We start from the raw sequence: 576,716 nt of genomic DNA, 5'->3' as shown, positions 1-576,716 counted from the left end.
CTGTGAAGCAATCCTTTCCGCACAGGCCAGTGTCGCACTGATAAATGGTGTAATTTCTTATCCCCCTTTTGGTCCACACTCCGCGCCTTTGTAGTTTGGGGAATTTTGCTAGGAAGTGTTCTCCTGGTATAATACGGGCACCGTCGCTTCCAGCGGATATGTTTGGGCCCTCCCTTTCCTGGTTCCCTAATTTTAGGTCCTTGATAAATCGCCTCTTCAAACAGAAGAAATGCTCCCCTCGGGCACAACTGCATATTTTTTTATTTCCTGACTTATTGGAGCCATAACTAATTTTATTTTTCATAGACGTAGCGGTATGAGGGCTGGTTTGTTGCGGGATGAGCTGTAGTTATTATTGGTACCATTTTGGGGTACATGTGACTTTTTGATCACCTTTTATCCTATTTTTTGAGATGCCAGGTAAACAAAAAAACGCAATTCTGGCACAGCTTTTTTCATTTTTTTTTTATACAGCGTTCACCATGCGTTATAAATTACATGTTAACTTTATTCTGCGGGTCAGTACGATTCCGGCGATACCTAATTTATAGAACTTTTTCATGTTTTACAACTTTTTGCACAATAAAATTACTTTTGTAAAAAGAATGTATTTTTTCTGTCGCCAAGTTGTGAGAACCATAACTTTTTAATTTTTTTGTCGACGGAGCTGTATGAGGGCTTGTTTTTTGCGGGACGAGCTATAGTTTTTATAGGTACCATTTTTGGATACGTGCGACTTTTTGATCACTTTTTATTCTAATATTTGTAGGGCAAAGTGACCAAAAAACAGAAAGTTTTTTACGTTTTTTTTTTACGCTGTTGACCGCGTGCAATAAATAATATAATATTTTGATACCTCCGGTCGTTACGGTCGTGGCGATACCAAATACATATGGTTTATTATTATTTTTCAATAATAAAGGACTTGATAAGAGTAAAAGGGGGATTGTGTTTTATTTGATTACTTGAAACTTTTACTGTTTTCAAACTTTTATTTTTTGCACTTTTTTTTACACTTTTTTATACTTTTTTTACACTTTTCTTCAAGTCCCACTAGGGGACTTGAAGGTCCAACGGTCAGATTTTTTTTTTTCTAATACATTGCACTACCTATGTAGTGCAATGTATTAGATCTGTCAGTCATTCACTGACAGCAAGCCGATTAGGCTTCGCCTCCCGGCGGGGCCTAAATCGGCTTCCGTAATGGCAGAGCAGGAGACCATTGTGTCTCCTGTTGCCATAACAGCAGTCGCCAGTCCCGATTGCCTGTCAGGGCTGGCGATCTGCTAGTAACCGCTACGATGCAGCAATCGCTTTCGATTGCTGCATCGAAGGGGTTAATGGCAGGGATCGGAGCTAGCTCCGGTTCCTGCCGTTACAGGTGGATGTCAGCTGTACAGTACAGCTGACTTCCACCACTGATGACGCCGGATCAGCTCCTGACCCGGCGCCATCTTGCCGGCAGCTACGGAAGCCGATCAGGCTCCGCCGCCGGGCGGATCTTGACCGGCTTCGGTGCTAGGCAGACCGGGAGGCCAGTATTAGGCCTCCGGTTGCCATTGCAGCCACCGGAACCCCGGCAATTTCATTACTGGGGTTCCGATGAGCTGCAAACACCTTAAGTGCAGCGATCGCGTTTGAGCGCTGCACTTAAGGGGTTAATGGCGGGGATCGAAGCTAATTTCGGTCCCCGCCGTTACAGCCGGATGTCAGCTGTAAGATACAGCTGAGATCCGGTAATGATGGCACCGGCTCAGCTTCTGAGCCGGTCCCAAACATTCGGCGTACATGTACGGCAAGATGCGGGAAGTCAATGCTTTCCATGACGTACATGTACGGCAAATGTCGGGAAGAGGTTAACCATTTTATTAAAATTTGAAAAAACGTAAATCTACGCAGTAGTCCAACGAATCGAAGATGTAGTCCAATCGGTACATCAAAATCTGCAACAACATAAAAAAACAGTTATCAATGTGAACAATAACAATACTTCTACTCACCTACACACATATATACACGCACACACACACAAACAAACAACCATACACAAACACACATATACACAAACACACATATACACACATATAAACAAACACACCCATATATACACAAACACACACACATAAACACACACCCATATACACAAACACACACATATACAAAAACACACACTCACAAACATCTACACACAAACATATACACATACACCCATATATACACACACATATATACACAAACACACCCATAAATACACAAACACACATAAACACAAACACACATATAAAAACAAAAACAGACAAAGACACATACCCAAACACACACACTGTTTCTTTTAAATGCTGCTGGGGAACCCGCTCGCTCCACTATATAAGGCTGCGCTATAGTGCAGCATTTAAAAGAAACAGGATCCTGACCTGTCCATAGAGTTTAAGGCAGCACAGAGTATTTCAGGAGATGAGCGTGCAGATTCAGTGCTGCTGTGAACTCTGCTCTTACCATTACGTAGCTCTCAGTCTGTTACCTCTCCTCCACTCCTGTCCCCAAGAACACCTTCACATGATTGGCAAGTCACCACGTAATGGTAAGAGCAGAGTTCACAGCAGCACAGAGTATTTCAGGAGATGAGCGTGCGGATCTTGTGCGGGGTGGTGACTTGCCAATCATGTGAAGGTGTTATTGAGGACAGGAGTGGAGGAGAGGTAACAGACTGAGCTACGTAATGGTAAGAGCAAAGTTCACAACAGCACAGAATCTGCACGCTCCTCTCCTGAAATATTCTGTACTGCTGTGAACTCTGCTCTTACCATTACGTAGCTCTCAGTCTGTTACCTCTCCTCCACTCCTGTCCTCAAGAACACCTTCACATGATTGGCAAGTCACCACTGCGCACAAGATCCGCACGCTCATCTCCTTAAATACTCTGTGCTGCTGTGAACTCTGCTCTTACCGTTACGTGGTGACTTGCCAATCATGAAGGTATTATTGAGGACAGTAGTGGAGGAGAGGTAACAGACTGAGAGCTACGTAATGGTAAGAGCAGAGTTCACAACAGCACAGAATCTGCACGCTCCTCTCCTGAAATATTCTGTACTGCTGTGAACTCTGCTCTTACCATTACGTAGCTCTCAGTCTGTTACCTCTCCTCCACTCCTGTCCTCAAGAACACCTTCACATGATTGGCAAGTCACCACTGCGCACAAGATCCGCACGCTCATCTCCTTAAATACTCTGTGCTGCTGTGAACTCTGCTCTTACCGTTACGTGGTGACTTGCCAATCATGAAGGTATTATTGAGGACAGTAGTGGAGGAGAGGTAACAGACTGAGAGCTACGTAATGGTAAGAGCAGAGTTCACAGCAGCACTGAATCTGCACGCTCATCTCCTGAAATACTCTGTGCTGCCTTAAACTCTGTGGACAGGTCAGGATCCTGTTTCTTTTAAATGCTGCACTGTAGCGCAGCCTTATATAGTGGATCGAGCGGGTTCCCTAGCAGCATTTAAAAGAAGCAGGATCCTGACCTGTCCACAGAGTTTAAGGCAGCACAGAGTATTTCAGGAGAGGAGCACGGCCGGCCACAGGCAGCTGGTCGTTTTTCCAAGCCGTGCTCCCATTAAGCACACGACCGTAAAAACACCCGTTATTGCGGGTCGTAATTATGACCCGCAATAACGGGCTCATAGACTTCTGTTACCCACGGGTACCTTCCCGTTTTCTCACGGGAAGGTGCCCGTGCCGTTAAAAAAATAGAACATGTTCTATTTTTCTATTTTACGGGCCGTGCTGCTATAAAATTTAGGGTATGTTCAGACGACAGCGTCCGTAACGGCTGAAATTACGGCAATGTTTCCGCCTGAAAACATCCCCGTAATTTCAGCCGTAACGGCATGTGCAGGCGCTTGAACGCCGAGTCCATTACGGACGTAATTGGCGCTGCTATTCATTGGAGTCAATGAATAACGGCTCCAATTACGGCCAAAGAAGTGACAGGTCACTTCTTTGACGCGGGCGTCTATTTACGCGCCGTCATTTGACAGCGGCGCGTAAATATACGCCTCGTGTGAACAGACAAACGTCTGCCCATTGCTTTCAATGGGCAGATGTTTGTCAGCGCTATCGAGGCGCTATTTTCGGGCGTAATTCGGGGCAAAAAATCCCGAATTACATCCGTAATTAGTGCGTGAGAACACAGGGTATGTTCACACGCACTAATTACGGACGTAATTCGGGCGTTTTTGCCCCGAATTACGTCCAAAAATAGAGCCTCGATAGCGCTGACAAACATCTGCCCATTGAAAGCAATGGGCAGACGTTTGTCTGTTCACACGAGGCGTAATTTACGCGCCGCTGTCAAATGACGGCGCGTAAATAGACGCCCGCGTCAAAGAAGTGACCTGTCACTTCTTGGGGCGTAATTGGAGCTGTTATTCATTGACTCCAATGAATAGCAGCGCCAATTACGTCCGTAATGGACGCGGCGTTCAAGCGCCTGCATATGCCGTAACGGCTGAAATTACGGGGATGTTTTCAGGTGGAAACATCCCCGTAATTTCAGCCGTAACGGATGCTGTCGTGTGAACATACCCTTATAATGACAGCACGGCTCGTAAAAGCGGCCGGCTGCCCGTGGCCGGCCGTGCTCGTAATTACGAGTCGTAATTACGAACACGACACGTAAAATAAAAAAATAGAACATGTTCTATCTTTTTAACGGCACGGGCACCTTCCGTGAGAAAACGGGAAGGTACCCGTGGCTAACAGAAGTCTATGGGCCCGCTATTTCGGGTCGTAATTACGACCCTTAATAACGGGTGTTTTTACGGTCGTGTGCATGAGGCCCCGTAATGACGGGTGGCTACATGTGTGCACCCGTCATTACGGCAGCGTTGCTAGGCGACGTCAGTAAATAGTCACTCTTCAGGGTGCTGAAAGAGTTAACTGATCGGCAGTAACTGTTTCAGCACCCTGGACAGTGACTACCGATCACAATATAGAGTAACCTGTAAAAAAAAAAGACGTTCATACTTACCGGGAACTCCCTGCTTCCTCCAGTCCGGTCTCCTGGCCGTTGCCTTGGTGACGCGTCCCTCGCGACATCCGGCCCGACATTCCTTGATGACGATGCAGCCCATGTGAGCGCTGCAGCCAATCACGGGCTGCAGAGGCCTCTGCAGCCAATCACGGGCTGCAGAGGCCTCTGCAGCCAATCACAGGCTGCCGCGTCAGAAAAGAAGGTCGGACTGGAGGAAGAAGAGGGACTCGTCCGCAAGACAACGACCAGGTACGTATGAAATGCTTTTTATTTTTAATCAGCAGCCTCTTTTCTCTATCAGTGATTGATAGAGACAAGTGGCTGCCGATTTGTATAATATTTTTGACCGGGTTCGGTCAAAACGGGTTCGGCCGAACCCGGTGAAGTTCGGATTCGCTGCGAACCGAACTTTTCCGGAAGTTCGGACCGAAACCGGGTTCGGTTGTCCCGGTTCGCTCATCTCTAGTCGTTAGGCTGGGTTCACACGACCTATTTTCAGACGTAAACGAGGCGTATTGTGCCTCATTTTACGTCTGAAAATAGGGCTGCAATACGTCGGCAAACATCTGCCCATTCATTTGAATGGGTTTGCCGACGTACTGTGCAGACAACCTGCCATTTACGCGTCGTCGTTTGACAGCTGTCAAACGACGACGCGTAAAAATACAGCCTCGTCAAAAGAAGTGCAGGGCACTTCTTTCAGACGTAATTTGAGCCGTTCTTCATTGAACTCAATGAAGTACAGCTCAAAATTTACGGCTGTCAGAGAAGCCTCGCAAAATGCGAGGAGGAGCAATTACGACTGAAACGAGGCAGCTGTTTTCTCCTGAAAACAGTCTGTCATTGCAGACGTAAAAGCCACTCACCGTGTGCACATACCCTTAAGGGTAAGGGTATGTTCACACGCTTAACGAAAAACGTCTGAAAATACTAGGCTGATTTCAGAGAAAACAGCCCCTGATTTTCAGGCGTTTTTGAAGCTGAAAATGAAATTTGGAGCTTCTTTTGAGGCTTCTTTTGATGCGTTTTTTGAGGCGTTTTATGAGGCATTTTTCATAGTGTTCAATGGAAAATTAGCTCCAAAAAACGCCTCAAGAAGTGACATGCTACTTCTTTTTAAACAGAGGCGTAAAAAGACGCCCTGTATGAACTAAATGCTGTTTTTCCCATGGATTTCAATGGGCAGATGTTTGTAGGCATTAAGCTTCCGTTTTTCAGGCGTTTTTTCAAGCGTAAAAGCCCCGAAATACGCCTGAAAACACTGCATGTGAACATACCCTTAGGGCATGTTCACACGCAGTGACCAAAACGTCTGAAATTACGGAGCTGTTTTCAGGTGAAAACAGCTCCTGATTTTCAGAAGTTTTTGTAGCAACTCCCGTTTTTCGCAGTGTATTTTACGGCCGTTATTGGAGCTGTTTTTCAATGGAGTCAATGAAAAACAGCTCCAAAAACGTCCCAAGAAGTGACAGGCACTTCTTTTTCGCGGGCGTATTTTTACGCGCCGTCTTTTGACAGCGACGCGTAAAATTACACCTCGTGGGAACAGAACACCGTAAAACCCATTGAAAGCAATGGGCAAATGTTTGTAGGCGTAATGGAGCCATTTTTTCAGGCGTAATTCGAGGCGTAAAACGCCCAAATTACCTCAGGAAACACTGCGTGTGAACATACCCTTGCATAAAATTGGTTGTAGATCTTTACTTTAACCCCATAAAGCTTATTCACAAAAGCGCGTCTGCAAAAGTGTACAGTTTTTCATCCATATGATTGTCCGTGTTGCAACATTTGTTTCTCTTGTCCGTTTTTCTCTTCTGCAAGCACTTCCTATTTTCACTTTTCTTGTTTTTTCTTAGGGCATGTTCAGACGTGGCGGAATTGCTGTGGAATTCCACTGCGGACAGCAAATCTGTTTCCTCCATGTGTGTAACGAGGAGCAGAGCACAAAGTAGAGGCAGAGCCCAGTGGCACCCCCTACATGCTGGGAGGGTGCAGCGCCCTGTGCATTCGCACAGGCGCACACCCCTAAGGCCTTATTCACACGAACGTGTACGTTTTGCGCATGCAAAAAACGCTGCGTTTTTTGCACATTGCAGTTCGTGTGTCATCAGTATGTGCTGCGTGGCTGCGTGATTTTCACGCATATGCCAAGCTTATGACACACGGTTTTGAAGTATAGAAAAAGAAATGAAGGAAGTGCTTTTATTTTTTCCTTCATTTCTTTATCTACTGTTGCGCGATTTTCACATCATTGGGTGCGTGATGCGCGGAAAACGGCCAAGTATAGGACAGGTCGTGAGTTTTATGCAGCGGACATACGCTGCGTGAAAATCACGGACTGTCTGAACGGCCCCATTCACTAACATAGGTCCGTGAGACGCTAACTCTTTCAGCACCCTCGACAGTGAATGCCGAACACAATATCGAAAAACCTGTTGAAAAAAAAGAAAAAGTTCGTACTTACCGAGAACTTCCCGGCCGTTGCCTTGGTGACGCGTCCTTGGTGACGCATCCTTGGTGACGCGCCTCTCGACATCGGGCCCCACCTCCCTGGATGACGCGCCAGTCCATGTGACCGCTGCAGCCTGTGCTTGGCCTGTGATTGGCTGGAGCTGTCACTTGGACTGAATTGTCATCACGGGAGGTCAGACTGGAGGAAGAAGCCGAGAGTTAACGGTAAGTCAGAACTTCGTTTTTTTTTTCTACAGGTTCATGTATATTGGGATCGGAAGTCACTGTCCATGGTGCTGAAACAGTTTAACTCTTTCAGCACCATGGACAGTGACTATCTCCTGACGTCGCGTACCGATAATTTTTTTGCCGGGTTCGGCCAAAACGAGTTCGGCCGAACCCGGTGAAGTTCGGTTCGCTTGTCCGGCTTCGCTCATCGCAAAGACACTCCGTTTGGATGTTCGGAAACAGAAAAGCACGTGGTGCTTTTCTGTTTACATTCATCCTTTTGACAGCTGGTGCGCTGTTTCAGTCGGTTCGCACGGAAGTGCTTCCGTGCAACCTGCGTGGTTTTCACGCACCCATTGACTTCAATGGGTGCGTGATGCACGAAATACGCAGAGTTATTGAACCTGTCACGCTTTTTGCGCAGCAGACAAATGCTGCGCAAAAAGCACGGACTGTCTGTACTGCCCCATAGACTTGTATTGGTCCATGCGTGCCGCGTGAAAACCACGCGGCCCGCACGGACCGAATACACGCTCGTGTGAATCCCCCCTAAAGGATCTGCCAGGCACAGCTTCTGTGTCAACGCCCATAGGTAATCAGTCTGCACCTGCTTCTATGTCTGTGAGACTGACTCCATCTTCCACCACTCAGGATAGCAGGCTTAGGAGTGGGAGAGCCTATCACAGCCTGGCCAGACGGAGCTAGCTCCTGCCCTCTGTATATTTATACCTGCCTTTCCTGTTCCTCCTTGCTTGTGATTCTTCTCGTTTGTTTTCCTGGCCCTGCTGCAGCTTCTTGAACTATTTGTCCCTGCTTCATACTGACCCTGGCTTACTGACTACTCTCCTGCTCTGCGTTTGGTACCTCGTACACTCCTGGTTTGACTCGGCTCGTTCACCACTCTTGTTGCTCACGGTGTTGCCGTGGGCAACTGCCCCTTTTCCCTTAGCTTCTGTGTACCCTTGTCTGTTTGTCTGTCGTACACTTATTGAGCGTAGGGACCGTCGCCCAGTTGTACCCCGTCACCTAGGGCGGGTCGTTGCAAGTAGGCAGGGACTGAGTGGCGGGTACACAAGTCCTCTCCTCAGGCCCGTATCCTCTCCAATGGACCAGGTACTGGAGGCAGCCTTGGACCATCTTGCTGTCCACAATCTTGGCCACCTCGGATTCTACCCCCTCAGGGGTGAGAACGGGGACAGGAGGTTTCCTCGAGGGAGCCAAGGACGGGGAGCAGCGTTTAAGGAGGGAGGCATAAAGCACGTCATGTACTCGAAAAGATGGGGGCAACTCCAGTCGGAAGGAGACAGGATTGAGGACTTCAATGACCTAGTACGGCCCTATAAACCGGGGAGCAAACTTCTTGGACGGGACATTAAGGCGCAAGTTCTTTGACGATAGCCACACCAGATCCCCGACCATAAACAAGGGGTTAGCAGAATGTCTTCTATCTGCCTGAGTTTTTTGTATGCTCTGGGAAGCCTCTAGGTTCTTCTGAACCTGGGCCCAGACTGTGCACAGTTCCCGATGAACGACCTCTACCTCGGGATTGTTGGAACTACCAGGTGAAACGGAGGAGAACCGTGGATTAAACCAAAAATTACAGAAAAAGGGGGAGACCCCTGACGAGTTACTGACCCGGTTATTAAGGGAAAATTCGGCGAGGGGAATGAATGAGACCCAATCATATTGACAGTCAGAGATAAAACACCTTAAATATTGTTCTAGAGACTGATTAGTCCTCTCGGTTTGGCCATTAGTTTCAGGATGGAAGGCAGAGGAGAAGGACAGATCAATCTCCAACTTTTTACAGAAGGCTCTCCAAAACAATGAAACAAATTGTACGCCTCGGTCCGAAACATTATTGACAGGGACCCCATGGAGACGCAGGATGTGTTTGACAAACAAGGTAGCTAACGTCTTAGCATTGGGTAGTTTCTTGAGGGGCACAAAGTGGCACATCTTACTGTAGCAGTCTACTACAACCCACACCACCGACTTGCCTTGAGATGGAGGCAAATCGGTGATAAAATCCATGGAGATATGGGTCCAAGGTCTCTGGGGAATGGGCAAAGAAAGTAGTAAGCCCGCTGGTCGGGACCTGGGAGTCTTGGACCTAGCACAAACCTCACAAGCGGCGACGTAGGCCTTAACGTCTTTAGGCAACCCAGGCCACCAATAGTTTCTGGCAATGAGGTGCTTGGTACCCAGGATGCCTGGATGACCAGATAGTGCGGAGTCATGATTTTCCCTAAGTACCCTTAGCCGGAATTGCAGGGGAACAAACAGCTTGTTCTCAGGAAGGTTCCCGGGAGCTGAACCTTGATCAGCAGCAATTTCAGACACTAAATCAGACTCAATAGAGGAAATGATTATACCTGGAGGCAAAATACAAGCAGGATCTTCCTCCGAAGGAGGGCTGGCCATGAAGCTACGCGACAGTGCATCAGCCTTAATATTTTTAGACCCAGCCCTATAGGTAACCAAAAAATTGAATCTGGTAAAGAATAACGCCCATCGAGCATGTCTCGGGTTTAGCCTCCGGGCCGATTCTACGAAATCCAGATTCTTGTGGTCGGTAAGGACCGTTACCTGGTGCCTAGCCCCCTCCAGGAAGTGGCGCCACTCTTCAAATGCCCATTTAATGGCTAAGAGTTCGCGGTTGCCAATATCATAGTTACTCTCAGTGGGCGAAAACTTCCTGGAGAAGTAGGCACAGGGACGGAGATGGGTGAGGGACCTGGTACCCTGGGACAAGACAGCCCCCACTCCCACCTCGGACGCGTCAACCTCCACGATAAATGGCTCCATTTTGTTGGGCTGAACCAACACCGGGGCCGAGATAAAGCACTTTTTAAGGACCTCAAAAGCCTGGACAGCCTCAGGAGGCCAGCGGAGGAGATCAGCACCCTTGCGAGTGAGGTCCGTAAGAGGCTTAGCGATGACCGAGAAGTTAGCAATAAATCTCCTGTAATAATTAGCGAACCCCAAGAAACACTGTAACGCCTTCAGGGAGGCAGGTTGGACCCGTTCCGCCACAGCCTGGACCTTGGCGGGGTCCATGCAGAATTCATGAGGAGTGAGGATTTTACCCAAAAATGGTATCTCCTGCACCCCAAACACATTTTTCGGTCTTCGCAAACAGTTTGTTTTCCCGAAGGACCTGGAGCACCTTCCTGACATGCTCAATGTGGGAGGACCAGTCCTTGGAAAACACAAGTATGTCATCAAGGTACACTACAAGAAATACCCCCAGGTAATCTCTTAAAATCTCATTTATGAAATTCTAGAAGACCGCGGGAGCATTACACAACCCAAAGGGCATGACGAGGTATTCGAAATGACCTTCGGGCGTGTTAAACGCAGTCTTCCACTCATCCCCCTCTTGATGCGGATAAGATTATACGCCCCCCGTAGATCAAACTTAGAGAACCATTGGGCCCCCTGAACCTGATTAAAGAGATCAGGAATCAAAGGAAGGGGATACTGGTTCCTTTCAGTGACCTTATTCAAGTTACGGTAGTCAATGCATGGCCTAAGACCACCATCCTTCTTTCCTACGAAGAAGAAGCCAGCACCTACCGGAGAAGTAGAGGGGCGAATGTAACCCTTGGCCAGGCATTCCTGGATATACTCTCTTATGGCTTCACGTTCGGGACAAGAGAGATTAAATATCCTACCCTTAGGGAGCTTAGCTCCTGGTACCAAATCGATAGCGCAATCGTATTCTCTAAGAGGAGGTAACACTTCGGAGGCCTCCTTAGAGAAAACATCAGCGAAGTCCTGAACAAACTCAGGTAGCGTGTTCACCTCCTCAGGGGGAGAAATAGAATTAACAGAAAAACATGACGTCAAGCATTCCATTCATTACCCCATTTGGTAAGATCCCCAGTATTCCAGTCAAACGTGGGATTATGCAACTGCAACCAGGGAAGGCCTAAAACCAAATCGGACGATAATCTCTGCATCAACAGTAAAGAGCACTGCTCCAAATGCATGGAGCCAACAAGGAGTTCAAAAACAGGGGTATGCTGTGTAAAATAACCATTAGCAAGAGGAGTGGAGTCGATACCCACTACCGGGACAGGTTTAGGCAAATCAATCAAAGGCATAGCTAGAGACATAGCAAATTCCACAGACATGATATTAGCAGACGACCCTGAATCCACGAAGGCACTGCCGGTAGCAGACCTACCACCAAAAGAGACCTGAAAGGGAAGCAAGATTTTATAACGTTTCATATTTACGGGAAATACCTGTGCGCCCAAGTGACCTCCCCAATGATCACTTAGGCGCGGAAGTTTTCCGGCTGCTTATTCTTACGCCTAGGACAGGTGTTCACTTCATGCTTGTCATCCCCAGAATAGAAGCAGAGACCATTCTTCCTGCGGAACTCTTTACGTTGTTGGGGGGACACGGAGGCCCCGAGTTGCATAGGTACCTCCGAGTCTTCCGTGGAAGAACGAAGCAACGGAACCTCGGGAGGCATCATGGGGGAGTCAGAGGAGAAAACACATAAACGTTCACGTTGTCGTTCCCTGAGACGTCAGTCAAGTCGTACCGCTAAAGCCATAACCTGGTTTAGGGAGTCAGAAGAGGGATAGGTAACTAGCAGGTCTTTCAGGGCGTTCGACAGACCCAACCTAAACTGGCACCTTAAGGCAGGGTCATTCCACCGAGAAGCTACGCACCACTTCCTAAAGTCAGAGCAATACTCCTCAACAGGTCTCTTACCCTGACGTAAGGTCACCAGCTGACTCTCGGCAAAGGCAGTCCTGTCAGTCTCGTCATAAATGAGTCCGAGAGCAGAAAAGAAAAGATCAACGGAGGAAAGTTCAGGGGCGTCAGGAGCCAAGGAGAAGGCCCATTCTTAGGGCCCTTCCTGGAGCCGGGACATAATTATACCCACCCGCTGGCTCTCAGAACCTGAGGATTGGGGCTTTAAACGAAAATAGAGCCTAAAACTCTCCCGAAAGGAGAGAAAAGTCTTCCGGCCCCATGAGAACCGGTCAGGCAACTTGAGGTGGGGTTCAAGAGGTGAGGTGAGGGGTACTACCATGGTAGCATGAGGCTGGTTGACCCTCTGAGCCAGGGCCTTGACCTGTAGGGAGAGACCCTGCATTCGCTGAACCAGGGTCTCAAGGGGGTCCATAGTGGTGTCAGGGACCAGGATAGAGTAGGTATATAGGCTTGTGATTATGTAATGACAGGGATAGGGAAACAGACAAGTGAGCCCTAATCTACCCGCCACTCAGTCCCTGCCTACTTGCAACGACCCGCCCTAGGCGACGGAGTACAACTGGGCGACGGTCCCTACACTCAATAAGTGCACGACAGACAACAGACAAGGAAACAGAGAACAAAGGGAAACGGGTCAGTTGCCCACAGCAACACCGTGAGCAACAAGAGTAGTAAACGAGCCGAGTCAAACGAGGAGAGTACGAGGTGCCAAACATAGAGCAGGAGAGTAGTGAACAAGCCGAGTCAAACCAGGAGTGTACGAGGTACCAAACGCAGAGCAGAAGAGTAGTCAGTAAGCCAGGGTCAATACGAAGCAGGGACAAGTAGTTCAAGAAGCTGCAGCAGGGCCAGGAAACCAACAGAGAAGAATCACAAGCAAGGAGGAACAGGAAAGGCAGGTATAAATAGACAGAGGTCGCGAGCTAGCTCCGTCTGGCCAGGCTGTTATAGGCTCTCCCACTCCTAAGCCTGCCATCCTGAGTGGTGGAAGATGGAGTCAGTCTCATAGACATAGAAGCAGGTGCAGACTGATTACCTATGGGCGTTGACACAGAAGCTGTGCCTGGCAGATCTTTTACAGTACCCCCCCTTTTGTGAGGGGCCACCGGACCCTTTCTAGGTGGACCTGGTTTATATGGGAAACGAAGGTGGAACCTCCTGACCAATACCCCAGCGTGAACATCCCGGGCGGGTACCCAAGTCCTCTCCTCAGGCCCGTATTCTCTCCAATGGACCAGGTACTGGAGGGAGCCTTGGACCATCTTGCTGTCCACAATCTTGGCCACCTCGAATTCCACCCCCTCAGGGGTGAGAACGGGGACAGGAGGTTTCCTCGAGGGAGCCAAGCACGGGGAGCAGCGTTTAAGGAGGGAGGCATGAAACACGTCGTGTACTCGAAAAGATGGGGGCAACTCCAGTCGGAAGGAGACAGGATTGAGGACTTCAATTACCTTGTACGGCCCTAAAAACCGAGGAGCAAACTTCTTGGACGGGACCTTAAGGCGCAAGTTCTTAGACGATAGCCACACCAGATCCCCGATACAGAAGCTGTGCCTGGCAGATCCTTAACAGTGGCCCTAATCTTTTGCCTGGACATTCGACTGGGAAAGAGTACCATGCGAAATTGAGGCCTAATTTGGCGACTTAAAAAAGTATTGGTTCACACCTGCAGGGTTTAAGGTCCATGGCTGCGGGCTGTCAGCTCCAACCTCCCCCTGACAGCAGCAGCCACGAGTCGGCAAGTGCTGGCCCCAGCCTTCTCAGGAGACGCCAGCGCTCGCGTCCACTCCCCTCTGCCGGATCCCGTAGGGTGCGCGCGCATGCTCATGCCCGCTCTTAAAGGGGCAGAGTGCGCACCGGACCTCATGGACGAACTTTGACCTGTGAGTACACTGGACTATAAGAGGGGTCCAGCCCCCTAGTTCTATGCCTGAGCGTTGTTGTGTTCCCTAAAGATTGTCTATGCAAATGGTCCCCTAGTGTTTCCTGCTGCCAGTGTTTCCTGTTCCTGTAACCTGTATCCTGATCTAGTGCCGTGCTTAGCTGTAGTCGTGCTGTGCTGGATACCACGCCTGTCCTGCTTCTCCACGCCTGACGTCTACCTGCTGCCTAGTTCCTGCCAAGCTACTGTCCGTGCTGCCACAGGTACCCTATACAACTATAGACTCTGACCTGCGCCCTGTTGGCCAGCTGCCTTACCGCCAAGGCGGTAGGGCCCAGTGGGTCCACAAACCCTTTGTGACACAGGGCTCTAATGTGAAATAATAAAATAAACCCCTGAGAAGTGACCCCATTTTGGAAACTCACCCTTCAAGGCATTTATTAAGGGGTGTAATGAGCATTTTCACCCCACAGGTCTTTTCCATAAATGAATGCGCTGTGGATAATGGAAAGCAAAAATTGCAATTTTTCCCTAGAAATGACATTTCACTGGCACATATGTCATGCCCAGCTTGTGCCACTGGAGAAACACACCCCAACAATTGTTAAAAGGGTTTTCCCGGGTATGGCGATGCCATATATGTGGTAGTAAACTGCTGTTTAGGCACAGTGTAGGGCTCAGAAGGGAGGCAGTGCCATTTGGATTTTGAAGCGTGGATTTTGCTTGGTAGTAGTTTTGTTTGGAGTTTTACTGATATTTCAGTTTATAATGTGGTGGCATATGTAAGCTGCTTAGAGTACATCAGGGCATAATCAGGTAATATAATAATGGGGTAAAAAAAAAACAATAAAATAATCCATAGATGTGTGTTATGCTGTGAAGCAATCCTTCATGAACAGGCCAGTGTCGCACTGATAAATGGTGTCCTTTCTTATCCCCCTTTTGGTCCACACACCGCACCTTTGCTGGTGCTGGGAAAGTATTGTCCTGGTATGACACGGGCACCCTTGCTTCCAGCAGATATGTTTGGCCCATTCCTGGTTCCCTAATTTTAGGGCCTTGATAAATCGCCTCTTGAAACAGAAGAAATGTTCCCCTCAGGCCTGCACAACTGCATATTTTTTTATTTCCTGACTTATTGGAGCCTTAACTAATTTTATTTCTTCATAGACGTAGTGGTATGAGGGCTGTTTTTTTGAGGGACGAGCTGTAGTTTTTATTGGTACCATTTTGGGGTACATGTGACTTCTTCATAAATTTTTATCCTATTTTTTGAGAGGCAAGATGACCAAAAAACAGCAATTCTGGCATAGCTTTTTAGGTGTTTTTTTTTTATACAGCGTTCACCATGCGTTATAAATTACATATTAGCTTTATTCTGCGGGTCAGTCAGATTCCACCGATACCAAATTTATAGCACTTTTTTATGTTTTTCAACTTTTTGCACAATAAAATTACTTTTGTAAAAAGAATGTCTTTTTTCTGTCGCCATGTTCTGAGAGCCATAACGTTTTAATTTTTTCGTTGACGGAGCTGTATGAGGGCTTGCTTTTCGCGAGACGAGCTATAGTTTTTATTGGTACCATTTTTAGATACATGCGACTTTTTCATCACTTTTTGTTCCAATTTGTGGAAGGCAAAATGACCAATAAACAGAAATTCTGGCATTTTTTTATAGTTTTTTTTTTGTTTTTACAGCGTTTACCGCGTGGAATAAATAACCTAATATTTCTTTAGTTCACGACGCGGCGATAGCAAATATGTATGGTTTATATATTTTTTTGAATATAATAAAGGACTTGAAAATGGAAAAAGGGTGATTGTGTTTTATTTTATTACTTGAAACTTTTATTTAATTTTTTATAACTTTTTTTTTACATTTTATTTAGGCCCACTATGGGACTTGAAGGTCTAACTGTCTAATTTATGTTCTAACACATTGCACTACCTATGTAGTTCAATGTATTAAAACTGACAGTCGTTCACTGACAGCAAGCCGATTGGACTCTGTCTCTGAGCGGGACCTGATCGGCTTCCATAATGGCACACCAGGAGGCCATTGTTAGGACTCCTGTTGCCATAGCAGCTATTGGCACCCCTGCGATCGCATCGCAGGGCTGTCAATTTGGCTGCCAACCACTAAGCTGCATCAATTGCATTTGATCACTGTATCTAAGCGGTTAAAGCCAGGGATCCCAGCTAGCTCCAGTCCCTGCCATTACAGCAGAGTGTCAGCTGTAACATACAGGTGACACCTGTCGCTGATGATGCAGGCTCAGCTTCATCTTCCCGTTAGTACTGGTAGTAAGAGGTGGCCCCAAGCCAAAACGGCGGAGTAGCCCAGTGGGTACACAACCTGCTGGTCATAACACGATAATGTTTAAACAAGGCACATATCCAAACTTCACACAGGTTTGTATCACAATATTGGTAAAGTCAATAAGAAAATTAAGTAGGCATATAAGTATTAAAATTGGAAAATTATTATTCCTGCTTGATAATTTTCAGTTGTCTATTCTATAAAAGGTTGGAATTATTCCGATATTTATAACACTTTTAAGGGAATGCAAACTGAGGCCATATAGTAAAGTATGTGTTAATATTTTTACTGTTTTGTGTGATCTTCATAACATAGACATAAATACAGAGTCCTTTCAAAGGTAGTAATTCTTTGCAGATAAAAATTTAACTTTAGACTTTTTTTTAGAGAATCTAGCTGCTGTATAAACATGAAGTCATTATTTAATCTGCTTAATCAGTTTCAACATTGTGCTATTTAATTAAATGCTACATTAGCATCTTATTGAAGTGCCTGCCAACTAGGATTGTTCACAAGCCATGACAAGAACTCTTAGTGTAAGTGTCACTTGAAAGCTACCTTCCTTAGGGTTCCCTGGTATGTAGAATCTATACTGTGACTTTCATAACACAACAGGTAAGGATAGAATATAAAGCAACTTTTGTGCATGGAAAGCTTTTTAAGATTGATGTTCTGTTAGGAAAGATAGGCTATGCAATTACATTGATTGCTGGAATCAATTGCACTTACAAATCCTCTTGCACTTACAAAAGTTTGTGTTAATAGAATTTATGTATTTACACAATTAATATAAAGTAACATCTTAATTTTCTGTATATTCTATACACTATCTTTAGGATCTACTCCTAACGTGTGAATCTAGTTTAAGAATATAACAGCTAACGGCTGTTCAGTTATAAATATGGATGTATCGCATATATTAATATACAACTATAGAAAAAAAATTATGTATTAATAATCAAACTGTTTTATGTATCTAATTCATTGCCATTTTCTATTTTATGTTCTTTCTGGTTTCGTATTTCCTAGCCATACTGGCGTCTCAGATCTTTCTCATAAACTAACAGTGTAATGGAGTTAGAGCTGGGGAGCTATGAAAGACATTTTTACTACACTATAAAATGTATATGTTAAAAAAAAAAATATATTTACCTTCTAGCAGGTCTAGTTTACATTTTACTCCAGAAATAATACTCATAACCTAACCAAGAAATTCTGATTGCAAATGCAGTAAATCAAAATTGCAATGTTGTTATCCTTACATATCTAAGAATGCAGCAAGTTCCTTTTCCATGACTTTGGATTCTGAAAAAAAAGGAATCTGATTATATATGTGGGGACTAGGGCTGGGCGATTAATCAAATTAATTTTATTAATTCGCCCTCAAGGCCTCTGACTCGATTCTTTTGTGTCGCCGTGCAGCAAAAGGATGCTCTGCCCCACCGCCTCGTCACTGCCTGATCTGCCCCGTCTGACAAGCTGCGCCCAGTCTGTCTCTGTTTCCATACGGAACTGCTGTTCTATAGTGAACAAAATGATACAGTACGGAACAGCAGTAAAGTGGGGAAGCAGAGACTTTGGGGGGTTCACTGAAGTGACAACTGAGTAAAATATACCTTTTAATAGTAACTCGTTTTAAAAACAGGGGTAACACACCACTGTGAAATGAGCCCCACCGTGAAAATTAAAAAATGTATTAAACAGAAAACACTGAGTCATTATGATAAATATATCTCAGTGTTTGTAACAATATTTTTCTGGAACCAGCATATATCCTGGGCACAACAATAGTACAATCCCCAAAAGAAGCACCAGTGTCCGAAATAAATCACCGGATCTACTAGCGCTGGGTGTAACACAATGTTCCTGTCCCCTATGCAGACATTCCATATACAATAAACGACCCAAGCAGAGACTTTGTGGGTATGTGGACCCACTGGGCCATACCGCCATAGCGGTAAAGCAGCTGGCCAAACAGGGTACAAAGTCAATGTCTATTATTAGGATAAAGGAACCTGTGGCAATTAAGACAGTAGCGATGGTTTAGGCTCGGATGGAACTTTGGCAGCAAGCAGACAACAGGTGCGTAGAAACACAGCGGGTGTAGTAGGCGACACAACACGACTCCAACTCAGTATAGCACAGGAACACGGTAGCACGGGAAACAGGATACAGATAGCAGGAACGGGAACACTGGGAACTGGAAAACACTCAAGAAACCATTTGCAAAGACAGAGACGGGTAGATACACGCACGCTCAGGCAAAGAAGGAAGGGACTGGGCCCTTCTTATAGTCCAGGGACGATCTGGGAACAATCAGCGCAATCTCACATATGTGTGCGCTTTGGCTCCTTAAGGCTGGACTAAGCTCACGAGCGCACCCTAGTGGTCACTGCGGAACAGGATGGCTGCATATGCAGACATCTCTGGAGAGAAGGGCATCGACAGGATGGGAAAAGTTCATGGTCAGCGACCACGGATGTTACAGTATCTCCCCTGTTATGCCACCTCCTCTTGGGACCAGAGAGAAACTTCTTAATGAGGGTAGGAGCATTGAGATTCTCTTCTGGCTCCCAGGACCCCTCTTCTGGACCAAACCCCCTCCAATCTGCTAAATAAAAGGTTCTTTCTCTTACTTTTTTGGTGTCCAGGATCTCCTTAACCTCAAATATCTCAGCCAAACTGCTGGGGGCAACTGCAGCGCTAAGAGTCTTAGAGTAGCGGTTCAGGACCACAGGAGAGAAATGTGAATGAAGTTGGGGATCCGGAGGGTATGGGGCAGCCGAAGCTTATAAGAGACCGGGTTGATCTGCTGCAGGATCTCAAAGGATCTGAGGAACCTGGGAGCGAATTTGCATGACGGCACCCTCAGTCGGATATTTCTTGAGGACAGCCAGACCTTGGTACCCGGAAAAAAAAGAGGCGGCTCTCTTCTCCTCATATCTGCCTTTCGCTTCATGCGGTCAACTGCCTGCAGAATAGAGGACCGGGTTTGCTGCCAGATCCGTAAAAAGTCCAGGAATGCAGAGTCAGCTGCAGGCACCTGGGACACAGCATACACAGGGAGAGGAATATGTGGATGTTGGCCATAAACTATGAAGAATGGTGTGCAGGCGGTGGACTCACTTGTGTGGTTGTTATAGGAGAACTCGGCCCAAGGAAGAAGCTGCACCCAGTCATCATGCTGCCTGGAGATGAAGTGTTGTAAGTAGTTCTCCATGATCTGATTGATCCTCTCAACTTGGCCATTGGACTGGAGGTGGTAGGCTGAGGAAAAGGCCAATTTTATATTGAGGAGTTTACAGAGGACCCTCCAGAACTTTGAGGTGAACTGAACCCCCCAATCAGACACGATATGCAGAGGTAGGCCGTGTAGGCGGAAAATGTGTTGGATGAAGAGGTTGGCCAGTCGAGAAGCAGAAGGTAGGCCAGTCAGTGGAACAAAATGAGCCACCTTTGAGAATCGGTCCACCACCACCCAGAACGTACTGCATCTAGCAGAGGGGGGCAGATCCGTGACGAATCTATTGCAATATGCTGCCAGGGAGCATTGGACACAGCCGGTTTGGAGTGAGCAACTTTGTTTGCTGCGCACACAGTGCAGGAAGAGAGAAAGTCTATGTCTTTGGGCATCGTGGGCCACCAGAACTCAGGGGCAATCAGTTCTCAGGTTTTATGGACACCCGCATGACCAGCCAGTTTACAGCTTTATTCCCAGTGGAAGGAGGGATGTCTCTAACTTGCAGAGGATTGACAGAGATGATGCAGGATGGGTCAATGATATTTTGCGGATATTTGTGGATATTATGTGGAGGCTCCATGATGTCCTCTTTCTCGAATGACCTGGACAAGGCATCGGCCCTCACATTCTTGTCGGCAGGGCGATAGTGGAGCTCAAACTGGAACCGGGCAAAGAACAGCGACCACCCGGCTTGACGAGGGTTCAGCCGTTGGGCCGTCTGGAGATAGGTGAGGTTTTTGTGGTCAGTGAAAATCAGGATGGGATGAGCTGCTCCCTCTAGTAGGTGTCTCTACTCCTCCAGAGCCAGTTTAATGGCCAGTAACTCCCGATCCCAAATCGAGTAATTGCGCTCTGCGGAAGAGAAAAGCTTGGAGTAATAGTCACATACCTTTGTCTTGCCTTTGGGACCTCTCTGAAGCAGAAGTGCACCAGCACCAACAGAGGAGGAGTCCACCTCCAACGAAAATTGAAGAGACACATCAGGATGATGAAGGGTTGAGGCTGACGTGAAGGCACTCTTCAAGCTATTGAATGCGGCCTCTGCCTCTGGAGTCCAAACCTTGGCGTTCATGCCTTTCTTGGTGAGGGTAGAGATGGGAGCGGTCAGTGAGGAGAAGTTTGGGATGAACTGTCGATAAAAGTTAGCGAATCCCAAGAAACGCTGTATGGCACTTAAGCCTTTGCAGGTGTGGCCATTCCAGGATGGCCTTTACCTTCTCAGGATCCATCTTGAGACCCTGATCCGAGATAATGTAGCCCAGGAAGGGTAGAGACTTTCTTTCGAACACGCACTTCTCCAGCTTGGCATACAGACGATTCTCCCTTAATCGCAGAAAAACTTGACGGACATGTCTCTGATGAGTCACTAGATCTGGGGGAAAAAATCAATCAAAAAGAATGTCATCGAGATAGACCACAACACAGACATAGAGGAGATCGCGGAAGACATCATTGAAGAACTCTTGGAAGACCGCGGGAGCGTTTCACAGACCGAAGGGCATTACCAGATATTCATAGTGCCCGTCTCAAGTGTTAAATGCCGTCTTCCATTCGTCACACCGGCGAATCCGGATTACGTTGTAAGCCCTAAGCAGGTCTAGTTTAGAGAAAATTTTGGCTCCTCGTATGCGATCAAACAGTTCTGAAATTAATAGCAACGGATATCTGTTTTTTACCATGATCTGGTTGAGACCCCCCTTGCAGATCGCAATCCTCCCTTGCAGATCCCACCACAACCCCCCCTCTTGTAGATACTACCCCTCTTACAGATCACACCACTTTCCTTGCAGATCGCAACACCACGCCCCCATGTAAATCGCAGCACCCCCCTTTTGTAGATAGCGCCACTGTAGCTCCCACTAGGAGCTGTATTCCTGGTCAAAGTGTCAGCCCCTAGTGGCAGCTACAGTGGCCGCTATCTACAAGAAGGATGGGGTGGGGTGCTGCGATCTACAAGAGGGGGTGGGAGTGTGATCTACATGTGGGGGTGTGATCTACAGTAGAGGGGGGTGCGGTTCTACAAGGGGAGGTGGGAGTGCGATCTACATGTGGGGGTGCGATCTACAAAGGAGGGAGTGCTGCGCTCTACAAGGGGGTGGGGGTGCTATCTACAAGTGGTGCTGCGATCTACAAGGGGGGTGGGGGTAGTGTGATCTACAAGGGGGTGGGGGTGCTATATGCAATGGTGTGTGGCACTATATGGGTGGTGTGATCTACATGTGGGGGTGTGATCTACAATAGAGGGGGGTGCGATTCTACAAGGGGAGGTGGGAGTGCGATCTACATGTGGGTGTGCGATCTACAAGAGAGGGGGTGCTGCGCTCTACAAGGGGTGGGGGTGCTATCTACAAGTGGTGCTGCGATCTACAAGGTGGGTGGGGGTGGTGCGATCTACAAGGTGGGTGGGGGTGCTATCTGCAATGGTGTGTAGCACAATATGGGTGGTGTCACTATATATGGCCCCGTGGGCACTGTGGCACTATAGGGGCACTATGTCACTATATGTGGGCACTATGTCACTATATGTGGGCACTATGTCACTATATGTGGACACTGTGTCACTATATGTGGGCACTGTGTCACTATATCTGGGCACTATGTCACTTTATGTTGGCACTGTGTCACTATATGGGGGCCCTGTGTCCCTATATGAGGGCACTGTGTTACTATATGTGGGCCCTGTGTCACTATATGGGGCCCTGTGTCACTATATGGGGGCCCTGTGTCACTATATGGGGGCACTGAAGCACTTTCTACAGGGACATTGTGGCACTATCTACATGGGCACTGTGGTTATTTCGGGGGATTTGAATAAAAACAACCCTGACAAAGGAAATCCATTTTGAGACACTGATGCAAAATGGACATGAGATACTGACAATTGATCAGTTGTTAATGGCAGTTTTTTTTCACTGTCATGTGACTAGCCTAAATGACTGATGTCAAGAGTCCCGTTCATATGTACCGTGTTTGGGCCAGGAAATCCGGCTGACACACGGACTGTTTGTCATGGTCCAATCACGGTCATATGAATCGGACCTTAACCCCTTAATGACCAGCCTATTTTAGACGTTAATGACCAAGCTATTTTTAACGTTTTTCCATCGTCGCATTCCAAGAGCTATAACTTTTTTATTTTTGCGTCGACATAGCTGTATAAGGTCTTGTTTTTTGCGGGACAAGTTGTATTTTTTAATAGCACCATTTTGAGGTACATATTATCTATTGATTAACTTTTATTAACTTTTTTTGGGGGGGGAATAGAAAAAAATCTGAAATTTCGCCACTCTTTTTTGCGTCCTAAATCTACGCCGTTTACCGTGTGCTATAAATAACACACTAACTTTATTTAGCGGGATGTTACGATTGCAACGATACCAAATTTGTATCGTTTTTGTATGTTTTACTACTTTTACACAGTAAAAACGCTTTTTTTTCAAAATTATTTGTTTTTGTGTCTCCATATTTGAAGAGCCGTAACGTTTTAATTTTTTCGCCGATGCAGTTGTATGAGGGCTTTTTTTTTGCGGGACGACTTGTAGTTTTTATTGGTACCATTTTGGAGTAGATGCGACTTTTTGATCACTTTTTAATCACATTTTTTTAAAGTCAGGATTCACAGAAAACAGCAATTTTTCCATCTTTTTTTATTTAATTTTTTATGGCGTTCACCGTGTGGGTTAAGTAATGTAATAGATTTATAGTCGGGGTTGTTACGGACGCGGCGATACCAAATATGTGTAACTTTTTTACTTTATTTTGTTTTTTTTAATACTAAAGCAGTTTGTAAGGGGAAAAAGTGTGTTTTTCATTTTTTTTTCACATTTTTTTTTTTATTAACTTTATTAAACTTTTTTTTAAACTTTTTTACTAGTCCCACTAGGGGACTTTAATATGTGATTCTGCAATCGCTATTATAATACACTGCAATACTTCTGTATTGCAGTGTATTATGCCTGTCCGTTTTAAACGGACAGGCATCTGCTAGGTCATGCCTCCGGCATGATCTAGCAGGCATTCGCTCCAGGCAGACCTGGGGGCCTTTATTTGGCCCCCGGCTGCCATGGGAGACACTGACACTCGGCGATCGTATCGCCGGGTGTCGGTGGGAGAGAGAGGGAGCTCCCTCCCTCTCTCCAAAACCACTCAGGTGCGGTGCTCGCTATTGAGCACCGCATCTGAGGGGTTAAACGGGTGAGATCGATACTAATATCTATCTCACCCGGCAGAGCAGGGACGCTCCCAGCCCACAGCTGCCTCTGGCAGCTGAGTGCAGGGAGATTTGACAGCTCCCTGCTCTGTTTACTTATTCCGATGCCGCAACGTAAAAAGTCTATGGCATCGGAATAAGGCCCGTTAGTGACCGACGTAAAAAGACTATGGGCCGGTCACTAACGGGTTAATGTAATTTATTTAACCCTCCATCGTGGGGCCGGTGCTGACAGGTTCACGATGCTCAGACTTCAGACACTATAATGTAATCTCACCCCAGAGTGCCGGCTCGGCGCTATCTGCCTGGCCCAGCTGCAATTTACACTGTTCTCGCCTGCAATGTTGGAGACCAGCTGAGGTGGCAAAGGGCAGAGGGGGCAGCGCATCATTGATTATAGATTCTGTTAACCTGTTCACATTTTTCCAATAGTATTTCTGATAAAAAAGTATTTGCAGAGGTTAAAAGTTGTGAACTTTTAAGTACAGTTATTATAGTAACTAGTATGAAAACCCGTTACACGGGTTTGCTAGCAAAAGGAATGATGATAAGTATTTGTAAAAAATATTATAAGAAAATATAAGTGTATTTTAAAACCTAATTACCAAAATTTGAAACCTAAGAAAAAAGCGGAAGCGTTTGCTGAATAATAGATTAATTACCCAGAGTAAAGGACGAGGACCTCCTTCCGTTTGTTACCCTATAATGTAGTAGATGTTACCTGCAGTCCTATGTAACACCACAGATAACACACACAGTGATAACTCTGAGTACAGATAATGTAGTGGATGCACACACAGAAATATATACACATACAGATACATATATAGGCACTTAGACGCACAAAGACACACACGCAAAGACACACATACACACATACTGGCATTTCTACACACACAAACACAGAGACACACACAGACAAATAGAGGCACAAACAACAGACAGACTGAGCACTCACATCTCCTTCCTCACAGGCTTCTTGTAGGTCGGGCTGTGGGTGGAGCGAACTGTGCCTCGGACACCACGTCCTTGCCAAATATATATATATGATATATGTTAAAAAGTTATTTATATAAAGAAATTAATTTATTAAATGATTTCTTGGTATTTTTTTCAGTTTATTTAACAGTAATACGAAAATCGAGATTCAAATCGAAAATCGCCCATAGGCTTGAAAAAAAATCTAGATTTTATTTTTTGTCAAAATCACCCAGCTCTAGTGGAGACAGATCTCTTGAGCAACAAGGCCACTTTTTGCTCTCATACAAATAAGGCAAAAATTTCCTCAATATAATATCTCTCCTTAGGCTGGGTTCACACGACCTATTTTCAGACGTAAACGAGGCGTATTATGCCTCGTTTTACGTCTGAAAATAGGGCTACAATACGTCGGCAAACATCTGCCCATTCATTTGAATGGGTATGCCGACGTACTGTGCAGACAACCTGTCATTTACGCGTCGTCGTTTGACAGCTGTCAAACGACGACGCGTAAAAATACAGCCTCGTCAAAAGAAGTGCAGGACACTTCTTTCAGACGTAATTTGAGGCGTTCTTCATTGAACTCAATGAAGAGCAGCTCAAAATTTACGGCTGTCAGAGAAGCCTCGCAAAATGCGAGGAGGAGCAATTACGGCTGAAACGAGGCAGCTGTTTTCTCCAGAAAACAGTCTGTGATTTCACACGTAAAAGACTGCTACCGTGTGCACATACACTTAGAATTCCCTTTTCAACATTTAAGGGTATGTTCACGCCTCGAATTATGCCTGAAAAAACGGCTCCATTACGCCTACAAACATCTGCCCATTGCTTTCAATGGGAGTTACGATGTTCTGTTCCCACGAGCCTTTATTTTACGCGTTGCTGTCAAAATACGGAGCGTAAAATGACGGCTCGTCAAAATAAGTGCAGGACACTTCTTGGGACGTTTTTGGAGGCGTTTTTCATTGACTCCATTGAAAAACAACTCCAAAAACGGCCGTAAAAAACGCCACGAAAAACGTGAGTTGTGAAAAAAAACTTCTGAAAATCAGGAGTTGTTTTTGCTGAAAACAGCTCCGTATTTTCAGACGTTTTTGCTCACTGCGTGTGAACATGCCCTCAGGGGGATCAAATAATTGTAGACAGAAAAAAAAAAAAACATGAACAATGGTAATCCCCACCACTATCCAGAAGTAGGGGGCAGTGCGTGAGACACACTGGAGCAGGCATGTCTAGCATAAGAGGCTCAGGGGAGGAGCAGAAAGTAATCAACATTTACCAGGAGGGTGCAGTATAAAGTATATTCCCTTACAACCACATTATCATGCTTTATTGTGTGTAATTTTAGGTCTTTGATGGCCAATTTGTTTTTATGATGTTTTTCAATAAAGTATTTGATTTTTGTATGGTACAGGATCGTGTACTGTTGGTTATTATTTGATTTCATATATATACACTACTGTGCAAAAGTTTAGGGTCACTTAAAAATGTCCTTATTTTTGCAAGAAAAGCACAGTTTTTTCAATGAAGATAACATTAAATTAATCAGAAATACACTCTATACATTGTTAATGTGCTAAATGACTATTCTAGCTGCAAACGTCTGGTTTTTAATGCAATATCTATATAGGTGTATAGAGGCCCATTTCCAGCAACCATCACTCCAGTGTTCTAATGGTACATTGTGTTTGCTAACTGTGTTAGAAGGCTAATGGATGATTAGAAAACACTTGAAAACCCTTGTGCAATTATGTTAGCACCGCTGTAAACAGTTTTGCTGTTTAGAGGAGCTATAAAACTGACCTTCCTTTGAGCTAGTTGAGAATCTGGAGCATTACATTTGTGGGTTCGATTAAACTCTCAAAATGGCTAGAAAAAGAGAGCTTTCATGTGAAACTCGACAGTCTATTCTTGTTCTTAGAAATGAAGGCTATTCCATGCGAGAAATTGCCAAGAAACTGAAGATTTCCTACAACGGTGTGTACTACTCCCTTCAGAGGACAGCACAAACAGGCTCTAACAAGAGTAGAAAGAGAAGTGGGAGGCCCCGCTGCACAACTGAGAAACAAGACAAGTACATTAGAGTCTCTAGCTTGAGAAATAGACGCCTCACAGGTCCTCAACTGGCAGCTTCATTAAATAGTACCCGCAAAACGCCAGTGTCAACATCTACAGTGAAGAGGCGACTCCGGGATGCTGGCCTTCAGGGCAGAGTGGCAAAGAAAAAGCCATATCTGAGACTGGCTAATAAAAGGAAAAGATTAATATGGGCAAAAGCACACAGACATTGGACAGAGAAAGATTGGAAAAAGTGTTATGGACAGAGGAATCGAAGTTTGAGGTGTTTGGATCACACAGAAGAACATTTGTGAGATGCAGAACAACTGAAAAGATGCTGGAAGAGTGCCTGACGCCATCTGTGAAGCATGGTGGAGGTAATGTGATGGTCTGGGGTTGATTTGGTGGGAGTGGGAGATTTGTACAAGGTAAAAGGGATTTTGAATAAGGAAGGCTATCACTCCATTTTGCAACGCCATGCCATACCCTGTGGACAGCGCTTGATTGGAGCCAATTTCATCCTACAACAGGACAATGACCCAAAGCACACCTCCAAATTATGCAAGAACTATTTAGGGAAGAAGCAGGCAGCTGGTATTCTATCTGTAATGGAGTGGCCAGCGCAGTCACCAGATGTCAACCCCATAGAGCTGTTGTGGGAGCAGCTTGACCGTATGGTACGCAAGAAGTGCCCCTCAAGCCAATCCAACTTGTGGGAGGGGCTTCTGGAAGCATGGGGTGAAATTTCTCCTGATTACCTCAGCAAATTAACAGCTAGAATGCCAAAGGTCTGCAATGCTGTAATTGCTGCAAATGGAGCATTCTTTGACAAAAGCAAAGTGTGAAGGAGAAAATTATTATTTGAAATAAAAATCATTATTTCTTACCTTGTCAATGTCTTGACTATATTTTCTAGTCATTTTGCAACTCATTTGATAAATATAAGTGTGAGTTTTCATGGAAAACACAAAATTGTCTGGGTGACCCCAAACTTTTGAACGGTAGTGTATATGTTTATGGGTATTCTGTGTAAGTGCTGATATATACAGACGTTTATAATATTACACTGTTTAGGCTTGGATTTATATAGGTATTAATGCAGTATAAAGTATGTCTGTTGTGACCAGTAAGGGGGGGTAAAGGGACAGAAAATTCTCAAAATGTACAGTGAATGTGAACACAGTATGACTGTTATGTAGGTATCAGCCTTAGCATTATGCAAGGAAAATAATAACAATGTGCATTTTCAAAGAAAATAACAATATAAAAATAAATAAAATAAAATAGAAAAATCAGATTAGACAGGCTACATTGTCAGTCAGCAACAATAAACAGTGTGTATGGCAACTCGGGAGCAAGAAATAAATATCTACATGTGATACTTATTTAGAGTGTGTGAAGGTTGGAAATCTAGAAAGTCCAGCAAGGAGTCAACAAACATGTTGAGATGAAGGCATTGAAACTGTTCCAGGTCGGGTCGTCTGGTAGAGCCAATCGGTTTGGAGAGCATATTGGGTATGGCGTCCCGCTTCATGGGAGAAAATGGTGTGAACCTTCTCGTTGTAGTAAAATGTCATTTGAAAAGGGAAGCCCCATCTGTATTTAATATTCTTCCTTTGCAGAATTTCTAAGTAGGGCTTCAAAGCACGTCTCTTGGCTATGGTAGAAGGAGTCAGGTCAGGATATAGATGAAGGACTAGGAGGTGGCATTACTGCCACCATCAGCAATGGCTCCCTGTCGTGAAAGAAATGTAGCTTTGTGGTGATGTCACGTGGGCGTCACCAAACTTTCTTGGTCGTCAAGGCTTGGTGAACCCTGTTCATTTCAAGGAACTCCACTGGAACAGTAGGGGCCAGTTCCTGGAATAGTGTCGTAACAGTGGATTGAAAATTCACAATGTGCTCGGGTAGTCCTTGTGTGCGAACATTGCCCCATTGTGCCCGGTTCTTTAAGTCCTCCAGTTTATCCTGGAGTTGTAAGCTTTTGTCCCGGGCCTCCAGGAGGTCTTGTTGAAGTGAGGAGTGGTACGCATCCATGTCATCCATATATTGTTTCAGAAAATCTGTATGGGTACCCAGTTTGCTTATTACCTCATGGGTAATATTCGCTGAGGTCTTGTTTAACTCCTTCTGGAGTAGAGCATTAAACTGCTGCAGCTGGTTTGTGGAGTCAGAGGATCTCAGTCTATGCCTGTATCTAACAGGAGTGCCTTCTGGAAAAGAATGGCAGGACTCAACCAAGTCTGGCAGAAAAAAACGTGTTGTCTCCTCCAGATGCAGAGAAGTCAGCCCCATCTTGGAAGCGCTGCTGCACGGCTCAAGGCCTGAGGGCTTTGTCCTAGGGGGGTGACAATGGCCGGATGGCATGATTGGAGGGGCCTACTCGACAACATGGAGGTGCTGCTGCTTAACAGGAGTGCAGAGAGAGGCGAGTTGCCGGGTATTTTTGATTGTAATTGCAGTGAAAGCAAGGACTTTAAACACATACAGTTGCAAGAGTTCTAGGAATTATCTGGATTCCTGCATTGATTACTTATAAAATGTTGTCTGATTTCTTATCCAGGTCACAATTATAGACCAACATTATATGACTAAACTAATATCACACACACAGTTGTACTGTTAATGTCTATTATTTAGCACATTGAGCAAACATCCACATTACAGAAGGAAACAGTAAGTGAACTTCTGTTTAGGTGACATGTCCAAGAGCTAATTGGCAAAATGTGTTTCATTTAAGTAGCAGTCCATTAAATAAAGGCACACAAAGCCTGTTTACTGACTAATCTGTTCTTATCAAGAGAAATTGGTTAGTGTGAAACATGGCTCATGGCACAAACAACTTTTAGAAGACCTTCAAAGACGTGTTGTAGAGATGTATGAAGATGGAAAAGGCTGCTAAAGGTCCGGGTGTACATTAATCCACAATTATAGAAATTGGCTGTGTAATGCCCATGGTTTGCTCACCTCCTGACGGCCGCAGCCATGGATCAGTGAGAGCTCAGGAGAAGCCAGCGCTCACTTCCGCTTCACTCTGCTGTGTCCCGTAGGGTGCTCACGCACGCTCGTGCCCTCTCTTAAAGAGCCAGCGCGTGCATCTGAATTAAAGAACCAAATTAGGCCATGAGCACCCTGGACTATAAGAAGGGCCCTGCCCCTTCCTGCATTGCCTGAGCGTTGTTGTCTTTTACCTATGTTCATCAATGCAAATGGTCCCTTAGTGTTTTCCAGTTCCCAGTGCTCCCGTTCCTGCTACCTGTATCCTGTGTCCCGTGCTATCCAGAATCAAGTGCCGTTTAGAGTTGAAGTCGAGTCGTGCTGTGTACTACGCCTTCCATGGTTACACCATGCCTGGTGTCCGCCTGCTACCAAGGTACCATCCGAGCCTGTCTTCGCTACTGTCAGAGGTACCACAGGTACACCTATCCAAACTATTGACTTTGACTTGTACCCTGTTGGCCAGCTGCTATACCGTCAAGGCGGTACAGCCTAGTGGATCCACTCACCCAACGTGACAGGCTACAAATCGAGAAAATTCAGGACTGTTGCTACTCTCCCTAGAAGTGGACATACTGTTAAGATCACTCAAGAGCACAATTGGCAATCCTAAGGAGGTGAGAAAGATCTCACTATTAGAAAAAACACTAAACAAGGATGGTGTTCATGGAAGCCACAGCTGTCAAAAAAAAAAACCATTGCAGCCTGTCTCAAGTTTTCCCAAGACTACCTGGATGTTCCACCATTTATCTCAGAAAATGTGCTATGGGCAAATGAGACAAAAATCTTTTTAGCACAAATGCACAAAGCTATGTTTGGAGGAAAGAAAACACTGCACACCAAAATATCACCCCAACTGTAAAGCATGGTGGGGGGAATATCATGGTTTTCGGCTGCTTTGCTGCCTGAGGGCATAGATGCCTTGCAAACATTAAGGGAACAATGAATTCAAAGGTTTATCAAAACATTTTACAGAAGAATGTAAGGACAGCAGTCCATGACTTCAAGCTGAAGAGACGTTGGGTGATGCAACAAGACAATAACCCAAAGCACACAAGCGCACAACTTAAAAATGGTTGAAAAAGAAGATTTCTGATTTGGAATTGGAATCAGAGTCCTGACATTAAATGGTTACTAAGTTTGCAACAAACTTTCAATAAATGAATAGTATATGCGAATAAAATAAACTTTGCTATATATCTTATTAGACAAAAATGCCTCTTTCTCCACTTATGAAGCTCTTCTCCCCCTGCCCCCTGTACTGATTATTCACTCTCAATTCACAGCTTAAATCCATCCTGAGAGACAGGACTATCACAGCTCACTGAAGGAAAAGATTACATGCTGCTTATACCTATATCTATGTAGAAGAGAAGGGGAGGAGCAAGCACAGTACGAGAAAGACACCCACACAGACAGTGCTGCAGCTTCTGGTAAGTGTTATATCTGACCTCAGTGCTGGTTTCATAGCTATACTGCTCATTACTGCTGTATAATATCCCCTATGATGCTGCTGTTTCTGAGGATGGGTTACAAATAGATTGGGGAATAGGATGTTCTCTTCTATATGTGTGCTGTGTATGGTAGACATGATAGTAATTAGGCTCCACCCACTAGTACAGAGAAAACTGAAAATTAAAGGCAGAGCCTGCAGAAGGGAAAACTGCTAAAAAATGTTATTCCTCATTTCCACACATGTGACAGCTGATTCTAAAAGTCACCTGAAAGGTTAGGTAAGTGTTAACCCATGGGCATTTTTAAGCTGGCAGGCCCAACGCAGGCCATACGCAGCCACCAGTGTTGGGCTGGAGTACATGGGACCAGCTTTCAGCTATACAAGACATGGAGAGATTTATTAAAACAGGTGTAAATGAAAAGAGGAATAGTTCCTGATAGCCCCAACTCCAACTAATTCACTGCTTTTCCACGAGAATAATGTACATGCTCGTTATTCTAGAGGATTTTTTTTCTATATATTGCCCCACATATAGCCCCCCCTAGATGGTGCCCCACATATAGCCCCCCTGTATATGGTGTCCCACATATGGCCCCCCTGAAGGCAGTGCCTCACATATAGCCTCTCCTGTAGACTGTGGCCCACATATAGCCCCCCACCCCCCGTAATTAATGCCATTCACACTTTTAAGTGGAAAAAAAAGACCAAAAAAAACAACTTTACATACTCACCTCGATCCTGTTCCCACGTCATCCTATGTCAATGCAGGCCGGCTCTCTTCTGAGCAGGTCGGCTGGGGCTGAACTACGGTCCTGATTGGCAGATCAGAATGACTTGCTCCGTCAATCAGCGCCTTTCAACAACAGCAGCGCTGCTTGGCAGGGCAAGTCTTTCTGCCCTGCCAATCAGCATCATTGTAAGGCAGATATAATTAGTGCATGAGGGGGTGGTGGCAGTTGGTTTCAGTGGTGCCGCCGCCGAGGGCCAATTCTAGTTTTTCTGCTGCCTGAGGCGAAAATTGAAATGGCGCCCCCCCCAGATCTTGATTGGCATCCCTCTGACTCAGTGGCGGATTAAGAAGACCATGGGCCCTGGGCTGTTACCTAAACTTTGGCCCCCCTTCTCCACCGCCACCCTGCCGCGCCGTAACTATTGCTAACACTATCTTTTTGCACAAGCATTAACAAATGGGTGTTACAATTCCCCTTTCACAGGGCTGTGTCCCTACATACTGACAGTATCAGGGCTTATTCAGACGAACGTGATATACGCCCGTGCAACACGCGTGATTTTCACGCGCCTCGCTCAGACCTATATTAGTCTATGGGTCCGTGCAGACAGTCTGTGATTAAAACTCACGACATGTCCGTTCTTTGTGCGTTTTTCGCGCATTATGCACCCATTGAAGTCAATAAACATGTCAGGAGAGGGGACAGATTCTCTACAAATCCAGTGACTCACAGGTGATGGACGTCTCAGATGCTAGTAGTTTTTTTTCCTCTTTTCTTCTCCATCCGGTCCAGAGCTCATGACGACTTCTCCTGGCCATGACCCATTTCTGCAGCCCTTAAATATAATATCACCATGCACTGCACCCCTGAATATAATTGTGTAAGACACTGTAAAGTAAAGCACCACATACACAGTGCCCCCTGTATATAGCGCCAACCCTCTATATAGACAGAGCGACACACACACCCCCTGTAGATATTGCCACACACACCCCCCTGTAGATAGCACCACACACACACACACACCTGTAGATAGCGCCACACACACCCCCTGTAGAGAGCGCCACACCCCCCACACCCCCCACTATAGATAGTGGGATGACATTTTATCCCATATGACTGCTGCAGTCTATGATTGGCTGCAGCAGTCACATGGGGTGAAAAGTCATCCCAGGAGGCCGGCCCGGACCAAGAAACAGAATTCTGGGCAAGTATAAGATTTTTTTTTTTCTAAATTGCGTTTTTACATAACATCTGCTATCTCTTGTGGGTTTTACCTCTTATTGAATTAAATGGGGGAAAACCCGAAACAAATGAGCAGCTATTAAGCAAATACAATTGACATGCTGCGAAATAAAAAACCGCACCGCAGGTCAATTTCTGAGTTTTTTCCCCCACTTATCATTTACGCAGCGTGTGATGAGAATTGTTCACATCTAATCTACTCTTCTGCTACTGTATTAGGGTTTGTCCACACTTAACGGAATTGCTGCGTATTTTCCGCCCGGAAAATACACAGGATACAGTAGCGGCAAAGTGAGTGAGATTTACCAAATCGTCGGTAATACACTACTTAGACGATTTCTTATGTGTTGGTCCGGCGGGTTCCTCGGTTTGTTCTAATTTGCTGCGCACGATTGAGTGGGTGGCGAGCAGGTTCGGTGTACCTTTGGCCCTGGACAAAACAGAGGGGCCTAGCTCCTGTCTGGTCTATCTGGGAATCATGATTGATTCCTTGAGGCTGGAGTGTCGGCTTCCTGGGGATAAACTTGAGGCTTTACGGGCAAAGGTGGATCTGGCCAGGCATTTGCGGAAGATCTCCTTGCGGGAGTTGCAGTCCTTTTAGGGAAACTCAATTTTGCTTGTCACATTATGGCCATGGGTCAGATTTTTAGTAGGCGGCTATCAGGAGTGACAGCCGGGGTGAAGGCCCCACATCATTTTATTCGGCTGAATAAAGAGCTCAGGGCGGATTTGGCGGTTTGGTTCAAGTTTCTGCATAAGTACAATGGGAAGTCCTTTATTATGTCCCCGGTGGTGGACAGTATTGATTGGGAGTTATTTACAGACGCGGCAGGGGGCATGGGTTTCGGTGCTTACTGCAAGGGGCAGTGGTGCGCAGCTCGTTGGCCGCAGGAATGGGTGGAGCTGGGATTGGTAAAGAACCTTGCTTTCCTTGAACTCTTTCCTATTCTGGTTGCAGTGGAGATTTGGAGCAAGAGGTTTCGGGACAGCAAGATCCGTTTTCATTGTGACAATTTGGGGGTGGTGGTGGCCATTAACAATGTGTCAGCTTCTTCCCCCCCGGTCGTCCGCCTGTTGAGACACTTAGTGTTACGTTGCCTGTCCCTGAACGCGTGCATAGTTGCGGTTCATGTGCCAGGGGTCCAGAATGACATTGCGGATTCTCTTTCTCGATTGCAGTCGGATTGTTTTTGCTTGTTGGCTCCGGACGCGGATTCGGAAGGGATCTCTTTCCCCGAGTGGCTGTGGGGGCTGGGTTACGAGCTGCGGGAGGATTGATTCGGTCTTCTCTTGCACCCGGGACTTGGTCTGCTTATGACTCTGTCTGGCGGGATTGGGAATGTTGGCTGGCATCTCTGGATGGGGTAAGGACAGGTGACGATCGCATGGTGGCGCTGCTGGTTTTTCTGGGACAGGTTTCTGTCGCGGGGTGGTCCGTATCGAAGGTTAGTTGTTTTGTGGTAGCCCTGGCCTTTGGTTTTAAGCTCCGGGGGTGCAGGGGTATTAGAAAAAGTTTTTGGGTCGGCCAGACCCTGAAGGGTTATAGAAAGGGGAGAGTGTTACCTGTTCGTCGATGCCCTGTGTCTTTTGTGTTATTGGAACAGTTGTGGCGGTGTCCTGGGGGTTGGGGTCGGACGTGGTAAAGCGGATAGGTCGGTGGTATTCCTGCTGTTTTTAGTTGTATGTGCGCCCGCAGTTTATGATGAATATGTGTGTGTTGGTTCTTTACCCCCCCCCCCCCTCCCCTTCTTCCCTTCATACGGTTGGTTTTATTAACTTTTGCTTTTATCATCCTAGGTCTCCCTTGCCGGTTGGTGTGGATTATCGGGCATTCATACGTGCATTGGGTGGCGGAGCGGGCCGATGTTCGTCCGTATGGGCGGCAATTGGGTTTTCGGTGGGAGGATGTGTTGGTTCGGTGGCTGGGGAGTAGAGGTATGGTTTGGAGTCGGGTGTTGCCTGACGTCCATAGGTTTGCTCAGATGGATCGAGCCCCTGATATACTAGTGTTGCACGTGGGGGTAATGATTTGGGTAGTCACCCCTTTCGGGAATTGATCAGGGATATTACGTATGATCTACTTAGGTTGTGGTCCAGTTTCCCGGGGGTTAAGGTGGTGTGGTCCGAAATTGTCCTGTGTAAGGCCTGGCAGTATGCAAGGTTTGTGGCCCGCTTAAATAAGGCCCGGGTGAAGGTCAATAGGGCGGTTTCGGGGTTTGTGGTGAGGAACGGGGGCATCTTCGTGCGTCATTACGACTTTGAAGATGGCCAAGGTAATTTCTGGTTAGGTGATGGTGTTCACCTGACGGCTGTGGGGATTGATCTTTGGACTCTGCGCCTGCGGGAGGGGATCGAGCGGGCTCTCTTGCTGGGTGGGGGCTCTCATACTTAAAGGTTGTCTAAGTATGTTCGTGTGGCGGGTTAGGGGTCCTTGGAGTTGGTGGTAAATTGCTGTGGGGGGGGGGATTCATCGGGGGTATGGTCCCTCCCTAATTTATTATGGTTTAGTGGTCTGGTCAATTTGGGCTCCTGCTTGGTGGTGTCCTGGGGAGGGTTGCAGTTTATGTCAGTTAACTGCAGGTATGACGGTGCCCCTGAGCCTGTAGGGTGACGACTGGGAGTCCTGACATTAAATGGTTACTAAGTTTGCAACAAACTTTCAATAAATGAATAGTATATGCGAATAAAATAAACTTTGCTATATATCTTATTAGACAAAAATGCCTCTTTCTCGACTTATGAAGCTCTTCTCCCCCTGCCCCCTGTACTGATTATTCACTCTCAATTCACAGCTTAAATCCATCCTGAGAGACAGGACTATCACAGCTCACTGAAGGAAAAGATTACATGCTGCTTATACCTATATCTATGTAGAAGAGAAGGGGAGGAGCAAGCACAGTGCGAGAGAGACACCCACACAGACACTGCTGCAGCTTCTGGTAAGTGTTATATTTGACCTCAGTGCTGGTTTCATAGCTATACTGCTCATTACTGCTGTATAATATCCCCCATGATGCTGCTGTTTCTGAGGATGGGTTACAAATAGATTGGGGAGTAGGATGTTCTCTTCTATATGTGTGCTGTGTATGGTAGACATGATAGTAATTAGGCTCCACCCACTAGTTCAGAGAAAACTGAAAATTAAAGGCAGAGCCTGCAGAAGGGAAAACTTCTAAAAAAATGTATTCTTCATCTCCACACATGTGACAGCTGATTCTAAAAGTCACCTGAAAGGTTAGGTAAGTGTTAACCCCAGGGCATTTTTAAGCTGGCAGGCCCACCGCAGGCCATACGCAGCCACCAGTGTTGGGCTGGAGTACATGGGACCAGCTTTCAGCTATACAAGACATGGAGAGATTTATTAAAACAGGTGTAAATGAAAAGAGGAATAGTTCCTGATAGCCCCAACTCCAACTAATTCACTGCTTTTCCACGAGAATAATGTACATGCTCGTTATTCTAGAGGATTTTTTTTCTATATATTGCCCCACATATAGCCCCCCCTAGATGGTGCCCCACATATAGCCCCCCTGTATATGGTGTCCCACATATGGCCCCCCTGAAGGCAGTGCCTCACATATAGCCTCTCCTGTAGACTGTGGCCCACATATAGCCCCCCACCCCCCGTAATTAATGCCATTCACACTTTTAAGTGGAAAAAAAAGACCAAAAAAAACAACTTTACATACTCACCTCGATCCTGTTCCCACGTCATCCTATGTCAATGCAGGCCGGCTCTCTTCTGAGCAGGTCGGCTGGGGCTGAACTACGGTCCTGATTGGCAGATCAGAATGACTTGCTCCGTCAATCAGCGCCTTTCAACAACAGCAGCGCTGCTTGGCAGGGCAAGTCTTTCTGCCCTGCCAATCAGCATCATTGTGGCAGTTGGTTTCAGTGGTGCCGCCGCCGAGGGCCAATTCTAGTTTTTCTGCTGCCTGAGGCAAAAATTGAAATGGCACCCCCCCCCCCCAGATCTTGATTGGCATCCCTCTGACTCAGTGGCGGATTAAGAAGACCATGGGCCCTGGGCTGTTACCCAAACTTGGGCCCCCTTCTACACCGCCACCCTGCCGCGCCATAACTATTGCTAACACTACCTTTTTGAACAAGCATTAACAAATGGGTGTTACAATTCCCCTTTCACAGGGCTGTGTCCCTACATACTGACAGTATCAGGGCTTATTCAGACGAACGTGATATACGCCCGTGCAACGCGCGTGATTTTCACGCGCCTCGCTCAGACCTATATTAGTCTATGGGTCCGTGCAGACAGTCCGTGATTAAAACTCACGACATGTCCGTTCTTTGTGCGTTTTTCGCGCATTATGCACCCATTGAAGTCAATAAACATGTCAGGAGAGGGGACAGATTCTCTACAAATCCAGTGACTCACAGGTGTCCGTGCAGACAGTCCGTGATTTTTACGCAGCGGTTGTCCGCTGAGTAAAACTCACGACATGTCCGTTCTTTGTGCGTTTCTCGCGCATTACGCACCCATTGAAGTCAATGGGTGCGTGAAAATCACGCGCACCACATGGAAGCACTTCCGTGGGACGCGCGTGATTCGCGCAAAAGCAGTGAAAAGTATGAATGAAAACAGAAAAGAACCACATGTTTTTCTGTTTACAAACATCCAAACAGAGTGTCATCATGATGGCGGCTGCGCAAAAAGCATGCAGCCGCGCACCATATGATCAAAATGCACACGCTCCTGTGAATCCGGCCTTACACTGTGCAGGGACACATCCTCCTGACAAGGGGAATGGTAATACCAATTTTTCTATCAGTCCTGGACTGCACAAAGACATTATGTGGAATACAAGGATCTCCTAAAATAAACATGTCAGGAGAGGGGACAGATTCTCTACAAATCCAGTGACTCACAGGTGATGACGTCTCAGATGCTAGTAGTTTTTTTTCCTCTTTTCTTCTCCATCCGGTCCAGAGCTCATGACGACTTCTCCTGGCCATGACCCATTTCTGCAGCCCTTAAATATAATATCACCATGCACTGCACCCCTGAATATAATTGTGTAAGACACTGTAAATTAAAGCACCACATACACAGTGCCCCCTGTATATAGCGCCAACCCTCTATATAGACAGAGCGACACACACACCCCCTGTAGATATTGCCACACACACCCCCCTGTAGATAGCACCACACACACACACACACCTGTAGATAGCGCCACACACACCCCCCTGTAGAGAGCGCCACACCCCCCACTATAGATAGCGTCACACAGCCCCCTATAGATAGAGCCACACAGCACTCCCCCCTTGTATATAGTGCCACACAGCGCTCCCTTCCTTATATATAGTGCCACACAGCACACCCCCCCCCCCTTGTATATAGTGCTACACAGCTTCGCTACAGTGCAGCCCTGGGATGACATTTTATCCCATATGACTGCTGCAGTCTGTGATTTGCTGCAGCAGTCACATGGGGTGAAAAGTCATCCCAGGAGGCCGGCCCGGACCAAGAAACAGAATTCTGGGCAAGTATACGATTTTTTTTTTTTCTAAATTGCGTTTTTACATAACATCTGCTATCTGTTGTGGGTTTTACCTCTTATTGAATTAAATGGGGAAAACCCGAAAAAAATGAGCAGCTATGAATGAAATACAATTTACATGCTGCGAAATAAAAAACCGCACCGCAGGTCAATTTCTGAGTTTTTTCCCCCACTTATCATTTACGCAGCGTGGGATGAGAATTGTTCACATCTAATCTACTCTGCTGCTACTGTATTAGGGTTTGTCCACACTTAACGGAATTGCTGGATATTTTCCGCCCGGAAAATACGCAGGATACAGTAGCGCCAAAGTGAGTGAGATTTACCAAATCTCATACAGACGCTGCGTAACATTTCTGACCAGACATTTTGTCCTGTGGTGCGTATTTCTCGTACTGCAGCATGTCAATTCCTGCTGCGGAAAGTGGACAGAATTGCTGCGTTTTTTCAGAGGAGATGTCACCATCCCCCAACATTGAGAAAAACGCAGCAAAATACACACCATTTTCTGCAGCAAAAATGCAGGAAATTGTGTTTTTTTCTGCAGCGGAATTTCTGCTAGTTTCTGCGGAATTGCTGCAGAAATATATATTATATATATATACACACATATATACACACACACACACACACTATATATACACACACACTATATACATACATACACATGTACACATGACAGACACACATGAGTATGCACATTATACACATATAAAGTACACATCACAGACACACATGAGTATGCACATTATACACATATAAAGTACACATTGTACACACATGAGTATGCACATTATACACATATAATGTACACATTGTAAACACACATGAGTATGCACATTATTCACATATAAAGTACACATTGTAAACACACATGCACTTACCTTTTATGTAGGATATTTGTGAAGGGCGTTCAGCAGGTTGATGTGGTGGGAGTCTTCACACAGCGTTTTGCCTCCTCACAGCCCGACACAGTGCCCGCAGACAGTCTCCCCTCCCCCATGTCCGGACTGCTAGCAGCATGAGGAGAGATGTGTAGGACAGGGAAGGGGGGCTGGAGGGGGAGTTTCAGCACAGACCACGGCTGCTAAGTAGGACAGTAGCTCAACTCGCCTCATGACAGGTGCGGTCCTGGCACCGGGGTTCCCTCCGGTGCTAGCGACACCACCAAGCATGAGGGAGTTCGGGCGACCATGGGCCCCCTGGGAGCCTTGGGCCCCGGGCAGCCGCCCGAACCGCCCTAATGATGATCCGCCACTGCTCTGACTATTCTACATTACTACCAGCCTTCTCCTTTGCCTTGTACTCCCCTGGCATGTGCGGCACAGTGATGAAGCCGGGCAGAGTACAACTCGCTGAACGGTGCGTGTTCATGGAGTACAAGGCAATGGCGCAACCAAGAAAGTAGAAGACTGGTAGTGATGTATAACAGCCAGGGGGATGTCAACCAATCATGGAAAGGTGGGTTTGCAGTTAGGACTGTGTGAGTCTACAGGATAGCGGCACCGACCCATGACCCTTTATAGAGTAATTAGCATATAGCGTGCACTATTTTAAAAGTTGATTTTAAAGATTGATTTTAAAGATATTGCTGCATCTGAAACAAAGATACAGGGGAATGTTTGGAAATATTGTCAGGTCATGTATTACTGTATGGTGGCGGTTCAAGGGGTTAAAACTAATAGACAGTTTCTGATTAAACATACAATGAATTGCAACAATGCCATCTGCTCTACACCAGAACAAAGCTCAGTACATATATACAGCTCCAGAACAAAGCTCAGTACATATATACAGCTCCAGAAGAAAGCTCAATACATATATACAACACCAGAACAAAGCTCAGTACATCTATACAGCACCAAAACAAAGCTCAGTACATATATAGAGCACCAGAACCAACCTCAGTACATAAATACAGCACAAAATCCAAGCTCAGTACAAATACATTGCAGTACAAAGATCATTTGCAAAGTCAGTACAGGCCGGATCCGGCAGAAGGCCATAGGGGGAGGCCACCATGATCAGGGATGTAGGCAGGAAATGAGTTAAGGAAGTTAAGAGGGGTGGTTAGGAGGTAGTGGGGGGCGGAGGTTAGTGGGGCGAGGCTAGGTATACTTAAGGGTGGGGAGAGTGGAGCGACGCCAATACAGAGCAGACAGTAAAGCACACTGTCTGCTGCACCTGCAATGGAGACCCTACTTACCAAGCTCCGAGCTCGTGGTGAGCGGAGGTGGAGAGGAGCTGTTGGGGCCTTCTGCTCCGGCGGCAGGAGATTGTGATGTGTCGGCATGTGGATCCGGGGCTCAGGCGGTAACATCATCTCCTCGGCGGTGGTCCTGTCGCACGAGGCCTCCATAAAGCTTGAGCCCTGAAGGGCTGCCGCGAGCCAGGCGCCGGGTAAGGAGCCCCTCAAGGGACCTTCCAGGCCGGGCTTCCCGCTCTGCTGCCAGGAGTAGGACGGCCCGGTCTGAGAGGAAACCTGTTAGCCGGCCTGGCTCAGCAGAGGTGGGGGGGGGGACAGGCTCCCTTTGCATCTGGGAACGCCCTCTGCCTCCAGTCGACGAGATCCTGGATTTTCGTCAGGCCGTGCTGGCGATGATTCAGTCGAGCGGCCCGCCTGTCGTCTGGATGATGTACCGGGTTCCAGGCGTGTGCCACGGTCGGTGGTGACACGGCGGGCAGGTGGGCGGCTACCTGCCGACCACAGGGTGGACGAGGCCCCCAACTGTCGGGTGGAGAGGCCCTGTTCGTCCGCACTGGTCGAGAGGGCTTCCTTGGAGAGTCGAGGGTGTCAGTCGTCTGGCGTTTGTTCGAGTTCGGCCGGTCTGGATGAAGCTGATGACTGGGAGGTCGGTGGACAGGATGGACGTCTGGATGAATCCTTCGCCCCAGCTGGTGGTGACACAGCACCTACGCAGCCCGGTGAGTTGATATCCCCTAGATTTTCATTGCCTGCTATATTTCGGTTCCCGGGGGAGGGTTTCCACTTGTGACGGCGGGGTTGCCGTGGTGTAGCGGGGGTGGTTTTGGTGGTGGGGTGGATGACGGGGGGAGATTCGTGAATTATTGCGTTGTGTGCGGGAGCAGTTGGCGCGTTGCGGGGGGGGGGTCGTTGGGGTCCCCATCTCCTGTTCCGGCGTGGGTGCCGCCGTTGGTTGGGCCTTCAATGGTGGATAGTCCGCTGGGAGGTACTGGGGGTGTGGCTAGGGAAGCGTGTGTGGCGTGTCGGTGCAGACGGAAAAGGATGGGGCGGTTGATGAGGTGCGGTGGGATGATAAGGTGAAGGGTGAAGTGTATGTCTGCTTTGAGGGCCTGTACGCATCTGAAGCCGGAAGTCAAGGAAAAAATATGGAAGGACGAATACGTCAAAATTTTTTCATTGTTGCCGTTAGAGAAGTTCAACTTTGATAAGGGGAAGTGGTTGGAAAGTAAAAAGGAGAAGGAGGACAAACGACGCTATCGCTTGTTTCCCCAAACTTTTGTTAATTGGTTGCAGGCATTTGCGATTTTGGCAAGCGTGATAGGCCAGAGGACGCCGGAGCATTTTCGCTCTTCTGTTATATGGATTCTATCGGGGAAGCTCATCGCGTTTACGGCGGGCAGACATGGCTGCGCTATGATGAGCAGTTTCGGCAGCGGAAAGCCGTGCGGCCTGACATTAGATGGGATAATAAGGATATTGGGTTGTGGGTGCGGGTCATGGCTCCGATGCATTATGGCCAGTCCTTTCCTGCGGGTGGGGCCGGTTCAGCCGGCCCCTCAGCGCCTTGCAGTGGGGGGTCAGGTGGGGCAGGAGGGAAATCTGGGTTCTGCTGGCAGTTTAATAAGGGCCAGTGTAAGTTCGGACCAGGTTGCAAGTTTAAACATAGATGTTTCTCCTGCGGCGGGACTTCCCATGGGTATGCCAAGTGTTTTCGAAAAGGTAAGGAACGGGGGGCACGGGGCGCTAGCCAAGGGCCTGACTCCGGTAAAGTGAGAAGAAATGGAGCCCTTCCTAAATAGATTCCCTGATGGATCGCGGGCGGTTTTGCTGTTGAATGATTTTCGGGTTGGTTTCCGTATCCCTCCCCCCTCTCATGAGGTTCCGTTTTCGTTGTGTAATCTGCGTTCAGCGTTGCAGTATGCGGTGGTGGTTGGGGATAAGTTGCGGAAAGAGCTAGGGCGTATGGCGGGTCCATTTGTGGATTGCCGTTTACCGGATCTAGTGGTATCTCCGCTTGGGGGGGTGCCCAAAAAGGAGCCAAATAAATTTAGGCTCATACATCATTTGTCTTATCCGCGGGGGCGGTCGGTTAACGATGGGATCTCTCCTGAACTCTGCTCGGTGGCTTATACCTCGTTTGATGCGGTGGTTGACTAGGTGCGTCGTTATGGTGCGGGGGCTTTGATGGCGAAAACGGATATCGAATCGGCTTTTTGCCTCCTCCCAGTGCATCCTGATAGCATAAGGCTGTTAGGGTGTTATTGTAGCGGGGCTTATTTTGTGGATCGTTGCCTCCCGATGGGTTGTTCGATTTCCTGTGCCTATTTTGAGGCCTTTAGTTCTTTCCTGGAGTGGGTGGTCTGTGATGTGGCAGGCGTCTCGTCGGTAATACACTACTTAGACGATTTCTTATGTGTTGGTCCGGCGGGTTCCTCGGTTTGTTCTAATTTGCTGCGCACGATTGAGTGGGTGGCGAGCAGGTTCGGTGTACCTTTGGCCCTGGACAAAACAGAGGGGCTTAGCTCCTGTCTGGTCTATCTGGGAATCATGATTGATTCCGTGAGGCTGGAGTGTCGGCTTCCTGGGGATAAACTTGAGGCTTTACGGGCAAAGGTGGATCGGGCCAGGCATTTGCGGAAGATCTCCTTGCGGGAGTTGCAGTCCTTTTAGGGAAACTCAATTTTGCTTGTCACATTATGGCCATGGGTCAGATTTTTAGTAGGCAGCTGTCAGGAGTGACAGCCGGGGTGACGGCCCCACATCATTTTATTCGGCTGAATAAAGAGCTCAGGGCGGATTTGGCGGTTTGGTTCAAGTTTTTGCATAAGTACAATGGGAAGTCCTTTATTATGTCCCCGGTGGTGGACAGTATTGATTGGGAGTTATTTATAGACGCGGCAGGGGACGTGGGTTTCGGTGCTTACTGCAAGGGGCAGTGGTGCGCAGCTCGTTGGCCGCAGGAATGGGTGGAGCTGGGATTGGTAAAGAACCTTGCTTTCCTTGAACTCTTTCCTATTCTGGTTGCAGTGGAGATTTGGAGCAAGAGGTTTCGGGACAGCAAGGTCCGTTTTCATTGTCACAATTTGGGGGTGGTGGTGGCCATTAACAATGTGTCAGCTTCTCCCCCCCCCCCCCTGTCGTCCGCCTGTTGAGACACTTAGTGTTACGTTGCCTGTCCCTGAACGCGTGCATAGTTGCGGTTCATGTGCCAGGGGTCCAGAATGACATTGCAGATTCTCTTTCTCGATTGCAGTGGGATAGTTTTTGCTTGTTGGCTCCGGACGCGGATTCGGAAGGGATCTCTTTCCCCGAGTGGCTGTGGGGGCTGGGTTACGAGCCGCGGGAGGATTGATTCGGTCTTCTCTTGCACCCGGGACTTGGTCTGCTTATGACTCTGCCTGGCGGGATTGGGAAGGTTGGCTGGCATCTCTGGATGGGGAAAGGACAGGTGACGATCGCGTGGTGGCGCTGCTGGTTTTTCTGGGACAGGTTTCTGTCGCGGGGTGGTCCGTATCGAAGGTTAGTTGTTTTGTGGTAGCCCTGGCCTTTGGTTTTAAGCTCCGGGGCTGCAGGGGTATTAGAAAAAGTTTTTTCGTTGGCCAGACCCTGAAGGGTTATAGAAAGGGGAGAGTGTTACCTGATCGTCAACGCCCTGTGTCTTTTGTGTCTGTTGGAACAGTTGTGGCGGTGTCCTGGGGGTTGGGGTCGGACGTGGTAAAGCGGATAGGTCGGTGGTATTCCTGCTGTTTTTAGTTGTATGTGCGCCCGCAGTTTATGATGAATATGTGTGTGTTGGTTCTTTACCCCCCCCCCTCCCCTCCTTCCCTTCATACGGTTGGTTTTATTAACTTTTGCTTTTATCATCCTAGGTCTCCCTTGCCGGTTGGTGTGGATTATCGGGCATTCATTCGTGCATTGGGTGGCGGAGCGGGCCGATGTTCGTCCGGATGGGCGGCAATTGGGTTTTCGGTGGGAGGATGTATTGGTTCGGTGGCTGGGGAGTAGAGGTATGGTGTGGAGTCGGGTGTTGCCTGACGTCCATAGGTTTGCTCAGATGGATCGAGCCCCTGATATACTAGTGTTGCACGTGGGGGGTAATGATTTGGGTAGTCACCCCTTTCGGGAATTGATCAGGGATATTACGTATGATCTACTTAGGTTGTGGTCCAGTTTCCCGGGGGTTAAGGTGGTGTGGTCCGAAATTGTTCTGTGTAAGGCCTGGCAGTATGCAAGGTTTGTGGCCCGCTTAAATAAGGCCCGGGTGAAGGTCAATAGGGCGGTTTCGGGGTTTGTGGTGAGGAACGGGGGCATCTTCGTGCGTCATTACGACTTTGAAGATGGCCAAGGTAATTTCTGGTTAGGTGATGGTGTTCACCTGACGGCTGTTGGGATTGATCTTTGGACTCTGCGCCTGCGGGAGGGGATCGAGCGGGCTCTCTTGCTGGGTGGAGGCTCTCATACTTAAAGGTTGTCTAAGTATGTTCGTGTGGCGGGTTGGGGGTCCTTGGAGTTGGTGGTAAATTGCTGTGGGGGGGGATTCATCGGGGGTATGGTCCCTCCCTAATTTATTATGGTTTAGTGGTCTGGTCAATTTGGGCTCCTGCTTGGTGGTGTCCTGGGGAGTGGTTGCAGTTTATGTCAGTTAACTGCAGGTATGATGGTGCCCTTGAGCCTGTAGGGTGACGACTGGGAGTAAAATACGATGCAGGTGGACTGTTTTGTTGACAGACTTTGGTAGCTCCAAGGACTCCCCTTCCATTGTTATTCTTATATGTAAATTGTTGTTCCCATTATGTTTGTTTGTAAATAAAATGGCTGCAGTGGACAAATTTATCCAACCCAAGTTGTCCGTGTTCGTCTTATAGGTGAAGGGTGGTGGTAGGAGGTATGGCCACTAAAGGGGGAGGGGTAGTAATCATAGTAACATTACCCTTATGAGAGTGAACGCACTCTACAGTCCCCTGATCAAGTACAGGCTGGACCCGGCAGAAGACCATAGGGGGAGGCCACCATGATCAGGTATGTAGGCAGGAATGAGTTAAGTGAGTTAGGAGGGGTGGTTAGGAGGTAGTGGGGGGGGCGGAGGTTAGTGGGGCGAGGCTAGGTATACTTAAGGGGGGAGAGAGTGGAGCGACGCCATTACAGAGCAGACAGTGAAGCTTGTCCCGCCCTCCCTCCCTAGAATTTTTCGTTAGTTCTGTATATTGGCAAGTCTGTGATTACGCTTTGTTGCTCGTTGTTTTTGTTTTCACAGGTACCTGAGGATGCTGTCGAGCGGTTTTGCAATGTTGCAGCAGTAACGTGGCGGATTGGGGGTCCTTGGAGTTGGTGGTAAATTGCTGCGGGGCGGGGGATTCATCGGGGGTATGGTCCCTCCCTAATTTATTATAGTTTAGTGGTCTGGTCAATTTGGGCTCCTGCTGGGCGGTGTCCCGTGGAGTGGTTGCAGTTTAGGTCAGCCAACTGCAGGTATGACGGTGCCCCTGAGCCTGTAGGGTGATGGCTGGGAGTAAAATACGATGCAGGTGGGCTGTTTTGTTGACAGACTTTTGTAGCTCCAAGGACTCCCCTTCCATTGTTATTCTTATATGTAAATTGTTGTTCCCATTATGTTTGTTTGTAAATAAAATGGCTGCAGTGGACAAATTTATCCAACCCAAGTTGTCCGTGTTCTTCTTATAGGTGAAGGGTGGTGGTGGGAGGTATGGCCACTAAAGGGGGAGGGGTAGTAGTCATAGTAACATTACCCTTATGAGAGTGAACGCACTCTACAGTCCCCTGATCAAGTACAGGCTGGACCCGGCAGAAGGCCATAGGGGGAGGCCACCATGATCAGGTATGTAGACAGAAATGAGTTAAGGGAGTTAGGAGGGGTGGTTAGGAGGTAGTGGGGGGGCGGAGGTTAGTGGGGCGAGGCTAGGTATACTTAAGGGGGGAGAGAGTGGAGCGACGCCATTACAGAGCAGACAGTGAAGCTTGTCCCGCCCTCCCTCCCTAGAATTTTTAGTTAGTTCTGTATATTGGCAAGTCTGTGATTACGCTTTGTTGCTCGTTGCTTTTGTTTTCACAGGTACCTGAAGATGCTGTCGAGCGGTTTTGCAATGTTGCAGCAGTAACGTGGCGGATTGGGGGTCCTTGGAGTTGGTGGTAAATTGCTGCGGGGGGGGGGGGGGGAGGGATTCATCGGGGGTATGGTCCCTCCCTAATTTATTATAGTTTAGTGGTCTGGTCAATTTGGGCTCCTGCTGGGCGGTGTCCAGTGGAGTGGTTGCAGTTTAGGTCAGCCAACTGCAGGTATGACGGTGCCCCTGAGCCTGTAGGGTGATGGCTGGGAGTAAAATACGATGCAGGTGGGCTGTTTTGTTGACAGACTTTTGTAGCTCCAAGGACTCCCCTTCCATTGTTAGGCTATGTACACACGGAGTTTATGGCTATGTTCACACGGGGTATTTTGCTGAGTTTTTTGACGCGGAAACCGCGTCGCAAAACTCGGCAGAAACGGCCCGAGAACGCCTCCCATTGATTTCAATGGGAGGCGTCGGCGTCTTTTTCCCGCGAGCAGTAAAACTGCCTCGCGGGAAAAAGAAGCGACATGCCCTATCTTCGGGCGCTTCCGCCTCTGACCTCCCATTGACTTCAATGGGAGGCAGGAGAAAGAGTATTTCTCGCTGTTTTATGCCCGCGGCGCTCAACAGCCGCGGGCGAAAAACGGCGCTATAATTGCCGCGAAAATCGGCGTGCAGGGAGAGGAATATCTGCCTCAAAGTTCCAAACGGAATTTTGAGGCAGATATTCCTCCCCCAAAATACTCCGTGTGAACATAGCCTATAGCAGGAGGAATTTCCTCCAGCAAAATCCCTTCAGGTTTTCCCTGAGCGTTTTTTTACAATTGGACGCGGATTTTGACGTGGTTTTTGACGCGGATTTTGACGCGGTTTCCACCGCGGTTTTATAGGCGGTTTTTTAAAGACATCCCACAGGAAAAAGCTGTACTTCCCAAGAGGGAAAAAACTCCTCCCAGTCTTCACAATCGCCATTACACACAGTGTTGTTGGAGAAACAGAACAGCTATGGACCAAAATGAAGAGCAGCGCAGCAGTGTGGCATTACCACAGCCACGAATAAAGGTGAGGAGGCGTGAGATGCGCCTCCTCATGAAGGTGTTGATCAACGTCGTGCGTCGACGTCGCTTGCGTCAGGTACGTTTTTACAAACACTTTTTATACGCTGCATTATCAAATGTTAGACAAAGCATTCATTTCTGTTCAACACTTCATTTTTCTCAGGAGGAAGAGCGACGCAGAAAACGGCACCGTCGGTACTGGGTACACCCCATAAATTAACTTCGGCCACAGAGGGGACATATTGGACATCTCTACGCAGAACTGCGATGGTGAGTTTTGTTTGATTTTGTAGTTGCATTTGTAAAAATATGTGAAGACTGAATTATGATCATGTCCATTTAAGTAATAGATGATGTGTTTCCACGGCATCCAGGCCATTAGCGGTGTTGTAACTACCACTGTAATAACCATATCAGCTGCTATGGGGTACACTGCATGAGGGTGCCCGTGCCGTCCTCCAACACCGGTCCCCCCATGCCCGTAGATGCCGTGTGTATGCCGTGATATGGCCACACTACATTGAATAGTATGTGCTTCCTTGGACGCATATACTATTCAACAGTATGGTATAGCAGGGAGGAATCTCCCTGCTCTGCCATAGGCTAGAGGACATCTTTGTACTGCATCTTTATCATGTGCAGAGAAAGGATCCCAGCATCCGGGCAGTGTGATGCCATCACTGCATCACGCCGGTCTATGCAAGGATCCCGTTGTTCGTTCTGTTGTGGATCAGCTTAGTTGATTGCCTAGATGAGTATTAATTAATTTTTGTTTTTTGGGTGGTGTGGCTGTAAGTCGCTATCTACAGTGGTATCTGTTTGGCACTATCTACAAGGGGTAGTTGGGTTTCGCTATCCACAAGTGGGTTGTGACACTGTCTACTCCAGGGGGGCTGTTATTTATGTTTGGCAGGGCTGAATGTGAAAACTAGATTAAAACGTAAAAATGCTTAATCCATACTTTTTTTTTTAATTTACAGCCATCCTGAGAAGTTTTTTTATTTAATCAGATTGAAAATAACTGCATTCGATCGACTGGATGAAATCCTGCAGTGCCATTTGATGCGCCAGGACACCACCATGAGGAAGGCCATCTCTCCTACGCATCGGCTTCTAATCACATTGCGGTGAGTTTCAAAAGAAAACAAAAAGAAACCTTGTGTGTTTTGCCTTCTTGACCATCGATTAAATGTGTATATTACTGGGTATGGTCAAGATAGGCTTGTATATACGCGATTGATCCTTGGTCTAATTTTATTCTTTCTTTCTCTCTGTAATGACGGGGGTGGGGAGACAGACAAGTGAGCCCTAATCTACCCGCCACTCAGCCCCTGCCTACTTGCAACGACCCGCCCTAGGCGACGGGGTACAACTGGGCGACGGTCCCTACGCTCAATAAGTGCACGACAGACAAACAGACAAGGGTACACAGAGCTAGGGGGAGAAAGGGGCAGTTGCCCACGGCAACACCGTGAGCAACAAGAGAAGTGAACAAGCCGAGTCAAACCAGGAGAGTACGAGGTGCCAAACGCAGAGCAGGAGAGTAGTGAACAAGCCGAGTCAAACCAGGAGTGTACGAGGTATCAAACGCAGAGCAGGAGAGTAGTCAGCAAGCCGGGGTCAATATGAAGCAAGGACAATAGTACAAGAAGCTGCAGCAGGGCCAGGAAACCAAACGAGAAGAATCACAAGCAAAGGGGGAACAGGAAAGGCAGGTATAAATAGACAGATGGCGGGAGCTAGCTCCGTCTGGCCAGGCTGTGATAGGTTCTCCCACTCCTAAGCCTGCCACCCTGAGCGGTGGAAGATGGAGTCAGTCTCACAGACATAGAAGCAGGTGCAGACTGATTATCTATGGGCGTTAAACCCCGAAGCTGTGCCTGGCAGATCCTTTACAGTACCCCCCCTTTTATGAGGGGCCACCGGACCCTTTCTAAGTGGACCTGGTTTACTGGGGAAACGAAGGTGAAACCTCCTGACCAATATTCCAGCGTGAACATCCCGAGCGGGTAGCCAAGTCCTCTCCTCAGGCCCGTATCCTCTCCAATGGACCAGGTACTGGAGGGAGCCTTGGACCATCCTGCTGTCCACAATCTTGGCCACCTCGAATTCTGCCCCCTCAGGGGTGAGAACAGGGACCGGAGGTTTCCTCGAGGGAGCCAAGGACGGGGAGCAGAGTTTAAGGAGGGAGGCATGGAACACGTTGTGTACTCGGAAAGATGGGGGCAACTCCAGTCGGAAGGAGACAGGATTGAGGACTTCAATGACCTTGTACGGCCATATAAACCGGAGAGCACATTTTTTGGATGGAACTTTAAGACGCAAATTTTTTTAAGATAGCCACACCAGATCCCCGACCACAAACAAGGGGTTAGCAGAACGTCTTCTATCTGCCTAAATCTTTTGTATGCTCTGGGACGCCTCTAGGTACTTCTGAACCTGGGCCCAGACTGTGCACAGTTCCCGATTAACTACATCTACCTTGGGATTGTTGGACCCACCAGGTGAAACAGAGGAGAACCGTGGATTAAACCCAAAATTACAGAAAAAGGGGGAGACCTCTGACGAGTTACTGACCCGGTTATTAAGGGAAAATTCTGCGAGGGGAATGAAGGAGACCCAATGATATTGACCGTCGGAGATAAAACACCTTAAATATTGTTCTAGAGACTGATTAGTCCTCTCAGTTTGGCCATTATGTTTAAGGATGGAAGGCCGAGGAGAAGGACAGATCAATCTCCAACTTTTTACAGAAGGCTCTCCAAAACAATGAAACAAATTGTACCCCTCTATCAGAAACAATATTGACAGGGACCCCATGGAGACGCAGGATGTGTTTGACAAACAAGGTAGCTAACGTCTTAGCATTGGGTAGTTTCTTGAGGGGCACAAAATGGCACATCTTACTGAAGCGGTCTACTACAACCCACACCACCGACTTGCCTTGAGATGGAGGCAAATCGGTGATAAAATCCAAGGAGATATGGGTCCAAGGTCTCTGGGGAATGGGCAAAGAACATAGTAAGCCCGCTGGTCGGGACCTGAGAGTCTTGGACCTAGCACAAACTTCACAAGCAGCGACGTAGGCCTTAACGTCTTTAGGCAACCCAGGCCACCAATAGTTTCTGGCAATGAGGTGCTTGGTACCCAGGATGCCTGGATGGCCAGATAGTGCAGAGTCATGATTTTCCCTAAGTACCCTTAGCCGGAATTGCAGGGGAACAAACAGCTTGTTCTCAGGAAGACTCCCGGGAGCTGAACCTTGATTAGCCGCAATTTCAGAGACTAAATCAGAATCAATAGCGGAAATGATTATACCTGGAGGCAAAATACAAGCAGGATCTTCCTCCGAAGGAGGGCTAGCCATGAAGCTACGTGACGGTGCATCAGCCTTAACATTTTTAGACCCAGCCCTATAGGTAACCACAAAGTTGAATCTGGTAAAAAATAACGCCCAACGAGCTTGTCTCGGGTTTAGCCTCCGGGCAGATTCTAGGAAAACCAGAATCTTGTGGTCGGTAAGGACCGTTACCTGGTGCCTAGCCCCCTCCAGGAAGTGGCGCCACTCTTCAAATGCCCATTTAATGGCTAAGAGTTCGCGGTTGCCAATATCATAGTTACTCTCAGTGGGTGAAAACTTCCTGGAGAAGGAGGCACAGGGACGGAGATGGGTGAGGGACCTGGTACCCTGGGACAAGACAGCCCCCACTCCCACCTCGGACGCGTCAACCTCCACGATAAATGGCTCCATTTGGTTGGGCTGAACCAGCACCGGGGCCAAGATAAAGCACTTCTTAAGGACCTCAAAAGCCTGGACAGCCTCACGAGGCCAGTGGAGGAGATCAGCACCTTTGCGAGTGAGATCCGTAAGAGGCTTAGCGATGACCGAGAAGTTAGCAATAAAACTCCTGTAATAATTAGCAAACCCCAGGAAGCACTATAACGCCTTCAGGGAGGCAGGTTGGACCCATTCCGCCACAGCCTGGACCTTGGCAGGGTCAATGCGGAATTCATGAGGAGTTAGGATTTGGCCCAGAAATGGTATCTCCTGCACCCCAAACACACATTTTTCGGTCTTCGCAAACAGTTTGTTTTCTCGAAGGACCTGGAGCACCTTCCTGACATGCTCAATGTGGGAGGACCAGTCCTTGGAAAACACAAGTATGTCATCAAGGTACACTACAAGAAATATCCCCAGGTAGTCTCTTAAAATCTCATTTATGAAATTCTGGAAGACCGCGGGAGCATTACACAACCCAAAGGGCATGACGAGGTATTCGAAATGACCTTCGGGCGTGTTAACCGCAGTCTTCCACTCATCCCCCTCTTTGATGCGGATAAGGTTATACGCCCCCCGTAGATCAAACTTAGAGAACCATTGGGCCCCCTGAACCTGATTAAAGAGATCAGGAATCAAAGGAAGGGGATACTGGTTCCTTACAGTGACCTTATTCAAGCTTCGGTAGTCAATGCATGGCCTAAGACCACCATCCTTCTTCCCTACGAAGAAGAAGCCAGCACCTACCGGAGAAGTAGAGGGGCGAATGTAACCCTTGGCCAGGCATTCCTGGATATACTCTCTCATGGCTTCACGTTCGGGACAAGAGAGATTAAATATCCTACCCTTAGGGAGCTTAGCTCCTAGTACCAAATTGATTGCGCAATCATATTCTCTATGAGGAGGTAACACTTCGGAGGCCTCCTTAGAGAAAACATCGGCGAAGTCCTGAACAAACTCAGGTAGCGTGTTCACCTCCTCAGGGGGAGAAATAGAATTAACAGAAAAACATGACGTCAAGCATTCATTACCCCACTTGGTAAGGTCCCCAGAATTCCAGTCAACGTGGGATTATGCAACTGCAACCAGGGAAGGCCTAAAACCAAATCGGACGATAATCCCTGCATTAACAGTACAGAGCACTGCTCCAAATGCATGGAGCCAACAAGGAGTTCAAAAACAGGGGTATGCTGTGTAAAATAACCCTTAGCAAGAGGAGTGGAGTCGATACCCACTACCGGGACAGGTTTAGGCAAATCAATCAAAGGCATAGCTAGAGACATAGCAAATTCCACAGACATGATATTAGCAGAAGACCCTGAATCCACGAAGGCACTGCCGGTAGCAGACCTACCACCAAAAGAGACCTGAAAGGGAAGCAAGATTTTATTACGTTTCATATATACGGGAAATACCTGTGCGCCCAAGTGACCTCCCCGATGATCACTTAGGCGCGGAAGTTCTGCGGCTGCATTCTTACGCTTAGGACAGTTGTTCACTTGATGCTTGTCATCCCCACAGTAGAAGCAGAGACCATTCTTCCTGCGGAAATCTCTACGTTGTTGGGGGGACACGGAGGCCCCGGGTTGCATAGGTACCTTCGAGTCTACCGGGGAGGAACGAAGCAACGGAACCTCGGGAGGCATCATGGGGGAGTCAGAGGAGAAAACATCAAGACGTTCAAGTCGTCGTTCCCTGAGACGTCGGTCAAGTCGTACCGCTAAAGCCATAACCTGGTCTAGGGAGTCAGAAGAGGGATAACTAACTAGCAGATCTTTCAGGGCGTTCGACAGACCCAACCTAAACTGGCACCTTAAGGCAGGGTCATTCCACCTAGAAGCTACGCACCACTTCCTAAAGTCAGAGCAATACTCCTCAACAAGTCTCTTACCCTGACGTAAGGTCACCAGCTGACTCTCGGCAAAAGCAGTCTTGTCAGTCTCGTCATAGATGAGTCCGAGAGCAGAAAAGAGAAGATCAACGGAAGAAAGTTCAGGGGCGTCAGGAGCCAAGGAGAAGGCCCATTCTTGGGGCCCTTCCTGGAGCCGGGACATAATTATACCCACCCGCTGGCTCTCAGAACCTGAGGAGTGGGGCTTTAAACGAAAATAGAGCCTACAACTCTCCCGAAAGGAGAGAAAAGTCTTCCGGTCCCCTGAGAACCGGTCGGGCAACTTGAGGTGGGGTTCAAGAGGTGAGGTGAGGGGGACTACCATGGTAGCATCAGGCTGGTTGACCCTCTGAGCCAGGGCCTGGACCTGTAGGGAGAGACCCTGAATTTGCTGAGCCAGGGTCTCAAGGGGGTCCATAGTGGTGTCAGGGACCAGGGTAGACTAGGTATGGGCTTGTGATTATGTAATGACGGGGGTGGGGAGACAGACAAGTGAGCCCTAATCTACCCGCCACTCAGCCCCTGCCTACTTGCAACGACCCGCCCTAGGCGACGGGGTACAACTGGGCGACGGTCCCTACGCTCAATAAGTGCACGACAGACAAACAGACAAGTTTACACAGAGCTAGGGGGAGAAAAGGGCAGTTGCCCACGGCAACACCGTGAGCAACAAGAGAAGTGAACAAGCCGAGTCAAACCAGGAGAGTACGAGGTGCCAAACGCAGAGCAGGAGAGTAGTGAACAAGTCGATTCAAACCAGGAGTGTACGAGGTACCAAACGCAGAGCAGGAGAGTAGTCAGCAAGCCGGGGTCAATATGAAGCAAGGACAATAGTACAAGAAGCTGCAGCAGGGCCAGGAAACCAAACGAGAAGAATCACAAGCAAAGGAGGAACAGGAAAGGCAGGTATAAATAGACAGAGGGCGGGAGCTAGCTCCGTCTGGCCAGGCTGTGATAGGTTCTCCCACTCCTAAGCCTGCCACCCTGAGTGGTGGAAGATGGAGTCAGTCTCACAGACATAGAAGCAGGTGCAGACTGATTATCTATGGGGGTTAACCCCGAAGCTGTGCCTGGCAGATCCTTTACACTCTCTTTTTCTGATTTTTGGCAACTGGGGAGAGTTATTTATCTCTGCACCTGCAATTCCGGGTTGGTAAATCTACCATCTGCGGAATTGTGTGTAGTACATGCCACGTGATCTGGCAGCACTTACAGCCGATTTCGATGCCCAGTCCGACCCAGGAGACTTGGCTGCGGGCAGCAGCAGGCTTTCAGTCTGTGGCCAATTTCCCAAACTGCATAGGCGCCGTCGACGGTAAGCACATACGTGTGAAGCAGCCACCGCATTCAGGATCACATTACTTAAATTACAAGAAGTACTTTTCTGTGGTTCTGATGGCGGTGGCTGACTCCTCGTATAAGTTTGTTGCTATTGAAGTCGGCGCCTATGGCAGTACTGGGGACTCCCGGGTGCTACTGACATCGACATTCGGCCAGCGAGTGCTGGTAGATCAGGTGACTCTGCCCCCCCAAGACCTCTTCCGGGTACCACACATCCATTCCCTTTCGTCATGGTAGGGGATGAGGCTTTTCTGCTGATGACCAACCTGCTGCGCCCATACCCACGAAGGGGACTGGATGCCCGGAAGAGAGTCTTCAACATGAGGCTGAGCCGGGCACGACGCTTCGTGGAGTGTACCTTCGGGATCATGAGTAGTAAGTGGAGGGTCTTCACCTGTGCAATGCAGTTGGATCACGGAACAGTTGACATGGTCATTAAAGCTGCCTGTGTGCTCCACAACTATGCTCGGGACTATGACAGTTTGGACATTGGCGAGGAGCAACAGGCAGCTTTTCGTGACATACCTGGCAATTGTTTTTTTGGCCGTTCATCCAACCGTGCTGCACAGGTGAGCGATGGCTTTGCGGACTACTTTATGAGTCCCGAAGGTGCCGTGCCGCGGCAATTTGCATGTCTCAGCGAAGAGCAGCCTGTCCAGGATTGATGCTTCTCCTCGTGGGTCCCATCCAATCTCTCATCATCCAGCCTGCTATCAAGTTTCTTCTGCCGGCTTTGGTTCATGTCGATTACTTAGACTTTGATGTGAAGGCCTTGTATACTTTATTAAAAGTTAATTTTTGTTTGTAATACATGTGTTGTGGGTTTTTTTTCAGTTACGTTTCTATGAAGGACTTGTCCACACGTAACGGAATTTGTTCAGCAATAGCAGCAGACTTTCCGCTGCAGAAATTCTGTAGACTTACCACAGCAGGAATTGACGTGCCGTGGCCAAAAAAATAGACCATGGACATCAAGTTCGGCTTTGATTTTTTGGGCAGTGTGTGTATGCGATTTGTTAAATCTCATACACTTTGCTGCTACTGTATTCAGATGCGTATTTCCCATCCACATTTCTGTGTGGCAAATACGCAGCAATTCGGATACGTGTGGACAAAGTCTTTTGTGTCTGACCAGGACACTCTACAGTTGTGTTGTTGCTGAAATGTACCTTATGCTTCGTTCACATCTGAGCAGACACAAAGTGACACCGTCAGAAAACAGAGGTTTCCATCTCCATCACTATTGATTGAAAAGGTGACGGAGCCGATGCATGTGGTTTACGTTTGGCTCATTTGTGCACTACATCAGTCATTCAATACACAAAAGAGCTAAATGTAAACCACGGGCAGCGGCTCCGTCACCATATCAATCAAAGTTGATGCAGACGGAAACCTCTATTTTATGACGTGTCGCTTTGTATCTATTTATGGTCCCATTCAGAGGGAAAACTCCCATGGAAATTAAGAACGGGACCTCAACACAGATCTGAAGGTACCCTAAATAGAGTGGATTAAGCATAATGTCATGTTTTCACATGAGGGACATTTATGAGCTATCCGCTAGACATGTCATTAATGTCAAGACAGATGCCGTTCCCAGGTCTTGTACCCACACCTTACATTTATGACATATTCCGTAGATGTATCGTAAATGTGTCTCGTGTGAAAACATTAACACAATTAACGTTAAAATAAATAGACACACACACAATGTAACGAAATAATTAATAAAAACTTTATTACAAAACAAGTCATATCAAAAAGCAACGGATCCCTTAGTACCCACCCACCATAATTTACCACAATTTTAAACTTGGCAACAAAAACAAAACATGGGCAACGTCACCCAGAGATGAACTACAAATTGTAATACCGGGGTGGTGTGGTGGGGTTTGAGCGCGAAGGATGTTGTCCAGTGCTGCGAGGGTGGTAAGAGTCAAATGTTTGGTAAGATTGTCGGTCAGCATTGGGCTGGGGAGGAGCGGGGTAAGTGGTATACAGGGGTTGGCTGTGGGTGGCGGTGGTGGGCGCGCCCGAAAGTTGGGTCAGATGGAGCTGTATGTCCTGCCGGAAATGGCTCCGAAAAACACAGAGTTCCGGCAGGTATTTATTAAGGGGTGTTGTAAGTATTTTGACCCCACAGTTTTTTTGTAAGAATTCATGCAAAGCAGGCGTAAAAAAATATAATCTCACTTTTTTCATAAAAGTATCACTTTGAAGACCGATTTCTTTGTAAAGCGACCATGAGAATGAAGAAACACACCCCAAAATCTATCACCCTGTTTCTCCTGTTTTCAAAATACCCACATTGTGACCCTAATGCATTGCCTGGACACACGGCAGGGCCCGAAAGGAAGGGAACACCCGGAGACTTTCAGGTCTCATATTTTGCTTGAAAATGTTTTAGGCCCTACTGTATATTTGGAGAGGTTTTGAGCTACCAGAACGATAGAAACTCCCCATAAACGACCCCATTTAGAAAACTAGACCCCTTAAGGTATTTATCTAGGGGTGTACTGAGTATTTTGACCCCACAGTTTTTTGCTAAATTTAATGCATAGCAGGTGAAAAAAAATAAAAAATCACTTTTTCCATAAAAATATCACTTTGAAGACCGATTTCTGTGTAAAGCGACCATAAGAATGAAGAAACACACCCCAAAATCTATCACCCTGTTTCTCCTGTTTTCAAAAATGCTCCCATTGTGACTCTAATGCATTGCCTGGACACACAGCAGGGCTCGAAAGGAAGGGAGCACCCGGAGGCTTTCAGGACTCATATTTTGCTTGAAAATGTTTTAGGCCCCACTGTATATTTGGAGAGGTTTTGAACTACCAGAACGATATAAACTCCCCATAAACGACCCCATTTAGAAAACTAGACCCCTTAAGGTATTTATCTAGGGGTGTAGTGAGTATTTTGACCCCACAGTTTTTTGCTAAATTTAATGCATAGCAGGTGAAAAAAAATATAAAAGTATCACTTTGAAGACAGATTTCTGTGTAAAGCGAACATGAAAATGAAGAAACACACCACAAAATCAATCACCCGGTTTCTCCTGTTTTCAAAAATACTCTCATTGTTGCCCCAATTTGCTTATTAGACGTGTGGCTGGGCCAAAAAGAGAGGGAGCACCCTTTGGCTTTCAGAGCACAATTGAATAAATTCTAGGCCCCATATCATGCATTTAGAGGCATTGAGCAGCCTGAACAAAAAAAAAACCACGCAGAAATTACCCCATTTTAAAAACTAAACCCCTAAAGGTATTCATCTAGTGGTGTAGTGGGCATGCGGACCAAAAATTTTTTAAAGGAGGAAACAATGGCTATCATTTCAGACACTATGGGTATTGTAATGATAGGGGTAGGGAAACGGACAAGTGAGCCCTAATCTACCTGCCACTCTGTCCCTGCCTACTTGCAACGACCCACCCTAGGCGGCGGGGTACAACTGGGCGGCTGTCCCTACGCTCAGTAAGTGCACGAGACAAACAGACAAGGGTACACAAAGCTAAAGGAAATGGGGCAGTTGCCCACGGCAACACCGTGAGCAACAAGAGGGTGAACGAGCCGAGTCAAACCAGGAGTGTACGAGGTACCAAACGCAGAGCAGGAGAGTAGTCAGAAAGCCAGGGTCAGTATGGAGCAGGATGAAATAGTCAAGAGCTGTAGCTGGGCCAGGAAACCACACGAGAAGAATCACAAGCAAGGAGGAACAGGAAAGGCAGGTATAAATAGACCGAGGGCGGGAGCTAGCTCCGTCTGGCCAGGCTGCGATAGGCTCTCCCACTCCTAAGCCTGCCAGCCTGAGTGGTGGAAGCTGGTGTCAGTCTCAGAGACATAGACTCAGGTGCCGACTGATTACCTATGGGCGTTAACCCCGAAGCTGTGCCTGGCAGATCCTTTACAGGTATATAATGTTTTCTTCAAACTCTTATTACGTTTCCACATGAAATAGAGGAGACGTGGTAGAAGGTTATTTTGTTAGAAATATGCCACATTAATAAATTTGTGCGGCATACAGAAGAGAAGTGAAGCCGTGTATTCATAACGGATACATGTCGCTATAGAGGTATTTGCCTGTACTTATGACTATGTCTTGCTGAAGAAGCAGTTGGTGCCATTATGATGTCATTGTGGACAGAATTCTGTCCTAATATAAAATCAGTCAGAGAGGAAAAAATAAACTGTACTGGAGTGATGGGCAATATCTTCAAACAAATGGAGGAAAATGTATCCAACTATTTTGCAAACTCGAGTCTGTTCACTAGATAGAAGAACACCTGCAGGGCTGTCATGACAAGCTTTTTTTTTTTCAGTGACTGGTTGTACAACGTCTCTTTAGCTCCATCAATCCTTATGAGGGACGAATGTGCCAAGTGACGCGGTACACCATAACAGGCCCCTGCCCGGCAAGGTAGGAACCGCTATGTGCACAAAACAACCAATCACCTACAGAATATATAAAGGGACAGTGTCCAAAACCATCTATAGGAACAGTAAAGGATCACTAATCCCCAAAATTATGTCAGTATTTCCAGAAGAACAGTAACAAAGCCCATGGTGTATTGATAAGGAACAGCTCGATTATTAGAAATCCTCCAAAAAAAAAATATCATGCCCGTATCACGGTACAGAATTAGGAATGTAACAGCCGTATGTGGCAGGACATAGTCATAAGAAAAAGGAAATACATCCCCAATTTATTCTTGTAATCATTGCTAAAATGCACGACTTCCACTAATTCAGGGGCGGCACGGACCGCAGGTGTTGGATTTATCTACTAATAAATGCAATGCCCACATTTATTTTTTATTTCAAGAACACTTGTGGGGTCCATGTTCTGAATAGACAGATGTGGGCTCCTGCACAATAAACTGTATTCATTTGTGAGTGATCAAGTCCTGCATTTAATTGTCCAAGAAATGTATAAAAAAAAATCAAAAAAGGGGAAAATTTGTTTTACAGTCTGAAATAAATACTTTACTACCTCCCCGTGAGAATCCCTCCCTCCCTTGGAAAGCTCAGAAACGAAAAATAAAATATGAATAAATGAAATTGACTCCCTAAAAAGAATCCCCCCACCCTTTTTGGTGTTCCCTAAATTATAGATAAAATTAATAATTAGAAACGGTGTGTTAGGTCTCAAAACAGGGGTAGTTGCACAGGCCTGGATTTGAAGGGCACATGGGGCAGTAAAACCGGGTATCCCTCCTCCTTCCGTGTTTACTGCACACCCGGCATCTCCTTTGGGGGTATTCCTTACTCTCAGTGGCAGGGACGGGGTGAAGGAAGTGGCGCTCAGTGAGCCTTTTGACATTCTCTGACTCAAAGGAGTCTCCAGGTGCGGGGGAGTCAAACAGGAGGTGCTCTATAATTTTCTCCTGATACTGGAGGAAACTGAGCGTTCCCTGGGTCTTGTACAGCACATAGCTGTTGTAAGTGGCCATCTGGATAAGGTAGATCGCTACCTTTTTATACCAGGCCCTAGTTTTGCGCTTGACCAGGTACGGTTGTAGGACCTGGTCAGATAGATCGACTCCCCCCATGAACTTGTTATAGTCCACCACGCAGACCGGTTTCCTCTTATCAGAGGTAGCGCCCCTCTCTCTCACTGCCACTGTGGTGTCCTCGTGCACGGTAGAGAGCATGCACACGTCCTTTTTGTCACTCCATTTTATTGCGAGCAACTGGTCACTGGTGAATGAGAGTGACGCACCCCTTACTAGTCGCCTGGACACCAGCTGTTGAGGGAAGCCGACTCTATTTTTTCGTACCGTCCCACAGGCCCCTGTATTCGCAGCATGGAGGGACTTATACAGGGGGACACTGGTGTAGTAATTGTCGGTGTACACATGGTACCCTTTCTGTAGGAATGGCACCATGAGTTCCCAGACAATTTTCCCACTAATGCCAATATCCTCTGGGCATCCTGGGGGATTAAGGTGGCGGTCCCTGCCCTCATATATAAAAAAGGCACAGGTGTAGCCCGTTGTGCTCTCGCACACCTTATAGAGTTTCACTCCGTATCGGGCTCTTTTGGAGGGGATATATTGGCGAAATGATAGACGGCCCTTGAAGGCCATAAGGGACTCGTCTACCGCTATTTTTTGGCCTGGGGTGTACAAATTTAGAAAAGACTCAGATAGGAGGGAGATGAGGGGTCTCAACTTGCTGAGGCGATCATGGCCTGGGTCACTTCTTGGGGGGATTTGGGAGTTGTCCGAGAAGTGCATGAAGCGCATTAGCGTCTCATAGCGCGTTCGGGTCATGACAGCAGCAAATACAGGGGTGCTATGGATAGCGCTAGTAGCCCAGTAAGAGCGGATAGAAGGTTTTTTTACTATCCCCATATTTAGGGTAATTCCCCCAAAAAAATTCATTTCACAGACGGTTGTGGGGATCCATCCTCTGGAATAGTAAGAACTGGGATTTTGGGCAACAAATTGCCTGGCGTATAAATTCGTCTGCTGGACGATTAGTTCCAGGACCTGATCGCCTATAAACAAATTAAAAAAATTATAGGGGGTAAAATTTGTGACATCAGAGTTGATGCCTGGAGTCGCTGTAAATGGCGGAATTTGGGGGGAGAAAGAAACTGCAGGATCCCACATTGCGGCAGGGACTGCAGTACTAGGCCCGGCTCCTGACGCTTCACCGGTGACCGCTGCGTCCACCACCATAGGGCTGGGGGGTCCAGTGGCAGAAGCAGAACTTGTGTCGCTTTCTGAGCCAAGTTCTGCTTCTGACGCAGTGTCCGTATCACTGCCGGAACCGCTAGAGCATAGCATGGCATATGCCTGCTCTGCAGAGAACATTCTGCGGCTTCTGCGGTTCATTATTTTCTAACACTAAACTAACAAGTAAATGTATTTTTTGGGGGGATTTTACATTTTTTAGTGATTTTTTTCTTTTTTATATAATATAGACACATCACAAAAAAATTAAAAAATACGGTAAACCGCAGTTAATTACAGCAACTAAAACGAAATCAGCGGGAAAAAAAAAGAATTACGGAGATAACAAGTAATTACGGGTAATCTGGCGTGATTACGGGTAATCTGGGGTGATTACGGACAATATCGGAACACTGGCGAGTAAGTATGTGGTGTATTTCACAGTATAATACAGCACAAGATTTCTATAGTATTTCTCTCTCTCCTCTCACAGATCAACTACAGTGAGAGGAGGGAGGGAAAGAGCACAAATCTTGTGCTGTATTGTGTAAATATGGGACTATGGTCACTGTGATAGGTATATCACAGTGACCATATGATCAGGGACCAATTATCAGGGTCCCTGATCAGTTTCTATTTACAGGCAGAATAGCTGCCTTAGACTCACTGCGCATGCGTGCGCCATTTTCTTTTTTTTCCCGGCAGTTAGGGACGGGGGGGGCACGGGGGGACGACGGGGGACACGATCGGAGGCAGCAGGGGGCCTAAGAAGCAGTTTTTTTATCTCCTCTCACCAAACATACATGGTGAGAGGAGATAAAATCATAATTTGCTGAGGCACATTTATTGTAACGGCGGTCGCCGGTATTCGTTGAATACCGGCGATCGCCGGTATGGGGACCGGAAACAGCGGTCCCCAGTCACTGCTCCAAGCCCTCAGCTACCACCGGCAGCTGAGAGCAGGGAGCTAAACCTCCCCCCGGCGGCGCTATTTTATTCCGATGCCGCGACGTAAAAAGTCTATGGCATCGGAATAAAGCCCGTTAGTGACCGACGTAGAAACACGATAGGTCGGTCACTAACGGGTTAATGCAAACAATCAGATCGTAACAACAAAAGTTGTCCAGTACGACACGTAGCACATGCAGTTTTACCAAAAATTAGTGCAGTTTTGAAATAATTGTTAATGTCTGCAAAAAATGCATGGACATTAACAATCATTTGAAAACTGTGCTGACTCGTGGGAAAGCAGCACGTTGACGTGGTTTCAGCTGTATCGTTGTAAGACAGCAGCTACTATATGTATATTTTGTACGGGTATGTTGACACAGGACGGATACGTTGTGTAAAAGCACACAGCGTATACGCCCTGTGCATCGCAGGGAATTCCGGTTAAAAAACCACACCAAACTGGTGCAGTTTTTCAACCAAGAATGGCCACTGCGGAAAACTGAGCAGAAAAAATGGATACTTACCATGGCGACGCTTCCCTCCTACATCCTGCAGCCCTGGGATGATGTTTCATCCCATGTGACCGCTACAACCTGCGATTGGTGCAGCGGTCACATGGATGAAACGTCATCCCAGGAGGCCCGTCCTGCCAAAAAAAACTGAATTCTGGGTAAGTTTAAGATTTACATTTTTCCTGAGTTGCGATTTTTTTGCATCGGAATCAATGCATTTCCGCCGCAAAAAAACACAACATCTGCTATTTGTTGCGGGTTTTACCTCCCCATTGAATTAAATGGGGAAAACCAGAAACAAATAAGCAGCATTTATGCAAATACGATTGACATGCTGCGGATTAAAAAACGAACAGCAGGTCAATTTTTGAGCCTTTTTTCCCGCTCATCGTGTGGGTGATATTTGTTCAAATCTCATCCACTCTGCTGCAACGGCATTAGGGCTTGTCCACATGTAACGGAATTGCTGCGTATTTTCCATCCGGAATTGCAGATGGAAAATACGCAGAATACAGTAGCAAGAAATTGACCTGCGGTGCGTATTTTTCATACTGCAGCATGTCAATTCCTGCTGTGGAAAGTGGACTGAATTGCTGCGTTTTTCAGAGGAATGTCACTATCCCCCAACATTGAGAAAAACGCAGCAAAATACGCAACATTTTCTGCAGAAATTCTAATACATGTGGAGAAGCCCTTATGCTGCAGATTTAGGGCTTGTCCACACACAACGGAATTGCTGCAGAGAATTTCTGCAGCAATTCCGTTTGAAAGTCAAAGGCTTTCCGCTGTGGCAAAAACGCACCATTTCCTGCAAGGTTTGCGGCAGAAAATGGTGCGTAAATTGCGGCGTTTTTCTCAATATTAGGAGATGAGACGTCTCCTATGAAAAACGCAGCAATTCTGCACAATTTCTGTAGCAGGAATTGACATGCTGCGGTCTGTAAATTACGCACCGCAGGTCAATTTTGGCTCGGAAATTTTTACGCAGGGTGTGGATGAGATTTGTTCAATCTCATCCACTATGGTGTTACTGTATTCTGCTGCGTTTTTTCTGGTCAAATTTCTGGCCGGAAAAAACGCTGCAATTCAGGAGCGTGTGGTCGAGCCCTTACCACAACGAAATCCATTGGTAAAATCTGCAGTATTTAAACTACGAGTAAAATAAATACAACAGCTATGGTGCTCTCCACTTATATATGTATATACACACACACACACGCTATATATATATATATATATATATATATATATGTATATATATATATATATATATACACACACACACATACATATATATATATACACACACACACACACACACACACACACACGTACGTACACATCAAACACACTATATGTACACACATGAACACATCACACAATATATATATACACATGAACACATCACACACTATATATACACATGTACACATCACACACTATATATACACACATGTACACATCACATACACTATATATAACTCACACACACTATATATACACACACATGAACACATCACACACTATATATACACATGTACAAATCACATACACTATATAAACACACATGTACACATCACAGACACACAAATATGCACATTACATGCACACATTATACACATATAAAGTACACATTGTAAACACACATTCACTTACTTTTATGTAGGATATTTGTGAAGGCAGGTTGATTGGGTGAGATTCTTCACTCCAGCACTTCTGCTCACAGCCCGACACAGAGCCCGCTGACAGTCTCCCCTCCCCCTCCCCCTCCCTCACGTCCCGACTGGTAACAGCAGGAGGAGGAGAGGTTGTGTGAAGAGCAGGGAAGGGGAGCTGGAGGGGGAGATTTTAGCGTAGCACAGAGAGTTTTAGTAACAGCAGCACGGACCACGGCTGCTATTACAGTCGGATGGCAGGTCTTAGCTGCTGTGTCGGCTGCCCCCTTACAAATGCCGTACCATGCCACCTGAGCCGACACTGATCGTTTGGACGGCAAGCAAGTGGCCCACAGTTCAGCGGCCCATCTGGCATTTGCCAGAACTGCCAGATGGCCAGTCCGGCCCTGGTTAACCCTATCTAGATTGGTGAATTGAAACACATTTGCAGGGTGGAATAGTCCAAAATTCCTCTTCAACTTTGTGCAAATCTTGTTTGTAGATACAGAAGACGTTTGGTGGAGGTGATTGCTGCTGAAATGTGATCTGCAGGTTATTAAATTCAAGGGTTCAATTACTTTTTCTACTTGCAATGTGGATGTTTACTCAATGTACTCAATAAACAGTACAACAATTTGTGTGTTATTAGATTAGATTGTGTTTGTTTATAATTGGGACTTACTGTGGATAACAATCAGATCACATTGTATGAGGCTGAGTTTCCACATGGCTTTTTTTTGCAGTTTTGATATGCTTCTTAATTGCTATGAAAAACGCATTCTAAAAAACGCATTGCAATTTTGCAATGCGGTTTTTGGCCGTGCGGCTAGTACAGATGAAGCACATTGAAACCATGTACTTCATCTATAATAGCTGCATGGCCGAAAATGCCCTGTGGAAACCTAGCCGTAATAATCAATGCAGAAATCCAGGTAGGGTGCGGAGCCTAGCCGTGCTTGGGGAAGCTGGCTTACCTCTGAGCTCCTCCATTATCCACCGTGCCATAAGCCCACATTGGAAAGATCCTACAGTGAAAATTATGAAAACCTGTAAAGATAAACACAGGGAACCCCCAGAGACCCAAAGAACATATGGCAGGTCAGCCTGAATCAGGAGAAGAGATTGATACTGCTCCTATCTCCAGAGGCTTCTTCCGCCAGCTCCTATCACAATTGCTTGCCGCAGTCCTCAGAGAGCTCTCTGACATTAAAGCTGATGTACAGCATATCGGGGGCAGTCTAGAGCTACTGGAACTAAATCAAATGCTAACAAAGGCACATAAAGAAGCCCTACGACAGATTTTACAAGTTCAAAGAACCCATATTAACACTGCTTTTCTGGATATAGACCCGGAAAACAAAAACATCTGCTTGAGAATCAACCCACAAAGTTTTGAATCAGAAGCCCTCCCTAAAGTCGCTGCTGAGATCTTCTCTTTTAGCCCAGACAAGGCGAAATTTCTTAATATTGAGCTTATCCATAGAGCTCTCTGCCCTAACCAAGTGCAAGGAGACACACCAAGGGACATCATATGTGGCCTGCTCGCCTATACCGATACTGCCGCTATACTACAAGCTGCCAGAGAGAAAAAAGAACCGACCTATGACGGTCATCTGTATCACCGTTTTCAAGACACCTCTCCATCTACATCATCGAAATGGCAACTGCTAAAACCCCTGCTTGATGCTCTTAGGGCCCAAAACCTGCCCTTTTTCTGGCTACTCCAAAGGCTGGGTGACAAAGTATTAAACGTACACCAATGGAACTTGGCATTACTTGGGAAACATTGAACATTATGCCACTACAAATTCCCTTATGGATCTCGCTTCCTTCGTCTGAAAAGTTTCCTCTGCTACCAGCCATATAATCATGGACTTTCCGCCTCAAGCCAAAATCAGAAGAAGGTTTGCCATAGGTTTGGAGAATCTTAGGCTCATCTCTTCTAGACCAAACAGACTTTGATACACCTCCTTAATTGATGGACACCTCACACCCCAAATGTTCTGGGACCATGAGTAACCATTACATAACAGTTGTTGCTAATGTTACACGGTTGAATTTAAGGTGCTCTCCTGGCTATATGACAGTTTGTTAATGAACGAAGAACCTATGTTCTCTGTTTTCACTATACATAATCTAATTGTAGATTTTTATTGAAATCTTCATTTTTCCAATGTCTGGATGATGTTTAACATATGTAGCGTCCATGGCCGCGGGCCGTCAAGTTTACTCACCTCCCGACGCCCGCAGCCATGGATCCGTGAGCGCTGGTCCCCATCTCCTTCCTAGGAGACGCCAGCGTTCTCTTCCGCTCCGTTCTGCTGTGTCTCGTAGGATGCGCGCGCATGCTCGTGCCCGGCCTTAAAGGGCCAGCACGCGCACAAAGAAAATCGTCATCATCATCAACTGCCATGATTTCCTGGTCTATAAGAAGGCCCCAGGCCTTCTGATCCTTGCCTGAGCATTGTTAGTCTATCCCAGTCTGTCTTGCAAATGGTCCCTTAGTGTTTCCCCGTTCCAGTTGTTACCTGTGCCCTGTTACCCATTCCTGTATCCCGTATTGTTCTTGTTCCTGTGCCTACCAGTATTGGAATCGTGTCTACTGCACCTGCTGTCGTTTGCCACGTCCAGTGTTGTTTGCCACGTTCAGTGTCGTTTGCCACGTCCAGTGTCTTCTGCCACGTCCAGTGTCTTCTGCCACGTCCATTGTCTTCTGCCATGTCCAGTGTCTTCTGCCACATCGGATACTGCCCGCACCGGCCTCCATTCGTGCTGAAGCCACAGCCACCGTCTGTACTAGTTCAGGTACCCAAGCGTTGCTATCTGCTATTGTCTTTCGTGTAGACTGTGACCTGGTCGGAGCGGCCTAGTGGGTCCACATACCCTGTGACCGTGACAATATAAATGTCTTAGTGGCCAATTGCTTAGCCCCCTTGCTGAGAATCAAATAGTATATATGTAATGTCCGTGGCTGCGGGCTGTCAGCTCCAGCCTCCCGCTGACAGCCGCAGGCACGAGTCGGCAAGCGCTGGCCCCAGCCTCCTCCTCAGGAGACGCCAGCGCTTGCATCCACTCACCTCCGCCGGAGCCCGCAGGGTGCGCGCGCACGGTCGTCCCCGCTCTTAAAGGGGCAGCGCGCGTACCGGACTTCTTGAACGACCTTTGACCCGTGAGTACCCTGGGCTATAAGAGGGGTCCAGCCCCCTAGTTCGATGCCTGAGCGTTGTTAGTTTTCCCAGTCTGTCTTGCAAATGGTCCCTTAGTGTTTCCCGTTCCTGTTGTTACCCGTACCTTGTTCCCCGTTCCTGTTTCCCGTGCTTTGCCCTAGTATCTAGTCGTGCCACGTCCAGAGGAATCTGCCACGTCCCGTGTCATCTGCCACGTCCGGAGGAATCTGCTACTTTCTGTGTCATCTGCCACGTCCGGAGGAATCCGCCACGTCCTGTGTCATCTGCCACGTCCAGAGGAATCTGCCACGTCCAGAGGAATCCGCCACGTCCGGAAGAATCCACCATGTCCTGTGTTATCTGCCACATCCGGAGGAATAAGCCACGTCTGTCGCAACTTGCGGCTCCTGTGTCATCCGCCACGTTTGGCGCCATCTGCTGCACCCATCTCATCTGTGCCAGAGCTGCGGCCACCATCTGGACTATTCAGGTACCCTTGTGCGGGACATTGTATTTCTGGGGTGTCCTGTTGTTTGGCCAGCTGCCTCCCCGCTGCGGCGGTACGGCCTAGTGGGTCCACTAACCCACTTCGTGACAATATAACTTTAAACACTACAACTTGCTAGTTAATTTGGAATTTACAAAATACTAACCCGCATCGTGACAGTACGCTCAGGCCATGGACCCCGCTGGTCAACCTGAGACGTTGACTACACAAGCCATGCTGGCTGAGATGGAGGATCTCCAGTCACGACAAGACCAGCTCCTCCTGTCGGTGAACGCCATAGCCCATCGGCTGGTTGCTCCGTCCACAGTCATCACCGCACCCGTTCCTGCGGTTCCGCCTGCTACACCTCCTGTCTGTACCGGTACCAACCCCCTGTGTTTCTTGCTGCTACCTCCATGCTATGACGGAGATCCGAGGTCCTGCAGGGGATTTTTGAATCAGTGCCTGATCCATTTCAGACTACATGCCAGGTCCTTCTGCTCGGATGACGTCCGGATCGCCTTTATCATCTCTCTCCTTACCGGCAAAGCCCTGGCATGGGCCAATCCTCTGTGGGAACATCAGGGACCTGAGACCCGGGACTTGCAGTGCTTCTTACGGACCTTCCGCTTGATCTTTGAGGAACCCGGAAGAGTTTCTTCGGCTGCTGCATCCCTGCTAACCCTACACCAGGGAGACCTCTCCGTGGGCGAGTATGCCATTCAGTTCCGTATCCTGGCTGCTGAATTGACCTGGAACAACGAGGCTTTGGTGGCTACATTCTGGCAGGGACTGTCTTCAGGGATCAAGGACGAGCTGGCTGCTCGCGATCTGCCATCTACCCTGGACGATCTTATCCTACTCGCCTCCCGCGTCAACATGAGGATCCTGGAACGTTCCCAAGAGGTTCTCCGTGAGAGAGAACTTCCTAGTCTGGATTCTGCTGTCCCGCAATCCTCCTCAGTCGTCCCACCAGAGTACCCGATGCAGAGTAATTATATTAAATTGTCTACCCAGGAGAAACAACACAGACGCACTTCTGGACTTTGTTTGTATTGCGGCCATGGAGGCCATATTGTGCGTCTGTGCCCCCAGAGGCCGGAGAGACCCCATTGCCTAGGATTGGTTGGAGAGACAACACTAGGTGGAACAGAATCTAACAGAGGATTCGCTTCCAAACTGACTATTCCTGTGACCCTGGTATCCGGCGACAGGACGCATCAAGTCTCTGCCTATCTTGACTCTGGCTCTGCTGCAAATTTCATCCAGAAAGAGCCTGTGGATCATCTTCAGCTGCCCACAGTTCCCCTGGAGACATCTTTGGCTGTGGCCTTAGTTAATGGACTGCTTCTGCCTGAACCCATTATCTCTAAAACCAAGCCGTTGAAGCTCCAGGTTGGAGTACTTCACTCTGAATTTATTTCGTTCCTTGTTTTGCCCAAGGCCATCAATCCTGTTCTGCTGGGCCTGCCTTGGCTTCGACTACATGCCCCAGTCCTGGACTGGAATTCTGGAGAGGTTCTCCAATGGGGCTCCAAGTGCCATGGTCGTTGTCTGTTGCAGATCCATCCTGTCAAGCCTTCTCTGCCTCAGTCGCTGTCGGGACTGCCTCCCCATTTTGCTCAGTATGCAGATGTTTTCAGCAAAAAGGAGGCTGAGACGCTGCCTCCACATCGCACCTATGACTGCCCCATTGAACTGGTTCCTAATGCCTCTCTTCCCCGTGGACGGGTATATCCTCTCTCCTTGCCTGAGTCTCTATCCATGTCGGCCTATATAAAGGAGAATCTGGAGAAGGGTTTTATACGAAAATCTTCCTCCCCGGCCGGGGCTGGATTCTTCTTCGTTAAAAAGAAGGATGGATCCCTTCGTCCCTGCATTGACTACAGAGGCCTCAACCTGATCACAGTCAAGAACAAATACCCGTTGCCACTCATCTCTGAGCTATTTGATCGCATACGTGGGGCCAAAAATTTTTCTAAACTAGACCTGCGTGGGGCTTACAATCTAGTCCGGATTCGCCGGCGTGACGAATGGAAGACGGCATTTAACACCCGGGACGGGAACTACGAATACCTGGTGATGCCCTTCGGACTGCGTAACGCTCCAGCAGTGTTTTAGGAGTTCGTTAACGACATCTTCCGAGATCTACTCTATGTCTGTGTTGTTGTTTATCTCGATGATATTTTGATTTTCTCCCCAGATCAGACGACTCATCGGAGGCATGTTCGTCAGGTTCTACTACGATTGAGGGAGAATCATTTATACGCCAAGCTGGAGAAGTGCGTCTTTGAGAAGAGTTCTCTGCCCTTCCTGGGCTACATCATCTCGGATCAAGGCCTCAAGATGGATCCTGAGAAAGTGAAGGCTGTCCTGGAGTGGCCACGTCCCCAAGGCTTAAGGGCCATACAGCGGTTCCTGGGATTCGCCAATTTCTACCGGCAGTTTATTCCTAACTTCTCTTCTCTGACTTTCAAGAGAAAGAGGTTTTGGATCCAGCGTAGCTGTAACTAAAAAGGAACTCGTTCCAAGTTTAATGAAAAAATATATCCATTTAAAAGAAGTCAATCGAAATGATGTCCTCAGGTGCTGGGAGAGAAGTAGGAAATGAAGGAAGCCTACGCGTTTCAAACGCTAGCTGCGTTCTTAGTCATGGCTGGGATGAACTGACTGCCATGTATTGGTATCTTTATATATAGCAGGTCTTAATTGAATTCAGGTGTGGGCACTTTCCCTGTACAGGAGCCGGAAGCGCTAAGAATGGGCGCTCGCCACGCTCTAATGTACCTTGAGAATAATTATTGTAACTTTTATTAGGGGATCAGAAATAAGTAGGTAGTATAAATTATTTTGTCATTTTTATTTTTATTTGTGGAGCGAGAAGCGCTGCGTAGTGGCATAACTGTTTGTGATTTTTGTTTCCGTGGAGACTAGAGTCACTTCCGGTTGAATTTATATGTTGTTAATTTGCGTTTCAGGGTCATGTGGACCTGTTGGAACGCAAACCGGAAGTGGTGCCATTCGTAGACGCCGATGCTCAAATTTCCTTCTACATTGAACCCTAATTGTGAGTATATTCTTTTTATTTTATTGTGTGCAATTATCGATAGTAAATATAGGGGAGTGCCTATCCTCCTAGATAGCTTTGGAGGTGCTATATGTTTATAAGAATATGAGACAATATATAGACCCAATTTCAAATATACTTATAATGCCTCTTTCCATAAAAAATAGAAGAAGAAAGAGAGAAGTAGGGAAAAAATATATATATATAAATGGAGGAATCACTGAAAACAGTAACATTAGTACCATTGCTGGTAATTAGTTGAAAACTTTATGTAATCTTAAATAATGTTAGTAATGGTTTGTCTTAATAAGTGAATTATGTCTTCCCCATACTTTTTGTGGGTGTCTCGAGCTTCTACCGTTTCTGGGCAAAGTATATGTTTATAATGGTTTGTCAGTTTGAAGATTTCGGTGTATGAACCAAATAAAATTAAAGATAAGAGAACCGTTAGAGTCGGTATACGATATAGAAAAATGGGGGGGGGTAGTGAGCTAAAAACTTGAATCTGGGCAGAGATTGAGTTTCTGACCTTTGGATCAAGAAAAAGGCTGAAAAAATAAATAAATTTTAATGGTTATTATGAAAAATAAGAGTGAACTTTAAAAAACCGAGAACCGGAAAAATGGAGAACATTTAATTAAACCAAATTGGTGATGTCTTTTTCAGTGGTTTATTTATATGAGAGCCTCTTGAAACAGGTTGAGAGGGACCCTAGACGGAACATATATTTTTGTCTGTGTAACAAATATGGGATTTAAGGGAATATAAATATAAAGATGTTTTTAGCTTTATGGACAATCTTACAAATACGGATAAATCTTGTCATATTAAATTGTAATTGGTTTAAACTAATCAGATGACAAATGATTAGATGAGTTGGTGGCTTTATTTCATCTTAAACCATGTTTAAATTTAGGCTAGTTATAGTCGAATATCTGTTATACACCTATCAAATTTGAAAAATGATTTATACGATTGTTGTGAACTTGATACTTTTTGTATGTTAATAGTGGAACATGAGTTCCTTTTTTAAATTCAGACCATTGGGGACTCTAGTGTTGAGTCTAAATATCCAGAAAGCCTCTCTCTGGTAGACTTTATGCTGAAGGTCACCACCTCTTTTTGGGGGGTGTACTTTTTCTATAGCATAGCATATAAATGATTTTATAGTTCTGTTGTGACATGATATAAAGTGTTTTGCCACATTCGATATATTACAAATATTGGGGTTCCTTATATAGCCTAGATGTTCCAGGATGCGGGTTTTAAATTTTCTGCTAGTACAGCCTATGTATTTTAAGCTGCATATGGTACACTCAATAACATAGACTACCGAGGTAGTGTTACAGTTGATGTAATTCTGTATTTTAAACGTTTCGGAATTATTTGAGTTTGAAAAGGATTTAGTAGGCTGAACTATATTGCATGTTTTACATGGGTGTTGACCACATCTGTAAAAGCCCTTATTTTCTAACCAGGTTGTTGTATTCTTTTCTTCTGACACAAATAGAGACGGGGAAAGGATGTTACCCAGTGTGGGTGCTTTTCGTGCCACTATTTTACAGCCTCCTTGTAGAATGGACCGTAGGCCATCGTCTTCCGTCAGGATAGGTAAATACTTGTTTATAATTTGTTTAATTTCCTTAAACTGGTTACTTTGTTGTAATACTAGGACTGGTGTGTTAGGGTCTAGTTTTTTCTTTTTGCGAGACTGTTCGAGGAGATCAACTCTGGGGACTCTTGTGGTGATATGATTGGCCCGGTTGAGAGACCATGTTCTCTTCTCTGACGTCTCCCATCTCGACCCTTACCAAGAAGGGTGTGAACGCCAAAGTGTGGACTCCAGAAGCAGAGTCTGCATTTAATAGACTGAAGAGTGCCTTCACTTCAGCCTCGATCCTCCATCACCCTGACGTATCTCGGCAGTTCTCACTGGAAGTGGACGCTTCCTCTGTCGGTGCAGGTGCACTTCTGTTCCAGAGGAGCTCCAAAGGAAAGGCTGTAGTATGTGGTTACTACTCTAGACTGTTTTCCTCTGCTGAGCGCAATTACTCCATTGGAGATCGGGAGCTGCTGGCCATCAAATTGGCTCTGGAGGAGTGGAGACATCTTCTGGAGGGTGCTGCTCACCCCATCCTGATCTTCACCGACCACAAGAACCTCACTTACCTTCAGTCCGCTCAAAGACTTAATCCTCGTCAAGCCAGGTGGTCGCTGTTCTTCACCCGTTTTCTGTTTGCGCTCCACTACCGTCCCGCGGACAAGAATGTGAGGGCAGATGCCCTGTCCAGATCGTTTGAGACGGAAGACACGGTGGAGTCCCTCCAGACCATCATAGACCCGTCCTGCATCGTCACTGCTAATCCTCTGCAGGTTAGAGACATCCCTCCTGGGAGGACTTTTGTTCGGTTGGCGGACAGGAGAACCTCAATGCCCCTACTCTTCTAAAGAAGTTTCTCTCTCGCTCCGGTCCCAAGAAGAGGGGGCGTAAGAGGGGGGATACTGTAATGTCCGTGGCTGCGGGCTGTCAGCTCCAGCCTCCCGCTGACAGCCGTAGCCACGAGTCGGCAAGCGCTGGCCCCAGCCTCCTCCTCAGGAGACGCCAGCGCTTGCATCCACTCACCTCCGCCGGAGCCCGCAGGGTGTGCGCGCACGCTCGTCCCCGCTCTTAAAGGGGCAGCGCGCGCACCGGACATCTTGAACGACCTTTGACCTGTGAGTACCCTGGGCTATAAGAGGGGTCCAGCCCCCTAGTTCGATGCCTGAGCGTTGTTAGTTTTCCCAGTCTGTCTTGCAAATGGTCCCTTAGTGTTTCCCGTTCCTGTTGTTACCCGTACCTTGTTCCCCGTTCCTGTTTCCCGTGCTTTGCCCTAGTATCTAGTCGTGCCACGTCCAGAGGAATCTGCCACGTCCCGTGTCATCTGCCACGTCCGGAGGAATCCGCTACTTTCTGTGTCATCTGCCACGTCCGGAGGAATCCGCCTCGTCCTGTGTCATCTGCCACGTCCGGAGGAATCCGCCACGTCCAGAGGAATCCACCATGTCCTGTGTTATCTGCCACATCCGGAGGAATCCGCCAGGTCTGGCGCAACTTGCGGCTCCTGTGTCATCCGCCACGTTTGGCGCCATCTGCTGCACACATCTCATCTGTGCCAGAGCTGCGGCCACCATCTGGACTATTCAGGTACCCTTTGTGCGGGACATTGTATTTCTGGGGTGTCCTGTTGTTTGGCCAGCTGCCTCCCCGCTGCGGCGGTACGGCCTAGTGGGTCCACTAACCCACTTCGTGACAATATAACTTTAAACACTACAACTTGCTAGTTAATTTGGAATTTACAAAATACTAACCCGCATCGTGACAGTACGCTCAGGCCATGGACCCCGCTGGTCAACCTGAGATGTTGACTACACAAGCCATGCTGGCTGAGATGGAGGATCTCCAGTCACGACAAGACCAGCTCCTCCTGTCGGTGAACGCCATAGCCCATCAGCTGGTTGCTCCGTCCACAGTCATCACCGCACCCGTTCCTGCGGTTCCGCCTGCTACACCTCCTGTCTGTACCGGTACCAACCCCCTGTGTTTCTTGCCGCTATCTCCATGCTATGACGGAGATCCGAGGTCCTGCAGGGGATTTTTGAATCAGTGCCTGATCCATTTCAGACTACATGCCAGGTCCTTCTGCTCGGATGACGTCCGGATCGCCTTTATCATCTCTCTCCTTACCGGCAAAGCCCTGGCATGGGCCAATCCTCTGTGGGAACATCAGGGACCTGAGACCCGGGACTTGCAGTGCTTCTTACGGACCTTACGCTCGATCTTTGAGGAACCCGGAAGAGTTTCTTCGGCTGCTGCATCCCTGCTAACCCTACACCAGGGAGACCTCTCCGTGGGCGAGTATGCCATTCAGTTCCGTATCCTGGCTGCTGAATTGACCTGGAACAACGAGGCTTTGGTGGCTACATTCTGGCAGGGACTGTCTTCAGGGATCAAGGACGAGCTGGCTGCTCGCGATCTGCCATCTACCCTGGACGATCTTATCCTACTCGCCTCCCGCGTCGACATGAGGATCCTGGAACGTTCCCAAGACGTTCTCCGGGAGAGAGAACTTCCTAGTCTGGATTCTGCTGTCCCGCAATCCTCCTCAGTCGTCCCACCAGAGTACCCGATGCAGAGTAATTATATTAAATTGTCTACCCAGGAGAAACAACACAGACGCACTTCTGGACTTTGTTTGTATTGCGGCCATGGAGGCCATATTGTGCGTCTGTGCCCCCAGAGGCCGGAGAGACCCCATTGCCTAGGATTGGTTGGAGAGACAACACTAGGTGGAACAGAATCTAACAGAGGATTCGCTTCCAAACTGACTATTCCTGTGACCCTGGTATCCGGCGACAGGACGCATCAAGTCTCTGCCTATCTTGACTCTGGCTCTGCTGCAAATTTCATCCAGAAAGAGCTTGTGGATCATCTTCAGCTGCCCACAGTTCCCCTGGAGACATCTTTGGCTGTGGCCTTAGTTAATGGACTGCTTCTGCCTGAACCCATTATCTCTAAAACCAAGCCGTTGAAGCTCCAGGTTGGAGTACTTCACTCTGAATTTATTTCGTTCATTGTTTTGCCCAAGGCCATCAATCCTGTTCTGCTGGGCCTGCCTTGGCTTCGACTACATGCCCCAGTCCTGGACTGGAATTCTGGAGAGGTTCTCCAATGGGGCTCCAAGTGCCATGGTCGTTGTCTGTTGCAGATCCATCCTGTCAAGCCTTCTCTGCCTCAGTCGCTGTCGGGACTGCCTCCCCATTTTGCTCAGTATGCAGATGTTTTCAGCAAAAAGGAGGCTGAGACGCTGCCTCCACATCGCACCTATGACTGCCCCATTGAACTGGTTCCTAATGCCTCTCTTCCCCGTTGACGGGTATATCCTCTCTCCTTGCCTGAGTCTCTATCCATGTCGGCCTATATAAAGGAGAATCTGGAGAAGGGTTTTATACGAAAATCTTCCTCCCCGGCCGGGGCTGGATTCTTCTTCGTTAAAAAGAAGGATGGATCCCTTCGTCCCTGCATTGACTACAGAGGCCTCAACCTGATCACAGTCAAGAACAAATACCCGTTGCCACTCATCTCTGAGCTATTTGATCGCATACGTGGGGCCAAAAATTTTTCTAAACTAGACCTGCGTGGGGCTTACAATCTAGTCCGGATTCGCCGGCGTGACGAATGGAAGACGGCATTTAACACCCGGGACGGGAACTACGAATACCTGGTGATGCCCTTCGGACTGTGTAACGCTCCAGCAGTGTTTTAGGAGTTCGTTAACGACATCTTCCGAGATCTACTCTATGTCTGTGTTGTTGTTTATCTCGATGATATTTTGATTTTCTCCCCAGATCAGACGACTCATCGGAGGCATGTTCGTCAGGTTCTACTACGATTGAGGGAGAATCATTTATACGCCAAGCTAGAGAAGTGCGTCTTTGAGAAGAGTTCTCTGCCCTTCCTGGGCTACATCATCTCGGATCAAGGCCTCAAGATGGATCCTGAGAAAGTGAAGGCTGTCCTGGAGTGGCCACGTCCCCAAGGCTTAAGGGCCATACAGCGGTTCCTGGGATTCGCCAATTTCTACCGGCAGTTTATTCCTAACTTCTCTTCTCTGACGTCTCCCATCTCGACCCTTACCAAGAAGGGTGTGAACGCCAAAGTGTGGACTCCAGAGGCAGAGTCTGCATTTAATAGACTGAAGAGTGCCTTCACTTCAGCCTCGATCCTCCATCACCCTGACGTATCTCGGCAGTTCTCACTGGAAGTGGACGCTTCCTCTGTCGGTGCAGGTGCACTTCTGTTCCAGAGGAGCTCCAAAGGAAAGGCTGTAGTATGTGGTTACTACTCTAGACTGTTTTCCTCTGCTGAGCGCAATTACTCCATTGGAGATCGGGAGCTGCTGGCCATCAAATTGGCTCTGGAGGAGTGGAGAAATCTTCTGGAGGGTGCTGCTCACCCCATCCTGATCTTCACCGACCACAAGAACCTCACTTACCTTCAGTCCGCTCAAAGACTTAATCCTCGTCAAGCCAGGTGGTCGCTGTTCTTCACCCGTTTTCTGTTTGCGCTCCACTACCGTCCCGCGGACAAGAATGTGAGGGCAGATGCCCTGTCCAGATCGTTTGAGACGGAAGACACGGTGGAGTCCCTCCAGACCATCATAGACCCGTCCTGCATCGTCACTGCTAATCCTCTGCAGGTTAGAGACATCCCTCCTGGGAGGACTTTTGTTCGGTTGGCGGACAGGAGAACCTCAATGCCCCTACTCTTCTAAAGAAGTTTCTCTCTCGCTCCGGTCCCAAGAAGAGGGGGCGTAAGATGGGGGATACTGTAATGTCCGTGGCTGCGGGCTGTCAGCTCCAGCCTCCCGCTGACAGCCGCAGCCACGAGTCGGCAAGCGCTGGCCCCAGCCTCCTCCTCAGGAGACGCCAGCGCTTGCATCCACTCACCTCCGCCGGAGCCCGCAGGGTGTGCGCGCACGCTCGTCCCCGCTCTTAAAGGGGCAGCGCGCGCACCGGACATCTTGAACGACCTTTGACCTGTGAGTACCCTGGGCTATAAGAGGGGTCCAGCCCCCTAGTTCGATGCCTGAGCGTTGTTAGTTTTCCCAGTCTGTCTTGCAAATGGTCCCTTAGTGTTTCCCGTTCCTGTTGTTACCCGTACCTTGTTCCCCGTTCCTGTTTCCCGTGCTTTGCCCTAGTATCTAGTCGTGCCACGTCCAGAGTAATCTGCCACGTCCCGTGTCATCTGCCACGTCCAGAGGAATCCGCTACTTTCTGTGTCATCTGCCACGTCCGGAGGAATCCGCCACGTCCTGTGTCATCTGCCACGTCCGGAGGAATCCGCCACGTCCGGAGGAATCCACCACGTCCTGTGTTATCTGCCACATCCGGAGGAATCCGCCACGTATGGCGCAACTTGCGGCTCCTGTGTCATCCGCCACGTTTGGCGCCATCTGCTGCATCTCATCTGTGCCAGAGCTGCGGCCACCATCTGGACTATTCAGGTACCCTTGTGCGGGACATTGTATTTCTGGGGTGTCCTGTTGTTTGGCCAGCTGCCTCCCCGCTGCGGCGGTACGGCCTAGTGGGTCCACTAACCCGCTTCGTGACAATATAACTTTAAACACTACAACTTGCTAGTTAATTTGGAATTTACAAAAAACTACTAGTTAGATAATAGAATTTGTATATAATGTATATCTGTTACATATTTGATCACAGTCTGGTTCTAGGTCCTTTCACTACTGTACAATCTCATATATATTTATGTCAAGACACCATGGCCAATGTAAACTTTACTATGCTCAATGTTAAGAGTTAAATATCCCACAAAAGCCATCCTAAATCTTAGCCACTTTTAAAAAAGCTAAGGCAGATATCATCCTGTTGCAAGAGACCCACTTTTGTACTTCCAACATACTGAACTTCACCCACTCCTTTTTCACACAATATCACAGCTCACATGACTCCAAAGCAATTAGAGGAGTTAGTATTATTGTAATTTTTATTGAATAAATCTCTAAAAATACAATCATCACTGTGAGAAGAGCCCACCGTGCTTGTTTAAAAATGTATTAAATATATACTGCAATTGCTGGTTCATTTGCGAACCCTCCTATAATTGAGTATGCTTGAATATATGGGATCAAACAGCGTTCAAACAATGGTGTATCAGCGAATAGGACCCTACACCACACCAGAGCATGCAGTTACCGCTCCTATGTACCCCAGTGCTGGGGTTACCCAACGATACCTCTGTCACCTACGCTAAGACCCCTTTCTCATCTGACCCTACGCGTTTCTATATATTATTTCATCAGGGGTCTGTACTTTTGTCAGACTGGCTTTTGCGCCAGTGATATAGATCTGTAACAGATATTCTGTTACACACGGAAGCGTGCTCACATTGATATCAGCGGCACGCTTCACTCAGGACTCAGCTTTATATAATGAATACCCCTTCCCTTGGGCTGAGGCTAAGCCTCGAAAACGGCCAATCACAGTCGCCCATGTCATCCGTGACGTAAGGTCATGCGACTCCCGGCGCATCATTTGACGCATCCGGAAACCCACCACCTTCGTTATGCCGAACGCACTGGCGCAGAGAGAGGCCGCAGAGTGCATCTCATTACTGCCTCTAGCCCTCCCATCTGGGGGGCGTAGCAAAATATTAACAGAAAAACTGAGATTGCTGTCCAGCTCAACACTGCAATCTGGCAACCCCTAATCTAACAAACCCTCTGGTCACACACTAGGTGTGGATGAGTAGGCAATAATAGTGTTTTCTACAATAGTAAATTCTCTGTCTCTGATTGGTCTCTATGTTAGATAAATAGGAGGGATATACTTGTAGGTGCCACCCCCAGACGAAGGCGGAAGCCGAAACGTGTTGGGGCCGGTCGCCATTCTTTGAGTCTCAGCCACACAGGTTAGTACTCTGTTATTCATCGCTCGCTGTTCTTGTTGCTCTATATATATTAATTACACTTAGTATTTACTAATGTATGAGCTCTATTTCGGATGCAATATTCCTCATTGGTCTTGTTACAACTTTAATTCCAATGTATGGTACTAACATCCTTCCTATCCATTCCTAAACAGTAGAACACCTCATTTCGTAGCCAGTATATCTTACCATATTCACACCATGCTATATGTATTTTCGTCTTGAGGTGTAATCCAATAAGTTCATAACAATATGACTTCTTTTGGTGAATAATTGACTCTTGTTTGGCGGCCATGCTTTTATTTGTGATTCATTTTTAGAAACTTATATTTACTACCTGTATAATTTTGTTGTGCAATAAAAAGATTATATATTTATACATTTTGACTTATAGACTCCATGATCCTTTCTTTGCTTGGTTAAATATATATTGGGAGTACAGTCGCATTACAAGGGATAATATACTTTGCTAGATGACACAGTATGTATGCCCCGTGTATAGGATTTATTGTATTGTTTTCTGTATTTATTACAGAGTTGGGCATCACAATCCCGATGGATTATAAAGCCAGAGAACGTGCCTGGCAGTCCAAAATTGAATCTGTTTTTAATAATGAGTCCACAGATACCAGCACCAGTGATCAGAGAAACAGTCTAGATATACAAAGGAAACTTAAAAATCTACTCCACAGACGAACAAAAACTTGGTGGAATAGAGCTTTCCTTGAACAATATATACAAAAAGGACTAATACCCAGAGGATTGCGTATACAGCTATTTCCCTCTTTCCCCATAGACAATGTGAGCTTCATCTCTAACTGGGAAGAAGCCTGCAATTTATGTTCAAAAAAATTTATGAATCTGCTCATAGGCCTCAACAAAGAAACACTAGAAACAATAGATAGCGAAATTGAGGCGAATCAAATTGTACTTAAAGAGATAACTACACCAGAAAATCTGTTACTGTTTAGCCAAGATTTGGATAAACAATTTGAGATCTGGGAAAAGGTGATCCAAAGCATAAAAACAAAAAAACTTTTGAGAGATCAAAATGACGCATCTCAACAACGAGTATATTGTTGGAGACGAAAAGAACGTCAGGGAAATCAGAGTAGATCATCATCCATGTCCTCTACTTCACTTCAGAGCGAGAACGAAGAAATAGTACAACAGTCTCTTGCACTTAGTCAAAGACCAATTAGATCTAAACGTAAATTTGACCACAAAGACAGTGGCTACAATAAAAGGAGAATTAATAGGCCTGGTGAGTCATCGGACCGGAACCCCAAGGTAATTAATCTGTCAGAACATATATTTTCTGAAACTGACATAAATGTATTAAGTAGAGGTCTGACCTTCTCACCAACCGCACCATTTGATGCATTTACAGCAATAAAAGATTTGAACCTGTTCGCCAGAACTTTGATGTTCAAGAGATGGCATTACAAGGAAGAGGATCAGATCTTTAAAACTGTTGAGGAAAGGACTACACTAAGAGACCTAGAAACACTTATGGGCGAACAAGATGACACACAGGTAAGAGCCATTCCTGATTGTATTAAAAGAAAATCGGAAAAATTTCCACCTCTATTTTTATGCCCAGCAATTGACACATTTGTGAAAACAGTGTCTAAAGAATTTGATAAGATATCGAAAACCTTGGTCAATGATAACTTATCTAAAAATGAAAGAGAAAGTCTTCACAGGCTAAAAAATCTTAGAGATGTCATTTACAAGCCTGCCGATAAGGGGGGAAACATTGTTGTGTGGCCGAGGACAATGTACGAGAGTGAAGCGAATCGCCAGCTAAGGGACAAAAAATGTTATAAAAAACTAATATTTAATCCTATCTCCTCCTACAGTGAACAACTGGTTAAAATTCTAAAACAAGCGATGGATGATGGAGCTGTGACTAAAAATCTATATGATGCACTTCTTGTTCCAATACCTGTAGTAGCGACACTTTATCTCTTGCCAAAAGTCCACAAAAATATAAAGACCCCACCAGGAAGACCGATCATCTCTGGCCAAGGTAATTTTACAGAGAATATCTGTAAATTTATAGATTACTATCTTAAGCCCTTAGTGGAATGCTTACCCTCCTACATTAGGGACTCATCAGACCTTTTACAAAAATTGGAATGCACCCATCTAGATGCCGATATGTGGTTAGTCACCTGCGACGTTGAATCGCTTTATACCAGTATCAGACACAGTGATGGGGTTAAAGCTACCAATTTTTTCTTGAATATGAGTAATTTGGAGGAAGGGTTTATTAAACTGCTTAATACACTACTGGACTTTGCCTTGACACACAATGTGTTCACGTTTAATGGGTCATTCTACCTACAGCTCCAGGGAACGGCGATGGGGGCAGCCTGTGCGCCCTCGTATGCCAATTTGTTCCTGGGGCTGTGGGAGAGAAACCTATTCCTGTCAGATCACGGTACGTCAATGAACCGGGTCATTTTTTGGGCCCGCTTCATTGACGATATCTTCTTGATCTGGCAGGGTACTTCTGAGCAATTGCAATTATTTATGGCAGAACTGAATCTGAATGATCAGAATATTAAGCTCACATATAAATGTGACAAAAAACAAGTAGACTTTTTGGACATCAAAATCCAATGTGATGAGAATGGTGATGTCCAAACTGATCTATTCAGGAAAGAGACATCTGTGAACTCTCTTCTACACGCTGCTTCTGCACATCCGAAACAAACTATTGCTGCTATTCCCACAGGCCAATTTCTTAGATTAAAACGTACGTGTTCAAGGAAAGAAGATTTTATAAAACAAGCTAAGGATCTAGAACATAGATTTATGGATCGGGGCTACAGCAATCGATGTATCAGGAAAGCGAGAAAAAGAGCTCAAGATACGGGGAGAAATAAACTCCTACAACCAGCGGTTCGAGCAAATAAAATTAATGAGGTGAGATTCATTACGCCATACCATTCCCGATGGGAAGAGATGAAGGGCTATTTAAATAGATACTGGCCGATCTTGAAAGCTGATCCGATACTCAACAAAATATTGCCTACATTCCCTTCTGTGACCTACCGTCGCGCTAAAAATTTGAAAGATCATTTGGTCCGAAGCTTTTATACCCCAGTCCCACAGGGAAGAAAATTCTTTGGAACTAAAGGCCCTATATGGGGTTGTTCCCCTTGCGGACGCTGTATTGCATGTCCCAATGTCGAACGTGCAGTAGAGTTCATGGACTCTGAAAGAAATAAAACGTTTAAAATCGTGTGGCACATTACATGTGCAACACGAGGGGTGATATACTATGCTATATGCCCTTGTAATAAAGTTTATATAGGATTGACCACACGAGAATTCCGAATAAGAGTCCGTGAACATGTACGGGACATTGAATCCGCAAAGGAGGTTTACGATACTGACAAAATAGACAAATTAAAAACGATTCCACGCCATTTTAAACAGCATCATAACTGTAATTCTAGGCTATTGAAGGTGCGAGGAATAGATCATTTGGAACTGAATATAAGAGGTGGGGACCTGATGAAGAAGTTACTAAGATTGGAAAGTAAATAGATCTGGACCTTGAAGACCATGCAGCCGAGAGGCTTAAACGAATCGCATGGGTACGCTTCGTTTCTCTGATCACTGTGTATGTGTTTGTGTGGCATCATTTTTTAATCTTGTAATGTAATAATATTTACGTGATTTTAACATATGTTCCTCTTTCTTCCTAGTTTATCAGACATAGACATGTATGAAACACCATCGACATTCAGTGATGCATCAATCTTGCAATGAAAGACATCAAATTATATTAAAATGATGTGTTATATCGATTTGTATATATAAAGCAAGCTTTCTTAATCATATGTTTGCTAATCCTTATAGTAGTTTATATATGGCAGCGTAAAATAATGAAATGTACAGATTTTTAATGAATAATAATAATTTTTAAATTCAATGAATGTTTGCACTATTGCACTTTAGTCATTAAAATATACTTTAATGTATTCTTAATGTTGCCACTATTTTGTTTTATATACACTTTTTTTAACATAATTTATATATTTTTTCACTTGACTATATGTGCATATGACCTATGTGCATATATATACATTGTATAATAATAATTGTCTATCACTATATAATATGTATTTATTATTATTCTTTTAATCACTTTGCACATGATATATTATCATGTGTTTCTTGTATGTGTAGGAATTGCACGTGTATATGCATGTATATATTTTTTCTTGGAATATACAATACTTATCTATTTATTTATTTTTTCACTACGTTACACTAAATATAAAATATATGCATATATATTCTTTATGCACAGCACACTTTGTGGGAATATGGTTTAGTCCATGTTTATTCATTATTATATTTTTTGTGTTCCATATATAAAAACTATTATGTAACGTAAAGCAATGTGTTTTAATGTAATCTATTGTACATTCCCATTAACATTCTGTGCTGTATATCAAAAGGATCTTTTCTTGTGTTAAACATATTCACATATTTTCATAGATCGTCATGGTAAGGGATATACTTACAAATATTGCATGTGCAATTTTCATTAAACGATGTGTAATAATTCTTCTCCATATGTACACATCGTATTTGGTTGATTCATCATTAACATACCTCAATCAAGTGCGCATGCGCGGGCGTCCCTAGCAACTCACTAGGAGTCGGCATCTTGATGTGCACGTGATGAAGGGCGCCGCTGTGACATCATCACGCTGCGCACTCATCGCGTATCACATGATGCCCACACCATGTGATGTTTGTCTACCGACAAACGCGGACATGACGCCAACAGCTGATTGAGGTAGATATATGGTGTAATACTTTCACCTGGCCAATCGGTCTCTGATTGGTCTCTATGTTAGATAAATAGGAGGGATATACTTGTAGGTGCCACCCCCAGACGAAGGCGGAAGCCAAAACGCGTTGGGGCCGGTCGCCATTCTTTGAGTCTCAGCCACATGGGTTAGTACTCTGTTATTCATCGCTCGCTGTTCTTGTTGCTCTATATATATTAATTACACTTAGTATTTACTAATGTATGAGCTCTATTTCGGATGCAATATTCCTCATTGGTCTTGTTACAACTTTAATTCCAATGTATGGTACTAACATCCTTCCTATCCATTCCTAAACAGTAGAACACCTCATTTCGTAGCCAGTATATCTTACCATATTCACACCATGCTATATGTATTTTCGTCTTGAGGTGTAATCCAATAAGTTCATAACAATATGACTTCTTTTGGTGAATAATTGACTCTTGTTTGGCGGCCATGCTTTTATTTGTGATTCATTTTTAGAAACTTATATTTACTACCTGTATAATTTTGTTGTGCAATAAAAAGATTATATATTTATACATTTTGACTTATAGACTCCATGATCCTTTCTTTGCTTGGTTAAATAGTAAATTCTGTTCATATTGAGGGACAACTATACCAATATTTGAGACTAAAAATTAATTAATAGATGACTACAGATGAATGTAAACTTAAATAAAGCAAGTATAAAATCCGCTCATATGACTGTAATAGATGACTCTAGATGAATACATGTTCAGATAAAGCAGGTATAGTTTGTCTGCTCATTTAAACATTCTGGCTGTATACATGCCAGTCTGTAGATCCACTGGGCCTCTTTTCTCAGGATTAGATTGTCCCAGTCCCCTCCCCGTTTCGGAGGACGGACCAGTTCAATCGCCTGGAATCTTAAACATTCTGCTCTTCCATGATGTTTTTCATGTATGTGCTTAGATATGGGAGTATCTCTGACATTTGTCACATCTCCTACATGTTCTCTAATTCGAAATTGCCGAATAGTTTTACCCACATAATTTAGTGGGCATGGACATGTAATAAGATACACCACCCCTGTTGTTTTGCAATTCACAAAATCTCGTATATCATACTCGATTTTGGTAGTGGCACTTTTCAATTTTCTCCCATTCTGAATAAAGTTGTAAGCTCTACAACTACCACATTTTATGTACCTGGAATCTTCCTATCTAGCCATGTTCCTTTTTGTGATATAAGATCAAAGCAACTATGCATCACTCTGTCCCTGATATTCTTACCCCTTCGGAACGTGACTGATGGCTGATGAGTGATCTGATCCGCCAAGTCCATATCTGCACTGCGAATACGCCAGTATTTTTTTAGTATTTTCATAATTTCTGATTATTTGGAGTCAAAAGTGCCTATAAGTCTTGTGATTTTTTCATCTTTTCTTTTTCTTGGAACTAAGAGACTCGTTCTGTCAGAATCTCTTGCCACCTCACAAGCCTTTTTGATTACCTCTTTGGGAAAAACCCCTCTCCTTCAATCTAGTAGCAAGATCTTGTGACTGTAGCTCAAAATCATCTAAAGAGCTACAATTCCGGCGTATCCTCATGAACTGGCCCCTGGGGATGCCTCGTTTTAGGGGATAGGGATGACAGCTGTCCCATTGTAAAAAGCTGTTTGTTGCTGTCTCTTTGCGGTACACTTTAGTTAGAATTGTACCTTCCTTTTTGGTAATCTTAAGATCTTGGAATGATAGTGCTAGATCACTAATCTCACTCGTAAATCTCAGCCCTAGATCATTCTCGTTCAGAGCTGCCACAAAGGCATGAAAATCTTCAACTGTGGAATTCCAGAGTAACAGCTCGTCATCAATATATCTTATCCAGAGATCTATTGATGAGGTCCAACTAGAAAATTTTTCCCCAAAAACTTCAGTTTCTTCCCACCAGCCAAGGTACAAATTCGCATATGTGGGAGCAGTAGGACTCCCCATTGCAGTACCTCGTTGCTGATGAAAAATTAGATCCTCAAAGACAGATATTTTTTTTTCCAATACAAAATGTAGCATTTGCAACACAAGTCGATTGTGGGCCACATATTGAGTACCTCGTGATTTAAGGAAGTACTCTACTGCTTGGCAGCCAAGCTCATGCGGTATAGAGGCATACAACGCCTCTGCGTCAAAGCTTGCCAGCATCGTACCTCGTTCCAGCGTGATACCATCAATTTGTTTCAATACATCCATGGTGTCACGGACATAGGATGTCAAACACAACACAAAAGGACGCATTGACTTTAACTCATTTCCCACCAATTCAACAAATAAATGAACATTTGTAAAATCTCCAACTGGCGGCAATTTCCTACTTTTTGTTTTTAGGCTAGTAAACGGACCTTGTCCTGGGGCTCTTGATTCCTCTAGCAACCCCTCTAGCACTTCAAGGCCTTCCAACTCAGACTCTTCTAGACCCATTTCTAGACATTTCTTTTTATTGTGATGCTTAAAAAACTTTTGTAATGGCAGGAAGGAGGTGAAGGGAAAGTGAGCCCTAATCTACCCACCGCCCTGTCCCTGCCTACTTGCAACGACCCGCCCTAGGCGACGAGGTACAACTGGGCGGCGGTCCCTACGCTGTCTAAGTGCACAGGAAAACAAACAGGGAACACGCAAGGGAAGGGGCAGTAGCCACGAAACGCCACGAGGAAACGGAGCGGCGAACGAACAGTCAGGACCAGGACGAAGTGAGTACACCCAAGCGGGCACGGAGACAGAAGCAAGCCAGGGGCAAAGCAAAGCAGGTCAAGCAGAACTGCAGCAAGGCAGAAGCACGGCAGAAGCAGGCTGGAGCAAGCAGCAGTGGGGCCAGGAATCCAAAAGAATTACAAGCGCTGAGGGAGAGAACAGGGCAGGTAATAAAGGACAGGGGGCGGAGCTAACTCCGACAGACCAGGCCGCGATAGGCTCTCCCACTCCTGAGCCTGCCACCCTGGTTGGTGGGAGATGGTGTCAGTCTAACAGGTCTGGCCTCAGGTGTGGATTGATTAATCCCAGTAGTATACCTAGATGAAGTACCTGGCAGATCCCTAACAGTACTCCCCCTTTTATGAGGGGCCACCGGACCCTTACTAAGGGGACCCGGTTTAGTGGGGAAGAGAAGGTGGAACCTCCTGATCAATACCCCAGCGTGAACATCACTGGCAGGTACCCAAGTCCTCTCCTCCGGCCCGTATCCTCTCCAATGGACCAGGTACTGGAGGGAGCCCTGGACCATCCTACTGTCCATAATCTTGGCCACCTCGAATTCCACCCCCTCAGGGGTGAGAACGGGAACAGGAGGTATCCTCGAGGGGGACCAGGACGGGGAGCAGCGTTTAAGGAGGGAGGCATGGAAGACGTCATGTATGCGAAAGGATGGGGGCAGCTCCAGACGGAAGGATACAGGGTTGAGGACTTCAATGATCTTATAAGGTCCAATAAATCGGGGAGCAAACTTCCTGGACGGGACCTTAAGGCGCAAGTTCCTGGACGACAACCAGACCAAATCCCCGACGACAAACCGGGGGTTAGCAGAACGTCTACTATCCGCCTGAATCTTTTGTGCGCTCTGGGACGCCTCTAGGTTCTTCTGAACCTGGGCCCAGACAGTGCACAGTTCCCGATGAACATCCTCTACCTCAGGATTATTGGAACAACCAGGGGAGACGGAGGAGAACCTTGGGTTAAACCCGAAATTACAGAAAAACGGGGAGACCCCTGACGAGTTACTGACCCGGTTATTCAGGGAAAATTCAGCAAGGGGAAGGAATGAGACCCAATCGAATTGACAGTCAGAGATGAAACACCTTAAATATTGTTCCAGGGATTGGTTGGTCCTTTCCGTTTGGCCATTAGTTTCGGGATGGAAGGCGGAGGAGAAGGACAGATCAATCTCCAACTTTTTACAAAAAGCTCTCCAAAATAAGGAAACAAATTGTACCCCTCTGTCAGAAACGATATTGACTGGGGCCCCATGGAGACGCAGGATGTGTTTCACAAACAAAGAAGCTAACGTCTTGGCGTTAGGTAGCTTCTTAAGGGGCACAAAGTGGCACATCTTGCTGAAGCGGTCGACTACCACCCACACCACCGACTTGCCCTGAGATGGAGGCAAATCGGTGATAAAATCCATGGAGATATGGGTCCAAGGTCTCTGGGGAATGGGCAAGGAACGTAGTAGGCCCGCAGGTCGGGACCTAGGGGTTTTGGACCTAGCGCAAACCTCACAAGCGGCGACGTAAGCCCTAACGTCTTTAGGCAACCCAGGCCACCAATAGTTTCTGGTAATGAGGTGTTTGGTGCCCAAGATGGCAGGATGACCAGATAGAGCGGAGTCATGGTTTTCCCTGAGTACCCTCAGCCGGTATTGCAGGGGAACAAACAGTTTGTCCCCAGGGACGTTCCCGGGAGCTGCACCCTGATCAGCCGCGATATCAGAAGCTAAATCAGAATCCGTGGCAGAGACGATTATACCAGGGGGTAAAATACAAGCAGGATCCTTCTCGGAAGGAGGATTGGCCATGAAACTACGTGACAGAGCATCAGCCTTAATATTCTTGGACCCAGCCCTATAGGTAACCAAGAAATTAAATCTGGTAAAGAATAGTGCCCACCGAGCTTGTCTAGGATTAAGCCTCCGGGCCGATTCTAGGAAAACCAGATTCTTGTGATCCGTAAGGACCGTTACCTGGTGTCTGGCCCCCTCCAGGAAGTGCCGCCACTCCTCAAAAGCCCATTTAATGGCTAGAAGTTCGCGGTTGCCAATATCATAGTTACTCTCCGTGGGCGAAAACTTCCTAGAGAAGTAAGCACAGGGGCGGAGATGGGTGAGGGAGCTGGTACCCTGGGACAAGACGGCCCCCACTCCCACCTCGGAAGCGTCAACCTCCACAATAAATGGCTCCTCTTGGTTGGGCTGAATCAGCACGGGGGCCGAGATAAAGCACTTCTTGAGAGTCTCAAAGGCCTGGACGGCCTCAGGGGGCCAATGGAGGACATCAGCACCCTTGCGAGTAAGGTCCGTAAGAGGCTTAGCGACGACCGAGAAGTTGGCAATAAATCTCCTGTAATAGTTGGCGAACCCTAAAAAACACTGTAACGCCTTAAGGGAGGCAGGTTGGACCCATTCCGCCACAGCCTGAACCTTGGCAGGGTCCATGCGGAATTCATGAGGAGTGAGGATTTGCCCTAAAAATGGTATCTCCTGTACCCCAAAGACACATTTTTCAGTCTTAGCAAACAGATTATTCTCCCGAAGGACCTGGAGCACCTTCCTGACATGCTCCACGTGGGAGGACCAGTCCTTGGAAAACACCAGTATGTCATCAAGGTACACAACAAGAAAATTACCCAGGTACTCTCTCAGGATTTCATTAATAAAATTCTGGAAGACAGCAGGGGCATTACACAACCCAAAGGGCATGACCAGGTATTCGAAATGACCCTCGGGTGTGTTGAACGCAGTTTTCCACTCATCCCCCTCTTTGATGCGGATAAGGTTATATGCCCCCCGTAGATCGAACTTAGAAAACCATTGGGCTCCCTGAACCTGATTAAAAAGATCCGGAATCAAAGGAAGTGGGTACTGGTTCCTTACGGTGACCTTATTCAGGTTACGATAATCAATGCACAGCCTAAGACCACCATCCTTCTTCCCCACGAAGAAGAAGCCAGCACCTAAAGGAGAAGTCGAGGGGCGAATGAAACCCTTGGCCAGGCATTCTTGGATATACACCCTCATAGCTTCACGTTCAGGACATGAAAGATTAAATATCCTACCCTTAGGAAGCTTGGCACCAGGCACCAAATCGATAGCGCAATCGTAATCTCTATGGGGGGCAACACCTCGGAGGCCTCCTTAGAAAACACATCGGCAAAGTCCTGAACAAACTCAGGAAGCGTGTTTACCTCCTCCCGGGGAGAAATAGAGTTAACAGAAAGACATGACATAAGACATTCATTACCCCATTTGGTGAGATCCCCAGTATTCCAATCAAACGTGGGATTATGCAACTGCAACCAGGGAAGGCCTAAAACCAGATCAGACGATAATCCCTGCATCACCAGTACAGAGCACTGCTCCAAATGCATGGAGCCAACCAGGAGTTCAAAAACAGGAGTATGCTGAGTAAAATAACCATTAGCAAGGGGAGTTGAGTCGATTCCTACTACAGGGATAGGATAAGGTAAATCAATACAAGGCATCTTTAGAGACATAGCAAATTCCACAGACATGATATTAGCAGATGAGCCAGAATCCACGAAAGCACTGCCCGTGGCAGACCGGCCAGCAAACGAGACCTGAAAGGGAAGCAAAATTTTATTGCGTTTCACATTAACGGGAAATACCTGTGCGCCCAAGTGACCTCCCCGATGATCACTTAGGCGCGGAAGTTTTCCGGCTTCTTATTCTTGCGCCTGGGACAGGTGTTCAGTAGATGCTTGTCGTCCCCACAGTAGAAGCAGAGACCATTCATTCTGCGAAACTCCCTACGTTGTCGAGGGGACATGGAGGCCCCGAGTTGCATAGGTATCTCCGAGTCCTCCGTGGAGGGGCGAGGAGACGGGACCTCGGGGGGGATCGCAGAAAAGTCAGAGGGGAGCACACTGAAGCGTTCTAGCTGACGTTCCCTGAGACGTCGTTCAAGTCGTACTGCTAGGGCCATAACCTGGTCAAGGGAGTCAGACGAGGGGTAGCTAACCAGCAGATCCTTCAGGGCGTCAGATAATCCTAACCTAAACTGGCACCTTAGGGCCGGATCGTTCCACTGAGAAGCTACGCACCACTTCCTAAAATCAGAACAGTATTCCTCAACCGGTCTCCTACCCTGACGTAAGGTCACCAGCTGACTCTCGGCTAAAGCAGTCCTGTCAGTCTCGTCGTAAATGAGTCCGAGGGCAGAGAAAAAACGATCAACAGAGGAAAGTTCAGGGGCGTCAGGAGCCAAGGAGAAGGCCCACTCTTGGGGCCCTTCCTGGAGTCGGGATATGATGATACCCACCCGCTGGTTCTCGGAACCTGAGGAGTGGGGCTTTAGGCGGAAATACAGTCTGCAACTCTCCCGGAAGGAGAGAAACGTCTTACGGTCCCCTGAGAACCGGTCAGGTAACTTGAGGTCGGGTTCTAGAGGTGAGGTGAGGGGTACTACTAAAGCAGCGTCACCCTGATTGACCCTTTGGGCCAGGGCCTGGACCTGTAGGGAGAGGTCCTGCATCTGCTGGGTCAGGGTCTCAAGGGGGTCCATGATAGCGTCAGCGTAGGAGAAATGGTAGACTAGGTAAGGGCTTGTAATTATGTAATGGCAGGAAGGAGGTGAAGGGAAAGTGAGCCCTAATCTACCCACCGCCATGTCCCTGCCTACTTGCAACGACCCACCCTAGGCGACGAGGTACAACTGGGCGGCGGTCCCTACGCTGTCTAAGTGCACAGGAAAACAAACAGGGAACACGCAAGGGAAGGGGCAGTAGCCACGAAACGCCACGAGGAAACGGAGCGGCGAACGAACAGTCAGGACCAGGACGAAGTGAGTACACCCAAGCGGGCACGGAGACAGAAGCAAGCCAGGGGCAAAGCAAAGCAGGTCAAGCAGAACTGCAGCAAGGCAGAAGCACGGCAGAAGCAGGCTGGAGCAAGCAGCAGTGGGGCCAGGAATCCAAAAGAATTACAAGCGCTGAGGGAGAGAACAGGGCAGGTAATAAAGGACAGGGGGCGGAGCTAACTCCGACAGACCAGGCCGCGATAGGCTCTCCCACTCCTGAGCCTGCCACCCTGTTTGGTGGGAGATGGTGTCAGTCGAACAGGTCTGGCCTCAGGTGTGGATTGATTAATCCCAGGAGTATACCTAGATGAAGTACCTGGCAGATCCCTAACAACTTTATCCATTTTAATTTTCGAGCAAAAAGGTGTAAATCCTTCACCCAGGTAAATGAATTAAATCTCATTGTGGGGACAAATGAAAGCCCCTTCTCCAAGAGCATGATCTCAGATGTTTTTAAACTATATATATATTCTGATAGATTGATAATCTGTAGTTTGTCCTTTCCTCTTGATTTATAAATCCTTTTGCCCCCTCAGCATATAGCGGGAAATCGGGGGATTGTTGGATAAAAAATTGCTGCCACTATTGGCAGAGGCCCTGCCACGACCTCTATTCCTGCCTCTAGCACCTCCCCTATATTTCTGTCTCCCACCAGCAGCCCCAAAATATGGGCCCACTCTCTCAGAGTCTGTAGTTTCACTTTCTGATGTAGAAGGATCAGACTCCCTTGGCCCCTTATTCTGCTGTTGTTGTTGTTGTTGTTGGCTGACAAAATCGTAAGCTTTTTTTCTCCCTAACTAAACTAAACTAAACCAAACTAAATCCCGGACCGAACTCAGTGCAGGGAGCTGGGGTCCTAGCATCGTAGTTATGTACGACGCTAGGAGTCCCTGCCTCTCCATGGAACTACTGTCCCGTACTGAAAACATGATTACAGTACGGGACAGTTGTCCTGCAGAGAGGCAGGGACTCCTAGCATCGTACATAACTATGATGCTAGGAGCCCGGCTCCCTGCACTGAGTTCGGTCCGGGACTTCCGGCCGAAATACGTCCGTCCATTACGGACGTTTATGTGCTCGTGTGAACCCAGCCTTAAAGGCATCGGATCAGGATATGAGTGGAATGCAAAAAAATCTTTCCCGGTCTGAACGTGAGGCTCTGACTACCTTGGAAAAGAGACAAAATATAGTTCTGAAAGAATCCGATAAGGGTGGGAACCAGTGGCGGATTATCATATGGGCGTTTCGGGCGGCCGCCCGGGGCCCGAGGCTCCCAGGGGGCCCATGGCAGCCCGAACCGCACATCATCTGCTAAATCTATTCAGCGCGCTAGCGCTGCTAAGTGCCGAAGATGAGGAGGAGCAGGGAATTGGCCGGGAAAGGGGTAGGACACGCCTCCCTGACAAGTGCGGGCCGCCGCCATTGAGTAACAGAACAGCGACGGACGGCTGTTCTGTTACTCCAAAGCAGCAGGAGGGAGAAGAGCCGGGCGGGCGGTCACCGGCGCTGAGGTCAGTATAGGCTTATCCTCCTGCCCAACTGGTTCCCGACCGCTGGCTGTATTTTTACGGCCAGCGGTCAGGGACGGGTCCTTAAAACCCGAGCCATAGACTTTCTACGGCTCGGGTTTTAACTTGCTGCCCGCGCGATCGGGCAGCTGAATGTCGGGTCTCCGGCTGTCAGTGACTGCCGGGGACCCTGAGGAGAAGATAGGAGCAGCTTTCGCTGCTTCTGTCTTCTCTGATCTCTTTTACACAGCGCTCAATGAACGCTGTGTATAGGAATAGAGACAGCAGCAGCGGCGCTGTCTCTATTCCTCCCGGTGATCATGTGACTGGTCACATGATCGCCGGGTGCCGTTAGTGGCAGACTGTTGCTGGGTCTTACTAGACCCAGCACAGCCCTATTAGTGACAATCGTCACTATGAGAGGGCTGATTTCCCCTGTAACTGGGGCTGCTGTGCAGCTCCAGTTACAGTGGAAAAGATGGTGTAAAACAAAGAAAAAAAATATATAAAGTTCCCCAAAGGTCTTTTTTGACCTTTGGGAGACAGACCATAGTAATAAAAAATAATAAAGTAAAGTGCAAAAAAAAATGTAATAATAAATACACATAAAATACCCACCCCAATAAAAACGTCGCCCCCCCCCCCCCCGCCAATCATTGTTGTAACGCTAGCGCTGACCCAATTACCCTAATATAGACATGTAATATATTAAAATTTACGGTAGACAATGACGATTACAAATAAAAGGTCTATTTTAGGGTAAAACTATGTTATTACCAAAAAAAAAAATAGCTGAAACGTAAAAAAGCTTATTTTTTTACTATTATTTTCAAACTTTATGAATAAAAATTCTAAAATAGCAAAAAAGGTGTGTATAAAAACGCTAAAAAAAAGAAACCTGCATTATCTACGGAAAAAACGTCGCAAAAATCACGTCGGTTTTATTTTTTTTTAATAAAAATGTGTGTTTGGGGCAACTTTGTAATTACGTTTTATTAAAAAATATTTTAACTTTTTGAGATACAGCTGCTTTGTATCCTGTATCCGTCAGGTCAGCAGGACTGACGGGATCAGTGAAACGGGCCCTGCGCTAAATTATAATCTTAAATGTGATAGATTTGAGGTGGATCCTGCGTGTCACTGATCCTGTCAGTCCTGCTGACCTGACGGATACAGGATACAAAGCAGCCGTATCTCAAAAAGTAAAAATATTTTTTCATAAATCACACTGATACACACACATACACTATATATATATATATATATATATATATATATATATATATAATTATAATATAAAGTTTTTAAATGTGTACATAACCTTGTGGCACTATATACAAGGGGGAGCGCTGTGAGGCACTATATACAAGGGGGAGCGCTGTGAGGCACTATATACAAGAGTGAGCGCTGTGAGGTACTATATACAAGGAGGAGCGCTGGGAGGCACTATATACAAGTGGGAGCGCTGGGAGGCACTATATACAAGGGGGAGCGCTGTGAGGCACTATATACAAGGGGGAGCGCTGTGAGGCACTATATACAAGGGGGAGCGCTGTGTGGCACTATATACAAGGGGGAGAGCTGTGTGGCACTATATACAAGGGGGGCTGTGTAGTGCTATCCACAGTGGTATGTGTGTGGCGCTCTTTATAGGGGGGGCTTTTTGGTGCTATTTACAAGAGGGGGAGGGCTGTGTGGCGCTCTCTACAGGGGGGCTGTACGGCACTATCTATAGGGGGCTGTGTGTAACGCTCTCTACGAGGGGGATGTGTGATATATAGAGGGGGCTGTGTATGGCGATATCTATGGGGGTGTGTAATATCTACAGGGGCTGTGTGTGGCACTATGTACAGGGGGCTGTGTGTATGTGGTGTTTTACAGTGTGTGGTATTATTATATTCAGGCACGCAGTGTTTGGTGCTATTATATTTAGGGGCACAGTATGTGGCACCATGATAACTTTATTTTCGTTTATAGGTGTGGAAATGTTGGAAAAGTGAGGAGACGTCTGAGTGGCAAATTCTGCAGAAATGAGTCATGGCCGGGAGAAGTCGTCATGAGCGCTGGACCGGATGGAGAAGAAAAGAGGAAAAAAACTACTAGAATCTGAGACGTCGTCACCTGTGAGTCACTAGATTTAAAGAGAATCTGTCACCTTTCCTGACATGTTTATTATAGGAATCCTTGTATTTAACAAAAAGTCTTTCTGCAGTACAGGACTGATAGACAATTCCCCTTGTCAGGAGGTTGTGTCCCTGCACAGTGTGATACTCTCAGTATGTAGGGACACCGCGCTGTGACAAGGGAAATCGTAACACTGTTAATGCTTGCCCAAAAAGGTAGTGTTAAAAATAGTTACGGCGCGGCAGGGCGGCGGTGAGGAAGGGGGGCCCAAGTTTGGGTAACAGCCCAGGGCCCATGGTCTACTTAATCCGCCACTGGTGGGAACATTGTAGTTATGAGCAGGGAGGATTATAAGAAGATGTGTGAAGATATACTACTCAATCCTGAGTGCTATACCATCCTCAAAGAGAACCCCACCGCTAAATTTAAGAAGGGGCTTTTAGACATTCTTCGTGATGCAAAAAGTAGAGCACTAATTAGTGCTAGTGAGTTCAACTTCTTATTTCCACAATTTCCTACTATGGCATGTTTTTATAGTCTGCCAAAAATCCATAAGGGGTATCCTCCCCTATGTGGTAGGCCTATTGTATCAGGCATAAATAATTTAACCCAAAATGTGAGCACATATATACACGTAGTGCTGCATCCTTTTGTGTTGAGTTTGACATCCTATGTGCGTGACACCATGGATGTATTGAAACAAATTGACGATATCACGCTGGGACGAGGTACAATGCTGGCAAGCCTTGATGTAGAGGCGTTGTATTCCTCTATACCGCATGAGCTTGGCTGCCAAGCAGTAGAATACTGCCTTAAATCACGAGGTACTCAATATGTGGCCCACAATCAACTTGTGTTGCAAATGCTACATTTTGTATTGGAAAAAAAAAATATTTGTCTTTGAGGATTTAATTTTTCATCAGCAACGAGGTACTGCAATGGGGAGTCCTACTGCTCCCACATATGCGAATTTGTACCTTGGCTGGTGGGAAGAAACTGAAGTTTTTGGGGGAAAGTTTTCCAGTTGGACCTCATCAATAGGTCTCTGGATAAGATATATTGATGACGAGCTGTTACTCTGGAATTCCACAGTTGAAGATTTTCATGCCTTTGTAGCAGCTCTGAATGAGAATGATCTAGGGCTGAGATTTACAAGTGAGATTAGTGATCTAGCACTATCATTCCTAGATCTTAAGATCACCAAAACCAAGGAAGGTACAATTCAAACTAAAGTGTACCGCAAAGAGACAGCAACAAACAGCTTTTTACAATGGGACAGCTGTCATCCCTATCCCCTAAAATGAGGCATCCCCAGGGGCCAGTTCATGAGGATACATCGGAATTGTAGCTCTTTAGATGATTTTGAGCTACAGTCACAAGATCTTGCTACTAGATTGAAGGAGAGGGGTTTTCCCAAAGAGGTAATCAAAAAGGCTTATGAGGTGGCAAGAGATTCTGACAGAACGAGTCTCTTAGTTCCAAGAAAAAGAAAAGATGAAAAAATCACAAGACTTATAGGCACTTTTGACTCCAAATAATCAGAAATTATGAAAATACTAAAAAGATACTGGCGTATTCTCATTGTAGATATGGACTTGGCGGATCAGATCACTCATCAGCCATCAGACACGTTCCGAAGGGATAAGAATATCAGGGACAGAGTGATGCATAGTTGCTTTGATCCTATACCACAAAAAGGAACATGGCTAGATAGGAAGATTCCAGGTACATACAAATGTGGTAGTTGTAGATCTTGCAACTTTATTCAGAATGGGAGAAAATTTAAAAGTGCCACTACCGAAACCAAGTATGATATACGAGATTTTGTGAATTCAAAACAACAGGGGTGGTGTATCTTATTACATGTCCATGCCCACTGAATTATGTGGGTAAAACTATTCGGCAATTTCGATGCCGAATTAGAGAACAAGTAGGAGATGTAACAAATGTCAGAGATACTCCCATATCTAAGCACATACATGAAAAACATCATTTAAGAGCAGAATGTTTAAGATTCCAGGCGATTGAACTGGTCCGTCCTCCAAAACGGGGAGGGGACTGGGACAATCTAATCCTGAGAAAAGAGGACAAGTGGATCTACAGACTGGCATGTATACAGCCAGAAGGTTTAAATGAGCAGACAAACTATACCTGCTTTATCTGAACATGTATTCATCTAGAGTCATCTATTACAGTCATATGAGCGGACTTTGTACTTGCTTTATTTAAACTTACAGTCATCTGTAGTCATCTAATAATTAATTTTAAGTCTCAAATATTGGTATAGTTGTCCCTCAATATGGACAGAATTTACTATTGTAGAAAACACTATTATTGCCTACTCATCCACACCTAGTGTGTGACCAGAGGGTTTGTTAGATTAGGGGTTGCCAGATTGCAGTGTTGAGCTGGACAGCAATCTCTGTTCTCACGTTAAAATTTTGCTACGCCACCCAGATGGGAGGGCTAGAGGCAGTAATGAGATGCACTCTGCAGCCTCTCTCTGCGCCTGCGCGTTCGGCATGACGATGGTGGTGGGTTTCCAGGTGCGTCAAATGACGCGCCGGGAGTCACATGACCAGACGTCACGGATGACATGGGCGACTGTGATTGGCCATTTTTGAGGCTTAGCCTCAGCCCAAGGGGAGGAGTATTCATTATATAAACTCTGAGTCCTGAGTGAAGCGTGCCGCTGATATCAATGCAAGCACGCTTCCGTGTGTAACAGAATATCTGTTACAGATCTATATCACTGGCGCAAAAGCCAGTCTGACAAAAGTACAGACCCCTGATGAAATAATATATAGAAACGCGTAGGCTCAGATGAGAGAGGGGTCTTAGCGTAGATGACAGCGGTATCGTTAAGCAACCCCAGCACTGGGGTACATAGGAGCGGTAACTGCATGCTCTGGAGTGGTGTAGGGTCCCATTCGCTGATACACTATTGTTTGAACGCTGTTTGATCCCATATATTCAAGCATACTCAATTAAAGGAGGGTTCGCAAATGACCATCCTCTGGGTAATTAGGGACTAGATAGAAAATATAACCTGTCTTATAGAGGGGCACGCGGGCACGTTAAGACTTGTGATAAGTCGTGGGTAGTATTATGACCTGTCTTATAGAGGGGCACGCGGGCACGATAAGACGTGTGATAAGTCGTGGGTAATATTTTGGCAAGACCAGAGGGTTGCAGACCAAAAGTTGTTATATTTTCGCTAGACCAAGGGGTTGCAGACCAAACATTGTTATATTTTGGCAAGACCAAAGGGTTGCAGACCAAAAAATTTTATATTTTGGCCAGACCAAAGGGTTTCAGACAAAAATTTTTTTATATTTTGGCCAGACCAAAGGGTTGCAGACCAAAAATTGTTATATTTTGGCTAGACCAGAGGGTTGCAGTCCAAAGGTGTTATATAAATTACTTAAAGGATATAGAAGATTAGAATGGATGGTTTACGGTCCATATTCAAATCATCAGGATCACCCGTACCCGAACTATCCTATTCGTATGATTTGGTGAAGGGGAGGGCATCTACAAGCCGGAGACTGGGCAAAAGGTATTCGAGAGAACAAAGGGAAGTTAGGAATAAGAAAGGCATTGTATTATGTTATATGTATTAGAAACCACAGGACCAGCCACCGCCCTATAATGGTGATGGTCCCTCATGTTGGGTGTGTCCTCATTGTGGGCAGCAAAACCCCCTCACAGCTGAGCAATGTGTTTCCTGTGGGAGAGGCTGCCCCACCCCCCCTGATGAGGTCACGCCCGGCCCAACCAAATCAGTATGAAATGATAGCCTTGTTAATTTTGTCATTTCCCTCAGTAAAGCATTGACAGTAACATATGCTGCAGTGTTTTCTTCTATTCTAGATTCCGTCCCAGGGGTGCACAAGCTGCAACTAGGACGCTGTGTACTGGTGAAAAGACACGTCATCATAATATAGAGAAAGTGGCCGACAGATTGGACACAGTTACAGATTACGTGTTTGATGTTTTGAACGTAGATAATTCCTATACAATAGTGTGATGAATGATTGCAGATACGTACGTTATCTTGAGTTGTTGTACAGATGTGTGACTCTTGGAGGTTCATTGTATGGGAGAATTTTTGCCGGCATTGAAATTGTTAAGATTGTGAGAACAGAAGCTGTGAGGTGTAAGTGCGTGACCCCCTCCTGTAGAATGTGATGACTAATATAGAGTGTGACAGGGAGGGGGGCTGTGTGATGTAACGTGTGTGATAGAACGTTTGCAGTGTGAAGTCTGAAAAGCAGAATTGTACAAGCTTATATATAGAGCATGGACTGATGAGACAAGGGATTACAATATTGCACTGATTTTAGATCTATATTGTATGCTCTTATTTTCAACAGCAGTAATGTCTAAAAAAAAATCTTAGTGTTTTGTGTATGGGGTTAAAATCAGTTTCTTTTTTTTCTGTGTAAAGTAATGTTTCTTATCTTTGCGCATGCGCTGTTGTCCGTAACTTCACCAAGCGAGAAAAATATTACAGCCGGCAGGATATGTCTGCAAATGTAATGATGGGGGTAAGGAAACAGACAAGTGAGCCCTAATCTACCCGCCACTCAGTCCCTGCCTACTTGAAACGACCCGCCCTAGGCGACGGGGTACAACTGGGCGACGGTCCCTAGGCTCAATAAGTGCACGACAGACAAACAGAGAAGGGTACACAGAAGCAAGGGAAAAGGGGCAGTTGCCCACGGCAACACCGTGAGCAACAAGAGTGGTGAACGAGCCGAGTCAAACCAGGAGTGTACGAGGTACCAAACGCAGAGCAGGAGAGTAGTCAGTAAGCCAGGGTCAATATGAAGCAGGGTCAAATGGTACAAGAAGCTGCAGCAGGGCCAGGAAACAAAACGAGCAGAATCACAAGCAAGGAGGAACAGGAAAGGCTGGTATAAATAGACAGAGGGCGGGGGCTAGCTCCGTCTGGCCAGGCTGTGATAGGCTCTCCAACTCCTAAGCCTGCCATCCTGAGTGGTGGAAGATGGAGTCAGTCTCACAGACATAGAAGCAGGTGCAGACTGATTACCTATGGGCGTGGATACAGAAGCTGCGCCTGGCAGATTCTTAACAGCAAAACTATAAAAGTTACGCTGCATATTTATGTGTTATGATGTGATAAGATTTAATGTTGGAATGTTTTGATGTTAATTCAAATGAATTAAAATACAGATATTGTGAGACACGGGGTCTTGAAAATGTATGTACCCCCACAGTTCCCTATTCTTATATATAGTTTATTGGTTTGCAGTAATTAATATTACCAGATATATTATTTTCTGTTTTATTGAATAACTAATTACAATTGTTTTGTTTTGTTTTTGTTTTCACACATGAGGCGCGTGCTATAGTGCTGCCTAAATGTTATTTTGGAAAATGTGAGATGTTTTACAGGTAAATGATTGCAAGTCATTTTAAACATAAAATTTACTTTTGTCAGGAGAAAGTCATTTTTGTTCCAGGCTGTTGTGTATTACAGGGGGTTAAACTAGTGCCTCCCAGATAGAGTGCCCAACCTTATTATATTGAGATGTAGTTTTGAACTCTGCTACATTACTTTCGCAGAGTCCAAAAAGGGGGGAATGGTGAAGGGACTGATCAGGTACAAATTGTAAAGGATCTGCCAGACACAGCTTCTGTGTCGACGCCCGTGGTTAATCAGTCTGCACCTGCTCCTAGGTCTGATAGAGTGGCTCGATCTGCTACCACTCAGGCTTATAGGCCGAGGAGTGGTAGAACCTATCACAGCCTGGCCAGACAGTTCTTGCTCCCGCCCTCGGCCTATTTATACCTTCATTTCCTGCTTGTCTTTGCCTGTGATTCTTTCCTGTTTCCTGGCTCTGCTGCTCCTGCTATTATTATTGACCTTGCTTCATTTTGACCCTGGCTTTACTGACTACGCTCCTGCTCTGCGTTTGGTACCTCGTACACTCCTGGTTTGACTCGGCTCGTTCACTACTCCTGTTGCTCACGGTGTTGACGTGGGCAACTGCCCCATTTCCCTTAGCTTCTGTGTACCCTTGTCTGTTCGTCTGTCGTACACATATTGAGCATAGGGACCGTCGCCCAGTTGTATGCCGTCGCCTAGGACGGGCCGTGCAAGTAAGCAGGAAATGAAGGTATAAATAGGCCGAGGGCGGGAGCTAGAACCGTCTGGCCAGGCTGTGATAGGTTCTCCCACTCCTGAGCCTACCAGCCTGAGTGGTAGCAGATCGAGTCACTCTATCAGACCTAGGAGCAGGTGCAGACTGATTAACCACGGGCGTCGACACAGAAGCTGTGTCTGGCAGATCCTTTACACAAATCCTGCTGAAAAGTGTAACAACAAGTGCAAATACAATGTACCCAGTAATTACACATCTTCTAGGTGCCCTGTCCAGTGGAACAGAGAAGTTTTTCTTACATAAAGGTGTTTGTCTGATTTAGTTTAAGGGTCTGACATTATTATTGTATGTACTTAGAACAACGTTTATAGTGTATGCGGATGGTGTTATCACCAGATTAGCATTTATTTTAACATTTGACAAGGGTTGGGGGTCCCCAGCAAGTGGCACTAAACATGAACTAGAAAACTTTTAATATGATAAACTTCAGCACTGAGATGCGGCAGGCGCAGCCTGAGCCAGTACAACGCCAATAAAACTCCACCACTCCGTCTACGTGGGAATTTGTGACGTATACTAAAAGAGACGGTGTCTGACAGATCAGAAGGACCAAACCAAGTCCTGATGACATCAGCAAAGATCAAGGTAAAGACCAAAGACCTGAGTGAATCCGTAAATAAGAAAAGAAGGTATAAATAGACCGAGGGCGGGAGCTAGCTCCGTCTGGCCAGGCTGTGATAGGTTCTCCCACTCCTCGGCCTACCTGCCTGAGTGGTAGCAGATCGAGTCACTCTATCAGACCTAGGAGCAGGTGCAGACTGATTAACCACGGGCGTCGACACAGAAGCTGTGTCTGGCAGATCCTTTACAGTACCCCCCCTTTTATGAGGGGCCACTGGACCCTTTCTAGGTGGACCTGGCTTATTGGAGTACCAAAGATGGAACCTCCTGAGCAATACCCCAGCGTGAACATCCCGGGCGGGTACCCAAGTCCTCTCCTCAGGCCCGTATCCTCTCCAATGGACCAGGTACTGGAGGGAGCCTTGGACCATCCTGCTATCCACAATCTTGGCCACCTCGAATTCTACCCCTTCAGGGGTGACAACATGGACCGGAGGTTTCCTCAAGGTAGCCAAGGACGGGGAGCAGGGTTTCAAGAGGGAGGCATGAAACACGTCGTGTATTTGAAAAGACTGGCGTAACTCCAGCCGGAAGGAGACAGGGTTAAGGACCTCAATGACCTTGTATGGCCCTATATACCGGGGAGCACATTTTTTGGACGGAACTTTAAGACGCAAATTTTTTGAAGATAGCCACACCAGATCCCCGACCACAAACAAGGGGTTAGCAGAACGTCTTCTATCTGCCTAAATCTTTTGTATGCTCTGGGACACCTCTAGGTTCTTCTGAACCTGGGCCCAGACTGTGCACAGTTCCCGATGAACTACATCTACCTCGGGATTGTTGGATCCACCAGGTGAAACAGAGGAGAACCGTGGATTAAACCCAAAATTACAGAAAAAGGGGGAGACCTCTGACGAGTTACTGACCCGGTTATTAAGGGAAAATTCTGCGAGGGGAATGAAGGAGACCCAATGATATTGGCAGTCGGAGATAAAACACCTTAAATATTGTTCTAGAGACTGATTAGTCCTCTCAGTTTGGCCATTATGTTTCAGGATGGAAGGCCGAGGATCAATCTCCAACTTCTTACAGAAGGCTCTCCAAAACAATGAAACAAATTGTACCCCTCTGTCAGAAACAACATTGACAGGAACCCCATGGAGACGCAGGATGTGTTTGACAAACAAGGTAGCTAACGTCTTGGCATCGGGTAGTTTGTAGAGGGGCACAAAGAGGTGCAAAGGGCACAAAGCCGTGTACGAGCACAGTCCTAGAAAGTCGACCTGAAAACGTATGCGTTGTAAGTCACAACGCTCAAGCAAGGAGGAAGAGTCCTTTTTAAATCCAGATTGCGTTGGGATCGGGTACTGAACAATTTACATGTGTGCGCGCTGGCCCTTCAAGGCCGGGGATGAGCGCGCGCATTCTAGGGGAAACAGAAGAACAGAACAGCTGCGTGTGCTGGCGTCTCCGAGGAGGGAGATTCCGGCAAGCTCTGTGTCCTTCGGCTGCCGGTGAGTATAACAGTAAGTATCCATATTGTTTTTCAGTGCAGGATTTCCGTAGCGGACATTCCGGCCAAAAAACTGCACGACAATTTGGTTCGGTTTTTCGTCCCGAATTCCCTGCTGCGACCAGGCGGATACGCTGTGTGCTTTTACTCAGCATTTCCACCCTATGTGAACATACCCTAAGAGTGTTGGAAAGCCATTGAATTTGCTTTGTGTTTTGGGCGTATAAATTGGTGTTGGAAAAGAGTTAATTTACGATTTTCCCTTTCAGAAAAATGGAATCTACCTTCTGGATGTTTTTGCATTACAAATTTGGTAAATTGAATGTTCTTACTTATTGCAATAATACTAACTCACTGAAGTGACTAATGAGTAAAACGTGTAATTTTTATTAAATAACTCTCTAAAAACAGGGGTACAATCACCACTGTGAGAAGAGCCCACCGTGCTTGTTTAACCCCTTAAAGACGCAGCCTAGTTTTGGCCTTAAGGCTCAGAGCCCATTTTTCAAATCTGACATATTTCACTTTATGTGGTAATAACGTCGGAATGCTTAAACCTACCCAAGCGATTCTGAGACTGTTTTCTCGTGACACATTGGGCTTCATGTTCGTGGTAAAATTTGGTCGATATATTCAGTGTTTATTGGTGAAAAATTGCAAAATTTAGAGAAAATTTTGAAAAAATTGCATTTTTCAGAATTGAAATGCATCTGCTTGTAAAACAGACGGTTATACCACCCAAAATAGTTACTAGTTCACATTTCCCATATGTCTACTTTAGATTGGCATCGTTTTTTGAACATTCTTTTATTTTTCTTGGACGTTACAAGGCTTAGAACATAAACAGCAATTTCTCATATTTTTAAGAAAATTTCAAAAGCCTTTTTTTTAAGGTACCTCTTGAGTTCTGAAGTGGTTTTGTGGGGCCTATGTATTAGAAACCCTGATAAAACACCCCATTTTAAAAACTAGACCCCTCAAAGTATTCAAAACAGCAGTTAGAAAGTTTTTTAACCCTTCAGGCATTTCACAGGAATTAAAGCAAAGTGGAGGTGAAATTTGCAAATTTCATTTTTCTTGCTGAATTTAAATTTTATTCATTTTTTTTTCTGTAACACAGAAGGTTTTACCAGAGAAACACTACTAAATATGTATTGTCCAGATTCTGCAGTTTTTAGAAATGTCCCACATGTGGCCCTACTGTGCTCGTGGACTAAAACACAAGCCCTAGAAGCAAAGAAGCACCTAGTGCATTTTGAGGCCTCTTTTTTTATTAGAATATATTTTAGGCAGCATGCCAGGTTTGAAGAGGTGTTGAGGTGCCAAAACAGTAGGAATCCCCCAATAGTGACCCCATTTTAAAACTACACCCCTCAAGGAATTCATTTATGGTTGTTGTTACCATTTTGACCTCACAGTTTTTTCACAGCACGTATTTGAATTGGGGTGTGAAATGAAAAAAATGTCATTTTTTCAAATAAAATGTCATTTGTGATCAAAATTTCTTATTTTCACAGGGAACAAAATACCCCATTTTGTTGCCCAATTTGTCCTTAGTGTGGCAATACCCCATTTGTGGTGATAAACTTCCGTTTGGGCCCATGGGAGGGCTCAGAAGGAAAGGAGCGCTATATGTTTGTTGGAGTCCAGATTTTGCTGGATTGGTTTTCGGGTGCCATGTCGCATTTGCAGAGCCTCAGAGGTATCAAAGCAATGGAAACCCACCAAACGTGACCCCATTTTGGAAACTACACCCCTCAAGGAATTCATTTATGGTTGTTGTTAGCATTTTGACCACACAGTTTTTTCACAGCACCTATTTCAATTGGGCTGTGACATTAAAAAAATGAAATTTTTTCCAATAAGATGTAATTTTTTATCAAAATTTCTTATTTTCACAGGGAACAAAATACTCAATTTTGTTGCCCAATTTCTCCTGAGTGCAGCAATACCCCATTTGTGGCAATAAACTGCCGTTTGGGCCCATGGGAGGCCTCAGAAGGGAAGGAGCGCTGTGTGTTCTTTAGAATGCAGATTTTGCTGGATTGGTTTTCGGGTGCCATGTCGCATTTGCAGAGCCCCAGAGGTATCAAAGCAATGGAAACCCACCAGAAGTGACCCCATTTTGGAAACTACACCCCTCAAGGAATTCAATTATGGGTAATATGACCATTTAGACCCCATAGTATCTTCACAGAATTTATTTGAATTGGGCTGGGAATTAAAAAAATATATATTTTTTCCAATAATATGTCATTTTAGCTCAAAAATTCTTATTTTGACAAGAAATAGAATACTTCATTTTGTTGCCCAATTAGTCCTGAGTGCGTCAATACCCCATTTGTGGTGATAAACTGCCGTTTTGGCCCATGGGAGGGCTCAGAAGGAAAGGAGCGCTGTGTGTTCTTTGGAGTCCAGATTTTGCTGGATTGGTTTTCGGTGCCATGTCGCATTTGCAGAGCCCTAGAGTTATCAAAGCAATAGAAACCAACAACATATGACCCCATTTTGGAAACTACACCCCTCAAGGAATTCATTTATGGGTAATGTGACCATTTAGACCCCATAGTTTTTTCACAGAACTTATTTGAATTGGGCTGGGAATGAAAACAAAATTATTTTTTTCAAATAATATGTAGCTTTGGCTGAAAATGTCTTATTTTCACACAAAACAAATTACCCCATTCTGTTGCGCAATTTGTTCTGAGTGCCGCAATACCCCATTTGTTGTGATAAACTGCCGTTTGGGCCCATGAAGGAAAGGACCACCATTTGGCCTACTGGGGATTTTCTAGTGCGAAGTCATGTATGCAGAAGCACCTGAGGTACCAGTACAGTTGAAACCCGCAAGAAGTGACCCCGTTTTAATAACTACACCCTTAAGGCATTCATCTAGAGGTGTAGTGAGCATTTTGACCAGAGACCTACACCCCATAAACTGTAATGTGGGTTCTCCCGGGTATGGCAATACCCTACATGTGGCTGTTATCAGCTGCCTGGGCACACAGCAGGGCTCAGAGGGGAAAGACGAGGGGGGATAAGCTGTGCGGAGTGCATCAGGGTAAGTAAAATTGGGGTAAATTATAAACCAAGGGATGTATGATCAATTTTAAAACTGACTTTCATACAGAGCTCTGGTTATTCGGGACACGTGTCACATTGATATATTGTGTCATCCCTTATCGCCCTCTTATAGCAGACTTTGCACCTCTTTTGACTTTTTCCCTTCTTGCCAGTTTGGGGAACTTCTCCTGGAAAGTGTTGCCGCCTTGGTACGATGCGTGTGGCCCCGCTTCCAGAAGTACTGGGTGCCCCCCCTTCTTGGTCCCTAAAGATTAGGTTCTTGATAATCACCTCTTGAAATTCCAGGAAAGTTCCCGTCTGGCCTGCACATCGACGTAGCACATACGCATTGTACAATGCCATTTGTATGATGTGCCCGGCCAGCTTCTTATACCACACCGCATGGCGCTGTAGGGCTTCAGGATTTGATCTTACAAGTCCATCCCTCCCATGTACCTATTGTAGTCCAGGATGCAGTCTGGTTTGGGGGTGGCCTTCCCTTCATATAGCCTAAACCTGTAGGTATACCCGGATGCACTCTCGCAGCTTATACATCTTCACGCCATACCTTGCCCTCTTACCCGGCAGGTACTCGCGGAATTGAACCCTCCCTTTAAAATGTACCAGGGACTCATCAATAGAAATACACTTCTCTGGGGTGAATGCTAGGGAAAACCGGGCACTGGAACGGTCTAATAGGGGTCTCCGTTTATACAAACGGTCAAAACTGGGGTCATCTCGGGGTGGGCACGGCTCATTATCAATATAATGTAAGAAGCTAAGTATTGCCTCATTTATTTATTTTTTTAGGTTCCAGTTCAGTTCTGAAGTTGCTTTGAGGGGCCCATATATTAGAAACCCCTATCAAATACCCCATTTTAGAAACTAGACCCCTCAAAGTATTCACAAAAGCATTTAGAAAGTTTATGAACCCTTTAGGTGTTTCACAGAAATTTGAAGCAAAGTAGAGGTGAAATTTACATATTTTTTTTTGTCAGAAAATCCTCTTTATACCATTTTTTTTTATAACACAAAAGGATTTATCAGAGAAACGCAACTCAATACTTATTGCCCAGATTCTGCAGTTTTGAGAAATATCCCACATGTGGCCCTAGTGCGGTAATGGACTGAAGCCCCGGCCTCCGAAGCAAAGGAGCACCTAGAGGATTTTGAGGCCTCTTTTTTATTAGGCACCATGTCCGGTTTGAAGAGGTCTTGTGGTGCCAAAACATTGGGAACCCCCCAAAAGTGACCCAAATTTGGAAACTAGACCCCTTGAGGAATCCATTGTAGTTTTCTTGGGGTGCATGCGGCTTTTTGATCAGTTTTTATTCTATTTTTAGCTGGCGTGGTGACTAAAAAACAGCAATTCTACTATTGTTTTTTTATTCTTTTTTTTTTACTGCGTGCACCGTGCGCTATAAATGACATATTCACTTTATTCTGCGGGGCGATACGATTACGTCGATACCAGATGTTTATAGTTTTTTTTTATATCTTATGGCGTTTGCACAATAAAATACGTTTTGTAAACAATCATTCACTTTTTGTGTTACCTTATTCTAAGAGCCATAACGTTTTTATTTTTCAATCAATAAAGCCGTGCGAGGACTTATTTTTTGCATAACGAACTGTAGTTTCGATCAGTACCATTTTTCGGTACGTGCGACTTTTTGATCTCTTTTTTATTCCATTTTTTGTGAGGTGAAGTGACCAAACAATTGTGATTGTGGTTCGGTTTATTATTATTTTCTTTTACGGCGTTCACCGTGCGGGATAAATAACGAAATAATTTTGTAGTTCAGGCCGTTACGGACGCGGTGATACCAATTATGTATAGTTTATTTGTTTGTTTATATATTTTTATTAATAATAAATGACTGATAAGGGAAAAGGGGGGATTTTTACTTTTAATACTTTTAAAACTTTTATTTTCTTATTTAAAAAAAAAAAATGTAACTTTTTTTTTTACTTTATTACTTTGTCCCACTAGGGGACTTGAGGGCAGGAGGCCCTGATCGCAATTCTAATACACTGCACTACATGCGTAGTGCAGTGTATTAGAACTGTCAGCTACTCACTGACAGCAAGCATAGTGGGTCCTGACGTTGTCAGGACCCACTAGGCTTCTGTCTATGGCATAGCCGGACGCCATTGTTTGGTGTCCGGTTGCCATAGTCACCATCGCCGGCCGCAATCGCGTAGCAGGCCGGCGATGGCAGCTTAACCCCTAAAAAGCCGAGATCTCTATAAAACGCGGCTTTTAAGGGGTTAATCAGCGGGGACACAGCGATCGGTCCCCGCTGTAGGAGCTGTGACAGCTGCTGAGCTACTTACCTGCAAACGCTGATGCTGCTGCAGAATCAACTGTAGCCTCTGGTGCCGATGTGTCCTCGCTCATCTGACACGATGCAGGACCTGTGAGTGACGTCACTGCGTGATCTGGCAGAAGCTGGGCGTTCTGAAGAGAAGGGGATGATACTTCTCATCAGAACGCCCAGCTAGTAAAAGTATTAAAAACGCCCCGATGTACGCACATAATACACGCCCACTTGGACTTTTACTTTTAAACACACCCACTTGGACTTTTGCAAGCCTCATTTGCATAACTACAAAAATGGTCATAATTTGGCCAAAAATGCTGGTGACAGAGCCTCTTTAAGCCCCATTGGCTCTATTCAGCTGTAAGTTCATCTGTACACTCCTCTTGCATTCCAGGGGCGGTGTCTTCCATAGGCGTGTTCCTTATGCAGACTCCATCTTGTTACATACATTCAAGTTCTTTGTGTAATATACTGATATATATAAATATGTATGTAAGTATAATATTTTTGCAAACAATATACATGCTAATGATCACTGACAGTCCCCCCTAAAAATATTATTACTCTATCACTCTATCCCTGAGTCTTGCCTAGCAACCTACTACTGACCACTCTAACCAGGCGGGTAGGGGTTTTGGATTTCTTCACCAGCTTGAGACGAGCTACTCCTTATGTCCCCAGACTTCCAAGTTTTCGGAATGGTCCTAACTCTCCCTATTCTCCTTAGGATACAGGATGGTTGTCTTTAAAGGGACTGTCGGTTTCACCTCGTCTATTTGTGTAAACATAGTGGGCACAGTTGAGGTGGGCCCTAGTTGGTCGGCTAACCCTTGTAAAGCATCTCGGGTATAATTTACAAACCGCTGCTGGTTGTAATATGTATAATTAATCCAGTCTACATTTTTATTAACGGTAATAATTGGGATAAGAGACTCAAATTCAAACTGGTATGTAGCTACATGTGTATTAGAAGAATTATGCCAAAAAGTGGTCACCCCATCAGCCTGGGTGATTGCTACATGTCCCCCCTCAACACTGTGCAATAACACGAAAAAGGAAAAGGATGTATATGGCGATAGTCATTCTTTGGAAGAGACCCTCTTGCAGTGCGAGGCATGGATCCATGTCGGCCTTCCTTCCAGCTTAACTGCAGTGGACGAGATCAGGAGGACCTGGTATGGACCCTCGAATCTGGCTTCTAAGCCCCTCACATTCTTTACTGTTAAACCTACTAATATTGGCAATAATCCAAACTTCTCCTCCACGGCACTTGTATTGGTCATAATTGTCGAACTGTCACTTACTGTCCTAATGGGACTTTTACCCCTGCAGATATAACAGGTTATGGGCAGCATCTTCCTCAAGCCTAAAGACACCCAGGTAACATAATCTCCGGGCTCTCTGTAAAGAATCTACCAGACACAGCTTCTGTGTCGACGCCCGTGGTTAATCAGTCTGCATCTGCTCCTAGGTCTGATAGAGTGACTCGATCTGCTACCACTCAGGCTGGAAGGCTCAGGAGTGGGAGAACCTATCACAGCCTGGCAAGACGGAGCTAGCTCCCGCCCTCGGTCTATTTATACCTACCCAGTTGTACGCCGTCGCCTAGGACGGGCCGTGCAAGTAGGCAGGGACTGAGTGGCAGGTAGATTAGGGTTCACCTGTCTTTCTCCCTACCCTGTCATTACATAATCACAGGCCCATATACCTTTTCTACCCTGGTCCCTGACACAACTATGGACCCCCTTGAAACCCTGGCTCAGCAAATGCGGGGCCTCTTCCTACAGGTCCAAGCCCTGGCTCAGAAGAGCAACCAGCGTGATGCTACCCAAGTAGTGCCCCCCACCTCACCTCTTGAACCCCACCTGAAGTTGCCTGACCAGTTCTCAGGGGACCGGAAGACTTTTTTTCTCCTTTCGGAGGAGTTGTAGGGTCTATTTCCATCTAAGTCCCCACTCCTCAGGTTCTGAGAGCAAGTGAGTGGGTATAATTATGTCCCGGCTCCAGGACGGCCCCCAAGAATGGGCCTTCTCCTTGGCTCCTGGCGCCCCTGAACATTCCTCTGTTGATCTTTTTTTCATATATGACGAGACTGACAAGACTGCCTTTGCCGAGAGTCAGCTGGTGACCTTACGTCAGGGTAAGAGATCCGTTGAGGAGTACTGTTCTGACTTTAGGAAGTGGTGTGTAGCTTCTCGGTGGAATGACCCTGCCTTGAGGTGCCAGTTTAGATTGGTTCTGTCGAACGCCCTGAAAGACCTGTTAGTTAGCTAATACTCTTCAGACTCTCTAGATCAGGTTATGGCTTTAGCGGTACGTCTTGACCGACGTCTCAGGGAACGACGACTTGAACGTTTTTGTGCTTTCTCCTCTGCCTTCCCCATGATGGCTCCCGAGGTTCCGTTGCTTCGTTCTTCCACGGAAAACTCGGATGAACCAATGCAACTCGGGGCCTCCGTGTCACCCCAACAACGTAGAGAGCTCCGCAGGAAGAATGGTCTCTGCTTCTACTGTGGGGATGACAAGCATCAAGTGAACAACTGTCCTAGGCGTAAGAATAAGCAGCCGGAAGAACTTCCGCGCCTAAGTGACCATCGGGGAGTTCACTTGGGCGCACAGGTATTTCCCGTAAATATGAAACCTAATAAGATCTTGCTTTTCTTTCAGGTCTCTTTTGAGGGTAGGTCTGCTACCGGCAGTACCTTCGTGGATTCAGGGTCTTCTGCTAATATTATGTCTGTGGAATTTGCTATGTCTCTAGCTATGCCATTGATTGATTTGCCTAAACCTGTCCCGGTAGTTGGTATCGACTCCACTCCACTTGCTAATGGTTATTTTACGCAGCATACCCCTGTTTTTTAACTCATTGTTGGCTCCATGCATTTGGAGCAGTGCTCTGTACTGGTGATGCAGGGATTATCGTCCGATTTGGTTTTAGGCCTTCCCTGGTTGCAGATGCATAATCCCATGTTTAACTGGAATACTGGGGATCTTACCAAATGGGATAATGAATGCATGACGTCATGTTTTTCTGTTAATTTTATTTCTCTCCCTGAGGAGGTGAACACTCTACCTGAGTTTATTCAGGACTTCGCTGATGTTTTTTCTAAAAAGGCCTCCGAAGTGTTACCTCCTCATAGAGAATACGATTGCGCTATCGATTTGGTACCAGGAGCTAAGCTCCCTAAGGGTAGGATATTTAATCTCTCTTGTCCCGAACGTGAAGCCATGAGAGTGTATATCCAGGAATGCCTGGCCAAGGGTTACATTCGCCCCTCTACTTCTCCGGTAGGTGCTGGCTTCTTCTTCGTAGTGAAGAAGGATGGTGGTCTTAGGCCGTGCATCGATTACCGAAACTTGAATAAGGTCACTGTAATGAACCAGTATCCCCTTCCTTTGATTCCTGATCTCTTCAATCAGGTTCAGGGGGCCCAATGGTCCTCTAAATATGATCTTCGGGGGGCTTATAACCTTATCCGCATCAGGGAGGGGGATGAGTGGAAGACTGCATTTAACACGCCCGAAGGTCATTTCGAATACCTCGTCATGCCCTTTGGGTTGTGTAATGCTCCCGCGGTCTTCCAGAATTTCATAAATGAGATTTTAAGAGACTACCTGGGGGTATTTCTTGTAGTGTACCTTGATGACATACTTGTGTTTTCCAAGGACTGGTCCTCCCAAATTGAGCATGTCAGGAAGGTGCTCCAGGCCCTTCGGGAAAACAAACTCTTTGCTAAAACCGGAAAAATGTGTGTTTGGGGTACAGGAGATACCATTTTTGGGTCAAATCCTCACTCCAAATGAATTCCGCATGGACCCTGCCAAGGTTCAGACTGTGGCTGAATGGGTCCAACCTGCCTTCCTGAAGGCGTTACAGTGCTTCTTGGGGTTTGCTAATTATTACAGGAGATTTATTGCTAACTTCTCGGTCATCGCTAAGCCTCTTACGGATCTTACTCGCAAAGGTGCTGATCTCCACCACTGGCCTCCGGAGGCGGTCCAGGCTTTTGAGGTCCTTAAGAAGTGCTTTATCTCGGCCCCAGTGCTGATTCAGCGTAACCAAATGGAGCCATTCATCGTGGAGGTTGACATCTCCGAGGTGGGAGTGGGTGCTGTCTTGTCCCTGGGTACCAGGTCCTTCACCCATGTTCGTCCCTGTGCCTACTTCTCCAGGAAGTTCTCGCCCACTGAGAGTAACTATGACATTGGCAACCGCGAACTCTTAGCCATTAAATGGGCATTTGAAGAGTGGCGCGACTTCCTAGAGGGGGCTAGGCACCAGGTAACGGTCCTTACCGACCACAAGTATCTGGTTTTCCTAGAATCTGCCCGGAGGCTAAACCCGAGACAAGCTCGATGGGCGTTGTTTTTTACTAGATTCAACTTTTTGGTCACCTATAGGGCTGGGTCTAAATATATTAAAGCTGATGCACTGTCGCGTAGCTTCATGGCCAGCCCTCCTTCGGAGGAAGATCCTGCTTGTGTATTGCCCCCAGGTATAATCATTTCCTCTGTTGATTCTGACTTAGTCTCCGAAATTGCGGCTGATCAAGGTTCAGCTCCCGGGAACCTTCCTGAGAACAAGCTGTTTGTTCCCCTGCAATTACAGCTAAGGGTACTCAGGGAAAATCATGACTCTGCACAATCTGGCCATCCAGGCATCCTGGGTACCAAGCACCTCATTGCCAGAAACTATTGGTGGCCTGTGTTGCCTAAAGACGTTAAGGCCTACGTCGCCGAATGTGAAATTTGTGCTAGGTCCAAGACTCCCAGGTCCCGACCAGCGGGCTTACTATGTTCTTGCCCATTCTCCAGAGACATTGGACCCATATCTCTATGGATTTTATCAACGATCTGCCTCCATCTCAAGGCAAGTCGGTGGTGTGGGTTGTAGTAGACCACTTCAGTAAGATGTGCCACTTTGTGCCCCTCAAGAAACGACCCAATGCTAAGACGTTAGCTACCTTGTTTGTCAAATCAAACACGGCCTGCGTCTCCATGGGGTTCCTGTCAATATTGTTTCTGATAGAGGGGTACAATTTGTTTCATTGTTTTGGAGAGCTTTCTGTAAAAAGTTGGAGATTGATCTGTCCTTCTACTCAGCCTTCCATCCTGAAACTAATGTCCAAACCGAGAGGACTAATCAGTCTCTAGAAAAATATTTAAGGTGTTTTATCTCCGACTGTCAATATGATTGGGTCTCCTTCATTTCCCTCGCCGAATTTTTCCAAAATTTTGCTCCCCGGTATATAGGGCCGTACAAGGTCATTGAGGTCCTTAACCCTGTCTCCTTCCGACTGGAGTTACCCCAGTCTTTTCAAATACACAACGTGTTTCATGCCTCCCTCCTGAAACGCTGCTCCCCATCCTTGGCTACCTCGAGGAAACCTCCGGTCCATGTTCTCACCCCTGAAGGGGTAGAATTCGAGGTGGCCAAGATTGTGGATAGCAGGATGGTTCAAGGCTCCCTCCAGTACCTGGTCCATTGGAGAGGATACAGGCCTGAGGAGAGGACTTGGGTACCCGCCCGGGATGTTCACGCTGGGGTATTGCTCAGAAGGTTCCATCTTCGGTTCCCCAATAAGCCAGGTCCACCTAGAAAGGGTCTAGTGGCCCCTCATAAAAGAGGGGGGTACTGTAAAGAATCTGCCAGATACAGCTTCCGTGTCGACGCCCGTGGTTAATCAGTCTGCACCTGCTCCTAGGTCTGATAGAGTGACTCGATCTGCTACCACTCAGGCTGGTAGGCTCAGGAGTGGGAGAACCTATCACAGCCTGGCCAGACGGTTCTAGCTCCCGCCCTCGGCCTATTTATACCTTCATTTCCTGCTTGTCTTTGCCTGTGATTCTTTCCTGTTTCCTGGCTCTGCTGCTCCTGCTATTATTATTGACCTTGCTTCATTTTGACCCTGGCTTTACTGACTACGCTCCTGCTCTGCGTTTGGTACCTCATACACTCCTGGTTTGACTCGGCTCGTTCACTACGCCTGTTGCTCACGGTGTTGCCGTGGGCAACTGCCCCATTACCCTTAGCTTCTGTGTACCCTTGTCTGTTTGTCTGTCGTACACATATTGAGCGTAGGGACCGTCGCCCAGTTGTACTCCGTCGCCTAGGACGGGCCCGTGCAAGTAGGCAGGGACTGAGTGGCGGGTAGATTAGGGCTCACCTGTCTGTCTCCCTATCCCGTTATTACACGCTCATAACAAGCACAGACATCAAGTATCGACAACCAGTCAAGAACAAACAAGCTAAATGACGCATATAAACATCCTACCTCATAAAATAATATGTGTCTTGGACCAAACACCTCCATATACAGACCTAGGAACCTCCTCGGTTTTCAAAACTCTTGCTTCCTATCCTTATATCTACCTTCCCTCCATAAGTTCAGCTTATTATTATTTATTAATAATATAGTACAGCCCTTATTAATTCCCTTCCATTCCACAGTTTTCACATGTATCTCCATTTTAATACCTTATGTCATAACACTGCAGATCTGCGAATCCAACATAAAATTACTTTGATGATTGCTGTCCTAAAAGAAATCCAGGTAATTCCAATGGGTTCACTTACTTTTTCTTTTAACTGTATATAAAAATTCTTATCTGCCTATAAGAATCTCTAAAATCAAATTGATAATTGACAATGACTAATCATAATCTATAACAAACTAATACGGTGCATTAACTAGCAATTTTTTACTACTTTAACCCCTTCCCGTTTTGGCCACTTTTGACTATCCCGACAGAGCCTCATTTTTCAAATCTGACATATTTCACTTTATGTGGTAATAACTTTGGAGTGCTTTTACCTATCCAAGCGATTCTGAGATTGTTTTCTCGTGACACATTGGACAAATTTGCTTGATACATTCAGTATTTAATTGTGAAAAACACCAAAATTTAGCGAAAAATTGCAAAAATTTGCATTTTTCTAAATTTAAATGTATCAAGCAGGTATACCACACAAAATTGTTGCTAGTTAACATCCCCATATATCTACTTTAGAATGGCATCGTTTTTTGAACAGCCTTTTATTTTTCTAGGACGTTACAAGGCTTAGAACTTTAGCAGCAATTTCTCCTATTTCCAAGAAAATTTGAAAAGGCTATTTTTACTGGGGCCAGTTCAGTTGTGAAGAGGCTTTGGGGGCCTTATATGTTAAAACCCCCCAATAAGTCACCCCATTTTAAAAACTTCACCCCTCAAAGTATTGAAAACAGCAGTTTGAACATTTCTTAACCCTTTAGAGGTTTCACAGGAATTAAAGCAAAGTAGAGGTGAAATTTTCACATTTTTAATCCATTTTTTTGTAACACAGAAAGTTTTACCAAAGAAACGCAACTCAATATTTATTGCCCAGGTTCTGCAGTTTTAGGAAATATCCCACATGTGGCTCTAGTGGGCTTATGGACTGAAGTACCAGCCTTAGAAGCAAAGGAGCACCTATTGGATTTTGGGCCCTTCTTTTTATTAGAATATATTTTAGGCATCATGTCAGGTTTGAAGAGGTCTTGTGATGGGACAAAACAGTGAAAAGTCCCCACAAGTGAGGCCTCATGCACACGAACGTAAAAACGCCCGTAATTACGGCCCGCAATTATGGGTCCATAGACTTCTATTGGCCACGGGTACCTCCCCGTATGCTTACGGGAAGGTGCCCGTGCCATTGAAAAATATAGAACATGTCCTATTTCAGGCCGTAACTACGGCACGGGCAGGCCCATAGAAGTCTATGGGGCTCCCGTAATTACGGGTGGCTACGTGTGTGCACCCGTAATTACGGGAGCGTTGCTAGGCGACGTCAGGGGATTTCCCTGTCTGCAGGTCCCAGCCTTCATTTATTATCTGACTGGCTGAAGAGAAAGTGTCCCAAAATGTCACTGAGCAAAATACAAGTGGAGAGCCTTATTTCACTCATAGAAAACCAACCCAAGAAAATATGATCGACTACAGCACAAATGTAGAGAAAAATACAAATGATTCTTTATTGGAATAAAAACATGAGACAGATAAAAATGGAACTAGGGGATGAGTCACACAGTAAAAAAGGACGTCTGATCAGTCAAACATGCCAGGTATGGATATTGTGTCCACGTATTGTGTAATAGCAAAATAGGAGTAAATGCATGTAGTCATATAAAGAGCCGTGTCTAATGGAAAACAGCACGGATATAATCAAGGTACATCAGATGACAACAGCACAAATCGCAGAGAGGTAAAAAGCAGATGCCGATAGCTGTGGTAATTACAAAATACGTATATACCATCAATAATGATTACAACTAGTTACCAATGTAATGTGCACCAAGTAGTGCCAGAAAGTGCTTGAAATCAGAAGATGACCATAAATGATGAACATAATGAAGCTATGCTTGCTACACAGGACAGAAAAGATAACACTACATACCAGTGGACATGATGGAAACAGGGATGAAACGTCCTGACCCCGGACGAAGGCAATCGCCGAAACGCGCGTCGGGTCAGGACGTTTCATCCCTGTTTCCATCATGTCCACTGGTATGTAGTGTTATCTTTTCTGTCCTGTGTAGCAAGCATAGCTTCATTATGTTCATCATTTATGGTCATCTTCTGATTTCAAGCACTTTCTGGCACTACTTGGTGCACATTACATTGGTAACTAGTTGTAATCATTATTGATGGTATATACGTATTTTGTAATTACCACAGCTATCGGCATCTGCTTTTTACCTCTCTGCGATTTGTGCTGTTGTCATCTGATGTACCTTGATTATATCCGTGCTGTTTTCCATTAGACACGGCTCTTTATATGACTACATGCATTTACTCCTATTTTGCTATTACACAATACGTGGACACAATATCCATACCTGGCATGTTTGACTGATCAGACGTCCTTTTTTACTGTGTGACTCATCCCCTAGTTCCATTTTTATCTGTCTCATGTTTTTATTCCAATAAAGAATCATTTGTATTTTTCTCTACATTTGTGCTGTAGTCGATCATATTTTCTTGGGTTGGTTTTCTGTCAATTTCTGATCGACGCACCAAGTATATCTTGGTTACTTCGTAGGATTCAATATATAGTGCATCTATTATGGCCATTAATGTTGTCTCATAGTTCATTTTGTTGATACTTTCTAGCACTATTTTCCATTGCATCCTATGTGTTGGTATTTTATCGGTCTTTTATTTCACTCATAGAAGACTACCCAGTGATATGGGACAAGGGTCTTGAGGAATACAAAGACACGGTGGCAAAGGAACAAGCGTGGAACAAAGTCACACCAACAGGAGGAATGGGAGTTGGCGACGTTGAGAGCGCGCAGCAAACTAGGTAAGTTGCCACCCCCTCGCGCCAAATCTTATTGCAATCTCCCTATTTTTAAATGAAAATGTATACTAACAATCGTTTTTTTTTTCCTCACACAGTGGCCAATGCAAAGTCAAGATGGAGCACCTGTCGCGACCAATTCCGCCGCAAGATGGGGTCAAAAGGCTGCAGTTAAAGAAAAGGCCATATATAATTACCCAGCAACTGCAGTTCCTAAAAGCTGTGATTGACATTGGGCCGTAAGTATACAATTATGCCAAATGTCACATGCTATTGTGTTTATGTTATACGCATGGGGATATGTTATGTCCCACAGATAGCTGTGTGACATAGCATATCCCCATCCGTCACACCTTGATATCTAGTCAAGAGACATGCTATTGTGTTTATGTTATACACATGGGGATATGTTATGTCCCTCAGATAGCTGTGTGACATCGAATATCACCATCCGTCACACCATGATATCTGGTCAAGAGACATGCTATTGTGTTTATGTTATACGCATGGGGATATGTTATGTCTCACAGATACCGTTGGGACATCGCATAGCTCTATACGTTTTTTGATTTTTTTTCTCCTTTATAAAAGATTTAATAATGTTTTTGCAACCTATATTGAACTGATTCATTACTTTTATTGCAAATATAGAACTAGCGATAATCTTCAGACCTTGACTCTGACGCTGCCTTGGTGGAGTCTCCGTCAGGGACCACGAATCCACCCACGGATGAAAGTACGCCTGTGCTGGAGGATAGGACATCGCCCACACAACGTCGTCGTTGTCATAGAAAACAACAAGGGGAGAGATTCTCGTCTATAGACGCTCAAGTGCTGGCCCATCTTCAACGAAGATCAGAGGACAGTTCGGAGGACGTGTTTTGCAAAGCAGCGGCTCAACATCTTAAAAAGGTGCCGCCTGAAAGTCAACTACAATGCCAATCGGCAATACTAGGCGTCATTGAGACATTTATGAACAATCCTGCTCCGATGAAACTCTGCAATGCAATAGAGTTTAATCGGAGCAGGCATGTAATGCATTTTTCTCCTATCGCCACTCCACCCCCACCGCCGCCATGTGCCTCCACCTATCGTGGATATGTGCCCTCCTCCCAGCCACAATTCAGCCAGGATCGTCCGACGTACACTGCCCCGGGACAGTTTCCTGGTGGCCAATATTTGTACGAGCAAGTGCAGGGAGGGGAACAGCAAGGTGCTACTGTTGCGGGGCTTTCTAATGAGGACTTTGTACGTTTATAGATGATTTGTGGTTGCTTGACTGTTTTTGTACTTGTTGTTACATTTGTGCTTTTTGGTACTAAAAAAATTGTTACACCAAAATAATTTGCCTTGTATTATTTTATGCTTATAAAGGTACAATACATTTCACATGTATGTCAACGAACATCGTATGTATATATGTATGTATGTATGTGTTAAGGGTAGTGTTTTATATATTTATATCTACACTACCGTTCAAAAGTTTAGGGTCACTTAGAAATTTCCTTATTTTTGAAAGAAAAGCACAGTTTTTTTCAATAAAGATAACATTAAATTAATCAGTAATACACTCTATACATTGTTAATGTGCTAAATGATTATTCTAGCTGCAAACGTCTGGTTTTTAATGCAATATCTACATAGGTGTATAGAGGCCCATTTCCAGCAACCATCACTCCAGTGTTCTAATGGTACATTGTGTTTGCTAACTGTGTTAGAAGGCTAATGGATGATTAGAAAACACTTGAAAACCCTTGTGCAATTATGTTAGCACCGCTGTAAACAGTTTTGCTGTTTAGAGGAGCTATAAAACTGACCTTCCTTTGAGCTAGTTGAGAATCTGGAGCGTTACATTTATGGGTTCGATTAAACTCTCCAAATGGCTAGAAAAAGAGAGCTTTCATGTGAAACTTGACAGTCTATTCTTGTTCTTAGAAATGAAGGCTATTCCATGCGAGAAATTGCCAAGAAACTGAAGATTTCCTACAACGGTGTGTACTACTCCCTTCAGAGGACAGCACACACAGGCTCTAACCAGAGTAGAAAGAGAAGTAGGAGGCCCCGCTGCACAACTGAACAACAAGACAAATACATTAGAGTCTCTAGTTTGAGAAATAGACGCCTCACAGGTCCTCAACTGGCAGCTTCATTAAATAGTACCCGCAAAACTCCAGTGTCAACGTCTACAGTGAAGAGGCGACTCTGGGATGCTGGCCTTCAGGGCAGAGTGGCAAAGAAAAAGCCATATCTGAGACTGGCTAATAAAAGGAAAAGATTAATATGGGCAAAAGCACACAGACATTGGACAGAGGAAGATTGGAAAAAAGTGTTATGGACAGACGAATCGAAGTTTGAGGTGTTTGGATCACACAGAAGAACATTTGTGAGACGCAGAACAACTAAAAAGATGCTGGAAGAGTGCCTGACGCCATCTGTCAAGCATGGTGGAGGTAATGTGATGGTCTGGGGTTGCTTTGGTGCTGGTAAAGTGGGAGATTTGTACAAGGTAAAAGGGATTTTGAATAAGGAAGGATTTCACTCTATTTTGCAACGCCATACCCTGTGGACAGCGCTTGATTGGAGCCAATTTCATCCTACAACAGGACAATGACCCAAAGCACATCTCCAAATTATGCAAGAACTATTTAGGGAAGAAGCAGGCAGCTGGTATTCTATCTGTAATGGAGTGGCCAGCGCAGTCACCAGATCTCAACCCCATAGAGCTGTTGTGGGAGCAGCTTGACCGTATGGTACGCAAGAAGTGCCCATCAAGCCAATCCAACTTGTAGGAGGGGATTCTGGAAGCATGGGGTGAAATTTCTCCCGATTACCTTAGCAAATTAACAGCTAGAATGCCAAAGGTCTGCAATGCTGTACGGGGATGTTTAAAAGGACAAACGTTCCCAAAGCTCTCTCTAGCAGATAGGGGTTGCAAAATCTGGTGACAGAGCCTCTTTAAGTGTTATCTCTTTGTCTGTAAGGTGTGTTTATGGTATCCCTTTTCCTGTATGCTCTGTTGTTTGTTCACAGTTCTTTTGTTGTCATTGTGTTTTCTTTTGTGGCTCCTTCACAGATTCTATTGTGGTGTATTCCTGGTTATCAGTAGTTATGTACTTATACTATATGGGTGTTGCCTGTATTTATAATGCATAATTAGAAAACCACTCCAGGAATACAACTGAAGAACCAGCCAATGAATAGTGATGTATTTGCTTGTTCTGTGAACTTATATTAGGGATAGAGGTACGGACAGGTAACTTAAAGGGAATGTGTTGCCAGAAAAACATGTTGTTTTTTTTTTAATTAAACATTTAGTGTGTAGGTGATTAAACATTGTTCAAATTTTTTTTATTTTTTTCACGAGTCAGGAAATATTATAAATTAATTCTAATTTATAATATTTCCCATTGCTGGTCACTAGATGGAGCTATTCCCAAACTTGCAGCATTGCAAAATTGGGTAAAAAGCCCTCGCTCTAGTGAGCTCTCAGCATCCCCCCCCCTCCTTTATCCTGGCTAGTGCCGGGATAAACGAGGGGTTTGAACGGTCTAACCTCCTACACTGTGTGTCGCCATTTTTAGAGCTAACACACAGTGTAGTAGGTTTACATACAGTAGTAAACGTACACAAACACGAACATACATAGAAATCTCTTACCTGCTCCTGCCGCCGCGGCTCCCTCCGGCCCGTCCGCTCCGTCTGCTGCCGCTGGTCCAAGTGCACAAGTCCGGAAGCCGCGACCGGAAGTAGTAATCTTACTGTCCGGCCGCGACTTCCGGTCCACAGGAAAATGGCGCCGGACGGCGCGCATTTCAAATTGGACTGTGTGGGAGCGGCGCATGCGCAGTTCCCACACAGACGGCGTACATGTTAGTAGATGGAACGGGCCCCGTTCGCAGTCCCTATGGGACTGTGGCTGCCGTATTCCATGTCTGTATGTGTCGTTAATCGACACATACAGAAATGGAAAAAAAAATGGCAGCCCCCATAGGGAAGAAAAAGTGTAAAAATAAGAAAAAGTAAAACACAAACACACAAATAAATATAAACGTTTTTAATAAAGCACTAACATCTTTAACATATTTAAAAAAAAATTGTGATGACACTGTTCCTTTAAGTTCACTTATAGTGTTATGTTATGCTGCGCACCTAGACCTTGAAATTCAAGATGATAATACATTTACATCTATAATCGCAAAATGTTTTAATTGCTCTCTATTAGGATAACGTTGAAGTTGTTATTATACTGTGAACTCAGGTTGAGCAGTGCGAACAGATAACATAAGTTCACAGTGTAGTGTTTTATGTTATTCTGTGCACCTAGACCTGGGGGGTTCAGACAGGTATCACAACTCCATCTGAGGCCTAATGCGAGTGCAATTAAAAACAGCATGGCTGATTCTTTTGTATTTTTGAGAATTGTGAAGATCCACAAAATGGTACATCATCTACAGCTCCCCTCAGATATCCTAACCTGTAAGGGCAGCCATCCATATCTGTCTGTACAGATGGATGTTGGAAGGAGGAGGATGCGATCCTCTGCCAAGATAGTTAGGACCGGGTGCTTAGACACCAGTGTTGAGATACTGAGGGGACCTGTGAGATGAAGGTTAACCCAATACCCTCTTCAAGCTTAAGATACATGGGTCAAGGGTATTGGAGTTGGTACCGAGTGCAATATGTTTACCACACCATCTGTGCGACTAATTGCACCGGAAGAGGAATACTCCTCCAAGGAGCATTGTACCTTTTTGATTTATCACAGGTATCGATGTAGCAGAACAGAAGAACTCCAGTCACCCCTGAGTAGAGGCTCGATATCCGCTCAGATGCTCCTGTTAGACTCCAGTTGATCCTGAGTTCAGTGAGGAAGAGGATATCGTGGAGGAGCTTAAAGAGTCTGAGAATCGAGCCTCCATCCCATTCCCTGAAAAAAGACTCAGAGGTGTCCTGATGGGAGAGCCTGTTTGGCTACAACCCCAAATAAATTTTCTTCTTCAACCTGCTCATCCACCCTGTGATAGTACTGATGGGTGAAAGGACTTGCCGACTAAGGCCTCATGCACACTTCCATCACCGTTTTAGCGGCCGTTTTTGATGGATCCGTGTGTCCGTTTTTGTTTCCGTGTGCACTCCGTTTCCGTTCCGTGTTTCCGTTTAAAAAACGGATGTGAACTTCACTTGAACCTGTCACATGTCCCAAGAAACACCCATAGAAAGGTTACAAGAAGTTTTGGTGCTGTTTTCTTAGCTTTCAGAGCATAGAGAACAGTTTGAGATTACTCTGCTTGGCTTACTTTGGATTTACGGGTCGTAATTACGACACAAAATAGCGGGCCCATAGACTTCTGTTAGCCACGGGTACCTTCCCGTTTTCTCACGGGAAGGTGCCCGAGCTGTTAAAAAGCTAGAACATGTTCTGTTTTTTTATTTTACGTGCCGTGCTCCAATACTTTATAATGGGAGCACGGCTCGGAAAAACGACCGGCTGCCCGTGGCCGGCCGTGCTCATCTCCTGAAATACTCTGTGCTGCCTTAAACTCTGTGGACAGGTCAGGATCCTGTTTCTTTTAAATGCTGCTGGGGAACCCGCTCGATCCACGATATAAGGCTGCGCTACAGTGCAGCATTTAAAAGAAACAGGATCCTGACCTGTCCACAGAGTTTAAGGCAGCACAGAGTATTTCAGGAGAGGAGCGTGTGATTGGCTGCAGAGGCCGCGGCAGCCTGTGATTGGCTGCAGAGGCGGTCATGTGACGAGCGTGACCGCCACTACAGCCTGTGATTGGCTGCAGCGACATGGATGAAACGTCATCGCTGGAGGCCGGACAGGAGGAATGCAAGTATGATCGTATTTATATATTTTTTTTATTACATTAACATTTTATTTTCCGCGTGCCGAGCATGTACTGTCAAGGTTGCTGAAAGAGTTAGTGCAGTCCATTAACTCTATCAGCACCCTGGACAGTACCATGCTCGGCGCACGGAAATTACAGGTTCGGTGAGAACTAGTTCGGTCCGAATCAAACTTTTTCGTGAAATTCGGCGAACTAGCCGAACCGAACTTTTCATAAGTTCGCTCATCTCTACTAGAAATAATACAGAATACAACTGTGCAAAGTCTACGCTACCCTCTGACACACTTGAAACTGTGCAAAGTCTATACCGGTCAGAATTTTGGGATTGCAAAGCACATGTTATAAGACAGCAGGTCAATGCGAAAATAACATTACTGTGGGGGTGTAAAGTTTACCTACTGAGAATTACATACAATGGAACAAAAGAAAAGCATGCTCAGAAAACAAGCAGTGCAATGTGTGCATTTACCTACTTATTTTGTGACGCTGGGCACTAGTTCCCTTCTGCCATCAGCGTGTCAAAAGCTCCTTGGCAAGCTCCTCCCACGCGGCGTCCTTTTTATAACGGTCGTGGTAGCATTCTGTGCGCGTATCCCACAGTTCTGGGTGATCCTGCACCAATGCTATCATTCTTTCCACATCCATCTTCAGAACTGACTGGCTACTGTAGACTGTGAGTCTGTGAACTTTGTCACACCCAGCCGTTGCTATGGCAACGGATCAGTCAAAAACGGACAGCACACGGAAGCCTTCCGTTTTTTTCACTGACCCATTGACTTCTATGGGCCACACGGTCACTGAGCAAAGTAGGACATGCTCTACTTTGCACGGAACGGAACAACGGACCCGTTTAAATAACGGAAGTGTGCATGGGGCCATTGCAATGAATGGGTTCAGGGTGCCATCAGTGACAAAAACAGATAGCACCCTGAAGGAAAAAACTGAAGTGTGCATGAGGCCTAAGTAAATTAGGTCAGGCGTAAAAGCATGAACTTGGACTAAGGACATAACAGAAATACTGTCCTGCGACCCGTAATCATCAAGTTTATGTATATATATATATATATATATGTATATATATATATATATATATATTTATGTAATGTAATATGTATCAATGTGTCGTACAAAAACTTTCATATAGACATTCTAGGTGTAGATATGTGTCCGCAACATAGGTATACTCAGTGAAGACGTGCGAGTGGGTATGTACGTGTAGGTGGTGTGAGGTTGGTACAGCGGTTTCTTTGTAGCCAGAGACAGGGACACCGTGCATTAAAAGTCATAACAGGGCTTTGCCTGTATTTTTATTCTTGTCAAAGAAACAGCCTCTTGTACAACAAGGCAAAATACAAAATAAATCCTGCTCGTCTGAGCACTAACTAAACAAGATATTTATCTAACTATACCGAGTGCCTTCCTACCAGGCACTGGACACAAAGTAACACAGGTCTTTACTCACATAGAATACAGGCTACTCCAGCCTTAGTAGTCTCCAGTCTGAGTCAGGGGTGAGACTCCCACACACTGTCTGCACCTTTTTATACACAGGCTACAGGTGCAGCTAATTGAGCAGCAGCCTTGTCCTACAAACAGAGATGGACTAGGGATTGGGGAACCCGCCCTGCTCTTCCCCAATCCAACTCCAGGCCCTTTTTTCCGGCTTTTCCTTAAGCCGAGATTGGAAAACTAGAGCTTTCTATTGCAAGAACTACTCATTCCCTGGAGCCTAGGATACATATGACAGGATTCTAGGGTAAATATACCTTCCCTCAATGACTTTACCTGTCACTGTCTCACAGTGGACATATATTTACAGCCTGTAGTCACCCCATTTACATGTGTACCTTTCACGTGTTTATGGAGGAGTAGTGAGAGATGCTGGTTGAGCATGAATCTCTATATGTACATATACCTATGGTTTGGGGGGGAATATTTTTGTATGTTTGATTATTTTATATTTTGTATGTATGATTGGGTAGTGTGTAGGAACCCTTAGGGACAGGTAAGGTACACACACACCCTGGTAGGTATTTGCTACCTCAACCTGAGAACTGGTATGGTCAATACGATGATGGATTGAATGTTAGAGGGGAAATGGAAGGCGATGCTCCACCCCACAGTAGATTCCTGGGTACTAAGACATCATCTCCTCCTCGGGGATGTTAACCTGCCATGATAGAGACATGGATATCTTCCCACAAAGATTGTTTTGTCTTCAATCAAGATACTGAAAAGATTTGGAAAGATAACGGATTGCGTACAAAGGTTGTCGAAAGGCGGGCTAAGCCATTCCAAGGCTGACCGTGTGAGGGCACAAGTAGCCTTACACAGGTTGGCATGCTCAAATGGGATCGCCCGCTAAAAGACCTGCTGACGCCGCTAAAGAGGAAAAGATTTATAAGAAAGATCAAGATCCAAGAAAGAAGAAAATCAAGGATAGAGACTTGGAGTTTCAATCGACTTTGAGACTATGGACTGTGAAGGTTTTGTTTCAACCTCGTTCTATGGACCTTGAGGCTTCGTTCAATGGACTAAGAGATTTCGACACTAGACTCCAGAGTCGGAGGACTGGCGGGAAGGTGTCCTTGAGGAGATAGCTCATGTCACGTATCTAGGTCCAATAGTATACTTCATTCCATCTACGACCATTACCAGTAACAAGGTTGAGGGGGTAATACAGAACAAACACTTCCACAAATTTCATTGTCGTGTTCCCGACAACAGGGAAGGGAAGGGAAGTGTTTTATATATTTATATCTATATACATGTGAGTGTAGATATATATAGATTTGTCCCTCCAGAAAGATGTATACCCATTCACCTACTAGATAATGGTATTCCATGAGGCCAGGCCCCTCCCTTTCACGTGCATGAGCCTGTGAGGTCACACAGGTGTGCACGGGGATGTTTAAAAGGACAAACGTTCCCAAAGCTCTCTCTCTTTTGTTCCTGCTACATGGCACCACTAAGGGTCTCCTCTTCCCTCCTGGCCTGCTCTTGGCTCATGGCCCTTCCTGAGAGACCACATGGATTGCTAAGTATCCACGTGTAGCAGTAGCTACACGTTATGATCTCCCCCCTCCTTACTTCAACCCTTGTAGCCCTGAGTCCCTGTTTACCCTTGCTGCCCTGAGTAACTTGCTAGCCCTGCTGTACCTGTTTAACCCTTTCCCACCATTTACACAGCAACCTATTCCCCTTGATAACCCATTGCTGAACCCTTAGAGTATAGGGAAAGTGATATTAGGTAGCGCGTATTGGATTGTAACGTAACTGTATTCATATGTATGTTTAGGTATGTGGGTGGAGGCATAACATAGGATACCGTGTTTATACTGTACTACGTATAGTGAGTATACTCAGTATATATTAACGTGTTATGTGTATTGGGATATACTGATACTATACTGTGATCAGTTACTGTGTTCTGTGTTTGGTTTGGTGTATTTTATATGTAAGTGTGATTATTGTTAGTAATAATTACCCTTTATTTACTATATAATTGTATTTATTGTACGGTCTTATTCCGTAGTAGCAAAGCAACTAGACGTTAGTATAAGGAAAAGGTAGGGGAACTAGGCATAACCCTAGTGACCCTGATTATAAAGGGGGTAGTAATAGTGGGCGACCAAGTAGGTGAAACCCAGCTATTATACTAGCCCTTGTACACACGTGGGTGAGTGTGTAGTGAGCATATATATAGTATATTTATATATATATATATATATATATTGTGCCCTTTTACAGTATGTATGTATGTACATTTCCACATGACACTTTATATTGGTCTGGATTTTTGTCCAAAAATCTGTGAACGGGTGTTATTCTTAACCAAGAACCAAAATGAACATTTCCATTGTGTTTGCATTTTTTTTTTTATTGAAAAAGTGAACATATCATAATTGAAATGAGGTATTGGTATGTATTTCTGCACACAATACCTTTTAGCATTAACTTACATAACATACAATGATATTGCGGCAGATATACATAAGCTTGCAACCCACGTCAAAGGTCCTCATTGGCTTGCAAGTCCCTAACTAATAACTCCAACCAGGATAAACTAACTAAAAAAAACAGTCCGGAACCAATTTAAAAATGTTAACTTTCCATATCAAACTAATTTGCGCCGTGGATTGCATCCATCTACCAAGGGACCACCCCAGCAGAGGACACAAAGTAGTCCGCATAGAATTCCCACGTCAACAGTCCTGCTGCTCCGGGTCTTCCATGCAGGGTGTTGTCCACATGTACGTCAGAAATTGCAGGTACAGCGTCCAGGTCAATGTCTAGTGTTGACTCGTGAATCCTGAAAAAAATTGTGCAGAACGACGCTGGCTTGGATAACCAGCATCACATTCTGGGGATCCAATTGAAGGGGGCTCTGGAATATACGCCATTTGTTGCTCAGGATCCCAAAGGCACATTTCACATACAGTCTCGCACGGGTGAGCCGGTAATTAAAAATGCGCCTCCGCTCATCAAGATCACAGCGGGGGGAATGGCCGCAAGACATGGTGTGATAGGCCAAAACCTTCATCTGCCACGATGACGAATGGCGCTGTTGGACCAGAAGATCCAGGTAGTTGTCTTGGTTCAGGAATGGCTTGGAGAGAAGACGTTCACCCATTCGGGAAGCCCTGAAGATGCCAGCATCTGAGGAGCTCCCATAGGCCCCTATATCAACAATCACAAACCGGTAGTCGCTGTCAGCCAAGGCCAACAGCACTACCGAGAAAAACTGTTTGTAATTGTAATATATGGACCCAGAGTGAGGCGGCTTCGTCACATAAATGTGTTTCTCATCCAGCGCTCCCACACAGTTGGGAAACTGAGCAGATTGGTAGAAGCCCTCAGCAATCCGTAGTCAATCTTCTGCCTTGGGCTGTGGCATCACCGACGCTCTAAGACGCTGCCAGATGACTTCGCAGGTCAGATGGATGATCTGTGAAATTGTTGAGCAACCCAGCAAAAACTCAAAATGCAGTGATGCAAATGAGTTCCCGGTTGCCAGGAGTTTGTGAAGAAAACCATAAAACAATTAGTACTGCTATGACAGGGTGACAGGACATCTGTTTCACACAGGGGCCAACTACGGTTATGCAGGACATGACGGGAATGGGCACAGGGTACTACTAACTGCCGCAGGGCATGGCAGGAATGGTCACAGGGGACATTATGTGTTTTACCTGAGGGTAACGATGAGCCTCACCTCTGGAGAGATGCACCGTCGCATTTTGGTGTCCTGTAAGGTGATGGTGGGACGAAGGTCCGACAACAGAAGGTCAAAGCTGGAGATGGACATGCGGCAGAAGTTGTTAAACTTCTCCGGGTGCTTCCGCAGGTCATCGTATCAGGTATGGAAATGGCCCTTCCTGGGCCTTTGGCCTTTGGGAGACAAAGGGGTGAACCCAATACCTCCTATTCTTCCTCAACGGTTCCTCGTCCAGCATAGGTCGCTGTCCAAATCGCCGCGAGACAAGCCAGTACAGCAGAGCATCATCCACACGAGTGTCTGACATCCTTGATGCGAAATAAACTCCAAGATCCCAAACTATCTCAGCATAGGAATCGCACACAGCTCTCACAATGCACAAATGGCACATAGAAAGGCGTTTCTGCGATCATGTGACTCTTTTAAGGGGTTTGGACATGATTGTGACATCATTTCCAGCCCCACCTTTTTCTTACGGATCCGTAAATACGGGTGGAATATGGGTGCCAACGGGACCATATTTACGGCCACGGGTCCGTAAATAAGGGTGGAATCCGGGTTGAATACGTGTGACCAAGGACCCGTATTTACGCTAGTATTTACGGACAGGAAAAAATACGTTCAGGTGCATGAGTCCTGACTCCATTTTGGAAACGACACCCCTGGTGGAAATTATCTAGGGGTATAGTGAGCATTTTTCTTTCATAAGACTTTGCATAGACTGTGAGTTGGCCAGCTGCCTCTTAGCTACGGCGGAGTGGCCTAGTGGGTCCACATAACCCTGGATCGTGACAGATACAATTACATGCATAAGCACTCTGTGCCCTGCCATTCTGCACCTTTCAATGATGCATGCGGCGTGATGACTTCATCGCACCGCTTGCGTTGTTGAATGGCAAGGCAAGGCACCCTGCCAATCAGCGCCTTTCAACGCCACAAGCGGCACTAATGTATGGTGCTATTATAATCAGGGACACATTGTATGGTGCTATTATAATCCGGGACATAGTGTAAGGCGCTATTATAATTAGATGTGCAGTGTATGGCACTATTATAATTAGAGGTGCAGTGTATATCGCTATTATGTTTAGGGGCGTAGTGTGTGGCACCATGCGAATTTTATCTTCGTTTATAGGTGCAGAAATATTGGAAAAGTGAGAAGCTGAAGACATCTGAGTGGCAAACTGCAGAAATGGGCTGTGGTCGGGAGAAGTCATCACAGAGGTCTGGACCAGATGGAGAAGAAAAGAGAAAAAGAACAACTAGAATCTCTGAAGACGTCACCTGTGAGTTACTTAATGTAAATGTTTATTCTGCCTCTAATCAGTACTGTAGTCACTGCATGAGCTGCAGCGAGATGATGGGTGGTATGATTTTTTTTTTTGTGAAACAGCATCTCCCAGCATATCCTTACCATTGTTCGGGCCATGCTGGGAGCTGTAGTTTTACGCCGTACAAACCTATATAACAGGGGTTGCACTAAATTAAGCTGTATTTGTGCTTGTGCTGTATTTATGTACTGAGCTTGGTTCTGGTGCTGTATTTATGTACTGAGCTTGGCTCTGGTGCTATATATATAGGGGCGGATTTTAATGAGGGCAATCTTGGCAAGTGCTCAGGGCCCAAGGCTGAAAGGGGGCCCAGTTCGCCCCGGTCCTCCCTTATCGGCTGCTAAAGTTACAGCCGGTTAAGAGAACCGGGGTGAAGCGGAACCTCTCAATTGTATCCGCGTTCTTAGGACGCAGATACAAATGCTTACTTTAGCGCTGGCGAGACAGGGAACTATCTGTTCCCTTCCTCCCATTCGGCCCATTACTAAAGACGCAGTTGTAGCGATGACGTCATCACGATGACTGCGCTGTTACGCTGGATGACCCCGCCTGGTCTCTGAGCTGTCCTGCATCGCTGGAGGACGGTGTGGGCAGCGTTGGGTGCAATATCTACAGGGGGCACTATCTACACTGGGCAATATGAACAGGGGGCATTGTGACTGGCGCTATCTACAGGGGGCATTATGTACAGGGGGCATTGTGACTGTCACTATCTACAGGGGGCATTGTGACTGGCACTATCTACAGGGGGCATTATCTACAGAGGGGATTGTGACTGGTGCTATCTACAAGGGGTATTGTGACCAGTGTTATCTACAGGGGGCATTGTTGCGCTATCTACAGGGGGCATTGTTGCGCTATCTACAGGGGGCTTTATGACTGGCGCTATCTACAGGGGGCATTATGACTGGCGCTATCTACAGGGGGCATTGTGAGTGTGTGTCGGGTTTTACTTTAAAGTGTTTGACACAATTTAATTAATGGGGACAGAGTATGGTGCTATTATATTCAGGAGCACAGTGTATAGTACTATTGTATTCAGGGGTGCAGTGCGTGATACTATTACATTTAGGGGCATAGTGTGTGGCACCATGAGTATTTTATCTTTGTTTATAGGTGTGGAAATGTTGGAAAAGTGAGAAGCCGTAGACATCTGAGCGGCAAACTCTGCAGAAATGGGCCGTTGCCGGAAGAAGTCATCATAGAGGTTTGGACCGGAAGGAGAAGAAAAGAGAAAAAGAATTAAAAAGAATCTGAGACGTCACCTGTGAGTTCCTTCAATGTAAATATTTATTCACTCTGTGACTGATCAGTACTGTAGTCACTGTATGATCTGCAGTGAGAGGACACATGGTAGCATTCTTTTTTGTGAAACAGCAACTCCCAGCATATCCTTACCATTGTTCAGGCTATGCTGGGAACTGTCGTTTTATGTCGTACTAACTTATATAACAGGGGTTAAACAGAATTTGCAAATGATTTCTGTACTGAGCTGTATTTCTGCTGGTGTTGTATAAATGTACTGAGCTTTGTTCTTGTGCTGTATATATGTACTGAGCTTGGTTCTAGTGCTGTATATATGTAATGAGATTTGTTCTGGTGCTGTATTTATGTACTGAGATTGGTTTTCGGGCTGTATATATGCACTGAGCTTGGTTCTGGGGCTGTATATATGTACTGAGCTTGGTTCTGGCATTGTATATATGTACTGAGCTTGGTACTGGGGCTGTATATATGTATTGAGATTTGTTCTGGTGCTGTATTTATGTACAGAGATTTGTTCTGGTGCTGTATATATGTACTGAGCTTGGTTCTGGTGCTGTATTTAAGTACTGAACTTGGTGCTGGGGCTGTATATTTATAAACTGAGCTTGGTTCTGGGGCTGTATATTTATGTAGTGAACTTTGTTCTGGTGTTGTATATATGTACTGAGCTTTGTTCTGGTGTTGTATTTATGTATTGAGCTTGGTTCTGGGTCTGTATATATGTACTGAGCTTGGTTCTGGGGCTGTAAATATGTGCTGAGCTTGGTTCTTGGGCTGTAGCTTGTTTCTGGGTCTGTATATATTTCCCTTATCTTAAGGTAAAATTAGATGTTAAATCTACTTTTACCTTAAGATAAGGTAAATCCATACATACAGTAAAAACTAAACTCAAAAAACCATGGACGAACCGCAGTTTTGTCCAATTCACCCATTATATAGTACTTTAAATGGTGCCAATAAAAACTACTGAAAATACTAAAAATGAAAAAAAAAAAAAAAATGGCTTGGACTTTAAGGGGTTAAAGAACAGAGACTGTTTTTTTATATTTACGCACAGCAGATTTTTTTTTCGGAAACCACTATCAATTTACAGCTCCTTGTCCCGCAAAAAACAAGCCCTCATACGGCTATGTCGATAAAAAAATAAAAAAGTTATGGCTTATGGAAGGTTTGGAGGAAAAAAACTTAAAAACTACAATTGGCCGTGTCCTTAAGTGGTTAATAAAATGTAAAATAAAAGGTTAAGATGCACCTTTGATTTGCCTGCACATCATGTGCAAACTATTGAACTCTGTAAACAGGGGTCTATAGTGTTCCAATGTTCTCCAGGGTATACCAGTGCAAATTAGATTTCAGTACAGCATTTTTTCACTAGGTTCACATAGCATCTGCTTACAGCAGGAGAGAGGCCTGATGCATATGGCTGTATTAGGCATAAAAGTTATACGTATCTATAATACGGCGTCTTTAGATTGTTTTACACTCATACTGTACCTCCATGTGCCTGCAGATACAAAAATATTTCTCACATATTCAATGTAAATTCTTGAGAAAAAACTATTGTGACAAGCTCCAATGTATACCGTACTGCAGAAGTATTCTGCTTTTGAAGAATAGCTTCTACGGAGAACAAACAAGACTTGTATAAATGTTATTCATATTTATTTTTAGGGATTGTTTAGTTTTTTTTTTTAGTGTTTAATTTTTAATGCCATTTAACAAGTGGCAAGTGATTATTCAGGACGGAGGAGTGGTAGAGTAAGGCCGGCTTCCCACGGGTCGGACGCTGTGTAAAACTACGCAGCGTATTCAACCTGGAACCCGCAGCACATTCCGTCCGAAAAACTGCACCACATTGTGGTGCAGTTTTTTTAACGGAATTTCCATTGTGGAAAGCAGCGGTAGAAAAAAACACAAAAAACTTTTATACTTATGGGGCTGTTGTCATGATGATTCATCCCTCCTTTGATGTCCAGTACAGCCTCCCTGGATGACGCTGCAGACTGTGATTGACTGCAGCGTTCACATGGGATTAAACGTCATACCAAAAGGCCAGACTGGAGGAAGAACCAGGGAGTTCTGGATAAGTATAAACTTTTTTTTTCTGAGTCCACCGATTCCATCACAAAAGTCGCAACACTTGGCTATTTGTTGCGGGTTTTGCATCCCCATTGAATTCTTTTTATTTATTTTTTTAAAGCATTTATTTAAATAAGATAAATGACAGAAAAAACAATGATATCAATATAAGGTCACAAGGATACATATTCTCCAATCCCTGACCCTAATTGGAATACATTGAACCCCCCTCCCCTTCCGTTTTTGTGCGCACAGAAAAAAAAAAATAAATAAACATATTGTGATTTTATTTGAAAAAATTTGATATGTCTTGTTTATCAAATAAACACTTCATCAGTTTTTCCCACGGTTTCCTCTGAATTCCTTCCCTCTGATAAATATGTAGCCATTCTAAGGCTATGTTCACACGGAGTATTTTGGGGGAGGAATATCTGCCTCAAAATTCCGTTTGGAACTTTGAGGCAGATATTCCTCTCCCTGCACGCCGATTTTCGCGCCGTTTTTCGCCCGCGGCCATTGAGCGCCGCGGGCATAAAACAGCGAGAAATACGCTTTCTCCTGCCTCCCATTGAAGTCAATGGGAGGTCAGAGGCGGAAGCGCCCGAAGATAGGGCATGTCGCTTCTTTTTCCCGTGAGGCAGTTTTACTGCTCGCGGGAAAAAGACGCCGACGCCTCCCATTGAAATCAATGGGAGGCGTTCTCGGGCCGTTTTTGCAGAGTTTTGCGACGCGGTTTCCGCGTCAAAAAACTCGGCAAAATACCCCGTGTGAACATAGCCTAATGTAGTAAAAAACTTTAAGAGATTTAAGAACTCATTATAGGCTGGTTTGTGGGGGTTTTAACCAAGCATTCAAGATGTTCTTTTCGCTGTCAATATTAATAGCACAATAATTGTCCTTATTTCTATTTCGTTTGACTACGCATTGAAGACGAGAGTCCACGGATTCATAACTGAGGATTTGTCTACTACAGTGTTAATAAATTAGACTCCTTGGTTCCAAAAGTTCTGAATCTGTGGACACTTTCACAAAGAATGTTATAGTCCAGCTTTGAGAAGTGAGCATTTTGGACATGCATCAGTTGGACTTTGTTGGTCTCTGGATTTTGACAACTCAATTTTCCTGGGTTTGAACCCCACATTAAAAGCAGTATAAACTCTTTAACTTATCTTTTATTGAAGTTCTCTTAACCCCTTCCCGTCATTTGTCATATTGATACGTCATGGAAAGCTAGTGCTTCCCGCATTTTGCCTACATATAGCCCCCCTGTAGCTAGTGGACCACAGGTAACCCACCCCTGTATATAGTATCCCACATATAGCCCACCCCTATAGATAATGCCCTACAAATAGCTCCCCTATAGATAGTGCTCTACATATAGCCGGATCCCCGTATATAGTGTCCCACATATAGCTCCCCCTGTATATAGTGCCGCACATCCCCACATATAGACCCCTCCTGTAAAAAGTGTCCCACATCCCCACATATAGACCCCCCTGTATATAGTGCCCCACATATTGACCCCCCTGGATATAGTGGCCCACATATAGACCCCCCTGTATATAGTGGTCCACATCCCCACATATAGACCTCCCCCTGTATATAGTGGCCCACATATAGACCCCCCATATATAGTGGCCCACATATAGACCCCCCTGTATATAGTGGCCACATATAGACCCCCCTGTAGAGTCCCCCCTGTAGATGGAGCCCCCACTGTAGATAACGCCACTCAGCTTTAGTAGAGAAAAAAAAATTACGTACTAAACCTGATCCCGTTCCCTCATTATCCAGTGGCAATGCAGGTCTGCTCTCTTCTGAGTAGGTCTGCTGGAGCTGAACGACGCAAACGGCGAGTCGTTCAAAGGCGCTGATAGGCAGGGCAGAATGACTTGCCCAGTCAATCAGCTCCTTTCAAGCATGGAAAAGGCGCGATTACGTCATCGCGCCACTAGTGTCGTTGAAAGGCACTGATTGGTGGGGCAAGTCATTTTGCTCCACCAATCAGCGTCATTGTAAGGCGCTGAATGGTCGGGCATGGAACGTACCTGGCTATACAGCGCTGATGCATGTATTTGCACCAGTGTGCTATAGACGCAGGAACAATTACTGCCAGAGGGGGTGAATGTTGCTATAACCGGGGCCCCCTCCGGTGCTAGCGACGCCCCCGGACATGAGAGGGCCTGTGTCGACCGGCCCATACATGTTAGAGGCTCGGCGGCGCGGGCCCCGTATTAGCGTCGCTATCGCTGTAACAGCCATAACAGCTGCTAGCGGCGCCACCGGGCAAATGGGGCCGTATCGGTTGGCGGCACAGTCCCCCTTAAGCCTCAGGGCCCGTAGCAGCCGCTACGGCTGCTACCGCGGTAGTTACGCCACTGTGTGGGATACTGTTTTACTCGGGAGAAACTGCTCTACAAATTTTTTGGTGCTTTTTCTCCTTTAGTCCTTGTGGGAATGAAAACAAATTAGCTAAACCTACGTTTTATTGGGAAAAATTTAGATTTTCATTTTCACGGCCTATTTCCAATAATTTCTGCAAAAAACCTGTGGAGTTAAAATGCTCGCTATACTCCTAGATAAATTCCTTGAGGGGTGTAGTTTCCCAAATGGAGTCACTTTTGGGGGGTTTCCACTGTTTTGGCCACTCAGGGGATTTGCAAGTGTGACATCGCCTCCGCAAACCATTCCAGTTAAATTTGAACTCCAAATGGTGCTCTTTCCCTTCTGAGCCCTGCTGTGTCTCCAAACAGCCGTTTATGACCACATGTGGGGTATTGTTTTACTTGGGAGAAACTGCTTTACAAATTTTGCAGTGCTTTTTCTCCTTTTAGTCCTTGTGGAAATGTGAAAAAATTAGCTAAACCTACATTTTCTTTGAAAAAATTTAGATTTTCATTTTCACAGCCTACTTCCAATAATTTCTGCAAAAAAACTGTGGGGTCAAAATGCTCACTATACCCCTAGATAATTTCCGCCAGGGGTGTCGTTTCCAAAATTGAGTCACTTGTGGGGGGGTTTCAGTGTTTTGTCCCATCACAAAACCTCTTCAAAGCTGACATGGTGCCTAAAATATATTCTAATAAAAAGAAGAGCCCAAAATCCTCTAGGTGCTCCTTTGCTTCGGAGGCCGGGACTTCAGTCTATAAGCACACTAGCGCCACATGTGGGATATTTCCTAAAACTGCAGAACATGGGCAATAAATATTGAGTTGCATTTTTCTAGTAAAACTTTCTGTATTACAAAAAAATGGTTAAAAATGAATTTCTGCAAAACAAAGAAATTTGTAAATTTCACCACTACTTTGCTTTAATTCCTGTGAAACGTCTAAAGGGTTAAGAAACTTTCTAAATGCTGTCTTGAATACTTTGAGGGGTGACATTTTTAAAATGGGGTGACTTATTGGGGGTTTCTAATATAGAAGGTCCTCAAAGCCACTTCACAACTGAACTGGCCCCTGTAAAAATAGCCTTTTGAAACTTTCTTGAAAATGTGAGAAATTGCTGCTAAAGTTCTAAGCCTTGTAACGGTCTAGAAAAATAAAAGGATGTTCAAAAAACGATACCAATCTAAAGTAGACATATGGGGGATGTCAATTAGCAACTATTTTGTGTGGTATAACTGCTTGTCTTACAAGCAGATACATTTACATTTAGAAAAATGCACGTTTTTGCAATTTTTCGAAAAATTTAGTTTTTTTTCACAATTAAATACTGAACATATCGAGCAAATTTTGCCAGTAACATAAAGTCCAATGTGTCATGAGAAAACAATCTCAGAATCGCTTGGATAGGTAAAAGCATTCCAAAGTTATTACAACATAAAGTGAAACATGTCAGATTTGAAAAATGAGGCTGTCAGGAAGGTCAAAAGTGGCCAAAGAGGGAAGGGGTTAATGTCTCAGATTTTACCACTATATTGGTATTCTTCCAACCATTATATATCTTTTCCTGAACCTCAATTAGTGATATTTTAATATCTGGGAGAGTTTATTTTGCCCATTTTTCAAACCAATAAGAATTCTTAGGACTCTTTATAATTTATCCTAGTGATATGTAATATATGATACATACGAGATATTGAGGTTTTATCTCCTGCATTTGGTATTATTTTATAAAAATCTGATGGATTCCAGAGAATAGGATGGTCTCTACAAAACTGACACATTAAAGAGCCTCTGTCACCAGATTATAAGTGCCCTATCTCCTACATAATCTGATCGGCGCTGTAATGTAGATAACAAAAGTGGTTTTTATTTTGAAAAATTATCATTTTTGACCAAGTTATGAACAATTTTATATTTATGCGAATTAGATTCTAAATAGACAACTGGGCGCTTTTTAACTTTTTACCAACTGGGCGTTGCAAAGAGAAGTGTATGACGCTGACCAATCAGCTTCATACACTTCTCTTCATTCATGTTTAGCTGTGCTGTCATATACTCCCACAATAACTTTACCGAAGTGTCTTGAGAGTGAATAGACATAGCCTCCAGCCAGGATGTGATGTCTATTCACACTCCCGACACTTCGGTAAAGTTTCTGTGGGACTTACTCACAGCACAGCGTGATCTCGCGAGATCACGCTGTACTGTCATTCACAGCGTGATCTCGCGAGATCACGCTGTGCTGTAAGTCCCACAGAAACTTTACCGAAGTGTCGGGAGTGTGAATAGACATCGCATCCTGGCGGGAGGCAATGTCTATTCACTCTCAAGACACTTTGGTAAAGTTAATGTGGGAGTGACAGCACAGAGTGATCTCACGAGATCACGCTGTGCTGGGAGTACAGCTATACATGAATGAAGAGAAGTGTACGACGCTGATTGGTCAGCGTCATACACTTCTCTTTACGACGCCCACTTGGTAAAAAGTTAAAAACCGCCCAGTTGTCAATTAAAAAACTAATTAGCATAAATCTAAAATTGTTCATAACTTGCTCAAAAATGATTGTTTTTCAAAATAAAAACCACTGTTATCTACATTACAGCGCCGATCAGATTATGTAGGAGATAGGGCACTTAAAATCTGGTGACAGAGCCTCTTTAAGTGTCTCCACTGGTAATAATATAAATAGTCTTTATTTGAGATTAAAAATTCATCTAGCATTTCACGGAAAGTTTAAATCATTCCATTTTCTCGATGAATCAATTGAGTTACAGATTTCAACCCACATTGTTGCCATTTTAAAATGACTCTTTTGGGTATAATAGTCACCAATGCAGGATGCTCTCCTATTATGGAAAACCTAGTAATGTGGGGTAAAATTCCAAATATAGAGGTACATTTGCCCCATACTTCCATGTATCACTGAATAACATCGTATTCCTCTTGGCTACTGGTATGTCAGCATTTAGTTCCAGAATAATTGAGCTCAGAGGAAACGGTAACAAAAAAACGTCCTCAAGCTCGCTATCAACCGAATTTGAGCTCTTTCTAATCCTCTCAATTGGATATCTCATGATACATGCCCAATTGTATTTTTTCAGGTTTGGAAAGGATATACTCCCTCCCAGCTTGTAAGCTTGAAGTCTATCTAGAGACATTTTATGTCTTTTCCCTCTCCAAATAAATAGAAGAAAAGCCGCTTCCAATTCTTTTATTTTTGTTTTTTATTATTAAAGGTACCATTTGGAATGTATATAAGATTTTCAAAAGTAGTATCATTTTCACCAGTGACATTCTTCCAAACAGAGAAAGTGGCAAGTCATAAGGGCATTATACTGTGTGGGGGCGGATGCAGGAAAATAACTGATTAAAATATGATACTCTCATGCAAAACATAGGGAAAGGAAAGGTATTTTGAACTTATTAGGGTAACAAGATACCACTAAATGTACTGGGAATATAATGTGTATATTTGGCTCAAGGTGTGGGATTCCCTTTGATATTAGAAAAAATAAAAAAAAATAAACCAGCTTGTCTGATTGAGACAATGATAATCAAAGACTGCTTTAATAAAAGTAATTTAACAATGCAATTTTTGTAAGGATTTCCATCGGATAAAAATAAATAAATCTCTATACAGCTGTATACAACTCATATTGAGCTGAATAATTGCTTCATACAAATTGGCCCAATAGTGGTGACAACAGGTGTGTATGTGTGTTGTGTGTGTAGTGGAGAATGGTGCTCTCTACTAAAGGAACAGAACATATGTAATCAAGTATATTACAAAAATGCTAATCATCTCCCTTTGGGAATTTGATCTGTCCCATTCTTTTCCCCGAGATAAGTGGTACAATAGTAATAGCATACCTAGGGAATATAGCTATCAACCAAATGATTGTAAAGACAAAAAAAAAATCTTATGTCTATTGTTGGCATTTAAACTCAGCAGTGGTTTACAAAAAAATGGGAATAAGTTCTTACCGGTAGTTTTGTTTTCATTGGTCTTTCATGACAGCACCGCAGGAGGTTGTCATCTTGACCTCCGCAGGGACAGAAACAGGGAGTTTAAAAGGGCCTTCCCATAACCATTCTCTAGTGTTTTCCAAATAAATACACCAAAATAGATGCAGAGGAGTTATGAAAAATCCAAAGAAAAAGGTACTGCATACATTATAGTGCCAGCGTCTAAAGCTCCGTACTGACAATAAGCACAAGAGCGTTCCTGGATGCCGATTCCCTGCTAGCGTAGGTTGGGATCTTGGGTAATGGCTCAAGAGCAGTGATGCAAAGTAGCACAGCGGAAGAGGAATAGACTTCAGTGGCACTATGCAAACTTGTTGAAAGTGGAGTTGACTGTAGCGCAGGAAAAGTTTTGCAGAAAGCAAAGTTGATAAATGACAGGAACCATTATTGAGTTGCTGTAGCCCTAATCTGGGGTGCAGAGTCTAAGGAAGGACCTGTTCTTCAACCTTAACCCGCAAAGGAGGCATGGGATTTGCCCGTAGGATTCCCAGTTCATAGTCCCCATGATAGTCCTCAATAGACAGCTGGTGCTGCAGATGGCAGTTATAGACAGTGTTAAAGTGGGTCTGGTACGACGGTATAAGGAAGCAAGAAGTCGATACACAGATTATCAGATCAAGCAAATTCAAGATAAGCTGGCTCAAACACAGGAAATTACAGGTAACAACATGAGAGACACCAGGAAACCCACCAGGGTTGAGAAACAACAAGATGATTCAGATGCAGTTCTCCTTTAACCCCTTAATGACCGGGCCATTTTGCACGTTAATGACCAAGGATTATTTTTTGTTTTTTCACGGTCGCATTCCAAGAGTCGTAACTCTTTTTTTATTCTGTCGACATAGCCGTATAAGGGCTTGTTTTTTGCGGGATGAGTTGTATTTTGTAATTGCACCATTTTTAGATGCTTATAATATATTGATTAACTTTTATTAACTTTATTTTAGGAGAGAATTGAAAATAAGCAGCTATTCCAGCATTAATTTTCACGTTATAAATTTACGCCGTTTACTATGCAGCGTAAATAACATGTTAACTTTATTCTATGGGTCGGCACGATTACAGGGATACCAAATATGTAAAGGTTTTATATGTTTTTTCTACGTTTGCACAATAAAAACCCTTTTAGAAAAAAATTACTTGTTTTTGCATCGCCACATTCCAAGAGGTTTAACGTTTTTATTTTTCCGTCGATGTGGCCGTACGTGGGCTTGATTTTTGCGGGACAATGTGTAGTTTTTATTAGTACTATTTTGGGGTACATAGGACTTATAGATTAACTTTTATTTTATTTTTTATGGGGGGAATGGGAGAAAAGAGAGAATTTGGACGTTGTTTTTTGCGTTTTCTTTGGACGCCGTTCATCCGGCGGTTTAATTAATATGTTAATTTTATTGGTCAAGTTGTTACGATCGCGGGGATACCATATATGTGTATGTGGGATTTGTTTTGACCGTTTTACTAAATAAAACCACTTTTTGGGCCAAAAAAGTAGTTTTATTTGATTTTGACTGTAATTATTATTTATTTTTTTTCACAAACTTTATTTAACTGTTTTACATTTTTTTTTTTAGTCCCACCAGGGGACTTCACTATGCGATGTGCCGATCGCATATATAATGCTTTGGTATACTTCGTATACCAAAGCATTATTGCCTGTCAGTGTAAAACTGACAGGCAACCTGTTAGGTCATGCCTCCGGCATCGCCTAACAGGCAGATGCTGAAGGCAGACCTAGGGGTCTTTGTTAGACCCCCGGCTGTCATGGAAACCCGACGGCGACCCACGATTTGTTTGCGGGGGCGCCGATCGGGTGACAGAGGGAGCTCCCCCCTATGTCAAACACATTAAATGCCGCTGTCACTATTGACAGCGGCATTTAATGGGTTAAACTGCCGGAATCGGCGCGCGCTTCGATTCCGGCAGTTGCAGCAGGAGCCAGGCTGTGTATAACAGCCGTGCTCCTGCCGCTGATCGCGTGGGTACAGTCTCAGTACCCGCATGATTACAGGACGGATATATCCGTCCTCCTGCGCGAACTAGCAGCTGCAGAGGACGGATATATCCGTCCTTCGGCGTTAAGGAGTTAAGGTCATCAGTCTCTGATGTCATCTTCAGTGGCCAGGCCTTGATCCTGCGGCTCAGTTTCGCAGGAGTAGGGTTCTGTTTTGTTGCTCTATGGGACCCCAAAGCTCTTGATTAATCTCGGTGGGGGTCAGTTGAGCTAACAAGCATTCTTCAGAGCAGGCAGGATGTCGCAGTGGGTCAGGTGTGAACCCTGGCATGCCGCCGGGCAGATGTAGTGTTGGAGGGGGTCATGCCAAGTCATGATCCCTGACATTGCCCCTCCTCTAAGGCGGCCTCTACACGCGCAGACTTTATATACCTTGACTAAAAGTATTAACTCGATCAATATTGGGGTGTCAAAGTTACAAAGATGCTCTCATGACATCTCTTCAGGTCCATACCCTTTACAGGAAATTAAATATTGTAAGCCTCCACAGTGCCTTTCTGCAGTCTAAATTCTTTCCTACTTCATACTCTTCTGAGTTAGCAATTATTATTGGTCTAAAAGAAGGTTATTAACTGGCAGGGTTAGAGCTTGGGATAATTTCAGCAGTGATATGTGTAACACAGGGTGAATAGGTAACGAAGAAGTTAACTGAAGCTTGTGCGTGACTAGATAGATTTGTTTGATTTTACTGTATGGTTTAATATTATCTTAAAGAGGCTCTGTCACCACATTATAAGTGCCCTATCTCCTATATAAGAAGATCGGCGCTATAATGTAGGTGACAGTAATGCTTTTTATTTCGAAAAACGATCTATTTTAAACCACTTTATGAGCGATTTTTAGCTTTATGCTAATGAGTTTCTTAATGCCCAAGTGGGCGTGTTTTTACGTTAGACCAAGTGGGCGTTGTACAGAGGTGTATGACGCTGACCAATCAGCATCATGCACTCCTCTCCATTCATTTACACTGCACTAGCGATATAGTTATATCGCTATGTGCAGCCACATACACAAACACTAACATTACTGCAGTGTCCTGATAATGAATATACATCACTACCAGCCTGGACGTGATGTTTATTCAGAATCCTGACACTTCTGAATCTTTTCTGTGAGATTCCAGCAAGGCAAGCGTAATCTCGTTTGAAATGACAGGTTACATTTGCTCCAGTTGCAGCAATTACAGCATTGCAGACCTTTGGCATTAAAGCTGTTAATTTCCTGAGGTAATCAGAAGAAATTTCACCCCATGCTTCCAGAAGGCCCTCCCACAAGTTGGATTGGCTTGATGGGCACTTCTTGCGTACCATACGGTCAAGCTGCTCCCACAACAGCTCTATGGGGTTGAGATCTGGTGACTGCGCTGGCCACTCCATTACAGATAGAATACCAGCTGCCTGCTTCTTCCCTAAATAGTTCTTGCGTAATTTGGAGGTGTGCTTTGGGTCATTGTCCTGTTGTAGGATGAAATTGGCTCCAATCAAGCGCTGTCCACAGGGTATGGCATGGCGTTGCAAAATGGAGTGATAGCCTTCCTTATTCAAAATCCCTGTTACCTTGTACAAATCTCCCACTTTACCAGCACCAAAGCAACCCCAGACGATCACATTACCTCCACCATGCTTGACAGATGGCGTCAGGCACTCTTCCAGCCTCTTTTCAGTTGTTCTGCGTCTCACAAATGTTCTTCTGTGTGATCCAAACACCTCAAACTTCGATTCGTCTGTCCATAACACGGCCGGCCGCTGACTGACAGCCGCATTTTCGGGCCGTGCTCCCATACAAAGTATGGGAGCACGGCCCGCAAAATGCGAAAGAACGGACATGTTCCATAATTCCCGGAACATTTCCACGGCACTGACACCCTTCCGTAGTGCTACGGAAAGGTGTCAGTGTTCAATGAAAGTGAATGGCTCCGTTTTTGCGGACCGCAGCTGCGGTCCGCAAAAACTGAGTTTTTTTGCTGTCGTGTGCATGGGGCCTCTGATATGGCTTTTTCTTTGCCACCCTGCCCTGAAGGCCAGAATCCCGGAGTCGCCTCTTAACTGTAGACGTTGACAGTGGCGTTTTGCGGGTACTATTTAATGAAGATGCCAGTTGAGGACCTGTGAGGCGTCTATTTCTCAAACTAGAGACTCTAATGTACTTGTCTTGTTGCTCAGTTGTGCAGCGGGGCCTCCCACTTCTCTTTCTACTCTGGTTAGAGCCTGTTTGTACTGTCCTCTGAAGGGAGTAGTACACACCGTTGTAGGAAATCTTCAGTTTCTTGGCAATTTCTCGCATGGAATAGCCTTCATTTCTAAGAACAAGAATAGACTGTCGAGTTTCACATAAAAGCTCTCTTTTTCTAGCCATTTTGAGAGTTTAGGCGAACCCACAAATGTAATGCTCCAGATTCTCAACTAGCTCAAAGGAAGGTCAGTTTTATAGCTCCTCTAAACAGCAAAACTGTTTACAGCGGTGCTAACATAATTGCACAAGGGTTTTCTAATCATCCATTAGCCTTCTAACACAGTTAGCAAACACAATGTACCATTAGAACACTGGAGTGATGGTTGCTGAAAATGGGCCTCTATACACCTATGTAGATATTGCATTAAAAACCAGACGTTTGCAGCTAGAATAGTCATTTAGCACATTAACAATGTATAGAGTGTATTTCTGATGAATTTAATGTTATCTTCATTGAAAAAAACTGTGCTTTTCTTTCAAAAATAAGGAAATTTCTAAGTGACCCTAAACTTTTGAACGGTAGTGTATATATATTGTATACACGAGGGTAAGTCAAAATTATCCGCATGCTGGCGGTAGAATTTATTTGAATCAACTTTCAGAAAAAACAAATCCATAATTTTTCTACATAATCTCCCGGCTTTAAATATTTTAGGCTCAGCAGCGAGCCACGATGAACCGCTGTCTTTACCTCTTCTTCAGACGTGAATCTTCGTCCTCGTAGGGCTTCTTTCAGCGGACCAAACAGGTGATAGTCTATCCAATTGAATCAGTTAATGTGCATGCTAAATGTTGTCATCAGTCGCGGATGTGCGGATAATTTTTACTCACCATTGTATATATATATATATATATATATACACATATATATGTATATGCCTACAAGACAAATAAGCAACCAATTATGGTCACTTGCCTTCGGGCCTTGGGGAAAGCTCTGTTGTGAGCACCAACACCCACGGATATCTCAAGGAAAGTAGAGTAGTCCCTAGACATCTGTTTTAAATGAGCCTACCCCCCTTGAGGGGTACCATCTTTCTATACCATTCATGTCCTATTCACCACAATTTGTACAAATTCTACTCTCCAAAAGACCCTTGCTCTCCAAGGCTCTCTTATCAGCAAAATCTGTCTATGTGCATGCATGATGTTAACTCCTACTCTTAGCAATGCTTAATATGCTTGTGCTATGTTACCCCTTGGTTCATCTTTGCAGCAACATTACTTCGAAGTGGTAGAACCAACTAAAATGAACTACTTGCTTACATTCCACCTCTGGTTCTACCACTTTACGTAACCTTAACTATAGTCAATCGAATTGAGAAGCAGTTGAGTTGCAAACCATAGAAGAAACATCTACAAAAATGAAACAGTAAATATAAAATGAGCAATATTATAAAAATGTATATAGCGGTTTGTACTATACCTCCTACCTATTCTGTTGTGTCCATGGTCGCTGACCACTGGCGCACTGTACTTACTGGCAGCCGCGACCACGGGAAACTGGGGGCTTGTCGGCGTCTCCATCCTAGGAAACGCCAAATCATGTGGCTGCATCCCCCTGCTACCAGGGTGCGCGCGCGCTGGGGCTTTAAGGCCGGGGACTAGCGTGCGGGCTAAATGTTCCGTAACCTATCCCCTTACTTCCTGGACTATATAAAGGGCTCTGACATTCAACTCCTTGCCTTGTTGTATTCCCATGTTAGTCTTGCAAATGGTCCCTTAGTTGTTATCCAGCTCCCAGTGTTCCCGTATCCTACTACTTGTATCCCGTAACTTTGTGTAACCGCTGCTGCGCCATTCCTCGCCTTCCCCACGGCCTCTGCTCCAATTCCTGCGTCCTCCATTACCACATTCTCATCCCGAGCTCCACTTACCTGATCCGGACGCTCTGCTGGTCCTGGACGGCGTCAGGTAAGTGCATCCCTTACCTCCCTCCGCGGCTGTCATCCTCGATGTGCGGCTGCAGTCGCTAGAGGGCGCACGCGCTGACTTTTTCTGTCTTAAAGGGCCAGCGCGCACCTTAATTCCAAAGACTTCCTATTTAAGATTCCTCCTTCCTTTCATCCCTGCTTGTTCAACCAAGTTCCCCGTGAGTTTCCCTGTGCCCTGGTTCTGTTTCCTTCCCTTCTGCCTTGTCTGGATTTCCCCTTGCTGACCTCCGCCTGAACTTGACTATCCTTGCCTGCCGCCTGCCTTGATCTATTGCTTCCATACCCGGTACGCCGCCTGCCCTGACCTATTCCTTCCATACCCGTTACGAGGTCTTCTGCCTGTCCTGACTTCTGCCTATCCATCCGACCGCCACTACCCGCTGTGCCAAGCGTTGCCTGGGTTCCAAGCACCATCTCCCAGGCGACACAGAGGATCCACGAACAAACCGGTGAGAGCCGTTATACTGTGCTTCTTCCTGAGCTGCATCTAGTGTTGCAGTTGTGTGGTCATCTGCCACGTTCCATGTCATCTGCCACGTCAGTTGTTGTCTGCCACTCCTGGTAGCATCTGCCACGTCTGGTATCCTCTGCCACGTCTAGTATCCTCTGCCACATCTGCTGTCATCTGCCACACAAAGCATCACCTGTTCCACGTGTCTGTTACTCCGAGCATCTGCCTGAACATCCTCTCAGGTACTGTCACGGTCGCAGGGTATGTGAACCCACTAGGCCGCTCCGCCGTAGCGGAGAGGCAGCTGGCCTAGTCACAGTCTATACAAGAATCTATAGCAGTTCGTAACACACGGGTACCTGAACTAGTCCAGACAGTGGCCGAGGCTTCAGCACAAATGCAGGTGGGTGCAGCAGGTTGCGCCAGACGTGGCGGATAATACTGGATGTGGCAGACGACACTGGACGTAGAAGACACTGAAAGAGGCAGAAGATACTGGACGCGGCAAACGACACTAGACATGGCAGGAGACACTGAATGTGGCAGAACACACTGGACGTGGAAAACGACAGCAGGTGCAGTAGGACATGACTCCAACACTAATAGGCTCAGGAACAAGAACACAGCACGGGATACAGGATACAGGTAACACGGCAATGGGATAACACTAAGGCACCATTTGCAAGACTGACGTGGGATATACTAACAACGCTCAAGAAAGGATCAGAAGGGCAGGGCCCTTCTTATAATCCAGGAAATCATGTGTAGTTGATAATGATGACTTCCAAATGTGTGTAGACTTTGGTACCTGGAAGATATTGAGGCGGCTCTCTTCTTTTTGTATCCACTTTTCGCTTCTTGCGATCGACTGCCAGCAAAATAGAGGACTGGGTCCGTTGCCAGTTTTGCAGAAAGTCCCCAAATGCAGAGTCAGCAGCGGGTACCTGAGATGTAATCGACACACGAAGAGGGACTCTAGGATGTTGACTGTACACAATGTAAAATGGTGTGTAAGTGGTGGACTCACTTGTGTGGTTGCTATACGAGAAGACGGCCCATGGAAGAAGCTGTACCCAGTTATCATGCTGCAAGGAGATGAAGTGGCGGAGATAATTCTCCATAATCTGGTTGATCCTCTCGACTTGCCCATTGGACTGGGGGTGATAGGCTGAGGAAAAGTCCAATCTCACATCCAGGAGTTTACAGAGGGCTTCCAGAATTTTGAAGTAAATTGAACCCCCCGATTGGACACAATGTGAAGGGGCAAGCCATGTAAGCGGAAGATGTGCTGAATGAACAGACTCGCCAGTCAGGGAGCAAAAGGTAGGCTGGTCATTGGGATAAAATGTGCCATCTTAGAAAACCGGCCACCAACACCCAGACAGTGTTGCATCCTGCTGAGGAAGGTCCTTCGCAATGTGCTGCCAGGGGTCACTGGGTACAGGCAGAGGTTGGAGCAGGCCGGCAGACTTGAGGTGAGCAACCTTGTTAGAAGCACACATCTTTGGGTAGCGTGGGCCACCAGAAGTGACGAGCAATCAGGTCTCGGGTCCTACGAACACCAGTGTGCCCAGCCAGTTTAGAACTGTGTCCCCAGCGGAGAATTCTTCTCCTGTCTGCCAACCGAATAAAAGTCCTCCCCGGAGGGATGTCTCTAACCTGCAAAGGATTGGCAGTGATGAGGCAGGACGGGTCTATGATACTTTGAAGGGACTCAAACGTGTCATCCGTCTCAAATGATCTGGACAGGGAATCGACCCTCACATTCTTGTCAGCGGGACGGTAGTGGAGCACAAATTGAAAACGGGTGAAGAACAGCGACCACCTGGCTTGACGGGGGTTCAGCCGTTGGGCCGACAGGAGATAAGTAAGGTTCTTGTGGTCGCTGTAGATCAGGATGGGGTGAGCTGCGCCCTCTAGCAGATGTCTCCAATCCTCCAGAGCCAATTTGATGGCCAGTAGCTCCCGATCCCCAATAGAGTAGTTGCGCTCTGCAGAATAAAAAAGTCTTGAGAAATAGCCACATACTACTGCCTTTCCTTTGGAGTTCCTCGGTAACTTAAGTGCACCTGCACCAACAGAAGAAGCGTCCATCTCCAATGAGAACTGCCGAGACATGTCAGGATGATGGAGGATCGAGGCTGAAGTGAAGGCTTTCTTGATGCAAATAAATGCAGATTCTGCCTCTGGAGTCCACACCTTGGCGTTCACACCCTTCTAGGTAGGGCTAGAGATGGGGGCAGTCAGTGATGAGAAGTTTGGGATAAACTACCGGTAGAAATTGGCGATTTCCAGAAAACGCTGTATCGCCCTCAGGCCCTGAGGACATGGCCATTCCAGGACAGACTTTAGTTTTTCTGGATCCATCTTGAGACCTTGATCAGAGATGATGTAACCCAGGAAGGGCAAAGACCTCTTTTCAACGACGCGCTTCTCCAACTTGGCATATAAACGATTCTCCCTTAATCGCAGTAGAACCTGACGGACATGCCTCTGATGAGTTGTCGGATCTGGGGAGAAAATTAAAATAACATTGGGATGGACTACAACACAGACATAGAGGAGATCTCGGAAGATATCATTGACGAATTACTTAAAGACTGCTGGAGCGTTACACAGTCCGAAGGGAATCACCAGGTATTCGTAGCGCCCGTCTCGGGTGTTGAACGCCGTCTTCCACTTGTCCCCTTGATGGATTCGTATCAAATTAAAAGCCCCACGCAAGTCTAATTTTGAAAAATACTGGCTCCTCGTATACGGTCAAACAGTTCGGATATAAGTGGCAACGGGTATTTGTTCTTAACCGTGATCTGGTTGAGACCACGGTAGTCAATGCAGGGTCGAAGAGATCCGTCTCTATTCTTAACGAAGAAGAACTCGGCCCCGGCCAGGGAGGAAGACTTTATGAAACCCCTCTCCAAATTCTCCTTGATATAGGCTGACTTGGATAGAGTTTCTGGCAAAGAGAGAGGATATACCCGTCCATGGGGAAGAGAAGCATTTGGAACCAGTTCAATGGGGCAGTCATAATTCCGATGTGGAGGCAGCGTCTCAGCCTTTCACTTGCTGAAGACATCGGCAAAACTGAGAAGGTAGATCAGAGAGTGACTGAAGCAGACAGGGCAAAACAGGACAAACTTGTGACAGGCTATGGCATCTGGGACCCCATTGAAGAACCTCTCCGGAACTCCAGTCAAGAACCGGAGCATGTAGGCGAAGCCATGGCAGACCCAGCAGGATAGGATTGATATCTTTGGGTAATACCAGGAAGGTGATCTGTCCCGAGTGAAGAGCTCCAACTTGTAGTGTCAATGGTTCCATGCTGAACACAATCAGATCGGGCAATGGTAGACCATTCACAGATGCAACAGCCAGAGGTCTCTCCAGAAAAACTGTGGGTAGATGTAAGCGATTCACTAGATCCTGCTGGATGAAATTAGCAGCTGCTCCGGAGTCAAGATAGGCAGAGGAGGGATGTGACGTCTCTCCGGAGACGATGGCCACAGGAATCGATAATCTGGAAGAGGTTTTGATGTTTGGAGACGTCCCACCTAGAGTTGCCTCTCCAACCAACCCTAGGTGCTGGAGTTTCCCAGTTTCTGTGGACATTGGCGCACAAAATGACCCTTAGGGCCACAAAACATACATATTTCAGAGGAACGTCTGCGCTGCTTCTCTTGTTCGGACAACCGGACTCTATCTACCTGCATGGGTTCTTCAAGTAGTGCACTAGGGGAAGGCAATAGTGGTCCCTGGACCGAGGGTGCTGGTCTGTGACCCCGGCTCTCCTGTTGAACCTCCTGAGTGCGCTCCTGGATCCTTATGTCAATCTGAGTGTCTAACATGATGAGGGCATCCAAGGTAGAAGGAAGGTCTCGGGCTGCCAGTTCGTCCTTGATGTGCGAGGACAGTCCCTGCCAAAAGGTCGCCACCAGTGCCTCATTGTTCCATGCCAACTCTGCTGCCAGAGTACGGAAGGAGATAGCATACTCCTCTACTGTAGAACCCTCTTGCTTGAGGGTCAACAGAGTGGCTGCGGCAGAAGATGTTCGGCCCGGATCCTCGAACACAGCACGAAAAGACTGAAGGAACAAGGCTAGGTCCGAGGATACAGGTCCTTGTTGTTCCAAGATTGGGTTAGCCCATGCGAGGGCCTTGCCAGCAAGGAGGGAGATAATAAACGCTACTTTGGCCTCCTCGGAGGGGAAGAGATGAGCTTGTAGCCTAAAATGAACCTTGCACTGGATAATGAATCCTCTACAGGCCCTGGGATCACCGTCATAGAGAGGAGGAAGAGGCAGTTGAACTGTGGATCCGGAATAAACAGGAGGGGCAACAGGCAGTGGCACAGCAACAGCCTCTGGAGGAAAAACCGGAGGTGGAACAGTGAGTTGATGCAGACGGGCCATGATAGAATTTACAGCCTCGAGGAGTTGATCCTGACGTGTGCGTAGGTCATGCATCTCGGTCTGTATCTTCTGGTCTGCGGTCTTGGGCTGGCCAGCGGGTTCCATGGCCTGAGCATACTATCACGGTCGTAGGTTATGTGCACCCACTAGGCCGCTCCGTCGTAGCGGAGAGGCAGCTGGCCTAGTCACAGTCTATACAAGAGTCTATAGCAGTTCGTAACACACGGGTACCTGAACTAGTCCAGACAGTGGCCGAGGCTTCAGCACGGATGGAGGTGGGTGCAGCAGGTTGCGCCACACGTAGCGGATAATACTAGACGTTGTAGTAGACACTGGACATGGGAAATGACACTGGAAGTGGCAATCAACACTGGACGTGGCAGACGACGCTGGATGTGGCAGAAGACGCTGAACGTGGCAGAAGACGCTGGACATGGCAGAAGACGCTGGATGTGGCAGAAGACGCTGGACGTGGCAAACAACACTGGACGTGGCAAACGACAGTAGGTGCAGTTGGACACGACTCCAACACTAATAGGCTCAAGAACAGAAACACAGCATGAGATACAGGATACAGGTAACAGGGCACGGGTAACAACTGGAACAGGATAACACTAAAGGGCTATTTGCAAGACTGACATGGGAGGGCCCTTCTTATAGTCCAGGAAATCATATGTAGTTGATAATGATGATTTCAAAATGTGAGCGCGCTGGCTGGTCCTTTAAGACCGGGCACGAGCGTGCGCGCGCGCACGCTACGGGACACTGTGGACCGGAGCGGAAGTGAGCGCTGGCGTCTCCAAGAAAGGAGATGTGAGCCAGCGCTCACAGATCCATGGCTGCGGCCGTCGGGGCGTGAGTAAACCCGATGGCCCGCGGCCATGGACGCTACAGGTACTCTTACCCCAGAGACTGTTATTGACTGTAGTTTGGCCAGCTGCTACTCCGCTACAGCGGAGCGGCCTACTGGGTCCACATATCTCACAGGCGTGACATCTTCATACCAACTAGAAGTGTTCACTTTTTTGTTTGCTCGCCACAATCGTTCCAACATTTTTGCATATACAGTAGTGTTCAAAAAATTAGCTGTGAGTTTAAAAAAGCAAATAAAGCGCAAAATCAATATAATAACTTTTATTTGCCTAACGGGCTCATTCACACGAGTGTGAATCTTGTTTGTGGGCTGTGCGTTGAAACAACGCACAGCATACGGCCCCATTGATTTCAATGGGGCTATTCACACATGCATGAGTTTTCACGCAGCGAGTGTCCGTTATGTGAAATTCACTGCATGTCCTATATTGGTGCGTTTTCATGCACCTAGCCACCCATTGAAGTCAATGGGTGGGTGAAAACTACAGACAGTATGCATGTGCATCCGTGTGCTGTCCATATTTTACACATCAATTTCATTGAAAAAAAAAAAAAAGGAGTGCTTGTGACTGAGTGAAAAAAAATACCACTTGCACAGCACGCTGATGCATAACGCAACGTACACGACAGATTTAACATGGGTTTTTTACGCACATAAATCTGTCACGCTCGTGTGAATGTAGCTTAAATGCAAATGCACTGGAAATACTATACATTCAATTCCAAATCAAAACAATAACAAAATGTATACAGTTTGTGTTAATCCTTTATAGAAAGTAAAGAAAAAGGAATATTAGACTGTTCAAAAAAATAGCAGTGCCAGCATTTTTCTTTAAATACTCAAAAATTTTATGTATAAACTGAATAAATGTTTCAGATTTCACTTTACTGAACTAATATTTAGTGGCATAACAATTGTTTCTGAGAACTGCTCAACATCTGTGTTGCATGGCGTCGACCAACTTCTGGCACCTCTGAACAGGTATTCCAGTCCAGAAAGATTGGACTACATTCCACAGTTCTCCGTTTTTGGGTTTTGCCTAATAAACTGCAGTTTTGATGTCACCCCACAAGTTCTCTATGGGATTGAGGTCAGGGGATTTGGCTGGCCGCTCCATTACCTCAATCCTGTTTGTCTGTAACCAAAATGTTGTTTGCTTACTGGTGTGTTTTGGGTCATTGTCGTGTTGAAACACCCATTTCAAGGTCATTTCTTCTTTGGCATAGGACAACATAATCTAATGTATTTTGATATATTCAAACTGATCCATGATCCCTTGCGATAAATTGTGTACTGTGGCTTAAATTCAGTGCTCGGGGGTTGTCTCACATACTGTCTGCGGCCACTAGACCCAAAAAGAACAATTTTACTTTCATCAGTCCACCAAATGTTGCGCCAATTCTCTTTGGGCCAGTCAATATGTTCCTTGGCAAATTTTAACCTATTCAGAACATGTCTTTTTTTTTAACAAAGGGACTTTGCGGGGAGTTCTTGCTAGTAACTTGGCTTCACTTAATCCTCTTCTGATTGTAGGAGTACTCACTGGTAACTTCAGATCTTCTTTCATCCTTCTGGAGGTGATCATTGGCTGAGCCTTTGCCATTTTGGCTATTCCTTGATCCATTTGAACAGTAGTTCCCCGCTTCCTTCTGCGTCTTTCAGGTTTTGGTTGCCACTTCAAGGCATTAGAGATAATTTTAACTGAGTAGCCTATAATTTGTTGCACTTCTCTACATGTTTTCCCTCTCCAATCAACTTTTTAATCAAAGTAAGTTTTTCATCAGAACAATATCTGGAACGACCCATTTTCCCCAGTATTTCAGAAGGAAATGCAGGATAACCAACATGTGCAACGTTTGCCACCATCCTACCTTAAAGAGGCTCTGTCACCAGATTATAAGTGCCCTATCTCCTACATAATGTTAATGTTACTGAAGTGTCTTGCGAGTGAATAGACATCGCTTCCAGCCAGGATGCGATGTCTATTCACAATGCCGACACTTCGGTAACGTCTGTGTGGGACTTAATGACAGCAAGCGTGATCTCGCGAGATCACGCTGTAAATGACAGCACAGCGTGATCTCGATGTGCTGTGTGAGTAAGTGACACACAAACGTTACCAAAGTGTCAGGATTGTGAATATACATCGCATTCACTGTGATGTCTATTCACTGTCAAGACACTTCAGTAAGTTAATGTGTGAGTAAGTGACAGCACATCGTGATCTCGCAAGATCACAATGTGCAGAGTACATGAATGGAGAGAAGTGTATGACGCTGATTGGTCAGAGTCATACACTTCTCTTTGCAATGCCCACTTGGTCAAAAGGTAAAAAACGGCCAGTTGGGCATTAAGAAAGTCATTAGCATAAAATAGGTCATAACTTGGTCAAAATTGATCGTTTTTCTAAATAAAAAGCACTGCTGTTATCTACATTACAGCGCCGATCACATTATGTGGGAGATAGGGCACTTATAATGTGGTGACAGAGCTTCTTTAAATAAGTGCCAAAATTGATACCTGTTATTCCACAGAATGAATGACCACCAATTTAATTAATCACTGCTGTTATTTTGAACAAGCCCCTTTCTATTAACCCCTTCCCGCACCTTGGCATAAATACACGCCCAGGTGAGCAGTAACTTTGCGCACCTGGGCGTGCAGTTACGTTCGCGCTTTAACAGTTAACCGCCGCGCGGCACTACACTGCAGCGGCAGTTAACTGTGCGGGGTGTCCGCCCTGTTCTCTCCATTGGCGACCTGCGCCCCGTCGCCGCTGAAATTGGCACTTAACCCCTTCGATACGGTGGTCGATTGCGATCGCCACATTGAAGAGGTTTTGAGCAGATCGGCAGCCCCCCAGATGCATTTGCGGGGGCTGACGATCCTTGTCATGGCAACCGGAGGCCAGACAATGGCCTCTGGGCTGCCATGTATGGCCATGTATGGAAGCCTATGAGGACCAGCCAGAGGCTGGTTGTCATAGGCTTCCTGTCAGAGTGACTGTCACGTCACAATGAAAGTTAGAACACATTACACTACGTAGGTAGTGTAATGTGTTCTAGCAGCGATCAGAGCTGCAAGTCTAAATGTCCCCTAGTGGGACAAGTAAAAAAAAGATAATAAAAATGTTTTTAAAAAAGTGTAAAAATATAAGTTACATAAACAAACGCTGCTTTTTTTCCTATAAGTCTTTTATTATAGGAAAAAAATGAACACATTAAAAAAAGTATCACCGCGTTCGTAACGACCCCAACTATAAAACTATAATATTATTTTTGGCACACTTTGAACGCCGCAAAAAAAAAAGTAAAAAAACAATGCTAAAATCACTATTTTTTGGTCACCACTCTTTGATCACTTTTTATCACATTTTTTTTAAGGATGGATTCAAAGAAAAGAGGAATTTTTGCATGTTTTTTATTTTATTTTTTACGACGTTCACTGTGCAGGTTAAATGATGTAATAAGTTTATAGTTGGGGTCGTTACGGACGTGGCGATACCAAATATGTGTAACTTTTTTACTTTGTTAATAATAAAGCAGTTTGTAAGGGGGAAAAGTGGGTTTTTCATTTTTTTCCCCACTTTTTATTTAACTTTTTTACTAGTCCCACTAGGGGACTTCACTATGCGATTATCCGATCGCATTTATAATACACTGCAATACTTCTGTATTGCAGTGTATTATGCCTGTCCGTGTAAAACGGACAGGCATCTGCTAGGTCATGGCAGAGGCATGATCTAGCAGGCATTCATTACAGGCAGACCTGGGGGCCTTTATTAGGCCCCCGGCTGCCATCGGAGACACAGACAGTCGGCGATCTTATCGCCGGGTGTCAGTGGGATAAGAGGAGCTCCCTCCCTCTCTTCAAAACCCCTCAGATGCGGTGCACGCTATTAGGCACCGCATCTGAAGGGTTAAACGGGTGAAATCGATACTAATATCGATCTCACACGTTCGAGCAGGGACACCCCCAGCCCTCAGCTATCTCTGGCAGCGAGATTTGACAGCTCCCTGCTCTGTTTACTTATTCCAAAGCAGCGACGTAAAAAGTCTATTGCATCGGAATAAGGCCCGTTAGTGACCGACGTAAAAACACTATGGGCCGGTCACTAACTGGTTAATAAAAGTTTAGTTAATAAGAGTTATAAGTTACATAAACAAAAAATGCTTTTTTTCCTATAATAAGTTTTTTATTATAGGAAAAAAAGTCCACATATTTGGTATCATCGCGTTTGTAACGACCCAAACTATAAAGTTATTTTTCCCGCACGGTGAACACTGCAAATTTTTTTTATAAATGAGTAAAAACAATGCCAGAATCACTATTTTTTGGTCACCCCACCCAAAATATACAATAAAAAGTGATCAAAAAGTCGCATATACCCCAAAATGGTACCAATAAAAATTACAACACGTCCCACAAAATACAAGCCCTTACACAGCTTTTTTGACTGAAAAATAAAAAAAGTTATAGCTCTCAGAATATGGTGACACAAAAAATAAATAATTTTAAAAATAAGTGATTTTATTGCGCAAACGCTGCAAAACATAAAAAAACGATATACAAATGGTATCGCCGTAATCGTACCGACCCACAGAATAAAGTAAAATGGTCATTTATAGCCCAGGGTGAACGGCATAAAAAAAATTATAAAAAACATTGTCAGAATTGATGGTTTTTGGTCACCTTGCTTGCCAAAAAATGGAATAAAAAGTGATAAAAAAAAAAATCGCATGTACCCCAAAATGGTACCAATGAAAAGTACAGATTGTCCCACAACAAATAAGCCCTCACACAGCTCCGGAAGAGAAAAAATAAAAAAGATTTGGCTCTCAGAATATGGCGATGCAAAATGTGCAGTGTTCCAAAATTGGATAAGATCGGGCGCCATTTATCAGTGCGACACTGGCCACATATCTGCGGATTATTTATTTACCCCATTATTATACCCTCTTATTATGCCCTGATGTTCTCCGCACAGATTACATATGCCCCCAAATTATAAACTGAAATACCAGCAAAACGCCAAACAGAACAAGTACCAAGCTAAATCTGTGCTCCAAAAGCCAAATGCCACTCCCTCCCTTCTGAGCCCTACAGCGTGCCCAAACAGCAGTTTACGCCCACAAATCTGGAATCGCCATACCCGGGAGAACCCGGTTAATATTTTATGAGGTATTTTTCTTCAGTGGCACAAACTGGGCACAACATATTGTGTACTAAAATGGCATATCAGTGAAAAATTGTAATTTTCACTCTGCGCATTAACCCCTTCGCGTACCACGACATAGCATGTCGTGGTTTGGGGGGGGTGATGTATGGAGCGGGCTCATGCGCTGAGCCCACGCCATACACTGCGGGTGTCAGCTGTGTATTAGAGCTGACACCCGGGACTAACGGACATGAATATCGATCGCAGGATCCTGTAAAAAATTACAATATACTGCAATACATTGGTATTGCAGTGTATTATACCAGCTATCTACTGATTGCTGGTTCAAGTCCCCTAGGGGGACTAATAAAATGTGTAAAAATAAAAGTAAATAGTTATTATTAGTGAAAAAAATTTAATAAATATTTAAAGTCCTAAAAAAAGCCCTTTTCACATTTGTTCTCTAAAGTAATGTAAAAAAAATACACAAATATGTCAGAACTATTACAATATACCATTATTTAAAAAGGCAAAAATCGCTATTTTTTGGTCATCTATGGCTCTACCAAAAAATGCAATAAAAAGTGCTCAAAAAGTTGTATGTACCAAAAAATGGTACCAATAAAAATTACAGCTCGTCCCGCTAAAAATAAGCCCTCACACCACTCTATTGAAGGAAAAATTAAAAAGTTATGGCTCTTGGAAATCGGGGAGGGAAAAAATAAAAAACAAAAAATGGTTCAGAAAGGGTTAATTACTTTCTAATGAAAAACCATTTATGACTATTGCCGTACTCAGGAGAAATTGTTTTACAAATGTTGATTGCGGTTTTTCCTCCTTTATCCTTTGTGAAATTGAAAAAAATGCCACATTTTAGTGGAAATAATGTTGATATTCATTTTCACGGCCTAATTCTAATAAATTCTGCAAAAGACCTGTGGGGTCTAAATGCTCACTATACCCCTAGATAGATGTCTTAAGTGGTGTAGTTTCCGAAATGGGGTCACTTTTGGGGGGTTTCCACTGTTTTGGCCTCTCAGGGGCTTTGCAAATGCGACATGGCACCAGAAAACCATTTCAGCGAAATTTGAGTTCCAAAAGCCAAATAGCGCTACTTCCCTTCTAAGCCCTGCTGTGGGTCCAAACAGCAGTTTATTACCATGTATGGCATATTTCCGTAATCGGCAGAAATTGTTTTACAAAAGTTGGGGTGCTTTTTCTCCTTTAATCCTTGTAAAAATTAAAAATGGCTACGTTTTTTTCAGAAAAAAAAGTTGATTTTCATCTTTAGATACTAATCAAAATAAATTCAGCAAAAACAACTGTGGGGTCAAAATGCTAACTTTACCACTAGAAAAATTCCCTGAGGGGTGTAGTTTCCAGAATGGGGTCACTTTTGGGGGGTTTCCACTGTTTTGGTCCCTCCAGTACATTGCAAACGCGACACGGCACTGAAAACTATTCCAGCAAATTCAGAAATCCAAATGGTGCTCCTTTCCTTCTGAGCCCTGCTGTGGGTCCAAACAGCAGTTTATTACCACATATGGGGTATAGCTATAATCGGGAGAAATTGCTTTACATATGTTGGGGTGCTTTTTCTCCTTTTTTTCTTAAAAAAAAAATTTAAATGAGCAGGCGCAAGTTCACGAGGACGTTGATCGGAAGAGCCCACGACAGGGACGTCACCGTTCGTGCAGAAGACCGGAAGAGGAGCTCGTCCAGAAGTACAGAATGAAGAACAGACAGCGGAAGAGAAGATTTACGATGCTGGCAGAGTCACGTGACACAACTCCGTAGTGGAAGACCTCTACACCTTTAAAACGGTAAATATATTACAAAGATACTTCATTACATATTATAATGTATTGCACAATTGTTTTTCAAAGGTGGACAACCACTTTAATGATTCAATTACTCAGAATGAGCGCCTTGCATGTCCTAATTGTTGGCTCTGCTTTTTTCTACTACTCTACTACACTGACCAGTAAATTATTTGCTATGCTGAAATATCACTTCTACCAAAAACATTGATTAATCAGGTTAATGATGTTGGACTGATAATTTTTTTGAACACTACTGTACTACTTGTACCCACAAATGTTTTAGCAAGTTTAACGCCGGGTGCACACTGAGATTTTGTTGCATTTTTAGCATGCATATTATTTGTTGTTGAAATCCCATTGAGCGACATGGCAGTTGATATGCCAAAACAAAATGCAAGTTAAAAACACAACAAAAACGCACCGTGTGAGCCCAACCTTATACCACTATATAGATAATGCCATAGATTCGTATTGTTGAGAATATAAGACCATAAGGGATGTTTTACTTGTTGGGCTGGATTCACACGAGCATGTTACATAGTTACATAGTTTACATAGTTTGTACGGTTGAAAAAAGACACATGTCCATCAAGTTCAACCAAGGGATGGGAAAGGTGAAGTGGGATTGGAAAGGGGAAGTAAAAAATTTCTACACATAGCAGTTAATATTTTTTTGTTCTAGGAAATTATCTAAGCCTTTTTTAAAGCCATCTACTGTCCCTGCTGTGACCAGCTCCTGCGGTAGGCTATTCCATAGATTCACAGTTCTCACAGTAAAGAAGGCTTGTCGCCTCTGCAGGTTGAACCTTTTTTTCTCCAGACGGAGGGAGTGCCCCCTTGTTTTTTGAGGGGGTTTTACATGGAACAGGATTTCACCATATTTTTTGTATGCGCCATTCATATATTTATATAAGTTAATCATGTCCCCCCTTAGTCGTCTTTTCTCAAGGCTAAATAGGTTTAGTTCTTTTAATGTGGAACTACTGTCCCGTACTGAAAACATGATTACAGTACGGGACAGTTGTCCAGCAGCGAGGCAGGGACTCCTAGCGTCGTACATAACTATGATGCTAGGAGCCCGGCTCCCTGCAGTGTGTTCGGTCCGAGACTTGCAGCCGAAATATGTTCCGTCCTTTAAGGACCGAACATGTTCGTGTGAATCGAGCCTTGGTGTATAACTTGTCCATTAACAGTGAAATTATAGTTGGTGCCAAAACATGCAGGTCCAGTGATTTTAGTGTAAGAACAATTCAAAGCAATTTCAATTTCAATGTCCTGAAATGTATCTGGTATTGCTACCATCTTCATGGCTTGTGCTGAAACAAGAGCATGAGTGCACAGCCAACAATCAGTTTCATTAAACGTCTTGGACACTGCTCAATAATATTTCAACAGCTGGTTTTCAGCCAAGTCCCGGCTGCGGGCTGTCAGCCGCTGGCCGCCCGCAAATCGTACGACATACACATGGTCGCCGTCATTGTTTTCAATGAGCCCGGACCGCAGAAGATGTCCGTAATAGGACATGCCCGTTCTTTCTGCGGTGCGGGTTCCCGGGCCATGCACGGACCGTAAAAACTACAGTCGTGTGCATGGCCCCATAGAAAAGAATGGGGCCGCAATTCTCGCGTGGATTTTCGGGGGAATTGCGGCCGCAAAAACACGTTCGTGTGCATGGGGCCTTAGTCAATGAAAAACGGCTCCAAAAACGTCTCAAGAAGTCACAGGCACTTCTTTTTTGCAGGCATTTTTAACGCGCCCGTCTTTCAAAACGGTCACGTAAAAAAACGCCCCGTCGGAACAGAACGCCGTTTTCACCATTGAAATCAATGGGCAGATGTTTGGAGGTGTTCTGCTTCTGATCTTTCGGTCGTTTTTCGGCTATTTACGGCCGAAAATAAGCTGTGTGAACATACCCTTAGTCTCGCCATTCTACAGCACTAAGACTGCTATGCTACTGCAGGGACTTTGCTCCTTCCCTTGACAAGCAGGACAGAAAGCTATTTACAGTATATGGAAGTAAACAGCAGTTTGGGCACGCTGTAGGGTTCCGAAGGTAGGGATCGCCATTTGGACCGTGGATTTTACTTGGTAGTAGTATTTGTGCAGTAGAGATTTTGAGACATACAGCTGACATCCACCGCTGATGCCTCAGGGTAGGGCCTAAAAAGCTTCCGTACTAGGCATACCAGAAGGCTATCATTAGGCCTCGGGTTGCCTTTGCAGCCACCGGCTTTTGACTGCTGCATTTAAGGGGTTAATGGCAGGGATCGGAGCAAGCTTCGGCCCCCGCTATTACCCCAGGGTGTCAGCTGTAACATACATCCGACACCCAGGGATGGTGGCACAGAGTCAGCTACTGAGGCGGTGTCCACCATTTGTCGTATGGGTACGGTAAAATGCGGGAAGCACTGGCTTTCCATGACGTATCCATACGACAAATGTCGGGAAGGGGTTAAAACGGACAGGGAAAAAAAACTGATGCATGACAGGTCAAACTCAGCCGTTAACGGAAACACTGCCCGGCACGGATGCAAAACGGCCGAGATAAACGGCCGTTTTTATTGGCTGACACTCGGACCCCGACGTGTGAAGAGAGCCTAAAGGATAAACAAAGACACCGTTGCTTGTCTTTGGACTCAGAGCATTGACTGGCCTTTTGTTGGTCTTACCAGTCTATGCACAATGCCTGATCATTTAGAACTAAAAATAGGAAATCAATAAACCTTTTGAGGTAGGCCATTGAATCAATGCTTGGCTTGGCCACACAGCTCTAGCCTCATTTATTTGGAAAGAGAAATTACTACTGTCAACCCACTAAGTAATCACTTTCACTGAATAGTCCTTGGCTGTTAGCACAGGAGCCCACATCACCTTCTAGGAGCTTACATCCCACCATTTAGACAAGGGGTCTCAAGCACGCGGCCCCTGAGGCTGTCATCTGCGGCCTGCGGGACACAGAGCCGCCAGTATAGGCTCTGCTCTGGGACTCTGTGGAATTCCCTGACATCGCTGTCCATGAATGGACACGCGATGTCTGGGGCTTCCCCAGAGCCTGAGTCCTGGGCAGAGCGCTAGTATAGGCTCTGCTCCAGGACTCTGTGGAATTCCCTGACATCGCTGTCCATATATGGACAGTTTTGTCAGGGTCTTCCCCAGAGCGGAGTCCCAGGCAGAGCGCTGTCATAGGCTCTGCTCCGGGACTGTGGAATCCCCTGACATCGCTGTCCACATATGGACAGCGATGTCTAGGGCTTCCCCAGAGCTGGACAGTGATGTCAGGAGCACAGCTGGAGTCCCAGTAGGAGCGTAAGTAGCGCTCTGCCCGGGACTCCAGTTCTGGGGTTGCCCCTGACATCCCTGTCCATATATGAACAGTGACGTCTGGAGCAGAGCTGGAATCCCAGGCAGGGTGCTAGAAGCGGCTCTGCTCCGGGACTCCAGCTCTGGGCAAGCATCATTGTCCATATATGGACACTGATGTCAGTGGCTTCCCCAGAGTTCTGGAGCAGAGCCTACACTAGTGCTCCGCTCTTGGCAGCAACTACAGAGGGCACTGTGGCAGCAACTACAGAGGGCACTGTGGCAACAACTACAGAGGGCACTGTGGCAGCAACTACAGAGGGCACTGTGGCAGCAACTACAGAGGGCACTGTGGCAGCAACTACAGAGGGCACTGTGGCAGCAACTACAGAGGGCACTGTGGCAGTATCTACAGAGGGCACTGTGGCAGCATCTACAGAGGGCACTGTGGCAGTATCTACAGAGGGCACTGTGGCACGATCTAAAAAGGGGCTGCCTAATCTTGACATTTGTGGGTCTGCCAAACGCTGCCAACTGAGCTGCCGGACTGCATTTAGCAACACTTAGGCTGGATTCACACGAGCACATTACGTCCGTAATGGACGGAACGTATTTCGGCCGCTAATCCAGGAACGAACACACTGCAGGGAGCCAGGCTCCTAGCATCATAGTTATGTACGATGCTAGGAGTCCCTGCTTCTCCGTGGAGCTACTGTCCCGTTCTGAAAACATGATTACAGTACGGGACAGTTGTCCTGCAGCGAAGGCAGGGACTCCTAGCGTCGTACATAACTATGATGCTAGGAGCCGGCTCCCTGCAGTGTGTTCGGTCCGGGATTAGCGGCCGAAATACTTTCCGTCCATTACGGACGTAATGTGCTCGTGTGAATCCAGCCTTAAACTGGAAAAATGGATTGTTGAAATAAGTACGTAGATAAATCTCGCAAATTTGCGTTTAACCCCTTCAGGACCCAGCCTGTTTTGGCCTTCAGGACCGAACCAATTTTTTTAAATCTGACATGTGTTACTTTATGTGGTAATAACGTTGGAATGCTTTTACCTATCCAAACGATTCTGAGATTGTTTTCTCGTGACATGTTGTACTTTATGTTAGTGAAAAAATTTTGTCGATAATTTTGGTATTTATTTCTGAAAAACACCACAATTTAGCAAAAATTAGCAAAAATTAGCATTTTTCTAAATTTAAACGTATCTGCTTGTAAAACAGATAGTAATACAACACAAAATAGTTACTAGTTAACATATCCCATATGTCTACTTTATTGAACGTCCTTTTATTTTTCTAGGACGTTACAAGGCTTAGAACTTTAGCAGCAATTTCTCATATTTTAAAGAAAATTTCAAAAGGCTATTTTTTCAGGGACCAGTTCAGTTCTGAGGTGGCTTTGAGGGCCTTATAATTTAGAAAATCCCCAGAAGTCACCCCATTTTGAAAACTGCACCCCTCAAGGTATTCGAATCAGCATTCACAAAGTGTTTTAACCCTTTAGGCGTTTCACAGGAATTAAAGCAATGTAGAGGTGAAGTTTACAAATTTTATATTTTTTGCCGAAATTCATTTCTAATACATTTTTTTTTGTAACACAGAAGGTTTTACCAGAGAAATGCAACTCAATATTTATTGCCCAGATTCTGCAGTTTTTAGAAATATCCCACATGTGGCCCTAGTGTGATAAAGGACTGAAGCACTGGCCTCAGAAGCATAGGAGCACCCAGTGGATTTTGGGCCTCCTTTTTTATTAGAACATATTTTAGGCACCTTGTCAGGTTTGAAGAGGTCTTGTGGTGCCAAAACAGTGGAAACACCCCAAAAGTGACCCCATTTTGGAAACTACACCCCTCAAGGAATTTATCTAGGGGTATAGTTACCATTTTGACCGCACAGGTTTTTCGCAAAATTTATCAGAATTAGTCTGTAAAAATGAAAATCTACTTTTTTCTGAAAAAACATAGACATTTTTAATATTTACAAGAGATAATAAAGAAAATGCACCCCAACATATGTAAAGCAATGTCTCCCGATTACGGCAATATCCCATATGTGGTAATAAACTGCTGATTGGACTCACAGCAAGGCTCAGAAGGGAAGGAGTGCCATTTGGATTTTGGAGCATGGATTTTGCTGGATTGGTTTTCGGTTCCATGTCGCGTTTGCAACGCCCAGGAGGGACCAAAACAGGGGAAACCCTCCAAAAGTGACCCCATTTTGGAAACTACACCTATCAAGGAATTTTATCTAGGGGTATAGTTAGCATTTTGACCACACAGGTTTTTCGCTAAATATATTGGAATTAGTCTGTAAAAATTAAAATCTACTTTTTTTCTGAAAAAACATAGAAATTTGTAATATTTACGAGGAATAATGAAGAAAATCACCCCAACATTTGTAAAGCAATGTCTCCTGATTACAGCAATATCCCATATGTGGTAATAAACTGCTGTTTGGACCCACAGCAGGGCTCAGAAGGGAAGGAGTGCCATTTGGATTTTGGAGCACGGATTTTGATGGATTGTTTTTCAGTGCCATGCCGCCTTTGCAACGCCCTGGAGGGAGCAAAACAGTGGAAGCCCCCCAAGTTACCCCATTTTGGAAACACCCCTCAAGGAATTTTTCTAGGTGTATAGTGAGCATTTAGACTCCACGGGTCTTTTGCAGAATTTATTAGAATTAGGCGGAGAAAATTAATATCACAATTTTTTCCACTAAAATGTTGAATTTTCTCATTTTCACAAGGGATAAAGGAGAAATAAACAACCAATTTTTGTAAAGCTATTTCTCCCGAGTACGGAAATACCCCACATGGGGTCATGCATTTTTTTCATTAGAAATGAATTAACCCTTTCAGGACTGATCCATTTTTTGCTTTCTTATTTTCGTTTTTAACTACCCGCCTTCCAAGAGCCATAACTTTTTTCTTTTTCCGTCAGTAGAGTGATGTGAGGGCTTATTTCTTGCGGGAGGAATTGTAGTTTCTATTGATACCATTTAAAGTGCCATAAAAAGTACTGGGAAACTGAAAAAAAATAGGAAAATATAGGAATATAGAAAAAAAATCTGATTCCATTTTTGGGGGTTTTCGTTTTTACAGCTTTCGCCGTGCGGTAAAAACGAAAACTACAGCGATTTTGGAGGTTTAAATTATTTAAGTTTTTTACGGTGTTCACCGTGCGAGTTAAATAATGGTATATTGTAATAGTTTGGCCTTTTACGGACGTAAGCGATATCAATTCTGTTTATTTTTTTACATTACTTTTGAATAAAAATGGGAAAACTTTTTTTTTTTACTTTAAACTTTTTTCTTTCTCACTACTAATAACTTTAATTCTTCTACACATTTTATTAGTCCCCTTAGGGGACTTGTACCAGCAATCATTGGATCCGCGGGTACAATATGCTGCAATACTAATGTATTGCAGTGTATTGTTATTTTTACAGACTCCTGTAACAGCGCGATCGCTGTTCCTGTCCGTTAGTCCCGGGTGTCAGCTGTAATACACAGCTGACACCCGCTCCATACATCACCCCCGCACCATGTCGTGCTATTAAGTCATAGTGCTCAAAGGGGTTAATGCACAGTGGATGGTGTGAATATTGCAATTTTCCACTGATATGCCATTTTAGTGCATAATATGTCGTGCCCAGTTTGTGCCCCTGAAGACAAATACCTCATAAAGCGTTAAGCGGGTTCTCCCGGGTATGGCGATGCCATATATGTGGGCACAAACTGCTGTTTGGGCACGCTGCAGGGCTCAGAAGGGAGGGAACGCCATTTTGCTTTTGGAGCGCAGATTTTGCTTGGTAGTTTTTCTGTTTGGGGTTTTGCTGGTATTTCAGTTTATAATGTGGGTGTATATGTAATCTGTGCGGAGAACATCAGGGCATAATAAGAGGGTATAAAAATGCGGTAAATAAATAATAATTCATAGATATGTGGCCGGTGTCGCACTGATAAATGGCGCCCGATCTTATCCTCTTTTAGAAAACACTGCACATTTTGCATCGCCATATTCCTGGGAGGCAGAACGTCTTTATATTTTCACCACCGGAGCTGCGTGAGGGCTTATTTGTTGCGAGACAATCTGTACTTTTCATTGGTACCATTTTGGGGTATATGCTATTTCTTGGATCACTTTTTATTACATTTTTTTGCAAGCCGGGTGACCAAAAACAAGCAATTCTGACAATGCTTTTTCGTTTATTTTTTGCGGCGTTCACCGTGCACTATAAATGACCATTATATTTTATTCTGCGGGTCGGTACGATTACGGCGATACCATATGTATATAGGGTTTTTTTTATGTTTTGCAGCGTTTGCGCAATAAAATCACTTTTTTATAAAATTATTTATTTTCTGTCACCGTATTCTGAGAGCCATATCTTTTTTATTTTTCAGTCAAAAAAGCTGTGTAAGAGCTTGTTTTTTGCAGGACGGGTTGTAGTTTTTATCGGTATTATTTTCGGGTACATGCGACTTTTTGATCACTTTTTATTCTCTAATTTGGGAGGGGTGGTGACCAAAAAATAGCGATTCGGGTGTAGTTTTTTATTGATTTTTTTTTGGGGTGTTCATCGTGCGGGAAAGATAACATTATAGTTTTATAGTTGGGGTCGTTACGAACGCCGTGATACCAGATATGTGTAGTTTTTTTAACGTGTTAATTTTTTTCCTATAATGAAAGTCTTATTATAGGAAAAAAATGCAGTGCTTGTTTATGTAACTTATAACTTTTATTTTTACACTTTTTTTAACCCTTTCACAACCAAGGACGAAAATGAACGTCCTGGTCGGCTGCTAGTTCCTGCCCCAGGACGTTCATTTTCGTCAGTATTTAAAACTGTCACTCTGTGTAAACACAGAGTGACAGGCGCGCGCTGACAGCTGTCCTAGACAGCTGACATATCAGTCTCGCTGGACAGCGGACCATCGCCGCTGCTTTCGGCAATTAACCCCTTAAGTGTGGCGACGGATTGCCGTCGCCGCATTTAAGTGGTTTGAAGCACATCGGCAGCCCCCACGAAGTGATCGTGGGGGCTACCGATGCTTGTCACGGCAATCGGAGGTCAGACAATGACCTCCGGGTTGCCATGTACGGAAGCCTCGGAGGAACAGCCTCCGGCCGTTCCTCCTCGGTTTCCTGTCACGTCACAATGACAGTTAGAGTACATTACACTACGTGTGTAGTGTAATGTACTCTAGCAGCGATCAAAGCTGCAAGTCTAAGTGTCCCCTAGTGGGACAAGTAAAAAAAGTAAAAAAAAAGATAATAAAAATGTTTTAAAAAAAGTGTAAAAATAAAAGTTATAAGTGATATAAACAAACACTGCATTTTTTTCCTATAGTAAGTCTTTCATTATAGGAAAAAAATGAACACGTTAAAAAAAGTACACATATCTGGTATCACCGCGTTCGTAACGACCCCAACTATCAAACTATAATGTTATTTTTCCCACACGATGAACACCCCAAAAAAAATCAATAAAAAAACGACACCAGAATCGCAATTTTTTGGTCACCACCCCTCCCAAAATAGAGAATAAAAAGTGATCAAAAAGTCGCATGTACCCGAAAATAATACAGATAAAAACTACAACCCGTCCCGCAAAAAACCAGCTCTTACACAGCTTTTTTGACTGAAAAATAAAAAGTTACGGCTCTCAGAATATGGTGACACAGAAAATAAATTATTTTATAAAAAAGTGATTTTATTGCGCAAACGCTGCAAAACATAAAAAAACCCTATATACATATGGTATCGCCGTAATCGTACCGACCCGCAGAATAAAATATAATGGTCATTTATAGTGCACGGTGAACGCCGCAAAAAATAAACTAAAAAACATTGTCAGAATTGCTTGTTTTTGGTCACCCAAAATTTAATAAAAAGTGATCAAAAAAATCGCATGTACCCCAAAATGGTACCAATGAAAATTACAGATTGTCCCGCAACAAATAAGCCCTCACAGAGCTCCGGTGGTGAAAAAATAAAGAAGTTCTGGCTTTCAGAATATGGCGATGCAAAATGTGCAGAGTGTCCAAAAGTGGATAAGATCGGGTGCCATTTATCAGTGCGACACCGGGCACATATCTATGAAATATTATTTATTTACCCCATTATTATACCCTCTTATTATGCCCTGATGTAGTCCGCACAGATTACATATGCCCCCACATTATAAACTGAAATACCAGCAAAACCCCAAACAGAAAAACTACCAAGCAAAATCTGCGCTCCAAAAGCAAAATGGCGCTCCCTCCCTTCTGAGCCCTGCAGCGTGCCCAAGCAGCAGTTTGCGCCCACACATATGGCGTCGAGAGAACCCGCTTAACGCTTTATGAGGTATTTGTCTTCTGTGGCACAAACTGGGCACAACATATTATGCACTAAAATGGCGTATCAGTGGAAAATTGCAATTTTCACTTTGAACCATCCGCTGTGCATTAACCCCTTTGCGCACTATGACTTAATTGCCCATCATGGTGCGGCGGTTGATGTATGGAGCCGGCTCACGTGCTGAGCCCGCTCTATACGCTGCGGGTGTCGGCTGTGTATTACAGCAGGCCCCCTCGGTACTAACGGACAGGTACAGCGATCGCTCTGTTACAGAAGCCTGTAAGAATAACAATATACTGCAATACATTAGTATTGCAGTGTATTGTACCAGTGATCCAATGATCGCTGGCTCAAGTCCCCTAAGGGGATCGATTAATAAAACGTGTAGAAGAATTATAGTTATTTGTAGTGAGAATTTTTTTTTTAAAGTTAAAAAAAAACACCTTTTCGCATTTTTCTTCTAAAGTAATGTAAAAAAATGAACGAAATTGGTATCGCTACGTCCGTAAAAGTCCGAACTATTACAATATACCATTATTTAATTTGCACAGTGCACACCTTAAAAAATGTAATAATTGAAACCGCCAAAATTGCTGTTTTGGTTTTTTTTGTCACCTTCGCTCTAAAAAAAAAATGTAATACAACTTTTTAATCACTTTTTATGTACCAAAAAATGGTACCAATAAAAACTGCAGCTCCTCCCGCAAGAAATAAGCCCTCACACCACTCTATTGATGGAAAAATAAAAAAGTTATGGCTCTTGGAAAGTGGGGAGTGAAAATCTAAAATATGAAAGCAAAATATGGATCAGTCCTGAAAGGGTTAATTCATTTCTAATGAAAAAAAACGTATGACCACATGTGGGGTATTTCCGTACTCAGGAGAAATTGCTTTATAAAAAATGGTTGTTTATTTCTCCTTTATCCCTTGTGAAAATGAGAAAATGCAACATTTTAGTGGAAAAAATTTTGATATTAATTTTCGCGCCCTAATTCTAATAAACTCTGCAAAAGACCCGTGGGGTGTAAATGCTCACAATACCCCTAGAAAAACTCCTTGAAGGTTTTTCCAAAATGGGGTCACTTTTGGTGGGTTTCCACTGTTTTGGTCCCTCCAGTGCATTGCAAATGCGACATGGCACCGAAAACCATTCCAGCAAAATCATAAATCCAAATGGCGCTCCTTCCCTTCTGAGCCCTGCTGTGGGTCCAAACAGCAGTTTATTACCACATATGGGGTATTGTCGTAATCGGGAGACATTGCTTTACAAATGTTGGGGTGCATTTTCTTCGTTATTCCTTGTAAATAATAAAAATTTCTATGTTGTTTCAGAAAAAAAGTACATTTTAATTTTTACAGACTAATTCCAATATATTTAGCGAAAAACCTGTGTGGTCAAAATGCTAACTATACCACTAGATAAATACCTTAAGGGGTCTAGTTTTCGAAATGGGGTCGTTTATGGGGAGTTTCTATCGTTCTGGCAGCTCAAAGCTTCTCCAAATGTACAGTGGGGCCTAAAACATTTTCAAGCAAAATATGAGTCCTGAAAGCCTCCGGGTGCTCCCTGCCGTGTGTCCAGGCAGCGCATTAGGGCCACAATGTGGGTATTTTTGAAAACAGGAGAAACAGGGTGATGGATTTTGTGGTGTGTTTCTTCATTCTCATGTTCGCTTTACAAAGAAATCGGTCTTCAAACTGATACTTTTATGAAAAAAGTGAAATAATTTTTTTTTTCACCTGCTATGTATTAAATTTAGCAAAAAACTGTGGGGTCAAAATACTTACTATACCCCTAGGTAAATACCTTAAGGGGTCTAGTTTTCTAAATGGGGTCATTTGTATGGGTTTCCATCACTCTGAGACCTATGAGCCTCTGAAAACCTGGCTTGGTGCAGGAAAACAAAATGTACTTCAAAATTTATAAAATTATTATTCAATTTGTAAGTCCTCTAAATTGCTGAAAATGTATTTTATTTTTTCAAAAGTGCTGCCAAAATAGAGTAAAGAGATAGAAATATATATTTAATTAACAAAATTGTACAGTATGTGTGTACATATGTGACATATTGCAGTTAAAAATAGGGAAAAATGGTAATTTTTTACAAAATTTCTTCAATTTTTCTATTTTTTTATTAATTTCCGCAAATTGTATAGTCTACTTTTACCACTAAAACAAAGTACAACATGTGACGAAAAAACAATGTCAGAATTACTTGGATATTCAAAACTTTCAGTTATTCTCTGATAAAGTCAGACATACCAGATTTGACAAATCTGGCTTGGTCATTAAGGTACAAACATGCCCGGTCATTAAGGGGTTAAAACATTTTTATTATCTTTTTTCACTTGTCCCACTAGGGGACACTTAGAGTTGCAGCTTTGATCGCTGCTAGAGTACATTACACTACACACGTAGTGTAATGTACTCTAACTGTCATTGTGACGTAACTGTCACACTGACAGGAAGCCTCGGAGGACCGGCCGGAGGCTGCTCCTCCAAGGCTTCCGTACATGGCAACCCGGAGGTCATTGTCTGGCCTCCGATTGCCGTGACAAGCATCGGTAGCCCCCACGATCACTTTGTGGGGGCTGCCGATGTGCTTCAAACCACTTAAATGCGGCGACGGCAATCCGTCGCCGCATTTATGGGGTTAATTGCCTAAATCAGTGGCGATGGTCCGCTGACCGGCAAGGCTGGAGTGTCAGCTGTCTAGGACAGCTGACCTCCCGGTTCCCGGACACTGTCTCTGAGGACAGTGTGCACCGGGAACTACTCCGCAATAGTACGTCTGGATGCGGGAACTAACCCCTCTGCAGGACGTACTATTGCGGAGCAGCGCGTGAAGAGGTTAAACCTAGTGCTATTATTATAGTAATGTAGTATTATTATAGTAAAGTAGTATTGTTGTAGTAATGTAGTATTATTATAGTAATGTAGTATTATAGTAATGTAGTATTGTTATAGTAATGTAGTATTATTATAGTAAAGTAGTATTGTTATAGTAATGGAGTATTATAGTAATGTAGTATTGTTATAGTAATGTAGTATTGTTATAGTAAAGTAGTATTGTAGTAATGTAGTATCATAGTAATGTAGTATTGTTATAGTAAAGTAGTATTGTAGTAATGTAGTATTATTATAGTAAAGTAGTAGTATTATAGTAATGTAGTATTATAGTAATGTAGTAATGTTATAGTAATGTAGTATTGTTATAGTAAAGTAGTATTGTAGTAATGTAGTATCATAGTAATGTAGTATCATAGTAATGTAGTATTGTTATAGTAAAGTAGTATTATAGTAATGTAGTAGTGTTATAGTAACGTAGTAATATTATAGTAATGTAGTATTATAGTAATGTAGTATTGTTATAGTAATGTAGTATTGTTATAGTAATGTAGTAATATTATAGTAATGTAGTATTGTTATAGTAATGTAGTATTATTATAGTAATGTAGTATTGTTATAGTAATGTAGTATTATTATAGTAAAGTAGTAGTATTATAGTAATGTAGTATTATAGTTATGTAGTAGTGTTATAGTAATGTAGTAATATTATAGTAATGTAGTATTATAGTAATGTAGTATTGTTATAGTAATGTAGTAATATTATAGTAATGTAGTAATATTATAGTAATGTAGTATTGTTATAGTAATGTAGTATTATTATAGTAAAGTAGTAGTATTATAGTAATGTAGTATTATAGTTATGTAGTAATGTTATAGTAATGTAGTATTGTTATAGTAATGTAGTATTGTTATAGTAAAGTAGTATTGTAGTAATGTAGTATCATAGTAATGTAGTATTGTTATAGTAAAGTAGTATTGTAGTAATGTAGTATTATAGTAATGTAGTATTGTTATAGTAATGTAGTAATATTATAGTAATGTAGTATTGTTATAGTAATGTAGTATTATTATAGTAATGTTATAGTAATGTAGTATCATAGTAATGTAGTATTGTTATAGTAAAGTAGTATTGTAGTAATGTAGTATTATAGTAATGTAGTATTGTTATAGTAATGTAGTATTGTTACAGTAATGTAGTATTATTATAGTAATGTAGTAGTATTATAGTAATGTAGTATTATAGTTATGTAGTAATGTTATAGTAATGTAGTATTGTTATAGTAATGTCGTATTGTTACAGTAATGTAATGTAGTTTTATTTTAATGTAGTATTATAGTTATGTAGTATTGTTATAGTAATGTAGTAATGTTATAGTAATGTAGTATTGTTATAGTAATGTAGTATTGTTATAGTAAAGTAGTATTGTAGTAATGTAGTATTATAGTAATGTAGTAATGTAGTATTGTTATAGTAAAGTAGTATTGTAGTAATGTAGTATTATAGTAATGTAGTATTATTATAGTAATGTAGTATTGTTATAGTAATGTAGTATCGTAGTAATGTAGTATTGTAGTAATGTAGTATTGTTATAGTAATGTAGTATTATAGTAATGTAGTATTGTTATAGTAATGTAGTATTGTTATAGTAATGTAGTATTGTAGTAATGTAGTATCATAGTAATGTAGTATTGTTATAGTAAAGTAGTATTGTAGTAATGTAGTATTATAGTAATGTAGTATTGTTATAGTAATGTAGTATTGTTATAGTAATGTAGTATTGTAGTAATGTAGTATCATAGTAATGTAGTATTGTTATAGTAAAGTAGTATTGTAGTAATGTAGTATTATAGTAATGTAGTATTGTTATAGTAATGTAGTATTATTATAGTAAAGTTGTAGTATTATAGTAATGTAGTATTATAGTAATGTAGTAATGTTATAGTAATGTAGTATTGTTATAGTAAAGTAGTATTGTAGTAATGTAGTATCATAGTAATGTAGTATCATAGTAATGTAGTATTGTTATAGTAAAGTAGTATTATAGTAATGTAGTAGTGTTATAGTAATGTAGTAATATTATAGTAATGTAGTATTATAGTAATGTAGTATTGTTATAGTAATGTAGTAATATTATAGTAATGTAGTATTGTTATAGTAATGTAGTATTATTATAGTAATGTAGTATTGTTCTAGTAATGTAGTATTATTATAGTAAAGTAGTATTATAGTAATGTAGTATTATAGTTATGTAGTAATGTTATAGTAATGTAGTAATATTATAGTAATGTAGTATTGTTATAGTAATGTAGTATTGTTATAGTAATATAGTATTATTATAGTAAAGTAGTAGTATTATAGTAATGTAGCATTATAGTTATGTAGTAGTGTTGTAGTAATATTATAGTAATGTAGTATTATAGTAATGTAGTATTGTTATAGTAATGTAGTAATATTATAGTAATGTAGTATTGTTATAGTAATGTAGTATTATAGTTATGTAGTAATGTTATAGTAATGTTATAGCAATGTAGTATTGTTATAGTAATGTAGTATTGTTACAGTAATGTAGTATTATTATAGTAATGTAGTATTGTTATAGTAATGTTATAGTAATGTAGTATTGTTATAGTAATGTAGTATTGTTATAGTAAAGTAGTATTGTAGTAATGTAGTATTATAGTAATGTAGTATTATAGTAATGTAGTATTGTTATAGTAATGTAGTATTATTATAGTAATGTAGTATTGTTATAGTAATGTAGTATCATAGTAATGTAGTATTGTTATAGTAAAGTAGTATTGTAGTAATGTAGTATTGTTATAGTAATGTAGTATTGTTACAGTAATGTAGTATTATTATAGTAATGTAGTATTATTATAGTAATGTAGTATTGTTATAGTAATGTAGTATTGTTACAGTAATGTAGTATTATTATAGTAATGTAGTAGTATTATAGTAATGTAGTAATGTTATAGTAATGGAGTATTGTTATAGTAATGTTATAGTAATGTAGTATTGTAGTAATGTAGTATCATAGTAATGTAGTATTGTAGTAATGTAGTATTATAGTAATGTAGTATTATAGTAGTAATGTAGTATTGTTATAGTCATGTAGTGTTATTATAGTAATGTAGTATTATTATAGTTGTTCAAATAACTAATTGATTAACAATAATTTTGTAATGTATCAAATTCTTTCTATATGTGGCCCATTTACCCGGCCAAGCTTGAGACCCCTGCTTTAGACCCTGTTCACACGGCGGTATTTTTGAGGCAGGTTCCCCTCCCATTCATTTCAATGGGAGTCGGACACTTTTTCCTGCTAGCTGCTTTTTAAGCTAGCGGGAAAAAGAAGCATCCTGCTTAATCTTCGAGTGGATTCCGCCCGAAAATCCTAGTTCATGGTCAGGAGAAATTCCGCTGCAGATTTTGCGGTGGGATACCCGCCACCCAAAATCTGCTGTGTGAACAGGGCCTTACTGTTATGGGTGTTTTCAGACCATGTCAGGCAGGGAGCAGCCCGGCAGTCGAGGCCCCACATATAGCAGGCCCATAGGCCCTGTTCAGTTTTATGACACTTTTTTGCTGCGGAAACCGAGGCAAAAAACTTTCGAAATTGCCTTTCATTGTTTTCAATGGGAGGCGGAGGTTTTTTTTTCCCCGCGAACAGAAAAAAACGCTCACAGGAAAAAGAAGCGACATGACTTACCTTGAGGCGTTTTCCGCCTCAAAAACCCCATTGAAATCAATGGGAGACGGAAAAAAAACACAAACGGCTGACATGTCTTATGTAAAAAACCACTCAAGGTTTCTCCCTTTGGCCCTGTTCACACGTTGTTTTTTGGCGGAAACCGCTCCGCAAAACTCATCAAAAACTGGCCGAAAATGCCTCCCATTGATTTCAACGGGGGGCGTTTTTCTCCCGCGAGCTGTAAAACCGCCTCGCAGGAGAAAAAAGGGACATGCCCTATCTTCGCACGGTTGCGCCTCCGACCTCCCATTGACATCAATGGGAGGCAGAGAAAGCGTATTTCGTGGAGTTTTTTGCCCATAGCACTCAATGGGCGCAAGCGAAAAACACGGCAAACGCTGTGTAGGAAAGACAAAATCTGCCTCAAAATCCCAAACAGAATATTGAGGCAGAATTTTCCTCCTGCAAAAAACTCCGTGTGAACACAGCGAAAAATAAGTGAGAAAAAAGTGGCAAAAAGCTGGAGCTGACTTTTCCAGGCAGAATTTTCTGCCTGCAAAAAACTCCGTGTGAATACAGCCACATACTGTCCGAAAGTAGCGCCATAAATACAGTACCTGCTACAATGCCCACCAGTGCCTTCATATACAGTGCCTTCCAGAGAGTATCCCTTGGCCCTTATACAGTACAAGCCATATAATGCTTGCCGGAGAGTGCGCCCAAACATAGCGTTACCCCCGTATAAAGTTGTATCTGCGTATAATTTAATCTTAAAATGGAAGTCGGCGTCTGGAAGTCTTTGGCAATATCGCCGTGTTCCCGTGCTAGCGGCGACACAACAGGTACCAATGTTGAACCAACTGTCCGATATAGACCATTCACGCGACTATATCGGGCAATCGTAAACAACTCACTGGTCACAGCAAGCGTAGATGCTTTTTCGGCGCGAACTAGGGTCCTCCCGTCCAAGCCCCGCCCCTACCAGCCGAGCAGGCTCTTCCGGGTTTGCGAAAAGCCGGGCACCACAGGCCATGTGTAAGTATAGATTTATATACGGGGTTACGTGTGTGTAGTGAGCGCTCCTGCCAGGCTGTGTATTGCTGACTGACTTTACTACGCAAGATAATAAAATGCTGTTTAATCATATCCATTTCTATGTGGGGAGTGTTAACAGAGTTTAGTTCTGTGTAGAAGTTATGTTATGTGTGCGCCACATTCTTTCTTCATGTAGATTATTGACCTGGTTTTCACTTGCATATGTTGGCTCCAAATTCTGTCAGAATATGCTCCTATATACACATACTTGCCATCTTTTAGGTAAGTTCACACGTAGCGTAAACACTGCGGATCTTCCGCAATGGATTTAGTTGCGGAAAACCTGCAGCGTAAGTGTTCACATCAGCGTCACCCTTCCGTTCATCGGTTCCGTCGGAGGGAACCCATGAACGGAAAGCCAAATGGAAACCATAGCTTCCACTTGCATTACCATTGATTTCAATGGTAATGCTTCCGTTGCAATTGGTTTCCGTTCTGTAAAGTTTCCGTTTTCCTCCGTGGAAACAATAGCGTAGTCGTTGGCTTTCCGTTCATCAGTTCTGATGGAAAGGTTGAACGGAAAGGTGACGCTGATGTGAACAGTATTATATGGAGGCAGCAAAGTGGATGAGATTTGAAGAAATCCACACGCTGCGTAAATGTAGAGCAGAAAAAATGCTCCGAAATTGATCTGCGGTGCGTTTTTTTGATCCGCAGCATGTCAATTGTATTTGCGTAATCGCTTTTGTGTTGAGGGTTTTCCCAATTGAATTCAGTGGGAAGTAAAACCCGCAACAAATAGCAGATGTTTTTTTTTTTTGTGGCAGAATAGCTGTGATTCCTCCGCAAGTTCTACTTAGAAAAAAAACTGACATTTCGGCCGAAATTTTGTACCTTTAGGCAGTGTATCTGCCCTGTGTGAACGTAGCCTTACAAAAGGCCTTCAGGGAGAATTTGGTGCTTCGCTCTGTGCAGCACGGCAGGATTTAAAAAAGAAAAAATGTAAACCACACACCGTTTTGCACGCTGTGCCTCTTTTTGCAGACCACACCCCTTTATAAGGCTCGCTATCCTGCATTTTCAGGCTAACATACTGTTCAGGAAACCTGCCACATGTCCTGACAGACCGAAAATTATTCACTGCAAAACCTTACAACATAGTAAATAAAATGTATGAGGTCCGGTAGGACAGATAACAAGTTTTCTATCCAACACTATGTATCACATGCGTCACAAGGATTTGCAGTGAATGACATACTGATCAGCATTATAAATGTGTCCTGTTTTTCCTTATTTATAAGGGCCGATTCACACGAACGTGAATTGCATGGACCAATAGAAGTATATGGGGCAGTACAGACAGTCCGTGCTTTTTGCGCAGCGTTTGTCCGCTACGTAAAAAGCGCGACATGTTTTCATTATCTTGGCGTTTTTCGCGCATCACGCACCCATTGAAGTCAATGGGTGCGTGAAAACCACGCATGCCGCACGGAAGCAGTTCCGTGCGAACTGGCGGTTTAGCGCAACAGCTGTCAAAAGGATGAAGGTAAACCGAAAAGCACCACATGCTTTTCTGTTTACAAACATCCAAATGGCGTTTCATAATGATAGCGGCTGCGCGAAAACCACGCAGCCGCGCATCATATGCTGCTGCCACACGGAGCTGTCAAGTGGCTTTTGCGCAGGCAAAACGCTGCGTGTTTTGCATGCGCAAAAACGCCACGTTCGTCTGAATCAGGCCCAAGAAAGAGTGCAGAAAAAGCATTAGGCAGTTGCCTATAGCGACCAACCCGCTGTACTTTCCAGGGCTGTGATAGGTGAAATCCGATTGTTGCTATTGGCAACTGCTGCACTTTATCTATTATAGACACAGGACCCCCTATATAAAAATCGCAGACCAGACTCCCCCTAAAGATCTCAGGCCAGACTATCCCCATAACCCCTTCCAGTGGCGTAACTACCGTTGTAGTAGCCATCGCGGCTGCTACGGGGCCCGCGGCACGAGGGGGCCCGTGAGGCAGACGCTGCTAGCAGCCGCTATGGCTGCTACAGAAGCAGCGACGCCACATTCAATAGTATCCTTCGGACTCAGATGCTATTGAACACTATGACAGAGCAGGGAGGTATCTCCTTCTCTGCCATAGGCTACTGTAACAGTGGCGTAGCTCTAGGGGTCGCAACGGTCGCAAATTGCGACTGGGCCCCTAAGCTTGGGGGGCCCGCTGGATCCGCCACCCGTCTTGGAAACGGGGATAGGTAAGTAATTATGTTATTATTTTTCTATTAGGCACTATGGAGCATTATACTGGGTAGGGAAGGGGCATGATATGGTGGCAGCTATAGGAGCATTTTACTGTATGTGCAGCATTATACTGTGGGGACAGCTATGGGGGGCATTATACTCTGGGGAGAGCTATGGGGGAATTATACTGTATGGGGGGGCATTATACTCTGGGGAGAGCTATGGGGGAATTATACTGTATGGGGGGCATTATACTGTGGGGACAGCTATGGATGGCATTATACTGTGGGGGCAGCTATGGGGGGCATTATATTGTGGGGGCAGCTATGGGGGGCATTATGTTGTGGGGGCATTATATTGTGGGGCCAGCTATGGCGGGCATTATACTGTGTGGGGGCATTATACTTTGTGGGGGCAGCTATGGGGGGCATTATATTGTGGGGACAGTTATTGGTGGTATACTGTGGGGGCAGCTATGGGGAGCATTATTTTGTGGGGGCAGCTATGAGGGGGCATTATACTGTGTGGGGCATTATACTGTGTGGGGCAGCTATAGCGGCATTATACTGTGGGGGCTGCTATGGGGGGGACATTATACTATGGGGGCAGCTATGGGGGCATTATACGATGTAGAGGCAGCTATGTGGGCAATATACTGTATGGGGGCAGATATGGGTGGCATTATACTGTGGGGGCAGCTATGGGGGTATTATGCTGCATGGAGGCAGCTATGGGGCATTAGGCTGTATGGGGGAATTTGTTTGGGCATTGTACTTCATGGGGGCATCTGTGTGGACATTATACTGTATGAGGCATCTGTGTGGGAATTCTACTGTATGGAGGCATTATACTGTATGGTGTCCGCTATATGGGCATTATACTGTGTGGAGGGTACTATGAGAGCATGATACTGTGTGGGCTGAACCGGGTGTGTATGGGCGGAGATTGGGTGGAATTGGAGACGTGGCTCAAAAGAAAATCAATTAGCCGCTTCGATTGTCCCTCTTTGTGAGACTTGAAAGTATAGCACTGTCTACAGGGAGGGCTGTATAGCACTGTATGGGGAGGCTGTATAGCCCTGTCTACAGGGGGCGCTGTATAGCACTGTCTACAGGAGGGGGCAGTATGGCGGGCTGTGTGTGGCACCCTGTTGAGGGGGGCCCAGTCAAAAGTTTGCTATGGGGCCAAGTGTTTCCTAGTTATGCCCCTGACCCTTTCCCAATTCGGAAAGGAAAGTATGGAGTGGGCTCAACTTGCTTCGTAAGCTGCTGGTGTCGGCTGTAAGTAACAGCTGACACTTCACTGCAACGAACGGGATCGGAGTTAATTCAGATCTTAATAATTTAACCCCTTAGGCTATGTTCACACGGAGTATTTTGGGGGAGGAATATCTGCCTCAAAGCTCCAAACGGAATTTTGAGGCAGATATTCCTCCCCCAAAATACTCCGTGTGAATAGCAATGATCGCGCCGTTTTTCGCCCGCGGCCATTGAGCGCCGCGGGCAGAAAACACGCTTTCTCCTGCCTCCCATTGAAGTCAATGGGAGGTCGGAGGCGGAAGCGCCCGAAGATAGGGCATGTCGCTTCTTTTTCCCGCGAGGCAGTTTTACTGCTCGCGGGAAAAAGACGCCGACGCCTCCCATTGAAATCAATGGGAGGCGTTCTCGGGCCGTTTCTGCCGAGTTTTGCGACGCGGTTTCCGCGTCAAAAAACTCGGCAAAAGACCCCGTGTGAACATAGCCTTAGATGCCTCAGTCAATATTGACCACTGCTCCTAAGCTGTTAGAAAAAGGGGACAGACCCTTCCAACAGCCCATCACCACCCCCGCGCGATGCAAATTTGTGTGCCAAGAGTTGTCATGGCAGCCTGGTTCATGTTCCCTACGGGGACTAATAAAAACTGAAAACTGTTAAAGGGATTTTCCCATCAGAGACATTTATGGTATATCCACAGGATATGTCATAAATGTCACCTCTGGCACCCGCACCTATCTCCAGAACAGGGCCCCTAAACCCCGTTCTACTGCTCTGTGTTGTGGCTGAAAAGTGTGACTTCCGACCATCAATTACGGAAATAGCGTAGCTCGCTGAGCTACGTTGTTTCCATAACTCCCATAGTAGTGAATGGCAGCAGCGTAGCATGCGAGCAACGCTGTTTCTGTAATTACCATTCAGTGTGGATATGTCTTAAATGTCTCTGATGGGAAAACCCCTTTAAGTAAAAGTTTTTTTTATATCCCCAAAAAAATAAAAGTAAAAAAAAAACGGTTAACATTTGTCCCCAAAAGCAAAAAAAACCCGAAAAACATAATTGGTAACGCTGCGTCCGTAAAAGTCTGAACTATTACAACATAACATTACTTAACCAACCCGCAGGGTGAACGCTAAAAAAAAATTAACTCCAGAATCGCTGTTTTTTGGTCACTTTATCTCCCACCAGAAATGAATAAAAAGTGATCAAAAAGTCTTATGCAACCCAAAATAGTAGCAATAAAAATGACCGCTTAAAGCTAGCATGTAGTTTTTACCGCACGGTGAATGTCGTAAAAACAATGGAGGAAGTACTTTTTTTTTTTGTTTCCCAGTACATTATATTGTATAAACATACACATTAAATGGTAAAATAAAAAAGTTATGGTTTTTGGAAGGTGGGGAGGAAAAAACTAAAATGAAAAACGGAAAAATAGCTGCGGCGGGAATTAAAATCTGTTCCATTTAGCTGAATGGTGATGTTTGCGGAGCAGATGTATGGATTTCTGTAAGTTCTATTCAGACCAAACATAAAGTACAACAAAGTTTACCGCTCAGGGGGCACTGGTTACAGTCCAATATCAAATCGGTATGGATATTCTCTCCCAGAAAAATTCAGTAGACAATAGTCTACTATCCCCATAATGTAGATCCCAGACCAGACTATCCCCTTAATATAGACCCCAGAGCAGACTATCCCCTTAATATAGACCCCAGAGCAGACTATCCCCTTAATATAGACCCCAGAGCAGACTATCCCCTTAATATAGACCCCAGAGCAGACTATCCCCTTAATATAGATCCCAGTCCAGACTATCCCCTTAATATAGATCCCAGTCCAGACTATCCCCTTAATATAGATCCCAGTCCAGACTATCCCCTTAATATAGATCCCAGTCCAGACTATCCCCTTAATATAGATCCCAGTCCAGACTATCCCCTTAATATAGATCCCAGTCCAGACTATCCCCTTAATATAGATCCCAGTCCAGACTATCCCCTTAATATAGACCCCAGCCCAGACTATCCCCTTAATATAGATCCCAGCCCAGACTATCTCCTTAATATAGATCCCAGCCCTGACTATCCCCTTAATATCGATCCCAGCCCTGACTATCCCCTTAATATAGATCCCAGCCCAGACTATCCCCTTAATATAGATCCCAGTCCAGACTATCCCCTTAATATAGATCCCAGTCCAGACTATCCCCTTAATATAGATCCCAGTCCAGACTATCCCCTTAATATAGATCCCAGTCCAGACTATCCCCTTAATATAGATCCCAGTCCAGACTATCCCCTTAATATAGACCCCAGCCCAGACTATCCCCTTAATATAGATCCCAGCCCAGACTATCCCCTTAATATAGATCCCAGCCCAGACTATCCCCTTAATATAGACCCCAGAGCAGACTATCCCCTTAATATAGATCCCAGCCCAGACTATCCCCTTAATATAGATCCCAGAGCAGACTATGCCCTTAATATAGATCCCAGCCCTGACTATCCCCTTAATATAGATCCCAGCCCAGACTATCCCCTTAATATAGACCCCAGAGTCGACTATCCCCTTAATATAGATCCCAGCCCAGACTATCCCCTTAATATAGATCCCAGCCCAGACTATCCCCTTAATATAGATCCCAGCCCAGACTATCCCCTTAATATAGATCCCAGAGCAGACTATGCCCTTAACCCCTTAAGGACGCAGCCTAGTTTGGGCCTTAAGGCTCAGAGCCCATTTTTCAAATCTGACATATTTCACTTTATGTGGTAATAACGTCGGAATGCTTAAACCTATCCAAGCGATTCTGAGATTGTTTTCTCGTGACACTTTGGGCTTCATGTTCGTGGTAAAATTTGGTCGATATATTCAGTCTTTATTTGTGAAAAATTGCAAAATTTAGAGAAAATTTACAAAAAATAGCATTTTTCAGAATTTAAATGCATCTGCTTGAAAAACAGACGGTTATACCACCCAAAATAGTTACTAGTTCACATTTCCCATATGTCTACTTTAGATTGGCATCGTTTTTTGAACATTATTTTATTTTTCTTGGACGTTACAAGGTTTAGAACATAAACAGCAATTTCTCATATTCTTAAGAAAATTTCAAAAGCCTTTTTTTGAAGGTGCCAGTTCAGTTCTGAAGTGGATTTGAGGGGCCTATGTATTAGAAACCCCCATAAAACACCCCATTTTAAAAACTAGACCCCTCAAAGTATTCAAAACAGCATATAGAAAGTTTTTTAACCCTTCAGGCATTTCACAGGAATTAAAGCAAAGTGGAAATGAAATTTGCAAATTTCATTTTTTCTGCTGAATTTCAATTTTATTCAATTTTTTTTAGTAACAGAGAAGGTTTTACCAGAGAAACACTACTAAATATGTATTGTCCAGATTCTGCAGTTTTTAGAAATGTCCCACATGTGTCTCTAGTGCGCTCGTGGACTAAAACACAAGCCCTAGAAGCAAAGAAGCACCTAGTGCATTTTGAGGCCTCTTTTTTATTAGAATATATTTTAGGCAGCATGCCAGGTTTGAAGAGGCGTTGAGGTATCAAAACAATGGAAACCCACCAGAAGTGACCCCATTTTGGAAATTACACCCCTCAAGGAATTCATTTATGGTTTTTGTTATCATTTTGACCGCACAGTTTTTTCACAGCACCTATTTGAATTGGGCTGTGAAATGAAAAAAATGATATTTTTTCCAATAAAATGTCATTTTTGATCAAATTTTCTTATTTTCACAGGGAACAACATACCCCATTTTGTTGCCCAATTTGTCCTTAGTGCGGCAATACCCCATTTGTGGTGATAAACTGCCGTTTGGGCCCATGGGAGGGCTCAGAAGGAAAGGAGCGCTATGTGTTTGTTGGAGTCCAGATTTTGCTGGATTGGTTTTCGGGTGCCATGTTGCATTTGCAGAGCCCCAGAGGTATCAAAGCAATGGAAACCCACCAGAAGTGACCCCATTTTGGAAACTACACCCCTCAAGGAATTCATTTATGGTTTTTGTTATCATTTTGACCGCACAGTTTTTTCACAGCACCTATTTGAATTGGGCTGTGAAATGAAAAAAATGATATTTTTTCCAATAAGATGTCATTTTTGATCAAAATTTCTTATTTTCACAAGGAACAACATACCCCATTTTGTTGCCCAATTTGTCCTTAGTGCGGCAATACCCCATTTGTGGTGATAAACTGCCCTTTGGGCCCATGGGAGGGCTCAGAAGGAAAGGACCACCATTTGGCCTACTGGAGCTTTTCTGGTGCTAAGTCATGTGTGCAGAAGCCCCTGAGGTACCAGTACAGTTGAAACCCCCGAGAAGTGACCCCATTTTAAAAACTACACCCCTTAAGACATTCATCTAGAGGTGTAGTGAGCATTTTGACCCCACAGGTACTGTGTAAAAGATAATGCGCAGCAGATGGTGCAGTGTGAGATTTGCAATTTTATATATGTATATGCCATTTCAGTGTCCAATATAGTGTGCCCAGCATGCGCCACCGGAGATATACACCCCTTAAATTGTAATGTGGGTTCTCCTGGGTACGACAATACCCTACATGTGGCTGTTATCAGCTGCCTGGGCATACGGCAGGGCTCAGAAGGGAAAGATGAGGGGGGTAAGCTGTGCGGAGTGCATCACGGTAAATTAAAAATCAAGGGATGTATGATACATTTTAAAACAATCTTTTATACAGAGCCCTGGTTTTTCGGGACACGTGTCACATTGGTATATTGTGTTCTTCCTTATCCCCCTCTTATAGCAGACTCTGCACCTCTTTTGACTCTTTCCCTTTCCACCGGTTTGGGGACCTTCTCCTGGAAAGTGTTGCCCTGGTACGATGCGTGTGGCCTCGCTTCCAGAAGTACTGGGTGCCCCCCCTTCCTGGTCCCTAAAGATTAGATCTTGAAATTCCAGGAAAGTTCCCCTCTGGCCTGCACATCGACGTAGCACATACGCATTGTACAAAGCCATCTGTATGATGTGCCCGGCCAGCTTCTTATACCACACCGCATGGCGCTGTAGGGCTTCAGGACTTGATTTGACAAGTCCATCCCTCCCATGTACCTATTGTAGTCCAGGATGCAGTCTGGTTTGGGGGTGGCCTTTCCTTCATATATCCTAAACCTGTAGGTATACCCTGATGCACTCTCGCACAGCTTATACATCTTCACGCCATACCTTGCCCTCTTACCTGGCAGGTACTGGCGGAATTGAACCCTCCCTTTAAAATGTACCAGGGACTCATCAATAGAAAAACACTTCTCGGGGGTGTATGCTTGGGAAAACCGGGCACTGGAACGGTCTAATAGGGGTCTCCGTTTATACAAACGGTCAAAACTGGGGTCATCTCGGAGTGGGCACGGCTCATTATCAGTATAATGTAAGAAGAGAAGTATTGCCTCATTTATTTATTTTTTTAGGTTCCAGTTCATTTCTGAAGTTGCTTTGAGGGGCCCATATATTAGAAACCCCTATCAAACACCCCATTTTAGAAACTAGACCCCTCAAAGTATTCACAACAGCATTTAGAAAGTTTATGAACCCTTTAGGTGTTTCACAGAAATTTAGAGCAAAGTAGAGGTGAAATTTACTCTTTTTATACCATTTTTTTTATAACACAAAAGGATTTATCAGAGAAACACAAATTAATACTTATTGCCCAGATTCTGCAGTTTTGAGAAATATCCCACATGTGGCCCTAGTGCGGTAATGGACTGAAGCACCGGCCTCCGAAGCAAAGGAGCACCTAGTGGATTTTGAGGCCTCTTTTTTATTAGGCACCATGTCCGGTTTGAAGAGGTCTTGTGGTGCCAAAACATTGGAAACCCCCCAAAAGTGACCCCAATTTGGAAACTAGACCCCTTGAGGAATCCATTGTAGTTTTCTTGGGGTGCATGCGGCTTTTTGATCAGTTTTTATTCCATTTTTAGGTGGCGTGGTGACTAATAAACAGCAATTCTACTATTGTTTTTGTATACTTTTTTTTTTACAGCGTTCACCGTGCGCTATAAATGATATATTAACTTTATTCTGCGGGGCGATACGATTACGGCGATACCAGATGTTTATAGTTTTTTTTTATGTCTTATGGCGTTTGCACAATAAAATACGTTTTGTAAACAATCATTCACTTTTTGTGTTACCTTATTCTAAGAGCCAGAACGTTTTTATTTTTCAATCAATAAAGCCGTGCGAGGACTTATTTTTTGCGTAACGAACTGTATTTTCCATCAGTACCATTTTTAGGTACATGCGACTTTTTGATCTCTTTTTATTCCATTTTTTGGGAGGTGAAGTGACCAAACAATTGTGATTGTGGTACGGTTTATTAATATTTTTTTTTACGGCGTTCACCGTGCGGGATAAATAACAAAATAATTTTGTAGTTCAGGCCGTTACGGACGCGGCGATACCAATTATGTATAGTTTATTTGTTTGTTTATATATTTTTATTAATAATAAAGGACTGATAAGGGAAAAAGGGGGACTTTTACTTTTATTACTTTTAAAACTTTTATTTTCTTATTTTTACACATCTTTTTTTAACTTTTTTTTTACTTTATTACTTTGTCCCACTAGGGGACTTGAGGGCAGGAGGCCCTGATCGCTATTCTAATACACTGCACTACATGCGTAGTGCAGTGTATTAGAACTGTCAGCTACTCACTGACAGCAAGCATAGTGGGTCCTGACGTTGTCAGGACCCACTAGGCTTCCGTCTATGGCATAGCCGGACGCCATTGTTTGGTGTCCGGTTGCCATAGTCACCATCGCCGGCCGCTATCGCGTAGCAGGCCGGCGATGGCAGCTTAACCCCTAAAAAGCCGCGATCTCTATAGAACGCGGCTTTTAAGGGGTTAATCAGCGGGGACACAGCGATCGGTCCCCGCTGTAGGAGCTGTGACAGCTGCTGAACAAGACAGCAGCGTCACAGCTCCTGTATGTGTCGGGAGGACGGCCGAAACGGCCGTTACTCCCGTGACGTACTATTACGGCATGGAGCGCGAACGATACAGCTGCCATGACGTAATAGTACGTCAAGAAGCGGGAAGGGGTTAATATAGATCCCAGCTCAGACTTAATATAGATCCCAGAGCAGACTATGCCCTTAATATAGATCCCAGCCCTGACTATCCCCTTAATATAGATCCCAGCCCAGACTATCCCCTTAATGTAGACCCCAGAGCAGACTATCCCCTTAATATAGATCCCAGAGCAGACTATGCCCTTAATATAGATCCCAGCCCTGACTATCCCTTTAAAGTGTAGCTAAACGTTCGACAAACTTCTGACAAGTTATAGTGACATGTCAGAAGTTTGTATTGGTGGTGGTTCGAGCACGGAGACCCCCACCAATCGCTAGAATGAAGCAACTAAAGCGTTCGTGTGAGCGCTCAGCTGCTTCGTGTCTGTTCTGCCTTTTTCCGGAAATAAATGTATCGGTGTACAGGCTCATAGACTTTCTATTGAGTCTGTACACCCATATATTTATTTCCGGAAATAGCCGAACAGACACGAAGCAGCTGAGCGCTCACACGAACGCTTTAGTTGCTTCATTCTAGCGATTGGTGGGGGTCTCCGTGCTCGAACCACCACCAATACAAACTTCTGACATGTCACTATGACATGTCAGAAGTTTGTCGAACGTTTAGCTACACTTTAATTTAGACTCTAGACCAGACTAACCCCTTATACAGAACCCAGGGCAGACTATCCCCTTCTTACAGACCCAAAACAGACTATCCCCTTATACAGACTTTAGGCTCCATGCATACGACCGTAAAAATTCTCCATAATTGTGGACCGTAATACGGTCCGCAATTACGGACCCATTCAGTTCTATTGGATAGGTGTCCGTGCCATAGAACTGTACCGCAAAAGATACAACATGTCCTATCTTTTGCGTTTTAATGGCCGTGCTCCCATACTTTGTATGGGAGCACGGGACGAAAATCCAGGCGACCGGCCGTGCCTGCAATCGCGTCCTGTGATGGCACTCAGAATGTGGCGACACAAATTACATTTTATTTTTTACAATAATTTTTTTCCTTGTAAAAGTAGTAAAATATAAAAAAATAATATCAATTTGCTACAATTCGTCCCGCAAATTTCAAGCCCTCATACGGCTATATAGATGGAAAAATAAAGTTATGGCATTTGGAATGTGGGAAGAAAAAATTAAAAATGAAAATCCGAAAAATGGCTGCGGCGGGAAGGGGTTAATGGAAGGTTTTGCACAAGACAAAGATCTATAAATCATAGTTGCCTAATATCTAATCAGATCTAAAAATCAGATCTTTGAATATTTTTGTATGTAGGAGGAGAATAGTGGAAATTACATAATAATAAATGCATAATGATGATATAATGCATCTAATATTTGATTTTCTTTCTCTTTCCAGGCATGCAGCCTCCACATTGAAATTAGTTTGTTTCTAAATTCTAATTACTGTGGCGTTCTGTTGTTACCCACTTGAGAATGACCAGCAAACCAGTTCCTGAGATAAATATTGAGCCCTGGCTAAATAAAGTTGTTGAGTGGGGTAATACAACCTCGGCGGAAATGCAGCAAGATGTCAGCCTACACTTGCCTGAATTACATGCATTCCTGTTGCAGATGTGTGAAACTCTAAAGCATATGGTAGGTGTCTTATTGAAAATAGACATTAGTGTTACGACCAGAACAGTGCCAGTCAGCTTTTCTCTTAGAAGATAGCATATAGTACCATATGGCGGGACACAACATGCAATACTGGTCTGTACTGTGTCCCATTGTGCACTTTATGCACTGCTGTATGTGTCCATGTACACAGAATAGCTGTATATTAGGCCTAAACGCGTGTGCAAGGGACAGAGCAGCAGCCTAAGCCCATGATGAGACCAGAAGTGTTTTTTAGACTTCCTGCAACACCAATTGTGAATGCAGCTGTGGACTTTGATACTGGCTTTTATTTATACCTGTATGTGGTGTGATAAATTTTAAACCTCCATGTGCCTCACATTAATAGTAATTAAACCCATCATGTTCCTCAGTCATAATGGACAACATTGGGTTAATGTGTAGGGTACATTTATGGGGTTAATTACTATTAATGTGAGGCACATGGAAGTTCAAAATTCATAATACTTCGTGCCCCACATTAAGGCCCCATGCACACGACCGTGCCCGCAATCACGGCCGCCGACTGACAGCCGCATTTTTGGGCCATTCTCCCATACAAAGTATGGGAGCGTGGCCCGCAAAATGCAAAAGAACGGACATGTTCCATAATTCCCGGAACATTTCCACGACACAGACACCCTTCCGTAGTGCTACGGAAAGGTGTCCGCGTTTAATGAAAGTGAATGGGTCAGTTTTTGCGGACCGCAATTGCGGTCCGCAAAAACGGAGGTTTTTTACGGTTGTGTGCATGGGGCTTAATAAGTGAAAGAAAGCAGTTTTTTATTTTATAACAGCGTAAACATGAATGACGTTATAAATGTGTTATTACGTTCACGACGATACCGAATATGTGTATATTTTCTGTATTGAGACTGTGTTTATTGTAAAGAAATGTGTTTTGTTTTTTTTTACCTATTTTTTTTTAACTTTTTTATTTTTAAACTTTAATGTACTGGCATATATCTATATGGCAGTACATTAGCCTGTGTACTGTTCGTACACAGGCAGTTGTTAGGACATACCTCAGTATGCCCTAACAGGAAATATGGTCAGACAGCCCTGGGGTCCTTCAATGGACCCTGGACTGTATGCCAATATATGGTATGTCGCTTGATCATGTCACAGGGATTCCCCGTGACACGATCCAAAAAGCATCCCCCCTTCTTATTTACCCCTTGAATGCTGCAGTCCGCTTTGATCGCAGCATTCAGGGGAATAGCGGCGGCAATGAGAGTTTTTTTTTCTGATCTCCACCGTTAGAGCGGGGCTGTGGCTGTGTAATACAGCCATTGCCCCGCTCCTGACAATAAGTGCGCGCGCGGTCAGCATGAGGTGATGCGGCCGGCGCTGCACTAATGAGCGGCGGCACTGAAGACATAACATAGGGGTGTTTTGTAGTGCGCGCACTTGTCAGGACTCCGGAGCGGGGCAACGACTGTATCACATAGCCGCAGCCCCGCTCTGACTACATTCATGTGTTACGATACTGAGCTCGAACCGTTTCAAAACAGTATCGAAGTTTCGATGCATCGTACAACCCTAATTCATATGTGGTTTCATATGCATGTGATCGTGGGGATTTACACGTAAGTGATGCACTCCATGAAGCGTGATATTTTATTTTTTGTTATGTCAATTATTATAATGTATCAGGCCAGAACAAATTCTTAGGTATGTCTAGGGGCTAGATCCAAAGGTTGTGATCCAGCAACCACACACTGTTGTGCTTGGTCCACACGACCCAGTTGAGAAATGATTGCTGCACAAAAATGTTTTAATTTTGATATATATGTGTATATATATATATATATATATATATACATATGTGTGTATATTTAGAGCTCCCTTTTATAGTTACAAGTAGGGCTGGGCGATTATGACAAATATCAAAATCACGATTAATTGAAAATGTAACCTCGATTACGATGAATAAAGATTTTTAGGCCACATCCCTTTTTGCATGCCACCCCATTGAATTATCATAGATCCCCTAAGCCTGCTGTATACTACTGTATGTAATATACCCCAGATACTCCCCCCTCACATAGTATAATGCCCCCATACCTGCCCCCACACAGTATAATGTCCTTATTGCTGCCCTGAGGATTCAGTATAATGCCCCCAGTAGTGCCTAATAAAAATAATAAAATACATACCTAACCCTGTTCCAATGACGAGTGGAAGAGATCTCTCTGCTCCTCCGTTCTGTGTGGCTTGGCGCATATTTTGAGATTCCGCTGGACTTCTGCCATATACCAGCGTTACAGGCATCCTATTTGTCCACGTTGTCTTCAATGCCCGCCCTATTTACTTCCGGTGTAGCATCAATGCCCACGCGCCACGGTGAGCTGACAGTGCCCATCACAATGGTATATACACGGATGATGGGTGTCATATACAGGGTTGATGGGGATTATATACAGGGTTGATGGTGGGCTGGTATATACAGGGAAAGCTGGTATATGTGAGGATAATGGGGGTCCCTGTATATTACCCCCATCATTCCTGTATATAACCCCTATCACCCTGTATATAAACTCCATTATCCCTGTTTATACCAGTCAGCCATCATCCCTGTATGTGACCCCCATCATCCCTGTATATACCAGCTGTCACCCCTGTATATAACCCCCATCACCCCTGTATATAACTCCCATCATCCCTGTATACAGGGATGATGTGGGTAATATGCAAGAATGATGGGGGATTATATGCAGGAATGATCAGGGTTATATACAGAAATTTAGGGGGTCATATAGAGGATTAATGGATGCTATATACAGGGATGATGGGGTAATATACAGGGACCCTCATCATCCCCATATTTTACCCCATCATCCGTGTATATACAATTGGTGTGAGCACTGTCCGCTCGTCGTGACGCACAGGCATTGAGGCTAAATAAGAAGTAAATAGGGCAGGCATTGAGGACACTGTGGACCAATAGGATCCCTGAAACGCCGGTATATGGCAGAAGTCAAATATGCGTGCTCAACCGCGAGGCAGTGACGTCATCACGCCTGTCTGCGCTAAAGCCATGAGCGGTCGGTGTTACACAGTGAATAGTAGAGCAGGAAACTGGTGGCTCCCTGATCTACCATAAGATTCAACTGTATCTGTGGATGCAGATACAGTTGAATACAGTGCACGCAGTTACAGTTGAAACAGGAAAAAAGGACAAAATCGAAATGCGCAAGATGACGTAGGTTATCTGCGCTGAATTTCGGTTTAGATTTTTTTCCCTCAGATTAATTGCCCAGCCCTATCTACAAAAGTCTTCTCCCCTCTAGTGGTAATAATTGTGTCCCTGCTCACCACTTCCACAGCAGTCCCACCTCCCACTTACCTATTAGTCACTGCAGGCTCACTACCACTTCCCTAGTAGTCACAGCAGCCTTACCATGTGTCACACGCACACACTTTTCACAAGAGGCCCAACCACACTCCCCTTGTAGTCCAAGCAAGTGCCTTTCGCTCTCTTCTCCAGTAGTCACAGGAGGCCCAGCTTTCACTCTTAGAGCAGGCCCACTACTAATCCCTTCTTAAGAAGACAGTTTGTGTGATTTTTCTGCCCAACAGGAGTGGTCTGTGACCACGTCTGCTGGGAGAATGGAGCTTGATGCTGTCAGTGATTGAATCCAGCTCCATGCATTCAGCATGAAGTGGAAGCTCTTAGCAACCAGGGCTGACTTTGTAGTCGCAATGGCGACTGGCTTTTGTCTAACAAACGATATTTTATTAATGTGCATTGCTAGACATATGATGGCTGGTTAAAGGGTTTTTCCCGTCAGAGACATTTATGATATATCCACAGAATATGTCATAAATGTCAGATAGATGCCTGTCCCACCTCTGGGACCGGCACCTATATCTACAACGGGAACCCCTAAACCCTGTTCTACTGCTCTGTGTTGTGGCTAAAGCGTGTGATTTCCGACCGTGCATTATGAAAAAAGCATAGCAACGCTGTTTCCGTAACTCCCATAGTAGGGAATGTCCGTTACGGAAGCAGAGTAGCATGCGAGCTACACTGTTTCCGTAACTGCCATTCAGTTCTATGGGACTTATGAAAACAGCGTAGCACCGCGAGTTACGCTGTTTCCTTAATTAATGGTTCGAAATCACACGCTTCAGAGAAAACACAGAGCGGTTGAACGGGGTTTAGGGGACCCCGTTCTAGATATAGGTGGCGGTCCCAGAGGTGGGACCCGCATATATCTGACATTTATGACGTATCCTGTGGATATATCATAAATGTCTATGATGGTAAAACCCCTTTAAAGTAGGGTAACAATCAAGAATGGTCATACGGTCCGATTTACTAACTTTGATCATTGCATCTATCCTTTTATCACAATATTTGTAGTACATTCAACATTCATGTGACTGTCGTGCAACCAAATATGACACCTAGGGGTTGGAGCTGTGGAGTATTTCCTCCAGAATAGAGGAACCCACTGTTGGGCACACAATCAGTTTGTACTGAAGCTACTTCGGTTTGTCTTGGAACACAATGTTTTTCTTTTTGACCAAAAGATCTTCCACCAGCTCAGAGGGGTTGCGATGGGCAGTCCCTGCGCCCCTACCTATGCTAACCTATATCTGGGCTGGTGGGAGAAGGAGTTTTTTGTTCAGTGAAAAAATGGACAACTATACTAACTCCATCCTGATGTGGCTAAGATTTAGTGATGACGTGTTCATCTTGTGGTCAGGAACCACTGAGGAGTTTAAGGTGTTTGTATCCATCCTTAATATCAATAATCTTGGCCTATATTTTACATCAGAGATTCAAGAAAGGAATATTACGTTCTTAGATATTAAAATTGAGAAGACTGACCTTGGTTACTTACAAGGAAGTAAAAAGCAGAAAAACGGACCAACGGCGCTGCAATTGAGGTCGGGAAATAAGGACCTTTAGACAGACATCACGGCAAATATTTTAATGACAAGGCTACGCGTTTCGACACCGGACTGGTGTCTTCATCAGGCCAACATCGAGTCATAGGGACATTTGACTCTGCGCATCAAGATATCAGGAACATACTCATGTCATACTGGGATATTCTGAAAGCAGACCCAGATGTGGGTGACTTGGTTGGCGAGAGGCCCAAGATCACCTTCAAAAGAGGTTGAAACATCAAAGATAGACTAGTACATAGTCATCTAGATACTGTCAAAATCACATCTTGGCTCTCATCAAACCTCAAGGGTACTTTTAGTTGTGGTAGATGCAAAGCATGCACCTCGATTTGGAATACCAAAACATTTAGGAGCAAAACCACAGGAGAAACCTTTGAGACTAGAACCTTTATAAACTGCCTCACCAAGGGGGTGGTTTATCTTATCACATGTACCTGTGGGGTTCAATACATTGGATAGACTAAGGGAATTCAGGCGTAGGGTGAGGGACCACATTTGTGATAGCTCTAGGAGAGAAGATACCACGGTATCTCGACACGTGTGGGAACAGCACTTGGGAGACTCTAAGGTTCTCAAATTCCAGGGGATAGAACACGTTCGACCATCTCCTAGAGGGGGGACTGGGATAGGAGAATCTTACGGAAAGAAGCCCAGTGGATTTTTAAGATGCAAACTATCCAACCACTGGGGCTTAATGAACAGATATAATTTCTCCCATTCGTTTAAAAATTTAATAAATTTGAAAATTTAAATTTAAAATTGTTACCCTACCTATTGCCGGATAGTAATCCCCATTAACACCCAACTTCGATATACCCCACTTGACATAGTTTTTGTATATTGTGTCTTAGTCGGAGGACCTATCTCTCTCCTTCCCGTCCATATTTATATAACGTCCATCTGGTAGTGTCTATGGGCCTAATTGGTCCGTGTAAACAAAATACCCTACATAATTGTAGGACTCTGTCTTTAACCCCTTAGTGACCAGCCCATTTTAGGCCCTAATGACCAAGCTATTTTATTCGTTTTTCTATAGTCCCATTCAAAGAGCTATAACTTTTTTATTTTTTCGTCTACATAGCTGTATGAGGACTTGTTTTTTGCGGGATTAGTTGTACTTTTTAATAGCACCATTTTTGGGTACATATAATTTTTTTTATTAACTTTTATTAACTTTTTTTGGGGGGATTATAAAAAAAAACTGAAATTCCGCCATTGTTCTATGCGTTTTTAAATTGACGCCGTTCACTGTGCGACGTAAATAACATTTTACCTTTATTCTATGGGTCGGTACGATTACGGCGATACCACATATGTAGAGGTTTTTTATGTTTTACGACTTTTGTACAATAAAAACACTTTTGAACTAAAATTATTTGTTTTTGCATCGTCTCTTTCCAAGAGCCGTAACTTTTTTATTTTTCCATCAATGTAGTGATTTTTTTGGGCTTGTTTTCTGCAGGACTAGACGTAGTTTTGATTGGTACTGTTTTGGGGTGCATGGCACTTATTGATTCATTTTTATTATGACTTTTTTGGGGGGCAATGGAAAAAATTAGCAATTTCGCCATTTGTTTTTATTTTACGGTGTTCACCTTGCAGTTTAAATTAAATATTAACTTTATTAATGGAGTCATTATGGTCGCGGCGATACCATATATGTGTACTTTTATTTATTTTTTACACTTTTACTAAATAAAACCACTTTTTATGGAAAAAAATGGTTTTATTTATTTTTTTACTGTAATTTTTATTATTAATCTTTATTTCACATTTATTATTTATTTCACTAGTCCCACTAGGGGACTTTACTGTGCGATCTTCAGATCGCTTCTATAATGCTTTGGTATACTTCGTATACCAGAGCATTATTGCCTGTCAGTGTAAATCTGACAGGCAATCTATTAGGACGTGCCTCCGGCGCGTCCTAACAGGCATATGTCTAGGGCAGACCTGGGGGCTTTTATCAAGCCCCCGGCTGCCATGACACTACATCGGAGACCCGCGATTGCATTTGCGGGCCGCAGATGGGTGACAGAGGGAACTCACTCCCTCTGTAAACAAAGTTAAATGCCGCGGTCGCTATTGACGGCGGCATTTAATGGGTTAAACGGCCGCGATCGAAGTAAACTTCATTGGAGCAGGAGCTCAGCTGTCATCAGACAGCTGAGCTCCGGCTCCAGCCTGCATGGGAGACCCGTGCAGGACTTAGACTAGGCTCACGTGAAAAGGCGTCAGCCTAGCCTAAGGCCCCTTTAGTGACTCACGTGAAAAGGCGTATTGGTGGTCACTAAGGGGTTAATATACACATTTGGCTATTTATCCCATTGTCATCGTGTACCTCCCACGGTTTACCATTTGCTATTTTATGCATGTAGCTTAATATAATATTCTGCTTTATGCATCTAGCTAAATTTTATATTCTGCACAGCCATGGGATTATGGGTTGGAACTTGATAGTATTCATATCTATAGCGATCGCAAACCCATCCCTATGCTGCCTGAATCGGCATATCCTTATTGCATTCACTTTCTTTGTCTGTATACACACAGCTGTGTTTTATGTAGCCGCCTGAAGTACTCCTAGTTACCTGTTGATGCTTGATGCATCTTTTCCATTGGACACTAGGTTACTATGTGGCCTCATCAGCTGGTGGGCGTCTGTGTGACGCTTGACGCACCGATTGGTCGAGGCTCCGATGACGCGTCCTGTGAGGCGGGGCTAAGCCCTATAAGGCTTTTGAGTTTCCCTGGCGCGCACTGAACCAGCTATCATTGTTTAGTACACGCCGGATAACACAAATACAGCACCACATGTTCTGACCGGTAGAAATTGATACGAATTTGATAATCTTAGCGATTTATACCCCTGAGGACGCTCCCCTGAATATACAGGGGCGCAGAAACGCGTTGGAAATAATATTGCATATCACTGGCAAAACAGACCATTGATTTATATGTTTATAAGCCTCTTTTGGAGTGTTGGTGTGATACACACTTGCTATCAGTGTATCTTAAAACACCTCAATAAAGGCAATACTTGTCTATCGCTCTGGCAAGTAGATCAGTAGTTTATTTCACTACTCCTGTGCGGTGTTGCAGTAACTTATGAGGCAGAGTTAACCCTTAATCACCATATGCCAGACACTCCAATCTGGACTTTTGATCTGTGCTGCCTATGCTTGTACTCAGAATCTTTGGCATAGTGCCCTTTTTATAATACCATTAATAAAATAATTTTAAAACGTTTTTGACAAGCAGTAAAATACAAATATGACACGTGCTGTTAAAGTTTGTCAATAGTCTCAGCCTAAGGGCTGGTTTACACGAGAGTGATATACGTCCTATACGGACCTATGTTAGTCTATGGGGCAGTGCAGACAGTTCGTGATTTTTGCGCAGCGTGAGTCCGCTGCGAAAAACTCACGACATGTCCTATATTTGTGCGTTGTTTGCGCATCACGCACCCATTGAAGTCAATAGGTGCGTGAAAATCACGCATGCCTCACGGAAGCACTTCCGTGGGACGATCGTGATTCGCGCAACAGCTGTCAAACTATGAATGAAAACAGAAAAGCACCACATGCTTTTCCGTTTACAAACATCCAAACGGAGTGTCATAATGATGGCGGCTGCGCGAAAATCACGCATCCGCGCATCATACGGGGATGACACACGGAGCTGTTAAGTACCTTTTGCGCACGCAAAATGCCGCCTTTTTTGCATGCGCAAAACGCACCCGCTTGTGTAAACGAGCCCTAAAAGTCACAAAACAAAGCAGACTATGTTTATTTTTTTACCTATTGCCTCCAGCTTTGGACTATAGTACTAGAACATCTTTTAAGTTATTTTTAGCAGTCCAATTCGTTAAAATGGATGCCTTTTGCTAGATTAAATTGCTGGCATACAGCAGGTCCATATATTTAACCCCTTAATGACCGCCGATTAGCCTTTTCACGGCGGTCATTAGTGGGCTTTATTCTACTGCACCGCCATTCCACGGCGCTGCATTAGAATAAAGTAAACAGAGCAGGGAGCTGTCAAATCTCCCTGCTCTCAGCTGCCAGAGGTAGCTGTGGGCTAGGGGCGTCCCTGCTCGACCGGGTGAGATCGATATTAGTATCGATCTCACCCGTTTAACCCTTCAGATACAGTGCTCAATAGCGTGCACCGCATCTGAGTGGTTTTGGAGATAGGGAGGGAGCTCTCTCTCATCCCAACAACACCCGGCGATAAGATCGCCGAGTGTCTGTGTCTCCGATGGCAGCCGGGGGCCTAATAAAGGCCCCCAGGTCTGCCTGTAATGAATGCCTGCTAGGTCATGCCGGAGGCATGTTCTAGCAGATGCCTGTCCGTTTTAAACAAAAGTATTGCAGTGTATTATAAAAGCGATCGGATGATCGCGTAGTAAAGTCCCCTAGTGGGACTAGTAAAAAAGTAAAAAAAAGTTGAATAAAGTTAATTTAAAAAAATTAGAAAAAAAAATGTAAATGAAAAACCCACTTTTTCCCCTTCCAAAATGCTTTACTATTAAAAAAACACAATAAAGCAAAAAAGTTACACATATTTGGTATCGCCGCGTCCGTAACGACCCTGACTATAAAGCTGTTACATTATTTAACCCGCACGGTGAACGCCGTAAAAAATAAAAAAAAAAACAATGGAAAAATTGCTGTTTTCTGTTAATCCTGACTTGAAAAAAATTTGATAAAAAAGTGATCAAAAAGTCGCATCTACTCCAAAATGGTACCAATAAAAACTGCAAGCCCTCATACAACTGCATCGGCGGAACAGTAAAATAGTTATGAATTCAATGAAATGCTCAGCCCTTAGTCAGTCTTCTACTGCTTGTCTGTATGTTCATTACCCTGCACATAAACCAATCACGTTCTCCGAATATTCACAGCACAACCGATCTTAAAAAAAACAGGATCCTGACCTGTCCACAGAGTTTAAGGCAGCACAGAGTATTTCAGGAGCCGCGTTCTGCTCCCATAGGTAAACGGGGTAGCAGCACTGCGAAAACCGCACGGAGAATTCACCGGCGGTCAGGATAGAACGTAGCAGCTAGATGAGGGGAACACACCCAGCTGCTAAGTGAGACACAGCAGGGCGCGCTTCCAACACACACGTGCTGTTAGCTATACAGCTGACGGCTGTCAGCCGTGCAGTAGGATCTTGTGCGGGGTGGTGACTTGCCAATCATGTGAAGGTGTTATTGAGGACAAGAGTGGAGGAGAGGTAACAGACTGAGAGCTACGTAATGGTAAGAGCAGAGTTCACAGCAGCACAGAATATTTCAGGAGAGGAGCGTGCAGATGTTGAGGAGTGTATGACGCTGACTGGTCACTGATTGGTCAGCGTCATACACATAAACACGCCAAGTTAAAAACACAATACACGCCCAGTTGGACATAACGAGAAAAAAACACCCAGTTGTCCATTTCAAAGCTCATTTGCATATATATATATATATATAAAATAGCTCATAACTTGGCCAAAAATGAACGTTTTTAAAAAAAACAAAGCGTTGGTGTTATCTACATTGCAGCGCCGATCACATGCAGTAGGAGATAGGGATTTGAGAATCTAGTGACAGAGCCTCTTTAACCCCTTCCCGCACCTTGGCGTAAATGCACATCCAGGTGAGCAGTAACTTCGCGCACCTGGGCGTGCAGTTACGTCCGCGCTTTAACAGTTAACCGCCGCGCGGCGCTACACCGCAGCGGCGGTTAACTGTGCAGGGTGTCAGCCCTGCTCTCCCCGTTGCCGATCAGCGGCCTGTCGCCGCTGAAATCGGCAATTAAGCCCTTCGATGCGGTGGTCACCACATCGAAGAGGTTTACAGCGGATCGGCAGCCCCCCACATGCATTTGCGGGGGCTGGCGATCCTTATCATGGCAACCAGAGGCCAGACAATGACCTCCGGGTTGCCATGTACGGAAGCCTCGGAGGAGCAGCCTCCGGCCGGTCCTCCGATGCTTCCTGTCAGTGTGACAGTTACGTCACAATGACAGTTAGAACACATTACACTACGTGTGTAGTGTAATGTGTTCCAGCAGCGATCAGAGCTGAAAGTCTAAGTGTCCCCTTGTGGGACAAGTAATAAAAGTAAAAAAAAGATAATAAAAATGTTTTTAAAAAGTGTAAAAATAAAAGTTAGAAGTTACATAAACAAAGAATGCTTTTTTTCCTATAATAAGTCTTTTATTATAGGAAAAAAATTAACACGTTAAAAAAAGTACACATATTTGGTATCGCCGCGTTCGTAACGATCCCCACTATAAAACTGTAATATTATTTTTCCCGCACGGTGAACACAGCGAAAAAAATAAACGAAAAACAGTGCCCAAATCACATTTTTTTGGTTACCAACCCTCCCAAAATATACAATAAAAAGTGATCAAAAAGTCGCATGTACGCCAAAATGGTACCAATAAAAACTACAATCTGTCCCGCAAGAAACAAGCCCTTACACCGCTTTTTTGACTGAAAAATAAAAAAGTTATAGCTCTGAAAATATGGTGACACAAAAAATTATTTATTTTATAAATAAGTGATTTTATTGCACAAACGCTGCAAAACATAAAAAAAATTATATACATCTGGTATCGCCGTAATCGTATCGACCTGCAGAATAAAGTAAAATGGTCATTTATAGCCTAGGGTGACAGCCATAAAAAAAAAGAATAAAAAACATTGTCAGAATTAATGGTTTTTGGTCACCTTGCTTGCCAAAAAATGGAATAAAACGTGATCAAAAAAATTTCTGGTACCCCAAAATGGTACCAATGAAAACCTACAGATTGTCCCGCAACGAATAAACCCTCACACAGCTCCGGTGGTGAAAAAATAAAAAAGTTCTGCCTCCCAGAATATGGCGATGCAAAATGTGTAGAGTGTCCAAAAGCAGATAAGATCGGGCGCCATTTATAAGTGCGATACCGGCCACATATCTGCGGATTATTATTTATTTACTGCATTATTATACCCTCTTATTATACCCTGATGTACCCCGCACAGATAACATATACCCCCACATTATAAACTGAAACACCAGTAAAACCCCAAACAGAACAACTACTAAGCTACATCTGCGCCCCAAAAGCCAAATGGCGCTCCCTCCCTTCTGAGCCCTGCAGCGTGCCTAAACACCAATTTACGTCCACAGATATGGCATCGCCATACCCGAGAGAACCCGGTTAATATTTTATGAGGTATTTGTCTTCAGTGGCACAAACTGGGCATAACATATAGTGCACTAAAATGGCATATGAGTGGAAAATTTTAATTTTCACTCCGCACCATGCGCTGTGCATTAACCCCTTCGCGCACCACAACATAGCATGTCTTAGTGTGGGGGGTGATGTATGGAGCGTCTCACGTGAAAAATAAAGAATTTAAAACGGCAAAATCGCTGTTTTTTTGGTCACCTTGGCTCTACCTAAAAATTTAATAAAAAGTGCTCAAAAAGTTGTATGTACCAAAAAATGGTACCAATAAAAACGAATGCTCGTCCCTCAATAAATAAGCCCTCACTCCGCTCTATTGACTGAAAAATAAAAAAGTTGTGGCTCTAGGAACTCGGGGAGGAAAAAACTAAAAAGGAAAAGAAAAAAATGGATCAGTCCAGAAAGGGTTAATTACTTTCTAATGAAAAACCATTTATGACCACACGTGGGGTATTGCCGTACTCGAGAGAAATTGCTTTACAAATGTTGAATAATTTTACTGCCTGAAGATAGAACGATTAAAATTAATTTTATTAAGTTGTTTCATTAAAATGAGCCATCTTAGCCCCAAGTAACAATGTAAACAGGCTCAGATAAGGTGGTCAGTAATAAGGAGAGGTGTGCTGATGTGATAGTATAGTTGCAAACACCAAGCTCCACCTCACCCCTCACGATATATTCTACTGACACACCTCACTGACTGACAGACAATCCAACGCGTTTCAGTGCCACATAAATAAGTGACACATCATCAGGGATTATCGATTCAATTCGGTATTGTGTTTGATTTCACTGTTAATTCAGCCGGCTAGCACGATTGTGTGCTTGTTCAAAACCTCCCCGCGCGTGTACGACACTAATGCCTTGGCCGCCATTAGTGTCGTACACGCGCCGGGAGGTTTTGATGAAACAACTTAATAAAATTAATTTTAATCGTTCTATCTTCAGGCAGTAAAATTGTTAATTTACGGAACGGAATACTTTATCAGTGTGCGTACTTTACAAATGTTGGGCAGCTTTTTCCCCCTTTATCCTTTGTGAAATTGAAAAAAATGCAACATTTTAGTGGAAGAAATGTTGATATTCATATTCACGGCCTAATTCTAATAAATCCTGCAAAAGACTTGTGGGGTCTAAATGCCCACTATATCCCTAGATAGATTCTTTAAGTGGTGTAATTTCCACTTTAGGGGGGTTTCCACTGTTTTGGTCTCTCAGGGGCTTTGCAAATGCAACATGGCACCCAAAAACCATTTCAGCTAAATTTGAGCTCCAAAAGCCAAATAGCGCTCCTTCCCATCTAAGCCCTGCTGTGGGTCAAACAGCAGTTTATTACCACATATGGCATATTTCCATAATCGGGAGAAATTGTTTTACAAATGTTGGGGTGCTTTTTCTCCTTTTTTCCTTGTAAAAATTAAAAATGGCTACTTTTTTCAGAAAAAAAGTCGATTTTTACCTTTACAGAATAATTCCAATCAATTCAGCAAAACAACCGTGGGGTCAAAATGCTAACTTTACCTCTAGAAAAATTCCTTGATGAGTGTAGTTTCCAAAATGGGGTCACTTTCCGGGGGTTTCCACTATTTTGTTCCCTCCAGTGCATTTCAAACGCGACACGGCACTGAAAACGATTCCAGCAAAATCAGAATTTCAAAATCCAAAGGGTGCTCCTTCCCTTCTGAGTCCTGCTGTGGGTCCAAACAGCAGTTTATTACCACATATGGGGTATTGCTATAATCAGGAGAAATTGCTTTACATATGTTGGGGTGTTTTTTCTCTTTTATTCCTTGAAAAAATTAAAAATTTCTAAGTTTTTTCAGAAAAAAAGTAGATTTTCATCTTCACAAACTAATTCAAATAAATTTAGCAAAAAAACTGTGGGTTCAAAATGCTAACTATACCCCTAGATAAATTCCCTGAGGGGTGTAGTTTCCAAAATGAGGTCACTTTTGGGGGTCTTTATTGCTTTGGCCCCACAAGACCTCTTCAAACCTGACATGGTACCTAAAATATGTTCTAAAAAAAAGGAGGCCCCAAAATCCACTAGGTGCTGCTTTGCTTCTGAGGCCTGTATTTCAGTAAATTAGGACACTAGGGCCACATGTGGGGTATTTCTAAAAACGGCAGAATCTGGGCAATAAATAATAAGTTACATTTCTCGGGTAAAACCTTCTGTGGTATAGAAAAAAATGTATTACAAATGAATTTTGTAAAAAAAAAAAATGAAATTTGTAACTTTCACCTCTACTTTGCTTTAATTCCTGTGAAACGCCTAAAGGGTTAATACACTTTCTGAATGCTGTTTTGAATACTTTGAGGGGTGCAGTTTTAAAAATGGGGGGATTTATGGGGACTTTTGTAATATATAAGGCCCTCAAAGCCACTTCAGAACTGAACTGGTCCTTGTAAAAATAGCCTTTTGAAATTTTCTTGAAAATATGAGAAATTGCTGCTAAACTTATAAGCCTTGTAACGTCCTAGAAAAATAAAAGAATGTTCAAAAAACGATGCCAAACTAAAGTAGACATATGGGAAATGTTAACTAGTAACTATTTTGTGTGGTATTACTATCTGTTTTACAAGCAGATACATTTAAATTTAGAAAAATGCAAATTTTTGCACATTTTTTCCAAATCTTGGTGTTTTTTACAAATAAATATTAAGTTTATCAACCAAATTTTTTCACTAACATAAAGTACAATATGTCACGTAAAAGCATTCCGGAGTTATAAAGTGACACATGTCAGATTTGAAAAATCGGCGTCGTCCTGAAGGCCAAAATAGGCTCAGTCCTGAAGGGGTTAAGGTTAACGTGGCTTGTTAATAGCAATAGTAAACAACAGCATCTCTGGCTTGATAGTAGTAAGTGCTGCAGCATGGCAATAACTATGATTTATCACTTGCTATAATGAACAGCCTATACCATGTTGTGATTTGTTCTATTGCCTAGGTACAGTTATTAGGTTGGCTCTCAGTGGACTGTCTCTGTGCATGGCCCCAGCAAGTCTACAGTGAGCTGTGCATGTAAAACAAAGATGTTATGTTTATTGCAACAGCAGGAGATGGTTAGCAGGTTTTTTACATGTGCATTATCCCTGTTCAGCACCCACTTTAGAAGCCTATGATGTAGCTATAAATTGTATAAGCAGGTAGAGAACAGCTAGGATAAGCCATCACATAAAAAAGTACAAATAAATAAATAATTATTTGGCGGTCTGTTATGTTTTTACTATGTTTTTTGTTTCTCCTGTACAATATTGCTTATCGTTTTTCTTCTGTAATACATTTTATTCATCCATTTTTATACATTGTTTAAAAAGCAGTTATTTTGTTAAACTTATTTTTTTCACTTTGTCAGAAAAGATGATTTTAATACAAAACTTTAACATGCGCGTAGCAATATTTGAATACCTACTATTCTTTTTATTGGCAGTTATTATTGCTTTCTTCTAGAGGTTTCTATTAATTTTACACCTCCAGTGGCTGAGACAGTTTACTATTCTGACTAAGGCTTCATTCACATTTGCGTCAGGGCTACGGAACCCTTGCACAACGGAGACAAACCGACAAACGGATCCGGTGCAAATGGTTTATCGCAAATCGCGGGGTTCTGATGGTTGCAACGGCAACCAGGAAGCCTAGCAACAGCTTCCTGGTCGCAAGGTACGGGAGCCTATTAGGTCCTGCCCAAGGCAGGGTGTAATAGGCTCAACTGTCAGTTGTAAAGTGACAGTTACAATACACTGCACTACACAAGTACATACAGAAGTAGTGCAGTGTATTGTACAGGGGATCAGAAGATCAGATCTTCCAGTCTCCTAGTAAGTGTAAAATAAAAAGTGAAAAAAAAAAAAAGTTTTAGATAAATAAACGTTTTACGTAATAAAACCAATAATCGCCCTGTTTCCCTGATCAAGTCCTTTATAATTAGAAAAAAAAAAAAATAGACATAATAGGTATCACCGCGTTCGTAGCAGCCTGACCTAAAAAAAGATCTTATTATTTATCCCGCACGGTGAACACCGTAAAAAAAAATACAATAAAAAACAATGGCAGAATTTCCTTTTTTGGTCACGTTGTTTCCAAAAAAATGGAATAAAAAGTGATCAAAAAGAAGTCGTGCGTATCCAAACATGGTACCAATAAAAACTACAGTGTGTCACACAAAAAACAAGCCCTAACACAGCTCCGTCGACAAAAAAATAAAAAAGTTATGGCTCTCAGGACATGGTGACACTAAAACATTTTATTTAGAAAAAAGTGTTTTTATTTTGTAAAAGTAGTAAAACATATAAAAACGATATAAATTTGGTATTGCCATAATCGTATCAAACCGCAGAATAAAGTAAACATTTTGTTTATACTGCACAGAGAACGCCGTTAAAAAATTATAAAAAAAACAGTGAAAGAATTTCTGTTTTTTGGTCTCCTCACCTCAGAAAAAATGGAATAAAAACTGATCAAATTATCGCATGTACCCCAAAATGATACTAATAAAAACTACAGCTCGTCCCATGAAAATCAAGCACTCACACAGCTCGTCAACGGAAAAATAAAAAGTTATGACTCTTGGAACGCAATAATGCAAAACGACGGCCCAAACTAATTTATATGTGCAGCGGTACTTCACCTAAAACCCCACGTCATCATTTGCAGCCCCCACTGGTAGACCCTTTTAATGCAGCGGAAACTATGACATTTTGGGGTCTGTGCTACATATGGGGCTAGTGAAGACGTTAAAGATTAGGCAATACTGGAGTGCGGATGTTTTGTACAATACCACAGACACCCTTTAGAAGTGCGACTCCTGCACCCAATAATCCGGCCTGTGCATAAAGGATTGGTTCAAATCGTATGTCACTATCCATGGATAATTAATTTTATTATTCATTCTCCCCATTATTACATCATCCTATTATGACCTGTTGCACTCCGCCCAGCTTACATATACCCTGATGTACTCCGCACAGCTTACATATACCCAGATGTACTCCGCACAGCTTACATATATACCCAGATGTACTCCGCACAGCTTACATATACCCTGATGTACTCCGCACAGCTTACATATACCCTGATGTACACCACCCAGCTTGCATATGCGCCCACATTATAAACTGAAACACCAGTAAAACACTAAACAAAACTACTACCAAGCAAAATCTGCACTCCAAAAGCCAAATGGCGCTCCTTCTGGGCCTGGCAGTGGGCCCAAACAGCAGTTTATGACCACATATGGGGTATTACCGTACTCTGGAGAACCGCTTAACAATTTATGGGGCGTATGTCTCCAGTGGTACAAGCTGGGCCCAACACATTGGGCACTGAAATAGCGCATATCTGTGGAAAATGGCAATTTTCAATATGCAACAACCACTGTGCACTAATTTCTGCAAAACCTTTGGGGGTCAAAATGCTCACTGCACTTCTAGATGAATTCCTTGAGGGGTGTAGTTTCCTAAATGGGGTCACTTCTCGGGAGTTTTCACTGTACTGGTACCTCAGCGCAATGCAACATGGCGACAAAAACAAATTTTGTAAAACCTCCACTCCAAAAACGAAATTGCGCTTTTTCCGTTTAGACCCTTGCCGTATGTCCAAATAGCCGTTTACAACCACATATGGGGTATTTCCCTACTCAGGAGAAATTGTGTAACAACATTTTGGGGTGCCTTTTCTCCTGTATTCCTTGTGGAAATGAAAAATGATGAGCTAAATCTACAGGTTATTGGAAAAAACATTTTTTTTTCATTTTCACGGACCAATTCTAATAAAATCTATAAAACACCTGAGGGCTCAAAATGCTCACTACACCTCTAATTTAATTATTTCAGGGGTATAGTCTCCAAATTGGGATCACACCTGGGGAATTTCTACTGTACTGGAACTTCATGGGCTCTGCAAATGCGACATGGCCCCCAGAAACCCATTCAGCAAAATCTGAGCTGCAAAATCCAAATGGTGCTCCGTCCCTTCTGAGCCCTGCCGTGGGTCCAAACAGCAGTTTATTACCACATATGGGGTATTTGCATACTCAGGAGAAATTGCTTTACAAATGTTGAGGTGCTTTTTCTCCTTTATTCCATATAAAAATTAGAAAATTCAGGTTTTTTTTTCCAAAAAAAAGTCTCTTTTCATCTTCACAGACTAATTCCAATAAAGTCATCAAAAAACCTGTGGGGTCAAAATGCAAAATTTACCACTAGAAAAATTCCTTGAGGGGTATAGTTTCCAAAATGGGGTCACTTTTGGGGGGTTTCCACTGTTTAGGTCCCTCCAGGGCGTTGCAAACGTGACACGGCACTGAAATCCATTCCAGTAAAATCAGAGCTCCAAAATCCAAATGGCGCTCCTTCCCTTCTGAGCCCTGCTGTTGGTCCAAACAGCAGTTTATTACCACATATGGAGTATTTCCGTAATCGGGAGAAATTGCTTTACAAATGTTGGGGTGCTATTTCTCCTTTATTTCTTGCAAAAATTAGAAATTTTTAAGTTTTTCCAGAAAAAAAGTAGATTTTCATTTTCACAGACTAACTCCAATAAATATAGCAAAATACCTGTGGGGTCAAAATGCTAACTATACCCCTAGATAAATTCCCTGAGGGGTGTAGTTTAAAAAATGGGGTCACTTTTGGGGGTTTCCACTGTTTTGGCACCACAAGACCTCTTCAAACCTGACATGGTGCCTAAAATATATTCTGAAAAAAGGAGGCCCTAAAATCCTCTAGGTGCTCCTTTGCTTCTGAGGCCTGTGTTTCAGTCCATTAGCACACTAGGGCCACATGTGGGATATTTCTAAAAACTGCAGAACCTGGGCAATAAATATTGAGTTGCGTTTCTCAGGTAAAACCTTCTGTGGTACAGATTTTTTTTTATTACATATGAATTTTGTAAAAAAAAATAAAAAAATTGGAAATTTAAGCTCTACTTTCCTTCAATTCCTGTAAAACGCCTAAAGGGTTGAAACACTTTCTGAATGCTGTTTTGGATACTTTGAGGGGTGCAGTTTTCAAAATGGGGTGTTTTATGGGGGTTTCTAATATATAGGGCCCTCAAAACCACTTCAGAACTGAACTCGTCCGTGAAAAAAAATTCTTTTTGACATTTTCTTAAAAATTTGAGAAATTGCTGCTAAAGTTCTAAGCCTTGTAACGTCCTAGAAAAATAAAAGGATGTTCAAAAATGATGCAAACATAAAGTAGACATATGGGAAATGTTAATTAGTAACTATTTTGTGTGGTATTACTATCTGTTTTACAAGCAGATACATTTAAAATTGGAAAAATCATAATTTCTTCAAATTTTCTCTAAATTTTCGTGTTTTTCACAAATAAGCAATGAATTTATCGACCAAATTTTTTCACTAACATAAAGTACAATATGTCACGAGAAAACAATCTCAGATTCAATTGGATAGGTAAAAGCATTCCAGAGTTATTACCACATAAAGTGACACATGTCAGATTTGAAAAAATGGGTCTGGTCCTCAAGGCCAAATTGAGCTGGGTACTCAAGGGGTTAACCCCTTTAGGACGCAGCCTGTTTTGGCCTTGTGGCACAGCCGATTTTTTCAAATCTGACGTGTCACTTTATGTAGTAATAACTCAGGAATGCTTTTACCTATCCAAGAGATTCTGAGATTGTTTTCTCGTGACACATTGGACTTTGTGATAGTGGAAAAATTTGGTCGATAAATTCAATATTTATTCGTGAAAAACACCAAAATTTACAGAAAATGTGCAAAAATGTGCATTTTTCTAAATTTTAATGTATCTGCTTGTAAAACAAATAGTAAAACCACACAAAATAGTCACTATTTCCCATTTCCCATTTGTGTACTTTATATTTGCATAGTTTTTTGAACATCTTTTTATTTTTCTAAGACATTACAAGGCTTAGAACTTTAGCAGCAATTTCTCACATTTTCAAGAAAATTTCAAAAGGCTATTTTTACAGGGACCAGTTCAGTTCTGAAGTGGTTTTGAGGGCCTTATATATTAGAATCCCCCAATAAATCCCCCATTTTAAAAACTGCACCCCTCAAAGTATTCAAAACAGCATTCAGAAAGTTTCTTAACCCTTTAAGCGTTTCACAGGAAATAAAGCAAAGTAGAGGGGAAATTTACAAATTTCTCTTTTTTTTTTTGCCGAAATTAATTTGTAATAAAAAAAATTGTGTAACACAGAAGGTTTTACCAGATAAATACAACTTAATATTTATAGCCCAGGTCCTGCAGTTTTTAGGAATATCCCACTTGTGGCCCTCCTGCCCTAATGGACCGAAACACCGGCCTCAGAAGCAAAGGAGCACCTAGTGGATTTTGGGGCCTGCTTATTTTTAGATTATATTATATATAGGCACCATGTCAGGTTTGAAGAGGTCTTGTGGTGCCAAAACAGTGGAAACTCCTCAAAAGTGACCCCATTTTGGAAACTAGACCCCTCAAGGAATTTATGTAGGGGTATAGTAAGCACTTTGACCCCACAGGTATTTTGCTATATCTATTGGAGTTAGTCTGTGAAAATGAAAATTGACTTTTTTTCTGAAAAAACAGAGAATTTTTTAATATTTCCAAGGAATAAAGAAGAAAATGCACCCCAACATTTGTAAAGTATCTTCTCCCGATTACGGAAATACCCCATATGTGGTAAGAAACTGCTGTTTGGACCCACGGCAGCGCTTAGAAGGGAGGGAGCGCCACTTGGATTTTGGAGCGCAGATTTTGCTGGATTGGTTTTTAGTGCCATGTCGCGATTGCAACGCCCTGGAGGGAACAAAACAGTGGAAATACCCCAAAAGTGACCCCATTTGGGAAACTACACCCCTCAAGGGATTTCTTTAGGGGTATAGTAAGCATTTATATCACACAGGACTTTTGCAGAATTTAGTAGACTTAGGCCGTGCAAAGGAATATAAAGATTTTTGTCCACTTAAAATGTTGAATTTTTTTCATTTTCACAAGGGATAAAGGAGATAAAGTCGCCCTAAATTTGTAACGCAATCTCTCCCGAGTATGACAATACCCCACTTGTGGTAATTATTTATTTTTTTAATAGAAATTAATTAACCTTTGCAGGACTGATCTTTTGCTTTTCCATTTTAGTTTTCCATGAATTGAGCGGTGGGAGGGCTTATTTTTGGCAGGACGAGCTGTAGTTTTTATTGGTGCCATTTTTTGGTACATGCAACTTTTTGATCACTTTTTATTACATTTTATTTAGAGCTTTGGTGACCAAAAACAGTGATTTTGGCGTTATAAATCCTTTATTTCTTACGGCGTTCATAATGCGCTATAAATGACAATTTTTGTAAAGGATCTGCCAGGCAAAACTTCTGTGTATACGCCCATGGGTAATCAGTCTGCACCTGGTTCTATGTCTCTGAGACTGACTCCATCTTCCACCACTCAGGATGGCGGGCTTAGGAGTGGGAGAGCCTATCGCAGCCTGGCCAGACGGAGCTAGCTCCCGCCCTCTGTCTATTTGTACCTGCCTTTCCTGTTCCTCCTTTGCTTGTGATTCTTCTCGTGTGGTTTCCTGGCCTTGCTGCAGCTTCTAGCTATTTGTCCTTGCTTCATACTGACCCTGGCTTACTAACTACTCTCCTTCTTCGTTTGGTACCTCGTACACTCCTGGTTTGACTCGGCTCGTTCACCTCTCTTGTTGCTCACGGTGTTGCCGTGGGCAACTGCCCCATTTCCCTTTGCTTGTGTCCCCTTGTCTGTTTGTCTGTCGTGCACCTACTGAGCGTAGGGACCGTCGCCCAGTTGTACCCCGTCGCCTAGGGCGGGTCGTTGCAAGTAGGCAGGGACTGAGTGGTGGGTAGATTAGGGCTCACTGTCTGTTTCCCTACCCCCCTGTCATTACATAATCACAAGCCCATATACCTAGGCTACCCTGGTCCCTCACACTACTATGGACCCCCTTGAGGCCCTGGCTCAACAAATGCAGGGTCTCTCCCTACAGGTCCAGGCCCTGGCTCAGAGGGTCAACCAGCCTGACGCTACCATGGTAGTGCCCCTGACCTCACCTCTTGAACCCCACCTCAAGTTGCCTGACCGGTTCTCAGGGGACCGGAGGACTTTTCTCTCCTTTCGGGAGAGTTGTAAGCTCTACTTTCACTTAAAGCCCCACTCCTCAGGCTCTGAGAGCCAGCGGGTGGGTATAATTATGTCCCGGCTCCAGGAAGGGCCCCAAGAATGGGCCTTCTCCTTGGCTCCTGACGCCCCTGAACTTTCCTCCGTTGATCTTTTCTTTTCTGCTCTCGGACTCATTTATGACGAGACTGACAGGACTGCCTTTGCCGAGAGTCAGCTGGTGACCTTACGTCAGGGTAAGAGACCTGTTGAGGAGTATTGTTCTGACTTTAGGAAGTGGTGCGTAGCTTCTCGGTGGAATGACCCTGCCTTAAGGTGCCAGTTTAGGTTGGGTCTGTCGAACGCCCTGAAAGATCTGCTAGTTAGCTATCCCTGTTCTGCCTCCTTAGACCAGGTTATGGCTTTAGCGGTACGACTTGACCGACGTCTCAGGGAACGACAACTTGAACGTTTTTGTGTTTTCCCCTCTGACTCCCCCATGATGCCTCCCGAGGTCCCGTTGCTTCGCTCTTCCACGTAAGACTCGGAGGTACCTATGCAACTCGGGGCCTCCGTGTCCCCCCGACAACGTAGAGAGTTCCGCAGGAAGAATGGTCTCTGCTTCTATTGTGGGGATGACAAACATCAAGTGAACACCTGTCCTAGGCGTAAGAATAAGCAGCCGGAAAACTTCCGCGCCTAAGTGATCATCGGGGAGGTCACTTGGGCGCACAGGTATTTCCCGTAAATATGAAACGTAATAAAATCTTGCTTCCCTTTCAGGTCTCTTTTGGTGGTAGGTCTGCTACCCGCAGTGCCTTCGTGGATTCAGGGTCTTCTGCTAATATCATGTCTGTGGAATTTGCTATGTCTCTTGCTATGCCTTTGATTGATTTGCTTAAACCTGTCCCGGTAGTGGGTATCGACTCCACTCCTCTTGCTAATGGTTATTTTACTCAGCATACCCCTGTTTTTGAACTCCTTGTTGGCTCCATGCATTTGGAGCAGTGCTCTGTACTGTTGATGCAGGGATTATCGTCCAATTTGGTTTAAGGCCTTCCCTTCCCTGGTTGCAGTTGCATAATCCCACGTTTGACTGGAATACTGGGGAGCTTACCAAATGGGGTAATGAATGCTTGACGTCATGTTTTTCTGTTAATTCTATTTCTCCCCCTGAGGAGGTGAACACGCTACCTGAGTTTGTTCAGGACTTCGCTGATGTTTTCTCTAAGGAGGCCTCCGAAGTGTTACCTCCTCATAGAGAATACGATTGCGCTATCGATTTGGTACCAGGAGCTAAGCTCCCTAAGGGTAGGATATTTAATCTTTCTTGTCCCGAACGTGAAGCCATGAGAGAGTATATCCAGGAATGCCTGGCCAAGGGTTACATTCGCCCCTCTACTTCTCCGGTAGGTGCTGGCTTCTTCTTCGTAGGGAAGAAGGATGGTGGTCTTAGGCCATGCATTGACTACCGTAACTTGAATAAGGTCACTGTAAGGAACCAGTATCCCCTTCCTTTGATTCCTGATCTCTTTAATCAAGTTCAGGGGGCCCAATGGTTCTCTAAGTTTGATCTACGGGGGGCGTATAACCTTATCCGCATCAAAGAGGGGGATGAGTGGAAGACTGCGTTTAACACGCCCGAAGGTCATTTCGAATACCTAGTCATGCCCTTTGGGTTGTGTAATGCCCCAAATGTCTTCCAGAATTTCATAAATGAGATTTTAAGAGATTACCTGGGGGTATTTCTTGTAGTGTACCTTGATGACATACTTGTGTTTTCCAAGGACTTGTCCTCCCACATTGAGCATGTCGGGAAGGTGCTCCAGGTCCTTCGGGAAACAAACTGTTTGCTAAGACCGAAAAATGTGTGTTTGGGGTGCAAGAGATACCATTTTTGGGTCAAATCCTCACTCCTCATGAATTCCGCATGGACCACGCCAAGGTCCAGGCTGTGGCGGAATGGATCCAACCTGCCTCCCTGAAGGCGTTACAGTGTTTCTTGGGGTTCGCTAATTATTACAGGAGATTTATTGCTAACTTCTCGGTCATCGCTAAGCCTCCTACGGACCTCACTCGCAAAGGTGCTGATCTCCTCCACTGGCCTGAGGCTGTCCAGGCTTTTGAGGTCCTTAAGAAGTGCTTTATCTCGGCCCCGGTGCTGGTCCAGCCCAACCAAATGGAGACATTTATCGTGGAGGTTGACGCATCCGAGGTGGGAGTGGGGGCTGTCTTGTCCCAGGTCCCTCAGCCATCTCCGTCCCTGTGCCTACTTCTCCAGGAAGTTTTCGCCCACTGAGAGTAACTATGATATTGGCAACCGCGAACTCTTAGCCATTAAATGGGCATTTGAAGAGTGGCACCACTTCCTGGAGGGGGCTAGGCACCATGTAACGGTCCTTACCGACCACAAGAATCTGGTTTTCCTAGAATCTGCCCGGAGGCTAAACCCAAGACAAGCTCGATGGGCGTTATTTTTTACCAGATTCAACTTTTTGGTTACCTATAGGGCTGGGTCTAAAAATATTAAGGCCGATGCACTGTCGCGTAGCTTCATGGCCAGCCCTCCTTCGGAGGAAGATCCTGCTTGTATTTTGCCTCCTGGTATAGTCGTTTCTTCTATTGATTCTGATTTAGTCTCTGAAATTGCGGCTGATCAAGGTTCAGCTCCTGGGAACCTTCCTGAGATCAAGCGGTTTGTTCCCCTGCAATTCCGGCTAAGGGTACTTAGGGAAAATCATGACTCCGCACTATCTGGTCATCCAGGCATCCTGGGTACCAAACACCTCATTGCCAGAAACTATTGGTGGCCTGGGTTGCCTAAAGACGTTAAGGCCTACGTCGCCGCTTGTGAGGTTTGTGCTAGGTCCAAGACTCCCAGGTCCTGACCAGCGGGCTTACTACGTTCTTTGCCCATTCCCCAGAGACCTTGGACCCATATCTCCATGGATTTTATCACCCATTTGCCTCCATCTCAAGGCAAGTCGTGGTGTGGGTTGTAGTAGACCGCTTCAGTAAGATGTGCCACTTTGTGCCCCTCAAGAAACTACCCAATGCTAAGACGTTAGCTACCTTGTTTGTCAAACACATCCTGCGTCTCCATGGGGTCCCTGTCAATAATGTTTCGGACAGAGGGGTACAATTTGTTTCATTGTTTTGGAGAGCCTTCTGTAAAAAGTTGGAGATTGATCTGTCCTTCTCCTCTGCCTTCCATCCTGAAACTAATTGCCAAACCAAGAGGACTGATCAGTCTCTAGAACAATATTTAAGGTGTTTTATCTCTGACTTTCAATATGATTGGGTCTCATTCATTCCCCTGCCGAATTTTCCCTTAATAACCGGGTCAGTAACTCGTCAGGGGTCTCCCCCTTTTTCTGTAATTTTGGGTTTAATCCCCGGTTCTCCTCCGTTTCACCTGGTAGTTCCAACAATCCCGAGGTAGAGGTCGTTCATCGGGAACTGTGCACAGTCTGGGCCCAGGTTCAGAAGAACCTAGAGGCGTCCCAGAGCATACAAAAAACTCAGGCTGATAGAAGACGTTCTGCTAACCCCTTGTTTATGGTCGAGGATCTGGTGTTGTTATCGTCTAAGAACTTGCGCCTTAAGGTCCCGTCCAAGAAGTTTGCTCCCCGGCTTATTGGGCCGTATAAGGTCATTGAAGTCCTCAATCCTGTCTCCTTCCGACTGGAGTTGCCCCCATCTTTTCGTATACACGACGTGTTTCATGCCTCCCTCCTTAAACGCTGCTCCCTGTCCTTGGCTCCCTCGAGGAAACCTCCTGTTCCCGTTCTCACCCCTGAGGGGGTGGATTCGAGGTGGCCAAGATTGCTCCCTCCAGTACCTGGTCCATTGGAGAGGATACGGGCCTGAGGAGAGGACTTGGGTACCCGCCCGGGATGTTCACGCTGGGGTATTGGTCAGGAAGTTCCACCTTCGTTTCCCCAATAAACCAGGTCCACTTAGAATGGGTCCGGTGGCCCCTCATAAAAAGGGGGGGTACTGTAAAGGATCTGCCAGGCACAACTTCTGTGTATACGCCCAGTCTGCACCTGGTTCTATGTCTGTGAGACTGACTCCATCTTCCACCACTCAGGATGGCGGGGTTAGGAGTGGGAGAGCCTATCGCAGCCTGGCCAGACGGAGCTAGCTCCCGCCCTCTGTCTATTTGTACCTGCCTTTCCTGTTCCTCCTTTGCTTGTGATTCTTCTCGTGTGGTTTCCTGGCCTTGCTGCAGCTTCTAGCTATTTGTCCTTGCTTCATACTGACCCTGGCTTACTGACTACTTTCCTGCTCTGCGTTTGGTACCTCGTACACTCCTGGTTTGACTCGGCTCGTTCACCTCTCTTGTTGCTCACGGTGTTGCCGTGGGCAACTGCCCCATTTCCCTTTGCTTGTGTCCCCTTATCTGTTTGTCTGTCGTGCACCTACTGAGCATAGGGACCGTCGCCCAGTTGTACCCCGTCGCCTAGGGCGGGTCGTTGCAAGTAGGCAGGGACTGAGTGGTGGGTAGATAAGGGCTCACTGTCTGTTTCCCTACCCCCCTGTCATTACAATTTTACTTCATTCTGCGGGTTGGTACGATTACGGCGATACCATATGTATATAGGTTTTTTTTATGTTTTGTAACGTTTGCACAATAAAATCACTACTTTATAAAATAATTTCTTTATAAAATAATTTATTTTCTGTGTCACCATATTCTGAGAGCCGTAACTTTTTTATTTTTCAGTCAAAAAAGCCGTGGGAGGGCTTGTTTTTTGCGGGACGGGTTGTAGTTTTTATTGGTACAAATTTTCGGGTACATGCGACTTTTTAATCACTTTTTATTCTATATTTTGGGAGGGGCTGGTGACCAAAAAATAGTGATTCTGGCATTTTGTTTTTAGTTTGTTATTTTTGCAGCGTTCACCATGCGGTAAAAATAATATTATAGTTTTATAGATTGGGTCGTTACGAACGCGGTGATACCCAATATGTGTACTGTTTTTTAACGGTTTCAAAAACTTTTATTTTTACACTTTTGTAAAACATTTTTCTTAACTTTTTTTTTACTTTATTCTTTACTTTTTACTCTTTCTTTTTTTACCTGCAGCTCTGATCGCTGCTAGAATACTTTACACTACCTAGGTAGTGTAACGTATTCCAACTGTCAGTGTGACGTCACAGTCACTCTGACAGTTAGTCTACGAGGACCAGCCTGAGGCTGATCCTCATAGGCTTCCATACATGGCAGACCTGGAGGCCGTTGTCTGGCCCCCGGGTGCCATCACAAGCATCAGCAGCCCCCACAATTGCATGGGGGCTGCTGATGTGCTACAAACCCCCTACATTCGGATATCGCAATCGAGCCCCACATGTAACGGGTTAATTGCCAAAATCAGCGGCAATGAGCTGCTGATCAGCAACAGTGGAGTGTCAGCTGTCAGGGACAGCTGACCTCCTGGTTCCCGATTCACACTGTCACCGACACTGTCGCCGACAGTGTGCATCGCGAACGGCAGTGACGTCCTGTCACTCTGACAGGAAGTCTATCAGGAGGCTGGTCCTGATAGGCTTCTGTACATGGCAGACACGGAGGCCATTACTTGGCCTCCGATCGCCATGCTACCCATCTGCAAACCTCACGATTGCATTGTGAGGTCTGCCGATGTGCTACAAACCCCTGAATGCGGTGATTGCAATCGATCACCGCAATTAAGGGGTTAATTGCCGAAATCAGCGGAAATAAGCCGCTGATCGGCATACAGTGGAGTGTTAGCTGTCAGGGACAGCTGGCCTCCCGGTTCCTGGTGCACAGACAGTGTGCATCGGGAACCCCGCAGTAACTGTACGTCCCTGTGCCTTAAGACACTGGCCACATGGACGTACAGTTGCGTCGTGGTGCGCCTAGGGGTTAACTCCTTCCAGCACCTTGACGTAACTGCACGTCATGGTGAGCAGTAACTTCGCGCACCTTGACTTGCAGTTACGTCTGTACTTTGACAGTTAACCACTGCTCGGCGCTACAACGCAGCGGCAGTTAACTGTGCAGGGTGTCTGCCCTGCATTCCCTGTTGCCAATCAGCAGCTAACCCCTTAGATGCGGTGGTCGATTGCGATCGCTGCATTTAAGGAGATTAGAGCAGATCAGCAGCCCCCACATGAAATCACGGGGGCTGGCGATGGTTGCCATGTCAACCGGAGGCCAGATAATGGCCTCTGGGCTGCCGTGTACGGAAGCCTATGAGGACCAGCCGGAGGCAGTGTAATGTATTCCAGCAGCGATCAGAGCTGCAGGTCTCGTAGTCTCCTAGTGGGACAATTTTAAAAAAAATAGTATAAATAAGTTAATAAAAATGTTTAACCCCTTAATGACCAGCCTATTTTAGACCTTAATGACCAAGCCATTTTTTACGTTTTTCCATCGTCTCATTCAAAGAGCTATACACTTTTTATTTTTGCGTCTACATAGCTGTATAACGTCTTGTTTTTTGCAGGACAATTTGTAATTTTTAATAGCACCATAGAATTTATTGATTTACTTTTATTTACTTTTTTTTTGGGGGGGGGGGGGAATAGAAAAAAACCCAGCAATTTCGCCACACTATTTTGCGTCCTAAATTTACGCCGTTTACTGTGTGGTATAAATAACACAATAACTTTATTCAGTGGGTTGTTGCGATTGCAACGATACCAAATTTGTTATATATAGTTTTTGTATGTTTTACTACTTTTACACAGTAAAAACACTTTTTTTTCAAAATTATTTGTTTTTGTGTGTGTGTGTGTGTGTGTCTCCATATTTGAACAACCGTAACGTTTCTATTTTTTCACCGATGCAATTGTAGGAGGGCTTTTTTTTTGCGGCACGACTTGTAGTTTTTATCGGTACCATTTTGGAGTAGATGCGACTTTTTGATCACTTTTTATCACATTTTTTTTTAAGGCTGGATTCAAAGAAAACAGCAATTTTTGCATGTTTTTTAATTTTATTCTTTACGACGTTCACCGTGCGGGTTAAATGATGTCACACGTTTTTAGTTGGGGTCATTACGGACGCGGCGATACCAAATATGTGTAACTTTTTTATTTTATTTTGTTTGTTAATAATAAAGCAGTTTGTAAGGGGGAAAAGTGGGTTTTTAATTATTTTTTTTTACTAGTCCCACTAGGGGACTTCACTATGCGATTATCCGATCGCATTTATAATACACTGCAATACTTCTGTGTTGCAGTGTAATATGCTTGTCCGTGTAAAACGGACAGGCATCTACTAGGTCATACTAGAGGCATGATATAGCAGGCATTCATACAGGCAGACCTGGGGGCCTTTATTAGGCCCCCGGCTGCCATCGGAGACACAGACACTTGGCGATCTTATCGCCGGGTGTCAGTGGGATGAGAGGAGCTCCCTCCCTCTCTCCAAAACCCCTCAGATGCGGTGCACGCTATTGAGCACCGCATATGAAGGGTTAAACGGGTGAGATCGATACTAATATCGATCTCACACGTTCGAGCAGGTTCGCCCCCAGCCCTCAACTACCTCTGGCAGCTGAGAACAGGGAGATTTGACAGCTCCCTGCTCTGTTTACTTATTCCGATGCAGCGACGTAAAAAGTCTATTGCATCGGAATAAGGCCCGTTAGTGACCGACGAAAAAACACTATGGGGCGGTTACTAACTGGTTAATAAAAGTTTAGTTAACAAGAGTTATAAGTTACATAAACAAAAAAAGTGTTTTATTATAGGAAAAAAAAGTCCACATATTTGGTATCACCGCGTTCGTAACGACCCAAATTATAAGACTATGTTATTTTTCCCGCACGGTGAACACTGCAAAAAAAAAAAAAGTAAAAACAATGCCAGAATCACTATTTTTTGGTCACCCCTTCCAAAATATACTATAAAAAGTGATCAAAAAGTTGCATGTACACCAAAATAGTACCAATAAAAACACAGCTTTTTTGACTGAAAAATAAAAAAGTTATGGCTCGCAGAATATGGTGACACAAAAAATCTATTATTTTATTTTAAAAAAAGTGATGTTATTGCACAAACACTGCAAAACATAAGAAAATGCTATATACATATGGTATTGCTGTAATCGTATTGACCCGCAGAATAAAGTAAAATTGACATTTATAGCCCACGGTGAACGCGGTAAAAAAAAAGAATAAAAAACATTGTCAGAATTGATGGTTTTTGGTCACCTTGCTTGCCAAAAAATAGAATAAAAAGTGATAAAAAAAAACGCATGAATCCCAAAATGATACCAATGAAAACTACAGATTGTCCGGCAACAAATAAGCCCTCACACAGCTCCGGTGGAGAAAAAATAAAAAAGTTCTGTCTCTCAGAATATTGTGATGCAAAATGTGCAGAGTGCTCCAAAAGTGGATAACATCTGGCACCATTTATCAGAGCGACACTGGCCCATATCTGCGGATTATTATTTATTTACCCCATTATTATACCCTCTTATTACATATTCCCCCACATTATAAACTGAAATACCAGTAGAACCCCCAAACAGAACTATCAAGCTAAATCTGCGCTCAAAAGCCAAATGCCGCTCCCTCCCTTATGAGCCCTACAGCGTGCCCAAACAGCAGTTTACGTCCACAGATCTGGCATCGCCATACCCGGGAGAATCTGGTTAATATTTTATGAGGTATTCAGTGGCACAACCTGGGCACAACATATTGTACACTAAAATGGCATATCAGCGGAATAAAAAAAAAAAAGCGATGCCTCTCAGAATGTGGTGTAACAAAAATTTTTTAATCAGTTTACGTAACTCATCCATGTATTGCAGTGTACTGTACCAGCGATCTAATGATCGCTGGTTCAAGTTCCCTAGGGGAACTAATAAAATCTGTCAAAAAAAAGTTAGATACATTTTCAGGAGTGTGAAAAAAATTAAAAGTAAAAAAACTTTTTCCCCAAGTACAATGTAAAAAAATGGTATTGCTGCATCCGTAAAAGTACGAACTATTACAATATAGCATTATATGACTTGCACAGTGAATGGCGTAGAAAAAAAAATATTTTTGTTCACTTTAGCGCTAAAAAGAATGGAATAAAAAGTGATAAAAAAATTACCAAAAAATGGCGCCAATAAAAACTACAGCTCGCCCTGCAAAAGAATAAGCTCTCACACCGCTCAAACGATGAAAAAATATAAAAGTTATGGCTCTCCTAATGTGGTGAAACAAAATGTTTTCTTATTTTCTGTTGTCTAAAACCTGGGTGCGTCTTATAGTCTGAAAAATACGGTAATGTGCATTTTTTTTTCTCAACACGTTTCTTGCGACCCTGTTGACTATTTGCAACAAAACTTTTGATGTTCTGTGATCATGCCCCAATATCTTAGCAATTTCAAGAGTGCTGCATCTCTCTGAAAGACTTTTACAATTTTTTGACTTTTCAGTCAGTTTAACCCTTAGGACACAGCCTGTTTTGGCTTTGTGGACACAGATGATTTTTGCAAATCTGACATGTCACTTTATGTGGTAATAACTCCGGAATGCTTTTGCCTACCCAAGCGATTCTGAGATTGTTTTCTCGTGACATATTGTACTTTATGTTAGCGAAAAAATTTGGTCGATAAATTCAATATTTATTTGTGAATAACTTTGAATGTATTTGCTTGTAAAACAGATAGTAATACCACACAAAATAGTTACTAGTTAACATCCCCCATATGTCTACTTTATGTTTGCATCATTTTTTTTCACGTGCTTTTATTTTTCTAGGACATTACAAAGCTTAGAACTTCAGCAGCAATTTCTCATATTTTCAAGAAAATTTCAATAGGCCATTTTTTCAGGGACCAGTTCAGTTCTGAAGTGGCTTTGAGGGCCTTCTATATTAGAAAGTCCCATAAATCACCCCATTTTGAAAACTGCACGCCTCAAGGTATTCAAAACCACATTCAGAAAGTATTTCAACCCTTTAGGCTTTCACAGGAATTAAGGCAAAGTAGAGGTGAAATGTACAAATTTCATTTTTTTTGCCGAAATTCATTTGCAATAAAAAAAAAATCTGTAACACAGGAGGTTTTACCAGAGAAACGCAACTCAATATTTATTGCCCAGATTCTGCAGATTTTAGAAATATCCCACATGTGACCCTAGTGTCCTAATGGACTGAAACACCGGCCTCAGAGGCAAAGGAGCACCTAGTGGATTTTGGGGCCTCCTTTTTTTAGGAATATATTTTAGGCACCATGTCAGGTTTGAAGAGGTCTTGTGGTACCTAAACAGTCGAAAACCCCCCAAAAGTGACCCCATTTTGGAAACTGCACCCCTCAAGGCATTTTTTTTAGGGGTATAGTTAGCATTTTGACCCCACAGTTTTTTTTGCAGAATTTAGTGGAATTGGTCTGTGAAGATGAAAATCACCTTTTTTTCTTTGGAAACATAGAATGTTTTCATTTTTACAAGGAATAAAGGAGAAAAAGCACCCCAACATTTGTAAAGCAATTTCTCCTGATTACGGCAATACTCCATATGTGGTCATAAACTGATTTTTGGACCCACAGCAGGGCTCAGGAGGGAAGGAGCGCCTTTTGCATTTTGGACCGCAGATTTTGCCTGATTGGTTTTCATTGCCTTGTCGGAATTGCGACCCCCCCTGGAGGGACCAAAACAGTGGAAACCCACCAAAGGTGACCCTTTTTTGGAAACTACACCCCTCCAGGAATTTTTCTAGGGGTATAGTGAGCATTTTGACCCCACAGGATCTTTTTTAGAGCTAAGGTGACCAAAAAACAGCGATTTTGGCGCTTTAAATTCTTTATTTCTTACAGCGTTCACCGTGCGCAATAAATTACGTTTTTCTTTATTCTGCCGGTCGGTACGATTACGGCGATACCATATGTGTATAGATTTTTTTAAGTTTTGCAGCGTTTGCACAATAAAATTACGTTTCTATAAAATAATTTATATTCTGAGCCGTAACATTTTTATTTTTTCGTCAAAAAAGCTGTGGGAGTTCTTGTTTTTTGCAGGACGGGTTGTAGTTTTTATTGGTATTATTTTGGGGTAAATGAGACTTTTTGATCACTTTTTATTCTATATTTTGGGAGGGGTGGTGACCAAAAAATAGCGATGCTGACATAGTTTTCCGTTTATTTTGTTTGCGACATTCACCGTGCGGAAAAAATAACATTATAGTTTCATAGTTTGGGTCGTTACGAACACGGCGATACTAAATTTGTGTACTTTTTTTTTGTTAACGTTTTCATTTTTTCCCTATAATAAATGCCTTATTATAGGAAAACAAAAATTTTTATTTTTACACTTTTATAAAACATTTTTATTAACTTTTCTTTTACTTTTTACCTGCAGCTCTGATCGCTGCTACTACCTAGGTAGTGTAACGTATTCCAGCTGTCAGTGTGACGTCACAGTCACTCTGACAGTAAGTCTACGAGGGCCAGCCAGAGGCTGGTCCTCATAGGCTTCCATACATGGCAAACCCGGAGGCCGTTGCCTGGCCTCCGGATGCCATCACAAGCATCAGCAGCCCCCACAATTGCATGGGGGCTGCTGATGTGCTACAAACCTCCTAAATGTGGTGATCGCAATCGAGCACCACATTTATCGGGTTAATTGCCGAAATCAGCGGCGATGAGCCGCTGATCGGCAACACTGGAGTGTCCGCTGTCGGGGACAGCTGATCTCCTAGTTCCCGATGCACACCTTGTCGTCGACACAGCCGAAGGTTGGTCCTGATGGGCTTCCGTCCATGGCAGACACGGAAGCCATTGTTTGGCTTCCGTTTCCCATACTAACTATTGGCAAACCCCGCGATTTCGGACCAGGGTCTGCCGACATGCTAGAAACCCCTAAAATTCGGGGTTTGCAACCGATCGCCGAATTTAAGGGGTTAATTCGCCGAAATCAGCGGCAAAGGACCGCTGGCCGGCAAGAGTGGAGTGTCAGCTGTCGGCGACAGCTGACCTCCCGGTTCCCGGTGCACACTGTCGCCGACAGTATGCACCGGAAAAAACTCAGTAACGGTACGTCCTCGTGCGGGAAGTAACCTCCCGCAACGACGTACCTTTACTTACTCGTGCAGATGGGGGTTAATCTTATTTTTTGGCCCATTTTGCCAGAGGAAAACAAGCTGCCTAATAATTCTGCACATCTTGATGTAGGGTCTTGATCTCCTTAGGCCACACCCCTCCATCATTACACAAATACACATCACCTGATATGCTTCAATCCATTAAGCAGTTAAGTTCATACAGCTTGGAGTTGGAAAATATGCATAAAAATGATGATATGGTCAAAATACTCACTTGCCTAGTGCGCACAGTGTATGTATATTATTCCGCCATTCTCTATTTTGGGTGTCCATGCTGTCCCCACACTGTGCCCAACCTCAACGGGCCAGCGACCTGAAGACACAGAATGCACATGTCTATTCGCATCTGCATCATCAGGCACACCGGGCCAGGGTGCCGGACGACGTGCGCGCATACGCACCCACTTCACAGCGGCCATCTTTGTTCATGGAAATTTTCCCCCAGCTTCCTCCACATAATGGCATATAGTCCAGGTTAATATTTATAAATAACTTGAATGTTTATATTGCACAATACTAGTCTGTATGTTGTAGTGATCGAATTATATACTCTTCGGGTATCACTCTTAAAGAGGCTCTGTCACCACAGCGAGGTCTATTCACTCTCAAGACATTTCAGTAACGTTAATGTGTGAGTATGTGACAGCACAGCATGATTTTGCAAGATCACTATGTGCTGAGTACATGAATGGAGAGAAGTGTATGACGCTGATTGGTCAGCGTCATACACTTCTCTTTACAACGCCCACTTGGTCAAAAGCTAAAAAGCGCCCATTTGGGCATTAAGAAACTCATTAGCATAAATCTAAAATAGGTCATAACTCCGTCAAAATTGATCGTTTTTCTAAATAAAAAAACACTGCTGTCATCTACATTACAGCACCGATCACATTATTTAGAAGATAGGGCACTTCTAATGTGGTGACAGAGCCTCTTTAAGTTGTTCATATTGCACTATATACACAATATAATATTTATCTAGTGCAACAACAATAATAAATATGAAAGACGTGATTATCTTTAAAAATAGTTAGTAAAAAGTCAAAGATCATACATAGAGCCATTTACCCATATTATATGGCCATAAGAAAAATAAATAAAATGTAAGAAGACCGGGCCTGATGGAAATGGAAGAAGTACTAAGAAAGTGCATGGCAGCTTGATAGTATTTAACACAAAAGCTGTTTTAAAGCCAATGTAATAACGTTTATTTTGTATTATTGCTTTCAGGAGCCAACTACAGCAATAGAAAAGCTTCCTGCACTTGGTCAGTTTCTGGGCCGCCTTTGCTGGAACCCCTTTGTTATTGGGCATGGTGAGTACAGAGGCCTAAATTACTGTCTGGTTTTCTTGGTAAAAATAAATGCCTTGTAGCGAGGTCCAGCTTTACTTTAGATTGGGCCCTGTGTAGTACCTCTTGCTGGTGCTCCTCGTGTGGTATACTGTCAAACAATTAACAAATAACTACAACATGCATTGTCTAATTATCAGGGTAATATGGGATGTTGCCCAGATAACGGTGCCATAATTTGGCCATATAACATCCATACAGTTGTAACAAGAGCCATAATATTAAAACCATAGGTGAAGTGAATAACATTGGTTATCTTGTTACAATTGCACCTGTTAAGGCATGTGATATACAGTGTGTATATATACTAGTCCTCAATTAATTAGAATATTATAAAAAAGTTTATTTATTTCAGTAATTGCATGAATTGCTGCATCAATGCGGCGTGGCATGGAGGCGTTCAGCCTGTGGCACTGCTGAGGTGTTATGGAAGCCCAGGTTGCTTTGATAGCGGCCTTCAGCTCGTCTGCATTGTTGGGTCTGGTGTCTGTCATCTTCCTCTTGACCATACCCCATAGATTCTCTGGGGTTTAGGTCAGGTGAATTTAGTGGCCAATCAAGCACAGTGATACTGTGGTTATTAAACCAGGTATTGATACTTTTGGCAGTGTGGGCAGGTGCCAAGTCCTGCTGGAAAATGAAATCAGCATCTCCATAAAGCTTGTCAGCAGAGGGAAGCATGAAGTGCTCTAAAATTTCCTGGTAGGAAATTGGACTCTGGACTTGATATAACACAGTGGACCAACACTGTTGCTCAGTGGTCCAAACTTCTGTTTTCAGATGAAAGTAAATTTGGCATTTTATTGGAAAATCAAGGTCCCAGAGTCTGGAGGAAGAGTGGAAGGAAAAAGTGGAAGGCACTCAATCCAAGTTGCTTGCGGTCCAGTGTGAAGTTTCCACAGTCAGTGATGGTTTGGGGAGCCATGTCATCTGCTGGTGTTGATCCACTGTGTTATATCATGTCCAGAGTCAACGCAGCCATCTAGCAGAAAATTTTCGAGCACTTCATGCTTCCCTCTGCTGACAAGCTTTATGGAGATGCTGATTTCATTTTACAGCAGGACTTGGCACCTGTCCACACTGCCAAAAGTACCAATACCTGGTTTACTAATGTCACGTAGGGTTCGTGGACCCACTGGGCCCGTACCGCCTTGGCGGCATGGCAGCTGGCCAACAGGGCGCAGGTCAGAGTCTATAGTTTATATAGGGTACCTGTGGTAGCTCGGACAGTAGCAAGGCAGGCTTGGCAGGAACTAGGCAGCAGGTAGACGTCAGAGAGTGGAGAAGCAGGACAGGCGTGGTATACAGCACGGCTACAGCACGGCTACAGCTCAGCACCGCACTAGATCAGGATACAGGTAACAGGAACAGGAAACACTGGGAGCAGGAAACACTAGGTGACCATTTGCAAGACAGACTTGGAATACAACAACAAAGCTCAGGCGTGGGAGGATGGGGCTGGGACCTTCTTATAGCTCTGGAGCAATTAGCTCAAATCACCAATATGCGTGCGCTCTGGCTTCTTAAGCCTGGACTGAGCTCGTCGGTGCACCCTGGTGGTCACTGTGGAGCAGGACGGCCGTATGTGCAGACATCTCTTGAGAGAAGGGCGTCAACTGGATGGAAGAAGTTCGTGGTCAGCGACCACGGACGTTACAGTATCCCCCCTCTTACACCCCCTCCTCTTGGGACCAGAACGAGAGTGAAACCTCTTAATGAGGGTAGGAGCGTTGAGATTCTCCTCTGGCTCCCAGGACCTCTCTTCTGGACCAAATCCCTTCCAATCTACTAAATAAAAGGTTCTTCCTCTTACTTTTTTAATGTCCAAGATCTCTCGAAGGTGTCTGAAGGGCCTCTGGAGGCAACCGCAGGGCTAGGAGTCTTGGTATAGCGGTTCAGAACCACCGGCTTCAGGAGAGAAACATGTAAGGAGTTGGGGATCTTGAAGGTAGGAGGCAGCCGAAGCTTGAAGGCGACAGGGTTGATCTGCTGCAGGATCTCGAAGGGACCGAGGAACCTGGGAGCAAATTTGTACTATGGCACCCTGAGTCGAATATTTCGGGAGGACAGCCAGACCTTTGTGCCAGGAAGAAACAGAGGGGGTTCACTTCGCCTTGTGTCCGCCTTTCGCTTCATGCAGTCGACTGCCAGCAGGATGGAGGATCGAGTCTGCTGCCAGATCTGCAGAAAGTCCCCAAAGGCCGTGTCAGCAGCTGGCACCTCGGACGTAACAGGGAGCGGGAGAGGAATTCGTGGGTGCTGGACATAGACAATAAGGAACGATGTCTTCTGTGTGGACTCGCTGGTATGATTGTTGTAAGAGAACTCCGCCCACGGAAGCAACTGCACCCAGTCCTCATGCTGCTTGAAGATGAAGTGGCGTAGATAGTTCTCTAAGATCTGATTGATCCTCTCGACCTGACCATTGGACTGAGGATGGTAAGCTGAGGAAAAGTCCGACTTTATACCTAGGAGTCCGCAGAGGGCTCTCCAGAACTTAGAGGTGAACTGAACCCCTCAACCAGACACTATATGCTGCAAGCTGTGCAGGCGGAAGATGTGTTGGATGAACAGCTAGGCCAGCAGAGGAGCAGAAGGAAGACCGGTCAGAGGAATGAAGGGGGCCATCTTTGAAAATCGATCCACCACCACCCAGACAGTACTGCATCCGGCAGAGAGAGGCAGGTCCGTAATAAAGTCCATAGCTCTATGCTGCCAGGGGGCATTGGGCATAGGCAATGGCTGGAGCAGACCAGCAGGTCTAGAGTGAGTGACCTTGTTGGCTGCACAAACTGAACAGGAAGAAACAAAGTCCATAATGTCCTTGGGCAGCGTGAGCCACCAGAAATGACGAGCAATCAGATCCCGAGTCTTACGGGTCCCCGCGTGACCTGCCAGTCTAGAGGAGTGACCACAGCGGAGGATTCTTCCACGGTCTGTCAGGCGCACATAAGTCCTCCCTAGAGGAATGTCCCCAACTTGCAGGGGATTGACACAGACAACGCAAGACGGATCAATGATGTTCTGTGGAATCTCCATGGTGTGTTCTGTCTCGAAAGACCTGGACAAGGCATCGACCCTTACATTCTTGTCGGCCGGGCGATAATGGAGCTCAAACTGGAACCTGGTAAAGAACAGTGACCACCTAGCCTGACGAGGGTTCAGCCGTTGGGCCGTCTGAAGATGGGTAAGGTTCTTATGGTCCGTAAAAATCAGGATGGGATGAGCTGCGCCCTCTAGTAGATGTCTCCACTCCTCCAGAGCCAATTTGATGGCCAGTAACTCCCGATCCCCCAATCGAGTAGTTGCGTTCTGCGGAAGAGAAGAGCTTAGAAAAATATCCACATACCATTGACTTGCCCTTGGAGCCTCTCTGGAACAGGAGTGCACCAGCACAGACAGAGGATGCGTCCACCTCCAACGAGAAATGTAGAGAGACATCAGGATGATGGAGGATAGAGGCTGACGTGAAGGCACTCTTCGGGCTATTGAATGCGGACTCTGCCTCAGGAGTCCACGCCTTGGCGTTCATGCCCTTCTTAGTGAGGTTAGAGATAGGAGAAGTCGGTGAGGAGAAGTTTGGAATAAACGGTCTTTAAAAATTGGCGAATACCAGAAAGCGCTGTATGGCCCTCAAGCCTTGAGGGCATGGCCATTCCAGGACAGACTTTACCTTTTCAGGATCCATCTCGAGACCTCGATTCGAGACGATATAGCCCAGGAAGGGTAGAGCATCTTTTTCAAACACGCACTTTTCCAACTTAGCGTACAGACGATTCTCCCTTTACCGCAGCAAAACCTGACGGACATGTCTCTGATGTGTCATAGGATCTGGAGAAAAAATCAAGATATTATCAAGGTAGACTACTACAAAACATAGAGGAGGTCATGGAAAATGTCATTAACAAACTTCTGGAAGACCGCTGGAGCATTACACAGGCCGAAGGGCATTACTAGATATTCATAGTGTCCATCACGGGTGTTAAATGCAGTCTTCCATTCATCACACTGGTGAATCCGGACTAGGTTGTAAGCCCCACGCAGGTGTAGTTTGTTGCCCAGCAACACAGGGTTAACGGCTTTGGATAGGACATAAAATGACAGGAGTTCGGAGTGAAGAGCTCCCACTTGGTGCCTCAGCGGCTTGGTCACAGCTATAACTGTGTCTGGCAGAGGTAGTTCATTCACTGATTCAACCGTCAACGGCCTCTCCAGGGGGGTGGTGGGTAATTGAAGAAGATCCACCAAGTCTCTACGGATGAAATAAGCAGCGGATCCAGAGTCAAGATACGCAGAGACCTGATGCGTTCTCTCGCCGGACACTATGGTCACTGGTATGGACAATTAAGACAGAAGTCCTTTCTTACCCAAGGTTGCCTCTCCTAGCAACCCTAGGCATTGGGATTTTTGGGGACACAGGCGCACAAGATGGCCACCGAGGCCGCAATATAGACAGAGTCCCGAAGTGCGTCTGCGTTGTCTCTCCTGGGTGGATAGCTTACACTGGTCCATCATCACAGACTCCTTAGGAGAATCGACATCTGAGGACAGCAGGGGTTGCTGCAAAGTAGGGACCAGACTAGGAAGGCCTCCCTCCCGACGAACCTCTTGGAGACGTTCTCTGATCCGCATATCAATCCGGACGGACAGAAGGATGAGGTCATCTAGGGTAGATGGCAGGTCTCGAGCGGCAAGTTCGACCTTAATTTTAGGAGACAGTCCATGCCAGAATGCCGCCACCAGGGCCTCATTGTTACATAACAGTTCTCCGGCCACGGTGCGGAAGTGGATGGCGTACTCGCTCACGGAGCGGTCTCCTTGGCGTAGGTTAATCAAGGGAGCCGCTGCAGATGAGACCCGTCCAGGCTTCTCAAACACCATGCGAAAAGTCCATATGAAGCCCTGGAAGTCACGGGTCTCCGGTCCTTGTCTCTCCCAGATAGGGTTCGCCCATGCAATAGCCTTGCCAGTGAGGAGAGAGATGATGAAAGGGACCCTTTCGCCGTCAGACGAAAATGTCCTAGTATACAGGCTGAAGTGGATCTAGTATTGGTTAAAAAATCCACGAGTGGTATCTGCGTCTCCACCATAGCGGTCCGGAAGTGGGAAAAAAAAAATGGGTCGACACTGCCAGGAGGTGTAGTAGGAGGAACGGCAGCTCGCTCCTCCTGCCGACGTGCGAGAATATTCAAGGCCTGGAGGAGTTGGTCCCGTCGAGACCGGAGGTCTAGCATATCCACCCACATCTCTTGTGATGTTGTCATGGTCTTGGATCGACCAGCGGGGTCCATGGCCTGAGCTTACTGTCACGAAGGGTTCGTGGACCCACTGGGCCGTACCGCCTTGGCGGTATGGCAGCTGGCCAACAGGGTGCAGATCAGAGTCTATAGTTTATATAGGGTACCTGTGGCAGCTCGGACAGTAGCAAGGCAGGCTTGGCAGGAAGTAGGCAGCAGGTCGACGTCGGGTGTGGAGAAGCAGGACAGGCGTGGTATACATCACAGCACGGCTACAGCTTAGCACGACACTAGATCAGGTTACAGGATACACGAACAGGAGACACTGGGAGCAGGAAACACAAGGGGACCATTTGCAAGACAGACTTGGAATACAACAACAAAGCTCAGGCATGGGAGGTTGGGGCTGGGACCTTCTTATAGCCCAGGGTGCTCTGGAGCAATTAGCTCAATCACCAACATGCGTGCGCTCTGGCTTCTTAAGTATGGACTGAGCTCGTGAGCGCACCCTGGTGGTCACTGTGGCGCAGGACGACCGTAGGTGCAGACATCTCTTGAGAGAAGGCCGTCGACTGGATGGAAGAAGTTCGTGGTCAGCGACCACTGACTTTACAACTAACCACTGTATCACTGTGCTTGATTGGCCAGCAATCTCACCTGACCTAAACCCCATAGAGAATCTATGGAGTATTGTCAAGAGGAAGATGAGAGACACCAGACCCAACAATGCAGACGAGCTGATGACCGTTATCAAAGCAACCATGGCTCCCATAACACCTCAGCAGTCCCACAGGCTGATCGCCTCCATGCCACGCCGCATTGATGCAGTAATTCATGCAAAAGGAGCCCGGACCAAGTATTGAGTGCATATACTGGACATACTTTTCAGGAGGCCAACATTTCAGTATTAAAAATCATTTTTGAAATGTAATGAAAACGTGGACAAGTGTGAGGATCTCAGCGACTTTGACAAGGGCTAAATTGTATTGGCTTGGGTCAGAGCGTATTCGAAATAGCCAATCTTGTGGGATGTTCTGGGATGCAGTGGTTAAGACCTATCAAAAGTGGTCCAAAGGAGGACAACCTATGAACCGTGACAGGGTCATGGGTGCATAAGGCTATCGATGCGCATGGGAAGCAAAGGCTATCCTTTCTAATCCAATCCCACAGAAGAGGTACTGTAGCACATATTGCTGAAAGCTAGGATAGAAAGATGTCAGTGAGTCGCAGCTAGCTACTTTTGAGGCTGCATAGCTGCAGCCCGACAGAGTACCCATGCTGACCCCTGTCAACGCTCGCAAGTGCCTACAATGGCCACGTGAGCATCAGGACTGCACCATAAAGCAATGGAAGATGGTGTTCTGATCTGATGAATCACATTCTTAAATTCTTCCTAATGTAACGGTAATGCGTTTCTAACAGGAAGTTCAGAGATTGATGTGTTCTCAGGTGATGAAGTAGGTTTAGGCAGACATTTTAACTGACAGTATTCAGAGGGAAAATGCATACAACGTGTTTCTTAATAGATGGATGGATTGTGAATAGAAAGCCAAGGAATCCCTAATATATCTGGATACTGGAGAATCAGTTGGAAATGAATAACTTCTTGATGATCAGGCTTGATGAGAACTTGAAGCCGTATAGTCTAATGAGTAACAGACCCTGATGATAAGGGTAACCCATCAACTGTTTCCTTGTCTACTGGTGCTGACTTTGTTAGCAATAATATTATTATTATTATTATTATTATTATTATGATGATGAACAAAGGTTATGTCCATGATATTTCCACCAGCCCCAGAGTCAAACCTAGCACATGTTTTAGTGCAGATATATATTGGCACTATGAAATTGGACTCGGGTACCAACAATTTTCCTTCATCCTGAGCCAGAGAAGAAATTTAATGCATTTTTTAAATGCATTGCCTCCGGTTTCATCTGTTCTTTTACATCGGTGACAGCAATTGTCCTACGGATCTTTTTTGGGCAATAAACCGCATAGTGCCCTGAAACCCTGCAATAAGGGAAAACATTTTCTGTATGTTATCTCTCTTTTTCTATTTTAGTAAGGGGTTTTCCAATAACATCAGTTTGCATAGATTCAGATATAAATTCAGTATTAGCAATATCTTTTTAATGGCTTTGCAATGTCCCACATGTGGCTCTAGTGCGCTCGTGGACTAAAACACAAGCCCCAGAAGCAAAGAAGCACCTAGTGCATTTTGGTGCCTCTTTTTTTATTAGAATATATTTTAGTCAGCAGGCCAGGTTTGAAGAGGTGTTGAGGTGCCAAAACAGTAGGAATCCCCCAAAAGTGAAACCCATTTTGGAAACCTCACCCCTCAAGGAATTCATTTATGGTTGCTGTTACCATTTTGACCCTACAGTTTTTTCACAGCACGTATATGAATTGTGCTGTGAAATTAAAAACATGAAATTTTTTATCAAAATGTCTTATTTTTACAGGGAACAAAATGCGCCATTTTGTTGCCCAAGTTGTCCTGAGTGCGGTAATACCCCATTTGTGGTGATAAACTGCTGTTTGGGCCCATGGGAGGGCTCAGAAGGAAAGGACCACCATTTGCCCTACTGGGGATTTTCTAGTATGCAGAAGCCCCTGAGGTACCAGTACAGTTGAAACCCCCAAGAAGTGACCCCATTTTAAAAATGATACCCCTTAAGGCATTCATCTAGAGGTGTAGTGAGCATTTTGATCCCACAGGTATTGTGTAAAGATAATGCGCAGCAGATGGTGCAGAGTGAGATTTGCAATTTTCTATACATATATGCCAATTCAGTGTCCGATATATTGTGCACAGCATGCGCCAACGGAGACATACACCCCATAAACTGTAATGTGGGTTCTCTCGGGTCTGAGAATACCCTACATGTGGCTTTTAACAGCTGCCTGGGCACACAGCAGGGCCCAGAGGGGAAAGATGAGGGGGATAAGCTGTGCGGAGTGCAAGTAAAACTGGGGTAGATTAAAAATCAAGGGATGTATGTTACATTTTAAAACACTTTCATACAGAGCCCTGGTTTTTCGGGACACGTGTCACATTGATATATTGTGTCCTTCCTTATCCCCCTCTTATAGCAGACTTTGCACCTCTTTTGACTTTTTCCCTTCTTGCCAGTTTGGGGAACTTCTCCTGGAAAGTGTTGCCCTGGTACGATGCGTGTGGCCTCGCTTCCAGAAATACTGGGTGCCCCCCCTTCTTGGTCCCTAAAGATTAGGTTCTTGATAACCACCTCTTGAAATTCCAGGAAAGTTCCCCTCTGGCCTGCACATCGACGTAGCACGTACGCATTGTGCAATGCCATCTGTATGATGTGCACGGCCAGCTTCTTATACCACACCACATAGCACTGTAGGGCTTCAGGACTTGATCTGACAAGTCCACCACTCCCATGTACCTATTGTAGTCCAGGATACAGTCTGGTTTGGGGGTCTCTGTACTGGTACCTCGTACAGGTACATGGGTACTGTTGTGGCCATGTATTGTTGTCAATACAAGGACATCTCTCTTGTCCTTGTACTTGACACACAATATGTTGCTGCTAGAAAGTTCCCTGCTCTCACTCCTTCTTGTTTGCCCAAGCAGAGTCTTAGGGAGGCCTCTCAGATTTCTTCTAGCCGTGCCGCATGCCGCAGTACTTCTGGAAGCGAGGCACTTGAAGAGTGGGACGCTGGTATAAAAATTATCCAAGTAGAGGTGGTAACCCTGGTCCAGCAGTGGGTGCACCAAATCCCACACAATTTTTGCATTAACTCCCAGTAAGGGGGGGCATTCTGGGGGCTGAATACTGGTGTCCTTCCCTTCATATATCTTAAATTTGTAGGTATACCCTGATGCACTCTCGCAGCTTATACATCTTCATACCATACCTTGCCCTCTTACCCGGCAGGTACTCGCGGAATTGAAGCCCCCCTTTAAAATGTACCAAGGACTCATCAATAGAAATACACTGCTCGGGGGTGTATGCTTGGGAAAACCGGGCACTGAAATGGTTAATAGGGGTCTCCATTTATACAAACGGTCAAAACTGGGGTTATCTCAGGGCGGGCACGGCTCATTATCAGTATAATGTAAGAAGCGAAGTATTGCCTCATAACGCATTCTGGACACGGCCATACGGCACATCGGGGTGTGGTATAAGAAAAAGCCTCTTCTCTTTTTTTTGTTTTTTTTTGTTCGGTTCCAGTTCAGTTCTGAAGTGGCTTTGAGGGACCTATATATTATAAACCCCTATCAGACACCCCATTTTAGAAACTAGGCCCCTCAAAGTATCCTAAACAGCATTTAGAAAGTTCATTAACCCTTTAGGTGTTTCACAGGAATTTAAAGCAAAGTAGAGGTGAAATTTACATATTTCAGTTTTTTTGTCAGAAAATCCTTTTTGTTAAATTTTTTTCTATAAAACGGAATGTATTACCAGAAAACCGCAACTCAATACTTATTGCCCAGATTCTCTAGCTTTGAGAAATATCCCACATGTGGCCCTAGTGTGCTAATGGACTGAAACACCGGCCTCCGAAGCAAAGGAGCACCTAGAGGATTATGAGGCCTCCTTTTTATTAGGTACCATGTCCGGTTTGAAGAGGTCTTGTGGTGCCAAAACAGTGGAAACCCCCCAAAAGTGACCCTATTTTGGAAACTAGAAACCTTGAGGAATTCATTGTAGTTTTCATGGGATGCATATGATTTTTTGATCAGTTTTTATTCTATTTTTAAGAGGCGTGGTGACTAAAAATCAGCAATTCTACTATTGTTTTTTTATTCTATTTTCTTACAGCGTTCACCGTGCGCTATAAATGACATATTAACTTTATTCTGCGTGGCGATAGGATTACGGCAATACAATACATTTATAGGTTTTTTATGTCTTATGGCGTTTGCACAATAAAATACTTTTTATAAAAAATCATTTACTTTTTGTGTTGCCATATTCTAGGAGCCATAACGTTTTTTTTTTCCATCAAGAAAGCGGTGTGAGGACTTGTTTTTTGCGTAATGAACTGCAGTTTCGATCAATACCATTTTTAGGTACATGCGACTTTTTGATCTCTTTTTATAAAATTTTTTGGGAAGTGAAGTGACCAAAAAATTGTGATTCTGGTATGGTTTATTATTATTTTCTTTTGTAGTTCAGGCTGTTACGGACGCGGCGATACCAATTATGTATAGTTTATTTATTTTTATTAATAATAAAGGACTGATAAGGGAAAAAGGGGGATTTTTACTTTTTGTTACTTTTAAAACTTTTATTTTTTTATTTTTACACAACTTTTTTTAACCCCTAAGAAGCCGCGATCACTATTGAACGCGGCTTCCAAGGGGTTAATCAGCGGGGACACAGCGATCGGTACCCCCTGAAGGAGCTGCGGCAACTGCTGTACGAGACAGCAGCTGTCACAGCTCCTGTATGTGTCGGGAAGACGGCCGAAATGGCCGTTCCTCCCGCGATGTACTATTTTGTCGCTGAGCGCGAACGATGCACTTAGCACGATGGAATGGTACGTCGCTGAGCGCAAAGGGGTGTAGTGGGGTCATCACTGCACTGGTACCTCAACGCACTGCAACATGGCGTCAAAAATCTATTTTGTAAAATTTTCACTCCAAAGATTAAATTGCGCTTTTTCTTTTTAGACCCTTGCCGTCCAAATTGCAGTTTACAACCACATTTGGGGTATTTCCTTACACAGGAGAAATTGTGTAACAAATTTTGGGGTTTCTTTTCCACTGTATTCCTTGTGGAAATGAAAAATTCTGAGCTAAAACAAAATATAATTGGAAAAAAAATTTGTTTTCATTTTCACGGCCCAATTCTAATAAAATCTATAAAACACCTGAGGGATCAAAATGCGCACTACACCTCTAATTTAATTATTTGAGGGGTATAGTCTCCAAAATGAGATCACTCCCGGTGAATTTCTACTATACTGGTACTTCAGGGGCTCTGCAAATGCGACATGGTCCCCAAAACCAATTCAGCAAAATCTGCGCTACAAAAGCCAAATGTCGCTCTTTCCCTTCTGAGCCTGGCCGTGTACCCAAACAGCAGTTTATGACCACATATGGATAATTGCTGTACTCAGGAGAAAATGCTCTACAAATATTTCGGTGCTTTTTCTCCTATAGTCCTTGTGGAAATGAAAAATTTGAGCTAAAATTACATATTAGAAAAAAAAATAATTTTCAATTTTTAGAGTCCAATCCTAATAAATTCGCTTAAACACCTGTGGGGTCAAAATGCTCACTACACCCCAGATGAATTCCTTAAGGAGTGTAGTTTCCTAAATGGGGGTCACTTTTTGGGGGCTTCCACTGTACTGGTACATCAGGGGCTTTGCAAATGCGACATGGCATCAGAAAACTATTCAAGCAAATTCTGTGCTCCAAAAGCTAAAAGGTGCAGTTTATGAACACTTATGGGGTATTTTCTCTTGAATTCCTTGTGGAAATGAAAAATTTTCAGCTAAAACGACATATTATTGAAAAAATATTATTTTTTTTTAATTTTCACAGCCCAATTCTAATGAATTTTCTGAATAACTGTAACGTCTATGGCCGCGGACCGTCGTCCTGAATAACCCCCTGACGGCCGCGGTCATGGACGAGTGAGTGCCGGGGGGCATCTCCCTCCTGGGAGACGCCGGCACTCAATTTCAGGTTCTGAGACTGGCTCCCGCAGGGTGCGTGCCCCGCGTGTGCTCGGCCTTAAAGGGCCAGTACGCGCACATGCAGAATAGCTGCAAATTAGCCCAGAATGCCTCTGGACTATAAAAGGGGCTCTGCCCTCCCAATCATTTCCTGAGCATTGTTGTGTTACCCTAGTTTGTCTTTGCAAATGGTCTCCTAAGTGTTTTCCAGTTCCTAGTGTTCCCCGTTCCTACTGCCTGTACCCTGTATCTCGTGCTACCGTGCCCCTGTGCCTTCAAGAGTTGGAGTTGTGTTGTGGGCTCCGCTGCATTGACTGTGTCGCACCTTGCCGGGTGTCTGTCTACTGCCGGAGCCTCATCTTAGCCTGAAAACACATCTACTGTCTACATTGCCTCAGGTATCCTTTCAGAACTTTAGACATTGCATATACCTGTTTGGCCAGCTGCTATCCCGCTACGCGGTACGGCCCAGTGGGTCCACACCCAGCGCCGTGACAATAACCTGTGGGGTCAGAATGCTTACTACACCCCTAGACACATTCCTTGAGGGGTATAGTTTCCAAAATGGGGTGTGTTTTGGGGTATATCTAATAGTTTGGCACCTCAAGGCCTTTTCAAACATGACATGTTGCCTGGAAAACATCCTAATAAAAAAAAATGCACAAGGTGCTCCTTCATTTGTGAAGCCGGTGTTTGAGCCCAGTAGCACACTAGGGCCACATGTGATATATATTTTTGAAAACTGTAGAATCTGTGTAATAAATATTGAGTTGTGTTTTTCTGTTAACACTTGCTGTGTTACCGAAATAAATGAATTAAATTGAAAATTATCAGAAAAAATGAAATTTGTAAATTGTACCTCCATTTTGCTTTCATTTCTGTGAAACACCTAAAGTGTTAACAAACTTCCTAAATGCTTTTCGAATACGTTGAGGCGTACAGTTTTTAAAATGGGGTGACTTATGAGGGGTTTCTAACATATAGACCCCTAAAGCCACTTCAAAACTGAAGTAGTGCCTAAAAAAATGTTTTGCAAATTTTGTTGAATATTTGAAAAACTGCTAGTAAACTTATAAACCTTATGCCTACATCAAGAAGACAAATAGTAAACCGTATTTATTTACTAATTTGTGTGGTATCATTGTCCATTTTAGAAGTAGAGGATTTCAAATGTTTTTACATTTTTGACTTTTTTTTTATAAATAAAGAGTAAACATATCGACAAACATTTCCCTCTCTCTGAAAATGCTCTATAGAATACACTCAATAACATAATTCTATGAAGTCATTACACCCAAATAGTTTTTTGCTTGAACTCTTTTTACCTTTTGCTAATTTTGAAACCCAGATGGTTCATTTATCTGTCACCCTTTATATCATCTCTGTATTATTTTTACACAATCTCAACATACAGCCGCTTCCCGGGGTCTTTAACAGCTGGAAGTTATCTTTTCTTCCTTAGACAAATAAAGAATCGAGCACGTTTGAGGTATTTATTTCTACTTTTCATATTTAGAAACGCCAGAGACATTCCCCCGCCCCCCCCCCAGTCTTTTCCTTTTATTACAATACTCAACATACTCCCCGCTTTATGCTTATATGCTGAGCATGCATTCTGTGTGTGGGGAGCAGAGCAGGCAGTTAAAATCAATTTTACTACTGTGGTGTAGTGGTTGAGTTATTCTCTCATTGTGAAGCAGGAAATCATAATCCTATTGTTTAAATGTCTGCTGTTAAAGAATAGACTTTGATTTGTTTCCTGCCTAAAAACCTGACTGACCACACTGGAAGGACATAGTGATTTAAATGGGAAAAATAAAAATGAGGTCCGTTTTTTTTTTCCTCTCATTTCACACTGTAGCCTGCTGAGGAAGTGATGTGACGGAGTCCACTGAATCCACCAAACATTACTGATTTGCAAAGATGCTACCAGCAGGAGGTCACAAAAGGCCTACAGGCCAGCTAGACATTTATTGCATGAGACTGTTTTACATCAGCATTAACATTTTTAAGCATTTTATGAAACCAAAGTTCAATTAAAGTAACTTGCGTTAACCATTATGGGCAGTTATTTTCTATCTTAGTTGCACAGGTTGCTAATGAAAGAAAAATTGCTGCAATATTACACAATATACAGTCCTTTTTAGGAAATTGTATAGTTTAAAATTTACTTTAGTTATTGGCTTTAAAATACTAAACACAAGTCCTCACCGTCATAGTTTGCAGAAATAATGATTTTTTTTCTGTTTTTTTGGAATGCAAAATGTATTTTAATAATTTTTTGTAAGACCACTTAGTAGTCTTATGCCAACAGCTGCTTTCAGGCTGCCTCCAAATCATTTTGCAGTTCCTCTGTGTATGTTGGCATGAAAATACACTTTATAATAGTATAAGGTCTGCAGACTGTTCAAGTGCCACCTGTAGAGGGGGAAGGAATATAAATGAGCCACAACTCCAAAATGCAAGACAGCACCTAAAGATACAGTATCAAATAAATCACAAGACATTCAGGCCCCAGGTACAATAGATCAATACAATGGCCCTATTTACTTGGGAATGCAATTCCCACGTGTTACAATAGCACCGCCATAGTAGTATTTAGTGCAGATTTATAAAACCTTTTATTAACTTAGAAACTGAACTCTAATAATAATTTGAACTTCAAAGGCCTGGACATTTTAATTCAGTTCTATGTTTGCAGTAATATTGATCATTTTATATATCTGCATAACCTACAAAACAGGCTCATGCTCTGCATAAATCATATTAGTTCACTGCATAATAAAACACACAATAATTGAAAGGACATTGCATACAAGAAATATTTTGTTAACATCGAGGATATAAACATGCCAGAAGTCACCCAGTATGCAGGATAAACGTATTACAGTGTATGCAGATTAATTATCAATATAGGCCACGGAGAACAACCTTAATAAAGTGTAATGTGCGAGTAATAAAGTAAGTATCACTATAGGTTATGCAGAATAACCAAAATAAAGTGTTTAGTTAAATCCATAGTATAACTCGTGCGTAGACCTGGATGTAAAGTACACAGTGCAATCATAAGTATAGCAATTAGTACAGCAAATGCATCAAATGTATTGCTGGACAAAATCAAAGGTATACGGGCATAATGAATACAAGTAAGATGAGACATACAGACCAAGTTAACTACCACCTGCCCAATGCACATTTCATCGTTGTGTGTTCTGTGCTTTTTTTTTATTTTAAAGGGAGTCCGTCACCAGAAATGTACCTATAAAAGCTCAGCACAGTATGATGGTGTAACCTCAACTGAATATAATGCTGTTTTCCTTTGTCTGATGCGTTGCTTCATTGCAGAAAATAGGAATTAGACCTACCGGTAATTGTATTTCCAGGAATCCATCATGACAGCACCACAGGAGGTTGCCCTATTGACCTCTGTAGGGACAGGAAGACAGAGAGGTTAAAAGGCCCCTCCCACCACCCACTTGCCAGTGTTTTTCAATTATTACACCAGGATGGATGCAACCCTATTTTATTTCTAGGGATAATAACTGACATGTTACTTGCACAAATCAGAATTTCAATAAGGGAGGGAACGTAAGGGTGCTGTCATGATGGATTCCTGGAAATACAGTAGATACCTTTGGAATAAAGAAAGGATCCAGCTTTAGAATGATCTTATTCTCTTGTACTTTTAGTTAGGGTTCTATGACCGCCAGAGATTGGATTTCTCCAATCCTTCTTGCTGTAGTAATAGCGACTAAGAATGCAGCTTTTAGAGTTAAAAAATGCATACTAATTGTGTCGAGCGGCTCAAAGGGGGGATCGCAAAGAGCCGTTAACACTACATTCAAATCCCAGGTAGGAACTGATTTCTTTAGGGAAGGTTTCAGTTTAGGGACCGCTTGAGTGAATCTTCTGATTCGCGATGTTGGGAGAAGAGGGGTCTGGTCCTGGGTCTCCATTCCAGGAACAGAATTTCTTCCAAATTTTTTGAGGTAACTTCTTTATGACTTGATAAGATAGTTGAAATTACCTCATCTGACAGACCGTGGTTTCTCAAGATCTGCCTTTCAGGATCCAGGCTGACAACTTCAGAGTTTCTATTCCCTGAAAGAATAAGGGACCCTGGGAGAGAAGATTCTCCTTGACTGGGAGCATGATAGGGTCTTCCAACGCTAGGTATTTTACGATTGGAAACCAACTTCTTTTTGGCCAATAGGGAAGAATAATGATGAGCTTTGTCAAATCTTCCTGGATTTTTCTTAATACCATTGGTATTAGAGGAAACGGAGGAAAGGCATAGGCCCGATCCATGTCCCAGGGTTGGGACAATGCATCTACTCCCAATGGGTTGTCTCTGAGATTTAGGGAGAAGAATGTCTCTACTTGGGAGTTTTTCCTCGTGGCAAACAGGTCTATTTGTGGATAACCCCATCTTCGAGTTAAGGACAGAAAGACTTCCCTGTTTAGGGACCATTCTCCAGGGACTCCCTTGTCTATGTTGTTTGTGCAGAGCCACCACAGGAGGGATCATTTCACAGTCTCTGAAATTTGAATTCTTGAATTCAGGGAGTTCTGTTTTCGATCCCACTGGGACAAGATCAGATTCTGTAAGGGTCTGGAGTGAAATGGACTCCATGGAATAGATTGGATGCAAGACGTCATCATTCCCAACATCCGCATACATTCCCTTATGGAACAGGCGTCTTTCCCCCTAAATTTCCTTCTGCCAGTAGGAGTATTTGTTTCTCTCTTGGGAGGAAGGAATGTTGAAGGGAGGAGTCTAGTAGTACTCCTAAGAAGACCTTCTGTTTTTGGGGAGGAAGACTTGACTTCTGAAAGTTGATTATCCATCCCAATTCCTGTAGTAGGGAATGAACCTGTGACCGATGACTGTTTAAGATAGACGGAGTATCTGCCGTCAACAAGAAGTCGTCTAGATATGGGATAATTACTATGCCCTGACTTCTTACGAATGCCATGATCTCTGCCATAATTTTTGTAAAAATTCTGGGGGCGGAGGAAATGCCGAAAGGGAGGCAGACAAACTGGAAGTGGAGAATGGAAGGACTGTTCTGAATCGCGAATCTGAGGAATCTCTGGTAAGCGGGGTGGATAGGAACGTGATAATATGCATCCTATCGTACACATTGATGCCTCTTCCCTTATTAGAGGAATAGTCGATCTGATAGACTCATCTTGAATTTTCGATATTTCACCCACTTGTTTAGGACCTTCAGGTTGATTATTGTCCTGTAGGAACCGTTTGTTTTTTTGACTAAGAAGATTTTTGAATAGTGGCCTTTGAATTTTTCGTTGTGGGGAACTAGAGTAATGGCTCTCAATTTGAGTAGTTTCTGGACATCCCGGATAAGGATCTGATGAAGGTCTTTTGCTTGGTACTGGGTGAAGGAATGGAGGAAAATTCTATTTTGTACCCTTCTTCTATGATCTTTAGAACCCAGGGGTTCTGGGTTATTCCCGACCATTTGGGATAAAATTGTAGGAGTCTTCCCCCCACGCTCTTGGCGTCATTGCTTTGAGGGCTGAAATGAACTATTGGGGTTAAGGAGATATCCGCGACCCCTTCTTCCTTTGGGGTAACTCCAGCGACCGGACTTCCCTTTCCCGCTGTAGTTCTGTAAGGTAGGTTCCCTCTGTTGGCGAAACCTCCCAAACAGGGTTTTTTTTTTTTTGTTTCTCTTCAGGAAACCCCTTTTTCCTATCTGCTGCATTCTCCAGCATGTTATCCAGGAGAGGACCGAACATCAGAGACCCTGTAAACGGGATAGAACATTATTTGTTCTTGGACTTCGTATCTCCTGACCACATTTTGATCCATAATGCTCTTCTAGCAGCATTTGAGAGAGCCCCATTCCTGGCAGCAAATCGAATAGATTCCGCTGAAGCGTCTACCAAGAATCCGGTTGCCATCTTTAGTAAGGGAAGAGATTCTAATAGGTCTTGTCGTGATGGCTTCATCATCAAATAGGTCTCCAGCTGGTTTAACCATATAAACATTGCTCTTGCTACTGATGTGGCGCGATATTAGTCGAGATCAAAGCAGAGGAAGATTCCCACGCTCTTTTCAGTAGCCCGTCTGCCTTTCGGTCCATGGCGTCCTTCAACTGAGAGGAATCTTCAAATGGGATTGCGTTTATTTTTTAGCAACCCTGGCTACTGGGACATCTACTCTTCGGATCTCATCCCAAGGTTTAGTGTCTTCTGGATCAAGGAGAAGTCTGTTTTTAAAATCTCTTGAAATTAAGAGCCTTTCTTCTGAATCCTCCCATTCAGTTGTCACCATTCTTTTGAGATTTTCGTTTACCGGAAAAAACCTTTTGTTTTCTTTTCCGTTAGACCCCCAAACATCTCATCCTGGATGGTATGTGGTTGGTCTTCTTTGGGAATATCCATGGTTTCCCGTATTGCCTGAATTAAGGTATCAGACATCTCGGAAGAGAAGAAATTTTTTTTCTCTTCAGTGGATGAAGTTGAAGGCACGAGTTTCTCTCCTTCTTCTAACTCACCCTCCGATAGGTAATAATACTCCTGCTCAGAGTCAGACCCCTGAGAAGGAGGACAATATTTTTGATCCACTTCAATCCGTGGTCTTTTTGCCCGGGAGTGTAAGGGAGTTTCTTGAGGAGGGCCGAGGGAGGCTACTGACTGACTCACTTCACGAATCATAGCCCTAAGTTCAGACATAAACGTTGGTTGTTCCTCTTTTAGTATTTTTGATATACAATCCATACACAATTGTTTCCTATGTGACTGTGGCAATTTTTTTGCACAAGTCGCACATATTTTAACCTTCTTTTTATCAGTTTGTCCCTGAGAGGAATCTTTATCCTAGAGAAAACATAAGGTAGGTAAAGTATGGTGTGCATACATAAGGAGTCATAACCCTTACCCCAAGGGTGAGACTCACGTGACCCTGGGACATATCTGGAGTTCCGTCAGGACGAGGAAGTTCCATACCGCGACAGGTAACAGGCAATGCAATATGCAATCCACAAAATCAATCCAAGTTAGAGGTATCAGCTCTAACTATATACCTGTGCGTGTCCCTTTAAATGCAGGCGTTTTGAATTTCCCGCCTTCCAAGATGGCCGCGGACCGGAAGTAGCCCGACGTCATTTCCGGTCGGCTATTCGTGGAGGTGCAGCCGCTCATAGCCGGCGACTGAGGCTTGCTATGCGGCGCAATGAGGATCCCTGCCGGTGCGTCCAAACCTATGGAACTGCCGGTCCCCGCCTGGTCACCCGGCCAGGCCGAAGCCTGCTTGGGAATCCCGAACCCCACACACTACCGGAACCCTGCCTAGGACTCCTCTGGTAGGTGTCTTAGGTTGGGAGCTAAGGGACCTCTCGTTCGAGGGGTGTTAGCCTAGGCTTTAGGGGGAAGAGAAGGGAGTGCACGGACCCCCAGATCTTGCCCCCTGCCCGAGATATTTTTTTTTTTCCCCTGCAGTAACACAGGAGCGACGTCTCTCTGCTCCTGACCCTGTAGGGACAGGAAGAACACTGGCAAGTGGGTGGTGGGAGGGGCCTTTTAACCTCTCTGTCTTCCTTTCCCTACAGAGGTCAATAGGGCAACCTCCTGTGGTGCTGTCATGTGGAATGTACTGGAAATATATGTTTATTCTTAACATACAAATTAGCTGTTTGGAGCAACGAGGGCGTCACCGTTGCTCCAAATAGCTCTACCTTCTCTCCCCAGTCCGTCCCTCCCTCCCTTCTCTGATTGACAAGACCAGGCAGTGTAGAAGCCATGATCATGCCTGGCTCTGTATTCTCCCAAGCACGCCTCGTCTTCTGAATCTGAGCATTCGCAGTACAGCACTGAAGTTTCACGGGTCGAATCGGCTCTACTGCACATGCGCCGATTACATCACACTATACCCGGATAGGACTCTACTCCTTCCCTGACAAGCAAGTCACAAAACGATTTCTATTGGCTGCTCTGCAGGGAATTCTGACTGTGGGGAGAATGACTGAGCATGCATGTCTACCAGCGCTCAAGTCATGAAGAACTTGCACTTTGCTATACACTTTGAACACCAAGTGGCATACTAGGTAAGTAAATGTCATAAAACTCTTCACTGGATCGTTTTTTTTACCACCATGTAATTGGCAAATATTATTCATTTTTTCTAATCTTTACAATTCATCTGATATTTAATAGTGGAACCCCATTTAACTCTTGGCTTCATTGTATAAAAGTGTACATACAAGCTGTGCACACTACAACTGCTTTGAATATTTTTTATTTAAGTCTTCAAAAACACACAATGCAAAGTCATCTTACTGTATGTCATTGTAAAATAATAACTGATTTATTAATAAAGTTACTGAATGTATAGTTCTCATTTTAAGACTAGGGATCCACACCATGTTTTTATGTGAGAGGAAAGTTGCAAGCGACGCTGTGATTATCACTAAAAACAGACAGTGGTTCAGCTCCACTCTGCTAAAAGTTATGGGGCCTTTCTGCGTAGCTGCAACTGTGCAATCTGAGCTCCCACAATGCACTGTGCTCTGTTAACAGTAAACTAATTTGACATCAGTACAAAATAAGTAAAGCAAAGTATCTGCAAAGGTGCTCGTAATTTTATGTAGATTTTAACTATGGAATGTCCTAATTTGTTGTTCGGAGTGGAGTTTTCCTTTTATTGCATATCTTCACCAAAAGACAATTGTTTGTATAAAAAGATAATTAGGAATTGTTGCAGTTGTCAAATGGGCCACTAAATTTCAGCAGAGTAAATTTTGTTAAAAAATGCGCCTCAATTTTCAACTGCTGTACAGACTGCTGTACAAATGCTGTTCACTTCAGTCAGTATATGGACAGTGACGTCAGGAGTTACCTCTAGGAGCAGAATTCCCAGCCAAAGCACTGGCAACACTCTGGCTGGGGACTCCGCTCATAGAGGGAGTCCCTGATGTCACTGTCCATATATGGACAGACGTCAGGGGCTCCCTCTAGGATTGACCAGAGCGCTCTAAATATATTTAGGGCTAACTCGGGAAGAACTCTGCAGATATTGAGCTAGTATTTGATTCTGGCGTTCAGTTGGTTATCAGAACGATAATCGGAAGAGAATGACAGGTTAAAGTATTGTGCACAACACATATTAGTTAGAATTTGTCCAGTTCGCGATACTCTCCAGGCATTGTACAGTTGCCACAGAAACCGCACACAGGAGCATCTATCCATGCCCCATGTCTGCTTGGCAAGGAGAGTACAACAGGAGCTACACTTCTAGCACTGATTGCCCTCCAAAACTTCTAAATAAACTGGGTACCATGATCCGAGATAATATTCTTAGGAGTTCCCTGTAGTCTGATAATGTGTTGGATGGAGTCTGGCCAGAGTCTGACAGTTAGGTCAGAGGTGTAAAACCGCATGCTAAAACGATCAACCACAACCCATATAACAGTCTTCCCATCAGAACTTGGAAGATCCATAATAAAATCCATAGATATATAAGGGGGCAGTGTTCGGGCTTATTTTGAACAGGCACAGGTTTTACAAATAGAAACCTAGGCCTTTGTAGCCTGTACATACATAGACCACCAAAATAAAAGTGATACTAGCCTACAAGTACCCGAGGTACCCGTATTCCCCGTCAAAACAGAGTAATGCACTTCTTATATTACTCGAAACCTAAGTTGGGAAGGTATAACAATTTCTCTGCAGGAGTAGACTCAGGTCAAGTTGCTGGGAGGCCTCAATCTCCCCAGCCAGTTCGCAGAAACCACAATTCTCTCAGGCAGAATTAGAATCTTCTCGAGGTCATCGAACTGCATAGGAACAAAACTTCTGCAAAACGCATTAACCTTTCTTTTTTGCTACCTGATCTAAACGTGTCTGTAAAATGAAAATAACCCCCACCTAGCCTGTTTGGGATTTAATCTCTTCAAGATACAAAATATTTTATGATCAATGAAGACAATTACTTGATAAATAGCCCCCTGCAGAAAATGCCTTAACTTAAATTTGATGACCAACAACTCTCAGTTCCCTTTGTCGTAATTATTTTCAGCAGGAAAGAACTTTTGGGAGAAATACGCACATGAACTCAACTTAGTCAACATGGTAGGATTCTGAGACAAGACTACTCCCTCTGCTTCCTCAGAGGCATCTACCTCAACAATAAAATGCTGGTGTGGGTCTGACTACACAGGAGCTGACATGATAGACCGCTTTAATTTCTCAAAAGCCACTACTGCCTCAGTTTTCCACTCGGATACAATTGCTCCTTTTCTAGTCCATTCAGTAAAAGTTTTTGCCAACTCAGAAAAGCTTTTAAAAATTTGCTGTAATTGTAATGACGGGGTAGGGAGAAGACAGGTGAGCCCTAATCTACCCGCCACTCAGTCCCCGCCTACCTGTACGGCCCGTCCTAGGCGACGGCGTACAACTGGGCGACGGTCCCTACGCTCAATATGTGCGCTCAATATGTGCGCCCAGTTGTACGCCGTCACCTAGGACGGGCCGTGCAGGTAGGCGGGGACTGAGTGGCGGGTAGATTAGGGCTCACCTGTCTTCTCCCTACCCCGTCATTACATACCACTCCTGAGCCTACCAGCCTGAGTGGTAGCAGATCGAGTCACTCTATCAGACTTAGGAGCAGGTGCAGACTGATTAACCACGGGCGTCGACACAGAAGCTGTGTCTCGCAGATCCTTTACAGTAATAGTTGGCAAACAGCAAAAATCTCTAGCCTTTTCAGAGTTTTGGGTTGAACCCAATTGGGGGATTGCCTGTGTCTTTACAGGTGCCATGCAGAATCCTGCAGCAGGGACAATAGATGACCTCCTGTTCTTTATATACGCATTATTCTAGCTTGGTGGAGAAATGGGTCTCCTGCAATTTCAATAAAACAGAACGAACATGTGAAACATAGCTGAACACATCACATCTGAGAAAAAAAAAATTAAATATCCTCAAGGTATAACACCAAAAATTTAGCAATGACATCTCTGAAAATGTTGTTCACAAAATCTTGGCGTACTGTTCCCTTGTGTAATATACAGTATGTGCCCTGTTAGCCATTGCGTCCTGCACCTGCATTCGATGTCCGACTTCCTTCTCCCCTTTTGTGTCGGTCTAGCTGTTCTCCATTCGGTAGTTCTGTTTAGTGGCGTGTGGCTCTCTGTAGCTCCACTGAACATTCTGTAGCATTCCTGGTTGTCAAGGAGACATAGTTTCCCAGGCGGCCGGGCTAGGAGGGAGGAGGAACACGGCGTCCGCTTGTTCTTCGCCTAATGTTGACGCAGCATAGTGGCATCACGTTTCTAAGCATATTGGCTGGGCACAGAGAGAGAAGGGAGGGGGATAAAGGAGGAGGAGCACAGCACAGCCCTAGCACTCACATCCCTCCTTCACTTTTGGGTAGTTTCCACTGTTTTGGTCCCACAGGGGCTTTGCAAATGCGACATGGTGCCAAGAAACCAATCCATCAAAATCTGTGCTCCATAAGCCGAATGGTGCTCCTTCTCTTCTGAGCCCTGCCGTGTGCCCAAACAGCAGTTCATGACCACATATGGGGCATTTGCATACTCTGGAGAATTTGCTTTACAAATGTTGGGGTTCTTTTTTTTCCTTTATTTGTTGAGAAAATGAAAAATTTTGAGCTAAAGCTACATCTTATTGAAGAAAATTTGTTTTTTTTATGGTCACTGCCCAATTCTAATAAAATCTATGAATCACCTGTGGGGGTCAAAATTCTCCCCAAGATGAATTCCTCAAGGGGTGTAGTTTCGTAAATGGAGTCACTTTTGGGAAGTTCCCACTGTACTGGTACCTTAGGGGCTTTGCAAAAGCGAGATGGTGACTGCAAACAGCAGTTTATGCCCACATATGTGGTATTTCCGTACTCCAGAGAAGTTGCTTTACAAATGTTATAGGGCTTTTCTTCTTTATTCCTTGTGGTAAACATTTGGTTTGTTTTTTAGCTAAAACGACATCTTATTGGAAAAAAAATTAAATTTTTAATTTTCACATCCAAATTCTAATAAAATCTTTGAAACACCTGTGGTGTCAAACTGCTCACTACACCCTTAGATGAATTCCTTGTGGGGTGTCGTTTCAGAAATGGGGTATTTTTTTGGGGTGTTTCCCTTGTTTTGGCATCACAAGACCTATTCAAACCTGACATGGTGCCTAAAATATATTCTAATAAAAAGAAGGCCCCAAAATCCTCTACGTGCTCCTTTGCTTCTGCGGCAGAATCTGAGCAATAAATATTGAGTTGCTTTTCTCTGGTAAAACCTTCTGTGTTGCAGATTTTTTTTTAATTAAATATGAATTTCTGCAAAAAAATTAATAAATTTGTGAATTTCACCTCTTCTTTGCTTTAATTCTTGTGAAATGCCTTAAGGGTTAAGAAACTTTCTGAATGCTGTTTTGAATACTTTGAGGGGTGCAGTTTTTAAAATGGGATGAGTTATGGGGGTTTGTATTGTACAACTGAGTCCCTCAATCTAAAGTAGGCATATGGGAAATGTTAATTAGCAACTATTTTGTGTGTTATTACTATCTGTCTTACAAGCCGATACATTTATATTTAGAAAAATGCAACTTAGGTGTATCGACCAAATATTACCACTAACTTAAAGTACAATGTGTCACAAGAAAACAATCTCTGAATCGATGGGATAGGTAAAAGCATTCCAAAGTTATTACCACATAAAGTGACATGTCAGATTTGAGAAATAAGGCTCTGTCAGGAAGGTCAAAAGTGGCTGCAGCGGGAAGGGGTTAAGACCGAAAATAAAAAATCACATTTGAATTGAAGTGTACATTTTTTATTCATATATGTGCGAAAAGCTGAAAGTTCAGCTGGATGTAAAAATATTTGTCACTTTGAAGTTGAGTTCTGTAGTGTAAGGCTCTACTCGCATCTGCGGCAAAATGACAGGTCCGGTGCACAAAAGAGGCAAATGGAAACCACAGGCACCGGCTCCGTCACAATTGAAATCCGTCGGTGTCAGTTTGTGTCTGCTTGGGGTCCCGTTCTGACGGAAACCTCAGACGGAACCCCAACGCAGATGTGAACAGAGCCTAATTTGTATGTTTGTGTATCGTATATAAATATATCAAATACATGTTTTTTGCAGAGGACACTCGGCAGACGCTGATTTGTTGTCTTTGCTGTTTGAACAGCAGTGAACCACAGAATGCCATAGAAAGACATGCCAATAGCTGGATAAAGGTAAGACCGCACACACCGCAGCAGTATAAAGCCTTATTTTAAACCAGTTGTAATCTCACATTATGTGAACTAGTGTTAATTGACAATGACATTATATATTGCTTTGATTTATTTCAGAGGTGCTTTTCATGCGATACTTTTTTAAAGCCTCATCTCCAATTTTTTTTTTACACAATACAATATATAGAACTGATTAAAGTGAGGACTTTTTAACTTGTTAATATTTGTGTCTTTAAAGGGAACCTGTCACCAGCATTTCACCTATTAAACCAGCAAAACCTGGTGGTAGTGGGTGAAAAATCATTTCTATATAACCTATAATTGTCTTCTTAGTCGGGTCTGTAGCTTTAGTATTCAGCTTTTTAGTGTTCCCACACCATATGCTAATGAGCAGAAAAGAGTCAGATCTTCTCTTGAAAAGAGTCAAATCTTCGTTTGAAAAAAGTCATATTTTCATTCCTCAAGTCTTTCCGCGTTTCCCCGGCCTCCTTACTTTTGATTGACAGCTCCTCGCCTTCCCCCAGCACACAAAATCCTGCGCTTGTGCATTGATGTCCTCTTCTGGTGTGTGCGCACAAAGGGACGCCGGATTATTACGATAAAAAGCGCAAAATGTTTGCAGACGGTTATTTACAGTCGGGGGAGGAGTTTAGGAGAGGGGATAACGGCAATGAACTTTTGATAGAAGCGGCCAGTGAGGGATAAGTGAAGTTCAATAGGTGAAATTCTGGTGACAGGTTCCCTTTAAGATAAGATTGCCATTGGCAATCTTGCTGCGGGAACATAACAGAGTTGAGGGGTGAAATATGGAACACAAGAAGAAAAACCTCTCCATGTATTCGGATGATATTCTGCTATATATTAAAAATTCAGCAGTCAAAGAGCTGATTAATAATTATGGCAAATACCCTGGTTTGCAAATAAATTGGAAAAAAATCTGTTATCATAGCATTAGATGATGCTGTAATATTCCCGCAGAATAATTTGCTGGTAATAGAGTTGGGGAAAATCTCTTGTAATAAAAATATCTAGAGCTGTAAATCAATTCATTTCACTTGCTCTCACTTAATATATTACCATTATTATTGTTGCACATAAAAATGGTCCTCCTTCTGCATGTCCTGTCCAACTCTCCTATATGGATCAATACTAATGTATTCAAGGCCATTTCGAGCATAATAAAATATTTAATCTGGCGGGGCAGTCTGAATGAACCAAAAACGTATTTATATTGATATGGAAGAAGAAGACTTATCAGTTCCTCTATAGGGGACATCACTTGGTCTGATCACGCTCCAGTTTCATTAATTGTTGAGGAAAGGTTTAGTTTTTCCCCTCCCTCCCAGTGGAAGCTTAATCATTACATCCTGTGTCATCCTGCTTACCAGACAAGAATTAAGGATGCCCTCACTACCTACTTTGAAATGAATGCCCCATCTGTTACTAACCCTCACTCTTTGTGGAATGCACATAAGGCTTACATGAGAGGTATCTTCATCCAAGCTTCTGCCCAAGCTGAGCGGATGAGGGAAAAGGATGTGACAGACACGGTAACTAAGATTTCCTAAATAGAGAGTCTTAATAAAGCATCCCCTTCGATATCTCACATGCACACTTTACGTAGCTTGCGGACGCGTTTACAAACTTTGCTACAATCTAGGTATAATTACACCCTGAGAAAATTTCACCTGAGTTCATATGTACATAACAATAGAGCTGGAGCCCCCTTAGCTAGGAAGGTAAAACACTCTGCTGGGAGATCTAAAATTGCACACTTAAATAGGCTCTGTCACCAGATTTTGCAACCCCTATCTGCTATTGCAGCAGATAGGCACTGCAATGTAGATTACAGTAATGTTTTTATTTTTAAAAAACGAGCATTTTTGGCCAAGTTATGACCATTTTCGTATTTATGCAAATGAGGCTTGCAAAAGTACAACTGGGCGTGTTGAAAAGTAAAAGTACAACTGGGCGTGTATTATGTGCGTACATCGGGGCGTTTTTAATACTTTTACTAGCTGGGCGTTCTGATGAGAAGTATCATCCACTTCTCTTCAGAACGCCCAGCTTCTGGCAGTGCAGATCTGTGACGTCACTCACAGGTCCTGCATCGTGTCGGCACCAGAGGCTACAGTTGATTCTGCAGCAGCATCAGCATTTGCAGGTAAGTAGCTACATCGACTTACCTGCAAACGCCGATGCTGCTGCAGAATCATCTGTAGCCTCTGGTGCCGATGTGTCCTCGCTCGTCTGACACGATGCAGGACCTGTGAGTGACGTCACAGCGTGATCTCTGGAGAACACGGATGTGTCTGCACTGCCAGAAGCTGGGCGTTCTGAAGAGAAGTGGATGATACTTCTATACACAATTCCCAGCTAGTAAAAGTAGTAAACACGCCCCGATGTACGCACATAATACACGCCCAGTTGTACTTTTACTTTTCAACACGCCCAGTTGTACTTTTGCAAGCCTCATTTGCATAAATACGAAAATGGTCATAACTTGGCCAAAAATGCTCGTTTTTAAAAAATAAAAACGTTACTGTAATCTACATTGCAGCGCCGATCTGCTGCAATAGGAGATAGGGGTTGCAAAATCTGGTGACAGAGCCTCTTTAAAAGGAGAGGGGAGAAGCAAAGTGGTGGACCCGCGGTTAATAGCGGAACAATTTTGTTCGTACTATGAAGAGCTATATAATTAGTCTTCAGATCCCTCTACCTATAAACCTTCCCAACAGAAGATTTCCTCATTTTTAGATAGCGTACAGCTGCCCTCGATTGATTCAGATTCTCTGAGGTCATTATCTGATCCTATCACTAGCACAGAGGTTTCTAAGGCTGTTTCTTCATTCAAGCTATTCAAAGCACCTGGGCCTGATGTTTTTACGAATGTATATTATAAAAGGTTTTCTGATCTATTACTACCTCATTTAGTAGCGGTATTTAACAAAGCGGCGGTAGATGGATCTTTCCCAGCAGAGATGCTCTCTGCAAATATTGTCACTATCCCTAAACCTGGGAAGGACACCCCAGCCAATTTGACCTTTATAAGTATTATATGGCGACTATTTTAGACCAGGTGAAAAGTTGGTGGATGCTTAGAAGTGGGAAGCGGTGGGCGGGAATAGAACGGTGTGCGGTGGGCACATCCCTCATAGCCTGTTTGAAAAAGGCTTCTTCCTCTGGTGCTTCCTCCAGGGTTCCTCTGTTGGGGGCTAAGGCCTCTATTCAGTCGTGGTCTTATCTGCTTCGCTGCCATACAGTTGACGATGGTGGCTCATTGAAAGATCTGCCCCTTAGGTACTTGTATTCAGTGTTAGACCATGTTAATATTGACCCCTGGGAGTTTTTAGATCATTTCAGGATTTATCCTCTTGTTATGGTATTCCTAGAACAGATTTTTATAAGTATCTCTGTATCAGACATGCGCTTTCTTCAGTGGATGTTTCAAGCCCGTTTCTCCCATGTCAGGCTATACTGTTTTATGCTAATAAAGTCCCTAAGGTTAAGGGCATTTCTCTATTTTACGGCTTATTTACTACTCGTACACCCACTGCTAAATTCTCGTATATGTCCGCATGGGATATCGATCTAGGTTTGGATATATCTCTTCAAGATCGGTTTAAAGCCTTGGCATGGGTGAGAAGAGCCTCTAAGAGCTCGATACATTGGGAAATGTCTAGGAAAATTGCCTTCCAATGGCATCTTACACCTGCACGTGTGGCGAAAATGTCAGGCTCTGCATCAGAGTCTTGTTGGAGGGGTAGTGGAGCATAGGGTACGTACATGCACATGTGGGAATGTCCAATTGTTTTCTCCCTCTGGTTGATTACTTTTCGTCTCCTCTTTAAAATCTTGAAATCTAATATAGTGGCTTCTCCTGGATTGGCCTTGTGCTTTCTGGGTGTGGAACACCTCCCTGCCTTTGGGCGTATAGTTATGTCGCATGTCATAATGGCTGCGAGACTTATGATAGCAACGTAAATGTAGTAAGTTGTCGGATCCTCTGACTAATGCGGAGTTAGTTAATCAGGTTCAGTTTTCCTATCATATGGAGAAGTCATGGGCTACTGAGACCCACTCGCTAGCTAAATTTGAAAGAGCCTGGAAACCTTGGAGCGAATTTGCTCTAGCCCCGGATTTGACTTGAGCTCCACTTTCCCCTTTTGCTTGATTCTGGATGTAGGGTCTATATTTCGATGGTTGTCCGTATATTCTGTATCAATTTTTATCTCCTGTCATACATATATGTAGAACAGAGCTGTTCTTCTGTATATTTTACTTGATTGCATATGAATCCCTGTAATGTATGTGTTACTTTATGTTTATATGTCTTGGTATTGTTATTTTACAAAATTCAATAAAAAATGTATGGGAAAAATGAAATAAAAAAATGCACCAGGTGAATTTATGAGCGTTTTTTTCCCGCTTATCATTTACACAGCGTGTGGATGAGATTTGTTCAAATCTCATCCACTCTGCTGCTACTGTATGCTATGGATTTTTCCAAAACGAAATCCATTGCAGAAAATCTGCATTATTTACGCTACGTGTGAACCCGGCCTAAGAGTAAATTCACACGCGGCAGATTTCTTGCAAAATTTTCTGCGACTGTTCTATTCATCTGAATAGGGGTAGAAGAAATCCATGCACATGCTGCAGAAATAACCCAATTCAGATCAATGGAAACAGATTTTCAGTCACAGAAATTTGTGTAACCAATCTGCCTTCTGTGAAATGTATGGTCATCAGATCTCACTACCCTATAAAAGGCCAAAATCAAAGTCGTGGCTGCAATTTTCAGCTCATTATGGGCTTTAGTCTTCGGACAGAAGGATTTAAAACCAACATGTGTACTATTGCATTTAGTTAAGTATTGTATACAAATATTTGGATTAAATTTACGAGGGAAATTTACTAAGGCTGGCATTTATATACCAGTTTTAACCCCTTCAGGACCAAGCTCATTTTGGCCTTCAGGACCAGACCCATTTTTTCAAATCTGACATATTTCACTTTATGTGGTAATAACTCCGGAACGCTTTTACCTATCAAAGTGATTCTGAGATTGTTTTCTCGTGACACATTGGACTTTATGATAGTGGAAAAATGTGGTCGATAAATTCAATATTTACCAGTGAAAAACACCAAAATTTGGTGAAAAATTGCAAAAATTTGCATTTTTCTAAATGTAAATGTATCTGCTTGTAAGACAGGCAGTTATACCACACAAAATTGTTGCTAATTAACATCCCCCATATGTCTACTTTAGATTGGCATCGTTTTTTGAACATCCTTTTATTTTTCTAGGACGTTACAAGGCTTAGAACTTTAGCAGCAATTTCTCACATTTTCAAGAAAATTTCAAAAGGCTATTTTTACAGGGGCCAGTTCAGTTGTGAAGCGGCTTTTAGGGCCTTATATATTAGAAACCGCCAAAAAGTCACCCCATTTTAAAATCTTCACCCCTCAAAGTATTCAAAACAGCATTTAGAAAGTTTCTTAACCCTTTAAACGTTTCACAGGAATTAAAGCAACGTAGAGGTGAAATTTTCAAATTTCATTTTTTTTTTGCAGAAATTCATTTTTATTCTATTTTTTTTGTAACACAGAAGTTTTTACCAGAGAAATGCAACTCAATATTTATTGCCCAGATTCTGCAGTTTTTAGAAATATCCCACATGTGGCCCTAGTGTGGTAATGGACTGAAGCACCGGCCTCAGAAGCAAAGTAGCACCTAGAGGATTTTGGGCCTCCTTTTTATTAGAAAATATTTTAGGCTCCATGTCAGGTTTCAAGGGCTCTTTCGGTGCCAAAACAGTGGAAATCCACCAAAAGTGACCCCATTTTGGAAACTACACCCCTTGAGGAAATTATCTAGGGGTATAGTGAGCATTTTGACCCCGCAGGTTTTTTGCAGAAATTATTGGAAGTAGGCCGTGAAAATAAAAATCGTCATTCTTTCAAAGATTATGTAGGTTTAGCTAATTTTTTCTAATTTCCACGAGGACTAAAGGAGAAAAAGCACCACAACATTTGTAAAGCAATTTCTCCCGAGTAAAACAATACCCCACATGTGGTTATAAACGGATGTTTGGACACACGGCGGAGCTTAGAAGGGAAAGAGCGCCATTTGGCTTTTGGAGCTCATTTTAGCAGGAATGGTTTGTGGAGGCCATGTCACATTTACAAAGCCCCTGAGGGGACAAAACAGTGAAAACGCCAAAAAAGTGACTCCATTGAGAAAACTACACCCCTTGAGGAATCCATCTAGGGGTGTAGTGAGCATTTTGCCCCCACAGGTGTTTCATAGATTTTATTAGAATTGGGCAGTGAAAATAAAAAAAATCCTTTTTCTTCAATAAGACGTAGCTTTAGCTCCAAATTTTTAATTTTCTCAACAAATAAAGGAAAAAAAGAACCCCAACGCTTGTAAAGCAACTTCTCTGGAGTACGGCAATACCCCACACGTGGTCGTAAAATGCTGTTTGGGCACACGGCAGGGCTCAGAAGGGAAGGAGCGCCATTTGCTTTTGGTGTACAGATTTTGCTGCATTTGGTTTCTGGTCGCTATGTTGCATTTGCAAAGTCCATGTGGGACCAAAACAGTGGATCCCCCCCAGAAGTGACGCCATTTTGGAAACAACACCCTCAAGGTATTCACCTAGGGGTGTAGTGAGCATGTTAACCCCACAGGTGTTTTGCAGAAATTCGTGTGCACACGATGTGGGAGAATGAAAATGGGAATTTTTCCTTAGATACGCCAATATGTGGTGCCCGGCTTGTGCCACCATAACAAGACAGCTCTCAATTATTATGCGGTGTTTCCCTGTTTTAGAATCACCCTACATGTGGCCCTAATCTTTTGCCTGGACATTCGACAGGGCTCAGGAGTGAAAGAGTACCATGTAAAATTGAGGCCTAATTTGGCGACTTATAAAGTATTGGTTCACAATTGCAGAGGCTTTGATGTGAAATAATAAAAGAAACCCCTGAGAAGTGACCCCATTTTGGAAACTGCACCCCTCAAGGCATTTATTAAGAGGTGTAGTGAGCATTTTCACCCCACGTGTCTTTTCCATAAATGATTGCGCTGCGGAAGGTACAAATTAAATAGTTTCCCTAGATATGCCAATTCAGTGTCAAATGTCATGCCCAGCTTGTGCCACTTTTTTTTTTATATACACCATTCACCGTACGTTATAAACTACATGTTACCTTTATTCTGCGGGTCAGTACGATTCCGGCGATACCAAATTTATAGAACTTTTTTATAACTTTTTGCACAATAAAATTACTTTTGGAAAGAGAATGTATTTTTTCTGTCGCCAAGTTGTGAGAGCCATAACTTTTACATTTTTTCGTCGATGGAGCTGTGTGAGGGCTTGTTTTTTTTGCGAGACGAGGTATAGATTTTATCGGTACCATTTTTGGATACATGCGACTTTTTGATCACTTTTTATTTCAATTTTTGGAAGACAGTGACCAAAAAAACAGTAATTATGGCAGTGTTTTTGAGGTTTTTTTTTACGGCGTTCACTGTGCGGAATAAATAACATAATATTTTTATAGTTCAGGTCGTTACGATCGCTGCGATACCAAATATGTATGGCTTTATTATTTTTTTCAATAATAAATGACTTATAAGGGAAAAAGGGCGATTGTGTTTTGTGTTATTATTTGAAACTTTTATTGTATGTTTTCCAACTTTTATTTTTACTTTTTTTACACTTTTTTTTACACTTTTCTTTAGTCCCACTAGGGGACTTGAATGTCCAACTATTTGTTTGATGTTCTAATACATTGCACTACCTATGTAGTGCAATGTATTGGAACTGTCAGTTGTTCACTGACAGCAAACCGATTAGGCTCCGCCTCTGGGCGGGGCCTAATCAGCTTACGTAATGGCAGACAGGAGTCCATTGTTAGGGCTCCTGTTGCCATGGTAGCAGTCGCCAGCCTTGCCATCGCATGGCAAGGCTGCCGATTTTCTACAAACCTCTAGGATGCAGCGATCACAATGGATCGCTGCATCGAAGGGGTTAATGCCAGGAATCGGAGCTAGCTCCGGTTCCTGGCGATAGATCGGGGTGTCCGCTGTAACATACAGCGGACACCCACTGCTGATGACGCCGGCTCAGCTTCTGAGCCGGAAGCTGAGCCGGCGCCATCTTGCCGATGTTACCGGAAGCCTCCTGGGCCCCGCCGACGACGGGGCATAGGAGGATTCCGTTACAGGCTGATCTGGAGGTAAGCATTAGCCCTCCGATCGCCTTTGCAGCCACCGGCAACCCAGCGATCACGTTGCTGGGGTGCCGGTGGCTATAAACTCCTCACATGCTGCGATCTCTATTGAACGCAGCATGTGAGGGGTTAATCGGTCGGATCGGATGCTAGCTCCGGTCCTGGCCGATACCTTAGGGTGCCAGCTGTAACATACAGCTGTCACCCGGTGGTGATGTCGCTGGCTCAGCTCCTGAGCCAGCTTCATCTCCATGACGTATATTTACGTGAAAAGGCGGTAAGCCACCGATTTTAATGACGTATATATACGTGATCCGGCGGGAAGGGGTTAAACTGAGGTGCGCTGAAGTTCAATTCTAATTCTAAGAAATGGAAATCTACGCTTACGACATAATTTACGCCAATTTCCGGAGTAAGTAATGGTAAATCTGTCAGCCCCCGGGAGGCCCCACCTCTTCTGAACTTAGCTCACTTTTCAAAAGTGGTGAGAGGTGTGAAACGTCGCAAATTATAGTGAAATTCTTCAGACAGGGTTGTTCAGGCAGCACTCTGGCTGGTAATGCTTCTTAAAGGCTATGTACACCTTTGCAGGGCAGGTTTTTTTTTTTTTTAAACGTGTCACTCAGTGTGTTTGGTGTAACTTTATAATTAGTCTTTAATAAAAATTTGTTTTAATTTTTGAGATACAGCTGCTCCGTATACAGAGCAGATGTATCACTCGCTATTACCTGAATCCGTCAGTCCCGCGGACCTGAAGTGTTCAGTGTCAGCGGGTCACGCAGGATCCACGTGTAATCTATAACATCTAAGTCAGGGCTCTCAAGCACGCGGGACGCATGCGGCCCCTGGGGCTGCTATCTGCGGCCCGCAGGACACAGCCGCTAGTACAGGCTCTGCTCCGGGACTCTGTGGAATTCCCTGACATCGCTGTCCGTATATGGACAGTGTTGTCAGGGTCTTCCCCAGAGCGGTGTTCCCGGGCAAAGCGCTAGTATCGGCTCTGCTCTGGGACTCTGTGGAATTCCCTGACATCGCGGTCCACATATGGACAGCGATGTCTGGGGCTTCCCCAGAGCCGGAGTCCCATGCAGAGCACTAGTATAGGCTCTGCTCCGGGACTCTGTGGAATCCCTGACATCGCTGTTCGAATATGGACAGTGTTGTCAGGGTCTTCCCCGGAGCAGAGTCCCGGGCAGTGCGCTAGTATAGGCTCTGCTCCGGGACTCTGTGGAATCCCCTGAGATCGCTGTCCACATATGGACAGTGATGTCTGGGTCTTCCCCAGAGCTGGAGTCCCGGGCAGAGAGCTAGTATAGGCTCTGCTCCGGCACTCTGGGGAAGCCTCTGACATCGCTGTCCATACATCGACAGTGATGTCAAGGGCTTCCCCAGAGCAGGAGTCCCAGTGATGTCAGGAGCACAGCTGGAGTCCCAGGAAGAGCCTACTAGCGCTCTGTCCAGGACTCCAGCTCTGGAGTTGCCCCTGACATCCATGTCCATATATGGACAGTGATGTCAGGAGCCGAGCTGGGATCCCAGGTAGAGTGCTAGAAGCGGCACTGCTCCGGGACTCCAGCTCTGGGCAAGCCCCTGACGTCTCTGTCCATATATGGACACTGATGTCGGTGGCTTCCCCAGAGTTCCGGCGCAGAGCCTATACTAGTGCTCTTCTCCGGGACACCGGCTCTGGGGTTGCCCCTGATATCACATTCCGGTCCAGGAGGATCCCCTGACGACACTGTGTATGGACTGTGACGTCAGGGGCTCCAACAGCAGAGGAATCCCCAGCCAAAGTGTCGGCAACACTCTGGCTGGGGATTCCACTCCTAAAGGGAGCCCCAATGGAGCTATCTACTTGGGGTGTGTGTGGCATTATCTGTAGAGGGCACTGTGGCAGCGTCTGCAGAGGGCACTGTGGCAGCGTCTGCAGAGGGCACTGGGGCAGCGTCTGCAGAGGGCACTGGGGCAGCGTCTGCCGAGGGCACTGTGGCAGCATCTACAGAGTGCACTGTGGCAGCATCTACAGAGGGCACTGTGGCAGCATCTACAGAGGGCACTGTGGCAGCAACTACAGAGGGCACTGTGGCAGCATCTACAGAGGGCACTGTGGCAGCATCTACAGAGGGCACTGTGGCATTATAAAGGGGTGTGTTGCATTATCTACAGAGGGCACTGTGGCATTATCTACAGAGGGCACTGTGGCATTATCTAAAAAGGGGCTGCCCAATCTTGACATGTGTGTCTGCCAAACACTGCCAACTGCATTTAGCGACACTTAAACTGGAAAACTGGATTGTTGAAATAAGCATGTGGAGAATTCTCTCAAATTTTAAACCTAGTGGTATTATTATAGTGATGTAGTATTATTATTATTATAGTAATATAGTGTTATAGTAGTTCAAATAACTAATTGATTAACAATAATTTTGTATTCTAGCAAATTTGAAAGTAATGCGGCCCGTCAACTTCCCATTTTTTCTATATGTGGCCCACTTACCCAGCCGAGTTTGAGACCCCTGATCTAAGTTATGAACTTAGATGTGATAGATAACAGTTGGATCCTGCGTGTCAGAGATAAGCAGGACCCGCTGTTACTGGACCAGTTAGTTTCGCAGAGCTGACAGGAGCAGGATTTAGAGAAAGATACAGCTGATTTGTATAGAGAATATGATGGAGCAGCTTTATCTCAAAAAGTAAAATTAATTTTTAATAAAAACTATTTATAAAGTTACACCAAACACACTGACTGACCTGTTTATTTAAAAGAAAAAAAAAAATGCCCTGCAAAGGTTTACATAGCCTTTTCATAACATTTCTTAGGTGACAGACCCTAGTCGTCAATCTCCATACCACCGGAAAAAATATTCCAACAAAAAGAAAGCTTCAGAACTCCAATTTACCGGTGAGATCACATCATGTACCGTATTTTTCAGACTATAAGATGCCGTTTTTTGCAAGAATAAATCTTGCTAAAAAGTCCCTGCGTCTTATAGTCGGCAGTTAAAGGACCTGGCAGCGCCGGGCCCCCTGACCGCTCCTTGATGTTCCGGCACATTATGGAGTGGGGAGGAGATGATGTATGGAGCGGGCTCACATGCTGAGCCTGCTCCATACACTGCAGGTGCTAGCTTCTGAAACGCTGCTCTAATGGCCAGGAACAGCGAAGGCGCTGTTCCTGGCCGTTTAACTAGTTAACTATCCAGCGGTATTTATAGTGGTTTTCCCATGAAGTACATTTATGATATATCCACAGGATATGTCATAAATGTAAGATAGATGCGGGTCCCATCTCTGGGACCCGCATCTATCCCTAGAACGGGGCCCTCTAAATCCCGTTCTTTCTTACCCGGCACCGCTGTCTTGCGGCCACTTCCTGGTTACATGGTTGAGTGACGGAAACAGCGTAACTCGCTGACCTACGCAGTTTCCATAACTCATTCATGTATTTCAGGGTATTGTACCAGCGATAATGATGGCTGGTTCAAGTCCCCTCGAGAAATAATAAAATGTGTAAAAAAAAAAAAGTTAGATACATTTTCAGGAGTTAAATTTTTTTTTTAAAAGTAAAAAAAAACAAACCCTTTACCCATTTTTCCCCAAGCACAATGTAAAAATAAAAAAATTGGTATCGCTGCGTCCGTAGAAGTCCGAAACTATTACAATATAGCATTATTTGACTCACACAGTGAACGGCGTAGACAATTTTTATTTAAAACCCCAGAATCGTTGTCTTTTGGTCACCATAGCGCTGAAAAGAATGAAATAAAAAGTGATAAAAAAATCATATGTACCAAAAAAATGGTGCTGATAAAAACTACAGCTCGTCCCGCAAAAAATAAGCCCACACACCGGTCAAACGATGCAAAAATATAAGTTATGACTCAGAATGTGGTGAAGCTGAACAAATTATTGTTTTTTTAACCAATAGTTTTTTCTTTGTATAAGAAGTAAAATACAAATTTTTTACCTATTTTCTGTTGTCTAAAACCTGGGTGCGTCTTATAGTCCGAAAAATACTGTAAATTCTATTGGTCCATGGACACTGTCGCACAAGAACTTGAGTCCACAAGCCTGATGAAGTACCCATTCCCGTAATGTTATTACTAGTCTCACAGTGGTGTCATGCCCGATATGGACCAATAAAATGTATGTGGTTTGATTTCACGTATAAATTGGAGTGTTGACCACTTTCTTTTTGTTGCAAACATGGCATTGCACCATAATTTTCACATTTTCTATGCAATAAAAAGCCTTTGATACACCCCCCCCCCCCCCAAAAAAAAACTTTGCTTACTTCTGCTTTTTTTTTACCTGTTGATAATGGTTACTAGATGAAACAATACATACTACAACTACATATTATTTCAGAATGCAAAATACAAGCTGCAGATCATATCTTTATAAATGTATCACTACAGAGAGTTTTCGTACTGAAGTTGAAGTTAAGTCCTTTCTGTTGCAAGTCGCATTTGTTTATTACAATTGTTCAAGGGCTGCAGCAGACCAGATGAAATAATTTACTGCCAATTAAAAACAGGATGTTTGAGATTTTAGTGATGTTCTCCGGATGACCTGGTTTTTTTTTATGATCACCTTGACTTTGTCATTGACTATATGTATTTTGACTGGGTTTACTTTTAGTGCAAAACAAATCATCCTGTTATAATGCAACTTGTTTATCTTTTAAACATTTTTGCATAATTTTTTTTTTCCCGTTTTCTAAGGCTATGCTCACAGAGTTTTTTGCAGGCAGAAAATTCTGCCTCAAAATTCTATCTGGAATTTTGAGGCAGATTTTGATCTGCCTGCACGCCGCTTGCCGCGTTTTCCGTGGCGGTTTTCATCCACGGCAATTGAGCGGCCGTTGAGGGGCCAAAAAACAGCGAAATACGCTTTCTCTGCCTCCCATTGATGTCAATGGGAGGTCAGAGACGTAAACGCTCGAAGATAGGGCATGTCGCTTCTTTTTCCCGCAAGACTTTTTCCGCTCGCAGGAAAAAAATGCCTCCGCCTCCCATTGAAATCAATGGGAGGCATTTTTGCCTTTTTTTGTCGCGTTTTCCGACGGGGTTTTCGCGTTAAAAAAAACTCCATGTGAACTTGCCTTAAGTTCAGCCAACAATTAAAACCATGGCTATTTTCAATGTCTTCACCCATGGACAGTAGTTAGATATCTGTACTTTATTGCTGTGTTCACATCACCATCTGTGTTCCGTTGAGGGGTTCCGTCTGAGGTTTCCGTCGGGTTAACCCAGGGGTGGGCAAACTTTTTGACTCGCGGGCCACAATGGGTTCTAAAATTTGACAGAGGGGCCGGGCCAGGAGCATTTGGAGGGAGTGTTTGGGCCGGATATACTAAAGCATTAAATGTAGTGTGTGCAAACCTCATAGCACAGTAAGAACACTACAACCCAATTTATTAACTGTCTTTCAAATGTGAAAAATAGCCCTTATCAGTTAATAAATTTGTCTCAAGGAATATGCAAGATATGGCATTTACATACTATTTCGCAGATACTGGGAGGAGGAAATGTAAATAGATTAAAATAACATACGCACTGTGATTTATCAAGAAAAAAGTTCTGTTGACTCTGTAAATTAGCTGCCAACCTCTGAGCAGTAGCCGCCCGTTCTTGTGTTGACTGCTTGCTAGCATAGTTTGCATGCTTCGTGGCAAAGTGACGGCTGATATTGTACTCTTTGAAAACCGAAGGGCTTAACGGTGACGTGAAACGAAGTGAAAATTAAAGTGAAATAAAGAGAAATACGCGCCACATTAACCCCTTAATGACCGGGCCATTTTGCACGTTAATGACCAAGGATTATTTTTTGTTTTTCCACGGTCGCATTCCAAGAGTCGTAACTCTTTTTTTATTCCGTCGACATCGCCGTATAAGGGCTTGTTTTTTCCGGGACGAGTTGTATTTTGTAATTGTACCATTTTTAGATGCTTATAACATATTGATTAACTTTTATTAACTTTATTTTAGGAGAGAATTGAAAATAAGCAGCTATTCCAGCATTAATTTTCACGTTATAAATTTACGCCGTTTACTATGCAGCGTAAATAACATGTTAACTTTATTCTATGGGTCGGCACGGTTACAGGGATACCAAATGTGTAAAGGTTTTATATGTTTTTTCTACGTTTGCACAATAAAAACCCTTTTAGAAAAAAATTACTTGTTTTTGCATCGCCGCATTCCAAGAGGCGTAATTTTTTTATTTTTCCGTCGATGTGACCGTACGTGGGATTGATTTTTGCGGGACAATGTGTAGTTTTCATTAGTACTATTTTGGGGTACATAGGACTTATAGATGAACTTTTATTTTATTTTTTATGGGGGGAATGGGAGAAAAGAGAGAATTTTGCCGTTGTTTTTTTGCGTTTTCTTTGGACGCCGTTCATCCGGCGGTTTAATTAATGTGTTCATTTTATTGGTCAAGTTGTTACGATCGCGGGGATACCATATATGTGTATGTGTGATTTGTTTTGACCGTTTTATTAAATAAAACCACTTTTTGGGGCAAAAAAGTAGTTTTATTTGACTTTGACTGTAATTTTTTTTATTTTTTTTTTCACAAACTTTATTTAACGGTTTTACTTTTTTTTTTTTAGTCCCACCAGGGGACTTCACTATGCGATGTGCCGATCGCATATATAATGCTTTGGTATACTTCGTATACCAAAGCATTATTGCCTGTCAGTGTAAAACTGACAGGCAACCTGTTAGGTCATGCCTCTGGCATCGCCTAACAGGCAGATGCTGAAGACAGACCTGGGGGTCTTTGTTAGACCCCCGGCTGTCATGGAAACCCGACGGCGACCCGCGATTTGTTTGCGGGGGCGCCGATCGGGAGACAGAGGGAGTTCCCCCCTCTGTCAAACACATTAGATGCCGCTGTCACTGTTGACAGCGGCATTTAATGGGTTAAACTGCCGGAATCGGCGCGTGCTTCGATTCCGGCAGTTGCAGCAGGAGCCAGGCTGTGTATAACAGCCGTGCTCCTGCCGCTGATCGCGTGGGTAAACTGTCAGTACCCGCGCGATCACAGGACGGATATATCCGTCCTCCTGCGCGAACTAGCAGCTGCTGAGGACGGATATATCTTGGACAAGTTCGGCGGGCCGGATTAAAAAGCCTAACGGGCCGTATGTGGCCCGCGGGCCGTAGTTTGCCCATGTCTGGGTTAACCCCTCAGTGGAAAGCAAACGTAAAGCCTTAGCTTCCGTTTCCCTCACCATTGAAATCAATGGTGACGGAAACCTAGCTAATGGTTTCCGTCTGTCACCGTTGTGAGAGGGTTCTGTCGTTTTGACAGAATCAATATCGCAGTCCGCAGCGCTATCGGTTCCGTCAAGAACAACGGAACCCTGTCACAACGGTGACAGACGGAAACCATTAACTAGGTTTCCGTCACCATTGATATCAATGGTGAGGGAAACGGAAGCTTAGGTTTCCGTTTGTCTTTCCGTTGAGGGGTTAACCCAACAGAAACGTCAGACGGAAACCCTCAACGGAAGGGCAACGGTGATGTGAACAGGCATCTTTAACACCCACTCAGACTAGGGCTATGTGGTGACTGTTGTAAAGCCAAAGATCGATGTGATGCGCTGTCTGCATCGCAGGTAATGAAATTGAGTATGGTCGCTTTGCAACCCACAAATTTTCGTGACACCACACTCGCAAGAAGTCCAGCAGATTTGGATTCCTCGTGACTGTGGTGTCGCAGTCACATCAACTTACGGGTCATAAAGTGATAAATTACCTACAGAATGCAGGCAGCACGACACTGCAATCTTTGCGTGTGCGACCTTTGTCGGGGCCAAAGTCGATGTGTAGGTCTAACCTTTCTTTCAGAATTTTAAAATTAATTTAAAAAAGGCCATTGGGTTTTTTTATGGCATTTTTTGCATGCATTTTTTAAATTTGTACATGTGTTTTTCCTGGTGTTTTTGAAGTCCAATAGAGAAGCCTTTGGTACAAACGACAGAAAAAACGCCATACCTAGACTAGAGTATGCTGTGTTTTAAGAAAAGAAATACAATAAACACTGCTAACCCCCAAAGTGCTACAAAAACCCCACCAACCAAAACGTGTATTTAGGCTTTCTCATATTTTACCACAGACTTTAAAGTAACATCCGGCCGCAGGTTTTTTTGTTTTTTTTTGGGGCATGGGATATGTGCAAAAACACGCTGTGAAAAAACGTTAATGCCAGGAGTGGATACGAAAGATAGATGTATCAGTCTTTGCTCTATATCTATCCTTCTTAGTGTATACACTCCTAGCTTTGGCTTAAAAAAACGTGCTAAAACTGCTTGTGTGAATACAGCCTGAGTTTTTTTTTTAAAATTCATATTTTTGTACGATATAAATAATGCATGCTTGCTAAATGTCAAAGGATTGTCATATGGTATATACACCGTTCAGCCGTAGCATTAAATCCACCTACCTAATGTTGTGTAGGTCCCCCTAGTGCCAAAAGAGCAGCTCTAACCAGTCGCAGCATGGACTCCACAAGACTTCTTAAGGTATCCTGTAGTATCTGGCACTTAGTAGAGAAGAGAAGAGATTGATCCAGCGCTGATATTGGTTTAAAAGGGAAAAGCACGTCCCATGTTTATTGTAGAAAAAATTAAAATTGGAAAGGAGACGCAGTCCCAAGGCAAAGGTAGGAGATGTGTGGGTAGATACCCAAAGCCTACGCGTTTCGAACGCGGTCTGCGTTCTTAGTCATGGCAGGAAGGTGTTGAACGTGTGTCTGGGACTCCACTATATGCACAGGATATCAGCTGTTGAAATTAGTATGCAAATGCCGGTAATTAGCTCCGAGTAAAACAGAGAAAAAAAGGCAATTAATGAATAACGAATAACGGAGTGGCAATGCGGGGAATAAGTAAAAGAATTTATCTGAATTTGTATATTTTGAACAATGTAGTTATTTTAACTAAATAAGTAAAATAAATTTGTGTGCAATATTATACTAAACAAATTCAAATTAAATATTAAATTTTGGCATATGGTGGAGGAGACCGGGACACACGATCAAAGAAATAAATTTGTATTTTATTTACTCGAAAATATACAAAGTACAACAAAATATGAAGTCAAAAATTAAAAACATTAAACAGATAGTTAAATGTTGTTAAAAGAGAAGCAATTGAAAAAGATATAACCATATATCATAATCGAAATATTAATACTTTCAGCACCTATGCCATTGAAAAAGTAAGGCCTCATGCACACGACCGTAGCCCGACCGTAGCCGTGTGCACGCCCGTGATTTTCGTGTCGGCCGGCTGCGGACTGTCAGCGGACTGTCAGCCGCAAGCCGCCCGCACATGCACATGGCCGGGCCATTGTTTTCAATGAGCCCGGACCGCAACTCCGGACCATAATAGGACATGTCCGTACTTTCTGCGGTCCGGGTTCCCGGGCCGTGCACGGACCGCAAAAACTACGGTCGTGTGCACGGCCCCATAGAAAAGAATGGGTCCGCAATTCTCCCGTGGATTTGCGGGGGAATTGCGGACGCAAAAACACGGTCGTGTGCATGAGGCCTTAGAGGGACAATTAGGGGAGGAAATCTTAAACATCGACTTCTTACACGAGAGGCTTTCTGGATTTATAATCTGGAAACTCGCTCTCCCCAAGGACTTAACCTCAAAAAAGAACTTATGTTCCACTACTAAATATTGAGAATATCTATATTTGCCTTCTATTGTTCTCATTAATATTTACATCGACATTTCCAATGTCAGTGATTTCTGTCTTTATAGCCACAATACAACTTATTATTTTCTGATAATTAATTAGTTTTTACTCACCCTTGTGGTAAATATCATTCTCAAATAATATATGTAAGCTTTAAATAAATCATTCAAATTATAGTGATATGCAGCCACAATTTTGTGTGGCTAATAACAACTATTATTCTCTTAGGAATATCGAGAACCCTCTTCACACTGCGATTTATAGCAGCATTGCTGCGTTTGACCTTGAGTTCTCATACCCGATATATTCTCTTTTCAATGACCTACATTCTACATGCATCTCATGTCAGACAAATACCTAATATCATGATATATCAGCAGATCCATGCCTTATGTTCTTGACTTATTATACACTGCTGTGTTCTATATTGTATATGCATTATATGTGGCTAATAACAACTATTACTCTCTTACGAATATTGAGAATTCTTTTTACATTATGAGATTTACAGCAGCATCGCAGCATTTTCACACAATATATGTAAGCTTCAAATAAATCAATTAAATTATAGTGACACGTAGCCACAATTTTGTGTGGCTAATAACAACTATTATTCTCGTAGGAATATCAAGAACCCTCTTCACACTATGCGATTTATAGCAGCATTACTGCGTTTGACCTTGAGTTCTCATACCCGATATATTATCTTTTCAATGATCTACATTTTACATGCATCTCATGCCAGACAAATACTTAATATTATGATATATTAGCAGATCCATGCCTTATGTTCTTGACTTATTATACGTTGCTACGCTCTATATTATATATGCATTTTGCGACAAATTACACCTCAAGAACAACATATAAATTCTATCTTATATATTCAAATAAGAGTTCCCCCATCTTTATGTAGTTTACAAGTGCATCTGCTTGTTGTATTTCATTGATTTCGTGTCCCATTATGCGGCACATACTCATATTATAGCTCCCTTTTTGAATTCTATATCCTTAATGGTTCACAACCTATTTAAATTTACATTCTCCAAGCATAATTGTATATAAAGGATACTTCTAAAAAATTAATTCATCTATACACTAATGCTTTACACCAAATAGTCCAAAGGACATGCTAATATATGTTATAATTATTCATGTATAGTGTTTCAAATACCTTCTCCCGTGTATACATTAATTGTTTATTCTTTAGGCATACATCGTGATTCTGTCATATGCAGTTTTTCAAATATTTGACATTATGATATATGGTTATATCTTTTTCAATTGCTTCTCTTTTAACAACATTTAACTATCTGTTTAATGTTTTTAATTTTTGACTTCATATTTTGTTGTACTTTGTATATTTTCGAGTAAATAAAATACAAATTTATTTCTTTGATCGTGTGTCCCGGTCTCCTCCACCATATGCCAAAATTTAATATTTAATTTGAATTTGTTTAGTATAATATTGCACACAAATTTATTTTACTTATTTAGTTAAAATAACTACATTGTTCAAAATATACAAATTCAGATAAATTCTTTTACTTATTCCCCGCATTGCCACTCCATTATTCGTTATTCATTAATTGCCTTTTTTTCTCTGTTTTACTCGGAGCTAATTACCGGCATTTGCATACTAATTTCAACAGCTGATATCCTGTGCATATAGTGGAGTCCCAGACACACGTTCAACACCTTCCTGCCATGACTAAGAACGCAGACCGCGTTCGAAACGCGTAGGCTTTGGGTATCTACCCACACATCTCCTACCTTTGCCTTGGGACTGCGTCTCCTTTCCAATTTTAATTTTTTCTACAATAAACATGGGACGTGCTTTTCCCTTTTAAACCAATATCAGCGCTGGATCAATCTCTTCTCTTCTCTACTACCATATACCGCGGGCCGTCGCGGGGATCCGACTGACGCTACCTGAAGACGCAGACCGGTGAGCTGGAGGTTTCTCCTTGTTTCTATACTATCTGGCACTTAGACGTAGGTTGCACGATGCATCGAAATATCAATACTATTTGGATGCCGTGCACCCTCAAACGTTTCAATATCGTTAATTCACAGCTTAGTATTGTGATATATGAATGTAGTCAGAGAGGGGCTGCGGCTGTGTAACACAGCCATTGCCCCTCTCCTGACAACAAGTGCGCTCGCGGTCAGCATGATGTGATGCGGCCGACACTGCACTAATGGCCACCAGCACTTAAGACAGATAAAATGGCGGGCGCATTGCAAAACACCCCCATGTTCAGTCTTCAGTGCCGGCACCGCCGCTCATTCGTGCAGCGCTGGCTGCATCACATCATGCTGACCGCGCGCACACTTGTCAGGAGTGGAGCAATGGCTGTATTACACAGCCACAGCCCCGCTATAATGGATGAGATCAGAGAAACCTATGATCTCCGCCGCCTCTATTCCCTTGAATGTTGCGATCAAAGCTGACCGCAGCATTCAAGGGGAAAATGAGAAGGAATTCCTGTGACGCGATTAAGGCCTTATTTACACGAGCATGTTAAATGTCCGAGTGACGGCCGTTGAAACAACCGCCGTCCCACGGACCTTTGTAATTCAATGTGGCCGTTCACACAGCCGTTGTTTCAACGGACCGTGTGAAGGGTCCGTTAGATAATAGGACATGTCCTATTTTTTCACGCGTCACGCATTCCTCCATAGACTTCTCTATGGGGGATGCGAGACATCGCATCCTGCAGCGCAGAGCACGGATGCACCTCGGACGTGAAAAACTGCAGTTTTTCATGTCCAAGATTCGCCACGCTCGTGTAAATAAGGCCTAAGGGACATACCATATATGGGCAGGCAGCCCAGGGTCCATTAAAGGACCCAAGGGCTCTCTGACCATATTTCCTGTTAGGGCATACTTGGGTATGTACTAACAACTGCCTGTGTACTAACAGCACACAGGCTAATGTACTGGCATATAGATATATGCCAGTAAATTAAAGTTTAAAAATAAAAAAGTAAAAAAATATATAAAGTAATGTTAAATTAAAAAAACATACACATTTTTTACAATAACTATTAGGGTATGTGCACACACACTAATTACGTCCGTAATTGACGGACGTATTTCGGCCGCAAGTACCGGACCGACCACAGTGCAGGGAGCCGGGCTCCTAGCATCATACTTATGATTACAGTACGGGACAGTTGTCCTGCAGAGAGGCAGGGACTCCTAGCATCGTACATAACTATGATGCTAGGAGCCCGGCTCCCTGCACTGTGTTCGGTCCGGGACTTGCGGCCGAAATACGTTCGTAAATTACGGACGTAATTAGTGTGTGTGCACATACCCTTAAAATAAAAGTCTCAATACATAAAATATACACATATTGGTTATCGTCGTGACCGTAATAAAATGCATAAAAAATTTATAGTGTCATTTACGATATGTACGCTGTAAAAAATTTAACTAAAAAGTAAAAACTCCATGTGCCTCTCATTAATAGTAATTCATCCCATCATGAATCTCACACATTAACCCAATGTTTTCCATTATGGCTGTGAGAAACATGATGGGGTTAATTACTATTAATGAGAGGCAAATGTAGGTTCAAAATTCATCACCAAATTTTCGGGTCGGCCGGGGGCGGAGTGTCATCCGCAAGCCGCCCGCAAATTGCGGGCTGTGCACATGGCCGCGGCCATTATTTGCTATAAGCTTGGACCACAGAACATGGCCGTAATAAGACTTGCCCGTTCTTTCTGCGGTCCGGGCTCCTGGGCCATGCACGGACCGTGGAAACCACGGTCGTGTGCATGGCCCCATAGGAATGAATGGGGCCGCAATTCTCCGGTGGATTTTCAGGGGAATTGCGACCGCAAAAGCACGTTAGTGCGCATGGAGCCTTAGACGTTAGCACAGATCTTGTTCTTTAAACCATTACTGAACAATTTTTGCAGTGTGGCAGGGCGAATGGACACTTTTGCCATGAAAGGTTGAACTAGGTCTGCAACAATGTTTTGGTAGGTGCTATGTGTCAAAGTAACATCCACATGTATGCCAGGACCGAAGGTTTCCCAGTAGAACATTGGCCAGAGCATCACACTGCCTCCGCATCACACCTCCTCTTGCCTTCTTCCCGTAGTGCATCCTGGTGCCATCTCTTTCCCAGGTAAGCAATGCAGAAGCACCCGGACGTCTACATGATGTAAAAGAAAACGTGATTCATCAGGCCAGGCCACTTTCTTCCATTGCTTCATGGCCCGGTTCTGATACTCAGGTGCCGATTGCATGCGCTTTTGGCAGTGGATAGGGGTCAGGAGCCCCAAGCAAGCTGCGATGCACTGTGTGTTCTGACACCTTACTAACAGCCAGCATAAAAGTTTTCACCAATTTGTGCTACTGTAGCTTTTCTGTGGGAATGGATCAGACGGCTAGCCTCCGCTCTCCATGCGCCTTGGGTGCCCATGACACTGTTGCAGAGGCGGACATAGGCAGCAGATGGTCCCCATTCCAGAAGAGTTTCTGGGCCCCTTGCTCTCATATCTTAGCAATTCCCCCTTATATATATCCAACAATTCACCAGTTACTGTGAGTTATGAAATTCATTAGTACAGTCCTTTACATGCAATCTAATAGACAGTAGGATTCTGCTAACTGCTTTTGAGGTAGCAAAGGGCCCCATTTGCTCCTTGGCCCATGTGCAGCTGCACAGGCATTACATATGGTATGTCCGCTCCTGACCGGTTGTCCTTCCTTGGACCACTTTTAGTAGGTACTAATCAGTGCATACCATGAACACCCCAGAAGACCTGCCGTTTTGGAGATGTTTTGACCCAGTCGTCTAGCCATCACAATTTGCCCTCAAGGTTGTTCAGATAATTAATGTTATTTCACAGTATCTTTTGGGTCATTGTTCACCTGTACTGTGAAGCGATGTCCAATCAACCTTGCTGCATTTGGTTGAATCTGAGCAGAAAGTATATCTCTGAACACTTCAGAATTCATCCGGCTGCTTCTGTCTTCAGTCACATCATCAATAAACACTAGTGACCCAGTGCCTTTAGCAGCCGTGCATGCCCATGCCATCACACTGCCTCCACAAGGTTTTACAGGGGATGTGGTGTGCTTTGGATCATGAGCTATTCCAAGCCTTCTCCATACTTTCTTCCTTCCATCATTCTGGTACAGGTTGTTCTTCGTTTCATCGGTCCAAAGAATGCTGTTCCAGAACTTGGTTGGCTTCTTTAGATGTTGTTTGGCAAAGTCTAATCTGGCCTTTCTATTTTTGAGGCTGATTAATGGTTTGCACCTTGTGGTGAACCCTCTGTATTTGCTCTCATGAAGTATTTTCTTTATGGTAGACTTATATACTTATACACCTACTGTGATGTCGGGGTAGGGAGACAGACAGGTGAGCCTTAATCTACACGCCACTCAGTCCCTGCCTACTTGCACGGCCTGTCCTAGGCGACGGCGTACAACTGGGCGACGGTCCCTACGCTCAATAAGTGTACGACAGACAAACAGACATGGGTACCCAGAAACTAAGGGAAATGGGGCAGTTGCCCATGGCAACACCGTGAGCAACAAGAGTAGTGAACGAGCCTAGTCAAACCAGGAGTGTACGAGGTCCCAAACGCAGAGCAGGAGAGTAGTCAGTAAAGCCAGGGTCAATTAGAAGCAGAGGTCAATAGTACAAGCAAGAACAGCAGAGCCAGGAAACCAGACAGAATCACACACAAAGGAAGAGCAGAAAATGAAGGTATAAATAGACCGAGGACGGGAGCTAGCTCCGTCTGGCCAGGCTGTTATAGGTTCTCCCACTCCTCAGCCTCCCAGCCTGAGTGGTAGCAGATTGAGTCACTCTACCAGACCTAGGAGCAGATGCAGACTGATTAACCACGGGCGTTGACACAGAAGCTGTGTTTGGCAGATCCTTTACACCTACTTCCAGGAGTATGTTCTTCACTTGGGTGGATGTTATGAAGGGGGTTTTCTTTACCATGGAAAGGATTCTGCGATCATCCACCACTGTTGATGGGCCTTTTGGAGTTCACGAGATTACAAGTGCACTCTTTTTTTCAAGAATGTACCAAACTGTTGATTTGGCCACTCCTAACATTTGTGCTATCTCTCTGATGGATTTCTTCATTTTTTTGCAGCCTAACGATGGTCTGTTTCACTTGCATTGTGAGCTCCTTTGACCTCATGTTGTGGGTTCACAGCAACAGCTTCCAAATGCAAATACCCCACCTGGAATCCACTTCAGACCTATTACCTGATTAATTGATGATGGATTAAGGAGGGAATATCCCATGCAGCCCATTAAATATCTTTTGAGATCATTGTCCAATTATCTTTGGTCCCTTGAAAAAGTGGCAGCTACATATTAAAGAGCTGTAATTCCTAAACCCTTCCTCAAATTAGGATGTGACTACCCTCAAATTAAAGCTGAGAGTCTGCACTTTAAGCCCGTATTGTTTATTTAGCTGTATATTCAATATGTTTTGGTAAACAGCTAAAATGCCAAAACTTGTGTCACTGTCCAAATAATTCTGGACCTAAATGTGTGTGTGTGTGTGTGTGTGTGTGTGTGTGTGTATATATATATATATATATATATATATATATATATATATACACACACTAACGTTCAAAAGTTTAGGGTCACTTAGAAATTTCCTTATTTTTGCAAGAAAGGCACAGTTTTTTTCAATGAAGATAACATTATATTAATCAGAAATACACTCGATACATTGTTAATGTGCTAAATGACTATTCTAGCTGCAAACGTCTGGTTTTTAATGCAATATCTACATAGGTGTATAGAGGCCCATTTCCAGCAACCATCACTCCAGTGTTCTAATGGTACATTGTGTTTGCTAACTGTGTTAGAAGGCTAATGGATGATTAGAAAACACTTGAAAACCCTTGTGCAATTATGTTAGCACCGCTGTAAAAAGTTTTGCTGTTTAGAGGAGCTATAAAACTGACCTTCCTTTGAGCTAGTTGAGAATCTGGAGCATTACATTTGTGGGTTCGATTAAACTCTCCAAATGGCTAGAAAAAGAGAGCTTTCATGTGAAACTCGACAGTCTATTCTTGTTCTTAGAAATTAAGGCTGTTCCATGCGAGAAATTGCCAAGAAACTGAAGATTTCCTACAACGGTGTGTACTACTCCCTTCAGAGGACAGCACAAACAGGCTCTAACCAGAGTAGAAAGAGAAGTAGGAGGCCCCGCTGCACAACTGAGCAACAAGACAAGTACATTAGAGTCTCTAGTTTGAGAAATAGACGCCTCACAGGTCCTCAACTGGAAGCTTCATTAAATAGTACCCGCAAAACGCCAGTGTCAACGTCTACAGTGAAGGGGAGACTCCGGGATGCTGGCCTTCAGGGCAGAGTGGCAAAGAAAAAGCCATATCTGAGACTGGCTAATAAAAGGAAAAGATTAATATGGGCAAAAGCACACAGACATTGGACAGAGGAAGATTGGAAAAAAGTGTTATGGACAGACGAATCGAAGCTTGAGGTGTTTGGATCACACAGAAGAACATTTGTGAGACGCAGAACAACTGAAAAGATGCTGGAAGAGTGCCTGACGCCATCTGTCAAGCATGGTGAAGGTAATGTGATGGTCTGGGGTTGCTTTGGTTCTGGTAAAGTGGGAGATTTGTACAAGGTAAAAGGGATTTTGAATAAGGAAGGCTATCACTCCATTTTGCAACGCCATGCCATACCCTGTGGACAGCGCTTGATTGGAGCCAATTTCATCCTACAACAGGACAATGACCCAAAGCACACCTCCAAATTATGCAAGAACTATTTAGGGAAGAAGCAGGCAGCTGGTATTCTAACTGTAATGGAGTGGCCAGCGAAGTCACCAGATCTCAACCCCATAGAGCTGTTGTGGGAGCAGCTTGACCGTATGGTACGCAAGAAGTGCCCATCAAGCCAATCCAACTTGTGGGAGGGCCTTCTGGAAGCATGGGGTGAAATTTCTCCCAAGTACCTCAGCAAATTAACAGCTAGAATGCCAAAGGTCTGCAATGCTGTAATTGCTGCAAATGGAGCATTCTTTGACGAAAGCAAAGTTTGAAGGAGAAAATTATTATTTCAAATAAAAATCATTATTTCTAACCTTGTCAATGTCTTGACTATATTTTCTAGTCATTTTGCAACTCATTTGATAAATATAAGTGTGAGTTTTCATGGAAAACACAAAATTGTCTGGGTGACCCCAAACTTTTGAACGGTAGTGTGTATGTGTATGTATATATATATATATAAAAAAATATCACAAAATGGAGAAGCACAGTAGCAGGAAGGACATCACGGTTTGTTCAAGCTTCAGAGGAACGACCCTTTTCCCTTCAATCATATACGAAAGAAGGAGCAAGGAAGCAGCACTCTGAATAAAAAGATAAGAGGTTTATTCACCAAACACCACCACAATGTTTCACTCTCTCTGAGGGCTTTTACGTACTACTCCTTTTTTGATTCGGAATGCTGCTTCCTTACTCATTCTTTGTATGTGTATGTATGTATGCATGTGTATGTATATATATATATATATATATATATATATATATATATATATATATATTGAGAAAGGTCCCGTGAGAGCACTGAAACGTAGCTTGTTTTTCTGTACATGGAACAATAAACCACTTTTCCACTTGAAACCAATTTTTGGAGTGCTGCGATCATTTTGTGTGTATCTATAAGACCGTCTGGATCAAGGTCAGGTACGCAGAGCACCCACTTACTCTACTCTGAAGTGCTGCTTTTTTTCTACCATATATATATATATACACACAGTGAAGGAAATAAGTATTTGATCCCTTGCTGATTTTGTAAGTTTGCCCACTGTCAAAGACATGAACAGGCTAGAATTTTTAGGCTAGGTTAATTTTACCAGTGAGAGATAGATTATATAAAATAAAAAAAAGAAAATTACATAGTCAAAATTATATATATTTATTTGCATTGTGCACAGAGAAATAAGTATTTGATCCCCTACCAACCATTAAGAGTTCAGCCTCCTCCAGACCATTTACACGCTCCAAATCAACTTGGTGCCTGCATTAAAGACAGCTGTCTTAAATGGTCACCTGTATAAAAGACTCCTGTCCACAGACTCAATGAATCAGTCTGACTCTAACCTCTACAACATGGGCAAGACCAAAGAGCTTTGTAAGGATGTCAGGGACAAGATCATAGACCTGCACAAGGCTGGAATGGGCTACAAAACCATAAGTAAGACGCCGGGTGAGAAGGAGACAACTGTTGGTGCAATAGTAAGAAAATGGAAGACATACAAAATGACTGGCAATCGAAATCGATCTGGGGCTCCATGCAAAATCTCACCTCGTGGGGTATCCTTGATCCTGAGGAAGGTGAGAGCTCAACCGAAAACTACACGGGGGGAACTTGTTAATGATCTCAAGGCAGCTGGGACCACAAGTCACCAAGAAAACCATTGGTAACACATTACGCCGTAATGGATTAAAATCCTGCAGTGCCCGCAAGGTCCCCATGCTCAAGAAGGCACATGTACAGGCCCGTCAGAAGTTTGCAAATGAACATCTGGATGATTCTGAGAGTGATTGGGAGAAGGTGCTGTGGTCAGATGAGACTAAAATTTAGCTCTTTGGCATTAACTCAACTCGCCGTGTTTGGAGGAAGAGAAATGCTGCCTATGACCCAAAGAACACCGTCCCCACTGTCAAGCATGGAGGAGGAAACATTATGTTTTGGGGGTGTTTCTCTGCTAAGGGCACAGGACTACTTCACCGCATCAATGGGAGAATGGATGGAGCCATGTACTGTCAAATCCTGAGTGACAACCTCCTTCCCTCCACCAGGACATTAAAAATGGCTCGTGGCTGGGTCTTCCAGCACGACAATGACCCGAAACATACAGCCAAGGCAACAAAGGAGTGGCTCAAAAAGAAGCACATTAAGGTCATGGAGTGGCCTATCCAGTCTCCAGACCTTAATCCCATCGAAAACTTATGGAGGGAGCTGAAGGTCCGAGTTGCCAAGCGACAGCCTCGAAATCTTAATGATTTACAGATGATCTGCAAAGAGGAGTGGGCCAAAATTCCATCTAACGTGTGCAAACCTCATCATCAACTACAAAAAAGTCTGACTGCTGTGCTTGCCAACAAGGGTTTTGCCACCAAGTATTAAGTCTTGTTTGCCAAAGGGATCAAATACTTCTTTCTCTGTGCACAATGCAAATAAATATATATAATTTTGACAATGTGATTTTCAGTTTTTTTTTCAAATATAATCTATCTCTCACTGGTAAAATTAACCTAGCCTAAAAATTCTAGACTGTTCATGTCTTTGACAGTGGGCAAACTTACAAAATCAGCAAGGGATCAAATACTTATTTCCTTCCCTGTGTGTGTATATATATATATAAGTATATAGTGTAGTAACATACATTAGTACAGCTGAAGGAAGTCATAAGTCCATGTAGTCCAACCCATTCTTCTACAATGTTGCAAGGACAAAACAGATAAAAACAAGGACATTTATTCAAAAACACCGAAAAAGGCCATACTTACAAATGGACACAGCCAGGTCTGAAACGCTGATGAAGGCGAGTGAGCAGGTGCTTTAAATAATAATAGCCACTCCCACTAGTCTTGAGGGGAGTGGTATGTGGTGCATGGGATGTGTAGTAAGAAATAATAAATGAATAGTGTATGTGCAAGTGTAATAATGTGAGTGAAATATAGGGGGCAGTAATGAGTGAAGTGCCTAAAAAATAAATGAATAATGGGATGCAAGTGTGTGAAACATGGAGGAATAGTGTGTAAGTCATGAGGCGCAACGTGACTAGCCAGGTAGAAGCCTATTTGTGACGCCTTGATGATTCATAGAGCGGGCTACCCTGCTTGCTAGGCCAAACAACAACACACCATGCTCTCCCAGCATCAAAGACCTGGCTGTGTCCAAAAGAAGCGAATATAAGTAATAATGAAAAATACCTGGGGTATTAGTGATCATTTTGGCCAAAAGGACGCAAGCTCGCAATCCACGACAAGGATCCCCAGACTTGCGAGTCCCTAACTGGAGCGAAAAGCTCCTGATGTACAGACAAAACAGATAAAAACAAGGACATTTATTCAAAAACACCGAAAAAGGCCATACTTACAAATGGACACAGCCAGGTCTGAAACGCTGATGAAGGCGAGTGAGCAGGTGCTTTAAATAATAATAGCCACTCCCACTAGTCTTGAGGGGAGTGGTATGTGGTGCATGGGATGTGTAGTAAGAAATAATAAATGAATAGTGTATGTGCAAGTGTAATAATGTGAGTGAAATATAGGGGGCAGTAATGAGTGAAGTGCCTAAAAAATAAATGAATAATGGGATGCAAGTGTGTGAAACATGGAGGAATAGTGTGTAAGTCATGAGGCGCAACGTGACTAGCCAGGTAGAAGCCTATTTGTGACGCCTTGATGATTCATAGAGCGGGCTACCCTGCTTGCTAGGCCAAACAACAACACACCATGCTCTCCCAGCATCAAAGACCTGGCTGTGTCCAAAAGAAGCGAATATAAGTAATAATGAAAAATACCTGGGGTATTAGTGATCATTTTGGCCAAAAGGACGCAAGCTCGCAATCCACGACAAGGATCCCCAGACTTGCGAGTCCCTAACTGGAGCGAAAAGCTCCTGATGTACAGACAAAACAGATAAAAACAAGGACATTTATTCAAAAACACCGAAAAAGGCCATACTTACAAATGGACACAGCCAGGTCTGAAACGCTGATGAAGGCGAGTGAGCAGGTGCTTTAAATAATAATAGCCACTCCCACTAGTCTTGAGGGGAGTGGTATGTGGTGCATGGGATGTGTAGTAAGAAATAATAAATGAATAGTGTATGTGCAAGTGTAATAATGTGAGTGAAATATAGGGGGCAGTAATGAGTGAAGTGCCTAAAAAATAAATGAATAATGGGATGCAAGTGTGTGAAACATGGAGGAATAGTGTGTAAGTCATGAGGCGCAACGTGACTAGCCAGGTAGAAGCCTATTTGTGACGCCTTGATGATTCATAGAGCGGGCTACCCTGCTTGCTAGGCCAAACAACAACACACCATGCTCTCCCAGCATCAAAGACCTGGCTGTGTCCAAAAGAAGCGAATATAAGTAATAATGAAAAATACCTGGGGTATTAGTGATCATTTTGGCCAAAAGGACGCAAGCTCGCAATCCACGACAAGGATCCCCAGACTTGCGAGTCCCTAACTGGAGCGAAAAGCTCCTGATGTACAGACAAAACAGATAAAAACAAGGACATTTATTCAAAAACACCGAAAAAGGCCATACTTACAAATGGACACAGCCAGGTCTGAAACGCTGATGAAGGCGAGTGAGCAGGTGCTTTAAATAATAATAGCCACTCCCACTAGTCTTGAGGGGAGTGGTATGTGGTGCATGGGATGTGTAGTAAGAAATAATAAATGAATAGTGTATGTGCAAGTGTAATAATGTGAGTGAAATATAGGGGGCAGTAATGAGTGAAGTGCCTAAAAAATAAATGAGTAATGGGATGCAAGTGTGTGAAACATGGAGGAATAGTGTGTAAGTCATGAGGCGCAACGTGACTAGCCAGGTAGAAGCCTATTTGTGACGCCTTGATGATTCATAGAGCGGGCTACCCTGCTTGCTAGGCCAAACAACAACACACCATGCTCTCCCAGCATCAAAGACCTGGCTGTGTCCAAAAGAAGCGAATATAAGTAATAATGAAAAATACCTGGGGTATTAGTGATCATTTTGGCCAAAAGGACGCAAGCTCGCAATCCACGACAAGGATCCCCAGACTTGCGAGTCCCTAACTGGAGCGAAAAGCTCCTGATGTACAGACAAAACAGATAAAAACAAGGACATTTATTCAAAAACACCGAAAAAGGCCATACTTACAAATGGACACAGCCAGGTCTGAAACGCTGATGAAGGCGAGTGAGCAGGTGCTTTAAATAATAATAGCCACTCCCACTAGTCTTGAGGGGAGTGGTATGTGGTGCATGGGATGTGTAGTAAGAAATAATAAATGAATAGTGTATGTGCAAGTGTAATAATGTGAGTGAAATATAGGGGGCAGTAATGAGTGAAGTGCCTAAAAAATAAATGAATAATGGGATGCAAGTGTGTGAAACATGGAGGAATAGTGTGTAAGTCATGAGGCGCAACGTGACTAGCCAGGTAGAAGCCTATTTGTGACGCCTTGATGATTCATAGAGCGGGCTACCCTGCTTGCTAGGCCAAACAACAACACACCATGCTCTCCCAGCATCAAAGACCTGGCTGTGTCCAAAAGAAGCGAATATAAGTAATAATGAAAAATACCTGGGGTATTAGTGATCATTTTGGCCAAAAGGACGCAAGCTCGCAATCCACGACAAGGATCCCCAGACTTGCGAGTCCCTAACTGGAGCGAAAAGCTCCTGATGTACAGACAAAACAGATAAAAACAAGGACATTTATTCAAAAACACCGAAAAAGGCCATACTTACAAATGTTGCAATCAGAATAAATCGCTGGATCAGTGACCCATCTCCAGTAATCTAGTACACATACGGTAACTAGTTTAGAAAGTGCATGCATACAAACAAATCCAGACTATCTAAATGTAAAAAAGAAAAAAATGTTGAGGGTCTGTTCAAATCAGCCTCGGGGTTCCGTTAGACCTTTCCGTCGGAGGAACCGATGAACGGAAAGCCAAACGGAAACCATAGCGTCCGTGTTCATTACGATGTTTCCGTTCCGTAAGGTTTCCGCTTCTTTCACGGAAACAATAGTGTAGTTGACCACTCTATTGTTTCCGCTTAGAAAAAAAACACCTTTAGGCCTCATGCACACGAACGTATTTTTTTTCCTCCCGTAAATACTGGCGTAAATACGGGTACTTATTCGACCCGTATTCCACCAGCATTTACGGACCCGTTTTCTCTGCAAAATTGCACTGCACTAATCGGCAGCCCCTTCTCTCTATCAGTGCTGGATAGAGAGATGGGGCAGCCATTTCGGGCAGAGTTTCCGCAACGGAACGCAGCGATTGAAAGTAAAAGAAGTTTATACGTACCCCGGCCGTTGTCTTGGTGACGCGTCCCTCTTTTGACATACAGTCCGATCTCCCTGGGTGATGCGGCAGTCCATGTGACCGCTGCAACCTGTGATTGGCTGCAGCGGTCACATGGGATGAAAAATCATCCCGGAAGGTCGGACTGGAGGAAGAAGCAGGTAAGTTAACTTTTAATACTATTAACTTCAGCGGTAGTCACTGTCCGGGGTGCTGAAAGTTACTGCCGATCAGTTAACTCTATCAGCACCTTGGAATGTGACTATCCCCCGACGTCACCTCGCAACGCTCCCGTAATTACGGGTGCACACACGTAGCCACCCGTAATTACGGGAGCCCCATAGACTTCTATGGGCCTGCCTGTGCCGTAATTACGGCCTGAAATAGGACATGTTTCATATTTTTCAACGGCACGGCCACCTTCCTGTAAGCAAATAAGAAGGTACCCGTGGCCAATAGAAGTCTATGGGCCCGTAATTACGGCCGTTTTTACATTCGTGTGCATGAGGCCTTACTTTTCTAGATGCACTCATAGAACTGGAAAATGGTGCAGCAATTAATATTATATTTCAATTATTTAAAGTGTCTACCGGTATCCATTAATCACATATTTTATTATATATGCTAGCCTATTTACATTTTTAATTATTGTATTGCAATAAAAACAATCGTAATGTCCTCCTTTGTAAATTTTTAACTGTCAAGTTATTTTTTCTTTTCCTGCAGTATGTTCCACACAGGGTGAAAGTGTTAATATTTAGAATCCTTAAACTGTAAACCAAGGACTTGTTCATAAGCTATAATCAACAGTGGCAGATGATCTATTGGGGGAAAACCTGGCACCATCAGGAGCATTCCGACTCTGTATAAATATTGTGGTACCAACCAACTGAAAAGCATTTCTTTCCAAATCCCCCAACATTTTCCATTCATCTTGGTGCAACAATCTGTGGGTGGTTAAGAGCACCCAGGGTGTAAGTTGATTTCTTTAAGAATGTTCTGTGTGTGGTGTTTCTTGGTACTTATTTAGGACTTTGAGAAGAGATGACTTTGTGACTAAATTATGGGTGTATTTTTATATCCACATACATAAAGGTAAAAAACAAACTGATCTGTGCTGACTTTCTCTTTCTCTTTGTGTGCTCACAGCACTGTTATAGACATTTTGAAGTGTGTTTATGGGTATGTTCACACGTAGCGTAAATACTGCTGATTTTCCACAACGGATTTCATTACGGAAAATCTGCAGCGTATTGCAGTAGCAGCAAAGTGGATGAGATTTGAACAAATCTCATCCAGACGCTGCGTAAAAAAAAACAGAAAAATGATTCATAAACTGACCTGTGGTGCTTTTTTTTAAATCCGCAGCATGTCCGTTTATGCTGCGGAATCGCTGGTTTTCTATTGCGGGATTTCCCCATTGAATTCAAAAAGATGTTGCGATTTTTGCTGCGGATAAGCTGCGATTGTGCTACAAAAATCGTAACTCCGAAAAAAAAGGTTATACTTACACAGATCTCTCTTTTCCTGCGCCCAGTCCAGTCTCCAGGGATGATGTATGCGACTGCTGCAGCCATTCACAGGCTGCAGTGGGCACATGAGATGAAACGTCATCCCAGGAGGCCGGGCTGCAGGACGGACGCGACGCCATGGCTGCGGGTACGTATAGACATTTTTACGTGCTGTTTTCCACAGCGGACATTCCATACGAAAAACTGCACCACAATTTTGTGCAGTTTTTCTGACGGAATTCCCTGGATAGACCAGGACAGATACGCTGTGTACCTTTTATGCACCGTATCCGCCGTATGTGAACATACCCTAATAGTTTCAAGGTTATATGGATAATAAATCAACTATATATTTAAAGAGCACCTTTAACCTCCCAATACATGTGCAGCTGAGTGCAGCATGTAATGGGGAGGGCTGCACAAACCCTGGGGCACTTTACATTTTTTTCTACCTCCCTCCGTTATTTAGATATCGGTGCCATTATATTTGGCGCCCGATATTTAAATAACCCCCTGAACAGTCAACAGGGCGTGTACTGGCAAGGGGGTCTGTTACTATGGACAGTGCCACAGCAAGAGAGTGTGCGTGATTGCAGTCTTTTCACCCGAACTGGCAAGGGGGCGTGTCACTGCTCGGACAGTGTAAGAGCTGGGGAGCGCTCCCATCTCCAGCTCTTGTGAGAGATCAGTCTTATACTTTGTCTGCCGAACTGGCAAGGGGGCGTGTCACTGTCCGTAGCAGAGACTCGCCCCATTGCCCGTTCGGCAGACAATACAAGACTGATCTCTCGCAGGAGCTGAAGAGACTAGAGCGCGCTCTCCTCCCCACAGCTCTTACACTGTCCGTAGCATTGACACGCCCCCTTGCCAGTTCGGCAGAAGACTAATCTTGAAAGCTGGAGAGTGAGAGCGTGTGCGCAAGCACGCACGCACACACTCTCTCTCCTTGCTCTTGCTGTAACACTGTCCATCTCTGATTGGACAGTGTCACAGCCATAGTAACACGCCCCCTTGCTAGTACACGCCCTGTTGACTGTTCAGGGGGTTATTTAAATATTGGGCGCCAAATTGAACGGCACCGATATCTAAATAACGGAGGGAGGTAAAAAAAAATGTAAAGTGCCCCAGGGTTTGTTCAGCCCTGCCCATTACATGCTGCACATGTATGGGGAGGTGAAAGGTTCTCTTTAATAAATATTTATAAAGGTAGTTGAAGATTAGATAATTTCTTTACAATAGTTTTTATTGTGGTTTTTTACACGTTGTACAAACAATAAAAGTGAACGTAAGAAAACATGTATGGACATACAGATTCACTGAAGTGATATATGAGTAAAATATAAGTTTATTTAGATAACTCTCTAAAAACAGGGGTACAATCACCACCGTGACAAAAGCCCCACCGTGTGAATTTAAAAACGAATTAAACAGTAAACTACTGAGTCCTGATACCATTGCGAACCCTCTATGACTCAGTATGTTTATAACAGATATCAAAACGGAATCAGCATATAACCATGGGCAAAACAGTGGTATAAACCTTGAAACACACTAGAGCCCGCGATAACCGCACCTGGAACTCCCAGTGTTAAAGGATATAACAATTCACACTGTCCCCAATGCTACAATTCCTCTTTAACACTGGGAGTTCCAGGTGCGGTTATCGCGGGCTCTAGTGTGTTTCAAGGTTTATACCACTGTTTTGCCCATGGTTATATGCTGATTCCGTTTTGATATCTGTTATAAACATACTGAGTCATAGAGGGTTCGCAATGGTATCAGGACTCAGTAGTTTACTGTTTAATTCGTTTTTAAATTCACACGGTGGGGCTTTTGTCACGGTGGTGATTGTACCCCTGTTTTTAGAGAGTTATCTAAATAAACTTATATTTTACTCATATATCACTTCAGTGAATCCATAAAAATTTCCTATATTGTGGGAGCACAATTTTGTTGTATCAGTTATACAGTGAATCATGTATGGACATACAGTCATATAAAGTCGTTACATAATATGCATAAATGAAAATGTAAGAGATCAATAAAGCACATAACAGATTACAAAGTTGTAAAATCTCACAACACTATTGTTGAATCATAGTATTGATATCCAGATGTAAAATGTTTGTATATGCATTAGAAAATAGAATAAAGAAGTATATATAAAAACCTACAAGAGAAATGTAACCATAAAAATTGCTAGTATCACATTCAATTGGTACGATGAAACTCATCTAATATGTTACACTTCTAGGGCTAAGGGACCATGGTTTCCACTGCTCCATTTTCTTACCAAAAATACTATGGAAAAGTATTTTTTCACTTTTATATGTGTTTTTGAGAAGAGCAATTATTTCTGTCATATGAGCAACAGTCATTCTTTTCAAGTGTCTAGTAAGAACTAGTTTGGCGAACAATAGGATATGACCAACAAGGGATCTAAGTTGATGAGGAATTAAATAAATATTTAGGAACAACAACGCAAATTCAGGTGTAGGATTTAATTTAATTTCTGTTATTTCTAATATGAAATAGTACACTTTGATCCAATATGTTGTTATCTGAGGGCATGACCACAGGATATGTAATAGGGAGCCCACATTTCCGCAACCCCTCCAGCAGTAAGCAGTGGCGTTAAGATAAATTCTACTGCATCTTTCAGGGGTGTAATACCATCTTAAAAGGGTTTTCATAGCGGATTCATAATGTGAGACACATTTAAAGTTTTTAGCAATAAAACAGTTTGCTTTACTCCATGTTGTGGTAGGGAAAGTTTGACCCAGTTCCTTCTCCCAATTTATTAAATAAGGGGACTTCACAAAATTTTTGACTTTTCATTAATTAGATCATAAATGGGTCTTAGAATTTAAAAGGTTTTGGATGGAATTTGGAACAGAGTAATGAGACCCTAATTCAGTTGTGGTGGAGAGGAGTGAAGTTTTTCCAAAAAGTGTTTAATTCGTAAGTATGAAAAACATTCCCTCTGTGGATATGAAATTCAGTGGATATGTCGGAGAACAAAAGCAACACATCTTTGTCATATAGCTGAGATACGCAAGATATACATTTTCCATCTTTGCAGGTCCAAATCATCTATAATGGTTTCCAAGGAAGCCATTGATTTTAAAGTGGATAAATGGTTACCAGAGGAGGAGTGGAAATTCTTTCATAGCTCAATCGAATGATTTATAAGGTTAAGCATTTTATCAGGGGGAGCTCGTCTCCATAAGGAGCTAATAAGGAGCACTTTCAGATCATGTTTAGGAGCTAAAAAGTTTTCTATATGAACCCAATTTTTCCCAATATCTAGATTCCACCAGTTCTTTAGCGTAGATAGATGTGTGGCAGTATAGTAGTCTGCAAGTATTGGAATGCCCAATCCACCCCTACATTTTTGTCTCGAAAGAGTGGTGTATGCAACTCTTGGTGTCCTGTTTTGCCAAACAAATTTATTAAGTAGTGATTGGAAAGTATTAAAGAATTTCTTTGCCAGTTTTATGGGAAGTGTTTTAAAGATATACAGGAGTTTGGGGAGGGACATCATTTGAAAGGATGCAATCCAGGCTTACCCATGAAATTTCCTGTTTATTGTAGGACCTCCGACCACTCAATAGTTTGTATAAGTGGTTCATAGTTATGTCTGTAAATTAACGATAGAGATTTGGTTAATTTGGTTATCGTAGTTCCTAGATAATGAATGCCTCTATCTTGCCAGTCTAATGAGAATTTAGTTTTAAGAGAGGTAAGGGGCGTTTCCTCAATTCTGATTGAGAGAGCTTCCGATTTCTTCTCATTTAATTTAGAGTAAGAAAGTTTCCCATATTGCCCAATAATATCCAAGGCCGATTTCAGAGACTTTTCATGGTTTGTTATTGATAGGAGTATGTCGTCAGCGTAAAGAGAAATGAGATTAAATCGATCTCCTATGTTAATACCGGTTATATCTTTGTTATTCCTAAGGGCGGTTCAACAGATAGAACAAAAATAAGGAGAGACAGGGGACATCCTTCGCAAGTACCATTTTTAATATTAACCCCTCCCCTATCCATACGCCAAAGTCGGGTAGGGGAAGTATGGAGCGGGCTCACGGAGTGAACCCGCTCCATACGATGCGGGTGTCGGCTGTTTGTTACAGCCGACACTTCAGAGTAGCGAGCGCGATCCCGCTCGTTTAACTCAGTAAATGCTGCGGTCAATAGCGACTGCAGCATTTCAATCGTTAGAAAGAGGAGGGCGACACCCTCTAACAGCTCATCGCGCCCCCTGCAACGCAATCGCGCGGGGGGGGGGGGGGGCGGCAATGCTTGCTATGGCTGCCTGGGGGCTTAATGAAGGCCCTCAGCTCCACCATCTTTGTGCACCTATTAAGCCCTCCGGCAGGGCTTAATAGTTGCCTGTCAGAATAACGATATATTGCAATACATTAGTATTGCAGTATATCGTGCAAGCGATCGCTGGTTGATGTCCCCTAGGGGGACTAATAAAAAAAAGTAAAAATTAGTTAAAGTTTTGTTTTTTTTGTGTAAAAAAATAAATAATAAAAGTTCGAAAAACACCCCTTTTCCTATTTTCACCCTAGAGCATAGTAAAAAAAAATAAATAAATAAACATAATTGGTATCGCCGCGTCTGTAAAAGTCTGAACTATTACAATGTATCATTATTTAACCCGCGCGGTGAACGCCGTAAAAAAAAATTGTAAACCCTAGAATCTCTATTTTTTGGTCACCTAATCTCCCACAAAAATTTTTATAAAAAGTGATCAAACCGTCACATGTACACCAAAACGGTATTATTAAAAACTACAGCTTATTCCTCAAATAATAAGCCCTCATATCACTTAATCGACGGGGGGGAAAAAAAAAAAGTTATGGCTCTCAGAATTTGGCGACAAAAAATAAATTTTCTTTTTTACACTTAGGTTTTTACTTGTAAAAGTAGTAAAATATAGAAAAATCTATATATATATATTTGGTACCGCCGTAATCGTATTGACCCACAGAATAAAGTTAACATGTTGTTTTAATTGCACAGTGAATTCCATAAAAACGGCGCGCAAAAAGCCATGGAGGAATCGCTGTTTTTTTCATTTTCTATCCCACATATATATTTTTCCCCGTTTCCTAGTACATTATATGGCAAAATAAATGGTGCTACGAAAAACTACAACTCGTCCCGCAAAAATCAAGCCCTCATAGTACTATATCAACTGAAAAATAAAGACGTTATGGCTTCTGGAATGTGGGGAGGAAAAAACGAAAATGAAAATCTGAAAAAGGGCTGCGGCGGAAAGGGGTTAAAGCTATCTGAGACAACACCATTGGTAGAAACTCTACTGAGGGTGATGTGTATATATATTCAAAATAGCCGAGAATATATTTTCCACAAAGCCCATCTTTTCCAGCACAGCAAACACAAATCTCCAATTAATGCAATCAAATGCTTTTTCAGCGTCTAGCATAACTAATAATGATGGTATCATATTTTTGTCAGCATAATCTACAAGATTCAGAACTCTCCTGGTGTTATCAGAAGCTTGTCTTCCTAACAAACCCCATTAGATAAGTCAGGACTAAAGATGGGAGAATAAGTGGCAATTGATTTGCCAGTAACTTTGCATATATTTTTAAATCTGAATTTAATAAAGGGATTGGTTGGAAATTTTGAGGCGAGTCTGCAGTTTTTGGCAGTTTTGGGTATGGTGACAATTAGGGCTCGGCGATTTCGCAAAACACTTGGGCGAATTTTCGATTTGAATCTCGATTTTCTTATTTTTTTCCGACAGCACCGAGCAGGCACTTTGGAGTGAGATTACATTATAGTGTCTAAAGTGTGAGCAGGACCCTGTGCAGTAGAGGCCCCACCATGGGGTTTTAATGTCATAAATTTTTATTCACACGACCGTGATTGGACTGTGAAAAATGGTCCGTCTGTCCACCGGATTTCAAAGCTCGATCACGGTACATGTAAACGGGACTCCTGGCATCATAGACATTTAGGCTAGTCACACGACAGTTAAAAAAATAAAATAATGGCCATTAAAAATTCTCATCCATTTCCAGTCCATCTGTCTGTTTTTCATAGCCGTTAAGAAAAAAAGAAAAAAGAGGATGGATTTCATTTGGCAGGGTTTTTGTATTAATGCCCTGAAAACAGCAGTGCCCATGTAGATAGTGTCCACATAGTGACAAAGTGTCACAGTGCCCACATATAGTGCCACAGTGCCCGCATATAGTGACTTAATGCCACAGTGCCCTCATATAGTGACTTAATGCCACAGTGCCCACATATAGTGCCACAGTGCCCACATATAGTGACAGTGCCCACATAGTGCCACTCCCCTAATCTAGTGCCACAGTGCCCATGTAGATAGTGCCACACACCCTTGCAGGTAGCTCCCCAGCCCCATGTAGATCGCAGCACAACCCCCATTCCCTTGTAGATCGCACCCCCACATGTAGATCACCCCCCTTCTTCCTTGTAGATCTCACCACTGTAGCTGCCGCTAGGAGCTGAATTCTCGGCCAGAGGGTGGCGACGCTTTGGCCAGGGATTCAGCTCCTGTGGTGCGATCTACAAGGGGGGTGGTGATTCGATCGGCAAGGGGGGGGTATCTACAACAGGGCGGTATTGCTATGTACGAGGAGTCCCTGCTTCCCTGCAGAACTGTTGTTCCGTACGCTATAATTTTGTTCAGTACAGAACAGCAGTTCCGTGGGGAAGCAGGGACAGAACAGGGCGGACCAGAAAGTGACGAGGCGGCGGGGCGGAGCTTCCTCCTGCAGCACGGCACGACGGATCGATTCAACGATTCTGTTGAAAAACAGAATTGTGAGAGTCCTTGAGGGCGAATTAATTTGATTAATAGCCCAGCCCTAGTGACAATCAATGCGGAAAGCATTTCTGGTGGGAAAGGAGTACCGTTCATTGCCCGTTGAAAGATAGTTGTAAGGTGAGGGAGTAATATTGTACTATAACGTTCGAAAGTCCATCAGGCCCTGGCGACTTGCCATTTGGCAATGAAGTGATGATACCTGAAAACTCTTGAGAAGTGATAGGTGTATTAAGGGTGGGCAGCTGCTCAGTAGAAAGAGAAGGCAGGACAATTTTTAAAAAAAAGGTGTTAAATAAATTTGAGTCAGGGGGCTGAAGAGTCTGATCTTGTAGATTATATAGATTAGTGTAGTAATCCTTAAATTTATTTGCTATCTCTCGTGGGTCAATTATTTTCGAGGAATTGGAAGGATCCATTAAATATGGAATTCTAGATTTGCTGTATTGTATCTTAAGCCTATGGGCTAAGAGTTTACCCGCTTTGTTATTTTGAGAGTAAAATGTAGCTTTAGTTTTTTCAAAGCTTTCTCATAATCTTGCTCTAAAAGGTTTCTCAGGCAGTTTCTGAGCGTGGAGAGTTTGTCTGAATGAGTGAGGGAAGGGTGGGCTTTATTGGTGTTTTCTAATGTCTGAATCTCCGTAAGGGTCTCTGTGATTTTCTTGAACACTAAAAAATGAAAGAGACCCCAGGTAGTTGGCAGGCACATTAATGAATTGCAGGAGAAGAAAGTGTCGCCCTCAGGCGACCAGCCTAATTTCCCAACTACCCAACAGAATAGATTAAAAGTATTTCTTTATTAGCTACTTATAGCAAGACGACAACATACACAAATTTAAAATTCTCACTATCAGAAGACCGGAAGACAATAGTTAGCCTGTGGTGCAGACATATGGTAGTTACCGATAAGGTACGTATTAGCAAGTGTAGTAAGTTAAATTGCTTGACAATAGTCAACTAGATGGATAACAAAGTGAAACCGGTCAGTGATAGGAATTAAAAAGAATTTGAAAGCCCCCCCGACATGTTTCGCTGCGGAGTAGCGTCCTCAGGGGTACACGGGGCTAAAGGGTTTAGCCCCGTGTACCCCTGAGGACGCTACTCCGTAGCGAAACATGTCGGGGGGGCTTTCAAATTCTTTTTAATTCCTATCACTGACCGGTTTCACTTTGTTATCCATCTAGTTGACTATTGTCAAGCAATTTAACTTACTACACTTGCTAATACGTACCTTATCGGTAACTACCATATGTCTGCACCACAGGCTAACTATTGTCTTCCGGTCTTCTGATAGTGAGAATTTTAAATTTGTGTATGTTGTCGTCTTGCTATAAGTAGCTAATAAAGAAATACTTTTAATCTATTCTGTTGGGTAGTTGGGAAATTAGGCTGGTCGCCTGAGGGCGACACTTTCTTCTCCTGCAATTCTGTGATTTTCTTCTCCCTAAGTTTTTTTTTTATCTCTATGACCTATTTTAAACAGAACTCTTCTAAGAAAAGCTTTATGGGCATTCCATATCATATATGGATCTTCAACAGAAGAAGTGTTGAAGTGAAAAAAAACCTTCAGGTCCCTTTCAATCTCCTTTTTATAAGTGGAATGACCCAATATAAAGGTGTTATTTCTCCATAAAGTATTAATGCCCATATTAAACTTTTCTTCAATAGCGAGAGTTATAGCTGCATGGTCGGACCATTTAATAAGTTCAATAGTGGCCGATTTAGCCGGGAACAAAAGCTGTCTATCTAGCAAGAACATATCTAGTCGTGAATAAGAATGATGTACGTTAGAGAAGAAAGTAAAGTCTCTCTCGACACCATGGTGGGCCCGCCAAACATCATATAGTTGCTCCTTAACATGGAAGAAGTGGATTATAGCAGGGATATCGCGTGGTATATTACATAGTTACATAGTTAGTACGGTTGAAAAAAAGACACGTCCATCAAGTTCAACCAAGGGATGGGAAAAGGGAAGGTAAAAATTTCTACTCATAGGAGATAATATTTTTTTGTTCTATCTAAGCCTTTTTTAACGCCATCTACTGTCCCTGCTATGACCAGCTCCTGTGATAGACTATTCCATAGATTCACAGTTCTCACAGTAAAGAAGGCTTGTCACCTCGGCAGGTTGAATTTTTTTTTTCTCCAGACGGAGGGAGTGCCCCCTTGTTTTTTGGGGGGGTTTACATGGAACAGGATTTCACCATATTTTTTGTATTTGCCATTAATATATTTACACCGTGTTCCAAATTATTATGCACATTGGATTTAAGTGTCATAAACATTTAATTATTAGTTTTTCAATTAAACTCATGGATGGTATTGTGTCTTAGGGCTCTTTGGATCATTGTAATCAATCTCAGACACCTGTGATAATTAGTTTGCCAGGTGTGCCCAATCAAAGGAAAACGACTTAAGAAGGACGTTCCACATTATTAAGCAGGCCACAGGTTTCAAGCAATATGGGAAAGAAAAAGGATCTCTCTGCTGCCGAAAAGCGTGAAATAGTGCAATACCTTGGACAAGGTATGAAAACATTGGATATTTCAAGAAAACGTAAGCATGATCATCGTATTGTGAAAAGATTTGTGGCTGATTCAGAGCACAGACGGGTTCGTTCAGATAAAGGCATAATGAGGAAGGTTTCTGCCAGACAAATTAATAGGATTAGGAGAGCATCTGCTAAAATGCCCATTGCAAAGCAGCAAACAGGTATTTGAAGCCGCTGGTGCCTCTGGAGTCCCGCGAACCTCAAGGTGTAGGATCCTCCAGAGGTTTGCAAGTGTGCATAAAGCTAATATTCGGCCACCCCTAAACAATGCTCACAAGCAGAAACGGTTGCAGTGGGCTCAGAAATACATGAAGACTAATTTTCAAACCGTGTTGTTTACGGATGAGTGCCGTGCAACCCTGGATGGTCCAGATGGATGGAGTAGTGGATGGTTGGTGAATGGCCACCATGTCCCAACAAGGCTGCGACGTCAGCAAGGAGGTGGCGGAGTCATGTTTTGGGCTGGAATCCTGGGGAGAGACAGCTGGTAGGACCCTTTAGGGTTCCTGATGGTGTGAAAATGACCTCTGCAAAGTACGTAGAGTTTATGACTGACCACTTTCTTCCGTGGTACAAGAAGAAGAACCATGCCTTCCGTAGCAAAATTATCTTCATGCATGACAATGCACCATCTCATGCTGCAAAGAATACCTCTGTGTCATTGGCTGCTATGGGCATAAAAGGAGAGAAGCTCATGGTGTGGCTCCCCTGACCTCAACCCTATTGAGAACCTTTGGAGCATCCTCAAGCAAAATATCTGAGGGTGGGAGGCAGTTCACATCAAAACAGAAGCTCTGGGTGGCTATTCTGACATCTGCAAAGATATTCAAGCAGAAACTGTCCAAATACTCACAAATTCAATGGATGCAAGAATTGTGAAGGTGATATCAAAGAAGGGGTCCTATGTTAACATGTAACTTGGCCTGTTAAGCTGTTTTTGATTGAAAGAGCTTTTGATTTCTGTAAATATGACCTCCTGATGCTGCAAATTCAACAAATTACCATTTTAGTTCTCTTTACAACCTTTAAAATATTTTGATCTCTGTTGTGCATAATAATGTGAAACAGTGCATTTTGAGTTTTTTACGTCTAAAAAAAAATCTGTTGTCATTAGGAGATTTGTTCAATAAAATTCGCATTATACTCCAACGGTTGATGGCTTGAAGATTATACTGGATATATAGAATAAACCCAAAAGCACTCCAAAGACATACGATTGTATTGATTCCAAGGAAGAATTATTTATTTTCATTCATTCCACATGGTATGATATTGTACAGAACAGAAATTTTTAATGCAAGCGATAGGCGTTTGTTTTGACGTTTCGGCCCAACCAAGGCCTTTCTCACAATCGCTGTAGGAAAAGCAAATAATACAAAATCACATATAACATTTTGTATAGGACAAAGAAAATAAAATAAAAATTGGACATAAATACATTCAACGATTCAAATTAGAAGAATCAATCCTGTAATAGTAATGAGGACAGCTTGCGTTCCACGGGGCGATGGCACTCTTTAGACTTCGCATGCGCTAGAATGGTTTTGCGTACCACATACCGGATATCCGGTTGAAGGAGCGGGCGCCATAAAAATGGACGCCGCCGTGAACACATTTACACCTTAGAGCGTCTGGTAGACGCCGTCATAATACTATACTCCGAAATTGCATGCAGGTATGACACCATCAGCTATACTATCTAGGTACCCTCGGTCTAAGTTTATCTTTCCATCTTTGTATTGCGTCTCTATTTGCTCTTTATATCTCTATCCACCACTCTTTTTTTTATGCCGGTACTTTATGGTATGGTCCCGAGAGGTATTTTATCAATACCTCTCCAACTAGATCAGGCTTGGATGCCTTAAATTATGTCTATGTTATGTACTGCAATTTACATATCCTTCTTTTTCATGCCATATCCCCTATGTACTCCTTTATACCCATTTTTTTAAGGATAATCACTACTGTTATATGGAGCTATAAGCACTGGATCATAATGGCCATATGTATGAAGCATGTCTTGCTGCTTATGCAGGATATTATATATATATAAATGTGCATCGTTATTATCTATCAGGATTGATTCTTCTAATTTGAATCGGTGAAGGTATTTATGTCCAATTTTTATTTTATTTATTTTCTTTGTCCTATACAAAATGTTATATGTGATTTTGTATTATTTGCTTTTCCTACAGCGATTGTGAGAAAGGCCTTGCTTGGGCCGAAACGTCAAAACAAACGCCTATCGCTTGCATTAAAAATTTCTGTACTGTACAATATCATACCATGTGGAAGGAATGAAAATAAATAATTCTTCCTTGGAATCAATACAATCTTATGTCTTTGGAGTGCTTTTGGGTTTGTTCTATATATCTATTAGTGGGGTACAACCCGAACCTGAATAGCACCAACGAATTGGAGTGCATCCTTACTATTTTTTATTTGAAGATTATACTGACTGTCATTTGCATCGACTATTTAGGAAAATCAGCGAAAAATAACATTTGCATAATAATTTGGAACGCGGCGTATATAAATTAATCATGTCCCCCTTAGTCGTCTTTTTTCAAGCCTAAATAGGTTTAATTCTTTTAATCTTGCCTCATAACTTAGATTCTCAATGCCCCTTAGTAGCTTTGTTGCTCTTCTTTGTATTTTTTCCAACTCCAGGGCATCCTTTCTATGAACTGGAGCCCAGAACTGAACTGCATATTCTAGATGAGGCCTCACTAATGCTTTGTAAAGTGGTAATATTATATCCCTGTCCCGTGAGTCCCTGCCTCTTCTAATACATGACAATATCTTGCTGGCCTTTGAAGCAGCTGATTGACATTGCATGCTGTTATTTAGCTTATGATTTACAAGTACACCCAGATCCTTCTCAACAAGTGAATCCCCCAGTGTAGCTCCCCCTAGGACATATGATGCATGCAGGTTGTTGGTACCCAGATGCATAACTTTACATTTATCTACATTAAACTTCATTTGCTAACTGGATGCCCAAACACTTAGTTTGTTTAAATCCGCTTGCAAGTCATGAACATCTTCCATTGACTGATCTATATTACATAGCTTATTTAATCTGCAAAAATAGAAATAGTGTTATTAATCCCATCCTCCATATCATTAATAAATAAGTTGAATAATAGTGGTCCCAGCACTGAACCCTGGGGTACACCACTTATATTCGGGGACCATTCAGAGTAGGAATCATTGACCACAACTCTCTGGATACGGTCCTTGAGCCAATTTTCAATCCAATTACAAACTATACTATCTAAACCTATAGTTGTAATGGCAGGAAGGAGGTGAAGGGAAAGTGAGCCCTAATCTACCCACCGCCCTGTCCCTGCCTACTTGCAACGACCCGCCCTAGGCGACGGGGTACAACTGGGCGGCGGTCCCTACGCTGTCTAAGTGCACGGGAGAACAAACAGGGAACACGCAAGGGAAGGGGCAGTAGCCCACGGAACGCCGCGAGGAAACGGAGCGGTGAATGAGTTGTCAGGACCAGGATGAAGTGGAGTATACCCAAGTGAGCACGGAGGAGGAAGCAAGCCGGAGTCAAAGCAAAGCGGGTTAAGCAGAACAGCAGCAAGGCAGAAGCACGGCAGAAGCAGGCTGGAGCAAGCAGCAGTGGGGCCAGGAATCCAAAAGAATTACAAGCACTGAGGAGGAGAACACAGCAGGTAATAAAGGACAGGGGGCGGAGCTAACTCCGACTGACCAGGCCGCGATAGGCTCTCCCACTCCTGAGCCTGCCACCCTGGTTGGTGGGAGATGGTGTCAGTCGAACAGGTCTGGCCTCAGGTGTGGATTGATTAATCCCAGGAGTATACCTAGATGTAGTACCTGGCAGATCCCTAACAGTACTCCCCCTTTTATGAGGGGCCACCGGACCCTTACTAAGAGGACCCGGTTTAGTAGGGAAGAGAAGGTGGAACCTCCTGATCAATACCCCAGCGTGAACATCACGGGCAGGTACCCAAGTACTCTCCTCCGGCCCGTACCCTCTCCAATGGACCAGGTACTGAAGGGAGCCCTGGACCATCCTTCTGTCCATAATCTTGGCCACCTCGAATTCCACCCCCTCAGGGGTGAGAACGGGAACAGGAGGTTTCCTCGAGGGGGACCAGGACGGGGAGCAGCGTTTAAGGAGGGAGGCATGGAAGACGTCATGTATGCGAAAGGATGGGGGCAGCTCCAGACGGAAGGATACAGGGTTGAGGACTTCAATGATCTTATAAGGCCCAATAAATCGGGGAGCAAACTTCCTGGACGGGACCTTAAGGCGCAAGTTCCTGGACGACAACCAGACCAAATCCCCGACGACAAACCGGGGGTTAGCAGAACGTCTACTATCCGCCTGAATCTTTTGTGCGCTTTGGGACGCCTCTAGGTTCTTCTGAACCTGGGCCCAGACAGTGCACAGTTCCCGATGAACATCCTCTACCTCAGGATTATTGGAACAACCAGGGGAAACGGAGGAGAACCTTGGGTTAAACCCGAAATTACAGAAAAACGGGGAGACCCCTGACGAGTTACTGACCCGGTTATTAAGGGAAAATTCAGCAAGGGGAAGGAATGAGACCCAATCGAATTGACAGTCAGAGATGAAACACCTTAAATATTGTTCCAGGGACTGGTTAGTCCTCTCCGTTTGGCCATTAGTTTCGGGATGGAAGGCGGAGGAGAAGGACAGATCAATCTCCAACTTTTTACAAAAGGCTCTCCAAAATAAGGAAACAAATTGTACCCCTCTGTCAGAAACGATATTGACTGGGGCCCCATGGAGACGCAGGATGTGTTTCACAAACAAAGAAGCTAACGTCTTGGCGTTAGGTAGCTTCTTAAGGGGCACAAAGTGGCACATCTTGCTGAAGCGATCTACTACCACCCACACCACCGACTTGCCCTGAGATGGAGGCAAATCGGTGATAAAATCCATGGAGATATGGGTCCAAGGTCTCTGGGGAATGGGCAAGGAATGTAGTAGGCCCGCAGGTCGGGACGTAGGGGTTTTGGACCTAGCGCAAACCTCACAAGCGGCGACGTAAGCCCTAACGTCTTTAGGCAACCCAGGCCACCAATAGTTTCTGGTAATGAGGTGTTTGGTGCCCAAGATGCCAGGATGACCAGATAGAGCGGAGTCATGGTTTTCCCTGAGTACCCTTAGCCGGTATTGCAGGGGAACAAACAGTTTGTCCCCAGGTACGTTCCCGGGAGCTGCACCCTGATCAGCCGCGATATCAGAAGCTAAATCAGAATCCGTGGCAGAAACGATTATACCAGGGGGTAAAATACAAGCAGGATCCTTCTCGGAAGGAGGATTGGCCATGAAACTACGTGACAGGGCATCAGCCTTAATATTTTTGGACCCAGCCCTATAGGTAACCAAGAAATTAAATCTGGTAAAGAATAGTGCCCACCGAGCTTGTCTAGGATTAAGCCTCCGGGCCGATTCTAGGAAAACCAGATTCTTGTGATCCGTAAGGACCGTTACCTGGTGTCTGGCCCCCTCCAGGAAGTGCCGCCACTCTTCAAAAGCCCATTTAATGGCTAGAAGTTCGCGGTTGCCAATATCATAGTTACTCTCCGTTGGCGAAAACTTCCTAGAGAAGTAAGCACAGGGGCGGAGATGGGTGAGGGAGCTGGTACCCTGGGACAAGACGGCCCCCACTCCCACCTCGGATGCGTCAACCTCCACAATAAATGGCTCCTCTTGGTTGGGCTGAATCAGCACGGGGGCCGAGATAAAGCACTTCTTGAGGGTCTCAAAGGCCTGGACGGCCTCAGGGGGCCAATGGAGGACATCAGCACCCTTGCGAGTAAGGTCCGTAAGAGGCTTAGCGACGACCGAGAAGTTGGCAATAAATCTCCTGTAATAGTTGGCGAACCCTAAAAAACACTAACGCCTTAAGGGAGGCAGGTTGGACCCATTCCGCCACAGCCTGAACCTTGGCAGGGTCCATGCGGAATTCATGAGGAGTGAGGATTTGCCCTAAAAATGGTATCTCCTGTACCCCAAAGACACATTTTTCAGTCTTAGCAAACAGATTATTCTCCCGAAGGACCTGGAGCACCTTCCTGACATGCTCCACGTGGGAGGACCAGTCCTTGGAAAACACCAGTATGTCATCAAGGTACACAACAAGAAAATTACCCAGGTAATCTCTCAGGATTTCATTAATAAAATTCTGGAAGACAGCAGGGGCATTACACAACCCAAAGGGCATGACCAGGTATTCGAAATGACCCTCGGGTGTGTTGAATGCAGTTTTCCACTCATCCCCCTCTTTGATGCGGATAAGGTTATATGCCCCCCGTAGATCGAACTTAGAAAACCATTGGGCTCCCTGAACCTGATTAAAAAGATCCGGAATCAAAGGAAGTGGGTACTGGTTCCTTACGGTGACCTTATTCAGGTTCCGATAATCAATGCATGGCCTAAGACCACCATCCTTCTTCCCCACAAAGAAGAAGCCAGCACCTACAGGAGAAGTCGAGGGGCGAATGAAACCCTTGGCCAGGCATTCTTGGATATACACCCTCATAGCTTCACGTTCAGGACATGAAAGATTAAATATCCTACCCTTAGGAAGCTTGGCACCAGGCACCAAATCGATGGCGCAATCGTAATCTCTATGGGGGGGCAACACCTCGGAGGCCTCCTTAGAAAACACATCGGCGAAGTCCTGAACAAACTCAGGAAGCGTGTTTACCTCCTCCCGGGGAGAAATAGAGTTAACAGAAAGACATGACATAAGACATTCACTACCCCATTTGGTGAGATCCCCAGAATTCCAATCAAACGTGGGATTATGCAGCTGCAACCAGGGAAGACCTAATACCAGATCAGACGATAATCCCTGCATCACCAGTACAGAGCACTGCTCCAAATGCATGGAGCCAACCAGGAGTTCAAAAACAGGAGTATGCTGAGTAAAATAACCATTAGCAAGGGGAGTGGAGTCGATACCTACTACAGGGATAGGATAAGGTAAATCAATAAAAGGCATTTTTAGAGACATAGCAAATTCCACAGACATGATATTAGCAGATGAGCCAGAATCCACGAAGGCACTGCCCGTGGCAGACCGGCCAAGTGACCTCCCCGATGATCACTTAGGCGCGGAACTTTTCCGGCTTTTTATTCTTGCGCCTGGGACAGGTGTTCAGTAGATGCTTGTCGTCCCCACAGTAGAAGCAGAGACCATTCATTCTGCGAAACTCCCTACGTTGTCGAGGGGACATGGAGGCCCCGAGTTGCATAGGTACCTCCGAGTCCTCCGTGGAGGGGCGAGGGGACGGGACCTCGGGGGGGATCGCAGAAAAGTCAGAGGGGAGCACATTGAAACGTTCAAGCTGACGTTCCCTGAGACGTCGGTCAAGTCGTACTGCTAGGGCCATAACCTGGTCGAGGGAGTCAGAAGAGGGGTAGCTAACCAGCAGATCCTTCAGGGCGTCAGATAATCCTAACCTAAACTGGCACCTTAGGGCCGGATCGTTCCACCGAGAAGCTACGCACCACTTTCTAAAATCAGAACAGTATTCCTCAACCGGTCTCCTACCCTGACGTAAGGTCACCAGCTGACTCTCGGCTAAAGCAGTCCTGTCAGTCTCGTCGTAAATGAGTCCGAGGGCAGAGAAAAAACGATCAACAGAGGAAAGTTCAGGGGCGTCAGGAGCCAAGGAGAAGGCCCACTCTTGGGGCCCTTCCTGGAGTCGGGATATGATGATACCCACCCGCTGGTTCTCGGAACCTGAGGAGTGGGGTTTTAGGCGGAAATACAGTCTGCAACTCTCCCGGAAGGAGAGAAACGTCTTACGGTCCCCTGAGAACCGGTCAGGTAACTTGAGGTCGGGTTCTAGAGGTGAGGTGAGGGGTACTACTAAGGCAGCGTCACCCTGGTTGACCCTCTGGGCCAGGGCCTGGACCTGTAGGGAGAGGCCCTGCATCTGCTGGGTCAGGGTCTCAAGGGGGTCCATGATAGCGTCAGCGTAGGAGAAATGGTAGACTAGGTATGGGCTTGTAATTATGTAATGGCAGGAAGGAGGTGAAGGGAAAGTGAGCCCTAATCTACCCACCGCCCTGTCCCTGCCTACTTGCAACGACCCGCCCTAGGCGACGGGGTACAACTGGGCGGCGGTCCCTACGCTGTCTAAGTGCACGGGAGAACAAACAGGGAACACGCAAGGGAAGGGGCAGTAGCCCACGGAACGCCGCGAGGAAACGGAGCGGTGAATGAGTAGTCAGGACCAGGATGAAGTGGAGTATACCAACGTGAGCACGGAGAGGAAGCAAGCCAGGGGCAAAGCGAAGCAGGATAAGCGGAACTGCAGCAAGGCAGAAGCAGGCTGGAGCAAGCAGCAGTGGGGCCAGGAATCCAGAAGAATTACAAGCACTGAGGAGGAGAACACAGCAGGTAATAAAGGACAGGGGGCGGAGCTAACTCCGACTGACCAGGCCGCGATAGGCTCTCCCACTCCTGAGCCTGCCACCCTGGTTGGTGGGAGACGGTGTCAGTCTAACAGGTTTGGCCTCAGGTGTGGATTGATTAATCCCAGGAGTATACCTAGACGTAGTACCTGGCAGATCCCTAACAATAGTCCTTAAAGGCATGGTGTCGCCCCAAAAACATGTTTTTTTTTTAAAATTTAAACATTTAGTGTGTGGGTGATTAAACATTGTTCAAATTTTTTTTATTTTTTTCGCGAGTCAGGAAATATTATAAATTTTTTCAAATTTATAATACTACCCATTTTTGGTCACTAGATGGAGCTGTTTGGAGCTAGTTCCCAAAATTGCAGCATTGCAACATTGGGTTAAAAGCTATCGCTCTAGTGAGCTCTCAGCATCCCCCCCTCCTTTATCCTGGCTAGTGCCGGGATAAACGAGGGGTTTGAAAGGTTTAACCTCCTACACTGTGTGTCGCCATTTTTTGAGGTAACCCACAGTGTAGTAGGTTTACATGCAGTAGTAAACACACACAAACACTAACATACATTGAAATCGCTTACCTGCTCCTGCCGCCGCGGCCCGTCCGCTCCCTTTGCTGCCGCTGTTCCATGTGCACTTGTCCGGAAGCCGCGACCGGAAGTAGTAATATTACTGTCCAGCCGCGACTTCCGGTCCACAGGAAAATGGCGCCGGACGGCGCCAATTTCGAATAGGACTGTGTGGGAGCGGCGCATGCGCATTTCCCACACAGACGCCGTACACGGCAGTCAATGGGACGGGAGCCGTTCGCAGTCCCTATGGGACTGTGGCTGCCGTATTCCATGTCTGTGTGTGTCGTTAATCGACACACACAGAAATGGAACAAAAAATGGCAGCCCCCATAGGGAAGAAAAAGTGTGAAAATAAGAAACAGTAAAACACAAACACACAAATGTAAATAAACGTTTATATTAAGGCACTAACATCTTTAACATATAAATAAATTATTTGTGATGACACTGTTCCTTTAATTTACCCATTAGACGTCTGAGGGACTGTGTCAAATGCCTTTGCAAAGTCCAAAAACACTATATCCGCAGCAGCCCCTCTGTCTCGGCTTCTGCTCACCTCTTCATAAAAACATATCAGGTTACTTTGACAACTTCTATCCTTAGTGCTGGCTGTCACTTATAATACTATTTTTTGTCACATAATCCTGTATATAGTCCCTCAATAGCCCCTCAAACATTTTCCCCACGATGGATGTTAAGCTTACTGGTCTATACCCGGGGAAGACCTAGAGGCCTTTTTGAAAAAAGGGCACCACATTTGCCCTGCGCCAGTCCCTTGGCACTATACCAGTCACTAGAGAATCTCTGAATATTATGAAGAGGGGGACTGAAATAACTGAACTAAGCTCTTTAAGAACTCTAGGGTGTAACCCATCTGGTCCCGGGGCCTTGTCCACATTTATTTAATTTAATTTAGCTTGGACCATATCTACATTCATCCAATTCAGTATATCAACTGATATATTAACAGCACTGGCACCGGCTATATCAGCTGCTCTTTCTTCTGTTGTATATACAGAGCTAAATAAGCCATTTAGTAACTCTGCCTTCTCTTGATCCCCTGTGGCCAACTCCCCATTACCACTATCTAGAGGTCCTACATGTCATGTGTCATTTATAGACTTGAAGAATTTTTGAGGATTTGTTTTACTATCCTTGGCCACCTGCCTTTCATTTTGTATTTTTGCTAATTTTATTACATTTTTACAGATTTTATTACGCTCTTTATAATTTAAAAAGGCTACAGATGTACCCTCAGATTAGTATTTTTCAAATGTCCTTTTTTGTCATGTATTGCCCTTTTTACGGAAGGTGTAAGCCATATGGGGTTTAATTTTAGTCATTTTTACTTGTTACCTATAGGAATACATTTTATACTATAATTACCCAAAGTAGATTTGAAAATCTCCCATTTTATCATTTGTACCATTATTTGACATTAGTTCTTCCCAGTCTGTGTCCTGAATTGCAGCCCTCATCCTGGGGAAATTGGCCTTCTTAAAATTAAGTGTTTTTGCCCTCCCAGCCTGTGTTTGTTTTTTACAGTATAGGTAAAATGTAACTATATTGTGATCACTGTTACTAAGGTTTTCACGAACACTGACATTCCCAACAAGATCTGCATTATTAGAAATGACCAGATCCAACAGAGCTTCACCTCTAGTCGGGTCTTCCACAAACTGGCCCATGAAATTTTCCTGCAACAGGTTGAGGAAATTTCTCTCCTTTGCAGTTGAAGCCGATTAACCAATTAATATCCCGGTAATTAAAATTTCCCATTATCACTACAGTACCCACCTGTGCAGCCCGCTCCATCTGTTTATATAGCTGACCGTCCATCTCCTCAGTTATATTGGGGGGGGGGTCTATAGATTACACCAAAAGTAATATTTTCAGTGTTTACCTCCCTTTCTAGTTCTTCCTCACAATCTTCACCCTCTAATGTCTCTTTCACACTCGCCTTCATATCACTTCTCACATACAGACATACACCACCGCCTTTCCTATTTGTCCTGTCTTTCCGAAACAGTGTAAAACCATGTAGATTTACAGCGCAGTCGTGTGAAGAGTCTAGCCATGTTTCAGCAACACCAACTATATCTATATTTTCTTCCAGTACCAAGGCCTCCAGCTCCCCCATTTTGTTTGCTAGACTTCTGGCATTTATGAGCATACACTTTAACTTGCCTTTCAGTTTTTCACTTTCATTATCAGAAATGTGATTTATTTGACATTATTTGGGTATTTTTATTTTCATTGCTGTTTTGTAACAAAAGGAACTCCCTATCCTGTTGTCTAGTCCTCTCCCCACGGTCTGTTTCTCCTCCCACCAATATAGTCTGACCCCTCTCTAACCTAACTACTCCTTTATTTTTTACATGGGCCTCCTCCTCAGCCCTAGTTTAAATACTCCGCCACCCCAGCTAGAATTCTCTCACCCAGCACAGCGGACCCCCTTCCATTTAGGTGCAAATCATCTGCAGAATACAGTTTGTACCCCAATGAAAAGTCAGCCCAGTGCTCTAGGAACCCAAAGCCTTCTCCTCTACACCAAGACTTAAAGAGGCTCTGTCACCACATTATAAGTGCACTATCTCCTACATAAAGAGATCGGCGCTATAATGTAGATGACAGTAATGCTTTTTATTTAGAAAAACTATAAATTTTCACCACATTAGGAGTGATTTTAGCTTTATGCTAATTAGTTTCTTAATGCCCAAGTGGGTGTGTTTTTACTTTAGACCAAGTGGGCGTTGTACAGAGGAGTGTATGACGCTGACCAATCAGCGTCATGCACTTCTCTCCATTCATTTAGACAGCGCATAGTGACACTGGGCTGTTCACTATGTGCTGTCTTATACTGACATATTAACGTTACTGAAGTGTTTAGACAGTGAGTAGACATTCCTTCCAGACAGGACGGGATGTCTATTCACAATCCCTGCACTTAGTTAACGTTTGTTTGGTACTTACAGCAGAGCAAGTGTAATCTCGCGAGATCTCGCTGTAAATGACAGGTTACAGCAAAATTACGCTTTGCTCTGCTGTAAGTCCCAAACAAACGTTAACGAAGTGCAGGGATTGTGAATAGAAATCCCGTCCTGTCTGGAAGGAATGTCTACTCACTGTCTAAACACTTCAGTAACGTACATCCTAGTTTTTGATCACTTTTTAATAAAAAAAATTTGTGGGAGATGAGGTCACCAAAAAACAGCGATTTTTATGACGTTCACGGGCGTGTTAAATAGGGTTATATTGTAATAGTTCAGACAATTATGAACGCAGCAATACCAATTATGTTTATTATTATAATTTTGTTTTTTTTTAAAAAATGCTTTATGGGCAAAATGGGAAAAGGTGTTTTTCTTTAACTTATGTCCCCTAGGGCAGTGATTCCCAACCACCGGGCCGCGGAACCAATTCCCGGGCAGTGGATCACTTGGTACCAGGCCGCGGTATCTGGTTTCCGCCCTTGTGGCTGCAGGGAATTCCGGGTGAAAAACCGGAATGTCCGTTGCAGAAAACTGCTGAGCATTTAGCCAGCCTGCTAGCAGGCCGGCCTCCTGGGATGATGCTTCATCCCAGCAGACGCAGCAGCCTGTGATTGGCTGCAGCTGCAGTCACAGGGGATGAAACGTCATCCCAGGAGGCCGGCCTGGAGGAAGAACACAGACTTCTGGGTAAGTATACGTTTTTTTTAGTTGCATTTTTGCAGTGGAATCGCTACAATTCCGCCACAATAAACGCAACAACTGCTATTTGATGTGGGTGTTACCTCCCCATTGAATTCACTGGGGAAAACCCGCAATAAATAAGCAGCGTTTACACAAATACAATTGACATGCTACGTAATAAAACTCTGCACTGCATGTAAATTTCTGAGCTGTTCTTCCGCTCACTATTTACGCAGCGTGTGGTAGAGGTTTGATTTATCTCATCCAGTTTGCTACTAATGTATTATGCTGCGGATTTTCCGCAATGAATTCCGTTGTGGAAAATCCGCTGTATTTACGCAACGTGTGAACTGTCCCTATACCCGCTCGTTACAGTGAAGTGTCGGCTGTAACATACAGCCGACACCCGCGTTGCATGAAGCAGGCTAAGCCCGTGAGCCCGCTCCATACTTCCCCTACCCGGCTATGACATAACGTTATAACCAAAGCGCCTACAATGGGCACGTGAACGTCAGAACTGAACCATGGATCAATGGAAAAAGGTGGCCTGGTCTGATAAATCACAATTTCTTTTATGTCATATGGACAGCCAGATGCATGTGCGTAGGTGACCTGGCAAAGAGATGACAACAGGATGCACTGGAGAAGACAAGCTGGCAGAGGCATTCTGATTCTCTAGGTAATGTTCTGCTGGAAAACCTGGGATCCTGGCATTCCTGCGTTACTTTGACACATACCACCTACCTAAACATTGTTGCAGACCAAGTACACCCCTTCATGGCAATTCCCTAATTACCGTGTCATTTTTCAGCAGGATAATGCACCCTCTCACACCGTTCAGGAATGGTGTGAGGAACATTACAAAGAGTTCCCCAGATCTTAGTCCGAGCATCTGGGAGATGTGCTGGAAAAACAAGTCCGATCCATGGAGACCCCACCTCACAATATACAGGATTTAAGGCATCTGCTGGTAACATACCCCAGAACACCTTCAGAGGTCTTGTGGAGTACATTCTTAGATGGATCAGAGCCATTTTAATGGCAACAGCCTACACAATATTAAGCAATGTTATGGCTGATCGGTATATGACATATCATAAGATCATTTTCACTACGTCTCCTATAGTATCTGTGTACAACCTATTATGAAACACAAAAACTCCTGAATGTCATTAAAGAGGCTCTGTCACCAGATTTTGCAACCCCTATCTGCTATTGCAGCAGATAGGCGCTGCAATGTAGATTACAGTAACGTTTTTATTTTTAAAAAACGAGCATTTTTGGCCAAGTTATGACCATTTTTGTAGTTATGCAAATGAGGCTTGCAAAAGTCCAAGTGGGTGTGTTTAAAAGTAAAAGTCCAAGTGGGCGTGTATTGTGCGTACATCGGGGCGTTTTTAATACTTTCACTAGCTGGGCGCTCTGAAGAGAAGTAACACCCTCTTCTCTTCAGAACGCCCAGCTTCTGACAGTGCAGATCTGTGACGTCACTCACAGGTCCTGCATCGTGACGGCCACATCGGCACCAGAGGCTACAGTTGATTCTGCAGCAGCATCAGCGTTTGCAGGTAAGATCGACTTACCTGCAAACGCTGATGCTGCTGCAGAATCAACTGTAGCCTCTGGTGCCGATGTGGCCGTCACGATGCAGGACCTGTGAGTGACGTCACAGATCTGCACTGTCAGAAGCTGGGCGTTCTGAAGAGAAGAGGATGATACTTCTCATCAGAATGCCCAGCTAGTGAAAGTATTAAAAACGCCCCGATGTACGCACATAATACACACCCACTTGGACTTTTACTTTTAAACACACCCACTTGGACTTTTGCAAGCCTCATTTGCATAACTACAAAAATGGTCATAACTTGGCCAAAAATGCTCGTTTTTTAAAAATAAAAACGTTACTGTAATCTACATTGCAGCGCCTATCTGCTGCAATAGCAGATAGGGGTTGCAAAATCTGGTGACAGAGCCTCTTTAAATAGAATCCTAGGGTTATGAGTTCAGAACCTGATGTTATGCAAGAAACCTACAATAAAAATGGAAAGTTAATCTCTAGTAAAGATGGCATATTTAATTATTTTCCCTGAAAAGGCTATCTCCTAGAAACATTTCTTCTTAATGCCGTTTTTTAAAGTGGCACTCTAATGAATAGTGGTGTGTGACGATCGCCGATCTCAGGTCACGTCACAGGGGTGAACTACACTACTGAGTTTATTAATTTACCTCATAAATCCACGCCCACCTACTCTAGATGACAGGATTATGCTAAATTACTCCCGTAGTTTCCAACACCCCAATAATTTATACCACAGTATGCTACCACCACCTATACTTATCTAGGCAATAGGGGCCTAAGTCTCTATGTTCCCTTAACACCAGTTCCTATAACACAGGTTATCTAAATTGAACATAAAATACAGGTAACGTTCCTCACCTTCGGAAGATTAAGTTCTGTAAGACTACAAGGAAGAGACTTATAAATATTTCAGATTTAATACACAATAGTGCAGTGCAATACATACAATAGTTGTCAGAATAAAAGATAAAAAATATACATACAGTTACAATGCAATCAAACAGTTTATGAAAATAAAAGGGATAAAAGAAACAGAACAAAACCTTACTGATGTACAGCGGCGATATCCTGGCTGTGGGGACAGCTGAAAATATGGGCAGTCACTCCAACCGAGATATGGATCCCCAACGACTGACACTGACCCTCACTTCTCATGGCATTTTAAACCCAGTTTTTTCCCTCCAGTTCACTGGCTGGTGATGTCACTGAGAGGAGGCTGTTCATATGATAATGAAGGGTACTCCTCCCATTACACAGTTGTATTTCTATAGAGAAACATAAAAGTGATCATGTGTCCTTGCAGGAATCCCCTAGAAATATAATATTACCTGCATTCACCTGTGCAGACATTTACCAACCAGGGCATATCAAACACCACTATAATAGGCCCATGTTTTTAGCCAATAGCCAATCCCAGGTAGTTCCTCTGAGTGTAGGGATCTGAATTTGACATATATATGAGGGCTATTTTCCCTGATCATAACTAGCTATGTGCGTCATTACAAATATAAATTATGACGGGGTTTGCCTTGATGTATCATACTTTCTTTGAACACCATGCCATTCTCCCATGTTTCTCCTGGTCCACAGACAGACACACCACAGGCATCCATTTGCATAGCTTTAGATGTTTGGTCAGCCCTAGTGACAAATCCTTAATCAGCACATCTCGCACCTTGGTGAGGAAAGAGCCAATTAAACATTTGTCAGACAGTGGACATCCTTTGATGGCCAAAGATCTGCATTTCCTATGTAAATCAGATGTATCTTCTGTGTCAGAAGGAGTTATGAAATGACCTCCTAATAGCCTACTTTTGATTCTCTTACCTATAACACCACACCTCCCCCCTTAAGACATGGCATGGGATCATTGATATAGCCATCAATATCCCAAGCCGATCTCCGCAGCTTCCCCCTGGCGCGATAACCCATCTGCGTTGCCATGCTCACTGCCCTTTTTGTGCTGGATAGTGAAATCATATTGTTGCAAGGCTAAACTCCATCTCAGCAGCTTCCCGTTATCACCTGCTACCCTGTGCAACCAACTAAGTGGGTTGTGGTCGGTCACTACAGTAAATCTGTGCCCATAGAGGTATGCCTGTAATTTCTGCAAGGCCCATACAATGGCCAAACATTCCTTCTCTACAGTGGCATAGGCCACCTCCCTCGGTAGAAGCTTTCTGCTCAAATACATTATTGGATGTTCATGCCCTTCTGGATTTACCTGACTGAGCACTGCGCCTAGCCCATAGGCGCTGGCGTCAGTCTGCACCACAAACTTACGAGTGAAATCCGGGCTTTGCAAGACTGGGGAGCTAGCAAGGGCAGCTTTTAAAGCTGACAGAGAACTCTCGCAGTCGGCAGTCCAATTAACTATTTGAGGCTGTTTCTTCTTTGTGAGGTCTGTCAAAGGTTTTGCTAGGGAACTATAGTTAGGAACAAACTTTCTATAGTATCCTGCGGTCCCCAAAAAGGACATAACCTGTTTTTTGGTCTTAGGAGTGGGCCAGGCAGAAATTGCATCAACCTTTCCTGGCTCTGGCTTTAGTGTCCCTCCACCCACCTTGTGCCCGAGGTACTGCACTTCGGTCATGCCGATTTGACACTTTCCAGGCTTGATGGTCAGTCCTGCATCCTGGATACGCCTGAGCACCTGTGACAGGTGGGTCAGGTGATCCTCCCAGGTCTGACTGAATACAGCAATGTCATCCAGGTAAGCGACAGCAAACCCTTCAAACTTCTCTAACAGCTTGTTCACCAAGCGCTGGAATGTGGCAGGAGCATTTTTCATACCAAAGGGCATTACCTTGGACTCATAGAGTCCAAAGGGGGTGATGAAAGCGGACCTCTCCTGCGCTTCCACGGACATAGGGATTTGCCAATACCCCCGACTTAAATCCATAATTGTTAGGTACCGGGCACCGGCTAGCTGATCCAAAAGCTCATCTATGCGGGGCATTGGATACGCATCAAACACAGTGATGGTATTCAACTTCCTGTAGTCCACGCAAAATCGTGTTGTCTTGTCCTTTTTGGGGACAAGCACTACAGGTGATGCCCAGGCACTTTGAGACTCCTGGATCACGCCCAGCCCTAACATTTCCTCTATTTCTTTCTTCATGTCAGCCCTTACTTCTAGGGAAACTCTATAAGCTGCTTGCCTAACAGGTTGGTGATTCCCCGTGTCTACATGGTGAGTTGCTAGCGGAGTTCTCCCAGGTCTCCCTGTAAAAGTGGCAAGGAAGGGGTTAAGTACCTCCTGCAGCTGGAACTTCTGACCCTCAGACAGCTGTGAATTGACTACGGCATCCTCAATGGATCCTATCTCCTTTGCGGAAGCCACTAAATCCAGCAGTGTTTCACTTTCTCCCTCCTCTGGCAAACTGCAGACTGGCAGAGCGCACATATCCCGGTCATAATGCGCCTTGATCATATTCACATGAAAAACTTTGTGTTTCTTGCGAACATGATCGATCGTGACTACGTAGTCCACATCGTTGAGGCGTTGATGAATTGGATATGGGCCTTCCCATGCCGCCTGGAGTTTGTTTTGGGTCATAGGGACCAGTACCCATACCTTCTGACCCACCGCATACACTCTCTCTCGGGCATTCCTATCATACCACCTCTTCTGACTTGCCTGTGCCTGCACCATGTTCTCATGTACTAGGCCTGTCAGTTCCTGCATCCTCTCTCTGAATTTCAAGACATAATCTATCACAGAGACCTCTGGTGTAACCAATTCTCCCTCCCATGCTTCTTTCATGAGATCTAGGGGTCCCCGTACCCTCCTTCCATACAGGAGCTCAAAGGGTGAGAAACCGGTTGATGCCTGCGGTACCTCTCTGTAAGCAAATAGCAGGTGCGGGAGATAACGCTCCCAGTCTCGCCCTTGGGACGCCACAAGCATTCGTAGCATCTGCTTGAGGGTCCCGTTAAACCTTTCACACAGACCATTAGTCTGAGGATGGTAAGGGCTGGCCACCAGGTGTTGCACCTGTATTTTCTTACAGAGGCACTGCATCAAATTTGACATAAACTGGGTCCCCTGATCTGTGAGCATCTCCCTGGGAAATCCTACACGGGAAAATATGGTCAGAAGGGCGTCTGCTACCTTATCAGCCCTGATGGAGGATAATGCTATGGCTTCTGGGTAACGTGTGGCATAATCCACTACCGTCAGGATAAAGCGCTTTCCAGAACTGCTGGGTATGGCCAAGGGCCCTACCAGATCCACAGCAATCCGTCGAAAAGGCTCATCAATTATGGGCAAAGGAATGAGGGGGGCCCGGTGCACAGGTCCCGACTTCCCCATCCTTTGGCACACATTACAGGAACGGCAGTAATCTGTCACATCATTCCCCAGGCCAGGCCAGTAAAAGTTGTGTTTTAGGCGACTCTTAGTCTTACTTATCCCTAGGTGACCAGCTAGTGGTATCTCATGAGCCACCCGCAGGAGTTGTTCCCTGAACTGACGTGGCACCACTAGTTGCCTGTCTTTTAATGCATCCTGCTGGGGGTCAGTGGAAATACTTTGTCTATACAGTCTCCCCTGGTCCCAGGTTATTTTTTCAGTGTCCCCCTCCTCTGGGGTCCGATCAGCCAGCTGTCGCAGCTTCTGCAGACTATCGTCAGTGCGTAGAGCCGTCTGAAACAACTGACATTCTGCGTCAGTACTGGCTGATAGCAACACATTCTGACTAACTTCTGCCGCTGGCTGCGGGCTGTCAGCTGTCCCCACTTCCTCGGTAGCAGACACAGTAGGGGGCCCAGAACCCAGGTTTGTGTTACAGGCACCCTGACTGCGCGTCACAGGAGAAATGGACACAACCTTCTCCCCGTCTTGGTGAACTGGTGTGTGTGTGCATGTGACAGGGATTTCATGCATGTTTATGACGTTTCCCGCTACTAAATCTACACACAAATCATTATCTGACGCTATACAATCACCTACATCATTGCTAGTTATACAGTCTATATCCAATGCATTGTTAGATGAGTCTAGGCTATCACTAAGCACAGTAACATTATGTAATTCTATAACATTGCTGGACACAGGGTCATCACATTCCATAGTATTGACAGTTTCATTATTATCATATACTACCTGCGGTGACACACATGGGGCAGCAAGTACGCTAGAGTCCTCCTCAAGGTCTGAAGAAATATATCTGGAGACTAAACGTCCCAGATCGGTTCCTAGTAACACATTAGTGGGGATTTTATCCGTCACTCCCACATCCATCATCCCTCTTCCCGCCCCCCAATCCAGGTAAACTCGTGCCATGGGTAAGGCCGGGATCAGACCACCAACTCCAGAAACAGTTAGAGTTTTTCCTGGGATAATGTCTTCTGAAGAAACAAGCTCTGGGTGGACAAGAGTCATTTCGGCACCAGTGTCCCTCAGTCCCATGGTAACCGTCTTGCCCACAGTGACCGCTTGTAAATTGTCACAAGATGCCCTCTCCTTCCCACCCACAAACAAAACTGCTGGGGACAAAATAGATGGTTTGGGCAAAGGGGTAGTTTTCCTCTTCTCTGGGCAAGCAGTGCTGATGTGCCCCACTTGGTTGCATCCAAAACACCTGCGATTATCAACAGCAGGCCTGGGAAGTGGGGCAGGGGCAACACCTCCTGGTGATCTGCGAGTAGGGGCAAAAGTGTTAATAGGGGGCTTTCCCCCTTTCCAGCCTGGAACAGCAGGCTTTCGCGCCTCTGGCGCTCTGTTGGCGGCATATACATCCGCTATCTGGGCAGCTTTATCCAGGGTCTTGGGCTCACGGTCCAAAATAAACTGTCGTACTTCCATAGGACAGGTGTGGAGAAACTGGTCCATGATCATCAGATCCTCCAAATCTTCAAAAGTGTTGACAGCTAATCCCTGCGTCCACTGCCTGAAGTGGTTCTTTAGTCCATCGGCCAGGTCTGAGTAACTGTCAGTACCCGCGCGCTGCAAAACCCGAAATCGCTTCCTGTATACCTCTGGGGTGAGGTTAAATCGTTGGATTAAGGCCTTTTTAATAGCCTCATAATCTTGATCGATAGTTGTGGGCAGGGCTGCAAACACCTCCAGAGCTTTGCCTTTCAGCCCTGGAGTCAGATACTTAGCCCAGTCTGCAGGTGGCAGTTGGAATTGTCTGCAGACCTTTTCAAAACCTTTCAAATAAACATCCAGATCGCCGTCTTTCTCCATGACAGGGAAACGCTCTAGACGGGGTTTAAGGTTGATTGTGCCTGTGGACTCACTCTGAGGCGAGGATGAAGCACTTGGCAGCTGCATTTGGGTCAACTTGAGCTGGTACTCCCGCTCTGCCTGGCGTTCTGCAAACTCTCGATCTGCTTGGCGTTCTGCAAACTCTCGATCTGCTTGGCGTTGTGCAGCTTCTCGCTCTGCTTGGCGCTCTTGCATCACCAGTTGCATCCGCATATTCGGATCACAGTTGCCAATCTGCTGGAGGATTAGAGAAAGAGAAGACTCCATACCGTTTTGAGACCTGGTACTGCTGGTACTGCCATGCCCAGCCAGTTCCTGACTGGAGTCTCCTGTCCGTTCCTCTGAGGCTGAAGTTTCTTGCTCTGGTCCCTCGGAATGGTGGAGCTGTGTATCATCTGCCACCAACGCTAGGATCAGATCCACTTTACTTTTGTTCGTTCCGTCCAGCCTTCTCTCCTCACAGAGGACTAGCAGTTCATCTTTCCTCTTATTTCTATACACCTCTGCCATCTTATCAGCGGTTTTTTCAAAATAAAAGAAAGAAAAGAAAAAACAAGAAGGGGAAGGGAAACTGTTTTGCACGTGTGTATGTTAGCTGACAAATAGTATGCACTGAGTTCTTCCTTGTGGACTGTTGTATTCTTTTCCAGGATACTCCAGCCCTTAAGTGTAAAGGTTAATTTCTTAAACAAAACACTTAACGTCTTTAACAGTGTAAATGACAATAACACTATCCCACCGCTGCCACCAATCTGTGACGATCGCCGATCTCAGGTCACGTCACAGGGGTGAACTACACTACTGAGTTTATTAATTTACCTCATAAATCCACGCCCACCTACTCTAGATGACAGGATTATGCTAAATTACTCCTGTAGTTTCCAACACCCCAATAATTTATACCACAGTATGCTACCACCACCTATACTTATCTAGGCAATAGGGGCCTAAGTCTCTATGTTCCCTTAACACCAGTTCCTATAACACAGGTTATCTAAATTGAACATAAAATACAGGTAACGTTCCTCACCTTCGGAAGATTAAGTTCTGTAAGACTACAAGGAAGAGACTTATAAATATTTCAGATTTAATACACAATAGTGCAGTGCAATACATACAATAGTTGTCAGAATAAAAGATAAAAAATATACATACAGTTACAATGCAATCAAACAGTTTATGAAAATAAAAGGGATAAAAGAAACAGAACAAAACCTTACTGATGTACAGCGGCGATATCCTGGCTGTGGGGACAGCTGAAAATATGGGCAGTCACTCCAACCGAGATATGGATCCCCAACGACTGACACTGACCCTCACTTCTCATGGCATTTTAAACCCAGTTTTTTCCCTCCAGTTCACTGGCTGGTGATGTCACTGAGAGGAGGCTGTTCATATGATAATGAAGGGTACTCCTCCCATTACACAGTTGTATTTCTATAGAGAAACATAAAAGTGATCATGTGTCCTTGCAGGAATCCCCTAGAAATATAATATTACCTGCATTCACCTGTGCAGACATTTACCAACCAGGGCATATCAAACACCACTATAATAGGCCCATGTTTTTAGCCAATAGCCAATCCCAGGTAGTTCCTCTGAGTGTAGGGATCTGAATTTGACATATATATGAGGGCTATTTTCCCTGATCATAACTAGCTATGTGCGTCATTACAAATATAAATTATGACGGGGTTTGCCTTGATGTATCATACTTTCTTTGAACACCATGCCATTCTCCCATGTTTCTCCTGGTCCACAGACAGACACACCACAGGCATCCATTTGCATAGCTTTAGATGTTTGGTCAGCCCTAGTGACAAATCCTTAATCAGCACATCTCGCACCTTGGTGAGGAAAGAGCCAATTAAACATTTGTCAGACAGTGGACATCCTTTGATGGCCAAAGATCTGCATTTCCTATGTAAATCAGATGTATCTTCTGTGTCAGAAGGAGTTATGAAATGACCTCCTAATAGCCTACTTTTGATTCTCTTACCTATAACACCACATGGTGCTTTAATAATAAAGAGCAGACTGTTCACACTTATTATTTAATTCTAGCATACCGCAGTGGAAAACGTTATAAATTAGTTGCGTCATGTGTCATTTGAAAGTTACACTCTATTACTACACAAATGACAACTGGCGAGGGCCTTAATAAATATGACATTTACACCATTCTTTTTAACATAGGCCAGAAAATGGTGTATTTGAATTACTATCTATTGCTTACTATCACTCCAATAAAGGACAGATATTCTAAATCTCTCTAGGTCATTGATGGGAAGTTGATATGGTTGCAGTGAATGATTCAATGTCACTGGCTCTTTATTGTTTAGAATGCTAATAACCCTGAGGGTAAGTTCACACGCTAAAGTAAAAACGGTTGTAAAATACGGAGCTGTTTTCAAGAGAAAACAGCCTCTGATTTTCAGCCGTTTTTAAAGCATCAAACATTTTGTGATGCGTTTTTTGGAGCTGTTTTTCTATTGACACAATGAAAAACAGCTCCAAAACCGGCTCAAGAAGTGACATGCTACTTCTTTTTAAGGGGCGTTTTTTTACGCAACTTTTTTCAAACGCCCCGTCTGAATGAAACGCCGTTTTTTCCATTTGAAATCAATGGGAAGATGTTTGTAGGCGTTCAGCTCTGTTTTTTTCAGGCATTTTTCGAGGTGTCTACGCCCCGAAAAACGCCTGAATACACTGCGTGTGAACATACCCTAAAAGAACTTTTGACACTGTGTTTATACTGTACGTTGACGTATATGTCCAGAAATACTCCCAACGTAGACAACTGTATGGCATACGGTTTTTCATATGTTGCCCATTGACTACCATTGTGAGAACTTATTTTGTCTCTGTATTTAGTAGCCTATTCTATTACCCTATGGGCACATTTGATGTATACGTCATGAGTATCCCCTGCTATCTTCGTCCAACATACAACGCGAACCAGTGTGAATAGAGTCTAACAAACCACTTTTAGATTTTTAAAAGGCACAATACAGGGTCCAGGGTGATGTCCGTCATTACAACTGATGCATCAGATGCCAAAACTGCTCCCTTAGGAAAGCATGGGATCAGTTCTGGCATCAGTTTCCCTCTACTGGAAACCCTCAAAATGCTAGACTGAAGTGGCAGATCCGGGACCGTTTCAAAAAAATATTTAGAAAAAGAAAAATGTGCTTGTGCAAATTGACAAACATTCTAGTTGATGACCGGCTGAAAAATTCAACACGATCAATCAATTTTTCAGCAGACAGCAATTGGTTGTTGGCCATCGTGAACGTTCTTTTGGGTAAAATTTGAAAATTAGGATTTGCTTAAGAATTTCCTTTGACAGCTGTTCTCTACTCCTATCATTCCCTCTTGCATCAATTGTGTTAAAAAAAATAATTGATAATTTACGTCTAATTCAATGCAATGCCCTAAAGTATTTTAGTGATTTTACATAAAACTGCCAATGAGATCTAAACTGGCTTGTCAGATACACAATTAATCGGTGGTCCGACTGTACCTTTGTCGACTCTCAATGGCACAGACAAGAAACACCAGTTTTAGTAGAAACTTTCAATCAGTCATTAATAGGCCGATTGTACTATAGACTTTAGTGTCAAATACAACACGACAGATCAAACTGTTGACACATTGCTGTTTATTGGTAATTTTCTCAAAACAACATGGCTAATTAAAAATCAGAAAAAACAGTTGATTATTAGGCCAATATTTTTTCAATATACTTTCTGTATTAATTTCTTACAGTTTTCAAGATCTCTGCTTGTTGTTATTCAGTAGGAACATTCATTGTTTACTTCTAGTGGATAAAAGTTTATCCATGGTCATGTGGTGGGATAGTTACAGTACAGATCTCAGAACTGTGTCTTCTAATGAGCTGAGCACCTGTGTGTCCATTTATCACATGACCATGGACAGAATTTTATCCACTGAAAGTAAACAATGTTCCTACTGGATACCAACAAGCAGAGATCTTGAAAACCGGGAGGAATTAATACAGAAAGTATATTGGAAAATTGGATGACTTTTAATTGTACCAAAAATAGCATTCATTTGCTGACACAGGACAACCCCTTTAAGATTTATGGTAAAGCATTATCTTGTGCCATATACGGTGTTTGTACAGATAGATAAACGCTGGACGTCAGTCAATGATAAGAGGGGCGGGGAGAACATTCACTTCATGTATACAGCATACTATTGAGTCCACTGTATTCTTTATTAGCTGCTATTAGCCAAACTGCACAACATTTTTTGTCAATTGGTCTAATAGTACAGCACATTTATCACTATAATATGATGGGCATCATATTGTGATAGATCTGCTTAAACAAGTTTTTAAAACAAAGTGGTATTAGGCCTCGTTCACACAAAGTTTTTTGCAGGAGGAAAATTCTGCCTCAAAATTCTGTTTGGGATTTTGAGGCAGATTTTGTCCTTCCTGCACATCGTTTGTCGCGATTTTCGCTTGCGCCCATTGAGTGCTACGGGCAAAAAACTCAGCGAAATACGCTTTCTCTGCCTCCCATTGATGTCAATGGGAGGTCAGAGGCGTAAACGAGCAAAGATAGGGCATGTCCCTTCTTTCTCCCGTGAGGTGGTTTTACCGCTCGCGGGAGAAAACCGCCCCCGCCTCCCATTGACATCAATGGGAGGCATTTTCGGCCGGTTTTTGACGAGTTTTGCGGCGCGGTTCCCGCTCCAAAAAGCTTGTCAAAGTACTCTGTGTGAACAGGGCCTTAAAGGCATTATGTAAAAACGGGACAGGCAAACTATGGCATGGAACTAGAATTGTGATTCAGATTTGACAAGACTTTTAAAAGCTTCTCAGTGATCAGTATTTGTTATGGTTTTGCACCATGTTTTTAATGTTTACCTTCAGCTTAGTAACATGTCTACAATATTAGGAAATTGCATTTGCTAAGCTTTGCAGCAGTAAAAAGCCATAGTTTGGTTGTCTACTCCTAGCCTAACTACTCCAGTACAGCATTGAAGGCTACTAATGTAAAGTTCGGAATACTGTAGCAATGAATAGTTTTATGGCTGACCTATTTTTAAAGTTTAATTAAATCTGCATGAAATGTTTTCAAGAAAAAAAAAATACTGAAACATCCAATTAAACTGCACGCTTCTCTGTCCGTCACCTTCTCAGTCAGTCGTGGCAAGGTTACTTTAGTACTTAACCAAGGTACACTACCGTTCAAAAGTTTGGGGTCACCCAGACAATTTTGTGATTTCCATGAAAACTCACACTTATATTTATCAAATGAGTTCTCCATATTCTGAGAGCCAGATCTTTTTTTATTTTTTTCTCTTCCGGAGCTGTGTGAGGGCTTATTTGTTGTGGGACAATCTGTACTTTTCATTGGTACCATTTTGGGGTACATGCGATTTTTTTGATCACTTTTTATTCCATTTTTTGGCAAGCCAGGTGACCAAAAACCATCAATTCTGACAATGTTTTTTATTCTTTTTTTTTATGCCGTTCACCCTGGGCTATAAATGACCATTTTACTTTATTCTGTGGGTTGGTACGATTACGGCGATAAAATTTGTATATGTTTTTTTTATGTTTTGGAGCGTTTGCGCAATAAAATCACTTATTTATAAAATAATTTCTTTTTTGTGTCATTCTGAGAGCCATAACTTTTTTATTTTTCAGTCAAAAAAGCTGTGTAAGGGCTTGTTTTTGTGGGACGGGTTGTAATTTTTATTGGTACCATTTTGCGGTATATGCAACTTTTTGATCACTTGTTATTGTATATTTTGGGAGCAGTGGTGACCAAAAAATAGTGATTCTAGCATTGTTTTTTTACTTATTTTTTTTGCGGTGTTCACAGTGTGGGAAAAATAATATTATAGTTTTATAGTCGTTGGGGTCGTTACGAACGCGGTGATACCAAATATACACTACCGTTCAAAAGTTTGGGGTCACCCAGACAATTTTGTGTTTTCCATGAAAACTCACACTTATATTTATCAAATGAGTTGCAAAATGACTAGAAAATATAGTCAAGACATTGACAAGGTTAGAAATAATGATTTTTATTTGAAATAATAATTTTCTCATTCAAACTTTGCTTTCGTCAAAGAATTCTCCATTTGCAGCAATTACAGCATTGCAGACCTTTGGCATTCTAGCTGTTAATTTGCTGAGGTAATCGGGAGAAATTTCACCCCATGCTTCCAGAAGCCCCTCCCACAAGTTGGATTGGCTTGATGGGCACTTCTTGCGTACCATACGGTCAAGCTGCTCCCACAACAGCTCTATGGGGTTGAGATCTGGTGACTACGCTGGCCACTCCATTGCAGATAGAATACCAGCTGCCTGCTTCTTCCCTAAATAGTTCTTGCATAATTTGGAGGTGTGCTTTGGGTCACCGTCCTGTTGTAGGATGAAATTGGCTCCAATCAAGCGCTGTCCACAGAGTATGGCATGGCGTTGCAAAATGGAGTCATAGCCTTCCTTATTCAAAATCCCTTTTACCTTGTACAAATCTCCCACTTTACCAGCACCAAAGCAACCCCAGACCATCACATTACCTCCACCATGCTTGACAGATGGCATCAGGCACTCTTCCAGCATCTTTTCAGTTGTTCTGCATCTCACAAATGTTCTTCTGTGTGATCCAAACACCTCAAACTTCTATTCGTCTGTCCATAACACTTTTTTCCAATCTTCCTCTGTCCAATGTCTGTGTACTTTTGCCCATATTAATCTTTTCCTTTTATTAGCCAGTCTCAGATATGGCTTTTTCTTTGCCACTCTGTCCTGAAAGCCAGCATCCCAGAGTCGCCTCTTCACTGTAGACGTTGACACTGGCGTTTTGCCGGTACCATTTAATGAAGCTGCCAGTTGAGGACCTGTGAGGCGTCTATTTCACAAACTAAAGACTCTAATGTACTTGTCTTGTTTGCTCAGTTGTGCAGCGGGGCCTCCCACTTCTCTTTATACTCTGGTTAGAGCCTGTGTGTGCTGTCCTCTGAAGGGAGTAATACACACCGTTGTAGGAAATCTTCAGTTTCTTGGCAATTTCTCGCATGGAATAGCCTTCATTTCTAAGAACAAGAATAGACTGTCGCGTTTCACATGAAAGCTCTCTTTTTCTAGCCATTTGGAGAGTTTAATCGAACCCACAAATGTAATGCTCCAGATTCCCAACTAGCTCAAAGGAAGGTCAGTTTTATAGCTCCTCTAAACAGCAAAACTGTTTACAGCGGTGCTAACATAATTGCACAAGGGTTTTCAAGTGTTTTCTAATCATCCATTAGCCTTCTAACACAGTTAGCAAACACAATGTACCATTAGAACACTGGAGTGATGGTTGCTGGAAATGGGCCTCTATACACCTATGTAGATATTGCATTAAAAACCAGACGTTTGCAGCTAGAATAGTCATTTAGCACATTAACAATGTATAGAGTGTATTTCTGATTAATTTAATGTTATCTTCATTGAAAAAAACTGTGCTTTTCTTGCAAAAATAAGGAAATTTCTAAGTGACCCTAAACTTTTGAACGGTAGTGTATCTACTTTTCCCAGCTTAGAACTTGTAGTGGTTTACCTAGAGTACTTGCTGTGTTTAAGGGGTGCCGATGATTCCTTTGGCTGGCAGATGTTCTAATACTATAGGACATATTTTTATTTTTATTCGGCGCTGGTTTTCATTACAGACAGCTCAAGTTCTTTTTATTAGTGCAGCAACTGCTGTTTTTTTCCCTTTGTTTTTCTTTACGAGATTCCATAAAGCCATTACAGGAAAATGTATTGAAATTGTAAATCCATGGGTTAATCAATAATGTCCAATTTGTGTAATCTCTTTACAAAGTGATAGATGCATTTGACTGTTTTTACTGTTCTCTTGGTGCATTCTTAAACCACAACTTACATGGTTTCAGGCTTTTTAAGACCTAAGTTAATGACTTGGCTCCTTATTAGACAGGGGGTAAGGAGGGGTACTGAACTAGACCAGTTCATTAGAAGAGGCTGCATAATGTTTACAACTGCTTGTCTTCTGTATGGATTTTATTTTTAACTTTTATACATTGGCAAGTTGTAATTTAGATCTTTTTTATGTCTCTTTCCTTTTCAATTCTTTGTGCGTATTACACATATTTCACCTTATTTTATTTAGGATGGGTTTGTAAGGGAGGCTTGCCACAACACATGCAACAGATTATCAGAAGATTGCAAATATAATAATTACAGCATGGAGCAGACTGTGCTGGCAGATATTGGAACCCAGAACTCCCTTTAATCATAGTGCTTCCCATAATGTGGGTGGTCACAGTCTAAAGACTTTCAGTCAGTCTTCTCCTTATGCAACAGTGGTTTGAAAGCACAACTGGAGTAAACCGCATTCCATGTAGCTCTCCCTGTTTTTTTTCTCCGAACATTTTTGCGCTGCATATTATATTATTAACATAATTAAATAGTATCAGATTTGTAGCCTTTCAGATGATCCCTCACTGCCAATTAGCCATGTGGCAACCTCGACTTTGCGTACAGTGCAGCTCCCCACATCCCCCGTCCTCAATGAACGGCCATTTATTGGGTGCTATTAGGGAATTTACTAGATTACCTAAATTGGAAAGTGAGTGACCGATCTTCATGAGAAGCAATACCAGCTTTATATTTCTTACCAACTCCTATTTTTTATTTTTTATTTCTTTACTTGCATGCCATTATAATGAACTTTCTACTGATTCTTGAACTGTTTGCATCATACATAAGGATGTCCCTCGTCACTTACTATAGACTGTGGCTATGTATAGTGTGGACCATACAAGCTGAGGCAGAACTAATGGGGGAGTTACGTAGGAATCATATAGTTATGTACACAGGCGGCAGATTTGTTGCAGAAATGTCTGCAACTGAATATCTGTTCCATACATGTCAATGGGGTTGTTTCTGCATTATGTGCATTGACTTCTGCAAACCTCATTCATAGAAGTGGACAATTGCAGAAATTAAATCTGCCGCTTTTGAACAGACTTTAAAGGGGTTGTCCCAAGTTGATAAATGGAGCTATAAAGCTCCCCCATGTAAAAATAAGAAGAATACTAATTACCTGTCCGTCGTCCAGCGATGTCGTTTTCTTGATATCGTTGATTGAAGTTGCGGTCGGTCCCTCTTTGTATCCTGCTCGTTGCCTAGGTTCCCGGCCACCGCTATTTACCTTTAGCGGTGGCCGCGCATGCGTAATGACATCCTCTGCGCCCTGAGCAGAGGATGTCATTTGCTCGTGAACGCGCATCTCGGCGCTTCTCGGCGCATGCGCAGAAGATGCAGTGGAAGGCACCCGTCGCAAGGAGAAGTCTGCGCTCCGCTAAAGGTAAGTGTGTATATGTTTTTGTGTGTGTGTCTGTGTGTGTGGGTGTGTTTGTGTATATGTGTTTGTGTGTGTGTTTATGTGTGAGTGTATATATGGGTGTATTTGTGTGTATGTGTATATGTTTGTGTATATTTTTGTGTATATGTGTGTGTGTTTGTGTGTGTGTGTGTGTGTGTGTGTGTGTGTGTGTATGGGTGTGTTTGTGTATATGTTTGTGTGTATATGTTTGTGTGTGTGTTTTTGTATGTGTGGGTTTGTGTATATATGGGTGTGTTTGTGTACATATGTTTGTGTGTATATGTGTGTGTTTGTGTATATATGGGTGTGTTTGTGCATATGTGTATAGGTTTGTGTGTATGTTTGTGTGTGTTTTTGTATACGTGTGTGTTTGTGCATATATGGGTGTGTTGGTGTATATATGGGCGTGTTTGTGTATATATGGGTGTGTTTGTGTATGTGTGTGTGTGTGTGTATATTTGGGTGTGTGTGTATATGTGTGTGTGTGTGTGTGTGTGTGTGTGTGTATATATGGGTGTGTTTGTGTGTGTGTGTGTGTGTGTATATATGGGTGTGTTTGTGTATATGTTTGTGTGTGTGTGTTTTTGTATATGTGTGGGTTTGTGTTTGTGTATATATGGGTGTGTTTGTGTACATATGTTTGTGTGTTTGTGTACATATGTTTGTGTGTATATGTTTGTGTGTATATGTGTGTGTTTGTGTATATATGGGTGTGTTTGTGCATATGTGTATAGGTTTGTGTGTATGTTTGTGTGTTTTTGTATACGTGTTTGTGTATATATGTGTGTGTTTGTGTATATATGGGCGTGTTTGTATATATATGGGCGTGTTTGTGTATATATGGGTGTGTTTGTGTATATGTTTGTGTGTGTGTGTGTGTGTTTTTGTATATGTGTGGGTTTGTGTTTGTGTATATATGGGTGTGTTTGTGTACATATGTTTGTGTGTATATGTGTATATGTTTGTGTGTATATGTGTGTGTTTGTGTATATATGGGTGTGTTTGTGCATATGTGTATAGGTTTGTGTGTGTGTATATATGGGCGTGTTTATGTATATATGGGCGTGTTTGTGTATATATGGGTGTGTTTGTGTTTATGTTTGTGTGTGTGTGTTTGTGTATGTGTGTTTGTGTATATTTGGGTGTGTTTGTGTACGTATGTTTGTGTGTATATATGTGTGTGTGTGTGTGTGTGTGTGTGTGTGTGTATGTGTGTGTGTATGTGTGTGTATATATGTGTGTGTGTGTGTGTGTGTGTGTGTGTGTATGTGTGTGTGTATATGTGTGTGTATATATGGGTGTGTTTGTGCATATGTGTATATGTTTGTGTGTATATGTTTGTGTATTTTTGTATATGTATATTTGTGTGTTTGTGTACATGTGTTTGTGTATAGGTTTGTGTGTTTTTTGGAGTTTATGTGTGTGTGTTTGTGTATATATGGGTGTGTTTGTGCATGTGTATATGTGTGTATTTGTATATGTGTGTGTTTGTGTATATGTGTGTGTTTGTGTATATATGGGTGTTTGTGTATATGTGTGTGTTTGTGTATATATGGGTGTTTGTGTATATGTGTGTGTGTTTGTGTATATGTTTGTGTGTATATGTTTGTGTGTTTGTGTATATATGGGTGTTTGTGTACATGTGTTTGTGTGTATATGTGTGTGTTTGTGTATATGTTTGTGTGTATGTGTTTATGTAATATATGGGTGTGTGTTTATATGTGTTTGTGTATATATTTGTGTGTGGTTGTTTGTGTGTGTGTAGGTGAGTATAAGTATCGGTATTGTTCACATTGATAACTTTTTTTATGTTGTTGCAGATTTTGATGTACCAATTGGACTACGTCTTCGATTCGTTGGACTACTGCGTAGATCTACGTTTTTTGAAAATTTTAATAAAATGGTTAACGAGGGTTTTGTTGGGGATTTCTTATTTCAATAAAAAAAAATTGTCTTTGCGGTTTTTTTTTCAAACTTTATTAGTGCCTAGATAATGGTAGTTGGCTGATTGACAGCGTCCATTATAAAGGCGGTACTTAGTGTTAGCCGGTGCAGAGGCTAGCACTAACCACCCATTATTACCCCGGTACCCACCACCACCAGGGGTGCCGGGAAGAGCTTGGTACGATCCAGTACCCGACCATCTGTTGTGATGGTCTGGTACTGGGGCGGCCGTAGGCTGGTATTATGAGGCTGGGAAGGGCCAAAAACATTGGACCTTCCCACCCTTGTAATGCTAGGCTGCTGCTGCTGTGTTGTATCGGGCTGGTTATAAAAATGTGGGGGACCCCCACGTCGTTTTTTTTTAAATTTAACAATAGACGTTGGGTCCCCCACATTTTTAATAACCAGCCATATACAAGGCCGCAGCAGCCTGGCATTACACGGGTGGGAGGGGCCACTGGTTTAGTACATTCCCAGGCTAATAACACTGTATTTGTGGCTGGTTATGATAAATTGGGTGGAACCCCATGTCTTTTTAATAAAAATAATAAATAAATAATAAAAAAAAATGACGTGGGGTCCCCCCCCATAGCATTACAAGGGTGGGAAGGTCCACTGTTTTTTGCCCTTACCAGCCTCATAATACCAGCCTGCGGCCGCCCCAGGGCCCGACCATCACAACAGATGGTCGGGTACTGGATCGTACCCAGATCTTCCCGGCACCCCTGGTGGTGGTGGGTACCAGGGTAATAATGGTGTTTAGTGTTAGCCTCTGTACCGGCTAACACTAAGCCTCCCCTTAGTAATGGACCTTGTCACTCAGACAGCGGCCATTACTAAAGTGATAGTAATAAAACTTGAAAATAAAACACAAAGATATAGATAAAATATTTTATTGAAAATAAAGCACCCCCAACACAACCCTCATTAACCATTTTATTGATGAAAAAAAAGCGTCATCTAAGTAGTCCTCGAAACCGAAGTAGTCCAAACACCAAACCTGTAAAAAATTAAAAATATAAGAAAAAAAATGAAATAAAACATGTCGTAGGCTTAGTTTCACTTTCATGTGTGATACTGACTGTTAAGACAACCTAACCAAAAACCTCGCACCAAAGAAATGGCATGTAATGGGGTCCCCTATAGCAATAAAACCTAAAAACGAACCAAATGGGACATATCCCTAAAGAGAATATTGTACTCAATATAAAAAGCACAAAAAATATCTTTATTAAATATAATGACAAAATAGCACAATAATAGAAAAAGAGAAATAATACAGCATATACGGAGACATGTACAGCAGGGTCAGATAGAAAAGACCAAGACAAACAGAATCAACCATATACTAATGATCGCTCACACGCTCAAATAATATCCAATAATGACACAAGCCCAGGGGTGTGTAATATAAATCCCACATGTAGCCAAAACAGTGTAAAGGTGGCCTGTATAATATCAAAGCCTATACAAATAGGGAAGGGCAGAATAACTTATGGCGATATCCATATAATGATAATACGTCAGAGCCAACACAAAAAAGGTGCAGCTAAATAGATATGCATAAAATAATGCGTTTAAGGACAGCGCAGTATAACTCAATAGATATACATATACCACTGGGTAGAAGTCAGCACAAAAAAAGAGTGTAGCTGTTGACGTATATCAAAAGATAGTGTAGCTAAGATAGCCATAGAAAGATGCAGCTGCCATAGTTGAACAGTATAGCCCAAAGGTCAGTACAAGTTTAGCAAAAACACAGACACATACCCTGAGACATGTTGAGAGAGCGTGGAGGATCAGAAGATCTGGGTGAACAAGCGCCTCGACGCGCGTTTCGCCCGATAGACCTGATACTGACTGTTATACCATGTATAGAAGACTGCAGCAAAGTTGGCTTAGATACAGGGCGCCAGCAGACAGTATCATACATGGCCATACAGACATTTATACAAACAAACATACATACATACATGCACATATACACATACAAACATGACAACATACATACATGCAAACATACATGCATACATGCAAACATACATACATGCAAACATACATACATGCAAACATACATGCAAACATACATAAATGCAAACATACATGCATACATACATGCAAACATACATACATGAAAACATACATACATGCAAACATACATGCACATAAACACACATGCACATATACACATACAAACATGACAACATACATACAAGCAAACATACATACATACAAGAAAACATACATACATGCATACATACAAGCAAACATACATACAAGCAAACATACATACATACATGCAAATATACATGCAAACATACATGCACATATACACACATGCATATATACACATACAAACATGACAACATACATACAAGAAAACATACATACAAACATACATGCAAGCAAACGTACATACATGAAAACATACATACATGAAAACATACATACATGAAAACATAAATACATGCAAACATACATGCACATATACACATACAAACATGACAACATACATACATACATACATGCAAACATACATACATGCAAACATGCATACATGCAAACATACATACATGCAAACATACATACATACATATGAAAACATACATGCACATATACACAGACAAACATGACAACATACATACAAGCAAACATACATACATACATACAAGCAAACATACATACATACAAGAAAACATACATACATACATACATACAAGCAAACATACATACAAGCAAACATACATACAAGCAAACATACATACATGCACATATACACACATGCACATATACACATACAAACATGACAACATACATACAAGAAAACATACATACAAACATACATGCAGGCAAACATACATGAAAACATACATACATGAAAACATAAATACATGCAAACATACATGCACATATACACATACAAACATGACAACATACATACATGAAAACATACATACAAGCAAACATACATACATACATGCAAATATACATGCAAACATACATACATGCAAACATACATACATGCAAACATACATGCACATATACACATACAAACATGACAACATACATACATACATACATACAAGAAAACATACATACATACATGCAAACATACATACATACATGCAAACATACATGCACATATACACATACAAACATGACAACATACATACATACATACATACATACATACATACATACATACAAGAAAACATACATACATGCAAACATACATGAAAACATACATACATGCAAACATACATGCACATATACACATACATGCACATATACACATACAAACATGACAACATACATACAAGCAAACATACATACAAGCAAACATACATACAAGCAAACATACATACAAGCAAACATACATACATACACATACAAACATGACAACATACATACATACAAGAAAACATACATATACATACATACATACATACATGCAAATATACACATACATGACAACATACATACAAAAATAAACTCACCTAAGACGTTCCCACGAAGAGCTGAACGGTCCCGTCACTTTTATTCTCCCATTCACAATAACATAGCGGTGGGCGCAGATGACGTAGTCACGTGTGCCTGATATGATTACGTCATCAGCGCCACAACGCATTGTTACTATGAATGCGAGCGGCGCCAAGAAGAAGGAAGATGGCAAGTGACGGGACCGTTCAGAGCGTCTTAGGTGAGTTTATTTTTTTTATATATTTTTAGTTGTTCGCCGGGTGCTGATGCAGCAGCGGTGCGGCGGATACACAAATTACATGTAGTGACAGGGGGGGGAGAGAGAAGTGGCTTGCCGAAACGGGGTGAATGTAGTGTAGTGTAATGTAGTGTAGTGTAGTGTATTGTAGGGTTGATGACATTCACGGTAAGTTCGTCTCAATCGGGCTTACCATGCCCGCTTGAGACGAACATTCTCCCGATGTTGCTAGAACTACAGTATCTAGCAACATCGGGAGCGCGCACACTGCAGAGCGGAGCGGCTTTATTGACATCAAGCCGCTCACGCCCCTTTTTAGAAAAGATAACCAGCACTTGCTGAGTTATCAAGTGTAAAAAATAGGCACTTAGGAAATGAATTTTTTAATTTTTTTAACAGCAAATGTTTTAAAATTCATTTCCTGCTTAGAATGTATAAAAAAAAAATAATTTAGTCAACTTGGGACAACCCCTTTAAGTGTATATTTTCAATTTTATTTTATTCTCTGTCTTGCTTCCAAGAAAATGTCAAACTGCTTTTATATGAAAGTTATATAATTTAAGTTATATTGATTTTGACTGCAGTATTTCACAGACTCAAGGTAAGTTGCATAAGTTGTAGGATTGGCTGGCACAGCAGAGGGTTTGGTAAAGGCTTACTGGATCTCGTGATGAAGTAAAGAATAGATGAGTAAAGCCTGAGCATGCCAGTTATGTGCTCACAAGCATAAGGGCCAGCATTCAGTCAGCTGTTCCAAACAGTAAGGGATTGCAGCAAGGTACACCTTCACCATAAAAGGCCATTAAAGGGAACCTGTCACCAGCATTTCACCTATTGAACTCTTCTCACCCCTCGTAGGCCGCTGCTGTTAAAGGTTCATTGCCGTTATCCCTTCTCCTAAACTCTTCCTCCAACCGTAAATAACGGTCTGCAAACATTTCGTGCCTTTTATGGTAATAATCAGTCAGTCCCTTTAAGGAGGTCCAATACCCTTGTGTGGTAGTTTTAACCATTTTTTATGGAGGTTTGACCTAGTGGCGCCCCTACCCCCTGGTAGGTAGGCTTCAGAGGTGCAAGCAAACTGTACAATACAGGTTTGGGATTATGCCACCCAAGGGGATTCCAGGTGGTCTTGGTATGCCTTGTGAAATTTTCTCGATCAGTTGAAGCCTTGTTAAACAGAACTCCACTAATGCATGTCTAGAATTTCTGTTGTCCTTGCCCTTTGGTTTGATATTTTCCGCTTCATACAACAGATTTCCATTTTAAAGCAATGAGAACCATATTAATTAAATTTTCAGAGATACCTGTATATATTTTCTGTAAAAGTTTATCCTTTTTTTTCCCCCTTCTTCACCTGTAAAAATTGGAACAGACAGGAGGTATCTTCCAACCCAAGCTAAGTGGCCTATGTTAGAACCGCAGAACTGAGAGATTGAACTAGAAGGGTTTAGCATGGTCTGAGAATATCAGTGGGTCAACTAAAATAGTTAAACTTTGGATTGCCAGCAGGTCCAGAATTTTCAGTCTAAACATGAGTTAAAGTTCTGCAATTGACTTTCCAGCTATGTGGCATAAGACCTCTAGGGAAGTCCACCACTGAATTCCACTTAACAGGCTATAATAATGATAACTTCTATATTGCATTATTTATGATTATTATAGGTCATGAAATGGCTTACACCTACTACTAGTACTACTTGTTGATAATTTCATTATAACTATGTAGATTTGTTATTGTTTTTGTAAAGCACAAGTAAAACAGTGGTTTTACTAATTTAAAACAGATTACTATTGCAATCTGCTTACTAAGACACCTATTTTAAGGGGGTTTGAGCTTGGCATTGACAGATGTTGGTGTATGTTTTCAACCACAAGGCAGCCATGCTTTGCTGTAGGTGCCTACTCTGTCTGGCTTTGAATCTCTGAAATCTCTAGACGAGAACTGAGTAAGAAAAATCAACAACTCTGTACGTTTGTTTGTCTAGCATGGATTCAGGCAAAGGTGTCCTGTTTCTTTTTGGCATAAAACTGTTCAATTGTAGCATAGGAAATATCATATTCATGGGTCACGCAATAAATTAACCTGTTAGTGAAATAGATGTCTTGGCAGTATATAACACAAGCAAGTTTGCCCTGTGACTACTACACAGTAAAGGGCTTGTAAAAAATGACAAGCATGAAACAGTTAACTGGTCCCTGCTTGAGCCATATGTAAACTTGTAAATGTAATGGATATCATACAGGCATAACTGAACATCATACCAGAGCTGAGCGTGACTCACTGATGGAACTTGGATGTTTTCCACTGTGAAGTTGTGTGGTCTTAGCCACAGTAGCAGATCAGCATCAGTTTTCCTATCCTAGTAACACTGAGGTACAAGGAAATGAGTTGGGATCAGTGAAAGAAATATAATAACAGAAATGACAGTCCTTTTTCTTTTAGTATTTTTGGCTTTCTCTCGATTGCAGCCTAGGTCCAATGTGGTTAACCATGTTTGAATGAAGCACAAATCTTTTACTTTGAGAATATTGGTTTCCTTAAAACGAAACCAGAAAATATATTTGTTTATTTCAATTACAGTAATTTCCAGTTTGACACTATTATAGTGTATGTTTTTATGGCACTTATCCTTTCTTTTTAATTTTTTAGTCTTCTCAGTGTTTATTGGATTACAAGGTTTTCTTTGTGTCATTCACTTAAGTACTATCTCCACCCATAACCAAAAAAAACTTTTGGTAAAGTTTAGTTCTTAGTTTATAATTAAATAACATATTTGACCTTTATTCTGATAGATCAACAAGTGGAGACCATACTAATAAAGGAACAGAGAAGCTTTTTGGTGAACTGATTCTTCCATTACACACTTAACCTTATGGGTCAAAACCTTAAAGTGGTTGTCTAATTAAGACAACCACTATTTAAACAGAAGTTGGAAGAGCAATCAGGCAATTGCAGCAAATCATGCTTCTCTAACCCATGGCGATCCGCTATTTTCGCCAGAGTAAGCCACGTTTACACTAAATATAGTATTACGAGGCGGTTCATGTAAAGCAATGGCCGGGTCCGCCAGGTTGTTAGCTGGATCTACAAACCGTCTTTCCAATTTGGCTCATAGACAGAGGTCCCAAGCAGAAGTCTCCCCTCTGTGACATCCATATGCCCTAGCAGGGCATATGGAGAGGGTTTGTTTCAAGAGACAGCCTCTTTAAACACATAAGATATATATAAAAAAACAAACATTTTAGGGTCTTGCTTTTCATGCAGTTAAATCCCATGTTGCAAGCTATTTTAATTCATAATAAATTCAGATAGGATGCTGTCATGTCAGGACTGAACTCCACTTACCAGTATGCTTTACTCTTTAACGACTCTCACTACTTCTCTCAAGTTTGATTTTATGTTATCAGACTCCCTATTGTTTTCTTCAAAATATTTAATCTGCACATATGATGTTGGTCAATTCCAGTGATGTTAATGTAATACAAGGCCGCAAGCTAACTGCTAAGGCCTTGTTCACATCAATGTCCGGTTTCGTTCATGGGTTCCGTTAGACCTTTCCGTCAGAGGAACCTATGAACGGAAAGACAAACGGAAACCATAGCTTCCGTTTGCATTAATGTCCATTGATTTCTAACGTAATCTCGTTGTAACCTGTCATCTACAGCGTAATCTCGCGAGATTACGCTTCCTCTGCTGTAACTACCACAGAAACAGTAACGAAGTGCAGAGATTGTGAATAGACATCCCGTGGAATGTCTATTCACTGTCTAAACACTTCAGTATCGTTAATGTGTTAGTATAAGACCGCACATAGCGATATAAAAGGATCCCTATGTGCTGACTAAATGAATGGAGAGGTGTGCATGACGCTGATTAGTCAGCATCATACACTCCTCTGTACAACGCCCACTTGGTCTAAAGTAAAAACACGCCCACTTGGGCATTAAGCAACTCATTAGCATAAATCTAAAATCACAAATAAAGTGGTGGAAGCAGATTGTTTTTTTAAATAAAAAGCATTACTGTCACCTACATTATAGCACCGATCTCCGTATGTAGGAAACAGGGCACTTATAATCTGGTGACAGTCTCTTTAACTGGTTGCCGACACAGGACAAGAATGCTCGTCCTGAGCGGTGGATACTTCGCACATTAGGACGAGCATTCTCGTCCTGTGTGACAGCCGTCTGTGCGCTCGATCGAGAGTGGGGCAACGGCTGTAATACACAGCCACGGCCCCGCTCTGACAGCGGAGAGCAGAGAAACATCTTCTTTCCGCCGTTAACCCTTTGAATGCCGCGATGAAAGCTGATCGCTGGGTTCAAGGAGAGGGTACTGCGCTTTGGTCGCGTCACAGAAAATAACTGTGACGCGATCAAAGCCCATAACTTGTATGGCCAGACAGCCCAGGGTCCTTTGAAGGACCCCAGGACTGTCTGAACATATTTCCTGTTGTTAGGGCATACTGAGGTATGCCCTAACAATTGCCTGTGTACAATCAGTACACAGGCTAATGTACTGGCATATAGATCTATGCCAGTACATTACAGTTACAAAATAAAAATCCCTTTATGGGATTTAAAAAAAAAGTTAAATGAATGTAAAAAAATTAATGATAAATAAATAAATAGTAAAAAAAAATACACAGAAACACACATTTTTTTATAATAAATAAACTTTTTAAAATATAAGTCACAAAACATGAAATAATATAGACATATTTGGTATTGCCCCGACCGTAACAACCTGTACAACACATATATAATGTTATTTATGATGATCGGTGTATGGTGTAAAAAAAAATAAAAAAAAATTAAAACTCCTGCGGATCTGTTTTTTTCTGCATTTTTGCCAAAATAAAAATTTATAGAAATTAAACGATAATGTATTTGTACCAAAAAATGGTACCTACAGAAAGTACAACTCGTCCTGCAAAAAACAAAGTCTCATACAACAACGTCGTACAAAAAATAAAAGAGTTATGTGCGTCGGGATGCAAAGAGGAAAATGTAAAAAAATTGTTCTGTCCTCAAGGACAAAATTGGCCGTGTCCTTAAGGGGTTAACATGATTCTAAATCATAGTGTCAACAATGTTGGTGTGTGCAGAGTTTTATATTAACCCCTTCCCTCTTTGGGCACTTTTGACCTTCCTGACAGAGCCTCATTTTTCAAATCTGACATGTTTCACTTTATGTGGCAATAACTCCGCAATGCTTTTACCTATCCAAGCGATTTTGAGATTGTTTTCTCGTGACACATTGGACTTTATGTTACTGGCAAAATTTGCCCGATACATTCAGTATTTCATTGTGAAAAACACCAAAATGTAGAAAAAAAAATCAAAAATTAGCATTTTTCTCAATTTAAATGTATCTGCTTGTAAGACAGGCAGTTATAACACTCAAAAATGTTGCTTACTAACATCCCCCATATGTCTACTTTAGATTGGCATAGTTTTTTGAACATCATTTTATTTTTCTAGGACGTTACAAGGCTTAGAACTTTAGCAGCAATTTCTCACATTTTCAAGAAAATTTCAAAATGCTATTTTTACAGGGGCCAGTTCAGTTGTGAAGTGGCTTTGAGGTCCTTAGATATTAGAAACCCCCAATAAGTCACCCCATTTTAAAAACTGCACCCCTCAAAGTATTCAAAACAGCATTTAGAAAGTTTCTTAAAACTTTAGACATTGCGCAGGAATTAAGGCAAAGTAGAGGTGAGATTTACAAAGTTCATTATTTTTTTCCAGAAATTCATTTTGAATCCATTTTTTTTGTACCACAGAAGGTTTTACCCAAGAAATGCAACTCAATATTTATTGCCCATGTTCTGCAGTTTTAGGAAATATCCCACATGTGGCTCTAGTATGCTACTGGACTGAAGCACCGGCCTCGAAGCAAAGGAGCACCTAGTGGATTTTGGGCCTCCTTTTTATTAGAATATATTTTAGGCAGCATGTCAGCTTTGAAGAGGTCTTGTGGAACTAAATCAGTGGAAACCCCCCAAAAGTGACCCCATTTGGGAAACTACACTCCTCGAGGAATTGATTTAGTTGCAAGCATTTAGACCCGCCGATTTTTTTGCAAAAAGTTTTGGAACTAGGCCATGAAAATGAAAATCTACATTTTTTCAAATAAAATGTAGGTTTACCTAATTTTTTTTCATTTCCACAAGGACTAAAGGAGAAAAAGCACCATAAAATTTGTAAAGAAATTTCTCCCGAGTAAAACAATACCCCACATGTGGTAATAAACGGCTGTTTGGACACACGACGAGGCTGAGAAGGGAAAGAGCGCCATTTGGCTTTTGGAACTCAAATTTAGCAGGAATGGTTTGCGGAGGCTATGTCACATTTGCAAAGCCCCTGAGGAGACAAAACAGTGGAAACCCCCAACAAGTGACCCCATTTTGGAAACTACACCCCATGAGGAAATTATCTAGGGGTACAGTGAGCAGTTTGACCCCACAGGTGTTTTACAGAACTTATTGGAAGTAGGCCGTAAAAATGAAAATCTAAATTTTTTCAAAGAAAATGTAGGTTTAGGTATTTTCTTTTCATTTCCACAAGGACTGAAGGAGAAAAAGCACCGTAACATTTGTAAAGCAACTTCTCCCGAGTAAAACAATACCCCACATGTGGTCACAAACATCTGTTTGGACACACGGTAGGGCTCAGAATGGAACTAGCAGCATTTTTTTTTGGAATGGTTTCTGGGCGCCATGTCACATTTGCTGAGCCCCTGTAGTGCTAGTACAGTGGAAACACCCCAAAAGTTACTCCATTTGGAAAACTGCACCCCCTGAGGAATCATGTAGGGGTATAGTGAAAATTTTGATCCCAAAGTTTTTTTGCTGAATTAATTAGAATTAAGCCATGAAAATGAAAAATACTTTTTTTTTTCCAACAAGATGTAGTTTTAGATCAACATTTTTCATTTTTACAAGGATTAGAGAAGAAAAAGCACCCCAACATTTGTAAAGAAATTTCCCCCGAGTACGGTAACACCCCATATGTGGTTATAATCAGCTGTTTACATATATGGGAGCATTCAGAAGAAAAGGAGCGTTATTTATCTTTATCGTAGATTTTGCTGGAATGGTTTGGGGACGCCATGTTGCATTTGCAAAACCACTGATGTACCAAACAAAAGTGACCCCGTTTTAGAAACTACACCCCTTAAGGCATTTATCAAGGGGTGTAGTGAGAATTTAGACTCCACAGGTGTTTTTCAGAAATGAATACGCCGTGGATGGTGCAAAGTGAAAATTGCAATTTCTCCACTGATATGTTGTGCACCTAGAGAATCTTACCCCATAAATTGTTAAGCGGGTTCTCCCGGGTATGGTAATGCCTTACTTGCAGCCATAAATTGCTGTTTGGGCACACTGTAGGGCTAAGAAGGGAAAGACCGCCATTTTGAGCATGGATTTTGCTTGGTAGTAGTTTTGTTTGGGGTTTTGCTGGTATTTCAGTTTATAATGTGTGGGCATATGTAATCTGTGCGGAGTACATCAGGGCACAATAAGAGGGTATAATAATGGGGTAAATAATACAATTATCCATAGATGTGTGTTACGCTGTGAAGCGATCCATTATGCGCAGGCCGGTGTCGCACTGATAAACAGTTTTCTTTCTTATCCCCCTTTTGTAACGCTCTGCACCTTTTGGGGACTTTTTTCTCCTTCGTAGTTTGGGAAATATTGCTGGGAAAGTTTCACGCTGGTATAATACGGGCGCCCTCGCTTCCAGCGGATGTTCCATGTCCATTCCCTTTCCTAGTTCCTAAATACTAGGGCCCTGAAACTGAAGGAATGTGCCCCTCCGGCCTGCGCATTGAGATGTTTTTCCTCACCGCATTACTAGTGCCATAACTTTTTTATTTTTCAGTTGATTGAGCGGTGTGCGGGCTTGTTTTTTGCGAGACGGGATGTAGATTTTATTGGTACCATTTTAGAACACATGCGACTTTTTGATCACTTTTTATTTCATTTTTTGGTAAAGGAAATTACCAAAAACAAGCAATTCTGGAATAGTTTTTTATAGTTTTTTTTTCGGCATCCACAGTGCGCCCTAAATTACATGTTAGCTTTATTCTGCGGGTCGATACGATTACGGCGATACCAAATTTATATAGTTTTTTTTATGTATTGCAGCTTTTGCACAATAAAATCACTTTTTTTATAAAATCATTTGTTTTCTGTGTCGCCATATTCTAAGACCCATAACTTTTTTATTTTTGCGTGCTCAAAGCTGTGTCAGGGATTATTTTTTGCGGGACGGATTTTCGTTTTTATTAGTACTATTTTGGAGTAAATGTGACTTTTTGATCAATTTTTTTAGCATTTTTTGGAAGGAGATGTGACCTAAAAACAAAGATTCTGGCGTTGTTTTTCATGTTTTTTTTTTACGCCGTTCACCGTGCGGGATAAATGACATAATAGTTTTGTAGTTTGGGTCGTTACGGACGCGACGATACCAATTATGTATAGTTTTTTTTAATTTTTACGGGTTATCCCATAATAAAAGACTTACTATGGGGAAAAAGTCAGTTTAGCTTTATTTTTATTTGAAAAGTGTGTGTTTTTATTGTTTTACCACATTTTTATTACGTTTTTTTAACTTTTTTTACTTGTCCCACTAGGGGACTTGAGGGCCTGATGCCCCGATCGCTACTCTAATACACTGCACTACATACGTAGTGCAGTGTGTTAGCGCTGTCAGTTATTCACTGACAGCAAGCCGCAGGCGGGTCCTCATCGGCTCCCGTACAAGGCAGACTCGGACGCCATTTTCTGGCGTCCGATTGCCACAGCAACCCAGCGATTGCGTCATTGGGTTGCTGGTCGGGTTAAAACCTATCAGATGCTGCGCTCTATTGAGCGCAGCATCTGAGGGGTTAATCAGCCGAATCTGAGAATAGCTCCGGTCCTGGCAGTTACAGGAGGGTGCCAGCTGTATAATACAGCTGTCACCCCGCGGTGATGGTGCCGGCTCTGCTTCTGAGCCCGCACCATCACTGCGCCGTACCTATACGGTGCTTTGTGGTAAGCACCTCCCGACAGCGCCGTATATATACGGCGGATGTCGGGAAGGGGTTAAAGTCCTTTTATACAGGCAAATATTCTGCAAGCTAAACTAGTAGCATGTCGATTGTTGCGGAGCAATGGTTACAAGTTTATGGTCAAATGTTAGTCAATACAATCGTTCCTTCGCAAACATTTTGCATCTTATTGTCATCACGTTGTTTACATGGGGAGATGTGCTGGCAACAAGTGATCGTTTTTCTGGCTGCATAAAAGTTGTGGGTAAACCTACAAAGAACCTCAAAAAAAAGGGTAGAGCAAAAGGGAAGTCCCCAACAAGCCTCAGAAACAACCTAAAAAGCGCAAAAGCGCAGGGGACATAACATCCCAATAGAGTATAGAGATAAATCACTACCATATATTGTAAAAAATATACATGTATCTTTATTGATACATAACAATACATTGTGTCACAATGATAAATATAATAAGAATAAGACGGATCATATATCGAGAGAAGTAGCGATCAGGTATAGATGACAACATACCATGAGGAAAACAAGAGACAACCAATCTCAAAAACATCCCAGTCCTAGCATGCCATAAATGAGAGTTTAGCAAGGTGCCAATAGGGCAAAAGATACAAAGAGTGACTATATCTGTAAAAAAATGCTACCTATTGCAATATATGCATAGCAGACGCCCGCTGAAAATAAACAGCGCATATACAAACAAGCATTAGTATATGCCCCATGTAATATGTAAAAGGGACAACATACCTGTGGACATGATAGAAGAAGGGGACGTGAAAAGATGGCACAGAGACGCCTCGACGCGCGTTTCGCCTGCGACCGGCTTCATCAGGAAGCTGACTATTATTAAAAACGGGGTTTATATAGTAGCGCTGGCATCAAATTATTCATTGGTAGCACCTGTGGACTGCACATTCAAATGGCGCTCAGAAACCATGATGCAAACACTGCATCACCAGAAAGCGCCAAGGTGTCCACGTCGTGACGGTGCGTCTCATCCAATGACGGTGTACGCACGTCACTATAGTGACGCAAACAAACAAGTGAGGCACTCCGGGATACAGTGCCCACAGCGCATGCGCTAATGAGCGTCTGTGCAAATAGAGCACAGAGTCTATCAAGGAATAGATAGATAAACAGAAATCCAATATGCACACACTTCACTGAATAATGCTGCATGATAAATAAAGTTGTCATACAATACCCAAAATAATAAATAGTAAATAATAGATTTATATTATTATTATTGAATATACATAATAAATAAAGAATGTATAGACAAATGTGAACGAATCAAAAAGAAGAAAAACATATGTTATTTATCAAAAGCTGACAGATAATATATAAAACAGATATATATGAAACGTATATTAATACAATATAATGTCTAATCAATACATAATGGATCGTTTTCATTAAATATATAAATACATACATAAAATACAAATAATAAATATGTTGAATAGATAAATAAATAAACAAAAATATATGCAATAGATGACATAGAAATATATATATATATATAAATAACAAAAATATATAGTGTAAAAGTGAAAAAAGTAAAAGAACTAAAAAATAATAATAAAATAAAATGAAAAAATGAAAATAGTAATAAAAACAAAATAAAAAGTATAGAAAATAAATAGTGAAGCATAATATATGAAAAAATATAATATTTATAAAACAGAATAAATATTTATAATAATATAGTGTGTAAATAAGTGTAAAGCGTGCATGAATTATATAATGCAATAAAGTGCATAAAAATATAAATCTAGTAACGCTACAAAGAGCATTAATATGTGCCAAGCCAAACAACCGTGTATGATGCATACATAAATATATAATTCACATATAAAAAATAATGAATAATAAATAAGAGATTTTATTTCTAAAAAAATAATATAAAATAAAAAATATATAAATAAATAAAAATAAAATAAATTAAAAAATAATAAAAAACAAAAAAACACAACAATAACAATGGGCAGCATGTCCAAGAATGCTCGTCAATCAGTTTATATGAAGAAGATGTGTACGTCACAGGATAAGATGCCGTAGAAGTAAAACCAGCAACACTAAAATACAAGACACTAAAGTTAGAACAACAAAATATAAACAATCCCCCAAAAATAAAATTCGCGCTGGTGGTAACAATTACAAAAAAGGTTTGAAGCTAGTGGCCTCATTAAGGCCAAACGGTGTGGTGGTATTTAGCAAAGTGATCCACTTCATTTCTTTATTCAGGAGGGCTTTTCGAATATCACCACCCCTACAACCCAAACTCACCCTATCAATGCCCCGAAATCTTATACCACTAGGGTCACAGGAGTGATGTTGATAAAAATGCCTGGGAATCGGCTGTAGTTGGTCAACATCTTTAGCATTACTCGCTGTACGAATCTGGCCTGCACAGATGTATGAAGGTGAGGTTTTTCATCAGTTAAAAGTGGCTACTTGTTACCGCCGCCTATCTGGTGATCCTACAGTTCCCTTTAAAAGAGAACTGGATAATATACTACAAAGAGCTGTGGAAGAACTGATCATCAGTCCTAAACTTAAAGAGGGTTTGGTGGTAGACTTTCCGATTATACCGACGTTGTACCTGTTACCTAAAATTCATAAGGACTCCATCAATCCCCCGGGTCGTCCTATTGTGTCGGGTATTGGTGGCCTTTGTGAAAACATTTGCAGATTTATTGACTTCTTTCTACAAAAATGCGTGGAGACGCTACCATCATTCATTAAAGACTCCACTGATGTCCTTCGCCGTCTCGACGGCTTACATTTGGATGATGATATGCTTTTAGTTACATGTGACGTGGAGTCCATGTACACGTCTATATGTCATGACCAAGGGTTACGTGCGTCTAAATATTTTTTGAGCATGACCAACTATGACTCTGATCTCATTGAATTTGTGAAAACTCTGTTAGATTTCACACTCACTTATAATTTTTTTACATTCAAGGATCGCTTCTTCCTGCAGCTCCAGGGCACGGCAATGGGGGCGATGTGTGCTCCCTCATATGCTAATTTGTTCCTGGGGCTGTGGGAGAGAGAGATTGTCCTTAATACCCCTGGACATGACGCCGTACTCCTGTGGTCTAGATACATAGACGATATTTTGTTCATCTGGCAAGGCTCCACTGAGCATCCAGAATCCTTTCTTTCTTCTCTGAATGAGAATAATTTAAACATCAGGCTTACGTGGAAGTTCAGTAGGTCATGTGTGGAATTTCTTGATGTCTTGATATCGAAGGATTGTGATTAGAGATGAGCGAACCGGCACAACCGAACCCGGTTTCGGTCCGACCATCGGGAAAAGTTCGGTTCGTAGCGAATCCGAACTTCACCGGGTTCGGACGAACACGTTTTGACCGAACCCGGTCAAAAATATTATACAAATCGGCAGCCACTTGTCTCTATCAATCACTGATAGAGAAAAGAGGCTGCTGATTAAAAAAAAATAAAAAGCATTTCATACGTACCCGGTCGTTGTCTTGGTGACGAGTCCCTCTTCTTCCTCCAGTCCGACCTTCTTTCCTGACGCGGCAGCCTGTGATTGGCTGCAGAGGCCGCTGCAGCCTGTGATTGGCTGCAGAGGCCGCGGCGGCCTGTGATTGGCTGCAGGGGTCACATGGGCTGTAACGTCATCCAGGAATGTCGGGCCGGATGTCGAGAGGGACGCGTCACCAAGGCAACGGCCGGGAGACCGGAATGGAGGAAGCAGAAAGTTCTCGGTAAGTATGAACGTCTTTTTTTTTTTTACAGGTTACTCTATATTCTGATCGGAATTCACTGTCCAGGGTGCTGAAACAGTTACTGCCGATCAGTTAACTCTTTCAGCACCCTGGACAGTGACTATTTACTGACGTCGCCTAGCAACGCTGCCATAATGACGAGTGCACACATGTAGCCACCCGTCATTACGGGGCCTCATGCACACGACACTAAAAACACCCGTTATTACGGGTCGTAATTACGACCCGAAATAGCGGGCCCATAGACTTCTGTTAGCCACGGATACCTTCCCGTTTTCTCACGGGAAAGTGCCCATGCCGTTAAAAAGATAGAACATGTTCTATTTTTTTATTTTACGGGCTGTGCTCCTATACTTTATAATGGGAGCACGGCTCGGAAAAACGACCGGCTGCCCGTGGCCGGCCGTGCCCATCTCCTGAAATACTCTGTGCTGCCTTAAACTCTGTGGACAGGTCAGGATCCTGTTTCTTTTAAATGCTGCTGGGGAACCCGCTCGATCCACTATATAAGGCTGCGCTACAGTGCTTGGGAATAAGTGACTGGGGCAGAAGAGGATGGAGGCGCAGCCTTATATAGTGGATCGAGCGGGTTCCCCAGCATCATTTAAAAGAAACAGGATCCTGACCTGTCCACTGAGTTTAAGGCAGCACAGGAGATGAGCGTGCGGATCTTGTGCGGGGTGGTGACTTGCCAATCATGTGAAGGTGTTATTGAGGACAGGAGTGGAGGAGAGGTAACAGACTGAGAGCTACGTAATGGTAAGAGCAGAGTTCACAGCAGCACAGAATCTGCACGCTCCTCTCCTGAAATATTGCCCCTGTGATTTGATCTATACAGGAATGACTAGCAGGCCTTTTAAGACACGTGTACTTGAACACGTTAGGCAAGATTCATACAGCGAGTAATGCTAAAGATGTTGACCAACTACAGCCGATTCCCAGGCATTTTTATCAACATCACTCCTGTGACCGTAGTGGTATAAGATTTCGGGGCATTGATAGGGTGAGTTTGGGTTGTAGGGGTGGTGATATTCGAAAAGCCCTCCTGAAAAAAGAAATGAAGTGGATCACTTTGCAAAATACCACCACACCGTTTGGCCTTAATGAGGCCACTAGCTTCAAACCTTTTTTGTAATTGTTACAACTAGCGCAAATGTTATTTTTCGGGGATTGTTTATATTTTGTTGTTCTAACTTTAGTGTCTTGTATTTTAGTGTTGCTGGTTTTACTTTTACGACATCTTATCCTGTGACATACACATCTTCTTCATATAGACTGTGATTGACGAGCATTCTTGGACATGCTGCCCATTGTTATTGTTGCGTTTTTTTGTTTTTTATTATTTTTTATTTTTTCATTTATTTTATTTTTTATTTATATATTTTTCCTTTTATATTATTTATTATAAATTAAATCTCTTATTTATTATTCATAATTTTTTATATCTGAATTATATATTTATATATGCATCATACACGGTTGTTTGGTTTGGCACATATTAATGCTCTTTGTAGCGTTATTATATTTATATTATTTTGCACTTTATTGCATTATATAATTCATGCACGCTTTACACTTATTCACACACTATATTATTATAAATATTTATTCTGTTTTATAAATATATTTCTTCATATTATGCTTCACTATTTATTTTCTATACTTTTTATTTTCTATTTTTTACTTTTTATTACTATTTTCTATTTTTTATTTTCATTTTATTATTATTTTTTAGTTCTTCACTTTTTTCACTTTTACACTATATATTTTTGTTATTTATATATATATATATATATATATATATATATATATAGAGATTTTTCTGTCATCTATTGCATATATTCATATATTTTTGTTTATTTATCTATTCAACATATTTATTATTTGTATTTTATGTATGTATTTATATATTTAATGAAAACGATCCATTATGTATTGATTAGACATTATATTGTATTAACCTTAATGACCTGCCTATTTTTTAAATTTTTCCATCGTCGCATTCCAAGAGCTATAACTTTTTTATTTTGGTGTCGACATTGCTGTATAAGGTCTTGTTTTTTGCGGGACAAGTTGTATTTTTTAATAGCACCATTTTGAGGTACATATTATTTTATCTTTTTTGGGGGGGGGGGGTAGAAAAAAATCTGAAATTTCGCCACTCTTTTTTTGCGTCCTAAATCGACGCCGTTTACCGTGTGGTAGAAATAACACAATAAGTTTATTCAGCGGGTTGTTACGATTGCAACGATTCCAAATTTGTATAGTTTTTGTATGTTTTACTACTTTTACACAGTAAAAACGCTTTTTTTTTCAAAATTTTTTTTTTTTTGTGTCTCCATATTTGAAGAGCCGTAACGTTTTTATTTTTTCGCCGATGCAGTTGTATGAGGGCTTTTTTTTTTATCACATTTTTTTAAAGTCAGGATTCACAGAAAACAGCAATTTTTCAGTCGTTTTTTTATTTAATTTTTTACAGCGTTCACCGTGTGGGTTAAGTAATGTAATAGCTTTATAGTCGGGGTCGTTGCGGACGTGGCGATACCAAATATGTGTAACTTTTTAACTTTATTTTGTTTTTTTAATAGTAAAGCAGTTTGTAAGGGGAAAAAGTGGGTTTTACATTTTTTTTTCAAATTTTTTTTAAATTAACTTTTTATTAAACTTTTTTTTTTACTTTTTTACTAGTCCCACTAGGGGACTTCACTATGCGATCATCCGATCGCTATTATAATACACTGCAATACTTTTGTATTGCAGTGTATTACTGCCTGTCCGTTTAAAATGGACAGGTATCTGCTAGGTCATGCCTGCGGCATGATCTAGCAGGCATTCATTACAGGCAGACCTGGGGGCCTTTATTAGGCCCCCGGCTGCCATGGGTGACACAGACACTCGGCGATCTTATCGCCGGGTGTCGGTGGGATGAGAGGGAGCTCCCTCCCTCTCTCCAAAACCACTCAGATGCGGTGCTCGCTATTGAGCACCCCATCTGAGGGGTTAAACGGGTGAGATCGATACTAATATCAATCTCAACCGCCAGAGCAGGGACGTTCCCACCCTCAGCTGTCAAATCTCCCTGCTCTGTTTACTTATTCCGATGCCGCGACGTAAAAAGTCTATGGCATCGGAATAAGGCCCGTTAGTGACCGACGTAAGAAGATTATGGGCCAGTCACTAACGGGTTAATATACGTTTCATATATATCTGTTTTATATATTATCTGTCAGCTTTTGATAAATAACATATGTTTTTCTTCTTTTTTATTCGTTCACATTTGTCTATACATTCTTTATTTATTATGTATGTTCAATAATAATAATATAAATCTATTATTTACTATTTATTATTTTGGGTATTGTATGACAACTTTATTTATCATGCAGCATTATTCAATGAAGTGAAGTGTGTGCATATTGGATTTCTGTTTTTCTATCTATTCCTTGATAGACTCTGTGCTCTATTTGCAGACGCTCATTAGCGCATGCGCTGTGGGCACTGTACTGTTACTATAGTGACGTGCGTACATCGTCATTGGATGAGACGCACCGTCACGACGTGGACACCTTGGCGCTTTCTGGTGATGCAGTGTTTGCATCATGGTTTCTGAGCGCCGTTTGAATGTGCAGTCAACAGGTGCTACCAATTAATAATTTGATGCCAGCGCTACTATATAAACCCCGTTTTTAATAATAGTCAGCCTCCTGACGAAGCCGGTCGCAGGCGAAACGCGCGTCGAGGCGTCTCTGTGCCATCTCTTCACGTACCCTTCTTCTATCATGTCCACAGGTATGTTGTCCCTTTTATATATTACATGGGGCATATACTAATGCTTGTTTGTATATGCGCTGTTTATTTTCAGCGGGTGTCTGCTATGCATATATTGCAATAGGCAGCATTTTTTTTACAGATATAGTCACTCTTTGTATCTTTTGCCCTATTGGCACCTCGCTACACTCTCATTTATGGCATGCTAGGACTGGGATGTTTTTGAGATTGGTTGTCTCTTGTTTTCCTCATGGTATGTTGTCATCTATACCTGATCACTACTTCTCTCGATATATGATCCGTCTTATTCTTATTATATTTATCATTGTGACACCAATATATTGTTATGTATCAATAAAGATGTATATTTTTTACAATATATGGTAGTGATTTATCTCTATACTCTATTGGGATGTTATGTCCCCTGCGCTTTTGCGCTTTTTAGGTTGTTGCATAAAAGTTGTGATCAGCCGACGTTTGCTCATGTAAACAGGGCAGTGATCGAGAACGAGCGTTCATACAAACGCCCGGTCGTCTGATCATTGGCCCGAGTAAAAGGGACTTTACTAATTACATAGTGCTGAGGATCTTTACAGATCTTGTTTGGATTCTGACTTATCTCCTAATTTTCTTAATTGTTGCTTTTTGCTTAAAAAAAAAATACAAAAAACAAGGTAAAATGAACAACACTTGCTATAATATCTTTATATTTCTTTATGCTGTTTGAAATGGCAATCCAAAAATAAAACAAAAAAGTTTTGAATATAAGCATTCTTGTTATCTTCCTTCTCTTTCTCCCCCTTGCTATGTTTACAGATAGATTTATGATCCATTAACCCCTTAATGACCAGCCTATTTTAGACCTTAATGACCAAGCTATTTTTTACGTTTTTCAATCGTCGCATTCCAAGAGCTATAACCTTCTTATTTTTGCGTCGACATAGCTGTATAAGGTCTTGTTTTTTGCGGGACAAGTTGTATTTTTTAATAGCACCATTTTTAGTTACATATTATTTATTGATTAATTTTTATTAACTTTTTTTTGGGGGGGAATAGAAAAAAATCTGAAATTTCGCCACTCTTTTTTGCGTCCTAAATCTACGCCGTTTACCGTGTGGTATAAATAACACAATAACTTTATTCAGTGGGTTGTTACGATTGCAACGATACCAAATTTGTATAGTTTTTGTATGTTTTACTACTTTTACACAGTAAAAACGCTTTTTTTTCAAAATTATTTGTTTTTGTGTCTCCATATTTGAAGAGCCGTAACGTTTTTATTTTTTCGCCGATGCGGTTGTATGAGGGCTTTTTTTTTGCGGGGCGACTTGTAGTTTTTATTGGTACCATTTTGGAGTAAATGCGACTTTTTGATCACTTTTTATAAAATTTTTTTAAAGTCAGTATTCACAGAAAACAGCAATTTTTCCATGGTTTTTTATTATTTTTTTTACGGCGTTCACCGTGCGGGTTAAATAATGTAATAGATTTATAGTCGGGGTCGTTACGGACGCGGCGATACCAAATATGTGTAACTTTTTAACTTTATTTTGTTTTTTTAATAGTAAAGCAGTTTGTAAGGGGAAAAGCTGGGTTTTTCATTTTTTTTCACATTTTTTTTTAAATTAATTTAATTAAACTTTTTTTTCACTTTTTTACTAGTCCCACTAGGGGACTATAATATGCAATTCTGCGATCGCATTTATAATACACTGCAATACTTTTGTATTGCAGTGTATTACTTCCTGGCCGTTTAACACGGACAGGCATCTGCTAGGTCATGCCTGCGGCATGATCTAGCAGGCATTCACTCTAGGCAGCCTGGGGGCCTTTATTAGACCCCCGGCTGCCATTAGAGACACAGACACTCGGCGATCGTATCGCCTGGTGTCGGTGGGGGAGAGAGGGAGCTCCCTCCCTCTCTCCAAAACCACTCAGATGTGGTGCTCGCTATTGAGCACCGCATCTGAGGTATTAAACGTGTGAGATCGATACTAATATCGATCTCACACGGCAGAGCAGGGACGCTCCCAGCCCTCAGCTGCCTCTAGCAGCTGAGAGCAGGGAGATCTGACAGTTCCCTGCTCTGTTTATTTATTCCGATGCCGCGACGTAAAAAGTCTATGGCATCGGAATAAGGCCCGTTAGTGACCGACGTAGAAACACGATGGGCCGGTCACTAACGGGTTAAAAAACGGGAAGGTTTAGTCTGCTTTGTCCGGGAGGCAGAAATCACATTCCACTGTTTGCAATAGAGACAAAAAAAAGTCTAGGCCATGCCCACTTAGTATTGCCCTGCTTTATCTACCAAGCAAAGCAGTTGTCGAAGATGGCCAGTTCAACAGAGGTGTATGTGGTCCAATGCAGCACCTCGGCAGCCTTTGTTTTTTTAAATTTAATTTCCAACTGAGAATACCTGTAGCTTGGGGGAAGGGGTTTGAGGAATGACAGTTTATTCCATGGGTTGGCACCTTAAGGCCCTTTTACACGGGCCAATTATAGGGGAAAAGGAGCGTTCACAGGACGCTCGTTTCCGATCATTGCCCTGTGTAAACAAGTCAATGATCAGCTGTTGAACGAGCTTGTTGGCCTAGTAAAGGACAACAGAGGATTTCTAGATAAATGAAACTTTGCGGGCAAGTAGGGCTCCAAAAGTCTGGGCAAATGCTTATTATTATGTTTTTGCTTGGATACATATTTTAAAGTGTTCCTTTCCTTACAGAAAAGCTAAAAATACCATCACTACGTAAGCAGCTGTAGATGTATGATTTAACACAGTAAGACATTAAGGGGCAGATTCACTAAGACTGGCATTTTATTGGCCAGTCTAAGTTTGAAGCTTTTTTTATTAAAAAAGTTTGACACGCTTGTGCTGTCCATACACCATAAAGGTGCTATGAGCTGACTTAGATTTCCACTATGATTCACGCCATTTTCTGGTGTGAATTATATCATATTTGTCGGGCTGTGGGTGGAGCCTCCTTCTAAGTCCGGTCCACTTTTTTGAAAAATTATGTAAAAGAGAAAAAGTAGAAAAATGGTGTAGATCGTTTGATAAATTCCGCCCTTCGTATCTAACCTGTATTTTTAGGGTCTTAACCTCTTAAGGACGCAGCCTAGTTTGGGCCTTAAGGCTCAGAGCCCATTTTTGAAATCTGACATATTTCACTTTATGTGGTAATAACTTCGTAATGCTTAAACCTATCCAAGCGATTCTGAGATTGTTTTCTCGTGACACATTGGGCTTTATGTTAGGGGTCAAAGTTGGTCGAAATATTCAGTGTTTATTTGTGAAAACTTACAAAATTTAGAGAATTTACAAAAATATAATTCTGAATTTAAATGCATCTGCTTGTAAACAGATGGTTATACCACCGAAAATAGTTATTAGTTCACATTTCCCATATGTCTACTTTAGATGGGCATAGTTTTTTTAACATTCTCTTATTTTTCTTGGATGTTACAAGGCTTAGAACATAAACAGCAATTTCTCATATTTTTAAGAAAATTTCAAAAGCCTTTTTTTTAAGGTAACTGTTCAGTTCTGAAGTGGCTTTGAGGGGCCTATGTATTAGAAACCCCCATAAAACACCAACTAGACCCCTCAAAGTATTCAAACCAGCATTTAGAAAGTTTATTTTAACCCTTCAGGCATTTCACAGGAATTAAAGCAAAGTGGAGGTGAAATGTGCAAATTTCATTTTTCTTGCTGAATTTCAATTGTATTCAATTTTTTCTGTAACACAGAAGGTTTTACCAGAGAAACACTACTAAATATGTATTGTCCAGATTCTGCAGTTTTTCGAAATGTCCCACATGTGGCTCTAGTGTGCTCGTAGACTAAAACACAAGCCCCAGAATCAAAGAAGCACCTGGTGCATTTTGGGGCCTCTTTTTTTTATTAGAATATATTTTAGGCAGCATGCCAGGTTTGAAGAGATGTTGAGGTGCCAAAACAGTAGGAATTCCCCAAAAGTGACCCCATTTTGGAAACTACACCCCTCAAGGGATTAATTTATGGTTGTTACCATTTTGACTCCACAGTTTTTTCACAGCACGTATTTGAATTGGGCTGTGAAATTAAAAAAATGTAATTTTTCCAATAAGATGTAGTTTTGGCTCAAAATTTCTTATTTTCACAAGAAATAAAATACCCCATTTTGTTGCCCAATTTGTCCTGAGTGCGGCAATACCCCATTTGTGGTGATAAACTGCCGTTTGGGCCCATGGGAGGGCTCAGAAGGAAAGGACCACCATTTGGCCTACTGGGGATTTTCTAGTGCGAAGTCATGTATGCAGAAGCCACTGAGGTACCAGTACAGTTGAAATCCCCAAGAAGTGACCCCGTTTTAAAAACTACACCCCTTTATCTAGAGGTGTAGTGAGCATTTTGACCCCATAGGTATTGTGTAAAAGATAATGCGTAGCAGACGGTGCAGAGTTAGATTTGCAATTTTCTATACATATATGCCAATTCAATGTCCGATATATTGTGCCCAGCATGTGCCACCGGAGACATACACCCCACAAACTGTAATGTGGGTTCTCCCGGATATGGCAATACCCTCAATGTGGCTGTTAATAGCTGCCTGGGCACACTTCAGGGCTCAGAAGGGAACGATGATGGGGATAAGCTGTGCGGAGTGTATCAGGGTAAGTAAAACTGGGGTAGATTAAAAATCAAGGGATGTATGTTACATTTTAAAACACTTTCATACAGAGCCCTGGTTTTTCGGGACACGTGTCACATTGATATATTGTGTCCTTCCTTATCCCCCTCTTATAGCAGACTTTGCACCTCTTTTGACTTTTTCCCTTCTTGCCAGTTTGGGGAACTTCTCCTGGAAAGTGTTGCCCTGGTACGATGCGTGTGGCCCCGCTTCCAGCAGTACTGGGTGCTCCCCTTCTTGGTCCCTACAGATTAGGTTGTTGATAACCACCTCTTGAAATTCCAGGAAAGTTCCCGTCTGGCCTGCACATCGACGTAGCACGTACGCATTGTGCAATGCCATCTGTATGATGTGCACGGCCAGCTTCTTATACCACACCGCATGGCGCTGTAGGGCTTCAGGACTTGATCTGACAAGTCCACCCCTCTCATGTAACTATTGTAGTCCAGGATGCAATCTGGTTTGGAGGTCTCTTTACTGGTACCTCGTACTGGTACATGGGTACTGGTGTGGCCATGTATTGTTGTCAATACAAGGACATCTCTCTTGTCCTTGTACTTGACACACAATATGTTGCTGCTAGATTGTGCCTTACTCTCACCCCTTCTGAGTGTTTGCCCAAGCAGTGTCTTAGGGAGGCCTCTCAGATTTCTTCTAGCAGTGCCGCATGCCGCAGTACTTTTGGAAGCGAGGCACTTGAAGAGTCGGACGCTGGTATAAAAATTATCCAGGTAGAGGTGGTAACCCTGGTCCAGCACCAAATCCCAAACAATTTTTGCATTAACTCCCAGTAAGGGGGGCATTCTGGGGACTAAATACTGGTGTCCTTACATTCATATATCCTAAATTTGTAGGTATACCCTGATGCACTCTCGCACAGCTTATACATCTTCACGCCATACCTTGCCCTCTTACTCGGCAGGTACTGGCGGAATTGAAGCCTCCCTTTAACCCCTTCCCGACATTTGACGTATCTATACATCAAAGTTGAGTAGGGGAAGTATGGAACGGGCTCACGGAGTGAAAACCGCTCCATACAATGTCGGTGTTGGCTGTTTGTCACAGCCGACACTTTAGAGTAACGAGCGGCATCGCGCTCGAACGCGAATTTAAATCGTTAGAATGAGAGGGGCGACCACCTCTAACAGCTCATCACGCCCCGCAACGCAATCACGGGGGGGAGGGGGGCGATTGTTGCTATGGCTGCATGGGGGCCTAATGAAGTACCCCAGGTCCGCCTCCTTTGTGCACATGCCTCCGGCAGGGCTTAATAGTTGCCTGTCAGAATCACGATATACTGCAATACATTAGTATTGCAGTATATCAAGCAAGCGATCTAACGGTGGCTGGTTGAAGTCCCCTAGGGGCACTAATAAAAAAAAGTATAAATGAGTTAAAGTATTTTTTTTATGTAAAAAAAATTCAAAGTTAAAAAAAACAAACATTTCCCCCTAGAGCATAGTAACATGCGTAGTGCAGTGTATTAGAGCTGTCAGCTACTAGCTGACAGCAAGCATAGTGGGTCCTGACTACTTTTACATAGTGGGTGTTTACTACTTTTACTAGCTGGGCGTTGTGTATAGAAGTGTCATCCACTTCTCTTCACAACGCCCAGCTTCTGGCAGTGCAGACACAGCCGTGTTCTCCAGAGATCACGCTGTGACGTCACTCACAGGTCCTGCATCGTGTCAGACGAGCGAGGACACCGGCACCAGAGGCTACAGATGATTCTGCAGCAGCATCGGCGTTTGCAGGTAAGTCGATGTAGCTACTTACCTGCAAATGCTGATGCTGCTGCAGAATCAACTGTAGCCTCTGGTGCCGACACGATGCAGGACCTGTGAGTGACGTCACAGATCTGCACTGCCAGAAGCTGGGCGTTCTGAAGAGAAGTGGATGATACTTCTCATCAGAATGCCCAGCTAGTAAAAGTAGTAAACACGCCCCGATGTACGCACATAATACACGCCCAGTTGTACTTTTACTTTTCAACACGCCCAGTTGTACTTTTGCAAGCCTAATTTGCATAAATACGAAAATGGTCATAACTTGGCCAAAAATGCTCGTTTTTTAAAAATAAAAACGTTACTGTAATCTACATTGCAGCGCCTATCTGCTGCAATAGCAGATAGGGGTTGCAAAATCTGGTGACAGAGCCTCTTTAAGCAATTAATCAATTAGCTCCCCTGAGTCAGTAACTACTTCTTCTGTCGTACAGCACATTGGATTCCTATATTGAATTTATGCTCAATCTCTGTTAGTGGCTGCCACAGTCCCTAGTGCTTTTCACCAACTTGCGGCCCCTGCTGCATCACCATCGCAGAAATGTGATCACACTGCGGAGATCCCATCCGATGCCTGTATTTCCCAGCTTCCAGGCTCTATGCTGCCGCTACATAGCCCGACTTCTCTGCAAAGGGTAGAGTTAGTGTCTACCGCTTTCTTATTGGCTGAACTCTCCTTGTCAGTAATTCAGCGTGATGGATGGTGTTCGCAGAGCACATGTGCAAGCCTGGGTAAGTCTCACAGAACCTCATCTCCATTTATTTCCCGGCAGTTTCAATGTTGGGCGCAGCACTATTGCTGGACAGCCACTTTCTAAGCAGCACAAGGTGGACTGCTGTATTTGGTTCCTCAGGCTTCTATGGGGTCACTCCTTTTTATTTTTAAGGCATTTCCTATAGTTTTTTCTCTCTACCTAGATGTCCAGCTGAACTACTAATAGGAAAAAGAAATGCAAAAGCAAACACAGATAGTGTGTCAAGTCTCAACAGCTTATTCCTGATGATCTGAAGTCTGAACTCTTGTACTCGTCCAGAGGATCCCTCTTTTTTTTTCTCCTGCTTTAAATCTCAACTTTCTCAGTCCCTCCAGGAAGTAACATCTTCTCACAAAAAGAAGAGCGCTCATAAATCTTGCAAAAGAGTTGTCATTTCTTCTTTGGATGAGTCTCCAGGGACATCTGTACAACGCTCTGAGGGTGCGATATTGTCAGAAGATCCAGACAGTAGTTCTTCTAGGGATGACTTATCTATGTCATAGAGAAAAAACAGTTACTTCATAAAACAAGTCAAAAATACAGCAGGGACTGATGATCTCAGGGATACCAAGTCCAAAAATGAGAGAGTATTTTATTTTTCTAATAAGAAGGCCAAACTTCTTTCTGACCACCCAAATCCGAATGATCTTTTAAGGTCAGACTGAAAGAAACCAGCGAAGAAAGCAGTTCCAGGAACCAGATTTAGAATGGCAGGATCCTCCCAACATGAAATTAGTAGTTGCCAGACTGCTCATTAAATCTATTTTTCCCTCTGATCAGTCATCTCTCTTGAGGGGTCATATATACTGGAAGACAGATTCTCTTCTAAAAAGATCTTATACCACCTATTCTTCAGGATGTAAAGTTTCTCTTGATTCTGTGCGGGTAGCCAGAACTTTACGGTTTTGCTAAGTGAACTTACCAAAGATCTTTAGGAATGCATTTCCAGAGAAGAGATTTTTCAATTCATCCCAGATTTAAGGTTGGGCTGAAATTTCCTTTGTGACTTTCCAGTGAATACCGTAAAACTAGCCTCTAAAAATCTGTCCGTAACTTGCTACTAGAAGGGATCTGTGGCTTAATCAGTGGTCGGGAGACAATCCTTCCAAAAATGACTTACCTTTTCAGCCATATAGCTTATTTTGTCTTATTTTGACCCCCCCCCCCTTGTCTTCCACCGATTCTGGAAGTATCTGCGGAAGACAAGGGGGTGTCTTTTCCTTAAAAAAAAAAAAAAAGTTCAGACAATGTAATTTTCATTCTTCAAGAAGATCCCCTCCAAAGTTCAGTAGAAACTATAGAACTTCTGACAGACAGAGCAGATTTTATGCTTATGGCCCCCTGCACACAACCATATTAGTTTTGCTGGCAACAAAACTGCAGTCCATCAGACTGCAAAAAAACCTATGTTGTGCGTCCGTGTGTCAGGATTCATAGATGCACAACAAAAATAAATTATTTCACCAGTAGTTTTTGCGGTCCTGATTTGCGGCCCCAAACGGGTCCGTGAAAACCACGGTCGTGTTCATGGGGCCATAGAAATAAAGATTCAGGATACAAAAAGAAAAACGTTAACGACCTTTAAGAACCCTCAATGACACCAGGCCAAGCCACCTTGCTTTGTTTGCAGGGCTTTCACATTTCTTCAACATTTGGTAGACAACTACTTGGTACTTTTCTTTGTCTGCAGGGGTTATTTCTTAGAACTAAAGGCACCTTTAGACTAATTTCTTCTGATTTCTCCAAGAAACCCAGTAATCTTACTAGATTTAGAAGAGGTGCCTCAGCATCAAAGCGACTTGGAGATGTACTGAATATTTTCAGTTCCAGAACCCAACAATTAATGTAGACGAATAATAGATCTCACATACCTCAACAAATTCTTGGTAAAAACCAGTCATCAATATTCTACATCGAAAAAATTTTTGGCGTCAATCTACACCAAAGATGCTTACCTTTACATTCCTATTCTGACATCTTACAGCCATTTTTTTTGAGAGTAGCCGTGAAGAGTGGGGACGACATCATTTACCTACAGTTTAAGTGCCTACCTTTCAGCATCTCAACTGCACCCAGGGTCTTCACCAATATTGGCATAGTCCTGGCAGCAGCTCTCAAAAGGCAAGGACTTTTTCTAGTTTATGATCTTGACGATTGGATCCTGAAAGCCCCATCTGCATTTCTTCTCTCAGATCACCTGCCCACCAGAGTGATCACCAGATCACTCTCCTGTTCCTAAAACAGCACAGATTCCTTGCCAACTAAAAGAAATTTCAGCTCTCTCCAACACAGAAATTTCTTTACCTGGGATTAATGCTGGACACGAGCTTTTACCAAAACACTTTCCACAGAAAGAATCTAAAATTTAAGAAACACAGTGACTTTTCTTCTTCATCACAATAAGCTTCTTTGAGATCAGCCATGAGAGTCTTGGGTCGCTTAACATCATCTATACAAGCAGTTCCATGGACCAGAATCCACTTCAGGAGCCTTTAGTCCAATATCCTTGCTCAGTTGAACAGACACCATCTATCTCTCTACTGTCACATGAAGATTTTTCCTCTAACATAATGGACTGTTATAGAATTGCAATTGAGCGACTCCCCAAAGGCTGCTGGAGAGAGCCGGGAGAGAGCGTGCACATAAAACCGCAACCTCAAATCCGTCACAACTCTGATCGACAGTGTCTAAGGCGACCCTAAGGTGTTCGCCAGAGCCGACCGCAAGGTGGAATGGACTTTGCTGCTTAGGACGCAGGTTGACTTGGCAGAGTTCAGCTTTGGATAGGGAGTGCAATGCAGACTAACCTGAGCAGGAAACCAGACAGCCAGGGGATTAAACAGAAAGTCCAAATAAGAAGGCAAGCGGATATCAGGAATAGAAAAGGTCAAAACCAGCCAGGATCAGATAATCCAAAATCAGCAAACAAGGGGTTAACGAGAGACAAGCCGAGGTCAGTTTCCAAAAAGGTCCAGAAGTTAGGAGTGCAGGGAATGTAGGAAGCTTGATCAGACACCAGAAGACAGAAAAAAATTAACAAGCACGGACAGGTGGAAGATGCTGGGTACAAATACTAATTCACACCTGAAGGCAGAAAGAGACAAAAGAGATAGGCTCAAGGTAAAACAGACACGCCCAGAAGCCAGAACCATAGTCATGGTAACCTTAAGGGAACAGGCGTTTTCCTGACATGGACTTGAGATGGTGACTCAAGAAGAAAATACTCACCTGAGACAGATTTTCTCAGAATTAGGTGGTTCTAACAACGGACCCTTCTCAGTGCTTACCTTGGTGTCCATTAGTCTCAGCACAACTCCAGTTTCATATTTACTATCAAAAGTCTCCACTGATAATAACATCAACCAAAAGGTCGAATTACCTACTTTCTTCCAGATCCACAAAATGAGGAACAAGAAAAGCAAGAAAACTAATGTTTTTACGAACTCTAATGTGATATTCGTTTAATTTCAGGGCAAAAAAAAAAAGGCAATAAGGCCAGTAAATAATCACTGACATAATGGATTTACGACAGTATATCTCATTGCTACCTCTCAGAAAGACTTTCTTTTCCGGGGAACTAAAGAGCAAACTCTACCCGCTTGGCTACTCCTGGGCAGAAAAGTATCATGTTCTGTTTTACCAAGAGTTGCAACCTTGTCATCCACTTTTGCGGCTTCTATAGATGCAGACAAGTGCTTTGTGCAGCAGTTTCATCCCCCCCCCCCCCCCCCCATTATTATTTCTTTTCAAATCCAATATGTATTGTGCTAATAAGGATGATAAGGAAAGCAAAAATTGGTTTCCCTTTAATTTTCCTGTCCTTGAATCCAAAGGCAGAATAGCTCCCACCCCCCCCCCCCCCCCCCCCATTGATAAAATGTATTGCTGCATATAACACAAGTTGTTGCTGTTTTCGGAAATGTTATTTTTGCTTGCATTGAATAATTAATTGATGAACAACTCAAAACAAACTCCTATGTATTTTACGCCTTTATTATTCTGTATATACTGTATATACTGTATATACCTTTGTATACCTTTTGCTATACTGTTTGTACCATGGGTTTATACCAACTTATTGTTAAACCAATAAAGATTGTTTAAATTGCAATTTTTCTGAAAATAATAAAGAAAATAAATTGAATTGATTTTTGTGTTATCAAGTATAATAATTATTTATTTTGTTATTTAAAATCTAAAAGTTTGTCTCTGGAATATATCCTACCTTGATTTTTGATAAGGAGGCCTAGCTACTGTAAACTAAACGTTTCTATATTCTTTGTCTTATGTTGCCTCCCTGTGGTCGTTTAGTGTAAACTGTATTACTGTGCTTAGTGATTAACAAACACTGATTGAGCACCCACATTTTCTTTTTGACAGATTATATGTTATGTATATTACATTTTTATCTTAAACTTATTATTTTGTATTGAAAATATTATGGTATTATGGCATCCGTTTTTTTCCCTGTCCGTTTTAAAATCGGATGAATATCATTTAAATTTGTTTCCACACACAACCCTCTGTAGATAATGCCACACAGCCCCCTGTAGGTAATGCCACCCAGCTCCCTGTATGTAATGCCACCCTGCTCCCTGCAGGTAATGCCACCCTTCTCCCTGCAGGTAATGCCACCCAGCCCCCTGCAGGTAATGCCACCCAGCCCCCTGCAGGTAATGCCACCAAGCCCCCTGCATGTAATGCCACCCAACCCCCTGCATGTAATGCCACCCAGCCCCCTGCATGTAATGCCACCCAGCCCCCTGCATGTAATGCCACCCAGCCCCCTGCAGGTAATGCCACCCAGCCCCCTGCATGTAATGTCACCCAGCCCCCTGCAGGTAATGCCACCCTGCCCCTTGTAGGTAATGCCACCCTGCCCCTTGTAGGTAATGCCACCCTGCCCCTTGTAGGTAATGCCACCAAGTCCCCTGTAGGTAATGCCACCCAGCCCCCTGTAGGTAATGCCACCCAGCTCCCTGTATGTAATGCCACCCTGCTCCCTGCAGGTAATGCCACCCAGCCCCCTGCAGGTAATGCCACCCAGCCCCCTGCAGGTAATGCCACCCAGCCCCCTGCAGGTAATGCCACCCAGCCCCCTGCAGGAAATGCCACCCAGCTCCCTTTATGAAATGCCACCAAGTCCCCTGTAGGTAATGCCACCCTGCCCCCTGTAGTTAATGCCACATAGCCCCCTGTAGGTTGCACCCACCCCCCCCCCCCCCCTCCAGGAGAAGTCACTGACTTCAATGTCCATAGTCATTGACTTCTCCTCGAGAGGAATCCCCGGCCACAGGGTCCGGGATTCTGCTTCTGAAGTGAATGACGTCACTGTGTCCATATATGGACTGTGTAGTCACTCACTTCTCCTGTAGCGGAATTCCCTGCCACAGGGTCGGGGATTCCGCTTCAGAAGTGAGTGACGTCGCTGTGTCCATATATGGACAGTGTAGTCACTCACTTCTCCTATAGCGGAATCCCCAATCCCCGGCTGGGGATTGGAGATTCCGACTTCTACAGGGAGCAAAAAAAGACCCTCCTCCTCCTCACATGCACTCTGCACTGTGAGGAGGAGGAGAGAGAGCGCGAGCGACGAAATACATGGCCATCACTCGGGACACATTCCGGTGATGGGCGTGTATTACCCGGCCCCATAGACTTCTATGGGGGCCGGGTAAACGGCTGAAAATAGGGTATTTCCAATTTTTTACGGCCAGGTTTCCCGGGCCGTCAAAAAATCGGTCGTGTGAATAGCCCCATTAGGGGTCTATTGTTCCTAATGCACCCGGCCAAGAAAACCTGTCGTGTGAATAAGGGCTTATACAACACTTAATGGTTACTTACAAAATAATCTATGATGAGCACAAAAGCATACTCCGGCCCTTTGTCATTGGTTCCTTAGGTTACAGTAGCTGCTTATTTGCAGCTAAAAAGCTAACCTAGAAAACGTATTGGGTATTGTCCTGTGCTCTGACTATGCCACTTTCTTCAGAAGTAACCACAGCATGTAGTCTGCTTTAAATTTTGGAATGTTATTTTGTTTGGCTGCTTTACAGTTAATTTCCACTTTTTAACACCATGCTGTTATTAGGAAACGTCTGTTCCTTTAACCCGTTAGTGACCGCCAATACGCCTTTTAACGGCGGCCACTAACGGGCTTTATTCTGATGCATATGCCTTTTTACGGCACTGCATCAGGATAAAGTAAACAGAGCAGGGAGCGTCAAATCTCCCTGCTCTCAGCTGCCAGAGGTAGCTGAGGGCTGGGGGCGTCCCTGCTCTGCCGTGTGAGATCGATATTAGTATCGATCTCACCCGTTTAACCCCTCCGATGCGGTGCACAATAGCGTGCACCGCATCTGAGTGGTTTTGGAGAGAGGGAGGGAGCTCCCTCTCTCTCCCACCGACACCCAGCGATATGATCGCCGAGTGTCTGTGTCTCTAATGGCAGCCGGGGGCCTAATAAAGGCCCCCAGGTCTGCCTGGAGCGAATGCCTGCTAGATCATGCCGGAGGCATGACCTAGCAGATGCCTGTCCGTTTTAAACGGACAGGCAGTAATACACTGCAATACAAAAGTATTGCAGTGTATTACAATAGCGATCAGAGAATCGCATATTAAAGAGGCTCTGTCACCAGATTTTGCAACCCCTATCTGCTATTGCAGCAGATAGGCGCTGCAATGTAGATTACAGTAACGTTTTTATTTTAAAAAAACGAGCATTTTTGGCCAAGTTATGACCATTTTTGTAGTTATGCAAATGAGGCTTGCAAAAGTCCAAGTGGGTGTGTTTAAAAGTAAAAGTCCAAGTGGGTGTGTTTAAAGTAAAAGTCCAAGTGGCCGTGTATTATGTGCGTACATCGGGGCGTTTTTAATACTTTCACTAGCTGGGCGCTCTGATGAGAAGTAACATCCTCTTCTCTTCAGAACGCCCAGCTTGTGACAGTGCAGATCTGTGACGTCACTCACAGGTCCTGCATCGTGACGGCCACATCGGCACCAGAGGCTACAGTTGATTCTGCAGCAGCAACAGCGTTTGCAGGTAAGTCGATCTTACCTGCAAACGCTGATGCTGCTGCAGAATCAACTGTAGCCTCTGCTGCCGATGTGGCCGTCACGATGCAGGACCTGTGAGTGACGTCACAGATCTGCACTGTCAGAAGCTGGGCGTTCTGAAGAGAAGAGGATGTTACTTCTCTTCACAGCGCCCAGCTAGTAAAAGTATTAAAAACGCCCCGATGTACGCACATAATACACACCCACTTGGACTTTTACTTTTAAACACACCCACTTGGACTTTTGCAAGCCTCATTTGCATAATTACAAAAATGGTCATAACTTGGCCAAAAATGCTCGTTTTTTAAAAATAAAAACGTTACTGTAATCTACATTGCAGCGCCTATCTGCTGCAATAGCAGATAGGGGTTGCAAAATCTGGTGACAGAGCCTCTTTAAAGTCCCCTAGTGGGACTAGTAAAAAAAAAGTTTAATAAAGTTAATTTAAAAAAAAAGTGAAAAAAAAAGAAAAACCCAGCTTTTCCCCTTACAAAATGCTTTACTATTAAAAAAACAAAATAAAGTTAAAAAGTTACACATATTTGGTATCGCCGCGTCCGTAACGACCCCGACTATAAATCTATTACATTATTTAACCCGCACGGTGAACGCCGTAAAAAATGTAATAAAAAACTATGGAAAAATTGCTGTTTTCTGTGAATCCTGACTTAAAAAGAAATGTGATAAAAAGTGATCAAAAAGTCGCATCTACTCCAAAATGGTACCAATAAAAACTACAAGTCTTCCCGCAAAAAAAAAGCCCTCACACAACCGCATCGGCGAAAAAATAAAAACGTTACGGCTCTTCAAATATGGAGACACAAAAACAAATAATTTTGAAAAAAAAAGCGTTTTTACTGTGTAAAAGTAGTAAAACATACAAAAACGATACAAATTTGGTATCGTTGCAATCGTAACAACCCGCTGAATAAAGTTATTGTGTTATTTATATCACACGGTAATCGGCGTAGATTTAAGACGCGAAAAAGAGTGGCGAAATTTCAGGTTTTTTTCTATTCCCCCCCAAAAAAAAAGTTAATAAAAGTTAATCAACAAATAATATGTCCCCCAAAATGGTGCTATTAAAAAATACAACTTGTCCCGCAAAAAACAAGACCTTATACAGCTATGTCGACGCAAAAATAAAAAGGTTATAGCTCTTCGAATGTGACGATGGAAAAACGTGAAAAATGGCTTGGTCATTAAGGTTTAAAATAGGCTGGTCATTAAGGGGTTAAGATCGCCATGACTACTAGTCTAGCTTCTGTATGGTTCTGGTTTTACTTGTTGAGCCTATCCTGCTTCTCTGTTTTTCTTCCTGTCAGGTGTAAGGGTGAAGTATTTATACCTGGCTTCCTCACCTTTTTTATTTTTTTGCTTGTGAATTTTCCTGTCTGCATGTGTTTTGATCAAGCTACTGACTATACCCTGTACCTTTTCACTTCTTGAAACTGGACCTCGGCTTGTCTCTGGATAACCCCTTGTTTGCTGATTTGGATTTTCTGCTCCTGGCTGGTTCTGACCTTTGCTTTTCCTGACATCCACTTGCTTATTGATTTAGACTTTCTGTTTACCCCCTGGCTGTCTTCTTACATGTTCTGGTATAGCCTGAATTGCACCTCTTATCCAACACTGCTCTGTTAAAACAACCTGAGTTCTATGCACCAAAAACCAACCTGCCATACTGTGGGCTCTGGCAAACACCATAGAGTAGCCTTAGATTCTGTTGATCAGAGTTGTTGACGGATTTGGGGTTGTGGATTTATTTGCACGCTCATTCCCGACAGTTTCCAGCAGCCTTTGGGAAATTGCTCACCTAGCAATTCCATAAACTTCCACCCTGAGAATTGCTCGACTAGCGATTCCATAACAGCTGCTTCTCTATATCACATTCTGGGCCAATACATTTCATAATATGTCTGTATAGTGGTTGGAGCTCTTCCCTTCTGATACTTCAAGTAAAGGGAATATCTCATATTTTTGTTTATGTGAGTACCGTATTTTTCGGACTATAAGACGCACCTGACTATAAGATGCACCCAGGTTTTAGACAACAGAAAATAGGAAAAAATGTCATATTTGACTTCTTTTACAAAGAAAAAACTATTGGTTAAAAAATATAATTTGTTCAGTTTCACCACATTCTGGGAGCCATAACTTATATTTTTCCATCGTTTGAGAAGTGTGAGGGCTTATTTTTTGCGGGACGATCTGTAGTTTTTATTAGCACCATTTTTTTGGTACATACGATTTTTTTTATCGCTTTTTATTCTTTTTAGCGCTATGGTGACCAAAAGACAACGATTCTGGGGTTTTACGTTTTGTTTTTACGCCGTTCACTGTGTGAGTCAAATAATGCTATATTGTAATAGTTTCAAACTTTTACGGATGCAGCGATACCAATTTTTTTATTATTTTTTTATTTTTACATTGTGCTTGGGGAGCAATGGGAAAAGGTATTTTTTTTTAACATTTAAATTTTTTTTACACTACTGAAAATTTATCTAACTTTTTTTTTACACATTTTATTAGTTCCCCTAGGGGACTTGAACCAGCGATCATTAGATGAGTTAAGGAAACAGCGTAACTAGCTGGGCTACGCTGTTTCCGTAACTCCCATTGTAGTGAATGGCAGTTACAGAAGCAGCGTAGCATGCTACGCTGTTTCCATAACTACTATTCAGTTGTATGGGAGTTATGGAAACTGCGTAGCTCAGCGAGTTACGCTGTTTGCGTTAACTCGACCATGTAACCAGGAAGTGAAGTGGGCGGAAGACAGCGGAGCCGGGTAATATAGAAGGGGGTTTAGGGGGCCCCGTTCTAGAGATCGATGCGGATCCCAGAGGTGGGACCCGCATCTATCTGATATCATAAATGTCCTTCATGGGAAAACTACTATAAATGCCGCGGTCGCTATTGACCGCGGCATTTAACTATTTAAACGGCCAGGGACCATTTCTGTCTGTTCCCGGCCGTTAGAGCAGCGTGCTGCTGACACCTGCAGTGTATGGAGCGGGCTCAGCGCGTGAGCCCGCTCCATACATCATCCCCTCCCCGCTCCATGATGTGCCGGCACATCATGGGTCGGGAAGGGGTTAACTAAGGAGCGGTCAGGGATTTATTCTTGCTAAAAACTGCGTCTTATAGTCCAAAAAATACGGTATGTAGAAGGGATATAATATGTTTGCTCTTTTTGTAGCTATTTATTTTTCTCTTTTTAACCCGTTCTCGACCACCCACTGTCTTTGACGGTGGGCGGTGCAGGTCCAGAGTCTACTGCGAATTTTTTTGGGTGTCACTGTAGAAAAGGCTTATAAGCACTCAAGTGAGTTACTAACAGCTCCTGTACTTAGATAAGCCTGTTGAATATGTCTGGGATTGGAGGAAATTCTGATCCCAGCTGTTTAACCCTTTGATCACAACAGTCTGTGACCACGGCATGGTCAAAGGATACTCCCCTCTTTGATCGCGTCACCAGTGACCCGATCGAGGACTGGGGGAGCTCTCTGCAGTCAGCCCTGGTGACTTAGAAAGAACCCCAGGGCTGTCTGTTCTGTAAGCATGCTGTTAGGGAACACTATGTGTTGCCCTAGCAGCAGCTTGTGTCATAGTGACACCGTATAATCTATTAGCATACAGGAGTATGCTAATCCATAATAAGTATAAAAAATAAAATTGCTCAAAAGTTATCCCTTCATAGGATTTTTTTTAAAATGTAACAAAAAAAATTATATTAAATATTCACAAATAGCCATTATTTAGCATACAATATATTGAATTGATATTCAGGAGGAAAGGATCAGCACTCCTTGTGGAATTTAAAAATATATCTTCTTTATTTAGAATAGACAGCGGATTAAACCAAGCAAAATGATGTGGACAGATAACATAAAGCGTCCGTCCCCTCTGACGCGTTTCTAGCTCTCAAGAGCCACTACTCATTGATATATTGAATTGCCCATAGATTACATAAAAACAAAAAACCTACACATAATAACCTGAAAATTAATTTAATAGGTTATTTAGTGTGAAAAATGAACTGTATAAAAAAAAAAAAAAAAAAAACAATGCCGAAAATGTTTTCTATATTCACGACACAAAAATACTACACAGTAATTTATTAGTAACCGCAAACTGGACAGGAAAAAAATAAATATAGCCATCTCAATGAAAAAATAAGTTATGGCTAGGAATCGACAAATAACCACATAATATAACTTCCTACGGAAACATTTTGACTACCTCAAAAATTGGAATATCCTACTGGACGGAACATCTAGACAATGTGACACATGACGACATCCTTGGATCTGTGTCAGCAATGTATCGGGAGATGACACTCAAGATAGCACACAGAGCCTACATCTCTGGACTTTAATCTCAATATTCTTACAGTTTCTCACCCAACCTCGTTCACAGGCGGATGACTGCATATGTTCCTTTACAATGGGCTAGAACTGGTACAGGGTGCTCATTAACCCCTTACCGCACCAGGACGCACCGGTACGTCCTGTATTGCAGTGCTTTAAGGCACCGGGACGTACCGGTGCGTCCTGGCTAAAAACTGTCACCCTGTCAAAGGACAAGGTGACAGAACTGTGCCGTCAACTGTTTATGACAGTTGATCGGCACAGTAAAACGGCAGGGGACCAATCACAGCGGTCTCCTGCCGGCGATCGCTGTGATTGGTCAGTCAAAGCAGACTGACCAATCACAGCTCCATGATGTGGTGTATGTGATGGCGCTGGCTCAGAAGCTGAGCCAGCGCTATCACCGCCGGTTATCAGCTGTCCGACACCCCTCTGCAACGGCCAGGACCGGAGCTAGGCGCCGATCCGGCCGATTAACTCCTTAGATGCATTGATGAACGCGATCGATGCATCAAAGTGTCTTGTAGCCAGTCGGCAACCACAATGGTTGCCCCGGGCGCGGGTGTTAGCTGTTTGTCACAGCTGACATCGTGCTCTAACAGCCAGGACCGGAGCTAGGCTCCGATCCGGCCAATTAACCCCTTAGATGCAGCTATCTAGATCGCACCCTATGGTTGCTAATGACAACCATCGGCACGTGCGGTTGTTGCTATGGCAACCATAGCCTAACAATCGCTTCCTAGTACGGAAGCCTATTAGGCCCCGCCGGGAGGCGAAGCCTAATGGGCTTGCTGTCGGTGAATAGCTCACAGCTCTAATACACTGTACTATCTAGGTAGTGCAGTGTATTAGAATAGCGATCAGGGCTTCATGCCTTCAAGTTCCCTAGTGGGACACAAAAAAAGTTAAAACAAGTTAATAAAAAATGTTGTAAAAGAGTAAAAAAAAATAGGTTTCATTTTAAAAAAACACTATAACAGCCTTTTTTCCTATAATAAGTCTTCTATTATAGGAAAAAACATTAAAAAAAGTACACATGTGGTATCCCCGCGTCCGTAACGACCCAAACTATAAAAATATCACGCTATTTTACCCGTATGGTGAACGCCGTAAAAGAATTAAATAAAAAACTATTCCAGATTCACTGTTTGTTAGTCACTACCCCTCGCAAAACAGAATAAAAAAATGGATCTAAAAGTTGCATGTACCCCAAAATTATACCATTAAAAACTGCAGCCGTCCCGCAAATAACAAGCCCTCCCACAGCTTTTTTTAAAGGAAAAATAAAAAAGTTACAGCTCTCAGAATATGGTGACACAGAAAATAAATTATTTGAAACAAAAGTGATTTTATCGTGCAGACGCTGCAAAGCATAAGAGAAACTATATACATATGGTATTGCCGTAATCGTGCCGACCCGCAGAATAAAGTAAAATTGTCATTCATAGCGCATGGCGAACGCCGTAAAAAAATAAAAATAAAAAACATCAGAATTGCAAGTTTTTGGTCACCTTGCTTGCCAAAAAAATGAAATCTAAAGTGATCAAAAAATCGCATGTATCCCACAATTGTACCAATGAAATCTACAGATTGTCCCGCAACAAATAAGCCCTCACACAGCTCCGGTGGAGAAAAAATAAAGAAGTTCTGGCTCTCAGAATATGGCGATGCAAAATGCACAGAGTGTCCAAAAGCCGGATAAGATCTGGCACCATTTATCAGTGCGACACTGGCCACAGATCTATGAAATATTATTTATTTACCCAATTATTATACCCTTTTATTATACCCTGATGTACTCCGCACAGCTTACATATGCCCCCACATCATAAAATGAAATACCAGCAAAACCCCAAACAAAACTACCACTAAGCAAAATCTGCGCTCCAAAAGCCAAATAGCGCTCCCTCCCTTCTGAGCCCTGCAGCGTGCCCAAGCAGCAGTTTACGTCCACATATATGGCATCGCCATACCCGGGAGAACCCGCTTAACAGTTTGATGTATTTGTCTTCAGTGGCACGAACTGGGCACAAAATATTGTGCACTAAAATGGCACATGCCTGTGGAAATTTGTGCAATTTTCACTTTGCACCATCCACTGAGCATTCATTTCTAATACAAAAAAAAAACCTGTGTGGTCAAAATGCTCACTACACCCATTAATAAAATGCCTTCAGGGGTGCAGTTTCCAAAATGGGGGTCACTACTTGGGGGTTTGTTTTACTATTTGACCCCAGAGCCCTTCCATTGTGGGCTAATGTTGTGAAAATCACCAAAATAGGTCTCACATGCGCCTTTCACTCCTAAACCCTGTCATATGTCCAGGCAAATGATAAATGCATTGACGGGTGTAGTTTACAAAATAGGGTCACTTCTCATGGTTTTACACTCTACTCTGGTACCTAAGGGAGCTCTGCAAATGCGACATGACGCCCATACACCAGTCCAGCAAAATCTGTGCTCTAAAAGCCACATGGCACTCTTTCCATTTTGAGCTCTGCCATGTGCCCAAACAGCAGTTTAGGGCCACACATGGGATATTGCCGTACTCGGGAGAAATTGGGTAGAAAATTATGTGTTGTTTTTTTCTCCTATTACCCCTTGTGGAAAAAAAATTAAGTGCAAAACGACATATTTTTGGGGAAAAAAATATTTTTTAATTTTCATTGCCTCATTCTAATACAATCTATGAAACACCTGTGGGATCAAAATGCTCAGTACACCCCTAGATGATTACCCTCAGGGGTATAGTTTCCAAAATGGAGTCACTTCTCAGGGGTTTCTACTGTACGGGTACCTCAGGGGCACTGCAAATTCGACATGGCGCCCAAAAAACAATCAACCAAAATCTACATGCCAAGTAGCACTCCTGCCATTCTGAGCCCTGCTGTGTATCCAAGCAGCAGTTTATGACCACATATTGGGTATTGCCGTACTCTGGAGAAATTGCTTTACAATTGTTGGGGCGCTTTTTCTCCTTTATTCCTTGTGAAAATGAAAAAAATTCAACATTTTAGTGGAAAGAATGTAGATTTTCATTTTCACTGCATAATTCCAATAATTCAGCAAAAAAACTGTGGGGTCAAAATGCTCACTATACCGCTAGATAAATTCCACGCGGGGTATAGTTTCCCAAATGGGGTCACTTTTGCCAGGTTTGCACTATTTTGGCCCCTCAGTGGCTTTGCAAATGTGACATGGGGCCGCAAACCATTCCAGCAAAACTTGAGCTCCAAAAGTCAAATGGCGCTCCGTCCTTTCTATCTTCCACCATGTGTCCAAACATCAGTTTATTACCACATATGGGGTATTGCTGTGCTCAGAAAAGTTTGCTTTACAAATATTGGGGTGTTTTTTCGCCTTTATCTATTGTAAAAATGAAAAAATCTGAGCTAAAACTACATTTTATTAGAAAAAATTTAGATTTTCAATTTCACTGCATAATTCCCATAAATTCAGCAAAAACCGTGTAGGGTCAAAATGCTAACTATACCCCTAGAAAAATTCCTTGAGGGGTGTAGTTTCCAAAATGGGGTCACTTTTGGGGAGTTTCCACTGTTATAGTCCTTCCAGGGCTTTGCAAACACGACATGGCACCGAAAACCATTCTAGCAAAATCTGCGCTCCAAAATCCAAATGGCCCTCATTCCCTTCTGAGCCCTGCCGTGAGTCCAAATAGCAGTTTATTACCACATATGTCCTATTGCCGTAATCGGGAGACATTGCTTTACAAATGTTGGGGTGCTTTTTCTCCTTTATTCCTTGTAAAAACTAAAACATTGTATGTTTTTTCAGAAAAAAAGTAGATTTTAATTTTCACAGACCAGTTCCAATAAATTTAGCAAAAAACCTGTGGGCTAAAAATGCTAACTATACCTCTTGAAAAATTCCTTGAGGGGTCTAGTTTTCAAAATGGGGTCACTTTTGGGGGGTTTCCACTGTTTTGGCACCACAAGACCTCTTCAAACCCGACATGGAGCCTAAAATATATTCTAATAAAATAGAGGCCCCAAAATCCACCAGGTGCTCCTTTGCTTCTGAGGCCGGTGTTTCAGTCCATTACCACACTAGGGCCACATGTGGGATATTTAAAAAAACTGCAGAATCTGGGCAATAAGTATTGAGTTGCTTTTCTCTCGTAAAACCTTCTGTGTTACAGAAAAAAACTGTATTACAAATGAATTTCGTTAAAAAAAAATTAAATGTGTACATTTCACCTCTACTTTGCTTTATTTCCTGTGAAATGCCTAAAGGGTTAAAATACTTTCTGAATGTGGTTTTGAATACTTTGAGGTATGCAAGTTTTTAAAATAGGGTGATTTATGGGGACTTTCTAATATATAAGGCCCTCAAAGCCACTTCAGAACTGAACTGGTCCCTGAAAAAATAGCCTTTGGAAATTTTCTTGAAAATCCTAGAAATTGCAGCTAAAGTTCTAAGCATTGTAACGTCCTAGAAAAATAATAACGTTCAATAAGGACGTTCAAAAAACTATGCAAACATAAAGTAGACATATAGGAAATGTTAACTAGTAGATATTTTCTGTGGTATTACGATCTGTTTTACAAGCGAATACATTACAATTTAGAAAATGCAGATTTTTGCAAATTTTCTCTAAATTTTGGTGTTTTTTACAAATAAATATTTAATTTAACGACCAAATTTTTTCAGTATCATAAAGTACAACATGTCACGAGAAAACAATCTCAGAATCGCTTGGATAGGCAAAAGCATTCTGGAGTTATTACCACATAAAGTAACACATGTCAGATTTGCAAAAATCGGCTGTGTCCACAAGGCCAAAACAGGCTTAGACACTAAGGGGTTAAGGAGCCATTTAGCGTTCAGGCTTTTGTTATTTTTTCTTGTCTTTATTTGAAAAATGGTTTATAAAAGCATTGCTTTAAAAAGAACCATCTTATGAAAGGCAGAGGTGCAAAATTGTAGCTGGTCATTAAAGAGGATCTGTAACTAGTTTATTAATTCCCTATCTCCTAACTAATCTAATAGCCGCTATGATGCTGATAACTACAGTGTAAATTAATTTCAAAAACGTTTATTAGCAAAGTTATGAGCATTTTTTGGAATTTGCTAATTTGGCTATGCTTGCCAAATAGGAGGTGACTTTTTTTCTTTTCACTCTGGTCAGTGCAAAGTTTTCTGTATGACGCTGTCCAATCCTCATACAGCTTCTCCCCCTTCCCTGCCCAGCAACACAGCCTGATCATATAGTTTACAGCTTACATTCCCGACTGTGTTTTCAACTGGTGATATGTCAGGTTGTTTCACATTTAGAACTGCGATCATATGGTGTCATATGAAACATTAGAATCTCATCTTTCATATTTCACCAGAACCGCCCCAGATATGACTGTTTTAAGTGATCCCCTTCCCTCTAGCCAGTGTCTCTCACACTGTGTGAAGCAGCTTGATGCTGATAGGACAACGTCAGAGGCTGTGAAGTAGCTCCACCTCAGGAGAATCGATGGTGTTGAGTATAGGCTCATTTGCATATTTAGAAAAAAAAGCTCATATCTTTTGAAATAAACATTTTGGGACACAGTTTTTACTAGCATTGTCAGTGTGACCGTGCCTATTAGATTACCTAGGAGATTGTGCATTACAAAACTAGTGACAGATCCTCTTTAAGTTATTTTCAGGCCTGGTCATTAGTTGGGCCCTCCATCAAAGTCCAGAGAATGACAGGGCATAAGCATACAGATCTTTCTAATGCCTTTACACATTAGAGGAAAGTCGGCCAAACCCGCTGATTTCGGTGGTGCCGGCTAACTATCTAATGTGTATAGGGATGTCCCGACCCTCATCTCCTGGACAAATGTCAGGGCAAAAAAAGATCGGGCATGTTGTATTTCAACCGAGCCGAGCATCCATGTGTATGGAGGAGGAATAGCTGTCGGCTGAACGTACCATTTGGCCCAACAACCATCTAAAGTGTATGGTCAGCTTTATGTGTATATCCTGCCTTATTTAGGACTCCAGCAGTACAATACAGCTGCCATTAACTTGCCCACCTTCTAATGATATTAGGATGACTGCTCATATTGTCCCAATCTATAGACAATGATTATAGGAGATGCGATAAAGTTATTATTTTTTGCCAAGACCACCTTAACGGAATGGTTTGATGTCTACCTGGTGCCAGTGTTCAGTATTTGATGAAAAAAGTGGATCAATTACTGGGAGGGGCTGGTAAAGACCCATCTGTCATGGTTCATGTGAGAACCAAAGACAGAATACATGATGTTGAAAGACCCTTAAGATTAAGAACTAGGCTACAAGCTGAAAGGAAGGATCTCCAAGATTGTTTTCTCTGGAATTGTGTCATGTGCAATCCTGGAAAGATTGCTCATGGTTAATTTCATTATTGAGTAAAGAGCATTCCCATTACCGGAGGTTCTTTCACACTGCACATGCGCGGAACCAAGTAACCACTTTTTTTTAGTTAGACTTTGTGTTCATTTATCAACAACAGTGTAATAAATTAAAGCTGTGCTCTAATTGGTTGGTAGAATCTTCGATCTCTTTAAAAAAAAAAAAATGATGTTGAAGGGTGGACATTAACTTTAACTGGTTGCCGACACAGGACGAGTATGCTCGTCCTGAGCGGCGAGCACTTCGCGCATTAGGACGAGCATACTCGTCCTGTGTGACAGCCGTCTCTGCCGTCTCTGTGTGTGCGATCGAGAGCGGGGCAACGGCTGTAATACACAGCCACGGCCCCGCTCTGACAGCGGAGAGGAGAGAAACAGCTTCTCTTCGCTGTTAACCCTTTGAACGCCGCGATGACAGCTGATCGCGGCGTTCAAAGAGGGGGGACTGCACATTGATCGCGTCACAGAAAATAACTGTGACGCGATCAAAGCCCATAACTCGTATGGCCAGACAGCCCAGGGTCCAGTGAAGGACCCCAGGGCTGTCTGAACATATTTCCTGTTGTTAGGGCATACTGAGGTATGTCCTAACAACTGCCTGTGTACAATCAGTAACAGGCTAATGTACTGGCATATAGATCTATGCCAGTACATTGCAGTTACAAATTCAAAATCAAAATGATAAATCCCTTTATGGGATTAAAAAAAAAAGTTAAATGAATGTAAAAAAAAAATAATGGTAAATAAATAAATAAAAAGTTAATAAAATACACAGAAACACACATTTTTTTATAATAAATAAACTTTTTAAAATATAAGTCCCAAAACATGAAATAATATAGACATATTTGGTATCGCCACGACCGTAACAACCTGTACAACAAATGTATAACATTATTTATGTTGATCGGTGCAAAAAAAAATTATTAAAACTGCTGCGCAACTGCTTTTTTTCTGCATTTTAATCTAATTAAAAATTTATAGAAATTAAACGATAATGTATTTGTACCAAAAAATGGTACGTACATAAAGTACAACTCGTCCCGCAAAAAGCAAAGTCTCATACAACTACGTCGTACAAAAAATAAAAGCGTTATGAGGGTCGGGATGCAAAGAGGGAAATGTAAAAAAAATTGCTCTGTCCTCAAGGCCAAAATTGGCCGTGTCCTTAAGGGGTTAAAGCTACTCTCGGGCTAAATTACAGTTGTAAGTTTGTGATATAGAGAGATTTGAAAATAAAAAATGTTGACCTTATGAATATGCCAACATATAGTAGCATGACATTACCAGTTTAGTTATAGGTCAAAATATATAGTATATACTGTAGTTGTTAATAAAAGTTAATTTCTGTATCCACAGAGAATTTTTTGTCACCTTCTTTCCTCATCTGGAAACGGAGAAGACACAGAAATTTTTGCTCAACTTGGATGTACATCTGCTGACTACTATGATAGGCTTTTGAAAAATGTAAGTCTTTTCAACTTTATCTCTAGCCTGTTTGATGCTGTGTGCACATCATATTCAAAGTGAAGCACAGCCATAATTCAATAATTTATGTACATTTTAACAGTATGAAACGCTGTTTTTTTAATTTCATTATGGTATATTTATAATATGAAAACGACTGTATAATGTTTTGCTTTTTCAAGCAAATGTTTTGCAGCCTTGTGTTAAGAAAGTGGCTGCAAGAGCCTCCTGCAAGCCAAGAAGCCCAACTCTAAGTAGTGACTGCTATCATTTGTCGATAATCGATGCCAATCGATCTGACCCATAACAAAAATTTTCGTCAGACAGGCTGTATCTCCTTATAGATCGTCATCAAAGAGATGAATGGTTTCCTACTGTCAAACTTTGATCAGTGTTCTAAAGGAATCATTTTCATCCTACTAAAAAATTGCAGCATGTATATCCTTTGTATGAGTAGTAGTCATAACCGGATCTTGCCCAAATTGAACCATGTTAGCCCAGCCTTTAAATTCATGCTGGATCCTGTCATTAAATTGATAATCTGAGCAAAAGCTTTTGCCAGAATTCCAATCATTCTACAAACTGCAATCTTTTACTTACCTGGTCCACACTGATTGTCATAGGCCACCCAGGAATATGTACAGAAAACCACTGCGTGTTCCTGGCGATTCCCAGGCGGCCTATCATGATTGCTGCTTGGTAACAAACCAACGGAGCAGGCTTGAGCTTTAGGTAAAATTAACCCAGTATATACTTTAATAAAAAAAATTATTGTGTTCTTTTTACAGATCATTTCATCGGTAATTAAGCGGCTTAAAAGAAGTCCACAAAATACCAGAAATGAGTAAGTTTTCCTTAATAATTATAATGAATTAAACAAATGTAAAAAACGGTGTTGATTTTTGCCACAGATTTTGCCCTTAGCAGTGTAAAATGTGAAATCCACATCAAATTTGCAGCAAAAAATCATTGCGGAAAAACTCACCCTAAGGCCTCATGCACACGAACGTAAAAACGCCCGTAATTACGGCCCGTAATTACGGGCCCATAGACTTCTATTGACCACGGGTACCTCCCCGTATGCTTACGGGAAGGTGCCCGTGCCGTTGAAAAATATAGAACATGTCCTATTTCAGGCCGTAATAACGGCACGGGCAGGCCCATAGAAGTCTATGGGGCCCCCGTAATTACGGGTGACTACGTGTGTGCACCCGTAATTACGGGAGCGTTGCTAGGCGACGTCAGGGGATAGTCACTGTCCAGGGTGCTGAAAGAGTTAAACGATCGGCAGTAACTCTTTCAGCACCCTGGACAGTGACTACCGATCACAATATATATCAACCTGTTAAAAAAAAAAGACATTCATACTTACCCAGAACTCCCTGCTTCTTCCTCCAGTCCGGCCCCCTGGGATGACGTTTCAGCCCATGTGACCGCTGCAGCCAATCACAGGCCAATCACAGGCTGCAGTGGTCACATTGACTGCCGCGTCATCCAGGGAGGTCGGGCTGGATGTCGAAAAAGGGACGTGTCACCAAGACAACGGCCGGGCAAGTATGAATTTCTTTTACTTTTACTGCGGAAAGGGCTGTCGATTCTCTCTATCCTGCACTGGTAGAGAGAAGGGGCTGCCGATTATTGCAGTGCAATTTTGCAGCGAAAACGTGCCCGTAGTAAATACGGGTGGAATACTGGTGACACCAGACCTGTATTTACGGGCACGGGTTCGTAAATACTGGTGCAATACGGGTCGAATACGTGTGACCAAGGTATTTACGCCTGTATTTACGGGAGGAAAAAATATGTTCGTGTGCATGAGGCTTTATTCTCAGATTTGCTTTGATTGATATAAAATATTTGCACAGTACTTGTTGCTTTAGGGCCAGAATAATTTTGTGTCTATGTAGCAGACTAGTTGTTCATTTTAACCCCATATCATTCTAGTACTTAAATTTTTTTGACATTTTTCAATTTATGTAGCAGTATGATGATTTATTTTTAATTTTGAAGCCATACATTAGTGTAGATATTTTACATACTTGCCCAATGTTAGACATAGCTTTTTCTGATCTCCCCCATTAAGAAGTCCAGCTGTGTGTAATGAAATGCTTCCATTTCCCGTTTTGGCTAAAAAATTCATAAAGCAAAGTGAAAGTAATTTAAATTTTTACACAGTAAAGCCCTATTCACACGACAGGGTTTCCCGGCCGTGTAACAGCCGTTCAAAAAAGCGTCTGTCACACGGCCGCAGTAGGAGCAATAGACCTCGAATGGGGCTATTCACACGATCGATTTTTTGACTGCCCGGGAAATTGGGCCGTCAAAAAAATGGGACATGCCCTATTTTCATCCGTACTCCCGGCCGCCCGGCTCCCATAGAAGTCTATGGGGCCTGGTAATACACGGCCATCGCTGGAATGTGTTCCGAGTGACAGCTGTGTCTTCCGTTGCTCGCTCTCTCCTCCTCCTACCACAGTGCGAAGTGCATGTGAGGAGGAGGGTAGTTTTTTGCTCCCTGTAGGAGCGGAATCCCCAATCCACAGCTTCGGCCACGCTGTGCCCAGGGATTGGGGATTCCGCTCCAGGAGAAGTCCCTGACTTCACTGTCTATATATGGACATTGAAGTCAGGGACTTCTCCTGGAACGGTGGCGCTATCTACAGAAAGGTACGAGGGTGCCATGTATGGGGGGTGCTGTGTAGACCTACCTACAGGGGGCTGTGTGGCATTACCTACGGGGGGCTGTGTGGCATTACCTACGGGGGGCGGTGTGGCATTATCTACGGGGGGCTGTGTGGCATTACCTACGGGGGGCTGTGTGGGATTACCTACGGGGGGCTGTGTGGCATTACCTACGGGGGGGCTGTGTGGCATTACCTACAGAGGACTGTGTGGCATTACCTACAGGGGGCTGTGTGGCATTACCTACAGGGGGGCTGTGTGACATTACCTGCAGGGGGGCTGTGTGACATTACCTGCAGGGGGGCTGTGTGGCACTACCTACAGGGGTCTGTGTGGCACTACTTACAGGGGTGCTGTGTGGTGCTACCTACAAGAGGGGCTGTGTGGTACTACCTACAGGGGGGCAGTGGCAGTATCTACAGAGGGCAGTTTGTTGCATTATCTACAGAGGGCAGTGTGTTGCGTTATCTACAGAGGGACGTGTGTAGCAAAAAATTTACAAATGAAATTCATCCGTTTTTAAAACGGACAGTGAAAAAAACAGATGCAAAACGGGTCAAAATCGACCGATATAACCGGAAACACGGAACGGATGCAAAACGGGCGAGAAAAACGGACCAAAAGGGTCGTTTTTATCGGCCGACACTCGGACCCTGTCGTGTGAATAGATCCTAAATATTTTTTTGTTTATAAAAAGCATGCCTAAATTATTCAGTCACAATGCATTTTGATACTGTCATTATCAATATGTTGGTAAATGTGCTCAGGAGATGAATAATACCAGACAAATCTGCAGTCAACATAAAGTAAAAAAACAATATTGTAATATTGGCTAGCTAATATTTTCACCCGTATGGATCAGTTAATTTTTTGCAAATCTGACATTCATTTTAGATCAATGGAAATCTTTGAGCTTTTCATTTCTCATGTATTTTTCAAATAGATTTTTGGCTGAGGAAGTACGCTCATTATGCGTGATATGTATTCCTATTCTTACCTTGGCTGAAGTAGCCCCATTGCTGGAAGCATTACTGCTCTACCATGGAATGGAGTCCTATGAAATTCTTGAAGGTTATTTCTTACATGCTATAAATGATGCGATTCAAAAGTAAGTAGAGAAATGTTGGAGTGTTGTCTGTTTTGAAGCTGCTAATTTGACACTTGCGTTGTATAATCTGTTACTCTGATCCGTTTTTGGATCAGAATAGTGGATAAAAACGGATCAGTTAAAAATCCCATTGAAAGTAATGGGATTTTTAATTGCATCTGTTAGCATCCGTTTGCGTCCGTTATGTTAGTCATGTGTTTTTTTGACGGATATAAAAGTGCAGAGTACACGACTTTTACTCCGTTGAGAAAAACGGATGTCTAATGTGTGGGTTGTTTTTATCATTGGGGTCAATGCACAACAGATACAAACGGATTGTAATCTGTTTGCATTTTTATTTCAATGGGATTTTTAAATTATTCGTTTTTATCCTTATTCTGATGTAGAAACGGATCAGAGTAATGGATTTTAGAACGCAAGTGTGAACTTATATGTTTTTTTGGTTTTTTTTGTTTTGATCGCTGGGTTGCCAGTGGCTGCAAAGGTGATCGGAGGTCTAATACTTACCTCCCGGTCTGCCTGTAACGGAATCCTCCTATGCCCCGTCGTCGGTGGGGCCCAAAAGGCTTCCGGTACCATCGGGAAGATGGCGCCGGCTCAGCTTCTGGCTAAGAAGCTGAGCCGGCGTCATCAGCAGTGGGTGTCCGCTGTATGTTACAGCGGACATCCCACTGTAAAGGCAGGAACCGGAGCTAGCTCCGATTCCTGCCATTAACTCCTTCAATGCAGCGATCCAATACAATCGCTGCATCAAAGTGGTTTGTATGAAATCGGCAGCCTGCCATGCGATGGCAAGGCTGGCGACTGCTACTATGGCAACAGGAGGCCTAACAATGGCTTCCTATCTGCCATTACAGAAGCCGATTAGGCCCCGTCCGGAGGCGGAGCCTGATAGGTTTGCTGTCAGTGAACAACTGACAGTTCTAATACATTGCACTACATAGGTAGTGCAATGTATTAGAACATCAAGCAAACAGTTGGAGCTTCAAGTCCTCTAGTGTGACTAAAGAAAAGTGTAAGAAAAGTAAAAATAAAAGTTGTAAAAAATACAATAAAAGTTTCAAGTAATAAAATAAAACAAAACACAATCGCCCTTTTTCCCTTATCAAGTCATTTATTATTGAAAAAAATAATAAAGCCATACATATTTGGTATCGCTGTGACCGTAACGACCTGAACTATAATAATATTATGTTATTTATTCTGCACAGTGAATGCCATAAAAAAAAAACTAAAAAATACTGACATAATTGCTATCTTTTGGTCACTTTGTCTTCCAAAAATTTAAATAAAAAGTGATCAAAAGGTCGCGTGTACCCAAAAATGGTACCTATAAAAACTATAACTCGTCTCACTAAAAACAAGCCCTTATACAGTTCCGTCGACGAAAAAATTAAAACCGTTATGGCTCTCACAACTTGGCGAGAAAAAAAATCCATTCTCTTTACAAAAGTTATTTTATTGTGCAAAAAGTTGTAAAACATAAAAAATCGGACTGACCCGCAGAATAAAGGTAACATGTAATTTATAACGCGTGGTGAACCCTGTATAAAAAGAACTAAAAAAATATGCCAGAATTGCTGTTTTTTGGTCACCTTGCCTCCCAAAAAAAAAAGGATAACAAGTGATCAAAAAGTCGTATGTACCCCAAAATGGTACCAATAAAAACTACAGCTCGTCCCGCAAAAAAAACAGCCCTCATACCACTACGTCTATGAAAAAATAAAATTAGTTAAGGCTCCAATAAGTCAGGAAAAAAAAAATATGCAGTTGTGCCGACCCGAGGGGAACATTTCTTCTGTTTCAAGTGGCGAATTATCAAGGCCCCTAAAATTAGGGAACCAGGAAGGGTAGGGCCCAAACATATCTGCTGGAAGTGAGGGTGCCCGTATTATACCAGGACAACATTTCCCAGCAAAATTCCTCAAAATGCAAAGATTCAGAGTGTGGACCAAAAGGGGCAGAAGTAAGGACCATTTATTAGTGCGACACCGGCCTGTGCAGAAAGGATTGTGTCACAGCGTAACAAATATCTATGGATTATTTTTTTTTACCCCATTATTATACCACCTGACTATGCCGCTTATATACTCCGCCCGGCTTACATGTACCCCAACATTATAAACGGAAACACCAGTAAGACTCCAAACAAAACTACTACCAAGCAAAATCCACGCTCCAAAAACCAAATGGCGCTACCTCCCTTCTGAACCCTACAGTGTGCCCAAACAGCAGTTTACTTCCACATAAATGGCATCGCCATACCCGGGAGAACCCTTTATAACAATTTTTGGGGTGTGTGTCTCCAGTGGCACAAGCTGGGCACGACATATTTGCCACTGAAATAGCATATCTAGGGAAAAATTGAAATTTTTACTTTGCACCTTCCGCAGCGCAACATTCATGAAAAAGGCCTGTGGGGTGAAAATGCTCATTACACCCCTTAATAAATGCCTTGAGGGGTGCAGTTTCCAAAATGGGGTCACTTCTCAGCGGTTTCTTGTATTATTTCACATCAGAGCCTCTGCAATTGTGATCCAATACTTAGCAAATTGCCAAATTAGGCCTGAATTTTACATGGTACTCTTTCACTCCTGAGCCTGGTCGAATGTCCAGGCAACAGATTAGGGCCACACGTAGGGTGTTTCTAAAACCGGCAAACACAGCATAATAATTAGAGAGCTGTCTTGTTATGGTAGCAGAAGCTGGGCGCCACATATTGGCATATCTATGGAAAAAAATCACATTTTCACTCTGGCAGAAATTGGTGTGCACTCGATGTTGCAATCACCTGTGGAGTTAATATGCTCACTACACCCCTAGGTGAATACCTTGAGGGGTGTAGTTTCCAAAATGGGGTCACTTCTGGGGGGGGGGGGTCCACTGTTTTGGTCCCACAGGGACTTTGCATATGCGACATAGCGCCCAGAAACCAATCCAGCAAAATCTGTACTCCAAAAGCCAAATGGCGCTCCTTCCCTTCTGAGCCCTACTCTGTGCCCAAACAGCAGTTTATGACCACATATGTGGTATTGCCGTACACAGGAGAAGTTGCCTTACAAGTGTTGGGGTGCTTTATTCCATTTATTTCTTGAGAAAATGAAACATTTTCAGCTAAAACTTCGTCTTATTGAAGAAAAAGGATTTTTTTTATTCTTACTGCCCAATTCTAATAAAATCTATGAAACACCTGTGGGGTCAAAATGCTCACTACACCCCTAGATGAATTCCTCAAGGGGTATAGTTTCGTGAATCGAGTCACTTTTGGGGAGTTTCCACTGTACTGGTACCTTAAGAGCTTTGCAGATGTGACATGGTGTCAAGAAACCAATCCAGCAAAATCTGTGCTCCAAAAGCCAAATGGCGCTCCTTCTCTTCTGATCCTTGCCGTGTGCCCAAACAGCAGTTTATGACCACAAATGGGGTATTGCCGTACTCCAGAGAAGTTGCTTTACAAATGTTGGGTTTCTTTTATTCCTTTATTTGTTGAGAAAATGAAAATTTTTGAGCTAAAGCTACGTCTTATTGGAAAAATTTTTTTTTTTAATCTTCACTGCCCAATTCTAATAAAATATATGAAACCCCTGTGGGCTCAAAATGCTCACTACACCCCTAGATGGATTCCTCAAGGGGTGTAGTTTCCTAAATGGAGTCACTTTTTTGTTGTTTTCACTGTTTTGGTCCTTAGGGGCTTTGCAAATGTGACGTGGTCTCCGCAAACCATTCCTGCTAAATTTGAGCTCCAAAAGCCAAATGGCGCTCTTTCCCTTCTAAGCCCTGCCATGTGTCCAAACAGCCGTTTATAACCACATGTGGGGTATTGTTTTACTCGGGAGAAATTGCTTTCAAAATGTAGTGTTGCATTTTCTCCTTTAGTCCTTGTGGAAATTAGAAAAAATTAGCTAAACCTACATTTTCTTTGAAAGAATGTAGATTTTAATTTTCACGGCCTACTTCCAATAATTTCTGCAAAAAACCTGCGGTTTCCAAATGCTCACTGTACCCCTAGATAATTTCCTCAAGGGGTATAGTTTCCAAAATGGGGTCACTTTTGGGGTGATTTCTACTGTTTTGGCACCGCAAGAGCCTTTCAAACCTGACATGGTGCCTAAAATTATTTCTAATAAAAAGGAGGCCCCAAAATCCTCTAGGTGCCCCTTTGCTTCTGAGGCCTGTGCTTCAGTCAATAAGTGCACTAGGGCCACATGTGGGGTATTTCTAAAAACTGCAGAATCTGGGCAATAAATATTGAGTTGCGTTTCTCTGGTAAAACTTTCTGTGTTACAAAAAAGATAGATGAAAAATGAATTTCTGCAAAAAAAAAAAAGAAATTTGAAAATTTCACATCTACTTTGCCTTAATTCCTGTGAAACGTCTAAAGGGTTAAGAAACTTTCTAAATGCTGTTTTGAATACTTTGAGGGGTAATGTTTTTAAAATGGGGTGACTTATCGGTGGTTTCTAATATATAAGGCCCTAAAATCCGCTTCACAACTGAACTGGTCCCTGTAGAAATAGCCTTTTGAAATTTTCTTGAAAATGTGAGAAATTGCTGCTAAAGTTCTAAGCCTTGTAACTTCCTAGAAAAATAAAAGGATGTTCAAAAAACAATGCCAATCTAAAGTAGACATATGGGTGATGTTAATTAGCAACAATTTTGTGTGGTATTACTATCTGTCTTACAAGCAGATACATATAAATTTAGAAAAATGCAAATTTTTTGAATTTTTCGCAAAATTTTGGTGTTTTTCACAATTAAATACTTCATGTATCGAGCAAATTTTGCCAGTAACATAAAGTCCAATGTGTCACGAGAAAACAATCTCAGAATCGCTTGGATAGGTAAAAGCATTCCAAAGTTATTATCACATAAAGTGAAAGATGTCAGATTTGAAAAAATTGGCTGTGTCCTGAAGGCCATAACAGGTTGCGTCCTTAAGGGGTTAAGGGGATAAGGATGCAGCATTTAGATTTTTTTTTATTGCCACATTTCAAGAGCCTTTACTTTAAAATGTTTCCATCACCATAGCCATAAGAGGGCTTGTTTTTTGTGGGTTGAGATGTATTTTTTTAATGCCATATTTAGGCGTACATATAAGGTATTGAAAAACTTTTATAATTTTTTGGGGGGGAGAAATAAAGCAATTCTATCAATGTTTATTGGGACTTGATTTTACTCCATTAACCGTGCTGCATTAATTGCATGTTAACCTTATTTTAAGGTTTGTTACAATAGTTTTTGTTTTACCACTTTTCAAGAGCTATATTTTGGGGGGGGGGGGGGCACGCATAGCTTGATGAAGATTTGTTCTTTGCAGTACGAGTTATAATTGTCACCCATTTGGGGCACATATAACGTATTCATTATCTTTAACTAATCTTTTTTGGGGTGAATAAAATAAAAACCTCATCATATTTTAGATTTTTTATTTTTTTTAATGGGAGCCACCGAGCGTCATTTGGCGCATGCACATTCTGAGATGAAGCGAGGTGTACGGATCTCTGCTTCATGTGCGCAATACATATGCGCCTTATGCTATCGGACTCCTCTCTCGGACTCCTTTCAGTAAGTTGTAAATAATTTTACTAACTGTTCTTGAAATGGCCGTTTTTAACGTGGCCAGGTTTGGAACAATAAACCCCAGCTGCATAACATAGTGGCTACAAACCTAGTGACCGATTCCCTTTAGAGAACGAAGACTAGGAAGCAAAAGCACCTCTGAAATCATTGTTATATTTTTTGGATGGAGTTTTGTTTACACATCTAAAGGGAATGTAATGGAGAGAAAGTTTGATTCAGCAAGGCTGGATTCACATGGCCAAAGGCTGGATTCACATGGCCATATTACGTCCGTAATGGACGGAACGTATTTCGGCCGGAAGTCCCGGACCGAACACAGTGCAGGGAGCCGGGCTCCTAGCATCATACTTATGTACGATGCTAGGAGTCCCTGCCTCTCCGTGGAACTACTGTCCCGTACTGAAAACATGATTACAGTACGGGAAAGTTGTCCTGCAGCGAGGCAGGGACTCCTAGCATCGTATATAACTATGATGCTAGGAGCCCGGCTCCCTGCACTGTGTTCGGTCCGGGATTAGCGGCCGAAATACGTTCCTTCCATTACGGACGTAACATGGTCGTGTGAATCCAGCCTAAGTTATGAAGAATTTAGGATAAACATTGACTAGCTAAATTTTTTGTGTGTGATTTTGTTGCCATCTAGTGGCAAAGGTAGGAGCTGCTGGTTTAAATATCAAATTTTAAAGTTACGTTGTTCTTTGGAATTATTTTATAAAGCGGTTTCACACCACATGTAAGGTTTTTTGTCTTATGCATACAATTGTGTGCTGACAACGTTTTGTAGGTTTCTATGGGGACAATGTATGTTGAGATGTGTTGAGTTTTTTTCATTTATTTACTTCTCTATTTGTCACCTCAAAAAACACATATTTGCAATGTACCCTATAGAAATGTATACCAAGCAGGGTTTTTTTTTACAATTTTTTTCAGTTCGACGGATCTATTAATGAAAGCAAATACAGTGTATGACAATTTTATTCGTATTTTTTTTTATGTGTACGATATATCCCAAATGTGGGGTCTGTCCTCTCTTTTTTTTTCCCTCTTTTTAATTCCCTTTTTAAAAAATATATTGCTGGTGTAAAGGGTTTGCCTGACACAGGTTCTGTGTCGATGCCCGGGGTTAATCAGCCTTCATCAGCTCCAAGGTCTGCTAGAGTGACGCGATCTGTTACCACTCAGGCTTGCAGGCTGAGGAGAGGGAGAACCTATCACAGCCTGGTCTGATGGTTCTAGCTCCCACCGTTGGTCTATTTATATTATACCCTCACTTGCAGCATGTTCCTTGCCTGTGATTCTCTTGTTTCCTGGCTCTGCTATTTACCTGATTGACCGCTGTAACTTTTTGACCCTGGCTTGCCTGACTATTCTCCTGCTCTGTTTTGCTACTACGTACTCTCCTGGTTTGATTCGGCTCGTTCACCACTTCCTGTTGCTCACGGTTTTCCATGGGCAACTGCCCCTACTCCCCTTTGCTTCTGTGTGCCCTTGTCTTGTGTTGTCTGTCTTGCACTTACTGAGCGTAGGGACCGTCGCCCAGTTGTACGCCGTCACTTAGGACGGGCCATGCAAGTAGGTAGGGACTGAGTTGCGGGTAGATTAGGGCTCACCTGTCGTCTCCCTACCCCGATTCATTACAGCTGGAGCTCCGAAGGGAGCTTAATATTTTATCAAAGATTTTATTCTTTATGTTTCACACAAACTCCCTCCTACTAATTGTTTATATTGCTTTATTACAAATTATTGCTCTAGGTATGTCACGTAGGGTTCGTGGACCCACTGGTCCGTACCGCTTTGGCGGTATGGCTGCTGGCCAACAGGGCGCAGGTAAGAGTCTATAGTTCATATAGGGTACCTGTGGCAGCTCGGACAGTAGCAAGGCAGGCTAGGCAGGAACTAGGCAGCAGGTAGACGTCAGGCGTGGAGAAGCAGGACAGGCGTGGTATACAGCACAGCACAGCTACAGCTCAGCACAGCGGGGCACTAGATCAGGATACAGGAGCAGGAAACACTAGGGGACCATTTGCAAGACAAACTTGGAATACGAGAACAAAGCTCAGGCGTGGGAGGATGGGGCTGGGACCTTCTTATAGCCCAGGGTGCTCTGGTAGCAATTAGCTCAAACTCCAACATGCGTGCGCTCTGGCTTCTTAAAGAGGCTCTGTCACCAGATTTTGCAACCCCTATCTGCTATTGCAGCAGATAGGCGCTGCAATGTAGATTACAGTAACGTTTTTATTTTTAAAAAACGAGCATTTTTGGCCAAGTTATGACCATTTTTGTAGTTATGCAAATGAGGCTTGCAAAAGTCCAAGTGGGTGTGTTTAAAAGTAAAAGTCCAAGTGGGCGTGTATTATGTGCGTACATCGGGGCGTTTTTAATACTTTCACTAGCTGGGCGCTCTGAAGAGAAGTAACATCCTCTTCTCTTCAGAACGCCCAGCTTCTGGCAGTGCAGATCTGTGACGTCACTCACAGGTCCTGCATCGTGACGGCCACATCGGCACCAGAGGCTACAGTTGATTCTGCAGCAGCATCAGCGTTTGCAGGTAAGATCGACTTACCTGCAAACGCTGATGCTGCTGCAGAATCAACTGTAGCCTCTGGTGCCGATGTGGCCGTCACGATGCAGGACCTGTGAGTGACGTCACAGATCTGCACTGTCAGAAGCTGGGCGTTCTGAAGAGAAGAGGATGTTACTTCTCTTCAGAGCGCCCAGCTAGTGAAAGTATTAAAAACGCCCCGATGTACGCACCTAATACACGCCCACTTGGACTTTTACTTTTAAACACACCCACTTGGACTTTTGCAAGCCTCATTTGCATAACTACAAAAATGGTCATAACTTGGCCAAAAATGCTCGTTTTTTAAAAATAAAAACGTTACTGTAATCTACATTGCAGCGCCTATCTGCTGCAATAGCAGATAGGGGTTGCAAAATCTGGTGACAGAGCCTCTTTAAGTCTGGACTGAGCTCGTGAGCGCACCCTGGTGGTCACTGTGGAGCAGGACGGCCATATGTGCAGACATCTCTTGAGAGAAGGGCGTCGAGTGCATGGAGGGAGTTTGTGGTCAGCGACCATGGACGTTACAAGGTACTTGTATGGGCTTCCAACTGTTTGTTAGGCTCAGCATTCCTGCCTTCTGTCAAAGGCATACGCTCACGACGGTTATGTCCGAAGGAGGCCTGTCATGGATGCCTTACAGTGGTATCCCTCACCCATAGGCTCTCATTGTAAAAAGAAATATTAAACCGCGCTATATATGTTTTTTGCGGTGGCCCCCTGTATAGGAAAGTGCAGTCTGGGTAGGATATTTAAAAACACTACCCTGTGTCCAATGAGTAATAAAACACTATGCCCAAATGTTAATGCTTAACTGTACCTGTATATAAAAATAATACCTTTTGCCCAATAATAATGGGACCTCACTTGGCACATATTCATTTATATTCACGGTCCATTTTGTTAGAGTGTTCCCTAGTTTAGAGTGGTTGAAACCAAGCACTGCAGCAAATTTTCTTGCCCTTAACCAAACCCTTTGAATACATAGATTAAACCAGGGTGGAACAAAATACTGTACATTTTGGGAGACAGTTTAAAGTGGCCACGCAATTAGACATTAATACTAAAGAACCCAAAAAGTTGAAAAGAAGCAGGCTGAACGCCGTGGATCCGGCTTGTCTTATCCCCGGCGATCAGTTGTTATCGCCAGGGAAGACTGCGGCCAGCCACACATTTCCCCTGGGAGGACACTGCGGGTCTGCCAAAATGGGAGCTACTCTTACAGGGCGGCTCTCTGTTCTGGCACATAGAGGGGGGTCACAAGTGGGGATCCCCCTGTATGATGTACATATACCCAAATAGGGCAGCAATATTGTAGGTGCATTGGCTACCTGACTTCTGGAGTTTGGTCAAGCCCTGTATAAAGCATGTGGATACAGCACCAGACCCAAGCTTACTGATTACACATGGCACCAGAACCAGGCTTACAGCGTAGATATGGTAACAGAACCAAGCTTGCTGATAAAATATGGCACCAGAACTAATTCTACATAATGATTACAGATAAGCTTACTGACCAAACCTCCTGCACAGATACGTTAAAGGTACATTTTACAAAGGCCAATGATTGGGTGAACAAGCTTTCATGCAAACGCTCTTTACCGATCATTCTCAAAATCAGCTGATAAACGAGCAAACGCTCATTCATGTGCTAATCACTGTAACGTCCGTGGTCGCTGACCACGAACTCCTTCCGTCCAGTCGACGCCCTTCTCTCAAGAGATGTCTGCACATATGGCCGTCCTGCTCCACAGTGACCACCACGGTGCGCTCACGTGCTCAGTCCAGACTTGAGAAGCCAGAGCGCACGCATGTTTGTAGTTGAGCTGATTGCTTCAGAGCACCCTGGGCTATAAGAAGGCCCAGTCCCATCATCCCACGCCTGAGCTTTGTTGTGTATTCCTAGTCTGTCTATGTGATGGCCTCCTAGTATGTTACCTGTTCCTGTACTTGTTCCTGTTCCTAGCATTCCATACCTTCCTGGTCGAGCACTGTGCTGTGCCAAAGTCGTGTCGTGCTGTATCCACGTCTAACCTGCTTCACCTCGCCTGACGTCTACCTGCTGCCTAGTCCCAGCCGAGCCTGCCCTGCTGCTGTCTGAGCTGCCACAAGTACCTATACGAACTATAGACTTTCACCTGCGCCCTGTTGGCCAGCTGCCTTACCGCCAAGGTGGTACGGCCCAGTGGGTCCACAGACCCTTCGTGACAATCACATCTTTTAGGCAGCCAAAAAAATGGTCGCTAGTCGGCAGTACTTCTCGGTGTGCTGCCGACATGATGCAACTGTATGGAGATGAACGATCGTAGGAACAATCGTTCGTCCTCAAATTAAATGATCATTGCTCGTTTTGAAGTGAGCAAACGAGCGCCGATCGACAAGCTGTATTGTCGATCGGCGCTCGTTTTATATGTGGTAAAAACGGGTGACATCTTCCCGTATAAAACCACCTTAAAGGGAATGTGTCGCTAGAAATTATTTTTATTTATTTTTTGTTAAACAGTTAGTATATAAATGATTACACATTGTTTTAATTTTTTCACAAGTCAGGAAATATTATAAATTAGATTCCAATTTATAACATTTCCATGTGCTGGTCGCTAGAGGGAGCAATTCCCAAAATTGCAGCATTGGCATGTGGTAAAGCAACCTCATTGCTTTATGCTGCAAAATTGGAGAAGACACACTCGCTCTAGTGTCCTCACACAATCCCCCCTCCTTTATCCTGTCTAGTGCCAGGAGAAAGGAGGGGGTTGAATGTTCAAACCTCCTACACTGTGTGCCGCCATTTTTTGAGCGAATGCACAGTGTAGGAGGATAAGATACAGTGGTAATGACACAGTATAATACGAACATACACACACATCACAAACACAAACATAACTTACCTGCTCCTGCCGCCGCCGCTCCTAGTCCTTGAGTCTGACCATATGGCCAGAAGCCGTCATCTTACTGTCCGGCCGCGGCTTCCGGTCCACATGAAAATGGCGCTGGATATCGCTCTGCCGAAGACCTTCCTTTTGGTCTGTGTGGGAGCGGCGCATTAGTTAATCGACACATACAGAGATGAAAAAAGAGATGAGAAAAAAGAGATGAAAAAAAAAAGAGATGAAAAAAAAAAATGCCAGCCCCCATAGAGAAGTAAAAGAAAGAAAAACGTACAACACAAAAACACAAATAAATAAAATGTATTTTAATGACATACTAAAAGCCATAATATATATATATATTTTAACAAAAAATCGTGACACCTTCCCTTTAAAGCTTTGTTCACATCTGCATCGTACTTTGTCTTACAGTATAATGGCATCCATCTGGTTCCATCATGTTGTCCATCGTTTTGATGGCAAAAATTGCGCTGCATGCAGCACTATTCTTCCTGTCAAATGTGGCAAATTCTGCGACGAAGGATCTGACACAGATATGAACAAAGCCTAACAAACCCAAGCTCAGTACTATATATAGTAACAGATCCAAACAATGTGCATAGATACTGTACCAGAACCAAATTTACTCCACACACAGATAGATAGATAGATAGATAGATAGATAGATAGATAGATAGATAGATAGATAGATAGATAGATAGATAGATAGATAGATAGATAGATAGATAGATAGATAGATAGATAGATAGATAGATAGATAGATAGATAGATAGATATAGAGTGAAGGAAATAAGTATTTGATCCCTTGCTGATTTTGTAAGTTTGCCCACTGTCAAAGTCATGAACAGTCTAGAATTTTTAGGCTAGGTTAATTTTACCAGTGAGAGATAGATTATATATATATAAAAAAAACAAAAACAGAAAATCACATAGTCAAAATTATATATATTTATTTGCATTGTGCACAGAGAAATAAGTATTTGATCCCCTACCAACCATTAAGAGTTCAGCCTCCTCCAGACCAGTTACACTCTCCAAATCAACTTGGTGCCTGCATTAAAGACAGCTGTCTTAACCCCTTAATGACCAGCCTATTTTAAACCTTAATGACCAAGCCATTTTTTACGTTTTTCCATCGTCGCATTCCAAGAGCTATAACTCTTTTATTTTTGCGTCGACATAGCTGTATAAGGTCTTGTTTTTTGTGGGACAAGTTGTATTTTTTAATAGCACCATTTTGGGGGACATATTATTTATTGATTAACTTTTATTAACTTTTTTTTGGGGGGGAATAGAAAAAAACCTGAAATTTCGCCACTCTTTTTCGCGTCTTAAATCTACGCCGTTTACCGTGTGATATAAATAACACAATAACTTTATTCAGCGGGTTGTTACGATTGCAACGATACCAAATTTGTATCGTTTTTGTATGTTTTACTACTTTTACACAGTAAAAACGCTTTTTTTCCAAAATTATTTGTTTTTGTGTCTCCATATTTGAAGAGCCGTAACGTTTTTATTTTTTCGCCCATGCAGTTGTATGAGGGCTTATTTTTGTGGGAAAGACTTGTAGTTTTTATCGGTACCATTTTGGAGTAGATGCGACTTTTTGATCACTTTTTATCACATTTTTTTAAAGTCAGAATTCACATAAAACAGCAATTTTTCCATAGTTTTTTATTACATTTTTTACGGCGTTCACCGTGCGGATTAAATAATGTAATAGATTTATAGTCGGGGTCGTTACGGACGCGGCGATACCAAATATGTGTAACTTTTTTACTTTATTTAGTTTTTTTAATAGTAAAGCAGTTTGTAAGGGGAAAAGCTGGGTTTTTCATTTTTTTTTTCAAATTTTTTTTTAAATGAACTTTATGAAACTTTTTTTTAACTTTTTCACTAGTCCCACTAGGGGACTTTAATATGCGATTCTCCGATCGCTATTATAATACACTGCAATACTTTTGTTATCGTTTTTGTATGTTTTACTACTTTTACACAGTAAAAACGCTTTTTTTTCAAAATTATTTGTTTTTGTGTCTCCATATTTGAAGAGCCGTAAAGTTTTTATTCTTTCGCCGATGCAGTTGTATGAGGGCTTTTTTTTTGCGGGTGAACTTGTAGTTTTTATTGGTACCATTTGAGAGTAGATGCGACTTTTTGATCACTTTTTATCACATTCAGGATTAACAGAAAACAGCAATTTTTCCATTGTTTTTTATTTTATTTTTTACAGCGTTCACCGTGCGGGTTAAATAATTTAACAGCTTTATAGTCGGGGTCGTTACGGACGCGGCGATACCAAATATGTGTAACTTTTTTGCTTTATTGTGGGTTTTTTTAATAGTAAAGCATTTTGTAAGGGGGAAAAAGTGGGGTTTTCATTTTTTTTTTCACATTTTTTTTATTAACTTTATTCCACTTTTTTTTTTTTACTTGTCCTACTAGGGGACTTTCATATGCGATCATCCGATCACTTTTATAATACACTGCAATACTTATGTATTGCAGTGTATTACTGCCTGTCCGTTTAAAACGGACAGGCATCTGCTAGGTCATGCCTCTGGCCTTTATTAGGCCCCCGGCTGCCATCGGAGACACAGACACTCGACGATCTTATCACCGGGTGTCAGTGGGATGAGAGGGAGCTCCCTTCCTCTCCAAAACCACTCGGATGCGGTGCACGCTATTCAGCACCGCATGTGAGGGGTTAAACGGGTGAGATCGATACTTATATCGATCTCACCCGGTCGAGCAGGGACGCCCCCAGCCCTCAGCTGCCTCTGGCAGCTCAGAGCAGGGAGATTTGACGGCTCCCTGCTCTGTTTACTTTATTCTAATGCAGTGCCGTGGAAGAGCGGCGCTGTAGAATAAAGCCCATTAATGACCGCCGTGAAAAGGCTAATCGGCGGTCATTAAGGGGTTAAGGGGCTGTCCCAGAATCGACAATAATAACTATCCACAGTATAGGTGATCACTGGGGGTAAATTCTGGGAATAACCGTTGAACTCTTTCACACATTTCGGTTTTCCAGCGCTATTTCGTTTTGCCACAATTTTCACTAAACTGCAAGGCTTTTGATGCGGTTTTGCCAGAATTGTACCAAAACCATAACATGTAAATACAGACATGTAAGTTTCATGTAAGCATAATACAGGTCCATTTTTGCTCCTGTATAATGGGTGCAATTTCAGCCTTAAAATGGGTCTAAAGGTTCAAGCTTACAGCAACATAGAACTAAAGCAAGAGAAAGACCCTAGCAACCGGCACGCATAGGAATTATTAAAAAAGTTACTAGTTTGCTATAAGGCAAAAAGACACCCTGATTTCCGGCTACCTAAATAAAGTTGGTACTTATATATAACTTTTATTGGATACTTAGAAAATAACAGTGAACTAACAATAACCACACGATTAAAAGTAGCTAGCTGACAGTAACTAGTTAGTATGGCAGCAATTGTAGAGAAGAATTGATCCAGCGCTGGTAATGATTTAAAAGGGAAAACGAAGTCCCATGTTTATTAGAAAAAGAGTAAAACAAAAGGGAGACGCAGTCCCAAGGTGTAAGTAGTCAGGGCTTGAACCTGAGCCTACGCGTTTCGAACGCAGTCTGCGTTCTTAGTCATTTGCCATGACTAAGAACGCAGACTGCGTTCGAAACGCGTAGGCTCAGGTTCAAGCCCTGACTACTTACACCTTGGGACTGCGTCTCCCTTTTGTTTTACTCTTTTTCTAATAAACATGGGACTTCGTTTTCCCTTTTAAATCATTACCAGCGCTGGATCAATTCTTCTCTACAATTGCTGTCTTACACCGCGGGCCGTCGCGGGGATCCGACTGACGCTGCCAGGAGACGCACACCGGTGAGCTGGAGGTTCTCTCCCTTTTCTATAGTTAGTATGGCACATTGCCAAAATACACTTGGTCGAAAGCGACCTGGTGTGCAAGTGTTCTCCTAAAGGGAAAAATAGAAGAAGGAAGGATGGGTGGAAAGGTGGTTATAGCCTAAGTTAAGCGTACATAGGTCAAGATAATAGTTATACAGAGATAACTAAGATCTATAAGGTATATAAATTATAATCAGTATTAGAAACAATGAGTGACAACCAGGAGGATTGGTAAAGGAAATTATAGAGGGTCACGAATATTAGTAATACTATATTAGTGAAATGTAGCTATCTGTTTAAAGAACAGCTATAAAGGTGAAACCCTCATTAAGGCCATTGGGGCCTTAATGAGGCCTATGAATCCAACGAACTTCCTCCTGCAAACTTTTCCTGCAAATTTTTTCCAAATTGGCAGCTCTAGGGGCCAGTTTGAGTTGGGTAATACCCCAGAATTGAAGAGTTTTAAAATTCCCATCATGTATGGATCTCCTGTGTCTGGATAATGGTATATCTTCTTTATTGTTGATGGTACTGATATGCTTAGAGATCCTTCTTCTCAGTTGCTGTATAGTTACCCACGTATAATTTCGGACATGGGCACTTAGCGGCATAAACATCTCCACTGCTCTGGCAGTTTATGAATTGTTTGATAACATAGGACTTCCCATCAAGAGGATAACATTGGCCCATTTTGAAAGCCAATCCTAATTTAAAAGATGCTATATCTACTATTCCGAGTATTACATACCGAAGGGGAAAAAAATCGTAGAAAATTTCTGGTACATAGCCACTATTCTAAACCATCTATTTCGCGGAGCACTTGGCTCCCTCCTCCTGTTAAGGGGTCCTACCCTTGTGGCAGATGCTCCTTTTGTCCTTTTATGCCTACCACTAAGAGTTTTAGTAATCCTCTTGATGGGAAATTCTCTGTTATCAAACAATTCATAAACTGCCAGAGCAGTGGAGTTGTTTATGCCGCTAAGTGCCCAGGTCTAAAATTATACGTGGGTAACTATACAGCAACTGAGAAGAAGGATCTCTAAGCATATCAGTACCATCAACAATAAAGAAGATACACCATTATCCAGACACATGAGATCCATACATGATCGGAATTTAAAAAATCTCAAATTCTGGGGTATTACCCAACTCAAACTGGGCCCTAGAGCTGCCAATTTGGAAAAAAAACTTTTGCAGGAGGAAGCTCGTTGGATTCATAGGCTCAGTTCCTTGAGCCCCAATGGCCTTAATGAGGGTTTCACCTTTATAGCTTTTCATTAAACAGATAGGTACATTTCACTAATATAGTATTACTAATATTCGTGACCCTCTATAATTTCCTTTACCTATCCTCCTAGGTTGTCACTCACTGTTTCTAATACTGATTATAATTTATATATCTTATGGATTTTAGTTAACTATGTATAACTATTATCTTGACCTATATACGCTTAACCCTTTCCCGACCTATGACGAAAATGAACGTCATGGTCGGCTGCTAGATCGCGCACCATGACGTTCATTTTCGTAAGTATTTCAAACTGTCACTCTGTGTAAACACAGAGTGACAAGCCCGCGCTGACAGCTGTCCTAGACAGCTGACACAACAGTCATGCCGGTCAGCGGACCATCGCCGCTGCTTTAGGCAATTAACCCCTTAAATGCGACGACGGATTGCCATCGCCGCATTTAAGTGGTTTGAAACACATCGGCAGCCCCCACGAAGTGATTGTAGGGGCTGCCGATGCTTGTTATGGCAATCGGAGGCCAGACAATGGCCTCCGGGTTGCCATGTACGGAAGCCTCGGAGGAACAGCCTCCGGACAGTCCTCCTCGGCTTCCTGTCAGTGTGACAGTTACGTCACAATGACAGTTAGAGTACATTACACTACACCCCTCCCAAAATAAAGAATAAAAAGTGATCAAAACGTCGCATGTACCTAACCCTTACACAGCTTTTTTTACTAAAAAATAAAAAAATTATGACTCTCATAATATGGTGACACAGAAAATATTTTTTTTTAGAAATAAGTGATTTTATTGTGCAAACGCTAAAATAAGGAAAAAAAAACTATAAACATATGGTGTCGCCGTAATCGTACCAACTCGCAGAATGAAGTAGAAATGTCATTTATAGAATTCCGGGTTTTTGGTCAGGATTGCAAAAAAATGGAATAAAAAGTGATAAAAAAAAATTGCATGTACTCCAAAATGGTACCAATGAAAACTACAGATTGTCGCGCAACAAATAAGCCCTCACACAGCTCCGGTGGTGAAAAAATAAAAAAGTTCTGGCTTTCAGAATATGGAGATGCAAAATGTGCAGAGTGTTCCAAAAGCGGATAAGATCGGGGACCATTTATCAGTGCGACACCGGCCACATATCTATGAAATATTATTTATTTACCCCATTATTATACCCGCTTACTAATCCCTGATGTACTCTGCAGAGCTTACATATTCCCCCACAGTATAAACTGAAATACCAGTAAAACCCCAAACAGAACTACTACCAAGCAAAATCTGCGCTCCAAAAGCAAAATGGCGCTCCCTCCCTTCTGAGCCCTGCTGCGTGTCCAAACAGCAGTTTGTGCCCACATATATGGCATCGCCATACCAGGAAGAACCCGCTTAACTTTTCATGAGGTATTTGTCTTCTGTGGCACAAACTGGGCACAACATATTATGCACTAAAATGGCATATCAGTGGAAAATTGCAATTTTCACTTTGAACCATCCGCTGTGCATTAACCCCGTTGCGCACTATGACTTAATTGCACTTTATGGTACGGGGTTGATGTATGGAGCCGGCTCACATGCTGAGCCCGCTCCATACGCTGCGTGTGTCAGCTGTGTATTACAGCTGACACCCGGGACTAACGGACGGGTGCAGCGATCGCTCTGTTACAGAAGCCTGTAAAAATAACAATATACTGCAATACATTAGAATTGCAGTGTATTGTACCAGCGATCCAATGATAGCTTGATCAAGTCCCCTAAGGGGATTAATAAAATGTGTAGAAGAATTAAAGTTATTAGTAGTGAGAATTTTTTTTTTTTTTAAAGTTAAAATAAAATAACTTTTCCCATTTTTCTTCTAAAGTAATGTAAAAAAAATTAACAAAATTGGTATCGCTACGTCCGTAAAAGTCCGAACTATTACAATATACGATTATTTAATTCACACAGTGAACACCTTCAAAAAATTTAGTAATTGAACCCGCCAAAATCGCAGTTTTTTTTTTTTGTCACCTTAGCTCTAAAAGAAAATGTAATACAACTTTTTAATCACTTTTTATGTACCAATAAATGGTACCAATAAAAACTACAGCTCCTCCCGCAAGAAATAAGTCCTCACACCACTCTATTGATGGAAAAATAAAAAAGTTATGGCTCTTGGAAGGCGGGGAGTGAAAATCTAAAATAAAAAAGCAAAACATGGATCAGTCCTGAAAGGGTTAATTCATTTCTAATGAAAAAACGTATGACCACATGTGGGGTATTTCCGTACTCAAGAGAAATTGCTTTACAAAAATTGGTTGTTTTTTTCTCCTTTATCCCTTGTGAAAATCAGAAAATGCAACATTTTAGTGGAAAAAAATTTGATATTAATTTTCACGGCCTAATTCTAATAAACTCTGCAAAAGACCTGTGGGGTCTAAATGCTCACTATACCCCTAGATAAATTCCTTGAGAGGTGTAGTTTCCAAAATGTGGTAACTTATGGGGGGTTTCCACTGTTTTGGTCCCTCCAGTGCATTGCAAATGCGACATTGCACCGAAAACCATTCCAGCAAAATCAGAAATCCAAAATCAAAATGGCGCTCCTTCCCTTCTGAGCCTTTTGTGGGTCCAAACAGCAGTTTATTACCACATATGGGGTATTGTCGTAATTGGGAGACCATTGCTTTACAAATGTTGGGGTGCATTTTCTTAGTTATTCTTTGTAAATATTTTTTTAATCATTTACATTTTTATTGAGCTTTTTCAACACATTACATAGGAAAAATATCTCCAAGCTTCAGCACCCAAGGTTCTCAACATGAGAAGTCCTACAAAGGAGTGCACAAAACAACATAACAGAAAATCAACTAAACAGAAAACAAAAGAAATAAAAAAAAGACATTCATATACATACTGTGACTCTGTTCAGACATATTCATGACTTATTTATAATATTTTGAGCTTTTCCATAAATCCCACGCCGCCACTTTAGTATGAGGTGTGTTAAAGTAATAGAGGAAGGACGTTTCATGTCTACAATCTATGTTAACTCTTCTAATTACCTCTAATATGGATGGAGGGACGGAAGACTTCCACAATTTAGCTATTGACATTCTTGCAGCTATGAGAATATGTTGAGAAATCAGTCGGACTTGGTGAGGTATATCTTCCAACCCCATGTCCAAAACGGCCAATTCTGGGGACCCTGAGATAAGTATACCTGAGATCTCAGAGATCAGTTGAAACACTTCTTTCCATAGAGAGCTAATAGAAGGACAGGTCCACCACATATGTAATGTGGAGGCTTTGTTTCCGCACCCTCTCCAACACATATTAGAGCTGCCCCCTCCAAAGTGGGAGAATCTGGAAGGCGTTAAGTACCACCTAAGATGTATTTTTTTAACTTACTCCATATGATTTATGCATCTAGAATGCTTGGAGATCCAATTAGCAGCTTTAATCCATTGTTCTGAGGAGAATGAAGTACCCAACTCTTCTTCCCATTTTAGCATATAAGGGTCTTTTGAATCCCGCCCTCTAAGAAGCAGTAAATCATAACTAAATGTGAGGCCTTTCGGAAAACCCTGCCATTGAAATATAAACTTATGAAATGTAGAGAGTTGGGGCGGTTGGGTGGGAAGTTTCAAGCCCTGCAAGAAATGCCGAATTTGGAGATATTGAAAGAACTTCTTATGAGATATGTGAAATGAATCGGCTAAATCTGCAAATGTTCTTAAAACCCCGTTGTCATAGAAGTCAGAAAGAACCTCCACCCCAGCTGATTCCCATTCTAACATTGGAGTGGCAGGAACAAAGTCTTGAATAGAAATCACTGGCATACTTTGTAAGGAGACATGCACCCAATTTTGTTTACACACTACCTGTGACCAAACCTGTATGTAGTCTTTCATAGATTGTATGGGGAGAGGAGGAACTGAACCTCCCATATATGCTATTATCATCAGGGTTTTGAGAGAGTGATGAGGAACAAGCACTTCTTCAATTTGAGCCCATAGGTGCTTAGGAGAAGCATGCCACATCTCTCGCAGCTGGTCCATTATCGCTGCCACATTATAGGAAGCAATGTCAGGAACTCCCAAACCTCCATCCCCATTCCTTCGATACAGCAGTGACTTTGCAACTCTTGCACGTTTGTGATTCCAGATAAATTTAAGCAAAACATTTTGGAATTGTGAAGTGAATGAGACAGGTATAAGGAATGGGATGGTTCTACATAAGTATAAGATCTTAGGCAGTAAGAACATCTTAACCAAATTTATCCTGGCTATCCACGATAATTGGAACTTATTTAACCTTTCACATTCTTCCTTTATATTCAACAAAAGAGCAGAATAATTTTTAGAGATTATTTGGGAAGGACATGAAAATAACTTTATACCTAAATATGGAATGCCTGTTTCTGCCCATGCAAACTGAAATTTTGATAGATCTGCCCTCAGGGGATGCAAAATGTTAATTGGTAACATTACCGACTTGGATATGTTTAGTTTATAATATGAAACTCTGGAATATTGGGAGATAACCTTTAGTACTGCAGTCAGGGACTTCAAGGGGGAAGTACAAGTCATAACCACGTCATCGGCGTATAGGCCTATTTTGTGCTCCATGGCACCTACTTTAATCCCTGAGATCTCCTGAGTAGTACGGATCAATTCTGCGAAAGGTTCCATGCAAAGAGTAAAGATCAGCGGAGACAATGGACATCCCTGACGAGTACCATTAGTTATCTGAAATGTACTTGACATAAACCCGGAATTCAAAACCCTTGCTGAAGGGGAGGTATACAAAGAGAGAATTGCTGTTTTTATAAAAGATCCAAATCCAAATTTTTCCAGGACTGCATCCATGAAACCCCAATGTACCCTATCGAATGCTTTTTCAGCATCCAGGGAAAGAAAAATTGTTGCAACCTTAGATTGAGAAGCTACTTGAATTAAATCTAAAAACCGACGAGTTCCATCTCTAGCTTGTCTTCCTTTAACGAACCCAACTTGATCTAAAGCTATCAATGAAGCTAGACAGTCATTTAGTCTAGAAGCTAGCAATTTAGAAAATAATTTAATGTCGCTGTTTAATAAAGATATGGGTCGAAAGTTGGCTGGGGAATCTGGAGTTTTTCCCGGCTTGGGAAGCGTAACAATAATGGCCTGCAACATTTCTGAGGGAGGACCTTGAGGAGACACTATTCCATTGAAAGTATCTACCATGTATGGAATTAAAGTTTCCATAAACGTTTTAAAATATTCATTAGGGAGGCCATCTGGTCCGGGGGATTTATTTTGTTTGGAACCTAAAATTATCTTCTTTAACCCCTTCCCGACATACGCCGTATATTTACGGCGCTGTCGGGAGGTGCTTCCCGCAAAGCGCCGTATATATACGGCGCAGTGATGGTGCGGGCTCAGGAGCAGAGCCGGCACCATCACCGCGGGGTGACAGCTGTATTATACAGCTGGCACCCTCCTGTAACTGCCAGGTCCGGAGCTATTCTCCGATCCGGCAGATTAACCCCTCAGATGCTGCGCTCAATAGAGCGCAGCATCTGATAGGTTTTCACCCGATCGGCAACCCAGTGACGCAATCGCTGGGTTGCTGTGGCAATCGGACGCCAGAAAATGGCGTCCGAGTCTGCCTTGTACGGGAGCCTGCGGCGTGTCCTCATAGGCTTGCTGTCAGTGAATAACTGACAGCACTAATACACTGCACTACATATGTAGTGCAGTGTATTAGAGTAGCGATCGGGGCATCAGGCCCTCATGTCCCCTAGTGGGACAAGTAAAAAAAGTAAAAAAAAGTTAAGAAAAATGTGGTAAAACAATAAAAACACACAAGTTTCAAATAAAAATAAAGCTAAACTGACTTTTTTCCCATAGTAAGTCTTTTATTATGGGAAAAACCGTAAAAATCAAAAAAACTATACATAATTGGTATCGCCGCGTCCGTAACGACCCAAACTACAAAACTATTATGTAATTTATCCCGCAGGGTGAACGCGGTAAAAAAAAACCTTGAAAAACAGCGCCAGAATCTTTGTTTTTAGGTCACATCTCCTTCCAAAAAATGCTATAAAAAGTGATCAAAAAGTCACATTTACTCCAAAATAGTACTAATAAAAAATGACAATCCGTCCCGCAAAAAATAATCCCTCACACCGCTTTGTGCACGCAAAAATAATAAAGTTATTGGTCTTAGAATGACGACACAGAAAACAAATGATTTTATAAAAAAAGTTATTTTATTGTGCAAAAGCCGCAATACATAAAAAAAACTATATAAATTTGGTATCGCCGTAATCGTATCGACCCGCAGAATAAAGCTAACATGTAATTTAGGGCGCACTGTGGATGCCGATAAAAAAACCAATAAAATACTATTCCAGAATTGCTTGTTTTTGGTAATTTCCTTTACCAAAAAATGAAATAAAAAGTGATCAAAAAGTCGTATGTGTTCCAAAATGGTACCAATAAAATCTACAGCCCGTCTCGCAAAAAACAAGCCTGCACACCGCTCAATCAACTGAAAAATAAAAGTGTTATGGCACTAGTAATGCAGTGATGAAAAACATCTCAATGCACAGGCCAGAGGGGAACATTCCTTCAGTTCCAGGGCCCTAGTATTTAGGAACTAGGAAAGGGAAGGGACATAGCACATCCGCTGGAAGCGAGGATGCCCGTATTATATCAGCGCAAAACTTTCCCAGCAATATTTCCCAAACTACGAAGGAGAAAAAGTCCCCAAAAGGTGCAGAGCGTTACAAAAGGGGGATAAGAAAGAAAACCGTTTATCAGTGTGACACCGGCCTGCGCATAACGGATCGCTTCACAACGTAACACACATCTATGGATAATTGTATTATTTACCCCATTATTATACCCTCTTATTATGCCCTGATGTTCTCCGCACAGATTACATATGCCCCCACATTATAAACGGAAATACCAGCAAAACCCCAAACAGAACTATTACCAAGCAAAATCCATGCTCAAAATGGCGGTCTTTCCCTTCTTAGCCCTACAGTGTGCCCAAACAGCAATTTATGGCCACAAGTAAGGCATTACCATACCCGGGAGAACCCACTTAACAATTTATGGGGTAAGATTCTCTAGGGGCACAACATCTTGTGCGGTGAATAGGCAGATCAGTGGAGAAATTGCAATTTTCACTTTGCACAATCCACTGCGTATTAATTTCTGAAAAACACCTGTGGAGTCTAAATTCTCACTACATCCCTTGATAAATGCCTTTAGGGGTGTCGTTTCTAAAACGGGGTCACTTTTGTTTGGTACATCAGGGGTTTTGCAAATGCAACATGGCGTCCGCAAACCATTCCAGCAAAATCTACGCTCCAAAAGATAAATACCGCTCCTTTTCTTCTGAATGCTCCCATATACGTAAACAGCCGATTATAACCACATATGGGGCGTTACTGTACTCGGGAGAAATTACTTTACAAATGTTGGGGTGCTTTTTCTTCTCTATTCCTTGCAAAAATGAAAAATGTGTATCTAAAACTCCATCTTGTTGGAAAAAAAATTTATTTTTCGTTTTCATGGCTTAATTCTAATTAATTCAGCAAAAAACCTTTGGGATCAAAATTTTCACTATACCCCTAGATGATTCCTCAGGGGGTGCAGTTTCCCAAATGGAGTCACTTTTGGGGTGTTTCCACTGTACTAGTACTACAGGGGCTCAGCAAATGTGACATGGCGCCCAGAAACCATTCCAAAATCCAAATGGTGCTCCTTCCATTCTGAGCCCTACCGTGTGTCCAAACAGATGTTTGTGACCACATGTGGGGTATTGTTTTACTCGGGAGAAGTTGCTTTACAAATGTTACAGTGCTTTTTCTCCTTCAGTCCTTGTGGAAATGAAAAAAAAATACCTAAACCTACATTTTCTTTGAAAAAATGTAGATTTTCATTTTTACGGCCTACTTACAATAAGTTCTGTAAAAAACTGGCTGGTCAAAATGCTTGCTACACCCCTAGATAATTTCCTCATGGGGTGTAGTTTCCAAAATGGGGTCACTTGTTGGGGGTTTCCACTGTTTTGTCCCCTCAGGAGCTTTGCAAATGGGACATGGCCTCCGCAAACCATTCCTGCTAAATTTGAGTTCCAAAAGCCAAATGGCGCTCTTTCCCTTCTCAGCCTCGCTGTGTGTCCAAACAGCCGTTTATTACCACATGTGGGGTATTGTTTTACTCGGGAGAAATTTCTTTACAAATTTTATGGTGCTTTTTCTCCTTTAGTCCTTGTGGAAATGAAAAAAAATTAGCTAAACCTACATTTTATTTGAAAAAATTTAGATTTTCATTTTCACAGCCTACTTGCAATAATTTCTGCAAAAAACCTGTGGGGTCAAAATGCTCACTATACCTCTAGATAATTTCCTCAAGGGGTATAGTTTCCAAAATGGGGTCACTTGTTGGGGGTTTCCACTGTTTTGTCACCTCAGGGGCTTTGCAAATGTGACATGGCCTCCGCAAACCATTCCTGCTAAATTTGAGCTCCAAGAGCCAAATGGCGCACTTTCCATTCTAAGCCCTGCCGTGTGTCCAAACAATCGTTTATTACCACATGTGGGGTATTGTTTTACTCGGGAGAAATTGCTCTACAAATGTTGTGGTGCTTTTTGTACTTTAGTTCTTTTGGAAATGAAAAAAAATTAGCTAAACCTACATTTTATTTGAAAAAATGTAGATTTTCATTTTCATGGCCTAGTTCCAAAAATTTTTGCAAAAAAACTGGCCGGTCAAAATGCTTGCTACACCCCTAGATAAATTCCTCGAGGGGTGTAGTTTCCAAAATGGGGTCACTTTTGGGGGGTTTCCACTGTTTTAGTTCCACAAGACCTGTTCAAAGCTGACATGGTGCCTAAAATATATTCTAATAAAAAGGAGGCCCAAAATCCACCAGGTGCTCCTTTGCTTCTGAGGCCGGTGTTTCAGTCCAGTAGCACACTAGGGCCATATGTGGGATATTTCCTAAAACTGCAGAACCTGGGCAATAAATATTGAGTTGCATTTCTTGGGTAAAACATTCTGTGGTACAAAAAAATGGATTCAAAATTAATTTCTGGAAAAAAATAATGAACTTTGTAAATTTCACCTCTACTTTGCCTTAATTCCTGCGCAATGTCTAAAGGGTTAAGAAACTTTCTAAATGCTGTTTTGAATACTTTGATGGGTGCAGTTTTTAAAATGGGGTGACTTATTGGGGGTTTCTAATATCTAAGGACCTCAAAGCCACTTCACAACTGAACTGGCCCCTGTAAAAATAGCATTTTGAAATTTTCTTGAAAATGTGAGAAATTGCTGCTAAAGTTCTAAGCCTTGTAACGTCCTAGAAAAATAAAATGATGATCAAAATACGATGCCAATATAAAGTAGACATATGGGGGATGTTAGTTAGCAACATTTTTGTGTGGTATAACTGCCTGTCTTACAAGCAGATACATTTAAATTGAGAAAAATGCTAATTTTTGCAATTTTTCGCTAAATTTTGGTGTTTTTCACAATTAAATACTGAATGTATCGGGCAAATTTTGCCAGTAACATAAAGTCCAATGTGTCACGAGAAAACAATCTCAGAATCGCTTGGATAGGTAGAAGCATTCCGGAGTTATTACCACATAAAGTGAAACATGTCAGATTTGAAAAATGAGGCTCTGTCAGGAAGGTCAAAAGTGGCCAAAGAGGGAAGGGGTTAATTCTTCCCCTCGTATGGGAGCATTCAATTGGGATAGTTGTACTTCAGACAATTGGGGCATCTGTACTTTGCTCAGAAAAGCTTGTATAGATTCCTGAGATATAGGAGGGAGGGAAGCATCTTCCCTAAGATTATACAGTGCTCTATAATATTCAGCAAACTCATCCGTTATCTGTTGGGGATCATAAATTCTCTGCCCTCTGACTGAGTTTAAATAATGTATTTTGGTTTTTGCTGTGTGTTATTTAACTCTGCGGGCTAAAATTTTGCTAGGCCTGTCCCCCTGAACATAAAAATTCCACTTAAGTTTCTTTAGGTTTTTCTCATATGCATAAAGATATAAGGAACGTAGTTTATCCCTGAGATTTCTAATTTCTTGTTTCAAAACGACTGAAGGAGACACCTTCATGCTATTTTCCCGTTTATGAATATCAGAAAGAAGAGCGTCTATTTGTTTGGTCCTTTCCTGCTTTGCTCTTGCTGCTGCTTGTATGAATAGGCCTCGGACAAACGCTTTATGGGTACACCACAAAAGTTCAGGAGAAGAAGCCGTAGGGGAATTAATTAAGAAAAATTCTGATAAGGCATTTCCTATTGAAGTCTGCAAAGATTTATCGTTCAATAAGTAGGTATTAAGTCTCCACGGAAAACGTGGGGATCTGTTATATTTATCCGCAAGAATAAGATCTATTGACGCATGGTCTGACCACGAAATCACCCCAATATTGGACTGTACAACATTTAGTAAGATCTCCCTATCCACCAGAAATAAATCTATCCTGGAGTAAGTATTATGCGGGGAAGAGAAAAATGTAAAATCTTTTTCTGAGGCGTGTTGATATCTCCAAATATCATGTAAATTTTCCTCAGAAATCAGGTTCTTAAGATCCCCACCCAGTCTTTGCGGACCCAGAGTACGGTCCATATTTGAGTCCGGAACCTCATTAAAATCCCCCACTAAAATCAGACCCCCTCTTTGCATTTGTTTAGCTTTAGTGATTACTTTTTTAATAAACTGAATCTGTTTTCTATTTGGTGCATATAGGGAGACGATCGTGTAAGTCACATTATCTATGACACATACCAATATTATATATTTTCCCAAAGGATCTATATAGGTTTCTAACTGTTGATATGTAACCGAATCTTTAATTGCAATGATAACCCCTGCTTTTTTTACATTTGTGGAAGAATGAATTATATGAGGAAATTGTTTGTGTTTGACTAAATGAGTATCTTTGGATGTGAGGTGGGTTTCCTGTACACATAGTACATCACATTTAGACTTAGCCGTCTCCCTCCATAAGATAGATCTCTTAAAAGGGGAATTCAGCCCATGGGCATTTATAGACATAAATTTAACCCCCATTTCCAATAGGCGGCATTACAAGGCATAGAAACAGAATAGATGCAAATTTCACACAACCCCTGGTCAGATGAGTATAAAGAGCCACGTTAAGTAATATTAGCTGAATGTCAGGAAAAGAAAACAACAAAACAAAATCAAAAAGACAATAACTTCAAACAAGAACAAATTCCCTCTTTCAGGGAAATAGAAAAGGAGGCAACAGTCCAGCCATTCCATTGGCATTGGAAGCAAAGAGCCGGACATCTCAAGTTCCAAAGAGAAGCTCTGAAAAAGTTATCAAACCTGAGCGTATTGTCCAGCGATATCAGTCCCCTATTTTCTGTGTGGACTTTCTTTGTTTTTCGGACCAAAGTGGCGTAATAATTTCCGGACGTCTCTCCTGTTGGCAAGGAGGGCTCGACGGAGGTGGAAGCAATCCCCATGAGCGTAATAGAACCGTAGTAGCTTCTGGGGTCTCACAGATCTGTTGAGATCCATTTTTGGTTATTATGAGTTTTACAGGAAAGCCCCATTTGTAGAGGATGCCGTTTTCTCTTAATATCTTAGTAGATTGAACGTATTCTTTGCGTCGTAGCATAGTTGCAGCAGATAGATCTGGGTAAATTGCTATGTCTTTGAATCTGTCAGGTAGGTCCCGGGAAGACTTGAGAGACTTCAGGAATTCGTCTTTAACATGGAAGAAGTGTATCCGAGCAATAGTGTCTCTAGGTAAATGAGGTGCAATAAATCGTGGTTTAGGAATCCTATGAATCCTGTCAATCGTTAGATCCAGAGTAGATTTTTGAGGTAGCATAAGCGCCATTAAGTCCGTAAGATATTGAGACAACTGGTCAGGCGTGATGGATTCCGGGACACCCCTAATCCGTATGTTATTCCTCCTTGACCTATCCTCCAAATCCAGAACCTTATTTGAGAGACGTCCCACTTCTTCTTCTAAGGTGGAGTTAGCGTCAATGAGCGAGTTGTGAGATTTTGCAAAGACTTCCATTTTATGCTCAATATGTTCTGTGCGTGATGCAATAGATAGAATATCTGCTTTTAATTCTCCTATGACTTGTCTCATATCTGATTGTAGAGAGTCTCGTAGTGAATTTAGTAATTTTTTTATTACATCCTCCGTAACTGGCATCACATCTAGATGATCACCTATGTCTTGATCTATCGAGTCAGCTCTGGGTGAGGGAGTAGGAGAGGCGGGAGGGATTGAAATTCGTCTATTAACTTCCCTTTGCTGCGACGAGGAGTTAGAAAAAAATTCTGTTATCTTTGCCGGTTTTGTTTTCGTATTTCTCTTTGACGTGCTACCCATCTTGTTGCCAGATGTTTAGAAGAAATGTGTATGACCCTTTAAGATCACGTCCTGAGTACTTTGTCACAAGCCTCTGATATCCCTTTTTTTTTCTTCCCTCTTTTGCTCTCTTTCCTCTCCTTTCCCCTTAGACTATTTTTGGGTAGGTCGAAAATACTATAGATGTCCTGCAGACATGCTCCAGTGAGAATAAAGAAGGGGTGAGTATGTATCCGAGGCTAGTATAATTATTTGCTGCGTGGATGTGTGTAAAATGGCGGTGGGTCCCTTTTCAGACCGTGCAGGATTGATCCAGGGAGACCTCAGCAAGGGTGAATTCCCAGCAGAGGCTAAGTAAATATGTGCTGCGTTGATTTATCTAAAATGGCGGCGGGTCCCTTCTTGTCTGCACTATCACAACGTAAATGAGATCCGGCTGAAATGGGACACAGTCTGCTGTGTGAGGAAACTTCTTTGTCTGAGCTCTTAAAGGAACAGTGTCATCACCCAAAAAAATTTTCATATGTTCAAGATGTTAGTGCTTTATTAAAAACGTTTATATTTATTTGTGTGTTTGTGTTTTACTTTTTCTTATTTTTACACTTTTTCTTCCCTATGGGGGCTGCCATTTTTTGTTCCATTTCTGTGTGTGTCGATTAACGACACATACAGACATGGAATACGGCAGCCACAGTCCCATAGGGACTGCGAACGGCTCCCGTCCCATTGACTGCAGTGTACGGCGTCTGTGTGGGAACTGCGCATGCGCCGCTCCCACACAGTCCTATTCGAAATTGGCGCCGTCCGGCGCCATTTTCCTGTGGACCGGAAGTCGCGGCCGGACAGTAATATTACTACTTCCGGTCGCGGCTTCTGGATTTGTGCACTTGCACCAGCGGCAGCAAACGGAGCGGACGGGCCGGAGGGAGCCGCGGCGGCAGGAGCAGGTAAGAGATTTCAATGTATGTTCGTGTTTGTGTGTGTTTACTACTGTATGTAAACCTACTACACTGTGGGTTAGCTCAAAAAATGGCGACACACAGTGTAGGAGGTTACATCGTTCAAACCCCTCGTTTATCCCGGCACTAGCCAGGATAAAGGAGGGGGGGATGCTGAGAGCTCACTAGAGCGAGGGCTTTTAACCCAATGTTGCAATGCTGCAATTTTGGGAACAGCTCCATCTAGTGACCAAAAATGTGTAGTATTATAAATTAGAAATAATTTATAATATTTCCTGGACTCGTGCAAAAAAATAAAAAAAATTTGAACAATGTTTAATCACCCACACACTAAATGTTTAATTTTTTTAAAAAAAACATGTTTTTCTGGCAACACATTCCCTTTAATTGTGGCAGTGTGTTTTGTTTGTTTCTCTCCTCTCACCTTCTCATCAGCCGTCGCTCAGCTCAGACCTGCAGGGCCCGCGCTTCCGCTCAGCTTCAACTGCTACACAGAAGGCAAAGTGCACGCAAGGCCGCGACACTCCGGACAACTCTGCCCTCTGTAGGATCTCTTCCGATTTTGGACCGTTTATCCTCTGGGTATTCCGGAGAGGCTGGGGACCGAAATCAACTGAACCAAATAGTTTTTTTTGTTTATTTATGCCGTTTTAAGCTTCTATCCGGCAGGAGCTGTGCAGTTATGCGTCCTCTGCCATCCGTGTCCAGGCCACGCCCCCTATTCTTTGTAAATATTAAAAATGTCTGTTGTTTCAGAAAAAAAGTAGATTTTAATTTCAGAAAAAAAGTAGATTTTAATTTTTATAGACTAATTCCAACATATTTAGTGAAAAACCTGTGTGGTGAAAATGCTAACTACACCCGTAGATAAATAGCTTAAGGGGTCTAGTTCTATAAATGGGGTCTTTTATGGGGAGTTTATATCGTTCTTCTAGCTCAAAGCCTCTCCAAATGTACAGTAGGACCTACAACATTTTCAAGCAAAATATCAGTCCTGAAAGCCTCCGCTTGCTCCCTTCCTTTCGGGCCCTGCCGTGTGTCCAGGCAACGCATCAGGGCCACAATGGGGGTATTTTTGAAAACAGGAGAAACAGGGTGATAGATTTTGGGGTGTGTTTCTTCATTCTCATGTTCGCTTTAAAAGAAATCTGTCTTAAAATTGACACATTTGTGAAAAAATGTTAATTAGATTTTTATACGCCTGTTTGCATGAATTCTTACAAAAAAAACTGTGTGGTCAAAATACTTACAATACCCCTTAATAAATACCTTAAGGGGTGTAGTTTTCAAAATGGGGTCATTTGTGGGGGTTTCCATCATTCTGACACCTATGAGACTCTGAAAACCTGGCTTGATGCAGGAAATCAAAATGTATTTCAAAATTTATAAAATTATTATTACATTTGTAAGTCTTCTAAATTGCTCAAAAATTATTATTTTTTGTCCAAAGTGCTGCCAAAATAGAGTAAAGAGATGGAAATATATATTTAATAAAAAAAATTGTACAGTATGTATGTACATATGTGATTACAGCCAAGTCTAAGGACGCAGCGACGTCCGAAACGCGTAGGCCACAGAGGATACCCTCTTCCCACTTTATCTACACCCTGGACCTATACCACTGGACTTTCCATTTTAACCCAGGACATTAAACTTGGAAACGTCGTTTCTATTTTAAATGCACCACAGCGCTGGATCCTACCTCCTATCCCCCATTTTGTCTACATATGTGACATTTCAGTTAAAAACAGGGAAAAATTTAAATTTTTACAAAATTTCTTAAATTTTTCTATGTTTTTTATAAATTTACGCAGATCGTATCAGTCTGCTTTTACCACTAAAATAAAGTACCACATGTGCCGAAAAAACAATGTCAGAATTACTTGGATATTCAAAACTTTCGCAGATTTATTCTCTGATTAAGTCAGACATACCAGATCTGACAAATCTGGCTTGGTCATCAACCCCTTCCCACTCCTGGACATACTATTAGGTCATGGCAGCTGTATCGTTCGCGCTCCATGACCTAATAGTACGTCTTGGGAGTAACGGCCGTTTCGGCCGTCCTCCCGACACATACAGGAGCTGTGACAGCTGCTGTCTTGTTCAGCAGCTGTCACAGCTCCTACAGCGGGGACCGATCGCGGTGTCCCCGCTGATTAACCCCTTAAAAGCCGCGTTCTATAGAGATCGCGGCTTTTTAGGGGTTAAGCTGCCATCGCCGGCCTGCTACACGATAGCGGCCGGCGATGGTGACTATGGCGACCGGACACCAAACAATGGCGTCCGGCTATTCCATAGATGGAAGCCTAGTGGGTCCTGACAATGCTTGCTGTCAGTGAGTAGCTGACAGTTCTAATACACTGCACTACGCATGTAGTGCAGTATATTAGAATAGCGATCAGGGCCTCCTGCCCTCAAGTCCCCTAGTGGGACAAAGTAATAAAGTTAAAAGTAAAAATCCCCCCTTTTCCCTCATCAGTCCTTTATTATTAATAAAAATATATAAATAAACTATACATAATTGGTATCGCCGCGTCCGTAACGGCCTGAACTACAAAATTATTTTGTTATTTATCCCGCACGGTGAACGCCGCAAAAGAAAATAATAATAAACCGTACCACAATCACAATTGTTTGGTCACTTCACCTCCCAAAAAATAGAATAAAAAGAGATCAAAAAGTCGCATGTACCTAAAAATGGTACTGATCGAAATAAGTCCTCGCACGGCTTTATTGATTGAAAAATAAAAAAGTTATGGCTATTAGAATAAGGTAACACAAAAAGTGAATGATTTTTGACAAAACGTATTTTATTGTGCAAACGCCATAAGACATAAAAAAAACTATAAACATCTCGTATAGCCGTAATCGTATCGCCCCGCAGAATAAAGTGAATATGTCATTTATAGCGCACGGTGAACGCTGTAAAAAAAATAGAATAAAAAAACAATAGTAGAATTGCTGTTTTTTAGTCACCACGCCACCTAAAAATAGAATAAAAACTGATCAAAAAGCCGCATGCACCCCAAGAAAACTACAATGGATTCCTCAAGGGGTCTAGTTTCCAAATTGGGGTCACTTTTGGGGGTTTTCCACTGTTTTGGTACCACAAGACCTCTTCAAACCGGACATGGTGCCTAATAAAAAGGAGGCCTCAAAATCCACTAGGTCCTCCTTTGCTTCGGAGGCCGGTGCTTCAGTCCATTACCGCACTAGGGCCACATGTGGGATATTTCTCAAAATTGCAGAATCTGGGCAATAAATATTAAGTTGCGTTTCTCTGGGAAAACCTTTTGTGTTATAAAAAAAATGGTATAAAAAGGATTTTCTGACAAAAAAATATGTAAATTTCACCTCTACTTTGCTCTAAATTTCTGTGAAACACCTAAAGGGTTCATAAACTTTCTAAATGCTGTTGTGAATACTTTGAGGGGTCTAGTTTCTAAAATGGGGTGTTTCATAGGGGTTTATAATATATGGGCCCCTCAAAGCAACTTCAGAACTGAACTGGAACCTAAAAAAATTAATAAATGAGGCAATACTTCGCTTCTTACATTATACTGATAATGAGCCGTGCCCACCCCGAGATGACCCCAGTTTTGACCGTTTGTATAAACGGAGACCCCTATTAGACCGTTTCAGTGCCTGGTTTTCCAAAGCATACACCCCCGAGAAGTGTATTTCTATTGATGAGTCTCCGGTACATTTTAAAGGGAGGGTTCAATTCCGCGAGTACCTGCCGGGTAAGAGGGCAAGGTATGGCGTGAAGATGTATAAGCTGTGCGAGAGTGCATCAGGGTATACCTACAGGTTTAGGATATATGAAGGAAAGGCCACCCCCAAACCAGACTGCATCCTGGACTACAATAGGTACATGGGAGGGATGGACTTGTCAGATCAAATCCTGAAGCCCTACAGCGCCATGCGGTGTGGTATAAGAAGCTGGCCGGGCACATCATACAGATGGCATTGTACAATGCGTACGTGCTACATCGATGTGCAGGCCAGAGGGGAACTTTCCTGGAATTTCAAGAGGTGATTATCAAGAACCTAATCTTTAGGGACCAAGAAGGGGGGGCACCCAGTACTTCTGGAAGCGGGGCCACACGCATCGTACCAGGGCGGCAACACATTCCAGGAGAAGTTCCCCAAACTGGCAAGAAGGGAAAAAGTCAAAAGACGTGCAAAGTCTGCTATAAGAGTGCGATAAGGGATGACACAATATATCAATGTGACACGTGTCCTGAAAAACCAGAGCTCTGTATGAAAGAGTGTATTAAAATTTATCATACATCCCTTGGTTTATAATTGACCCCAATTTTACTTACCCTGATGCACTCCGCACAGTCCCCTAGTCTTTCCCCTCTGGGCCCTGCTGAGTGCACAGGCTGCTGATAACAGCCACATTGAGGGTATTGCCATACCCGGGAGAACCCACATTACAGTTTATGGGGTGTAGGTCTCCGGTCAAAATGCTCACTACACCTCTAGATGTATGCCTTAAGGGTGTAGTTTTGTAAACGGGGTCACTTCTTGCGGGTTTCAACTGTACTGGTACCTCAGGGGCTTCTGCATACATGACTTCGCACTAGAAAATCCCCAGTAGGCCAAATGGTGGTCCTTTCCTTCTGAGCCCTCCCATGGGCCCAAATGGCAGTTTTTTACCACAAATGGGGTACTGCCGCTTTCAGGACAAATTGGGCAACAGAATGGGGAATTTTGTTTCTTGTGAAAATAAGAAATTTTCACCCAAAACTACATATTATTTGAAAAATATAATTTTGTTTTCATTCCCAGCCCAATTCAAATAAGTTCTGTGAAAAAACTATGGGGTCAAAATGGTCACAACACCCATAAATGAATTCCTTGAGGGGTGTAGTTTCCAAAATGGGGTCATTTGTGGTTGGTTTCTATTGCTTTGATACCTCTGGGGCTCTGCAAATGCGACATGGCACCCGAAAACCAATCCAGCAAAATCTGGACTCCAAAGAACAAATAGCGCTCCTTTCCTTCTGAGCCCTCCCATGGGCCCAAACGGCAGTTTATCCACCACAAATGGGGTATTGCCGCACTCAGGACAAATTGGGCAACAAAATGGAGTATTTTATTTCTTGTGAAAATAAGAATTTTTGAGCTAAAATTACATATTATTGGAAAAAAAATATATTTTTTTAATTCCCAGCCCAATTCAAATAAGTTCTGTGAAGAAACTATGGGGTCTAAATGGTCACATTACCCATAAATGAATTCCTTGAGGGGTGTAGTTTCCAAAATCGGGTCACTTCTGGTGGGGTTCCATTGCTTTGATACCTCTGGGGCTCTGCAAATGCGACATGGCACCCGAAAACCAAACCAGCAAAATCTGTACTCCAAAGAACACACAGCGCTCCTTCCCTTCTGAGGCCTCCCATGGGCCCAAACGGCAGTGTATCGCCACAAATGCACTCAGGAGAAATTGGGCAACAAAATGGAGTATTTTGTTCCCTGTGAAAATAAGAAATTTTAATTACAAATGACATTTTGTTGGAAAAAATAAAAAAAAATTCATTTCACAGCCCAATTCAAATATGTGCTGTGAAAAAACTGTGCGGTCAAAATGGTAACAACAACCATAAATGAATTCCTTGAGGGGTGTAGTTTCCAAAATGGGGTCACTATTGGGGGATTCCTACTGTTTTGGCACCTCAACACCTCTTCAAACCTGGAATGCTGCCTAAAATATATTCTAATAAAAAAGAGGCCTCAAAATGCACTAGGTGCTTCTTTGCTTCTAGGGCTTGTGTTTTATTCCACGAGCGCACTAGAGACACATGTGGGACATTTCTAAAAACTGCAGAATCTGGACAATACATATTTGGTAGTGTTTCTCTGGTAAAACCTTCTGGGTTACAGAAATAAAATTAATAAAATTGAAATTCAGCAAGAAAAATGAAATTTTCAAATTTCACCTCCACTTTGCTTTAATTCCTGTGAAATGCCTGGAGGGTTAAAAAACTTTCTAAATGCTGTTTTGAATACTTTGAGGGGTCTAGTTTTTAAAATGGGGTGTTTTATCAGGGTTTCTAATACATAGGCCCCTCAAAGCCACTTCAGAACTCAAGAGGTACCTTAAAAAAAAGGCTTTTGAAATTTTCTTAAAAATATAAAAAATTGCTGTTTATGTTCTAAGCCTTGTAACGTGCAAGAAAAATAAAAGAATGTTCAAAAAACGATGCCAATCTAAAGTAGACATATGGGAAATGTGAACTAGTAACTATTTTGGGTGGTATAACCGTCTGTTTTACAAGCAGATGCATTTTAATTCTGAAAAATGCTATTTTTTCAACATTTTCTCTAAATTTTGCAATTTTTCACCAATAAACACTGAATATATCGACCAAATTTTACCACGAACATGAAGCCCAATGTGTCACAAGAAAACAATCTCAGAATCGCTTGGGTAGGTTTAAGCATTCTGACGTTATTACCACATAAAGTGAAATATGTCAGATTTGAAAAATGGGCTCTGAGCCTTAAGGCCAAAACTAGGCTGCGTCCTTAAGGGGTTAAGGTACAAACAGGCCCGGTCATTAAGGGGTTAACTTAGGCTATAACCACCTTTCCACCCGTCATTCCTTCTCCTATTTTCCCCTTTAACCTCCTCGCTTTTTACTCAAAACTTGACTCTACACTATAATTTTAGTCCTTTACTTTTGTAATAATTTCTAAGTACTTTGACATGCCCCATTTAAACCCCTGAGGAAGCTACGTTGGTAGCGAAACATGTCGGGGGGCTTTCTCTTTTGTTTTAATTTCAACGCTTAACTGATAGAATTCATATATATAGTCAGTGTTAGCACCGCAACCACTGGCCATAACACTCGCACACCAGGTCGCTTTCGACCAAGTGTATTTTGGCAATGTGCCATACTAGCTAGTTACTGTCAGCTAGCGTTGGCTACTTTTAATCGTGTGGTTATTGTTCGTTTACTGTTAGTTTATACGTATCCAATAAAAGTTATATTTTAGTACCAACTTTATTTAGGTAGCCGGAAATCAGGGTGCCTTTTTGCCTTATAGCAAACTAGTAACTTTTTGATTACAGCAACATAGATACTCGCTTTAGTGCGTAGACCCTAAGTCGCATGAGGATTTGTGCCTTTATTACGCCCATATTAGACTGACCTTACTGACCAGGAGCTCTGATTGGAAAAGCACCTGTCATAATAATAATAATAATCTTTATTTATATAGCGCCAACATATTACGCAGCTGTAATGATGGGGGTAAGGAAACAGACAAGTGAGCCCTAATCTACCCGCCACTCAGTCCCTGCCTACTTGCAACGACCCGCCCTAGGCGACGGGGTACAACTGGGCGACGGTCCCTACGCTCAATAAGTGCATAACAGACAAGGGTACACAGAAGCAAGGGAAAAGTGGCAGTTGCCCACGGCAACACCGTAAGCAACAAGAGTGGTGAACGAGCCGAGTCAAACCACGAGTGTACGAAGTACCAAACGCAGAGCAGGACAGTAGTGAACAAGCCGAGTCAAACCAGGAGTCTACGAGGTACCAAACGCAGAGCAGGAGAGTAGTCAGTAAGCCAGGGTCAATATGAAGCAGGGTCAAATAGATCAAGAAGCTGCAGCAGGGCCAGGAAACCACACGAGAAGAATCACAAGCAAGGACGAACAGGAAAGGCAGGTATAAATAGACAGAGGGCGGTAGCTAGCTCCGTCTGGCCAGGCTGTGATAGGCTCTCCCACTCCTAAGCCTGCCATCCTGAGTGGTGGAAGATGGAGTCAGTCTCACCGACATAGAAGCAGGTGCAGACTGATTACCTATGGGCGTAGATACAGAAGCTGTGCCTGGCAGATCCTTAACAGCAGCACTTTACAATTTAGAGGGAACATGAAACAAACAATATCAGACATTACATAGTGACAAAGTTAATTTACAATTCAAACCAGAGGAGTTAGGACCCTGCTCGCAAGAGCTTACAATCTATGAGGAAATAAGGGAGACACAAAGTGTAACAGTGCTTGTTAAGTACAATAGTCCAGCCATTTTTATTCACATGGGGTGGTACACATAAAGCTGCATGAGCTGGTCACCTGCCAGTATCCGTGTATGACTGACATGAAGAGAAGGAGTGTTACGGAATCTTATTCTGATGACTAATCTAAAAGGGGGCCATGGAAAGGAGTCAGATTAGGGAATGTTATAGGCCTGTCTAAATAGATGTGTTTTCAGGGCACATTTAAAACTGTGGATATTGGGAACTAAACTGATTGTCTGGGGTAGCGCATTCCAGAGGACGGGTGCAGCATGAGAAAAAACCTGGAGACGGGAGTGGGAGGTTTGGATTATGGAGGATCTTAATCTAAGGTCGTTGGCAGAACGTGGAGCCCGAGTAGGGTGGTGGACAGAGATGAGGGAGGAGATGTAAGGAGGTGCAGCACTGTGGAGTTCTTTGTGGGTGAGAGTAATAAGTTTGAATTTTATTCTGAAGGAGATGGGCAACCAGTGCAGTGACTGGCACAGATTAGAGGCGTTGGTGTAGCGGTTGGTCATAAATATGAGTGGCTGCTGCATTGAGGATAGATTGGAGAGGGGAGAGTTTGGTGAGGGGAAGACCGATTAGTAATGAGTTACAGTAGTCAAGACGAGTGTGAATCAGAGCAACAATGAGAGTTTTGGCGGTTTCCTCCGTAAGAAAAGAGAGGATTCTGGAGATATTTTTGAGGTGAAAATGACAGGAGCGTGAAAGTGATTGAATGTGAGGAGTAAAGGAAAGATCTGAGTCAAAAATAACCCAGAGACAGCGGGCGTGCTGCTTAGGAGTTATGATAGTGCCACACACAGAGATGGAGACATCAGGTTTAAGTAGGTTAGTAGATTGTGGGAACACAAGGAGCTCAGTTTTAGAAAGATTCAGTTTTAGATAGAGAGAGGACAGGATGTTAAAAACAGCGGACAGACAATCACTGGTGTTTTGTATTAGAGCAGGGGTGATGTCACGGGAAGAGGCATATCATTGGGTGTCATCAGCGTAGAGATGGTACTGGAAGCCAAATCTGCTGATGGTTTGTCCAATAGGAGCTGTGTAGAGAGAAAAGAGAAGCGAACCTAGGACTGATCCCTGAGGAACCCCGATAGCAAGGGGAAGAGGAGAAGAAGTGGAACCAGCAAATGACACACTGAACGAGCGGTCAGAGAGATAGGAGGAAAACCAAGAGAGAGCCGCGTCCTTGAGGCCAATAGATTGGAGCATGTTCAGTAGGAGTTTGTGGTCTACAGTGTCAAAGGCAGCAGAGAGATCCAGAAGAATCAGTAGAGAGTACTTGCCGTTAGATTTAGCCGCCAAGAGATCATTTGAGACTTTAGTAAGGGCAGATTCTGTGGAGTGTAGCGTGCGGAAACCAGACTGTAAGGGGTCTAGAATGGAGTTAGCAGAGAGATCGCGGATAAGGCGAGAGTAGACCAAGCGTTCCAGGAGTTTGGAGATGAAGGGCAGATTAGAGACTGGTCGGTAGTTAGCAGCGCTGGATGGGTCAAGAGTTGGTTTTTCAGTAATGGGTTTATAGAGCCTAGAGACTTCTTCTTCTGTTATTGGGTCAAATGCTTAGAGTGAAGAAGAGGGAGTGCGGGAGGGAAGGTGATCGATGTTACTAGGGGACTGGGAGATATCATGGCGGATGTTGTCAATTTTAACTTTAAAGTAAGTGGCCAGGTCTTCAGCACTGAGATCTGTGATTGGCGTCTGCACTTTAGGACTAAGGAGGGAGTGAAAAGTATCAAAGACGCGTTTTGGATTATTAGATAGTGTGGAGATCGGAGAAGTGAAATAGACTTGTTTGGCTCGGTGAAGGGCAGAGTTGTAAGTTCTCAGCATAAATTTGTAATGGAGGAAATCTGCATCCAAATGCGATTTTCTCCACAGTCGTTCGGCACATCTCAAGCGCCGCTGAAGAAAGCGGGATTGAGACGTGTGCCAGGGTTGTCGTCGTCTTTGTCGAGTGGTTCGGAGTGTAGGGGGGCTGCTTCATCCAATGCATTCTTGAGTGTGTTATTGTAAAGTTTGGCAGCCAGATTGGGACAGGAGAGGGAAGAGATAGGGGACAATGAGGACTGTAGACTTTCTATGAGTTTCTGAGTGTTAATGGCATGTAGATTTCTGTATGTCTGATACGAAGGGATGACCTGAGGAGGCAGAGAATATTTGATAGTAAAGGAGAGAAGGTTGTGGTCAGAAAGCGGGAGAGGAGAGTTAATAAAGTCAGAAACTGAGCAGAGATGGAAGAAGACCAGGTCAAGCGAATGCCCGTCCTCATGTGTAGGAGCGTTAGTAAGTTGTGACAGACCTAGGGACGAGGTTAAAGATAGAAACTGGGAGGCAGATGGGGAGATTGGGTTATCAATGGGGATGTTGAAGTCACCCATGATGAGAGTGGCTATTTCAGAGGATAGAAATTTTCGAAGCCAGGCAGCAAAATGATCCAGGAATTGGTGGGGAGAGCCCGGGGGGGGGGCGGTAGACAACTGCCACTCGGAGGGAAAAAGAGTCTGAGAGTGTGGACTTCAAAAGGGGGAAATATGAGTGAGGGGACCGGGGCAATGACCTGGAAAGTGCAGTGTGGGGAAAGAAGTATACCTACTCCTCCACCCTGCCTGTTCTCAGGTCTGGGGGCATGAGAGAACTGGAGACCACCATAAGATAGAGCAGCAGGGGAAGCAGTGTCAGACAGGTGTAGCCATGTTTCTGTAAGAGCCAGGAGGTTGAGAGAGTTAGAAAGGAATAAGTCATGAATAAAGGTGAGCTTGTTGCACACGGACCGAGAGTTCCAGAGAGCACAGTTAAGAGAGACAGGAGAAGACATACAAGGAATGGTAAGAAGATTTGCAAGGTTTCTATGTGTGGCAGGTAAGTGGTTGAGCTTGGCAGAAGAAAAGGGAGGACCAGGGTTGGGAGAGATGTCCCCTGCAGCTAGTATGTAGGAGAAAGTTTTTATTTTTCACTAGAGGTGCAGTTCAACTCCTTAAAGGGAACTTGTCATGAGGATTTAGTCCGTCAAACCAACACTACTGCCTTATAGTGAGTATAAATATCTGTCTACACATGTCCCTATATGTATAATTAGTACGTTCATAAAAAGATGTACTTTAACCCCTTAATGACCAGCCTATTTTAAACCTTAATTACCAATTAAGTTTTTCCATCCTTGCATTCTAAGAGCTATAACTTCTTTATTTTTGCGTCGACATAGCTGTATAAGGTATTGTTTTTTGCGGGACAAGTTGTATTTTTTAATACCACCATTTTGGGTTACATTTATTTATTGATTAACTTTTATTAACTTTTTTTGGGGGGGGAAATAGAAAAAAAACAGAAATTTTGCCACACTTTTTTGCGTCCTAAATCTACGCCGTTTACCGTGTGGTATAAATAACACAATAACTTTATTCAGCGGGTTGTTACGATTGCAACGATACCAAATTTGTATATATTTTGTTTGTTTTCCTACTTTTACACAGTAAAACCGCTTTTTTTTTTTAAATTATTTGTTTTTGTGTCTCCATATTTGAAGAGCCATAAGTTTTGGTTTTTTTTCGCCAATGCAGTTGTATGAGGGCTTTTTTTTTGTGGAGTGACTTGTAGTTTTTATCGCTACCATTTCGGAGTAGATGCGACTTTTTGATCACTTTTTATCACATTTTTTTTAAATCAGGAATCACAGAAAACAATTTTTTCATTGTTTATTATTTTATTTTTTTAGGGCGTTCACCGTGCAGGTTAAATAATGTAATAGCTTTATAACCAGGGTCGTTACAGACGCGGCGATACCAAATATGTGTAACTTTTTTGCTTAATTTAGTTTAGTAAAGCAGTTTGTAAGGGGAAAGTGGATTTTTCTTTTTTTTTTTTTTTTATTAACTTTATTAAACTTTTTTTTTGCTAGTCCCACTAGGGGACTTTAATATGCGATCATCCGATCGCTATTATAATACACTGCAATACTTTTGTATTGCAGTGTATTACTGCCTGTCCGTTTAAAACGAACAGGCATCTGCTAGGTCATGCCTCCGGCATGATCTAGCAGGCATTCACTACAGGCAGACCTGGGGGCCTTTATTAGGCCCCCGGCTGCCATCGGAGACACAGACACTCGGCGATCTTATCGCCGGGTGCCAGTGGGATGAGAGGGAGCTCCCTCTCTCTCTCCAAAACCACTCAGATGCGGCGCTCAATATTGAGCGCCGCATCTGAGTGGTTAAACGGGTGAGAACGATACTTATATCGATCTCACACGTTTGAGCAGGGACGCCCCCAGCCCTCAGCTACCTCTGGCAGCTGAGAGCAGGGAGATTTTAACGGCTCCCTGCTCTGTTTATTTATCCTGATGCAGCGCCGTTATAAGGCTTATGCATCAGAATAAAGCCCATTAGTGGCCGCCGTGAAAAGGCGTATTGGCGGTCACTAACAGGTTAAATGCAACACACACACTGTATGTAAATAAGATTGTTGGAGTCATGGAGTTGGAGCCGCTTGAACAGTCACAGCCTTTCCCTAATAATAACCATTCTGGCTTGATTAATCCCTGACGTCCTCTTTGGACAGCCTCGCGGCTTCCGGTGCATGAGCAGTGAAGCTGGGTGTGCTTCCCCCGGCTTCATCGGTGCACTGCGCATACGCTGTAAGCCACCAGGCTGTTATTAGAGGACATTTTGAGGTACAGCAATTCCGCAATTTTTTTGTTTTTGTGATTTTAGTTTTTATGGCGTTTACCGTGTGGTGTAAAGTACTTTATTCTGCAGGTCAGTGTAAAAACGGCGATACCCAATTTCTATAGTTTTTTTTGTTTTTACTACTTCTGCACAATAACACTTAAAAAAATAAATAGTTTTTGTGTCACCTTCTGAGAGCCATAAGGGTATGTTCACACGTAGTCAACCAAAACGTCTGAAAATCCAGAGCTGTTTTCAAGGGAAAACAGACCCTGGTTTTCAGACGTTTTTTTACCAACTCGCATTTTTCGCGGCGTTTTTTACGTCCGTTTTTGGAGCTGTTTTCATTGGAGTCTATGAGAAAACAGCTCCAAAAACGTCCAAAGAAGTGTCCTGCACTTCTTTTTACGAGGCTGTATTTTTACGAGTCGTCGTTTGACAGCTGTCAAACGACGACTCGTAAATAACAGGTCGTCTGCACAGTACGTCGGCAAACCCATTCAAATGAATGGGCAGATGTTTGCCGACGTATTGTAGCCCTATTTTCAGACGTAAAACGAGGCATAATACGCCTCGTATACGTCTGAAATTTGGCCGTGTGAACATACCCTTACGGTTACATTTTCCTGTTGACTAAGCTGTATGAGGGCCTGTTTACTGAAGGTTTCATAGTATGGATTTTTATGGATGCAGAGATACAAGTTAAGTATAGTTTTGTTTTTGTTTTTCCCAGTATTACAGGACTTTGTAAGGGAACAATGATAACTTTTATTAGTCTTTTTTTTTTTAGTCCCAGTAGGGAACATGTGATCCTCTGATATAATAATACACGGCAATACTGCCGTGTATTATACCTGTCAGTGTAAAAAAAAATGACATGCTGCAGGGACTTCGCTCCTTGCCTGAATAGCAGGACAGAAAGCTAAAATCCCTAAAAAGGGAGTTAGGTTTTTAACATTGTTTAGTGTAACTATAAACATTATATTTAAATTCCTGTTGTAAAATCTCTTAGAAGAAAAATGTATTATCCATAATCCCAGGAGATGTGTTTCTGATGTTACAGAGTGTATGAACAGTAACAAGCTGGCAATGTCGTTCTCCATTTGTGGCGCTGTTTCTCATAAGACAAGATTACTTTTAAATTGGTTTGTATTTTCTTTCCAAATGAAGGAAGAAGATTGTGCTAAGTGAATCAGCAGTACTTAGTTTGTGGCTTCGTCATTTGCCGAGCCTTGAAAACGCTGTGCTGGATCTATTACAACAATTATTTGCTCTCCAAAGCAAATCATTCAGAGAAATGGAGCAGATTATAAAAGATTCATACTTGGTAAGTGCTCAAGTCTCAAAACACGTCATTAAGAATATTGTTCTAAAGATTTGAAAGACTATTTACAGGAATATCATTAATTTGCAGGGATAATATATACACATTTATGATGAAAGTTATCGTTTTTGAGTATGTGTATCAAGAGAGATCTTTTTGATGACTTTTTTTGTTAGGTTAATGGTTGATAAGAGAACAATTGCCACTAGAGCTTTCACTGTTGTACTCCTTTCCTTATAAATATACACTACAAAGCAGCGTTTCATTACTGTTTATTATAGCATAGAGGGGTTGTCACCTTCAAAGGGCAGAACGTACACTATACAATATATGTGGTAGAACGTCAGTCGTCATGCTCTCCCTGGAATCCCTCATTGCAACTGTGTTTGTAAAACGTAACCTTTATATTAACTCCTTTGTTCTTACAGAGATTCAATGTGAACAAGAAAGTAATGTGTTGTAGTAATGGCCTGTACATGATCCATATGGTGTTGGGTGATTAGTATTACTATGTGGGAGCATGAGTCATGCATTTCTGACTAAATCATAAAGCATCATAAAGCATTGTGGTGCTATGGCAAAATAAATGTACACTGGTTACACTTAGAACAACAATGCATAAGTGTGTCATTTATCAGAAGCGGAGTGTAGAAGAATTACCAGGGTGACCCTTGTCCTTCTTGGAGAGGAAACCTGAGAGGCACTGCATTATTTTTGGTTTGTAAGAGTAATTAAAGTGTGATGGTCTGGTAACTCCTATTTTATATGGTGTGCTGTTAATTTTGTTTTCTGTCCCTTGAGAATGTAACAAGATTAGCTATAGAAATTCTAGAATCTCTGAGAAGCTATGAAATTTTTGAACAAAGACTCGGTCCCTTTTTTATTCCCTCTGACATAAGCTGACCTGCTGAATAGTATGAGGATAGAATTCCAGCCGGTGCTTTGTTTTAACTGTGTTCCAGTAGAAAAAAAGTTTGTGTGTGTGTATATATATATATGTGTGTGTATATATATATATATATATATATATACACACACACACACACACACACACACACACACACACACACACACACACACACACGGGGGTGCATAAGTAGGTATACAGGGGGAGAGGGAATTTCGAGTGAAGAAACACAAGGAGATGGTATCATTAGAAAAATAACTTGGTCCGATGAATCCAACTTCAAACTTTCAGGTGCTGTTAATAGGCACAACTGTGTTTATTACTCAACAGAAAACCCCCTTGCAACAATTGAAAAACAGTTGAATCAACCTGGGGTTGTAAAGGGGTAATTTGACCTATCTTCCACAATACAAGGGTTACCTCAGACCTGTACCTTAAAATGCTCCAAGATAATGTAGTACCACAATTGCAGTGGAGCATAAAAATGAAGACTTTTATTTACAGCAAGATGCAGCCCTCCTCGCTATGCTTTAGTTGCGCGTAATGTTCTTGACTAAAAATTACCCAATAGGTGGATAGGTAGACGAGGCCCGTTTTAATGGCCTCCACGATCACCAGACTTTACCCCAATTAACTTTTTCTTTTGGGGAGTAATCAAAGATCAGGTATAGTCAAGAAAACCACGCATGGTTGATAACATGATTCAGTTCATAAAAGAAGCATGCCAAGAATTTAATGCCAAATAAGAACTTTATACCAAAGTGTGAGTGTAAAAACTAGATTACAGCAATGTGTAAATAGTGAGGGCCACCAACTTGAGCATATAAGAGATTGTACTTAAAGGGGTTTTCCATCCACTAAAAAATGATGGCCTAGCCTCAGGATTAGACACGAGCGCTGCACCCGCTTCAAAACAGCTGATCAGTGGGGGTCGTCTTGAAAGTTGGACCCCGATCCATCAGCTATTGATGGCCTATCATGAGGATAGGCTATTAATTCTTAGTGGCTGGAAAAATCCCTTTAATTGTTTTGTTATTTTATAAAATACTATTCCAACTGTATGCCTATTATTATTATTATTATTATTATTATTATTATAGTTACCTATTATTTAAACTGTATACCTACTTATGAACCTCTATGTGTGTGTGTGTGTGTGTGTGTGTGTGTGTGTGTGTGTGTGTGTGTGTGTGTGTGTGTGTGTGTGTGCAGCAGCAGCAGCATCGGCAGCATGTGGGTGCAAGCCCTGTGGAACAGACCGGTGTCCCAAGTATACAGAAATCGAAAAATTGACCTGCAACTCTAAAGAATGAAGTTAAAAAAGTGGGTACTTTATTGCCCTGTGCTATGGTTCAGCTCTGTCCACTAGAGCCTTTCTCCAGCAAATGACACAGTGCAGATTCACAGAATATAACATGATATCAATCAAGAGTAATATGAACAACAATTAGCAAAATAGTGTAAATATGCACGTGTATTTCTATACATAGTACAAGGTATAGACGTATATATGTCAGGATAATCTGTCTAATTGATCAAGGGCCGCATTAGTACATACAGACAAGTATAAAAGTTATAAATATATAAACAGGGTAGTGATCACAAGTGTTGTTGGGAGTTAAAATCAATAAATCACCTATCTGAATTCCACAGGTGTAAAGCCGAAAGCGGCGTCCGTGCAGCGCAAGTGCGCATGTCCGGAAGTATGGTCTAATTAGGGGTAACAGGACATCAGCGGCGCATGCGCCGTAGGGAAAAAGAGGCCGGAGCGGCCATATTGGCATCTGGGATAATACATTCCACACTAGTAAGCGCATGCGCACGGTGCACCTCTCGGTCATCCTGATATAAAGTTATATGGCAATAATATAGATAGGGAAAGGACTTATAGTTGGTATTAAAATATCAAATGGAAACCATATGTAATGATGTGTCCATATTTTGTTGTCACTTAGGTATCGTAAAAGACGTAACTGGAGTGTGTCTGTACACTCTCTATAGTCAGGTAGCCAAACGTGTGGGAAATCAGCAGTGGATAACCTGGTAGATATGGGAGAGAGGAGAGGACACACTGGCCATCATATAGATAGTCACGGTCCTCGTCCCATAACATGGAGCACCAGCATCCAGAGCGTGCGTGACACACTCATCAACCTCAGGGACATCCACATAACTCCCTATAGAGAGTGTGGGGGTGGCCACACAGAAGTGTATAACGAGGAAACCACAGATGGCATATGACAACAGGTTCCTATCAGGGGACCAATATGAGAGGTACGAATGAGGAACTAAATATCAAATTACCCTGAAGTAGACAATGCATAATAAAAACATAGAGAAAACAAAACACCATTCGGATATCATAGAGGTGACAAATGCGAGGATTCTGTGGAATCCCCTGACCGCTGTCCACATATGGACAGCGATGTCCGGGGCTTCCCCAGAGCCGGAGTCCTGGGCAGAGTGCTAGTGTAGGCTCATCTCCGGGACTCAAGGGAAGCCTATGACATCACTGTCCATACATGGACAGTGATGTTGGGATTCCCCAGAACCGTAGTCCCAGAGCAGAGCGCTAGTAGCTCTCTGCCTGGGACTTTGGCTCTGGGGTTGCCCCTGACATCACTGTGCATATTTGGACAGTGATGTCAGGAGCAAAGCTGGAGTCCGAGGAAGAGCGTTACTAGTGCTCTGCCCGGGTCTCCAGCTCTGGGGTTGCCCCTGACATCTCTGTCCATGTATGGACAGTGATGTCAGGAGCAGAGCTGAGTGCTAGAAGCGGCTCTGCTCCGGGTCTCCAGCTCTGGGCAAGCCCCTGACATCACTGCTGCTCCAGCAGAGCAATCTCCGGCCAAAGCGTTGGCAACACTCTGGCTGGGGATTCCACTTCTAGAGGGAGCCCCAATGGAGCTATCTACTGGGGGGGGGGTGGCACTATCTACAAGGGGTGGGTACAAGAGTACATTGTGGCAGCATCTACAGAGGGCACTGTGGCATTAGTTACAGAGGGCACTGTGGCATTAGTTACAGAGGGCACTGTGGCATTAGCTACAGAGAGCACTGTGGCATTATCTACAGAGAGCACTGTGGCATTATCTACAGAGGGCACGGCAGCATTATCTACAGAGGGCACTGCGGCATTATCTACAGCGGAATCTGTGGCACTATCTAAAAAGGGGCTGCCCAATCTTGACATTCGTGTGTCTGCCAAACGCTGCCAACGGAGCTGCCGGACTGCATTTAGCGACACTTAAACTGGAAAACTGGATTGTTAAAATAAGCACGTGGAGAAGAATCGCAAATTTACGTTAAGTTTAAACCTAGCGGTATTATTATAGTAATGTAGTATTGTTACAGTAATGTAGTATTATAGTAATGTAGTATTATTATAGTAATGTAGCATTGTTATAGTAATGTAGTATTGTTATAGTAATGTAGTATTGTTACAGTAATGTAGTATTATTGTAGTATTGTTAAAGTAACGTAGTATTATTATAGTAATGTAGTATTGTTACAGTAATGTAGTATTGTTATAGTAGTTCAAATAACTAATTGATTAACAATAATTTTGTATTTGTATCAAATTTGAAAGTAATGCGGCCCGTCAGCTTCACATTTTTTCTATGTGTGACCCACTTACTCGGCCTAGTTTGAGACCCCTGATCTATATGATGGCCAGTGTGTACTCTCCGATCACCCTCTATATTTGTCTGTGTGTACTAATACGGCCGTTGATCAGTTAGTCATGTTATCCTGACATGTACGTCTATACCTTGTACTATGTATTGAATTACACGTGCATATTCACACTATTTTGCTAATTGTTGTTCATATTACTCTTGATTGATACCATGTTATATTCTGTGAATTACAATGAATTAGAATATCATCAAAAAGTTAATTTATTTCAGTAATTCAATTCAAAAAGTGAAACTCATATATTATATAGATTCATTACACACAGAGTGATCTATTTCCAGCATTCTTTTTCTTTTAATGTTGAAGAATATGGCTAACAGTTAATGACAACCCAAAAATTTAGTCTCTCAGAAAATTAGAATATTGGGTAAAAGTTCAAGATTGTAGACTCATGGTGTCACACTCTAATCAGCGAATCAACACAAAACACCTACAAAGGTTTCCTAAGCCTTTAAATGGTCCAACAGTCTGGTTCAGTAGGCTACACAATCATGGGGAAGACTGCTGACTTGACAGTTGTCCAGAAGACAATCATTGAAACCCTCCACAAGGAGGGTAAGCCACAAAAGGACATTGCTAAAGAAGCTGGCTGTTCACAGAGTGCTGTATCCAAGCATATTAATGGAAAGTTGACAGGAATGAAAAAGTGTGGTAGAATACCGTGCACAAGCAACAGGGATAACCGCAGCCTTGAAAGGATTGTCAAGAAAAGGCCATTCAAGATTCTGGGGGAAATTCACAAGGAGTGGACTGGGGCTGGGGTCAGTGCTTCAAGAACCACCACACACACAGATGTATCCAGGACATGGGCTACAACTGTCACATTCCATGAGACAATGTCAGAAGAGTCTTACCTGGGCTAAGGAGAAAAAGGACTGGTCTGTTGCTCAGTGGTCCAATGTCCTGTTTTCATATGAAAGTAAATTTTGCATTTCATTTGGAAATCAAGGTCCCGGCGTCTGGAGGAAGAGTGGAGAGAAACTCAATCCAAGTTGCTTGCAGTCCAGTGTAAATTTTCCAGAGTCAGTGATGATGGTTTGGAGAGCCATGTCATCTGCTGGTGTTAGTCCACTTTGTTATATCAAGTCCAGAGTCAATGCAGCCATCTACCAGGAAATTTTAGAGCACTTCATGCTTCCCTCTGCTGACAAGCTTTATGGAGATGCTGATTTCATTTTCCAGCAGGACTTGGCACCTGCAGACACTGCCAAAAGTACCAATACCTGGTTTACTAACCACAGTATCACTGTGCTTGATTAGCCAGCAAACTCGCCTGACCTAAACCCCATAGAGAATCTGTGGGGAATTGTCAAGAGGAAGAGGAGACACCAGACCCAACAATGCAGACGAGCTGAATGCCGCTATCAAAGCAACCTGGACTTCCATAACACCTCAGCAGCGCCACAGGCTGATCGCCTCCATGCCATGCCGCATTGATTCAGTAATTCATGCAACAGAAGCCCCAATCAAGTATTGAGTGCATATACTGTACATACTTTTCAGTAGGCCAACATTTCTGTATTAAAAATAATTTTTTAAATTGGTTTTATAGAATATTCTAATTTTCTGAGAGACTAAATTTTAGGTTTTCATTAACTGTTAGCCAGAATCTTCAACATTAAAAGAAAAAAATGCTGAAAATAGATCACTCTGTGTGTAATGCATCTATAGGGTTGCTTACCCACCTTGTGGAGGGTGTCAATAACTGTCTTCTGGACAACTGTCAAGTCAACAGTCTTCCCCATGACTGTGTAGCCTACTGAACCAGACTGTTGGACCATTTAAAGGCTTAGGAAACCTTTGCAGGTGTTTTGTGTTGATTCGCTGATTAGAGTGTCACACCATGAGTCTACAATCTTGAACTTTTACCCAATATTCTAATTTTCTGAGAGACTAAATTTTGGGTTTACATTAACTGTTAGCCATAAACTTCAACATTAAAAGAAAAAAATGCTGAAAATAGATCACTCTGTGTGTAATGAATCTATATAGTATGAACTTCACTTTTTCAATTGAATTACTGAAATAAATTAACTTTTTGATGATATTCTAATTCAGAGAGACTAGTGTATATATATATATATTTATATATACAACAAATAGAAATCCCAGCAGCATATATATAGATGTGTTCACTTATCATAGTTGCCACATTATGATTTTGGGTGCAGGTTTTTGAAGATAAGTGACCTCTTCATATACTAGCCACAAACCCATAACGACAACCACAGCAGCTCCATAAAATTGCCAAAGTGTACCTGCCTGAATGCCTACATGAATACTGTCAGCCGGATAGTGCCCTATAAACCATGTCAGCCAAAGAGTTCTCCCATAAGCAGAAGCAGTCTAAGGGTACCAATATTAACAGTGCCAGCCATTGAAAAATACCAGTTAGCGAGTACTCCCAAAAACTGCAGCATAGCTAATATGGGGTGCAGAGGTAGTCCTTGCACCCGGGGCCCTGATGCCTATGAGGGCTTGTAAGCACTTCTGCCACATAAAAAGACATCAGTATTTTACCCCATGGTAGTTGGGGTTCCTGGTACAGATTTTGCATTTAAACCTATGTTCTTCAAGTTATACCTCTTGCTCAAAATATGCCAAGTAGAGAGTGTTCCTTTAAATAGTACCAACTAGATAGTGCCTCATTTACAATTCCATCCAGAGAGTGGCCCCATTAACAGTGCCTGTTTGTATCAGTTAAAAAAATATATTTATATCTGCTTATCTTCTATTTGTTCCAGTGCAGACAGGAAATGATCTCTGTCGTATGCCAGTATTGCGTGCTAGTGTAGTGTAGTGTGCTTGTTGAGAAATACAGATCACACTACTGAATAAGGACAGGTTATATTCTGAAGGATACCGTCTTTGTGACGCTACTGTGAACCCTAGCATTATAATTCCTGGGGTTCACGGTTTTACACTGTCATCATGGGGACTGAGTAAAATTCCCATGACTGTTCTATGTTAAAGGGGTTGTCCAGGTCGGGGGCTGTTTTTTATACTAATGACTTATCCAAAGGATAGGTCATCAGTATATGAAAGGTTGGGGTCTGACACCCGGACCCCACATTAACCAGCTGCTCCGGCTGCCGGAAGCTTTGCAGGGGTGAGTGCCAGAAACAGAAGACTCTGCTCAGTGTTTTGCAGCCGTGCTGGGTTACTGCAGCTCTGCTCCTATTTAAGTTAATAGGAGCAGAGCTGCAGCACGGCCGCTATACAGTGGTCAGAGCCTCCTGCTTCCGGCAAGCTGCATAGCCTCTGGTGCACGGAGGCAGCCGGAACAGCTAATCATGGTCGGGATTTGGCTGTCAGCCCTGACCGATCATATACCGATGATAACCTATCCTATGGTAGGTAGTATACAAAACAGCTTCCAACCTGGACAACCCCTTTAATGCCTGTAAGCACCTATTCTAGGTATGTCCTAATAGATACCTTGGCAAATTATTATGCACATGTATTTTGTACTAACATCTAGTGAGATGGCAATAAATTATAGTTAAAGGGGTTTTCCAGGCTATAGCATTTATGGCTTGTTCTTAGGATAGGACATCAATGTATGATTAGGGGAGCGCCACGTCCCTTAATCATGCTCGGCTCCATTCACTTGTATCAGTTACAGCCATACTTGTATGGATGTCGCTGTGCTGGTTACTGCTCTGAAGGGGAACTAAAAGAAAATATGAAAAAAGTTTGGATGTTAAAGTTTTTCTTAAATAAAATTGCGTATATCAAAAAATTTGAATACACCTTATTAAATAGCGCATAACCTATACATATTTTGTTTCTTATAACTATAACAACCCATATATAATTATTAACGTGTAACATATTATTTATAGTGATCAGTGAATTTTTTTTATGGTTAGAGCTGCTTTCTGTCCGTAATAAAAACTTATATGTACCCCAATAATACATGTAAAGAGCTACAACTTGTCCCACGAAAAAACAAAACCTCATATTGCTACATTGACGTAAAAAAAAGTTATGGCTATCCGAATATGGTAAGGATTTATACAACTCCCAATAAAGGCGAGATAAAATTGATGGTCTATCCTCGGGAATCTCTTACGCTGCTCAATACTGTAAAACGTCATCACACTTGCAGCTCACAGTATTACAGCTTCCTCCCTCTTCAAGTGGCAACTATTAGCACTTCCGCCGATTGAAGTGTTAGCACTTCATGTAACTTACGTTTAGATTAGTACAGAACCCCTTTAACTCTATGGATGTGTGGGAAGGGAAGCCGAGAATTTCGATCTCTGTAACAGAAAAAGTACAGTAGAGTTTAAGATTAATTTGCATCCAGCATGAGTAGCAGACCCCTCATTTTAACCATCAAAATATTAAATGCATATTTTTCATGATCTTTGCCTAAGAAGATTTGTTTAGATATCACCTTTTTGATTGTTTGACGTATAGAATGTTTTGTTTACATGATTTTAAAGAGGTTTATACATTCACCTGATAGTTTGCTTATCATGTGAGGGTCTTGTTTCTGGGTCCCCTGCCAGTGAGACGAATCTTGGGTGCTGATAAGACAACTCCTATCTTAAACTAACCCTATCTGTGATAAGGGATGTCCAATAAGAAATAACAAGTTATGTAACTTTTATAACATTTTAATGTTTTGAAGGGGTTGTCCGATGTAATAAAAAGACGCCGGAGGATCTAGATAGCTGTAGATACTATCCTCGCCTTTTAAAAATGCATGCAGTACCACACCCTGTGTGTTTACTTCAGCTCTCCAATGACATCCTTTCTTTGACCCCTGATCCACAATTGCTACATAAGTTGGTACTGGTTGTCATTGCTGTGATCAGCGATTGACTGTGGGATCACGTGTTCCCAACAGGGGAGCCGGAACACAAAGAAAAAAAAACATACTGGCTAAGTTTACGCAGCTAAAAAGTAGTGTGGTTTTTGAGACATGGCTTTTCACGGCGGTCTGGGACAGAGGTATACAGCATCTGGATTTCCCGACGTATACCTCCAATGGATGCCACTGTATAGGTGTACAGTGGCATCCATTGCCTATAGGCTCCCATGTTAAAAGAACGTATACCGTGGGGTATATGCTTTTGTTACTGGATGCCTCTGCAGGGAATAGCGCAGTAGATTAAGCTGTTCCATACAGCAGAAAAAAGTATACAAATCTTTTGGCCTCTGTTTGGTGAATGGGGGCCTATGGATATGTTTTTAAAGTATGCATGGGGGGCTTTCCTGGTGCATATGGCAAACGAATACTGCAGCGTGAATCCACCATAAGAAACCTGTACCCATTATGGCTCTGAGGGGAAAAGTACAAAACATTCAAGTTCAATATATAGATTACATGTGTTCAGCTACATAGATTGCAATGATTGGGGACATATGGCAAATATTCTGAATTAGAATATAAATGATTGTATTCCACCTAACATTTTCAATAAACAACCTCTCCCCCATAGTGGCCCACTCTTAGCTGCCATGAAGTTCTTTTGACCCAATTTGATTGGTAGATCTTGTGGTGTGGCGTCCCCATCAGTGAGGTTCTGAGGATGCGGATACAACTGAATGTGGCAGTCGCTAGTATCAGGCCCCCCCCCCAGTGCTAGTGACGCCACCGGGCATAACGGGGCCAGTGCCATCTGGCCCATAAATGTAATTTGCTGGGCGGCATGGGCCCCCTCATTCCCCGTAGCAGCCGCTATGACTGCTATAGTGCTGTCACTGGGCAGGGGGACTTGAGAGGATGGGGCCCTGGGCAATTGCCCAGTTTGTGGGGAGACAACCAGCATCGTATGAATGTGTTTTATCTTACTGACAAAACAAAGGGGAGCCTTTTTCACTTCATTATAATAGACACTAGGTGGCAGTATTTGAAAGAAAAAATTCAGTCTTCTGTTCATCATTTTTACTGAAAACATTTTATATATGCTATATAATATTCCATAACAACAAGTCGTTAAATATTGAAAAATTATTTTGGTTGATATACATTATTTTACACTACATACAAAGCAAAAAAGTTATTTTAAGATCAATATATCAACAAGAAAAATAAGATGTATTAAATGGGAAAAATTAACTTTGTGACTATGTAATGTCTGATATTGTTTGTTTCACGTTCCCTCTAAATTGTAAAGTGTTGCGTAATATGTTGGCGCTATATAAATAAAGATTATTATTATTATTATGGGTTTTTCGGCCAATAAGTATTGGTGGCCTATCCTCAGGATAGGCCATCAATACCTGATGGGTCGATGTCCGACTCCCAGGACCCCTGCCGATCAGCTGTTTTAAAGGGGATGCAGCACTCGTACGAGCGCTGCTTCCCCTTCATTTCTACTTGCTCACTGTGAATGTTTGACACGCATTTAGCGGCGATTCACAGGTATTGCAGCTTTTTCTCCCAACTATATGATATTATTGACCTATTCTAAGGCTAGGCCAATAATAAAAAAAGACCCAGAAAAACCCTTTAAAACAAAATTCCCCTATATTGCTGTTACATACTGCTGTTGCATACTTCTTATGGTGCTCTTTTGATTCTCTTCTTAGAATGTTCACTTAAAAGCTATGTACACCTTTTGAAATAATATATATATATATATATATATATATATATATATATATATATATATATAGTTTGTCATGTTACAAAATCAGTATAAGATGAATAGTTTCAGAACTTTTTCCACCTTTAATGTGACCCGTAAACTGTACAATTCCATTGAAAAACAAACTGAAATTATTTAGAGGGGAAAAATAAAAATAAAAAACAAAAATAATGTGGTTTTCATAAGTGTGAACACCCTCTTATAATTGGGGATGTGGTTGTGTTCAGAATTAGCCAATCACATTTAAACTCATGTTAAAGGAACAGTGTCACCAAAATTTTTTTTTTAATATCAGTTTGATGTTAGTGTTTTATTAAAAACGTTTGTATTAATTTGTGTGTTACTTTTTTTTATTTTTACACTTTTTCTTCTCTATGGGGGCTGCCATTTTTTTTTCCATTTCTGTATGTGTCGATTAACGACACATACAGACATGGAATACGGCAGCTCCAGTCCATAGGAGTCAATGAACGGGACCCGTCCCATTGACTTTGCACTATGGCTCTGTCCTGCGCAGACGCAGGTCAGAGTCAGACAGAGCAGAGCAGCTGTTTGCAGGGAGAGAGCAGGCGCCATCTTGAAGACCAGCTGCACTGCAGGTAAGATGTGTGTCTCTGCATGTCCCACTCTCTACCTCACAGACCCCCGCTCTCGTGACCCCCGACGGGCCCCCCCACCCGACGCCCCCCCTCCCCCGACGGCCCCCCCCCCAAACGGCCCCCCCCCCCGAAACTGCCCCCCCCTCCCTCCCTCCCTCCCTTGTGTGAAGGACACACGATGAAACTGTACTGGGAAAGCCCTGAACGGTAAATCTCTCTAGTCGTGCTGAGACTGTTTGGGGATGTTACTAATGAACCTCTCAGTCTCAGCACAATTAGAGAGATTTACCGTTCAGGGGTCTGGGAAAGCTGGGTGACCACCATTACCCCTCCTACTGGAGTGTGATATTCATTAGTCACATCCCCAAACACACTCCACTAGGAGGGGTAATGGTGGTCACCCAGCTTTCCCAGACGCAGATATAACCAGGAAAGGGCTGGATGGACGGGCTGAGGGTGCACAGGGTTTTTGGTGACCCCCTCTGTCATGTGATCGGACCTAGGTTACCGGTTCATCAGACGGGGTTCATGTGACTATAACTCTGTCCATAACAAGAGACAGTGCACTCAGGACAAGCCCTGCCCTCATGCTGTAGTTGTGTGGTTCTGTCTGCGGTGATGGCGGTGGGTGGCTCTGACACCCGCCTCCCCCGTCGGGTCATCTCAGGACAGAAGGGGTGTCCGGATTGGAGACACAGCGCCGCACCTGTCCTCAGGTTGTGTCTGGTATTGCAGTTCACCTCCATTGAAGTGAATAGGACAGAGCTGTAATACCACACACGACCTGAGGAAGGGTGCGGCGCCATGTTTTCCTGGACGACCCCTTTAAGACTTTTCCCGTGTGTGTGTGGCAGAGTGGAGTGTGCACGGGCGCCGCTGATACTTCATAGCCGCTTATCAGCTGTTTTGAAGAATCAGCGGCGAGAACACACACACACACATCCCCCAAACACACAAAATCAAGTGTAATCAAGCGTTTTTTATCAAATACACGGCGTGTGAACCGGTCAACTGAAAAGTCATTCACTTCACTTTCATCATTCTAAGGGTAGATTCACACGAGCGTTGCGTTTTTTGCGCGCGCAAACAACGCGGCGTTTTGCGCGCGCAAAAAACATTTGACAGCTGCGTGTGACATCCGTGTCTGATGCGCGGCTGCGTGATTTTCGCGCAGCCGCCATCATAGAGATGAGGCTAGTCGACGGCCGTCACTGTCCAAGGTGCTGAAAGAGCTAACTCTTTCAGCACCCTCGACAGTGAATGCCGAACACAATATCGCAAAACCTGTAGGAAAAAGTTCGTACTTACCGAGAACTTCCCGGCCGTTGTCTTGGTGACGCGTCCTTGGTGACGCGTCCTTGGTGACGCGCCTCTCTTGACATCGGGCCCCACCTCCCTGGATGACGCGCCAGTCCATGTGACCGCTGCAGCCTGTGCTTGGCCTGTGATTGGCTGGAGCTGTCACTTGGACTTAATTGTCATCCCGGGAGGTCAGACTGGAGGAAGAAGCCGGGAGTTAGCGGTAAGTCAGAACTTCGTTTTTTTTTCTACAGGTTCATGTATATTGGGATCGGAAGTCACGGTCCATGGTGCTGAAACAGTTAAACTCTTTCAGCACCATGGACAGTGACTATCTCCTGACGTCGCGTACCGATAATTTTTTTGCCGGGTTCGGCCAAAACTAGTTTGGCCGAACCCGGTGAAGTTCGGTACGCTTGTCCGGCTTCGCTCATTGCAAAGACACTCCGTTTGGATGTTCGGAAACAGAAAAGCACGTGGTGCTTTTCTGTTTTCATTCATCCTTTTCACTGCTGTTGCGCGAATCACGCTCGTCCCACGGAAGTGTTTCCGTGTGGTGCGCGAAATACGTAGAGCTATTGAACCTGTCGCGCTTTTTGCGCAGCAGACAAAAAGCACGGACTGTCTGTACTGCCCCATAGACTTGTATTGGTCCATGCGTGCCGCGTGAAAACCACGCGGCACGCACGGACCGAATACACGCTCGTGTGAATCCCCCCTAAGGCTGGGTTCACACAACCTATTTTCAGGCGTAAACGAGGCGTTTTACGCCTCGATTTACGCCTGAAAAGACGGCTCCAATACGTCGGCAAACATCTGCCCATTCATTTGAATGGGTTTGCCGACGTACTGTGCCGACGACCTGTAATTTTACGCGTCGCTGTCAAAAGACGGAACGTAAAATAACAGCCTCGGCAAAGAAGTGCAGGACACTTATATACATTATATGCAGGACACTTCTTGGGACGTAATTTGAGCCGTTTTTCATTGAATTCAATGAAGAACAGCTCCAAATTACGGCCGTAATTGACGCCTCGCAAAACGCGAGTACGAGCAATTCTCCTGAAAACAGCTCCCTCATTTCAGACGTAAATGCAGTTAGCGTGTGCACATACCCTAAGGGTATGTTCACACACAATGTTTTTTCAGCTGAAAAATCGGAAGCAGAACGCCTACAAGCATCTGCCCATTGGTTTCAATGGGAAATACGGCATTCTGTTCCGACAGGGCGTTTTTTACGTGGTAGTTTTCCAAAAACGGCACGTAAAAAGACGCCCGACCAAAATGAAGTGCACATCACTTCTTGGGACGTTTTTGGAGCCGTTTTTCATTGACTTTATAGAAAAACAGCTCCAAAAACGGCCGTTAAAAAACGCGAGTTTGATTAAAAAATGGCTGAAAATCAGGAGCTGTTTTCCCTTTGTTTAGTAAGCGTGTGAACATACACTTAGCCTTTTGGTGTGTCCTATAACTTCTTCCAGCTGCAGAATCACACCCAATATGGCTGCCAGACACTGCTTAGCAATTTGAAGACACCTTTACCTGGCTTGTGAGAGGAGGGGTGAGGTTCCCTCCCACATTTACAGCAGCTGTGAGTCAGGTTGCTTTGCCTTATTCACCTTGCTGTAATTCTGGGAAGTGCTCCCCCTGGTGGCCAACATTGGAAAACATGTCAAATTATTATTTAATTTTTAATACTTTCCACCATACGGGAAAAAAAAAAAATACAGCAAAAAACGTAAAAAATATAATAGAAATAAGTAACGACACTTAAAAAAAAAAGATTTAATTTGCGACACATTCCCTTTAAATAGTAGTCAGTACACAGCTGCCATTATTTAAAGTGATTCTGAGTAACCCCATATAAAGTTCAGCTGTTCTATTAGGATTTTCCTGACATTTTCTTTGTTGCATGTGACAGCAAAAGCCATGGTCCTTAAAGTGCTTACAACACATCAAAGGGATCTGATTGTTGAAAGTCATCAGTCAGGAGAAGGGTACCAAAGAATTTTCAAGGCATTAGATATACCTTGGAACACAGTGAAGACAGTCATCAAGAAGTGGATTACATTTGGCACAACAGTGACATTACCAAGAAATGGACGTCCCTCAAAACTTGATAGAAAGACAAGACGAAAATTGGTCCGTGAGGCCTACAGCAACATTAAAGGAGCTGCAGGACTTTCTGGCAGGTACTGGTTGTGTAGTCCATGTGACAACAATCTCCCTTTTCCTTCAAATGTCTAGGCTGTGGGGTAGGGTGGCAAGACGGAAGCCTTTTCTAACAAAGAAAAACATCCAAGCCCGGCTATGTTTTGCAAATACCTACATCAAGTCTGCCAAAAGCATGCGGGAAATCGTGTTGTGGCCTGATGAGACCAAAGTTGAACATTTTGGCCATAATTCCAAACGGTATGTTTGTCGCAAAGCCAACACTGCACGTCACCAAAAGAACACCATACCCATAGTGAAGCATGGTGGAGGCAGCATTATGCTTTGTGGCTTTTTTTCTGCAGCTGGAACTGGGGCTTTAGTCAAGGTGAAGGGAATTATTAGCAGTTCCAAATATCAGTAAATATTGGCCCAAAACCTGCAGGCCTTGGCTAAAAAGCTGAAGATAAAGAGGAATTTCACCTTTCAACACAACAACGACCCAAAGCATACCTCCAAATCAACAAAAGAATGGCTTCACCAGAAGATCAACGTTTTGGAATGGCCCAGACCGGAATCCCTTTGAAAATCTGTGGTGTGACCTGAAGAGGGCTGTACACAGGAGATGCCCTCGCAATCTGACAGATTTGGAGCGCTTTTGCAAGGAAGAGTGCCATGTCAAGATGTGCCATGATGATAGACTTCTACCCAAAAAGACTGAATGTTGTCAAAGGGTAATTCAACAAAGTATTAGTTGAAGGGAGTGCATATTTATGCAACCACATTATTTTTGGTTTTTATTTTTCCCCTGTAAAAGATTTCAGTTTGTTTTCAATGGAATTATACAGATTATAGGTGACATTAAAGGTGGAAAAAGTTCTGAAATTATTTATCTTGTACTGATTTTGTAACATGTCAAAAACTGGCATTTTAACAAGGGTGTGTAGACTTTTTATATCCACTGTATGTGTGTGTGTGTGTGTGTGTGTGTGTGTGTGTGTGTGTGTGTGTGTGTGTGTGTGTGTATATGTATGTATGTATATATATATATATATCTACTAGTGTGTTTTGTGCAACTTTCTAAATACTTTCTATGAAAAATAATATTTTCTTTTTGAGATCCAGCTGCTCAGTATTCTGTACACAGAGCATCTGTATCTTGTGCTGAAACCTGTATCCGTCAGGTCAGTGGCATTGACTGGTTCAGTGTAGGGATGCACGATGATCGAAATCTCGATACCATTTTGATGCTGTGCGGGGGCAAATGTTTCGATACCGCCAATTTATGTATTTAGATACTGAGCTGTGCTGCCACACAGCTTAGTATTGAAATGTATGAAGAGAACATGGCGCGCAGTACCCGCTCCGCTCGTCATTAGTGCCGACCGCGTCACAATAGGAGGGAGGAACGCTACTGCCACCAATAATAATCTGAGTATGTGAGAAGGGGAGGGAGGCGAATGTCGCGAGCGGCATATGCAGTGGGTTCCTGATGACGTGCCTGCGTTGCTCGCGCCTCACATATTAACCCAATGTTGTCCATTATGACTGTGAGCAAGGTACTTCATGGGATCTCTTACTATAATGGGCAACATTGGGTTAATCTGTGAGGGAAATGATGGGATTAATTACTATTAGTTTAAGAACACTCTTTAAGAAGTCAGGCTCCTAGCATCCGTTATCTATGATACTAGGAGTCACTGCCTCCCTGCAGGAAAACTGTCTTGTACTGTAATCCTAGGATCCTAGTTCAGACTTAAAGATGCTCTGTCACCAGATTATAAATGCCCTATCTCCTACATAATCTGATCGGCGCTGGAATGTAGATAACAGCAGTGGTTTTTATTTTGAAAAACGATCATTTTTGAGCAAGTTATGAGCAATTTTAGATTTAGTTTCTTAATGCCCAACTGGGCGTGTTTTTACTTTTGACCAAGTGGGTGTTGTAAAGAAGTGTATGAGGCTGACCAATCAGTGACCAATCAGTGTCATACACTTCTCATTGTTCCAGCCCAGCATGATCCACAGCACAGTGAGATTGTGCAGTGAAAGAAGCTGGGCTGGAACAAAGAGAAGTGTATGTCACTGATTGGTCACTGATTGGTCAGCCTCATACACTTCTTTACAACACCCACTTGGTCAAAAGTAAAAAACATGCCCAGTTGGGCATTAAGAAACTAAATCTAAAATTGCTCATAACTTGCTCAAAAATGATCGTTTTTCAAAATAAAAACCACTGCTGTTATCTACATTCCAGCGCCGATCAGATTATGTAGGAGATAGGGCACTTATAATCTGGTGACAGAGCCTCTTTAAAGAGGCTCTGTCACCACATTATAAGTGCCCTATCTCCTACATAAGGAGATGGGCGCTGTAATGTAGGTGACAGTAATGCTTTTTATTTAAAAAAAACAATCTTTTTTCACAACGTTAGGAGCGATTTTGGTTTATGCTAATGAGATTTCTTAATGCCCAAGTGGGCGTACTTTTACTTTCGAACAAGTGGGCGTTGTACAGAGAAGTGCATGACGCTGACCAATCGGCATCATGCACTCCTCTCCATTCATTTACACTGCACTAGCGATATAGTTATATCACTATGTGCAGCTACATACACAAGCCCTAACATTACTACAGTGTCCTGATAATGAATACACATGACCATCCAGCCTGGACGTCATGTGTACTCAGAATCCTGACACTTCTGACTCTTTTTTTGTGAGATTCCGGCAAGTGAAACCAAATCTCGCGAGATTACGGATCTAAACGAGATTTGGTTTCACTTGCTGGAAATCTCACCAAAAAAGAGTCAGAAGTGTCAGGATTCTGAATACACATGACGTCCAGGCTGGATGGTCATGTGTATTCATTATCAGGACACTGTAGTAATGTTCGGGGTTGTGTATGTAGCTGCACATAGTGATATAACTATATCGCTAGTGCAGTGTAAATGAATGGAGAGGAGTGCATGATGCCGATTGGTCAGCGTCATGCACTCCTCTGTACAACGCCCACTTGGTCGAAAGTAAAAGTACGCCCACTTGGGCATTAAGAAAGCTCATTAGCATAAACCAAAATCGCTCCTAACGTTGTGAAAAAAGATCGTTTTTTAAATAAAAAGCATTACTGTCACCTACATTACAGCGCCCATCTCCTTATATAGGAGATAGGGCACTTATAATATGGTGACAGAGCCTCTTTAAAGAGGCTCTGTCACCACATTATAAGTGGCTTGTACATGATGTGATCGGCGCTGTAATGTAGATTACAGCAGTGTTTTTATTTCGAAAAACGATCATTTTTGACAGAGTTATGACCTAAATTAGCTTTATGCTAATGACTTTCTTAATGACCAAGTGGGCGTGTTTTACTTTTTGACCAAGTGGGCGTTGTGGAGAGAAGTGTATGATGCTGACCAATCAGCGTCATACACTTCTCTCAATTCATTTACACAGCAGATAGCGATATAGCTATATTGCTATGTGCAGCCACATAAACACACTATAACGTTACTGCAGTATCCTGGTAATGAATACACGTTACCTCCAGCCAGGACGTGATGTGTATTCAGAATCCTAACCACTTCTGTAGTGTCTCTGGGAGACTACAGCAGAGCACACCGAGATCCCGCTGTAAATGACCACTTACAGCGTAATCTCGAGAGACTACGCCTACTGTGCTGTAAATCACAGAGAAGTGCAGAGAAGTGGTCAGGATTCTGAATACACATCCCGTCCTGGCTGGAGGTAATGTCTATTCATTGTCAGGATACTTGATTAACATTAATGTGTGTGTATGTGGCTGCACATCATGTTCTAGTAAGAACGCGATGCTGCTGTGTAAATGATTATCACATCATGTACAAGATAGGCCACTTATAATGTGGTGACAGACCCTCTTTAAATTACAGGAAATATCTCCCTACCCTCTATTTTTTTTTTTCTGTAGAGTAGATCTCTCTCTTGTAAGTATGAACTAAGCCTAAGTTTTGTCTTTATGCAAAACATCAGCATTTTGAGTCTTGAGGGAGGTCAAAAGGTCTGCAGTATGGAAGCACTTTTTCTCTTAGAATATTTTTCTTTGTACATTAGTGTTGACATATTAGACTCTGGCAACACAACAGCTTGAGTCACCCATCCAGGTATAGGTACGTATAATGTTTAGACTAAACCGTAGCACATTGAAGACAATTGTTGGTAACCACGGGCAAGCTACAGTCAAATGCAACTTCCTCTTGATAATCTGGCCAGATTGTTGTGGCCTCAGCGCTACTGCCAGGGGGTAGCTACAAAGTGGTACAGAAGCAGTAGTTGCCCCTGAACCCTGCTGCATAATAAGACACCTGTATTTTAAATCCTGCATGGTAGTTGGGGCCTGTGTTACAGATTTTGCATTGGGGCCCAAAAATTTCAAATGACACCTCTAGATGCAGCATGTCAATGAACAGCTCTCATCTTAGACTGAAAGGTATCGATAGTGAGTTGCATTTCCATGTTGTGCACTAAGGGCGGATTTACACGAACGTGATATACGTCCGTGCAATGCGCGTGATTTTCATGCGCCTCACACGGACCTATATTAGTCTATGGGGCCGTGCAGACTGTCAGTGATTTTTGCGCAGCGTGAGTCCGCTGCGTAAAACTCTCTACAGGTCCTATATTTCTGCATTTTTCGCGCATCACGCACCCATTGAAGTCAATGGGTGCGTGAAAATCATGCGCACCACACGGAAGCACTTCCGTGGAACGCACGTGATTCGCGCAACAGCAGTCAAAAGTATGTGTGGAAACAGAAAAGCACCACGTGCTTTTCTGTTTACAAACATCCAAACGGAGTGTCATAATGATGGCGGCTGCGCGAAAATCACGCAGCCGCACATCCTATCTGAAGACACACGGAGCTGTTAAGTACCTTTTGCGCACGCAAAACGCAGCGTTTTTTATTGTGCGCAAAACGCACACGCTCGTGTAAATCCCCCCTAAGGGCTGATTGAGACGAACGTGCCGTTTTTGCGCACGCAAAAACCGCTGCGTTTTGCGTGCACAAAAGGCACTTGACAGCTCCGTGTGCCCTGTTCATATGGATGCGCGGCTGCGTGCTTTTCGCGCAGCCGCCGTCTTTATGACACTCCGTTTGGATGTTTGTAAACAGAAAAGCACGTGGTGCTTTTCTGTTTACATTCATTCTTTTACTGTTATTGCGCGAATAACGCTTGTCCCACGGAAGTGCTTCCGTGGGGCATGCGTGATTTTCACGCACCCATTGACTTCAATGGGTGCGTGATGTGCGAAAAACGCTGACACATAGAACATGTCGCGAGTTTTACGCAGCTGACTAACGCTGCGCAAAACTCACGGACTGTCTGCATTGCCCCATAGACTTCTCTAGGTCCGCGCGAGCCGCGTGAAAACCACGCAGCTGGCACGGACGCAAAACACGTTCATCTGAATGCTGTGGTAGGTAACACTTTTCAGTGCAGGTGATCAGTTCCCTCCAGCTTTTAAATGAAAGAGCTAGATCATTTTGATCCAGCAATTAATTAATATCAATGGCCTTAGTACCGCAGGTCATGGAAATGTTTCTCTGTTATGAAAAGCCCATTATAAAAATTCACATTTTTGTTCTCTTTTGGTTCAGAACGATCCTCATTTAAAACAAGTGTTTCTGTTTAGACTGACAGTAAGGGCATATAGATGTGAACTAGCCCTTAGAAATATAACAGGGCATTCAGGAAATCCGATATTATGGCAGAGCAGATGAGACTGTAAATAGACAGACCTAATACAGCAGTGCAGTACAAGAATGGTGTAAAGGATCTGCCAGGCACAACTTCTGTGTATACTCCCATAGGTAATCAGTCTGCACCTGAGTCTATATCTCTGAGACTGACTCCTTCTTCCACCACTCAGGATGGCAGGCTTAGGAGTGGGAGAGCCTATCGCAGCCTGGCCAGACGGAGCTAGCTCCCGCCCTCTGTCTATTTATACCTGCCTTTCCTGTTCCTCCTTTGCTTGTGATTCTTCTCGTGTGGTTTCCTGGCCCAGCTACAGCTTCTATCTATTTGATCCTGCTCCATACTGACCCTGGCTTTCTGACTACTCTCCTGCTCTGCGTTTGGTACCTCGTGCACTCCTGGTTTGACTCGGCTCGTTCACTACTCTTGTTGCTCACGGTTTTGCCGTGGGCAACTGCCCCTTTCCCTCTGCTTTGTGTTCCCTTGTCTGTTTGTCTCGTGCACTTACTGAGCGTAGGGACCACCGCCCAGTTGTACCCCGTCGCCTAGGGCGGGTCGTTGCAAGTAGGCAGGGACAGAGTGGCGGGTAGATTAGGGCTCACTTGTCCGTTTCCCTACCCCCGTCATTACAAATGGTTAATAAGAATAACTCCGAAAACCATCAAGGTTTGCCTATAATGCAAATGTTAATTTATATTTGCGGTGGGAAAAAATGCGCCCTGCATGTTGTATGTTTTTTTTTTTCAATTTTCCACTAAGATTTCAGCTGCAGTTACCGCATCTACAGCTTGTTTTATGATTTTACAGAGCAGTCGGCGCAGAACTGCTGAGCGACTTTAATACTTGAACTTGATGGACCTGTGACTTTTTTCAACCTATGTAACCAATTGAAGTCTGAGCAAGGCTAGATTCACACGAGCATGACAGATTTACTTTCGTAAAAAGCGTGTAAATCCGTGTGCGTTGCGTTATTTCATCTGTGCTTTGCGAGAACATATTTTTTCTTTGTTTATGGAATTGATGCGCAAATCCCGCACAGCACACGGATGTGCTGTGCGTGTGTTTTCAGGCACCCATTGACTTCAATGAGTGCATAGGTGCGTGAAAACGCACCAATATAGGACATGCACTGAATTTCACACAGCAGACACTCGCTGCGTGAACACTCCTACATGTGTGAACGGCCCCATTGAAAAAAAAGGGTATGTGTGCTGTGCAGGATTTCCAGTCACGGCACACGAACGAGTTTTACGCTCGTCTGAATGAGCCCTTACACTGAAGTCGCCTAGTGTCCCATGTTGACCATTAAAACAGTACAAGTATATAGGTGTAACGGAGTGTCATAGCAGTATGAGGAGTATTGGAGCCTGGCCAGGAAACTGTAACAGTCAGAACACCCTGCCATCACATGGTTGAGAAGAGGATCCCATGCTGCTTTACAGCCTGGGTTTAAAGCAGTGAGGTGAGGCAGCTTGATTGCTTAGGATACCCAGAGCCCACTGGAGAGGGACAGGAGGTGCCCCTCTCAGACTGATATTCTTCTGAATGGGCTGCTTCTAAGTACGTACATACTGACTGGCAGCAATGTGATCTGGCAGAGACAAGGGTTGGCAGAACCGGAGATTACACTTAGATAAGAGGCAAAAAATCTAATTTGATTCCTACATTTTTAGACTTACTCAAATGCTCCCAAGTGGTTTTATTTATATGGTGCCCTCCATTAACCACAATAGAAATGACTGATTTAAACAGATTTATTGTGGCTTTCACACTTTTAAAATTATTTAGATTGATTTTACACATCCAAAAGGGAGAAGACTTTAGTGTCCCTGAGTTCTGTCAACCGTGACATTGATGCATTTTTCATGGCACTGACAGGATAGAATATCTTCAACTCTTTTGGAAAAGTAGCTTGTTAGAACTCTTCCTTTTTTTTGTAGCCTCTGGGAGTCATGTGAGCTGCATCCTGTTTTAAGCAAGACATTGGATTTGTCTTTGGCAATACTTTCACAAATTCAAGTCTAATTTAATGCTGTAGGTTTCAGGTGTGCATTAAATATTGTTTGGAATAAATCTATATACACTACTGTGCAAAAGTTTTAGGTAGTTGTGGAAAAATGCTGCAAAGTAAGAATGCTTTAAAAAAATAGAAGTGTTAACATAGATGTATAAGGTTGTTTTTTCAACACAAATTATATATTTCCATGGATCAATTTTGGAAAACTAATGTCTTAGCGATTAATTTTTTATTAATTTACATCTGGTAATACTCCCACTAGGGAGTTTAATTGTCTATCCGTGTTATCACATCCGCACCCCTGCCGCAATCGCGTAGGTACACTGGGCAGCACCCACGAGATCACAGTGAGTGATATATGTGTTGCTATTTCAGATCAGGCACCCACCTGTGGTGGAATATATTTATCGCTCGCCTTTTAAGGTATAATCAAGGTAGTCTCTTCACATTGAGAGAAATTGGAGCTTTCTGTTGCTTAGAGAATTCTGGCATACATGCTGTGCATCACATTTATTAACTGTTAGGCCTTATTTACACGAGCGTGTGCGTCCTGTGCACGCAAAAAACACAGCGTTTTGCACGCGCAAAAGGCACTTAACAGCTCCGTGTGTCATCAGCGTATGGTGCGTGACTGCGTGATTTTCGCGCAACCGCCATCATTATGACACTCCGTTTGGATGTTTGCAAACAGAAAAGCACGTGGTGCTTTTCTGTTTTCATTCATCCTTTTCACTGCTGTTGCTCGAATCACGCTGTTCGCACGGAAGTGCTTCTGTGTGGTGCGCGTGATTTTCACGCACCTATTGACTTCAATGGGTGCGTGATTCGCGAACAGCGCACAAATATAGGACATGTCGTGAGTTTTTCGCAGCGGACTCACGCTGCGTAAAAATCACGCACCTGTCTGCACGGCCCCATAGACTAATATAGGTCCGTGCGACGCGCGTGATATCACGTTCATGTAAATAAGCCTTTATAGACATTTTTTTTCTACAGGCTCGATAATGGGGGTGGCTTATCAGGAAGGGTGTGTGGCTTAAAATGCAACACTGTAGGGTAAAATTTTGTCGCAAAATGATAGGTGGTATAAGAAATAGAAAAGTGTCTGGCATGTCTAGCAAGATACACCAAACTTCTCATAAAGCATGGGCCATTTTAATGAATTTGGCACATTTTCTGACTGCCTTGTCCAAGTTTAAGCTGTCCAAAAATAAGGTTTTGTTCACATCTGCGTCAGGGCTCTGTTTCGTCTGAGCTTTCCGTCGGAATGGGGCCCTGACTGATACAAACGGAAACCAGATTGATTTCAATGGTGACGGATCCGGTGGCAATGGTTCCCGTTTGTCTCTGTTGTGCAGGGGTTCCGTCGTTTTGACGGAATCAATAGCGTAGTCGACAAACGGAAACCATTGGCACCGGATCCGTCACCATTGAAATCAATGGTTTCCGTTTGTGTAAGTCAGGGCTCCGTTTCGGCGGAAAGCTCCGGCGGAACGTCGGAACGGAGCCATGATGCAGATGTGAACAAAGCCTTAAACAATATTAGTAAATCTGAACTCAAAGATTCTCAGAAAACAAGAAAAAGCGATAGAAAGACATGTAAAGGCTTCCTGCTTCCAATTTCCAGTTATTCAAGTTATGGGGACTGTCATATGTTACAGTATCGCAGAGATTTGCCTTCATTCTACCATTACCGGTTATTTGACACTGCATGTTGCAATTATTTTTTTTCTCCATGAAAGTAGTTAAACCTACTTTTCATTTGCATTTACTAAGGCCTCATTTACACGAGCGTGTGCGTTTTGCGCACGCAAAAAAACGCTGCGTTTTGCGTGCGCAAAAGGCAATTGACAGCTCCGTGTGTCATCCGTGTATGATGCGCGGCTGCGTGATTTTCGCGCAGCCGCCATCATAGAGATGAGGTAGTCGACGCCCGTCACTGTCCAAGGTGCTGAAAGAGCTAACTGATCGGCAGTAACTCTTTCAGCACCCTCGACAGTGAATGCCGATCACAATCTACACCAACCTGTGAATAAAAAAAGACGTTCACACTTACCATGAACTGCCTGCTTCCTCCAGTCCGGTCTCCCGGCCGTTGCCTTGGTGACGCGTCCCTCTCTTGTCATCCGGCCCCACCTCCCAGGATGACGCGGCAGGCCATGAGACCGCTGCAGCCTGTGATTGGCTGCAGCCTGTGCTTGGCCTGTGATTGGCTGCAGCTGTCACTTGGCCTGAATTGTCATCCCGGGAGGTCGGACTGGAGGAAGAAGCCGGGAGTTATCGGTAAGTCAGAACTTCTGTTTTTTTTTTACACGTATATGTATATTGTGATCGAAAGTCACTGTCCATGGTGCTGAAACAGTTTAAGTCTTTCAGCACCGTGGGCAGTGACTGTCTCCTGACGTCGCGTACCCGAACATTTTTTGCCGGGTTCGGTTAAAACGAGTTCGGCCGAACCCGGTGAAGTTCGGTGCGCTCATCTCTAATTTGACACTCCGTTTGGATGTTTGTAACCAGAAAAGCACGTGGTGCTTTTCTGTTTACATTCAGGAGTTTGACAGCTCTTGCGTGATTTTCGCGCATGCAACGCAGGACCGTCAGTGTGGCATGCGTTGTTTTCACGCACCCATTGAAGTCAATGGGTGCGTGTTGCGTGAAAAACGCAAGAATATAGAACATGTCGTGAGTTTTACGCAACGCACTCACGCTGCGCAAAATTCACGCATCGTCTAAACAGCCCCATAGACTATTATAGGTGCGTACGACACGCGTGAAAAGCACGCGCGTCGCACGCGCGTATAATACGCTCGTGTAAATGAGGCCTAAAACCGCTAGCAAAAGTAAAAAAAAATTCTCGTTTTATGTGATTTTTTTGTGTTTTTCTCCCTAGCCACAAGCTGCATGTCACCCAGGCATATTTAGAGTAACTGATTACATATTCAGGTAAGACTTGGTAATGCAGAGTAAACAGAATACAATTATTAGAATGAATATTATCTATGCTGTGGAGCGGATGTGCCATTAGTCTAATAATATTATATTGGAAAACAATATTCCATTCATGGCAAAAGAGACGCTTGCACATGTTGCCCCCTAATTTCATCAAAAATAATTCATAAGTGTTCTATACTAGTCCTTCTCAATGAATTAGAATATCATCAAAAAGTTAATTTATTTCAGTAATTCAATTCAAAAAGTGAAACTCATATTCTATAGATTCATTACACACAGTGATCTATTTCCAGCATTTTTTTCTTTTAATGTTGAAGATTATGGCAAACAGTTAATGAAAACCCAAAATTTAGAGTCTCCGAAAATTTGAATATTGGATAAAAATTGCAGATTGTCGTCTCATGGTGTCACACTCTAATCAGCGAATCAACACAAAACACCTGGAAAGGTTTCCTAAGCCTTTATAAGGACTGGTCTGTTGCTCAGTGGTCCAAAGTCCTGTTTTCAGATGAAAGTAAATTTTGCTTTTCATTTGGAAATCAAGGTCCCAGAGTCTGGAGGAAGAGTGGGGAGGCATCAATTCAAGTTGCTTGCGGTCCAGTGCGAAGTTTCCACAGTCCGTGATGGTTTGGGGAGCCATGTCATCTGCTGGTGTTGGTCCACTGTGTTATATCAAGTCCAGCAGGACATTTTTGAGAACTTCATGCCTCCCTCTGCTGACAAGCTTTATGGAGATGCTGATTTCATTTTCCAGCAGGACTTGGCACCTGCCCACACTGCCAAAAGTACCAATACCTGGTTTAATAACCACAGTATCACTGTACTTGATTGGCCAGCAAACTCGCCTGACCTAAACCCCATAGAAAATCTATAGAAAGTCAAGAGGAAGATGAGACACCAGACCCAACAATGCAGGTGAGCTGAAGGCCGCTATAAAAGCAACCTGGGCTTCCATAACACCTCAGCAGTGCCACAGGCTGATAGCCTCTATGCCACGCCGTATTGATAACACCTCAGGAGTGCCACAGGCTGATCGCCTCCATGCCACGCCGCATTGATAACACCTCAGCAGTGCCACAGGCTGATCGCCTCCATGCCACGCCGCATTGATGTAATAATTCATGCAAAAGGAGCCCCGACCATGTATTGAGTACATATACTGTACATACTTTTCAGTAGACCAACATTTCGGTATTAAAAATCCCTTTTCGAATTGGGCTTATTTAATAATCTAATTTTCTGAGATATAAAATTTGGGGTTTTCATTAACTGTTTTTAAAAAAAAAATCTGGAAATAGAGCACACTGTGTGTAATGAATCTATAGAATATGAGTTTCACTTTTTAAATTGAATTACTGAAATAAATTAACTTTTTGATGATATTCTAATTCTTTGAGAAGGACTAGAAAACTAAAGGTCAAAGAGCAAATTATCAATGTTCATATCCTCTATACTTAACAGAGTGGGCTTAACAGGCCCACATTTTTCTTTCTATGTTGTCTGGCAAAATTTTAGGAGAACTGAAAAAGTTTAGGAATACGGAAACATTTTTAAATGCGTTATCCTGGTTATAAAAATGTATGGCCTTTCCTCAGGATAGGCCATAAATATTTGATCTGTGGGGTTCCGACTGTCAGAACCTCCACGGGTCAACTGTTTGAAGCGGCCACGGAGACAGTGGTACAATACCTTGCACTGCAAATGTAACGGCATGTGCAAATACGAACAGAAAGAAGGACCATGTAAATAATGAAAAGGCTATCCCCTTCAAACAGCTAATCGGCGGGGGTGCCAAAAGTCAGATCCCCACCGATCTAATATTGATGGCCTATACTGAGGATAGGCCATCAATGTTTATATCCCCTCTGAATAAACACCATTAAGTCAAATTATGCATAACTTGAAATGACAAACTGCTCTAAAACCACTGAATTACAATTTACAACATTTAGGCCAGGATCACACGCACAGTTTTGATCAGTATTTGTGACAGTTTTTGGCTCCGTTTTTTAAACCGAACACAGAAGTGGATACAAAAGAAACAAGATGCATCAGTCTTTCCTTTATACCTGTCCAACCTTTCGGATTCACTTCTGGCTTTGGCTCAAAAAATTTAGACAAAAACTGCATCAAAACTGTTTGTGTGATCCAGGCCTTAGGTTTAAAAAACAATAGTTTCCTCTTTTAGTCTTAGCAGGTCTCCCACTCTGGTACATGGCATATACATAAAGTATATAAAGCACGGTGGAGGTGGCAGCATCATGCTGTGAGAATGCTTAACCCGTTAGTGACCGCCAATACGCCTTTTCACGGCGGCCACTAATGGGCTTTATTCTGATGCATATGCCTTTTTACGGCGCTGCATCAGAATAAATAAACAGAGCAGGGAGCCGTTAAATCTCCCTGCTCTCCGCAACCAGATGTAGCTGAGGGCTGGGGGCGTCCCTGCCCGAACAGGTGAGAAATCGATATAAGTATCGATCTCACCCGTTTAATCCCTCAGATGCGGCGCTCACTAGCGAGCGCCGCATCTGAGTGGTTTTGGAGAGAGGGAGTGAGCTCCCTCTCTCTCCCACCGACACTCGGCAATAATATCGCCGAGTGTCTGTGTCTCCGATGGCAGCCAGGGGCCTAATAAAGGCCCCCAGGTCTGCCTTTAGTGAATGCCTTCCAGGCTATGCCAGAGGCATTTCCTGGCAGATTCCTGTCCGTTATAAACGGACAGGCAGTAATACACTGCAATACAAAAGTATTGCAGTGTATTATAATAGCGATCGGAGGATCGCATATCAAAGTCCCCTAGTGGAACTAGTAAAAAAAAAAGTTTAATAAAGTTAATTAAAAAAATGTGGGTGGGGGGGGGAATTGATGGGGAAAAATTTTCCCCTTACAAACTGCTTTACTATTAAAAAAAATAGAAAATAAAGCAAAAAAGTTACACATATTTGTTATCACCACGTCCGTAACGACCCCGACTATACAGCTATTACATTATTTAACCCGCATGGTGAACGTCATAAACCCGCATGGTGAACGCCATAAAAAATAAAATTAAAAACAATGGAAAAATTGCTGTTTTCTGTGAATCCTGACTTTAAAAAAAAAGTGATCGAAAAGTAGCATCTACTCCAAAATGGTACCAATAAAAACTACAAGTTGTCCCGCAAAAACAACTGCATCGGCGGAACAATAAAAAAGTTATGGCTCTTCAAATATGGAGACACAAAAACAAATAATTTTGAAAAAAAAGCGTTTTTACTGTGTAAAAGTAGCAAAACATACAAAATCTATACAAATTTGGTATCGTTGCAAACGTAACAACCCGCTGAATAAATTTATTGTGTTATTTATACCACGGTAAACGGCGTAGATTTGGGACGCAAAAAAGAGTGGCGAAATTTCAGGGCTTTTTTCTATTCCCCCCAAAAAAAGTTAATAAAAGTTAATCAATAAATAGTATGTACCCCAAAATGGTGCTATTAAAAAAGACAACTTGTCCCGCAAAAAACAAGACCTTATACAGCTATGTCAACGCAAAAATAAAGTTATAGCTCTTGGAAAGCGACGATGAAAAAACGTAAAAAATAACTTGTCATTAAGGTTTAAAATAGGCTGGTCATTAAGGGGTTAAGAAAGGGGAAGTATAAATTAGTGTGACAAAATATAGGGAACTCCTTGGTGGAAAACCTACTGTGGTGTGCAAGAGAACTGTGACTTGCGACATGTTTAGGCTTTGTTCACATCTGCCTCAGGGCTCCGTTCCAACAGTCTGAGCTTTCCGTCGGAATGGAGCCCTGACGGACACAAATGGAAACCATAGGTTTAGTTTCCATCACCATTGATTTAAATTCAATGGTGACAGATCCGGTGCCAATGGTTTCCGTTTATCTCAGTTGTGCAAGGGTTCCGACGGAGACAAACGGAAACCATTGGCATCGGATCCGTCACCATTGAAATCAATAGAGATGGAAACGGAAACCTTTGGTTTCCGTTTGTGTCAGTCAGGGCTCCGTTCCAGCGGAAAGCTCCGTCGAAACGGAGCCCTGACGCAGATGTGAACGAATCCTCATATGTATTTACATATGAATATATTTCATTTTGTAGACATTTGTTTTCACTTTAACAGTGAGTCTTTTTGTGTTGATCGGTGACAAAAAGTAATGAAATCCTCTCGAATTAAATGTTTGTTTTTTTTACTATAAAACATGAAAAAGCCTTCGTGAGGTGAATCATTTTTAGGCACTGTACATAGTGTAATTCCACAATAGTCTAAATGAAACACAAATTATAATAAATTGTACAAAAGAGGGAAGTGCCTGAGAGGGTTAGATTGAATAAAAAATCAACAACAAATTAGCAAAATTGTATTTTGGGGTTAGGTCAGACATGGGCAAACTACGGCCCGCGGGCCACATACGGCCCGTTAGGCTTTTTAATCCGGCCCGCCGAACTTGTCCAAATTATAGTAAAAACCTCCTTTTTTTTCCCCTTTCCCTGCAATGCCCACGTTTTCCCAATAGATGGCGCACTCAAAACACATTGACCGTTGTTAATGTGGCGCGTATTTCTCTTTATTTCACTTTAATTTTCACTTCGTTTCACGTCACCATTAAGCCCTTCGGTTTTCAAAGAGTACAATATCAGCCGTCACTTTGCCACGAAGCATGCAAACTATGCTAGCAAGCAGTCAACACAAGAACGGGCGGCTACTGCTCAGAGGTTGGCAGCTAATTTACAGAGTCAACAGAACTTTTTTCTTGATAAATCACAGTGCGTATGTTATTTTAATCTATTTACATTTCCTCCTCCCAGTATCTGCGAAATAGTATGTAAATGCCATATCTTGCATATTCCTTGAGACAAATTTATTAACTGATAAGGGCTATTTTTCACATTTGAAAGACAGTTAATAAATTGGGTTGTAGTGTTCTTACTGTGCTATGAGGTTTGCACACACTACATTTAATGCTTTAGTATATCCGGCCCAAACACTCCCTCCAAATGCTCCTGGCCCGGCCCCTCTGTCAAATTTTAGAACCCATTGTGGCCCGCGAGTCAAAAAGTTTGCCCACCCCTGGGTTAGGTGAATAATATGTTTGTAAAGGGTATGTATATCTTTTCAACTTTTGTTGTTTCTTTGCTCCAATTCTAAATATAAAATGGTGCGACTTTGACAATTTTGTCTTAATCAAAAATATCCTGCCGTTTTGTGTATACAGCTTCTATGCATACTAAATCAGGTCTGCCATCAGGCATTCCTGAGCCCCATACAGAGTCTGGGCCCCCTTCATTACCGGGGGGGGGGATTGGGGGTGCAACAGAAAGAGGTGAGGACAGAGGTGAGAAGCAAACTGGCAAGGGCTCTGTGGAGGGGCAGGGCAGAGACAGTAGGTGGGCAGGAGCAAAGGGTAGTTTCTAGGTGGTAGGGCTCTGGTGGGAGAGAGGGCTGGGGAAACCAAAGATGAAGGTGCCGGCCAGGTTGGAGAGACAACCTGACAGGGACAGAGGGGGAGACAGTAAGTGTGTAGGTGGCTCTTTAGTCGTGTGGCAACATTGAAAAAAAATGCAGTGAATCTGCTGCCTGTACAGAGTACATTCACTCACCAAGATGCGGTTTAGGCTGATTCTTCTGGCTCCGGCAGAGTCTACGATCCTCCACCGCTGTAGCATGCCTGAATAAGGTCTCCGCCTCATCCTCACACACGACTGAATTAATTCAGACCCCAGACCACACCTAAATTAATTCATGCCCCCAACCAGACCCCTAAATTAATTTAGACCGTTGACCTGACCCCTAAACTAATTCAGACCTCTAAATTAATTTAGACCCCTGACCTGACCCCTAAATTATTTCAGACCCCCAACTAGATCCTTAAATTAATTCAGACCCCCAACCTACCCCAAAATTAATTTAGACCCCTGAGCTGACCCCTAAAGTAATGCAGACCTCCAGCCAGATCCCTAAATTAAGTCAGAAGCCCTACCAGATGCCTAAATAAATTCAGACCAAAGAATGTATCCAGACCTGACCCAAAAATTTATTCAGACCCCTAATTTAATTCAGACCCCAGAGCAGACCTGTTAATTAATTTACATCACAGACACACTCCTTATATTTTTAAGACACGAGACCCCATAAATTATTCAGACCCCCAGATCAGACCTCCGAAATTAATCATGCCCCTCCCAAAAAAAAATTCAGACACCAGACCCCTATGAACTTACCACTCCCTGGTCCTGCCTCAAGCTCTGATGCCGCCGCCATACACTGACACATATTACTTCGTAACTTTGAGAAGGGCTCCAGCTTGTATGGGACACGCAATGTAATAAGGCCCCTTTCTTGATCCAAGTACACTACCACTGGGACCTTGCTCACAAGGTGCTAACGCTGGGAAACGTCAGGATCTTGTATGCGTTGACTCATACAAAGTCCTGACACCACATAATACAGCATCAGTACCTTGTGATTAACGTCCTAGCGGTAGTTACCTTGGAGAATGAAACGTGTCACATTAAACAAAAGAACGGGCCGTGCAGTGTTAAGTAACTATCGCTGGGGCCCTGCACAAACGTACTCAGAAACATGTGGCGATGGGAGGCAATGTCGGCGGGCGCGTCCCCCTTTTTTTTTTTTTACTTTACCTCTGGTCCCCTAACTGCAGTAACAGCCATATTGCCCTGATGGCGGCCCTGGACCAAATTGATGCAAACTCCAAGTCCTGTACCAAGGTGACCGATTCCAAAACAAACCCTCTGTGTAGTCTGACCATGCAGCCATCAATTCTTTGCCTCTCTTTACTACCTGCTTCTTGCTAACCTACTCGTGAGCACTGTAGAGGCATCAGTCAGATAAGGTTAGTGTTATTCACACGCGTGTAAAACGTCCCTGAAGACTCTACACTGACCACTTGCATAGCCTGATCAGTGTAAGAGAGGGAGGAGACACCGGCTCACAGACAAGAGCATCAAGAGAAGGAAGGGAAAGAACTGACATCACAGGGAACACCCACTGAGCTAAGAATTTGCAGCATTTACATGCAGGCATGTCAAAGGAAGCAGGTCCTCCAAAAAAAAGATGCAGTGCAGAAATCAACCAATCAAGCAGTCTCCAGGTACACAGACATATATCTAGAAAACTTAGATCAGCTTTGCAATGCTGTATTTTATTGGCAGATAATTACTCATTTAAAACTATCAGTGAGACAACTGTATTGTTATATGTTATGTTACTTATATTGTTCTTTTCCAAAGCTAAGGTTCTTTTTTCCTAGGAGTGCCATTTTGGAGAGCGACGGAAGCAGTAAAATGATATCCATCATAAGATTATTTACACATTGCTTTCTCCATGAGTATTATAAGGACAATTCAAAGGTAATTTAAGTGCTTTACTGAATATGTTCACTTCCACTGTGTATTGATGAAAAATACACCCTTTTATTCTGTGTTGTTGTTGTTTATTCTGTTGATTGCTCGGGCCCAGGGCCGGCCTTTGGTTGGATGGCACCCTATGCGGCACTTTCTATTGCTGCCCCCACAAGCCAAAAATTAACCACTTATAGTGGATATAAAAAGTCTACACACCCCTGGTAAAATCAGTCCAAGATGAATAATTTCAGAACTTTTAATAAAAATAAAGCACAAAAACAATGTGGTTGCATAAATATGCACACTCTTCAACTAATACTTTAATGAATTACCCTTTGACTTTATGACAGCATTCAGTCTTTTTGGGTAGAAGTCTATCAGCATGGCACATCTTGACATGGCAATTGTTGCCCACTCTTCCTTGCAAAAGTGCTTCAAATCTGTCAGATTTCGAGGGCATTTCCTGGGTACAGCCCTCTTCAGGTCACCCCACAGATTTTCAATGGGATTCAGGTCTGGGCTCTGGCTGCGCCATTTCAAAACTTTGATCTTCTGGTGAAGACATTCTTTTGTTGATTTGGAGGTATGCTTTGGGTCTTTGTCGTCCTGAAAGGTGAAATTTCTCTTCCTCTTCAGCTTTTTAGGAGAGGCCTGCAGGTTTTGTGCCAATATTGCCTGATATATGAAACTGTTCATAATTCCCTCCACCTTGACTAAAGCCCCAGTTCCAGCTGCAGAAAAAAAGCCACAAAGCATAATGCTGCCTCCACCATGATTCACTGTGGGTATGGTGTTCTTTTGGTGATGTGCAGTGTTGGCTTTGCGCTAAACATACCTTTTGGAATTATGGCCAAAAAGTTCAACTTTGGTCTCATCAGACCATAACACGTTTTCCCACATGCTTTTAGCAGACTTGACGTAGGTTTTTGCAAAACATAGCCAGGCTTGGATGTTTTTCTTCGTTATAAAAGGCTTCCGTCTTGCCACCCTAGCCCACTGCCCAGTCATATGAAGAATACGGGAGCTTGTTGTCACATGGACTACACAAGCAGTACCTGCCAGAAAGTCCTGCAGCTCCCTTAATGTTGCTGTAGACCTCTTGGTTGCCTCCGGGACCAATTTTCACCATGTCTTTTCATCAAGTTTTGAGGGACGTCCAGTTCTTGGTAATATCACCGTTGTCCCAAATGTAATCCACTTCTTGATGACCGTCTTTACTGTGTTCCATAGTACATCTAATGCCTTGGAAATTCTTTGGTACCCTTCTCCTGACTGATGCCTTTTAACAATCAGATCCCTTTGATGTGTTGTAAGCTCTTTACGGACCATGGCTTTTGCTGTCACATGCAACAAAGAAAATGTCAGGAAAATCCTAATAGAACAGCTGAACTTTATATGAGGTTACTCAGAATCACTTTACATAATGGCAGCTGTGTACTGACTACTATTTAACATGAGTTTAAATGTGATTGGCTAATTCTGAACACAACCACATCCTCAATTATAAGATGCAACTACATTATTGTAGTTTTGTTATTTTTATTTTTCTCCTCTAAACGATTTCAGTTTGTTTTTCAGAGGAATTGTACAGATTATGGGTCATATTAAAGGTGGAAAAAGTTCTGAAATTATTCATCTTTGGCTGATTTTTTGACATGACAAAAACCTGGCGTTATAACAGGGGTGTGTAGACTTTTTATATCCACTGTATATAGACACGCACATACAGGAACATAAATACAGCTCATACATAAAGGCAAATATTTAGACAAACAGGAAAATGTATATAAACACATATTGGAATATATACATACATAAAGGTGTATATATAGACATACAGGCACGTATATACAGACACACACAGGCACATAACTACATAGACAGGAAGAAATACATAAAGGCACATACAGTATATACCCAAAGGCACATATATCCAAGCACTTACACTTTCACTTACAGACCCATATATACCCACATAGGCACATATTTACACAGTGAAGATAATTCAGTAGATGTTATGTGCAGTCCTATGTTAACACCACAAATAACACGGTGATAACTCTCTGGGTACAGATAATGTAGTAGATGTTACCTGCAGTCCTATGTAACACCACAGATAACACACTGATGACAATACCCACACAGGCACATATAAACACACACAGGCATACATACATTGTTTTTCTCTATGTGTGTAACCAATAGCAGAGGACATAGATATCAAATTGCCTGCCCAGTGGTGCCCCTACATGCTGGGGGGATTCAGCGCTCGTACACTCACACAAGTCGCACACACCTAAGGCCAGCTCTAACTGCAGGGGTTTACATCACTACGTGATCAGGGCAGTTTTGTCTTGGACTACCTAAACAAATTTGGAACACAATTTAATGCAATATCTATGTATTATGAAAAAAGAACACTTTTTATTCTGTATTACATTGATCGCTAGGCCTGCGACATTTAACATCTCTACGTGACCAGGGCAGTTCTATGTCTTGGTCTACCGAATCAGATTTGGAACACAATTCATCACAATGAATGTATGAAGGGAGATTAAACTAATGTTTGAAAAATATAGATTACCATGTTGTAGTTCACAATTAAATTTTCTAATTATGAAATAGATGTACTATATGCATTGTTTGATGTAGATATGATATTATAGATATCTACAGCGGCCTTTCATTCTACTTCATCATATTTTGGTGCTTGACCAAACTCCTTGGGCACCCCACTGCACAATGAGACCAGGATCAGATTATGTCATGCTTCAATTTATAACAGGCTTTTCCAAACAAGCCAGTTTCGGTTAGACCTCAGTTAATCTGATTACCCCTTAAATCCCTGTAGGTTGATAATCTTGTTACTCCTAAACCCCAATTAAAAATGATCGATTGATTCATAGAGTGTTCCAAACTCTGCTCCAAAGTCTAACGTAGGGATGCACGATGCATCTTAACTTCGATACTGTTTCGATACCGTGCACCCCCAAACGGTTCGATACTGTTATTTCATGTATTTCGATGCTAAAATGTGCGGCCGCACAGCTTAGCATTGTAACACATGAATGTATGAGAGCAGGGCTGCGGCTGTGTAATGCAGCCATTGCCCCGCTCCTGAGAATAAGTGCCCGCCGTCAGGATGATGCGATGCGGCCAGCGCTGCACTAATGAGCGGCGGCACTGAAGACAACATGACGGGCGCGCTAAGAAAAAAACCCTCATGTTCTGTCTTCAGTGCCTGAACCGCCACTCATTAGTGCAGCGCCGGCCATATCACCTCATGCTGACCGCACGCACTTACTGTCAGGAGCGGGGCAATGGCTGTATTACACAGCCGCAGCCCCGCTCTATAACGACGAAGATCAGAGAAACCTCTCATCTCGTTATTCCCCTGAATGCTGCGATCACAGCGGACTGCAGCATTCAGGGGAAAATGAGAAGGGTGGATGCCCCTTGGATCGCAACACAGGAATCTCTGTGGGACATACCATATATGGGCAGACAGCCCAGGGTCTATGGAAGGACCTCAGGGCTGTCTTACTATATTTCCTGTTGTTAGGGCATACTTAGGTATGTCCTAACAACTGCGAGTGTACTATCTGTACACAGGCTAATGTACTGGCATATAGATATATGCCAGTACATTAAAGTTTAAAAATAAAGTAAAAACATTAAAGTAATATTAAATTTAAAAAAAACACATACACCTTTTTTACAATAAACATTAAAATAAGTCTCAATACATAAAATATACAGATATTCAATATTGGGGCGGCCGTAATAACCTGCACAACAAATTTTTAGCGTCATTTATGATGTCTACGCTGTAAAAAAATAAAATAAAAACGTCTTTCTTTCACTTAGGCTTTATTCAGACGAACGGGAATTACGTCTGTGCAACGCGCGTGAAAATCACGCGCGTTGCACGGACCTATATTAGTCTATGGGGCCGTGCAGACATGTGCGTGATTTTTACACTACGAGAGTCAGCTGAAAAAAAGTCACGACATGTCCGTTCTTTCGGCGTTTTGCGCGAATCACGCACCCATTGAAGTCAATGGGTGCGTGAAAACCACACATGCCGCACGGAAGCACTTCCGTGCAAACTGCGTGATTCGCGCAACAGCTGTCAAAAGGATGAATGTAAACAGAAAAGCACCACGTGCTTTTCTGTTTACAAACATCCAAATGGAGTGTCATAATGATTGCGGCTGCGTGAAAAGCATCATATGCTGCTACCACACGAAGCTGTTAAGTGGCTTTTGCGCACGCAAAACGCTGCGTTTGCGTGCGCAAAAACGCCACGCTCATGTGAATCCAGCCTTATTGTGAGGCACGAGGTGTGATGAATTTAACCTCCATGATGTGCCTCACATTAATAGGAATTAACCCCATCATGTACCTTACACATTAACCCATTATGACTGAGAAACATGATGGGGTTAATTACTATTAATGTGAGGCACATTCAAAATTCATTATCACACCTCGCGCCTCACATCAGAAAATGGAAGAACTTTTTTTTATTATTACTGTTGGCAAAGTATCGGTTTTGTATCGAAATCGCAATACTACACAAAGTATCGGTATCGAAGTCCAAATTCTGGTATCGTGACATCCCTAGTCTAAAGCGATGCAATGTTTTGAAATCTTACTCAATGCTTGAAACCAAATGATGCTAAGTACATAATATGGGGAAATGTATGGTCTTTGGCTTGCCAGAATCCCTGGTAACACTTATTTGTTTAACTTTCTTATACCGTAATTGCTGAAATAACCAGTACAGAGTAGCAGTCAAGTAAACATGTGTTTTATTCATCGGGCAAGCAGCACTTTGTGTTTATTTTTGGCCATATTAACCCCTTCAGGACTGAGCCTGTTTTGGCTTTCAGGACGAAGCAGATTTTTAAAATCTGACATGTCACTTTATGTGGTAATAACTCCGGAATGCTTTTGCCTATCCAGGTGATTCTGAGATTGTTTTCTCGTGATATATTGTACTTTATGTTAGGGGAAAAATTTGGTCGATAAATTCAATATTTATTTGTAAAAAAACACCCAAGATTTAGAGAAAATTAGCAAAAATTAGCATTTTTCTAAATTTAAATGTATCTACTTGTAAAACAGATAGTAATACCACACAAAATACTTACTAGTTTATATTTCCCATAGGTCTACTTTATGTTTGCATCATTTTTTGAACACTCTTTTATTTTTCTAGGACGTTACAAGGCTTAGAACTTTAGCAGCAATTTCTCATATTTTCAAGAAAATTTAAAAAGCCTATTTTTCCAGGGACCAGTTAAGTTCTGAAGTGGCTTTGAGGGCCCTATATATTACAAAGTCCCCATAAATCACCCCATTTTGAAAACTGCACCCCTCAAAGTATTCAAAACAGCATTCCAGAAAGTGTTTTAACCCTTTAGGTGTTTCACAGGAATTAAAGCAAAGTAGAGGTGAAATTTACAAATTTCATTTTTATTTTTTTTTCGAAAATTCATTTGTAATAAATTTTTTCTGTACCACAGAATGTTTTACCCAAGAAATGCAATTCAATATTTATTGCCCAGATTCTGCAGTTTTTAGAAATATCCCACATGTGGACCTAGTGCGGTAATGGACTGAAACACAGGCCTCAGAATCCAAGGAGCACCTAGTGGATTTTGGGGCCTCCTTTTTTTAGGTTATATTTTAGGCACCATGTCAGGTTTGAAGAGGTCTTGTGGTGCCAAACCAGTGGAAACCCCCCAAAAGTGACCCCATTTTGGAAACTATACCCCTCAAGGAATTTATCTATGGGGATAGTTAGGATTTTGAACCCACAGTTTTTTTGCGAAATTGATTTGAATTAGTATGTGAAGATGAAAATCTGCTTTTTTTGTGAAAAAATGTAGAAATTTGTAATTTTTGCAAGGAATAAAGTAGAAAAAACACCCCAACATATGTAAAGCAATTTCTTTCGATTATAGCAATACCCCATATGTGGTAATAAACTGCTGTTTTGACCCACAGCAGGCCTCAGAAGAGAAGGAGCACCATTTGAATTTCTGATTTTGCTGGAATAGTTTTCAGTGCTGTGTCGCGTTTGCAATGCACTGGAGGGATTAAAACCGTGGAAACCCCCCAATAGTGACCCCATTTTGGAAACTACACCCCTCAAGGAATTTTTCTAGGGGTAAAGTTAGCATTTTGACGCCACAGTTGTTTTGCTGAATTCATTGGAATGAGTCTGTAAAGGTAAAAATCGACTTTTTTTCTGTAAGAACTTAGACATTTTTAATTTTTACAAGGAATAAAGGAGAAAAAGCACGCCAACATTTGTAAAGCAATTTCTCCTGATTACGTAAATACCCCATATGTGGTAATAAACTGCTGTTTGGACCCACACCGGGGCTTAGAAGAGAAGGAGCGCTATTTGGCTTTTGGAGCTCAAATTTAGCTGGAATAGTTTTTGGGTGTCATGTCGAATTTGCAAAGCCCCCGAGAGACCGAAACAGTGGATGCCCCCTAAAATTAACACCATTTGAGAAACTACACCACTTAAGGAATCTATCTAGGGGTATAGTGAGCATTTAGGCCCCACACGTCTTTTGCAGAATTTATTAGAATTAGGCCATGAAAATTTGAAATTAAAATGTTGAATTTTTTCAATTTCACAAAGGATAAAGGCGAAAATGCACCCCAACATTTGTAAAGCAATTTCTCCCGAGTACGGCTATACCCCACATGTGGTCATAAATGTTTTTTTCATTAGAAAGTAATTAACCCTTTCCGAACTGAACCATGTTTTTCTTTTTCGTTTTTCCTCCCCGCTTTCCGAGAGCCACAACTTTTTTATTTTTCCATCAATAGAGTGGTGTGAGGGCTTATTTTTTGCGGGACGAGCTGTAGTTTTTATTGGTACCATTTTTTGGTACATAAGACTTTTTGAGCACTTTTTATTACATTTTTTGGTAGAGCGAAGGTGACCAAAAAACTGTGATTTTGCAGTTTAAAATTCTTTATTTTTCACGGCGTTCACCGTGCGAGTTCAATAATGGTATATTGTAATAGCTTGGACTTTTACGGATGCAGCGATACCAATTTTGTGTATTTTTTTTTTATTTTTTTACATTACTTTAGAGAAAAAATGTGAAAAGGGTTTATTTTTGGACTTTAAATATTTATTTAATTTTTTCCACTAATAATAACTATTTACTTTTGTTTTTACATATTTTATTAGTCCCCCTAGGAGACTTGAACCAGCAATCGTTAGATCACTGGTAGAATACACTGCAATACTAATGTATTGCAGTATATTGTCATTTTTACAGGCTCCTGTAACAGCGTGTTCGCTGTTTCTGTCCGTTAGTCGCGGGTATCAGCTGTAATACACAGCTGACACCCGCAGCGTATGGCACGGGCTCAGCGCATGAGACGCTCCATACATCACCCCCCACACCACGACATGCTATTAAGTCGTGGTGCGCGAAGGGTTTAATGCGCAGCGGATGGTGCAGAGTGAAAATTACAATTGCCATTTTAGTGCACTATATGTTGTGCCCAGTTTGTGCCACAAATACCTCATAAAATTTGAACCGGGTTCTCCCGGGTATGGCGATGCCATATCGGTGGACGTAAACGGCTGTTTGGGCACGCTGTAGGGCTCAGAAGGGAGGGACGCCATTTGGCTTTTGGAGCGCAGATTTTGCTTGGTAGTAGCTCTGGCGTTTTGCTGGTATTTCAGTTTATAATGTGGGGGCATATGTAGGCTGGGCAGAGTAGATCAGGGCATAATAAGAGGGTATAATAATGGGGTAAATAAATAATAATCCGCAGATATGTGGCCTTTGTGGCACTTATAAATGGCGCCTGATCTTATCCGCTTTTGGAACACTGCACATTTTGCATCGCCATAATCTGGGAGCCGGAACTTTTTTTATTTTTTCACCACCGGAGCCGTGTGAGGGCTTATTCTTTGCGGGACAATCTGTAGATTTCATTGGTACCATTTTGGGGTACATGCCATTTTTTTTATCACTTTTTATTCCATTTTTCGGCAGGCCAGGTGACCAAAAACCATCGATTCTGACAATGATTTTTATTTATTTTTTTACAGCGTTCACCCTGTGCTATAAATGACCATTATATTTTATTCTGCGGGTCGGTACGATTACGGCGATACCATATGTATATTGTTTTTTTATGTTTTAAAGCGTTTGCGCAATAAAATAACGTATTTAGAAAATAATTAATTTTTTGTGTCACCATATTCTGAGAGCCATAAGTTTTTTATTTTTCAGTCAAAAAAGCTGTGTATGGGCTTGTTTTTTGCGGGACGGGTTGTAGTTTGTATCGGTACTATTTTGGCATACGTGCGACTTTTTGATCACTTTTTATTGTATATTTTGGGAGGGGTGGTGACCAAAAAATAGTGATTCTGGCAGTGTTTTTCGTTTATTTTTTTTGCGGTGTTCACCGTGCGGTAAAAATAATATTATAGTTTTATAGTTGGGGTCGTTACGAACGCGGTGATACCAAATATTTGTACTTTTTTTTTACGTGTTCATTTTTTTTCCTATAATAAAAGTCTTATTATAGGAAAAAAAGCAGTTCTTGTTTATATCACTTAACTTTTATTTTTACACTTTTTTTTAAAACATTTTTATTCTTTTTTCACTTGTCCCACTAGGGGACACTTAGACTTGCAGCTCTGATCGCTCGTAGTGATCGCACGTAGTGTAATGCATTCCAACTGTCATTGTGACGTGACAGTCACACTGACAGGAAGCCTACGACGACCACCCTCCGGGTGGTCCTCATAGGCTTCTGTACATGGCATCCCGGAAGCCATTGTCTGGCGTCCGGTTGCCATGGGTACCATCGCCAGCCCCCGTGATTTCACATGGGGCTGCCGATCGGCGCTAAACACCTTAATTGTGCGTAAAAAATCGAACGCCACAATTAAGGGGTTAACTGCCGAAATCAGCGGCGATGGGCCGCTGATCGGCAACGGGGAATGCAGGGCAGACACTCTGCACAGTTAACCGCCGCTGCGGTGTAGCGCCGCGCGGCGGTTAACTGTCAAAGCACTGACGTTACTGCACGTCGAGGTGTGCGTAGTGACTGCTCACATTGACGTGCATTAACGTCAAGGTGCGGGAAGGGGTTAACCCAGGGGTGGGCAAACTTTTTGACTCGCGGGCCACAATGGGTTCTAAAATTTGACAGAGGGGCCGGGCCAGGAGCATTTGGAGGGAGTGTTTGGGCCGGATATACTAAAGCATTAAATGTAGTGTGTGCAAACCTCATAGCACAGTAAGAACACTACAACCCAATTTATTAACTGTCTTTCAAATGTGAAAAATAGCCCTTATCAGTTAATAAATTTGTCTCAAGGAATATGCAAGATATGGCATTTACATACTATTTCGCAGATACTGGGAGGAGGAAATGTAAATAGATTAAAATAACATACGCACTGTGATTTATCAAGAAAAAAGTTCTGTTGACTCTGTAAATTAGCTGCCAACCTCTGAGCAGTAGCCGCCCGTTCTTGTGTTGACTGCTTGCTAGCATAGTTTGCATGCTTCGTGGCAAAGTGACGGCTGATATTGTACTCTTTGAAAACCGAAGGGCTTAATGGTGACGTGAAACGAAGTGAAAATTAAAGTGAAATAAAGAGAAATACGCGCCACATTAACCCCTTAATGACCGGGCCATTTTGCACGTTAATGACCAAGGATTATTTTTTGTTTTTCCACGGTCGCATTCCAAGAGTCGTAACTCTTTTTTTATTCCGTCGACATAGCCGTATAAGGGCTTGTTTTTTCCGGGACGAGTTGTATTTTGTAATTGTACCATTTTTAGATGCTTATAACATATTGATTAACTTTTATTAACTTTATTTTAGGAGAGAATTGAAAATAAGCAGCTATTCCAGCATTAATTTTCACGTTATAAATTTACGCCGTTTACTATGCAGCGTAAATAACATGTTAACTTTATTCTATGGGTCGGCACGATTACAGGGATACCAAATGTGTAAAGGTTTTATATGTTTTTTCTACGTTTGCACAATAAAAACCCTTTTAGAAAAAAATTACTTGTTTTTGCATCGCCGCGTTCCAAGAGGCGTAATTTTTTTATTTTTCCGTCGATGTGGCCGTACGTGGGATTGATTTTTGCGGGACAATGTGTAGTTTTCATTAGTACTATTTTGGGGTACATAGGACTTATAGATGAACTTTTATTTTATTTTTTATGGGGGGAATGGGAGAAAAGAGAGAATTTTGCCGTTGTTTTTTGCGTTTTCTTTGGACGCCGTTCATCCGGCGGTTTAATTAATGTGTTCATTTTATTGGTCAAGTTGTTACGATCGCGGGGATATCATATATGTGTATGTGTGATTTGTTTTGACCGTTTTATTAAATAAAACCACTTTTTGGGGCAAAAAAGTAGTTTTATTTGACTTTGACTGTAATTTTTTTTATTTTTTTTTTCACAAACTTTATTTAACGGTTTTACTTTTTTTTTTTTAGTCCCACCAGGGGACTTCACTATGCGATGTGCTGATCGCATATATAATTCTTTGGTATACTTCGTATACCAAAGCATTATTGCCTGTCAGTGTAAAACTGACAGGCAACCTGTTAGGTCATGCCTCTGGCATCGCCTAACAGGCAGATGCTGAAGACAGACCTGGGGGTCTTTGTTAGACCCCCCGGCTGTCATGGAAACCCGACGGCGACCCGCGATTTGTTTGCGGGGGCGCCGATCGGGAGACAGAGGGAGTTCCCCCCTCTGTCAAACACATTAAATGCCGCTGTCACTGTTGACGGATATATCTTGGACAAGTTCGGCGGGCCGGATTAAAAAGCCTAACGGGCCGTATGTGGCCCGCGGGCCGTAGTTTGCCCATGTCTGGGTTAACCTAACATTTTTGACACATTAGTTAAAAATATGTTCTGTGTCAATCTGTGTCAGGTTAGTTAAAAGTTAGATTTCTGTAGTCCCAGGAGCACTGGTTATACTGCAGTTACAGATGTCTACAAGTACAGTAGATTACTACATTTGCATTACAGAATTGTTTGCATCCTCAAGTCTTAAATTTTACTTGTCTTGTTTTTCTCTGCCTATATGTTTTATTTCATAAGGTTTTGTATGCAACTTGCACTGGAACAAACACTTTGCTGTACGTTTCATGCAAACTGTTAAAAAAAATACTATACAAATGTTTACTTTTCTAAGCCATTTCTCTTGCCATATATGATGTCATAGGCAGTTTATTTGCTGTTTTTGGCGGTCCTTTTTTTAAAAATAATTAGTTGATCTAATCTATATGTGTATATAAGATGTGTGTGCTGTATGTTTATATCTATTGGCCTGATGAAGAAACTAGTACTGTGTCGAAACGCGTAGCCTTTAATAAATACGTTATTACTTGTTATTCCTCTGATGTCAGCAGCGCTTATTTTGCTATCCCTTATTTTTGTAAGCCACTTTTAATAGATCAGAGTTCAGTTACGACCGGGGGTTTTAGGTCTCCAATTAGTAGACCATATTTGGAGTTTGGTCTGCGTCGTCTTCAGAGGTGGGATATATAGGTTATTTAGAGTGAGGCAATCTCTTTATAAAATCATTTCAGTGATGTTATATATCTTAAAGTCAACAGAGTGGGTTGTTTTATTATCTGAAGTTCAAAGGTGATATTCAAAGTTTGGTCACCTTATTGCGCTGTTAGGTGGGCACCACCCTGTGCGGCCTTTGTCAGAAGTGGGGCACAGCAGCAATCAAGTAAATTTCTGCAGGTAGGTGACAAATTCTGCTATATTTGGTGGATGGCTATAAGAAAGTCATACGTTTTGGGGGAGTCTGCAGTAGAGGAGGGATGCTTGTCAATTGTGAAGATTAATGGTCTGGTATGGCAGTAGTGGGTTGCGTTTCTGTTGTGTGTGGGCCCAATGTTAATTTATTTTGTTGTTGCACTTGCTCTAGGGAACTGCATGTGTCCAGGTGGAAGGCAGTCTCTGTGGCTGATGTCTGGGTGTCTGTTGCACCTAGTGAGCTTGGGGTGCTCTGTCTCCAAGGTCCAGAATTGTTATTATATGGAGACCAAGTATTTTCAGACATGTAGAACTGACAGGTCCTCTTTAAAATTCAGGCAACATTTGTTTGCATTTTTTATATGCAAAATAAATTCTCCATGGATGTGGTTTATCTATAGAATACAGACTAGCCAAACCATAGTCAGTCAGCTAGTTTAGTTATGTCTAGCTTGTTAGCTGATGTTATTGTAATGCAGTAGATTTATCCTGTCACTAATGGAAATGTTTTCAATATCAATATTGGAACTGCCATTTAAACAGTTCCCTATTGTTTTCTAAAAAAGTACCCAAAACTATAGAGTTCCACTCAGGGGCGTAGCTAAAGGCTCATGGGCCCGGGTGCAAGAATTCAGCTTGGGCCCCCCTACCACTCCCCAGCACCACCATCATCATCAGACCCCTGCGCGCTCCTATGCCCAGACGCCTTGCCCTACAGCCCCCATAGTATAATGCCCCCACACAGTTAATGCTCCCATAGCTGCCCCCACACAGTATAATGCCCCATAACGTATACTGCCCCCCCCCATAACAGCCCCATACCGTATAATGCTCCCCATATCAGCCCCCCATACAGTATAATGCCCCCCCCCCACAATATCAGCCCCCCATACAGTATAATGCCCCCATATGTGCAAAATTACTTACCTATCCCCGTTCCCACGTCGTGTGGAGGATCCTTCGCCTCCTCCGGTGTGTGCTATGAGTGACTCAGCGCAGGCAGGCGTGATGATGTCGCTACATCCCACCTGCCTGCGTCGAGCTGCTCAGGGCACAGGGAATGCTGGATCAAGGAGATGTCAGCTCCTTGCTCCAGCATTGATTGGAACCGGGACCTCGGTGAGTGACTCACGAACCCCCAGGGGGACGCGATCCACAGTGTAGGGCTGTCACGATACCAAAATTTGGACTTCGATACCGATACTTCGTTTACTTTGCCAGCAGTTATAAAAATAAAAATAAAGTTATTTCGTTTTCTAATGTGAGGCACGAGGTGTGATGGTGAATTTTGAATGTGCCCCACATTATTAGTAGTTAACTCCATCATGTTTCTCAGTCATAATGGGTTAATATGTAAGGTACATGATGGGGTTAATTACTATTAATGTGAGGCACATAAAAGGTTAAATTCATCATCGCACCTTGTGCCTCACAATTAGGCCCCATGCACACGACCGTAAATAACCTCTGTTTTTGCGGACCGCAATTGCGGTCCGCAAAAATGGACCCATTCACTTTCATTGAGCGCGGACACATTTCCGTAGCGCTACGGATGGGTGTCCGTGCCGTAGAAATGTTCCGAAAATTATTGAACATGTCCGTCCTTTTGCATTTTGCGGGCCGTGCTCCCATACTTTACACGGTCGTGTAAATGGGGCCTAAGTGATAGAAAGCAATTTTTATTTTATTTTTTTACAGAGTACACATCATAAATGATGCAAAAAAATAGTTGTTCTGGTTATTACGGCCGCGCCAATACCGATTATGTGCATGTTTTATGTATTGAGACTTATTTTAATGTTTATTGTAAAAAAGGTGTATGTGTATTTTTTAAATTTAACATTACTTTGTTTTTACTTTATTTTTAAACTTCAATGTACTGGCCTATAGCTATATGCCAGTACATTAGCCTGTGTACTGATAGTACACAGGCAGTTGTTAGGACATACCTCAGTATGCCCTAACAACAGGAAATATGGTAGGACAGCCCTGGGGTCCTTCAATAGACCCTGGGCTGTCTGCCCATATATAGTATGTCCCTTAATCGCGTCACAGGAATTCCCTGTGATGCGATCCAGGGGCATCCCCCCTTCTCATTTTCCCCTGAATGCTGCAGTCAGCTTTGATCCCAGCATTCAGGAGAATAGCGGCGGAGATGAGAGGTTTCCCTGATCTCCGCCGTTATAGAGCGGGGCTGCGGCTGTGTAATACAGTCATTGCCCCGCTCCTGACAGGAAGTGCGCGCGCGGTCATCATGAGGAGATGTGGCCAGCACTGCACTAATGAGCGGCGGTTCAGGCACTGAGGACAGAACATGGGGGTGTTTTGTAGTGCGCCCGCCATGTTCTGTCTTCAGTGCCGCAGATCGTTAGTGCAGCGTCGGCCGCATCGCATCATCCTGACGGCGTGCACATGTCAGGACTCAGGAGCGGGGCAGTGACTGTATTACACAGCCGCAGCCCCGCTCTCATAGTCATGTGTACTATACTGTATTGTGCAGTTTGCGGTGGAGGAGGGGGGGGCTGTGATTTAACCCCCCCCCCCTCTTCACCACAAACAACATAATACATTACAAGGCATCACAACACAATACATTACATTACAACACAATACATTACATTACACTGCAGCTTACCTGGAGTCCTCCGCACCGACTCTGCTGCTCTGTCTGGAAGCCGTGTCACGTGACAACACGGTCACATGGTACACTAAGTGTACCATGTGACCGTAACCAGGAAGTGCCGGCTTCACGGCACAGAAGATTTAGTTAGGAAACATGCTGTATGGCAACGGGGGCCCGTGGGCCCCCAGGCTTAGGGGCCCGGTCGCAGCTGCGACCCCTATAGCTACGCCACTGGTTCCACTTTAAATTTTGTACTGTACATTGTAAGTTTTAGAAATTTTTAAATAATCTGTAACTAGTAATTTTGTGTTGTTTTTATTTTTCATGATCTAAGCCCAAACTGCCATTGAGAGCTTACTTTTCACACAAGAATACTCCTCTAGTGTTGGCATTACTTAGAAAAGCTGAAGGTATGTAATTTGTAACAAAAAAATGTTGGGATCAGCTAGTTAACATTTCAGATAAGACATTTTTACATGCTTTTTATCTATTCCCATTTTATGAAGTATGCTGTGTTCATAACTCGCTCATGGGTTACAGTGCCCAAATAGGAGACTCATTTTTGCTTTATTCCGAAGGAAACAATTTCTCATCTCGTCTATCATGTGCTTTATTGTCATTTTAACAAGCTATGCATGTAATAATCTGATTCTCAAGGATATCAGATGCTTGGGCATCAGTCTTCAGCTGAATGTGCTCACATCTCATTTCAACATGTTATAGGATCTGAGGTCAGGCAAGAAAATAAATCTTTCTGTCCTCCAGCATTCTGCGTGCTGTAGTTTAACTGGGAAAGCTTAGTGTCTCTGGGAATTCCCTTACTAATTCATGCTTATATTTCCACTACACTGTAGTTAATAGATACTGTAGGTGGACATGCAGTAGATCGCATACAAATGGTTTCTAACATAAAAATGTACATAATCAGGCAGATTTACTATTTAAAATGTGCCAGAATTCTGAATCAAATTGGCACATTCAGTGTGCCACATTTATTAACTGTTTTAGACAAGAGAGGTGGTGTGAGAAAGAGAAAAGTCTCTAACATATCTAGCATGAGGTGGTAAATTTATCATACAGCGTGTGCCACTGTGATAAATTTGGCGCATCTTCTAAATGTCTGTTCTAAATTGCCTTAGTAAATCTGCCCCAATATGTTTTTAAGGTCAGGATCATGTACGCAGTTTTGATGGAGTTTTTGGCCCAGTTTTTTTTTATCCTTAGCCAGAAGTGGTTTCAAAAGCAAGGAAAGGTATAAAGAAAAAGCGAATGCATCTCCTTTCTTCTGTCTGGAATTTTATTTTAATATTTTTTATTTCTTATGTCTTGAATGATTTAGACTTTTGTGGGAGAAGATATAAAGACCTCTTAGCCATTTATGAAGTTCACTATGTTTCCAGGTTTCCTGAAATCAGTCACTTACATTTTTTTTTTTTTCTTATTCAAAGTTTTTATTGAGTTTCAAAATACAAAGTTACAAGACATAGTGGAGGGAAGGCCTCCACACAGTAAACGGAAGAACAACAAACAAGGTCAAGGACCAAAGCAAAAACAACAAAAATCAAAAATGTGCATCACAACTCAATACAAAGGACTTTGTTCAGTATATGTCACCAGCATGAATGAGCCAAGAAGCAAAACATCAGAACATACATTGAGGCCACTGAATTCAAGCGGAGAAGGAGAGGCACATTACCCTAGACAGGGGAAGAGAAAGAATAGAGAAAGGCCCCAAGAGAGGGAGGAATAGGAGGGAGGGGAGAGGACATGGGGATCCTGGACTCCTGTTCCGGGGTATTATGAGTGAAACCAGCAGCAAATAAGCACCACAGTACACTTCACAGGGGCATAGGCCGACTCAGGCTACGGCCGTGAGGTATGAAGAGGAAGAAAGGAACACTATCCATGGAGACCATGTAGACGTGTATTTTACCACAGCTGCCGGGGAATGAGCCACCAGATGTTCCATGCGCTGTATCAAGGCAACCTCCCGAAACCACTCATCTAATGTTGGGGGTATTGCCGTTTTCCACCTAAGCGGGATCACTGATTTTGCCGCCTGAAGGAGATGTCTAGTTAGGGAACTTTTATAAACGTGTATTGGCATCGGGAACATAAATAAAAGAGCTGCTTCCGGAGAATTGGGAACAAAGACTCCAGTAACCTCCAATATTAATTTAAGTACTGCATCCCAAAGACTCCTCAACGATGGGCAACTCCACCAAACAAGTCTCTCACATTTTAAAGGGCCTTTCCATGATTAGAAAAAAGGATCTGTTTTTTTTTTTTCCTCAGTAGGAACGGGTTCCCACGTACTGCAAATGCTGCGGAATTTCCACAATGAGATTTTGTGTAGAAATTCCACAGCATTTACAGTAGCAGCAAAGTGGATGAGATTTAGAAAATCTCATACCCACGCTGCGGGGAAAAAACACAGCGTAAACGTTAATAAATTGTCCTGCGGTGCAGAATTTAAATCTGCATCCAATCAATTTATGCTGCGATATCGTTGATTTTCTGTTGCGGGTTTTCCCTATTGAAGTCAATGGGGATGCAAAACTCACAACAGAAAGCCAAGTGTTGCGACTTTTGTAGCGGAATCGCAGCGATTCTGGCGCAACAATCGTAACTCAGGAAAAAAAAATCATACTTACCCAGAACGCTCTCCTTCTTCCTGCAGTCTGGCCTCCTGGTATGACGTTTCATCCCATGTGACTTCTGCAGCCAATCACAGGCTGCAGTGTCACATTCCTGCAACGTCAACTTGGAAGGCCATCTATGCTCAGAAAAGAGGGAGTGGGTAAGTATGGTCGTGTTTTTTTTTTTTTTTAAACCAGCGCTGCAATCCGCAGCGGATATTCAGTTTGCAACTGACAGAAGGTGCTGCGGGTTCCAGGTGGGATTGCATTTAAAGGAAGGAAAAGCCAATAATATCAGGGATAAAACATCACCTTACCCAACTCAGTGGTCCTACAAGCCTGCATGTCATGTGTGAGACCCCAACACGAGTTTCGCGATCAGTGCTTCCTCAGGGGGGTATCCTTCCTTTATATGGACTGTTTTTGTCCAAAGTACGTGCACTTGCACTATTTTTGGATAGGATATCGCCACGTTCAGGCTACTGCACTACCTATAGTACTCATATGGAGAATACAACATACTATATCTGAGCATATGTTCTGCTACCCTGTTATGTACATGTGAACATTTATAGAGTCTTCTCTGTTTGATATCAATTTTTAATTGTTTGTCTAACCTCTATGTTAATAAAATTTTTATATTTATATATATATATATTGTAATGATGGGGGTAGGGAAACAGACAAGTGAGCCCTAATCTACCAGCCACTCAGTCCCTGCCTACTTGCAACGACCCGCCCTAGGCGACGGGGTACAACTGGGCGACGGTCCCTACGCTAAATAAGTGCACAACAGACAAGGGTACAAAGAAGCTAAGGGAAATGGGGCAGTTGCCCGCGGCAACACCGTGAGCAACAAGAGTGGTGAACGAGCCGAGTCAAACCAGGAGTGTACGAGGTACCAAACGCAGAGCAGGAGAGTAGTGAACAAGCCGAGTCAAACCAGGAGTGTACGAGGTACCAAACGCAGAGCAGGAGAGTAGTCAGTAAGCCAGGGTCAGTATGAAGCAGGGACAAATAGTTCAAGAAGCTGCAGCAGGGCCAGGAAACCAAACGAGAAAAATCACAAGCAAGGAGGAACAGGAAATGCAGGTATAAATAGACAGAGGGCGGGAGCTAGCTCCGTCTGGCCAGGCTGTGATAGGCTCTCCCACTCCTAAGCCTGCCACCCTGAATGGTGGAAGATGGAGTCAGTCTCACAGACATAGAAGCAGGTGCAGACTGATTACCTATGGGCGTTAACACAGAAGCTTTACAGTACCCCCCCCCTTTTATGAGGGGCCACCGGACCCTTTCTAGGTGGACCTGGTTTATTGGGGAAACGAAGGTGGAACCTCCTGACCAATACCCCAGCGTGAACATCCCGGGTACCCAAGTCCTCTCCTCAGGCCCGTATCCTCTCCAATGGACCATGGTACTGGAGGGAGCCTTGGACCATCTTGCTGTCCACAATCTTGGCCACCTCGAATTCTACCCCCTCAGGGGTGAGAACGGGGACAGGAGGTTTCCTCGAGGAAGCCAAGGACGGGGAGCAGCGGTTAAGGGGGGAGGCATGAAACACGTCGTGTACTTGAAAAGATGGGGGAAACTCCAGTCGGAAGGAGACAGGATTGAGGACTTCAATGACCTTGTACGGCCCTTTAAACCGGGGAGCAAACTTCTTGGACGGGACTTTAAGGCGCAAGTTCTTAGACGATAACCATACCAGATCCCCGACCATAAACAAGGGGTTAGCAGAACGTCTTCTATCTGCCTGAGTTTTTTGTCTGCTCTGGGACGCCTCTAGGTTCTTCTGAACCTGGGCCCAGACTGTGCACAGTTCCCGATGAACGACCTCTACCTCGGGATTGTTGGAACTACCAGGTGAAACGGAGGAGAACCGTGGATTAAACCCAAAATTACAGAAAAAGGGGGAGACCCCTGACGAGTTACTGACCCGGTTATTAAGGGAAAATTCGGCGAGGGGAATGAAGGAGACCCAATCATATTGACAGTCAGAGATAAAACATCTTAAATATTGTTCTAGAGACTGATTAGTCCTCTCAGTTTGGCCATTAGTTTCAGGATGGAAGGCAGAGGAGAGGGACAGATCAATCTCCAACTTTTTACAGAAGGCTCTCCAAAACAATGAAACAAATTATACCCCTCTGTCAGAAACAATATTGACAGGGACCCCATGGAGACGCAGGATGTGTTTGACAAACAAGGTAGCTAACGTCTTAGCATTGGGTAGTTTCTTGAGGGGCACAAAGTGGCACATCTTACTGAAGCGGTCTACTACAACCCACACCACCGACTTGCCTTGAGATGGAGGCAAATCGGTGATAAAATCCATGGAGATATGGGTCCAAGGTCTCTGGGGAATGGGCAAAGAACGTAGCAAGCCCGCTGGTCGGGACCAGGGAGTCTTGGACCTAGCACAAACTTCACAAGCGGCGACGTAGGCCTTAACGTCTTTAGGCAACCCAGGCCACCAATAGTTTCTGACAATGAGGTGCTTGGTACCCAGGATGCCTGGATGACCAGATAGTGCGGAGTCATGATTTTCCCTGAGTACCCTTAGCCGAAATTGCAGGGGAACAAACAGCTTGTTCTCAGGAAGGTTCCCGGGAGCTGAACCTTGATCAGCCGCAATTTCAGAGACTAAATCAGAATCAATAGAGGAAATGATTATACCTGGAGGCAAAATACAAGCAGGATCTTCCTCCGAAGGAGGACTGGCCATGAAGCTACGGGACAGTGCATCAGCGTTAATATTTTTAGACCCAGCCCTATAGGTAACCAAAAAGTTGAATCTGGTAAAAAATAACGCCCATCGAGCTTGTCTCGGGTTTAACCTCCGGGCAGATTCTAGGAAAACCAGATTCTTGTGGTCGGTAAGGACCGTTACCTGGTGCCTAGCCCCCTCCAGGAAGTGGCGCCACTCTTCAAATGCCCAGTTAATGGCTAAGAGTTTGCGGTTGCCAATATCATAGTTACTCTCAGTGGGCGAAAACTTCCTGGAGAAGTAGGCACAGGGACGGAGATGGGTGAGGGACCTGGTACCAAATCGATAGCGCAATCGTATTCTCTATGAGGAGGTAACACTTCGGAGGCCTCCTTAGAGAACACATCAGCGAAGTCCTGAACAAACTCAGGTAGCGTGTTCACCTACTCAGGGGGAGAAATAGAATTAACAGAAAAACATGACGTCAAGCATTCATTACCCCATTTGGTAAGATCCCCAGTATTCCAGTTAAACGTGGGATTATGCAACTGCAACCAGGGAAGGCCTAAAACCAAATCGGACGATAATCCCTGCACCAACAGTACAGAGCACTGCTCCAAATGCATGGAGCCAACAAGGAGTTCAAAAACAGGGGTATGCTGTGTAAAATAACCATTAGCAAGAGGAGTGGAGTCGATACCCACTACTGGGACAGGTTTAGGCAAATCAATCAAAGGCATAGCTAGAGACATAGCAAATTCCACAGACATGATATTAGCAGAAGACCCTGAATCCACGAAGGCACTGCCGGTAGCAGACCTACCACCAAAAGAGACCTGAAAGGGAAGCAAGATTTTATTACGTTTCATATTTTCGGGAAATACCTGTGCGCCCAAGTAACCTCCCCGATGATCACTTAGGCGCAGAAGTTTTCTGGCTGCTTATTCCTACGCCTAGGACAGTTGTTTACTTGATGCTTGTCATCCCCACAATAGAAGCAGAGACCATTCTTCCTGCGGAACTCTCTACGTTGTTGGGGGGACACGGAGGCTCCGAGTCTTCCGTGGAAGAACGAAGCAACGGAACCTCGGGAGGCATCATGGGGGAGTCGGAGGAAAAAACACAAAAACGTTCAAGTTGTCGTTCCCTGAGACGTCGGTCAATTCGTACCGCTAAAGCCATAACCTGGTCTAAGGAGTCAGAAGAGGGATAGCTAACTAGCAGGTCTTTCAGGGCGTTCGACAGACCCAACCTAAACTGGCACCTTAAGGCAGGGTCATTCCACCGAGAAGCTACACACCACTTCCTAAAGTCAGAACAATACTCCTCAACAGGTCTTTTACCCTGACGTAAGGTCACCAGCTGACTCTCGGCAAAGGCAGTCTTGTCAGTCTCGTCATAAATGAGTCCGAGAGCAGAAAAGAAAAGATCAACGGAGGAAAGTTCAGGGGCGTCAGGAGCCAAGGAGAAGGCCCATTCTTGGGGCCCTTCCTGGAGCCGGGACATAATTATACCCACCCGCTGGCTCTCAGAACCTGAGGAGTGGAGCTTTAAGCGAAAATAGAGCCTACAACTCTCCCGAAAGGAGTGAAAAGTCTTCCGGTCCCCTGAGAACCGGTCAGGCAACTTGAGGTGGGGTTCAAGAGGTGAGGTGAGGGGCACTACCATGGTAGCATCAGGCTGGTTGACCCTCTGAGCCAGGGCCTGGACCTGTAGGGAGAGACCCTGCATTTGCTGAGCCAGGGTCTCAAGGGGGTCCATAGTAGTGTCAGGGACCAGGGTAGACTAGGTATATGGGCTTGTGATTATGTAATGATGGGGGTAGGGAAACAGACAAGTGAGCCCTAATCTACCCGCCACTCAGTCCCTGCCTACTTGCAATGACCCGCCCTAGGCGACGGGGTACAACTGGGCGACGGTCCCTACGCTCAATAAGTGCACGACAGACAAACAGACAAGGGTACAAAGAAGCTAAGGGAAATGGGGCAGTTGCCCACGGCAACACCGTGAGCAACAAGAGTGGTGAACGAGCCGTGTGCATGAGGCCTACGTAAGGCTGGATTCACACGAGCATGTTTGTTCAGTAAAGGACGGGACGTATTTCGACCGCAAGTCCCGGACCGAACACATTGCAGGGAGCCGGGCTCCTAGCAACATGAAAACATGATTACAGTTCGGGACAGTAGTTCCACGGAGAGGCAGGGACTCCTAGCATTGTACATAACTATGATGCTAGGAGCCCGGCTCCCTGCAGTGTGTTCGGTCCGGGATTTGCGGCCAAAATACGTTCCGTCCTTTACGGTCCGAACATGCTCGTGTGACTCAAGCCTAAGGGTTTTGTGGTCTCAAACAAAATGATGTGCTATGCTTTTCAGAGGTTCTGTAAGGTTTCTTGCTTATGTTATTATGTGGTTATAGTAGATTTGCTACTAAGGGATCACCAGGAGACAAGAAGAAGTTATTAGATTGAATAGTTACGAAGGTTAAGAAGGTGTGGCAGTTATATATATTATTAGTTGAAGTTCCATTTAGCCAAGTAGTATGAATGTATGTATATGTTTACATTTTTTTTTTATTCCAGGACTAACATCCATAACCTGCATTCAACATTTGCATACTATTGTGAAAAGGTTAAGAAGTGTGGAAAGTGAAGAAAGGTATTGTAGTATGTTTTGCATTTGCACCCATGTTGTTTTGCAATATTTAACTTTCATCTGTTGTTGAATTCATAATAACCATAAATGTTTTGAAAATAATCCTTGATACCTGACCTTTCAAGGAGTGGTTTGAAAAAGAACATAATGGCTGCGTTCACATCTGCGTCAGGGCTACGTTCTGACGTTCCGTCGAAATTTTCCGTCTGAACGGAGCCCTGACTAACACAAACAGAAACCAGAGGTTTCCGTTTCCATTACCATTGATTTCAATGGTGACTGATCCGGTGCAAATGGTTTCCGTTTGTCTCCACTGTTCAGGGGTTCCGTCGTTTTGACTGAATGAATACCGTAACGACCTCTGGTTTCCGTTTGTGTCAGTCAGGGCTCCGTTCCGACGGAAAGCTCCGGCGGAACGGAGCCCTGACGAAGATGTGAACGAAGCCTTAGATCAGTTTTCTTTTTTAGGATTACCTACTCATGCACATTATTTTCTTAAAGTAATGATTCCTCTGTTTAAAATAAATAAAATTAAAATTTTCCTCTTATCCCGTTAGTGACCGCCAATACGCCTTTTCACGGCGGCCACTAACAGGCTTTATTCTGATGCATATGCCTTTTCACGGCGCTGCATCAGAATAAAGCTGAGCCGCTGGGAGCAGTTAAAACTCCCTGTTCTCAGCTACCAGAGGTAGCTGAGAACTTGGGGCATCGCTGCTTGAGCGGGCGGATCGAAATCCCCCCGTTTAACCCCTTAGATGCGGCGCTCAATAGCGAGCGCCGCATCGAAGTGGTTTTGGAGAGAGGGAGGGAGCTCCCTCTCTCACCCCACTGGCACCCTGCTATGAGATCGCAGGGTGCCAGTGTCTTCTATGGCAGCCGGGGGCCTGGTAAAGGCCCCCAGGTCTGCCTGTAGTGGATGCCTGCTAGGCCATGCCTCTGGCATGACCCAGCAGACGCCTGTCCGTTGTAAATGGACAGGCAGTAATACACCTCAATACAGAAGTATTCCAATGACTTATAAAAGCGATTGGATAGTGAATTCCCCCAGTGGGACTAGTAAAACAATTTTTTTTAAAGTTTAATAAAGTTATTAATAAATAAATAAGTGGAAAAAAAAGGAAAACACACTTTTTCCCCTTACAAAATGAAATAATGAATGAAAAAAAAAAGTTACACATATTTGGTATCGCCGCGTCCGTAATGACACCACCTATAAAGCTATTATGTTATTTAACTTGCTCGGCGAACGCTGTAAAAAATAAAATAAAAAATAATGCCAGAATTGCTGTCTTCTGTTCATCCTGCCTTCAAAAAAAAAGTGATCAAAAAGTCGCATGTACTCCAAAATGGTACTGAAAGAAACTACAATTCGTCCCACAAAAGAAAAAGCCCTCATATAGCTGCATCGGCAGAAAAATAAAAAAAAGTTATGCCACTTCAAATATGGAGACACAAAAACACAATTTTTTTTAAAAAAAAGGGTTTTTACTGTGTAAAAGAAGTAAAACATATATATAGAAACCTATATAAGTTTGGTATCAACGCAATTGTAACGGCCCGCTGAATAAAGTCATGTTATTTATACCACACGATAAAGAGAGTAAATTAAAGACATAAAAATGGCGACATTGCTGTTTTTTTTTCTTTTATGCCACAAAAAAAGTTAATAAAAGTTAATCAATAAATGATATGTACCCCAAAATGGTGCTATTAAAATACACAACTTGTTCCGCAAAAAACAAGACCTTATACAACTATGTAGACGCAAAAATAAAAAAGCTATAGCTCTTGGAATGCGACGATTGAAAAACGTAAAAAATAGCTTGGTCAAAGAGGTTAAATACTACACATCAATTTTGTTGTTGTTTTATCTATTGATTATTACAAGTATAAGTTAACCTTTTAACAGGTTGCTTTACAATTGGGGGAGCAACTATCTGAGCCAACACAGATAAAGAGTGATGCGAAAAGAGTAAGAAGTTGAGGACATGGGAGAGTGAAGGAACGTCTGTGACCAAGTATTTTTGCTAGTTGTAGCCAAAATAAATGTATGTGGCCTTTTTAAAGAAATGAACACTTAAATCTGGGATTGTGTAGAATTCTGTGGTTAAATAGTGGATACTGACTATACACAGTCTATAGACAAGTTTGGTAGCAGCAGGGCATGTACACACGACCTATTTTCAGACGTAATTCAGCCGTTTTACAAATCGAATTACGCCTGAAAAGACGGCTCCATTACGTCTGCAAACATCTGCCCTCTGCTTGCAATGGGTTTTACAATGTTCTGTTCAGACGAGTTGTAATTTTACGCGTCGCTGTCAAAAGACGACACGTAAAAATACGCCCGTGTCAAAGAAGTGCATGTCACTTCTTGGGACGTTATTGGAGCCGTTTTTCATTGACTCCAATGAAAAACAGCTCAAATTACGTCCGTAAAAGACGCCGCGAAAAACGTGAGTACTTGCAAAAACGTCCGAAATTCAGGATCTGTTTTCGCCTGAAAATAGCTCTGTAATTTCAGACGTATTTTGCGTTTACGTGTGAACATACCCTAAGAGTCATGCACATCACAGAGCTGTATGCTTCGAGCCTGTATGGGCCTTTACACAGGCCGTACGGCTCCCTACTACAGAGCTGCACACGCTGTTTACTACGGAGCTGCACAGGCTCCATTAGGAACCATATGTACAGAGCTATCCTCTAAAAGCCATGCCATAGGTCTAGTGGGTACGCGACAGGCACCCAGTTTACAGGCTGTCTCCACACACCACAGTATATATGATTTTTGAAATTTTGTGGAAAGTCCATTATAATACCGTGACAGATGGCCACATTATCCAGCGAAGTCCGCCTCTTCCTCTAGAAATGTGAGCAGAGAGCCAGGTTAAGAAAATGACTCCTTTCTCTGAGATCTATCCTTCCCGCAGAGGAAGGACTGAGTACAGGTCCTGCTGTATTTGTATGCCTGTGTGTCTACATGTGTTTTTATGTGGATCTGTTTGCTTGTGTGTGTACTTAGGTGTATATATTTGGATGCGTGCATGTCTGTATACTTTTGAGAATTCCCTTTATAAAAATCAGTGTTAGGGTCTATACACATGTCCCATTTTTCTGGAGGGATTTTTGCAAAACCACAGCATGTAAATAAGCCATAACACTGATTTTTATTACTGTTATGAAATTGCAAGTTGAGCGATTCCCCAAAGGCTGCTGGAGACTTCCGGGACAGAGCGTGAAAATAAAACCGCATCCTCAAATCCGTCACAACTCTGATCGACAGAGTCTAAGGCTACTCTAAGTTTTTTCGCCAGAGCCGACCGCAAGGTGGGATGGTCTTTGCTGCATAGAATCCAGGTTGTTTTATCAGAGTTCAGTGTTGGATAAGAGGTGCAATGCAGGCAAACCTGAACAGGAACCAGCCAACCAGAGGGTAAACAAAAAGTCCAAAACAGAGCAATTGGAAATCAGGTACAGCAGAGGTCAGAACAAGCCGTGAGCATATAATCCAAATCGGTAAACAAGGGTTTAACGATAGACAAGTCGAGGTCAGTTTCTAAGAAGTCCAGAAGTACAGGGAGTGTCAGAGCTTGATCAGAACACCAGAAGACTAGGAAAATCACAGGCAAAGACCAGGTGGAGGAAGCCAGATATAAATACAATCTCACACCTAATTGGCAGAAAGACAGAGAGAAGAGATAGGCTCAAAGTTAAACAGAACCGCCCAGAAGCTAGAACAGTAGTCATGGGGTCTTAAGGGAGCTGGTGTTTTCCTAACAATTACGCATTACAGTGGTAGTTCTACCATAGACATTTAATGTGCAAATGGTGGGAGTCTAATTGCTGAGACTTGAGAAGAAGGGTCCGTTGACAGTCATTTTAGTCATGTACATGAATGGTAGGTTACAAAAACAGCCTAGAGACAATTGGGGGGAATATATTAAGACTGGCATTTCAAACGCTAACCTTAAAGTTATTTACGTTTGCAGAAAATGCACCAAATATATTAACAGGTGTCACGAAGGGTCTGTGGACCCACTGAGCCATACCGCCTTGGCGGTAAGGCAGCTGGCCAACAGGGAGCAGGTGAGAGTCTATAGTTCTATAGGTACCTGTGGCAGCTCAGACAGCAGCAGGGAAGGCTTGGCTGGGACTAGGTAGCAGGCGGACGTCAGGCGAGGTGAAGCAGGTCAGACGTGGATGTAGCGCAGCATGACTTTGGCACAGCTCAGCGCTAGACCAGGAATGTATGGATTGCTAGGAACAGGAACTGGAAACAGGTATAGGTACAGGGACAGGGACTGGAACAGGAAACATACTAGGAGGCCATCACATAAACAAACTAGGGAACACAACAACGCTCAGGCATTGAGCTAGGGGGCTGGACCCCTCTTAGAGTCCAGGGTACTCACGGGTCAAAGTTCATCCACGAGGTCCGGTGCGCAAGCTGCCCCTTTAAAAGCGGGCACGAGCATGCGCGCACCCTACGGGATCCGGCTGAGGTGAGTGGACACGAGTTCTGGCGTCTCCTGAGGAGGAGGCTGGGGCCAGCACTTGCCGACTTGTGGCTGCAGCTGTCAGGGGGAGGTTGGAGCTGACAGCCCGCAGCCACGGACATTACAACAGGTGTACACCTCTTAATATATTTGGCACATCTTTGGCTGTCTGTGCGACAGAAATGCAATCTACGCCTGCTGTGTCAAGTGTAGATTTCCGCCACTTCTGCCATTAAATCTGACATTTCGTTGGAGGCCCCGCCCACTTAGGATAAACCAGACCCCCTGTTGTGGCAATAAAAGTAAAAAGTCACAAATTGGAGTACAGCTATCACATGCGCCAAAATTTGCCTAAACCGTTTCATTTATTCCCCACAGGGTTTCCATTGAGTTCAATGTGTGTTACCATGCACTAAGCATGGTGAATGTGTCTGCGGAACCCATTCTCACAATTATGGGGTCCCAGTGTCAAAACATATTATGGCATTTCTTGTAGATTCAATAGCACTTTGTGTAGCTGCATTAACTGTACTGCGTGTGGGTGGTGGCATGAATTGTTCTGGGGTGATTGTGGGTGGCAGCATTAATTGAATGGTGGGTGGGTGGTGGTATTGTGTTGTGGCTAGTTCCATGAAATGAACATTGACGGCATATTGCATTAATTAGACACTGAATAGCGGCATTAATTGATTAATAATTGTATGGGGGTATTCATTTAGCACTGTATTGGGGTATTAAAGGAAAGGTGTCATGAATTGTTTTTTTGTTTTTGTTTTTATTTAATAAAATTTTATGTACTTTATTTTTTCTCATAAAATGTTTTTTTTTATTAACACTTTACTGGGGGCTGCCATGTTTTATTTCATCTGTGTATGTGTTTCTTAACGACACATACACAGATGAAATATGGCAGCTACAGGCCATAGGACATAACGAACGGGAGACGTTCATTATGTCCTCTGCCTCTGCCATCTCGCTCTGTACTGCGCATGCGCAGTTCAGGGTTACCGAGCATAGAAGCTGGTTTGTAGGGGGAAAGCCGGCGTCATTTTGAAGAAGACCGGCTGCAGGTAAGGTGTGTGCTTGTGCGTGCGCGCAGGTTTGTTTGTGTGGGGTGGTTGGGTATTGTCTGGTGGGTGGTCTGTGTGCGGCGCGATTGCACGTGTGGGGGGTTGCTCAACGGAGCAGCAGTGCTCGCCGCTGTTCCCTCAAAACAGCTGATTGGCAGCTATGTAGGATCAGCAGCACACGAGCACTGCTGCTCCTTCACAGTTGCTTCTTCACAGTTGCTTATCTGCTGTTTTGTAGGATCAGCGGCTAGCACAGCTGCTCCTTCGAACGCCCCCCCCCCCCACATAAACCCTCCAAACAAGCAGGTAAGCTGTGTGTGTGCCTGTGTGGGGGGCGCTCGATGGAGCAGCGGTGCTCACCGCTGTTCCTTCAAAACAGCTGATTGGCGGCTGTTTTGAAGGATCAGTGGCGAGCACCGCAGCTCTGTCGTTCCTTGCTCCTACTGTGAACCTCCATGTAACTACATGGCAATTCACAGTAGGAGCAAGGAATGAAGAAGCAGCGGCATATTACAAACTTTTTTGGGGTTTTGCAGGTTCCACTGGACTGTTTGGACTTCGTCGTAGATTCGTTGGACTACTTCGATGATCTACTTTTTTTTTTTTTAAATAAAATAGTGAAAGAGGGTTGTGTGGGAGAGTTATTATTTTCTTATGTCTCTGTGTTTTTTTTAATACTTTAATATTAGCGCCTTAGTAATGCCAGTTGTCTGTTTGACGACGTCCATTACTTAGGCGGGGCTTTGTGTTAGCCTGTAAAACAAGCTAGCACTAACCCCCCATTATTACCCCGGTACCCACTGCCACTAGGGGTATCGGGAAGAGCCGAGTACGTTCCAGTACCCAACCATCTGTAGTGATGGTATTAGTATTAGGCTCGGAAGGGCCAAAAACAGTGGCCCTTCCTACCCTGGTAATGCTAGGCTGTGGCCGTTTTATTGTTTCTGTCTGGTTATGAAAATGGGGTGGAGCACTTTTTTAAAAAGTGAATAAATTGCTGAAAACAATGTGGGGTCCCCCCCATTTTCATAACTAGCCATACACAATGAAACCGTAGCAGCCTAGCAATACCAGGGTGGGAAGAGCCACTGTTTTTGACCCTTCCCAGCCTGATAATACCAGTCTGCGGCCACCCCAGTGCCCAACCATTACTACAGAGGGTCGGTTTCTGGATCGTACCCGGCTCTTCCCGATACACCTGGTGATGGTGGGTACCGGGGTAATAATGGGGGGTTACTACTAGCCTTTTTACTGGCTAACACTAAGCCCCGCCTTAGTAATGGACGTCATCAAACAGACAACTGCCATTACTAAGGTGGTAATAAAGTATTAAAAAACAGATATAACTTCCTGTTTACACAGACCTTGCTGGCGCTGATTTTGATGCGGAAATCACGTCTGAATCCGCGCCATAAAACCCCCGAAATCTCCCTGCATTGATTTCAATGGGAGGCAGGGGCGTTTTCTTCCTGGGTGGCTTTTGACCGCTCACAGGGGGAAAAAAAGCGGAATTTCCTTTCCTGACGCTTCCGCCTCTGACTTACCACTGAAATCTTTTTGGAGGCGTTTTTAGTGGCGTCTTTTCCCAGGGTTCTTGCATTAGCCTCAATGACCGCGGACGAAAACTGCCACGAATACAGCGGAAAAAAGTGCAGGCAGTTTAAAATCGGCTTCAAAATTCCTGAAGGAATTCTGAGGCACATTTTTTTTCTGCTTGCAAAAAACTCTGTGTGAACAGGGCCTAAGGGTGTATTCACACAGTGCAGTTTTGCTGCGTCTTTCCCGCACGCCTGAAAACCACATCGATTAGCGCATGCGTTTTTACCACAATTTTTTCAATGCAGTTTTCAGTTGCGTGGCGATAATGCGGCAAAACTGCACTGTTAGAATACACCCTAAGAAAATATTTTTTTATTCAAATAAAAACTGCCCCACACAACCCTCATAGACATTTTTTTTTTTTTAAATGTAGATCATTGAAGTAGTCCAACGTATCTACGACGTAGTCCAAACGGTCGAGCAGAACCTGCAAAATTAAAAAATAAAGTTAGCAGTATAAAAAATAAAAATCTTCTCACCTACAGCAACTTCTGTCTTCTACCTGCACCGCAATAGAAACTAGACGCCAATAAAAAAATAATTCCCTTAGGGCATGTGCACACGCCGCTCAAAAAAACCCACATATAAACGTGTAAAATGCATTAGCATTTCTAGTGAAGCGCCTTTTAAAATACAGGCGTTTTTCATGTGTTTTCTGACGCATTTTGCGTAATTAGGAGTCCCAATGACTATGGGAACATTTGGCGCACTTTACGTGCCAAAGAATTGACAAGACGCTTCTTTTTTTCTGCAACGTGTTTTTTAAAAACGCTCACGTAAAAAAAACGTGTTGTATGTAACAACGGCGCACAATCCCATTGATGTAAATGGGAAGCTTAGTCAAGTGTTTTTTTACGCGTCGTTCAAGGGGCGTTTTACACGTTTTGTGCGTGCTTTTTGCACGGTTTTTGGAGCGTAATTATGAGTCCCATAGACTGTGGGAACATTTGGCACGCTTTACATGCCAAAGAATTGACAAGACACTTCTTTTTTTCCGCAACACGTTTTTTAAAAACGCTTGCGTGAAAAAAATTGTGTTGTCTGTACTAGCGGCGCGCTTTCCCATTGATGTAAATGAAAAGCTTAATGAAGCGTTTGATGCATTCTTTGGTGTGTAAAATGCGCCACATTTTTTTTTCATTTGCAACACATTCCCTTTAAGGCATTGTATGGCAATAATAATTGGGAGAAAACTGAACCTCCACATTGGAGACATAAATGTTCTCGTGATTGATTTATGCGTGAATTTGCACTTATGACAACATCAAAATGTTATATTTTGCCAGCTGAGTACATTTGTGTAAGATCATGATGGAACCTAGTTATGGAGATACATGGTTCAATGTTATTTGACTAGTGGGTACTAGGCTTAGAAAGGTCGAGACAGTAGAGGAGAAAAAAACACAAATCGCACATAGTGCATCAAATTATATAGTAAAAACTCAACTGTCACTCAAATTTAATAATTTATTTAATAGATTTTGTCTGCGGAGCTCAATATGTGGGGAGAACTATTCAACCCCTTCACTGCAGACTTAACCCCTTAACGACCGGCGTATAGTGTTTTTACGTCGGCCGTTCAGGGTAGTTCTTCTGAAGCGCCGCCTTTTCACGTCGGCACTTCAGAAGAACTTTCCCTGCATTGTGCGGGGTGCTGCTGAAGCCCGGGCTGTTAGTAACAGCCTCGGGCTTCAGGGCAACGATCGGAGACCACTAGCAGTGGTCTCCGATCATATTTACCCCCTCAAATACGGCGCTCAATAGCGAGCGCCGCATCTGAGTGATTTTAGAGGGAGGGGGCTCCCTCTCTCATCCCACTAACAGCGGCCCCCAGGTCTTCCTTTAGTAATTCCCTGTTAGGCCTTATTCACACGACAGGGTCCCGCCTGAGCCTGAGTGTCGGCCGATAAAATCGGCCGTTTTTCCCCGCCGGTTTACATTGGTTTTGCATCCGTTCCGGGCCGGGCATAGCTGGACAGTGACATCAGGGGCAACTCCTGAAGGGGAATCCCCATGTGGCCGGTGATTCCACTTCAGGAAAAGCCCCTGTAGTCTGTGTCCATTTATGGACACTGAACGTTACTGGCTTCTCCTGGTGTGGAATCCCCGGTCACAGAGTGTTCGGGGATTCTGCTTCAGTAGTTTCCTCTGATGTCACTGCCCAGATATGGACAGAGACATCAAGCGCTTTGTCCTGGAGCGGATTCTCCGAACACACGGGGATTCCGCTCCTTCAGGGAGCTAAAGTGTGGCTAGCACATAGCAGAGCAGGGAGATACCTCCCTGCTCTGCTATAGTGGCGTCGCTACAGTAGTAGCAGCAGCTGCTAGCGGCGCCATCGGCCATGGAAGGTGTCGCTAGGCCAGGGCGCTTTAAAACAAGCAGGGGAAGGGAGCCAGCGCAGTGCTCCCTTCCACCTGCTGTACACCCCGGCCCTGCCACACAGTGTATAAACTTACCTCCAGCGTACAGCCATTCGTCTGAATGGCATAAACTCCTCCTCCTCACATGCACTCTGCGCTGTGAGGAGGGAGGGAGCGACGGAATACATGGCCATCACTCGGGACACATTCCGGTGATGGCCGTGTATTACCCGGCCCCATAGACTTCTATGGGGGCCGGGTAAACGGTCGAAAATAGGACGTCACATTTTTTGACGGCCAGGTTTGCCGGGCCGTCAAAAAATCGGTCATGCGAATAGCCCCATTAGGGGTCTATTGATCCTACTGCAGCCGGATGACTCATCCAAACACCTCTGCATGACTCATCCAAACCCCTCTGCATGACTCATCGAAACACCTCTGCATGACTCATCCATGGCTCATCCAAACACCTCTGCATGACTCATGCATGACTCATCGAAACACCTCTGCATGGCTCATCCATGACTCATCCAAACACCTCTACATGACTCACCAATGACTCATCCAAACACCTCTGCATGACTCATCCAAACCCCTCTGCATGACTCATCCAAACACCTCTGCATTACTCATCCAAACACCTCTGCATTACTCATCCATGACTCATCCAAACACCTCTGCATTGCTTATCCATGACTCATCCAAGCACCTCTGCATTACTCATCCATGACTCATCCAAACACCTCTGCATGACTCATCAAGGACTCATCCAAACACCTCTGCATGACTCATCCATGACTCATCCAAACACCTCTGCATTGCTCATCCATGACTCATCCAAATACCTCTGCATGACTCATCAAGGACTCATCCATACACCTCTGCATGACTCATCACGGACTCATCCAAACACCTCTGCATGACTCATCCATACACCTCTACATGACTCATCCATGACTCATCCAAACACCTCTGCATGACTCATCCAAACCCCTCTGCATGACTCATCCAAACACCTCTGCATTACTCATCCAAACACCTCTGCATTACTCATCCATGACTCATCCAAACACCTCTGCATTGCTTATCCATGACTCATCCAAGCACCTCTGCATTACTCATCCATGACTCATCCAAACACCTCTGCATGACTCATCAAGGACTCATCCAAACACCTCTGCATGACTCATCCATGACTCATCCAAACACCTCTGCATTGCTCATCCATGACTCATCCAAATACCTCTGCATGACTCATCAAGGACTCATCCATACACCTCTGCATGACTCATCACGGACTCATCCAAACACCTCTGCATGACTCATCCATACACCTCTACATGACTCATCCATGACTCATCCAAACACCTCTACATGACTCATCCAAACACCTCTGCATTACTCATCCATGACTCATCCAAACACCTCTGCATTGCTCATCCATGACTCATCCAAGCACCTCTGCATTACTCATCCAAGCACCTCTGCATTACTCATGCATGACTCATCCAAACACCTCTGCATAACTCATCCAGCTAATACACTAAATAATTCTTCATAATACCAAAAGGAATAAAAAAAAAAGTCAATACATGCTCAAGGAAACAAGGGCATTATTAAGATTTCCAAAAATACTTGTCCAATAAAATCAGTTAAATGTACAAAAAAACATAATAATAAATAAAGTGCCATAGTATTAAAGCGACCCTCCAGTCCCTCGACAACATTTTAAATATGACCGGGTATATGGAGTTATATTACCAGGTGCCCTCCAGTTGCGCCCCTCTGCCGTGGATCTGCATTTTTGGGGTCCCTGCTGTGTTGCCCCAACATGGCTGCAGCGCCTCTTAGGCTGGATTCACACGAACGTGGCGTTTTTGCGGACGCAAAAACCACTTGACAGCTCCGTGTGTCATCCGTGTATGATGCGCGGCTGCGTGATTTTCACACAGCCGCCATCATAGAGATGAGGCTAGTCGACGTCAGTCACTGTCCAGGGTGCTGAAAGAGTTAACTGATCGGCAGTAACTCTTTCAGCACCCTCGACAGTGAATTCCGATCACTATATCGAGCAACCTGTTAAAAAAAAAAAAAGAGGTTTGTACTTACCGAGAACTTCCCGGCCGTTGCCTTGATGATGCGTCCTTGGTGACGCGTCCTTGGTGACGCGCCTCTCTTGACATCTGGCCCCACCTCCCTGGATGACGTGGCAGTCCATGTGACCGCTGCAGCCTGTGCTTGGCCTGTGATTGGCTGCAGCTGTCACTTGGACTGAATTGTCATACCGGGAGGTCAGACTGGAGGAAGAAGCCGGGAGTTATCGGTAAGTCAGAACTTCTTTTTTTTTTTACACGTTCATGTATATTGGGATCGGAAGTCACTGTCCAGGGTGCTGAAACAGTTTAACTCTTTCAGAACCCTGGACAGTGACTATCTCCTGACGTCGCGTACCGGAAATTTTTTTGCCGAGTTCGGCCGAACCCGGTGAAGTTCGGTTCGGTTGTCCGGGTTCACTCTTCTCAAAGACACTCCATTTGGATGTTTGTAAACCGAAAAGCACGTGGTGCTTTTCTGTTTACATTCATCCTTTTGACAGCTGTTGCGCGAATCACGCAGTTCACACGGAAGTGCTTCCGTGCGGCATGCGTGGTTTTCACGCACCCATTGACTTCAATGGGTGCGTGATGCGTGCAAAACGGCGATAGAACGGACATGTCGTGACTTTTTTTCAGCGGACTCACGCTGAGGAAAAATCACGGACATGTCTGCACGGCCCCATAGACACATATAGGTCCGTGCAAAGCGCCTGCAAATCACGCGCGTTGCACGGACGTTTTTCCCGTTCGTCTGAATAAAGCCTTAGACTACAAGTCTGAGACACTCCCACTGTTCTCAGATTGGTCAGAGCTGCTTACGTGAGTTAGGGCAACACAGTTACGGATCCACGGCAGAGGGGCGCAACTGGAGGGCTCTATGTAATATAACTCCATATGCCCTGTGACATTTATAATTTTTTTTTCTGTAAATATATTAAATTAAGTATTAGTATACTGTAAAATCTGTCATAAAAACAAATAAGTACATTACACTGATGAACAATTGCATAGGCTGCATTGTTTATCATATATAGATTAAAATAGTAATATGGGCAATGAAAGTACCGATATGACTGAAATATAGTTGCTCTACCAAAGGAGTCATGGCCACTGGATGAATTCCAGGTCCAAGATCTGGGTTTATTGAATGATAGAAGGCGACACAAGAGCAAAGCTTCCAGGTAGTCATGGAGACCAGCTGACATCTAGCAGGCTATGGCCTGGGAGGGACAAAGGGTTTTGGTTGTCAAACCAGTGGCAAGATGATCACAGACAACCATGAAACAGATCAAATGATAAGTAATGGTAAGGTGAGTGGTGAACAATATGTGGTAACTGCTTAAAGTGTAACTAAACGTTTGACAAACTTCTGACATGTCATAGTAGAAAGTCTATGAGCCCGTACTCCGATGCATCGGTTTTCCGGAAAAAGCTGAACAAACACGAAGCGGCTGAGTGCTCACACGAGCACTTCTGCCGATTCGTTTTAGCGATGGGTGGGGGACTCAGTGCTCGGACCCCCACCAATCAAAACTTCTGACATGTCACTATGACATGTCAGAAGTTTGTCAAACGTTTAGTTACACTTTAAGACAGACCTAGTCAACTCGTTCAGGTGCATTAACCCCTTTAGGACACAGCCTGTTTTGGCCTTGTGGACACAGATGATTTTTTCAAATCTGACGTATCACTTTATGTGGTAATAACTTTGGAATGCTTTTACCTATCCAAGCGATTCTGAGATTGTTTTTTCGTGACGTATTGTATTTCATGTTAGTGAAAAAATTTGGTCGGTAAATTCAATATTTTTTTGTGAAAAACTTCACATTTTAGCAAAAATTTGCATTTTCTAAATTTAACCCCTTAGTGATTAGCCCATTTTAGGCCCTAATGACCAAGCTATTTTATTCGTTTTTCTATAGTCGCATTCAAAGAGCTATAACTTTTTTATTTTTTCGTCTACATAGCTGTATGAGGACTTGTTTTTTGCGGGATTAGTTTTACTTTTTAATAGCACCATTTTAGGGTACATATAATTTTTTTATTAACTTTTTTATTAACTTTTTTTGGGGGGATTATAAAAAAAACCTGAAATTCCACCATTGTTCTATGCGTTTTTAAATTGACACCGTTCACTGTGCGGCGTAAATAACATGTTACCTTTATTCTATGGGTTGGTACGATTACGGCGATACCACATATGTAGAGGTTTTTTATGTTTTACGACTTTTGCACAATAAAAACACTTTTGAACTAAAATAATTTGTTTTTGCATCGTCTCTTTCCAAGAGCCGTAACTTTTATTTTTCCATCAATGTAGTGATTTTTTGGGCTTGTTTTCTGCGGGATGAGATGTAGTTTTGATTGGTACTGTTTTGGGGTGCATGGGACTTATAGATTCATTTTTATTATGACTTTTTTGAGGGGCAATGGAAAAAAATTGCAATTTCGCCATTGTTTTTTGCGTTTTTTTTTTTTACGGTGTTCACCTTGCGGTTTAAATTACATATTAACTTTATTAATGGAGTCATTATGGTCGCGGCGATACAATATATGTGTACTTTTATTTATTTTTTACACTTTTACTAAATAAAACCACTTTTTATGGGGAAAAAATTGTTTTATTTATTTTTTTACTGTCATTTTTATTAATAATCTTTACTGTCACGATCTGTGGGTATGTGGAACCACTAGGCCGCACCGCCGTAGTGGAGTAGCAGCTTGCCAAACAACAATGTAGCAAATCTATACAAAGTCCAAGCACAAGGGTACCTGTAATAGTCCAGACAGTAGCAGTGGCTAGGCACAGATAGTACTTAGACAGCAGGTGATTCAAAACGTGGCAGGAGGTACCAGGCGTGGCAGAGAACACCAGACATGGTGTAAGACTGCAGATGGCACAACAGGACTCCAACACTAGAGAGGGCACTGGAACAAATTCAGCATAGGATACAGGTAGCAGGACACGGGAACACTGGGAACAGGATACGACTAAGGGACCATTTGCAAGACTAACATAGGTGTAAAAACAACGCTCAGGCAAGGAGTGAAAGGGCTGGGCCCCTTTTATAGTCCAGGATTATTGGGGCTAATTAGTAACATATTTTCATGTGCGTGTGCTGGCCCTTTAAGGCCGGGCATGAGCATGCGCGCACCCTACGGGACACTGCAGTGCGGAGCAGAAGTGAATGCTGGCGTCTCCTAGGGAGGAGATGCCGGCCATAACTCACAAGTCCATGGCCGCGGCCGTCGAGGGGTGAGTAAAAACGACGGTCCGCGGGCCGTGGATGTTACACCCACGTCTGTCTATTCAGAACATGGACCCCCACAAGTGTTCTTGAAATCAAAAATAAATGTGGGCACTGCATTTATTAGTAGATAAATCCAACACCTGCGGCCTAAGCCACCCCTGAATTAGTAGAAGTCGTGCATTTTAGCAATGATTACAAGAATAAATAGAGGATGTATTTCCTTTTTCTTATGACTATGTCCTGCCACATACAGCTGTTACATTCCTAATTCTGAACCGTGATATGGGCATGATATATATTTTTTGGAGGATCTTTAATAATCGAGCTTTTCATTATCAATACACCATGGGCTTTGTTACCGTTTTGTTCAGGTTTTTATTGGACCTGGAAAACCCGACAATTCTTTTGGAAATACTGACATCATTTTGCGGATTAGTGATCCTTTACTGTTCCTATAGATGGTTTTGGACACTGCCCCTTTATATATACGTTAACCGATTGGTTGTTTTGTGCACATAGCGGTTCCTACCTTGCCGGGCAGGGGCCTGTTATGGTGTACCACGTCACTTGGCACGTTCGTCCCTCATATAGGGATTGATGGAGCCAAAGAGACGTTGTACAACCAGTCACTGAAAAAAAAAACCTTGTCATGACAGCCCTACAGGTGTTCTTCTATCTAGTGAACAGACTCGAGTTTGACACATAGTTGGATACATTTTCCTCAGTTTTTTTGAAGATATTGCCCATCACTCCAATACAGTTTATTTTTTCCTCTCTGACTGATTTTATATTGACAGAATTCTGTCCACAATGACATCATAATGGTACAGATGCGGAACAACGGCTTCTTTAGCAAGACATAGTCATAAGTACAGGCAAATACGTATATAATGACATGCATCCGTTAGGAATACACGGCTTAACTTCTCTTTTGTATGGCGCTTAAATTTATTAATGTGGCATATTTCTAACAAAATAACCTTCTACCACATGTCTCCCCTATTTCATGTGGTAATGTAATAAGAATTTGAAGAAAACATTATAAACCCATAGTGTCTGAAATAATACCCATTATTTCCTCCTTTAAATTTTTTGGGTTCGCATGCTCACTACACCACTAGATGAATACCTTTAGGGGTCTGGTTTTTAAAATGGGGTAATTTCTAGGTGGTTTTTTATTTTTTCCAGGCAGCTCAATTCCTCTAAATGAATGATATGGGGCCTAAAATTTATTCAATTGTGCCCAGAAAGCTAAATGGTTCTCCCTTTCTTTTTTGCCCAGCCACACGTCTAATAAGCAGATTTAGGCCACAATGGGGGTATTATTGAAAACAGGAGAAACAGGGTGATAGATTTTGGGGTGTGTTTCTTCATTCTCATGTTCGCTTTACAAAGAAATCTGTCTTTGAAATGACACATTTGTGAAAAAAGTGGAATATTTTTTTTTTTCACCTGCTTTGCATGAATTCTTACAAAAAAAACTATAGGCTCAAAATACTTACTACACTCCTAGATAAAGACCTTAAAGGGTGTAGTTTTCAAAATGGGGGTTTCCATCATTCTGACACCTATGAGCCTCTGAAAACCTGGCTTGGTGCAGGAAAACAAAATGTACTTCAAATTTAATAAAATTATTATTAAATTTGTACGTCTTCTAAATTGCTCAAAATGTTTTTTATTTTTTCAAAAGTGCTGCCAAAATAGAGTAAAGAGATGGAAATATATATTTAATATTAAAAATACGTACAGTATGTACATAAGTGACATATTGCAGTTAATTTTTACAAAATGTTATCAATTTTTGTATTTTTTAATTAATTTACGCAAATCGTATCAGTCTACTTTTACCACTAAAATAAAGTACAACGTGTGACAATAAACAATGTCAGAATTACTTGGATATATAAAACTATTGGAGTTATTCTCAGATAACGTCAGACATACCAGATTTGACAAATCTGGTTTGGTCATTAAGGTCCACACGAGCTTGGTCATTAAGGGGTTAAAGAAGTGCATATTAGAAATGGAAAATTTGACCTGGACACAGGGGCATCAATGTCCCTTGGTCATGAAAGGGTTAAGCTAAAATGGGGATATTTGTTCTCAGGTGTAATAGTGACACCAGATGTTTTGCAATATACAGTGAAGGAAATAAGTATTTGATCCCTTGCTGATTTTGTAAGTTTGCCCACTGTCAAAGACATGAACAGTCTAGAATTTTTAGGCTAGGTTAATTTTACCAGTGAGAGATAGATTATATATATAAAAAAAAAAGAAAATCACATTGTCAAAATTATATATATTTATTTGCATTGTGCACAGAGAAATAAGTATTTGATCCCCTACCAACCATTAAGAGTTCAGCCTCCTCCAGACCAGTTACACGCTCCAAATCATGTTGGTGCCTGCATTAAAGGGAATGTGTTGCCAGAAAAACATGTTTTTTTTTTAAAATTTAAACATTTAGTGTGTGGGTGATTAAACATTGTTCAAATTTTTTATTTTTTTTTGGCACGAGCCAGGAAATATTATAAATTATTTCTAATTTATAATACTACCCATTTTTGGCCACTAGATGGGGCTGTTCCCAAATTGCAGCATTGCAACATTGGGTTAAAAGCCCTCGCTCTAGTGAGCTCTCAGCATCCCCCCCCCTCCTTTATCCTGGCTAGTGCCGGGATAAACGAGGGGTTTGAAAGGTTTAACCTCCTACACTGTGTGTCGCCATTTTTTGAGGTAACCCACAGTGTAGTAGGTTTACATACAGTAGTAAACACACACAAACACTAACATACATTGAAATCTCTTACCTGCTCCTGCCGCCGCGGCTCCCTCCGGCCCGTCCGCTCCGTTTGCTGCCGCTGTTCCATGTGCACAAGTCCGGAAGCCGCGACCGGAAGTAGTAATATTACTGTCCGGCCGCGACTTCCGGTCCACAGGAAAATGGCGCCGGACGGCGCCAATTTCGAATAGGACTGTGTGGGAGCGGCGCATGCGCAGTTCCCACACAGACGCCGTACACGGCAGTCAATGGGACGGGAGCCGTTCGCAGTCCCTATGGGACTGTGGCTGCCGTATTCCATGTCTGTGTGTGTCGTTAATCGACACACACAGAAATGGAACAAAAAATGGCAGCCCCCATAGGGAAGAAAAAGTGTAAAAATAAGAAACAGTAAAACACAAACACACAAATGAATATAAACGTTTTTATTAAAGCACTAACATCTTTAACATATAAAAAAATTATTTGCGATGACACTGTTCCTTTAAAGACAGCTGTCTTAAATGGTCACCTGTATAAAAGACTCCCGTCCACAGACTCAATTAATCAGTCTGACTCTAACCTCTACAACATGGGCAAGACCAAAGAGCTTTCTAAGGATGTCAGGGACAAGATCATAGACCTGCACAAGGCTGGAATGGGCTACAGAACCATAAGTAAGACGCTGGGTGAGAAGGAGACAACTGTTGGTGCAATAGTAAGAAAATGGAAGACATACAAAATGACTGTCAATCGACATCGATCTGGGGCTTCATGCAAAGTCTCACCTCGTGGGCTATCCTTGATCCTGAGGAAGGTGAGAGCACAGCCGAAAACTACACGGGGGGAACTTGTTAATGATCTCAAGGCAGCTGGGACCACAGTCACAAAGAAAACCATTGGTAACACATTACGCTGTAATGGATTAAAATCCTGCAGTGCCCGCAAGGTCCCCCTGCTCAAGAAGGCACATGTACAGGCCCGTCTGAAGTTTGCAAATGAACATCTGGATGATTCTGAGAGTGATTGGGAGAAGGTGCTGTGGTCAGATGAGACTAAAATTGAGCTCTTTGGCATTAACTCAACTCGCCGTGTTTGGAGGAAGAGAAATGCTGCCTATGACCCAAAGAACACCGTCCCCACTGTCAAGCATGGAGGTGGAAACATTATGTTTTGGGGGTGTTTCTCTGCTAAGGGCACAGGACTACTTCACCGCATCAATGGGAGAATGGAAGGAGCCATGTACCGTCAAATCCTGAGTGACAACCTCCTTCCCTCCACCAGGACATTAAAAATGGCTCGTGGCTGGGTCTTCCAGCACGACAATGACCCGAAACATACAGCCAAGGCAACAAGGAGTGGCTCAAAAAGAAGCACATTAAGGTCATGGAGTGGCCTAGCCAGTCTCCAGACCTTAATCCCATCGAAAACTTATGGAGGGAGCTGAAGATCCGAGTTGCCAAGCGACAGCCTCGAAATCTTAATGATTTACAGATGATCTGCAAAGAGGAGTGGGCCAAAATTCCATCTAACGTGTGCAAACCTCATCATCAACTACAAAAAACGTCTGACTGCTGTGCTTGCCAACTAGGGTTTTGCCACCAAGTATTAAGTTTTGTTTGCCAAAGGGATCAAATACTTATTTCTCTGTGCAAAATGCAAATAAATATATATAATTTTGACTATGTGATTTCCTGTTTTTTTTTTTTTTTATATAATCTATCTCTCACTGGTAAAATTAACCTAGCCTAAAAATTCTAGACTGTTCATGTCTTTGACAGTGGGCAAACTTACAAAATCAGCAAGGGATCAAATACTTATTTCCTTCACTGTACACATATTTGCCATTGCTATACATACGAGAATTAGTTTATTCTTTTTTTTGGAGTAAATTTTATTACTTGATCCCTACTATATTTTGAGGTTGCACAAAAATTTTAAAAAAATGCCTGCTTCCTTCCAGAAACAGCACAACATCTGTGCATGGATTGAGCCTCGTGTTGCAGTTTATCTCCATTGAAGTGAATGGGACTGAGCTGCAATACCAGACACAACCTGTGGATTGGCGATGTGCATCCGTGTGCTGTGCGTGGTTTTCACACACCCATTGAATTCAGTGGGCGCGTAGGTGCGTGAAAACGCACCAATATAGGACATACAGTGAGTTTCACGCAACGGACTCTCGCTGCGTGAAAATTCATGCATGTGTGAATAGCCCCATTGAAATCAATGGGTCCTTGTGCTGTGAGTCATTTCCACGAACAGCACACGGATGAGTTTTACGCTCGCCTGAATGAGCCCCTAGGATGAAATTTTTAAGGGCTCGTCCACACACAGCGTAAACACTGCTGAATTTCAGACTGGATTTTCAGCATTTTCACAAGATAATTTGAAATGCTGCAGATTCAGAATACGCACTGCAAGTCAATTTCTCCACTTCTTTTCTGCGTATTTTTTCCGCAGCATGTGGATGAGCTTTGTTGAAATGTCATCCACTTTGCTGCTACTGCAATACACTGCGGATTTCCCCAGCTTAATCCACTCTGTGCCCACATTTCCTTAAATGTGTTTAACCGGTTAGTGACCGCCAATACCCCTTTTCACGGCGGCCACTAATGGAATTTATTCTGATGCATACGCCTTTTCACGGCGCTGCATCAGAATAAATTAACCGCCGTTAAATCTCCCTGCTCTTAGCTACTAGTCCGTTTTAAATGGTATTGCAGTGTATTATAAAAGCTACGGATGATCGCATATTAAAGTCCCCTAGTGGGGCTAGTAAAAAAGTTTAATAAAGTTAATAAAAAAAGTGGGGAAAAAATGAAAAACCCACTTTTTCCCCTTACAAAATGCTTTATTATAAAAAAAATGAAAAAATAAAGTAAAAAAATTACACATATTTGGTATCGCCGCGTCCATAACGACCCCGCCTTTAAAGTTATTACATTATTTAACCCGCACGTTGAACGCAGTAAAAAATCAAATAAATAACAATGGAAAAATTGCTGTTTTCTGTGAATCTTGCCTTAAAAAAAATGTGATAAAATGTGTTCAAAAAGTCACATCTGCTCCAAAATGGTACCAATAAAAACTACAAGTCATCCCGCAAAACAAAAGCCCTCATACAACTGCATCGGCGGAACAATAAAAAAGTTATGGCTCTTCAAATATGGAGACACAAAAAGAAATAATTTTGAAAAAAAAGTGTTTTTACTGTGTAAAAGTAGTAAAACATACAAAAACTATACAAATTTAGTATTGTTGCAATCGTAACAACCCGCTGAATAAAGTTATTGTGTTATTTATACCACACGATAAACGTTGTAGATTTACTGCGTCAAAAAAGTGTCTCAATTTTGGTGTTTTTTCTATTCCCCCACCAAAAAAAATTAAGAAAAGTTAATCAATAAATTATATGTAGCCCAAAATGGTGTTTTTAGAATACACAACTTGTTCCGCAAAAAACAAGACCTTATACAACTATGTAGACGCAAAAATAAAAAAGCTATAGCTCTTGGAATGCGACGATGGAATAACTTAAAAAATAGCTTGGTCATTAAGGTTTAAAATAGGCTGGTCATTAAAGGGTTACAGGAAAGGTGTCATGATTTTTTTAATGTTATTAATTTGTGTTTTTATTTGATAAAATATTATATTTACTTTTTCGCAGAAAATGTTTTTTTTATTAATACTTTTTTACACTACTGGGGGCTGCCATGATTTCTTTCCTCTGTGTATGTGTCTCTTAACGACACATACACAGATGAAATATGGCAGCTACAGTGCATAGGACATAATGAACGGGAGCCGTTCATTACATCCTTTGCCTCTGCCGTCTAGCTCTCTACTGCGCATGCGCAGTTCAGAGCGACCCAGCATAGAAGCTGGTTTGTAGGGGGAAAGCCGGCGCCATTTTGGTGAAGACCGGCCGAATGCAGGTAAGGTGTGTGTATGTGCGCGCTGGGGGGGTTTGTGTGGTGGGGGTTGTGTGGCTCGGTTGCATGTTTGGGGCGGTACTCGGCGGAGCAGCTGTGCTGTCGCTGTTCCTTCAAAACGGCTGAATGGTGGCTATGAAGGATCAGCAGCACACTGCCACCGCTGATCCTTCATAGGCGCTTATCAGCAGTTTTGAGGAATCAGCGTCGAGCGCCCCACACACACACACACAAAATCCCTGGTTGCGTGCAGGGTGCGGATGTGGGGTGGCTGGGGGGGGGGGTTGTGTGCAGGATACTTATGATGGGGTGTGTGCTGGTGGGGGGATGTGTGCAGGGTGCTTGTGGGGGGTGCGTGTAGGGTACTTTGTTTGTTGGTTTGCGTGGGGGGGTGCTTGTGTGGTGCAGGGGAGGAGACAGAAGCCGCTGTAGGTGAGTATAAATAATTATATTTTTCATATTGCTAACTTTATTGTTTTTTGTTTTGCAGATTCCACTGGACCTATTGGACTACGTCGTAGATTCAGTGGACTACTGCGATGATCAAAGTTTTTTTGTTTTGTAATAATGTATTAGTGCCTGGATAATGGCAGTTGTCGGTTTGACGACGTCCATTACTAAGGCGCTAATAAAGTATTAAACACAGAGACATAAGAAAACATTTTTATTGAAAAAAAATCTCCACGCAATCCTCGTTAACCATTTTATTTTTTTTAAAAAGTCGATCATCGCAGTAGTCCACCGAATCTACAACGTAGTCCAATAGGTCCAGCGGAACCTGCAAATAAAATAAAGTTAGACCTCAAGCACACTTCAGTGAAATGCTTCAGTGTTCAATCCGTTTTTATAATGGTTAGCACACTGACCCATTCATTTCTATGGAGCCATCACACTTTTTTTTTGCATTTTCTGTTGTGTGTTTTTTGCACGTTTTTGAGCGCATAGTTAGGACTCCCACTGACTCTGGGAACATTTGGCGCATTTTATGCACCAAAGAATTGATCCAAAGCTTCTTTTTTACGCAACATGTTTTTTAAAAATGCTTGCGTAAAAAACTAACGGCTCGCTTTGACCTTGATGTAAATTGGAAGCGTAATCAAGCATTTGACGCTTTGTTGGCGTGTTTTTTATGCATTTTGTGTGCACTTTTTGCTAATTTTTTGGCGCATGATTAGGACTCCCATTGACTATGGGAACATTTGGCGTGTTTTACATACAGAAGAATTGACTCGACACTTATTAACTCGTGTGTAAAAGAACCGCGTTGTATGTTCTAATAGTGCGTTTTCCCATTTATGTAAATTAAAAGTAATCAAGCGATTATTGATGTGGTTTTCGACATGTAAAATGTGCCAAAAAAAACACGTCAAATACACGCCGTGTGAACCTGTCAACTGAAAAGTCATTCACCACAGGGTCTCCCTCTTTGACTTTCATCATTCTTAGCCTTTTGGTGTGTCCTAGAGCTTCTGCCAGCTGCCATTGTAAAAGCACTCCCAAAATGGCAATTTGAAAACACCTTTTCCTGGCTTGTAGCCATAAATAGGGAGGGGTGTGTGACTCCTTCCCACATTTACAGCAGCTGTAAGTCAGTCTGCTTTGCCTGATTCATCTTGCTGTAATTCTGGGAAAAAATATAATAAACATAAGTAACTTTAAAAAAAAAAGATTTTTCCACAGCAATTCCGCAACTAATTTGCAGCAGAATACGCATGTGATTTTGCCTCAGATTTAGAGATTTAAAAATCTGTAGCATGTTCTTATTTCCGTGTGGAAAATGCTCTGCAGCATGTGGATGAGATTTCATCCACATTGGTGGTATTGTAATCTGCAGCATTTCCGTGCCGTGTGAAACAAGCCTAAGGCCCCATGCACAAGACCGCAAAAAATCTCCGTAATTGAGCACCGTAATAAGGTCCGCAATTTCGGATCCATTCAGTCATATTGGCCGCGGACACCTTTCCGTATCGCAACGGATAGGTGTCCGTGCCGTAGAACTGTACCGCAAAAGATAGAACATGTCCTATCTTTTGCATTTAAAAGGCCGTGCTTCCATACTTTGTATGGGAGCACAAGCTGAAGATCCGGACGGCCGGCCGTCATTTTTTTGGGACGGCTGGTAGACTGTCAGCCGCGAGTCGCCTGCAAATCGCGTGCTGTGCACATGGCCGAGGCCATTATTTTCAATGAGCCCGGACCGCAGAATACGGCCGTAATAAGGCTGTAGGTATTAATATATTTTCTATCCTTTTTCTTTAATACTTTATTATGTTTCTTAATATGATACCTGCCTGGTCAGTTGAATTTAGTTTGAAAGAGATTTTATGTCTTGTCAATGTCTTGTAGAGATCATCTCAGGGAGAATAAATGTATTTTTCTCTCATTTTTTTTTATATTTCTATTAACATTCTGTAATGATTCATTTATTTCCTTTCCAGTTCTCCAGAGAATGATTTTCAATCCTGGTTTTTGCTAATCCGTTTAGAAGGATGGGTGGACATTGCAGCAGAGCAGCTGTTGACGTCAGACCCTGAAATTTCAGACGACCTGCTGTGGCTTCTGGCATTTTACTACAATCCATGCGATGAGAGCCAAAGCAGAGGTAGAACAATGGTAGGTTGTGCTCTAAAGCAGCCTGTGTTTGGCACGAAAATTTTGACGATCCTCAAAGGGTAATGAGTGCTTCACTGTTATAAAAGTATACCATATATATATATACATATATACACATATATACACATACTTTTATATATATATATATATATATATATATATATATATATATATATATATATATATAGTGGAGGATTCTTGGCTTCATAAATTCTATATAGACACCACAGTAGGTCGCTTTTTACCCTGTCGAAATGTCCTATATTATACAATAGTAGTACAAACTTGTCATTTAGGCTTTAAAGATTACACTGCTACTGTAAAGCGAAGGAGATATTTTCTTGCGTATTGGATGTGTCAAAATACACAAATTTCTTCCACACTAAACTCTAAAGTTGAAATAGTTACATTCATTCTATTTGTGGATTGTAAGCATAAGAGAGTGTATGAGAGCCTTGGTATCGGAACATGAAGTTAGCTTTTCCCAGCACTGATTTGAATCTGTTAATTCTATGGACCACCCATGATGATGACTCTTAATTAAGTACAGTATTTGCTAAACACTATTTATTTGCCTTTTTTCATAAGATTTAATAAAATAATATTAAAAGAATGCCACTCAGGGAATTGTAGCTCCATGCATCGCCTTATTTCCAAAGGGTGAGTTGTTTAAAGCAATGTCTTCTTGATCCACAGTAGAATTTTAAATGCTAGAATAATAACATACAAAGGTGTACTTATATTACTTTTTTTATTGCTAATTTTTTTTTTTAGGTTGAAGAGAAAGTTTGTTAAGCCTAATTCATAGGAACGTTTTCTCATTCGTATAGAGTCTGTATCACGTCCGTATAAGGGTATGTTCACACTGCAGCGTCCGTAACGGCTGAAATTACGGGGATATTTTCAGGAGAGAACATCCCCGTAATTTCATCCGTAACGGCATGTGCAGGTGCTTGAACGTCGCGTCCATTACGGACGTAATTGGCGCTGCTTTTCATTGGAGTCAATGAATAACGGCTCCAATTACGCCCCAAGAAGTGACAGGTCACTTCTTTGATGCGGGCGTCTATTTACGCGCCGTCATTTGACAGCGGCGCGTAAATATACGCCTCGTGTGAACAGACAAACGTCAGCCCATTGCTTTCAATGGGCAGATGTTTATCAACGCTTTCAAGCCGCATTTTTCAGACGTAATTCGGGGGAAAAACGCCCGAATTACGTCCGTAATTAGTGTGTGTGAACATACCCTAAAGGTCCATATGTATGTTTTTAACTCCAAAATGTAAACAGTTTTGTACATCCTCAAAAAAATATAGCAAGATATACTCTGCAGTATTTCTTGTTCTGACTACTTCCGTGTTACATAAAACAATGGATTAAAATTAAATATCTGCAAAAAAAGTGACATTTCACCTCCACTTTGCTTTAATTCCAGTGAAACGCCCGAAAGGTTAACAAACTTACCAAATGCTGTTTTGAATTCTTTAAAAGGAGCAGTTTTTAAAATAGGATGTTTTAGGCCATGTTCAAATAGGGCAAATACGCTGCGTAAAACTACACAGCGAATCTTTCCTGGATCCCGCAAGGAATGTCCGCTGTGGAAAAAAAAAGTTTAGGCCTCATGCACACGACCGTATTTTTTCCCACCCGTAAATACTGGCGTAAATACGGGTCCGGTGTCACACGTATTCGACCCGTTTTGCACCAGTATTTACGAACCCGTGCCCGTAAATATGGGTCCGGTGTCACCCGTATTCCACCCGTATTTACGGGCACGTTTTTGGCGGCAAAATAGCACTGCACTAATCGGCAGCCCCTTCTCTCTATCAGTGCAGGATAGAGAGAAGGGACAGCCCTTTCTGTAATAAAAGTTAAAGAAATTCATACTTACCCGGCCGTTGTCTTGGTGACGCGTCCCTCTCTTCACATCCAGCCCAACATCCCTGGATGACGCGGCAGTCCATGTGACCGCTGCTGCCTGTGATTGACCTGTGATTGGCTGCAGCGGTCACATGGCCTGAAATGTCATCCAGGACGTCGAGAGGGACGCGTCACCAAGGCAACGGGCGGGAGACCGGACTGGAGGAAGCAGGAAGTTCTCGGTAAGTATGAACGTCTTTTATTTTTATTTTTTACAGGTTTATTCTGATCGGTAGTCACTGTCCAGGGTGCTGAATCAGTTAACTCTTTCAGCTCCCTGGACAGTGACTATTTACTGACGTCGCTTAGCAACGCTGCCGTAATGACGGGTGCACACATGTAGCCACCCGTCATTACGAGAGCTCCATAGACTTCTATGGACTGTCCGTGCCGTTATTACGGCCTGAAATAGGACATGTTCTATCTTTTTCAACGGCACGGGCACCTTCCCGTGAGAAAACGGGGAGGCACCCGTCGCCAATAGAAGTCTATGAGTCCGTTATTACGGGTCGTAATTACGACCCGTAATAACGGGAGTTTTTACGGTCGTGTGCATGAGGCCTTATACTTACCCCATTCTTTGTTGTCATGGCAACGGGTCCCTCTGTTGTCCCTGCACTCCGGCCTCCTGGAATGATGCTGCAACAGTCACATGGGATCCCAGGAGGCCAGCCTGGACAGAGAACAGAAAAAAGCATCGCTATGACAACACCCAGGTGGAACTTATAAACCTTTTTATTCATTTTAAAAAACAAAAGCTTTTTTTTTTTTTCTGAGTTTAAATTTTTGTGGTGGAATTGCAGCTTTTCCGCCACAAGAATCGCAACATTTGCTTTTTGTTGCAGGTTTTACCTCCCCATTGAATTTTTATGCAACGTGTGGATGAGATTTGTTCAGATCTCATCCACTCTGCTGCTACTGTAATACGTTGCAAATTTTCTGCAATAAATCCGTTGCGGAAAAACAGCAGTGTTTACGCTACGTGTGAACATACCCAAATTTTACCACTAACATAAAGTACAGTGTATCATGAGAAAATAATGTCAGAATCACTTGGATAAGAAAAAGCATTCCAAAGTTATTACCACATAAAATGACACATGTAAAAAATTAGGCTCTTTCAGGAGGCGGTAAGGGGTTAAAATTCTAGTTATTTTTTTTGTTTATTTGAATTCTTTTATGTAATACCACTATTTTATGTGTTCTGTGAATTCATTATTCTGTGACCACAATAATGCTTTATTATCCAACTCAAGGAGCGCTGTATATAGAATAGTGGCAGTGCCGCTGCTTCTATTGGTCCCTGTGATCATGTGACTGGTCACATGATCGCCGGGATGCCGTTAGTGGCAGGCTGCTGCAGGCTAGAGCCAGCACAGCCCTACTGTATTAGTGACAATAGTTACTATACGATGGCAAGTCTCCCAAAGGTATTTTCTGACCTTTGAGGGACAGACCATAATAATAAAAAATAAAAGTGAAATAAAGTGCAAAAAAACGTAATAAATACACACAAAATATCCGCCCAAAAGAAAATGTGCCCCCCGCCAATCATTGTCGTAACGCTAGCCCTGACCCTATTACCCTAAAATAGACATTTAATATATCAAAATTTACCGTAGACAATGACGATCACAAATAAAAGGTCTATTTTAGGGTAAAACTATATTATTACCAGACAAAATTAGCTGAAATGTAAAAAAGCATATTTTTTTACTATTTTCAAATTTAAGCCTAGAAATTCTAAAATAGCGAAAAGCATGTGTTTAAAAAAGATAAAAATAAGAAACCTGCATTGTTTACAAAAAAAAAAACATCGCAAAGATGACGTCGCTAGCCCAACAAATAAAAAAGTGATAGTCATTTAACTGGTTCCCGACCGCTGGCTGTATTTTTACGGCCAGCGGTCAGGGTCCTTAAAACCCGAGCCATAGACTTTTTACGGCTCGGGTTTTAACTTGCTGCCCGCGCGATCGGGCAGCTGAATGTCGGGTCTTCGGCTGTCAGTGACTGTCGGGGACCCTGAGGAGAGGATAGAAGCAGCTTTCGCTGCTTCTGTCTTCTCCGATGTCTTTTTACACAGCGCTCAATGAACGCTGTGTATAGGAATAGAGGCAGCAGCAGCGGCGCTGTCTCTATTCCTCCCGGTGATCATGTGACTGGTCACATGTTCGCCGGGTGCCGTTACTGAGAGACTGCTGCTGGGTCTTACAAGACCCAGCACAGCCCTATTAGTGACAATTGTCACTATGAGGCCTCATTTACACGAACGTGATATACGTCCGTGCGACCCATTTAAGTTCGTGCTTTTCTGTTTACAAACATCCAAACGGAGTGTCTTAGAGATGAGCGAACCGAACTTCACCGGGTTCGGCCGAACTCGTTTTGACCGAACCCGGCAAAAAAATTTCCGGTACGCGACATCAGGAGACAGTCACTGTCCAGGGTGCTGAAAGAGTTAAACTGGTTCAGCACCCTGGACAGTGACTTCCGATCACAATATACATGAACGTGTAAAAAAAAGAAGAAGTTCTGACTTACCCATAACTCCCGGCTTCTTCCTCCAGTCTGACCTCCCGGGATGACAATTCAGTCCAAGTGACAGCTGCAGCCAATCACAGACCAAGCACAGGCTGCAGCCAATCACAGGCTGCAGCGGTCACATGGACTGCCGCGTCATCCAGGGAGTTGGAGCCGGATGTCAAGAGAGGGACGCGTCACCAAGGCAACGGCCGGGAGACCGGACTGGAGGAAGCAGGAAGTTCTTGGTAAGTATGAACGTTTTTTTTTTATTCACAGGTTGCTGTATATTGTGATCGGAATTCACTGTCGAGGGTGCTGAAAGAGTTACTGCCAATCAGTTAACTCTTTCAGCAACCTGGACAGTGACTGACGTCGACTAGCTTCATCTCTATGATGGCGGCTGCGCGAAAATCACGCAGCCGCGCATCATACACTGATGACACACGGAGCTGTCAAGTGCCTTTTGCGCACGCAAAACGCTGCGTTTTTTTGCCTGCGCAAAACGCACACGCTCGTGTAAATGAGGCCTGAGAGGGATGATTTCCCCTGTAACTGGGGCTGCTGTGCAGTTACAGTGGAAAAGCATGGTGTAAGAGAAAGAAAAAAAATATATAAAGTTCCCCAAAGGTCTTTTTTGACCTTTGAGGAACAGACCATAGTAATAAAAAAAATAGTAAAGTAAAGTGCAAAAAAAAATTAAATAATAAATACACATAAAATACCCACTCCAAAAAAAACCATCTTAATATATTAACATTTACGGCAGACAATGACGATCACAAATAAAAGGTCTATTTTAGGGTAAAACTATGTTATTACCAAAAAATTATTTTCAAACTTTATGAATAAAAATTGTAAAATAGCAAAAAAGGTGTGTATAAAAACGATAAAAAAAGAAACCTGCATTGTCTACGGAAAAAACGTCGCAAAAATCACGTCGTTAGCCCAACAAATAAAAAAGTTATAGCCATTTAACTATCACGTGCTAAAAAAGGGCTAAACGGTGTCTGGTCCTGAAGGCGCAAAATAGCCCGGTCCTGAACTGGTTAACTAATGGCTAAATGGTATCTGGTCTTGAAGGCTCAAAATAGCCCGGTCCTGAACCGGTTAATTATTTTCTAAAAACCCAGGTTAATACCTTCTTCCTGAAGATTCGCAGCACACGTATGTTAAAATTGTGGCATTTCAATGTAGTGATTTGATGTTATCCTGTAAAATAATATATATTTTATACTTCCTAAATAATCCAAGTTTAGATCTTCTGTATTCCTTGTACTCTGTACAAAATTATTTCCCTTGAGTTTTCCTATTTTTTAGGTTACGATTTTGCAATCCATAATGGGTCTTTCATCAGTTTTTTATCTTAGAAAAAAAAAAAACAACATTTGGCTAAATGCCCTGACAGCTTAATTGTAGACACTAAAGAAATGCCTGCCCTTCACTTTTTGCCTTTTCAGAGTTAAATGTCAACTCATGTGCATTAATGGCTAAAATCTGCCTTTCCTTCTAGAAGTGAATGGTCTACTGACTTTCTAATGTGAATTTCAGCAGTCACTAATCCCTCATTTGGAATTAACTATTTACAGAACTTTCTTCTGGAGATGTCTACATGCTTTAGGTCCTGCTATCACTAAAGCCTTCATCAATACAAATTAATCATTGTAATGTCTTATTTTCTTTAGGTTGAAGCGAAAGCTGTTTATGAATTCTTGGTGTCACTGCGGAGAAGTGCAAGCATTTGTGCCACTTCGTTTTACAAATTATTTGCTGATGAAAATAAGTCAAATACATGGCACCCATGTACTCGACAGTTGATTAGACATCTTTGTGTCACTTTCATTGTATTCTGTCCCGAGTGGCACAGTGTCGCCAAGGATTGTGTTTCTCATGTAAGTGTCAATGTGTAACAAGAAATTATGCTACCAGAAACAGTGGCTAATAGTGGGCATGTAAGATTTTAAAACACTTCCACTTGAAAATAATATAATTTACAGTTAACTAGGGCAGGTCTAGCAGATCCGAATTTTCATGAATTGACTTGTGTCAAAGGTAGCATTCTTTGACAGTGCCATGTTTAAAGGGGTTGGCTTCTTTATACTAAGGGCCCTTTTACACCGGCCAATTATCGGGAAAACGCGCGTTCACAAAACTGATAATTTCCCTGTGTAAACAGGGCAATGATCAGCCGATGAACGAGCAAACGCTCGTTCATCAGCTAATTGTATCAGTTACGCAGCCTAAAATATTATCGTTGTCGGCAGCACATCTCCATGTGTAAACAGGAAGATGCACTGCCAACATGATAGAAATTTATGGGGACGAGCGAGCAGAGTAACGAGCACTCGTCTCCATACATTACTTTTAATAGCGCCATGTGAAAAAACGAGCGCCGATCAATGAGCTGTCTCGTTGATCGGTGCTGGTCGGGCCGTGTAATAGGACCCTAACCTGCTACAAAAATGTATGTAACTTACCAGTTCACAGTATTTAACTCTTTTGTGCCATCATTGCAATTCACTGCAGACCCTCCCCGTTTAAACAGTGTGGGATCCAAAATTGATCAGCTTCTTTCACGTTAATTCTAATGACTGGCTAGGGGGTCAGGTGATGTGCCATGTGATCGACACATCCATGGCATTATGTTCCCTCACCTCTATCCCTAATGTTTGCGCATGTGTCCTGAACTAGTGTATGCACAGTAGAATCAGACTCTGGGGTGGAACTGTTGTTGATGTACTGTAGAAGGAGACGCTTATGAAGTTAGAGGGGGGATGGAGTGAGGCACGCTGGAAGGCACTCATTTTCTGAATTTAATTAGCTCTCACACTGAATCCTGCAGTAGCAATAAAAACAAACGCATGTGGGATAGGAATAAAATGAAAAAATAGCAACATATAGGGTATGTTCACACGGCCGTTTTTCGGGCCGTAAACGGTTGAAAAGTTGGAAGCAGAATGCCTGAAAACATCTGGCCATTGATTGCAATGGGAAAAACGGTGTTCTGTTCCGATGAGCCGTTTTTTTACGCGGCCGTTTTGAAAAACGGCGCGTAAAAAAACGGCCGCGAAAAAGAAGTTCAGGTCGCTTCTTGGGACGTTTTTGGAGCCGTTTTTCATAGACTCTATTGAAAACAGCTCCAAAAACGGCCGTAAAAAACGCAGAGAAAATCTAGAGTGGCTTAAAAAACGTCTGAAAATTAGGAGCTGTTTTCCCTTGAAAACAGCTCTGTATTTTCAGACGTTATTGAGTTTGCGTGTGAACATACCCATACTCTTTTCATAAGCACAGTAACTGTTTGGCTAGACTTTTATGCATTTAGAATGATGGTGACTAACCCATTTAGGCCCCCTGCACACGAGTCGTCATAGCTGCGGAAAACTCTGCAACAACTCCGACCCAGATACCACAGGGAATTCTGGCAGAAGTCAACATAAATCATGTTTGATATGTTGCAGACTTTTTGGGCGGAGTTGGATGACGTTTTATCCCGTGAGTGTTGCAGCTGGTGATTGGCTGCAGCGATCACATGGGATGAAAGGTCATCCCAGGATGCCGGCAGCGCTGAGACCAGACGGATCGCATCGCTGTTGGAACGCCAGGAGCAGTAAGTATAAATTTTAATTTTTTTAAATGGACTCTTACTTGAAATTTTTTCTGCAAATTTGTTTTTCTGCAGCAAAAATCGCAACACTTGCTATTTGTTGCAGAATTTGACTTCCACACTAAACTCAATGTGGAAAGTCCGCAACAAATATGCATCCATTCCGCAGCATAATTTGACATGCTGCCGTCTCAAAAATCTGCACCGCTGGTCAATTTCTTCATGGAATTTTACAGCAGCGTGTGGATGGGATTTTTAAATGTGTGTAGCTGAAACACCTGAACTCAATAATTAGAAGGGGTGTTCACATACTTTTGACCATATAGTTGATTTATACCATCATCTAGGAGTATTTAAAATTAGTTCTGCACAATTAAGGGTACTTTCACACATGCGATTTTTGTGCACTTTTTTTAATGCTGTTTTTTAAGCCACAACTAGGAGTGGAAGGCTAGGTTCACATTGTGTTTTTTTTTTTTCATTTTTAACATGCTTTTTTTTGTTTTTATAAATTACCTCCCATGTCTCAATGGGAGTTCATCATCGAAAAAACATAAATGCACGTTAAAAGGCAACAAAAATGCTCAGTGTGAACCCAACCTTAAGAAAGTAGAATCTTTCCTATATTATTCCCCTCCGTTTAGGCCCAGTTCACACTGAGTTTTTTGGCGCTGATTTTGATGCGGAGACCGCGTCAGAATGAGTGCAAAAAAAAAAAACAGCCGAAACCACCTCCCATTAATTTCAATGGGAGGCAGAGGCGTTTTTTTTCCCGTGCAACTTTTAGCTGCTCGCGGGGAAAAAAAAGCACCATGTCCGTTCTTTCCGCGGTTCCACCTCTGACCCTCCACTTGTCACGGGTCGAAACGTTGCCATTTTTTTTACTGGATGTTTGACCAATAAAAGAACTTGGGAGACGATTGAAACTTGGGAGACGTGTGCTGCTGTTCACCACGCTTTTTATGAAGATTACATTACATCAGACTGGGTTTGTCTGATCTTACAGCGTGACACCGCTCCTGATAACGGGATTTGTGCTGCTTCAAATATTGAATTTTTTGGATTATATCCACAGCATATGTCATAAATGTCAGGTAGATGCGGGTCCCATAGGTGGGCCTGTCTCTAAAACGGGGACCCCTAAACCTCGGTGTTGCGGCTGAAGCGTGTGATTTCTGTAAGTCTCATAGAACTGAATGGTAGTTCCGGAAACAGCGTAGCTCGCATGCTACGCTGCTTCCATAATTGTCATTCACTACTATGGGAGTTACGGAAACAGCTTAGCTCAGCGAGCTACGCTGTTTTCTTCTTCATGATCAGGAAGCACGCGAGTTAGCCGGACCGCAGAGAGGTAGAACGGGGTTTAGGGTGCCCTGTTCTAGAGATAGGTGCGGGTCGCAGAGGTGGGACCCGCATTTATCTGACATTTATGACATATTCTGTGGATATAAACCTACAAAGAACCTCAACAAAAGAAAAAAGGGGTTCCCTACAAAACTAGTAGACAACCTAGAAGCACAGGGAACATAGCACCCAAGGAAATATGTAGAGCTACCACGTAATGTAAAAAAATAGAAATCTTTATTAATGATAAATAACAACTATACATGTATAGAGCCTGGGTAAAAGAGATCACATGCGGAGAGCAACATCAGTACGGTATAGATTTTAATTATACCCAAGGACTAACCGAATAACCCATCTCAGAAATGACGTCCCATATACCTTGAGGCGGTATTTTGTGCCACATCTCTTGACTTTTCCCTCTTTCCTCTACCATGACTCTGGGTAAGTTTTTTTTTTTAATATATTCTCCTGGTTGTTCACTTAGCCTTGTTATTGGTTAGTCTTGCATTGCTGCAATTTGGCTTTGCTATACATATTCATTACCAGTCGTATTCCACCTTTTTGTACCTATAGCTATACATCGATATATTTGGTCATTGCTGCATGTTAGTAGTTTTGCATTTAGTGGTGAGGTAGTATATGGGATGTCATTTCTGAGATGGGTTGTTCTGTTAGTCCTTGGGTATAATTAACATCTACACCGTACTGATGTTGCTCTCAGCATGTGATCTCTTTTATCCAGGCTCTATACATTTATTGTTGTGATACCATGTATTGTTGTTATTTATCATTAATAAAGATTTCTATTTTTTAAATTACGTGGTAGCTATACATATTTCCTTGGGTGCTATGTTCCATATCCTGTGGATATGTCATAAATGTCCCCGATGGGAAAACCCATTTAAAGGTTTTTTCCAACATAGTTTTTATAATTTAATAAACATTTATATTTGTTACTTCTGTTCAACCTATGTTCCCCACCTGTTTTTATTACTCAATTTCTTCATTCTACGCTCCTTGAGGTTATTTTCCAGTTTGTTTACATTGCTATTTTGCTGTGACCGGCTGTTTCCTGTTGTGAATAAAGACTACAAATCCCATGAATCAAAGCGCCGATGTTTCCTCCCCTAGTATTTTCTCCCCACGCAGATCCTGTGTCTCCCCCCGCTGTGCCCCTGTGCCTCCCTGATCTCCCCCTCTGTCTCTCCACTCTGCCCCTGTCTCTCCGTGTTCAGCGCTGCAGCATACAATGGCGCTGAACATGGGGAGAGCATGCCAGTGTGTCTCCCCGTTCTGCCACTGTGTCTCCGCTCTGCCCCTGTCTCTCCCCACTCTGCCACTGTGTCTCTCCGCTCTGCCCCTGTCTCTCCCCACTCTGCCACTGTGTCTCCTCGCTCTGGCGCTCTGTGTATCCGCTCTGTCCCTGAGTCTATCCCTGTGTTCAGCGCCGCAGCATACAACGGTGCTGAACACGGGTAGAGTATGCCAGTGTGTCTCCCCACTCTGCCACTGTGTCTCTCCGCCTGTCTCTCCCGCTCTGCCACTGTGTCTCTCCGCTCTGACACTGTTTCCCCCCCCCCCCCCCCGCTCTGGCTCTGTGTCTATCCGCTCTGCCCTTGAGTCTCTCTCTGTATTCAGCGCCGCAGCATACAACGGTGCTGAACAAGGGGAGATCATGCCAGAGATCAAGGCCCCACGTGCCAGCTGTGGCATGGGTGCGGGAGGTTGCTGAACCTTGGAATAGAGCATGCGTGTTGGACACAGTGTGTATCAACCATGCATGCTCTGAATAGGAGTAAGAGAACATTGTACAACCCCGTAACACAGTGTGCAGTTACGTCATTTATGACGCGACCGCACACTCAGACTGCCGGAAAACTGAAGTTAGAGCTCATGGTCGGAGCTGTGGCGGAAGTTAGGATTTCGGGTTAGCGAGGCATCACGTGATAGAAGATGAGATACACCGCTAGGAACAGCTTTTCAAACGCAAGTACATTACAAAAAGATTTGGTTTGACATGTTTAGTTTAACAGGATTGAATTAATTGGTTCCGGAAAACCCCTTTAAGGAATGAGGAGATTGAGGGTAGTTTTACACGTGCCATTTCGTTGCTGTTTTTTAAGTCAATGCCAGCTGTGGATCCTAAGGCCTAGTTCACATGGAGTATTCACTTGAATATGTCATAAATGTCCCTGAATTCATACAACAAATCTCAGTAGAGGATGTAGCTTTTTCTTTACAACTAAGATGGTATCTTAAATTCTAAAATTTGTTTTTTAGCTGCTTCAATTCTTTAAAAAAATGTTGCACATTCGGTATCTTGTAGAGATTAGATTGAATTGCTGACTTTCTAGTAATTCTTTGTTTTATTTAGTTTCTGCTTTTTATCGCAATATAAAATTGGGAAAAGAGTAAATTACTTTTTATGAAAATGTACTATTTGACAGATTTTGTTTGCCTTTTTGCTATATTTATTTTCCAGTTTTGGTTGCAAAGCCTTTGATTTCTGGAACAAAAGTGAAGGTCACGGTCTGATCAAATTGTGGGGAGCCAGCTCTTACTTTGTGAAGTTAATTAGAAACATGAAAATTGTTTGTGTTGTGGTCATATTTTGGCTTATTAGCATTTGGGAAAGCACACTGCATATTTGTTTGTGGAATATTGAAAGGCATTTGAGGATAATGTTACTTGTTTCCTCTCTCTCTCAGATGACTCAGACACAGGAAGCTGCCAGTGAAGTTTCTGACGTACTGGCTCGTACTTTAAGCAGACTTGATATTCCAGGAATGGAAAGCCAGAAGATAATCACGATAGTGCTCAAACTGCTGCAAGACTTATAATATGAATCAGATAAACAAGACTTGATGTGTCTTGTAACATCACTGTATACAGCTACTATCCTTCTCTTTTGGCCAGTAGAAATTTGATGTCTCTTGGCAAACTGATTCATTTATGTCACTTTTTCCTGTATGAAAATGGAGCTGTTTATTCACAGCTTTGACTCAATAGATTTGCTTATTTAGGACGCAGATGTCAGGAAGTTGCTTGTGAGCAGTTTAATGTTAATGAGTGATTTGGACATTTCAGCAGGATTATTTTCAAATGATTTAATGTGAATATTTCTTTAAGATTACTTGTATCTCTCTTGAAATAAAATAAATGTTGTGCTAGAATGGCCACTTACTATTAGATGTGTCTGAATGAAGTGTAGTTTGGAATAATAACATTAGTGCGCGATGACTCAGAGTATTTTTTTTTTAGCTTGACCTCGTGCAGATAGGAAGTGAATATAAGCCCTTCTTTGATCACTGTAAGCTCCAACATACAATTTCCAGGAAGGCATTATATATGGGATAATGTACCCCCCCCCCCCTGTAAATGATAAGAATATTAGAAGTTCCGTGGATATATGAGCACAGGAAGAGTGCATCTAATATTCTTTATAATTTATAGTAAAGAGTATATCATTTCTTATGATACACAACTCAGCTTCTGCAGAACCTCTATTGAAAACTTTCTGTCCACGAAGATTGATATTTGAGATTGAAGATTGAATATTGATACTTTCATCCTTTTCAAAAAGATCAGCATCATCTGAGGTGTGTATTATGTTGTTTTTCAGCAGCTAGGACACAGTACTGTATAATACACACTGCAGCTGCTGAAGAACCTCTCCTTTAAAAAGAAAGGGAGCATTACATGCCAGTCAATCAGTGGTGAACATCCTGGAACATTTCCATTGATGTATATTCTAAAACTATTATTTGTATACTATAATAATTGAATACAATGCTTATTTCCTTTTGAAATTCATGTGGAAGAAAATCTAGACACCTGTTGTTTTTGTTTACATAGTATTGATACCGTATGTCCTACACAGCTTAGTTGAAATAGACTACAAAATATTACGGTTCGTTCACTTCTGCGCCGGGGTTCCGTCAGACCTTTCCGTCAGGGGAAACCATAGTTTTTTGTTTGCATTAATGCTTCTATTGCTAATGGTTTCCGTTTGTCTCCGTTCCGTAAGGTTTCCGTTTTTTGGGCGCAATCAATAGCGCAGTGGACTACGCTATTGATTCCGCCCAAGAAAACCAGAAACCTTACGGAACGGAGACCAACGAAAAACATTAGCAACGGAAGCATTACCTTTGAAATCAATGGTAATGGAAACGGAAGCTATGGCTTCCGTTTGGTTTCCATTCATGGGTTCCTCTGACAGAAAGGTCTGGCGGAACCCATAAACAGAACCCGACGCAGATGTGAACGAAGCCTTAATCTCACTAGTAGGGAACAATTGTGGTAACCATAAATTACTGATTCTAGTGATTTTATTTAACCCCTTCCTGCATTTGGACATACACTGCAATTAGAACCTAAAAAGTTCTAACCATTAGCGGCAGATGCCTGCTGTACTCTACAGCCGACATCCTGTTTCAATGGCTGGGATCGAAGATAACTCCAATCCCAGACGTTTAACCACTTAAATGCCGTGGTCATATGCATACAAAAGAGAACAAGGAGTCATGCACTATTATTAGTATGAAAAATAGAAAATCTCAATCTTATTGAATCACAAAAAATGGGGAATATAAAATATAAAGGAGATTCAAACAAGATTAACTGTATAGGTGCTTCACAGATAAAGGACATCAATATCACAACGATGTATATCACATACAAATGTATATCACAGTAATCAGAAAATATGTCAATTGCATAGTCAAATGAGTATAGGGTACCTAATCTGGGACATGTTTAAAAAACAAGGAAAAACTGCATAGTGCAAAAGATGGCTATACGGGAAGAGGTTCTACTGGGAAAGTATTTGCAAACAGTGCAAAAAGAACCTTTTGTAGATCCACAGAGGACAAAAGGTGGGAAGGGGGGGGGGTAATGTTAGCTACACGTCAAAAGGCTAGCAATAAGATACTACGTATATGTAGTGAAATAAACCAAAGCAGTTTTATAGTATTAAGTGCCAAATGGCAGAAGATCTCAACCCCTAGTTCAAAAAGAAACAGTCCCATGAGGTATCAAAGACAAAGTGCCTTACCCATTGAGGTATAATCTGTATGCCCAGGAATTCCCCGACACGCGTTTCGCATATTGGCTTTATCAAGGGGTACTGGAGGAGTGTTCAAGTCACCATACTACCTGTCGCTGTATGAAACAGGTAGTATGATTTGGGACAGTGACGCGTCTGGTCAACAGCGCATGCGTGCGACCCGAAGTAGCGCGAGAATACCGTCCCGGGCCTTCAAATGCTATCGTTACTGGGGAGACGGTGCAGTGTGTCGGAATCGACGACCAGAGCAGAGACTCTGCAACACTAGTCACAGCAAACCCCAGATAAATGTAAAAGATGCACATATATATATATTAGAGAATAGAAAAATAGGATACAAAGGATGCCAGGATTTTCACCCCATACCTAAACAGATCATTCCTCTGTTAATGTGCAAATAAGAAAAATGCATACAGTTATATTAATAAAGACAAAATACATGTGTTATATACTCTCTTCTCTAAAATCATCAGAGAATCCTGCATATCATATATTACCAACCTAAAAATAAAAACGATACAGACAATGTAGGTTATACATTCCTTGACTATAAAGATGTCATATATTACATATATCGCTTTCCAAAAAAAATGGAGAACCTCATAATAGTAAGAAATTAGGAAGAAACACTAAAAAAAAGAATAATTAAATGAAAATGGTGGAAAAATATATATAAAAGTGGGGTAGGGGATGTATCTCAGTCACATTGAAACATAATGGTATTACTGTATCACTATAGAGATCTAGCATCCTTTCGATCCAAAAAGAGACAATGGTCACCGATCCAATAGAGGTAAGATATTTCTTTATAAAAGAACAGCATAAAGCGTCATGAAATCAATAAGGCAATAGAAGGGAATCTAAAAATACAAACTGAACGCAAACAAAACAATTAGTACAAACACAGTTAAAAAAAAAAATGGTAGGGAGACTACAAAAATGAAGCAAAACATAATTTTTCATTAGGGCCAGTGGGAGCCGTTGTACCAACGGTTATGATCCATTTACACTCTGGGCCAACAACTTCCTTGCATCTCTTTCTCTGACACCACAGTGCACCCTATCAATCCCCCATGCCTTGAAGGTTCTTGGATCAGATCCCTGATATAGTTTGAAAAGTTTTGTGATTGTTTTAAGTAGCGTTAAATCCTCAATCTCCTTTGCAGCAATGATGTCCCGCACATGTTCCCTGATTCTGATGCGTAGTTGTCTCGATGTTAGACCTACATATACTTTTGAACAGCCGCAGATTGCATAGTATATCACAAAGGTAGTACTACAAGATATATAATGCTGGATTTTAAATTGCCTCCCATCACTCATTGACTCAAAGAGGGTTGTACGGATTATGTTGGCACATGAAACACAATCATCACAGGGGTAACAACCCCAAGTTGCACTCATAGAGGAGAAGGGGTTCTGTTGATAAGGTACATAGTGGCTTGTAACCAACACTTTAATATTCCTTCTTCTCCTAGCTGTCATTAGAGGGGTTTGGGATTTTTTTTTTTGCCAGGGTAGGTTCCATTTGTAGTATGGGCCAGTGTCTATTTAATATGGACCTCATTGACTGCCGCTGATTGTTAAATGTGGAAATGAACCTAATTGTATTGTCACCCATTTTTTTACATCCCGATGGATGTAATAGTGATTTACATTCGGTGGTCTTTGCCCATCTGTACCCTTGTTTGATACATCTGCGGCTATATCCTCTCTCTAAAAATCTCGCTTCTAGATCCCTGGATTGATTTTCAAACTTGGTCTCAGATGAGCAGATTCGTCTCATCCTGAGGAATTGACCAACTGGGACAGCTTTTATTGTGGATTGGATGTGTGCCGATGTAGCATATAGCAGAAAGTTCACAGATATCTTTTTCCTAAAGACATCAGTTCGGAAGCATCCCTCCTCATCCACCTCAATGGCAACATCCAAAAAATCCACCTTGTGTTTATCAAACGTATAGTTCAATTTACTGTTGAAATCATCTATGTTAAGTTGCTGCATGAACTGCACCAGCTGAGCTTCAGTGCCCTGCCAAATGATCAGTAAATAATTAATGTATCTCAGCCAGCACTGCACATGGTCGACGGCATAGGCGCCATCGCCATGAAAAACTGCCTCTCCCAAAGGCAGAGAAATCAGTTTGCATACGATGGCGTGCACGCCGCCCCCATGGCAGTGCCTTGTTTTTGTAGATAATATACGTCCTTAAACCCACAAATTGTGGGTCAAGATGTATTGCAATAAGTCCAATACAAGTTCACATATTTGGCTATCCCAATTGCTCATTCCCAGAAAGAGACGAACCGCATTGATTCCATCTTTATGTCGAATACTGGTATTGAGAGATTCTACATCAGCTGTGACTAGAATCATATCGGGATCTAGAGAAATCGCATCTATTCTTGTTAACACATCTGTTGTGTCCTTCACAAAGGAGGGCAGACATTCAACCAGGGTTTCAGATAATAGTCAATGAATTTACAGACTGGCTCACATAGTCCACCCATGCCTGACACTATAGGGCATCCTGGAGGGTTCAACAAACTTTTGTGGACTTTATGGAAAAATACATTGTTGGGATCTTAGGGTACTGAACAATCAAACCATCCAGGACTTTTTTCGGAATTATCCCTTTCTCATGGGCCACATTTAGAATCCTAAATAACTCTGTTGAAAACAAGCCCACTGGATTGTATGTCAATTTGCTGTATGTTTGTTTGTCTCTTAATTGATGAAAGGCTTCCCTGTCATATTTATCGGCCAGATCACGATGTCTGCAGCTTTATAGACTACATCATCGTAAGATTTTAACTCCCTCAGGGCTACACGTTGGGCTGCTGTTAGGGTAAGTTCACACTGAGTTTTTTTTACGCGGAAACTGACGAAAATGCCTCTCATTGATTTGAAAAAGAAGCAACATGCCCTAACTTCGGGCGTTTACGTCTCTGACCTCCCATTGACATCAATGGGAGGCAGAAAAAGCGTATTTCGCTGTGTTTTTTACCCGAAAAACGATGCGAAAATCGGCGTGCAGGCTGAGCAAAATCTGCCTCAAAATTAAAAACGGAATTTTAATGCAGTTTTTCTGCCTGCAAAAAAACTCAGTGTGAACCCAGCCCTAGGTTGTCCTGTCTTTTATTTATGGTTATCTATTTAACCCCTTCCCGCACCTTGGCGTACATGCACGTCCAGGTGAGCAGTAACTTCTCGCACCTGGGCATGCAGTTACGTCCGCGCTTTAATAATTAACCGCAGCGTGGCGCTACACCGCAGCGGCGGTTAACTGTGCAGGGCTTCTGCCCTGCTCTCCCCGGTGCCAATCAGTGGCCCGTCGCCACTAAAATTGGCAATTAACCCCTTCGATGCAGCGGTCGATTGCGTTCGCCGCATTGAAGATTTTTAGAGCAGATCGGCAGCCCCCCACATGCATTTGCGGGGGGCTGGCGATCCTTGTCACGGCAACGAGAGGCCGGACAATGGCCTCAGGGCTGCCATCTACGGAAGCCTATGAGGACCAGTCAAAAAAAAAAAAAAGATAATAAAAATGTTTTAAAAAAAGTGTACAAATAAAAGTTCTAAGTTACATAAACAAACACTGCTTTTTTTTCCTATAATAAGTCTTTAATTACAGGAAAAAAATGAACACGTTAAAAAAAGTACACATATTTGGTGTCACCGCGTTCATAACGACCCCAACTATAATATTATTTTTCCCCCATGATGAACGGCGCAAAAAAAATAACGCTAGAATTACTATTTTTTGGTCACCACTCCTCCCAAAATATACAATAAAATGTGATCAAAAAGTCGCATGTACCCCAAAATGGTACCAATAAAAACTACAACCCGTCCCGCATAAAACAAGCCATTACACAGCTTTTTTGACTGAAAAATAAAAAAGTTATGGCTCAGAATATGGTGACTCAAAAAATTAATTATTTTATAAACAAGTGATTTTATTGCGCAAACGCTGCAAAACTATATACAAATGGTATCGCCGTAATCATATCGACCCGCAGAATAAAGTAAAATGGTCATTTATAGCCCAGGGTGGAACGGCATAAAAAAAAAGAATAAAAAACATTGTCAGAATTTGATGGTTCTTGGTCACCTTGCTTGCCAAAAAATGGAATAAAAAACTGATCAAAAAAATCGCACGTACCCAAAAATTGTACCAGTGAAAACTACAGATTGTCCCGCAACAAATAAGCCCTCACACCGCTCTGGTGAAGAAAAAATAAAGAAGTTCTGGCTCTCAGAATATGGCGATGCAAAATGTGCAGTGTTCCAAAAGCGGATAAGATTGGGCACCATTTATCCGTGTGACACTGGCCACATATCTGTGGATTATTATTTATTTACCCCATTATTATACCCTCTTATTATACCCTGATGTACTCCGCACTACTTAAATATTCCCCCACATTATAAACTGAAATACAAGCAAAACGCCAAACAAAACTACTACCAGGTATTGTACCAGCGATCTACTGATTGCTGGTTCAAGTCCCCTAGGGGGACTAATAAAATGTGTAAAAACAAATTACATAGTTGTTATTAGTGAAAAAAAATGAATAAATATAAAAAATGTAAAAAAATACACAAAATTGGTATCGCTGCGTCCGTAAAAGTCAGAACTATTACAGTATACCATTATTTAACTCGCATGGTGAATGCCGTGAAAAATAAGGAATGTAAAACACCAAAATATTTATTTTTTTGGTCACCTTGGCTATACCAAAAAATGTAAGAAAAAGTGCTCACACCGCTCTATTGACAGAAAAATAAAAAGTTATGGCTCTTGGAAAGCGGGGAGGGAAAAAAAAAAAGGGTCCGGAAAGGGTTAATTACTTTCTAATGTAAAAACATTTCTGACCACATGTGGGGTATAGCCGTACTCAGGAGAAATTGCTTTACAAATGTTGGGCGGCTTTTTCCTCCTTTATCCTTTGTGAAATTGAAAAAATTCAACATTTTAGTGGAAATAATGTTGATGTTCATTTTCACGGCCTAATTCTAATAAATTCTGCAAAAGCCCTGTGAGGTCTAAATGCTTACTATACCCCTAGATAGATTCCTTAAGTGGTGTAGTTTCCCAAATGGGGTAACTTTTGGGGGGTTTCCACTGTTTTGGCCTCTCAGGGGCTTTGCAAATGCAACATGGCACCCGAAAACCATTTCAGCTAAATTTGAGCTCCAAAATCCAAATAGCGCTCCTTCCCTTCTAAACCCCGATGTGGGTCCAAACAGCAGTTTATTACCAGATATGGCGTATTTCCATAATCGGGAGAAATTGTTTTACAAATGTTGGGGTGCTTTTTCTCCTTTATTCTTTGTAAAAATAGCTACGTTTTTTCATACATTTTTACCTTTACAGACTAATTCCAATTAATTCAGCAAAACAACTGTGGGGTTAATTTTACCCCTAGAACAATTCAATGAGGGGTGTAGTTTCCAAAATGGGGTCACTTTTGGGGGTTTCCACTATTTTGGTCCCTCCAGTGCATTGCAAACGCGACATGGCACTATTCCAGCAAAATCAGAAATCCAAATGGTGCTCCTTCCCTTCTGAGCCCTGCTGTGGGTCCAAACAGCAGTTTATTACCACATATGGGGTATTGCTATAATCGGGAGAAATTGCTTTACATATGTTGGGGTGTTTTTTTCTCCTTTATTCCTTGTAAAAATTAAAAATTTCTACGTTTTTGCAGAAAAAAATAGTAGATTTTCATCTTCACATACTAATTCAAGTAGATTTAGCAAAAAAACTGTGGCTTAAAAATGCTAACTATACCCCTAGATAAATTCCTTGAGGGGTGTAGTTTCGAAAATGGGGTCACTTTTGGGGGTCTTTACTTTTTTGGCCCCACAAGACCTCTTCAAACATGACATGGTGCCTAAAATATATTCTAAAAAAAGGAGGCCCCAAAATCCTCTAGGTGCTCCTTTGCTTCTGAGGTATGTTTTTCAGTCTATTACCACACTAGGGCCACATGTTGGATATTTCTAAAAAACTGCAGAATCTGTGCAATAAATATTGAGTTGCATTTCTCGGGTACAGAAAAACATGTATTACAAATGAATTTTGGCCCGAAAAAATGAAATGTGTAAATTTGACCTCTACTTTACTTTAATTCCTGTGAAACACCTAAAGGGTTAAAACACTTTCTGAATGCTGTATTGAATGCTTTGAGGGATCCCTAAACCGGGTAAGGACCACGCACATTGCTCCAATTATAGACCCATAGCTCTTTTGAACTCTGATCTAAAAAAATGTACTCGCCTACTTGCAAATAGACTTAATTTCTGACTCCCATCTTTGATTCATAAAGATCAGGTGGGCTTTCTGCCCCTTAGACAAGGGGGAGATAACACACGGAGGACCCTTGATATTATTGATGCCCTTCACAAGCAAGAGGACTCAGCGATCCTTCTTAGCTCGATCCTTCTACACCCCTAGATGAATTCCTCAAGGGGTGTAGTTTCCCAAACTGAGTCAGTTTTGGGGAGTTTCCACTGTTTTATTCCCACAGGGCTTTGCAAAAGCGACATGGTGCCAAGAAACCAATCCAGCAAAATCTGTGCTCCAAAAGCCAAATGGCACTGCCGTGTGCCCAAACAGCAGTTTATGACCACAAATGGGGTATTCCCGTAATCTGGAGAAGTTGCTTTACAAGTGTTGGAGTTCTTTTTTTCCTTTATTTGTTGAGAAAATGAAAAACTTTGAGCTAAAGCTACATATTATTGAAAAAAAAAAAGATATTTTTTTTTTATTTTAATTGCCCAATTCTAATAAAAATGATGAAACACCAGTGGAGTCAAAATGCTCCGTACACCCCTAGATACATTCCTCTGTACTAGTAAATTAGGGGCTTTGCAAATGCGACATGGTGCCGTGAAACCAATCCAGCAAAATCTGTGCTACAAAAGCCAAATTGCGCGCCTTCCCTTCGAAGCCCTGCCATGTGCCCAAACAGCAGTTTATGACCATATATGGGGTATTTACGTACAAATATTGGGGGGCTTTTTCTTCTTTACTCCTTGTGGAATTGTTTGTTTTTTTTAAGCTAAAACGATCTTATTGGGAAAAAATTTACATTTTTAATTTTCACGTCCAAATTCAAATAAAATCTCTAAAGCACCTTTGGGGTAAAAATGCTCACTACACCCCTAGATTAATTTTGCGGTGTCGTTTCCAAAATGCAGTCTTTTTTGGGGTGTTTCCTTTGTTTTGGCATTGCAAAACCTCTTCAAACCTGACATGGTGCCTAAAATATAATCTAATAAAAAGAATGCCCTAAAATCCATCCACTAGATGCTCCTTTGTTTTTGAGGCCTGTGCTTCAGTCCATTAGCACAATAGGCCAGCGTGTGGGATAGTTCTCAAAACTGCAGAATCTGGGCAATAAACATTGAGTTGCGTTTCTCTAGTAATACCTTGTGTGTTACAGAAAAGAAATGTATTAAAAATTAATTTCTTAAAAAAAATTAAAATAAAATAAATTTGTACATTTCACCTCTACATTGCTTTAATTCCTGTGAAAAGCCTAAAGGGTTAAGAAACTTTCTAAATGCTGTTTTGAATACTTTGAGAGGTGCAGTTTTTAAAATGTGGTGATTTATGGGGGTTTCTAATATATAAGGCCCTCAAAGCCACTTCACAACTGAACTGGCCCCTGTAAAAATTGCCTTTTTACATTTTCTTGAAAATTGTAGAAATTTTGGCTAAAGTTCTAAGCCTTGTAACATCCTAGAAAAATAAAAGGATGTTCAAAAAACAATGCCGATCTAAAGTAGACCTATGGGAAATGTTAGTTAGCAACTATTTTGTGTGGTATAAGTATCTGTCTTACAAGCAGATACATTTAAATTTATAAATATTGACATTTTTGCAATTTTTCTCAAAATTTTGGTGTTTTTCACAATTAAATACTTAATGTATGGAAACATTTTTACCACTAACTTAACCCCTATCCGCACGAGGACGTAACTATCTGTCGTTGCGGGAGGTTACTTCCCGCACGAGGACGTATAGTTACTGAGTTTTTCCCGGTGCACACTGTCGGCGACAGTGTGCACCGGGAACCGGGAGGTCAGCTGTCGCTGACAGCTGACACTCCCCTCTTGCCGGCCAGCGGTCCTTTGCCACTGATTTCAGCGAATTAACCCCTTAAATTCGGCGATCGGTTGCAATCGCCAAATTTTAGGGGTTTCTAGCATATCGGCAGACCCCGGTCCGAAATCGCGGGGTCTGCCGATAGTTAGTATGGCAAACGGAAGCCAAACAATGGCTTCCGGGTCTGCCATGGATGGAAGCCCATCAGGACCAACCATTCTAGCAGCGATCAGAGCTGCAGGTCAAAAAGATAAAGAGTAAAAAGTAAAAAAAAAGTTATTAAACAAAAATATAAAGTGTCAAAAATAAAAAAAGTTAATAAAAATGTTTTATAAAAGTAAAAAAATAAAAGGTTTTGTTTTCCTATAATAAGTCATTTATTATAGGGAAAAAATTAAAACTTTAAAAAAAAGTACACATATTTGGTATCACCGTGTTCGTAACGACCCAAACTATGAAACTTTAATGTTCATTTTTCCGCATGGTGAACGCCGCAAACAAAATAAACGGGAAACTGTCAGCATCGCTATTTTTTGGTCACCACCCTTCCCAAGATATAGAATAAAAAGTGATAAAAAAGTTGCATTTACCCCAAAATGGTACCAATAAAAACTACAACCTGTCCCGCAAGAAACAAGACATCACACAGCTTTTTTGACGAAAAAATAAAAAAGTTACGGCTCAGAATAGCGTGTCTCAGAAAATAAATTATTTTATAGAAACGTAATTTTATTGTGCAAACGCTGCAAAACTTAAAAAAAACTATACACATATGGTATCGGCGTAATCGTACCGACCTGCAGAATAAATTGAACCGTAATTTATTGCGCACGGTGAACGCTGTAATAAATAAAGAATTGAAAGCGCCAAAATCGCTGTTTTGTGGTCACCTTAGCTCTAAAAAAGATCCTGAGGGGCCAAAATGCTCACTATACCCCTAGAAAAATTCCTTGAGGGGTGTAGATTCCAAAATAGGGTCACTTTTGGGGGGTTTCCACTGTTTTGGTCCCTCCGGGGCGTTGCAAACCCGACATGGCACTGAAAACCAATCCAGCAAAATCTGCGCTCCAAAATCTAAAAAGCACTCCTTCCCTTCTGAGCCCTGCTGTGGGTCCAAACATCAGTTTACGACCACATATGGGGCATTGCCGTAATCGGGAGAAATTGCTTTACAAACGTTGGGTGGCTTTTTCTCCTTTATTCCTTGTAAAAATGAAAAAATTCTATGTTTCCACAGAAAAATAGGTGATTTTCATCTTCACAGACTAATTCCACTAAATTCTGCAAAAAAAACTGTGGCGTCAAAATGCTAACTATATAGTTACATAGTTACATAGTTACATAGTTAGTACGGCTGAAAAAAGACACATGTCCATCAAGTTCAACCAAGGGAAGGGAAAAGGGAAGGAAAAATTTCTACACATAGGAGCTAATATTTTTTTGTTCTAGGAAATTATCTAACCCTTTTTTAAAGCCATCTACTGTCCCTGCTGTGACCAGCTCCTGCGGTAGACTATTCCATAAATTCACCGTTCTTACTTTAAAGAAGCCTTGTCGCCTCTGCAGCTTGAACCTTTTTTTCTCCAGACGGAGGGAGTGCCCCCTTGTTTTTTGAGGGGGTTTTACAAGGAACAGGATTTCACCATATTTTTTGTATGTGCCATTAATATATTTATATAAGTTAATCATGTCCCCCCTTAGTCGTCTTTTTTCAAAGCTAAATAGGTTTAATTCTTTCAATCTTTCCTCATAACTTAAATTCTCCATGCCCCTTATTAGCTTCGTTGCTCTTCTTTGTATTTTTTCCAACTCCAGGGCATCCTTTCTATGAACTGGAGCCCAGAACTGGACTGCATATTCTAGATGAGGCCTCACTAATGCTTTGTAAAGTGGTAATATTACATCCCTGTCCCGCGAGTCCATGCCTCTTTTAAATACACAACAATATCCTGCTGGCCTTTGAAGCAGCTGATTGACACTGCATGCTGTTATTGAGTTTATGATTTACAAGTACACCCAGATCCTTCTCAACAAGTGAATCCGCCAGTGTAGCTCCCCCTAGGACATATGATGCATGCAGGTTGTTGGTACCCAGATGCATAACTTTACATTTATCTACATTAAACTTCATCTGCCAAGTGGACGCCCAAACACTTAGTTTGTTTAAATCTGCCTGTAATTCATGAACATCTTCCATAGTCTGAACTATATTACATAGCTTGGTGTCATCTGCAAAAATAGAAATCGTGCTATTAATCCCATCCTCTATATCATTAATAAATAAGTTGAATAATAGTGGTCCCAGCACTGAACCCTGGGGTACACCACTTATAACCGGTGACCATTCAGAGAAGGAATCATTGACCACAACTCTCTGGATACGGTCCTTGAGCCAATTCTCAATCCAATTACAAACTATATTTTCTAAACCTATAGTCCTTAATTTACCCATTAGGCGTCTATGGGGGACAGTGTCAAATGCCTTTGCAAAGTCCAAAAACACTAAATCCACAGCGGCCCCTCTGTCTAGACTTCTGCTCACCTCTTCATAAAAACAGATTAGGTTGGTTTGACAACTTCTGTCCTTAGTAAAACCGTGCTGGCTGTCACTTATAATGCTATTTATTGTCACATAATTCTGTATATAGTCCCTCAATAGCCCCTCAAACATTTTCCCCACGATGGATGTTAAGCTTACTGGTCTATAATTACCCGGGGAAGACATAGAGCCCTTTTTGAAAATAGGCACCACATTTGCCCTGCGCCAGTCCCTTGGCACTATACCAGTCACTAGAGATTCTCTGAATATTATGAAAAGGGGGACAGAAATAACTGAACTAAGCTCTTTAAGAATTCTAGGGTGTAACCCATCTGGTCCCGGGGCCTTGTGCACATTTATTTTATTTAATTTAGCTTGGACCATCTCTACATTCATCCAATTCAGTATATCAACTGATATATTAACAGCACTGGCACCGGCTACATCAGCTGCTCCTTCAGTTGTATATACAGAGCTAAAGAACCCATTTAGTAACTCTGCCTTCTCTTGATCCCCTGTGATCAACTATACCACTAGAAAAATGCCTTGAGGGGTGTAGTTTCCAAAATGGGGTCACTTTTTGGGGGTTTCGACTGTTTAGGTACCACAAGACCTCCTCAAACCTGACATGGTGCCTAAAATATATTCCTAAAAAAAGGAGGCCCCAAAATCCACTAGGTGCTCCTTTGCTTCTGCGGCCTGTGTTTCAGTCCATTAGGACACTAGGGCCACATGTTGGATATTTTTAAAATCTGCAGAATCTGGGCAATAAATATTGAGTTGCGTTTCTCTGGTAAAATCTTCTGTGGTACAGAGTTTTTTTAATTACAAATGAATTTCAGCAAAAAAAATAAAATTTGTAAATTTCACCTCTACTTTGCCTTAATTCCTGTGAAACGCCTAAAGGATTAAAACACTTTCTGAATGTGGTTTTGAATACCTTGAGGGGTGCAGTTTTCAAAATGGGCTGATTTATGGGGACTTTCTAATATATAAGGCCCTCAAAGCCACTTCAGAACTGAACTGGTCCCTGAAAAAATGGCCTACTGACATTTTCTTGAAAATATGAGAAATTGCTGCTAAAGTTCTAAGCCTCGTAACATCCTAGATAAATAAGAGTACGTGAAAAAAAATGATGCAAACATAAAGTAGACATATGGGGGATGTTAACTAGTATCTATTTTGTGTGGTATTACTATCTGTTTTACAAGCAAATACATTTAAATTTAGAAAAATTCAAATTTTTGCAAATTTTTGCTAAAATTTGAAGGTTTTCACAAATAAATATTGAATTTATCGACCAAATTGTTTTCACTAACATAAAGTACAATATGTCACGAGAAAACAATCTCAGAATCGCTTGGATAGGTAAAAGCATTCCGGAGTTATTACCACATAAAGTAACACATATCAGATTTTAAAAAATCACCTGTGTCCACAAGGCCAAAACAGGCTGTGTCCTAAAGGGGTTAAAGTACAATGTCTCATAAGAAAACAATCTCAGGATCACTTGGATAGGTAAAAGTGTTCCAAAGTTATTACTACATAAGGTGAGACATGTCAGATTTGAAAAATAAGGCTGTCAGGAAGGTCAAAAGTGGCTGCAGCGGGAAGGGATTAAAGGGGTTATGTGGGGACCAAAAATTATTAGCTATGTACTATGTAATATACATTTTGGTCCCCCGTCAATCTGATTCTGAGATTTTCATAGATTTTTATAGCGCTGCCGGGGAACCGGTAGTGTAGTTGCACAGCCTTCTATGATCACGCTGCGACTCTTTGTCATGTGACCGGCACTTTCTACTGCTTGTACATAGAGTACAGCGGGGCCGGTCACATGACGGGGAACTGAATGTACACTGCTAATAATTTTTGGTCCCCACATAACCCCTTTATGACACTTTTTACTCTTTGCAGCTTTGAAAAATGTTTAGGGGCGTGGCTAAGGACATCCCTAGCGAGTCGTTTCAAATTTATTATGCCACATGCACCATTTTTGCCAACTCACTCAATGCATGCACTTACTCGCTTATAGAAATTAAGATGTCTTGAAAAGAACTGCAACACAAAGTATATTAAAAAAAATAACGTCATATTCTTTTACTATACTATGAATAAGCTTTACTTACATAGGACTGGACAAGTCATTTAAAGTGAATGTTGTATCACATAGTTTCATACTTCATGCAGAATCCACAAGCCTGACCATAAGATACTCTCTTTTGGGATAGGTTGCCTGAAATACTAAAAGAAGTACTGTCACATATTTGGTGGCGCCACCCATCTGTTTCCAATTATTGGTATTAAAATTATCCAGGAGATAAACTAAGTATCCATGATTTGTTTCACAGTAAACCCAAAGTACTCCTACCTACTATGTTCATATGTTCCCATAGGAAGCGTGTGATAAATTATAGAAGCAAGGGTATTTATTCCATGCCAGCGGAAGACCTGAAACAAAATTACAATCTCTTAATGGCTTGCTGAAATAAATAAAAATAAAATGGAGATCTAATGCAAATACCCCTGAGATGTCAACTTAGTTTGTAGCCACCGTTTTATAATGGATTCTATTCATAGAATCCAGTAACTACCTGAACAGGACTAAATCCCAATAATTGCTGGCATAGTGTAGTAGGTTAAAGTGTAACTAAACTTTCAGAAAACTTCTGACATGTCATAGTGACATGTCAGAAGTTTTGATTGGTGGGGGTCTAAGCACTGAGACCCCCACCAATCGCTAAACCGAAGCGCTCGGGTGAGCGATGAGCCGCTTAGTTTATGATTGACTTTTCTTACCGCTGTAAATAAAGGTAATGGTGTACAGACTGAATAGAAAGTCTATGGGCTCGTACGCCAACTGCTCGGCTTTTATAGCATTCGGAAAGTCTCCCAAGTAGTCTCTTATGTAATTTGTGGTGATGCATGTTTTATGTATCATTCTTGTCAGCAGTTTACCTTTCTATTAGGTATCAGTAGTACATTAGAGGCAGTTTATTGTCTTTCAACAAGTATCTGTCATCCAGATAGCTGGATAATTCTAGCTAAAGGATTTTGAAATGTACCTTTTTTTTCTATGGGAATATTTAAATTGCTATGTAGCTGTTGAAACAACTGCCAGACTATAACAGAAGTGGAAATGCAATCATGTGAGGTTAGCATTCCTATGGAGTCTAAATGAGGATGCTGTCTGCGTGCTTCAAAACGGATTGTTCCACCCAGTGGGAACAAGTGAGGAATGTTTTACTCTGTCCAAGGAATTTAAAGTTCGCTCGCATGCTGCAAAAGAGAATAAACACTTTATAGAAGGGTTATTTCCACTGGCAATGGTGAAAAGTAATCTTTGCATTTTACATAAACTAAGTCCTTGACCTCCTGATCATTTTTAATTTTGGGCAGACATGGCTTTTATTTAAAGGGGTTGTCTCACCATGACAACGTTATCTGAAAAAGAGGCTAAACAAACACCTGGCGATCATTTTACCTATCATGGTCTATTTTGTTACCTATATTAAATTGTGAATTTTTGAGAGATACACTGCTTTCATAAAGGGAACCTATCACTTGAATGGAGCTATTAAACCACCAGCATGTTGTTATACAGCTGGTGTTTATCATTTCATACGTGCTCATCTGAAAACTGGACGTTTTAGCAATAGTTAGTGAACGATCTTACATGTTACAGAGATGAGCCTGGACGATGAGTCCAGCAGCGTCAAGTGCATGTGCATTGCGCAGAAGAAGCCGAGTACAATACACCTCGCTTAACTGCGCAGAGTAATGTCCTTGGTTTCATCTGCGCAATATGCATTTGCCCTATGCCGATGGACCCATCTACAGGACTGATTCGACGTTAGCATGTTTGGAACACTAAACCCCAACTGCCTAACAACATGCTGGTGGTTTAGTGGCTCCAAACCTATTGATAGGTTTCCTTTAAGATGACCATAGCCAGGAAATTTTAATTGGCCATCAGATGGACTATTGACCAATTAAATTATGGATCAAACATTACGGATTAAAATTGTAAAAGGTTTTCTGTCGGAAATTCATAATTTCAACAAATGTGACCGATAATTTGTAATAATAGTGACAAGCATTTGGACTGAGCTCATGTCTTTGCCCAGCTTTACTTTTGGTACCAAGATAAAATTTATTAAAATAGATACAAAAAATTTTATTATATCGTTTCTAGAGCAAAATGATAACAATCAAATGCACGTTTATGCCTCTAATCCATTATATACTATTGACTTGCAATCTAATACAGCCCTGATTCTGAGTGAATAACCTAACTCCACTTACTGGCCTATACATTGAATGGATAGACCCTTTCACCGCTATACTTAATGCACAGGTATTCTCAAACTAGTCCCTGCTATTTTAATGATCAACACCATTAAACATTTGTTTTGAATGATCATACCTCTTCATCTAGATATTTTGCCTTCTATACAGTTAGCATCACAGTTAAATTGAGTTTTAACATCTATATTGTATTCAAACCAAAAAATAAGGAAGTCATCAGGGCACAAATCCGCTTCTCTGTTCCAAATCTCCATTAGATGCACAATGGTGCAGATGTCCCATGCTGCCTTTTTTTCCAGTATCAGTTTGTATTCACCTTGCAACACATATTTATCAGGCGCCCTATTCTATTCAGTACATGCGATAATGCTGAGATTTCACTGTGTAAATATACTCTAAATGTGTATATTTTGATAAAAATACAATAATGCACGCTTTTTTTTATTCGTTTATAAATTGTAAACAGATTATGCTATACAAGCTTTAATATTACCACAGTACATATAAATTAAGAAAAATTCATGTTCTACATGGTTAGAATCAGCATGCCGAGATGCATCCATCAGGATAAATTTTGAAATTCTCCCCTGAGCAGTCAATACAGGTCTTCCCCTTCTTCCACAGATGTGAAACCTCAACTACAGTGATGCTTGAAAGATTTTGGACCCTTCAGAATTTTCTATATTTCTTCATAAACTTGACCATTACTTCAGATTTTCACACAAGTCCTAAAAGTATGTGAAGTCCTGCCTAAATAAACATTTTTTGACATTAGTTCTTCCCAGTCTATGTCCTGAATTGCTAGTCTATATCCTTAACTGCGTTATTTTTTGGAAGCTCCATTTTTTAGCATATATATACCCAGCGGGTCCCCTATTTAGGTGGCCGGTTCTTCTAACCCAGCTGCAGCTTCATCCTTTACATTTGTACCATTGTTGTGCTTGTTGCAGCACAACTCAAATAAGTGAGCAGTTATCAATTCCTTTTGTCTTGCTCTACCTTTACCAAATGTGACCTGCACCATGTTGGCGCCATGTGTTTCTTAACGCTCTCTCCAGGTATATCCTACATTGCGGCCCTCATACTGGGGAAATTGGCCTTCTTAAAATTAAGTGTTTTTGCCCTCTCAGCCTGTGTTTGTTTTTTACAGTATAGGTAAAATGTACCTATATTATGATCACTGTTACCGAGGTTTTCACGAACATTGACGTTCCCAACAAGCTCTGTATTATTAGAAATGACCAGATTCAACAGAGCTTCACCGCTAGTCGGGTCTTCCACAAACTGGTCCATAACATTTTCCTGCCACAGGTTGAGGAAATTTCTCCCCTTTACAGTTAAAGCAGAACCATGACACCAATTAATATCCTGGTAATTAAAATCTCGCATTATCACTACAGTACCAGCCTGTTCAGCACGCTACATTTGTTTATATATTTAAGCTTCTATCTCTTCAGTTATATTGGGGGGTCTATAGATTACACCAAAAATAATTTTTCAGTATTTACCTCCCTTTGTAATTCCACCCACAAGATTTCAACCTCCTCACAGTCTTCACCCACTATTGTCTCGTTCACACTCGCCTTCATATCACTTCTCACATACAAACATACACCACCACCTTTCCTATTCGCCCTGTCTTTCCGAAACAGTGTAAAACCCTGTAGATTTACAGCCCAGTCGTGTGAAGAGTCTAGCCATGTTTCAGCAACACCAACTATATTTATATTTTCTTCTCATATCAAGGCCTCCAGCTCCCCCATTTTGCTTGCTAGACTTCTGGCATTTGTGAACATACACTTTAACTTGCCTTTAATTTTTTCACTTTCAGTTTCAGAAATGGGATTATTTGACATTATTTGGGCATTTTTATTTTCATTACTGTTTTGTAACTTAAGGATCTCCTTATCTAGTTGCCTAGTTCTCTCCCCACAGTCTATTTCTACCCCAACCAATATAGTCTGACTCCTCTCTAACCTGACTACCCCTTTATTTTCTACATTGACCTCTCCCCTCAGCCCTAGTTTAAATACTCTGCCACAACAGCTAGAATTCTCTTCCCCAACACAGCAGACCCCCTTCCATTTAGCTACTTGTCATCTGCAGAATACAGTTTGTACCCCAATGAAAAGTCAGCCCAAAGCCTACTCTACTCTACACCAAGACTTAAGCCATGCATTTAACTCCCTGAGCTCCCACTGTCTTTCCTGTGATGCACATGGCACAGGCAGTATTCCTGAGAATACAACCTTGGAGGTTCTTCCCTTTAGCTTGTAGCCTAGTTCTTTAAAATTATTCTTAAGGCTCCTCCACCTACCATTTATTCTGTCGTTGGTACCTACATGGACCACGACAGCTGGATCATCACCAGACCCTCCCAGTAATTTATCTACCCGTTCCACCACATGCCGAACCATGGCACCACGGAGACCGCAAACCATTCGGTTGAGGCGGTCTTGGCGACAAATTATTCTATCCATCTTCCTGATTATAGAATCCCCTACAACTACCAATTGTCTTGCCTTACCTGCATTACCATCCCTCTGACTACTAGCTGGGATGTTCTCCCGGCTGTTAAAGACGTAGCTTTAGCTCAACATTTTTGATTTTCTCAACAAATAAAGGAAAAAATAAGAACCCCAACATTTTTAAAGCAACTTCTCTGGAGTACGGAAATACCCCTTATGTGCTCATAAACTACTATTTGGGCACAACATAAGGCTTAGAGAGGAAGGCGCGCCATTTAACTTTTGGAGCGCAGATTTTGCTGGATTGGTGTCTTGGCACCATGTCACGTTTGCAAAGCCCCTGTGGGATCAAAACAGTGAAAACTACCCAAAACTGACTCTATTTGGGATACTACACCCCTTGAGGAATTAATCTAGGCGTGTAGTGAGCATTTTGACCCCACAGGTTTTTTAATAGATTTTATTAGAATTAGGCAGTGAAAATAAAAATTAAATGTTTTTCCAATAAGTCATAGCTATAGCTCAAAATTTTTCATTTTCTCAACAAATAAACGAGAAAAAGCACTGCAACATTTGTAAAAGCAATTTCTCCCGAGTATGGCAATACCCCATATGAGGTGATAAACTGCTGTTTGGGCACACTGTAGGGCTCAGAAGTTGGGTGCTATGTCACATTTGCAAAGCCCCTGTGGGACCAAAACAGTGGAAACCCCCCAGAAGTGACCGCATTTTGGAAACTACACCCCTTAAGGTATAGGTGTGTAGTGAGCATGTTAACCCCGCAGGTGCTTTCCAGAAATTAGTGTGCACTCGATGTTCAAAATGGGATGTTGTTGAAAATGGTAATTTTTCCATAGATATGCCAATATGTGGTTCCCAGCTTGTGCCACCAGAACAAGACTGCTCTCTAATTATTATGCTGTGTTTCCCGGTTTTAAAAACACCCTACATGTAGCCCTAATCTTTTGCTTGGAAATTTGACCAGGCACAGGAGTGAAAGCGTACCATGTGAAATAATAAGAATAAAAGAAACCCCCTAAGAAGTGACCCCATTTTGGAAACCTCACCCCTCAAGGCATTTATTAAGGTGTTTAGTGAGCATTTTCACTCCACAGGTCTTTTCCATAAATGAATGCGCTGCGGATGGTGCAAAGTAAAAATAGCAATTTTTCACTAGATATGCCATTTCAGTGGCAAATATGTTGTGCCACTGGAGACACACACCCCAAAAATTGTTAAAAGGGTTCTACCGGGTATGGCGTATATGTAAACTGCTGTTTGGGCACACTGTAGGGCTTAGAAGAGAGGGAGCGCTATTTGGCTTTTGGAGCGTGGATTTTGCTTGGTAGTAGTTTTGTTTGACTATTGCGGGTGTTATCAAATATAATGTGGGGGTACATGTAAGCTGTGCAGAGTACATCAGGGCATAGTCAGGTGGTATAATAATGGGATAAAAAAAAACAATAAAATAATCCATTGATGTGTGTTACACTGTGAAGCAATCCTTTCTGCACAGGCCAGTGTCGCACTGATAAACAGTGTCCTTTCTTATCCCCCTTTTGGTACACACTCTTCACAAGTGGCGTAACTATAGGGGTCGCAGCGGTTGCAATTGCGAACAGGCCCCAAAGCATTACATCAATAAAAAGTTACTATAGTAACTAGGGCTTATATAATAAACTACATAGGCCCCTGTTACTATAGTAACTGACAGTATTTACGCTCCTCGATCCGGAGCGCAGCAGAGGTTCTGACGTCACAACCCTGTGCGCCGCACACAACATCCCGACGCTGAATGGAGTCAGGTACTCCCATGCGGCCAAAGAGGTAGGTAAGTTTAATATCACGGTCTGCTGGAGCTGATTGGCGGGGGATCGTATGAGTGCTGCACCCCCTTCAAAATAGCTGATTGGCGGGGATCCCTGGAGTCAGACCCATCAGCTATTGAGGGCTTATCCTATAGGATAAGTCATCACTGTTTAGTAACTGGACAACACATTTAAGCCTACCGTGTGGTAGGCTTAGATACAGGGCCCATGTGTGATCCTGTCTGAAGGGCCCTGTAACTAAGCCTACCACATGGTAGGCTTAGACACAGGGCCCCAGCAGACAGTAGTTTTATACTGTATAAGATTACTGTCTGCTGGGGCCCTGTATCTAAACATTTTACCATGACCACATGGTAAGCTTAGATACATGGCCCATGTGTGTTCCTGTCTGGAGCCTACCACATGGCTCCAGCAGACAGTAATCTTATACTGTATAAGATTACTGTCTGCTGGACACAGGGTCCACGTTAAGCCTACCTTAGACAACAGACAGTATCACATATGCACATGGGCCCTGTATCTAAGCCTACCACATGTGTTGCTAAAGTTCTTTTTTGTGTTTGCATCTTTTTTACAGGTTCAGTTGTTGGACTACGTCGGATTAGAGGACTACTTCGATGACAGCTTTTTTTATTATCAATAAAATGGTTAACGAGTGTTGTGTTGGGGTTTTTTACTCCAATAAAATATTTTTTCTACGTCTGTATTTTTTTTAAACTTTATTTCTACCTCCTTAGTATTGGCCGCTGGCTGATTGACAGTGTCCATTACTAAGGCGGGGCTTAGTGTTAGCCAGTGCAGAGGCTAACACTAAACCCCATTATTACCCCGGTACCCACTGCCACCAGGGGTGACAGGAAGAGCTGGGTACGATCCAGTACCCGACCATCTGTAGTGATGGTCGGGCACTGAGGTGGCCCCAGGCTGGTATTATTAGGCTGGGAAAGGCAAAACACAGTGGACCTTCCCACCCTGGTAATGCTAGCCTGCTGCTGCTGTGTTATATCTGGCTGGTAGTGAAAAATGGGGGGACACCACGTAGCTTTTAAAAAAAATAAAAAAATTTGAAAGAACGATGTCGTGTTCCCCCATTTTTCGTAACCAGACAGATACAACATAGCAGCAGCAGCCTAGCATTACCAGGGTGGGAAGGGCCACTGTTCGTACCCGGCTCTTCCCGGTACCCGTTGTGGCGGTGGGTAGCGGGGTAATAATGGGGGTTAGTGTTAGCCACTTAACCGGCTAACATTAAGCCCCGCTTTAGTAATGGACGCTGTCAATCAGCCAGCAGCCATTACTAAGGCGGTAGAAATAAAGTTTAAAAAAAATACAAGGATATAGAAAAAATATTTTATTGAAATAAAAAACCCCCACACAACCCTCATTAACCATTTTATTGAGAATAAAAAAAAAACGCCGTCTTCGAAGTAGTCCTCGAATCTGAAATAGTGCAACAACCGAACCTGTAAAAAAGATTACTAACACATAAAGAAGCAAAACAATTATTATTCTTACCTTTTCTGGTCCAGCGCTGGACCCGCAATGTCAGCGAGCTGGGACTTATATCTGAGCCCATCATGTGTGATACTGTCTGCTGTGCCACTCTATCTAATCCTATCAATAGCTATAGGGCAGTAGTGCTATAGATATGCTGTCTCATATACAGTTAGGTCCCGAATTATTTGGACAGTGACACAATCTTCACGATTTGGGCTCTGCATGCCACCACATTGGATTTTAAATGAAACAACAGAGATGCAATTAAAGTGTAGGCTTTCAGGTTTAATTCAAGGGGTTGAACAAAAATATCCTGTCAAACGTTTAGAAATTGTGCCCCGTCACGGTACTCTATAAAGCAATGTGATGTCAAGGGTAGTTACCTATGTTAGCAATGAATACATTTATATGCTCTATATTTTGAAAGAGTTTTGACATCATGACAGACATGTAATGTGAGTTTCACTCCAGGCCATGTTGGTCTAATACTCTGTTCGATTGTATTATTGATATGCAAAAGCTGAGACTCTGCGAGTCTGTGTTATTACTATTTTACAAAACTTTAATAAAAAACTATTGAAAACAAACTTTTAGAAATTGCAACCATTTTTCTACACAGCCTCCTCATTTCAGGGCTCAAAAGTAATTGGACAAATTACCATTACCATAAATAAAATGTATTTTTTTAATACATTGTAGAGAATCCTTTGCAGGCAATGACTGCCTGAAGTCTGGGAATCATGGACATCCCCAAACGCTGGGTTTCCTCCTTTATGATGCTTTGCCAGGCCTTTACTGCAGCTGTCTTCAGTTGTTGCTTGTTTGTGGGACTTTCTGCCTTAAGTTTTGTCTTAAAGGAACAGTGTCATCACAAATTATTTTTTTATATGTTAAAGATGTTAGTGCTTTATTAAAAACGTTTATATTCATTTGTGTGTTTGTGTTTTACTTTTTCTTATTTTTACACTTTTTCTTCCCTATGGGGGCTGCCATTTTTTGTTCCATTTCTGTGTGTGTCGATTAACGACACATACAGACATGGAATACGGCAGCCACAGTCCCATAGGGACTGCGAACGGCTCCCGTCCCATTGACTGCAGTGTACGGCGTCTGTGTGGGAACTGCGCATGCGCCGCTCCCACACAGTCCTATTCGAAATTGGCGCCGTCCGGCGCCATTTTCCTGTGGACCGGAAGTCGCGGCCGGACAGTAATATTACTACTTCCGGTCGCGGCTTCCGGATTTGTGCACTTGCACCAGCGACAGCAAACGGAGCGGACGGGCCGGAGGGAGCCGCGGCGGCAGGAGCAGGTAAGAGATTTCAATGTATGTTCGTGTTTGTGTGTGTTTACTACTGTATGTAAACCTACTACACTGTGGGTTAGCTCAAAAAATGGCGACACACAGTGTAGGAGGTTACATCGTTCAAACCCCTCGTTTATCCCGGCACTAGCCAGGATAAAGGAGGGGGGGATGCTGAGAGCTCACTAGAGCGAGGGCTTTTAACCCAATGTTGCAATGCTGCAATTTTGGGAACAGCTCCATCTAGTGACCAAAAATGGGTAGTATTATAAATTAGAAATAATTTATAATATTTCCTGGACTCGTGCAAAAAAATAAAAAAAATTTGAACAATGTTTAATCACCCACACACTAAATGTTTAATTTTTAAAAAAAAAACATGTTTTTCTGGCAACACATTCCCTTTAAGCAAGTGAAATGCATGCTCGATTGGGTTGAGATCTGGTGATTGACTTGGCCATTGCAGAATATTCTACTTCTTTGCCTTAAAAAACTCCTGGGTTGCTTTCGCAGTATGTTTTGGGTCATTGTCCATCTGTACTTTGTAGCGACGTCGAATCAACCTTGCTGCATTTGGTTGAATCTGAGCAGAAAGTATATCCCTGAACACGTCAGAATTCATCCGGCTGCTTCTGACTTCAGTCACATCATCAATAAACACTAGTGACCTAGTGTCTTTGGCAGCCATGCATGCCATTGCCATCACACTGCCTCCACAATGTTTTACAGAGGATGTGGTGTGCTTTGGATCATGAGTCGTTCCAAGCCTTCTCCATACTTTCTTCCTCCTATCATTCTGGTACAGGTTGATCTTCGTTTAATCGGTCCAAAGAATGCTGTTCCAGAACTGGGCTGGCTTCTTTACATGTTGTTTGGCAAAGTCTAATCTGGTTTTTCTATTATTGAGGCTGCTGAATGGTTTGCACCTTGTGGTGAACCCTCTGTATTTGCTCTCATGAAGTCTTCTCTTTATGGTAGACTTATATACTGATACACCTACTTCCAGGAGAGTGTTCTTCACTTGGGTAGATGTTGTGAAGGGGTTTTTCTTCACCATGGAAAGGATTCTGCGATCATCCACCACTGTTGTCTTCCGTGGACGTCCAGGCCTTTTGGAGTTCACGAGATCACCAGTGCGCTCTTTTTTTTTTTCAAGAATGTACCAAACTGTTGATTTGGCCGCTCCTAACATTTGTGCTGTCTCTCTGATGGATTTGGCCCATGCAAGCCATTAGGGTATGTTCACACGAGGGCGTCCGTTACGGCTGAAATTACGGGGATGTTTCAGCCTGAAAACATCCCCGTAATTTCAGCCGTAACGGCATGTGCAGGCGCTTGAACGCCGCGTCCATTACGGCCGTAATTAGCGCTGCTATTTATTGGAGTCAATGAATAACGGCTCCAATTACGGCCAAAGAAGTGACAGGTCACTTCTTTGACGCGGGCGTCTATTTACGCGCCGTCTTTTGACAGCGGCGCGTAAATTACGCCTCGTGTGAACAGACAAACGTCTGCCCATTGCTTTCAATGGGCAGATGTTTGTCAACGCTTTTGAGGCGCTATTTTCAGACGTAATTCGGGGCAAAAACGCCCGAATTACGTCCGTAAATAGGCCGTGTGAACATACCCTTAAATAGCTTTTGAGATAATTGTCCAATTCCCTTTGGTCCCTTGAAAAAGAGTCAGCTACATATTAAAGAGCTGTAATTCCTAAACCCTTCGTCAAATTAGGATGTGAATACCCTCAAATTAAAGCCGAGAGTCTGCACCTTAAGCCCATATTGATTATATATTCAATATGTTTTGTTAAACAGCTAAAATGCCAAAACCTGAGTCACTGTCCAAATATTTCTGGACCTAACTGTACCTCAGCTACGCCCCTGCTCTGCACCTTTGCATTTTTGGGGAATTTTTCTGGAAAGTGTTGTCCTGGTATAATGCGGGCGCCCTCGCTTCCAGCAGATGTGTTTGGGCCCTAGCCTTCCTGGTTCCCTAATTTTAGGGCCTTGATAAATCGCTTTTTGAAACAGAAGAAATGCTCCGGTCCCTGCCATTACAGGAGGGTGTCAGCTATAACATACAGCTGGTATCACCGCTAATGACGCCGGCTCCGCACCTGTAGCCGGCGCCATCTTGCCGTCAGCTGCAAAAGTCTTTTAGGAAGGCTTCCATATTAGGCAGCCCGGGAGGCCAGTATTAGGCCTCCGGTTGCCATTGCAGCCACCGGCACCCCGGCAATTTCGTTGCTGAGGTGGCGATGAGCTGCAAACACCTTAAATGCAGCGATCGCTTTTGACCGCTGCATTTAAGCGGTTAATGGTGGGGATCGGTGCTAACTTCAGTTCCCACCTTTACAGCAGGGTGTTTTGAGGAATTTTGACCTGCCTGCAATTTCATGCCGCAATTTTCGCAGCGTTTTTCGGAGCAGTTTTTACCCATGGCCATTGAGCTCCGCGGGCAAAAACGATGCAAAGAAAGTTTTCTCTTTCTCCCATTGATTTCAATAGGTCAAAGGCGGAACCGCGGCAAGATTAGTGCCAAAAATGTCCTTGTGAACTGGGCTTAATCCAGTAGAAATGTTGTTGAAGGACCTGAAGCGAGCAGTTCATGTGAGAAAAACCCACCAACATAACAGAGTTGAAGCTGTTTTGTACGGAGGCATGAGCTAAAATTTCTCAAAGCCAATGTGCAGAACTAATCTGCAATTACCGGAAACGTTTAGATGTAGTTATTGCTGCACAAGGGGTCACACAAGATACTAAAAGCAAAGGTTCACATACTTTTGCCACTTACAGATATGTGATATTGGATCATTATTCTCAATAAATAAATGACCAAGTCTAATATTTTTGACTCATTTGTTTGATTTGGTTCTCTTTTTCTACTTTTGTGAAAATCTGATATAATTTTAGGTCAAATTTATGCAGAAATATAAAAAATTCTGAAGGGTTCAGACTTTCAAGCACCAATGTCGCTGGACCATAAGTTCCCCTTCCCCCACACCACAGTGTTTGAAGCCTGCTCCACCTAGTTCTGCAAACATACCCCTGCTTAGGCATTCAAAGTAAATTCTGGGGGAGTGTGTCTGGGTCTCTCTCTACCAAGTCAATCTGTCTAAACTCTATTACTAAGCTGCCTAAACTCCTGCCTACTACTCGTACCTCTTGAATTTGTAGACCAATCGAACTTCTCAGCCGAACTTACAAGACTTTCGACCTAAACCAACATGTACACCTATAGCATTTTATGCAACATGTCCAAATTAACAAAGTTGGGGAACATCCTACACCTCCTCCCCTAGTTGTGGGATTAGGAAACAACCTACACCTTCCCAAAAGTGTTTTCAGAGTACTGATCTGATCCAAAATGATCAAGGACAGTTTCCCCTCTAAATAAGACCTGAAATCAACTATTACAAATGTGGATTGTGTCAAAGCAGCTCCGTCCTAAAATAATAAATTTTTAGAACTTTCTTTAAACATATGATACAAGTCTTTTTAGAATGTATATTACAGCTGTTCATAGACATGTTTTTTGAGTGGATGGTGACTATCATTGTGCTGTGCCCTATTTTAAGGACACATCCAATACGTTAGCAAATTTTAAAATCAGAAACCTAGTAGGTTTTGGCTGTGTTCACACTGGAATCATGGCTTCCATTTATATTTGCCATGGTGTGCCAGATCTGACGCAAGACAGATCCAATTAACATGGTGGGTTCCATCTTTGTGTAGGTCATTTTGACGTCAAGAATAGCGCTCCATACTATACTTGCCCTGAAAAGTGACGAAAACCTGTCGGAGGCTCTTAACACCAGAATATTTATTCTTCTAAGCCCTGTTAAAATTGAACAGGCAAAGGTGCAGTCTGAGCCAATGATAAGATAGGATATTCAGGCTTCTAATAGGCACTACAACTGAGGCTACGTTCAGACGAGCGTGTACGATTTGCGCGCATAAAAAACGCTGCGTTTTTCCTATATTTCATGTCCATGTGCGTTGCGTATTGGCATCCATGTGCTTTGCATGTGGCATGCGTTTTTCACGCCCGTGCAAGTACATCTTTTTTTTATTTTATTTCTCTGCTTTTCTATGTAACTGATGCTTGAAACACGGACAGCACATGGATGTCATCCAACGTCGCACCATTATAGGATATGCAGTGAGTTTCACGCAACGGACACTCGCTTTGTGAAAATTCACGCATGTCTGAATAGCCCTATTAAAATGAATGGGTCCATGTGCTGTGAGTTATTATTTTAATGCACAGCACAAGGACGAGTATGAAGGTATGTTCACACGAGTTATTTTTTTAGCCGTTTTTCGGCTGAAAAATCGGAAGAAGAACACTTACAAACATCTGCCCAATGACTTCAATGGGAAATACGGCGTTCTGTTCCTACGGATAATTTTTTTACGCCTCATTTTCAATTAATGGCGCGTAAAAAGACGCCCCGTAAAAAAAAAGTGCATGTCACTTCTTCAGCTGTTTTTGGAGTCATTGACTCAATAGAAAAACAGCTCCAAAAACGGCGGTAAAAAAACGCTAGTTGCTTAAAAAATGGCTGAAAATCAGGAACTGTTTTTCCTTGAAAACAGCTCCGTCTTTTCAGCCCTACTTTAAGTGTGTGAACATACCCTTATAGTCATGCTTTGCTCCCATTATTATGAGTGGTAAATGTGTGGATTACAATGTTCTGTGTTCAAATCGGAGTAGAGTACTTCATGGGACTATTTGACCCATTCTATACACAACTCAGGCTTTTCAAGACATGCACATATTGACCCACACATCTGAACATATTACTTTATACTTATTTTGTCATGTAGAACCTTGATCTGAATGACATCCCAGCCAAGTACTGTCACATAAATACATTAACTGCGTGATTTATCAGTGATATCATGTTGGCTGCTCAAAAAGTGATGGTGAGTGAAGCATCAAAACACTATACATGCCTTCTAGAGATAGGAATCAGCCAAATCAAATAAGATGTCTTGACCCAGCAACTGTTCTAGAACTATTTTGAGTGTGTAAATGAAAAGGCAAGATGGATGTTAGCATGTAAATTAACCCAGTGTATTGTGGCATCATAGGAAATTAGATCAAGTATGATAAAGGCTGTTATTATACAGAGCTTAAAGGAAAACTCCACTTTTGAACAAAGGTCAACCAGCAGTTTTGAAAGCATATGAACGTATATAAATTTAGAAAGAGGCATTATATAACACCAAATTTAGAACAAATTAAATAAAAGAAAAGTATTGTAAAAGTTACTCAGCATTTTCTGTAAATTTAAACTAGGTAATCAAAAAGGATAATGAAATTTTAAAGCAGATCTATCATCATACTATACTGCTGGCTAATAGCAGCTAACAAAATATACAGTGGACTCATAGCTAGAGAGTCTGCTGTATTCATGAGGGAAATGCTCCCCCTGCCTCTCTAACCAGCCACTGACGGGCTGCTGTGTATCTGCAGGTCTACATGACAGCCATCAATCACTGGTGGGAGGGGCGGGGAGAGTCACAATATTTTCTTTGTTCCATCTGGGCTAATAGTAGAGCGGACGTGTCCACATAATATGCTGACCTTAACCGGCAAAGCCACATTAAGATTACAAATAAGCCTTGGCACCAGTCACTATTGGAATTCTGCAATTGACGATCCAGAGCTTTAGTAGAGTAAATGGAGCATTCCGGTTGTTCAGCGTTACAACCAGTTTTCACCTATCCACTGAATAGATGATAGCTGGTAGTTCGGTGGGGGCCTAATCACTGGGACTCCCACCGATCGCTAGAACATGGGGGCCCATTTCCCATTTGAATGGAGCGGTGGCTGGGCATGCGCGCTGTGATCCATTCAAAGTTCATGGGACCAACTGAGATGACCAAGCGCTGTACTTACTCTTTCAGTCATGAAACCCAGCAGTCTTCACCATGTCGCTTTAGCAGTTTTCATGGATAGGTGAAAACTGATAAGAACTCTGAACAACTGGAATACTCCTTAAAGTACAGACTGCTCCAAGACTGAAACTATCAAGTATTTGATCAAAAGAGAGAGTTGGGATGCTAGGCAGCCTATTTTTAGAAAAGTTTCATCCAGACCTCCCCACTTAAACACATAGGCACATCAGTCCTTCTGGTGAAAGGCAGAGTTTTCAGATTTCTAGTTTGGGCCTGAATTATAGACCAAAAAACATAAAGGTAGAAGCTAAGTCCCAATTATAAAGGGGGGGGGTAAGGATGCTGTAACGTCTATGGCCGCGGTCTGTAGTCCTAACTTACCCCTTGATGACCACGGCCATGGACGTCCTGCTGCTGTGCTGCGTCGTCCCCCTGTGAGGCGCCGGCACTCACTTCCGGGTATAAAGCCTGTCTTCTGGAGGGTGCGTGCGCGCTCGTGCCTGCTCTTAAAGGGCCAGCGCGTGCACCTGAAAATCATCATCAACTCATGAACTCCTGGACTATAAGAGGGTCACCCCCCTTCTTATCCTCGCCTGAGCGTTGTTGTTGTTTCCCTTAGTCTGTCTTGCAAATGGTCTCCTAAGTGTCTTCCAGCCTCCCAGTGTTTCTCATTCCTGTATCCTGTTTCCCGTGCTATCTGTACCATCCTGGTCTACTGCGGTGCTGAGCTGTTGTCGTGTTGTGCTGCATCTCCACACCTGTTCTACTACTCTACTCCTGATGTCTACCTGCTGCCTGGTCCCAGCCGAGCCTGCCTTGCTACGGCCTACACTGCCTCAGGTACCCTTTTCTGGACTATAAACTCTGTCCTATACCTGTTTGGCCAGCTGCCATCCCACTACGCGGTACGGCCCAGTGGGTCCACACCCCGTCCCGTGACAGTACGCTCAGGCCATGGACCCCGCTGGTCAATTTAAGGGCATGTCACCCTCCCAAGCCATGCAGGCAGACCTGCAGGATCTCCGAACAAGACAGGATCAACTTCTTGTAGCAGTGGACTCCATGCTAGGGGCGCTAACTGCTTCCATTTCCTCTATACAAGCTCCTCCGACCGACACTCCTGCTACTTCTCCTGGCGGTTCCGGTTCGGATTCCCGGTTATCACTGCCATTACCTTCTCGCTTTCATGGAGATGCAAGTACGTGCTGGAGATTTCTGAACCAATGCTATATCCATTTTTCCCTGCACGCCCGAGCATTTCCATTGGATGGAACCAAGATTGCCTTCGTAGTGTCCCTACTTGCTGGCAAGGCCCTGGCATGGGCGAATCCAATCTGGGAACGACAGGTACCCGAGACTTCCCGTTGTTCATGCGGTTGTTCCGTAGTGTTTTTGAGGAGACAGGACATGATTCGTCGGCAGCCACGGCTATCTTCAACCTTTGCCTAGAGGACTCCTCCGTGGGCGAATACACCATCCAGTTCCGGGCCCTGGCGGGAGAGCTGTCCTGGAACAATGAGGCCTTGGTGGCATCCTTCTGGCATGGCCTGTCGCCCAGGATCAAGGACGAACCTGCTGCCCAAGACCTACCACCTGCCTTGGACGACTCTGGTTCTGCAGCTAATTTCATCCAACACGACCTTGTGGATATTCTCCAGTTGCCCACTGTCTGCCTGGAAAGGCCGTTGATCGTTGCCTTGGTAGATGGCCTGCCTTTGCCTGATCCAGTTTTTTCTGTTACCAAGCCATTGAGACTTCAAGTGGGAGCTCTTCACACTGAGCTCAGCTCCCTGTTTGTTCTGCCCAAGGCCGTCAAACCCGTGCTGCTGGGTTTGCACGCCCCAGTCCTGGATTGGAACTCCAGAGAGGTTCTCCAGTGTGGTCCCAAGTGTCTCGATCACTGTCTGGATGATATCCATCCACCGCAGCCTTCTTCGCATCAGTCATTGGCAGGGTTGCCTCCGTGTTTCTCTCAGTTTGCTGATGTCTTCGACAAGAAGGAAGCAGAGACCTTGCCGCCTCATCGTGCCTATGATTGTCCGATCGACTTGGTTCCTGATGCATCCCCTCCTTGCGCTAGAGTATACCCTCTCTCCCTACCAGAGACTCAGTCTATGTCGACCTATATTAAGGAGAATCTGGAGAGGGGCTTCATTCGTAAATCCTCATCCCCGGCCGGAGCCGGGTTCTTCTTTGTCAAGAAGAAGGATGGATCCCTCCGTCCCTGCATTGACTACCAAGGCCTCAATCGGATCACGGTGAAGAACAGGTACCCTTTGCCTTCAATTTCAGAACTGTTCGATCAAAAACGGGGGGCACATTTTTTTTCTAAACTGAACTTGCGGGGGGCCTACAACCTGATTCGGATTCGTCAGGGTGACGAGTGGAAGACCGCATTTAATACTCGTGGCAGGCACTATGAATTCCTAGTGATGCCCTTCGGCCTGTGTAACGCCCCCGTGGTGTTTCAAGAATTTGTCAATTACATTTTTCCTGATCTCTATATCTGTGTTGTGGTGTATCTCGATGACATTTTGATTTTATCCCCAGATCCAGTAACTCATCAGAGTCATGTCCGCCAGGTGTTGCTTTGTTTAAGGGAGAATCATCTTTACGCCAAGTTGGAGAAGTGCATGTTTGAAAAAAAGTCTCTTCCCTTCCTGGGCTACATCATCTCCGATCAGGGCCTCAAAATGGATCCTGAGAAGGTCAAGGCTGTCCTGGAGTGGCCACGCCCCCAATGCTTAAGGGCCATACAACGCTTCCTGTGATTCGCCAACTTCTCCCAGCTGTTCATCCCCAACTTCTCGTCATTGACAACCCCCATCTCTTCCCTCACAAAGAAGGGTATGAATGCCAAAATGTGGACTCTGGAGGCTGAAGCCGCATTTGAGACCCTGAAAAAAGCCTTCACGTCTGCCTCTATACTTCACCACCCTGATGTGTCCGTACAGTTTTCTTTAGATGTGGACGCTACTACCGAACGTAATAAAATCTTGCTTCCCTTTCAGGTCTCTTTTGGTGGTAGGTCTGCTACCGGCAGTGCCTTTGTGGATTCAGGGTCTTCTGCTAATATCATGTCTGTGGAATTTGCTATGTCTCTAGCTATGCCTTTGATTGATTTGCCTAAACCTGTCCCGGTAGTGGGTATCGACTCCACTCCTCTTGCTAATGGTTATTTTACACAGCATACCCCTGTTTTTGAACTCCTTGTTGGCTCCATGCATTTGGAGCAGTGCTCTGTACTGTTAATGCAGGGATTATCGTCCGATTTGGTTTTAGGCCTTCCCTAGTTGCAGTTGCATAATCCCACGTTTGACTGGAATTCTGGGGACCTTACCAAGTGGGGTAATGAATGCTTGACGTCATTTTTTTCTGTTAATTCTATTTCTCCCCCAGAGGTGGTGAACACGCTACCTGAGTTTGTTCAGGACTTCGCCGATGTTTTCTCTAAGGAGGCCTCCGAAGTGTTACCTCCTCATAGAGAATATGATTGCGCAATCAATTTGGTACCAGGAGCTAAGCTCCCTAAGGGTAGGATATTTAATCTCTCTTGTCCCGAACGTGAAGCCATGAGAGAGTATATCCAGGAATGCCTGGCCAAGGGTTACATTCGCCCCTCTACTTCTCCGGTAGGTGCTGGCTTCTTCTTCGTAGGGAAGAAGGATGGTGGACCTACTGGAAGGCGCAGTCCACCCTATACTGGTCTTCACGGATCACAAGAATCTGACCTATTTACAGACGGCTCAACGGTTGAATCCTCGTCAAGCCAGGTGGTCACAATTCTTTGCTCGATTCCGGTTCGAGCTCCACTACGGACCTGCTGACAAGAATGTGAGGGCCGATGACTTGTCTAGGTCATTCGAAACAGAGGACACTGTGGAGTCTCCACAGAATATTATTGATCCTTCCTGCATCTTCTCTGTGAACCCTCTGGAGGTTAGAGACATTCCTCCAGGAAGAACTTTTGTACGTCTGGCAGACAGAGGAAGCTGGCAGGTCACGCGGGGACTCGTAGGACCCAAGACCTAATCGCCCGTCAGTTCTGGTGGCCCACGCTGCCCAAAGACGTCAGGGACTTCGTTTCCTCATGCACGGTATGCGCAGCTAATAAAGTTGCCCACTCCAGACCAGCTGGTCTTCTCCAACCACTGCCTGTGCCGGATGCCCCCTGGCAGCATGTTGCAATGAAATTTGTCATGGATCTCCTTCTCTCTGCGGGTTGCAGTGTGATCTGGGTGGTGGTGGGTCAATTCTCTAAAATGGCTCATTTTGTTCCCCTGACTGGCCTGCCTTCTGCTGCTCGACTGGCTGACCTCTTCATACAACACATCTTCCGTCTGCACGGTTTGCCCCTGCATATTGTTTCGGATCGAGGGGTCCAGTTCACTTCAACGTTTTGGAGAGCACTCTGCGGTCTCCTTGGTGTAAAGTTGGACTTCTCTTCAGCCTATCATCCCCAGTCCAATGGGCAAATCGAGAGGATTAACCAAATTATGGAAAACTATCTGCGGCACTTTGTTTCCTGACGACATGATGACTGGGTGCAGCTGCTCCCGTGGGCAGAGTTCTCCTATAATAACCATACCAGTGAGTCCACCACCTCCAGTCCGTTCTTCATAGTCTACGGCCAACATCCCCGAATACCTCTTCCTGTCTCTACTATGTCCCAGGTGCCTGCAGCTGACTCGACCTTCAGGGACTTTCTGCAAATATGGCAACAGACCCGATCTTCTATTCTGCTGGCGGTGGATCACATTAAGGGAAAAGCAGATACTAGAAGACGGGATCCTCCTCAGTTTCTTCCAGGTACGAGAGTCTGGTTGTCCTCAAAGAATATACGGCTGAGGGTGCCGTCCTGCAAACTTTCTACCAGGTTCCTCGGACCCTTCGAGATCCTGCTACAAATTAACCTGGTGTTGTACAAGCTGCGGCTGCCTCCTACACTCAAGATCCCTAACTCCTTCCATGTCTCCTTGTTGAAGCCCGTGGTCCTGAACTGCTACTCTAGGACTCCTAGTTCCGCAGTGGCCCCTGTCGGTTCGTCAGGGACTTTCGAGGTAAGGGAGATTCTATCCACCAAGAAGGTGGGAGGAGGGACGTTTTATTTGGTGGATTGGAAGGGATTCGGCCCAGAAGAGAGGTCTTAGGAGCCAGAGGAGATCATCGATGCTCGGTCTTCATAAGGAAGTTTCTCTCCTGTTCTGGTTCCAAGAAGAGGGGGCATAAGAGGGGGATACTGTAACGTCTATGGCCGCGGTCTGTCATCCTAACTTACCCCTTGATGATCGCGGCCATGGACGTCCTACTGCTGTGCTGTGTGGTCCCCGTGAGGCGCCGGAACTCACTTCCGGGTATCGAGCCTGTCTCCCGGAGGGTGCCGTGCTGAGCTGTTGTCGTGTTGTGTTGCATCTCCATGCCTGTTCTACTACTCTACGCCTGACGTCTACCTGCTGCCTGAGCCCAGCCGAGCCTGCCTTGCTACTGTCTACACTGCCTCATGTACCCTTTACTGGACTATAGACTCTCTACCATACCTGTTTGGCCAGCTGCCATCGCGGTACGGCCCAGTGGGTCCACACCCCGCCCCGTGACAGATGCAAAGAACTTGCTCGATTAGAATTGCCATTTTGACTGTATGGCTGAAAACAAAAATGAAAACTTGAATTTGACAGTCACATTTAAAATAGACTAAAGGATGAACAAGTTACAATTACAATATATAACTGTATTTATCATATCTTAGGAAAATGAAAGAGAAAAATCGTAGCCATTGCATGGATTATAGAGCCAAAATACATTCTGTAATTTAACCCAAATTCAGAAATCTGTCATATGGCCAGACTTTAGCATTCGTATTACAGCTGCAATACCGAGACCCCTTGCGTTTCAAGTGAACTCAATGTGCATTATCGTAGGGTTCTACGGAGATCTAAGTTTGGTTAACTTGAACACAAGTCCACGGAGAACATATAAACTACATGCAGATGCTGTTCTTTACATTTAAAACCAAAAAACATTTCCTGATAAAATTGTGTTACCTTCCAAATGATAAAGATCTACCATAGTGACATTTCATATAGACGCTAACATGTCACCATGTTTACCAGTTAGTTGTGAGTCTGGTATGCATGAAACTTGGTATTGTACCCCCCTTTTTAAGAGAATGTATCATCAGAAATGTACACTGAACACAGGAGACCACACAATGATAGTGTTTATGTGTGTGGTGCGAGTGCGTGCTGTGATCGGGGCGGATTTGGGATTTATGGGGCCCCAAGCAAAGTGATGTTTGGGGGTCCTAATCCCCCAAAAAATTTTAATAGCAAAATACAATATTTACCCAGAGATGTAGCTAGGTTTTCCAGCACCCGAGGCAAAGATTCAGTATGGTGGCGGCCCCTCCACCAACATCTCCTTGCCCCTCAACATGTTTGATTCCCTACCAATCAGATGTAATTTTTTTTCACCTTTTTTTTTATGTAACTTGAGCATAAAACCATTCGTACATTTTACAAGCAATATAGTTCAATAAGGTAGTTAACATAACAATAAATTAAAGAGGTCAGTGTGCCTGACTAAAAAAGATGGTATAACTGAGGCTAATGAGACTATATAGTGAAATTATGAACAGCTTCCTCTTGTAGATAGTGCCACACACCCCCTTGTAGATAGTTCCCACACACAACCCCTTGTAGATAGTGCCACCCCCCTTGTTGATAGTGCCATACACACCCCCTGTAGATAGTGCCACACAGCCCCCCTGTCGATAGTGCCACAACCCCCTTGTAGATAGTGCCACACAGCCCCACCAATTGTAGATGCTGACACACACACACACACACACACACACACACACACACACACACACACACACGTAGATAGTGCCACACACGCCTCCATGTAGATAGTGCCACACAGCCCCCTGTAGATATTGCCACACAGCCCTCACTGTAGATATTGCCACACAGCCCTCACTGTAGACATTGCCAACCTCTTCCCTTGTAGATAGTGCCACACCCCCCTGTAGATAGTGCCACACACACACTCTCCTGTAGATAGCACTACACCCCCCTCCCTGTACATAGCGTCATTGGGGCTCCCTAGAGGCCCCCTGACATCACTTTCCATATATGGATAGTGACGTCAGGGGCTTCTCCAGGAGCGGAATCCCCGGACAGAGTGTCTGAAACGCTCTGGCCGGGGATCCCACTCAAGGAGGAATATTCAATTGTATCTACCCCCCTACCTTCTCTCTTAGTTTCCCCGAGACACATGCCCCACCTGCCCCCCCTAGCTACACCCCTGATTTACCCACCTTGCTCCTTCATAGTAAGCATGCCCCCTTAGTGCCCAATTACAGTAACAATGCCCTTATTTCCCCCTCAGTTATAATGCACCATTAATGCCCCCTCACAGTAATAATGTCCTCTTAGTGCCCCTTTACAGCAATGATGCCCCCTTACTGCCTCTTTACAGTAATAAATCCCCTTTAGAGTTGACTCACACAGTAGTCATGCCCCATTAGTGGCCCCTACAACGTAATGATGCCGTTAGCACCCCCCACAGGGAAGCCCCCTTAGTGGCCCCCACAAAGTAGTGATGCCCTATTTGTGCTCCCTCTACAATGATGCTCCCTTAGTCGCTCCCACAAAGAAGTGATGTCCTGTTTGTGTAGACCCCACACAGTAGTGATGCCTTGTTTGTGCTCCCTACACAGTATTGATACCCCTTAGACTTAGTACCTCCCCACACAGAGGTGTTAACATACTTAAAATATTATTCACCTAGCCCCATTTCAGCAGTCTATTCTACAGATCTTTTTCGGCCTGTGCAGTCCGTGGGTCAGCGCAGGCTAGCACAATGTCGTTATAACGCCGCTCTGCATCGTCAGGGGTCAGTAAATAAATGGTGGAGCAGGTAGCTGACGGCTACCTGCTCCACCATTGTATTGAATTGTATCTGCGTCCCGAGGATGCAGATACCATTAAAAGTTTGTTTCTGTGTCCTGGGGATGCCGATACGGTTCACAGTGGTGCCGGGCAGCCTGAGCCCTGTACCGGCCCCTTCGCTCCTCCGGAGGTAGTTACGCCACTGTCCACAACTGTATCTGGGTCCAGAGGACATAGATACAGTTACAAGTTGTGGCATACCCGATAGGGGCCCCCTGACCCCTGGCCCCTGGGGACCCAACGCAATTGCGTTGGTTGCATGGTAGTTAAGTCTGCTAGTAATTAAATACATGACACTAAATATCTGACTCTTTTCTTTTTTTTACCACAGTTAACAAAAAAATGTGCACCATATATTAAGCACATTGAACAAGACACAGGAAATTAAGTTCCGATACCTCCTAAGTTTGAAGGAATGAAAAGAGTGAGTTATACTATATTAGCAGGTTTTGCAGGAGCCAGAAGCAGTGGCCAGCATTGCAACTTGGCTGTGTAAAAGAAGCAGCTTCAATGTAATGTTTTTTTTTTATGTTGACCCCCTTGCACACATACTGTCTCCCCCTTGGTCCCACTCCTGCCCCTGCCACTTCCGCTCTCTCCCCGCCACTGAGCCCTGCCACCTAGTCTAGCCATTTTGTCCCCTGACAGAGCCCCTGCCCACCTAGTGTCCCTATCCAGTCCCTCCACAGAGCCACTGCCAGTTTGCATCTCACTCCTGCCCTCCTCCCGCCACTTTGAGTTGCCACCCCCCCATCACCTGGTAATCGGGGGAAGGCGACGCCTTACTGTATAGGGACGTTACATAGTTACATAGTTACATAGTTTGTACTGTTGAAAAAAGACACATGTGCATCAAGTTCAACCAAGGGATGGGAAAGGGGAAGTAAAAAATTTCTACACATAGGAGCTAATATTTTTTTGTTCTAGGAAATTATCTAAGCCTTTTTTGAAGCCATCTACTGTCCCTGCTGTGACCAGCTCCTGCGGTAGGCTATTCCATAAATTCACCGTTCTCACAGTAAAGAAGGCTTGTCGCCTCTGCAGGTTGAACCTTTCTTTTTCCAGACGGAGGGAGTGCCCCCTTGTTTTTTGAGGGGGTTTTACATGGAACAGGATTTCACCATATTTTTTGTATGTGCCATTCATATATTTATATATGTTAATCATGTCCCCCCTTAGTCGTCTTTTCTCAAGGCTAAATAGGTTTAGTTCTTTTAATCTTTCCTCATAACTTAGATTCTCCATGCCCCTTATTAGCTTCGTTGCTCTTCTTTGTATTTTTTCCAACTCCAGGGCATCCTTTCTATGAACTGGAGCCCAGAACTGGACTGCATATTCTAGATAAGGCCTCACTAATGCTTTGTAAATAGTTACATACATTTCTGATGGCGGCCCTGTATGAAGCTCCCAACGCACAGTTCTTGTGCTGATGTGACTTCTAGAGGCAGTGTGAAACTCTGTAGTGAGAGATTTAAAAAAAAAAGACACGCAAGCACACCTTCAGAGGTCCATGCCTCTATAGGTCAAAGCTTTTTTGCAAGCATCAGTAGGACCTACACAATATTAGGCAGGTGGTTTTATTATATGGCTGAATGTGCAGTTTGCTTATCACGCTGTGGCAAATATTTAACATTTTTGCCCCACCCTAATAACCCCCATATTTATATATTTATTGTAATTGGGGCTCTTTTTGGGTGGACAGACTTTTCAACACCCAAAGAACATAAACCATAGCTAATGTAATGCAACTGGGCTCAACCAGTTTAATTTGTTTAAGTCACAGAGGGGAAAAATTTATTTAAAATGAACTAAATCCTAGGGCATTTGACCACTAACTAAACATGGAATACCTTTTTATCAGACCTGCACCGAATACTTAACATGCAGTACTTACAAATCACCAGTTTCACACACCCATGTGCTTGTGAACTCTCAACAAAGTTACCGCCCTCTACAGTTGTGTGGGTTATTAGCTACAAACACTGCTAATATCGGAAGGGTTCAATTTGCCATAATGTGCCTACGTAGTGCCATACAGTGACCAGTGTGAATACATTGCCGAATAAATGTATCAATTTACTTGAGAAGGGAAAGAAAATGCCAACATCACATAATGTCTCACCACAATAGGAAAATACAGAGTAAAACCAACATGTAAAATGACTTGGGTGTAGCGTCCATGGCCACGGGCCGTCAGGTTTACTCACCTCCCGACGCCCACAGCCATGGGTCCGTGAGCGCTGGTCCCCATCTCCTTTCTAAGAGACGCCAGCGCTCACTTCCGCTCCGGTCTGCTGTGTCCCGCGCACAAGAGGAAATCGTCATCATCAACTGCCATGATTTCCTGGTCTATAAGAAGGCCCCAGCCCTTCTAATCCTTGCCTGAGCGTTGTTAGTTATCCCAAGTTTGTCTTGCAAATGGTCCCTTAGTGTTTCCCGTTCCAGTTGTTACCCGTGCCGTTACCTGTTCCTGTATCCCGTGCTGTTCTTGTTCCAATGCCTACTAGTGTTGGAGTCGTGTCACGTCCTGTGTCATCTGCCACGTCCAGAGGAATTCGCCACGTCTGGCGCAACCTGCGGCATCCTTGTCATCCGCCACGTCCTATGTCATCTGCCACGTCTTGAGGAATTCGCCACGTCTGGCGCAACCTGTGGCACCTGTCACCCACCATATTTGGCATTACTTGCTGCATCCATCTCCATCAGTGCCACAGCTGCGGCCACTGTCTGGACTATCCAGGTACCCTTGTGCGGGACATTGTATTGCTGGGGTTCCCTGTTGTCTGGCCAGCAGCCTCCCTGCTACGGCGGTACGGCCTAGTGGGTCCACAAACCCACAACGTGACATTGGGCATGCGGACAACAAACTGAACTGTATCAACCAATGCCATGCAGCCTCCGACCAGACAAATAGGCTCTTGTGAATTATGTTATGGATGGACTACTGTACCTGGATAATATAAATTGTAAATTAAAAAGAAAGAGAGCTTAGGGGTGTCCTTATGACAATGTATAAAAATGGTAAAGGTCAATACAGATATCTGTGCAATGAATGATCCTTTTATACCTAGCACCGTAAATTTAACAAAGCGACTATATCTAGAGGAAAGATTTCCTTATCTTCACTATCATCAACATTATCATCATCGTCAATACTGGTTTCGTTACTGAAAGAACAATGGGATTATGGATCTCTATACCAGAGGATGTTGTGATAGTGTCAGGGATCATTACCTTGTATATTGTTTGCAAAAATATTATCCTTACATAATATATATATATATATATATATATATATTACACAAAAAAAATCGAATCTATGGAACAATGGAGGCTGTATGAGAAACACACCTATGGAAGCCACCGCCCCTGGAATGCAAGAGGAGTGTACAGATGGACTTACAGCTGAATAGAGCCAATAGGGCTTAAGTATGTCCCACATCTCTAGGGAGGATTGTGTTTCTTTCTTTGTTCAATAAAGTTTAGTTCTTACTTCCTACTTCACTGAGGGAGGATGTCTACCACCATTTGTCTGTTTGGTACATATCTTCCATGCATGCCCTCAGTTTCCAATTTACAGAGGTGGCTATTCGGTGTGGAATAACAGGGAGAAGGAAGTTTAACCCTGACAATTGGTGCTCGAAGCGTGGGGCCATACTCAAGGGGATCTCGGAATCCGGACAACCGACAATCACAGGGTGAAACAGACAACTGCCCACTGAAGGAGCCTGATCACCTCCACAATAACACGGTAAGTCAGTTAATTTTATAAATCTTCGTCTTATCTGTGTTAGTGGACGGTCTTTTGGTAGTCTGTAGAACCCTGGTCGGTTGCCTGGATTAGCTCTCAGGCGACAGGAGCGACATCCCCGCTGTGTGGTCACGAACCTGTGAGAAATTAGTCACGCCCGACTAACCATCCTCTGGGTAATTAGGGACTAGATAGAAAATATAACCTGTTTTTTACAGGGGCACGATAAGTCGTGAGTAATTTTCCAGCGAGACCTGTGAGTTGCAGACTGGGAGATTGTAATATTCCAGCCAGATTTAATAAATTGCAGACTGCGAAATTGTAATATTTTGGCCAGACCTCGGTGAATCGGTCACTAGAAGGTTGCAGACCAAAAGGTGTTATATAAATTGCGTGAAGAATATAGACGGTTAGAATGGATGGTTTACGATCCATATTCAAATCATCAGGATTACCCGTACCCGGACGATCCTATTCGTATGATTTGGTGAAGCGAAGGGAAGTTGGAAATAAGAATGATATTGTATGTTATATTTATTAGAAACCACAGGACCAGCCGCCGCCCTGTAATGTTGGAAGTCCCTCATGTTGGGTGTGTCCTCATTGTGGGCAGCAAAACCCCCCTCACAGCTGAGCAATGTGTTTCCTGTGGGGGAGGCTGCCCCCACCCCCTGGTGAGGTCACGCCCGGCCCAATCAACTCAGTATGAAATGATAGCCTTGTTAATTTTGTCATTTCACTCAGTAAAGAGCTGACAGTAACACATGCTGCCGTGCTTTCTTCTATTCTAGATTCCGTCCCAGGGGTGCAGGACGCTGTGCACTGGTGAAAAGACACGTCATCATAATATAGAGATAGTGGCCGACAGATTGGACACTGTTACAGATGTGTGACTCTTGGAGGTTCATTGTATGGGAGAATTTTTGCCGGCATTGAAATTGTTAAGATTGTGAAAACAGAGGGTGTGAGGAGTGAAAGTGTGACCCCCTCTTGTAGAATGCGATGAGGGATATCGATTGTGTGGGGGAGGGGGCTGTGTGATGTGTGCAGTGTGAAAAGCAGACTGGTGTAAGCTTGTATATAGAGCGTGGACTGATGAGACAAGTGATTACAATATTGCACTGATTTTAGATCTATATTGTATGCTCTTATTTTTAACAGCAGTAATGTCTAAAAATAAATTCTTAGTGTTTTGTGTTTGGGCTTAAAATCAGTTTCTTTTTTTTCTGTGTAAAGGAAAGTTTCTTATCTTTGCGCATGCGCTGTTGTCCTAAACTTCACCCAGCAAGAAAAATCTTACAGACTGCTGGATATGTCTGCAAAACGATAAAAGTTACGCTGCATATTTATGTGTTATGATGTGATAAGATTTAATGTGTTTTGATGTTAATTCAAATGTATTAAACTACAGATATTGTGAGACACGGGGTCTTGAAAATGTATGTGCCCCCACTGTTCCCTATTCTTCTATACAGTTTATTGGTTTGCAGTAATTAATATTACCAGATATATTATTTTCTGTGTTATAGAATAACTAATTACATTTGTTTTGTTTTTGTTTTCCCATATGAGGCACGTGCTATAGTGCGGCCTACATGTTATTTTGGAAAATGTGAGATGTTTTACAGGTAAATGGTTGCAAGTCATTTTAAAGATAAAATGTATTTTTGTCAGGAGAAAGTCATTGTTGTTCCAGGCCGTTGTGTATTACAGGGGGCCAAACTAGTGCCCCCCAGATAGAGTGCCCGACCTTATTATGTTGAAATGTAGTTTTGAACCCTTCTACATTACTTTCGCAGAGTCCACAAAGGGGGGAATTGTGAAGGAACTGATCAGGTAAAATTTTGGTTTGTTTTGAATTAATGAATTTGGTTCCAGGAGATCTACAAAATGTGTATGAGACCCCAATGAATAATCCAGATTAAATGTGTATGAGAGTAACCTAAATGTTGAGGTTTTTCTGTGTAGATCCTTCCAGAACAGTAAATATGGCACTGGGAATGCTGTGCTGTAGTCTCCACCCAATATGAGGTATTGTGTAAGAGACCATCCCTCTCCAGCAAATTTGCACAAGAGGCCGAGGTCACTCACGGATGAGTCTTTACAGATTTAGTAGGGGAGGGTTGAAAATTATCTGAACATTGTGAATTTTATGTAAAGATTTTAGTAATTTTTATTTGTTTTTGTATTAATCACGTATTTACAGAACCTGATAAAAGTGAGATTCTCAAAGTGTTCTGGATTATCAGATGAGTGTGGAGAAGTGTATAATATTTGTTTTTATTTTAGAGAATGAAGAGGGCCCCCCCCTTTGAAATGTTCTATCTATATGTGACATGGGTTTTTAATGTCAATTTGTAATGTAGAAATACTTCATCAAATACAGTATGTACAAGACAGGATACGAGGCACCAGGTAAATCATCCAGAAACCACTCTCACCTTCTTGTTCATCTCAAGGAGTGGAGCTGGAGGTGCTCGCTGAGGCTGTAACCTGGCAGAAGGTAAGACAGCCGACATTTACACTGACTCTAGGTACGCTTTTGGCATCGCCCACAATTATGGGCCCATTGGTAGTAGGAACTTTATTGGATCATCGGGTAAGCCAATTGACAGAGCCAGAGAAGACAGAACTGACAACAAGAGTATGTGCAGCCAGGTGTCAGTAAATTGGCTTGTCCCTGGATACAATAATGCCACCACTAGGTTTGTAGCAGCCTGCATGATGTGCGCACGGCATGACATGGGTAAAACAGCAAAGGTACCTGTGAAAAGTGCAGCCCTTCCAGATTACCCGTCCCAGCGACTGCAGAACATACAACTACCCGAGGAAGAAGTGTATGTCAATGTGCTCGTGTGTGTAGACCTGTTCTCAGGGAGGCCTGAAGCCCGGCCTCTATCTTCCCCACTGCAGAACATACAACTCCCCGAGGAAGAAGTGTATGGCAATGTGCTCGTGTGTGTAGACCTGTTCTCAGGGGGGCCTGAAGCCTGGCCGGTATCTTCCCCACTGCAGAACATACAACTCCCCGAGGAAGAAGTGTATGGCAATGTGCTCGTGTGTGTGTAGACCTGTTCTCAGGGTGGCCTGAAGCCCGGCCGGTATCTTCCCCACTGCAGACGTTGTGTGTAGTGACAGGGGAACAGTGTTATCCCAAGTATTGAACTGGTGTTTGTACAATGATAAGATGTCAGCAGTTCTCCAGATGTTATCCCAAAGTTAGTTTGTTTAACAACAATATTCAGAAAGTGTTGTGGGAATATTAAATACTGAGGTAAAGTTTTATGTAAAGCTCTGGACCAGCCTTCGCATTGGACTATTGGAGGCGTCAGTATTATGTTTGTGTAAATGATAACTTCTCAGTGCAAGTAGATTCCCATTTGAAAATATCTTTGTTGTGAAAGGAAAATTTTAGAGCAGAGAATTCTCTGCAATGTATATGTGTATGTATAGATATATGTAAAGAGAAGAAGAATCAGTTTGTATGTATCAGTTTTAGTTACCGCCCATTGTGAACGTTTAACATAAATCTGTCATTGTTAATGTTTTTCTTCAAATTAACTATCTGATTAAGATCAATTACTGATTACGCGATGAAAAGCTTGTTCTCCACTGGAAGTGTCCAACTGGGAGCGGAAGGCGTGAGAATCAGATTCTAACAGAATGTGGACGGATAAAGGAAGGTAAACCGGTAGCACCCAAGGCACTCCTGATGGCACTTGCATTGATGGTGTATGACCTCACATATGCCCCAAGACTGCAAGGATCGATGTGGTGAGATCTAATTGGTATGTCCCAGGCTTTACAGCTGATGCTGCTAAATTCTGTTAGAGCTGTTTGATTTGCCTACAGAACAGTCCTGGCAGCCCGGTGCCAACCTTATCATACCCGCCTCCCACGAAGAGAACAGACTTTGAGAGGCCTTCCCAGGTAAAACAAACCAGAGTTGGGGGAGAAAAATTGGTTTGAGACACTTGTCAGATAAACACGTGAAATCTGTGTATATTGCTGTGAATAGGAGATGTTCCAGGTAATCAGCTGAGATCAAGGTACAAATCCTGCTGAAAAGTGTAAACACCAAGTGCAAATACAATGTACCCAATAATTACACATCTTCTAGGTGCCCTGTCCAGTGGAACAGAGAAGTTTTTCTTACATAAATGTGTTTGTTTGATGTAATTTAAGGGCCTGTCATTATTATTGTATATACTTAGAACAACGTTTATAGTGTATGCGGATGATGTTATCACCAGATTAGCATTTATTTTAACAATTGACAAATAGTACACATGAACTAGAAGACTTTTAATATGATGAACTCCATTACTGAGATGCGGCAGGCGTAGCCGCAGCCAGTACAACGCGTTTATCATGAACTGACGGCAGTGTCACAATTCTAAGCAGCCGCCCAGACAAGTAACTTACCGGAGAAAGAAGAGGACAGATGCGGAGGGTTTGTGGTAGTCACAATAAAACTCCACTACTTCGTCTACGTGGGATCTCACCCCAGGCTCACAGCATGAGGTGCTATGTACAGCCCGGTGACGTATACTAAAAGAGACGGTGTCTAACAGTTGAGAAGGACCAAACCAAGTCCTGATGATATCAGCAAAGATCAAAGTAAAGACCAAAGACCTGAGTGAATCCGTCAGCAGTATCAAGTGTTTTAATAAGTAAGTGACCAGGTGGAGAATAATAATAAATCCCCCACTGGACACCACTGTGCAGTCTGACTCTACAGAAGACAGGAGAAGAAGAGGACAATGATGTACAGGACTTGCAATGAACTGATGGGACCCAAAACCTGAGGGTGATAGCATGAGATTAGTAATAGCATTATATTATTAGTTGAGGCCCTATTGTTTATATTGTCTGAGGTTTATAATTATAATGTGTGTAAATATGCCACAGTGCTGCAAATTACAAGGCGTTTTATGTGGAGGTGTGAGGTGAAGGTCACTGGTTGTTGTCACTCATATGTAAGAAGTACAAGGCAGCAATGAGAGCCCGGAGGTTATGTTACCTGGGTGTCTTTAGGTTTGGGGAAGATGCTGCCCATGACCTGTTATATCTCCGGGGGTAAAAGTCCCATTAGGACAGTAAGTGACAGTGCGACAATTATTACCATTAATAAAATGTAGACTGGATTAATTATATATATTACAACCAGCAGCGGTTTGTAGATTATACCAAGACAACCATCCTGTATCCTGAGGAGAATAGGGAAAGTTAGGACCACTCCAAAACCTTGGAAGTCCAGGTACAAAGGGGGGTTACTCATAAGGAGTAGCTCGTCTCAAGCTGGTGAAGAAATCCAAAACCCCGACCCGCCTGGTTCGAGTGGTCAGTGGTAGGTTGATAGGCAAGACTCAGGGATAGAGTAATAATATTTTTAGGGGGGACTGTCAGGGATCATTACCACGTATATTGTTTGCAAAAATATTATCCTTACATAATATATATATATATATATATATATATAGCAGATATATCAGTATATTACACAAAGAAATCGAATCTATGGAACAATGGAGGCTGTATGAGAAACACGCCTATGGAAGCCACCGCCCCTGGAATGCAAGAGGAGTGTACAGATGGACTTACAGCTGAATAGAGCCAATAGGGCTTAAGCACGTCCCACATCTCTAGGGAGGAGATTGTGTTTCTTTCTTGGTTCAATAAAGTTTAGTTCTTACTTCCTACTTCACTGAGGGAGGATGTCTACCACCATTTGTCTGTTTGGTACATATCTTCCATGCATGCCCTCAGTTTCCAATTTACAGAGGTGGCTATTCGGTGTGGAATAATAGGGAGAAGGAAGTTTAACCCCGACAATAGTTAATTAGTTGAACAATTTTAAAAGGACCAGAGATGCCTTTCTTGGAGTTGGGAAGGAATAACTTTCTTAAGATGGAAAAAATTGGCTCTAAATTTTTCCTAGTCCCAAAAGTCATTCCAGCAGTCAAAAAATTAAAGAGGACAGCAGGATAGCACCCAAAAGCCAAGACTGTCCCGCTGGCTCCACAACACTTAGGCCTGATTTCCCATATTAAACCCAATTTGGATGTTTGGGAGATATAGTATTGTTTTATTTTAAAAATACACATGTTTAATCTGCCGGAAGACCAATATAATTATCAATGTTGTGAAAAGTAAATCAGCAACTAGGTAAAGTCTTATTGACTTATCCAGTACCCCTTGATAAAGCTACCGCGAAACGTGCGTCGGGGCTTGCAGTGTGGCGTTCATATCCAGGCTCAACATGACATATACTGGTTGGTATAGTTTTTTTGGGATTAGGCTTCATTATGGCTACTCTTTGTTGATATCTTTACACTCACACGTATACCAGCGTGTGGTGTGCCTTCCCCTGTCTATACTTATCCTGGCTTAATTGATTTCTTGTGAAGGCTTGGGTGTAAGTAACACACTTGTGGTATTTGAATCTTTTCATTTGTATATGCCTTCCCGAGTTACCCTCTATATATTTTGATGTTGTTATCTACTGAGTATATTCTACTCACAATAGCCTCTATGTGCTCCACATCTATGCATTTTAAATTGTGTGTCTTATTTTAGGTCTTGATGGCCAATATGTTTTTATGTGCATTTGAATAAAGTATTGTCATTATTACAAGGTACAAATTTGTACTTGTTGTATTTATTCCTGTTTGGATGTGTGATTTGTCCACACGTACAGTTATGGGTATTCAAAGTCTTATTGACTGTTGTATTAACAGACAATTTTAAAGTTTATAACAGGGATAAAATCACACACAGCACCAATTGTTAATTAGACGACGTCCTCAACAGCTGTCACCTTGGAAGCTTCACCACATCCCAATAATGCTGAGGGTGTTAGCGGGTGATTCATTTTTCAGCATAGATGTCAATCTAAAAATACATGGCATATCTAGCAAAATAACACATTTCTCATTGACCATGCATGCTATTTGTGCATAATTGATAACACTAGACATTCAAGATAAATATATCGCAATTAGAAGCTCATGTACTTTACATTGCAAACACTGGTAGCTAAGCACTAGCAAAGTCAAACAATTAACTTTAGAAGTGATCAAAGAAGTGAATTATAAGCAACCTGTGGATCTCTTTCCAATGGTACTTGAAGATTCAGCATGATTTTGTGAATGTAGAATGCCAGAGCCATGATGCAACATATTAGAAATGCATTGTGTTGCTTTTAGTAGCAATGATCTATCTGTTGTAATGTATTGCAAATGCATGCCCCATTATGGCATACGTTGCCCCATTGATTACCATTATAAAAAAAAGGGTTCACCTTCTATGTTATTATCTATGTTACACATAAATATACACTCCTCAACATTGAAATTGCAACACCAAGAAGGAAAAGTTTTGGAATTGTGGAAATCACAGGATCGATAGACATGTTAATGATATACAAATGATAAAAAAATGGAAACAAATATATTACAAACATCTTGATTTATTCAGTATCGAATATGAGCGCCACGCAGAAATACATGCACTTACACGCCTTCGCATGCTATCAATGAGGTTATTAGTGGTTGTCTGAGGAATGTTATGCCACGCTGAATGCACTTGGACAAGCAAATCATCAAGATTGGCTGCTGGCAGCTCCCTTTGCAATTGCCAACCAATGATGTCCCAGATGTGCTCGATGGGAGACAAGTCCAGAAACGCTGCAGGCCATGGTAGCACATTTAGACCACGGAGGCTGCTCACAGTAGCACGAGCAACATGTGGCCCGGCGTTGTCCTGTTGAAAAACGGCTTCTGGGACACTTGGGAGAAATGGCCGTACCACTGGTTCCACGACAAAATCAATGTAATGCCGAGCTGTTAGTGTACCTGAAATGAAGACTAGAGGGGTCTTGCTACCGTACATTATTTCACCCCAAACCATAATCCGGTGAGTAGGACCGGTGTGACGTTCCCTTGTGAAGGCCTCTTCATGGCGTTGCCCACGTGGTCTACAGACAATCATTGCATCCGAAATAAGAGTGGAGTCATCGATGAAGAATCTAGACCTCCATTCCAGCCTCTATTGCCGTCTTGCTGTGCACCATGAAAGCCTTTGAGAGCGGTGGTGTGTGGTCAATGAAACACCTGTAGCTGGATGTCTAGCTCGTAGCCCAATGTTGTGCAAATGCCTTCTGATGGTTTGTGTCGACACTGGTTGCTCGGGATGTGACGTCCAATTTCACTTGCATTACAGAATGGATCACTACGCGCCATTCTTCCAATCAGATGATCCCTCTGTCCAGAGGTTCGCCTCCACACACCTCTTCCTGTCATTTCCGTTCGTTATTCTTCCGGGACATGCAACGTTGAACAGTGCTGACCTCTCAGCCTACGTGCGTAGCGATCTGCCGGAATGATAAACCAGGGTCTCACAGTTCAAGGATTCTGTCCCTCTCAGTTGGCGACAAGTGGCGATAACTGGCATGTCGACGAACAGGAGGCATCGCACAATCATCCCACACCACTTGATCAGATTCTTGAGGTTTCATGTGGCTAAAAAACTTTGCTTTCAATCTGGCTTCTATGCCCTTCCCACATGCCACAGATTGGAGCTAGGTGCTTGAAAATGTGATCATTTGCAGATTTTACCGACACCCGCTACTTCCTTAATTTGCATAACCTTACTGCTTGCCCTTCTTGGTGTTGCAATTTCAGTGTTGAGGAGTGTATGTCCAGATGACATGCCAATAGAAAACAATTGGATACTTCAAAGATATTAAAAACATTTCCTAATGGATGGAAAAAAAAGGGTGTGTAAAGAACCTAAAACTGAAATTCTGAATTGTTGGAGAGCAGCAGTTATTAAAGTTTTCAGAGCGTGATCATTAAAGGGTATGTTCACATGTAGCAGTTTTGTGTTCTATATAGTGTAGCGTCCATGGCCGCGGGCCGTCGGGTTTACTCACCTCCCGACGCCCGCAGCCATGGATCTGTGAGCGCTGGTCCCCATCTCCTTCCTAGGAGACGCCAGCGCACACTTCCGCTCTGTTCGGCTGTGTCCCGTAGGGTGCGCGCGCACGCTCGTGCCCGGCCTTAAAGGGCCAGCGCGCGCAAATAGGAGGAAGTAATCATCATCAACTGCCACGATTTCCTGGTCTATAAGAAGGCCCCTGGCCTTCTAATCCTTGCCTGAGCGTTGTTAGTTTTCACAGTCTGTCTTGCAAATGGTCCCTTAGTGTTACCCGTTCCTGTTGTGACCCGTGCCTTGTTCCCTGTTCCTGTTTCCCGTGCTGTTCCTTAGTATCAAGTCGTGCCACGTCCTGTTTCATCTGCCACGTCCGGAGGAATCCGCCACGTCCTGTGTCATCTGCCACGTACGAAGGAATCCGCCATGTCCTGCGTCATCTGCCACGTCCGGAGGAATCCGCCACGTCCTGTGTCCTCTGCCATGTCCGGAGGAATCAGCCACGTCCTCTGTCATTTGCCACGTCCGGAGGAATCCGCCAAGTCTGGCGCAACTTGCGGCTCCTGTGTCATCCGCCATGTTTGGCGCTATCTGCTGCACCCATCTCCATCGGTGCCAGAGCTACGGCCACCGTCTGGACTATCCAGGTACCCTTGTGCGGGACATTGTATTTCTGGAGTGTCCTGTTGTTTGGCCAGCTGCCTCCCCGCTACGGCGGTACGGCCTAGTGGGTCCACTATCCGCTTCGTGACAGTACGCTCAGGCCATGGACCCCGCTGGTCAACCTGAGACTTTGACGACACAAGCCATGCTGGCCGAGATGGAGGATCTCCAGTCACGACAAGACCAGCTCCTCCTGTCGGTGATCGCCATAGCCCATCGGATGCTTGCTCCAACCACAGTCGTCACTGCACCCGTTCCTGTGGTTCCTTCTGCTACACTTCCTGTCTGTACCGGTACCAACCCCCTGTGTTTCTTGCCGCTACCTCCACGCTATGATGGAGATCCGAGGTCCTGCAGGGGATTTTTGAATCAGTGCCTCATACATTTCAGATTACATGCCAGGCCCTTCTGTTCGGATGACGTCAGGATCGCCTTCATCATCTCTCTCCTTACTGGCAAAGCCCTGGCATGGGCTAATCCTCTGTGGGAACATCAGGGACCAGAGGCCCAGGACTTGCAGTGCTTCTTACAGACCTTCCGCTCAATCTTTGAGGAACCTGGGAGAGTTTCTTTGGCTGCTGCATCCTTGCTAACCCTACACCAGGGAGACCTCTCCGTGGGCGAGTATGCCATCCATTTCCGTATCCTGGCTGTTGAATTGACCTGGAACAACGAGGCTTTGGTGGCTACATTCTGTCAGGGACTGTCTTCAGGGATCAAGGACGAGCTGGCTGCTCGCGATCTGCCATCTACCCTGGACGATCTTATCCTACTCGCCTCCCGGGTTGACATGAGGATCCGGGAGCGTTCCCAAGAGGTTCTCTGGGAGAGAGTACTTCCTAGGCTGGATTCTACTTTCCAGCAATCCTCCTCAGTCATCCCACCATAGGATCCGATGCAGAGTAATTATGTCAAATTGTCTACCCAGGAGAAACAACGCAGACGCACTTCTGGACTTTGTCTGTATTGCGGCCTCAGAGGTCATATTGTGCGTCTGTGTCCCCAGAGGCCAGAGAGACCCCATTGCCTAGTATTGGTTGGAGAGACAACCCTAGGTGGAACAAAACCTAACAGAGCATTCTGTTCCAAGTTGACTATTCCGGTGACCCTAGTATCCGGCGACAGGACGCATCAAGTTTCTGCCTATCTTGACTCTGGCTCTGCTGCTAACTTCATCCAGAAAGAGCTAGTGGATCATCTTCAGTTGCTCACAGTTCCCCTAGAGACGTCTTTGGCTGTTGCCTCTGTTAATGGACTGCCTCTGCCTGATCCCATCGTTTCTAAAACCAAGCCGTTGAAGCTCCAAGTTGGAGTCCTGCATTTTGAATTAATTTCTTTCCTTGTTTTGCCCAAGGCCATCAATCCTGTTCTGCTGGGTCTACCTTGGCTTCGACTACATGCCCCTGTCCTGGACTGGAATTCTGGAGAGGTTCTCTAATGGGGCTCCAAGTGCCATGGTCGCTGTCTGTTGCAGATCCATCCTGTCAAGCCTCCTCTGCCTCAGTCGTTGGCGGGACTGCCTCCCCAATTTGCTCAGTATGAAGATGTTTTCAGCAAAAGACGCTGCCTCCACATCGGACCTATGACTGCCCCATTGAACTGGTTCCTAATGCCTCTCTCCCCCATATATCCTCTCTCCTTGCCTGAGTCTCTATCCATGTCGGCCTATATCAAGGAGAATCTGGAGAGGGGTTTCATACGAAAGTCTTCCTCCCCGGCCGGGGCTGGATTCTTCTTCGTTTACTCACCTCCCGACGCCCGCAGCCATGGATCTGTGAGCGCTGGTCCCCATCTCCTTCCTAGGAGACGCCAGTGCTCACTTCCGCTCTGTTCGGCTGTGTCCCGTAGGGTGCGCGCGCACGCTCATGCCCGGCCTTAAAGGGCCAGCGCGCGCAAATAGGAGGAAGTAATCATCATCAACTGCCACGATTTCCTGGTCTATAAGAAGGCCCCTGGCCTTCTAATCCTTGCCTGAGCGTTGTTAGTTTTCCCAGTCTGTCTTGCAAATGGTCCCTTATTGTTTCCCGTTCCTGTTGTGACCCGTGCCTTGTTCCCTGTTCCTGTTTCCCGTGCTGATCCTTAGTATCAAGTCGTGCCACGTCCTGTGTCGTCTGCCACGTCCGGAGGAATCCGCCACGTCCTATGTCATCTGCCACGTCCGGAGGAATCTGCCACGTCTGGCGCAACTTGCGGCTCCTGTGTCATCCGCCACGTTTAGCGTTATCTGCTGCACCCATCTCCATCTGTGCCAGAGCTGCGGCCACCGTCTGGACTATCCAGGTACGCTTGTGCGGGACATTGTATTTCTGGGGTGTCCTGTTGTTTTGCCAGCTGCCTCCCCGCTACGGCGGTACGGCCTAGTGTGTCCACTACCCGCTTCGTGACATATAGAAGCCTATGGATAAAAAAAAGCCAGAAAAACATGTTTTGATGAAAAAACGCCACTGGCCTCGAAGTCGCTACAAAAAATAAAATGTTATATATGCAGGCTAAGTAAAATCTGGCTGCATTGCTTGTGACCAAAAAAAGAGCACTGGCAAATAAAATGCAGCTGAAAAATTGTAAAAACGATGAGTGTGAAACCAGCCTGAATGCTGAGTTTGGCACAGGAAGAAATGGCTAGATTTAAATGGATGAGGATTTGCTGCGTGCATATAAGCTCCAGTAGGAACACTTTCACATGACAGTATTTTGGTCAGTATTTTGCATCAGTATTTGGAAGCCAAAACCAAGATTGGAACCTATAGAGAAAAAAGTATAATGGAAAGATTTGCACCTCTTCCATGTATTGCATCAAACACTGATGCGAAATACTGACTGGAATACTGCCATGTGAATGTGGCCTTAGGGGAGTATAAAGCAGTGCAGGACCATAGACGAGATAAATGTGTTGTATTATAGGGGTACAGTGGCTGGCATATTAGTATATGCACTACTAAGGCTGGCATACTGTATTTATATGGCAATTGCTGTAGCAGTAACTACTCTGTCACCAATGGTAATTTTGTGTGGTTATCACAATGTTTTGGGCAGATCAATGTTTCCTTGAAATCATTATTAATATGGGCCCAACTGTGGGAAATAGATGCGAATTTTCACCTTAGTGTAAGTACTGTGTGGTTCTGGTGATTTCTGTCTATAGCTCTGGGTAAACTCAGACTTTGAACTAAGGATCGTCTTGAAACTCAAGGTTGGTTTTGAAGTTATGGCTAGAATAAGAGTAGTAAAGTCTTCTATGATACCAAGATCGATGCTCCTGAATGCCAGACAGACATCACTGCTCAAAAAAGGCATAGTTGACCAACTTTCTTATATAACATTCAAATCGCAAGAAACTATATTTGACAGTGATTAAAAATAAAAGATACATAAACAAAACGGTTTTCCATAATAATAACAACCAATATGGTTATCTATTTATTGGTGACATAAACAATATTAATGCAGGTCCAAAAATTGTTAAAGCATATTATGAAACCTTACACACATAACACAATAAGACTTCATTCACACACACTTCGCCACTCAAAAAACTCAAGTTTTATTTTAATAGTGCACAAGCTTTTTTTATGGCGATTTTGGCGCTGTTTTTTTGCTACATGTAGGTCTATTGGAAAAAACAAAACTCTAAATTAATCAAAAAACACCAAAACCAGGCTTACTGTGACTGGAAAAAAGGCCACTGATCCAAAAACGCAAGTTTAAAGAATTTTTTTAAAAACGCCATGTTTGTAGGGCTTTTATATCGTAATTCCCCATTGACTGCAAGCTAATATTTGAGCACAGCTTGTTTTTTTGCCAAAAAAAGTGTCAAAAACACCACTAAAAAGTGTAATTTTTGCTAAAAATTTGTGTGAATTTACCTTAAAGAGAATGTGTCGCTAGAATTATTTTTTTCCAGTTAAACAGTTAGTATATAAGTGATAACACATTGTTTTAATTTTTTCACAAGTGAGAAAATTTTATAAATTAGATTCTAATTTATAACATTTCCATGTGCTGGTCACTAGAGGGAGCAATTCCCAAAATCGCAGCATTGGCATGTGGTAAAGCAACCTCATTGCTTTATGCTCCAAATTTGGGGTAGACACACTCGCTCTAGTGTCCTCACACAATCCCCCCTCTCTTATCCTGGCTGGTGCCAGGAAAAGGAGGGGGTTGAATCTTCAAACCTCCTACACTGTGTGCCGCCATTTTCTGAGCGAATGCACAGTGTAGGAGGATTAGATACAGTGGTAATCAGACAGTATAACACAAACCTACACGAACGTAAAACACACATCACAAACATAACTTACCTGCTGCTGCCGCCTCCGCTCCTATTCCTTGCGTCTTCGCTGCCTTGAACATATGGCCGGAAGCCGCTACCGGAAGTCGTCATCTTACTGTGCGGCCGCAGCTTCCGGTCCACATGAAAATGGCGCCGGATTTCGCTCTGCCGAAGACCTTCCTTTTGGTCTGTGTGGGAACGGCGCATGCGCCGTTCCCACACAGGCGGCGTACGCTATAGTGAATGGAACGGCTCCCGTTCGCATTCTCTATGGGGATGTATGTGCCGTATTCCATCTCTGTATGTGTCGTTAATCGACACATACAGAGATGGAAAAAAAATGGCAGCCCCATAGAGAAGTAAAAGTAAGAATAAAGTAAAAAGTACAACACAATAACACAAATAAATAAAATGTATTTTAATATCAAACTAAAAGCAATATTATATATAAAAAAAAAAATAATTTGTGACACCTTCCCTTTAAAGGATTAATATCAACTCAATGCGAGTATATGGGCGTGATTGTTTACCCAGGTGTATAGCAAGTGCAGTCTGATATGACCTATCCCTCCTCTTATCAAGGTTTACATTAGCTTTCTTCTAAGATAAGACTTTATTTTTACTCAGACATATTGATAAATTGTACTACGCTAAAGCCGAGGCTACATGACGGCGTTCTGTCATAAGTGAACAATGGTAAAACTGCACCACCTTAAAATAAACACAAATTAATATATATATGTGTGTGTGTGTGTGTGTGTGTGTGTGTGTGTGTCCGTATTCGCGACCTGTGTATTATTTGAGAATGGAAAACCTTCCCTCTGCTACAATCTCTTGCAGTTTTTGGCAAAAAGATATATAGAATATGGCTGTGTAAACGAATTAAAGCTCAATTTTAAGATTACTAAACAAAATGACTACTTCTGCATAAAGTTCCATTTGGATCCAAATCGTATTAAAAAAAAACAGCTTTTACTATCTGGGTATAAAGCATCTCATGTAATGACAAATAGATTTGAACACCACATCACAATGGGGCAGGTTTACGAAGACTGGTGATTCATATGTCAGTGTTAGGCTGGATTCACACGAGCACATTACGTCCGTTATGGACGGACGTATTTCGGCCGCAAGTCCCAGACCGAACACACTGCAGAGAGTCGGGCTCCTAGCATAATAGTTATGTACGATGCTAGGAGTCCCTGCCTCGCTGCCGGACAACTGTCCCGTACTGTAATCATTTTTTCAGTACGGGACAGTAGTTCCACGGAGAGGCAGGGACTCCCAGCGTCGTACATAACTATGATGCTAGGAGCCCGGCTCTCTGCAGTGGTTCGGTCCGGGACTTGCGGCCTAAATGCGTCCGTCCATTACGGACGTAACATGGTCGTGTGAACCCAGCCTTCGTTTTCTGCTCCGCTGGACTAACATACGACAGATTTGTTAAGAAGCGTCCCTTAATAAATTTGTTGCATCTTTCCGCTGGCCATGTGCCATAATTGTGGCATAACTACTGCGGCCGTGCACCAAATATTTCTGCCTCCCCATTGGACATGAAATCAAAAACATTATACTCACCTCACTGCTCCTATTCTTTTCTCTCATGCGGGTCCCCTCACCATACTGCAGCTCAAACAAGGTACGGACGCTGAGCAGCGTCATGGCCTTATACACTTTTTTGACAAAAGTATTAGGACACCTACACATTACACCTACAGGAACTTATATGGCATCCCATTCTAAATCCTTAGGTATTAATATGGAGTTGGTCCCCCCTTTGCAGATAAAACAGCTTCCACTCTTCTGGGAAGACTTTCTACAAGATTTTGGAGTGTGTCTGTGGAAATCTTTGCCCATTGATTCAGAAGAGCATTTGTGAGGTCAGACGCTGGTGTTGGATGAGAAGGTCTGGCTCGCAATCTCCATTCTAGTTCATCCCACAGTTGTTGGATGGGGTTGAGGTCAGAGCTCTGTGGTGGCCAGTCAAGTTCTTCCACAGTTTTGAAAATCTGCAGCATGCTCTGATTTCGGTCCAGAAAATGTTCAGCAGCATGTGGATAAGATTTCCGCACAGAACATCTGCAGCATTTCTGTCCTGTGTGTATAAAGGCCTAAACAAGCAGCAAGGAAGAGCTAATAAATTCCATGTTCTCACAGGTACCTTAGGCCACATTTACACCCACCAGGAGTAGGTCCAAAACACAGAAGCTGTACAAATCTTTTCATTATACTTTTTTTCTGTTCATGACCCACTACTGGTTTTGGCCTACAAATATTGAATACTGATCACAATACTGACATGTGAAAGTGGCCTTACTCTTTAACTACACCAGACACATTGAAGTCCCAGATTTCCTTACACGTTATTATGCCACATATCACATTGGTATTCAAAATGCCTTGCCTGCAGATTTAGGGACATGTGCATATCCAGCAGTACTGCCCACAGTTTTCCATCTGTAAGTCTATTGTATCCACCCATATAATTAATTTTTCTTTAATTCAAACCGGAAAGCTTTCGGAACAAAGGTCTTCTCAGAAATTGTAACTTATCTATCTTTAACAAAGCAGTAGTGAGCACCAAATCAGAAAACCAATGACTATCTCATACATTACAGTCCTATCAGTTCCTGTTGAGCTTGTGGGTTTGGTTGTGTGTTCATCTATTTATCAGCTCTTTCCTGCAAATGTTTTAACGCTTTGACTACAGTATGTCTTATTTTAGAGGAGAGGTTTTCAGGGAATGACAGTATAGTTTTTTTTACTTTGGAAAGACACAAATTAATTTCTGGTTTTAGCAAATTAATGTTACTTTTTGTATAATTAAAAGTTATACAATTTTCCAATATACTTTCTGTATTATTTCCTATCAGTTTCCAAGATCTCTTCTTGTTGTTATTCAGTAGCAACATTCATTGCTTACTTCCAGTGGATAAAATTCTGTTCGTGGGCATGTTACCAGACACAGTTTATCCCTAAAATCTAGCTAAAATGTAATCAGTACTTACCTGCCATACGTTCTCTATCCATTCTCCTTCTCTGATAGTAAAGGCCCTTTTACACTGGGTGATTATCGGGCAGACAAGCGTTCATAGAACGTCTGTGTAAACAGGGCAGCGATCAGCAAACGCTCAATCATCTGCTGATCATATCGTATTAAAAAAGTAAAATATTATTGTTGTCGGCAGCACATCTCCCTGTACTTGCTCCTTGTGACAGGATCAAACGAGTGCTGATAAAAGAGCTGTTTTGTTGATTCCTGCTCGTTGCACCAGCCAAAATTGGCCGGTGTAAGAGGACCCTTGCTGTTCACATTTAGCTTCCTCTTTCTGTGTCAGAGCTTGACCTAAGGTATGTTTGATGCCTTCGCTATCTATGACCTCCCACCACCAGTAACCCAATAAGGGAACACAACTTGAATAGGTGTAAAGGCCACAGCAGCCATTTATTAAATACACAAAATACTCAAATGCAATCAAATAGCATAACCATAATATAACAAACACTCCATAAATTAACATCCTGCTCTATTCTGCAACATTCCCATGTTAAAGGATCCTTGAAGGCACTTCAGGCATTATATTTTCACTCCATCCTTTCATTATCAGGTCTGGATCCTATTGCCCTACAGCCGTACTGCACCTGACCCGAGGGCACCAACCATCTCCAAGACCTACCTTTCCTGGGGACCCTGCCCATCAGTAATGTATGAAGCAAGCTGGGTAACCACTCCCCAGCCCCTACGATACTACCCAGGGTTAAATGCCCCGAGTTCTTTTCCAACAATGCCATATGTTGTTCTCCTTCTTCCCATTACGTGCCTTCAAAGACCCCTCCACCTACCGCAAATGTTACTGTGACAATCTCGAACCCAGCGTCTGCAACCTAACAGAAGACAAAAAGGGCGGGCGGGAAAAACTGTCTTCTGTTGTCCAGCAGGAAAGAGGGCTGCCTCTATCCCACCAGGGCTTATATACACCATACTCCTCCCTCCACTTAAGGATACACCCTTATGGCCAATCTCCTTTTCCTTAACCCCTCAAACCCCTTAAATTTAGCCTCCAACTTATAGCATTACCCAAACCACCTTGTCATGTGCTCTCTTCATTACGTCTGTGCCTACATTACGTTGGGCTTACTTATCAGATTTGTACGAGGAACTCCTCACCAGAGAGATCTTTAAATGATCACTTCTGCTGAGACAGAAATACGTGGCATCTGTGTATTGCTGCTCTCTAAAAGGCTAGGTTCACACATAGCGGATTTGCTGTGAATTGTCCATCCGGATTTGCAGACAAAAAATCTGAAGCAGAATACAGTAGCAGCAAAGTGAATGACATTTGAACATGTCAATTTCTGCTGCAGGGGATTCTAATTCTAATGCGAGGATTTGTATTGAATTCAATGGGGAAGAAAAAAATCTGCAAACAAATCCTAGCCACAAGTCTAGTTAAAATAGAAAAAAACACTATACTCACCTTCGCTGGCAATGCAAACTTGCTCCCCCACCGGTCTCTGGATACCCCAGCTATGACATGTTTGCATGTAACTGCTGCAGCGGTCACGTGTGACGACATGTCATATAGAGACTAATATCCAGTGGCAAATTAAGTAGACCATAGGCCCTGGGCTGTTACCCACACTTCTCCACCGCCGCCCGGTAACTATTGTTAACACTACCTTTTTGTGCAAGCATTATCAAATGGGTGACAGTCTCTAACCATTACTGAGAGTATCACACTGTGCAGGGACACATCCTCCTGACAAGGGGAATGGTAACACCCATTTGTCTATCAGTCCTGGACTGCACAAAGATTTTTTGTGAAATACATTTTCTATAGTAAACATGTCTGGAGAGGTGACAGATTCTCTATAAATCCAGTGACTCACAAGAGACGTCTTTTCAGATTCTAGTACTTTTTTCCCTCTTTTCTTCTCCAACCGGTCCAGACTTCATGACGACTTCTCCCGGCCATAACCAATTTCTGCAGAATTTACCAGTCAGATGTCTTTGGCTCCTCACTTTTCCAACATTTTCACACCTATAAACGAAGATAAAATTCTCATGGTGCCACACACTGTGCACCTAAATATAATAGCACCATACACTGCGCCTGTAATGGCAGGGGGTAGGGAGACGGACAAGTGAGCCCTAATCTACCCGCCACTCTGTCCCTGCCTACTTGCAACGACCCGCCCTAGGCGACGGGTACAACTGGGCGGCGGTCCCTGCGCTCAGTAAGTGCACGACAAACACGACAAACATACAAAGGAACACAAGCAAGAAAAAGGGGCCGTTGCCCACGGCAACACCGTGAGCAACCAGAGTGGTGAACGAGCCGAGTCAAGCCAGGAGTGTGCGAGGTACAAAACGAAAAGCAGAAGAGTAGTCGGTAAGCCAGGGTCTGTATGGAGCAGGATCAAAAATAGCAGGAGCTGTAGCTAGGCCAGGAAACCACAAGGAAAGAATCACAAGCACCGAGGGACAGGAATTGCAGGCTTAAATAGACCGAGGGCGGGAGCTAGCTGAGTCTGGCCAGGTTACGATAGGTTCTCCCACTCCTAAGCCTGCCAGCCTGAATGGTGGAAGCAGGAGTCAGTCTCAGGGATGTATTCTCAGGTGCTGACTGATTAGTTCTGGGAGTTAACCCCGAAGCTGTGCCTGGCAGATCCTTTACAGCGCCCCTGAATATAATTGTGTAAAACACTGTAAAGTAAAGCTCCACACACAGTGCCGCCTGTAGATAGCGCCACACAGCCCCCTGTAGATAGCGCCACACAAACCCCTCTAAATAGCGCCACACACAGCCCCTGTAGATATCATACACACAACCCTCCTATAGATAATGCCACACCCCCCTGTAGATAGCACCACCACCCCTTGTAGATAGCGCCAAACACACACCCTGTCAATAGCACCACACCCCTCCCTGTAGATAACGCCACACACAGCCCCCTGTAGGTAGTGCCACACAGCCCCCTGTAGATCGCATCACACACAGCCCCCCCTGTAAATAGTGCCACACCCCCTCCTGTAGATAGAACCCCACACACACCCCCTGTAGATAGCGCCACCCCCCCTGTAGAAAGTGCCACTTCCGTGTAGATAGCATCACACACAGCCCCCCTGTAGATAGCGACACCCCCCCTGTAGATAGTGCCACACAGCCCCCCTGTAGATAGCGCCACACAGCCTTCCTGCATAATAAAAAAATGCCAAATGGTGGGCAAGGGAACCAAAGTGATGTCAAATGTATACAATTGATTCCATGGGCCTTCAGTTTTGTCGCTGTTTTTGTCACGATTTGCAGCAAAAACGTGATAAAAATAGGATGTGGACTTATGCGGCCGCCCATAATGGACCTATGGGGATCCGCCACTGCTAATATCCATTTATACACCTTATTATTTGCCTTATTTTATGTGTCTTGCTGTTTGAGTTAAGGAATCCCAGGTGAAGAGACAGCTAATAGGCTTACATTAATACGTATTCTCGATATTACAAAATGAATTCGTAATCCCATTTTATGTCTGGAAAGAGAAGGAAAAGCACCTGATTCACTGCTGTAGTCACTGCTTCACTTCTATAGACTTGCCAAAGCCTTGTACAATGGTGCATAAATCTATGATGAAAAGCATGTGTCTGAGAGAGTATTTGTGGTTAGTGGTACAGAACATTAATGGCAGCAGTAAAAGCATTGCAGACTGGCCAGCTACTTCTTTTTACGGCGTTCACCGTGTCCTTTAAATAATGCTATAATGTAAAGCTGAGTTCACACTGGGTGGATATGCTGCGTAAAAGCATGCAGCGTATCGGCCCTGTGCGCCACAGGGAATTCTGGGCGAAAAACCACCAAACTGTGGTGCGCACCAAACTGCAGATAACTGCAGCACTTAGCCAGCCTGCTAGCAGGCCGGCCTCCTGGGATGACGTGTCATTCTAGGAGACCGCTGCAGCCTGTTATTGGCTGCAGCGGCCGTCACATGGGATGAAGCATCATCACAGGAGGCCGGCCTGGATGACGTCAGAGGGCCGTCCTCCTGTGATGTACTGTACTACACATACAACCCATTGATTTGAATGGGCACCATGTAATGCTTATTTTCCCCTGTGGTGGGAACTGCAGGGAAATTGAACACTTTCTGTCAGGTTTCCCCCACAGATAACAGCTAATCACTGGAAGTCCCAGTAGGGGGACATTTTTGTGATCAGCTTATTGCCAAGGGACTCTTCTGACTAGTGATGATTATCCAAAGTGGAGAAACACCTTAACTTGTTTGCGCATCACAACGTACTATTGCATCGTGGTGCGGGGGGTGATGTCTGGAGTGAGCTCACCCGCTGAGTAGGGGTGATTGGCTGCAGCGGCAGTCACATGGGATGAAGCATCATCACAGGAGGCCGGCCTGGATGAGGTCAGAGGGCCGGCCTCCTGTGATGATGCTTCATCCCATGTAACCGCCGCTGCAGCCAATCACCGCTACAGCCTGTGATTGGCTGCAGTGGTCACATGGGATGAAACGTCATCCCAGGAGGCCAGCCTGGAGGAAGAAACATACTTCTGGGTAAGTATAAGATTTTTATTTTTGTTGCGTTTTTTTGCGGCGGAATCACTGCGAAACTAGCCCAAAAAAATGAAATTTGTTTTATCTCATCCACTTTGCTGCTACTGTATTTACTGCAGATTTTCCACAACGAATTCCGATGCGGAAAATCTGCTTGATTTATGCAATGTGTGAACTTACCCTAATAGTTCTGACTTTTATGGACGCAGCAATACCAATTTTGTATATTTTTTACATTACTTCAGAGGAAAAATGGGAAAAGGTTTTTTTTACTTTTTCTGTTTGCTTTTTTTACACTACTAAAAACTTTATTTAACTTTCTTTTTTTACACATTTCATTAGTCCCCCTAGGGGACTTGAACCAGCTCCTGTTAAGCCCCGGGTTTCAGGCGAGGGGCTATGAGCTGTCAGAGGGCCCCTCCTCTTTCTAACATCTTAGATGCTGCGATTGTGCTTAATCACAGCATCTAAGCAGTTAAACGACCAGAAACAACGTGATGGCTGTTCCTGGCCGTTAGTCTCGGGTGTCAACTGTAAAACACAGCTGACACCCGCTGCATACGGAGCGGGCTCAGCGGGTGACCTCACTCCAGACATCACCCTCCGCACCACGACGCAATAGTACGTTGTGATGCGCAAACAAGTTAAGGAGTTTCTCCACTTCGCATAATCATCACTAGTTAGAAGAGTTCCTTGACAATAAGCTGATCACAAAAATGTCCCCCTACTGGGATTTCCAGTGATTAGCTGTTATCTGTGGGGGAAACCTGACAGAAAGTGTTAAATTTCCCTGCAGTTCCCACCACAGGGGAAAATAAGCATTACATGGTGCCCATTCAAATCAATGGGTTGTATGTGTAGTAATGGACAGGACAGGTCCTCTAGAGAAAGAGGCGCTTTTTGTAACCGCACTCCACTTTAGCTTAGAGATCCTGAACAGAGGACACCCCTTTATTAACTTAAAGTAATTTAAGTAAATGAAGTGAAAATCTGTGGAAAAAATATAAAAAAAATGAGCTGCTTTCTGCAACACATCCTATTGTGGATCTATACTAAAATATGATATTTTAGGGAGGCACCAAATGGCAGCACATAGAGTAGATTTGGTTCACCATTGTGCACGACACTGCTGTGAGCATGGGGGCCTTATGTGCTCACATGTAACCTAAGTTAAGATATGTGTGGAAGCGCTTCACATGCACAGCAACTGTACCCTTATTTGTTTCTTGACAAACATTGGTTAAGAAGATGTGTCTGACGTAAAGGAGAATGATTATTTCTAAAGAAATATCTACTTATACATGTTTCAGTGAGTAAAGCAAAACCTCTGGCAGGGAGACATTGGGGCACATTTAGTGTAAATGCGTAACATCAGCACATATTATATCTGCAAATTCAGTGCAAAATTGTTGCATCTACAACGTATGACTAATCTGGCCTGCCATAGGATGTCCAACAAGATTTTTTTTTGGCATAGAATGTGTCACACATTTTATAAATTTGGCAAATGCTTGTGACAGCCCCTCACTTAAAAGTGTTGAATATGAGCAAAATATACAAGAAATAGTGCTTTACAAATACGGCACACAAGCGAACTCCACTTCCACTGCACAAAACTGTCTGTCATTGTCTCTACTACCAGTAAACCCTTTCCACCCACGCCGCCCAGTTATAAAAGAGAACAAGTACTTTCTGTACATTCCCT

The 576,716-nt window shown here is 43.1% G+C and overlaps 1 protein-coding gene across 2 annotated transcripts; it reads left to right on the top strand.

Moving 5' to 3' along the window:
- The first annotated feature begins 177,647 nt into the window (after nucleotides 1-177,647).
- FANCC (FA complementation group C) lies at nucleotides 177,648-512,014 on the top strand. Of its 2 annotated transcripts, XM_075852374.1 has the most exons (15): nucleotides 177,648-177,705; nucleotides 189,620-189,858; nucleotides 225,413-225,497; nucleotides 250,556-250,650; nucleotides 372,087-372,194; nucleotides 372,983-373,038; nucleotides 375,820-375,984; nucleotides 419,352-419,508; nucleotides 445,404-445,456; nucleotides 452,740-452,839; nucleotides 467,598-467,673; nucleotides 475,191-475,266; nucleotides 499,276-499,450; nucleotides 505,576-505,782; nucleotides 511,550-512,014. In XM_075852374.1, the coding sequence occupies exons 2-15, from the start codon at nucleotides 189,697-189,699 to the stop codon at nucleotides 511,679-511,681; spliced, it is 1,647 nt and encodes a 548-aa protein (XP_075708489.1). In that variant the 5' UTR covers nucleotides 177,648-177,705; nucleotides 189,620-189,696; the 3' UTR covers nucleotides 511,682-512,014. The 2 variants fall into 2 exon arrangements, with proteins under 2 accessions (XP_075708489.1, XP_075708497.1); XM_075852382.1 differs by lacking the exons at nucleotides 177,648-177,705; nucleotides 189,620-189,858; nucleotides 225,413-225,497; nucleotides 250,556-250,650 and adding an exon at nucleotides 352,585-352,886.
- Nucleotides 512,015-576,716: the final 64,702 nt, after the last annotated feature.

This window comes from Rhinoderma darwinii, chromosome 1, assembly GCF_050947455.1.
Source record: "Rhinoderma darwinii isolate aRhiDar2 chromosome 1, aRhiDar2.hap1, whole genome shotgun sequence".
NCBI classification, from domain to species: domain Eukaryota; kingdom Metazoa; phylum Chordata; class Amphibia; order Anura; family Rhinodermatidae; genus Rhinoderma; species Rhinoderma darwinii.
This window is presented reverse-complemented; position numbering and strand designations above follow the sequence as displayed.

What these genes read in the sequence shown, in the direction of transcription:
- FANCC (XM_075852374.1), top strand. Translation starts at nt 189,697, where the DNA reads ATGACCAGCAAACCAGTTCCTGAGATAAATATTGAGCCCTGGCTAAAT. An exon ending in GTAACTGATTACATATTCAG is followed by an intron (nt 445,457 to 452,739) that starts GTAAGACTTGGT and finishes CTTTTTTCCTAG; the next exon opens with GAGTGCCATTTTGGAGAGCG. An exon ending in ATTATAAGGACAATTCAAAG is followed by an intron (nt 452,840 to 467,597) that starts GTAATTTAAGTG and finishes TCATGATCTAAG; the next exon opens with CCCAAACTGCCATTGAGAGC.